Source organism: Drosophila yakuba, chromosome 2R (genome assembly GCF_016746365.2).
Source record: "Drosophila yakuba strain Tai18E2 chromosome 2R, Prin_Dyak_Tai18E2_2.1, whole genome shotgun sequence".
Classification (NCBI taxonomy): Eukaryota; Metazoa; Arthropoda; class Insecta; order Diptera; family Drosophilidae; genus Drosophila; species Drosophila yakuba.
The window spans coordinates 22,890,378-23,386,675 of NC_052528.2; the positions used below are offsets into that span (position 1 = coordinate 22,890,378).

At 48.3% G+C, this 496,298-nt stretch overlaps 94 protein-coding genes and 1 non-coding gene across 151 annotated transcripts; 46 read left to right on the forward strand and 49 right to left on the reverse strand.

The window, feature by feature from the left end:
• The first annotated feature begins 1,225 nt into the window (after positions 1-1,225).
• LOC6532025 (serum response factor homolog) lies at positions 1,226-26,990 on the forward strand. Its single transcript, XM_002092767.4, has 4 exons — positions 1,226-2,434; positions 6,097-6,345; positions 25,867-26,218; positions 26,279-26,990. Exons 1-4 carry the CDS (start codon positions 1,844-1,846, stop codon positions 26,446-26,448), a joined length of 1,362 nt encoding a protein of 453 aa, XP_002092803.1. The 5' UTR covers positions 1,226-1,843; the 3' UTR covers positions 26,449-26,990.
• LOC6532026 lies at positions 6,617-22,364 on the reverse strand. The gene is made up of 2 exons (XM_039372620.2): positions 19,558-22,364; positions 6,617-10,491 (listed from the first exon to the last, which is right to left on the reverse strand). Exon 2 carries the CDS (start codon positions 9,220-9,222, stop codon positions 8,968-8,970), a length of 255 nt encoding a protein of 84 aa, XP_039228554.1. The 5' UTR covers positions 9,223-10,491; positions 19,558-22,364; the 3' UTR covers positions 6,617-8,967.
• Trnan-guu lies at positions 24,467-24,540 on the forward strand. The gene has a single exon. It is a non-coding gene; the product is annotated as a tRNA-Asn (tRNA).
• Positions 26,991-28,053: 1,063 nt separating the features above from the next.
• Positions 28,054-29,275, forward strand: LOC6532028. The gene is made up of 2 exons (XM_002092769.4): positions 28,054-28,771; positions 28,827-29,275. Exons 1-2 carry the CDS (start codon positions 28,654-28,656, stop codon positions 29,144-29,146), a joined length of 438 nt encoding a protein of 145 aa, XP_002092805.2. The 5' UTR covers positions 28,054-28,653; the 3' UTR covers positions 29,147-29,275.
• LOC6532029 (muscarinic acetylcholine receptor DM1) lies at positions 29,159-41,101 on the reverse strand. 2 transcript variants are annotated; one of them, XM_002092770.4, is made up of 5 exons: positions 40,409-41,101; positions 34,693-35,815; positions 34,176-34,359; positions 33,979-34,115; positions 29,159-32,590 (listed from the first exon to the last, which is right to left on the reverse strand). In XM_002092770.4, the coding sequence occupies exons 2-5, from the start codon at positions 35,646-35,648 to the stop codon at positions 31,492-31,494; spliced, it is 2,376 nt and encodes a 791-aa protein (XP_002092806.1). In that variant the 5' UTR covers positions 35,649-35,815; positions 40,409-41,101; the 3' UTR covers positions 29,159-31,491. The 2 variants fall into 2 exon arrangements, with proteins under 2 accessions (XP_002092806.1, XP_015051665.1); XM_015196179.3 differs by having other exon boundaries at positions 33,928-34,115.
• Positions 41,102-43,298: 2,197 nt separating this feature from the next.
• LOC6532030 (serine/threonine-protein kinase 10) lies at positions 43,299-53,662 on the reverse strand. 7 transcript variants are annotated; one of them, XM_039372614.1, is made up of 13 exons: positions 53,510-53,661; positions 52,611-52,753; positions 51,988-52,427; positions 51,725-51,923; positions 51,354-51,664; positions 51,146-51,286; positions 50,797-50,838; positions 50,057-50,132; positions 49,639-49,994; positions 47,343-49,574; positions 47,179-47,285; positions 46,987-47,119; positions 43,299-44,088 (listed from the first exon to the last, which is right to left on the reverse strand). In XM_039372614.1, exons 3-13 carry the CDS (start codon positions 52,309-52,311, stop codon positions 43,939-43,941), a joined length of 4,071 nt encoding a protein of 1,356 aa, XP_039228548.1. In that variant the 5' UTR covers positions 52,312-52,427; positions 52,611-52,753; positions 53,510-53,661; the 3' UTR covers positions 43,299-43,938. The 7 variants fall into 7 exon arrangements, with proteins under 7 accessions (XP_039228548.1, XP_002092807.1, XP_015051671.1 ...); XM_002092771.4 differs by lacking the exon at positions 50,797-50,838 and adding exons at positions 44,301-44,402; positions 45,225-46,205 and having other exon boundaries at positions 52,611-53,638; XM_039372611.2 differs by lacking the exon at positions 43,299-44,088 and adding an exon at positions 44,503-46,205 and having other exon boundaries at positions 53,510-53,662.
• A 287-nt stretch (positions 53,663-53,949) lies between these two features.
• Positions 53,950-55,472, forward strand: LOC6532031 (26S proteasome non-ATPase regulatory subunit 7). The gene is made up of 2 exons (XM_002092772.4): positions 53,950-54,304; positions 54,371-55,472. The coding sequence occupies exons 1-2, from the start codon at positions 54,130-54,132 to the stop codon at positions 55,210-55,212; spliced, it is 1,017 nt and encodes a 338-aa protein (XP_002092808.3). The 5' UTR covers positions 53,950-54,129; the 3' UTR covers positions 55,213-55,472.
• Positions 55,473-55,519: 47 nt separating this feature from the next.
• LOC6532032 (sodium-dependent serotonin transporter) lies at positions 55,520-62,242 on the reverse strand. 2 transcript variants are annotated; one of them, XM_015196187.2, is made up of 8 exons: positions 61,564-62,242; positions 60,288-60,775; positions 59,911-60,187; positions 58,383-58,593; positions 57,874-58,326; positions 57,501-57,795; positions 56,703-56,903; positions 55,520-56,627 (listed from the first exon to the last, which is right to left on the reverse strand). In XM_015196187.2, the coding sequence occupies exons 2-8, from the start codon at positions 60,471-60,473 to the stop codon at positions 56,382-56,384; spliced, it is 1,869 nt and encodes a 622-aa protein (XP_015051673.1). In that variant the 5' UTR covers positions 60,474-60,775; positions 61,564-62,242; the 3' UTR covers positions 55,520-56,381. The 2 variants fall into 2 exon arrangements, with proteins under 2 accessions (XP_015051673.1, XP_002092809.2); XM_002092773.3 differs by having other exon boundaries at positions 61,546-62,242.
• An 843-nt stretch (positions 62,243-63,085) lies between these two features.
• LOC6532033 (GPI mannosyltransferase 4) lies at positions 63,086-66,491 on the forward strand. Of its 2 annotated transcripts, none has more exons than XM_002092774.3 (3): positions 63,086-63,338; positions 63,397-65,281; positions 65,998-66,491. In XM_002092774.3, the coding sequence occupies exons 1-3, from the start codon at positions 63,182-63,184 to the stop codon at positions 66,410-66,412; spliced, it is 2,457 nt and encodes an 818-aa protein (XP_002092810.2). In that variant the 5' UTR covers positions 63,086-63,181; the 3' UTR covers positions 66,413-66,491. The 2 variants fall into 2 exon arrangements, with proteins under 2 accessions (XP_002092810.2, XP_039228553.1); XM_039372619.1 differs by lacking the exons at positions 63,086-63,338; positions 63,397-65,281 and adding an exon at positions 65,330-65,626 and having other exon boundaries at positions 65,710-66,000; positions 66,065-66,491.
• A 64-nt stretch (positions 66,492-66,555) lies between these two features.
• Positions 66,556-79,634, reverse strand: LOC6532036. Of its 5 annotated transcripts, XM_039372615.2 has the most exons (19): positions 79,170-79,634; positions 76,965-77,281; positions 75,010-75,065; positions 74,718-74,950; positions 74,444-74,631; positions 74,144-74,239; positions 73,125-73,336; positions 72,568-72,724; positions 71,585-72,110; positions 70,214-70,505; positions 69,809-70,062; positions 68,600-69,028; positions 68,287-68,511; positions 68,087-68,227; positions 67,841-68,002; positions 67,572-67,757; positions 67,335-67,418; positions 67,038-67,103; positions 66,556-66,800 (listed from the first exon to the last, which is right to left on the reverse strand). In XM_039372615.2, exons 2-19 carry the CDS (start codon positions 77,251-77,253, stop codon positions 66,695-66,697), a joined length of 3,702 nt encoding a protein of 1,233 aa, XP_039228549.1. In that variant the 5' UTR covers positions 77,254-77,281; positions 79,170-79,634; the 3' UTR covers positions 66,556-66,694. The 5 variants fall into 5 exon arrangements, with proteins under 5 accessions (XP_039228549.1, XP_015051674.1, XP_039228550.1 ...); XM_015196188.2 differs by lacking the exon at positions 79,170-79,634 and having other exon boundaries at positions 66,556-66,797; XM_039372616.1 differs by lacking the exon at positions 79,170-79,634 and having other exon boundaries at positions 66,556-66,877.
• On the reverse strand, positions 75,214-76,410 carry LOC6532037 (NSFL1 cofactor p47). The gene has a single exon (XM_002092778.4). The coding sequence runs from the start codon at positions 76,306-76,308 to the stop codon at positions 75,247-75,249; it is 1,062 nt and encodes a 353-aa protein (XP_002092814.1). The 5' UTR covers positions 76,309-76,410; the 3' UTR covers positions 75,214-75,246.
• Positions 79,635-80,767: 1,133 nt separating the features above from the next.
• On the reverse strand, positions 80,768-81,908 carry LOC6532040 (chymotrypsin-2). Its single transcript, XM_002092781.4, has 3 exons — positions 81,569-81,908; positions 81,237-81,513; positions 80,768-81,175 (listed from the first exon to the last, which is right to left on the reverse strand). The coding sequence occupies exons 1-3, from the start codon at positions 81,829-81,831 to the stop codon at positions 80,822-80,824; spliced, it is 894 nt and encodes a 297-aa protein (XP_002092817.3). The 5' UTR covers positions 81,832-81,908; the 3' UTR covers positions 80,768-80,821.
• Positions 81,909-82,799: 891 nt separating this feature from the next.
• LOC6532041 (serine/threonine-protein phosphatase Pgam5, mitochondrial) lies at positions 82,800-84,189 on the reverse strand. Its single transcript, XM_002092782.3, has one exon. The coding sequence runs from the start codon at positions 84,136-84,138 to the stop codon at positions 83,317-83,319; it is 822 nt and encodes a 273-aa protein (XP_002092818.1). The 5' UTR covers positions 84,139-84,189; the 3' UTR covers positions 82,800-83,316.
• A 12,935-nt stretch (positions 84,190-97,124) lies between these two features.
• On the forward strand, positions 97,125-98,501 carry LOC6532043 (probable isocitrate dehydrogenase [NAD] subunit alpha, mitochondrial). Its single transcript, XM_002092784.4, has one exon. The coding sequence runs from the start codon at positions 97,187-97,189 to the stop codon at positions 98,366-98,368; it is 1,182 nt and encodes a 393-aa protein (XP_002092820.3). The 5' UTR covers positions 97,125-97,186; the 3' UTR covers positions 98,369-98,501.
• Positions 98,502-102,729: 4,228 nt separating this feature from the next.
• On the reverse strand, positions 102,730-104,699 carry LOC6532044 (4-coumarate--CoA ligase 1). Its single transcript, XM_002092785.4, has 4 exons — positions 104,510-104,699; positions 104,048-104,442; positions 103,863-103,979; positions 102,730-103,799 (listed from the first exon to the last, which is right to left on the reverse strand). Exons 1-4 carry the CDS (start codon positions 104,657-104,659, stop codon positions 102,848-102,850), a joined length of 1,614 nt encoding a protein of 537 aa, XP_002092821.1. The 5' UTR covers positions 104,660-104,699; the 3' UTR covers positions 102,730-102,847.
• A 2,153-nt stretch (positions 104,700-106,852) lies between these two features.
• Positions 106,853-143,735, forward strand: LOC6532048 (5-hydroxytryptamine receptor 1D). The gene is made up of 9 exons (XM_002092789.3): positions 106,853-106,981; positions 135,245-135,473; positions 135,566-135,691; positions 137,206-137,322; positions 139,577-139,649; positions 139,706-140,157; positions 140,685-140,816; positions 140,965-141,090; positions 141,792-143,735. The coding sequence occupies exons 2-9, from the start codon at positions 135,252-135,254 to the stop codon at positions 142,497-142,499; spliced, it is 1,956 nt and encodes a 651-aa protein (XP_002092825.3). The 5' UTR covers positions 106,853-106,981; positions 135,245-135,251; the 3' UTR covers positions 142,500-143,735.
• Positions 124,863-126,297, forward strand: LOC6532045. Its single transcript, XM_002092786.4, has one exon. It carries the CDS (start codon positions 124,994-124,996, stop codon positions 126,206-126,208), a length of 1,215 nt encoding a protein of 404 aa, XP_002092822.1. The 5' UTR covers positions 124,863-124,993; the 3' UTR covers positions 126,209-126,297.
• On the forward strand, positions 126,382-127,319 carry LOC6532046 (leucine-rich repeat-containing protein 40). The gene has a single exon (XM_002092787.4). It carries the CDS (start codon positions 126,521-126,523, stop codon positions 127,238-127,240), a length of 720 nt encoding a protein of 239 aa, XP_002092823.1. The 5' UTR covers positions 126,382-126,520; the 3' UTR covers positions 127,241-127,319.
• LOC6532047 (dynein light chain roadblock-type 1) lies at positions 127,392-128,069 on the forward strand. Its single transcript, XM_002092788.3, has 2 exons — positions 127,392-127,554; positions 127,633-128,069. Exons 1-2 carry the CDS (start codon positions 127,472-127,474, stop codon positions 127,949-127,951), a joined length of 402 nt encoding a protein of 133 aa, XP_002092824.1. The 5' UTR covers positions 127,392-127,471; the 3' UTR covers positions 127,952-128,069.
• Positions 143,736-145,078: 1,343 nt separating the features above from the next.
• Positions 145,079-146,098, reverse strand: LOC6532049. Its single transcript, XM_002092790.2, has 3 exons — positions 146,039-146,098; positions 145,660-145,977; positions 145,079-145,576 (listed from the first exon to the last, which is right to left on the reverse strand). Exons 1-3 carry the CDS (start codon positions 146,096-146,098, stop codon positions 145,427-145,429), a joined length of 528 nt encoding a protein of 175 aa, XP_002092826.1. The 3' UTR covers positions 145,079-145,426.
• A 274-nt stretch (positions 146,099-146,372) lies between these two features.
• On the reverse strand, positions 146,373-147,234 carry LOC6532050. Its single transcript, XM_002092791.3, has 3 exons — positions 147,053-147,234; positions 146,674-146,991; positions 146,373-146,601 (listed from the first exon to the last, which is right to left on the reverse strand). Exons 1-3 carry the CDS (start codon positions 147,110-147,112, stop codon positions 146,401-146,403), a joined length of 579 nt encoding a protein of 192 aa, XP_002092827.2. The 5' UTR covers positions 147,113-147,234; the 3' UTR covers positions 146,373-146,400.
• Positions 147,235-147,295: 61 nt separating this feature from the next.
• Positions 147,296-148,163, reverse strand: LOC6532051. Its single transcript, XM_039372351.1, has 2 exons — positions 148,104-148,163; positions 147,296-148,045 (listed from the first exon to the last, which is right to left on the reverse strand). Exons 1-2 carry the CDS (start codon positions 148,161-148,163, stop codon positions 147,692-147,694), a joined length of 414 nt encoding a protein of 137 aa, XP_039228285.1. The 3' UTR covers positions 147,296-147,691.
• Positions 148,164-148,907: 744 nt separating this feature from the next.
• LOC6532052 lies at positions 148,908-149,349 on the reverse strand. The gene has a single exon (XM_039372353.1). The coding sequence runs from the start codon at positions 149,280-149,282 to the stop codon at positions 148,908-148,910; it is 375 nt and encodes a 124-aa protein (XP_039228287.1). The 5' UTR covers positions 149,283-149,349.
• A 521-nt stretch (positions 149,350-149,870) lies between these two features.
• LOC6532053 lies at positions 149,871-150,756 on the reverse strand. Its single transcript, XM_002092794.2, has 3 exons — positions 150,583-150,756; positions 150,207-150,524; positions 149,871-150,147 (listed from the first exon to the last, which is right to left on the reverse strand). The coding sequence occupies exons 1-3, from the start codon at positions 150,640-150,642 to the stop codon at positions 149,947-149,949; spliced, it is 579 nt and encodes a 192-aa protein (XP_002092830.1). The 5' UTR covers positions 150,643-150,756; the 3' UTR covers positions 149,871-149,946.
• Positions 150,755-151,578, reverse strand: LOC6532054. The gene has a single exon (XM_039372609.1). The coding sequence runs from the start codon at positions 151,363-151,365 to the stop codon at positions 151,000-151,002; it is 366 nt and encodes a 121-aa protein (XP_039228543.1). The 5' UTR covers positions 151,366-151,578; the 3' UTR covers positions 150,755-150,999.
• Positions 151,579-151,709: 131 nt separating this feature from the next.
• On the forward strand, positions 151,710-154,245 carry LOC6532055. Its single transcript, XM_002092796.3, has 2 exons — positions 151,710-152,628; positions 152,688-154,245. Exons 1-2 carry the CDS (start codon positions 151,836-151,838, stop codon positions 154,115-154,117), a joined length of 2,223 nt encoding a protein of 740 aa, XP_002092832.1. The 5' UTR covers positions 151,710-151,835; the 3' UTR covers positions 154,118-154,245.
• A 2,181-nt stretch (positions 154,246-156,426) lies between these two features.
• Positions 156,427-157,544, reverse strand: LOC6532057 (suppressor-of-stellate-like protein). Its single transcript, XM_002092798.3, has 3 exons — positions 157,448-157,544; positions 156,840-157,376; positions 156,427-156,782 (listed from the first exon to the last, which is right to left on the reverse strand). Exons 1-3 carry the CDS (start codon positions 157,456-157,458, stop codon positions 156,620-156,622), a joined length of 711 nt encoding a protein of 236 aa, XP_002092834.1. The 5' UTR covers positions 157,459-157,544; the 3' UTR covers positions 156,427-156,619.
• Positions 157,545-158,138: 594 nt separating this feature from the next.
• Positions 158,139-159,634, reverse strand: LOC6532058 (proteasome subunit alpha type-7-1B). The gene is made up of 3 exons (XM_002092799.4): positions 159,434-159,634; positions 159,121-159,350; positions 158,139-158,926 (listed from the first exon to the last, which is right to left on the reverse strand). Exons 1-3 carry the CDS (start codon positions 159,533-159,535, stop codon positions 158,500-158,502), a joined length of 759 nt encoding a protein of 252 aa, XP_002092835.1. The 5' UTR covers positions 159,536-159,634; the 3' UTR covers positions 158,139-158,499.
• A 4,670-nt stretch (positions 159,635-164,304) lies between these two features.
• On the forward strand, positions 164,305-165,208 carry LOC6532059. Its single transcript, XM_002092800.4, has one exon. It carries the CDS (start codon positions 164,412-164,414, stop codon positions 165,030-165,032), a length of 621 nt encoding a protein of 206 aa, XP_002092836.1. The 5' UTR covers positions 164,305-164,411; the 3' UTR covers positions 165,033-165,208.
• A 1,716-nt stretch (positions 165,209-166,924) lies between these two features.
• Positions 166,925-172,801, reverse strand: LOC6532060 (mitochondrial proton/calcium exchanger protein). 3 transcript variants are annotated; one of them, XM_015196189.3, is made up of 5 exons: positions 172,720-172,801; positions 172,021-172,371; positions 168,371-170,670; positions 168,014-168,310; positions 166,925-167,956 (listed from the first exon to the last, which is right to left on the reverse strand). In XM_015196189.3, the coding sequence occupies exons 2-5, from the start codon at positions 172,091-172,093 to the stop codon at positions 167,603-167,605; spliced, it is 3,024 nt and encodes a 1,007-aa protein (XP_015051675.1). In that variant the 5' UTR covers positions 172,094-172,371; positions 172,720-172,801; the 3' UTR covers positions 166,925-167,602. The 3 variants fall into 3 exon arrangements, with proteins under 3 accessions (XP_015051675.1, XP_039229045.1, XP_015051676.1); XM_039373111.2 differs by having other exon boundaries at positions 172,767-172,783; XM_015196190.3 differs by lacking the exon at positions 172,720-172,801 and adding an exon at positions 172,499-172,689.
• Positions 172,802-173,223: 422 nt separating this feature from the next.
• Positions 173,224-174,979, forward strand: LOC6532061. Its single transcript, XM_015196191.3, has one exon. It carries the CDS (start codon positions 173,240-173,242, stop codon positions 174,977-174,979), a length of 1,740 nt encoding a protein of 579 aa, XP_015051677.1. The 5' UTR covers positions 173,224-173,239.
• A 256-nt stretch (positions 174,980-175,235) lies between these two features.
• LOC26536324 lies at positions 175,236-176,963 on the forward strand. The gene has a single exon (XM_015196192.1). The coding sequence runs from the start codon at positions 175,236-175,238 to the stop codon at positions 176,961-176,963; it is 1,728 nt and encodes a 575-aa protein (XP_015051678.1).
• A 245-nt stretch (positions 176,964-177,208) lies between these two features.
• On the forward strand, positions 177,209-181,191 carry LOC26535065. The gene has a single exon (XM_015196193.2). It carries the CDS (start codon positions 177,223-177,225, stop codon positions 178,942-178,944), a length of 1,722 nt encoding a protein of 573 aa, XP_015051679.1. The 5' UTR covers positions 177,209-177,222; the 3' UTR covers positions 178,945-181,191.
• LOC6532062 (polyadenylate-binding protein) lies at positions 179,035-183,410 on the reverse strand. The gene is made up of 3 exons (XM_002092803.4): positions 183,036-183,410; positions 182,095-182,969; positions 179,035-181,855 (listed from the first exon to the last, which is right to left on the reverse strand). The coding sequence occupies exons 2-3, from the start codon at positions 182,791-182,793 to the stop codon at positions 181,631-181,633; spliced, it is 924 nt and encodes a 307-aa protein (XP_002092839.1). The 5' UTR covers positions 182,794-182,969; positions 183,036-183,410; the 3' UTR covers positions 179,035-181,630.
• A 123-nt stretch (positions 183,411-183,533) lies between these two features.
• On the forward strand, positions 183,534-187,301 carry LOC6532063 (breast cancer type 2 susceptibility protein homolog). 3 transcript variants are annotated; one of them, XR_001454280.3, is made up of 4 exons: positions 183,534-184,432; positions 184,486-184,551; positions 184,609-187,128; positions 187,190-187,301. XR_001454280.3 is itself a non-coding variant. In XM_002092804.4 (3 exons), exons 1-3 carry the CDS (start codon positions 183,646-183,648, stop codon positions 187,059-187,061), a joined length of 3,306 nt encoding a protein of 1,101 aa, XP_002092840.2. In that variant the 5' UTR covers positions 183,534-183,645; the 3' UTR covers positions 187,062-187,301. The 3 variants fall into 3 exon arrangements, 2 of the variants coding, with proteins under 2 accessions (XP_002092840.2, XP_039229044.1); XM_002092804.4 differs by having other exon boundaries at positions 184,609-187,301; XM_039373110.2 differs by having other exon boundaries at positions 184,615-187,301.
• LOC6532064 lies at positions 187,119-189,417 on the reverse strand. Of its 2 annotated transcripts, XM_039373112.1 has the most exons (2): positions 188,754-189,417; positions 187,119-188,627 (listed from the first exon to the last, which is right to left on the reverse strand). In XM_039373112.1, exons 1-2 carry the CDS (start codon positions 189,021-189,023, stop codon positions 187,290-187,292), a joined length of 1,608 nt encoding a protein of 535 aa, XP_039229046.1. In that variant the 5' UTR covers positions 189,024-189,417; the 3' UTR covers positions 187,119-187,289. The 2 variants fall into 2 exon arrangements, with proteins under 2 accessions (XP_039229046.1, XP_002092841.2); XM_002092805.3 differs by having other exon boundaries at positions 187,119-189,417.
• Positions 189,418-189,441: 24 nt separating this feature from the next.
• Positions 189,442-191,375, forward strand: LOC6532065 (small integral membrane protein 14). Of its 4 annotated transcripts, none has more exons than XM_002092806.3 (4): positions 189,442-189,567; positions 190,350-190,451; positions 190,507-190,552; positions 190,885-191,375. In XM_002092806.3, the coding sequence occupies exons 2-4, from the start codon at positions 190,380-190,382 to the stop codon at positions 191,097-191,099; spliced, it is 333 nt and encodes a 110-aa protein (XP_002092842.1). In that variant the 5' UTR covers positions 189,442-189,567; positions 190,350-190,379; the 3' UTR covers positions 191,100-191,375. The 4 variants fall into 4 exon arrangements, with proteins under 4 accessions (XP_002092842.1, XP_015051682.1, XP_015051681.1 ...); XM_015196196.2 differs by having other exon boundaries at positions 189,444-189,567; positions 190,317-190,451; XM_015196195.2 differs by having other exon boundaries at positions 189,450-189,468; positions 190,317-190,451.
• Positions 191,351-193,400, reverse strand: LOC26535160 (zinc finger CCHC domain-containing protein 8 homolog). The gene is made up of 4 exons (XM_015196197.3): positions 193,135-193,400; positions 192,406-193,077; positions 192,226-192,345; positions 191,351-192,171 (listed from the first exon to the last, which is right to left on the reverse strand). Exons 1-4 carry the CDS (start codon positions 193,312-193,314, stop codon positions 191,485-191,487), a joined length of 1,659 nt encoding a protein of 552 aa, XP_015051683.1. The 5' UTR covers positions 193,315-193,400; the 3' UTR covers positions 191,351-191,484.
• Positions 193,401-193,773: 373 nt separating this feature from the next.
• LOC6532066 (chorion protein S38) lies at positions 193,774-194,784 on the forward strand. 2 transcript variants are annotated; one of them, XM_039373113.2, is made up of 2 exons: positions 193,774-194,452; positions 194,504-194,784. In XM_039373113.2, the coding sequence occupies exons 1-2, from the start codon at positions 194,234-194,236 to the stop codon at positions 194,672-194,674; spliced, it is 390 nt and encodes a 129-aa protein (XP_039229047.1). In that variant the 5' UTR covers positions 193,774-194,233; the 3' UTR covers positions 194,675-194,784. The 2 variants fall into 2 exon arrangements, with proteins under 2 accessions (XP_039229047.1, XP_002092843.1); XM_002092807.4 differs by having other exon boundaries at positions 193,801-194,784.
• A 596-nt stretch (positions 194,785-195,380) lies between these two features.
• Positions 195,381-217,369, forward strand: LOC6532067 (ion transport peptide). Of its 6 annotated transcripts, XR_001454283.2 has the most exons (5): positions 201,780-202,144; positions 203,496-203,729; positions 213,796-214,013; positions 214,721-216,148; positions 216,472-217,369. XR_001454283.2 is itself a non-coding variant. In XM_039372012.1 (3 exons), exons 1-3 carry the CDS (start codon positions 195,403-195,405, stop codon positions 214,570-214,572), a joined length of 495 nt encoding a protein of 164 aa, XP_039227946.1. In that variant the 5' UTR covers positions 195,381-195,402; the 3' UTR covers positions 214,573-214,635. The 6 variants fall into 6 exon arrangements, 2 of the variants coding, with proteins under 2 accessions (XP_039227946.1, XP_039227945.1); XR_001454281.2 differs by lacking the exons at positions 201,780-202,144; positions 203,496-203,729 and adding an exon at positions 195,381-195,537; XR_001454282.3 differs by lacking the exons at positions 201,780-202,144; positions 203,496-203,729 and adding an exon at positions 198,230-199,126.
• Positions 217,370-217,381: 12 nt separating this feature from the next.
• Positions 217,382-219,476, reverse strand: LOC6532068 (inorganic pyrophosphatase). Its single transcript, XM_002092809.4, has 6 exons — positions 219,254-219,476; positions 218,710-218,828; positions 218,243-218,638; positions 218,034-218,185; positions 217,867-217,976; positions 217,382-217,554 (listed from the first exon to the last, which is right to left on the reverse strand). Exons 1-6 carry the CDS (start codon positions 219,459-219,461, stop codon positions 217,523-217,525), a joined length of 1,017 nt encoding a protein of 338 aa, XP_002092845.2. The 5' UTR covers positions 219,462-219,476; the 3' UTR covers positions 217,382-217,522.
• Positions 219,477-219,988: 512 nt separating this feature from the next.
• Positions 219,989-223,434, forward strand: LOC6532069 (E3 ubiquitin-protein ligase ZNF598). 2 transcript variants are annotated; one of them, XM_015196199.3, is made up of 7 exons: positions 219,989-220,125; positions 220,264-220,546; positions 220,600-220,745; positions 220,812-221,375; positions 221,433-222,651; positions 222,714-222,911; positions 222,972-223,434. In XM_015196199.3, the coding sequence occupies exons 2-7, from the start codon at positions 220,268-220,270 to the stop codon at positions 223,167-223,169; spliced, it is 2,604 nt and encodes an 867-aa protein (XP_015051685.1). In that variant the 5' UTR covers positions 219,989-220,125; positions 220,264-220,267; the 3' UTR covers positions 223,170-223,434. The 2 variants fall into 2 exon arrangements, with proteins under 2 accessions (XP_015051685.1, XP_002092846.1); XM_002092810.4 differs by having other exon boundaries at positions 220,014-220,546.
• Positions 223,435-224,267: 833 nt separating this feature from the next.
• Positions 224,268-226,742, forward strand: LOC6532070 (unconventional prefoldin RPB5 interactor-like protein). Its single transcript, XM_002092811.3, has 4 exons — positions 224,268-224,419; positions 224,490-224,788; positions 224,845-226,231; positions 226,284-226,742. Exons 1-4 carry the CDS (start codon positions 224,345-224,347, stop codon positions 226,614-226,616), a joined length of 2,094 nt encoding a protein of 697 aa, XP_002092847.2. The 5' UTR covers positions 224,268-224,344; the 3' UTR covers positions 226,617-226,742.
• LOC6532071 (RNA polymerase II subunit A C-terminal domain phosphatase) lies at positions 226,642-230,244 on the reverse strand. The gene is made up of 7 exons (XM_002092812.4): positions 229,751-230,244; positions 229,561-229,654; positions 229,066-229,502; positions 228,815-228,996; positions 227,588-228,757; positions 227,314-227,523; positions 226,642-227,249 (listed from the first exon to the last, which is right to left on the reverse strand). The coding sequence occupies exons 1-7, from the start codon at positions 230,152-230,154 to the stop codon at positions 227,107-227,109; spliced, it is 2,640 nt and encodes an 879-aa protein (XP_002092848.1). The 5' UTR covers positions 230,155-230,244; the 3' UTR covers positions 226,642-227,106.
• A 223-nt stretch (positions 230,245-230,467) lies between these two features.
• Positions 230,468-233,102, forward strand: LOC6532072 (peptidylprolyl isomerase domain and WD repeat-containing protein 1). 2 transcript variants are annotated; one of them, XM_015196200.3, is made up of 11 exons: positions 230,468-230,716; positions 230,768-230,971; positions 231,029-231,212; positions 231,266-231,498; positions 231,558-231,771; positions 231,830-232,132; positions 232,193-232,311; positions 232,393-232,398; positions 232,457-232,577; positions 232,638-232,857; positions 232,925-233,102. In XM_015196200.3, the coding sequence occupies exons 1-11, from the start codon at positions 230,548-230,550 to the stop codon at positions 233,069-233,071; spliced, it is 1,920 nt and encodes a 639-aa protein (XP_015051686.2). In that variant the 5' UTR covers positions 230,468-230,547; the 3' UTR covers positions 233,072-233,102. The 2 variants fall into 2 exon arrangements, with proteins under 2 accessions (XP_015051686.2, XP_002092849.3); XM_002092813.4 differs by lacking the exon at positions 232,393-232,398 and having other exon boundaries at positions 230,469-230,716.
• A 107-nt stretch (positions 233,103-233,209) lies between these two features.
• LOC6532073 (steroidogenic acute regulatory protein-like) lies at positions 233,210-236,371 on the forward strand. 2 transcript variants are annotated; one of them, XM_015196201.3, is made up of 12 exons: positions 233,210-233,582; positions 233,639-233,769; positions 233,833-233,981; positions 234,044-234,202; positions 234,264-234,317; positions 234,379-234,511; positions 234,572-234,705; positions 234,888-235,040; positions 235,095-235,199; positions 235,260-235,801; positions 235,868-235,991; positions 236,058-236,371. In XM_015196201.3, exons 2-12 carry the CDS (start codon positions 233,670-233,672, stop codon positions 236,154-236,156), a joined length of 1,752 nt encoding a protein of 583 aa, XP_015051687.1. In that variant the 5' UTR covers positions 233,210-233,582; positions 233,639-233,669; the 3' UTR covers positions 236,157-236,371. The 2 variants fall into 2 exon arrangements, with proteins under 2 accessions (XP_015051687.1, XP_002092850.1); XM_002092814.3 differs by having other exon boundaries at positions 233,211-233,370.
• Positions 236,276-236,879, reverse strand: LOC6532075 (neuropeptide SIFamide). Its single transcript, XM_002092816.4, has 2 exons — positions 236,654-236,879; positions 236,276-236,590 (listed from the first exon to the last, which is right to left on the reverse strand). Exons 1-2 carry the CDS (start codon positions 236,784-236,786, stop codon positions 236,505-236,507), a joined length of 219 nt encoding a protein of 72 aa, XP_002092852.1. The 5' UTR covers positions 236,787-236,879; the 3' UTR covers positions 236,276-236,504.
• Positions 236,880-236,962: 83 nt separating this feature from the next.
• LOC6532076 (testis-expressed protein 9) lies at positions 236,963-238,486 on the reverse strand. Its single transcript, XM_002092817.3, has 2 exons — positions 237,717-238,486; positions 236,963-237,664 (listed from the first exon to the last, which is right to left on the reverse strand). The coding sequence occupies exons 1-2, from the start codon at positions 238,280-238,282 to the stop codon at positions 237,070-237,072; spliced, it is 1,161 nt and encodes a 386-aa protein (XP_002092853.1). The 5' UTR covers positions 238,283-238,486; the 3' UTR covers positions 236,963-237,069.
• Positions 238,487-239,783: 1,297 nt separating this feature from the next.
• LOC6532077 lies at positions 239,784-258,533 on the forward strand. Of its 3 annotated transcripts, none has more exons than XM_015196203.3 (9): positions 239,784-239,914; positions 240,392-240,626; positions 248,345-248,403; positions 248,991-249,039; positions 252,631-252,853; positions 252,923-252,989; positions 256,536-257,017; positions 257,074-257,392; positions 257,448-258,533. In XM_015196203.3, exons 3-9 carry the CDS (start codon positions 248,353-248,355, stop codon positions 257,643-257,645), a joined length of 1,389 nt encoding a protein of 462 aa, XP_015051689.1. In that variant the 5' UTR covers positions 239,784-239,914; positions 240,392-240,626; positions 248,345-248,352; the 3' UTR covers positions 257,646-258,533. The 3 variants fall into 3 exon arrangements, with proteins under 3 accessions (XP_015051689.1, XP_015051688.1, XP_002092854.1); XM_015196202.3 differs by having other exon boundaries at positions 239,784-239,910; XM_002092818.4 differs by lacking the exons at positions 239,784-239,914; positions 240,392-240,626 and adding an exon at positions 246,319-246,544.
• On the reverse strand, positions 249,393-251,464 carry LOC6532078 (actin-binding protein IPP). 3 transcript variants are annotated; one of them, XM_039372254.2, is made up of 5 exons: positions 251,157-251,464; positions 251,039-251,097; positions 250,341-250,986; positions 250,088-250,287; positions 249,393-250,025 (listed from the first exon to the last, which is right to left on the reverse strand). In XM_039372254.2, exons 1-5 carry the CDS (start codon positions 251,340-251,342, stop codon positions 249,818-249,820), a joined length of 1,299 nt encoding a protein of 432 aa, XP_039228188.1. In that variant the 5' UTR covers positions 251,343-251,464; the 3' UTR covers positions 249,393-249,817. The 3 variants fall into 3 exon arrangements, with proteins under 3 accessions (XP_039228188.1, XP_002092855.1, XP_039228189.1); XM_002092819.4 differs by having other exon boundaries at positions 249,393-250,022; positions 251,157-251,460; XM_039372255.2 differs by lacking the exon at positions 251,157-251,464 and having other exon boundaries at positions 250,341-250,778; positions 251,039-251,081.
• Positions 258,534-258,622: 89 nt separating the features above from the next.
• Positions 258,623-259,809, forward strand: LOC6532079. The gene is made up of 3 exons (XM_002092820.4): positions 258,623-259,065; positions 259,123-259,465; positions 259,521-259,809. Exons 1-3 carry the CDS (start codon positions 258,624-258,626, stop codon positions 259,705-259,707), a joined length of 972 nt encoding a protein of 323 aa, XP_002092856.1. The 5' UTR covers position 258,623; the 3' UTR covers positions 259,708-259,809.
• LOC6532080 (putative ATP synthase subunit f, mitochondrial) lies at positions 259,718-260,472 on the reverse strand. Its single transcript, XM_002092821.3, has 3 exons — positions 260,379-260,472; positions 260,229-260,311; positions 259,718-260,127 (listed from the first exon to the last, which is right to left on the reverse strand). The coding sequence occupies exons 2-3, from the start codon at positions 260,305-260,307 to the stop codon at positions 259,883-259,885; spliced, it is 324 nt and encodes a 107-aa protein (XP_002092857.1). The 5' UTR covers positions 260,308-260,311; positions 260,379-260,472; the 3' UTR covers positions 259,718-259,882.
• Positions 260,473-260,552: 80 nt separating this feature from the next.
• Positions 260,553-263,005, forward strand: LOC6532081. The gene is made up of 3 exons (XM_002092822.3): positions 260,553-260,992; positions 261,065-261,584; positions 261,718-263,005. The coding sequence occupies exons 1-3, from the start codon at positions 260,655-260,657 to the stop codon at positions 262,219-262,221; spliced, it is 1,362 nt and encodes a 453-aa protein (XP_002092858.1). The 5' UTR covers positions 260,553-260,654; the 3' UTR covers positions 262,222-263,005.
• On the forward strand, positions 262,250-264,078 carry LOC6532082. The gene is made up of 4 exons (XM_039372256.2): positions 262,250-263,051; positions 263,111-263,531; positions 263,589-263,696; positions 263,747-264,078. Exons 2-4 carry the CDS (start codon positions 263,142-263,144, stop codon positions 263,981-263,983), a joined length of 735 nt encoding a protein of 244 aa, XP_039228190.1. The 5' UTR covers positions 262,250-263,051; positions 263,111-263,141; the 3' UTR covers positions 263,984-264,078.
• Positions 264,079-264,193: 115 nt separating this feature from the next.
• On the forward strand, positions 264,194-265,289 carry LOC6532083 (S-adenosylmethionine sensor upstream of mTORC1). Its single transcript, XM_002092824.4, has one exon. It carries the CDS (start codon positions 264,258-264,260, stop codon positions 265,164-265,166), a length of 909 nt encoding a protein of 302 aa, XP_002092860.1. The 5' UTR covers positions 264,194-264,257; the 3' UTR covers positions 265,167-265,289.
• Positions 265,206-267,603, reverse strand: LOC6532084 (transcription factor grauzone). The gene is made up of 4 exons (XM_002092825.4): positions 267,371-267,603; positions 266,067-267,307; positions 265,614-266,004; positions 265,206-265,559 (listed from the first exon to the last, which is right to left on the reverse strand). Exons 1-4 carry the CDS (start codon positions 267,485-267,487, stop codon positions 265,317-265,319), a joined length of 1,992 nt encoding a protein of 663 aa, XP_002092861.1. The 5' UTR covers positions 267,488-267,603; the 3' UTR covers positions 265,206-265,316.
• A 259-nt stretch (positions 267,604-267,862) lies between these two features.
• On the forward strand, positions 267,863-271,564 carry LOC6532086 (NEDD4-binding protein 1). The gene is made up of 6 exons (XM_015196205.3): positions 267,863-268,113; positions 269,541-269,642; positions 269,696-269,896; positions 269,965-270,563; positions 270,628-270,849; positions 270,909-271,564. Exons 1-6 carry the CDS (start codon positions 267,961-267,963, stop codon positions 271,111-271,113), a joined length of 1,482 nt encoding a protein of 493 aa, XP_015051691.1. The 5' UTR covers positions 267,863-267,960; the 3' UTR covers positions 271,114-271,564.
• On the forward strand, positions 268,260-269,398 carry LOC6532085. The gene is made up of 3 exons (XM_002092826.3): positions 268,260-268,675; positions 268,736-268,854; positions 268,919-269,398. The coding sequence occupies exons 1-3, from the start codon at positions 268,385-268,387 to the stop codon at positions 269,130-269,132; spliced, it is 624 nt and encodes a 207-aa protein (XP_002092862.2). The 5' UTR covers positions 268,260-268,384; the 3' UTR covers positions 269,133-269,398.
• On the reverse strand, positions 271,461-275,728 carry LOC6532087. Of its 2 annotated transcripts, none has more exons than XM_015196206.2 (3): positions 275,453-275,728; positions 275,333-275,390; positions 271,461-271,894 (listed from the first exon to the last, which is right to left on the reverse strand). In XM_015196206.2, exons 1-3 carry the CDS (start codon positions 275,516-275,518, stop codon positions 271,572-271,574), a joined length of 447 nt encoding a protein of 148 aa, XP_015051692.1. In that variant the 5' UTR covers positions 275,519-275,728; the 3' UTR covers positions 271,461-271,571. The 2 variants fall into 2 exon arrangements, with proteins under 2 accessions (XP_015051692.1, XP_002092864.2); XM_002092828.4 differs by lacking the exons at positions 275,333-275,390; positions 275,453-275,728 and adding exons at positions 274,498-274,555; positions 274,629-275,003.
• On the forward strand, positions 272,240-274,493 carry LOC6532088 (aarF domain-containing kinase 1). Of its 2 annotated transcripts, none has more exons than XM_002092829.3 (4): positions 272,240-272,378; positions 272,738-273,858; positions 273,926-274,021; positions 274,083-274,493. In XM_002092829.3, exons 2-4 carry the CDS (start codon positions 272,746-272,748, stop codon positions 274,434-274,436), a joined length of 1,563 nt encoding a protein of 520 aa, XP_002092865.1. In that variant the 5' UTR covers positions 272,240-272,378; positions 272,738-272,745; the 3' UTR covers positions 274,437-274,493. The 2 variants fall into 2 exon arrangements, with proteins under 2 accessions (XP_002092865.1, XP_039228187.1); XM_039372253.2 differs by lacking the exon at positions 272,240-272,378 and adding an exon at positions 272,486-272,676.
• Positions 275,729-275,994: 266 nt separating the features above from the next.
• LOC6532089 (protein lingerer) lies at positions 275,995-285,664 on the reverse strand. Its single transcript, XM_002092830.3, has 6 exons — positions 285,532-285,664; positions 285,002-285,084; positions 284,210-284,886; positions 282,002-282,314; positions 281,368-281,742; positions 275,995-276,739 (listed from the first exon to the last, which is right to left on the reverse strand). Exons 1-5 carry the CDS (start codon positions 285,533-285,535, stop codon positions 281,374-281,376), a joined length of 1,446 nt encoding a protein of 481 aa, XP_002092866.3. The 5' UTR covers positions 285,536-285,664; the 3' UTR covers positions 275,995-276,739; positions 281,368-281,373.
• Positions 285,665-292,043: 6,379 nt separating this feature from the next.
• Positions 292,044-294,279, forward strand: LOC6532091 (cytochrome P450 9c1). The gene is made up of 3 exons (XM_002092831.3): positions 292,044-292,417; positions 292,482-293,016; positions 293,073-294,279. The coding sequence occupies exons 1-3, from the start codon at positions 292,239-292,241 to the stop codon at positions 293,931-293,933; spliced, it is 1,575 nt and encodes a 524-aa protein (XP_002092867.1). The 5' UTR covers positions 292,044-292,238; the 3' UTR covers positions 293,934-294,279.
• Positions 294,280-301,449: 7,170 nt separating this feature from the next.
• On the forward strand, positions 301,450-302,466 carry LOC6532092 (antigen 5 like allergen Cul n 1). Its single transcript, XM_002092832.4, has 2 exons — positions 301,450-301,610; positions 301,669-302,466. Exons 1-2 carry the CDS (start codon positions 301,476-301,478, stop codon positions 302,422-302,424), a joined length of 891 nt encoding a protein of 296 aa, XP_002092868.1. The 5' UTR covers positions 301,450-301,475; the 3' UTR covers positions 302,425-302,466.
• On the reverse strand, positions 302,426-304,104 carry LOC6532093 (TLR4 interactor with leucine rich repeats). The gene has a single exon (XM_002092833.4). The coding sequence runs from the start codon at positions 303,950-303,952 to the stop codon at positions 302,519-302,521; it is 1,434 nt and encodes a 477-aa protein (XP_002092869.1). The 5' UTR covers positions 303,953-304,104; the 3' UTR covers positions 302,426-302,518.
• Positions 304,105-317,113: 13,009 nt separating this feature from the next.
• Positions 317,114-318,025, forward strand: LOC6532094 (isochorismatase domain-containing protein 1). The gene is made up of 3 exons (XM_002092834.4): positions 317,114-317,324; positions 317,396-317,605; positions 317,670-318,025. Exons 1-3 carry the CDS (start codon positions 317,202-317,204, stop codon positions 317,961-317,963), a joined length of 627 nt encoding a protein of 208 aa, XP_002092870.1. The 5' UTR covers positions 317,114-317,201; the 3' UTR covers positions 317,964-318,025.
• Positions 318,026-318,479: 454 nt separating this feature from the next.
• Positions 318,480-319,003, reverse strand: LOC6532095 (pupal cuticle protein Edg-78E). Its single transcript, XM_002092835.4, has 2 exons — positions 318,868-319,003; positions 318,480-318,802 (listed from the first exon to the last, which is right to left on the reverse strand). Exons 1-2 carry the CDS (start codon positions 318,877-318,879, stop codon positions 318,533-318,535), a joined length of 282 nt encoding a protein of 93 aa, XP_002092871.1. The 5' UTR covers positions 318,880-319,003; the 3' UTR covers positions 318,480-318,532.
• A 102-nt stretch (positions 319,004-319,105) lies between these two features.
• Positions 319,106-319,895, reverse strand: LOC6532096. The gene has a single exon (XM_002092836.4). The coding sequence runs from the start codon at positions 319,893-319,895 to the stop codon at positions 319,152-319,154; it is 744 nt and encodes a 247-aa protein (XP_002092872.1). The 3' UTR covers positions 319,106-319,151.
• LOC6532097 (NADH dehydrogenase [ubiquinone] 1 alpha subcomplex subunit 8) lies at positions 319,889-321,004 on the forward strand. The gene is made up of 5 exons (XM_002092837.4): positions 319,889-320,021; positions 320,081-320,244; positions 320,420-320,595; positions 320,659-320,749; positions 320,809-321,004. The coding sequence occupies exons 1-5, from the start codon at positions 319,952-319,954 to the stop codon at positions 320,938-320,940; spliced, it is 633 nt and encodes a 210-aa protein (XP_002092873.2). The 5' UTR covers positions 319,889-319,951; the 3' UTR covers positions 320,941-321,004.
• LOC6532098 lies at positions 321,002-321,581 on the reverse strand. The gene is made up of 2 exons (XM_002092838.3): positions 321,472-321,581; positions 321,002-321,410 (listed from the first exon to the last, which is right to left on the reverse strand). Exons 1-2 carry the CDS (start codon positions 321,528-321,530, stop codon positions 321,023-321,025), a joined length of 447 nt encoding a protein of 148 aa, XP_002092874.1. The 5' UTR covers positions 321,531-321,581; the 3' UTR covers positions 321,002-321,022.
• Positions 321,582-321,698: 117 nt separating this feature from the next.
• Positions 321,699-323,897, reverse strand: LOC6532099 (RNA-binding protein 28). The gene is made up of 3 exons (XM_002092839.4): positions 322,760-323,897; positions 322,443-322,698; positions 321,699-322,387 (listed from the first exon to the last, which is right to left on the reverse strand). Exons 1-3 carry the CDS (start codon positions 323,869-323,871, stop codon positions 321,788-321,790), a joined length of 1,968 nt encoding a protein of 655 aa, XP_002092875.1. The 5' UTR covers positions 323,872-323,897; the 3' UTR covers positions 321,699-321,787.
• Positions 323,898-323,985: 88 nt separating this feature from the next.
• Positions 323,986-324,885, reverse strand: LOC6532100. The gene is made up of 3 exons (XM_002092840.4): positions 324,728-324,885; positions 324,308-324,667; positions 323,986-324,250 (listed from the first exon to the last, which is right to left on the reverse strand). Exons 1-3 carry the CDS (start codon positions 324,805-324,807, stop codon positions 324,043-324,045), a joined length of 648 nt encoding a protein of 215 aa, XP_002092876.1. The 5' UTR covers positions 324,808-324,885; the 3' UTR covers positions 323,986-324,042.
• A 43-nt stretch (positions 324,886-324,928) lies between these two features.
• On the forward strand, positions 324,929-326,808 carry LOC6532101 (protein painting of fourth). The gene is made up of 4 exons (XM_002092841.4): positions 324,929-325,353; positions 325,413-326,297; positions 326,361-326,552; positions 326,623-326,808. The coding sequence occupies exons 1-4, from the start codon at positions 325,065-325,067 to the stop codon at positions 326,745-326,747; spliced, it is 1,491 nt and encodes a 496-aa protein (XP_002092877.1). The 5' UTR covers positions 324,929-325,064; the 3' UTR covers positions 326,748-326,808.
• Positions 326,793-343,221, reverse strand: LOC6532102 (matrix metalloproteinase-14). Of its 6 annotated transcripts, XR_001454286.3 has the most exons (7): positions 342,791-343,221; positions 337,863-338,082; positions 331,708-332,111; positions 330,723-331,638; positions 330,573-330,651; positions 328,035-328,362; positions 327,678-327,819 (listed from the first exon to the last, which is right to left on the reverse strand). XR_001454286.3 is itself a non-coding variant. In XM_015196213.3 (6 exons), exons 2-6 carry the CDS (start codon positions 338,031-338,033, stop codon positions 327,650-327,652), a joined length of 1,740 nt encoding a protein of 579 aa, XP_015051699.1. In that variant the 5' UTR covers positions 338,034-338,082; positions 342,791-343,220; the 3' UTR covers positions 326,793-327,649. The 6 variants fall into 6 exon arrangements, 5 of the variants coding, with proteins under 5 accessions (XP_015051699.1, XP_015051700.1, XP_015051696.1 ...); XM_015196213.3 differs by lacking the exon at positions 328,035-328,362 and having other exon boundaries at positions 326,793-327,819; positions 342,791-343,220; XM_015196214.3 differs by lacking the exon at positions 328,035-328,362 and having other exon boundaries at positions 326,793-327,819; positions 330,483-330,651; positions 342,791-343,220.
• A 4,025-nt stretch (positions 343,222-347,246) lies between these two features.
• Positions 347,247-350,158, reverse strand: LOC6532103 (beta-galactoside alpha-2,6-sialyltransferase 1). 4 transcript variants are annotated; one of them, XM_039372104.1, is made up of 7 exons: positions 350,018-350,126; positions 349,111-349,574; positions 348,487-349,029; positions 348,164-348,261; positions 347,813-348,092; positions 347,618-347,715; positions 347,247-347,557 (listed from the first exon to the last, which is right to left on the reverse strand). In XM_039372104.1, exons 2-7 carry the CDS (start codon positions 349,295-349,297, stop codon positions 347,387-347,389), a joined length of 1,377 nt encoding a protein of 458 aa, XP_039228038.1. In that variant the 5' UTR covers positions 349,298-349,574; positions 350,018-350,126; the 3' UTR covers positions 347,247-347,386. The 4 variants fall into 4 exon arrangements, with proteins under 4 accessions (XP_039228038.1, XP_015051702.1, XP_015051701.1 ...); XM_015196216.2 differs by having other exon boundaries at positions 348,487-349,314; positions 350,018-350,158; XM_015196215.2 differs by having other exon boundaries at positions 348,487-349,574; positions 350,018-350,131.
• Positions 350,159-351,597: 1,439 nt separating this feature from the next.
• Positions 351,598-386,506, reverse strand: LOC6532104. 4 transcript variants are annotated; one of them, XM_039372100.2, is made up of 6 exons: positions 386,437-386,506; positions 382,381-384,295; positions 371,169-371,918; positions 356,767-357,407; positions 356,541-356,698; positions 351,598-356,478 (listed from the first exon to the last, which is right to left on the reverse strand). In XM_039372100.2, the coding sequence occupies exons 2-6, from the start codon at positions 383,665-383,667 to the stop codon at positions 355,466-355,468; spliced, it is 3,849 nt and encodes a 1,282-aa protein (XP_039228034.1). In that variant the 5' UTR covers positions 383,668-384,295; positions 386,437-386,506; the 3' UTR covers positions 351,598-355,465. The 4 variants fall into 4 exon arrangements, with proteins under 4 accessions (XP_039228034.1, XP_039228036.1, XP_039228035.1 ...); XM_039372102.2 differs by having other exon boundaries at positions 386,442-386,485; XM_039372101.2 differs by having other exon boundaries at positions 386,328-386,469.
• A 7,166-nt stretch (positions 386,507-393,672) lies between these two features.
• LOC6532105 (ubiquitin carboxyl-terminal hydrolase 43) lies at positions 393,673-407,234 on the forward strand. Of its 2 annotated transcripts, XM_002092845.4 has the most exons (7): positions 393,673-394,782; positions 401,554-401,637; positions 402,889-403,128; positions 403,188-403,457; positions 403,535-405,350; positions 405,411-406,204; positions 406,269-407,234. In XM_002092845.4, exons 1-7 carry the CDS (start codon positions 394,177-394,179, stop codon positions 406,317-406,319), a joined length of 3,861 nt encoding a protein of 1,286 aa, XP_002092881.1. In that variant the 5' UTR covers positions 393,673-394,176; the 3' UTR covers positions 406,320-407,234. The 2 variants fall into 2 exon arrangements, with proteins under 2 accessions (XP_002092881.1, XP_015051703.1); XM_015196217.3 differs by lacking the exon at positions 401,554-401,637 and having other exon boundaries at positions 393,674-394,782.
• Positions 407,235-407,350: 116 nt separating this feature from the next.
• On the forward strand, positions 407,351-410,614 carry LOC6532106. Its single transcript, XM_002092846.4, has 4 exons — positions 407,351-407,650; positions 408,641-408,939; positions 408,999-409,325; positions 409,721-410,614. The coding sequence occupies exons 1-4, from the start codon at positions 407,630-407,632 to the stop codon at positions 410,349-410,351; spliced, it is 1,278 nt and encodes a 425-aa protein (XP_002092882.1). The 5' UTR covers positions 407,351-407,629; the 3' UTR covers positions 410,352-410,614.
• A 293-nt stretch (positions 410,615-410,907) lies between these two features.
• LOC6532107 (suppressor APC domain-containing protein 2) lies at positions 410,908-412,802 on the forward strand. Of its 2 annotated transcripts, XM_039372105.2 has the most exons (3): positions 410,908-410,994; positions 411,468-412,331; positions 412,397-412,802. In XM_039372105.2, exons 2-3 carry the CDS (start codon positions 411,474-411,476, stop codon positions 412,739-412,741), a joined length of 1,203 nt encoding a protein of 400 aa, XP_039228039.1. In that variant the 5' UTR covers positions 410,908-410,994; positions 411,468-411,473; the 3' UTR covers positions 412,742-412,802. The 2 variants fall into 2 exon arrangements, with proteins under 2 accessions (XP_039228039.1, XP_002092883.2); XM_002092847.3 differs by lacking the exon at positions 410,908-410,994 and having other exon boundaries at positions 411,022-412,331.
• On the reverse strand, positions 412,760-413,363 carry LOC6532108. Of its 2 annotated transcripts, none has more exons than XM_002092848.3 (2): positions 413,228-413,363; positions 412,760-413,167 (listed from the first exon to the last, which is right to left on the reverse strand). In XM_002092848.3, exon 2 carries the CDS (start codon positions 413,165-413,167, stop codon positions 412,805-412,807), a length of 363 nt encoding a protein of 120 aa, XP_002092884.1. In that variant the 5' UTR covers positions 413,228-413,363; the 3' UTR covers positions 412,760-412,804. The 2 variants fall into 2 exon arrangements, with proteins under 2 accessions (XP_002092884.1, XP_039228040.1); XM_039372106.1 differs by having other exon boundaries at positions 412,760-413,175; positions 413,228-413,272.
• A 65-nt stretch (positions 413,364-413,428) lies between these two features.
• LOC6532109 (neuralized-like protein 2) lies at positions 413,429-415,027 on the forward strand. The gene is made up of 3 exons (XM_002092849.4): positions 413,429-413,999; positions 414,053-414,358; positions 414,420-415,027. Exons 1-3 carry the CDS (start codon positions 413,450-413,452, stop codon positions 414,533-414,535), a joined length of 972 nt encoding a protein of 323 aa, XP_002092885.1. The 5' UTR covers positions 413,429-413,449; the 3' UTR covers positions 414,536-415,027.
• Positions 415,028-415,033: 6 nt separating this feature from the next.
• LOC6532110 (glutathione S-transferase 1) lies at positions 415,034-416,542 on the reverse strand. The gene is made up of 3 exons (XM_002092850.3): positions 416,395-416,542; positions 415,755-415,857; positions 415,034-415,697 (listed from the first exon to the last, which is right to left on the reverse strand). Exons 2-3 carry the CDS (start codon positions 415,847-415,849, stop codon positions 415,121-415,123), a joined length of 672 nt encoding a protein of 223 aa, XP_002092886.1. The 5' UTR covers positions 415,850-415,857; positions 416,395-416,542; the 3' UTR covers positions 415,034-415,120.
• Positions 416,543-416,629: 87 nt separating this feature from the next.
• Positions 416,630-423,597, reverse strand: LOC6532111 (epidermal growth factor receptor substrate 15-like 1). 5 transcript variants are annotated; one of them, XM_002092851.3, is made up of 12 exons: positions 423,226-423,597; positions 422,896-423,132; positions 422,061-422,824; positions 421,680-422,001; positions 421,530-421,619; positions 421,260-421,322; positions 420,919-421,116; positions 420,419-420,862; positions 420,170-420,358; positions 420,043-420,111; positions 417,723-418,362; positions 416,630-417,664 (listed from the first exon to the last, which is right to left on the reverse strand). In XM_002092851.3, the coding sequence occupies exons 1-12, from the start codon at positions 423,289-423,291 to the stop codon at positions 416,985-416,987; spliced, it is 3,762 nt and encodes a 1,253-aa protein (XP_002092887.2). In that variant the 5' UTR covers positions 423,292-423,597; the 3' UTR covers positions 416,630-416,984. The 5 variants fall into 5 exon arrangements, with proteins under 5 accessions (XP_002092887.2, XP_015051708.1, XP_015051705.1 ...); XM_015196222.2 differs by having other exon boundaries at positions 417,723-417,987; positions 423,226-423,596; XM_015196219.3 differs by lacking the exon at positions 421,260-421,322.
• A 248-nt stretch (positions 423,598-423,845) lies between these two features.
• On the reverse strand, positions 423,846-428,318 carry LOC6532112 (histone-lysine N-methyltransferase eggless). Its single transcript, XM_002092852.4, has 8 exons — positions 427,196-428,318; positions 427,012-427,129; positions 426,668-426,957; positions 426,359-426,614; positions 425,792-426,297; positions 424,971-425,735; positions 424,205-424,906; positions 423,846-424,129 (listed from the first exon to the last, which is right to left on the reverse strand). Exons 1-8 carry the CDS (start codon positions 428,219-428,221, stop codon positions 423,923-423,925), a joined length of 3,870 nt encoding a protein of 1,289 aa, XP_002092888.2. The 5' UTR covers positions 428,222-428,318; the 3' UTR covers positions 423,846-423,922.
• Positions 428,319-428,397: 79 nt separating this feature from the next.
• On the reverse strand, positions 428,398-429,019 carry LOC6532114 (larval cuticle protein 9). The gene is made up of 2 exons (XM_002092854.3): positions 428,779-429,019; positions 428,398-428,721 (listed from the first exon to the last, which is right to left on the reverse strand). The coding sequence occupies exons 1-2, from the start codon at positions 428,908-428,910 to the stop codon at positions 428,455-428,457; spliced, it is 399 nt and encodes a 132-aa protein (XP_002092890.2). The 5' UTR covers positions 428,911-429,019; the 3' UTR covers positions 428,398-428,454.
• Positions 429,020-429,255: 236 nt separating this feature from the next.
• Positions 429,256-430,209, forward strand: LOC6532115 (uncharacterized RNA-binding protein C365.04c). Its single transcript, XM_002092855.3, has one exon. The coding sequence runs from the start codon at positions 429,386-429,388 to the stop codon at positions 430,136-430,138; it is 753 nt and encodes a 250-aa protein (XP_002092891.1). The 5' UTR covers positions 429,256-429,385; the 3' UTR covers positions 430,139-430,209.
• Positions 430,152-431,877, reverse strand: LOC6532116 (tyrosine--tRNA ligase, mitochondrial). The gene is made up of 5 exons (XM_002092856.4): positions 431,729-431,877; positions 431,323-431,655; positions 430,695-431,269; positions 430,447-430,635; positions 430,152-430,388 (listed from the first exon to the last, which is right to left on the reverse strand). The coding sequence occupies exons 1-5, from the start codon at positions 431,863-431,865 to the stop codon at positions 430,228-430,230; spliced, it is 1,395 nt and encodes a 464-aa protein (XP_002092892.1). The 5' UTR covers positions 431,866-431,877; the 3' UTR covers positions 430,152-430,227.
• A 213-nt stretch (positions 431,878-432,090) lies between these two features.
• LOC6532117 lies at positions 432,091-433,974 on the forward strand. Its single transcript, XM_002092857.4, has 5 exons — positions 432,091-432,803; positions 432,860-433,023; positions 433,080-433,189; positions 433,246-433,705; positions 433,757-433,974. The coding sequence occupies exons 1-5, from the start codon at positions 432,091-432,093 to the stop codon at positions 433,843-433,845; spliced, it is 1,536 nt and encodes a 511-aa protein (XP_002092893.1). The 3' UTR covers positions 433,846-433,974.
• On the reverse strand, positions 433,859-436,212 carry LOC6532118 (NF-kappa-B essential modulator). 2 transcript variants are annotated; one of them, XM_002092858.4, is made up of 7 exons: positions 436,136-436,212; positions 435,440-435,894; positions 435,276-435,378; positions 434,910-435,217; positions 434,593-434,751; positions 434,170-434,532; positions 433,859-434,113 (listed from the first exon to the last, which is right to left on the reverse strand). In XM_002092858.4, the coding sequence occupies exons 2-7, from the start codon at positions 435,749-435,751 to the stop codon at positions 433,985-433,987; spliced, it is 1,374 nt and encodes a 457-aa protein (XP_002092894.2). In that variant the 5' UTR covers positions 435,752-435,894; positions 436,136-436,212; the 3' UTR covers positions 433,859-433,984. The 2 variants fall into 2 exon arrangements, with proteins under 2 accessions (XP_002092894.2, XP_015051710.1); XM_015196224.3 differs by having other exon boundaries at positions 434,164-434,532.
• A 582-nt stretch (positions 436,213-436,794) lies between these two features.
• LOC6532119 (rhythmically expressed gene 5 protein) lies at positions 436,795-442,195 on the reverse strand. The gene is made up of 3 exons (XM_002092859.4): positions 441,529-442,195; positions 437,778-437,967; positions 436,795-437,645 (listed from the first exon to the last, which is right to left on the reverse strand). The coding sequence occupies exons 1-3, from the start codon at positions 441,640-441,642 to the stop codon at positions 437,083-437,085; spliced, it is 867 nt and encodes a 288-aa protein (XP_002092895.1). The 5' UTR covers positions 441,643-442,195; the 3' UTR covers positions 436,795-437,082.
• On the reverse strand, positions 441,959-444,106 carry LOC6532120. Its single transcript, XM_015196225.2, has 3 exons — positions 443,827-444,106; positions 443,342-443,770; positions 441,959-442,556 (listed from the first exon to the last, which is right to left on the reverse strand). Exons 1-2 carry the CDS (start codon positions 444,010-444,012, stop codon positions 443,345-443,347), a joined length of 612 nt encoding a protein of 203 aa, XP_015051711.1. The 5' UTR covers positions 444,013-444,106; the 3' UTR covers positions 441,959-442,556; positions 443,342-443,344.
• Positions 444,107-444,215: 109 nt separating this feature from the next.
• Positions 444,216-445,901, reverse strand: LOC6532121 (origin recognition complex subunit 4). The gene is made up of 2 exons (XM_002092861.3): positions 445,611-445,901; positions 444,216-445,550 (listed from the first exon to the last, which is right to left on the reverse strand). The coding sequence occupies exons 1-2, from the start codon at positions 445,800-445,802 to the stop codon at positions 444,363-444,365; spliced, it is 1,380 nt and encodes a 459-aa protein (XP_002092897.1). The 5' UTR covers positions 445,803-445,901; the 3' UTR covers positions 444,216-444,362.
• Positions 445,902-446,307: 406 nt separating this feature from the next.
• LOC6532122 lies at positions 446,308-447,204 on the forward strand. Its single transcript, XM_002092862.3, has 4 exons — positions 446,308-446,316; positions 446,491-446,664; positions 446,714-446,878; positions 446,947-447,204. The coding sequence occupies exons 1-4, from the start codon at positions 446,308-446,310 to the stop codon at positions 447,094-447,096; spliced, it is 498 nt and encodes a 165-aa protein (XP_002092898.3). The 3' UTR covers positions 447,097-447,204.
• Positions 447,205-447,333: 129 nt separating this feature from the next.
• On the forward strand, positions 447,334-448,061 carry LOC6532123. Its single transcript, XM_002092863.4, has one exon. It carries the CDS (start codon positions 447,598-447,600, stop codon positions 447,961-447,963), a length of 366 nt encoding a protein of 121 aa, XP_002092899.1. The 5' UTR covers positions 447,334-447,597; the 3' UTR covers positions 447,964-448,061.
• A 10,074-nt stretch (positions 448,062-458,135) lies between these two features.
• LOC6532124 lies at positions 458,136-458,929 on the forward strand. Its single transcript, XM_002092864.3, has one exon. It carries the CDS (start codon positions 458,249-458,251, stop codon positions 458,441-458,443), a length of 195 nt encoding a protein of 64 aa, XP_002092900.1. The 5' UTR covers positions 458,136-458,248; the 3' UTR covers positions 458,444-458,929.
• A 4,761-nt stretch (positions 458,930-463,690) lies between these two features.
• Positions 463,691-484,522, forward strand: LOC6532125 (homeotic protein distal-less). Of its 2 annotated transcripts, XM_002092865.4 has the most exons (7): positions 463,695-464,496; positions 466,407-466,582; positions 468,758-468,951; positions 483,049-483,190; positions 483,269-483,373; positions 483,440-483,656; positions 483,787-484,522. In XM_002092865.4, the coding sequence occupies exons 1-7, from the start codon at positions 464,366-464,368 to the stop codon at positions 483,803-483,805; spliced, it is 984 nt and encodes a 327-aa protein (XP_002092901.1). In that variant the 5' UTR covers positions 463,695-464,365; the 3' UTR covers positions 483,806-484,522. The 2 variants fall into 2 exon arrangements, with proteins under 2 accessions (XP_015051712.1, XP_002092901.1); XM_015196226.2 differs by lacking the exon at positions 483,787-484,522 and having other exon boundaries at positions 463,691-464,496; positions 483,049-483,373; positions 483,440-483,660.
• Positions 484,523-496,298: the final 11,776 nt, after the last annotated feature.

The window sequence follows — 496,298 nt, forward strand, 5'->3', positions numbered from 1 at the left end:
CTGACCATATTGGCGGGGCCAAGAAATTCCAGGCATAGTTCAAGTGTATCGCTTTTTGTTGCCTCTGCTGGTTGGCTGGGGACTCGAGATGCTCGCAGCTCAGAGTTAAAGGCAGAGACACAATGTTGGAGAAGAAATTACAAAATCAGAAAATCAGAAAATCACAAATTAACTAAATTAACGGCGCTGATAAGCGCGCAGTTCACCCAAAAGGCCAGCCACGTAATCAGCGAGCTCAGCCACGAGTTTCCAAGGGGAGGAGCCAAGAAGCCACCAAGCCACCAAGCCAACAAACCACCCAGTCAACTGAATCCCAAAGCCACGATCTATGCGCATGCGCAGCGAATGGGTATGCATATGGGGGCGTGGCCATCTAATTAATTAAGCCATAAAGCCAGCAAAATGAACGACGGCAGCAGCACGAAAACGATGAAACGACGAAAGGGGGGGCTGTATTTTTATATACTCCGCACTCTTTGGAGGCGAGCGAAGAGAGCACAGTGCTCTTTCGAAAAGAGGAAACCGGTTCCCCAAGTTTGGAATATCGAGCGAACATCGTTGGTGGAAATACGCTGAAGTTTATTAGGTATTTGCACGCCATCTGAAGAACAACGAACGCCAGCTATCGATCGCAAGCGCAAGTTTAGACCGTCGAATCGTTTCGAATTCGTATTTGGAATGAACCACAATAAAATCGCCACAAATAAAGTAAACAGTCCAAACAAGTGCCTAGCGACAAATAAGCAAAGCAACTGCAACGCATACGGAACAAACAAAAACACAAATATTTCCCATAACTGCACCAAATCCACGAAGTCGAAACAAAGTTAAACTTTTTTTTAACGAGACAGCTTGAACAAATTTTACAAAAAACGGATATCAAAGCAATCACTTCGCGACAAGGCGACAACAAGAGGAAGACTCCAAGATCCGACACCAACTCACAGAGGCCATAAAAGGGACAGCAGGAAGCTAAGGAATAAAGAAGTAGAACCAACCAGATGATAAACTTTCGAAAACGTTTAGAAAATTACAAACATCCTAATAAACCACAAAAATTACAAAAACGCGAGAAAGGATTTGCTAAAACATCCGAAACCTAATTAACAGCAGTTTGACAAACTCAACATTTATAGTAAAAATTAAATAACACAACACAAGTTTTAAAAACGCAACAAATTTAACATAAACTCTCAAAATCAGTTAAATAAAATAAAATAAATGAACTGCAAGCAAGCAATAAAGTAGATTTAAATAAAAAGCCACAAAGAAACTTAAAGCCATAGGAAACCAGCCATACAATCGATCCAGAACTCAAAAACAAGCACAAACCAAACAGCAACTCCACTCTTCGCCTGAAATTCAAATTCCCCGCCAAGCGAGCACACTGCGCAACACTCGAGCGCTGCATCCCTGGACTTCCGCCGCATTCCAACACTGCAGGACTGTCAGCTGTCAGTTTTCCTGTGTGTGTGTGCGCGCGTGAGTGTGTGCGTGCACTTAAGAAACTTAAATTCGCGTTCTTGGCCAAAAAACCCGGGTTGTTAATAAGTTATAGCGTTTCCCTCGACTGAGAACTTGGCCCCCAGGCAGCCGGGCACGAAAACCGCCCCAGAAACGCGTCCGCCGCAGCCGAGAAGGCCCAAAACGCCAGCGAAACGCGCGCGTTGAGTGTTTTCTGTGTGGTTTTATTTTTGGAATATAAAGCGATCTGATCTGAAAAGTGTGCCGCGGCCGGATTCTAGATATTCAGATTCCCAGCACCCGAAACCCAAACGCAATAATAGACGCGCGCGGTGCCTTGGATCTCTACGGCTCCACGGTGGAGAACTTTTACCTCAGAATGGATCCGACGCGAGGTGACTCGCGGTACAATCTCAACTACTCGATGAGTAGCATCGGGCTGAGCCTGGCGGATCCGGCGGACATGTACGGCAACCCGGCCCTGGGGGCGGGCCGTCCGCCCTCCGGCGGCCTGCTCCAGAACATGGGCGGGGTTCCGCCGATGCAGCGCCCCAATCCCGCGGCAGGAGCACCCCCTGCCCCCCAATGCCAAACGCTCCACAGCCCACAGCACGCCTCCCAGCAGCAGCAACAGCAGCAGCAGCAACAACAGCAGCAGCAGCAACACCAGCAGCAGCAGCAACAACAGCAGCATCCCCAGCAGCAACGCGGCCTCAAGCGCTCCGGCAGCGACTGCTACGAGGATCACCACCGCTCCTCCGGCGGCCTCACCCTCCAAGGACTGGACAGCGTGGCCAGCGGTGCCGTCGACGACAGCGTAGACAACTACAACCCGCTGCCCAACAAGAAGTCTCCGCCCGCCAACGGCAAAAAGACAAAGGGACGTGTCAAAATCAAAATGGAATACATCGACAACAAGCTGCGTCGCTACACGACCTTCTCCAAGCGCAAAACGGGCATCATGAAGAAGGTAAGATCGCTGGAGAACGCACCCCTAGCCATCTCCATCCCCATTCCCATCGATGTACCCATTCCTGGTGCCCATCCCCTTACCAATCCCAATCCCAGCCACGATTGGCGCTGCAATTGGGATGTCGACATTGGGCCACGTTTCCAGCGCATGTGCAATTAATAAATGCTTCGGGGATTCGGCTGCGACGGAATCCAGAAGTTCCCCCGCAGCTCTGGCATTGTTCTGCCTCCGGAAGGAGCGGGGATTTATTGCCAATTGGCCATCGGCACAGTGGTCGGGATGGCTGGCACACAGGAGAAGCACTATCTTGGAATATCACTTCAAGTAGCCTCTGATTGGAACTTTGGAGCGAGCGAAGATAATGGACTTACTTATTCTATTTCCATTCAAGTTACAAGTTCTACTTGGAAATGGTTGGAATCCCAAACCAAATCCTAAATGATTTGATTTGGAACTCCCTAAGTTCTATATTGTTCAAAGACTCCAGAACCCCAACCACTGTGTTGCTCATCTCCAGAACGGTAGCCTCCTCTGATCTCTGCTTTTGGCCAGAACGCGTCTGTTTGGCCAACTGTTTGGCCGCTTTGGCGGCGTTGTGTAAGCGCGGTAGCCCACGATTCCGCGTTGCCTTTGTTTTCGGCTTCATAAAATGTTAATTTGCCGCCGCAATTGCATTCAAAGGAGGCTCTCCTGCCCACGGAGCACTCCTCCCCCGCCAGTGCACAATTGATGCGTGCTCCTTGTGGATTCCGGCCCACAAGTCTCGTTGCAACTGGCTGGCCACGTTGCCCCTTTGCGCCGCTGCCTTGGCATTTTCAAATGACCAATTTTCACACGCAAACTTACATAATGGCACTGCATTAGCTCCTGCCGCTTTCCATCGATCTGGGGGCCGCATATGAAATTTTTCACATTTCTCAAATAGACTTCCCTGGCCACTTGCAACCACACTTGGCCAAAACCAAGCCCCGATCAAAATCAGACAAAAAGCATCAACATCGCGGCGCTAAATCACGATCTCAGCACGATCTTTGCCCAAGACACAAAATCTTATGAATTATTTGACCCAAGCGGACCAAAAACTAAGACGTTGCAGCGCTTATATTTTAAAGGGGATATTTAAGAAAATGCTAAGCTTGATATACTCTAGAATGGCACTTAAATGTGAAGCTTGCAATCAAGACTAAAACACATCAATTTAGATTCCTGCAAAGCCGCAAAGTAATTAAGTATGATTGCGTAGTTTAAAATGGCTTTGAGTTAATGCATCCACGACTTGATTCCCTTATGAAAGCGCTCAGTACCCGTAGCCGATCTCATTTGGTCCCGAATTGGTGCTGGCTCATCGGTGAGGGTATCCAAAACATTTGACCCCTGGGACGTGGATTCTCGAGTTCTCGGGTTCTCGGGGGCCGAGCTTATGACAGGCGCACGCCCGGGACAAAAGGCCGCTTCCATAATGTGCGTTCCAAGTACAAAAAAAATATCGTTTTGGTGACTTTGATGCGGTCCCTCATCGATGTCCAGCCGGCGGACAGTTGACAGGCAGACAATGGGATTTTGGCTTGGCGCTACCAGCGGTAGCAGCAAAAAGCGGTAGCGATCTGCAATCGGCCATCCCCATCCCAATCCCAATTCCAATCGCAATCCCTACCAGCCAGGCGACCAACAAATTGCGGCCAATGAACTTGGCCCAGAGAGCTGTCGCGCCAACCTGCTGGCATGCTTTCCACTGACCAATTTTGGTCATTTCGATCTGGCCGAGAGTCGGGGCTTGGATTTGGCGTGGGTGGCGGTGGTCAGAAGGCCAAAAAAGGCGACGAGAGTGAAAAGTGAGCTAATGTCCGTCCAGAAGTGATCTCATTTGCTGGCCAGCCTAATTGCGTGGGCCGCATCATCGATGGATTCGCAGCTTTCGCTTGTGACTTCTGGCTTCTGGCTTCTGCATAATGCACGGCCATCGAACAAGCCATCGACAAGTTCCCAACAATTGGCCATGGCTAAAAGGGCAGCCGGGCGCAAAATGCCGCCAAAAGGTGTTAAATTGAAATCACGAGGCCTGGGATTGGGATTCGGGATTCGGGATTGGGGATTGGGCCTGGGCTTGGGAATTGTTTGTTTCGGGGCCAGCTTGCAGCACGGAAGCTTAGGCCGCTGCCTCGTCGGCAGATTGTGCCCAGATAAGCCGCAGAAAGCCGGGCCAAGAGGCTCCACGTCGGCTCGCCTTTTGGCCACATGCAACAGCCTGTTGCGCCTTTGCCACATACGGGGGCATCGGGCATCGGGCAAGGGGCAACAATCGGCTTCTAACAAATGACTCTCCATCTGGACGAAGCGGTCGCGGTCTCTGGGGCTGCCTTCTTGTCCTGTCAACGCGCTCGTACCCCAATCCTCGCCCGAATCCGATTCCGAATCCGAGTCGTGTCCTTTTGTCTTTGTTCGAAATTCAAATTGACATGAATTGTTGGCCTGCTCGCGGTGCCCAAGTAGCCCTCCTAGCCACACAATCGACACCTACTCAGAACCAGAACCAGAACCAGAAGCAGCATCAGAATCAGAATCCGATTTCGAATCGGAATCAGAACGAGAATAATCGGAATACGATTCAGATTCCGCTTTCGGACCGTGTCAATTGTTTGCATTTACACATGTTACACATAAAATTGGCAGCCAATCGATGTCTGCCAGGCTTTGGGGTTGGGGTAGCCCAATCCAATCCAATCCAATGCGATCCTATCCGATGCGATGCGATCCGCGGTATCCACTACCAATACCCAATTCGCATCGCAATCCAGGCAACAATGTGTACAACAATTTCATTAATATTAATAAATGTTCTCGCAGCGTTTGCTTCTCGGTCGGCCAGTTATTTATGCGCTGTGTTTTTCGACTCACACTCACGGCAGCAAAAGTGGCGGAAAAGTGGCAGAAAAGCAGCCGAAACTGTTTCCAGCCAGACCGACTCGACTTTATCGCTTTTATAGTAATTACGAGCTGTTGATAGGCAGCTTAGGCTACCGTCTAATGTGCAGCAACACGGTCCATGGCCCGGGGGCTATCCACATCCACAGCATGGAGCTCCATCGCTCCATCGCGATGCTTGCGTGACTTTCGGGTCTTTTGCGTGGGCGTGCTGGTGGAAAAAGTAGGGAAAGAAGGGCCTGACTTGGCGATTTCTCTGGCATAGTAGTTCGAAATGGGTTGGCTGCGATCTGTCTGGTTTTATTGAAGATTAAAGATGTTTTACAAAACGCACACGATTGCTTATGCGACACCATGCAGTTATATGGGTAACTGTGTTGTTAAGTAGTGCAACATTATAGTTATGGTAATATATGCCACTTTCATCCGTCTTACTTTTAGTCAGAAGTGAAACAGCTTTAAGTACGGAATACTATAGTCCAACCTCTAGTTTAAGTGGCCAACTTAGTCCGCCCAACTCACGCCGCCATCTCTGGTAATTTAAAGTCCGGCACATTCGGGATCCCGCTTAACGCGCCTTATCGCTGCAACATAATCGCATAGTTTGGTGGGGAAATTTATGTGCCGCTCGGGCAACAGGCACACACGCTTCTCCAGTCCAATCCGCAGATACGCGATACGCGATCGAGATAGCATCGAGTACTTACCACGATCCTCTGCTCTCCCTCCACTTTCAGGCCTACGAGCTGTCCACGCTGACCGGGACGCAGGTGATGCTGCTAGTGGCCAGCGAGACGGGCCACGTGTACACATTTGCCACGCGCAAGCTGCAGCCGATGATCACCTCGGAGGCGGGCAAGCAGCTCATCCAGACCTGCCTCAACTCGCCGGATCCGCCCAGCGTGGGCGGCGGCGACCAGCGGATGTCGGCCACCGGGTTCGAGGAGACGGAGCTCAGCTACAACATCGCCGACGAGGACTCGAAAGTAAGACAATTGATATACGGTCACCACGGGCACGCTCATCTGGGTCACCCGCCGGCGCCGCCCTCTCACTACAGCCTCGAGCAAAGCCTGATGCAGTCGGGCTACAGCGGCGGCCAGGCCTCGCCGCTTTCCCACGCCCAGTACGGCGGACACGGGCACCACGCCCACGTGCCGCACGTGCCGCCGCCGCACTCGACGCACTCGCACATGTCCCACACGCATGCGCAGCGCTAGGTGATTCTGGCTAGGATTCCTAGGCAATATCCGGGACTTGGTTTTGTGCGGTGAGAGCGGAGGCTACAGCTTTCTTCATAAGTTCCTCTAAGATAGGCTTCTAGGATGCTATGGTCCACCGGGCTTTGTATTCTGGCGCTTACTTTACAAAAGTTAAATGATTGTAGAGTAACTGCTAGCTTACAAAGTTCAAATGGAACCCCTCCAAAATGACTCCCTTTTGAGATTCAGCATTGTTTTCCCAGTTTTCCCGCACTAAAACCAAGCCCGTTTAGTTAGACAGCTCATAGACAGTTCATATGTTTAGCAGATCCAAAGTGCAGCAAATGGCTTGATCGAACTTCGATACTTCGTACTTCGTATTTCGTGTTTCGGATCCATGGCCAATACGATCTCGCCGCTCGTTTTGTTCTTGTTTACCGCAGATAGCAGTGTTTTGTGTTTATTAATGTGTATTTACATTTACATTTACATTTTTTGTATACTAGTCAAGACTCTACTTAAAGGCGACTGTGCCATAGCAAGCTACAGCCCCTCCCAGTACATCGTACACCCCATAGACCCAATATACCCAATAGACCCAATAGACCCAGTGCCCCCCAGCTGCAGCTTCCAACCCAGTGCCATTCTACCGAACCACGAGACCACTAGACCACTAGACCACTAGACCACTAGACCAGTAGACCACTAGAAACACATCGAGACACAGCCGAGACTGCTTAGTTAGTCCTTAAAGTTAAGCCATAAGTGCAATACCACACACAACTTAGCAGGAGCAGGATACTTTCCGCAAGGATTTGCTGTACAGAGTCTAGAGAGTAAACAGCTACTGTGCGTTTACGAAACTTACACTTAGTTTAAACAAGTTGATAGCAAATAATACGAGTACATGTATATGTTAAAGCAATGTCGAAGGCGCCGGCGGCCGATTTCCTGAGTGTGAGTGAAAGCGAGTGAGTGTGAGTGAAAGTGTGTGCGTGTGTGTGATGAGCGTGCTCCGTAGAGTTAAGCGTACTTTCCAGATGCGTTAGCCTAATGTTAGTTGTATTACCGCGCTATAGTTATGTTTATCCGATCGATCCGATTGGCTTTTATTGACCCCTACTAACTGGAGTGTTGCATGAAGAATGGCTCTAAATCGCTCAGAAAGAACTAAGTTGCAACATGGCCACTTACTACTCACATTTGAGCTGTTTGCTTTTCGCCTTTCTACTAATATTTATTGTACCTATACTTAAACCTAAATACCAAATTAAAGCAGCTCAAAGCAAGTTCTCTCATATCCCCTTTTTATTGTATTTATAACTTTATGTTTACTTCGTTAGTGAAAATACTCAACAACACGTAATTTAAAAAACGAAACACACGTTTCTGTCAAACAGAAAGCCGAGTAATTTCTTAAATACTAGTTAAATTTATTATTTAATTGATCGTGCAATGCGCCGAAGCAAAGCAAAGCAAGCGACGTAAATCGAATAACCCTAAAGCAATTTACCCAGTAAGCCTAAGCCATCAACATATGTTTAAAGACACCACAAAATAGTATCTACATACCAGAAACATAAATATATATATTATTTAGCGCAATATTACGAAATAATAAACATAAAACGAACAAAACACCAAACCTCTGCGGTTCCCCAACACATTTCCAGCTGCTTCAAGAGCAAGGTTAAGAGCACCGCGATAAGACCGAACCTACCACCAACCTACCCAGTTGCCAGTTGCCAGTTACCTGCCCACATCTCATCTAGCATCTATCTAGTAATAATCCAATCCCACTGGCGAGTGGGTCGTCGGCTCTCCATGAATGAATTCGTAACTGAATTTCTGTTCGCTTCGCTTTTCCTTCGATGTTGCAAAGAGCTTCCGCTTTGTGGCTTCCAATAACAGAGTTTCGGCTGCGGGGGCTCTGTGACGTCATGACAAGCAAACCATGCTGGCGACGAGTTCATAAATCGATCAGAGCCACCACCACTGGCTCGTCATGCACCACCGGCCAAGTCAGTCAGTCAGTTCGCAGATCCCTCGCTTTCCTCTCCGCTTGGCATGCAAATCGCGTTTCTGGCTCGTACTTTTCAATGCCAAAAGCTTGGCGTAGGCCCCACTGGCCTCTTGGCTGCCCCGATGACGTGTGCCACGATCCAAGCCCCAGCCCCTCGATTTCCCCTCTTCCAGTCCAGTCCAATCCAACCCAGCTCAACTCAACTCAACTGAGCTCGACTCAGTTTTTCCATTCAGCATGGGCCGATGAATGAAAGCCAAATGTTGTGGGTGTGACACCAACGCCGGCTCAGGTCATCAGTTGTTGCTCTACACACAAAGAAATGTCTCGCGTTTCTTCCACCGAAAGTGAATGGGAAATCGTCAACTAAGCCCTTTCCACATTTAATGGCTCTTTGGAGCGTGGTCAGCACGATTGGCCAAGAAGTCCCTCTTACATGCAGCATTCAAGATACAATCTCTGGCAAGTGGCCCCGAATTCTCGCAGTGTTGCCGTTGGTAGCTGCCTGCCAGCTGACTGATAAAACAAAATCCATAACTCGTACCGCTGCTGCTGTAGGTCGTTCTGCCGCCGCCAACTCTTTGTCCAGCCAAGGTTAATTGCCGACTTGCAGTGGGCCGCTCGCTGTTTGCCAGCATTTGCTGGCTCACTAGCTAGATACGTGCCTATGTAGCTGTGTGTATCTGTGAGATATCTGTGTGTGTTTGTGTGTGTGTATCTGACTCCCATCGAGAGTGCGATCCATCAGTCTGCGCGGGTGTCTTGGCTACGCGGATCGCCTTCTATGGCCGCTCACCTGCGCATCATCATCCCAGCCGCCCACGAAGTCGAAGCAGTAAGAAATGCGAGTTTGTTGGCTTCAACGACTCGTGTTTATTTCAAAACTTTATTCAAGATACATTACTTCAGCTTTATTTGTGTGCATGCTTATTATACAAATGAAATTAGCCGCTGACTACTGTACTAAATACTTCTTTGTGATGTTTTCTGCTCGAATCTAGTGCTTTGAACCTTGGCCCCCAATTCCTCATCATTAGGTATAGAAAAGCCAAGGAAGGAAACAAAGACCAAACCTCTGGCCCCGCCCTCCTCCTCCTCCTCCACCTCCTCCTGCTCCTCGGCAGTGGAAGCGGGAGCACGGGTGCATATCAGTTTGAGAAATTAAAAGCATTTTGCGGTTTCGCTGACTATCGAAGCTGCGTGCCGCTCGAGCCTCTAACGACATTTCAATGATTTGCTGCTTGGCTCTGGCTGCAGTTGCAGTTGCTGCTGTTGCGGCTGCTGTTGCAGTTGCTGCTGTTGCGGCTGCTGTTGCGACTGCTGCGGCTGCAACATGGCCACGTGCGCAGCACAAGACGCAGGCGGCGGAGGACACAAGCATTTGCAATGCTCGTCGATTACGTACGAGGGCGACCTCTGTCAGCACAGGCAGCGTCCAGCTGTCCGCTGTCCAAAAGCCACCAACAACGCAGCCACGCAAGGAATCTCCTCCGCGGATTTTGTGTTTAAGCCGCCGCTGCGAGTTCTAACCGCATGCCGCCACAATGTCCTCTTAATTTCCTAGCCCGCGCTCACCACGCGATGATATCGCCGGCGATCCTCTGGAAGCCGAGGGGGGACTCCATCTCCCCCTACTCATCTCCATCCACATGCACATCCCCAATCCGCATCCGAATCCCATCCAGACGTCGTCCTCTGTCTGTGCGCTCGTTTTTTAATTCAACTGATTGTACTGCGGCTTCTGGAATTCGGCATTTCTTAAAGCCTTTGCTTTGCGCACACACATTGTGAGTCGGCAACTTCTGGCGACTTGGATGCTGGGTACTTGGTACTTGGTACTTGGCCACTTGGCCATCGACAACCTCCAACTCCCGATGCCTCTGCTCCTGCGCCGCCGCCTTCGCAATCTGAAAAGGTTAAGAAATGACAATTTGTGAGCGTTTTTTCTTTTCTTTCATTTCGTTTCTTTTTGTTTTGTATTTCTTTGTATTGTTTTGGTTTTGTCGTTTCTTCGTTTTTGCCAGTTGGCCAGTTGGCTGGTTGGCTCGTTGGCCGTCTTGCTTTTGCTTTTGGCCCTGTTGCTTTCATTGTGATTATTTAAAAGCCAGACTGAGACCTTAACGAGGCGCTTTTGGCCTTTCAGCAGGACTCACATTTAGTTAAGCAATTATTGGGCCGCAATGCAAACAAATAATGCGTACATTGTGTGCCTCACAGTCTATCTGCCTCGGTGGCTCCTATCCACATCCCCTCCGAATCTCCACCAACCCCAACCCCAACCGAACCGACTTACTCCACTGATTTTCCAAGTTAATCAAAATTCTTGGCTATCCACGTCGAAATCTCGGCGACCTTACCCCCTCCCTCTTCCGTGGCTCTTCTAGCGCCGCCGGGCCACGCCCATGCAACGCCCCTTCAGTGGAGCGTGGCGGAGGCAGCGATTTGGAGGAAACTTATGGCTTTCCGCCGTACCGCTCCCGCCTGGGATACTTATATAGGCACAGGCAGCTCCGCTTCACTGATTAATTTATGGCTGGGAATATTTCTTCTTTACCAGTCTGCTTGCCACAAAGCTGCATAGTCACATAGTGTGGATTTTTCAGCGGAGATGCTTGCCTAATTGTGCCAGGAAATGTTGGGTGAAATAGCTACAAGTTAGTTGTTAAGCTTTGATTTGAATCAATGTCTTATCTCATTTGCCAACTTTCATTGCACCTATCGCCAGATATAAATACATCTATATTTATAGCATCTATTGCTCCAAAATGGTGTAAAGTCGTTTAGAAAAAGTTGTGAAAATTGCTAAGATTTCTGCTTCTAGTTGTTTGCTTAATTAATGGCTTTCAATGATCTTCCGAATAACAAGCTTGGCCAATAAAGTGTTGACAAATATTTTTGAAACTTTTCACGCTGACTGGAAACTTTGCTTCTATCTATAAATTTGTAGCAAGTTCGAGCAGAACTCCAGGCAAACTGTACTTTACAAGAGGAAAACATGTGTAGTAGCCAAAGTTTGTAGGCAAAACTTTGAACTGGCGACTGTGCCCATCTTCCATCTCCCGAATGCGATTCCAATTTTAATTCCGATTCCGATTCATTATATAATGAAGCACACGCGGACTGCCCACATGAAGCGGGGCAACAGCCGCCTCTACCCACAGTCCGCACGGCAAACAAAAGTTAACAACAATCGATGTTTGGCTGGCTCAGCTCATTTCCTGCCCACAACAAAATGTTGAAATCTGGCAAGATGTATGTGAATAGTAATTCGCATATCACATTCTCTTTAACCTGGGCTTGTTGGCCTGGCCCAGAACTAAGCACTAGTAAGTGCCACGTTGCCGCTCGGCGCTAATGAAAGTGCCATAAATTTTCAATTAAAGACTCAAGGCAAACCCTCTGATTGGCAGCGATTAAGTTATCCAGCGAGGCTCACTTCGCAGCTCGGCTGCAATTATTTGCGAATTAACATTTATAACACTTGATCCTGTGCGTATCCGTTGAAAGCTGGGCTCTTGGCCACTTGACGCTTCAGCGCATTTAAAAAGTATTTTTGTGCCACTGCCACAACAACAGCAGCAGCAGCAACAACAAAGTGGCAGAGTGCAGCGGCAAGAAATATTTGCCGCATTTTAAGAGACGCGCAGAGTCCGTCCCTCTGTCCGTTTGTTGTATGTCTGTTATGCGGATTCATTGCAGCCGCAGCCACTTGTTGCGAGTTGCTTCTGCTGCTGCTGCTGATGTTGCTGCTGCAGTTGCGCTGTTGCTGCTGCCGCTCCTGTTGCTGTTGCTGCTGCTGTTGTGCTAAATTTCACACCGACAATGAGCGCGAGCCAACAATGAATGAAAATTACTGGGCCCAACCGAACTGAACTGAACTGAAGTGAACCGAAGTGACGGACTGAGATGGCCAAACGACCGCAGGCTAAATCGATACCTTAATTCAAAGGCACGCCAGACCGCATTTTTGGATAATATACTCCAGCTCCATCCGCTCCAGTGAGCTGATGTGCCGATGCAACTGCAACTGCAACTGCTGGTGGCACGCGTGAGATTTCCTGTCTGCAGTTTTGGGACATTTCATATCGGATTGCAGCCAAATTTGGCGTCCTTTGTGGCACGCGGGGTTAAAGATATATGTACGCATACACACAAACATCGATTCGGCGGACTTATCGGCCTGGGAATTGTGGCAATGGCAGCGGCGAAGGCTCATTGTTCTGGCCGTGTGTTGCCAGCACTGCCAGCGTTTGCAGCGTTGTGCAACGACTTTAAAAAGCTGTTAACATGCGTTGTCATCGCTGCCATATGTTGCACGACAGGCGACTCCTGGTCGCCACCAGCAGCCGTACTCCATCCACATCCATATCCACATCTACCGCCACCGCCACCGCCAAGCCACCGTCATTGATCGGCGATCGGCGATCGCTTTTGGGGCAGCTGAGCCACCGGCGACGGCGACTTGTCAACCACCTGGCACAACTGCACCACTTTTGTGGCGGTTGCATCAACGGGCTGAACTTCAAACCGGCGGCAGGCGTTGGTTTCCCTCGAAATCTACGCGAAAGTGGAAACGCCAGCGATTTGCGTAGCCCGCAGCGATAGTTATAGCTTCCTCAGCTCACATGTGCCGTCCCTTATTTGGAAGCTTGTGTGCTGTGCGAAGCGCAACAATTATACTCGTATGTGCGACGCGGCCTGAGCAGACTCACACAGGCGAGCGAGCGCGAAAAAAACCAGCACAACCACATCGCTGCACTGCGAGAAATTCGGCTGGATTCGGGTGCGAAATGCGCCATGCTCCAGAACATCAATAGCCAAAATAAATGATAACGTAGGAGAAGGAGATTTGATTAGGGAGGCTTTATTATAAGATGATATTACTACGCGTGACTCACACTTTTCGCGCAGTGTAGCGTCGGCGGCCGAGTTCAGTGCGAGTGCAGCGGAAAGGAGCAGTCGTCGCCACATTGGCTGACTTATGACGAAAATAATTGCTGGCTATTGCTATCGCCAACTGGCGATCGCGTCATCATCGCTATCGATTATTCGCAGAAAGCCCATCGCAGTTAGCCCGTTTTCATTAGCCCGTTACACGCTGCGTATGAGTAATCAATAATAATTTGACCGTCGTTCCATTCCTAGTTTTCCCATTTTTTCCGATTTTCCCTCCGTCAGCGAGTGTGTGTGGTCCCCAAATCGATTGCCATAATAATTTCGCGCAGATATAGCAAATAGCACGGCAAATGCAGGCACAACCACTTCGCCGGCGACAATCAACGTACTGAATTGTAATTTACTTAATTTCGAATCGTTCTGAATACGCAAATTTTGCATTTTGCCAAGCGGGGGAAAAAAAAAAAGTGGGAGAAAACATTGTCCGTGCATTAGTTACATGTCTATAGAGTCGCGCTTGTTTTCGCTTACTTGCTGTTATGAAAGGCGACTGCGCGGCGTCTGTTTTGCCTGCTTTTTGGTTGTTTTGCAGCTCTGCTGCTTTTCTGCTGCGTTTGATATGCAAATTGTGTGCTTTTACAAAGAGACGCAGAATTATCGTATCTGTCGACGACTGTTGTTGTTGTTGATGTTGTTTTGGGAGCTTTGAATCGGGGGTTCCATATGGTAATGCCACACATCTACTCGAGCGGGCTAAGCCCAGAAAATCGGATATTTGGTGGTCTAAACTTCACATTTAAATTTAATTTCTATAAAGTCGATAGCACCTTTTTCTGTGAAATGAGGAGGATATCTACTGCCTTCCTAATACTTCTCTGCTTTGATTTTAGCCAAACTTCCCGCTGCAGGGAATGCTTTTTGGGGAAACCAGCGTGTGCCACACGGCGTATGCGCAATATCTGCGTAAGATCTTCTGAAATCAGCAAGCAGCTCGAACTCGGACTCAGCTTAGTTTTTGATTTTGATTTTGGTTGTGGTTTTGGGTTTTGGGTTGGCTGCCACTTACGCGACAACGCCTTGACATGCCCACACGTCCGGCGAGGACAACACCCAACAACTTTGCAACATGCCACAGCATTTTGGAATGTTGTGCCGCTGTTGCGGCGTGTGAGAATTCACGAGTGTGTCCCGCCGTCGGTGTGGGGGCAACCCTTAATAAGGGAGCCCAAATTTATAATGTGGCACGCAATTAATTCACTGCCACAGGCAAAGCTGCCAAACGAAGGCGCAAAAATTATCACACCATTCAAATGACGCTCACGAATGTTTTTTGTTTTTTCGAGTGGCGAATGTTGCGAGATTGGCTGGCCACCGGCGAGCGACTTGCAACATGCAACAACTGGTGGCAAGCAAAGTCGACACATTTTGTTTGTTCCGAACCGTTCTCTTTGGCGGCAAACATTTAACAAGCATCGCCTGTCCGCTGGCCGAGGATGCCACCTAGAAAGCTCACGCTAGGCGTCCAATTGGCTGCAGTTGCCGCCGATCATGGTCATGCCACATGGTGCCCACCGTCCACTGCCTTGCGCCCAATGACTGGTGACTAGTGGCTGGTGCCACCAAGTGGACAATGCCCGGGTCTTCGGCCGGTGGTCCTTTGTCTTGGAAGCGCTCCTTGCCGCCTGCCTGTCAGTGCTAATTTGTTGCTGCTCGTGCAGTGCCACTAAAAATATAGCCATAAATGCTGATCGCCAGGGAGGAGGCAGAAATCTGCATGTCCTTAATGCCGGCAACGTGCGAGTTTTACAAATTACGAAATGAGCAGTCGAGCAGTTGAGCATTCGAGCAGCCAGGAGTCGCAGTCCACTCGTTTCCACTTTTTCCCACGTCTCATTAAAATTGCAGTTTAAATTCAAGATGCTGCCTCTGTTCTTTTACTTTCTATCATCGTCATCGAGTCATCCAGTCACCGAGTTACCCAGCTACCGAGGCAGCGGTGCAGGGATGTAAAGATGCAGGAGATGCAGAGATGCGAGCCAAGACGACGTCCCATCGTCATTATTGTCAACTCTCAACGAGTTGCCAATCGTCTGTCGTCCGTCTGCTGTCCCCTGTCCCGGCTATCTTTCTGCCTGCCGTTTCTAGATTGATGTCTCTGCAGTCGGGCAGACAGTCAGTCAGTCGGTCCACGAGTCCACGAGTCCATGGGTCCATCTGTCCATGTGTCCCGCGGAATTATGCGAGGCGGTGGTGATCGGGGGAGGGAATGGAGCTGGAGCTGGAGGTGGAGGTGGGGGAGTGGGCAGAGGCCAGCTTGGCACAGTTTGCGCACTTCGGCATCTCCACTGCCCCTCGTCGAGATGGAATTTTGGGGCGGAGATTGCCCCAACTTCGAGATAAGGCACACAGTTTTCATTTGCGAGCTGAAGAATTTTGGGTACTATATGTGATATGCGTCGAAAATGTATTTATTAAACGTATGTTTTCGCATGGACTGAAAGCCTGCTTACGTTTCACATACGAGGATGAAATGATGCCATTCTTAAGCACAAAAAACTCTCAAAAGGAACGTCCTTTTCAATGCTAAGTAATTATTACAACAGTGTTCTATTCAAAAGTAAACCAATTTCTCGCATTTCAAAGCTTACAGTTCGCTATCTAAATGAACTTCATATGTCTAATGTATCTACCTATTCTAATCGAAGAACATGCAAAAAGGACTTAAAATGTCCTTCTGCAGACTGTTTCCTATCTGTCTTAAGCAAATGCAATCACTGGTTCCAACCGATTTATTTAAACAGTTTTTGTGAGCTGATGACTGCCAAGTATTTCAACAGAAAGAACTTCTCATTCGATCCGCAAGTTCGTTGTAATTGTGCAATTCTTTTGTTTGATTTGGCCGCTTAGTTGCGACGTACTTTTTTACTCTGCTGCCCACGATGTGGATAATTGTTTAGCTGTTATTGTTGTTATTGGACGTTAATATACATTTGATTCTTGTTATACTCGTACATATGAGAAAAGATGGAGTGTGTGTGCGCCTTAATTAAAACTGTGCCCGCTGCTCGTAGGAGTTAATTAGACTGCGGAGGTGTACGGGCCCAGTTTTCAGTTTGTAGTTTGTAGTTTGTAGTTTTCAGTTTTCAGTTTTTAGTTTTTAGCTTGCAGCTTTCAGTCTCAGATCCGCCGATCTGGAGATCCAGCGATTCAGCGATCGTTCGCTTTCAAGTCAAGCCCCAGCTATTAGTCGCTCAATATTACGCGTTTGGCGGACAACATTGTTCTTGCTTTTTGCGCTCCCCGAGTTCTGTGATCTTGACTTATCGACGGTATGGGATGGATCGGGTTGGGATGGTATCGAGTTGGGGATGGGGAATGGGGATGGTATAGGGGACACGGGCTGCTGCTGTTCACACGCTGCTCATCAACAATTGCTGTCACGAATTTTCCACTCGGCGCTTTTTGCGCGCGCTACTTGTTTGTATTTTAAAATTTATTTATTTGTGCAGCCTCCACAGTCTCAAAAGCTGTGGAGCTCTTTAGCTCTGGATCTCAGAGGCCTCCATACACACGGGTTGGGGATCGATGGGGATGCTCTCGTGGAGTGAAGTGGAGTGGAGTGGAGTGGAGTGGATCGTACGCGCGTAGTGTGTGTGCTCCTCCTGGAGCGCACTGAAGAATGCATTTGATCAGATAATGTAATTCGCATTTTAAATTGAGGCGCATTCCCAGTTATACTTCTTCTCACATGCATTTACCTGGCCGTCGCAGGCATCCTTCGATTTGCGAGGCGGAGGAGTACGACTGCTGGACTGCTGGGCTCCACATCCACATCCACATCCAGCTCCAGCTCCAGCTCCAACCTCATCTTCTCCAGAGGAGCCCCACGAACATTGCGGGCGTTGCATTATTACGCACAAGTAAATCATCGAAAGACGTGGCCACTGTCCACAGTCCACCATCGAAAGCCAACGGCTTGTTAAGTAATTTAGTTGGCCTTTTTTGCCAACTCTCTCGGCGCATTTTGCTTTTTCTATATGGCATTTGGCATATTTGTTTAAAGAGCTTCTTGTGAGCTGAATTTGTTATTGTCTCTATAAACGTAATAAATTGGCATTCAATTAGGCCAAAGGTGTTTCGTTCTCTGGTGGGTAGAAGTGCTTCTTCGGCTTGGCAGTTGATCAGTTGATCAGGAAATGTGATCGGGTGAAATGCGAAGGACTTTCTTATAAATAACAAACTATTTATAATTTATTCACACTATGAACTATCTTATATGTCTGCTAAAATATATATATATATATAATTATACAGTTTAAAGATCAGAATCCTATTTCTTTCGGCTGTGCTATAATTGCTTTTTATTCGTTTTCAATTTATATTCCTTTTTGTGCGCAACTTGCGACGCCTTCACTGCGATTTCCTGATCCCCAAATCTTGCGGCTACCTGGCCAATCTCTGGTTCGAGCCAATCTGGCTGGCATTAGCATATCGGTCATAAGATCTATAACTAAACTCGACGGACAGTTGACAGTTTGCTCCGCCCCGCGGAGTCGAATCGGAGATTGGATCGGACGGTACGGGATCACATGGCATCACATGGCATCATATGGGATCCGTCATGCGAGCCTGTGCTCGTCCTGCTTTCTAACGATGGCATTTTTGATATTTGTGACACGCAGATTTTCCATCAGTGTCAACAAGGCATTGTTTGGCGAACGTCAACGTGGTTGGTCTGGGTCCTCCGGCCATCCCGATCTCCCACTCCTCCGGCTCCAGACTCCCAAATCCCATATCCCAACTCCCGACCACCGACTCCCAACTCCCGACTCCTGACTCAACTGACAGACTCGATCGGCCGTCCGATCGTCGTCGATTTTTCAGCATCAGAGCAGCAAAGGCAGGCAAAAGTCGGGCCAATGCAAAACCGAATGCAGCGCGTACATTTGCATAGACACAAAATTATATGAGACCAAGACCGAGACCGAGAGCCGGGCCGAAAACGCAGCTTCCTGGTCTTTTTGTGTCTGAAATTTATGTACCCACACAATGGGGTAACAAAACAGTTGGAGGAGCTTCGTCTCCGCTGCTGGGGAGCCGTGGTGCTTGTGGGCCCGTGGTGTTGGCCTAAACACCATTCTAGCGGTTCGTTTAGCTTGTTTATTGGCATGAAAATCTATCAAAAATGCATCATGCACTTTATATTTATTGTACGTAAATACAAAAATAATGTGCTTGACATTTGACCCGGCCCAAACGACAACAGCGCTATGGCCGCCGTGCCACATGTTGCCAATGGCCAAGTTGCCAGGTTGCCAGGTTGCCTGCAAGTCTGCAAGTCCCGACTGATTATGAAACTGGCTGCTTTGTCGGTGTCCGGGGATATTTGGTTATTGTCTTCGGACTTGCATTCTAACACAAATCAAAACGGGCAACAGCAATCCCAACACTCGCCACTTAAATGCTCGTTTATAATGTTGTTAAAATACAATAAATAGCCAGGACTCGCAGCAGGCGGTTCTCACTGCCTCACTGCCTCTCCGCCGACCCGAGCACATTTCCATTGCTCATGCTGATTTATGAAATGTGGACGCCGATGTGGCGGCCCACAAGCCGCAAACAGAGCCCCCCACCCCGCCTAAGGCCATGGTGTACTTTCTAGCCAGGCTTAGACCCGGCACTGGATACTGGGTACTGGGTACTGGGTAGTGAGTACTCGATACTCGATGCCAGGGGCCTCTAACTGGGCAAAGTCGGCAGGGGTGATTGTGTGTGATTGTGGGCCCGTGATTGAGTTGTCGGCCTGCTGGGCTACTGTTTGCAGTTCGCCGCGTGGCTTATCTTGCGGTGCATCGCAGCTGCTCGCCCAGCCTCCACTTATCACGGCCTGGCAGGAAGGGGTCAAGGATTACGGCTGCCCTGGCACACGGAAAGTGTCTGAGTCGGAAACTCAGCTGCATTCAGTGCTCCACTTAATGATGTTTACTATCTGAGACAGCACTATTAGCTCAATACCCAATATATCCCACATGGTCACTCCTTAGCCACAATTGCATTACTTAGTATGCCATACTCACCCATAAGTAGGTGCCAGCTGGTCTTGTCCAGATCTTCCAGCTATCTCCTTCCCAGCATCCGCGATCACCCCGATCAGGTCTCAGGTCAGGTATTCAAGTCACCATCTTCCGATGTGTCCGTACGATTTTCTTCACACACTTTCCAGTTTCAGTTCTCACTGATTGATCACACTGTTCACGTCTTTCAATCACTGAAGTCCAGAATGCCAGTAGCCAGAAGCCAGAAGCCGAGGATCGCTCCTCGATCGTCGTGCAGGTCACGCAGTTGCTCACAGACTGAAAACGGAACCCCGGCGATCGGAGCTCTTGAGTCCCGAGCCGGAGAAACCCGAGGAGAAACCCGTTTGGAGGGGCTTAAGAGCAGCACTGCGATCCGCACTGGAGGAACGGGTGCGACAGGGAGGCCACCTTTCAGCCGCTCTCTTTCGGTCTCTCTTAAGCCGCCTATTAGGCACCTATACCTTATATACAGTACTCCATGTAGCCCCGAGATGTGGGCGGGACTTGTGGCCGCTCGTGTGCGTATTAGATTTTATAGACCCGCTTGTGACTCGCTCACCAATTCCATCTTGGGCCTGGTCTATGTACATTGGCTGCGTGGGGACACATGGACACATGGACAGATGGACAGATGGGTAGATGGGCACACAAATGAGTGGTCCCCGGTCGCAGCGGGCATGAAAATTCAATTTACACCAACCTGCTACAAAATGACGTATCTCTGCATGTATTTACTGCGATTTATTCACTACTATACATATCTATATATATATAGATATATGCAGCGGGTACTTCGCTGTTGGGTGTAACCAGTTCTCGAGCAACAAATATGAAATCAGCGATTGAATATTTTGTATTCCGCTGGTGGGCGTGGGCACGCTCCGGTCCTATAGATGGTCTTGGCTTTGTTTTTGCTCATTTGGTGCTGATTTTTTGTCATTTTTGTAAAATGACACAATTTAGCGATCCAAACAGTTCTCGGCTTGGTCTTTGACTAATGATGAAGGCGCTGGAACTGATTTGTCAATTAGTTTTGGAGTCGACTGTGCTCGATTTTTGTAAAATGTACAGGGGGTTTCAATTAGCGATTTCAGGTTGGGTTTATATACAATTACATATATCAGTTTAAGCTGTTATCTTTCTAAATAGAATCTTAGAGTTGGCAATAACTTTTCATTTAGTTTTCGATTCGGACACCGAGACAAGAGCTATTTGCGACTGTTTCTTGGACTTCAAAATTTAACATGACCAATGTCATTTTGGTGTTTGGCAACGCTTGACCATCTACCCAATTAAAATGAGTTTCTCAAATGACAAAACAAACGCTTTAGAATTGATTTATAAGATCCCTCCCTCCATGGAACTTTATCAGAGCCACCGAGGCACGCATTCAATGGGTTGCCCAGCATTTAATCGCTGTCAGGGGCTCCAGATTGTTTGCTCAGTTAGGGACCTTCTGCGGCTTGGCTTGGCCTGGCTAAATCTAGCCAAACATCGAACCCAGTTGCCAGTTGGCTGGGCACCCACATCAGCATCCTTCCCTTGCAGCCTTCCAATCGGAGGCACTTAACATACGCCGAGTTGAGATCTTGTATTCGTATAATTGCAATTTCCATTCAACTGTTTGTTCGCCGCCGCTCTGTGTCCGAGTCCGTTTCATTTGTTTGGCTAGTTTTGCGGTTGTTAGTGCCCATCATAAATTGCAGAAGCCGTGAGGGGATCCCCTCCAGCCACTGGGCATGCGGACCAGGAGGAGTGGCCAAGTGGAGCAGGGGAAGCCATGGAAGCAGGGGGAGTAGAGGGAGTAGAGGGAGCGGCACAGGCTAATCGGTGGCGTTTCATCTGCGGCCTGCTGTCCTGTTGTCCTGTTGCCTCTTGTTCGCCTGTCGGCGCACGCATAATTAGGCCTGAGGACAATCGTTTTGCTCGCTGCACTGCGAGAAACTAGTGCGAGCTGATTTGCATATGTCACACAGATACTAGACGAGCTGAATGATTCATTCGTATAGCTCTAGATTTACTAGATTGAGTGTAGAAGCATGTTGTATTCTAAAGTCATATTTCCTTTTCAATGTAGTACAACATATCATTTAGCTCAGTGCACTAGTGGCAGGTTACCCCGCGCAATTTGGCCAAATAATTGGTAACCGAAAACAATAAGCTCGTTTCTCGTACTCCCAACCAATCGTGGCATCCTAATGCGGCCCAGACATTTAAATAGATGCTAATTCCCATCATAACTGACTGGAGACCCCGTCTCCCGTCTCCCGTTCCCCCTTCCCCGTTCTCGGCTCTCGATGAACTAATGAATTTGAACCCGCCACTCGATTGTGGCAGACTCACGACGCGGCGATTGGAGGCGACTTGCAACTTCCTGCTGGCCGCTTTCTTTGCGCGTGAATCCGTGTAACCGCAACCAGCAACCCGCAATCCGCCATCCGCACCAGAGAAAAGGCACAAAACTGTGATTTGCCCAAAAACAGAAAGCCGGCCAGAAAGCCTCGCTTTGCGGATATAAACGCTTTAAAACTCCATATTGTGGCCTGGCCCGGATGCGACGACAATTGTGAAGACGACCGACCAAATGGCCAAATCCGACTCCCAGTTTAGCTGGCAAATGTCTACGCAGTGTTGTCGCTTCTGCCGCTTTTGTTGCCCTGCGTTGTTGCCAGTTGCCAGTTGGTTGTTGCCAGTTGGTAGTTGCTTGTTGGTTGTTCGCTTGTTGCCGCTCCGTGTCAACTGACTTTTGCCTCAGCTTTCGGCTTTTGTTTCCACCAGCACCAGCCCCATTTTGCTTAGCCAGCCAAGCCATCCCATAACATTTTCCCCAGCGCTTCCTGCTCAAAATGTGGCCACTGTCCTGCGGTTCTGATTGTGTGATTCCTCCTACGAAATCGAGGGACAGTGGTTCGCAAAGATGTCTCACTTGAACTGCAGAGATGTCACAATGAATGGTTATTATATGTTTTGAATATTCACTATTCACATTTAGATTATTCACAAGAGGTCCCACGTTAAGGTTATAAATACTTTAAAGAAGCCCTAACTTTCCAGCTACTTTAGTGTCCAATGAACATGTATACATTTTTTATAGAGACTGCGATTGTGTTTGTTGATTTCAATGATGTGCCGTTTGGGCAATAAACACAAGAATCGGAGCAACCCAAAGCCATTTCATCTCGTATGCAAACCCCTTTGTGCCACTGTTATCCTTTGGCCTGTTCCCTGGGCAATTGTGCGTTAGATTTAAGTGCTTTCGTTTGCCAGGCTTAATTTGCATTTTTATTTTTATGTTTTCATTGAAAGCGCCAGCATCAATGGAGCCCGCTGGCTTCCGAGGCTTCCGAGGCTTTGGAGGCTTTGGTGGCTTCGGAGGAGAGCACATTTGGCTATTCCTTTGTTTTGGGCTCAAAGTTATCAGTGTCGGTAGATGTACACGGCATCAACGGTAGCAGCAACATGCAAAATGCAAATGTTTATTGGCCAAATGCTGAACGATCTCGGCCAGCTGAACTGAGAACAACGGTCCTTCTGGCTTCTCGCCTCCGTCTCCGAGTTGCCTGGCGATTGGAGCGATTGGAGCGGCGGGTGCTGACTGCCACAAAGTTGTCGCCTTTTGTTGTGGCAGCAACCATTTTGGTAAAAACAACTAATCAATTGGCAAATGTGCCATCCGTCAATCACGCAGTCAGTTGGCGGTGGTGTAGGTCACACGACACCACTCGCGGTTTGGTTGCAACTTGAAGCTGCAACTTGAGCTGCAACTGCAACTGCAGCGGCCGCCGAATTGACTCGCATTCACTTTTGGGGCACATAAAATGCCACCTTGGTTGTGAATGTCAGTTAGCCAATTTGAAAATTCATTCATTCAGTGCTTTGACGACTCGCTGACTGACTATTGCCAACATTTATTATTAGCCTTTCCCAAACTGACTATTTTTGGAGCTGCCGATGGCCACACAGCAGTAGTTGCAGTCGCAGCAGTTGCAGCAACAACAACATGCCGCACATATCACAGCAAGACAAATTTCTATATAATTGCATTTGTCGCAGGCTCTCCGAGCCTCGAAGTTCGATACCACTGGCGAGGCCAGATCGGCCAGACAATGCCAGGCATTATTTTTATATAAATTGCATGCCATTGGCCCGGCCAGTTGGCATTCCATCCAGCCAATTGTCGTCGGAGAGTTGAGGCTCGAGAGTCGGGGCAGGGTTTTCGCTCCGATTGTGTTTTTGCCTCGCTTTTAGCCTGGCTCAAACTCTAATTGTCATTTAATGAGACACGCTCGGCATTTGCGCACGACACACGACTATCAATTTGGCAAGTTGCAGTTGCCCGCTGCCAGCAGTAGCATCAGCATCAGAATCAGAATCGCAATCAGAATCAGAGTCAGAATCAGCAGTAGAAGAAGCCACCGATGAATCTGTTCGATTCGCTGACAACCCAACTTGTCGCACTGCGTCGATTCTGCAGGCTAAATGCATCTACCATCTTCAGATACGCCATTTAAAAGATAAGCTCAAAAGTAGCTCAAGATTATAAGCACTTAAATCCATGCATGTTCACTGAATAAGCGTATTAGATGTGTCTAATAAGTATGTATTTATAGATTAAATTTCTTGGCATGCTGCATGCTTACCCGGCATACGAAATTGTTGTCTTTGCAGATTGCTATGTGCAGAAATGAAATGCCAAAAGAATAATTTCTTATTATATATATATATATTATATATTATAAAGTTTTCTGGCGCCATCAATCCCTAAATCAGTTCATACTGATATAGGTGAAGCAAGTAAAACCTGTTAAATAGTTTAATCAACTGATAATGGAATCACCCCAAGATGATGTCATATGAGATAGCTGCGCAGTGAGCACATGAGGGGTTTTTTTCCCGTCGAGTTCCAACTGCCTCCGTGGCGCAATTGGTTAGCGCGTTCGGCTGTTAACCGAAAGGTTGGTGGTTCGAGTCCACCCGGGGGCGCATCAAAGAAATTTTTTTTACTTGTTTTGTTTACTTTTAATTTAATAAATAGCTTCCCTAATGTTTTTGGGTTCATAAAGCTTTTATTTATTGCTTTTGTGTGGCGAATTCAAAGTGTGCAATTAGTAAAAGGAAATTGCACACGCTGCGGGAGGTCTGAACACAGACACAGCATTTATTGGGCAACTGAAAAGAACGACGAACGAACAGGCGTATAATTTGATTTTTATTGAGCGATAGCAGCGCCATTACCAGGATTATTTCAAGCCTTATACGTGTGTGCTTCAGCCGCAAGCCTGGGCACAATGTAACCTTTACATGAGCAGCTCCACTTTCAGCCGCCTTCTGGTTTGCTCACCGGTTTTTTTTTTCGCCTCTGCTTGCTGCAACTGGATGAAAACCACGAGCGTAACAACAGTTGCACATGCAACATGCACATGGTGTGTTGGTGTCGCCAGCAACGTGGCCAAGTGTATCATGGCAACTTGGAGACAGTTTGTCGTCGCTGGTTTTGCTAATTAAAATGTCTTGGTGCTGTCACTCAAAAGGCGGTCGCCTGATCCACTGGCCAAGTCGAGTCGAGTCGAGTAGAGTCGAGTCTCTTGGTTGCCAGCGGACGACGGCGACGGCGACGACGATGACGACGCCCATTTTAGTCGGCAGTCAGCGGCAACAATGCGATTTTGCCTTTCGCGAAATGCTGCCTCTGCTGCTGCTACAATTTCATTGGAAGTCCGCTGATGTCTGATGATGTGGCAGGGGCACGCGGCGTATGCGCAATGCGACTGCGACTGCGATCTCCCTCGCACAAAATGGCGATCGCATTGTTACAGTTTGCAATTATTTTGATTTATTTTTTGTTCGTCCCCGCGCTTGAGCACTAATCAAAATTAAAATGACGCGTTCGCTGCCATCCCATCCCATCCCATCCCATCCAAGGCGATACGATGCGATGCGACGACAACGACGATGATGGCCCCGCACCGATCGCTCCGCTGGCCGGAGAGCCAGAAATCAATATTCTAAATTCTTTAACGCGTGTGCACATTTAAGGCAACGCCAGCTCATTGAGATGCGTGCCGGCGAACAGCCCGGCCAGCACTTATACGCAATTTCGCGCCATATTTGGGCCAAACATATTGGATTTTTTTGTCATCTCGACGTCTCCTTGCTCCCTGCACTTGGCCGGCATATAGAACAGCGCACCGGGCCACAGACCACAGATCCCAGGCATCCTAAGCTATGCTTAGCTTAACTGCTTGAGATCAGCCTGCCAGACTGTTTGTCTACTCCGCTAATCGGGTGTCTTGGCTTCTTTCTTTCCAGGATGACCGATCGCCTACCTCGTCGGGCAACGAGTCGGATGATTCGTCGGACGTGGAGATGCCGTTGGAGGCGGCTGAGGTGGCAACCAAGTTGCCGGCCAGCAAAACAGAGGTATCAGCGCCTCCAGCTGCGTCTTGCTCGGCGGCCACCGCGTCCTCTGGCCCCAAAACCATGCCAGCATTGAACTACCAGACTGAGACCAACAGCGGACCCTCGACGTCCACGGCCGCCGGAGGAGCAGCCTCGGCGGACAGCAAGTACGTCTACTCAGCTGCCTCGATTGCCAACATACCGCAGAAGATGCTGAGGCAGCTCATCCAGTCGGGCCACTTGCAGGTGCACGCCGAAGAGGGTGAGTAGCACTGAAATCTCTCAGTAAAGCGCCAGTTCTAAACAGATATCCAACTTACAGATGGCAACCAGTATGTGACCATACCACTGAGCTCCACGGCAGCGAACCTGATAAAGAGCAACAAGCTAACAGCCTCCGGATCGGTAGCCCCAGGATCAGGAACGCCCGTCAAGAACGATGCGAGTGCCAGTTCCGACAAGCCGTTGACCATCAAACAGGAGTTCGATTAGCCCCCAGCCACGCCCACTGCTTGTCCACCACTGAGTACTGCGTTTATCCACACTTGCCACACACCATCTGGGAAATCATCAGCAGGAGATTACCATTACTCCATACCATTACTCCATACCCACTACTCTCTTAAAGTCTATCCAAAGTTTTCGCGTCATCAGCCGGGGATGACGATCGCCTGCTACATCTAAGTCATACTATATCTACTATACCGATACCGATACCGATACCGTATATATACTATTTTTTATACCTATACAAGAAGAAGTGAAGTGAACACCCTGAGCTGGTAGCCAAGATGCCAGCGGCATATCTACATACGTAAGTTTTAAAAGTTTTGCAAGTTATACAACAACATACGTGCAGGCATCTGCTGAAATCGAGATGAATTATGATCGATGATTGTATGAGAAATGGAAAACGGGGATGATATGGATGTTCCTAAATCGCAGAGATCATGTTGCTTTGTTACTAGTTTATATTGTTTTATTATACAATACATAAATACATATAAACCAACTTTTTTTGCATAAAACCAAAACCCCAGAGTGTTTTGTTCCTTTAAGTGGTTTAATCCTTTAAATTAAATGCTTCTTGCCAAGTTGCAGGCAACTAAGCCAGGTAATTCATGGCTCAATCAAGTGAAATGACACTTAAGCAGCTAAAAGCCCACCCCAACGATTATTATTATGGCCACCTACCTGCTGGTATATATACTATACATAGTTTGTATCTACGAGCATGAGAGTGCTTGGATTAAGCACACTCGCAAAAAGAGCAGCGGAAAATGGCTTTTGGTATTTTGCCGCTTGATGGATGTGTCCGTGGTGGGTATTGTGCAATTGATTGATTGACGACATAATCTTATTGACACTTAACCTAATTAAACGTCGCTCATTACTCGCCGGCTCGGGTAGTCGCACTCACACTCGCACTCGCCGTCTAGCACCTGTTACCGCTTATGGCCCTCGATTGGGGCTAAGGAGCCCAGGTCCCCGTCTTCCCATTGATCTTTCTGGCCGCTGGAGTGGGGCGGGGGGAAGGGAAGGGGGTCGAGTACTTCCGCTTCGACGGAGGCACTTTGCATGCAGGAGGCCCACAAAAGGCCACAAAAGGCGCAACGTGTGGCACATACTAATTCTTGCCACTTACCAATTGGAGTACCATGGGGATCATTAACAATGCTTCTTAATAAAATAATGGTGTTAGAACTTTACAGGTGGAAAACAAGTCTTTGCTCTTAAGTTGATGACTTGAAGGCAATCACTGTACTCACCGCGCAAATAAAGTCCACTAATTCTTAACCACTTTTCTTACTCAAGTTCCAAAATCATTTAATTTAAGGCTAACAGTTGCACTTCAAGTATTTCCATTGTACTTAATCACCGTGTGGACAACGGACGACCTGGGCGGTGGTTTGGCACGCGCCGCGGTTTCCGTGGGCTTCGGTTTCGGTCTTGGTCTTCGACTTTGACTTGGTCTTCAGCCGGAAGCCGTTAGTTGTTTGGGCCATGTGCGCTTTTATGGCCGAGTGTTGACGGTGGAGACAGAAATCAAAGACCACATCCCACTCGCCGTTGGCCCGGTCAAAGTTGAGTGGGTCACTAAACTCGGAGATATCGACGGTGTTTGCGAATGGAACCGCAATTAGCGTTGATTATGGCCAGCAGAGTTGATTGACATTTTGTAGGCAAGTCCGTGCTGCTCATGTGTGTATGTGTTTGTCTGTCTGTCCGTCCGTGTTTGTCCCGGCTAGCCGCTTCAATATTAACCGCACCCACGCAAAGCCATGTGAATATTGATCCTGGTCCGCTCTGCTGTCCTGCCATACCGACGATTATTAATAATGGTCACGCGCGCGGAAAACTTTGCATTGCAATTTCTCAGTAGTCCCAGTAGTCAGTTGCCATCGCGTTGTGCCGCCAAACGGCTGTGTCCTGGAGGACTCGGTTACCTACGGAAAATCCAATCCTGCGAAAATCAATACTAATGAGCCATTAAACGTGGCCTCAGCTGCAGTCGGCCGTAGTCTAATGAGCTGAGCGCCGGCGGAAATTGAATGTTGGCTCTAACCAAGCGGCTGCAGCAGGAAATCACATCGGCATCGCTTTTAGTCATCTCTCCGCCGAACGGAAACGCCAAAGGTAAAAGTATCGGAAGCACTAAAACGGAAGTCTTAGGCGTAATGCCTTGCGCCTGAGTGGATGCGTAGCATGGGCTGCTCCAGTTCCAAGACCTCCGCCACCGTAGAAGACACCCACTCATCGAAGCCCGGTTCGGCCAAGTCCAGTGAAACTAGAATGGACGCCAAGAAGGAGTACCGTAGGTGGAGATATAAAGCCGATTAATGGGAATTTCACCAGGAACCTTCTTTCAGCTGCCTCCGAGGCCTTCACCATTCCGCTGGAGAGCGATGACAATCCGGAGATGCCGCTAAACGAGACGGTGCGCCAGCCGCCGAAGAGGATTCAGCAGCTGATGCAGGAGGCGGCCAGCTCGGAGCCACTCACCCTGGAGGAGCTGGAGGAGAAGCAGCTAAAGGCCGAGCAGCGGCGCCAGGAGCTCATGCAGCACAAACTGGAGATCATACAGAAGAATGCCCAGATGCTGATGAGGCCTCATGGGGAAAGGGAAACCGCTGGCGAAGGTGAAGGTGACCGGAACGAAGACGAGGAGGAACAGCCCGAGAAGGTCTAGAGATACTTAAACTTCTTTTTCATTCACATTTTTATTGTTAGCTTTAAATTATATATGTATTACTATATATCGTAGTATATTTCCAAACAATTAGATTGTATGCAATTAAATCTGCTCTCGTCGTCAAAATGCTGTCCATCTGTTCTTGGTTGTAATCCTATATGTCAAACCTTTTCTCTTGGTAGTCAAAAACGTGATCTATTTGTAATCGAGTGTTAAATATGTACGTCTAAAGGCTAAATGTAGGTATTTCGGATTTCTTATTTCTCTGTTCAGATTTCAGATTTCGGTTTACTCGACTCGCGTTGGCTTGGGTCGTTTAGATATTGATTGCAGTACTATATGCTTCATTAGGATGTGTGTGCGTGGTTGTAAATCATGTCTTTTGGGTTAGTTGGTTGGTTGGTTGCTTGGTTGGTTGCTTGCTTGGTTGTTTACACTTGTTTTTTACTCTGGTTGCTCGGTATCGTTAGTTCATATTCATATTAAACGTCGTATTCATATATATGTACTTGTATATATCGTATCGTTAGGTATAAATATGCGTACTTGCGTACTGTGTGTCACAGACACTACAAATGTCGCTTTGATTTCGGCTTGATTTGCACCAGGCCCCGCGTCCCTTCGATTCTCGATTCTCGATTAACTGGGGCCAACAATTTGTTAATATTTCAATTAGTTACCTACACACTCATTAAAAATGTTCGCTCCCCCGATCGCATCGAATATATCGTAGTACCTGGATGTCGTTTGCTTACACTGTATGTTACGTTATGTTTTTGTTTACTCTCTCATATGCCTTGAATATGAATATGCTTGCGGTTCACTATTAGTTAGTTACTGAAATTGGTGCACTTCGAAGAAGCAATTGGCTAATAGCTATGAGTTTTTGCTATGAGTTCGGGATGCTGCCCAAAGAGATGGTCCGCCAGTCGACGGATTGGCCACTTTCAGCACAACCTGTTGATAGGGTTACTAATACTATTCGTCTCGTGTCCGGGTCCTCGCGATCCTGATCAAAGATCGTAGATCCCTGATCCCAGATCCCTGATCCCAGATCCCTGATCCCAGATCCCTGATCCCCGCCCCACGTCCGTGTCTGTGTCCTGATCCTCCTCAACTGGGCCATCTCTCCGACACACGTGCCCCAAACATATTGCTTGCGTTACTGTTGTTACTCTCGGGTTAAGATCGTCCCGGTTTTTCGGGGACATTTTCCACATCAGTTACAAAAGGTTTGTTCTTAGTTGTCGAACCATGGTGGGTTGCGTTCTTAATACATACAAATAATCGTTATTTTATACATACATATTTCGATATATTAGCAGGTATGTGTCTACAAATTGATTTGCACGGTTGACGCTTGTTCGGCTTTGGTTTGGTTTCTACACACATGTATGTTACAAAAAAACAAACTTTAACTATTGAAAACGAGCAGTACAATCACAATATTCCCCCTACAATTAATACACGTCATATCCCCCAATATCCCCCCATATCATGTCCCCTCCCCCCGCCACCAGCCTACACAACGAAAATCGTAAGGAGAACAAAACGATTCCATTGGTTGGCCAAAATGCAAGATGCAAGATGCATTCGCATTCGCATTCGTTGCCCGCGGAACTTAATCCTCCTACTTTGAACTTGTATTAAAGCTTTTTTGGTTTCTGCCTCTTTCTGCCCACAACTTTCGCCAACAACTTAAGCTAACTCATTTGCCATGTGTATAATAATAAATATACTGTATATCTTATATATGTGTACGTGTATGTATGAATTGCAATCGTAATCCATTATATTTGTATTAAATTCTTCTTGCATCGAGCATGTGCCTACCTAACATTACGTAAACGCCTAACAAAATGGAATCTCCTCCTCCTGGGAGGATCACGTGATCATCGTGATAACTCTGCTGTGATCAGGTGCTGCGGAGGGTTGCCTCGGGAACTAGTCTAAAGATACCTTAGTGAGATCTTTGGCTTGCTTGGAAGCAGTTGGTCGAACCTCATGGGTTGCAACTAACTTGGCTTGGAAGAGGTAAGTGGGTGGAAGTTCCTGCCTAACCAGATCTTTAGAACTATAAAGAACTTTATTGCAAACTTAAAACTTATTTTGACACCGCGCGAAACCTCAGTTCTGGCAATTGTTATTTATGGCAACCCTCCCGGAATGGTGATGCGTGTATATAGTCGGGGGCTAGACATCAAAAAATCAGTACTGCTTGTCAATGGGTGATCCTAAGCCTAGTTTTGGTTTTACTGCCTCCCAAAAGTTCTAGCACACAACACTTATTGCAACTACTAGTAGTTAACGGGCCAGATGATGGATGATTAAGTATTAATTATCTAGTTGTAGACGCCGCGCACCATGCCCTCGCGGTTCCGGGTGTGCCACTTGCAGGTGAGGATGCGGACGTAGGTCCGCCGGAAGGTGGCGTTGCACAGGGCGTAGCACATGGGGTTGATCGTCGAGTTGATGTAGCACAGGGCGTAGAAGAAGTCCCACAGCTCCGTGGGTATGCAGTCGGAGCAGGTGGTCAGCGGCTTGATCAGCACCAGGATGTTGTACGGTGTCCACGTGATGATGAAGCTCAGCAGGATGGCCGACAGCGTCTTGGCCGCCTTCGACTCCTGCCGCTTCTCCTGCGATTTCTTCTTCTTCTTGGCCGCATTGCGGGCGTTCATGAGCGCGTGTGCCCCGCCCACTCCCCCGCCCGCTGCCCCGCCCCCCGCCTTGCCCAGCTGCTTGGGTATGACCTTGGCGTTGAGTAGCCTGGCATCGTGCTGAGCATGGGACATCCTCCGTCCGAGTGGCAGGCTGAACTCAGAGTCTCGCGAGGGCAAAGGTCGTCGGGTGGCGGTGGCGCTTGCCAAAGGAGGTGCCGCCGCCGTCGTCGTGGGCCCGTCCTCGTGTATCATCTTGATGGAGGGCGCACAGTCGCCTTGCAGGCTCAAGGCTGTGGAGGCAGCTGCCCCGGCAACAGTGGCACCTCCTCCGCCTCCGCCTCCGTTGGCCGCATGGCTGGATGCTCCGTCGGATGGCAGGCGGATGAGTATCGTGTACACGGAGTCCTGGCTCACCGACCGTGAGTTAATGCGATTGATAACGGGCAGGGTGCGCGAGTCGCGATGCGTCGCATTTCCGGCTGTTCCCAGTCCGATTCCACTTCCGTTTCCGGCCCCATTGCCGTTCACTGCGCCATTCCCGTTGTGGCTGGTGTTGTTGTTGTTGTTGATGGCCCCATTGCCATTGCCACTGGGATTCACATTCGCCGTTGTGCTCGACGCAACCGCACTCATTTCCTGCAGCTGCGAAATGGAGGCGAGCGGTGGGCGTGGCAGCGGCGTGGGCGAGACATCCGACAGCAGAATGCTGGGCGGCCGCACGCCGCTCACGCTGCCGCCCATCGAGTAGTTGTCCCGCATCACGTTCATCGAGGTGCATCTGCGATGTGGAGGAAGAGAGAAGACAGGATGTGGCATTCGGTTAACATTAGGTTAGTATTGCGGCAAACACACATTAGAGTGCACCACTCCAACGACACTGACAGGCAACTAGAACATGAACAACAGCTCGGGCCAAAATCTGGATGCAACTGTGCCTCCGCTCATCATCAAATGGTCAGAAAGGACACAGAAACACATCATGCATGTGGGCAGTGCATTTGGAATGGAAACAAGTGGCCGGAAATCGCAGCTTAAATCGATTACCCAGCCGATGGCCGGTGGCCAATGGCACACATAAATTGAAACAAGTTCGGCGGTCAAAGAGATACGTATCTTTAAAATGCTTTTCTGGTTTCTGGCACTCGTTTCAATTATAGCTGTCGCCTATGAAGTGGCTATCCTACACATTTTTGGGCTGACCTCGATGGCGACACATCGCGGATTCATCCGAAAAAGCTCATTTTCCCTACTCATTTCTATGCTAATTCAGATTCCACATGGATTTGCACATTAGCGAATTATTTGACTGTTTATATTTGCTAATTATTCCCCACTGATCTATGCGACCAATTTGCACGCAGGCTGTGAATTTATTCACGTCGAGAAGAGAGCTTAATGCAGAAATTGAACTAAACATTTCTGCTGAATTGGACAAATTGTTAAACAAATTTTAAACGAAATGAACTATATGAAATATCTTAGGCCTAGCTTGATTTTAAAGTTAAGTTGAACAATTTCAACACGTGTTTCATTGCATATGAAATTTAGAAAAGCGAAAGAGCGATTTGTAACCTAAGCTGCAACTATCACTTGTTCAAATCCAATCCTATGAATTAATTACAGCCAGCGGAATGGAGAAACTCCGGAATGGCCAGCTCCAACTACCTTGGACTGTAAGCCGCAATTAGTTTCCATCCCGATGTGTGCAGTGGTGCAAAGCCTTCCATCTACGTGGATTACTTTAGTGCTGGATGGACTTTGATGGATTCGTGTGTGGTTGGGTGCTGGGAGTGGTCGTGAGGCAGGGAAAGGGAGATGAAGAGGTATTGGTGCATCGTGGTGGCCAGTGGAGAACGGGCCCAGGCTCCTCCTCCTGGACACCCTTCACCACTGCCACTTTGCGTTTGTGTGCACAGGCATTGGATGAGAAATCGAAGATATATTGTGTGATATATTTGGGTGCTGGTTGTTTGCTGTGTGTTTGCCACTCGAAAAAGTGCTCTGGGTGCAAAGGAAGCGAGTCATACGCATAACTGGGGGTGAGAGAGTGGGTGCGGTGTCGGCTTACTCGAAATATAGACGATTAAAGTTCAGAATTTTGATTGTTTTTACTACCTGGAGACGGAGCTTTGTAAAGGAGTTTCAATTGTTACTGGTGTTGCATACCCTAAATCAGAAGGCTCCTCCTGCTCGTAGGCGAAGTCGTCGGAGTCCTCGCGACCGGAGTGCCACCACGCAATGCACCACTCCTTGATGCTGCCGAAGCAGGTGTACGATTTTTTGATTGTATTCGTGCTTTTGATCTGTGGATGGTGTGCATTAGTAATCGGGAAAATAGGGAAAAGTCGGTCAAATGATCCTACGCTTGACTTGCGCGAGTGCATCCCGTGGTAGCCGGAGTCGATGACCATGTTGGTCATGTAGACACTCTCCGCGTCCGCCGAACTCTCGGAGCGCGGACGTCGCCAGGTGTCGTGGTCGTTGCCGCCCACCTGGGCGAAGGCCAGCAGGCCGCCGGAGGCGTGATTCACCACCGTGTTCTCATCACTGCAAAAGTCACAATATTCCATTATTTGCCTAAATACCTAGTTATATATTTAGAAGGACCAAACAAAACAAACTTGTAAGTTTGTAGGTGAAAAAGGATACTATACTGTAATCAAATAAACGACTCAATGAGCTGTGAAATAAAAACTGTTTCTGCATTCGAAATTCAAAATGATACAGCTCATTGGGTCGCCAAATAAGCACAAGATATTCAAACTCAGCGCCTAATCATTCAATATTACATTAAGGTATTCAAGAAAGAAACAAACCAAAGTAGTTTTGAATCAATATTGTTCTTCCCTTTACTGAACTAAATACCACATTTTCTCTCACCTGCTGTTCGATCTCTTGCTGGAGTCCTTCTTGCCAGCCTGCAGGTTGGGCAGGTCCTTCTGCCGCTTTTTCGTCTCGCGCCAGATGCGCCAGTAGAGGAAGCACATGATGGTGACCGGGAAGTAGAAGGCGGCCAGTGCAGTGCCGAAGGTGATGTACTGGTTGGTCTCGATGAACTGGATGTAGCACTCGTCCTTGGGCACCGTCCGCTTGCCCTCGATGTAGGGCCAGCTGTAGATCCAGGGCGGCCAGAGGAGCAGGCTGATGCCCCAGGCGGCGCCAATCATCACCGCCGCCCGATTGGTGGTCCTTTTGGCGCGGTACGTCAGCGGCCGAGTGACACTGAAGTAGCGATCGAAACTGATGATCAGCAGGTTCAGCACCGACGCATTCGACGCCAGGTAGTCCAGGGCCAGCCAGGTGTCGCAGACGATGGGACCCAGGGGCCAGTAGCCCAGGATTGTGGTCACCGCAAAGAGCGGCATTGATATTGCGCCGATGGCAAAGTCCGCGATGGCCAGCGAGAACAGGAAGTAGTTGCTGATCGTCTGCAGCTGCTTGTCGATCTTGAAGGATATCATCACCATGACATTGCCCGCCACCGTCACCGTGCTCAAAATCGCCGCCACGAAGCCCATGACCACCATGGAGGCCAGTGAGTACCGCGGTCCCTTCGTCTCGAAGCCCATGGTGCCGTTTGTCTGGTTCCCGTACATTCCCGCATAGGGATCGTACAGCCCGCTGGCCGCCGTGGACGTCAGGTTCTCGAACAAGGCGGTCAGGAGGGTGGTGCCCGGGTATCCTGGCGAGTAGCCTGCAGGACTCGCCGTCGTCGTCGTCGTGCTGGTCGTCGTGGTCGTGGTGGTCGTTGTGCTCGTGGTTACGGTCTTAAACAGCGGCTCTAGTATGCTGGGCGGGCCATGGGCGGCCAATGCCAGACTCATGACCGGCTCCATGGCGTATACGTGATTTTATGTACTTTGCAGCTGTAAGGATTACGATGCTCGCTGTCGCGCGCTTTCTCTCTCTCTCTCTCTGTGTTTGGCTTGTCCTTAGTTGAGCCTCATCCGCTGCTTATCCTTTTTACTGCACCCACGCAAGGCGTTGGCCATTTTCGCAGACCCTGAAAGGAAGAAAAACGGGGTTGTTAGGTGGGATGTCAGAATGGCCCGACCGGAAAGCAGCCTGAAATAATTATTTTGATCTCATGTTGTACATTACTATTCTTACTGTTGTTCATTAATAGCTGCATGTTAACGGGATTGAATTTAAGCACAAGCTTTTTAATCCCTCAAGCACACTTTACTTCCACCATTATGTTTTCAGTGCAGCATCGGAGTATCCAAGCTGAAAACTCCTTTACTGCCTTATAGTTAACCGTTCGAAGATCTCGTAACTTGATAAATTTACAGCCTTCCGAACGACCGTCATAAATTCCACATAGATGCCGAAGGATGTAAAGTGGCGCCCCAGAAATTTATTAAATTAACCAGGAAGAAATGTCAAAAGTTGTCAGTGGGCGTAAGGAATAAGAGTGCGAGATGCGCGAAGCGAGTTTTTCGCATCCGGATGCTGCGATAATTATGATGGGCCAACTTGGGTGGCTAAGCAGCGTAAAGTACTTGAGCTTAGCGGCTATAATCGACTTGAGGCCTTCAGGCTCGAAGAGTAATTGCATGTTGGGCTGGCAAATGCATATAGTCACACCATTCCCGAATGTCCTGCGAAAGTCAGCGGATGGCCAAGAGCCATGAAAAGAAGAACGGCGAGATTTATGAGAAACTGTCCCAGCAGTGGCCTTTGATATATCTCATCTTGGCAAGGAATCCTGGGGAAGGAAGCAGAATAACATATTTACAATGCCAGGGGCCGACTGGCTTTGTGCTTCTGCAAAATGACATTTTCTGTGTGATTTGTTTTAATGGAAATGTAGGTATATGTAACTGTAAATGTAAATGTAAATGAAAATGAAAACGGCTTGAATGCGTTTCCTTGGCAGGCCTCAGCCAGCCCATTTGCAGCCGTTCAGCCATTTCAACCATTTCAACCATTTCAGCCACACCCACAACATTTGTTGTTCGTTTATTACTGTTGCCAACAATGGCAGTGGCAAAAACGACAAAAATAACAACAGCCGTGCAACAGTCGAGGAGGAACTTGGCTCGAACAAGGAACAAGGAGCATCGAGCTGCGAGTTGCGAGTTACGAGCTGCGAGCCCCGACACTTTGGCACGGAAATGTTCCAGGCGGCTTCCTCTGACACTTTTCAAAACTATTGATGTTGTCATTGGCCATATGCCTATAGATATCTGCGAGGAGGGGGTGGGGGCTTGTTTCATTTGGCAGCCATTGTGCGCGGCGACTTTGATTTGGAAAGTTTTTCACCAGCTCGCATTGAAAAGCCACGTTACGCATACGCCATGGCTGCCAGCTGATTGATAGGCCACGATACGTGGCGAAATGAACAGGCCACAATGAGCTGTCCGTGATTGATTCGCATTCAATGGATGCGAAGTTATTGTGCGCCGCGCCATTGTCGTTGGTCAGGGCGGTTCCATACACATCAGGCCACAAAAGGGTCAAATTCCAGAAAACTAATTTACGTATCTTTTTGCAGAAAACCTATTTAATATTTGATTTTAGGCCTGTTATCAGCGCGCAATCACTACTGTAATCCTAATCGCTATTAGCTTGTAATTAAACGTTATCTACGTGACATAACACACATCATCCAATTGAAGCGATCTTTTACCCCCTGAACTAAAATAGCACACCTTGTTAAATGGATTAATTTTCCTGGAAAAATATAAGTTCTGTGAAAGCCATGAAAACCATAAGCAAATGAATTCTCCGAACAGCAAATGGCCTGAGTAGACATACAAATTTCCAACTAAACCAATTAACTTGTAGTTGCCTGTAGTTAAAACCCTTGAATTGCAAGAAAACAAATCGAGCGGCTGATTAATTGGCCTTTAAAATATCATAGCCTACTTTTAGGTCGCACAACTACATATACACATAAGCGGTCGAATGCGATGCCCAATGCAAATAGCATCAATTAAGAAACGAATTGAATTACCACAAATCATCACTAACTGAAATGTGCACGTTGATGATTCAATTGACCTGTGTGGAGCTCGAAAAGTGGGTAATTTGCACCGACTGTGCTCTGCCCTTGTTTTTGGGCTATTTATGGCTTTAACATCAAAGGATGCCCAATTAAATGCAGCGTTAAACAATAAATCAATCAAAATCCGTCTGTTTATCTCATTGAAAACACGCACACACGTATAAATCAATTGCAAAACAAGCTAACAAACTGGTGAGATGGGCAAAACCAATGGGGCGCCATAAATTGAGCCGACGTATCGTACTGACAACAACAACAACACACGAAAAACAACAACCTCAGCAACAAATGGAGAGGGCAGAACATTTCCAATAAGTGAAAAAACAAATCGCTCGTGTGACTCGGTACTTCTCGGTTATCCCCATGTGTGGGGGCTTCTCCTCAGAGCCCCAAGTAGTTGGAGCGCTATTCCTCTACGCTACGGCTACGTGATTTTGACTTGGCCACGTCAGATTACGGACTGCGGGGCGGAACTACACCGATAGAAACTGATACGACAGGAAGCTCCTTTCTAAGAAATTCCGGATAAACGAATTCAGAGAATTTTTGAAGGGAAAACTCAGTTTAATACCATTTGACAGTAAACTATAAATTTTCCAATGATAGAAAAACACAAATGTATTGGCATTTTTCGGGGAATGTAGTTATTGGTAATCAGCTGCCATCATTGGCGGCTGTCCGCTTGTGTTACATTCAAATTTATCAGGCGACCGCTCCTTCGGCAAGTAATCGAATTGAGCTCCTTGTTGCCGTGCCTCGCTTTTTGGCTGCCATAAAAAAGGATTTATGGATTTATTATCAAATGCGTCGGGCGCAAAAACACAAGTAACCATATACCATCATACACAACACACAACACGAGTATACCATATACCACACACACACACACACACACACATTCTCATGGCTGAGCAACCTGCGACCCGCGAGGATTTGTTTTGCCATTTATTAGGCTATTTTTATGACACTGCCACGAGCTGGTGGAACGATGGGGTAAGCACAGTGAGCCCACCAAGCAGCCGCTAATCAAATCACACTTCACTTTTCAGCCATGGGAACTGTGTTGTGCCTTGTAGGTCGATAGACTGGCACAGATGTCTATGGCCAGATGCAGTTTTGGCAATTGTAAATCTGCCTGTTTATCACAGCCGAATAAATTATAACGCCAGTCAATTAGTGGCTCACTGGATGATTGTTACTTTCCCCTTATCAGCTGCTTACAGGCCATCAGGTGACACAGTTCTTATGTGTAAGCTCCTGGCAACCACGATTTTATGAAGAGTTAAGTATTGACTAACGCCTGCCATTTGTAATTATTCAGTGATTTAAGTAACTTGTTTGACAGTCCCCTATTAATATATTAATATTACGACCTCGCCAGCTTTTGTGGATCCTTAAGACACGTTAGCCCCAAAGTATGCAACAAAATATTTCCTTTACGGAAGTGCGACGCTTTTGAACACTGCAAACAACAAAGGACTTTTTCGTTCCCAAAATTTCGCTGCATGCGCGCAAATTATGTTCCCCTATTTGCCGAGCTTCACTGTCCTCGAAAGTGTATATTTTTGATCAGCTCATCAACAGTCGGCTTTATTTTGCATTGGTTATTCTCGTTCTGGCTTGCTTTTTATGCGGGCTCTGTCAACGCTCACACACACTTGCTTACGCCTATTTAAACACACCCACTCGCCCACCCACACACGCGCACACACACACGCACTTTGGGAGTAAAGAGAAAGGGGAGAGGCTGCGGAAGGAAAGGATGGGCAGGCCAACTAGCTTGCATACTTTCGAGCGCCCTGTCTTTCACTGCGCCCATTTCTCCTTTCTTTTCTTTTCTGTTCTGCTGGCTTATGTTAATTTCGCGCGAGTTTAATTGCTTGCCACATGGCTGCTGATGCCAAGCGGATGCCGTTAGCTGTTGACTGCTTTCTGTTCTGTTGCCTGCTTTCTGTTCGCTGTTGCCCGTTTCGTGCTGCCCGCTTTTCAGCGTTTCCTTGGACCGAAATGCGAGCTGCTTTGCCTGGCTTGTTTGCGGAAATTAAATTGCTGGACTGGCTTTCACCTTATGCTCCGACTGTCCGCTAAGCATATTGCCCAGCGAAATGCGCCCACACATGGAGAAAAACTGGTTGGCTCGTGGCGGAGAATTGCAGTTCACATTTTTTCTAGTCACATTATTCCACTGCCACTTTATAGATTAGTAATAATATATTTATAGAAATAAAAATAAAGTTTTACTTCACTTTCGAACTGTTTGACCAAGCTTACTATGTGAATGCTTGCATGTGAACTTTTCAAGCCAGCTTTTCACACGAAATATGACTAATGACTGTGCTGCTTGCAAGGTTTCTCGCTGTGTAGAATCGGGTGAGGTTGTGCGAACTGCTGGGTTGTAGGTCGAGCGGGTGGTGGCGCTACAGAGCGCGGGGCGGGGGGGTGGCTGAGCCGCGCCCCACCGACCTACTCGCACAAAGTTTAATCAAAACGAGAGCACTGGAAACGGAGAAAGCAGCGCTGCCGACGTCGAAGTTGACGGCGACGCCAACGCACACACACACACTGGGGAACTGAACTCTCACTTACGTTCTCGCTCCCTCTCTTGCTGTTGGAGCTCTCTCGTGGCGCTCGCGTGCCCTCTTGTTCTAACCTATTGCTTATTTGGGATGGTTCCGTTGTAACGGTGACATCGCTGTTGTTGCTGCTGCTGTTGTTACTGGCTTTGTTTTTGTTTTTTGGCTTAGAGATGCTGCCTCTGCTGGCGTCGCTGCCGTGGCGTTGGTGTTGGTGTTGCTTTTGCTGCTTCTGTTGATTTTGGCCATTTGCCGCTCCCAAAAGTATGCTTTGTAATTTTTTGTATTGTGCGCGCACATCTTCGCTTCTGCTTTCTAGTATCGTATCCTGCCGCTCCTGGCTGCCCCGCCCCCAGCGCCTCCGCCTCCTGCTCTTTGGATCCTGCTCAATTCATTTCGCCTTTCGCCAATTTTATTATACACAATGCGAACTGCGACGCCGACGTCGGCGACTTTGCGTGCTTAAAGTTAGCACATTTAACATTGCAACTGGGTTTGTTTCACTCGCTATGCGGGCACAGCACAACTCTAATGACTTGCTTTAACTTAAGTATTTAATTATTGCTCGTTGTAAAAATTCCCCCGACACCGCTGACAGCTCTTGCACGCGTTTGTTTTCCACTCGGTTATTGTTGCTACTACTTTTCACCGTTTCGCGCTAGAGAGGCTGTAGCGCACGTTGCCAAATCTCATCCGGGACTGAAGCTGAAAATTCTGGCCAAGGTATATAACGGTACAGAGCCGAGGAGCGGAGAGCCAGAGCCGAGCAGCAGCCGAGAGAGGCGACGTGGATGTGGAGAGTGTGGGCGACGAGAGTTCCTTATGCTGGAATTTGTGTTTGTTGGGCAGCATGGCGAGCATCCTTTTACCAACACCCTCGCACAAAGGACATACGGAAAAACGGGCTGCGGCTGTGTGTGTGTGTGTGCAGCCGAAAATGTGCTGGCAGCGGAACTTAATGGATGAATATGAATGAAACGCCGCAACAGTCCAACTGCGCGACGACTGAGGGGTAGGGAGCAGGGGGCAGGGCGATCTTAGGGCTAGAGGGGCCAGGGGATAGAGGCGTCCAGTGGGTGGCAGTTGAATTCCAGGTGGCGAAGACAAGTCCGCACGAGGCCCACGGGCATGGCTCGAGTGCCATCTTGTGTAGCAGCAGCATCTACGACTGCCACATCTGCAGCAGCAACAGCAGCAGCAGCAGCAGCAACACTAGCCACTTTTCAATGGGACTCCTGGCGCACGAGTGTAAGCGTAACGCATTTGTGTGAGTGCCGCTGCGAGGGTGTTCGTGTGAAGTGGAAGCGCTGGAAAAGCGCATTCACATTTCAATTAAATAACACCAGCGGCGTACGGTCACAATTGCCAGTTCAATGGGCATTCCGAGCTTGTGAGGAGAATAACCACTTGGGCTTTGGCGGAATTTCGACTGGAGGGTTCTATTCTCAGAGCGTTAAAAAAGGTAAGCACAACTGGAGTGCTGAGTACTCAAGAATAATGATGGTCAATAAATATTAAAGACCTTTCCTGTGTATTAGAGATAGGTGATCATATTACTAAGTCTACAATTTAAACTAAATTCCTTGTTCTGGCTAATAACTAAGGAACCCCCATGATTATTGCCCATCCTCGAGCTAATTACATTACAGTACTTTCACTTCGAACCCTTTGTCCATGGCGAGCGGGTCCCTCAAGTGCCTTGGCTTTATTAATAGCAACTCATGTTGCGTTTAAACTGGACAACAATGGAACTAACGCAGCGGACATGGCACTGCCACTGGCCCCAGCGACCCACACCCAGCCCACGAGCAGGAGCCACCCGAATCCCGGCAACCGACAAGCCCGCACCTTCCCTTGGGCTTGGCATGTGCTGAGGTCTGCAAGTGCGGATACTTCTGTGTGCTCGTCATGCCAGCACATGTGATATAAAAATACATAAATGGACAATGCAAAAGGAAAGATGAGTAAGATGAGTAAGAGCTCTGTGCCGCCGGGACCAGGAGGATGCGGATGGAGGATGGGTGAGGAGGGCCAGCTCGGATTAGGGGCGAATTGATTGAGCGAGTGGACCGAGGGTGTGGTCCCGAGAAAATCCCATTCCAATACTTGCTGCAATAAACGGCCAACAGCGGGGGCAGCGGGGGGTCGGCTTTAGCAGTGGCCAGTGCATCCACATGCTGGAATTTGGTAGTGACACCGCACGCTCTCGAAAGCCGGAAAATTCTTTGCAGTGCCACCGCCACCACGTTGCCCATACGCACCGTTGACCATGTAATCGAAAGGCACAGCATGCCATCGCCCAGCTAGAGAAATGCCAGGCCCAAGGGACGAATGCCGTTGCTGTTGCCGTTGGAATGCTGGCGAGAGTTTGGCCATTTTTGGTACTGACATATTTTCCAACGCTCAAGCACAATTTCACTTTGGCTTCCAGTCAAGTTGAGTTACTGCAGTTAAGCCGCTGAAGTTTCGTCGGCAAAGTTTTGCTTTTAATCTTGCCAAATTGAATTTATCTAGCGGCATGCAGAGCAATGAGGAGAGTAAGTCGCTTGTAATTGGCAAAGGCGCCTTACAACCCAATAATAAGATCGTTATTTGTCTTTTTTCTTTGTTTTAAAATTTTTTTGTTGAATATTGTTTTTGTTTATTTTAAATATATATATATATTTATATAAAATATATAAGCATAAACTTGTACAAATATAAATATCTTTACTGTTACCCGACGGCCCCTCATTATCGATCTGCATATCTACGTCCGTCTGCAGCTCGAAACTCGAGCTCACACAATTTGTTTCATGGAATCCCAACATCTCACATATTTCTGATAACTGATAACTTTGCTAAACTTTCCGTGGATGTGTCTCTGTCTCTAGTGTGTGTGTGTGTGTGTTAAGTTGCATAGCTAAGATACAAGTATTATAGATATATTTACAATAGCGATAAGGTCAACAAAAAATATTTGTTTGGAGTACGTATGTTTGTCCTTTTGTTTTTGTCTGCGGGAGTGTGAGTGGTGTGTTAAGCGTAGGTAAATATTAAGTAAATTTAATTCTGCCTCGACGGTTCTCGCATACATAACGTATATGTATATACATGTGGCATGCATATACTCGAAGATATGGTATATGGTATATGGTGTACGGTATCATAACGCGTTGGATTTGGATTTTCGACAGATCGATAGACATGTACAATAATAATAATAGAACAATAGGCTAACGTACACTGAAAGATAATAAAATTAAACTTATGCAATACATTTTACGACACAAAAACTAAGCTTGACCCGACGCGCTGCTTGGCACGACTTACATACATACATGACCATCTAAAACATATATACTTTCTCTCTTATATATATATAAGCAAGGCAGAGGCGCTCAATCTCTGGCGGAAGCCTTAATGGATGGCTGACAATTGTTTTGTTACGTTCTGCATAGCTGTCATAGCTGCCGTGGCTGCCATAGCTGCTGCCGCTGCAGTTCCTTTGTTCGCCGGTTCGACAGGCTGCTTCCCGTCCCCGAGCACGGTGATTTCTTGGCCTCAGCCCTCGGAATACGAGCTGAGGCTGCTGCGCGTCGAGCCGGTGAAGTGATCTCGTTGCAGCGTGTCCGAGGGCATGGACACAATCAGGGCGCCGCCGTACAGGGTCTCCATCTCGTCCAGCTGCTGGGCGAAGGTCTCCTCCAGGCGCTGGTGCAAAACATGGAGTATCATTAGTATTTCACAGAGCAGCAATGCACTTTACTGGGCAACAACAACATACAATCTCAATCTATACATCATCAAGTTAGAGAGTAGAAAGGGGCGGGGGAAGTTAGCTGAATAGCGCATGCATTAGTAGGACACTTAGAGCTGAATAACTATACATAGAATACACAGTGCCTTCCGGAACCATCGGATACGCGAGCTCCAGTTGCTGGGCCCTGAGCCATATCGAATAGTTGGGAAACACACTGGGGATAGATCAAAGGACTAACCTCTTGTTGCAGCCGTTGCTGTAGTTGCTTTACACATTACGAGAAGAGGAGAGCCGGCAAGAAAAGTTTTTGGATACAGATTTTTGATTCGGTTTGGTTTTTGTTTGGTTTGTTTTGGTTTGGTTTGGTTTGGTTTTCGATAGCAGCGCGTTGTTGTTTGCATGTGGGTGTTTATATATAAGAGTGGGTGTGTACAGTGAAGCATCATGAAATTTGCGATATGATAATATTTATTTGTAAGTATTTCATAGTTGTAAGAATGTTTAGAGTAAGATATGGCTACACAAATGCTTGGCATGTTGCTAAGTGGAATGCGGATTGTATTATCTTTATCATTCATTACACTCGTTATACTCTTTTTCTTTTTCATTTTCGTTTACTAAGTACTTCGATAATACTGCTTAAATGGAATGCATTTGGAGGCGGAGGGCTGGTCCAAGTCAAGAGAATACTTTAACATTAAAAATAGGCAAACAATTAATCCACTTTCGTTCATTAAAATAGCATTTCCAACAAACAATCAACTTTTGGCAAGACAGAATGTATGGCATTTTCCGTTGCAGGTAAATAGGTGAGAAAAGCTTTACAGATTCGGTTAGCAGGATGAAGAGTTTGGGAATAGGGGGCTACGAGGGATGTGCAGTTAGCCAGCACCAGCGAGGAATGTAAAGCAGGTTGATTCGGTGTCAGTAGGTGTGAGTACAGGTTGATTGGCTGGTTAGTATAGTAGATGAGGTGCAAGCGGGAAACTGGCTGCTGAAACGTGGCAAGTGCTGATCGCGATAATCTACGCGTTCGTTTCTAGATGGCCGATGAGTCTTCCTCGCAGCTGTGCTGCCGCTGATTGACTCGCGGCAGTCTGTACTGCGCCGCAAACAGATCGTAGTAGATGTCCTCGGAAGAGGCGGCGGAGTCAGCCGAAGCGACGCTTCCATTGGTGCGACTGTGTCCCGGCTTGACGGAGGACCGCAGCTGCGGCTGGACTTCGTCCAGCAGGGCGGCTGCCTTGCGTCCGGAGTCAAAGATGAGGTCCGCATCGCTGGCGAACCGCGTGGACAGCTCGTTTATGTTGTACATCGACTGCGCACTGCTCAGCGACGATCTGCCGCTGCTCCGGCTGGCCAGCGAGGGTCGCTTGATAGCGAAGGAGGTGGTGTGCAGGAGCCGCTGCGTGTGGGCGGTTAGCACTGGGCCCTCGTGAATGCGCAGCTCCACGCCGCTGGCCTCCGCCGCAGCCTTGGTGTCCAAGCGGCTGAATCGATTGGTGACCAAGCCCAGATCATCTGGTGTTTTGGGCGGCGTACTGCCTCTGAAGGTGCTCATGGCTGGCTTGGAGCTTACATCCTCGGCGCTATTCAGTGGTGGCGTGGAGGTCACTACCTTCACTAGCTCGTTGGCCGGAAGCTGTGTAATAAGACGAAGTTGGTTTTGCGCCGGAAGCGTAGTGACGCTGGCCCGCTTCATCTGCTCGCTCAGCATCTGCTCCTCGTCCTCTTCCAGCACCAGATCGCTTATCATCTGCGATCTCTGTTGTTTGTGCATGATAGGAGTGCTGGGCACACTGCGGCTAAGATCTGGAGCTGATCCGCGGAAATTGGACAGTCGGTGGCCACCGCCCCCCATCATTAGCAGCGAGGAGCGAGAGCGTGGAATGTATTGAGGATCGATAAAGGTGTTGCGGGGTAGCATGCGTGAGGATCGCTCGTTGTAGATGTTGCGCAGATAAGCGGGCAGCATGACCTCCTGATCCTCGAACTCCTCGCGGTTGGCCACAAGGCCAAAGCGCTTTTCGTGCTGATCAATGGCCAGCTTGATCTGCTTGTTCAGCTCCTACGCTCGGTTCAATTTGGTTGTTAAACACATGCATGACCAAGTCCGTTGATCGGTTGGTTGGTTTTTGGTTAGTAGTTGGGAAGCACAGCGGTAAGCATTTTTATATTTTGTTTAATTTGTATCAGTTATCAGTTATCGGTTTCGGTTTTTTTTTTTTGGTTTTGGTTAAGTTTTGTAGGTAGTAGTAGGTACAGTAGGCCACCAAAGTGAATGCATTTGCGTGGGTGTAAAGAGAGAGAAAAAGTTGAAAAAATAATTGGATTAAGTTCAGCCTTGGTTCAGTCAAGTTGCAGCGGTTTGAAGATGAGCTAGGGGTTCGCTTGTCATAGTCCCAGTTTTCGTATCAGCAGCAGACACGCCTTTCAATTGAAAATAGATTAGCTAACTGATGATTCATTGCCTCTTCTGTGGCATTATAAAAAATGAGTCACAAGCCGTTTGACTGAATGACAAGTCAGTAGGAAAAGTGGGCAATGAAATTAAACGACCAAACGTTATTCCACCTGGAGAAATCACGTCGAATAATACTCATCTACAAACCGCACAACATTGACGGAACGGGTTGGGATGGGTTTCAATTTAAAAGGAAATAGGGAGCACAAGACACCACAGTTCACCGTAAACCAATCAATATACAATAAGTATCATTACCAAGTTATATCAAACGAGTTGATCTACTTTGTACATTAAAAAACACATAACACCAACGAAATAAGGCGGAGAGCTTTTGGCTGAGAGCGCTCTTGGGCGGATCTCAAACGGAGATTTGCATACACACCTGTTTACGGGGCACCAACTGTTCGCGCCACTCGCGCAGCTCCCCCTTCAGTCGCTCATCGATCTCGGAAAGCTTGGAGTGCTCGTGCTCCACCAGAGCCCTTCGCTTTTCGTTCTGAAGTTGTTCCAGTTCTCTGTAAAAAGGTAATGGAATGAGTATAGGCTCAGGGAATCCAGTTGGCCATCTACTCACTTTATGGCGCTTTCACGTGTGGCGCGTAGCTCTTCCAATTGCTTTTGATGCTTGACTTCGAAGCGTCGCTCCTCCTGCATATACCGCTTCTTCTCTTGCTCCTGGAACTGAATTTGAAATAGTGATTAGTTTGATTCTGTCATTAAACCAGACCTTTTTCCTACCTTCTTTAAGCGATCGCGTTCGATTTCAGGATCTAGGCTTGTGGAAATGCGCAGGGACTCACGGAACATCAGATCTCGCGCCTTGCGCTCCGCCCGGATGCGCTTGGGCAGCGCCCGCTTCTCCATCGTCTGCTTCTTGACCATGTCCTCCTCCTTACGCTGCAACATGCGCTTCACCTGGTCCAGTTCCTTCTCGTGCCGGATTATCATTTGATGTCTCTGCATGAAACATAGTTCCTTAACATGCCGCTTGGACAACTGATGTCGTTCGTGAAGCTGCTTCTCCTCTAGTTCCCAGAGAAGTGCCTCCCGCGTCCTCATGGCGTTCTGTTTCTGCTGCAAGAAGTTGCGGTTGATGGTGGCCAGGTGGTCCCGGTGCTTCTCGCTTAATCGCCTTAGTAGAAGTTCATGCCTCTCCTTTAAGGAATCCAGAAAGGCGCGTTCCTTCTCTTCGTGGTCCAAATCCATGGCCGAGCGCCGCTGCTTGAACTCATCCTTGCGCTTGTCCTTGGGAAACAGGTCAACTTCTTGCTTGAGCAGTCGGATCTCCTGCTTGAGATTCTCTCGGAAGATCTTCAACTCTTGCTCCTGCTCGGAGCGAATGCGTTTAGATGAGGAGCGCAGCTCGTTCTCCTGCGTCTGCTCTGTCTTTTCCACCAGCTGCTTGTGCTGGCGCGCCAACATATCCATGTCCGCCTCGTAGGTCTTTTCCAGCGAGGAGCGCTCCTGCTCAAAGCGACGATCCTGCTGTTCCTTGGCCTGCTGCTCCTTTAGGTGCAGTTCTGTTTGCTGTTTCTTCTCCTGCTTCTGCAGCATCTTTAGCTCGCGCAGCTCCTGCTTTCGGAAGTCGTGATCATCGTAGATTCGTCCGTTCTCGTCGTCTCCGTAGATCACTCGACTTGTGGTTGTTGTCATTTGCACGCCATCAATCTCGAATTTGCGGGTGCGCTTGCGTGTCTTCTTGCGCAGGTTGCGCAGCTCAATCTCTTCCTTGGTGAGACCTTGAGCGTTTGCAGACTTAACTACGGGCGGAACCCTAGCCTTGGGCCGGATCACCACCTCCTCCTCCTCATCAATGGTCTCGTGATTGTGGTTATTTGTCAACGAGGGAGGTGGTGGAGGCATCAGCGCGGCCGCTGGATACTGCTGCTTGTTGTTGTGATCCGTTTCGTGCCGGCTTTCCTGACTAGTGTTTGTGCCAATGCTGTCCACGTCAGATCCTCCGCTGCCGCCAACCAGCACCTCAATACCACGGCGTCCGCGCACCGAGCCATTCTCGCTCAGCGAGCTGTCCGGCGACCGCTTCTCGTGCTTGAATCGGTTTACAATGATGTTAACGTCTTCCGGCACTATGCCAACTCCATTGGGCTGGCGCTTGCCCAGCTCATTGCTGCTGTCCTTCACCTTGACTCCCTCATCGCCCACGGTGACCACGGAGACGTGGCTCGTGTCCATCAGATGGTCACTGTGATCGTGGCTATGACTGCCAGACGCAGTGTTATAGGCCGAGTCATCATCCGCGTAGGACGGACTCACGATTAACACCTCACTTTCGTCCAGTTTGCGGGCGTGAACAGTGGAAGAAGTTTGCGGTTGCGATGGAGGTGCAGGAACCACTCCTGCTGGCTCGTTAACAGCCAATATCATTGAGGATTGCTTGTGGGGCGGAGTGCTGGCATCGCCCAAACTGTCGTCCAGCGATGGAAAATCGTCATCCGTCGAGGATTCATGCAGGTGAGTGCTCTTGTTCAGATCGTTGGACACGATGATCACTTCGTTTTGCGGCGGCACCACCGAGTTGTCGATGATCACCGGTGGATGGGTGCTGGTCACGACCGTAATCTGACTCACCGACTCCAAGCTGTTTGGCAAAACCAAGTGCTGCGGTTGAAGCGGCAGCGGTTGGTGATGCTGCGGTGTGGGTGGATCGCTGTTGATGGTAATAAGGGAAGTGCTCGAACTGAGAACCGCATTCGAGACACTGCCCGAGGAGCTGGAGGAGGCCACCGATTGCACAGACACAATGGAGGAGGCTGTGGGCGAGGGCGGCTGCGGTTTCGGCTCCATCGCTTCTTGGCCAATGGCCACCTCAATAGCCGTGGTAACTGGAGAAGCGGGTTCGGGAGTGGCCAGTTTCTTGGGAGACGTCTGGGAATCGCTGGCAGCCGGCTTGGCATTTGCAAGGCCCAATGGTGACGGCGGGGGCGGGGCCTTACCCTTTTTGACAAAGTGCTATGGGCGAGGGAGATTTTCAATTAGCTTGCATTATTTAACTGGATGAGTTGTATGTGCTTACCTTCTTGTCGGAATCGGTTTTTTCAGATGTCTCTGCAACAGCTACCACATCCTCGGGTTTCTTTTGCAGCACAGCCGCTGTGGTTTGGGCTGGTGGTGTAGGTGGCTGCTGAACTTGCGGTGGTGGCGTTTGTTGGGACGACGGCGGGGCTGGAGCAGGCACTTTGGTATGCGGCGGCTGCTGGGCTGCCGCTTCAGCATTGTCATCCTTTGTGTTGTTTGGTCTGTCCGGAGTGGTTGCTTTAGTTGTGGTTGTAGCTGCTGCTGCTGCAGTTGCCGCTGCTGCGATTGGTAAACTGCTACTTGGTTGGGACTGCTCTTTGGCATCCCGCAAAATGGATGTAGGTGTACCTGGAACTGTAGAGTGTATAACGTGAGCAAGGTTTAAAGAGAATATGCAACAAAGTTCAGAAGCTTACGTTTGTCAATGTCTTGGCTCTGCAGCGAAGCAGAGTCATCGTCCAGGTCGAGCTGGAGCGCCGAGTTGCGGGGTTCCTGGGAAAGATTAAATATAGCTCATTAGCATATTGATAATTAAAGTAGTTCCTAAATAATACTTTCTCAGCTAGCTGATCTACTTGTCTTTTACTACAATAGCAAATCATACTGCAAAACTATGCCTACACTCGGCATGCCGAATTAGCATCCTTTCGATTTATAAATACCACTGATATTTATTTTATTTTCATACCCCAAAACAGCCCTAAAAGAATTTGTTTACATCCGACTTTGAGCATGAAACGCATTGTTCGCAAAGTCTATCTGTTATTGCTCCATAAACAATATCTATGTCTTAACGTAAGGAGCTTATAGATAGTGAAACTGACACGTTTGTCAGCTATGTGCTGGTCAGACTGTTTAGTAATTTAAAACCATGTGTGATTGAAAGTGTGCTTCCTATAATTACCACAAGAAACCGATAGCATGGGCTTCGGAGAAACACAAGTACAATAACAAACACAACGACCGAAGAATGCCTCCGGCAGAGGAGCTAAGTGATAAGCGGCATTTGGCAATGCTGATAAAATGAGTAAACTGAGTAAATTGTGGGTCCGCTTTTGAAGGACAGTGCCTGGGATGCAGATACGGAGGAGGGGAGGGGTGCGGGTGCCAGGAACGGACGGAGCACGGACGGCTTGCTGTAGAACGACTTACCAACCCTCTGATAGAGCGAGCGCCGCTTCACTTGGCGTTTAAGCTTCTATATCAATTATTTCCGAGTAACCACATACAAATGATAAGAGCAAACATTGCGACATTTTGGCGGAACAAAACAGAACGTAACATAAACGCAAGGCAAAGAATAGTCGAGAAAAACGAAGATAAACATATAAAATAATTTATCGCGCGGTGCGATTTGGTTGGGTTTTCAGGCGGCAGCGTGTAAGAGAGAAGAAAGAGCAGTTGGAGAGGTGAGAGAACGTAGAGATTATCATCACATCTAGCAGTTGGACTACACGGGTGCGGTGCAGGGCACAGGGATTCATGGGCTTCCAAGGCGCACTCACCTCGGTCTCATCATCCACCACCTCTTCCACGACCTCGGCCTTGTACTCAAGCAGCAGATCCTTGATGGGCTTGGCGTCCAGATTTCTGTTGATGAAGGCATGCTGCATCAGCACATCCGTCGTGGGCCTCACCTGCGGATCCTGTTAAGCAGAAATATATATGAAAAGTTAGAATGGGTAGCGACTAACATATTTTAGGGTTACCCACCTTGACTAAGGACTTCTTCAGGAAGTCGTTAAACTCCTTGCTCCATCGAGAAGGCTGCTCCAGCTTGGGCGGCTCGCTCTTTTGGATTTTCAGGAGCACTCGCATGGGCGACATCTCACTGTTGGGCGGCTCCATCTGCGCCAGCTCGATGAGCGTGATACCCAGTGACCAGATGTCCACTTTGTGATCGTACGGGTTGTCCCGGAACGTCTCGCAGAGCACCAGCTCCGGGGCCATCCAGTAAGGAGTGCCAATGAAGGTGTCATGCTTCTGCATGGTGTGCTTGTTTTTGGCCGAGACGCCAAAGTCCGCTGAAATGAGTTGATTCCTGTTTGAGACGATGGCCAGCGAAGAGTGTACCGATAACTTACCCAATTTGACGCCACCTTCCATTGTGAGAAGTACGTTTCCTGCCTTCAAATCACGATGAATGACTTTGTTACGGTGCAGGAAGGTAAGACCCTCGGTCATGTGCTTGCAAACATAGGCAATCTGGGGCTCAGTCAGGGGCTTTTCCAGCTCCACCATAATGCTATCGAGGGCTCCTCCATCGCAGTACTCGATGAGCATCTGAGAGGAATTTCAAGGAATGACTCATAATCTGCATAGCACGAGAATTACTTCTAATACTCACCCACAGCTTATCATCGATGGAAAAGGCCTCATACAGCTCCACAATATTTGGGTGCTTGATCTCCGAGAGAATATCGATCTCGACCATGTGATCGCTGAGGTTCTCCTCGTCCTCCAGCTGGCACATTTTTGCCGCAGCAAAGCGCTTCTGCTCCTTGTGCTGGGCCTTGTACACCTTGCCGAAGGCACCGTCGCCGAGTTCGCCGACCATTTCCCAGAACTCCGCCGGATCCGTGTCCATCTTGATGTTGTTGTACAGGCGCTTCTTCTTGGCCTCACCCCCGCCGAGGTGGAAGACCTTCTTCAGGTTGGTGATAAACGACATGTTGGCTCTCTTGTAGATTTCCCCTGCTTCTGCTGACGATGATGATTTCTTGGGTTGAGTCTACATAGTGAGCTCCTGGGCGAGAGTCCAAGCAGGAAAACTAGATTTGGTGAAAGCTGCGGACATTGGCAAACGTTTATTGATCGGACAGGCAGGTGTATATCACAGACTTGGCAGGGTTTCAAGTCTGGATCTAAGTCTCAAACTCAATCTGAATCGGAGTCGTAGTCGGAGTCCGGGGTGGAACTGGGCAGTTGTAGAACGTAGAACATAGCCCAGATATCGTGGCCTAAACTCACCTTCTTTGCAGCACTCTCTCCTCGGTTCCTTCTCTTTTCTTCAGCGAAATAGGCCAAAAAGCGGGGATTGTGGGCTTGGTTGGCCCGTCTTTAGCGCTTCTGTGTTCTGTATGTTTTATAATTTAATTAGCAGCTAGCGAGCTCTAATATTTGTAGAAAAAACACGTACGAATGGGAGGGAAATGATTACAAAAGAGAAAAAGTCAAAGACGTAGACAAAAGAGCGTGAGTGTGTGTGCGTGTGTCTCTGCTTGCGAGTGTTTGTGAGCTGGTCTCTGGGCTTTTAAGCCCCTCCCCCCTTCAAGCCCCGCTCCCACAAGCGAACACCTATTTACGCCAAATTTGCAGCGAAACCCGCGGATTTACGGATGCCAAAGCTGACCAATTTGTAGTGGCGCCTTCACTTCGCACTGTGCAGCTCGTAATTCGTGAAATTTGTAAACAACACGCGCACTTTTAACTAAAATCAACATCCCATTGATGATTACGGAGCAAGTATAGTCGGCGAATGGGCGTGAAACTTGAGGACGCACGCAAACGGAATCGGGTATTACCTCATTCGCACACAGTCACTTCCACGGCTTTCGGCCTTATCATTCACTGCACTATCGCTATTTCGACTGTTTTTGCCGCACACTAAGCCATTTAAGGCGTATTTTACCCCGAAAATGCTTAGAAATTTCTCTCGCGCAAACGCTTCGTGTTGCCACTGAGCTGCAATTGCACCCTGTTTGCCGATCTGGCAGCGCCGGCCAAAAATGGCCGTTTAGGTCATCTGTGCCAGAAGAGAGCAGCACTATTTGCCTTCGCCAAGGGCAAAAACAGAAACAACACACACTTATGCAAACACACACGCAGGCGGGGAAAATAATTAATTCAATCGGCAGTTGTTTAGTTACTTTGCTTTTTAGCTGGTTTTCGCCAAGAGCAGACTTAGCAAACGTTCTTTTTCGCACTTCCGCTGTCCGATTGCGCACTTTCTAACTGTTTGCACGGCGCTTTTCCTCTCATGATTTTTCCACCAGCATTGTGTGGCCGTTCGACAAAACTGCAAATATACCGAATTTCTGATGTTTTGGCACACCCAGTAATGCGGCCTTCAAATACCCTTCTTTTTATAACACATTTGGCCAATACATTTTTTATATCACGGTTATAAAAAATCGATAGCAATGCATTACTTCAGTAGTCCGACAAATTTATTTTAGAGAAGGTAAGTGCTGGAAATGTGAGAAAAGCTGTGTCCCGCCTTGTCCAAGTGTGACCAGTTGATAGTTTTTGGAAAATCCAGCTCCTTTTGGCGTTATGGTAATAAAGAAAGCAAAGTGTTGGCCACACTGTAAATCGTTTCTGCTTGTCATTTTGGCCTGAGTTTTTTGCCGCAAATTGCAGGTAATTTTGCAAAGAACAGGAGTCGCAGGAATACAAACCCATCAAAAAACAAAGCAGCCCGGTACTTAGCAATCGGTGCAGACGTCATTGTAAAGCCCCGAGTCGAAAACCCAGAAAAAGCACAAACATGCCGTCGCAGGAGGTGAGCGTAAACAAAGTGATAGTGCATCCATTGGTTCTGCTGTCCGTGGTGGATCACTTCAACCGGATGGGAAAGATAGGCAACCAGAAGCGCGTGGTGGGAGTCCTTCTGGGCTGCTGGCGATCCAAGGGTGTCCTCGATGTTTCCAACAGCTTTGCAGGTTCGTATTGCAATTGCATATCAATAGTCATATCCATGAACAAAAGAACCCGCTTCCGATTTCCAGTGCCCTTCGACGAAGATGACAAGGACAAGTCGGTGTGGTTCCTGGACCACGACTACCTGGAGAACATGTACGGCATGTTCAAGAAGGTCAACGCCAGGGAACGGGTCGTGGGATGGTATCACACGGGTCCCAAGCTCCACCAAAACGACATAGCCATCAACGAGCTGGTCCGGCGCTATTGTCCCAATTCCGTGCTGGTGATCATCGACGCCAAGCCCAAGGATCTGGGCCTGCCCACAGAGGCGTACATATCGGTGGAGGAAGTCCATGACGATGGCTCCCCGACCAGCAAAACCTTCGAACATGTGCCCAGCGAGATTGGCGCCGAGGAGGCGGAGGAGGTGGGCGTGGAGCACCTGCTGCGTGACATTAAGGACACAACCGTGGGCAGCCTGTCGCAAAAGATCACCAACCAGCTCATGGGCCTCAAAGGCCTGAATGCCCAACTGCGTGATATCAAGCAGTATCTGCAGCGCGTCGGCGACAGTAAGATGCCCATCAACCACCAGATTGTCTATCAGCTACAGGACATCTTCAACCTGCTGCCCGACATAACCAATGACCAGTTCACGGGCACGATGTACGTGAAGACCAACGACCAGATGCTGGTCGTCTACCTGGCCTCCATGGTGCGCTCGATCATTGCCCTGCACAACCTGATCAACAACAAGCTGGCCAACCGCGACGCCGAGGAGGGCAAGAGTGACAGCAAGGAAGCCAAGGAGAAGAACAAGGAGAGCAAGGATAAGGACAACAAGGAGACCAAGGACAAGGACGGCAAGAAGACGGAGGAGAAGGCCGACAAGGGCAAGGACGAAGGCGGCAAGGGTTCGCGCAAATAGGAGCGGAAGAAAAAGCGCAAGCCCCGTCGCAAGCGAAAGAAGCAGGGGCCGCAGGACTAGCTGCTGCTTCTTCTGTTCTCCAGGAACTGGAACACATCTGCAGACCATACGGCGAGGGTGTGCAGTGGCCTCAGAAATCAAACATTGCTACCGTTCATCGTTCATTGTCCCCATGAAATCAAGCTCCCTCTTTATAATTTCGCGTAACTAACTAATGGCAAGTTTATGTAATTAAAAATTAAATAATTTAAATACTCCGATTGTTTGCTTGCCTTTGCTCCTTTAGCACAATTGAAAAAACTCATACTTGTGTTTTTGTATTTCGTAAAACCGAAATTATATTTTAAAACAAATTAGACTCGCTGGAGAGGCAATGTAAATGGCTGAGCTACGATTGCCTCTCCGCGAGCACGAAAACGGTTGAGTAATGCATTGTACAGGGCGTTCTCTATCTCTAGCAGTTACTACTTAGAAAGCATTTTACCAAATTTCACTTGACTTACAGCTGAGCTAGTTAACGCTTACGAACTAAGGCTAAGGTTCCATGGCCAACACCATCGATGGCTAAACAACTAGAATACTTAGGTTCACTATGTGCTTGCAAAGCAATCAGAAACTAGATCAAACATTGAGTTCCTCCCTTTTCCGGATGGAAGCACTTTACACGGGAGCCCTGCAAAATGGCTGCTTTGCAGGACTCCGGTGTGGACTGGAGGCTTCCCTTAGACCAGCCACTCGCTGGCCAGCGGGAACTTGAGCGGCTGGCAGCTGCTGAGTCGCAGCGAGCAGTTATTGTCCTCGGCAGCAAGTGGGATCCTAGTGGACGACATGGGATTGCTCTGCACCGAGCAGAGGCTTAAACTATAGCTGTGCGACTGCCTAAGACTAGAACTAACGATATCGCTGCTGATCCGATGCTGATGCTGATGATGATGCTGATGCTGATGCTGACGATACTGTTGGTGGTTTCGGCTTCGATACTGATCCTCCGACGGGCAGAAGTGGTTGCAGTTGAGATTGTTTGAGTGGAAGGCAGCCTGGCAGCTCCTTCCCTCGGCTCCTGAGGTTGTTGGTGACAAGCTGTTGCTGTTGCTGCTGCAGTTGAGGTTGTAGATCTTGATGCTGGTGCAGCTGTTGCGGATGTTGAGGTGTACCTGGGCGTGGTCATGTCACACCGAGGTGCCCTGCTGGCCCGGCACCACCGATCCGCAGCTATCCTCCGGCAGGAAGGACTCCTGCAGCCTCTGGCGGCATCCGCCCTTCGATGCGAAGCAGAACTTGTAGATGATGTACATGGGGATGCAGAGCACCGAGGAGCAGGTGACCGCCCAGCCCACCTGGTAGCTCCAGTCCGGGTAGTAGTACTCCTCGCCGAGCATCTCCTTGTAGCCCATGATCGAGAAAATGAATATGGTCTGTGCGAATGGGAATGGGAATTTCGAAGTTACTATCTCAACTTATCCTTAACCCATCTTCTTTTTTCTTCTCACCAGCAGGAACACGGGACTAATGTACGTCCAGCAGATCCGCCAGAACAGGCCTGGCTTGCTGCCCAGCATCTGTTCCACATCCGAGCTGAAGCGGTCCACTCCGTAGAACCAGAAGACTCCGGCTGCCTCCACAAAGACCACAAAAAGGATGGCCAATCCCGGTCCGTAGACATTCAGGAAGTTGACCAGCACCACGCCGCCCTGCAGAAGAGGGGCAGTTATTTCATTTCACAAAGGAAGGGGTGGAGCTGTAGCCTAATAATGAATAAGTTGGAAGTCCCTATCACAGCAGTCAGATCTCCACTCAACAGAATCTCCCTTAACTGGCACTGATTAATGGCCGTGGGCTGAGTTATTGAATAGCTTGATCCCTTGACCGATACTGGTCACTCCGACCAGTCCGGGCGGACTTGGCCAATTGGCCAAGTGACCAGGACAGGCGGGCATAAAGAAGGCGGCGAATTACAATTTCAAATGTAATCAGATAAAGTGGCGGGAGGAAAACCCAGTTGGTGGTGGTTGTGGTTGTTTGACCGGGCGGAAGGCAAACAAGTCCACTCGTCTTGACAGGTGATAAAAATGCAGGAGAGGAAGGGAGTGAGTGTGTGTGGAGATAAACTGGCGGACGATAAAAAGCACTTAACACGGCAATCCATCGACTCCCATAGCTATAGCTGGCATATTTGAACAGGAGCTGCCATCAGCCAGGTGGAGCGTTAAATGGGCCACTTGGACTGGCATGCATATGTATGGGAAGTGCTTAGGAGTTAATTAACCGAATCCCAGTCGAGCACTCACGTAGGTCATCGTTGGCAGGGCGCAAAGGAAGATGAAGGCCAGGAGCAGCAGGACGAACAGCTCCCTTCGTCTGCCAATCACCCGCGGATACTCGTCGCAGAGCGCTGTTATCATCGCCTCCAGTCCGCCGAAGGTGCTGTCCAGTCCCAGGGTAATCAGCATCAGGAAGAAGATGATGCTCCAGAACACCGAGCCACTCATCGTGGCTATGGCCTCCGGATAGACGATGAACACCAGCCCCGGACCCTCCAGGCCCACCTTGTCGATGGAGGTCTTTTGGACGTAGGCCATGTACCTTTGGGAGATGGTTAAGTATAGGAAATCACGTTGGAAGAACAAGTTATTGGGTTACTTAAAATCTGAAGAGACTCACCCCAAGACGGAGAAGATGACAAAGCCGGCGAGGAAGCTGGTCAGGCAGTTGATGCTGCTGGTGATGAGGGCATCCCGATAGCAGTTGTTGTTGAACTTGTTGTAGCTGGACAGGGCCAGCAGGGTTCCGAATCCGGGGCCCAGGGAGAAGAATATCTGCGATGCGGCGTCGATCCAGACCTTGGAGTTCTTCAGCTTGTGCCACTCGGGGGTTAGGTAGTACTTGATGCCCTCATCCGCGCCGGGCAGGGAAACTCCTCTGACCAGCAGGATGATCAGCACCACGTAGGGCGCCAAGGCGGTGACCCAGACCACTTTCCCGGCACTGCGCACTCCCTTCCACAGGGAGAAGTACACCAGGACAAAGACCCCAAAGACGCAGAGTGCCAGCGTCGGCTTCACCGGACCCATGAAGTCCAGCCCATTGCCCTTGTAGCTCTCGAGAACCTTCCGCCTGCAAGTCAGTCGCTTAAGGACATGATTTTAGGTATATCTGGTAGGGGTACCCACTCGAAGAACTCCTTGGCGGGCGAGGTGGCCAGTTCCGTGAAGTTCTCACTGGTCACCTGCATGCAGTTCTCCGTGTTCCAGGGATTATCGCACGACGTCCACGGCAACTTGGAGGTGAACGAGGCGAAGAGGTAGTACACCGCCCAACCGATGATGGTGTTGTAGTACATGCCCATATATATGTCGATTAGGCAGATCGCATAGCCCACGCCTGCAAGTTTTGGGTGTATGGTAAGGACCTTTAGGAAAGTTTACTCACAATGCCAGGATCTGTCCCCAAGTCCCCAAGAAAATCCCCTAATTGCTCGCCTAACAAGGCAGCGCAGATGCAAATCAACAGGTTGCTCAACTCAACTTGGCCCAGGAGCGGCAATATCTGTGATTGAAAACGGCCAACGGAGAATCGGCAAAGAAATTGGAATATTCCCGCGTGACAATTCGCAGGTTTCAGCTTTTGTACAAACCACCCCCAGATGTCCGCCCGTCACTTATGAGGCCAATAAGACACGTCACGTGATTTTCCCCCTTAAGTTTTCCACTCGGCGGGCTTTCCGACTTCCTTTCAGGCGCTTTTCATTTCGAGTCGCTCGGCAAAATGTTTGCCAAAGCAAACACTTGTTGAGCAAATGATGACTGCCGCAAAGTGGTGTTTGCTCTTGGACTTTTTACGACTTTCTGGGCGGAAGGCGAAAGGCGAAAGGCGGATGGGTGGTGGCTTTAAGAGGTGGAGAGGATTTGGCCTAGACAAAGTGACTTGGCAGAAGTTGAGCGGTCTCTAGCGCAGATCCAGTGGAGCACCAGCAGCAGCAGCAGCCCATGCATTTTGTTTGTCACCTAATGGAATTATCAACTCGATATGCAAAACTTTGAATGGGACTTCCCCATCCAGTGGCTGGCTGGCTTTTCATCGCTGGTGTAAATCAATTTGGCACAATTTAATTAGGGCCTTCAGCCCGGATGAATGTCCTGATTTGGGCCTTGTGCGTTCCGCTTGAATGACTCGTTAATTGTTGCAACAAACGGATGCCCCTTATCCATCTGGCTGCTTGATAATGTCGCCGGCACACACAATGGCTTCCCTTTTTTGCTTTTCAAAGCCCCCAAACTTTGCTCCTTTGAGGTCCTGTGGCCCACAAGTGCGGGTGTCCTCGGAGCCTGGCTGAGACAATAATGCTCGGCCGAGCGTGAAATATCAGACATCAACAACACACAAGCTTATGTTCCCTATGCTCTTCGCCGAGCCACGCTGCGTATACTTAATTTCTCATTTCGCGTTACAAAACGCTGGAGCCTCCGGCTAAACCTGTGCGCAAATATTGAATGGCCTATATGGATTCCAATATGCAATCAGTTTTTTACGTTCTGCGACTAAAACTCAATATTTGAGATTCATTTAAATTGCCATTTAATCTGAAATATTTTCGCAGGCCCCAGGCTCGTCCATGTTTATTTGCCCATCATTTTTCTAGACCCACATGGCAATTTAATACGATTGGCGGGGGAAGTGACTTCTGGTTCTTACACTCACCTTTTAGGGCCGGACAGATGCGCTTCCAAATGCTGAGGCAGCCACATCGGTGGAACTGGCCCAGCGCCAACTCCATGTAGAAGAGGGGCAGTCCGCCAAAGATGAGGAAGAGGCAGTAGGGAACCAGGAAGGCGCCGCCTCCGTTCTGATAGCAAATGTACGGGAAGCGCCACACGTTGCCCAGGTCCACCGCGAACCCGATCACGGCCAGGAGGAACTCCGCCTTCTGTCCCCAGGTCTCCCGAGTTCGCTCCGTCACGGACACCACCAAAATGCGCTGTTTTGGACACAAACAGAACAGAATATGGAATAAATTTTATATTGTATAATGTGTGCTTTCAGTTCCATCCATCCAAAGCATTAGTTGAGAGCCTTACCTCGTTGTTGGCCAACTTGGGGGCCAGTGGATCGGTGACCTTGGCGGGCGTCGAGTGGTCGCCATCGTCCTCGTTGGAGTCGTCCTCGTTGTTCGGCGACTCCTTGTCGTCGCTCCACGGCGCGGGATTCGAGCGGCCCGTCGTGGCAGCTGCTCCTCCAAAATCGGAGCTTCCGCTGCGGTCCATCTTGCGTTGCGGGGGGCGTGACAAGGGCGGGGGCGTGGTGCCTGGAGGCGTGGCAGTGTACGCCGATCGCGGCACGAGCTTAGCCAGCCGAACTCTGGATCTGCACTCAGTCCGGGGCCAGAAAAAGCGAAATCTGCGCTCTACCTACGGCTCTTCTCTGCTCGTCTCTGCTCCTCGCCCACCTGCAATCCCTAGCTTTTCCGCTTTCCCGCTTTTCCGGCCCGTTTAGCGCTGTGCTGGTGGAAATTGCATTTTCCCACGGCTCGTCACATGCTGGCCTCGCTGAATCGACTGGCAATTAACTGCAAGCGGAGTTAAACAATCGCATTAAATGGGGCTCGGCTAACGATGGCCATTTGTTACTGCCCAAGGGAGGCATTGAAAGTAACAGATTCTGCCATGTTTTCCAACGGATTTGGGATGCGCTCGCATCCCATGAAGTGGTAAAATAATATTTAAGTGCGGCGGTCAGGGGCACTGCATTCGAAAACGCTGCCATGGCCCCCAATGCAACATTCAATGCCAATGCCGTGAGTTACAGCGATTTCGCTTAACTACTTTCAGGGCTTATCCTTGCTTCACAATTTAAATTTCAAATCGTACACCACGGCGTATGCTTAACGAGACACCCAATGAAAACAACTGCAGCCTTGATCTTCGTTCCAACCCCTTTCCGCTCTCTACTTTTTAATTGCCATTTAATTGTGGCCCACACGCGAAGCAAACAGCAGATAAAGATGAAGAAAGTGGCCACATGTGCCGACGGAATTTCCTAATGAGAAGCGTTTTGATAAGACAAGTGCTAAAAATACAGGCCCGAAAGCGAAATTCAAAGCAATTAAAGGCCACTTAGAGATGTGGAGATATGGAGGCCATGGAGTGGTTCTCCAGATTCTTCACCTTAGATATTTAAAGAAATGGAAGTCTGATTCATATTAAAAAGTAAGAGAGAGCACTAAACATTAATGGCACCATGCAATTATTTAATTACTGTTCTAGAAAGAATGCTTTTAAAATTCTTAATATATAATTAATTGCCACAAATGCTTTTTTTTTTAAAACTATTACTTACTTTGTGAATCAAACTTACAGAAATATGACTGAAATTGTTAAACTTAAGCCGCACACACTTTGAATTAAGCACTCTGCACAACTTTCGAAGGATTTACAATAGTTTTTCAGTTTTCCTGGCTTCCATGCGTCCGATTTGAGAGACGCGCGCCGCTCCTTTGGGCCAACTGGTGCGTCCTGGTGCCGGATGGCTCCTTTTATACGCTGGATGCGCAGGCGGGCGCCAATTTGTCGTCGGCAGGCCGAGTGTCCTTCGGCTGTGGCCAGCGTATCCTTTGGGGTTGGAGGCTTCCGAAGTTGGCGCTCGACAGGTGGCAAAGCGTAACTTAAATTGCGGCAAACTGTTGCTCATCGAACAAGTTGATTGAACGCCCGCCCCGCCCTCTGCCTTCGCACAAGTGGGCGTTGTTGTGGGCGTGGCCCATTAGGAGCGCCTAGCCTGCCACATTACTATCCTGACCAGCCGATTGACAGGGGCACAAGTTCCATTTCACTAATTCAGTTTCGAGTTGCTTTGTATAATTGCGTAAAAGCGTATAGTAAGTATGCAATTGAAGTCACTAAAAACACTCAGCTTCTCAAGTTATGTTGTAAATTTAAAGTTGTAAACTTCACTTCTCACTTGACAATTAGATGTTCGACTTTATTTAAAAAGTACTTTGAAAAGTATTTATTTAAGTTCTCGTTTAAGTTCACTTGAACAGCATTTGCAGTTGTTTACCCTACGAAGAGCCGGAGCAATCTGATTTTGAAACTCGTGATGCTTCCATTTGATCACTCGATTTAATGCGGTGATTAGGCGCTTTTTAGCGTTGAATTGAACGTTTTGCTTATTCATTTGCTAATTATTATTACGTGGCGCGCACACTCGACTCGACTCGGATTGCCAAGTGGACTAGTCACTGATTCAGCGTAATTGCGAATGGCCAGCGGCACTGGAATTCGCGGATCGTGGTTCTGGGATGGGGGTTGGGTGTTGGGGGTATGATCATCTGGAGTCCAGATGGGTAGCACACGTTCTCTGTGGTTGGGGTAGGCGGGCTGGATGGAGCTCTAGAGGAGCACACAGACTGCTTACTCTGCTGTTAGCCAGAGTGTCTGCGGTACGGAGCGATACTCGCGCACTGGAACACCCTGGGTATTATTCACCGGATCATCGCTGGGTGTGCGTTCCTGAACTATTTTGCCGCAGAGGCGGGCTTACATAACTGTAACCCGACATCGAATTTCCTAGCCAAGCCGCAAACTACGTCATTGGCTCCACACTGCAGTAAACTGCAGTAAACGGTGGGCGCGATATTTGAATAGATTCATCGGGCATCCGCGTTGGATATGTGCGCTGCGCTTATCGCATCGTGTTGTGATTACAGAATTCAGGCATTGCACATAGTTATAGAATAAATGCTAGTATCACGTTGAAATCAAATTTAAAATGCGCGCGCACTTTGGTTTGCGTCATACAAGTTCGAATGTACTGCACTTTCATTCAGTATTTTTGTGTCTTCAGTATTTAGTATATAGATCCGATTTGGTCACACTAGGGTGCCATTCGCACAAATGCGTTAGCAAAACAAATAAACTTTTGTTGAATTGTTAGAACTTAGAAAACACAATTAAGTAACTGAATTATCGAGGAAATGCGGCTGACAAAGCTGTGGCAAAATCGCTCGCCCGGCGACCGCCACTTGAGCACATACTTCTGCTTTGCGGCAGTGCGCCTCCTGCTTGTCTTTGTGCCACAACTGGGCTACGTGCATCCGGATGAGTTCTTCCAGAGCGTGGAGGTGATGACTGGTGAGGATTGGCTGTTGCAGTGTCCACCGACAAAGGTAGCTAATGCACCACTTTGCAGGTGATCACTTCCGGCTGGAGCACACGCGCACCTGGGAGTTCAACAACTCGCTGCCGGTGAGGTCGATTGTTCTGCCGTTCGCCCTGCTCCGGATTCCCTGGAGCTTCTACGAGTTCATTGCCGAGTGCCTGAAGGTCTGGTGGCAGCTGGAACTGCTGGGCACCTACACCTATGTGGTGTTCCCTCGGCTGATTTACACCCTGATCTCCTTCAGCAATGACTACTGCTTGTACCGCATTTGCCGACTTTATGGACTCCGGTTCGAAATCCGGCTCTTGGCTATGGGTAGCTCCTGGATTCTGCTCGTCTTCGGCACCCGCACCTTCTCCAACAGCCTGGAAATGGCCATGTGCTCCTGGCTGCTCTGCTTGGTATCCGAATGCATGCTGCGCACGAATACAGTGGTGTACAAGAAGGAGTTCCTCGAAGAGAAGTACGACAAGGCGGAGTCCATCAGCGAAAGAGTGCGCATTTGGAAGCTGAAAAACTCCCTACCGGCGCACAATCTGCAGCACCTCATGGCCATGTCAACCATTTGCGTGGCTGGAGTGTTTAATAGACCTACGTTCCTGCTCTTCGGAGCACCCATGGTTTTCTTTTGGCTGCTGCGCGGCATGGGAACCAGAAGCATCACCTTCAGGGACTTTAACCTGCGCATTGCACTCTTCTGCTTGTGCGCCCTGCCTGCGCTAGTACTCTTTATATTCTGCGACTCGCTGTATTACCAACACTTGACCCTCGGGGAACTGCACATGATGCACTTGAGCATCGACAACTTTGTCTTCACGCCCTGGAACTTCATTAAAGCCAATCTGGATTCGGCACAGACGGCCAGCCACGGCGTCCATCCGTGTTATGTCCACCTGATGGTCAACATGCCAATGCTGTTCAACGTCCTTGCCTTGGCTTCGCTGGGAGCCTTTGCACAGTTGCTGCTCAGATTCTTCCGGGCGGAGTACCAGGTGCTGCCGCGCTTCCAGAGCATCGTGTCATTGATGTCGGGGGCCATATTTGTGCCCCTCTTCTTTCTTTCGCTAATCAACCACCAGGAACCACGCTTTCTGTTGCCAGTCACATTTCCCCTTATTCTGCTACATGCGCCCAAACTAATCACCGGATTTAGTGCAAAGTACCCCTTCCAAAAGGACCACCCACTCTTACGCTTGTTCTACGACAAACTGCTTTCCAGCAAAGCTTCTGGTCCCTACCTGCTGAAGATCTGGTACGTAAGCAATGTGGCTCTGACCCTATTCTTTGGCTTCATCCACCAGGCGGGCGTTTATCCCTTGGCGGCGGACATGTCGCATGTGATTGCCACTAAGCCGGCAGCAATGCACGTTCATCTTATAACGTCGCACATATACAGCCTGCCCTTGCACCTGATCAACATTCCCAGCTCAAGGGTACTGCACTTCAACCGGCAGACGCACCAGCGATATCGTCGCCCAAGAGACTTCTATATGTACGAGTACGGAGGCCTACCCTTGGAATCCCTGCTGCAGAAGGTGAAACTCATCAGTGGGAGCTGCGAGGTGAAGCAGTCGGGACCAAGTCGGCGGCGCTACAAACTTTACTTGGCCATTCCGGCGTCACTAAGTGAAGAACTTCACGAGGCTCTAGTGCACTCCAATGCCACTAGCTACCTTAACTTCGAACTGCTAAAGGTGTTCTATCCACACCTCTCCACGGAGGCATTCCCCCGACTTCAGGGAAGGCATCCGTGCGATGTGGATGCTCCTCATTGGTCGTACGATGATCTTCGGGGCCGTTGTGCCGCAGAGCAGCTACCCGCGTTCAGTTTTGCCTACCTAAACAAGCAATTCAGCTCCGTCGTCCATCAACTAGGACTGGCGCTCTACGAGATCGATGTGACGCGCAACAAGCCTCGTTCCGTATTACTAAAGAAATCCTCACTGACGGAAACGCCAGCGTAGTGTTCACTCTTTGGCCAATCCAAGTGCCTTATACCAAAGTTCTAGGCTAAGATTATTGTATTTATTGTAATTTAATTTCCTCAAGCACAACTTTCGCAAACAAAAAACTATTGTAAAGCTTGACTCTTGTAAACATTCTTAATATGTGCACAACGAACATGATAGTTTAAATATGGCTAGTCATTACCAAATATTAACTTGATCTTAAGATCCATTCCATTAACTAACATATAAGGACAATAATACAGAGTGACCACAGATAAATAGAGCAGCCAAGCTTAAAATCCTATTTAGAGGTGAGTTTGATCTCCGCCAGAAAAACACTTAACATGAGCCATCCAACAATCAGTAACCAGAATCGTAATTCTGTCCATTTCAGTTGTCGAGCGCTGGAAAAGAGTAATCCATTTGACACGCCGTTGGCTCTTAATTCCCAACAAACATTTGAGGCGTGGGGCGCGGCATCCGCGTTCATTGAACGTTACCCGGCAGAAATCTCGTTGCGGACGCAATTGTGTTCTGATTTAGATTTGGTGTGTTTGGGCCGCATAAGCCGTAAACCCGTTTTGGCAATGAGGCGACAATTGGCCTATAAAATGCTGGACCATTTTGGCCAACAGCATCAGTCACCGACGAACCAACCAAACCAATCAACAAAATCAACATGAAGGTATGTTACACTTGCCCATTCGGGGTGTTCAACCACTAAAGGATACTCTCTTCCCTTCGTCCAGTTCCTCATTTGCTTGGCCCTCTGCATCGCCGCCGCCCAGGCTGGCTTCATTGCCGCTCCGGTGACCACTTACGCCGCTGCTCCAGCATATGCCGCCGCCTACACTGCTCCTGTGGCCACCTATGCCGCTGCTGCACCAGCCATCTCCACCTATGCCGCCGCTGCTCCTGCCTACTCCACCTACGCCGCCGCCGCTCCTGCCTACTCCACTTACGCTGCTGCCGCTCCCGCTTACACCGCCTCGGTGTACGGTGCTCCGGCCTACACCGCTCCGGTGGCCACCTATGCCGCTCCCGTCACCACCTACTCGGCTCCGGCCATCGTCAGCCCCTTCCTGAAGAAGAAGTAAACGCGCACTACCATTCAGACATCCAAACGATCCGATAAACTAAATAAAACGCCAATCTAAGCGAGATCTTACAACTAAACTATGTACTAACCTTAGAAACCAGCTGAAGGGTGGAGAGCTTTCAGGAGTAAACTTCAGTTAAATTGGCTACAGATAGTTACTTTATTAACGCCTGTTAAATGCCAATATAGCTACAGTTCACTTAAGATCTAAGGAGTGCTACAAGCGAGATACAAAACAAATCGCATATTCGAGATGTGGGACACGCGATGTTAGATGGGCTCAATGGAGATTGTGGCTCAGATACATGGGACTCTTCGGCGCGTCGACCTCCTCGAAGTCAAAGTCCTCGGATTCGTCCTCGTTCCAGCGCACCGTGCGATCACTACTGAATGTTTTCGGATCGGTAGAGTTCGGTGGAGTTGCGGGGAGAAAAAGCAAGTTCAGAATATATAGACTTTGTCGCTGTGAACACAATAAGAATTTGTGTGTGATTTGGTTGGTACTCTGTCCCTGGCATGTGCTCAAGATTCGATCAAATTAATCAAAAAACCAAATCAAAATCAAGTCAAAGCAAAAAACAAACTCATTGCCAACAGAATACGGTTAATAACGTTGGTAGAACCTGTTCAAGCCGGCCGCTGGCGGAGGAGGGGGCGGAGGGGCGCCCCTGGGCGGCGTGCGTCGGGCGCTGAAAGATGGAGAAAATTATTGGGGGAGCTCCCATTAGCCCATTGTTGGAGGTGTCACAGAAATCTCAGATCGTAACGCCAGTTACTTTGTTAAAAAGTTCTTTTCTGATGAATCACTTTGGTGATCACATGGTCGATAGATTGGTTTCCTTCATTCACAGATTGATGTATCTCTTCTACGATCTCGAGATTTCTGCTACACACCCATATCCGAGGTCCCACAGACTTACGCCGCCACGTCCGCATCCAAATGGCCTCCAGCACCGTATGCATCGCTATCGTCCAAGTCATACTCATCGGTGCCGGTGCGTTGGCTGCGTTGGTGATACAAACTTGGTTAGTGCTATATTTCAAAGCAGAATAGCTGAGCTAATGGGTTGGGTGAGTGGTTGGTGGTTGGTGGTTGAGTGGGTGGTGCTTCAAACTGGGTGGGGTCACTTTCAGGGTTGCGGGACTGAGGCACTCACAGGCGCTGATTCCGCTTGTTGACAATGTCCTGCACAGCTCGGGCGGTCAAGGACACCTTGCTCTTGAGACGCATCGGCGTCCGGGGCATCGGAATGGCGGCCGGAATGTCCGGATTTACGCTGAGCACGGGAGTAATGGGTCGCCGGACCGTTTCACTGCTAGCTCTATCCGCATTGGTACTACGTCTGGCATGCACAGAGGGGGCAGAGAGTGAGATTGGGGGGCGGACCTCGACGTGGATCGTTCGGGATCATCAAGGGGCACTTACAACTTCGGCTTAGTACGGAGATTGGAGCGATGGCTGCGCGGATCGGGCCTTTGTTCGGGACTGACACTGGACTGGTTCTGAACCTGGTTTTGGGTCTGCGCCTGCCAGCCCCTGTCCTCGTGGGCATCCTCAAAGTCGAACTCTTCAGTGCCTTGCCGGCGACTTTGAGTACATGCGGCGGAGGGAGAGAGAAGTCAGAAGAGCTACTAAGGTGGGTGGGTGGTTGGATGAGGGACCTAGACTTACAGGGGCGTCTTGACCTTATTGCGCGACTGCCAAATATTGAGTATCTTTCTAGTCTGACTGCTCTCGCGCTCCCGCTCACGAGAGTTGGCCCTACTGGGTCCGCTGGATGAGCCCCAATTGTCATCCTCGGGATCGTGGCGCCTGACACATGCAACGTGGTGAAATGAGATGCGGTGGCTCATCCAACGATAGCTACTCACAGTTGCTGCCGACTGCGGCTGCGCACCGGCGTGTTCATGGCGGACGCATCGCGGCCCCGGCTCAATTCCCGCTCCCGACTGCGCTGATCCCTCTCTCGCACCCGCTCCCTGTCCGAGTCCTGGCGTCGCTGTGCCGGCGGCTGCTGCTGCTGCTGTTGCTGCTGTCTCGACGGGCTGGAGTCTTCATCGGCGAGGTCAAGGGTTTCCTCAGTGGCAGTCCGTCTTCTGCAAGGTTAAGCAGTTGCAGTAGGTCAGGACTTGATTATAGCTTGGATTAGGTGCCTAGGAATCCATCGAGAGGCATCTCACTTACAAGGGTGGCTTCGGTCTCGCCGTACTGCTGGTGCTCCTCTCCCGGCTCTGGGCCCTCTTGCCGCTTCGTCCACTGGTCGCCGAACTGCTCGTCCGTTGCTTCTTCCGGCCTCGGCTTCCGCTCCGCTGCTCCTGCTCCGGACTCCGGTCGCTTCTCCGGTGCCTACCCTTGCTGCGCGACTGGGCCGCCTGCATCACATTCAGCCGCGTCTGGACCGTGATCAGGTTGAGGCCCACCGGAGTGCCGATGGCCCAGAGGAGCAGTGTGAGGAAGATGAAGAAGGACAGGCCGTTGATGAAGTCCACCATGTTGCGGCAGAGAAAGGTGCGGCTGGCGTCGAAGGTGTCGTAGAAGGGTCGGCACTTGGTGGTGGTGTCGCCCAGCTGGGACTCCATGGTGGCCTTGCTGGTGGTCAGGTAGGCCTTCATACTGCAGCCGGAAAATACTTGTGAATATTCGATATATGTACATATACATAAAGCAGTCAGCCTTTAAATAAACTTTGAATGGAATTTATTTAATGTGTTTAAGCATTTAAAATATGCTCAGCCATTGCTTTTATATAGGCAGTGATAACAAATAAGACACTCGAAATACAATTGTATTGTTTATTTGGCATATCGCCCGAGGAGCTCTGTGCTGCATAAGTGGCTGCAACAATTTTGATACTCAGTCCCAACTGCACAGGGAGTCCAGTTGGCCTAAGAGGATAGAGGATGAAGATAAAGGATATTTGGGACAAATGCTTAGTATTCCTGCCCTTACATTTCGCCTATCATAAGTGCGGTTGAGCGTTCGTGTTGCAGACGTAAGTGGACACTTGGAAAAACACTAAAAATGCAATCATGACACTTGGCAAACTTAATCAAACGATTAGGACTTTCAATTATCTGATAAAGCCGGAAACTATGTGCTCTGCTCCCGAGTGCACAACTGCAATTGTTTGAGTTGTTTGTTTATCCGCTGGTTGGGAAAGAGCAACACAATACTACAACTCAAACATGCAGACAGACTGAGAATTCAGTTCCAAGTGCCGCTGGCGTTCGGAAGGGCAAAGTGGTTAAATGGCAGACGCTCTGTGGGGAAACTATCGGGCCAAATTGCTGTGACTTGGCCGCAATTAAGAACAATAATTCTGAGTTGGTATTTACAAAATCAGAATCAGTTAAACTATTGAGATGTAGAACTACAAGGGCACTGGCATCTCACCGATCCGTGTAGGCCCGCGTCATGTTGTGGCATATCTCGCCGGCCTTGTTCTCCAGGTAGCTCTGGATGCTCTTGAGGTGGTTCAGCGTCTGGTTGACCTGCTTGGCCCAGGGATCGCGCTGCAGCTCCAGGGCCGTCAGATGGTAGAGAATCTCGTTCTGCAGGTTCTCCAGCGGCTGGAGTATCGAGGCCTGCAGCCGCTTGGAGCGGCTGCCCAATGTGGTCATGCGCGAGGAGGTGGCCACGTCCTGAATCTGGCGGCACAAAGCGGGTAAGTGAATGGAATGCGATATTATGCCGTTCACGTAGTCCTCGCACTCCCACTACCCCCAGCTCGTTTTAATTGAAACTAATCAGGGGGTGGGACGCAGCACCAGGAGCAGCAGGAACAGGTGGCGCACTCACCTGCAGGGCCACCCGCTGCATCTGATCAATGAACGTGGCCAAATCCTTTTCGGGCGTGGGCGCACCCACGCTGCTGCGGTACGTGGTCAAATTGAACGAGGACGTCTGCAGCATGTTCTCCAAAATGTTCTGCACGGACTGCGTGAGCGAGAGGAGCGTGCGCCCGGACACGGAGATGGCATCGATGGCGGTGGACACTTTGGGGAACTGCCTCAGGTCGGCGATTTTGCTGGTGTTCACGAACGCATCCAATTGAAAGACATTGTACGATGCTTGATTTTGCTCGCAGCCCCTGTGTTGTGTCAAAGAAGCGTCAAAAGATTGGCCGGAGCTGGTTTGTTGGGTCCGGAAACCCCGTATATGCCCGCTATGTCTACGGGGTGGGTGGGTGTGAGATTGGGTGGTGCCGGGTGCAGGGTGCAGGGTACTGAATGCAGGGTGCAGGATGCGTCCCTGCAAAGTCGGCAGTTTATGCCCCTAGTCTATCTCCGCCTCCACAGCTCCACACTCCACAGCTCCACATCTCTGCCGCCTGCATGTGCATTTTGTAGCTGCTCGGATAATTGGAATCGTGCTTAAAATTTGCGGTTACAAGTGGGTGGCAATGGGTGCTCGGTGGTTAGTGGGTGGTGCGTGCGGCTGGCTGAATTGGCATTGGTGTGTTCCCTGCAAAATTGAGTGCCATGTGGCTAGCAAATTTCACTGGGCTTTCAAAACTTTGTGGCCCAGGCCGCCGACTGCTCTGTTCCCTGGCCTTCGCTCTGTGCTGGGCCGGACCCTTGAGTTCCCAACGGAATGGATGGGGCTTGGAAGCCGAGCAACTTGGAGAGCAAGTGCGTTGCGGTTGTCCAAGTTTCAGTTGGGAAAGTTTGGGAGTGGCAACAATAATCACAGAAATGGGTAATCACAGTGGAATCGATTAGGAGCTTTTGGCAGGCACTCGATTGGCTCACGAGGAGATTCCGCAAAGTGCAGCCTGGCGTTGCGGAAAGGGAATAATGGAAGCCAGAAATTAAAGGAAACCTATATTTCTTAAAGAGGGAACAATGAGCGGGCCTTTGGTTTTGGTTAGTTTAGCATTTTAAAAATCCCAGAGAACTCAAGATTCGCTCGTTAAAAAACATTTCACTCAGCCTGCCTAATTTCCCTGCTAACTGCGAATCGATACAACCATAAAAGCTGGCGAATGTTCATTTTTCCCACGGAGAGCAGGGAAAATCGGTCTCTGGGGGCAATCAAAATTACAGGCACGTACAGTATCAAAGTAATTGGATAGCCAAATTCGTTACTTCGACGCTGGCATGCTGGGCTTTAACATTGACTACCTGGGAACTCTGGATACACACGTGTGGTTAGTGGACTTGGACTCACCTGAGGGCCTGGCCCAGACCCACGTTGACCACCGACCGATTGACGCCGACAGGACGCAGTAGCTCGCCGATGATCCCGGTCTGTGGCTCCCGGGCGTATGCGTAACCCGGCTTATCCAGCAGCTTACCCAGCATGTTGTAGTCCTCGTCGTACAGAGATCGACAGACAAAGACCTCGGCATTGCCGCCCACGGCCAGGGAGAACACACCGAAAATGGTAAGACAAATGCTGGCCAGACAGATGAGCAGCACGGCGATGAAGAAGACCACGCCGGACTTGGCGTTCGACTCGCAGAGGAAGCAGCAGTAGGACATCAGCATGAAGAGCATTACCCAGACAATCACCGTTCCGGCAATCCAGCCCACGCTCCAGTAGGCGTCCGCCCACTCCTTCAGCTCGTTGTAGGCGGGCTGCAGGGACGACCAGGTGCCCTCCAGTCGCTGGAGCAGTCCATTCACCGTCGAGGTCAGCTGCTGGGCATTGACAGTCGTCCGGTGGCGAATACTCGCCAACTGCTCCAAAGTATCTGCAGGCGAGCAACGTAAGAGCCAATTCAATTAGCATCCACAGACCAGAACCCGATGACACTAATTAATATTGGGCGCTAGACTTGAGCAACTTATGTGGCTACACGGAGAGAAACGTGAAGTAACCTTCTCTCAGGGGGCTAGTGTATATATGTATCTGTAGACCTATGAAATACTAAGCCTTTATCTAGCAAGCAATTATTTTTCTATGAGTCTATATAATATTTTCATTACAATTTTTCCTGTGCACTCAGCTGAATGTTTAGGAAATTGCATTGCCGGATTCTTGGGGCTGCCGAGATGGGGGGCAGGATGGGAAGGCCGACACCTGTGCCATTGATTGAATTGCACACTTTGGCCAGTTGGCATAATTGAGTTTGGGCCAGGTCACAACATGGATTTAGATGTAGGGCGGGCGATTAGGCGGCCCCCTTTTGTTTTGATTGCTGTACTCACAGTTCCGCTCATAAGCCGTGTCATGTTTAACTTGTTGCGGGAAATTGCTGAAAATGGAACGTGACACGCCAACTTCCGATGTCAGATTTTTGACAGTGGCACCGAATTCAATTTCGCCCAAGTAGCGCATTCGGAAGATGCTCTGGTCCTCTTGCAGCTGACAAATTGTCGGCGATGTCGGTGATGTCGGTGATGTCGTCGTGCCGTTGTCCAGGAAATGAGATATGGCGGTTGGAATTAGAAAAACAGTGAGGTCCAAGGGAAAAACGGGGTAAAGGAAGTCGGAGTACAAATTATTTATACGTTGAACTAAAAAGAAGGGCTGGCCTCCGGGCACCGAGACTGCGAATACCCTTGCAGAGCATTAAGTATGAGCTGGAGTATTATAAAGGTCCTTTAACAAGCAGCACATATTGTAGCATACTTCTGAACAGCCTTCAATCATTTTTATGAGCACGTGATTTCCATGAATATTGAATATTCTCCACACACTTTCCGCAAGAGTATCCACAATCCAGGAGCAGCACAATGGAGCGGCACAGAGCGAGGCGACTTACAGTTTTCAGGGCGTCGACGACGCCGTTCTCCTCGAAGCTGCGTATACGCAACGTGTCGCAGAGCGGGCGGTCGCGGTACGTGCACTGGCGCTGCAGCACGGACAGCTGGATCTGCAGCTCCTCCATCCTGGCTGCCGCCTCCTGGGAGAGCTTCAAGGCCCTGCCCACCGTCTCCTGCAGCATGAGCACGCGGTAGATGAGCTCCGCGTTCGCTGACAGCGACAAATGCACGAAAATATTATTATTTGCAGTGTTATTGTAGCGTCTTTTATTTGGGGACGGATAGCAGGGTGGGTGGATAGCAGGCTTGGGTTTCAGTTCGGGTTTGGGTTTGGATGGGTGAGTCAAGCAGTAGCTGTAGCAGCAGCAGGAGCCATTCCAAATTACACATTGTGTTCGATGGGGAACATAATGGAGTTGTCATCTTGGCAATTGTGTAGGAAGACTTTCGCCGGATCCGGCTGCCTCCGTTTGCATTCCCCTAATGAAATTGGGCGCAAACAATCGTTTTCGCCGAGAAACCACTGCCAACTTATTTACCGATGGCCTGCGTTGTGGGACTCCAGTGGATTCTGATTTTCAAGATTGTTTGTTCCCGAGTGGAGGCCACTGCAATTTCGACAACAGCCATGTTGGGATAATATGATGTATACTTTCTATAAATTAATAACCTTGCTAGCTTTTAAAGAAGATTAGGATTTCAAGCTGTCCGCTCAACAGAGCGTCCGTTCATCCCCGAACTCAGAAAATGCGCTTAAAATCAATGACATGCAACGAGTGAAATAAGGGGGGAATAGTGGATTGTTTAAGCCTAAACTCAAAGGTCGCACCCTTTTGGGGCCGTAATTTATTGTGGCTGCTCTATTGTCATGTTTGGCCAATATGGGTGGTGGGGTGTGGGTGGTGTTTGGTGGTGCGTGGGCCTACTGACCATGCAGCAGCGGCGGAATTTGGGTCAAGTCCGTAAGCAGACAATCGCATGGCCATCGCATGGGGAGCACTTAACCATACGTACTCACCCAGGCTAAGTGTCGTCAGTGAATCATACGCCAGCTCGAGGCCAGTGTGTGCGGATATTTCCGATTGAATCGGCTCGCCAAGGAGAACATCCACGTCTGCGGGAGAGAGAGGCGCACAATAAATTCAGACATCTAAATCGCAGTGCGGGAAAAGTTGCAGCATAATGCATGGATTGAAGCGAAGGCTATAAAATGGGCGGGAGTTCGAGCTCAAGTGCTCGGCGACACAAAGTTGGCCAACTTTGGCGACTTTGCCGACTTTGGCGACTTTGCAGACCGACTGTCTGAATGACTACTGACCTTCCAGGTCTTTGACGACCCGCTCCACGGAAACGTGGAAGCCATTATCCAGTTTCTGCTTGATTTGTAGATGCGTGTCCTTCAGGAAGACCTCCACGTCGTGCACGGCTGACTTGACCATCTCGGGCGTCATCTCGATTCCGGCGGACAAGCGGCTGTTGGCGTAAAATATGCTGAAGTCGCTCAGCCTGCAAAATGGCCAAATGGCGAAATGGGTTTCCCCGGCATTTACTCTCCATTGCCCCCAAAAGTCAAGCACTAAGTTTGCACGCACGTCAACAGGATGAAGACGATCCACAGGGTGACCAGTCCGGCGCTCTTGCGGCACCGCAAGCTCTCCTCCAGCGACTCGTCCCGGATGTGACAGGGTGCATTCCGTATGTGGTCCACCTCGTCCTGGGTGGAGCGACGACCGCAGCACCAGGCACACGTGGCAATCAGGGGAACCAGGGCCAGTATGGCGAACACGCTCATCAGGGCAATGAAGCCGGACTCGATTTTAATGGCCTGCCATGGAGAACAGAAATCTTAGGATTTGACCAGGACTCATCTATAAAACCACTCACATTGGAGGCGAAGTCCAGCAGGCTGGTGTTTTTGTGTAGAACATCGCGTATGGAATCTGCAATGTTACAGTCAAACAATTAATCTTGGTGATAACCCAGTGACCTAGTCATCTAATCTGCCTCTGGATAAGAACTATCCCTGCATGACTTGCATGTAGCCCCCACTCCGCTCATTGTTCCATATAAAACACTACGTACAGAAAATTATAAATTTAAACAATACATCGTGGCTGCCGTTTATTGCACGAGGTGCTCTGAAGCATCGCTGGACAGCGGATCCACCTGCTCCTCGTTCAAGTGCTGGATGACCACCACGTTGCAGAGATTGGCCTGCACCAAAGTACGGGTGTCCGATTCGACGAGCTCCTGTCGCGGAAAGGCGGTCATCAAGACGAAGCTCCGGTCGGAGAACTCGGGTCTGGCCAGTCGTGCATACCGATACAGATCCCCCACGTTGTGGTCGACATTGAAGCGTCCGGCCACGCGACTCCCATCCGCCATCCTCAACTGCACGGTGGTCGTGGCGGCCCGTTCGTTGAGCTGAAGGCTCTGGGGCTCAACGGGCATTGAACCACCGACGAGTGTTTGAGGGGAGGGGCTGTTCAGCGGTCTGCCGGGTCCCATGAACTGTTTCCGGGACAAGTGACGGTAGGATTCGTTGGTGTGATCCTGCACGCTCAGCTGCACTCTGGGCACCCGGAGCATTTCCTCCGGGAAATCCCCTCTCAAAATGGCGCGGAGAAATCGCTCGTTCTCGGGCAGTGCGTACAATCTCAACGAGCCATCGTCCAGGGAGAATCCCTCCGACCAGAGGTGCAGGACAACTATGGTGTGCTCGTCGTCGGTTGGCTCCGTGTCCGAATCCTCGGTCGCGGATCGTAGGGGGGGATTGATGGGATGGGCGCTGCCCAGCCGATTGCCATGACCCCAGACCCGCAGACTCCGGTCGCTGTCGTTGTTGGTCAGAGCCGGCGTGGAGCTATTGATGTTCACCCGCTTGCCCGCCGGCGTGTCGTGGTCGGAGGAGCTGTCCGATGCACAGGCCTGGTAGCCGTCATGGTCGCCCTCCTTCCGCCGGGATATCTCACTCAGCAGCGAATGGAGATCCCGATTGCTCTGATTCGACTGCGAGTGCTCGGAGGACTTTTCGGGCTCTTGCTTCTTGGAAACCGCCTCCGACTCGTAGGAGCTGCTGGCTACCTCCAGGGACCAGTCGTTGGAGCTCAGGTACTGACGGGCCACCTCCTCGCGCACCCCATGCCGTTCCATGAAAGTGCTCAGCTTCTGCTCATCGGTCATCTGGGCAGGGAAGGACAACTCTGGGGCTGTTTCGACGGATTGAATTTAGAAACACATATCGTCCGAAGGGCGATCACTTTAACTAGGCCGACTGTGTCTTTGGCTCGTTCCGAAAGTCCTTGTAGCAGCCACAACCTCTCGCCCAACATGCATTTTGAATGGCTAAAGGGTCAGGGACGAGGCTGTGAACACTGGGGGATTAGTGCCATTGGAACTATTTTAGTCCTGCTTGTATTAAACGCAGTACAAAGCCTTTGAGCACTTGGAAAAATCGGTATTTGCCACATACAAATTTTATATAAAATGTCCTATGCTTGTGTAAGCCATTAAAGCGTCATCAGAACTCCATTGCATATAATGAAAATCCGATAAAAGGAGCTATGTAAATCGATGAAATTTATGTAGACACTAGTTTTTCCCGGTGCACGATTTATTTGAGATCTACCATCTGTGCTGAATAACTTGCCCACCCACCTATCAAAGGCTCTCCTGAATTTACATCTCTAATGCCTTCATTGTCGGCAAGCAGACGTCCTGAATACCAGACCACCAGCCCACAAACCCTTTCCCCGATGTCCTTCGATGCCAACACAAGGATGGGGGGCACAAGGATGCAGGGACACGCCCACCGAGTAGGCGGACAGGGGGGGACTTACCCAGCGGCAATTCCTCGGGCGTGATAAGCGATAAAAATTCACTAACGTAGGTGAATATAAATGGTCCTGGCGCAATGTCCATGCCTGGTATGCTGTAGGTAAAAAATGTGGCTGGCGTCGTTGTTGGCGGCGCCGTTGTTGTTGTTGTGGCTAATGCTATTGTGGATCCGGCCAGGGCGGACGTGGTTGGTCCTCCAAGGGATGCGAAGCCCGCCGCCATCGCTGCGGATGACGAGGACATAATTGTTGTTGCGGCTGGCGTTGGCAGTGTTAGATTGCGCTGGTCCATCTTCGGCCGGATGGCTTGGTTCTCCGCCCTGCGAATGAATTAATGCGAAACAGGCATGGCCATGAATAGTCGGGAATGATGCGGATGAGCCGGGGGAACAGGGGGTAGCATAGAAGCACAACCGTATCGGGCCAAAGAAAAACCAAACACTCACATGGGGCCCCCGAGAATGCTGTAAAATATTCCCGGAATTTTATGTTCCAATTATGCATTCATATGTATGTTCCTACGCTTCGGGTTCGGGTTCGGGGCTCCAAAAACACCCAAGTAACTAGCTGGGCCCCTAGTAACTCACCAAGATTATGTGACATTCGCCAAATTAATGAATATTGCAGCTTCGTGGGGAATGCTCGCATTTTCCCACACAAATTGTTTCTGTGGGACCTAAAATTTTGTTTATTAAATACAAAGTGAGCTGACCCCATTGTTCGCAAACTTGGAGCGCTCTGCCAGTAATCTTCATCAGATTACGTATACGCCGCGTATGCTACACATGGTGAAGTGTTGTATTATCAGGATAAGATATACAGATTTTATTAACTCAGCAACAAAACTCCTATAAAACATACAAGATATTTGTATGATTCACTAATATTGATTACCTCTCAGAACAGTTTGGTTTGTTTTATTAAGCATACGCAGCGTGGGCGGGAACAGCATTCCCGCCAAGGTTCTGTTCCATTTAAGAGCCGTCCCTGAATGTCGCCTTGAATGCAATTCTTCACCTCTTAATTCTATTAATTTTCATTTTATTTTTCGCTTTGTTGCAATCTTGTGCTGTCTTTGCCCTTTCCAATGCTGTCAACACACAAGCGAGCTGAAAATCGAGCTGAAAATCGAGCTGAAAATCGAGCAAACTAGCCAAAGGCTCTCTCTTTCACCTCCTACAGTGCACATATCAATGGGTAATGACTTTCAAAGACTGCGAAATTACTCTTTCAGTGTTTTTCTCTTTGCCATTTTTCGGTTCTGGGTGCGGACATCTCTTTGGGGGCCTGAAGAAGTACGGAGACCCGGGCAGAAGCCCCTCAAGTGCCCGTTGCAAACCCAACTCATTTGTTTTCCTTGACAATACCACGTTCGTCGTTTGCCGCCTTTATCGCCCATTCATGTTGGCCAATGGCCATACTAATTGCTCTGCCAGGGGACTTTCCGAATTAGACCAAGCCAATACAGATGGCTGGCCGAACCTAAACAGTCTTCAGCTGGAAAGTGGGTCATTAAAACTCGATACCCCTGCTCGTTCGCATATATGCATGTATGTATGTATGTCTGTATACCCTGTACCCTGTACCCTGTACCCTGTGTATGTAGCTGCATGTGCGATTATGTTAGCCAAGTTAGACACGAGTCAAGGCGCTCGAATGTGCTGGCCAAGCGCTGCGAAGGCAACTCGATACCGATACGCAATGTGTGGACTTGTTGTCGGCTATTATCTCCCTATTATTGTGGCCATTTCTCCGCTTGTTAGAAAGATATTAGTGAAAGCCGTTCAATGATAACAGGCGGAGTATTATGCGGCGAGGTGGCAGAGTTCAATGCATTGGGTCACGCCGAGTAAAAGGCTTTCAGAACGGCTTAGAGTGCAGCTATTCACGTAACTTAACAGCAGGGTGGATAATAAAAGATGTTCGATAATGGATGTGCAGCAGCTCAAGAGTAAAGTGGTACTTGGGTAGGACAATGTATAATCCAATCTATTCATTAAAAATTTAAGTGTAGCGTTGCACTGGTGTTTGTATACCCTTCCTTTACCTTACCAGAACTTTTTGAGTAACTTTTTAAGACCAACTCAAAGTCGGCAATTTGGATTAAACATAATGAGTCAGACTTAACGCTCCAGTTTGCGCTAATGCATCTGCATCCGCATCGCATTCGATTAATTAACGAATGGCACGCCAAACAAACTTACGCACCTCGTTTGAGATCCCAATTAATTGATTGATGTTGAATCCGGAGCCCTTTCTCCTTTCCCCTCTCGCTAAACACTTTCACACACTTTACACAGGCAAATATGGCGTGATTATGGGCTTGGCTGTGCGAACCATGCTTTTAATTGAACGTTATTTAAATTCGATTGCAATTAGTTTGATATGTTGATTCGTTTGTTTGAACGTTTCGTTACCGAAACTCGAAATTGAGCTGAAATCGGTTAGTAATTGAGCGCATTGGAATACAGGCTTTGGCTCACGTTTATTGACCGTTTGCGATTTTGCGACAATTTTTCGATGTTTACATTGCATGCAATCAGGCCGACAATTATCACCCAATTAATTATACATTTTCACATAATTAGTATGAATAAAGCATGTCCTGACTCGCCTTCCACCGCGCAATTCAACCACAAAGCTCGACCAGCGCCGTCCGACGACTGAACAGTGAAAAGGTTTAAGGCCCAAATAATCGGCAAAGAAAACTTAGAAATTTTTCCCTGTTTTACTATTTGCATTAACCGCCCAGCCCAGCGAGTGAAAATGCACAAGAGGCGCATGGTGAGTATAGGCCACTTTCCCATTGCCCATTTTCTTTGCCCGGGGGAAAAAGCACGTGTTGCTGAGGCGGGAAAACTGGAGGCTGAGGTGAGAGACAGGTGAGTCTGACACAGTCAGCATTAGCCAACTTATTCGGATAGCTTATGACATATGCATATTTGCAGATATCAAGCGAACAGCTTTATAGAATATTTAGGGGTCTGCGGAGATCCTGCGAGACTTAAGCCCGCTTTGGCTGGCAGGTTATTCGGCACAGGCTGGCTAAGAGCTCTTTAGTTTTCGTGGAAATGGCAAATATATCTCATAAGAACTAACGACCAATTTCGCAGTTTTTGTTTGTGTTGGCGGCAGGCGCCTTGAGCTTTGCATTAAGTAGACTTTGCTTTAAACTTGCATCAACGCCGAGCCAGACAAAGTTTCGCCATCGCTGAAAGCCAAAAGTGTAGCAGGCTAAAGTTAAGCACCACGATGACGGGAATTCAGGAGGAGGGTCGTCGTTTTCTCCTGCACTTTCTCCCAACATATTGTCAGCTCTCGCAGCGGGGGGCACCCATGACAACGACAACGACAACGCCGACAACGCCGACGACAACGCCAACGACATCGAAAACGACAACGACAACGACAACGAAAACGATGAGGACATCGCCTGGGCGCATCCGCGGCAGAAGTGCCTTTCACGACTAAAATTCAATTTGCCTATGATTTATGCATTTTGCGTCAGATTCGCACGCCAGTGCCCTCGAGAGGCTTTCAAACTTAAAGTCAGCCATGATGGCCCCAGTTCGGCTGCAAACCGGAAACATCCGCACAGGTGCATCTAGTTTGGTAGCAGCGATATCACCTCGCGGACTTCCGGTCCCTCGGGTTCTTTGTGCGCACTCGTCGTCGTCCTTTGTTCGGTGTATCAATGTCACATTTGGTCACAAATGACGCCGGCTGAAAGGCAACTGCGGTTCCTTTTGGTGGGGGGACAACCACATGTATTACCATCAAATGTCATCAAAGGAGTCTGAACCCAGTGCGATGCAGCAGCACCTTATTTTGCTGCATTTTTTTTCGCTTTACTTTGTATATCAAGTTACGAGAATCAGTACGAAGGGTGTAAGAAAAAGCCCACTTAAGGATACTCTAACCCCGGAGTCGGAAAGTGATTTGATGGTGGACAAAATCCAGTCCTTGTAGTACAGAAAGCTGAGGAACTTCATCGCCTTGCCGCCCGCACATCCCATGTGTCCGCCAATGAGCCCGAACAGCGCCCCCTTGCACAGCAGTGGTCCGCCCATGTCCCCGGCGCAGGTCATGCCCGCGTCCACGGGCTCCGTACACACGTTGTGGTCCGCGGTGAAGGTGTCGTAGTGCTCCTCGCAGAGCGAGGGCGGCCTCAGGATCACGTCCAGGTACACCAGTTCGTCCGAATAGGGGCCGTGCTGGCAGGGATGGCAGGGATTACTCCATGGCAGTGACGCGAACACACGGGCTGGCGCTCACCTGGTATATCTGCCCCCAGCCGAGGGTGATGCACGTGTCGCCATAGGTCACGTTGGCCGTCTTGCGCATGAGCAGCGGGAGGACGTCGTGGTTGGAGCTCTGGATGCGCTCGGAGAGCCTGAGGATGGCCAGATCGTTCTTCTTGTAGCGCTCGTACTCCGGATGCACCACCAGGCGATCCACGCTCCGGTAGTCCGGTTCGTCGTAGAACGCCAGTCGCGCTATGTGTCCGAAAACCACCCGTATGCCCCGCGGGTTCATCGACGCCTTGTACCGGCTGTGGAGAATTGCTGGGTTACTTGGAACATCCGACTGACACTCCTGGAACTTACTCCGTCAGGCAGTGGGCGGCGGTCAGGACAGCGCGACTGCTCACCAGGACGCCGCAGCAGAAGTGATTGTCTCCCCGATGCCGCACGTAGTTCTTGGTGCGGATGGAGACCACGTGGCGGGACAGCCGGTTGCTCTTCGGCTTGTAGCCCCCAGATATGAGCATCTCGAAGGTCTCGTCGCTTATGTCGCCGATCACGCCCAGGTCAGCCTCGGATAGCGATGTACTCAAGATAAGTCCTAAAAACACCGTCAGAATTTTCATAGTTTTTTCGATTTTCAGGATTGGAACAAAACTGTTGAAGTTTTGGGAAATGTGTATATGTGGAATGCCATATAGGTACATAGGTCTTGACAAAATGTGGAGAATAAATCTAGCTTTTTAATATACTTGGATATCCACAGATGTGGTGAATATCATAGCCTTTCACAGTATCTGCACAAAACCAGTTGTGGACCTGGTTAAGGTACAGGAAGTAGACTCTTTATCTGTGCTTCTAGGGATCAATCACTTTGGAGCATTTCAAATCGCAAATGGTAGGTAATCCTACTTCAACACGAGTGATTGGTGGTGCACCATCATCGATCAACAGGGTAAGGCGAGTAACGTACTTTAATTCTGGCAATTAAGTAGTCGTCTGCGCTGCAAAGAGCCCATTATCGATAAGAACACTTGGTAATCAGACATTTTGATTGCCCACCTTGATTAGTAAAGACATGGAGGCTCTTACATTGTAAAAATGGCTAATCCATCCCATCACCAGGTTAACATATGGACTATATAGGCACTGAACACAGTTATCAAAATCGAATTCGGAAGTTACTAAGTGATTTCTTAGCAACGACTATTAGCTACCCGTTAATCAGCTGATAATATTAAACGAGCTTGAAGCTAAATAACTAGTAATTATTAGTATAGTATTAGAGTTACAGTATATATGCTCATGATAGAAAGTGCTGCAACTATCCTGTGATTTTCTGATATACCCATCCTGGGGTGCGCATATTATAATGCACATTCGCCGGACGTTAAGGGCCATTTGGAGGCAGCCAACCACAACAGCAATAACAGGACCATAAAATAAACACTTGCCTTTTTTCCATGTGCTCCAGAATTTGCGGCGAGGCAAATATTTAGCAGCTGACACTCGTGGTGAGTGGCAGTTGAGGATGCGGGGTGGATGGGTGTATGAGTATAATGCAATATTCAGCCCCCAACAAATTAAATTCAAATTGTGGAGCGATGCAAATTTAATGAAACGCCGGCGGCAAGCGGCAATGCAAAGGCAACATCGTCGACGATGGCCAAAACCAGAGGCGGAAAACCGAGACCAGAAACCAAAACCGAACCGAACAACATGGGACAGGCGCAATAACCAACATTAAAGCCGCACTAATGAGCAGAGACAATCCCGAAAGAGTTGCGCAAATGTGCCAACTACCGGGTGGCCAGAAAGTGGGCGGCATGACCGCTTTGGGCGTGGCAGCCGCTGGCATTGTGGCCACTGGATGTGGATGTGAATGTGGATGGGAATGTGAATATGGATGTGAATGTGAGTACGCTGGCATGCGGATGCAGATGCAGCTGGCAGTGTGCTGTTGGCCAAGTGATTTTGGGCAAAGTTAAAGTGGTTTTCGCCCAGTTGCGACAAAATGTGCATGAAGTCACGTTCCCACTCGTACTGCAAAATGAGCTAGTCCCTCGAGTCCGTGCCCAAGACGCATCCGGGAGTATGGCCTTAATCGTGAGCTATTTAGGCCTTCGATGGGTGATCTCGGTCACCGGCATGAAGCCGGAGTCACCCAAGCAGCGCAAGGTCACATAGCCCGACGGCCACACCGTCAGCCAGGTGATGGAGCCGTGGTTCAGGTTGAGGCGCGTCCAGGCGGCCGGAGGAAGCTGCAGAGCGCGCAGGATCAGGTAACGGATCACATTCGAGTGGCCCACGATGAGTAGGTACGAGTCGTGCTCCTGCTCCGCGCTGGCCCTAAAGAAGTAGCGCCTGAAGGCGGCCTCGATCCGTGGACCATCCCTCTTGTAGGCCAGATCCAGGCTGCGGGCACTCCTTTTGGAGGGCGGATCTCCTGGATACGGAGTGCCCTCCGGCAGCAAGGTGCACCGCTTCATCTTCAGCGGATCGAGGTTCAGCTGCTTCAGAATGATCATGGCCGTCTCCTCGGCTCGCGGCATTGTGGAGGCCACCACGTGGTCCCAGGTCAAGTCCATTTCCCGCAGCCTTTGCCCCGTTCGCTCCGCCTGCCGACGACCCCGTTCCGTGAGGTGACTGCCGTTCGTGGTCCTCGAGTACTCGCCATGTCGCACCAGGATAATGTGTCGCAGGGCGTACGACTCCTCGCCATTGGCCACCTTTTGCAGCTGCGGCTTGTCCAAGTCCCAATGGTGCAGCCAGGCGCCACTGGCCAAAGGCTCCAGCGCCCGCTCTTTACCGCCCCGTGCTCCACCTGAAAGCATGGAGGGCTCCAGGCTGTCGAACAGCCGGATGGCCAAGTAGGTGACCAGGGATCCGCAGCTCATGGCGCCCACCGAGCGCCAAAGGGCGGAATACCTCATGGCAAACTTGGCAGAGTGTATTGAAAGTATATATTCAAATCATTCCAAAATCGGGCTACTACGGTCTAGTGTACATTATTTAATATATTTATTTATAAACTAAGGAGTATTGTATCTTAATAGATTCCGAACTCAATTAAAACCCTTTAAAGAGTACAGTTTATTGGCTTAATTCCATTGCAAAGGCAATCAACTCGACTCCTCAGTGGGTTTTCTCGCACTTTTAAAAGTTTATTCAGATTCGAGTCGAGCTCCCCTTTCTTGATTAGCATTCGAGGCACGGCGGAGGGGCTTGAAAGAGTTAAGAAAGTGGACTCCTGAAAGGTTTTGGTCAACTTTTGTGTCAAAGTTGTTTTACCCTCGGCAGGATACTTGAGACCAACTTTCGAGCGGCAAACTTTGCGCCCTCCACAATCGGGCGGCAAGAAGCCAAGTGAGTTGGCAAGGTGATGCCCTGGAAAGCCCATTCGAATGGGGAATCTCCTGCAAATGAGCTCCACTTTAAGGCGGGGCGCTCGGCGTTTAATTTCTGCCACTCAGCCGGAAAAGGGAAACTGCCTATCATTGGCCAAACCACTTTGTCCAAGTTTGTGCCTCATTTAATTCCAGCGCCCAGTGGCGAGGCAAAACGTTGGGCTGCGTCATGGCCACCAGGAATGTGGCCACCAGCGGCATATCCACAAGTGGCTGACCATGACGGGCTCAGTCTGTTGGCCGTCGGATTTGGCCTAATGAAGTTGACTGAAACTTTTGACGTGCCACCGCCATCGGGGGACGTTCTGAAGTTGAGAAGTTGAGTCGTCGGCTCGGAGGTTCAACCCCATCGATTGGCGACCGCACGGATTGAAATTAAGCGGGTTTCCCGGAGAGATCTGGATTATCTGTTCTCGAAAGAAGCTGCTGACTGACACCTTAAATTAAATTCGCACTGAAAGCAACTGTTCACTCATACTGCGAAGTGGGTAAGTTAGTGACTTTCCATATACAAGTCAACCAGTCGAACGAACTTGGTTTAATAATGGAATATAAATATATTAAACTTCCAACACTTGATTATCTGCTCCTTGACAAATTGAATGCATTAAGCTTTAGTTTTCCCAGTGCAGCGACACTCACGTGAGTTGGCCTTGTAGCCACACACCCATGCACTCACTACCTTGTGGGGAGCTCGGAATAAGCCACTCGAAATAACCATAAAACATATCCGGCCTAGAAGCGAGGGGATTACGCTCACAAGGCGAATGAATAAGTAGGTGTGTGAAGGTGTGAAAGGCGTTGCCAGTGCAATAGTGAGTGTGAATGGCAGACAAGTCAATTTCAGGCTTAAATTCGTGTCCTGCAAACTTTGAGCCCTTTGAGTCTGAGTGAAAAATGTTCAATTTGGCCTGGGCCTTTATTCACTACCTATGAATACGCTTTGTTACTGGATTTACTGCGCTTACTGGATTTTACATTGTTTTAAGCCTTTTTAAATAAATTGAAACAGTACGCCCATATTAAAGTGAGTCAATCCTTTTATTCCGGTGGCACATATATTTCAACTGACAAACTCTCCTTAATTAATTGCCATCCGTTCGCAGAAATAATTTGACTTTGCATTCCTCAAATGTGCAGAAGCCATCTCCATAATCACTGCAGATCCTGTAATGTCCTGTGCCAAGTTCCGAACTTCTGTGTAGTTTATGTTTTCAATTTCATCAGCATTAAGCTGAACCGAGAACGAGAACTGAAACGAGAAAAGCTATTAACTTGATAATCCCAAAGCATCTGTATCTGCTTTTCGGTGAGGGGAGGGGGGGAAAAAAGGACAAGAGGACGAACTGGGCCAGCTGACACCATTTCCTTCTTGAATTTGCAAACAAATTTACACGAATTTGATTATTATTATGATGGCAATTTGCAAAAATGTCATCCTTCAAGCAAAAAGGCAAAAGGAACGAGCGAGCGGAAATTTCTCATTGCACAAAGTGGGGCACCATCTTCATCTCCATCACCATCTCCATTAGCATCACCATCTTCCTCACCATACAGGGTGACCAGTCGTCCGGATCGAGGAGGCCCTTCCCCATCCTCCCGCCTTTTGGAGAGTGCCACCCACCCTGGTCGGAATCCTTGGACCGAGTCCTTGGCGGCAGTTGTCCCGTGCAACGTGGAGTGGACTCGCGCAGTTCCCGGGCATTCATGGCTCCTCCTTATCGCGTTCACCCATAATTATGGTGTTCGTCTTGGCGGGAGGAGCGGCTTGTTCCTGGTGCCGGTGCTTTTTCACCGCCAAGACGCAGCGCATCCTGCTGCAGGATGTTCAATTTTCGCTCGGCTTTTATGTTGCCCTGCCATTTTGATTTCCTTATTTGGAAGCCTTCGCCTTGCTCGCCTTTTTTTTTGCATTGCTTTAAGTGGCCGCGACCCACAGCCACGCCCACATCGCAGCTAGCAAATTATCTTGTGGAAAATCAAAAGTTTTCCCGTGGAAATTGTGTCAAGGACACAAAACGCCAGCGGGCGGATCCGAGAAATTATTGCGGAAACGGATAGCAAAGCCGCAAACATTGTTTAACTTTCATTGCCGCTCGTTGGGTTAGTGTTTGTGCTCAAATAAAAATACTTATAAGGCAACAAGGCAACAAGCAGCGGCAAACAAATACAAATTGCCAATGAAAGCAAGTTCCCCATTGCGGTTCGACCTTGTGACTTTGGTGAAGGGATAAGCACTTGGCAGAAAGTAAAGCAAACTTTTCAGCGCGCAAATAAATATTTCATTTACACAATTTTCAAGTCTGCCCCCGCGCAAAGCAAGTGGAATTAATTTTAAATATTTAAGCTTAGTGGGCAATCTGGGCGATTCGTTTGATTGGGCTAAACTCGATGAAGCAGGAACTTAATTAGAAGCTATGTGGTGCTGTTGATTTTATGTTACTGTTTCATTGAATAAAGCAAACCTAACATAATTAGAATTATACAATTGCAACAGTGTCATTTGATTTGGCTATTATTGATATAGCCTTTTGGGAAATTGCCCTCCCCATATGTGGAAATATCACCTTTAAAGGCTTTTTACAGTGCAATAAATCCTGGCAGCGATGCAATTCGAAGTGAAAACGGCCGGCAGTTGCAGTTGGTAAAAAACAGGGAGTAGAAGTGGAAACGGCATGCGGAAACAGAGCAATTGTACAATTGTGCAGGGGAGCTTAAAATACGGCTAGACCCAGGAACACAGCGGCTCACATGTGCCACACTTAATAGCTCATACGCCATGTTGGCCCTTTGTTGACTGCCATCGTTTGTTTACGGTTTAGTGGATTAATGTTTTGGGGGAGGAATAAAAGCGGAAAGCATTCCCCGAAAGCAAGCCAAATAGAAGTAAGAAGGAGCCAGTGCCTGGCAATATGTTGCTCCTTTTGAAGTTAAACAAATCTGCATAAGGTGGAACCAAAGCCGTTACAATTTATGGCTCGGCCCGGGGGCTGCGACTTAAGACCCTGGCCAAAACTCTATATTTGCGCACTCTCAATGCTGCACATAAATTTTAGATTTGTGTTGCCTGCTGCACTTTGTTTTCTTTATATTTCAGTTGGCCTGGATTCAGTTGGGCTGAGTTACAATTTGATTGTTTGCCAGCCTTAATACAGCTCCAAAAATATTGCTCTTTAAAACTAATTGCTTTCACTGCTATCACTCGACTCGAGTTGTCTTTGATTTTCGGCAGAGTTGCTATTAAAACGCACTTCCCTCCCCCTTTTTTTATTAGTCAAACAGCCCCACAAACGAGAAACTTGCTCATTTCATAATTTCTGGCTTTCGACAAAACTTTTGTGCAATTAAATTTGCGGGCTCTCGTCTCCCTTTTCGAAAAGCACTCAAAGAAATAAATATTACCGAAATGAGGCAACTTCGAAGTGCAACCACTGGCAGTCCATAAAATTCCGAATGCATGAATATATGCAACATATACGTATGAATCTATGTACATTCATATACATTCATGGGTGTGTCCGGCAGATCAAAAGCTTTCCGCCTCAGCTGCGTTTTGGGGTCGAAACTCTCTCGCATTACAACTATCGCCCGAAATCGCAATAAATATCCATATTTAACCATCATAATTCATATATACTGCCGCCTAAATCAAACTAACAAAGGCCAAAAAACACACGCACACGTTTATGTTCCGGCAATTGAACAATTCTTTGCAATGGTCTATACCACATTCTACATACTACATATGCATTTATATGAGTATAGAACAATGCCAGCCACTGGGGACTCACGGATGAATGGGAATGGAGTGCATATTGGGCTGCGATGCATTGGCTCTCGAGTCTGGATAACATTCCAGATAATCTCGTAGTTTCGGGGATAATTGAGCAGTACAAATAGTAGCCTCGGTCAAGTAATACAAGCTATCACTATCCCGAGCCGTTCTAAGTTGCAAGTTTCAGGCGAATATCCTCAGCACTATATTATTTATTTTAAATTTCCAGGCCAAGAAGTTGGAGTCGTGGCAGAACCAATCCACTGCAATAGTTTCTATACCGCTCAATGGCTGTGCCCGAAAGTCATGGCAACTTTTAAGCTGAACACACACACTCGCAACTGCGGACACAGTAAAGTTGCAATGCATTTGAATAAGTATGTTCGTATGTTCGTTTGTTCGAGCAAGTTCAGAAGTACGGACAGTTGAGCATCGTAATCCTTGTAACAAGGACTCGTGTGTGAGTGTGTGTGTGAGCTGAGTGTTTTATTCTCGATTGAAACATGTCGATTTTGGATATTCCGCCTCGCTGCACTGCATCGATTTAGCAGTTGCTCTGCGGGAATACAAGCGTTGGGTGTATTACTTAATTTATGATTTACTTCAGTTCCCTTGGCGAACTGAACGTTGTACGGCAGCCATTTAGGAAAGTTTGCTCGCCGAGCGAACGAAAAGGAAAGGGATGGTAATTACATTTTACGGCAATTAGAAGTCACAAAAGTTTGGCTTAGTCAGTTAAAAATGCAGAAATCTAAGTCGCGTCGCCATGCCGACGACCTGCAGGTCCTCCTCCTGGCTCTGGGCCATGTCCTTTCAGCCAACCAGCCAGTCAGCCCGCCAGCCGGAGTTGTGCAATGTCAGCTCCGCCATTTAGCCTTGTCACATTATTTGGCTTATCCCCACGGTCCCCCAGCAACGGCCACCCTTGGCACTTGGCCCGCTGTATGCTGTATGCTGGATGGAGGATTCTAACTGCTAACTGCTAACTGCTGCATCTCGATGCCTCGACTGTGCTCTTCTGCTCCATCTGATTCCGGGCTTGGCTCCGCTTTCGGGCCCTAATTGTTGGTGTAATCTGCTCTGCTGACGGCGGCTTGGTGGCGAGCATCCGCTTTTCATTCATTCATGGTTATCCATTTCCCCTGTCGCTCCAGATTCACATTTTCGCACGCTCCCCACCGCCAACAAACCTCCACTTACCACCCACATTCCAACTCCCACCAGCGTCATCAGCGGCGGCCCAAGAGCGTTTTCGCTTAGGAGTCATCAGCATTATCAGCTGGCGAACTAGATATATATGGAGCTGGCATAGGGTGACCCCTGATCTAGTGGCCTGTATTTCCGTGACCTTAAGTCCTGTGAATGTACTTAGCTTCATGCCATTCAAAGTCATGAAATGTAGTAACTAACTTGAACTTACCTAAATTTTAGCGCGGATTACGTGGCGTATGAGTGATATCACTGACGTTGCATTCTGAGCCACCCTGCCAGCAAGGCCACTATTTAGTTTTCGGTGCATCCGAGTTCAGTCGAGTTGAGTCGAGTTGAGTTAGTTTGTGCAGAACATGCAAGCCGTGTCATAGTTGAGCTGGGCTTTACGGATGGTTTCCGGTGGCTGTGTCCGTGTTTTTGCCGCTTTTCCAGCGACTTACTTCGGCTCTTTAGTGCCCGCAACGGATGTTCAATTTCCCTCCTTTGGCGAGGCTGGCGTTGTGCCTTTAAGATTATTTATTTCAGTACTCCGCCCATCTCAGTAGCTCAGTAGGTAGTAGGACCATCTCTGCTCCGTCTCAGTTTAATAGATACTCTACTATATGGGAGCACATCCTCGCATTGTTTCATTTGCATTCCCAACGTATGCAGGCAGCAGTTGATAGCCGTAATTATGCCACTTCCACATGGCAGTGCCGGGCTTCATCAGGATGTCTAAAATATGCAAATTAATCCGGTCTCGAATTTTGCAAATTTATGTTAAGTTACTTGTTCTTCTGCCGGCAGGCGGGCCGTTTGCTCCTTCGCAAACTGTTATACTGCTGCAGGATTCCGGAACGGGCGGCAATGGAACAGAGTGTGTGGCAGGTGGCAGGTGGGAAGTGGCAGGTGGCAAGTGGCACCTGGTGTGCAGTTGATGCAAATAAAACAAAATACTCTTAATATTTAATCTTTCAATTAACAAGTGGGAGCGGACCAAGAGCTCCACTGGCCCATTGTCTCCTGCTGCCCGCCACTTCCGCTGCTCAGCTCGCTGTTTATTCTCATGCAAATACCATACTTCACACTTACAGCGCCTTGCTGTGGCATCCGTGACACTCGCCGCCCACTTCCGCCACTCCTGCCGCCCACTTCGTCCTGTGCATAATGCGTCCCGCAGTGATAAAAGGCAAAAAGTAGGAAAGAAAGCGAGAATCCGAGCAGCAGAGCATCAGAGCATCAGAGCATCCGAGAATGCGAGAAGAAAAGGGCGCTGGGGAACCTTTGTTTAAGTCTACGAGGAGAAAGCCCGCTCTTCCTGGCCCTTTCAGGTCCCCTAACAATTTGTACGCCTCAGTGCGTGCGCATTTCTGGGCACTTAAGTTTCTACATAGAAGCATCCCATTCCCACTCCCTCATCCATTCCCATTGCGAGGTCCCTGGGCAGAATCCAACCTGCCCTTCTTTTCCCGGGCCAATGCTTAATTTTCGACTTAACGAACTCGCCGCTCATCTTTTTCAGCTTTGCGATTCTCTTTTTTCCGCGCTTGGCCATTGAACATTTTATAAATTGAGACTATTTTGCATTTCTCATTAGAGGAGGAGGTTGATGAGTGCAATTAGCAATTTGCATAGTAAAAACTAAAGAAATTCCATTTTTATTTAAATTCCTTTCTCTGCACTTTCTTTCTTTTTTTTTTTTGCCGCCGCCCAAGGAAGTTGGCCAGTAGCAGGCCAAACAATTTCCATAAATAATAAGTGGCGTACTCTTGATAATCCCGGCTAGCTAAAGTTGAACTCCCACCGATGTTGTTAGCAATAACTAGGACTAACTAGTGATGCGACCAGGTGGGCCCCAGAAAGTATGCTATGATTTTGTTGGCCTGAAAGGGACCGCCATTGGGATAGTTTTGCATGCGAAACTCGTCGTGAGGATATTGCTTTGCCATTTCGGTCACTTTGAATAATTTCACGCACAGATTTCCTTCCGGAAAAGGATCCAGGTTCAGTTCCACTTCCATTCGCGCCTCCCACATAATGGCATAAATAATGTATTGCTGCGGCGGGCACAGAAGAGCCAGGAGATGCTCGTTAAGCAGCATAATATTCCGTAATTATGGCAACCATTTCGGCTCACAGCCGCTGGTTCCTGGTTGTCCTGGATGTCCTGGATGTGCTGAATGTCCTGAATGTCATGGATCCCGTTTTCCATTTTCTGGATTCTGCGGCCGCAGGAGTCACGTGTTGCTTTCGTTTGCCGGCTTTGCCGACTATGGCTGTAATTAAAGCCCGAGTTCATTTTACAATGCAACAATGAGATGTGCGCTAACCGCGGTCTGCATCTCCACCATCCACCATCCACCCTCCATGCCCCACTCCTTTCTAATTATAATAATTAATTTGTTTTCTGTGTCTTCGTTTTTGCTGTTGTTTCTGCCGCTGCTGGAGACTATATGTATACTCGTGGTACTCGCATCTGACCTGCCTTTTACCTGGCTCCTTTGTAGCGCTTCTCTCTTAGTTGGCATTAAATTAAATCCGGAAAAGAAAGTTTTTAATGCGGCTTATTTTCATGCTATTAGCTTCATCCTTAATACAAGTAAATAATCCTGCAAAATGTTAATGTCTCTTGCTATTGTTAGCCGGGTCTGGTTTCTGGTTTTCTACGAATGAATGCGTTCAGTGTTCAGATAGTTGGCAATCAGGCTTTAATGAAACCTTTTCGGCAGACCGGCGCCCAATCCTAAGCACACTTTGAAGCATTCAGCTGAAAACTTGTTACAATTAATAATATCATTATTGCAATCAAAGTAGCCGCATGCCTCGCAATTAGGGGCGTGGCAGCAGCCTCCTTCTTTTCTCAGTCACGTCCTCACCACTGACAAAGTAAACCAAGTTGCTTGACTTGGCCAAGAGAAGAGAGCCGTGGCGTCGAAGGGATAGACTTTGGACAGACAGGGCGACAGAGCGACAGGGAGACAGGATGTTGCCGCTGCATAAAAACTTGTTAAAATTTAATAATTTATGGCCCTGGCCCAGACAGCGAGTAGCCCCGGTCTTGGCCAAATACTCGTACACACACAGCACCGAGCCGAGCTGAGAAGGCAAGTAATAGACGTCAGTTTTTCCTCCTCCTAGTGGCCTGCGACTGCAGCAGCTCGAAAGTGGCTCAAGTTTGTCCAGCTAGTCAGCTAGTCAGCTGGCCAGGAAACCGAAGTGACAGCCAGTGGGTTGGATGGCCTGCAATTTGGCCGCCTGCTGAAATTGCAAAACACTTCTTTGGACAAGCGACCACGCCCTGTTTATGCAACTTCCAACTAATACTCGTATGTAGCTGTAATTAAATTTGGTAGTTGCCTGTGGCCCGTAGTCCCGATTTATGAGGGGCCATGGACTTCACTCAGCTGTCACCTCTCGAAGTTCCGAGCAACGCCTGTTTCCCGTTTCGCGCACTTGGCTTAAACTGACTTGGCCCAAAGTCGCGACGTGAGCGAAATCTCAAGTTCCGGCTGGAACCCAGTTCCAGTGACACCGGTGAGGTGTTAATGGTTTGTAAACTAATTAACTGGAGGACAGAGTCCTGAATCAACAACTGCTACAAAAGTGCAGAGAGTGAGTGAAAGGTGGGAAAGAGAAGAGTGTCTGCGAAACTGATAACTTTGATAACGTTTGAGAAATACACATAAATAGTTGATAAGTGCAAAGTGCAAGGCATAAAGAGGGTGGCATACGTAAACAGTTTCCTGTAAGTGCAACAGTTTTAAAGAAATCAGCTTTAAAGTCACTTTTGAAGCGTTCGCATCACAATTGCCGAAACAAAGTTGATTTGTCGGGACACTTTGGCTACCGTCCGGAATGGTCCCATGGAGCACATGATTTATTATATTGTCCGAGTGCGGATGCTGATGCAGATGCGATGGTAATCCGGCGGGTTAAGACCCAGCAGGCGAGCGTGGACCCCACCATGTCCACTGTGTCCACCTGCTGCTCCGCCAGAGGAGGAGAACAATGGGTATGCACTGGGTATCGAGGTGCAAACGAAACGAGAATGAATTATACGGTTTTGTATGGAATCAATTTATGTGAGCCGGGCTGCAGGACCTCCGGCGAGCGATATCCTCGACCTGGTGCTCGTTCACGCCGCGCGGTGGCCCCGTTTTCGTTGAGATATGCAAGGCACACAGAACGACGAGAAATGGCGACACAGACAGAGAGTGGAGTCCTTTAAGAACTTAATTAACTTTTTGTCTACCAGTTATTGCCGCACGGAAGTGGAACGTGCATGGGAGCCGTAAAAACATATATTCCTCGATATTTAACTGTCACATTGTGCGACTTTTTACGCTTCGGCAACCGCATAAACAAACCGCAGTGCGTGCAAAAATATTCTCAATACTGTGACTGGAATACTGCCGAAGAATTACCCATATGTATATACATGTGCATACGTACACTGGTCTGCGGCTTTTGTGCATTTAAATTGCAATTATTGGCCGGCCTGGGAGCAGGACATTGGCCGGCAGGACGAACAGCTGCAGTTTAGGATTGTTTTGCCAAATTATTCACAGCCATCTCACAGAGCTGTCGAATATCTCTGCCTTACATTTTATGTATGCTATTTGCGCAGATGCTTATCATGCGAAGCCACTTCCAAATATTTGTACGCCCGAAAACGCAGGCTTGATTAAAAATGTTTATTTGTAAATTTAATTAAGACGCCGACGAATCCCTGTGCAAATCAAGCGAGTCTGTGGTCAGCCACAAAGTGACTCAATATTGTGTGGTGATTGGCATGTAAATGATGCGTCCCGCCGCAAACGAGGCTTTTGATAAATACTTTTAATCGCCCTTTAATTGAAACTCAACATTGGCGATTAAGCCACCTAATAAAGACTCAACTAATTGGAGTACGTAGGTGCACTTTGGCCAAGAGCTGCGCCTTAAATGCTGTTAAATATAATATTTGCACTGCGCACTCATAAATTGGTATGAAAAGCATACTTTTAATTTGTATTTTTTTGATTTGTATTTTTTGCGTATTTTTTTGTTTTCCTGTGCAAATAGTGGCTTGTAATTAATGCCGAGCCAGGGCTATAAATAAATGCATATTGGAAATGTTCGGCACCCAAATGCTCAATTATTGTACGAGTGGCAAAAAGTATTTGCACTTTAGTTTTTGATTACTCTTTGCCAGCCATAAATAATCGACTGTTGGCGGGTTGAGCCCAGTTATAGCCGGGTTATAGCCCATTTATAGCCGGGTTATGGATACGCCGCGTTACGGGTATCAGGTGCGTGTCGAAACTCCGGCTTTGCCCACTTTTCCGTGCAGCGGAGTCCAATTGCTGGCCGAAACAGGTGCTGGGATTCACACGCTCTTACCTTTTTTTCGCATTCATTTTTCCTGGGCAACTGGCAACCACACTTCTATGAGATGCAGAAGAAACAAAGGGCAACAATAGAAATGCAAATTCTGATTTCAGCCGGATGCCGATGGGAATGGGGATGCGGATGGGGTTCAGGAGCATCTCGAGGGTCATGGCAGTCGGCGATGGCTTGACTCTGGGCGGGATTGGAGGAGGATGAGGCCAGAACAAACGAAGCGTAAGCCCTCAGAAGACAAGGAGCAGGCGAAACTGGCGGAGTCCGAATCCGAATATGTAAATATTGAACGAGACAATCAAATATGCAACAGTATTTGTCCGATTTTTCCTCCTTTTTGCCGTCTTAAATTTCCAACTCTCATTGACAATGAAGGGTTGCACGTCCCTCGACTACGTAAACAACCAAATCTGTCCGTCCATCCGGTGCTTTTGGGTGTGAAAACCTCCTCGTTTTCTTTTTTCTGCTCGACATTTTTTGGCAAGGGTTTTTGGCCAGGGGCGAGCCCTTAAATCAACATGTGGCCCATAGAAATGATAAACTCGGCCTGCATAATTCATGAGCCGGAATTAGCCCTGCTGGCCTAATGAAAACCTGCGAATCATAACTGCTCATTCCAGCTCCTAACCAGATAACCCTGATAAGTAGATGGCCTTATCACCAGACTGCACTCCATATGCACACTGAATGGCACAAAGTAGCTTTCCTTTTCCGCGAAAGCGAGAGTAATCCTTGCTTTCATGACTAGAACCCAGATCAGCTTGCATGTGTGGGTGTGTGAGTGGGACTTCAATGAGCTCGCAATCGCGGAAAAGTAATTCACTTACACAGTTTTCCGCCAAGCCTTTCAGCAAATCGTCCTTGCAGCTGCACATGTGTGTGTGTGCTTGAATTATGCATGCAACCGGGAGGAGAGCACACATCCTGCAAACAAGTCGTGTATTTATATTGTTTTCCTTCCAGCCAACTGACTCGCATTATTCCTGTACTACTTGTTACGTCCTTAAACGCTTTCAAGTGCAGGCACTTTGATGAGCTCTCGGCAGCCATTGAAGCTCTGTATTGGAAAGTCATTTGCTTACAACAGTTTATTCTCCAATATAGCTTACAATGAATTAGTAAAGAACAAGGGCTTTTCTCGTGATGATTAGGCTGTATCATAGGGTACGATTCTAAGGAGGCAGAGGCACTGGCATCCTGAATCGAATGTGCCAATCAGAGAGTCACCTTTCAAGGCCCTTTTCGAGGACGCCCCTGACATCAGCTCGATTCAACTTTCAATTTGCTGAACTGGGAACAGAGAACACCCAACTCCGAGCACGGAACAATAGACTAGGGTTAATAATAGTTTGGCTCACACATTGTAAGTTTGCTTTTGGCCAATGTTTACACAAACTTTCCAAGTTCTGGCCATTCATCGCACCGACTTTGTTGGCGAAGTGCACTCAGTTGGTTTTTATGGCCAGGAAGTTGTCAATGGAGAGCCCATACGCGATAAAATATGATAGTAAAGCTTGTGCGATGACAAACACAGCTATTTTTGTTCGATATGCGATATCCGCTCAAGGATTACGATTCTGCCTCGTAAATGAGAATTGAAGGTGTCGTAAATCCGTGGCGCGTTCTTTTCGCTGATTGCCAGGCGGCTAAAATCGCACGGCGGCAAACAGGTCGTTTATAATTCTTAAATTGTAATCAAGCGGGGGCGAAATAATTACTGAATATTTATATCTCGGTTCCCCGTGGTCTGCTCTTAATGGTCGTCGATTTTAATGGTATGCTTTTCCACGCCCCATTGAAAAATCACCGCCGCGTGTCCTCATAATTGCCACGCCCCTTTGGACGCGGCGGGCGGGACGGGGCGGGGCGTGGCATGGCGGACATTTGTCTGTCGCCAGCAGTCGCCATTTGGTTTTGGGCCCACAGCCGTTGACAAGCCATTTGTCACATTTACACAGCCGCAGGCGACACCCTCCTCCTTGGATTTCACCTGGACTCCAGGTGAGTTCCACGGAACTCACATTAAAGCGAGTCATCCAGCTTGGAAGCATGCGATGACCCAGTTGGGTTCGCTGCCAAGACATATTTCGCGGAATTTATGAGCAGCCAGTTGAAGTCCTGCCAAATCAATTTGCGGCCAAGTCCTTTCGGGGATGGGCGAACACGTAGGCCCAGCAAACAAGTCCGCTCCACTCACAACTCACATTTCGGGCCAAATTCTCAAAAATGAACTCCCTGCGGAAACTGAACTGCCTGCCGGCCTTGCGATCGGTGGGCGGTGCTTATCGTCTGTTTGCTGGCAAGGATCAGAAGAAGGATTCCGCGGGGCAGAAGACCAGGCAGCCGGAGAAGCCAGCGGGCAAGGAGAAGGGCAAGGACAGTGGCAAGCCAAGTGGCGCTGGGTCGGCTGATCCCGGCAAGAAGGCCACCAAGGTGACCCTGATCAACGGCGAGGGCGTTGGACCCGAGCTGATGAGCGCGGTGCAGGAGGTGATCTGCGCCGTGAAGGCGCCAATCGAGTGGGACGTCCTCGAGGAGTTCAAGGCCAAGGACAGCGATGATGTGTCCCCGGAGGTCCTGCAGTCGCTGCGCACCAATAAGGTGGGCATCAAGGGACCCGTGGACAGTCGCCACTGGCAGCGCCAGATCCGCAAGCAGTTCGCCCAGTACGCCTACGTGTCCTTGTGCTCCCACATCGAGGGTCTGGACTCGCCCTACGGCGCCTTCGACGTGGTGATCATCCGGGACCAGATGGAGGGCGACTACTCCGGGATCGAGCATCGCGTGGTGCCGGGCGTCATGCAGACCATCAAGGTGAGCACCACGGCCGGCGCGTCCAGGATCGCCGAGTTCGTCTTCAACTACGCCGTGAAGCACAAGCGCAAAAAGATCACGGTGGCCCACAAGGCCAACATCATGCGGATGACGGACGGCAACTTCCTGGAGGCCATGCGGGCGGAGGCCGAGAAGCACGTGGACGACGTCATGTTCGAGGAGCGCTACCTGGACACCAGCATCATGAAGATCATGCTGGAGCCCCACACGTGCGACGTGATGGTCTCGTCCAGCATGTACGGCGACGTGCTGCGTGTGATAGCCGGCGGCATGATGGGCGTGCCGGGCATCTGTCCCGGCTACTCCGTCAGCTCCCTGGGCACCGTCTTCGACTGCCGGATGAAGGCGTGCCACGCCCTCGCGGGCAAGGATGCAGCCAATCCCACGGGCCCCCTGCTCTGCGCCGCCCTGATGCTGCACCACGTGAAGCTGGACAAGCAGGCGGACCAATTGGAGTGCGCGATTCGCAGGGTCTACAAGAACACCGATATCCGCACCAAGGATGTGGGCGGCAAGGCCAAGTGCTCCGAGTTCGTCAAGGCCGTGTGCGATTGCCTCGAAGCGGATAACTGAGGTGGTGCTTGGTGGTTGGAAACACAAAATTGGCTATCATATAAAAACAATTATCATACTGACTAACCTTAACCTTGCCTTTAAATCTATACAAAATATATGTATATAATATACTTTAAAAACTATCCACATATTAAGACGCTATTTTGGGTCATTGGCTAATGCAGCTATAAGTCCTATTATTATTTCAGAGGCCAACTTGGCCAAATGAGTGAAATTGAAAGGACGTTGTCGTCAGATGTGAGTGTGCGACTTTATGTGCCTGGTGAGCTCAGTGCGATAGCTGACTTTCTTTGGCCAAACTAAACTATCGCCAAACTAAACACATTTATAATATGTAATTACCTTGCATTTAATTCACTCGCTTCGCTGGGGGTCATAAAAGTCGCAATTCGCTTGGCTATCGCTTGCCAGTCGTGGTCGTATATTTATATAGCCCCGTGCTCTCTGCTCGCAGTTTGCAGTTCCGAGCTCGGAGCTCAGGGTTCCAAGCTCCCAGCTCCTGGCTCCCATCTCCCAGCTCCCAGCTCCCCGTTCCCAGTTCCCAGTGCCCAGATCTCTGGTGCTTGCAGTGCATTTCGGCAGATTTATGGCCGTCCGGCATTAACCGCCGCAGATGCCAGCTGCAGTTTCCTTTGCCGCTTTTTCGGCTCTTAATTAAGTTGCATTTCGAGTCCTGCCACGTGGCCACGGCCTCTGGTGTGTGGAGGATGGTGGCGGTGCACTCTGCGATAATAAAAGCACATGTTGACATCTGCCCACAGTGTCAGGCGGCCATTATGCACCTATTCGCCATTTTGGGAGCCCGCTGGTTGCGGGAGGGGGAGAGGGGGGATTCTTTTAGTGCCGCTTAAGCTTTTTACACATTTTCGTTTATGGCTGCTGCCATTTCGTTCCGCAGGCAGGACGTGCTGTCAAGGCTGTGCCTACTAGTCCTTGGCCGAAAGGAGGAGGACGCAGCCGTGTTGTTATTGTTGTTTGTGGAGCTCTCTGTGTTTCGCTCAAATTGGAATGCCATAAAAATGCGGAGGTACCTACTCCGCATGCTTGCTTATTTAAAAATCATCTGGGAAAACCGAGAAGAAAAGGGCAGCTTATTTCTGCTGTCACTGTCTCTGCTCCTGACTCGAGTTCCATTTGAGCCTTGGCCCGTCTCTTATCCTTTTCTTTCCTCCTCCCATTCTCCGCCCCTCTTCCCTTTCCCCCACAGCAATGGCGCCCTTTCGTATCTGGTGTTTGTCTGCGTCGACTTCCGTTTCCGGTTGCACGCTCGCCATTGTTTCACCCCTTTTTATGACTTCTGGCGCACATGATTCTGCCTCTGCCTTGCCACAGCAACCGCCTCTGTGTGTGCCTGTGAATCTGACGTTTTGTTGGCTTTTGATGAATTTTTATTAAAAGCAAATGGCCAATGCACCAAAATGGAAATCCAAATCAAAGCGAAATGGCCAGAATGCTGCTGAATGAAAATGTCCATTCAATTTCTGGCCCATGCACCCGTTACGAATGTGATGAATTCAAGAACTGCCGCACTGCATAGTACAGCAGAGTATCCCCTAAAAATTGTGATTTTGTGATTTAATCAGAGAGCTTCAACTCGCTGGACCCCAATAACTGTCTGCAGTGACTGCTATTTATTCCTTTGTTTTCCGATGGCGCAACCTTTGACCTTCCCGGACCTTTTCGACTCTTCGAACTTCGGCTCCAGTCAGCTGGAAGTTTGTTTGCTTCCTCCCAAGCCAACGAGCTGCGCATAGGAAGTGGGCGTGCCACTCCCCAAACTGGGACGCCCGCCCACCAAACAGAAATTTTCGTGGCATTAAGCGGGATGCGCCACAATTAACCCCTTGAAATCGCCGACAGTTGCCAGGCTGCGGAATGCTTTTGTAATTTGGCCCGTGGGCATCGTTTGCCCAATGCTACTGATAAGGTTGACCAGCGGGTGCTTATGGTGGGTGAAGGCGACCTTGGGCGGGGTTTTTGGCTGCTTTTTGGGGCATTGGCAACGGGTTGAAGTGATTTGATTTAATCATCGACGCGTAGGCCAGGACAACGACTGGCCATGAATAATTCATTGGCGCCTAACAACTTAAAATGCTTTGGCTGTAGGTCTTCATGGCAAAGTGTCCGAGAAGCCTTTCAAGTTTCCCAGTGAATTTAAATACCCGCCTTTTAATTGACTTAGCCAATCTGTTATCCCTAATAAATAAAAAGCACTAACTGAAGTTGCCTCAAATTTCGAAGTTTATTAATTGCTTTTTTCACCACGTAATGAGGTACATTGTATATCATATCTATCTGTCCTTATCCCAAACTTATTTTACAACATGAGAACTTTTCAGTTTCACATAAGGAGTGTAAATTCAGCAGCAATTGCATTAACGTTCTCTTTACGACCACCTCCAATTCCTTGGCAATTTGGCTCTGTTTCGTGTTTTGGCCAACTGCAGAGTCACAAGCCAACGGCAAACATTTGCGACATTAGCGATGAACATTTTTACCAGCTCCTGCACCTGCAAGTGCTCTGCGATGATGCATTGCTGGCAATGCAATTAAGAATGCCACCGACACGAGACCCAATCCCCTGAATCACCTGAATCGCCCGCTGGACGCCACCCATGCAATTCAAATCCACGGAATGGAGTTGAGAGCTTCGTGTAATAAACAATGGCAAATAGCACTCGAGTTGACAGCGGAACACTGAGACGGTAATTGCATGTAAACATGTAAGCATGGATGTTTGGTTGTTTTGGATGTTTTGGAGGAGCAGTCTGCATTGTGGTGTAGCTGGTGGTGCCCCGTGGCGCTGGCGTAATCAGGGAGTGGGTGGTGATTAAAGCGGGCCAAGATCGGGTGTCCTCCGCAGATAAAGACACTGCCTGCCACAGCCACGTCACTCAGCCAAGCGAGCGAGCAATCGCAGCCCTTCAGCTGCCTCCATCAATCAAACACTTGCCGCTGGCCGCGGATTCGAGACCCTTGAGTCCTTTCAGCCGGCATCAATGCCAGGATCTGATAAGTCCTTCGGCTGCTATGGTTAGGTGGGTGGTTCGGTATGGACGGCATGCCTGTCAGCGATCCAGCGAAGCAAATCCGAAATCACCTCGTGCGTTAGTCAAACGTCAATCACATTTCCAGGTGCCAATGCTCGTAAAGCTTTTGAAGGCATGTTAACTAATGTGAGTAACCAAGCTAATCGGATATGAAAATAAAAATTAGATCTGCTCTTGATCAGCCTAATAACCTATCTCTACTACAGAAAGAACCTTAAGGCAGCTCATGGTTTTCCTAATGGTATTTTCGAGGCCCAAAGAAAGGGGAAAACATTTCCTAAGCGACATTTGCAGGCGCAAATTATTGCCGAGGATTTCCATAAACTTGCAGCTGCAAACTCAAATGTGGAGCCGGCGATTTCAGAAATTTGCCACTGGATTCTCGAGGGCTTGGGGCATCCGGAGATCCGGAATCTCGGAGCTGCAAAGATGTCCTGTGGGCGTGTCCTGTGGCAGGAGCAGGCCGACGAACAGCAATTGTGCTTATGTTTATGCGCGCTTATTTACGACTTAGATTTGAATAATTTACGATGGCGACGACGGCGGGTCAGGAATGCAATGCGGGTGCAGTGGGATGCGTCGTCTTTGGGAGCCACGAGGACACTCAAGCAGAGCCACTCCAAAAGGAGAGCAAACAGGATATGCTACATTGAACTTGCTGGGGGTGGGGCAGACGTGGTCGTCTGCGTTTTGCATAACCATAAGCTCTGAAAGAGCAGCGGAATCGAGCAGATTGTGCCACATGCGGCGGAAACAGCGGTTGCGATAGCTTTGAACGCAGCCGGAAACACAAATGCCGCCATCGACCGGAAGGTAAATTATTGCTATCGGACGGCCAGACATTTTCATTTTCATTTCCATTTCCATAACCGTAAATTGGCGTATTTGGCCGTCACAAAAGGTGTTCATATACCAACAAGGATCAAACCACGGATTTGCCTCTTTCACTCGCAATTCGCCATTATGCGGACTTTGGAGCCCGGAAAGCCACGTTGAGAGGCGCATTCGAACGTGTTTAAAGGCTATTCAAAACAGGGAACTGCATTAAATTGGTGGCTGTTTTGTACTGTGCTTTACTGTATCCTCGTTATGCATAATTAATAATTGGTCATTATTATCTATAGCTAGATAAGTGGTCAAGTGCATGACCAGCAGTTCCTTCATCGAAGCTATATCTAATCTCCCGCTTAGCACTTGGCACTTTAACTTAATTAAAAAGATAGATATTAAAGCAATGCGGATATGACGCTTCATGAATTCCAGTGGCTACCCACTTAATTAGCAAGAACAGACAACTAGAAGCCAACGTAATCTATGAAATGTAAGTTTTAATTATCACGAATTAACAACAAGCAACAAGAACTTAACTTTGTTCTCACATTAAACCAGGTAGCTCAATTTTAAAAGTACATATTGATTTTAGGCTCTAGAAGGTAATGGGCTTGGTCTTCTCGAACACCTCGCGTGCCAAACTCCGCATGACCTTGCCGTTGGCGTTTTTGGGGAACTTGTCCACGAAGATGACGCCGGCATTCAGCTGCTTGTAGTCCACCACCACCCGCTGGGCGACGTGGTCGATGATCTTCTGGTCGGCGATCTCGGCTCCCTCCTTCTTGATGATCAGGGCTCCGGCGGCGTCGCCGTACCTCGCATCCCGCACACCCACCACGCACACGTGCTCCACCTCTGGGAGCTCGGCGATGATCTGCTCGATCTCGTTGGGCCAGTAGTGCTTGGACTTGTACTTCAGCAGGTCCTTCTTGCGGTCCACCAGGTACAGGTTGTTGTCCTCGTCGAAGTAGCCCAGGTCGCCCAGGTTGATCCAGCCATTCTGGAGCGTGGTGGCCGTGTCCTCCGGGTTCGAGAGGTAGCCCTCCCACTTCAGACCGATGTCGATGAGCACCTCGCCCGTCTGATTCACGCCCAGCTGCTGGCCATTCTCGTCCTGGATCTTGATCCTCATGCCGGGCGCCAGTCGGCCCACCGAGCACTCCAGACCATGATCGACGTTGATGGTCACCACACCCGTTTCCGTGGTTCCGTACGAGAACATCACGTAGGTCTTGGGCAGCAGCTCCTGGGCCCGGCGCAGTAGGGCCAGGGATATCCAGCCGCCGATCACGAAGGCTATCTTCAGGGACTCCAGTTGCTCGGTGGTGGTCAGTGGACTGGTGAAGAGCTCGTAGGCCTGCCACGGTGCCATCGCCAGGCAGCTGACCTTGTACTTGCTGACCAGGTGGAGAGCCGTCTCGGCGCTAAATGCCTTCCTGGATATGATGCGAGTGAAGCCACAGGTGAGATTCATTACGGTAATCGAGAATCCGGTCATCCAGTCGATGGTGGCACTGGTGTACAGCACATCGGTACTGATGCACAACCTGTGTGGGTGGATAAGTTGGATTAGACTGGGCTTTCTTGGAGCTTGGAAATGCAGAACTCACGAGTTGGTGGATGCAATGTGGCGGTGGGAGAGGGCAACTGCCTTGGGCAGGCCAGCAGTGCCGGAGGAGCACAGCACCACGGCGATCTGGTCGCCACCAGTGGCCAGGGAAGCGGGTCTGAAATCAATTCAAGAATTCAATGAATTGGATGAACTTTAACTAATGGATGCTGCTTAGCTACTCACACATAGATCTTCTCGGCGGGATGGGGCTTCACCAGGTCCTCGATGCTAGTCACGCCCTCAACTTTGCCCGTGAGCGTGATCAGCTTTGGGGACCACTCCTTGGTGATCTCCTTGATGCGGTCGTAGTCCGGGCCGTCGATGAACATGATCTTGGGCTTGGTCACCGAGTAGAGACCCTGCACAATGGCCGGCTCCCTGGAGTAGTTGACGGCGTGGAAGGGCGTGGCCTGGAAGAAGCAGGCGGTGGCCACGGGGATCACGAAGGTGCTGGAGTTGGCGATGATCCCGACGCGGTCCTCCTGGGTGAGGCCCTCGCTCTTGAAGAACAGGGCGATCCTGGTGGCGTAGGCCAGCATGTCGGCGTTGGTCAGCACGGTGCCGTCGTCGTCGGTGATCTACTTTTATATAATCGAGCTCATCAGACTCCCGACTCCGCCGGCTCCCAGTTACGCAATCGTTTACCTGAATCACATTGGTCGGCCAGCACCGCAGGGAGTTGAACACGACCTGGCCGATGGAGGTGTTGTGGTCGTAGACCGTGGGCCGTGGCGGGCCACTCCATATCTGGGTCTCCTTGTTGTAGAAGGTGGGAAAAACCGCCTTTGTCGGCATTTTGCTAGTCCAGTTTGAAATCGCTACTGAGTGCCCGGAACCGTTACATTGTCTTTTTATATCGCCCTGGAGGGGTGCTTATCATATCAATTAAGCAATTAATCGACACACTCGCCAGGTCCAAAGTTTGGCCAAAATAAGTTGAAGATTTACGGCAACATCAGCTGATTCCCGAGGTGGGCTCGTCTAATCTAGCCGGCGTCACTTTTTTAATTTCCGCTCCCGGAGGCAGTGACTTCCGTATTTCTTGTCCCATGGGAACACCTTTCGGTGGCAGGTGAGTAACCGTCGCGGGGGTTAATGTAGTGATTCCCGAAAATTATCTGATAAAAGCCTATATTCCTGGGAAAATATTAAACTCGATATCTCTGCAACTAAAGGCGTTTTAAAGGTGGCGCCATTTGGACATGACAACAAACATATATTTTATGATTGATTAAGGAAAGTTCATTCGATTTGTATCTTTAAACATGCACTCAACAGCAGCTCAAAAATATTTCTGAATAGTTATTAGCTGGTGATATTAAGTATCCTTTAAAGTAAAGTACAGCAGGTTTATTTTAAGTTTTCCGAAACTATCTCGCCGCTTAACCTGCACTTAAATGTTTCTCTGCAAAGGACTTTCCGAAATAGTTCCTTTTAAATGAACTCAACGCCGGCATTTTATTATGGCTGTAATAATTTCGGATGGGGCCACGCCCTGTTGCGCTATTTGCATTGTGTGTCGCTGCCTCCCAAAACTCCGGGAGCCCGCCTGCATGCATACATTAACATGAAATTACAGACAGAGCGGCCAAAAGCGAGCGAAATACTTTAAAGTGTTTCTGAATTTCTGAATTTGTTTGGCAAAATGAGCAGGACCCGGCCAAGATGCAATGCATGGCCAAGGACCCGGACAAGATGCTCCCGACGATTGGCATGCAAATGAAAGGGGGGCGGAAGGGGGTGGTTGCCACCGCAGCAAACTTCATCTTAAAGCTTTAAGTCCTGCGGATTTTCGGGCAGGACGAGACGCCGTTCCGTGCCAGCGAGTTCGGAGTGCAGTTGCGATGCCGATTTGATTGGCGGTTTTGGGCGCCTGTCCTGGCGGGTTACCCCAACGTGGTCCCTTTGCCTACTCGGGCGTGACAGGAGGCGTCAGTTAATAATGCGCATTATAATGGGATGCCCCCCCCCCCCCCCACCCAACACCACCCACATAACACCACCTAACTCTCAACTCTCCCCAAGGGATTGCCACCGCAAGTATGTCGTGGTGATGGGATGCTACTGGCTACTGGCTACTGGTACATATGGATGACTAATCCGGCGGACAGCCAGCCAGTCGGTTTGTACTCAAGTGTCGGTTTAATTAATTAACATCACTCGAGTGCGAAGTGTTACATAATTGAATCAGCAGTCGATGGCTGATAAGGAAATACTATTATGCCACGGCTTATCGCACCTTTGTTGCCAGGATGGTCCGAATGGTCAGTTTGGTCAGTAAGTTAGTCTCAAGTGCAAATTTGTTTTATAATACAGCAGACTGTCGATGCCTGATAAAAATACTATTCCACTTGAGATCCCCCTCATTTTCTGAATGAATATACGCTGCCTTAATGGTGTATCAGGTTTTCGATAAGTTAGCAGAGAAACTAATTGGGCCCACTGATATCATCTTGTTTGTAAGCTAAATTCTTATCAGCTCAAACACTGCGCACCCCGAAACTATTTTGCATTTGATTTAATGGTTATCTAAATTATAATACTAGCTCTGAGTTAAAGTCATTGTGAGTACACAGATAAAAATGAAGAGATAAACACAGTTTCATAAACTTTATTCGCAGCTGCTTCCAACTCGCTGGTATCGGCGCTGTGTGGTCAGTGTCCCTGACCTTAGACACCAAGCCCTCGGTGGCTCTGTGGCTGTGGAAAACAGTTGGATTTGCGTTCGGGGCCTTATCACGCTTATCACACTTGTTGGAGGTCCGCCACGTGCTCGCTGGATTCCGGCGGAGCGCAACTGTCATAAATCTTGCATACGCCCCGTGGGCATGCGCGGATCGGGTTCCGATTCCATGGCATTCCCGAAACATCGCCCCATTCATAAAGTGCGGCGATGTTTCTTCCTCAGCCGAGGACTCGGCTGGCGACTCGGATCGGATCGGCATGGATGCTGCACACTCGATGCTGGGAAGGAACGGGCCAGCAGTCTGCTGTCTGGGGACTTGGACACGCTCAGGCAGTTTGCGGTGATTCCTTCGACGAGGCGGTTGCAGGTCGGCTCTCGAGTTGGTCGGAAAATCAGTTACGGGATCCGTTCGAGTTTGGGGCATCCAAGGGGTAAGACTCGGGCTCAGACTCAGGCCACGAATTAGCCACAGATAAGAGCCTAACATATTGCCAAACTAGTCTGTGCGGCTAGCAAAAAGTTTGCTCCAAGTGTTGTTAAGTGCTGCGAAGTTAGTCGTGGTAGTTAAGTGCGCTCCAAACTGAAACTCGGCCCATTCGCAGTTCGCAAGCCTCCACACATACACACACGTCGAAAGTGTTTTGGCTTTAGCCCCCACTACAGCTCCAACTTCACCCCCCGTTCCTTCCGGGCCTGTCAAAATGTTTTGGCCAGAACTCTTCGCCCTGGCCCCCAACAATTGAAGTTTTGACAACGAAATTTAGTTAAGCGAAACTGCCGCGGTTTCGTTTCCCTTCCGGCCCAACTGCAGAACGGAGTTTGTGCTTTTGTGCATTTGTGGATTTGTGGAAAAAGTGCGCCCTGCAGTCCTTCGATCCTGTTTGGTTAACTACGTGAACCGCCAGCCAAGTGAACAGATTGGGCGTGTGATGTGAATGTGAATGGTGAGTGCAGCGAATGTTTTTTGGGAATTGTACACTCGAATCCAGCGGTGAACTTTACTCGACTCTTTTTCAAAGCAGGTTTAAGTTCACTTTTGGTATAGCACAATACAACTTGTAGTTCTGTGGAAATCCAAAGATCAATTGAAGCTTAAAGTCTTCGTAACCATTTAAATCGTAAAATAATTTTCGGAATGGCACCAAAATGTAAACAAATCTTAAGTTGGCTTTAATATTTTCTCGGGAATATGGGACTTATAACAGCTCTATGGACGTACTTCCGTAGAAACCTGTTTTTCGTTCGCAGGCAAGTTGGGAAACTTCTGAAAGCCCTCTTAGAGGTCTTTTGTTGGGCATTTCAATGTGTTGGTACTTTGGTAATTGCTACTTTATCGTAGCTTCGTGTCCCATTATGAAATGGACACAAGGAGCCCACGAATCCCAGAGGGTCAGCCCCAGGCGCATAAATACGCCTCGCTTTTTGGGGAAAGGGATCCCACTCGCATTACAATACCCACCGAGAGGGACCAGAAATTGTGCGTGTCGCATCTATAATTAAGTGAATATAGAGCATGCTGGGCAGCATGGGCATCTAGGAGTCATTTCCTGTCCCTACGCATTCTCAAAACGTTGAGAACCACCAGAAATGGAATCGAATATGCCGACTTGGCCGCTGGAGAATGGACTTGGATGTGCCAGAATGCCTGAGAATTGCATATGAGTTTGGGTGATAATTCATTATGGAGCGTGGAAAAGGAAAGTTCAAAGGACTTATATCGGCCAGTCGTCATGTTCTTGGTTCTTGGTAATTTGCGAGGCTCTGTTTCAACTGTTCGATTGAACTCATAAAGCTCACAATGTTACCTCTGCTCACCTCTTTAACCCAACTGATTGCGCTTGATATTGTGCCGTCTGGCATTTGGGGACCCTTCTATTGTCAATAAGGACATTCTTCAACGACTCTGCCCAACATCAAAGGGAACCACACGCACAGGCAAACACACGAGACGGGGAATCCCCTCTCAACTACAGGCGCCCATCGCAACACAACACAAAATAACACAACACAACACCACACAACACTTGCAGAAGGAAGCTGAGGAAGTCAATTAAATTAGCCATAATATACGGCAAATGTTTGCCTAGCTACTGTACAGTGGGCCCCCCGTGCACGGACCTAACGCCCTGTGCGTGCCACTGTCCCTGTTTGCGTTTGGCTGCTCATGAGTAATGTGCACACATAATTATGAAAAACACGCACAAGGCACTCGACCGAGCGAAGTACAGTGAAGACTGGCTACGCTCGACACCCTGATTGCTCTGCATCCAGATTGTTTGCTTGTCTAAGCTGCACATCTGTGGGATATCTGTGCTCAAAACACGAAAACATCCGATTCCGCAGGGCAAATAACTTAATTACTGACTGGACGTTAGCACAAATTTTACTGGTAATAAATTTAGAAGCCTCTGCGTAAAATATAATTTACGACTCAAGGCCCATTAAGCACTGGAGTACTGCGTCTCCGGAGTAAATTAACTGATGATTGACCTGTTCACTCGAAAACCCGCCTTCGGCCAAATGGGCAGCTAAATAGAATCTGGAGAGGTATCGAGTATCTCCTTAAATTCCGAAATCAAACAGCAGTTTTTGCATGCGGTCGAAAGTCAAACTGGTTCACAACGGGGCAAGTGTTGGCCCCCGACTAAAACTGGTAGCAACCACGACGGTAACTAGTTGGATATTGGAAGAAGCCCATCTCCCCGAGTCCTGGCTGCTTGGAATACTTGAACCCGGGGTCAGCAGGACTATTTGTAGGACTGCGTAAGCCATCGCAACATTTGCAGAGCCGCCCAGGATAACTCCGTTCAAGTGGCTCAGCTCTCTCTCTCTCGTTTTGGAATTCCTAAACAGGGGGAATTGTCCAGGACAAGGAGGCAAACAAAGCACTTATATAAAGAACAAAATCTGCGATAAATCCACAGAAAGCGAATAACCGAAAAACCGAATAACAAAAAAATGCACAAAATATACGAATGAGAGCACGAAAATTATGGGCAGCAATATTTTTGCCAGCTTTGTTGCTCTGCCATTTGGCATTTCTGTGGCCTAGACGACGACACACCCACAGACACAGACACAGACGCAGAGACATAGAGATACAAGGCATGGCTTAAATAAATAAAATAAATCAAAAATGTAAATCAACACTCAGGCGTATATCCATGTGTGTGTGTGTGTGAGTGGTCGGGATAATAATTCGCTCACATGTGTGGGCAAGGATAGGGATAGAGGAGTGGGGATGGGTATGGGTTAGTTACTATTGGTGGGGGTTTTCAGAAAGCGAGCTCTCATTAAACCTGCCTCAGATTGCGCCTGCAGTCGTTCGTTGACTTTGGCAGTGTTTCTCGTGCGGTTTGTCATTTGAAGTCGGTCGGTGTCTGTAATGAAAGAAATCATGACAAAGCATTCATTTGTGGCCCCGGGAATTGTTTGGATTTCGAGTGTCAAAGAAAATATTAAATTATCCCAGGGCACACAAACGGCTCTAACGAAGCATTTATTTTGTTTTATGGATATGGTTATGGATATGGATTTCGTTTGCCTGCGCATTGAGCAATAAAACCATTTATGTGTAGATTCATGAAAAATTTATGATTGCTCCAAATCAAATGGCTCTCACAACTTTCAAGTGTAATTGGACTCAAGACAATGCATGCTGCCAATTATCTGCGAATATTTGCTATCAAACAAATGTCTGTAGGTGTAGCAACCTATGCATTTGCTCTGTGCATTTTCCAGGCAACTTCAATTAAAATGCAGCATCTTCGCAGTTTCCACTTCGATTCTGTCTTCGGGCGGACATCGAGAAACCTTTGACGAGTCTTAAACGGATTGCCAGTCGGGCGTCTTCATTATGGAACACACAGTTTCCAGGAACTCTCCCTATAATTCCGTTCATCACTCCGGCTGTCCTGGCCCGCGGCAATGCCCCTTTTCATTTGACTAACTGAAACGTGACAGCGAGTCGTCCTCCTGGAAGACGAGGCGCCACCTCCTCCTGCCACCCACCTGTCTGTTGTCCAGGTCCTTGTTACGGATCCCAAGTGGACAGACGGCTGGCTGGCTGGCATCTTCCCTTTCCTCCTTACAGCTGTTTATAATTCCGGGAGGAATCCACTTCATTTTTATCAGCTTCATCACGGCATCTTGCATTTTTGAAATGAAATTGTCGTTCCATTTCTCAGGGCCCCTCCTCTCATCAGCGCCCTCTTCAGCTCCATCCCATCAGCATCTTTAATTCCATTGCGCGTTCTTTTTGCACCTTTTCTGGCGGCAGGCAGCGGCTCGTCATTCAATTTGACGCCACATTAATTCACTACGCTTTGCTCCTTTTGGTCAGCCGGATATTTGCATTCTCTCTCCCTTTAATTGCTTCGTTTGCGAACGCGGCCCACGCGGCGTATGCGCAATTTAAAGGTTTTCGTGCAGCAACATGACAATTTAACATTCGCCGTGTTGGCGCTAACTAATCTCGTTGTGCAATGGAAAGTTGCCTTTTAGATACAATTAACTTTCACCTAGAAAATGCCATAACTAATTGCTTATTTGGGCATTAGGTGGCAGCCATTTATGGACTTGCTGTGTAGCTGGCCACAAATAGTTAATGCCCGTTTATGGCGTAACTTTCGCCGCCCAGTTTCCGGATCCCTGCGCTTTTCCCGCTCCGTTCACTTCATCGGTCATTTCTCGCAGACTCGCTGCGCCTCCATTGTTTTGGTTTTGGTTTCCGCCGCGCTGCTTGTCGAGAGGTCCATTGATCCACTGTTCCAGTGGTCGATTTTCGGGTTCCGATGTTTTGGGTTCCGCACTGCGAGGTCCGTGTGATGCTTGAATGGCAAACAATAATAAGCGCCTTCTGCATCTTGTTTGGCCCTCCTCCGCCCGGAGGCCACCCCGGACAAGCGTCCGCGCCTGGATATGTATGTATTCCGCCCTACAGATTTAGAGCTCCATTACCGTGGGGACAGATGGGAAGCCGCAAAACGGAGCCGGGCAGGTTTGTTTGCCATCGGGCGATAGTTAAATTGGGCAGATAAATGCTTTCGCTCGCCAGTTTCCCCTCTTTTCCCCACTTTTCCACACTTTTCCTGGCTTTCCCTCGTCATTTTCCCGTTTGCAGTTAATCAGTCAATGGCTGCAGTTAAAATCCAGCAAGTTTACTCCTTTCGGGGCCTCTGGGAGCCTTTCAACTGCCATGTGCTAATGCCATTGGAGGTCCAGGGCCAAGGATTTGTTTGCCCAGCGCAGTTCTAGTTCTCATTCAGTGTGTGTATGGAATTGGTCTGGTGCGGTTAAGTTTGGCAAATAGATCCATTGGGATTTGGCGCTTCGTATAATATTTAGTCAAATTCCATGACTAACCCAGTTGGGTTTTTGCCTTGGACAGGCGTGTGGGCTGCTTGAAGCAAATTTTTCTTGTGTTGCCATAATTTATTTCGACTTGGCCGGAGTTTCCAGTTTTTCCACTCACAATGTATGCCTCTGACACATTTCAAGGCATTTTCCGGCTGGGATTGTGCTTTGTTTTCTTCCAGTTTTTAGTTTTCAGTTTTCAGTTTGCATTTTGCAGTTTTCACTACTCGCCTGTGTAAATATATATATATATATATTCATAAGCAAATACACAAATGGAGAAACAAGGAAGTTGGCGGGGAAAACAACTATTTGGCACGCTTTTCCGTTGCAGTTTTATATTATTTTTGTAAATTTTCTTGGCAAGCACAAATGTCGACAGCCGTCTAAGTGATTTTGTTTGTCGGCCCAGCAGAGAGAGAGACGGCGCGATGGCCGTAGAAAGAGACCGCTGCTGACCATGCACTTGGCACCGAATCACCCGAATCATCCGAATCATGCGAATCATTCGGTGGAGCTGCTCGCCCGGACTTTCATTTGGCCAATAGTCAGCAGGGACGGGGACCTGGGCCCCGCATTGATTGCTGCTCCATGGCCTATTATACTTAAGTGCTTATCATAATTTGTGTAGTCTGAGTCTCGGTCTGAATTAGAGTCTGGGGCACAAAGTCGTGGCAGGCAAGCCATGTAATTCCGAGTGCTCCTCCAGGCCGATGGGCATAAGTCGCCTTGGCGTTGACGGGAATCCCCCAGAGAATCCGGTGGGGGGGAAATGGATTTTCCAGTGCCGGAATAGAAGCCGAGAAAAACAAAGGGCCCGGCGAAGAATGAGAAATGTAATACACTTGGCGGCACTTGGGACACTCGTTTCTCGACTTTCTTGAAGGCACTTTAACTTTTACGCTGCCATATTTCAGGCAGTTCTTGCTGGTGTTTCGAGTCGCTTTTTTCGCGTTTCGACGCCCTCGGCGATTTACCAGTTTAATGGGATTTATTTTTGAGCTTTTTCTTTGATAATTCAAGCTACTGTGAACGGATGGCGGGAGGGGGAATCGGATTTAATTAGAGGCAGCGGAAATGATTTATTGATTGGCAGCAGCGAGGGCAATAGCGGTCACTACGGAATCCACAAACCACTTTTATGTAAACTTTTATGTAAACTTTTATGTACACTTTTATATGCATGCAAGAGCAACATTGATTTTGCTTATAAAAGCAAATGGCAGAGTGTCTCTGTTTGAATTATTAAATTACTGCGGAAAAAATGAAACGCTTTCAATTTGGCTAATGAAGCAAAACATAAATATATATGCAATCTGATATACGAGTTTACTTGTATTTGCTCAATTTTTCAATTTTCGATATAGTCAATACTATTCGATGGATTAAAAGTTTAGTGCTGAAAGCCCAGGCGACTTATGCATTCTCGATGGCAGCAATAAAAGTAAATCCATTTTAGAGCTCAATCAATATTCAATGAACTTTTCTGCTAGACACATATTTAATTTGTTAATACTCGTGCGTACAAAAAACTGGAGCTGAGTGACGTTAAATTTGTAATTCTGCCTCTACCCGAAATTAAATAAATCCTGCTTGAAATCCACTTAAAGTGACATTAAATCCGTTCCCAAACCCCAAAACCGTTTTGCAGAATTTCCCAAACAAATGGCCAAAACCCCAAAAATGAACTTTAAGTCGCAAATTTGGTTTGCAACCTTCCGCCACAAACTCGGTGATGGCTATTTTGGATTACAGCTCCCGTTTTTTTCCTCATTTTTCGTTCTCGATTTTTCCTTTGGCATTGGGTATTTTCTTTGTTTATCTGCTGTTCCACAGCTTTAGAGCCCTTACTTCAACTTTGGGCGATATAATCTTTTCGAACTCTTTGTTCGGCTCTACTTCTTTTGGTTTGAATTTTATATGGAGCTGTGTTTGTTCATATCGATTTATTGAATTAAATCACATTTATATGTTTTAATGGCTTTTTATTGCTCCGCCAAGTGAAGTTGTGCAGTGATTTATATAAAATTTTATTTCACAGCCTCCTTTGCTTGGGGAATTCTTTTTTGTTACCCGCAAAATCCATTAGACTGCGTATGCTTGATAAAGTTTGCTTTTTTGCCTTGCTCCAATAAATTCCTACAGGCACTTTGGAATTATGAATGGTTTTAAATTTTGCCACACCATAGGCATGCGAAAATTCTCTTCGATTTTTCGCCCACTCTAATTTATTTCCGATCCTAATCTCTGCACAAAATAAATAAGTCTGATTGATTCGCAAATAGCAGTGCACAAGTTTTCCGTATTTGCGTTTTTGCGTTGTTGAGCATTCGCACAACTTAACTTGGCACTTACGTGCCGCAGGATTTAATATCGAAATCGGATTTAAAGGCCATAAACCGGGGCGGGCTTGTCACCACAACTGCCAGGACCAAACATCAGGGCTGCCACCCGCAGCGCGATTCGATGCGATGCCATCCCGGCGGATACGCAATATTTTCGCATTCATCTTCATTTTTTCACATTGTAGTGTTATTTACTTGGCGTTCGCAAGCCCCAATGTCCCACCCCTTTTTCCTTTTCCCTTTTCGGGCCACCCTGCGCCTCTTTTTTTAATATATGAATAATGTAAATGTAGGCTTCTGTATGTCTGTATGTGTGCTGTGAGTGCCACCAGCCGCGGGGATTCCATCGTTTGTCTACGTTTATCTCTGTCACCATCCGCCCTGTTGTCCCGATCCCGATCAGATTTCTGGCTTAATGTTCAGTCGCAGCCGCAGAATTTTGGCGGCATAAATAGCCGTCATTTAGAAATGTCGTCATTTATTTCCTGTTCCGCTCAGGAACACGTGCCACTGCCACTTTTTTGTCATTTAATTATATGAATCGAGTTAAGTCGTACAACCCTTCGCTTGGATCGCATCGAATTGGGCCTAATACATTCAGATGTCACTGCATTGCATACTTATCAGTTGGCTCCGACTTTCCGGTGGCTAAGTGGCTTTTGGACTGAAAAGTTTCTGCTAAAGTTTTCGCTGCCAATTTGAATGGATAATTCGACACAAGTTCTCTGCGGCTGTCAAGCCAGGGCGAAACTTTACTTAACTGTCTACAGTCTACTGTCTACTATGTGTTTTCAGCATTTTCAGTCCTGCTGTTGTCCTCCCTATCCGCCATCAATAAATAATTCATAAATAGACAGCCGCATGTGTCTGCCAATAACACGGCGCGCTGAGGGATGAAAAATGAAAGCACATTAAATAAAATTCCAAAACGCCGCGCCTCAAGTGTCGCAAACACACATACACACCACACTCCTCCTGCGAGTATAAAAAGTCAAGCACCACATTTCAAATTAGGACACACGCCCACTTTCATGGGATGCCCCTAAAAAAAGCAGGAGGAGAGGAGAAGAGAGGAGAAGTAACGTTGCCACAAGAAGCACGCGCATAAATACCAATAGAAATGTTCGCATAATGCAATATAATAAACGTCAGGAGCAGAAGTCGAAGCTGGGGGAGGCAATCCTCCGCTGGCATACTGGAGCACTGCTCCTCCTCCTGGAGGCCGGAGGTCGGAGTCCTCCGTTTGGGATCGGGGTGCGGTCTGATTGCGTGCTGATAACCCTTTTTCAACTTTCCCATAAGCTTTGGCGAAAACTGAGGCAAGGATGCATAAACCCGTTCGCACAAGTACGCATATATGCTTTAAGTTAGCCAAGCGAAATCCAATTTGACTAACAAGACATTGTCACTCAAAGCCAGGGGTAACCGCAGGGGGGTGGCGAGGGTGAGAAGGAGGGGTTCCAAATCCCGGGAATCTGCTTATGAGCGTGATCGAAGCCAGTGACATTTCACGCCCATAACCTCTTGTCCTGCGGTTTGAGCTGCAGATGGCGATTAGGCCACTTATAAATGCATAAATGCATGCATTTAATCACAGAAAGTTGTTACTCAGGGCTTAGAGCTCGGAACTTTAGACCATTTAGGCCATTAAGAACCAATCACAACAAGTATGGGCAAAGTGCTGCAGCAAAAACCAAACAGATCCTGCTAATCCTTAGAAGCTTATTTTCTTGTTACAATATTTAAGCCCATTGTAGTCAGGATTGAATATATACAACTATATGCTGAAATATATTTCTTATAAATTCGGTGTTTTTCTTCACGTGTGCCAGCCCAGCAAGTGAAATCGCTTAAACTCATTTAAGCCCGACGTCGCCAACAAATTCCTGGCTTAAACCGCCGGGCGACGGGCGCATCCGCTCATTAGTCTGAGAGCCGCCAAGAAGCATCCTGCCCCATCCTGGCTGTGTACGGGAATGTCCTTTATGGCGGAGGGATCAGTCACTTGGCTGTCGCTCTGTCGGTTTGTCGGGCTGTCAGCGTCAATGCGGCAACCGCCAGCCGCAAAATCTGTACAAAGAAATGCCATAAAACGCCAGCCGCAGTCACGACACCCGAAAACCAAAACCAAAAACGGTGATATGAACGAAAAATGCGGCTATGGCAGTTGGGCACCCGAAATTTACCGCCAACGGATGGCTAACATAATTCATTTTATGAGCCAACTTGAACGCCGTGCGCTACCGAATTCCGGCCGAAAGACTAACGGCCTTTAATTAAAATATCTCAGGGGACTCGCAAGATTGTGGACTTGGGAATTCACCAAATATGGAAATGGCACTTAAAGCTGCAACTCATTTCTTCTGATAAGTGTATAAGTCCGAAAAAGGAAGGGATTACACTTTTTTGTTAACCACATTTGCTGAGTGCTGAGCAGCTCATCATCGGTTAAAAGCCAAAGCGGCGAAGACAGCTAATGGTGTCACTTAACAGGGAATGGCAAATTAGCGCGGATTGCGCACTTTTTGCCAAGAATTTTGCCAAGGAGCTTTAAGGAGGAAAGCGCGAGATGGAGGAGGGCACTCCATTCAGGTGGGCACAGGTGAGCACATGGACGACAGGTGTGGGTTGAGCAGCTGTTGACACACTCTGCAGATACAGATACAGAAACAGAAGCCGAAAGAGATGCAGATACAGATACATATGCAAATACAGATACAGATACAGATACAGTTATGTACACGGGCATGTAGAACATGTCGTATAAGTATTTTAATTAAGCATCAAGAGGCGCACAAAAACACATGAAGAGCAAGTTTCGCGTTTTAATTAAGACCCTCCAAACTAAGAAAGGCGGGGGCTTCTTAGTCGAAGGGCTCACAGAGCCAACCCTTCCATCCTTCAACTTCAGTGGCCCCGGGGGATCGGAAACTTTCCATTTAAGCTAAACTCACAGTTAAAATTTAATTTACTCAGCACAAACTTGCGGCGGCGGCAGCTGCGCTTGCAGAATGCGAAAAAAGTGCAAAATGTGGAACGAACGCGCACTTTCGCGCCGTTCGTCATGCGGATTACTCATACGCCGTGTGCGCCCGAGATGTGGAGGCTGGATAAAGCCGGGCTGAAATATCAGCTCTCAAGTCCTCCTCCGGCGACAGGTGCCGGAGACAACAACGAAACGAGCAACAACAGCAACAGCAGTGGCTGAAACAACATCCACCAACTTCCGTTTGGGCCAAAACACGCCTTAAATGGCTTGCATTTAAGCGGCTGCCTATATATGTATGAATAAATATTGCATACATAGGTGCCAGCTGGGTGTTTTTGTTCGGTCTATTCGGCCTGCGCCTGAATATTACAGCATTTTATTTATCTGCAGCGCATAAAAACATTTTTAAGCTGCGAAGGGCAAACAACTGCCGAAAAATAGGAGTATTTCCGCTTAGGAACTGGATTCTATTTGCCAAAGTGCGGGCAAAATGTTTGGAAAAACAATGTCTACACTGGGAAAAGATGTTGTGCCTTGAATCACTCTTCTCTCTTCGAATTTCCGAGCTGTGGGAAGTTGTAAAACACATAAGCCGGACTAAAGACCATAAGATCCCACCTTTATTATTTTATCACTACATTGTTTTTCAAAGTAGCGCGTTGGTTAAAAGGTTTATGAATGCATATTAGATATGCACTGGTGACTTCCATTGCAGTGCAGATATTCGAGCTGCAACGAAGGCAATGCACTGAGAGGAAACTTGCATTAAATAGCGACAAAGTCGCAGAGCCGGAGGAATGGAGCAAACAATCAAGTCGCTTTTACGTGCTGGTTGTGCTTACCATTTGCGATTCAAGCACTCGAAACGAAAGTTTCGCTCTACGGCAATCCGTTCCCAGTTATTTTAGTTCGCTCCTGCAGAAACTCCATTGTACTTGGGACGCCAGTCCTCAATTCTGGTGGAGCCACTGGAGTCAATCAGAGCCAGATGGATGCGGCAAGCATCTCCGATGCCGGGGAATGCCCTCTTCATTAGATTTGTAGCCAGTCTCCCGACTATTTGCTGAAATTGTGTTTTTCCCCTGAAATTTGATTTAAGCCAAGTGCTCTGGTCGAGCAGAGCGCACTTCGAGTGCAGTTGGAAAAGCAATAATCCGGGGGATTACTGCCAGAAGTGACATCCATTTGCATAGGCAATAGAGGAATGCTCGCTCGGTAATTGGTTTGTTCGGTAGCCCAATAATAGTCCATCTTGGCTTTCATTCTGGGCCATAATCACAGGGAATATTTCATGTTTTCCCTCCCAAAATTCCAGCTCTTTTGTTCAAGGCCAAGGCCACGAAAGTCAAGTGTAGAAGTTTAGCTCGTAAGTATTTCTACGTGATTTTATTGCTTCTATGCCAGAAGAATGGGTAACAAGTGGGGCTCAGAGTACGTGCACCGATGATGAAAAATACACCCAGGAGTAACCAAACATTTCAGCTTGCCAATGGTTTTTTCACCCGAATTCAAGGATTGCTCTCGATCCTTGTGCCCAAGTCATTTTGTGGTTCATTGGAGGTACTAAAGCCGCTGGCAGCCACACGGAAAATCCTGCGTGATTCGGTGGATGAGTTAGAGCTAAGCGATAATTCATTTAGCCGCGTTCGGAGAAAAGTCACCGTGTCAACAGGTGAATGTGAATGGCTCTGCCTTCGCAGCGATTTCCAATCTATATGCAGCAATCGGTGTTGAGCAAACGCGTATGCATTGTGAGCCGAGCACCAGGACACCTGGATTCCCCCGGACTCCACCTGACGAGGTGGAAAGTGGGAGCATGGGCTGTGCAATTCACTTGACGACTCCTGCAGTGGCAACAATTTCCCCCTTTCAAGTTTACTACTGCACAGGCACTTCCACGGATGGCAGTAGATGGTGAATCCCTGCCTTGCTCATATTGTCACGAGTTGCGACATCGTTAACGAGGATTTATGCAGATTCTCATCCGGCAACAAGTCTTTCAAACTCTTTCAGCCCTGCTGAGCTGTCTACATAGTGGAGCAAAGGATGAACAATTTTCCGAGTTACGCAGCATAAGGGCTCCGTTTACATATTTAAATCGAGTGGGCCTCATAGCCCCATGGAGATCTGAAATCAATGGCTATACAGGCGAATGATAGTGTCGAAACTGAGTTCAACTCTTTTGTTGCGTGCTTTTAGACACCTTTCTCATATTTTATACAGCAGACTTTCAAGCAATCATGAGTTTTTAGAAAATGAGCAGAGGGCTATTAAACAACTTTCTAAGATTAAACTTTATGGCTAGTGCTGGTCCTGTGCGCCAACCGAGCATGGAGCAGACTTAAGGCCACGTTTGTTACAATTTAACTCACTTTGCACACCTTGCGGACCATTTGAGTGCACTCAAATGGCCACCTCATTAGTTTTGCGTGTGTGGCACGTCTGGAAATGTACTTCCTAATTGTCTGGACGGCATAACAGCCAGGAAATTCAGATTTGTTGAGCTTGGCCAAATGCCCAAAACTGAAATCTACCTTAAGCCCAGACCAGAATTGAGAATCGCAAAGTAGACGGCAAGGACGGGGCTCGAAATAGTTGTCCTGTCTAAAAGGACATTCCTTTGAAAGGGGGCGTTTCGAGTGCAAAGTGTGTGTAAATAAATCAAAGTTTATTTAGTGACAGACACTTTGAGATGGGACCAAACGGGTTGGATGTGGGGTTTGGGCTGTGGGCGTGCACTTTGATTCAACGAAGTTCAAATTTCCGCAAGCCAAATGCTAGAAATGAGCTCCAATTCAAAGGGCCTGTGCAATATAGCATACAAAGCTGGGGGCTGATGGGAAATGTTATGAATGTGCAATCACACAGCTGGCAGCTACCAGGGCAGGTGACAAACTGGGGGAAGCTGGGAAAACAGAGGAAAACCAGGGGAAACCAAGGAAACCGAGCGAGGCCCCCCACTGGGAAAGCTTAAGAAATGAGCGGAGTGGAGAGGGGGCAAGCAGCAACAACACAATGAAACTTGCCAGCGGATATTAAAACTATTTTACAGCTGCTTTGTGGCAGCCAGCTTCCACTTTCCCAGGCTTTTCATCCCAGCCGCCCCTGCATGCACTTGACTTTTCGCCATGTGCATGTGTTGCTGGGATCTTCATGCCCGGTACTCGTTGGCTCTATGGGAGTATTACTTCCGCCGGAAGTTGGCAACAGGCTAGGGGAACCACTTCCGTCGAGCGTTACGCGGATGCTCCAGAAATCTCCAGTATAATTGTGGCTTTTCGAGTATGTTTCGCCCATTAGCACCTTTTTTCGGACTTTTAGTTTCATTTTGGCCAAGACAGAAGTATAATAAGCTACAGAAGATTTTCTAATTTAAATGAAATATGTTGTCTTTATACATTTAACAAAAAGCTTTTAGAGCTGTTAGTAATCTGCATCATCACGAAAGTGAACCAAGTGTTCTATTGAGTGAGTCCTTCCTAAGTAAAATTGCTTAGCAAACTTTTCCCATTCTGAGAAAAGACTGTTTGCTCTTGATTCTAATTTATGATCCGTGCAATTTGCGAACTTCACTCAAGATCCTGCCCACGGCACCTCTTATTCAAGAGTTATTATGTTTGATGGCTGCGTTCTGTTATAAATTATGAAGCCCGCAGAGTGGTTTTTGCCCAAGAAGCGCCGCAAGAGCACTCACTTTGCACTTTCAATCTGGAGGGCAGCGATTTAGGTTTTTCTACTCCACTAAATCCATCGTGGACTCAGTGTTATTTAGTTGGAATCTGGTGCTGCTCCACGCCTTTGGCAAAATCGCTGCTTGCTTTTATGTGTTGTTAACACGTGTTCGAATCATAAAGCTTAGCTCCTTTGAATATCCTTTATGGCAGGGCGCCATTGTTATGCAATGTCCTGATAAATGGCTTTTCAGAGCCAACTCTGTGGCCAACTCGGCGCAACTATCCTGCATTCTAAAGGACCCAGAACGCATGTAAGCCCGGCTCTGTGAGGGTGCCAAGCCCTTTGTGAGAGTCTCAGGAACACTCGTGGTGTTCCCCCCCTCTGCAGGATCCGAGGGCAGGAGTCGTGCACCCAAGCTCTCACGTTTTCGTTGCACAGATGTCCACATTTAAATGCTTTTGCAGTTACAGTTCGTTTTATGAATTTCATTAAAGCATTACGCACAAATCCCTTCAGAAATAAATATGGCACAGGGCTTACAACCAGTACAAACACACAAAATCCTCACATTTCGGGTGCTGTCTAACTTTAAAGGCATTTAATTACGGCCGTTTTCTATGTTTGGAATTTGGAATTTATTTTTTGCGATTTCATTCGACACATTAACCTAATTGGCTTCCCACTCGGCTGACTGCCATCCCGGCTAATAAATTGTTTTGGGATTACACAGATACTTAACATTGTATCTCGGCGTTTTCATCTTCGGCACAACAACTTTTCGGAGTTAACATTTTGGCTCTCGCAAAAGGTAAGCAACTGTGAGAACCTAATCCTTTCAAATGGTTTTTTAATGTGTGGATGAGGGTGGGTGGCAATGGTTCACTGCCTCCACCTTGTCTCCGAATGGGATTAAATGTTTTTCGGGCGGGAAGCGAACTTTTGGGTCGCCGTCGTCGGGCTATTAACACCTTGGCTTATTGTTAATTAGGCCCGCTTGCTAACTGATATAATCCTTGCAGTCTCGTCTTGGAGCCTGTGGGCCAAACTTGATTTGTCAACTCGGTTAATTACTGGTTTCGGGAGCGACTGCTAGGACATTAATGCCATTAATGGCATTAATTAACTGATGGCTCCACGACTCAGCCCATTCGACACTCAACGACTGTCGGATGAGGATTCATCGAGGATTCATCATCGCGCTCAAGCTGAGGCTTACTAATGTAAATTAAAACAATAGTGATATGGATGGTTAGCTATGTTCATTGCCAGTACAAAACGGTCTTTATTTTAGCTCTGCCAGCTTTTTTGTCCAAGTTATGGCAAAAAACCCGTTTAAAAATATCACGTTTTTGGCAAAAAAATGTTTTTGTATTGTTTTGATATAAAATAATCACTATTTTTTCGATAGCAATAAAAGTAGTTGTCCAAAAGTGGAATGTCATACCTCGTTGAATTCGTAACAAAATTCCCTATCCCGATGTGCTCACAAAAGAAAACTCAAATTTTTAGCCATTTTTCGCAAAAGTTTTATGATCAAAAATGTGAAAATTGGTAAAAAAAATTTTTGTTCGAAAATTATAAAAATAGTGATTGGAATAGTTAGCTATGTTTATGGGCAGTACAAATTCAAATTTTTGGGCATTTTTCGAAAATTTTGATGATGGAAACTTAAAACAGGAAGCTGCTGCCAGTCTTAAATCTCTGCGAAGTATTCAATGCCTTCTGTGCAGCTTAAATACCTGCACATTCCACTTACAAGATTTTGTCTCTTTTACCAAAATCCTACCCATCACTTATTCGGCGGTAAGAAAATATGACAATCCCAAAGTGCTGAGCGCAAACAGAATGTCATAAAAACACACACTTGTGCGGCCATATATGCACAAAGGACACTAATGTCACTATACTCGTATGTGTAATCCAGGAGCCGGGCAGCAATAAGACCTAGGACCTGGTTCCATAAGCCAAAGTCGGGAGTAGTCTGGGATAATGGAGGCAAAAGACGCGTCGGAGCAGACAGAATAAAATCACATTTTCGGAGCCAGAGCATTTATGATCCATTATGCCCTCAACTTGGGGCTCTGCTTTGTTTTCGCCCATAAAAAATGGCAGGGAGCATTGGCCACAAGGTCAGCACTTGGCAGCGTGATGTATACATTCACGAGTATTTCATCGCCTGGTGGCTATGATTTGACCATCATTTTAGTTGTCTCCAAGAGCTCATAAGAACAGGCACTCGATTTTAAAGAACTCTCACCCGGAACGTGGGCTTTAAAGTATTTACCCCTGACTGGTCGGAGTATTTCGAATAACTAGAGTAACCAGACACAGACCGACATTCCGGTGCAAATATTCAGCATGCTGTCACCGGGCATTGTGGGTTAGGTAAATGGAATAAAATAAAAATAAGAATGAAAATAAAATGCATGTGTGGGAGGGTTTATTGTTGACACATTTCGAGACGTATCCTGCCACACGGATATGGATATCAAGTGCGAATGCCATGGCTCGGCACTAGAGAAAGTGCAAAACACGTCGTACGTCGAAGGAGGTGAAAGTTGGGGCAACTGCGATGATAATACGTTCTCCGCTGCAACAAAGGGGGCGTGACACTTGAGAACAAAAACGCTTAAGTGGTTCAATGTCTGTGGCGCCACCCATCAACCTCCCAGTCAGCCACCCAACCACCCACTTTGACGTTGATTGTTGAGCGATAAGAGAGTTGGCCTAATGACACTTGCCCCGCCACTCCTGGCCCGCTCGGGAATGTCCTTCAGCCGACATCCTTCAGCTGACGTGGCTGAGTGGAGGGAGGCCATTAATGCATCGAATCAGCCCGACTATATGCATATATATCTACTATATCCCCGCATCCTGGAATCGCGCTGTGCCGCAGACAATCGCATTAATCATTTAATTGTGACCGCAAAAGCCCTACCATATTAACAATCAATTAATGGTAGGTTTTTTCTTCGTATTACTTTTATCTGCTGCACTCGACGAGTATGGGAATATGGGCACCATATGTTATTGATATTGTTTAATCCGATTTAAAAGGGACTGGCTCTGATTTAGTACAGCTTCGGATGATGGATAAAAAAATACAAAAAATACAAATATTATAAATTAAAAGGCCGTGCAAATCAGTGGTTTCTATTGTTATTACTTTGCATGGTTGCCCCATTTACATACATTTTGTCACACACAATTATTCAAGTGCCACGGCCACTAATTGTCCATCCTGTTCTCCATACGGTTGGTTGAGCGGACTCAAAAACACCAATTGCATTGACAAAAAGTGTCAAAACCATTTCATGCCAAATTTAACGGGCGTTTACAACCAGTCAAAAGCGTAAAAAAGTGGAAAATAAAGCCAAATCCGGATCCAGCAAATGAGCAACAAATAATAAAGCCCTTTAATGTTAGGACACAATATTCAGCATTCATTCAGTTGAAGGAGCCAACTAGCCACCCGAAAAACAATGGGAATTTGAAGTGCGGTGAACAGCTCGGTTTTAATGACGTGTATATGCATTATTGCTGATTTTAATTTAATCACTAATTACGCGAATGCAAGTTTGCGTTTATGAGGCCACCGCAGTGTTAATTCCGTTCGAAATAGTTGGAAATAATTAAATTGAACTTCGCAGTTCACTTCTAAACATAAACATACATACGTATGTATGCATATGTGCGCATCATTATACATCGAATTAATAATAGATGTCGAAATGTGCAATTTCACGTTGTTTTCCACATCAAAGAATATGTACGCGCGCCGCGGCACGCACTTTATGTTTCAGTTAGTTGGTTTGTTAGTTAGTTATAGTTTATGAAATGAGCATAAGCCAGAGCAGATAATTATGTGGGCTCACGCTGTAATCCACATGGCTTCTCCTATGCTAGCTACACTTTTCAATCCAGGTGACCCCTGCCAGTTAACTCGACTTATCCCCCCAAATCCCCTCAGTTGAACCTTTCTAATCCCCACACCAACAACCCGACTCGAATCCCGCTTAGTCGTTTCAAATTCAAGTATATAGACTACAGAGATATAGATTTTGGCAGAGCTAGCCACCATGTTCATCCGCGGAGATGCGCCGCGCACTTGCCGGGGCAAGGTTCCCCAGATCCCCAGCTCCATGACGCCCTACGTGGCGGCAGTGACGCGCGGTCCCTACACAATGACCAATCCGGTGTACAACACCCACAATCCCAACCTGGTGGGCCTGGATGGCCAGGTGGAGGACTCCCGACCCAAGCACACCTTCAATGTGAAGAAGCAGGAGCTGGAGAACAACTACCGCCACCACCAGCGCCTCATCCCCGTGCCCACCTCGCGGAGGACGATGCCCAAGACCCGATCCCACATGGTGATGAACGAGCAGCGGGAGCTGTACCGCCAGCACCGCGATCGCATGTCCAACATCAAGGGCAAGGTCAATACCTATCTGCCGCCCCCGAAGGTGCAGATCGAGGGCAATGGCATGGAGCTGTCCTACATGGAGATGCTGACCGCCCTCTACAAGAAGAGCAACAACACCCTGCGGACCTTCACCAAGTCGCCGGAGCGACTGGCCACTGGCCGGTGGCGGAATGCCAACTTGGCGCGGGAGAAGGAGCGCCGCCAGCTGGAGAAGAACAAGCAGTTCCACAAGGGAGGCGGGCTCTTCGACCCGGATGCGGGCAAGTCGAAGCGGTACAAGCCCAAGTCCTCGGACTCCTTCAGCTGCGAGATTCCCATGCACGTGCTCCATCGCTACGAGAACCTGATGGACCAGTGCGACGTGGGCGTTCTGTGCAAGCTGCTGCGTCCGCAGATCTACCTGGACTTGGAGGTGCGGGAAGCCCGCGTCCAGGGCAGGCTGGTCATCCAGCTGTTCACCGAGGCCTGTCCGCAGGTGGTGCTGGAGTTCATGAGGATCTGCACCCAAAACAAGAGCGACGCCATCGTGTTCACCCGTGCCCTGGCGCCCATTTGGATGGAGGGACGCCTGGCCATGGATCCGCAGAAAGGCAACGAGCTGACCAACATCGAGCACGACTTCGAGGTGCTAAACCACGGAGTGGATGCCGGGATCCTCTCCTTTCCCAGTCGCTATGTGAGGGGAAATGCTCGGACTGCCGTCAACTTCACTATCAGCTTCAAGCCTCTGTCCAGTCTCAATGGCAGGAGGATCGCCTTCGGGAAGGTTCGCAAGGGCATGCAGCTCCTGGAGAAGATTCAGGGTGCCGTTGGACACCTGCCCATGAGCCACAACATGATCTCGCTGACGGACTGTGGAGTGCTCTGAGGATGTCAAATTTCCAGTAGATAGTTGGAATCTACTCATGAATTGCCTGAACTGCTGTCAAAAACAAATAAATGCTTAATTTGTATAAATCACCTTTGCAATTGGTTGAAGCCAAGTACCATTTACAAGTCCTTAGATCACAACCCCTTAGGAAATACTGTCAGTTTAACAACTGCTTCTTCAAAACAGGATTCACACACATTTCAGTTTTCAGTTCGGATCAGTCAAAGCAACAAGGCTTTATATAATACTACTAAAATTCTGAAAGTTTGCGCTCTTCAACTTCTTTGCGAGATCGAGTCATTCCCCGACATGATTGAGGTTCGTGACGGATTGAACAGCCCCCGGCTGCAGGGCGGCAGGGAGGAGGTGGAAGTGAATCATTCGCCGTTTCCGGACAAGTACCACATGAGGAATACGCGGGTGCTCCGGGTGTCGAAGGCCCAGATCAGCGAGGTACCCATGGAGGTGCTCGAGGCGGCTCAGCAGGAGCTCGTCAACATCGTGAGCTTGGATGGCAACACGCTGCGCGAGATGCCCAAGGATCTGCACTTGCTGGCCGAGCAGCTCACCCAGTTGAACCTGACCAAGAACCAGATCTCCTTTGTGCCCACCAACATCTCGCAGTACTCCAAGTTGACGGACTTGAACCTCTGCGGCAATCTCCTCTGCGACTTGCCCATGGAGTTGGGCGGACTGCGGCTGCTCCGGAATCTGGACATCTCCCACAATCGCTTCCGCCAGCTGCCACGCTGCATCTACGAGCTGGAGAGCCTCGAGTCCTTGTCGGCCCACGACAACCAGATCCGTGCCATCGATGCTAGTGACTCCGGCCTTGGCGGCATGCGAGAGCTCCATACTCTGGACTTGGGCAACAATGACATCCAGATGGTGCCGCCGACCATGGGCAAGATGCGTAATCTCAGGAGCCTGGAGCTGTGCGGGAATCCCTTCCGCCAGCCCCGCCACCAGATTCTATCGATGGGCACTGAGGCGGTGCTCAGCTACTTGCGCACCCGCATTCCCATATAAATCGGAGATTGTTTTATTGCATTTCTAGAAATTGCAAAGTATTGTTAAATAAACTGATAGCTGTGCATTATAATCGCAATTAGAAGTAGTTCGCCTTTGTGGGATTTAGATGAGTGTAATGATAGTATGCTTTGATTCCTGCCTCATTACCAAAACATAGTCAAAACCTAGTTGGCTGGGAGAAGAACACTACTAATCTTACTACTTGTAATATACATACGAAACTTGAAAATGTCGAAAAGCTCGAGGATTTCCACTGTTGATAATGTGCGCAAAACTACAACGACTGTGCCAGTGGTGAAAAAAGCGCCCACGTAAGTTGCAACCCGAGATTCTTGAAAGCTCCTGCCCATCTCCGCATTCACCAATCCTCCATTCCACATCCCCCATAGTCGCAGTCGATCCTACGATGGCGATGCGTTCGTCAACATGTTTGTCCGTCGCGGAGCAAAGGACATCATTATCCTGGATAGCCATGGAGTGCCACTGCGATCCACTTGCAGCCAGAGACGCACCTTTTTGTTCGTCTCCAACCTGAAGCCGCTGCTCTTCATGGCTCGCAACGTGGTCAGGGATCTGGACCCCTCCAACGACATAACCTTCATGCGCATCCGCTCCAATATGGGCGAGATCCACATGACCCTGGGCTCGGACTTCATCCTGATCATTGTGCAGAAGCTGAGGAGGCTCAGGAGCAGCTCCATGACATAAAACACTCCCCGTCGCTGTGCGTGTGCGTGTGCGTCTGCGGTGTGCGAAAGTTAATTGTGCTGTGTTTCCCATATTTTCACCTAAATTAAATTGCATGCAATTGCGGCAAACGAGCAGAGGTCGCACTGGTTTCGGCGGGAAATTCGGAAATTTTGGAAACGTTGAAAATTTAGGAAATGCCCTGCAAAAGCAGAGCAAACTAATCCGTTTATGCAGCGCTTGCAATCCGGCAACCGCATCAAAGCGGCAATTAGTGCAGCCTTCGATGTGCCAGTTGTATCGGCGTTTTGGAATTCAACGACCTCTCAATTGGGTCCGCCACATTCATTAATCTTCTCCGGTCTCTGGTCTCCGGCCTCTGGCCTTTGGCTTTCCGAAAGCCACGATGCAGCTTCATTAAAACCCAATCACGCGGCTGTCAGTCCGCAAAAAACCCCACTGCGCTGCCATCGCTCGATGGCAACAGATTACAGATAACCGGTAAAATTAAAGGATAATGGCAATTACACTACGGCGGGCTCACAACGTGACTTCCGGGAAAAATTGTTACACAATAAAAGCATTTCAGTTCGCAGCAGATGCCAAGATGCATCAATGGCATCACCTCTATGAATCCATTTGGAAAAATCCACCAAATTCTGTGTATCAGTTTAGAGCCAATAAAACATATTGATTCATTAGGTGCGATGAATATATTCAATATAACTTTATTTGTACGCCCTGTTGTTCAGTTTGCCTCCCACTTTATAGAATAAAACTCACAATTTCCCAGGGGGAGTGAGAAGCTAACTAAACTCCCACAATGAAATCTGGTGGCTTTGTGCCCATTGTTCGGCAAATAGTTCGACATTGTTTTAGTTTCCAATTGCGCGTGTTTATCCTACCTGTTGTGTTGAATCAGCGCAGGGATGTGGCATTTGGCCGGGGGCTCACGTGTGTATTTTGGCCGTGTTTAAGCCGCCAGGATACATGTGCTGCCTTGTTGGTTCCGGGCTGTTTCATTATTCAATGTGGTGCAAATATTTATGGCTTGTCTGTCCGGCTAAACGCAAAGTGTTCTTTGTCCGGCGCACATCTATATACACGTATGTATGTACATGTTCCCTTTATGAATGCGTTTTTGAAACGGGATAATCCCGGAATATCGTTTTACTGGCCATGCTGAAAGGCCGCAATCAGCAGCTCCATCAAAGGAGTTGAAGAGTCGATTGGGAAATCGGTCGACGTGATTAAGTGACCAAACAGCGGACCATTCGACACATGTTGACATTTAATTTATTCGATGCGATGCGATGCGATGCGATTCGATCGGAGTCGAATGCGGAATGCGTTGACTTTCAATGAATATTCGAGAGTTATTAATAATGTAAAAGCCAGAATTTACATGCCAGCCACTCCAGTGAAGTGTGAGCGACTGCGACTGCGACTGCCATTTTAATTGCCAGCCTTATTTAAAGGCACTTCGATTTAAGCCACGGCCACGTCCCTTCTCCAGTGCAGCCAACCGAGCTGCCCCGAGGATCCGAAACCGGATCCCAAACCAAAACGAATCAGAAGCCAAGTGCTCCGACGTCTGGAACGCGCCGGATCGTGAAATTGCATGCAAGCGAATATTCACTCGTATAATGCCAAAAGGTTAAGGGCCATTTGGCCAGACTACCAGACTTCCAGACTACCAAATACCAAATAGGCCATCGGCGAACGGAAAACCGATTTTCACTTACCCGCTGTATTTATTTAAGTGCGCACGGTGCACAATGCAAATAGTAAAAGCAATTATTAAACAATCATAAATCCAGCCTAACAGTGGCGTAATGTCATAGAACTATGAATACTGCAGCTGGTTCCGCAAATGATCTGCCAAGTGAACTCCATCCAGTGGTTTCCCCGAGTTCCGTGTTCCTAGTGACCACTTCCAGCACAAGACTGATGGTGGACATACATCTTGGCAGCCAATCCAGCAATCCTGCAATCCAACATGTGCTGCCCTTAATTAGGGTCATTTGAGTCCTTTTGGGGCGGATTAAAAATGACGCCGAATGCTGCAAATGAGTGGTCATGAGTGGTATCATGCCCTGTTTTTGGGCATTTAATGAATTAAATTCGCATATGACACTGATTGCCCCCCAGCTGCCAGCTGCCATTCGTCAGTGGGAATCAAATCAATCTGCAGGAGCTCCGCTTGTATGGCGCAAATTAAAGAGTTATAATTCCGAATGCAGCCATGCAGTCGGCAATTAACAAATTATTTATATTGACAGCGCGAATACTCTGTCCGCCGGAATAAAACTATTTGCGGCGAGAGTGCGGGTGCCCGAGTGCCCAAGTGCCCAACTGGCATTGTTCCGCCGAACAAAGGAGCGGTGGCTTAAAGGAATTTTCCATTTTAATTACTTTCCAATTAAGCTGCAATTAATGTGCTTCTCGAGACCTTGGCAGCCACGTGAGAGCTGCAGCTGGAGAGGATACCTCCAACCAAAGGCAGCGGCATCGTCATTAGGATCTCTGCGAAAGAGATCTGAAGTGCAGCCTGCAATCAGTCGACTTAATTAACGAAAACATATGTCGGGAATTAAAATCGGAGGCTCTGCACTCGGGGAATCGGTGAGGGGGAAAAGGACTTCCAACTTCCGATTGAGGCATTAATTAACTTTAAGTTTCGGCTCAAACCTCAACGATCTGCGCACACAAAGTCTGGCAAAGACAGTTTACATCGGAAAAGCGCCCAGGGGAATGCTTTAATTGCGTGCCCTAGCTTTAAGAGAAAACTGCTCGTTGGATGGGCTTTTCCCATTTCCAGCGCCATTTTCCACCTGCCGCCGTGGGCTCGGAAAAGTCTGCTTATTTCGTACCTGAAAACTAACATGGGCCCGATCCCCGGAGCCAAAGATAACTTTGCACAATGTGTTTTCGTTGCGGTGGACGATTTTCCTAGCCAACCTCACAGAGCACTGGGAAATGTTGAATAATTACATCAGGAAAATAATTTAAGTCGCAGGATTGTTGGCCAAAATGCCTGTTCAACTTGGGGCTAACTGCTAACCATGAGTTGCAGACCTGTAAGTAAGTACATGTTAACCAGAAGCTTTATAAATGACATTGTGTAGCATTAATGCCTCAATAGCTGCAGATTTAACTCCCTTGCCACCTGGCCATTGCCACAACAAGTGGAATGTGGAAAGTGGAAATGTAGCAAATGTAGCTGCTAATTTCTTTGAGCAGTCGCACATGCAATGCGATTTCTTGGCAAATGTTTGGGGACTTTGGGGAGTGGCAGGCTCCTTTCACTTTTGGGGCCAAATACTTCATAACAAGTTTGATGCAACTTTTAAAACATTTACGCCATTTTCACGTGTACGTGACCACGCATGGCAAACGCAAAGTTTAGCCCGAGAAAACCCGAAAACCCGTACACCCAAAAACACACTCCCAAAATACACACAGAATGTGTGTGTGTGTGTGCCTGGGGGATTTACTTTATGGCTGCGGGGGCTCTTTAATTGCAGCCAAGCGGGTGATTATGCCGGCAAGTTTTTTAGCTGCGAGTGCGAATAAAATTACAAATGCCTCGCACGTACTTATTAAATTCCGTTTGCACCGTTTTGGCTGCACAACTTTTGTATCCGCCCCAAATACGTGGATACGTGAATCTGCCCCGAGTTTTGCAATTGTGCTGTTTGAGCCAATGGCTTCCCTTGTGGCAGCAAGCATTTTGCATGCCAATCAAAGCCACACCACTTCCACTCATTGCGCTGTTTATTTTTCGACTCAGCGACTCAATTGCTGCTGATTTTTAGCAGTTCTTGGAACGAACCCGATTATGAAGAGGTACTGAAATATAATAAAATTCGGTTGCATGGAGACGCGCCACAAAGGAGTGCTTGAAACAAGTTTCGATTGGCATATTGAGCATATTGAACGCATTGGGAGAGGTCCTGAAAACATTCGCATTGAGAGGAATAATTGCGTATAGAATTTTACATTTAATTACAAATATTATGGGCTATTATCATTCCAGCATGTGCCCATTCAACAGACTTATGTGGCTGCAAATTATTCATGCCTCACAATCTCAACATCATCAACATCAGCCCGGCAACATCTTGACTTGACTGTCGGTAATCACTTATTATTTAAAAGTAAACACATCTTGACACAGCCGAGTGACACACGCACCATGTTTGCCTTCATGAAACGCACTTCATAATTAATTTGCCTTTTCTTGCGTTGATTACGCATACGACACGTTGGCAGATGGCTGGCAGATGGAGCTTAAGTTGGCAGCTACATCTGCAAGACATCTGAATATCTGGATATCTGTTTATCTGGATATTAATTAACGCATCTCCAGGTGCTCGAATTAGTTAAGCGAAACGATTTGACAATGCACAGCAAGTCCAACCAGGCAATTTGAAACCGCAAATTCCCAGGCAGAGTCCGCATTTGGCCGCAATCTCGCATGAGCACTTGGGCACTTGCCATGCCCCATGCTTCAAACTAGTAGGCGTTGTGGAGCTGTGGGCGTGGCAATCAGTCAGCGGGCGACTGGAGCTGGGGCAACTTGTCAAACTAATCAGCTCGGAGCCATGTGCAGAGTGAGTGGCCTCTAAGAAAGTCTTATAAATAAGCCAGCGAGCTGGCAAGGACCTCAAAAAAGTGGATACTTGGCCAGCAAATTTGCATGTCAAATGCTGCCACGCACACACACACACACTCACTCACTTTCTGGCTTGTCAACATTGGCTCACGATCAGGACCTCAGCCGGAGCAAGTCTTCCAGTTGCGCAGTGTAAATGTGCATGAAATGCATCGTCAGGATGGCTTCAACTATTTCGTTTTTTTCCTCTTCTCTCGGCGTTGCGCTTTCGTGCATTAACACGCACGCACAGAGGGCCAACACACAGAGCCAAACTCACACTCACTCACACTCGCACACACACAGACACAGACACACTCACACACGCGCACACGCATCCTTTGGGAGGACAAAACGCACTGTGAATGTGGAATTGGTGTCCCTTCCCTTCGCCGGCAACACTTCCTGCGTCCGTTCTGCTCCTGTGGCATTGTTTTTTATGCCCAGCCTTTTGGAGAGTGTCCTTTTTCGGGGCTGCCCTTAATACACTGCTCAACACATTCGAATGCAATATAAAACTTGATCTGGCCTTGTTTTTATACAGCAAATAAAATGGCAACTTAAAAGCGATTACTATGAATTTGAGTAATGTTAAATTTAATTAAGATTTAAATGAAAGGTTTGAAAAATGCATGTGTAATTTCTCGCAGTGTACAGAATAGCCTGGTGCCCAGGTTGCATATTTCTTCGCCATTTGGTCGCTGGCCCAAAAAGAGGGAGCTCAGAGGAGAGAGCGTGGCGAGTTGTTAGATTCATCCTGGCCAAATCCAGTGGCGAGTATACAGCAGTTACTCCGGCGGCTTAGGGCGGATGCACAATGGCGGTTGATTGGGTGAACTGCGGGGGGAAGAGGGAGAGAGACGGCGGAGCTGCATTCGAGTTGCATTTGCGGTGGCGCCTAATGATATGCAATAGAGCGCCGCTAATGGCAGTTACTTGAGTGTAAATTCAAAAGCGGATTGCGGCTCTCTAATCCGACAGCCAAATTATTTATTCAGCATTTGTCTCCGGCGATGTCATCGAATTGAGTTCACGAATTCGCATTTGCACCATCCTGATGACTCTGTTGCAACTTCGCCCGCCACAGGACTTTATTCCCCAAATTTGGCATGGAAATTTCGTTTATTTTAATGGCATTCGCCCATGGAGCGGGTTGTTTCCAGTTTCCAGAAACCATGAACCAGTTACCAGTAACCAGTTACCAGCTACCAGTTACCAGTTAGCATTTACCAGGCGGATGTGCCATTTATTGCCATTTTCGTTGTGCATTTTAAAACAATTACGCGGTTTTGCATTTGCGTCTGGCTTTGGTATCCTTTTTCATCAGTACCTTTCGGCTTTCCCCTGGGTTTTCGCTGATGCACTGGCAACTCTTCGATTACGCTAGACTTAACAATGGGAGGAATTAAGCGAATTTCCCCTTTCATTACTTGGCAATGGAAATTGGTTTTTTAACTGGGACGCACACATGGAGTCGGAGTCGCGCACTACCACTCAGCAACCACATTCTAATTGATTCAGCCAAAGTTCAGGATTTACTGCCGCCCGCACAGCGATTTGTTAATGAAAAACGTGTAGTCCATCTGCCCACGGGGCACTGGCAACTGGACACTAGGTTGGGGATTGGGATTGGGATCTAGGAACTGCGACCTGGGACACATTGGCGTACTTAGTCTAGACCATTGGGTGAGCTTAATGTTTTGCCGTTCGGTTATATATCATGCGGTGATTTGTGGACTTAGCATAAAACCGAACGGCCCGGCGACAACCCGACTCTCTGGCGACTTTGGACGGGCACGATAAATCAAGGCGCAGATCCGGGAGCCCGGCATACATATAGTAGATACTGGATATGGTATGCGTGGCGAAACTTAATAAGAGATGCGACAACAAACAAATGATATACAGATAGACAGGCAGACAGACAGAAAGACAGATAGACAGACGGCGGCGGGAGAAATGGGAAATGGGAAATGGGAAATGGGATTGTGGAAAGCGGAAAAATCCTTTAAAGCAATGCCGCTGCACAGGACATTTTTCACCGCGCCATGGCTGCGCAGACGGATCGCCAAAGAGAGACATCAACGCGACTCGCGGGGAGGAACCAGTGTTTTGATTTATCGCCAACAAAGGCAGGACGGACGGGGATTCCCATCCAATTATACTGCTAACTTTCACTATGTCACGCGGCTATTTCGGGACCGGATGCGCCGCCATATTGGGCCATTGGCCATTGTTGCGCCATTGTCTATGCGGAGCACTCTGTTTAGTAGTGACACACTGTGGTTGCGGTGGCAGGACTCATACCCATCCTCAGCCCTTCCCTCGCAGGACTCCGTCTGATAAATCGTCAGCGCGGCTTGCCTTCCACATGCTTTGACTTCATTATGGCGTAACAAATCGTCGGCATTTTGCATTCCTCGTTGCGGAAACGGAAGTGGAAGTGGAAGCCATCCCCGAAAGAAACTGCGAACTGGGCCTTTGTGGCCGCACGACGGATTGGTCACGGACCACATAGACAATGCCAGCTCAGTTTCTCACATGTCTTGATTGCACAACATTGTCAGGGGGATACCATTAAATTTCCTTCTTGGGACACATTTTAAGGCATTCCAAAGAGACTCCAGTATATATCATTTTCATATCCTTCCTTGCAGCTCTGCCATGGATCTCAAGACTGGCTCTCTCCTGGTAGCGCCCGCCGTGAAGAACTCGAGCTGCTCGCATCCGCGCTACTCCGGCCACAACTTCATCGCCCACATCGGCATCGCGGAGACCATCGAGGCGGTGCTCATCCTGGTCCTCACACTGGGCGTCATCGGTGCCAACTGTCTGGTCATCTTCGTCATCAACAACCGCCGCTATGCGGCCTACATACACCAACAGGTGAGCTGAGTCACTGGCTTTGCACCTGGCCAACACACCTTGTATCGTGTATCTTGTACCTTGTATCCTGTATCTTGTGTCTGTCCATGTAGCCCCGCTATCTGCTCACCTCGCTGGCCCTGAATGACCTGACAATCGGTCTGCTAATTACGCCATTCGGTCTAATGCCGGCATTGTTCCACTGCTGGCCGTACGGAGAGATCTTCTGTCAGATACAGGTGAGTGGGTCCAGAGTGGGTCAAGAGTGGGTCGAGAGTGGGTCACCACCAGGTCAACAAGTGGGGCGGAAGTGCGATAATTTGTTGTGAAATACCCGTCTCCCGTTTGCGTCTGTTGCCACTGCGGTCAATTAACTCCCTTCACAATGCACGGTAATTACTGGACATAAACGGCGGCGATGGAAACGGACAATCCCGATTAACGGGCGGAACCATGTGTATTGCTAGTATTAACTCGACCACGTTAGTGTGTAGGACTCTGTGGCAAGGATCATGGTTCCGTCGCAGGAGGTGTGGCCAGTGGAAAGCTATCCCAGCAATATGGTCGCAAAAGCTGTTGCACACATGGAAAAGCCATTGTTTTGTGGCAAGTGGCATTAGTTATGGGAACAGAAGACAGAGACGAGGGTGTGCAGCGGAAATCACTATTAGTTTATCACTTATAAAAGTGTCCAGAGCATGCAACTTGGCACAAACCATGAATCCATCTCAAAAACTGTTGTATGCTCTTACACTTGCTTAAAAGGGTTAGTTTTTGAAGTATGGAACTAAAATTCAGATGCAACCTATGCATTCATTATATTTATACCCGTTACTCGTAGAGTAAAAGGGTATACTAGATTCGTTGAAAAGTATGTAACAGGCAGAAGGAAGGGTTTCCGACCATATAAAGTATATATATTCTTGATCAGGACCAATAGCCGAGTCGATATGACCATGTCCGTCTGTCCGTCTGTCCGTCTGTCCGTCTGTCCGTCTGTCCGTCTGTCCGTCTGTCCGTCTGTCCGTCTGTCCGTCTGTCTGTCCGTCCGTATGAACGCTGTGATCTCAGGAACTACAAAAGCTAGAAAGTTGAGATTAAGCATACAGACTCCAGGGACATAGACGCAGCGCAAGTTTGTCGATTCATGTTGCCACGCCCACTCTAACGCCCACAAACCGCCCAAAACTGCCACGCCCACACTTTTGAAAAATGTTTTGATATTTTTTCATTTTTGTATTGGTCTTGTAAATTTCTATTGATTTGCCAAAAAACTTTTTGCCACGCCCACTCTAACGCCCACAAACCGCCCAAAGCTGCTACGCCCACACTTTTGAAAAATGTTTTGATATTTTTTCATTTTTGTATTAGTCTTGTAAATTTCTATCGATTTGCCAAAAAACTTTTTGCCCCGCCCACTATAACGCCTACAAACCGCCAAAAACTGTGTTTAAGACTCTCCTTCTCCCTTCCACTAGCTGAGTAACGGGTATCAGATAGTCGGGGAACTCGACTATAGCGTTCTCTCTTGTTTTTTTTATATATTTTCTTTTCCAACACGAATTTTGGGATTTTTCTAATAGGTTATTGGTATAACATGCACGCATTCCCCGCATAACTCACTGATATTCCACACAAGCTGACTTTAATAATTTCATTACAACTTTTTCGATTCGTAAAAGTTTGCCATAATACATAACTTCTAAACGAGCAGTAACGCATTTTCCGGACTCCCATTTTCCGCGTTTTCCAGGCCCTGCTCCGTGGAGCGCTTTCCCAGCAGAGCGCCGTCATCCTGGTCTGCATGGCAGTCGATAGATACATGTGTGCCCTGCATCCGCGGCGCTACTACCAGCACTCCAGCAAGAAGGTAAGATTCCATCGATGGGGAACTTCTATTTTGGGTTGCTCGGATAAGGCACGCTCCTCGGCTCCTCGGCGATCGTTATCCTGTTGTTCTGGCGCTCGCCAGAAGGACAGTAAAACAATAAACAAAGCTCCGGCGTAATGACGAGAAATCACGCGCCAATAAAATCGAACATAACAATGGGAAGAGCACCCCACACAGCACAGCACACAGCACAACTACACAATATGGTCGGCGAGCCAATTACGCAAGCATAAATAAGGATAATGGGCTTTAAGCAGCTTGACAGTCATTAAACAGGCAAAAAATGGGTGGGCAGCAGCGCCAAAGAGCAAGTGCAAAACAAAGCATCATGGAGAATGGAAAAGCAAAGTTGGCAAAAACCAGCAAAACCAGCAAAAAAAAAACCAAAAAAAAAACGAAAAAAAACGAGAGCCAAGTCGAATAGACATTCGAAAAGTGTATAAAACGGGGATAAAAAGGGAGCAAAGTTGGCCTAGCGATTTTTTACGCGCAATGACTTCGACGGCGGCGGGCGACGACCACAGCAAAGTCCTTTTCCAGGACGAAGGCAGGCAAATGAAGCGGCACCTCCCACGGAAACCACAGCCAGGACCAAAGAGCAGCAAACGAGTTCTCAAACCAACCCCGTTTCCCATTCCCCGACTTCGTAATTTATGGCTCCCGGACTGTAAACAAGCGAAAACTAGGAGGCCAGGAGTCGTCCAAGGACACCGAAGCCCAAATGTCCTTGCCCAAATGAACGCGATTTGCTGAAAATGGGAACTATTGCATTATGTTTTCAAATACAACCAAGGCACATTAAAAGTTAGCATTTATGCAAAATAACAAGTCATAGAGGTTTTGATTTCTTGATCCTTTAAAAGTTAAAGCAGAACAAGAAGGACACCCCTTGAAAACTCTCAATTCCTCGTTTGCCAGTATATTTTGAAATCAGTTGTAATTTAACTAAAAGAAAATACAATTGGTCCAAATAAAACAATGCAAAACGGAAAAGTACCAATTGCGGAAAATAAATGTGCACAACAGTGCGCCGCAATTTTGATGCTACGAAAATCGGCGCCATTTCGGGTTTTCCCCGCCATCTGGCCTTCAAAATGGGGCCAGTGGGCGAAATTGGCGCACTGCCACGCCCCATTTGCAAAAATGATGGGCGCAGTGTCGAAAATTAATAAATGGATGCTGAATGCGAAATACTTGGGATGCAGAAAAACCAATGCTCGATGGCACTTGGTAATGGCAACGGGAACTTTTGACTTTCGTTTTGCTCACTTTCAAAAGTGCCATAAATTCAGAACAAGTCTTGAAAAATTCTCTCAATCTCTATTTTTAGTGAATTTAACAATTTGACTCGAAACACTTCTTCTACGCCAGTCACAATTTGAATTAAATGCACATGGAAATTCAATTAGCTTGTTATCTGGGATATTTGCCGACTATCCTTACAGCTACAGCATCGCTAGGATGTGCTTTACGAAAAACTCCTGACATCCTGCTATTGTGTAAAAAAAATATTTATATATCAAAAATTGTACGTAACTGTTGAGGTGCCTCGCCGTTGTTTGTTTCGTTTGGCAAAAGTTTTAAATGTGATAGCGTAAATTAAATTAATCACAGCCATGGTCCGTTTCAAAGAGACACGAACAAAAGTTGAGCTCTCCCTTTTTCCAGGACTTTTTGGCACTCATTTTTTCAGCTGAACAGGTGGACAAGTGGAGAAGTGGACAGGTGGACAACATTTTCCCATTCAGAATGTCAGAATGTCAGAATGCTGCATTTAGTAACTCAGGCAGTCAGTGCCATTGCCATTGTGGCAGCACTTTTCCGTTTCCCAAAAGCGGAAGAATCGCTTTCCCTCTGTGGTCTGCACCCTTCACCAACTGATTTTGGCAAAATCAAAAGTTTGTAATTCCATTTTTGGCCTCTTGGACTGCCTTTCTGAATATCAGATGAAATGTGCAGTGAAGCAAGTGGAATTTTAGCAAATTAGAAAGTTGCAGAGGTAGTTTTCCGGTTTATCTGCTTGCCTTAGTGAGATATAAGTCACTTCTGGCCAAATAAACACTTAATATGGATTATCCAAACTCCAGCACCTAAATGCCAATTCAGTTTGCTATTGCCCATAATTGATTTCGATTGAAATGCAGAGGATACGTGCCTGAAGGATCTTCGCCAGTCGTAAATCAGACCGCATCTGGCGGAAATGTGCTCCACTAATTGTGTATTCATTTTGCAGGGCTGCGTGGCCATACTGAGCTTAACCTGGATTATCAGCCTGACGGTGTTTGGCTTTCTGGTGCTGCCCAAAGGTGAGCTGGCCATCAATGTGCTCTCGAACACGTCAAACCATAAACTATATGCGCAGGTTACTACTTCAACAATACGGGTCTAATGGCCTGCGAGCCCTTCTACAGCAAGCCATCGTACAGGATACTGTCCACGTGCGCCCTCTACTTCCCCACCACGATGGTGCTGATGTACTGCTACGGCTCCAGCTTCCACATGAGCCGCTTCCGGCTAAACGACCCGACCATGCCCCTCACGGCCGCCGCCCACCACCCCCATCCGCACCCGCACCCCACCGCCGCCCAGCAGCTGCAGATGCACCAGCAGCACCAACAGCACCCGCACCACCAGCAGGCGGGAATGCACTCGCACCTATACCACGGCCACTCGCACCACCCCAACCACCCAAGCCATCCGAACCACCACGGCCATCCACACCACCACGGACCACCGGTGATGGGCCATCTCAGCATGGCCATGAGCATGGGACTGGCCGGCATGCCGAACATGACAAACAAGATTACCAAAAAGGTGAGCCAGCTGAACCGGGTGCACACTGGACAAGTCAGGTGGTCAGATGGTCAGGTGACCGAAGGAGGCGGGCTCCACAACAGTTTGCTCAGGCGAGCGAGTTGGGGATTAAGTTAGCAGTAAATAGAATTTTCTCGGCATCGCCAAACAAATTGTTAAGACTATCAGTGTGCATTCTGAAAACTTAAATAACTGTTAGCAGCTTTGGCTATTTGTGAACGAGGTATTCAATATTGGTGCCAGCTAATTCAATTAAACTCCAGAAGTTAGCTCAACTGAACTAAAACTTATTTAAAAAAGAGCTCATGCTGTGAAAGTAACTTTACTTACATTCCGCACATAAGAATGTTACCAGAAGGCAACATTTCATTTTAGCCAAATAGAAAGCAGCAGAAGTAGGGAACACTCAACTGACAACCTAATAAGCAGGAATAAGCATTTCATTTGGGAAGTATCCACACGAAATTGAATCAACAAATTGTAATACTATAGCCCCCTAATTGAATTGCCCCGAAATACTCCCACAGATTGTTCCCATCCAGGAGAAGAACTCCAGCGGCTGCACCTCGCGCTCCATGGCCGCCATCTCGCTGGGTTTCATTGTGATGGTCACCCCATGGACGATTCAGGAGATAGTCACCGCCTGCACGGGATCCAAGGCAAGTGTCCTGTACAAAGGATTATTGTGTGGCCGCTTTGTGCGCTGCGTACAACGTGGCGCATACGTAATGAGGCCACGTGTGGCTCATCAGTTCTGATTTTGATTTTGTGACACTTTGTGCCACTCTGCTCTATGTCCGCCCACAGCTGCCGCCGTTCCTCGATTTCCTGGTCACCTGGACGGCGCTGAGCAATAGTCTGTGGAACCCGTTCATGTACTGGCTGCTGAACTCCGACTTCCGGCGCCTCAGTCGCCAGCTGATGCCGAACAAAGTGAGTATGAGTGTTTGGAAAGATGAATATCCGCCTTTGGGGCTAATTTAGTGCATCTCTGATCTGGAGCGATGTTCACTGTCTGTTGCAGCAGCAAATCTGTCATAAGCCCTGATTGATTGATTCGCTTATCCCTATTGCAAACACCACGTGCACACTTTCATTGACCTCCCCTCCAATTCCCGAATACCCAAGCCCAAACATGGGTATTTCGCCCAAGTTTATGCTCCTGCAGCTCGAAAATTTTCCGGCTGCACAGCGCAAACTTTGCAAAAACAGGAGCCACCTCCCGAAAAACCCCCATAAATCCGTAGCCGAAGGTGTAAGCTCTAGAAAGCTGGCAGACTGGCTCCGGCAAAGTAAACAATCAACAGACACAGCAGCTACAATAGCAGGTCCTGCAAAGTGATTTTGAATTATGAAAGAGCAAATCTAAAACGGCATTTACATCCCCATGAAGCCACACAAGCCCTACAAACCCCATTCCCATTCCCATTCGCATCCGCATCCCATAGCTCCTGATTCCATTTTGGTAAACGCAGTCAAGTTGCATGATTTACTTCCGGAGAGCCCGGGGTCAGTCTGTGGAATATTTATGGCCCAACCTTGTGCTCTGCCGGAATAAATGCGCATTTAAAATCCTTATTAATTTTTGTGCGAGTCGGAATTTATGATGCCTCCCCCTGTTTCCCCCATTCCAGTGCTTCCCCCACGAGGATACGCCCGAGCACAAATCAGGCTGTTGTCACATCAATGCTAACGATTTCGAAATCACAACGCTTCCGATTCCCCCGGAACCCCCCTCATCCCGTCCTCCGGGTGGGGCAGGAGGAGCAGGAGGTCCATCCAGCGGAGGAGCCAGCTCTGGCGGCGGAGTGGCCAGTTCGATTAGCGGCTCCGTCCTGGGGATCTGCGCCCGCTCGCGAACAAACAGCCTCAGCCGCAGTGCCTCCCAGTACATCCGAGGCACCATGGGCGGCGGAGGAGTCCACAACCACCAGGCGACGGAGGCCTTCTCCACCACGCGGCCGGACATCGAGGGCCTCTCCGAAAAGTACTGGGGCGAGATCCTAGAGAGAACCGTCAGCTCGGGCAACCTAAACGCCATGCAGAAGCACCTGCCGCCCCACCTGCCCTACACCCACCACCTGGTCCACCAGCTCCACCAGCCGCAGCAGCACCACCAGCAGCAGACCACCTCCTTCAGCAAGGCCAGCGATCTGCAGCTGAACCTGAATCTCAGCCAGGCGGCCACAGCCGCCGAGCTGGGCAAGTTCTCCAACTCGGAGCCGAAGCTGTGCGAGCACCTCTTCCACGACGTGAACTGCGCCAAAAGCAAGGCCGCCAACGGGGAACAGGGGGAGTCCTCCGGCAAGCTGGCCTGCGGCCGCAGCATTCCGGACATCTAGTACGCCGAGGACGTGATCCTGGCCAAGAACCAGCTGCTGGCCAGGCAGGCCAAGTGCTCCCACCATCCGCTGCACCAGCAGGCCAAGACTCCAAGGCTCCATTCCCACACGGGCAGCCTGCGCTTCAGCCGGATTCGCGCCGCCTGCCACAGTCCGCCGCCGGAGAAGTCCGGCTTTCCCATGGCCGAGTACCGCAAGTAGGATCACAGAGCGCATTGGGGTCAAGGATGCCAGGAAACGGGTTTCCAGGATGCAAGGATTCCCCAGTTTCCCCAGTATATATGGTATAACCATGCAAAGTGTAGGGAGAATAGGAAGAATAGGGAGTGAGAGCGAGCGAGTATCTATAAGATTCCATAAGTGTATGTGCGTGTGAGTGTCTATATAATACCGCATGATCAAACCATAATATGTGTGTTTTCTATTAGGCTTAAGATCTAGCAGGTCCTACGGTCGGGTTTTCAATTCCAAGTCTCTGAGATTCGCAAAGTAGCCCACGGATTGTGGATTGCAGCCAAGAAGATAGCACCCATCCTCAGATAATCCACTTTCTATATCCATCTGAGAACTTCTATTAGCCAGACTGCTCCTTTCTTTAGAATACCTGATCTGGGGGATCGGAATTAGCCGAGATAAGCAGAAGTTAACCATAGTAAGTGTTCATTCAATGTTTGTGATACCCTAAGTTTCCCAGCCCAACATACGAGTAACATATAATATAATATAATCCTAGTTGTTGTGTGTGTGCGTCGGCTAACTTAAACGTAGGCTAGATGGAAAAACAGAGATATCAGACTTTCCTCTACAAAACCCTCGACATTCGGAAACCCTTCTCTAAATTCACCACCTCCTAAGGATCAACGATAAAGGATCAAGGATCTACGTAGTTTCTGATATTGGCGGACCTTCAAGCGTTGTGGTTAATCATAGTTGTAGTTCCATAGCTCGAGTCGTATCGTATACCGTATACCAACTTACTCACAGTTCGACGAATCAAAATCAAATCCTAACTTTGTGATTGTCAAGAATTTAGGTCGGTTTAGGTCGGTGTGGACATTACTGTTGAATCATTTTTAATTTGTAGCTAAGTAATTGACTAGTTAAAGCCAAATAAATTTACAGTCTAAGTAAGTCTAACTTTAGTTAACTAAATAAACGCGAAAACGCGAGGTGTGTAACGAATATATTTCATAGGCAAGGCATTCAAATCGAAATAAATAAATATCACTAAAGCGATTTGCATAAAGTCTTGTTTCCCTTGGCTCTGGCTCACTCAAAAGGTAATTTCGAGGCAATTACGCCGAAAGCGTCCAAAAAAAGGAAGCCAACAAATGGATACCAAAACGTAACTGAATCCCAATTACACAAAAACACCGACAAATTTCGACCGAAGCGTTGCTAAATAAATTAAAAATTATTTAAATTTCATTTTTATTGTACCACGGAGCCCCCAAACCCCGAACTCCAAACTCCAATCCCCCAGCCACCAGATGACAACAAGGCCCAAATGCAAATTAATATCGCACACTGCGCTTAGATTTCCATTTGGCCTCGCAGGACGAAGGAGAAAAAAAAGGACGAGCCCGTCAGAAATGCAAGATAAACGGACGAGAAAGTTTGAAAACTAATTTTCGCAAAACAATTTTCAGAGGCCTCGTTCTCCTCCCTTCTCCCCTCTTGCCACCTCAAAGGGCAATGGTTTCCTTGGGCAATTTGAATCTCAAACTAAATCTGAATCTGAATGTGGATGTGGATGCGGATTCCTTGCGTTTCTTCCGTGCCCAAAAAAATTACACGCTCCGCTGCATTTTGGAACAATAATCGTCGGTGTTTGGCGTCTGACCACGCCCACAGCGCCGCCAGTCCAACGCCCACAATCCGCAACGCGAAATCCAATCCCCGAAAACCATGAACATTCTGGGTGCAGGAATTCACGCCCCAGCTCCGGAAAACTTTTCGCATGAAAGTCAACTTTCCTTTCCTTTTTCCCTCTTCTTGATTCCCATTTGTGTGCCATCTGAGTTTTCCGTATAATTCGACGCCTGCCGGAATTGGATGGAGCGCCATTTGCTCAACCACGGTTTTTGCCTAATTTGATTAACACTAATTGGGGTCCATCTAATTGCGGATGGCCAGGATATCATGTGCTGCAGTGGAACAGTTTCACGTCTTCAAATACGATTTATGGCGCCAATTAAATGCGGGCAGTTATATGAAAAAGCTAGACCGTAACTGCTGCAAATTTTCAGCCAGGTATTCAGTGAGATATTAAAATCCGCGAACTAAATTGACCAATCAACATATTTTTGCAACTAGAAAAACCGTCAAAATTATTATTATTTGCGTGCTAATGCTTGCATAAAGATTTGCGATTTGAATTATTCAGGGCAATGAATCGGAACCCGAACAAAACCCCTGAATGCAATTCGTTTAGCTTTTCCGAGAATAACTAACTAATCTAACTAGCTGTGGGAAAACTAATGGAAGGACATCACCAAACAAAGAGATTCACTCAATTACTGAATTTACTAGTTTTACTATATATGTACATAATGTAGGAGGCGATTCAAATGCGGCCGTTCTCTCTTCTTGTCACAAACGAAGTGTTCTTTATTTCTTCGTTCCGTTCCTTCTTAGCCTATTACATGTATGTATTGGTGTGTCAGTTGCTGATCGTGCGAACGGGACGCACAAAGTAGTGTCCGTAAGCACGATCTTAACATTAGCGTAAAATTGTACTTAAAACTAAGAGTATGTATATCTAGGACTGTATGTACAATCACTGTGTGTATGTTACGGTAGTGTGCCTGCTTGCTACAATAAGTACTATTACTTACTTTTTACTATTTTCCCACAACCATACTACTACAGTTTACATGTTTGTTAAGATTCGGATGGTATTTTACGAGGTATTCCATCTAGGCCACCTAAGGATTATCCTCTACAAAGGTGAAATATACGTTCGTGGCAAACTGCGGCTTCAAATCGAATAACCAGTCCATTAAGAATAAGTACTCCCCAGACGGAAGTGGAAGAGGAATATCAATGCGATGGAAGTCGCTTAGCATCTGTACGCCCTGAAATATCCAAAAATTTCCCCGTCGAAATTGGGTTATTGGGAAATTGGGTTTAAAGACGTCATAGGTCCATACGATCTCACCTCATAGGGACAGGTGTGGTTGACCGTGGACACGTTCCTTATTAGGTTCCAAACGATTTTGGCGAACGGCTGATTCCGCCTTCGCATGAACTCGCAGGCGTCGAGTGTGTAATCAAACAAGAAGGGCTTATACCCATTGGCCCTCTTCATCATCTTCAAGTGGACGTGTATGTTCCTGGCTGGCTCTGATAACGTGATATTTATATTCAAGCTAGTCTTGGATCGAGAATAGGCCTTCAGGCGGCAGTAATGAACCACAACCCACGATTGATTATAGGACTTGCACACCGCATTCGTCATTTTAACAAACGGAGCCTCCTGTGGGAATTGTTCAAGTATTTCAACTTATATTAAGTGGAGACTTTATTTGCTTTCTTACACCGCAGACCAGAAAGCCAAATATTACCGAAACAGCGAAAATGACCAACCTATGATCCATGGCTGTTTATCTATCCGTTCAGACTGACAATTTGCAGCTACATGTTCTTTGTTAAATACCACTTTTATTTAAAGACCAATTAACCAATGCTGTAAACAAGATCAGGCATGAAAGCCACCCAACTGGAAAATATGCCAGTTGTATAATTCTGTTGACCGCGTGTGGACTTAACAGACCTAAAAAAACAAGCAAAACTCGCCTTTTCAAAGAACATACAACATTTAATACCCGCAAATATGTGATTTTGTGTCCGTATTGCAGTTCCAGTGTCGATTCAAGTTCCGTACTTTTGTGAATAGCTTCTAAACATCAATTCTGAAACTCAGGGAGCTCCTTCTGTGCTTCGAGCTGGTCGGCAACAAGTCCTCAACAAATGTGAAGTATACATTCGTGGCAAACTGCGGTTTGCCGTCGAACAACCAGTCTATCAAAAGCAAATAGTCTCCAGATGGCAGTGGAATAGGAACTTCGATGTGGTGAAAATCGCTCACCATCTGCAGGCCCTGAAAGGCCAAAAATAATTAAGTTGATGCATTGGTTCACCATCGTAAATGCAATATTCTTGGCGGGCTTACTTCATAGGGACACGTGTGATTGACGGTGGACACATTCTTGATCATGTTCCAGACTATCTTGGCTACTGGGTGGTTCCGCCTTCGCATGAATTCGCAGGCGTCGATCGTGAAGTCGAACAAAAAGGGCTTATACCCATTGGCCCTCTTCATCGTCTTCGCATGCACTGATATATTATTAGCTGGCTCTATGAACGTGGCATTTATATTCAAGCTGGTCTTGGATCGGGAATAGGCCTTCAGGCGGCAGTAATGAACCACAACCCACGATTGATTATAGGACTTGCACACCGCATTCGTCATTTTAACAAACGGAGCCTCCTGTGGGAATTGTTCAAGTATTTTAACTTATATTAAGTGGAGACTATAATTGCTCTCTTACACCGCAGACCAGAAAGCCAAATATTACTGAAACAGCAAATATGACCAGCGGATGATCCATGGCTGTTTATCTATCCGTTTAGACTGACAATTTACAGCTATATGTTCTTTGTTAAATACCACTTTTATTTAAAGACCAATTAACCAATGCTGTAAACAAGATCTGGCATGAAAGCCACCCAAATGGAAAATAATGTAATGATTATGTACATATAGTAGTACATCAAACATGATTATGCCAGTTGTATAATTCTGTTGGCCGCGTGTGGACTTAACAGACCTAAAAAAGCAAGCAAAACTCGCCTTTCATAGGACATACAACATTTAATACCCGCAAGTGTGATTTTGTGTCCGTATTCCAGTTCCAGTGTCGATTCAAGTTCCGTACTTTTGTGAATAGCTTCTAAACATCAATTCTGAAACTCAGGGAGCTCCTTCTGTGCTTCGAGCTGGTCGGCAACAAGTCCTCAACAAATGTGAAGTATACATTCGTGGCAAACTGCGGTTTGCCGTCGAACAACCAGTCTATCAAAAGCAAATAGTCTCCAGATGGCAGTGGAATAGGAACTTCGACGTGGTGAAAATCGCTCAGCATCTGCACGCCCTGAAAGGCCAAAAATAATTAAGTTGATGAATTGGTTCACCATCGTAAATGCAATATTCTTGGCGGGCTTACTTCATAGGGACACGTGTGATTGATGGTGGACACATTCTTGATCATATTCCAGATGATCTTGGCCACCGGGTGGTTCCGCCTTCGCATAAATTCGCAGGCGTCGATCGTGAAGTCGAACAAAAAGGGCTTATACCCATTGGCCCTCTTCATCGTCTTCGCATGCACTAATATATTATTTGCTGGCTCTGATAATGTGATATTTATATTCAAGCTAGTCTTGGTTCGGGAATAGGCCTTCAGGCGGCAGTAATGAACCACCACCCACGATTGGTTGTAGGACTTGCACACTGCATTTGTCATTTTGAGGAAGTGCGCCTCCTGGTGGAATTTTTTGCTTTAATTGAAATTCGATTAGGGGTATAATCCGATTTCTTACTCCGCAGCCCAAATAGGCAACTAAAAATGAAATTCCAAAAATGGAAACGCTGTGATGCATGGCTCTTGGTCGACTATCCGTGAATAACTGACGTAATTCAGCTCTTCAATTCGAAAATATATACCGGTTTCGAACAAACTGAATTGGTGGTTAAGTTACAAATGCGTTTATTATATTATCATTAAATATCGATTTAAAACCGTTAATAAATATTTTAATATCATAAAAGATAACACCAAATTCAACCCGCCAATACGCTTCTAAAGACTATTACCGATCGAACCCGCGAGCTCATTTGACATTCCCGACAATTGTGAAATATACATTCGTGGCAAACTGCGGTCTCAAATCGAATAGGAACTTGTGTGGAGTCTTTAAACTCCCCACAAATCCGGGTGCAAAGGAGCGGTCTAGCAACAGCAGACAGCAAAGAAAGTAATGATTATGTACTATATGATCATCAAACAACATGATGCCAGTTGCACAAGACCTAGATAGGCAAGGAAAACACTCCTTGTCAAAGGACCTGCATTTGTGATTTCGGGAACTGAGTTGTGATTTTTTCTTCGGTATTGCAATTGTTGTGTCGATACAAGTTCCGAATTCTTGTGGATAGCTTTTAAACATCAGCTCCGAAAGTCAGGAAGCTCCTTCTGTGCTTCGAGCTGGTCGGCAACAAGTCCTCAATAAATGAGAAGTATACATTCGTGGCAAACTGCGGTTTTCCGTCGAACAACCAGTCTATCAAAAGCAAATAGTCTCCAGATGGCAGTGGTATAGGAAGTTCGACAGGGTTGAAATCGCTTACCATCTGCAAGCCCTGAAGGACCGAAAATGATTTAGGGGATTAATGGATTCAAACTTTCTTGGCGGGCTCACCTCATAAGGACACGTGTGGTTGATGGTGGACACATTCCTGATCATGTTCCAGACTATCTTGGCTACTGGGTGGTTCCGCCTTCGCATGAATTCGCAGGCGTCGATCGTGAAGTCATACAAAAAGGGCTTATACCCATTGGCCTTCTTCATCGCTTTCGCATGCATTGAAATATTTTTTGCTGGCTCTGATAACGTGGCATTTATATTCAAGCTGGTCTTGGATCGGGAATAGGCCTTCAGGCGGCAGTAATGAACCACCACCCACGATTGGTTGTAGGACTTGCACACTGCATTTGTCATTTTGAGAAAGTGCGCCTCCTGGTGGAATTTTGGCTTTAATTGAAATTCGATTAGGTCTATAATCCGATTTCTTACTCCGCAACCCAGATAAGCACCTAAAACCAAAACTGCAAAAATGAACACCTTTTTATGCATGGCTCTTGGTCGACTATCCGTGTATAACTGACGTAATGCGGCTCTTTATTTCGAAAATGAGTTTCGGTTTTGAGCAAATTGAATTGGTAACGAGTGCGTTTATTATATATCATTAAATATCGATTTAAAACCGTTAATAAATATTTTAATAGCACCAAATTCAATCAGCCAATACGCTTCTAAAGACTATTACCGATCGAAGCCTCTTGACATTCCCGACAGTCAATGTTCCTCGGCAAATGTGAAATATACATTCGTGGCAAACTGCGGCCTCAAATCGAATAGGAATTTGAGATTAGTCTTTAAACTCCCCACAAATCCGGGTGCAGAGGAGCAGCCTAGCAACAGCAGACGGCAAGGAAGCAAATAAAGTAATGATTATGTACTATATGTTCATCAAACAACATGATGCCAGTTGCACAAGACCTAGATAGGCAAGGAAAACACTCCTTCTCAAAGGACCTACATTTAATACCCGTTCAAAACCAATGTTCTCGGGAACTGAGTTGTGAATTCTTGTTGATGGCTTCTAAACATCAGTTCTGAAACTCAGGGAGCTCCTTCTGTGCTTCGAGCTGGTCGGCAACAAGTCCTCAATAAATGTGAAGTATACATTCGTGGCAAACTGCGGTTTGCCATCGAACATCCAGTCCAGCAAAAGCAAATAGTCTCCAGATGGCAGTGGAATAGGAAGTTCGACGTGGTGAAAATCGCTCACCATCTGCAAGCCCTAAAGGACCGAAAATGATTTAGGTGTTGAATGGATTCAAACTGTCTTGGCGGGCTCACCTCATAAGGACACGTGTGGTTGACGGTGGACACATTCTTGATCAAATTCCAGATGATCTTGGCCACCGGGTGGTTCCGCCTTCGCATGAATTCACAGGCGTCGATCGTGAAGTCAACCAAAAAGGGCTTATACCCATTGGCCTTCTTCATCGCTTTCGCATGCAATGAAATATTTTTTGCTGGCTCTATGAACGTGGCATTTATATTCAAGCTGGTCTTGGTTCGAGAATAGGCCTTCAGGCGGCAATAATGAACCACTACCCACGATTGATTATAGGACTTGCACACTGCATTCGTCATTTTAACAAAAGGAGCTTCCTGGGGGAATTTTTGGCTTTAATTGAAATTTGATTAGGTCTATAATCCGATGTCTTACTCCGCAGCCCAAATAGGCAACTAAAAAAGAAACTGCAAAAATGAACACCTTTTGATGCATGGCTCTTGGTCGACTATCCGTGGATTACTGACGAAATGCGGCTCTTTAGTTCAAAAATGATTTTTGGTTTTGTACAAATTAAATTGGTAACGAGTGCTTTTTTTATATATAATTAAATATCGATCTAAAACAGTTAATAAATATTTTAATAACATCAAATTCAACCAGCCAATACGCTTTTAAAGACAATTACCGATCAAATCCTCTTGACATCTCCGATAGTCAGTCAATGTTCCTCTACAAAGGTGAAATATACGTTCGTGGCAAACTGCGGCCTCAAATCGAATAACCAGTCCAGAAAGATTACGTATTCCCCAGATGGCAGTGGTACAGGAACTTCAATGCGATGGAAGTCGCTTACCGCCTGCAATCCCTGAAATACTCATAAGTATAAACTAAAAGGCCCACAATTTTCAATCTTACCACATAGGGACAGGTGTGATTGACCGTGGATACGTTCCTGATAAAGTTCCAAACAATTTTGGCGACTGGATGGTGGCGCCTTCGCATGAATTCGCAGGCGTCGAAGGTATAGTCGTACAAGAAGGGCTTATACCCATTGGCCTTCTTCATCATCTTGAAATGCACCGATATCTCCTTGGCTGGCTCTATGAAGGTGGCATTGATGTTCAGGCTGGTCTTGGTTCGGGAATAGGCCTTCAGGCGGCAGTAATGCACCACCACCCACGATTGATTGTATGACTTGCACACCGCATTAGTCATTTTAACAAACGGAGCCTCCTAAGGGAGTTTTAGCTTGTATTACGATCAAATTCACGTGAGTAGTAACTCCTCTTACACTGCAGACTAGGAAGGCCACTATAAGCAAAACCACCAGAATTACAATCCTTTGTTCCATGATTACCCATCGAGCACCCGTTGAGAACTGACACTGTTCAGGTGGAATGGCTTCATCAATTTGAATTTAAACGTCGTTCAACGCCATTAGGCCATTATTTGAATGGAAGATAATTGATCGTCTTAGCGCGTAACTCAGCCAAGCGGAACATAACAAATGCACACCAGAGTGCCCAAGTAAATCGATATATAATCTTAGATCTGTTCAGACCGGAGGCTCAGTAGTCCGGCTGTTGACACATATTTCGTTTAAAAGCGAATCTCTCCTGTTTTGAGAGCAGCTCATACATAAAACACTCCCGCCGAACCATTATATTTATGTGGCCATAGCCAAAATGAACGTGTGCAAGCCCAAGGAAGTGGGTCCCGATGGACTCTTTGTCCGGAAGCGCTTTACGCGTCATCCGGTGGTGATCTCGGCGAAGCGGTTTGCAGCCATCAAGGGCCGTTCTCGCCAGGATGAGAAACATGCCCAGCTGGAGGCCGTCGAGGAGGAGCGCAGGTACCGGCAGTACCTCAAGGACGGCAACGAGCTCCTGTGCAGCCTGTTCACGGATCCCAATGCTCCGAAGGTCAAGAAATCAGCCAGGGCTCAGAGCAAGGAAGCCATGGCAGTGGTGAAGGATGTGGACACAAAGCTGGCAGACGAGCGGCTGCGCAAACAGAGGATCCTGCGGGCCAACCGACTGCTGGATCAACTGAAGCCTGGACCCCGAGCTCTGCACCAGGCTCTACTCTACAGCGAAATGATTCACCAGAGGCAGTACAATGAGGCCCTCAACGAGGAGATTGCGGAGGCAGCCCGCGCCCAGGAAAGGGCCGACGAGGAGCTGTGTCCGGCTGCCTTGGTGCCCTTTGGCCACGCCACCGAGGAGGAGGAGGTGGCCAGGCAGACCGCCAAGAACATGGAACATGCGCAGCTCATGCGGGCGGACATCGCGCAGCGGGAGAAGATCAGGGAGGCCGAGCGGGAGCAGCGGATCTTCGAGGAGCAGGTGGACCGGGCGCAGTACAAGTGTCTGCAGGACAAGGAGGAGAAGGCGCTCAAGGAGAAGAAGGCCCGCAAGATCGCCTTCAATCGCAAGGCATACAAGGATGCCCTCCAGGAGAAGGCGGAGATTGCCGAACGTAAGTACCGTGGATAGATAACACCATATAACAGAAGATATACTATTCCTTTCCGCCAGATGAGCGCATTTGCGACGCCATTGACGACCGACGCAACTGCGTCTACATCGTGGCCAGTCGCAATCTGGACAGTCGCTATGGAAGCCACGTGAAGCAGCTGCGGCAAAAGTGCCAGGAGGAGAGGGAACTACAGGCACTCCGCGTCGCCCAGGCGCAGCAGGTGCTGCAAAAGAAGCTCGAGGATCGGCAGTTGAACGCGGAGGATCGCCACGCTTTCGAGACGGAGGTGGACCAGAACCGGCGACAGTGCGAAAGAGAGATCCTGGCCAAGCAGCGGCGCGCGTATCAGAAACTAGAGCGGGAGCAGGACGCCGAGAAGCTCCGCTGCCAGCGGGAGCTGCAGCGCTTCCATGTGGCGCGCCGCTTGAAGAACGCTGAGGCGAATCGCTTCTTCGATGCCTCCCAGAAGCGGAAGAGGGACAAGGTGAAGGAGGATCTGCGCAACGTGCTCTTCGGCCAGCGGGAGGAGTTCCTCGAGAAGCGGCGCGCCGAGCTGATGAACCTGGCCGCCTGCAATGAGGATCCATACTTGGAGGACGACAAGAAGTTCTTCGAGCAGGCGGTCGACATCATGGAGGAGTCCAGGAAGGTGGGGCGACCCCTGTATCCCATTGCCACCGCCGTGGATCGCTACGAGCGGCAGAACCAGCTGGACATGCGACCGGAGGGCAGGATAGTGAAGAGGAGCCGTCTGAGGGACTACTGCTGGCCGGGATTCTTCTCCAAGGCGGAGCTGGCCTACCGCAAGTACGAGCAGCGGGAGCAGTGCCGCGAGGAGCAGGTGGCCGATCGCCACCAGATCTACTGCAACTCGGTGAAGATCAAGAAGCTGGCCGAGGTGGAGAAACCATACACTCCCTGTGTCGCCTCCTGTCCCATCAATTGCTTCCACCGCCGGGGAATGCCCGCCACGGACAGCAAGGAGTCCTTTGACTACGCCCGTCATGTTTGCTACACGGATCCCCCAACGGTAGCCGCCTGTCCCGGTCCCATGCAGGTGATCCACAACGACCCGCTGGACAACCAGCGGAAAATTAGCCAGCCTTCCATGAAGCTGCCACCCATGCCAGACTTGACCAAGAGTACTCAGCCCACTTTGCGCAGTGCTGTGGGCAAGGTTTTGAATTCCCTTCAGAAACCCGACTCGGCTCCCAATGCCAGTGATTCGGCTTCACACGTGAAAGGCTCTCCTCCGTCCGCTAGTCCACCCGTCAGCACATCCAAGCCCACTGCACCGGAAGCAAAGGATGTGCCCCTTCCCAAGTCGCAGCCTCCAGTGAGACGCAGGATGAAGAGCAGCTCCAAGAGAGCTGGTTCCTTGGCGGCATCTCCTCCAACTGGCAACGATAGACCAGCACCCGTGCCCAATCCCGCTGGAACCTGGGGCTCCGGACCCCTGCAGCCGGATGCGAAGAAGAAATCCAAGTAAGCAGGAATCCTCGCCTGCACTTTAACAAAATTTACGTTTCTGGGTCTTATTGTATTGATGTTGTCCGTTTGCAAAGATAAATATAGAAAAATATAGAAAAAAGGAATGGAGCCAGACAGCCAAGGAAATGACGTTAATGGTTTCTTAAAAGCACTTAAACTTGGCGCAAAAGGACTTCTCCCACCCCTTCGCCAGTTTTCCATTTCCTCAGCTATTTTCATGACGGCGACGGTGGATTGGTCAGTAACCCTTTCCAGCGACACTTACGCGCTTTGTTTAGCGCAGAATCTCAAGCGCAGAGTGGCCGGCTGGCTTCATAAATTCCAATTAATGCGTGGCCAAAGTTATTGGGTTACGTCCTCCACCTTCAGGTCATCCAGGACATTCAGGACCTCCTGCTCCATCTTCATCAACTTGCGGCACTGAGTGACATCCATTTTTGTTTTCATTTAGCTTATTACCGGGCAGACATGTCCGGCGTTCCGCCCGTAACTTAATTTGAGCTGCTAACCAGGCTGATGAACCCGCCATCCTTCGGCGGAGTGGTGAGAAGTGGAGTGGAGTGAGTGTTCCGGCCGGCCAATCTCGCCGGGATAATTAGGGCCGTGTCCTTTCTGGAGCAGGCCATCCGTCCCAATGGGTTAATCAGCCGGCTCTTAGGACTTTGGAGCTGTCTTTTGGTGCTTGGTCAACCGCTCGGCTCCAAATTGACGGAACCGGCCGCCTTCCTCTCCTTTGGCAAGTTTGGAAAAGTTGCCGCCTGCCAAAGTTAAGCAATTCCAATTTGGTGCCATTAACCATAAATTGCTGAACCGCTTCGCTTAGCCGCTTAAAACGGGGTTAATCGCGAAAAGTCTAAAAATTACGTCAACTGTGTGAAGTGTCGACCAACTGTGGGCCACAACAAGATAATGAAGCATTTAGAGTCCCAATTTGGTTGCATGCAACAAAAGATGAAGTCTAGAAAGTTGTGTTTTTACTACAGCAGAGTAAGGCCGAAATTTAGTTTTCGATATGTATTTTCTATCTGCATCGGATTAAAGTCGGATTAAGTGGTGCATTCTTAAAATTGAAATTCTAGGTACCTCGTTCGAATTGTATTTATTGTGTGGCCAGCGAAGGGAGTCAAAATATTTTGAAAAGCCGGCACACAATAATATTTCAGTGGGTGCTTTTGCGGCACTCGAAAAACAACTCTCCGGAAATGGGGAACTGGATGGGCTCCACTGGTGGCTAGAAGTGGCACAGCCAGCGGCGATACAATCAAATACCCGACCATTCTTGAAAACAGAATGGAAGCACAGCTGCACCAGGAGCAGGGTTTCCAATCGGGAGCAGACACTTTGTTTACAAGAACAGCAATCGGATTTGTTTGCCCACGCGGACCGACGTGTTTCGTCTGAAATTGGATAAATACGGGGGAAATGAGACGGGGAGCTCTATTTCGAAAGGGTCCTAGAAATAACTATGAATAAATAATGACGGGTGCGATCAACAGGTAGCCAAGGAGCCACAAAGGAGCCGCCAGAGCAAAGGAATCCGAGTCCAGCTCGATTGTAATGTAAAACAAAACGCTCGCATCCTGCGCTTTTCCACTTTGCACTTTCCCGGCTTTTCCTGCACCACCAACAGCCATGCTCATTATACGGTCAGCCAGTTTAAAACTCAATAAAAGCTGCAGTATGAAAGATTACTTAATGAAATTAAGTGTGAAAAGTGTGCGAGAAATGGGCGAGAAATGGGCGAGGCGCCATGGAGAAATGGAGAAAAGCGGAAAAGGCGCTCCACAGTCCTCCACTCGACGAAGAAAAGGAGAAAGGGCGTCGAGTGGCGTGGAAAACTGAAAAGGAAAGCGCCAGGGCGGCAGTAAATAATAATAAAGGCATGACTTATTGGAGATGCCACTGGCGAAGGATCAGCAACTGGAACTGGGACTGGAACATGAGGCGAATCCTCCGCTCCTCAGCTTAACGTAATTCCCATTATCGGCTTAGCAGGTTGTGCCGGCAAGTGGATTTTTATTGCGCAGTCCGGCGAACTTAAGGAACACGGAGATGAAATATAATACAACTGAACGCTTGGAATGTAAGTCCCTAGTCCTGGTGCACTTGATGCCACTTCCCAAGAATGCATCTTGTAAACTAGTGGGTCCTAATTATAATTATATATATTTGGCAAATATACTACCTTGCCACATGACTCCCACTTTCTCGCAGTGTGTGGCACGAAGCGGATGAATAGGCCGCCCAAAGCTGCTTCACTTCCGAGCGTGATTCCTTGGAGATTACCACTATTAATGACAAGTACACTTTGCTACTCGACTAAGTGCTTGATATGGCCAGCTTTGAACAAACAGTGTGAACTAGTAAGTGTTTAGGGTAGAGTACCCAAGGTACCCATAGGTGGTATGTGGTATCTGGCCATATCAACGCACTGGGGGCAATCCGTTTAATGGCAACAACAAGACAACGGAACAAAATTTGTGCACTCCTTCGTGTGGCGTTACCCATTTAGGTCATTCCTGGAGAATCGTGAAGGCAGCGACTTTGGAATGGATGCAGTCAGGTAGGGCGACTTGCTGGCCGAGGATGCGATACTCTTTGGCGTGGACTCGGGCGCTTCGGGCGGCATCAGGGCTTTCTGGTGCAACCGGAAGCCATAGAGACTGCAAATGCCATCGTTTTGAGAGGAGAATCGGGATTTTAAACGGAAAGGCACTCACCGGGGCACGTACTGCTCCAGCGGCGGATGGGGCCGCATGCTCGGCAGCTGCATGAAGAACATGTGCGGGAAACTGGTCCCAAACATGGCTCCGTCCAGCATTGCGCAGCGGGAACGCGGCAGGAAGACGTCGTTGCAGCGAGGGCAGTAGACCTTCACGTGGGAATGGTTCCACAGGTCGGAGAGGCCCACGGGCAGGGTTCTCTGCCCCTTACAGTAGACCCTCGGACACGAGCCGAAGTCACCCCTCTCGTACTTCAGGCGCATATCCTCGACGCCACGCGGCGATACGATGTAGCGGGCGTGGATCATGCCGTACAGCTCCTCCGCATCGGTGGTGTCCAGCCCCTCGTCCCAGCCCTGCTTGTCAAACTCCGTTTCCAGGACCAGGTCCAGTGCCCGGCTGAAGAGCTCCAGGCCCGTCAGGTTGAACTTGTCTTCTATGAAGTCGGTGGGCACGCGGCAGAGGAACTCGTGGCCCTTGACCCCAAGGAACCAGCTGATCCAGCTGCCATCTCCCATCGACTCGTTGCTCTGGCTACAAGATAAAATATCCGAATCTGAATCTAGAATTTCTGTGATTTCTATGGGGGAGAGTGAGTTACTTACGGGAACGACATGTTGCCAAGTCACTCGTAAAAAATATACTGAGCAAGTCCGGTACGAAATGACGTCTATTGACAAGACCTACTAGGCCATAATGACATCTATTTGTCAGTTTAGCCAGAAACGAATGTGCAGAAGGTCCGACAGGGCAGCAGTGAGTCACCTGTGTTCCAAACCCTTTATCACCCGAGGCTGTCTTGGGTGTAATACCCAAAACCTTAGCCACAAACTGCGTCTGTGATGACCAGAACGTAGTCCTGGCAGCTCCTCAAAGGGAAACGGAGGATGTGGAGGTCGTGCTCAACTATTGCCAGCCACCTTCTGTTCACCGAAGAAGTAATGCAGCCCTGAAGGGTTAAGCGTAGTGGATACCCTAATAAGAGCACACACCTTAACCCCTGAAGCCCACTTTCGGTGGAGGCACTCGATTTCAGGAGATGAGCAGGACTAAACTTTGAAGGACCAATATGACAGCCTGGGGAACACAGAGTAGGTGGAGCAGGAGAACCCAAATGGAACTCACAGCGAAAAAATCGAGTGTACCTCTGCGATTTGAAAGGAGCCTGCATTAAAGAGGCTTGCCTTCAGAAGAGGATGCTCCTCCCATCAGAATTAGTGGGCATCCCTTGGCATCTTGGCCATTTATTAACCCAATTGGCATTCTGCCCAAAGTCAAAGGCGAATCAGGAGATACCATTTTGATTGACACACATTTTCTGCATGTGTGCGCGCACTTTCTTGTTTTTCCTCTACAAATTCAATTCGTATTTTCACTTCAAACTTTTTAACTTGGTTGGCCTGAAAGGAGCGCACGCATCTCCGCCGTAGAGATAAAGCGGAGTGATATAAGGCAAACAAACACGCCCTCGAGACAAATTAAGTGATTTGCCCGCTTTACACATTTTTCCTGCTGATTACTTTTCCCCAACTCCGCGGCCGAAATTGAATTGCCCAGCAGAAGAGAGAGCCCGGCCGGTTATCAACTTTTGATTGGTCATGAAAATGGCCCTGGGCCATGGCAACCAAGATGACCATGATGGCCAGAATGACCAGGACTAGGGAACTCGGGTCCGCCGACTGGCCTCCGTCTCCGCCTCCAGCTCCGCGCGAACGGTGCCCTCCAGATCGGCCAGGACCTTGCGATCGATCATACGCAGTGGCTGGCGGTACTTGAGCACCGCCACCTCCATCTGGCTGTGCTTCAGCGAGGACACGCTCACCAGGGTGCGGACTATGTGCTTGATGGCCGCCGCCTCGTCGACGGTGGCCAGTAGCTCGTCCGCGTGCTTCTCCATGTAATCGCGGACCGGCTGGCTGGAGCGGCCGGTGGTGTTGGCCCTCCACTCGTAGAAGATGCCCGAGGGCTCCGTTTGGAAGAGGTGCGGAGTGCCGTCCTCGTCGAAGCCGCCAACCAGGCATGACAATCCAAATGGACGCCTGCCGTTGCTCTGCGTGTAGTTTTGCTTCAGCTGGGCTATGTATCTGCAACGGAGGCAATGGAAGCAAAGGGCATGAAAGCTAAATCCAAATCAGCCTAGTGGCTGCACTGAGGAAATAGTTCTGCACTTCTTTGAAAGCACAGCAAAAAGTATGCAAGAGTGTTTTGTGGTGTGCCACCCAAGTTATTCACTGCATACTTTTTCCCTTTTCTCAGTGTACTTAGTACTTTTCCTCACCGCGTTATGTACTCCACGGTCGTGGGCTTCTCGAAGTTTAGGCGGTGGCTCTGGGCCTCCATTTGGGCGCGGCTCACCAGGATCCGTGCATCCGCGGTGAGCCCTGAAAAAGTCATCACCACGTGGTCGTCGAGCATGCAAATCTTGCGCACTATGCGCTCCTCCTGCAAATCGCCCACGGAGCGCTTCTCCACGCCGATTACAATGGCGTTGTTGGTGCGCAGACCCACCTGTGGGTGGAAGGTGGAAGGTGGGATGTGGCATTTGGGATTACCTAAGAGGTAAGTCCTGGTGGCGACCAGGCGGCACTCACCACAGTGGAACCCCTGCGGACGGCCTCCTGCGCGTACTCCACCTGCAGCAGGTGGCCATCTGGGGAGTAAATGGTCACCGCGCGATCGTAACGCTCAGCCATGGAGCTCGTGCTAATTTATTGGAAACCCTAATGGAGCAACGTGTATGTAAGTGTACTTTGTGTATAGGATCGGGATTTCAAGATGTGTGTTATATCTAAGCGCCTGCTAAGTGCTTAATAATCAAATCAATAATAATCAAAACACAATGACGGTTTTAATCGCATTTTTGCAACAATTGATTTATCATAAAACGTAATTTTAACTAGCTTTCAATACATTTTCCATTAGTTCGCTCACAATACATCCGTGCAATTAAATCAGCTTTCAATAATGAGGTAATCTGCTACAAAGGCAAATCTACATAATCGAATCCATAAGCGAATTAACAATTATCGTGTTAATCAGATTACCGATGTCACAGCGAAATGGGGCAAATACATTAAAACTGTTTCAGCCACATTTTGCGAATATTTCAATCTATTAGTGCCGGCTAGTTCTATACCCGGACCCTCCGGGAAGAGGTCCTGTGTCCTATGTCCTGTGTCCTTGGCACCTGCTCCTGAAATGCTGACAACAAAATCACAAAGTGCAACAAAAGCGCAAATCTCTGGTAAATGTAATCGTAATCGAAACAGCTTCATTTTGCTAATGTGCTTGGCCAGCCGGAGCAGGACGAAGGACGAAAGACTCCGCCGGAGAGTCGTCCTTTTGCGACTCTGCGGAGCGCAGAGTCCTGCGTCCTGCTTCCTGATGCGGTGCTTAGTATGCCGGCAGCGCGCAGGTTGGCATAAATTTATATTTAACATTTTATGACAGTCGAGCTTCGCAGGAGGAGGAGAAGGAGGCGGATAAGGAGGGGAGAAAAGAGGTCCTTTAGGTGTGGCGCATACTCACCAGGATTAGGCACGTGCCAGCCGAATATGGCCAATTCCCAAAACAAACGTTTCCAAAAGTGCGGCTGGCGAATAAATAAATTAGGCGGACTGCAAACAAAACGACCTGCAAATAGAATCACAAAAATGCAATTATTTGGCCAATTTACACACGTTGTCGCCCATGCAAAGGTTCGCAGTTTGGCAGTTTGGAAATATGTTTTATGCATTGACGGCCACGCGTTTCGTTTCAAATTGCATTACTCTCGCCGCGGGCCAGTGCTAAATGAATTGATAAAGCCATTTATCAGAATTGACAATCAAATTGCATTAGCTGTGCTTTCTAAAGTTTACGAGCTAAGCATTCAACCGCGGCAAACTTCAGGACACATTTGAATACCAAACACAAGCGCGTCACTTTGAATAGAGGTTATTATTTTTGATTCATTAACCTTTCACATATTTTCATATCTCTCTCCTAACAATAAAAACAGGCAACTCTAGAAAAGCTCTTTGCGCTTTTAAGATAACGCGCTGCATAAGCGAAATAAAGAAAATATTTTTTGAATAACTAAATACATACTTCTAATGTGCCAAGTCGCCCATTAGCAGTTAAGCCCTTGTTCGAGTTGTTAATTAAATAAGAATTTCGATGCTAAGACCATGGCTTCATTAGCACTCAGGAATGTTTTGGCCCCGGGCAATGTGCGTAAATTAAGTATACGCCGTGTTTTCGGTGCGCGCCCCTGCCGCTTGGCATTTGATTAAGCACTTTTGCCCCATAAATAGAGAGCATTGCCAATCGAAGGGTGAATTGGCCCTGAGACAATCGTGCGGTGGAGTGGAGTGGGTTTCCTTTTCGAGGCATAAGCGGAAAGGCGGAAAAGTGGGAAAGCGAAAAGGCGGAAAAGCGGGAAAGCAGACGAGGCAGCCACATAAAAGCAGGCAACACAACATGTGCTAAAAACAGCAAGAACTTTGGCGGACAAGAGCCAAGAGGGTAGAGACTTGCCACGATTTGTTTGCTCCCAGCTTAATTTGTAGCGTCAAATGGTGTTGATTGTTGTTTTTCTTGCCTCTAACCCAACAGCATCCAGCAGCCAGCACCCAAGCCCCAAAAACCCACTTAAGCACCCCTTCCCCTTCCACGTCGCCGTCGCAGTCGCCGTCCCTGTTTTCGTCGAAACTAAAGACCCAATAAAAGTTAAGGACGCTGTTGCGGATAAACAAGGCTTGGAGCACAGTTTCAAGTGCTTCCATTGTTCTCCAGCTCCCAATCCCACTCCCCACTCCACACTCCGATGTGTGGAAATTAATGACGAGCGATTTGAACACGACGGGATTGGCATTGGGATTGGGATTGGGTTTGGGATTGGGAGTGGATCTGGGAATGGGAATGCGATCGAGATGGAGCGACGACGATGGTAATGTGTTTACATCGTGAAAATGTTGGCAGTCCTCGAACGCCTGTGGCATGTGGCATGCGAAAAAACATATTTCTGCAAGTTGACAATTAATCATTGTGCAAATATACGAAATATATGAATTTTATGAATTTTATGGCTGTTCCTGGGGTCGCAACAAGGCGAATACCTTCCAGAGTTTATGGCTGTCTTTATTATGTTCTTATCTCATCCATTCCGCACAAAGACAGTCATTTAATGGTGAAATATTGATATAAAATTAGGAAAAGATGAAATCGCTCTGTTGGAATGGAGGCATTTCACCTCTTACATATCCTTCTATTTGAGCAAACAATTTCATTTAAAAGGGACTTCAATATGGTAGCTTTAAACAATTCATAAGAGCTGCTGAGCTCTTTGTATAGTAACATATATATACGAGTGTAGTATCTCTGCCGCCCCTCCAATCTCGGCCATTTAATCAGCAGCAGACGTCGAACGTGTGTATTTGTTTGGTTGGCCAGGACAAGCTGACGCTGGCAAAATGCAAATGACCTTTGACCATTGCCGGCAGACTGCTTCCGACTTTCGAGTGGGGAAACTAGAGACTCCTGGTTGCCACGGCTCCTTCTCTTTCTCCATATTAGCTTTGCGTGTGTCTCAGCTAAGTAAACACAGCGCGGGCTGAGATGGGGGGCGCACCTGGTGTTTTGAGCGGGGTGCTCAGACATTCGCCTGAGCCCTTTTTAATAAACCTAGCAATGCACACACCATTGTTGACATAGTCCTTCCCGGGAATCCTGCGCGACCTGCTGCTCCCTCTGCTCCTGCTGCTCATGGAGATGTAGATGTTGCGAGTGCCCGGCCCCAAAGTGCCACTTTGCGTCAACGAACTTTGTCCTGGCACACGGCACTCGCCTCTCAGGTCACGGCAATCAGGTCGTTTGCTCCAGCCTGCGATAATCATCTCATCTTCTCGGCGGCCAAAGACGATTCTGATAAAACTTCAAGGATTCGACAGGAATTAGTCAGCGAAATCTTAATTGAGCCGTATTAACCCATTAGTTTGGTGCAGATGAGGTCTTCGGTAAGTTTAACCTTACAGTTTCCGCTTATCCCCCAGATGGGAGAAGAGCTCCTCACTACTTGAGGAGCAATCGTTATCCACAGCGCTGCGTTTAATTAGAAACAAGATGTTGGCGTGCTGCAATGGACGTGGCTTGGTTTAGGACTGGCAATAATGCAATTTAGAAGTTTAAACCCGCCCGCCGCCAATTGCAATTCCATTTCCAAGTTTCGAGTTGCGAGTTCCTCCTACGCAACCGCGAATAAAGTGCAACCAATTGCAGCAAAGTGCAACTGCAACTCCATCACTCAGCAGAGCGGTCCCCGATTTCCCCATTTTCCGATTTCCCGCTCCTCCGCATCCTTCCGACTTACTGAAAGCCAAATGGCGACAAATGCCGCGCAAATTAAGGGGGGCGGGAGGTAAGGTATTGATGGGAAATCGAGAAAAATGCGGCACGCGAAAGAAAATGGAAATGGAAGCGAGTCGAGTCGAGTAGAGTCGAGTGGGTTTCCACTAATGGTCAGCGAGCTGGAGGAAAGAGCGAGTGCTTCAGCTGTCGCGCACTTTCATCTTATTAAAGTTGCAAGTCGTTCAATTTTTCAGTTCCGAGGGGATTGCGCTGACACCACGCCCATCTATCATATCGCAGTGGGCGGAATCGATCTGCGATACTGCATCAAACGTCACATAGAACTCGCAATCGCAGCGAAAGTATCGAATTTCGGTGATATATTACGACGCCCACTGATAGCAGAGCTGGCAGAGCTAGTGGAAACTAAGCCAGACGTGCCAGTAATTTATGCAGTTTCCCTGGAGGCAAGTTCAGGTGGCAAACAAAGCCAGAACCCGAAACCCGAAAAAGTACCAAAACACCTTTAACGAAGCCGTCGAATAAGCAGGTGGAACTAGGAAGTAAACAAGCCAATTGGAATGGCTGCAAATCAATGCTCCACTACATACGAGTATACGAGTATATCCTGGCGGTCGCAGGAGGAATAGGAAGGACCTGTCGATTTCTTCGGGCTCATGAAGTTTCCGGCTGCAACTGCAGCTCGACACGCGACCCCATGCATATAAACATTTCACAGTCTGGCGACATATCTGAGATATTTTTATGGCCATCGTGTGGAACACGCTTCCTTTTGGCCGGGCTAAAAAAATACACGGAAATGCGAGAGAAATGTGTCTGTAGAGCGCTCTTATCTCCGTATAATCCACTTTATATGTTCACACCACCATCCAAATTGAAAATAAACACAAATTCGGAACACGGAATCCGGTTACGAGGGATCCGAAAATCCAGTTGGAGATTACCATTTATTGGGAATTAAAGCTGGCATATAAACGTATAAAACGTGCTTCAGCAAAAACTCTACTAGTTACATTTGATACGGGGCTCTTTTCCGCGCTCCAATGAAAACATCGATAACAAAAGTTCACTCTTATTGAAAGCCTTTTTCCTGTTAAGCGATCTATTCATTTTCCATCAAAGTCAAAAATGTGTTAGTAGTTTGTATTGTCTTTGGTATACAGCACATCTCAATAAACAACTCTCAATAAACAACTTACATCCAAATTTTAAAGTAAAGTGATGCAGCGCATAGCTTCGGTGAAGTCAAGTAACATAAGGACATCCATTTCCGTACTGCACGCGGAAAAGGACCACAATGTGGCCAAGACTACTCCCGCTGCTGCTAATCTACCAGATCATAAAGTTTCCGAGAAGACGCCGGAGAAGTCGGAATCGAAGACGAAGTGCCCGCCAAATCGAAGCACAGTACTAACGAGTGCCAGGCCTCAAATGGTGAGAAAAGCCAATGTGGGTCTTACTCCCAGGCCAGGTTCCTTGCCAGGCTCCGCAGCCACCAGGAGCACTGCCTCCAGTAGGAGCCACCATTTCTGCATTCCCGTACGGAACTTTTATACTGTAACCAGCCGCGCCCGCCGCTCCCACGACCACGGGGTCTTCCTGTACCATCTGTCCCAGTTGGAGCAGACCGGATTCGCCAAAAGTGCGGTGGATCCCATGAAGTCCGTGCCGGCAGCGGAGCTGCAGCTGCTGCACAGTGGCCAGCGGACCAGCTACCTGGAGAGGCGGTACGAGCGCAGCCCGGACGACAAGTACAACTATCCGGAGGCCACCAGCTGGCGATACGGCTGGTTCCACCGGGAGTCCGATCCCCTGCAGAAGCGAGTTCCCCGGCGAGATTAGAACAGCATGTCGTGTCCGTCCATTTCAATGAAATTCTTCGCTTCAGGGGAGCCTCTAAAATATTTGGCTATTAAATGAAATATATATAAATAAAAAATTTACGGATATTGTTTAGATATTTGCCGTTTAGCGTGCAAAAACTAATAAAAGGAAAGGCTCAGTTTAGGTCAAAATAATTCAGCTTGATTTTGGCCAAGGGCGATATTAAAAGTTATTAAACGAAAAAATGTCCAAACCTGGCAAGGCGAAATAACTTTATCAAATACGCTCGCATGCCATCCACCCGGGCAACTGGGGCATCTGGGGCATCTGCATCTGGTGTGCATCAGCGCCTCGACGAGCTCATCCCGAGCTCAGATAGCACGATATGTGGAGCAGATGCCAAGAGCTCCACTGACAGCGCCACTTTCCGACATGCCGACCTCTGTTGTTTTGGCGCTTTCCGAGGAGCAGCAGTTCCGCAGCTCAGCAGTTTTTCAAGTTTGAAGCGGAAAGCGGAAGGGAATCCGGCAAGGACAATTGCATTAGTCTGCTGCTCGTATGACGTACAACGGGGCGTATGCTTGTTGTCTGGCATTTAAAGTGGGCCAAAGTTGGGCAACTTCTCGGAGGGAGGGAACTCGTTGCGGCTGCCTCTCTCTTTTGATTGACTCATGAAAGTCGGCAACTTTTTAATTGTTTTGTAACATTTTCATTTCAACGTCTTCAAATAATTTTGCCATTTTTCCGGCGACCCGCCAGTACAATGAGCATTCTCCGGGCGTTGGCTCTAAAACTTATTAACTTCGTTCCATGTCGAAATGCTTTAAATTCCTCTGTTCTCTGTCCTCTGTCGCTGATTGTCTGCACTTCAGACAATTCATGGCAGATTTCGAGTTTCATTGTTGCATCCGAAGCACTTTGAGCTGCGCAAACTTTCGCCGACCAAGACACTCTGCCAACTTTCCCGTCCTGTCCATCCAGCATCCACCGTATCGTGCCACCAACCCAGCTACCCACCGACCCCTCCGGATCACCGGCTCCTCGGATCCTCTGGTCTGTCTGCGGTTCCCGTTTGTTGGGTTGTTGAGTTGGTTGGTTGGCTGGCTGGCTGGCTGGTTGGGTTTGGTTTGCCTGATTGCAAACAACAGTTCCCTCCCAGCGGAACTGAAGTTTATTATTATTTGGCTTGTTTCGCGTTTTGGCGCTTTTATTTACCTTTAAATAAATTTCCCTTGTATTCTTTTCCAGCGCTCTGCGTCTATTTGTTTTCGATTTCGCTGCTGGTCGGAAGTTTCCCATGTTTACGCACAAGCTGGGATTGATTAATGCCGGGGCACACACAAGCTACTAATCCTGCACACCCCATATCTAATTTATTTGCCCCAAAAAGAGGCCAGCATAGTTGGAGAGTCGGTCCAAATGTTTTACGAGTACCACACTTTCTTGGCTCGCGCTGGATATGATGGGAATTTATGGGTCAGCGGGCAGCAAAAGATGAAATTTCGGAACATTTTGTGGTAATTTTTATTACTTCAATAGCCCAGGATATGATGCTGAACATGCACTGCTCCTTTACCCCCCGTCGGCCAAAACTAACTTGGCCGTAAAAGTTTGGGTTCTGCGGTTCTCGATTGCGAATCACAGCCGGCCAGTTGGCAAGTCCGGGTCTTTGTGGGCGGTGGGGAAACGCCAGCATCCCGCCCCCGAGGCAATACGCAATGCAAAAATATAATTCTGAGCAATCAATGCGGTTTGCAAAAGCAATTGTTCGCTTGGAGTCAGTTATTTAAAGTCCCGAATGGCTATTCAGCAGTAGTTTCTGGAAATTTTCACGATAGAGCCGTTGTTAGAACCATTTCGCAGATAATAAGGCACTTGCCGACTCGTTTTCCCGTAATTACAGTTGGTTATTGGTTTTTATACTAACTTTTATTGCGAAACACTTTTACAAATTCTGCTTTGCTAGGTCAAGCACACACATTATTGTTTAGATCTATCACGTGGTTTCAATTATTCTCGAATGCATCGCAACCTTTCGGTAATACCTGAAAACCGGTCGGCCAAATGAACTTGCTTGATGCATATACATATTAATAGAGGGATGATATAAATCGTAAATTAACATTTCGCCTAATGATCACAATCGCTTCGCAAATTTGGGCCAAATGAAAAGGAGTTACAAACCACTTGCTTCGGATGGGTTTTATGTAAAACTAGGTCGTTGGAAATCAAGATATATAGGTAAAGTGTACATTCTTATGTATTTCTAGTAGTTTCTGATTTGTGCCTTACTCAGAGAAGATACCGTACTACAGCCACGCGTTAAGTATAGCAAACTCTCCTCTTCATCCTGCTCCGGAATCTCGGACGTAGTTAGAAACAGAGTCGCCTTTTCGTTTCGATTTTCTCGCTACGTTTATGTTAAGTGGTAACAGTTAATTCATTGCATAGTCGGAACAATATCGGACACACGAGCAGCACCTCTCCTCCACCTACTCCGCCCTACTCCCTACTCCAACACATCACTTCGGCTTAGGTACACGCTTAGGAGTTGTCTCAGCCGCTCCCTTCTTGGACTCCTTGGCCGGTCAGAGCAGCTTCTTGGCCGTAATCGTCGTGGAGAGGGTCGATGCCGTGGCCGTTGCTTTTTTGGACGTCGGTGGTTGCGATGGTGTTTGTATCGTGGGGGGCAGACCAAGGTCTGTGGAGGGCAGGATCTTTTCCATTTGACGCTCGGCCGCCTCTCGCAGCGCTGATTCCGTCGTTGATCCGCTGGCGAAGCCGCTGCCACCACTGTTGGGCCCACCACCTGATATTCCGGTTGGGCTGGATCCTGTTGAAGCCTTGGTGGGTGATTTGGGGTCTGGTTTTGGGTTCGTTGCCAAGTCGTCCAGGTTCTTCGCGTTATCCTTCAATGTTTTGGCCGTATCCTTGAATGCGGGCTGAAAGAGCTAAAGTTGTTAGACCACTGACCCTTGTATGATTGTACTAAAACTTACCTCTGCTTTCAGCTCCTTGGCTTTATCGGGCAAAGTTTCCTCCTTATCGCGCATCTCGTTGGCAATATCCTGAATCTCCTTCGCAGAATCGTGAATATCATTGACAAGCTTGGACAAATCCTTATCCGCTTTGTCTACCTCAGACTTCAGTTTCTCAGCCTCTTTCATGCTCTTGGCAATGGCCTTCTCAATCTTCTGCTCAGCCTGCAGGACTTGCTCCTTGTCAAGCAGAGTGATCAGTTCCTCAATGGCCTTGTCGCTCAGCTTGATGTTATCACGACCAATGGACTCCAGCACCTGTAGGGAACACCAAATCAGTTAAGTGTATGTTCAGCCCAATACACGTGTCATTATTACCTTGCGAATATCGTTGACGGTCACCACGCCATCTTTGTCGGCATCGAACTTCTCCAGTACAGCTTCGATGTGCTTAAGTCGTGCCTCATCGCTGGTTTCCTTCAGCACCTTGATGTTGCTCATGAGATCGTCGATGTGCACGATCTCCTCGTGACGTCGCCGAGCCGCCAGCTTGGAAAGTAGTTCGGTGAATTCCTCAAGCTGCTTCTTGTCGATATTCGTGGCCTCGCGGTCGATGCTCTGCACCGCCTTGGTGATCTCGTTCACAGAGATCACACCATCCTTGTCCGCATCGAGTTTGACCAGCAGATCCCCAACAACCTTGAATCGCTCTTCATCGGATGCCTCCTTCATTCGTCGAATGGTGGCGACCAGCTCGTCAATGTGCACCATTTGCTGTGGTTCGGCCGCGGGACTGGAGGCTGCATTATCACTGGATTCCGCCTGCTTGATTTGATGCTGTCTGGCCTCCAGGTCGTTCAGCACATTATCGAGTTGGGAGATCATCTTGTTGACCCGATTGTAGAGCAACTTAGCCGCCCGGCTCTCGCGCACAGGCTCCTTGACCACCTGTCGCACCTCGCGCAGCTCCTCCACATCCTCCTTATAGTCAGCCAATTCCTCCTTGAGTTCCTTGATTGTTTCTTTCTCCACCACGAGCTGCTTATCAGAGGACAGTGTCTTCAGAGCCTCAGACAGCAGCTGTACATCAGTAGAGGAAATGCCCTTGTCTGTCTCGGACACAGTTGGCTGTTCCTTGTGATCCAGCAGATCCTTGGAACGCGCCAGCTTCTCAGCAAACACATAAGGAGCGGGAATCTCTTCCTTGATGGCCGATCGTTTGGCGATGGTCTCTTCCCGCTCTTCCTCGCGCTCTTCGCGAATCTTGCGCTCCTCTTCCTTGATGATTTCGATCTTTGTCTTATTGTCCACCTTGCCCTCGCTCTCCCCGATGGCGTGACGTGTGTGGGCGCCCACTGCATCCGGCAGCACGCGCATCGTCTCCTTAAGCTTATCGGTGGTGATGCTGTCGTCGGAAATAAGCATGGTGCGAGACAAGAGCAGCAACGTGGGAGGCACCTGTTCGTTCAGCGAGAGATCTATCCACTCCTTTAGCTGGAAACGAAGACGCTCCTCCGTTAGGCCATATGCCCGCATTCCACGTGCCTTGCACGCCTGCTGCAGCTCCAGGAGGTCCAGGGAGTCGACTCCTTCGCGAGCAATCACCCGGTCATCGGTGGCCAAAGATCTGAGCTTCAGACGCAGCTGGAACCGCAGCAGCGTGGTGGTGCCAATTGTGTTCAGTTCAAGGACGCGACAAAGTGCCGCCAATTGCTCCCGGGACAGTGAATCTAGGGTGATCTCATCGTCAAATCGCTTGGCGAACTTGATGATTTCATCGTTGCTCACTGACTCAGTTGGATTCCGGATCTTAGTGAAAAAGGCCTCGAACTGCTTGGCCTCTTCGCTGCTGTGCTCCTTGTGCTGGACGGGCATCTGATCTAGGGTCTGCTGCAAGAACTTGGCCACCTCGAGGCGGACGCTTAGTGACTGCCGCAGCTTCTCCTGCCGATCGGTCGAGGTCTGGAACGTGGAGGGCAGCATGCCGGGGAAGAATTTGATGAACACCGGCAGCAGCAGCTCCATGAAGGGCACGATGATGAAAACCGAAAAGGGGATCAGACGGAACAGGTCAGAGGTGGTCCGCTGCAGCTGCTTATTCTCGCGCCGCGTGAGCGTCTTGCCGTTGAGCACCCGCCACAGGAGCTTCGAGCAAATGGCCACGTCGATGAAGAGCAGCCGAAAGCCGTGGTAATAGTGCACCAGCTCATCCCAAATGCGTGTGCGGAGTGGCTTCTTTGGCTTGGCCACCGACTTGTCAACGGGTTTGGCCAAAGTTGTCGTTGTTGCAGTCGCCGATGTGGAGCCCGCGATCGCACTAGCGTTTTGACCCTTCTCCGAGGAGGCCGTGGCGGTAGCGGCACTGCTAGCACGAACTGCCGCTGCCTGGCCATTGGCCACCTCCTTCATGATCTCCTCGACCTTCTCCTTCTGCTGGTTCTTCAGCTTCTTGACGGTCGCGTCGATCTTTGAGCTGGACGTCTCCAGCATCGTCCGGCTGGTGTGCAGATGCCTGAATCCATAGCCGGAGTAGTGGTATCCGTAGCTGGCAGGCGGCTGAAACCTTCTGCTTAGCTCCAGCACCGAGGTCGACGCAGATCTCCGCGGTCGTCCAACTTCTTTGGCGGGTTCATCTGTGAAGTTCACCGAGCTGCATGCGCAACAGTTCGATTTAAGAACTGCAAAAGGCATTGAAAGAGGCAGTTAGTAAGATAGATAGTAGAAGTAAGATAAGTATATCTGTATTTAAAAGCAGGCAGTGCTCAAGTATTATGTATGTCTGTATTTCATTTTAATACACAACAAAGATATAAGACAATATAATATTCCCACAAAAGAATCTTTTAGGTCATCAACCTGATTCCATATGATTTCCCGAAACACATTTCCTTGTTTCAATGAAATTGAGATCAGAGGAAGAGGCAGCGGAAAATGAAAAACAAAGAATGAAGGAAACGGCACTTGATGAGTTATTAATCAAAGCTGCAAGAAATGAGGAGAGTTTGTAGTTGATAAGCGCCTTGATCATGGATTTTGTTGGGGTTTTCAGTGGGGCTGATAGTTGATAATGGGAAGGCAAAGATTGCCGGCGACTGACCAGATAAATTAGCACCTGGAGTGGAGCTTACATAAAAGGCAAAGCAAAAAAACCGAAAATTCACACAGCCGGTGAGAATTCTCTACCTTCTTCTATAAATACATGCTTAGCAAACATTCAGAAGTCGCCGTCGACTGCAATTGTTTACAGCGCACTTTTCTTTTCCTTTTGCTTTCTTTTATTTGATTTTCCGATTCTTGGCAAGCGCTCAAGGTAAATGATTTTGCAATTGAGCGAAAAGGAGGGAACAGGAGGGGGAACCGCTGTGGAGAAGGTGAGGGTGATTCCGACCTATTTCGAGTATCTATGATGGTTTAGACCCGCTTTCTACTCTGGACTAGGACTGTACTTTTCCGCAGGTGCCTCATTGTCTGGGTTTTCTGCTACCTGTCGGCGAATCTATTCCCTGGCAGGTGACTTCCCACGAAATCTAAATCTGTCGCTCTGTGAGTCACTAGTAAAAACAAGGGTATGGAAATAATCCCGCCTATAACCTTAAAGAGCCATTAGGCTTATGGTGAAAGATGTTGAAGATAAAGAAATTATTATTATCAAAAATAAGCCATACGAACAGGGTAAAAGATTAGATTGTCAGTTGTCGCGATCCAACAACAAGTTGCTAAAAACAATGGCAGTAATTAAATTAGCAGCTAAGTTTCCAAAACACTGATACGTCAGTAGAGCTCCCAAACCGGTAAAAACTGTATTTGTTGTATGCTCCAAAGCAAATAAATTCGGATCCCCTAAAAAAAGTGAGGCTACGCCTCTGCTACTATTCACCCACTATAGAACTTCCAGCGCACGTCGCAGTTTCCAGCCAGTCAGCTGTTTCCAGCGAAAGTGCAGTCAAAACAAAGTGCCCGATAACGCACACACGAGTGGAAAGTTTTCACGCGATTTCGCCTTTGCTTCCCCGTTTTGGCCAACTTACAGCGCTTGTAGACATTCTGGGCCAAGTGACTCGTCCGCAGATTGCGTCCTTTGTGGCGCAGCAGGGCGTTCATGGCGGCGGCGGCGGGCGTTGGCGAAGGGGGGCGTGGCTCTGCGCTGCCTCCAATCCGAATCCAAAGTATTTTCAAATGTAATTTTGAATTTCCGACAAACTGTCTGTGGATTGTGTATCTTTGGGTTCTCTGTCGCTCGCCTTCTGATTGCTTTCGCCCTATTTCGCCTTTGTTTTTGTTTTCGTCTGCTGTTTGCTGTCGCTTTTATCTGTCCTCACTGTCCTTCTCTGTTCCTCTTTCGCTGGCGCAAGTAACGGGTTCCTTCCCACGATTCTCGTCTAATGGGAAAGTAAATAGAAGGTGGGAATTCTGGGTTAAGCCTACTGCTGATTTGGTTAAAAGTCAATACATTGATTAAATCCCAAATTTCTTTTTGGACACACACACACTATCACACACACTCACGCACTGAGCTACGTCATCGACGCAATATCGCGCGATCTCGATTTGTTTTTGTTTTTGCCTCGCACGCTCTTTCACACCAAATTACACAACTACAGCAACAAATTTCGAAGTGTGTTCGCATTTCGTGCGACTGACAACCGGTTAAATCACGCCTACAATGTAGCCGCTGATTGTAGCGTGTCCGCAGTGCAGTTTATATAGAAGCCATTTGTCATTCCTACCGTGCCAGTAAATAATAAAATCTAAACTAAACCGTCTGTTTTCTCACTTTTTCACGTTTGACATCAGTGTGACCGTTCTGCGAGTGCCAAAAAACACCGATGGCCAATTGCCGTATGTTAGGGGAACTCAGGTGGTTGCATCTACACATAATGTAACTTACAATGTAAAAATAGTTGTGTAAAATACACCATGTACATTTGATGGATTTTACATATGATTGAAGAAATGATTGAAGAGAAGAATCGAATCAAATCATCCTTAGTGCTTACACTAACTGCGACATCAAAGTTATTATATTTAGATCAGCCTTTCCTAACCAAAATAGACCTTTAATGCACTTTAGGCTAACAACCAGCGCCAATTAAATCCTATGACACTTGAATAACCATTGTTCTTTAAACAATGCTAACTTATTCGGGCTGCTTTTCGACTTTTTTTCTAATTACCTAAACTCTAGTTACGCGTTCTGGTTAAGTTGCAGTTTACTGGACTCCGCACTCCAGAGCAGACAGCGCGAGAATGAGGCTGAGTTTGTATCTGCTTGTAGCCATCGGTCTGGCAGAAGCGCACTGCGTATCCGTGAGATACATTCTGAATGCGCTCCAGCAAGAGCTGCACTATAGAGCGATTCTTCTGGTAGAAAGTGCGAGTGAAAGTGAACCGTGTTGGGAGCACAAGTACGTTCAAGGAGCGGTGCCCGTTCTAAGCTTCAACGCCAATCAAAGTTTGTATCTTAAGAATGCGATTAACACAAATATACTGGCACTAGTTTGCCTGAACGGAAACGAAGGACGCACCATGCAGGCTTTCTATGAGAATCTGCAGGATATGCGCGATACGCCCACCATACTGTTCGTCCTATCGGACTCCGAAGTCCAGGATGTCTTCCTGGAGTGTCTGAGCCGCAAAATGCTCAATGTGTTGGCCTTCAAAGGCTCGAACAAGGAGATCGTCTACAGTTTTCGGGCTTTCCCCGAATTCCAAATCATAAAACGCAATGTAAAGGACATCCTTCGCTACTTCGAGCCCCAACTCAAAGATCTGGGTGGCTTTTCCCTCAGTACTCTGCCCGACAACATTATCCCGCGCACTGTGGTGTCCAGGAGCCCGGATGGAAGTCGCCAGCTGGCAGGGTATCTCTACCCCTTCCTGCGGAACTACGTGAGCACCATCAACGCAACTCTCAGGATCTGCTGGCGTCTGGTGCCCGAGGACGGCCCCATCCAGTTGGGGGAAGTGGTCAGGCTCTCGGAGAACCATAAGGTGGACTTCCCACTGGGCATCCATGGCTTGGAGCACGGCTCGACGAGCCAGAACGTTCCGTTGGAGATCTCCAGCTGGTTCCTGATGCTGCCCATGGAACCCAGTCTTCCTCGGGCTCAGTTCTTCATCATGTTGGGTTTCGAGAAACTAACGCCAATGCTGCTGATGCTGACCATCCTGCTGAGCAGTGCCCATCGCATCGAGATGGGCTTGCGACCCAGCTGGCGCTGCTACGTCCTGGCGGACCGAGTCCTGCGAGGAGCACTGGCACAGGCATTCTTCCTACCCCGCAGGCTCTCCTTCAATCTAATGCTTGTGTACGCGCTCATCCTGCTGAATGGATTCACTTACAGCAACTATGCCACCTCCCTTCTGGAGACGTGGTTCGTGCATCCCCCATGGGGGCAGCAAATCTGCAGCTGGGAGCAAATGCGCGCCTTGAACCTGAAGGTCCTCATTGTTCCCTCCGAGTTGAATACCATGACGAAAGCCCTGGGCAGGGAGTTTGTCGAGAGCAACAGCGATCTCTTCGAGCTCTCGGACTCGGCGCGTTTCCAGGACAAGCGCTTGGCCATGGACCAATCCTATGCCTATCCCGTGACGTTCACCTTGTGGCCAATGCTGGAGCACGCACAGATCCGCCTGCCGAAGCCGGAGTTCCGGCGATCCCGGGAGATGGTGCTCATACCGCTGCTCATCATGGCCATGCCCCTGCCGAAGAACTCCGTGTTCCACAAGTCCCTCAATCGCTACAGGGCGCTCACCCAGCAGAGCGGCTTGTACGAGTTCTGGTTCAAGCGGAGCTTCGGCGAGCTGGTGGCCCTCCGGAAGCTCCACTACAAGGTGGATGATGGCCGGCAGTCATATCGGGACCTCGAGTGGCAGGACTTCAGCTACGTGTGGCTGGGCCTCGTGGCAGGAAGCATCGCAAGTATCCTGGTGCTGCTGGGCGAGATGGGGTACCACAGGTGGCAATCAGGACGAATTCAGCATTGAACTTGAATAAATACCATGATACTGCTTCGTTTTATTTAAGCATTTATAGAACTCTGCGAGTCCTAATTGGATAAATGCACCCATAAGGCAGCACTGGCCTGCCATTAAACTAAGTGACAACTGATTGTTATTGCTTTCCGCTCCCGGCTGTGCAACTGGGAGATATCAGATCCTATCGCAGTGGCCATTCCCCTCTGGGAAGTGCGGCAAAGTGGCAGTATGTGCTACCAACTCGTTCCGGACAGTCGCCATAGCAATGCGGCTCGCACTGTACTTCACCTTCGCCTGCTTGGCGGGAGCTCATGATGGTTCCTTGAGGCACATGCTGAGGTCCCTTGAGGGGGAGCTGGGCTACAGGACCCTGTTGCTCCTGGAAAGCAGTCCCCAACTCGGGTGCTGGGAGCAAGCCAACTTCCACGACGGAGTGCCGCTTCTGAGCTTTACAGCGAACGAGAACGTTCAGCTAAAAGATACTTTCAACGCAAAGATACTGGTGCTGGTCTGCCTGGACAAAGGCGAGGAAGATACAATGAGGTCACTGTACAGCTATCTGGACAACATGCGAGACACTCCCACCATTCTATTCGCATCCTCGGACAGGCACATAAGCGACATCTTCGTGGAGTGCTTCGGTGAGAGTATGCTGAATGTCCTCGCGTTCAATGACTCCGAAATGGAGTTCATCTACAGCTTCCGGGCATTCCCAGCACTTCGAGTTGTGAAGCGCAGGGTGGAGCAAGTGCGTCGCTACTTTGAGCCGCAGCTTGAGGATCTGGGGGGCTGCGTCCTGCAGGGTGTGCCCGACGGCATCATGCCCAGAACTCTGGTGCACCGCGGCGCGGATGGAGAGATGCGGATGGGCGGATACCTGAGCCACTTCATCCGGAACTATGTGAGCACCATCAACGCCAGTCTGCAGATACGCTGGGACCTGTTCCCCGAGGATGGTGACTTCGATATGGACACACTCACTGGGAGAAATCACGTCGACTTTCCGCTGGAGCTGGGCGTTATATCTTCCGAGACACTGCAACAGGACATCCCCATGGAGATATCCAGCTGGTTCCTCATGCTGCCCATGGAGCCCACCCTTCCGCGAGCTCGGTTCTTCACCAAATTCGGCTTGTCGCTCTACCTGATACCCATCATCATACTCCTGGCCATGGTGCTGAGTAACGCACATCGCTTCGAAGCTGGCTTACCTCCCAGCTGGCGGTGCTGTTCAGTGGGCAGCACTGTGCTCCGGGGCGTCCTGGCACAGCCTTTTATCCTGCCGCAAAGGCTCGCGGTCAAGCTAATGTTCGTCTACTGGCTGCTCCTGGTGAGCGGCTTCTTTGTCAGCAACTACGTGATGGTCTACCTCACAGCCTGGCTCGTCCAACCGCCGACAAGAGATCTGGTGACCAGCTTCGATCAAATGCGCAAAGCGCAGCTGAAGATCCTGATGCTGCCGCAGGAGGTGGATTTCTTGAAGTCCATAAGGGGCAAGGAGTATGTGGAGTCGCTCAGCGATCTCTTTCTGCCAGCAGATCCTGCGGATTTCCAGACCAAGCGGATGTCCATGGAGCTGCACTTCGCCTTCCCCATAACGGGCACCTTGTGGCCACTTCTGAAGCAGGCACAAGTCAAACTCCACCGGCCCATCTTCCGGCGCTCCAAGGAGTTGGTCTTCCTGCCCTTCATCATTATGGGCATGACCATGCCGAACAACTCCATATTCCTTAGCTCGATGAAACGCTTTAGGCTACGGACCAGTGAGGGCGGACTGTATCTGCTCTGGTTCCAGAACAGCTTTTCCGAGCTGGTGGCCATTAACAAAATCTCCTACAAGGAGGACTGGGTCCACGACTCCTACTCCGATCTGCAGTGGCAGGATTTCCACTTTGCCTGGCTTGGCTTCCTTGCGGGAACTACGGTGAATTGCCTGGTCTTCCTGGGCGAGATTGGGTACCACAGGTGGCTCTGCAAGCGCACTCACCACTGAACTCATTCTGTAACCATATTTCAACCATGACTTACCAATAAATGGCACTTGTTTTTTTTGTGAAATAACCTTTCATGGTTCTCATGTGTGCGTCAATTAAGAACCGTGACTTTTGAACTCATGCGATTAATGGTCTCTAATTGCTTGACTCATTTGGACTTGGACTTGGACTTTAGATCTTATCATACCACAACTCCGTGTGAAAGTTCCGTCCACTTGCAGTTTATCCCACCTATCCTATCTGAGCAGTCGCCTCAAAATGCGGCTTACCTTATACCTCGTACTTCTCAGTTCGATTGGCACACGGAGTGCTTTCTTGAGCGACATACTGAGGTCCCTCAAGAAGGAACTACACTTCCCAACAATGCTCGTCGTGGGGGATTCCACTGCGTGCTGGAACCTGGAGCCCTACGAAAACGATGTTCCCATCATAAGCTGGAGGGGAATGCGCAGCGCGTATCTGAAAGATACTTTCAACTCTGAGATGCTAGCACTGGCGTGCTTGCAGAACAACAGCGAAGATGCACTGAAGTCGCTGTACAGCAGTCTTGAGGGCATCCGAGATACTCCCACCGTACTCTTCGCATCCTCGGAGGAGCAGATACCTGATCTATTACTGCGGTGTTTCAGGGAAAACATGCTGAATGTGCTGGCACTTGTGGGCTCCAGCACAGAGTTCATCTACAGCTACCAGCCATTCCCGGCATTCCGCGTTGTAAAACGAAAGGTGGAGGAAGTTCATCGGTACTTCGTTCCACAGCTGGAGGATCTTGGGGGGCATACAGTAACTGCAGTACCTGGCAACGTGATTCCACGCACAATGTGGTACCGGAATGCCGAGGGAGAGCGCCAGTTGGCCGGATACGTGCACACCTTCATACGCAACTATGTGGACACCATCAATGCGACTCTGAAGATCTCCTGGGACCTCGTGCCCGAGCAAGGTATGAGGCACTTCACAGTGTTCCGGCTCTCAAAGATACAGCACGTGGACATTCCGATGGGCATCATGGCCCTCTACAACGAGACAGGCAGCCAGGAAGTGCCCATGGAGATCTCCAGCTGGTTCCTCATGTTGCCCATGGAGTCCCCCGTTCCGCGAGCCGAACTCTTCGTCAAACTGGGCCTGGAGCGGCTGCTAGCCATCATGATAGTTGTGGGTCTGGTGCTCGGCAATGCCCATCGGATCGAGCTGGGATTGAGACCCACCTGGCGCTGCTACTACCTGGCGGATAAGATGCTGCGAGGAGCCTTGGCACAGCCAATTGTCCTTCCGAGGAGGCTCTCCCCCAAACTGATGTTCATCTATTCGCTGCTCCTGCTGAGTGGGTTCTTCTTGAGCAACTACTACATGGCCTACCTGACTATGGGGCTCGTGCATCCGCCGGCGGTTGATCGCATCCTAGATTGGGATCAGTTTCGCTTGCTGCAGCTGAAAGTGCTGGTCGTCCGCGAAGAGTTCGACTACATGTCCTTGCTAATGGGAGCGGACTTTATGAAGGCCTACGGGGACATATTTCAGGTGTCGAACGAGACGGACTTCCAGAGGAGGCGCCTTTCCATGGATCCCTCCTACGCCTACCCTGTGAGCAACACCTTGTGGCCGTTCCTGGAGCTCTCCCAGGTGAGACTTTGGCGACCCCTGTTCCGACGATCCTACGACATGGTGCTCCAGCCGTTTCAAATTATGAATATGCCGCTGCCACGGAACTCCATCTTCCGCAAGTCCCTGGTCCGATATGCTGCTCTCACCCGCGAAACCGGACTCTATCCCTTCTGGTTCCGGCGCAGCTTCGACGAACTGGTGGCTCTCCGGAAGATCTCGTACAAGGAGGATGCGGGTAACCCGTACTGCGATCTCAAGTGGACCGACTTTCAGTTCGTGTGGCTGGGCTTCCTGGCGGGAAGTGGCTTTAGCACCCTGGTGCTTCTCCTGGAGGTGGCTCACTACAAGTGGCATTCGAGGAACGCCGCACTCTGAATGGATTACCAATGATGCTAGCTGTGGAGCTACCTTGCTCCAAGTCGAGTCCAAGTACCAAGTAGATTGTGTAATTAAAAACTCGCCAGGTCGCAATTTCAAACACTTTTTGCAAAAGCATTTTTATTCAAGTTTCACATGTCTCTGCTCACTGCATCTTGATTTTCATCGTTAAATGTTTTCCGTTTCTTGTTCATTTTCATTTTCATTTTTCTTGTTCATTTTACTTGTTTTCATTTTCATGTTCATGTTCGATTGTTTTTAGGTTTGTTAATAAGTAGGTATTCGTAATATGTTATAATTAGGATTCGCTTCAATGGAATTACATATATAATGCATATATTATGCGCCATCTGTGTCGCAATCATCTGTGCTCCTCGTGGTTCGCTAGTCATTAAAATGGGACTTTCCCAGCAAAGTTGCAAGCAAAAGGTCAAATAAACTGGGTTCTCGTGAGGAGAATGCAATTCAAATGCAGTTTGAATGCAGTTCGAATGCAGTTTGAATGCAGTTTGAATGCAGGTGTCGTGTGTCTCGTTAGCAAAGGTGCACAATTGAGTAAACTTGGTGTGGAGTGTGTGTGGTTCGATGGTGTGTTATTAATTAATTTTGCAGGACTGAATTAACATTTGTTGTACTCTAAAAATTTAGCACTATAAAAGGGTTGTCCTTTGGGTTTTGTTTTCTTTTCTTTTGTTTCGTTTCTAGTTTTATTTTGTTTTGTTTTTAGGTAAATTCTGCAAAAGCAATTACCAAAGATGACGTCTCGATTACAATTATAATTTGTAATTTGTAATTTATAATTTATAATTTGTAATAATAATAAGAAGTATGTCGCATTTGCTTGGCAAAGGAAAATAAATTTCATTTCATTTCTTTCTCTTTTTTGTTTGGTTTTGTACATTACATTTGTGTAAATATTATTCAATTGCGTAATTGCGTAATTTCTCCTGGTTGTCTTGTAAATTCATATTGCATATGTTCTGTGTGAGTTACAGTGTTACCTTGCTACAGTGGAGGCCTAATCCTACTTTTGTCCTGGAAACTAGAGTCGTAACCTCGAAATGAAGTGAAGTGTAATGGAAATAAATATGGTCAAATGAGGGTACGTTAGTACGTTAGTTATGCCATCCTAAATATTGCCATCGTTATAACTATTTTATGTCATTTAATTTCTCCTCTTTCTCTTTTTTCTGTTTTTGTGTGTGGTACTGTTTTAACTATACATTGTGTATATGTCTAGACGCAAAACTTGAATCTTACAAATTTCGACTGAGTTTAGCGTTAATAATTTTTCTCTCTCACATCTATTTGCTTTCGTTTTCTGTTCGGTTCGCGGAAACACTTTAAAAATTAAGCTCAATAATCTTAAATTATTTATGTATCTGCTTTCATTTGGGTTACACGCCTGCCTACAGAGTGCTTTGAATTATTCGATCGATCTTGCGATTCAACTTCTGGCGATCGTGCCTTGTATCCATAATATTATTCATATTCTAAAAGATTTCAAACATTGCACTGTGTACACTTCTTGGATTGGTTACATTCAATTAGTTTTTGTTTTGTTTTCATTTTGTTTTTGTTCTTTTTACCTTACTGTCGTTACTGTCTGCGGTCCTGTTTGTGGTTTCACTTTAGTTTCTGCTACTTGAAACAATGTACAATAATTACAAAAATGTCTTGTAATTGCTAAAATTTTAATACTCATGTACTGTCCGCAGGAGTGGCGCTGGGCCCCTGCTACTTCCATATCTGATCTTCCCAGCTTTCTAGCTCTTCAGCTGTCCAGCTCTGACCTAATCCTCGTCCAGCTAATCTGCGTCTACTATATAAATTACGTGTAGGTTCGCTTTCGCAATGGTTGCACTTGATTTCCTCGTCAAAAGTATTAGTTATAGCGTAGGGTGTGGGTGTGTGAGTATTATAAACGCTTTTTAACTACAGCGTGTGGGTTTACTTTAGATATATGTATATGTTTATGTATATACGTGGAGTGGGTGCTTCACTTGTTAATAGGGGTTACATCAATTGTATTTTTTTCCGTTTTTCGATTTTGTTTTTTGTCCTTTTTTTTGTTTTGTTTCTTGCTTTAGTTTTGTTTTAATATATATTAGGTAAGTGTAAATATTCATATGTTGCCCAGGACTTGCTGGGCGTAGCTCTAGTTGCGATCGCACGATCTAGACTTAATGCCAAGGGGCCAGTGTGAATGTTGGCCTGGTGTGGGTAAATACATTTCGAAATACGTGTACGCAATGTGTTCTTTAGGCGAGAAGCTGACAGCAAAGCCTCTGCTCACTAAATTCAACAGTAAAGACAAACATCTAATTTAAAAAAAACGCTAGTGAGTGCTAAGAAATTGTTGTCCTAATGCCTAGAAAATCCTTTCGACTCGAGAGCTCCTCTTCTAACCCCTCTCGCTTGGTTTCTGCCCTGTGTTTCTCTATAAATTTCAACTGTGTTGCAAGACTTTTGCCTACATCTAAGTGTATATGCGCAGGAGCTGCATCCCGTCCGTCTGCTGCCTGAATGTCCGCCTAGCTGCTCGATACAATTTCTCGTAAATATCTATATAGGTTTATATATGGGTGTGTATTGTATGTGTGTGGGTTCCGAGTCAACTCCTAGCGATGTCCTTGGATCAGCTGCCGACGCCGCCACCACCACCTCCACCGCCTATTCCATCTTAGTAGTAGAATATCTGGCCAGCCTTCTGGCGCTTGCGCTCCTCCAGCTTGCGATTGATCTCCTGCTGCCGCTCAGCCTTGCTGAGGGCTCTTGCCACGTACAAAAACTTGTTGTCGCCCAGCTGCTTGCCGTGCAGGCCAATTACGGCGGCCAGCGCCGACTGCGGGTTCTCGTAGGCCACGAAACCGAAGCGCCGGGAGCGCCCCTCCTCGTCCAGCATGAGCTGCAAGGATCGGAGAAAGCAAATCGATGATATAAACAAATCAGCACAGATGGGCCAGGTGAGCCATGTGGAGTCCTCATCTTCCCCGCCGCCACAACTCCTCGTGGCTACATGGGCATGCGCAGCAATGTCGCAAGAGCGGATGTAAGAGAGTGCAAAACTGTGCCACATGGTTGTCGTCCAACCACCCGGCCCCACTAACACCCCCGCAGGAAAGATGAGGTGACCAAACAACGTACCTTGTGACTGGTGATGCGGCCGTAGGGCTCGAACATCTCGCGCAAATGCTGCTCGGTAAACTCCTCGCTGAGGTTCTTCACATACAGATTCTTGAAGTGCGTGGCCTTCTCCTGCTCCCGGTCCCGCCGTGGTATGAACTTGACCACATGCACCTTCTGATTATTGCACAGCATCCCATTCACCTTCTCGATGGCCGCCCGGGCGGCCTCCTCCGAATCGAAATGCACAAACCCATAGCCGCGCGAATTGCCATCCTCGTCCTTGGCCACATTGCAGTTCAGGATGTTTCCGAACACCGAGAACGTGTCGTACACCGCCTTGTTGTCGATGGACCGCTCCAGGTTCTTGATATAGATCTTGCCACTGTCCGGAGAGCTGTTCCCTCCACTGCCCCCGGTGGAGCCGCTGGCCAGAGCTCCGCCGCCGACTCCCACGCCCACATTGGCCGAGTGCGAGGAACTTGACGTGTGCCCGCTGCCCAGGGAGTTGTGGCCATGCCGCCCGAGCACAGCAGCGGCCGCCAGGTGGTTACTGGCTGCGTGGCCGCCGCCGACGTGGCTCAGGTGGCCAGCGGCAGCGGCGTGGTGGTGCAGCTGCTGCTGGTGGTGCGCCGCTGCCAGCGTGTGGTGGTTTAGGGCCGGCTGCTGCTGGTGGTAGTTCGCCGGATTGCCGCGGAACGTCATGGAGTTGACGAACATGATGGCTGTTGGCTGTTTGTGGAGCGTGGTGGCGGCTAGTGGAGTGCTGTAGGTGCTGTAGGTGGATTCTGCGTCCTGGTGGCCGTGGCTCTGGATCTGGATACCGCTGTAGATGGGCCCGAGAATCTTGACGGCGTTCTGGTCCTGGTCTCAATCCTTTTAACTTCCCGCTCTACCTGCGTTGACCGGAATCTGCGTTATGGCCAATCTGGTCAGGTGGAATGGGTGGATTGCCCACTTACCAGGATTTGCACACGGAATATGACCAAGGATTCGCGGAGTTGAAAAAATCGTTTTTCTCTCGCCCAGACTCTTTTCCACGCTCTTTGCTCTCTCTCTCTCTCTATTTTTTCGTTTTCTCTCTGGCTCTTCCTTTCGCTCTTTTGTACTTTACTTTTTCTGGGGGCTTTCACTTTTGGGCTGGTTTTTTGGGGCTCTCCTGTGCTTTCGCGTAACACTTTCCGGTATTGTTTTCGAGTGGCACCTAAACTAGATTCTTCAGCAATTGCAGCAGTATAAAACCAGGTTTTTGCAGCTTCGGCGATGGCCCTTTATTATTTAATTGTATTTTATGCAAAAACTGTCGCTACTAGTGATTAGTGATGTTAAAAAACATCGATGCATCTGCCATCGATACGTGGGGCCTTGATGTTCTGGACCGTACTATCGATAACTTCCTCGGTAGCGATTGCTTAGCAAGTGCACCCTCCTCAGCTAGCCGATAATCAGCCCCTCCAATTGCCTCCAAAGCTACGTTTGCCAACACTGAATCTTGTTTTGGAAATGCAACCACAATTAAATTGGCCACTTGTTTACCCCAAATAAAGTACACAATCACAATTAAATGACGTGATGGACCAGAAAGGCGCTTCGGGAAGTCATTCGACCCGGCTATCCCAAGGAAAAGTCACCCACGCGCAGCAGGCCGCGGCGGAAAGTCGGCGAAGTAACATCATCGAGGACATGGCCAAAATATGCGAAGCCGATCGCCAGACTAGCTCCTTCGCTCAAAGGACTCAAGGTATCGAGCGGCTTTCGGCTGACAACAGTGGCTTCGTCGCCGTGGAGTACCTTATTCTGGCCAGCGCTGAGCCCACGCCCGAGGAGCGGGTTGAGATGATCATGCTGGACTTTTGCTCGTCTCCAACTTACACAGAGGATGAGGATGAGCCTAGCTATGAGTCGGAGCCGTGGTTTCGATTTCGCAAGAAAAGGATCAAAACTTACGGTCGGAAGAGAGATACAAAAGGTCATATGGTCCTGCGGAACGAGGAGCCCAATAGTTTCTCGGCCCTCTCTATACAGAGGGATCCCAATAGTTCGTTGACCTCTGTGGCTTGTGACTTTGATGCTGCGGCAACGCAGAGGATACACGAGGTCCTGTTAAACCTAAGTCAACACCTTTCGGTGAGCGCCACCGATTCCAGTCCCACTCCTTCCGTCCCATCGCAAATAGATCTGCCAACCGAAGCCGGGCGAGATCCTGAGAATCCCCCGAATTCTGGGGACCACCCAGTTAACCTTTCAGATACAAATATGGAAGATGACTGTTTGAACACTGAGGTGATGAACTTGAGAGACGACCTGTTGGAGAACGGATTTACCTTCGAGAAATCTATGTGTGACCATGAGCCGGAAGGTAGGGAGTAGTTTGATATTGCCAGAAACACATTTGTAACCCATTTCTTCCAGGAACTCTGGCAGACACTCTCTTTGGCGATACCAGGCAAGCGATCTCCATCACGCATCCCCAATTGGGTAATAAGCGCCATTCTTATTGCTGCAGAGTCCACTAATATAACCCTATATTTTTAGAAACAGGAGAATGTAAAGTTTGGTCTGATGCAGACTTAGTGCTGAAGAAGTCCAAAAAGATGTCATTAGATGTTTTGAACGAACAAATGCAAGCGGAACATCCTGTAGATGAAAATACGAACCTAATATTGGAAGGCATCCCAATGAGCGAATGGCAAACTCCAATGGAGCTGCCCGAGAAATCCAAAGAGTTAATCAAACATATACCCGAAGAAAAGGTAAAGTTGGAGCCAAGTTCTCAGAAAAAGCATGAACGTAGCAATGATTCAAATGAATCAAAGTTTAGAGCAGTCTCGAACAAAGAAAGTGATATTGCCAAAGAAAAGGGAGGTGCTATGGTCGTGGACAAGTCTAAAGAGAATGAAAATTTTCTAAACGACGGTGATCTTCTTCAGGAGTTTCTGTTTAATGAATGGAACCCAATACAGAGTTTTGAAGGCCCATCGACATCTAAGGACGCAATTGAAGTGCCTAAGAAAAAGATCAATTCAATGAAGCCTGACGACGAGCAGCAACCAGAGAAGAAGACACCCAATAAAAGTCAGTCCTCAGGTCATAAAATTGTTGGCTTTCGAAAAACGCCCTATAAATTTATTAAGGTTTCGGAAGAAATGAAACTTAAAGGCGAAAAGTTTGTAGCCCATGTTGTATCCGATTTAAATCAGTCTACTCAAAAGTGCCACTTAGTCACTGAGGAATACTGCGCTAATCATAGTCAAGTGATGAATTCAACATCGAAACCCATCGAAACATTGGATGTTACCAACAAGGAAGCAAAGCTTGAGGTTGGAGAAATAAATGCCAAATTCAGTCCTCTGAAAAAGGAGAGCATACCAGAGCCCGAGTTTTCTGGCTTCCGTACAGCCTCAAATAAAGCAATTGTAATTTCTGAAAAGATGAAAATGAAAACTGCAGAGTTTATGGCTGAGTTTCAGTCCGCGGAATCCAATCAGCAAAATGGTTATGAAGTCAATCAGTCAAATGACACGAAATCAATTGAGATTTCAAAGGAAATGCCATCGAAGGTTTCCAAGTTGGTCATTGATATTAAAATGGAAGAACCACATGACTCCAATCAATCAACGTTTATGGGTTTTAGAACAGCGTCAAACAAGGCCATTGAGATTACCGAGGCGATGGAAAAGAGAGGAGCCATGTTCCTGGCCCAGTCAAAGGCTACAGACCAACAAGACGCAGAACTTACTGAGGAGCTCGTTTTTAGTGAATGGCTGCCAAGCGATCTTCCTGATGTTGCATCCACCTCTAATGATCTAACTGTGGCTCCAATAAATGTTGGAAAAACCAATACTGTGGATATGAAAACTAAAACTGAGAGCGAGTTTTTTGGCTTTCGCACGGCCTCAAACAAAGGAATTGTGATTTCTGAAAAGATGAAAATGAAAACTGCAGAGTTTATGGCTGAGTTTCAGTCCGCAGAATCCAATCAGGAAAATGGTAATGAAGTCAATCAGCCAAATGACACGGAATCAATTGAGATTTCAAAGGAAATGCGATCGAATACTTCCAAGTTGGTCGTTGATAATAAAATGAAAGAACCATATGAACCCACAAATGCCCAGGATTGCTGTGACTCCAATGAATCAACGTTTACGGGCTTTAGAACAGCGTCAAACAAAGCCATTGAGTTTACCGAGGCGATGGAGAGGAGAGGAGCCATGTTCCTGGCCCAGGTAAAGCAGCCAAGCGATCTTCCTGATGTTGCATCCACCTCTAATGACCTAACTGTAACTCCAATAATTGTTGAAAAAACCAATACTGTGGATACGAAAGCCGCTTTTGAAAGCGAGTTTTTTGGTTTTCGAACGGCCTCAAATAAAGGAATTGTGATTTCTGAAAGTACGAAAGTCAAAGCTGCGCAGTTTATGAGTGAATTTCAAGCCGTTGGCCCAAGTACTGACTCAATCAAACCAATTGGGATCCCTGAGGAATCGAAAAGTACTGATGCTCAGTTCGTGGAGGAAGTGGTGGCAGAAGACAGCCCCAGCAAAGCACCTTTTTATGTACAAAGTCAAGGAAATACCTCAGCTATTGAGCACTTCCATCGTGACTTCTCCGTAGATCGTTCGGCAAAGAAAGAGCATCCGCGGACGCCCAAGAGGTCGCAGGAGATCCACTCCTCCCTGTCGCAACTTGCCGGCATATCACCACTGGATCAGGCCACCAAGAAGTCCGTGATAGAGCGCCGTAATATCCTGACACTGAAGAGAAGACGAAAGATCACCTCGTCAACTGAAACTTATGCAACTTGTGCCTCGCCGGCTGGGGAGAGATTCGCACCATTGCCCGCTGCGACAAGCACTCCGCTGGCTGCCAGGAATTCAAATCTCCCCGAGGACTGCACAAATGATAGGCAGAGTGTGGAGGACATGTCACCCATTTGCATGCAACCCAGAAAGAGTCGAAGACTTGGTTTGAGTGGACGCCGCTATTAGTTGCTTATTACCCAACAGATTTAAGCCGCTGGTCGATTTAAATGGGTAGATACTTAGTTGAATTAAAGTATTTATATAAGTTATTATAATAAGCGTTTTTGTTGTAGCATACACCTTATAAACTTAAAGTATGACATATTGAATGAGTCACTTAGTCACATTGCCTTTATATAAGTTATTATAATACGCGTTTTTGTTGTAGCATACATAAGGAAATAAATGAGTTAACTACCGGCATAAGAGCCGTCTACCTACGAACTCCGCGCAAAAAACCAGCAGGGACAAACCCAAACCGGCAGCCCACAAAGCAAAGGCGAACAAGTAATAGTCCAGGTCGAATGCCTTAGCCGGCGGCTCATCATCACGCATCAGGGTGTAGATTTCCTGCTGGATGAGCTCCCGGAAAGTGTCCGCCTTCATTTTGATGCCGATGCCGTGCTCCTGCAGGCGCCTCATGAACTCACTGGTCAGCTCCAAGTACGGCAGGCTCATGGACACGCAGTAGGACTCGAGGGCGTAGCCCACGCCCTGGCGAATCATGTTGAAGCGCGGCGTCTTCAGCAGGTACTGCTGCATCAGGATCAGCTCCAGGCGATCCTCGTACAGCATGTAGATGTAGCTCTGGTTGAGGCCATCCCGGTACGCATTCAGCAGGGAGACGTTCAGGGTCAAGCTGTTCCTGCGCAGACGCTCGGGCAGGAAGGTCTTCGCCAGCAACTGGCTCTTGTAGTACTCGTCGTGCAGACTGGGATAGGGAGCGCTGACCAGATCTTCCAGCGTGTTGTACTCCCCGTCGTACAGCCCGGATGTGAGGATGCTGGAGAGCGTGGCCAAGTAGACGTTGGTCAGTATGAAGCCTCCGATCGTTAGGATGCCATGGATAGCCATGTCCCGCCAGCCCGCCACGCTGATAGTCTGGTGGCAGTTGTACAGGATGTGGCTGAGGCTGTACAGCAGGCACTTTCCAATCTCGACTCGCGCCTGTCGCGCAGCCAGGTGCAGCATCAGGGTGCCGTACAGCACAGTCGAGATCACGACCACCCAAAGGGTCCAGGAGAAGGGTTTCGAGTAGTAGAGGTAACTGGAAATCGGACGGGCGTGGGGCGCTATGAAGTACTCGCGGACAATCGAGAGTGGTGCTGTGTAGGCCACTTTTATACTAAATTCTTTGAAGTAGCAAACAATGTCGATCCTTTTTGTGCGCAGCATATCGGAAATAGCCAAGTACACTTCGTAATCCGGCAGGACGGGCTTGGCTACGCTTATGATAGTGGCGTTATAGCGATTAGCAAGCTCCTTGACCGCCGCGAACAAATATCCTGCGCGCACCAAGTCACCCTGGTCGTTGAAGTACTCGAAGTCCCGCGGAGTCATTGCGCTTCGCAGTATGCGCACGGGATAGCCTTGAAAATCTCGGATGATCCTTGCGCGATTGAAATACTCGGATACGTTTGTTAGGCTCATCGGTTGGATACGAGGATAGGGTAGGTAGCTGTACAGGCTCTTCCCCCTCAGCAGAATCACGTTCACGAATCCCTCCTTGAAGCAGTAGGCGTAGAGGTCATCCTGCGAAAATCTTGATTCTTCAGTGGCCAGGAACACTATGTGCAGCTCATGGAGCTCGTCCAACATTCGTGGCAAAAGTCTTAAAACCAATTGATTCACATCGCGTCCAGATTCCATTAGACTTACAATGATCAGAGCTCTCTCTGTGAAGTTTCCTCGAACTCGAAGATCTCTAGCTGCGCTCGAGTTGGAAGAGAGTAGAATTCTCGGGGTGTCCAATTGGTGGAGTATCTGTGAGTCGTCGAAACCCTCAAAATCGATGAACACATTGAGCTCCGTTTGGAGTGCCTCGTTGAGCTCATGGAGAACTTGGACTTGGATGGATTCCAAGTCAGAAGCACCAACTAAACTCAGGAGAACTGACCCCAGTAGAAAAGAGAACATTTTGATAGCCATGGGACAGTGGGAAGAGCCTTTATAGGCTGCCTACAATGCCCTCATGACAGGGCAAAAAGTTTGTCGCGCTGCATTTAAAGTAATAATGGATTAATTGCCATCCACCCTAACAAAACTAAGCTCAAAAAAACAATGGTCATATTATTTCGCTAGGTAGCGTCGCATTAACCATTTAAGTTGTAGGATGAAGTTGGGGTCACAACGTACCAGGCCCGGCGGAAGGTGTGGCTAGTATGGGTAGTACTACCCACCCGAAATCGGACCAAGGGACAAACAATGTAAAGAAATTGAAAGAGTAGTATGTTTTAGGTTTTAGTTTTGAATTTCCCGCCCCTCGAACGCGAAAAGCGCTGTCAAGCACTGGCAGCTCCATCGATATGCGCCTCCAGTTCTGGTCGTTGTCCACCACTGCCATATGTGCAATTTTTTATCCCCATTCCAGTTGGTAAGAAAAAGTGTAATTGTTACGTTGCAGCAGTGAAATTGTACCAAAATTCGATTCCCTTCCCAAATCGCTGCACATTCGAGTGTTAGGTCTCGCAAGGTAACGCCACTTAATTGCCTTACGTCCGCAGTCGGGTTTGTTTACGCCCCCAATGGGACAACAAAAACAAAAGGGGAAAGTTGTGTTTACGTTTTCAAATACTAAATAGCGTTTACGTAGTCGGGGTGGTTTTGGCTAAAACTGGGTCTTCCAGCGGAAAGACCTTGTAATTAAGTGTGATAAGCGCCTAGTGCTCCCAAAGGCAATTAGAACTACACGTCTTGTTCCTTCTGATAATCGTGTTTTTGTGTCAAATACCCACACACACTGAAAAATGGGCCTTACGTGTGTGTATATACCAAATACTAAGTAGGGAGCTATTGGGGTGGACCCTTTTCACAGTTTTCACAGTTGATTCCCCCATTCAACTGGCGTTAGCTGTCAAGTGTGTAAGTTATTTCCTCCCAGCTGCCCCAAAATTAAATCCGTGTTCTGTGAGAACCAAGTAGCAGGACACTAGACCCTGCAGTCCAGATATATACCAGTACTTGGAAGCTCTCTTTCCGCACTCTCGCGATTTTAAGCCCCCTTTATCGGAAATTTGCCGCCATATATAAATTATATATGTGTGCATGTTGTATAAAACTCGATTGCGGCTGCAAACAAATTAGTCTCAGCTCGGTTCGTTTCGTTTGGAAACAGTGCCCTCGGTCTCGTTCTCCCCAGAGACACGTCAGTGGCAGCAGGCAGAATATTCGGAATTCAGAATATAGTATTCGCTACTCTAACCGCCGTATTCCATTCCCTAGCATATAACCCACTCCGATCTCCGGTCTCCGCAGCGCAACTCAGACCAAGGCTAATCCGAAACCATGTCCGACGACTTCGATGGCTGCGAGTGCGTCTGGTCGCAGGAGTACGCGATGCAGCGCATTATCAACTTCGTAAGTTCCCTTGCGCACAGCTCCAAACTCCTGATCCAATGTCCTTTTCTTACAGATACGACAGAACCAGGATGCCTGCACGGACACCGAGTGCTTGGATGGTTAGTATCAGTATCAGTAACTCACTAGGTCTTTTTTCTAAATATAAATCGGAAAACTTTAGTTGTGATAAGCCTTCATATATTGCCACTTCTAATCTATCGTTTTTGGATTTATAGTACATTTTGCACAGCAGAAACAGTATGACTTTTATTGAAGTAACGATGATAACATTCCGGTTTCGCTAATACCCAATGGTATTTACATTGTTATAACAATTCAGTAAAAATTATACTTTGTAATGAGTTGCCAAAAAGTATGCAGCAATTGAGAGCTGCATGCTTTGACTTTACCCACTTTTATCCACATTGCTAAATAATCCATCCGTTCCCAGTCGTCGGACGCACCTCGCAGCAGGCGCAGGTCGCCGGACGCGGCGATGACAGCGGCTTCTCCGTCGCCATGATCTTCCTGATCGTGGCCATGTTCATGTACATAGTGAACCCGAGTACCTGGGGCAACTTCACCAGCAACAAGCGAGCTGGCGGCCGACGCGACAATAACCAGGACGGCTCGCCGCCACAGCCTCCTCCGCCGGCCATCAACTAGGTGACTCCGAGGACCCCTGCTTCTACGAAAACCTGAGCATCCACAACACAATTTGCAAACAGCATTTCCTTGTTTTATTATTTCTCCCGCTATTGGGAATGAAACCACGGATAGAGCCAGATCAATCGACTTGGTGCCATCCGTTCGCACGTTTACACAGATTAGGCCAATTATACATCCCTTACATTGTACAAAACACTTAACCGCGCACTCTGAAACACACCGGCTTATCAACTAACATATTTGGACACTTTTTAAAAGACTTTGGAAAACGAACCGCTTTCCGTGTGTATTTCCTTTGTACAAGAGGCTTTAAAATATTTAAAATGTTCGTTTGGTGGGCGGGCAATGATGTGGTTTGTATTCTCTCTTCTCGTTGGACTCGTCAGTTCTCGTTCTGCAGTTTTACCATCTTTTCGCGCACGTTCTTCAGCAGATCCTTCATTTGTTCGTACTTTCCCGTGGAGTCGGGCAGGTTCTCAAAGTTGATCACATCGCTGACGCCCACCTTGAAGTTACTGCCCACAGGCAGGCGATCGTAAACGGAGAACTTCAGCAGCGGCGTGCCCTCATAGGTCGCTTTAAAGGGAGTCGATGGTACTGATTGGGCCTGGTTAATATTTCCGGACTGGGCATCAGATGGCGTAACCTCCATCTCTGACGTTTCATCCAGGTCAGTTTGGGATTTCGATTCATTCGCCGTCGTGTTATGCGACGCATTGCCCTCCAGCTCTTGGAGGAGCTTCTCCTGCTGGGCCCTCAAGTCCTCCAGACTTGGAGATGGCGAGCGCACTGTCAGCTCGCCATCCTCGCACTCTTCCGGCGGAGGTGGTGGCGGCGGGGGCACTGATGGTGGCAGTGGAGGATCCTCTGTTTCGTCTTCCAGTTCCATGTCGTAGTCATCGAAGCTGGTGAGCTCCTCGCTGGGCACGGAAGCAGGGTCGTGTGGAGCAGGCAAATCCACTAGTTTTTTGCGTTTGTATCCATTGATAACGTTTTCGCCCAGAGATTTGATGAAGTTCGCCTTGGACTGGCTCTCTTGGAATGGCGGTACATTGTGGTGCTTAAAGTCCTGTGGAATTATGGGATAAGAGAAGGGTGCGGGATTCATAATGTCAGCACTCACGTCGAAAAATTTCGCATTGGGCTCGACATTGAAGCCGGGATACTCCACTATTTTGTTGATGTCGTATTTGAAGGTGTCGGACTCTCCATCTTCGTCGTCGGATTTGGTAACTTCTGTGCCCTGCAAGAAAGAAGGCATTGACAGATCACACGAGGCTAGTCACACGAGTAGGTAACTTACATCTGCATTAAACAGAGCTATGCCCGAGCTCTGCACCTTGGCCTCCTCCAGCCACGCAGGCGGATAGCCCAGCATTCTCATGCGGTAGAAAATGAATGGCAGCTGGCCGCGACTGTAGCCCATGGCATGGCGCGTCTTGGTGCTGATCCTTCCGGGTCGTATGTGGCCAAAACGCTGCTCTGTGTCCACGTGATAGCGCTCGGTGCGGCTGCTAATCTTTTTGCGAGCGCGATTTATCCTGGCATTGTTTCTGGGCTTGGGACAGTCGCGCAGGGAGTGATCGGTGTCGCCGCAGTTGAAGCACGAGGACTGCGCCTTGGGTCGGAAGCACTTGTTGACCGCCTCGGCCTTCAGTTTCTTTCGCTCCGCTGTCTGCTCGTCCAGTACGTCGGCATTGCAGCGCTTGTAGGAGGGAACGTGTGCGGCATTCAGCTTGGCCGCTGGCTGCGTGTCGATCATGAAGAGGTCTTCGGGCTCCTCCTCTGGAACGGATTTGCTCTTCTCGAAGGCTGCTATCACCAGTTCCTGTGGGTTGTCCCGGAAAACGAATTGCTTGTCTGCAAAGGCGCCTTCCAAGGCGACTAGCACTTGCTGCTGCAGACTGGCGAAGTGCTCCTCCTTGCTGAATCTCACCTCGAAAACCAGGCTATCCGCATCTCCTTCGGTGGTGTCCTAAACAAAGGAGTTGGTTACCTTGTCACAGTATTGGATTTATCCTGAATTACCCACCTGAATGGACGTATTTGTTTGTTTTTCCTCAACTTTGGCGGCAGGTTCGTTCTCTTTGCTGGTCACTTCTGCGGGATGGACGAACACCACATCGTCGTCCAGCTCTCCGTCTTCCACGTCGACCTCCACCACCTCCACGCTGTTCTGTGAGTCGTCAAGCAGTATAACGCTATCGTCCATTTCTGTTTACAGGTTTTTTCTCTAATAATTAAGATTTGTTTGCAAATATTTGTTATTTTTCTCCCTTAGTGCAGGGTTGTCATGCCAACGCAAAGCACTCAATAACATACAATGTGGATATCGATTTCTATATGCGATAGCTGCAATCGATAGTCGGCGCGTAAATTAAAAAATCGTTGCATATTTTTTGGTGTTTTCGTTATTTTTAAATTAAAATTTTATTTCTGCTATGTTTAATGTAAACAATATATGTAGTGCCATTATATAAACAAATTTATTAAAGTTTTATTTTTATTAATCATATAGTGCGCTCGAAAACGTATGGAATATTTCTGCTCACACCATTTACAGAAATATCTATATTAAATAGTAGTTTGTATGATGTATGTGAGTAAAATATTTTCCTCTTTTACATAACTAATTTAGCAAATTAATATTGGAAACACGCATTACATATATAGAACATAATATTCTGGAGATAACTTCAAATTTGGCGATGTTCAATCTCACTTCCGCCTTCGGATTCAGAAATTATGCCAACTTTTCTCAGCACATCAGACATGCGAGTGGAACCTTGATTCTCGGGAGCAGAAGACGTCATGTCGGGTCTGATTTGAATCTCGCGAGTCGCCTGCTGAATGCCAATCGCATCGATCTCCAGTTTATGTGGCTCGCACTTACGGGGAGGAAAACCCTGCTTCGGAGGTAATTGTGAATTCAACTTACAGTCGGGGAATTCTTCCGACAGAACGCGTGGAATGCCGCCGGCTGCCGTAGAAGAGTTTCGTCCAATTTGAATAAAAGCTCGCCGAGATTGGGCCACCAGTGGCATGCCAATGAGCCGCAGTCGCTGCTACTGGACACTGGATCGCCATCCAACATAAATAGTTGGCATCTTCGCTGGGCCAGTACACTCACCATGGATCTGCTCAAGAGGCACCTGCTGCTCCTGGCCATCGCAGCTTACCTGTGCGCCTGCGTTCAGGCCACGATCACCATCCAGAAAGTCAAGCCAGCTCTCCCGGATCCCAGCCAGCTGCTGGCCAAGCTACCGCCTAAGCCGGACTTCCTCAAGGATCCCTCCAAGCTACTGGCCAAGATCGCGCAATCCAAGCCACCTCTCCCGGATCCCAGCCAGCTGCTCGCCAAGCTGCCGCCCAAGCCCGCCTTCCTCAAGGATCCCAGTCAACTGCTCTCCGCCCTGCCCGCCAAGTTCGTGAAACCAAAACCTGTGTTCATAAAGCCGGTAATCGTGAAGCCGGTGGTGGTGATCAAGCCCGTGGCGGTTGGTGGAGGTGGCGGTGGAGGGGGTCACGGCCACGGACATCACGGACATCATGGACACCATGGCAAGAACTAGCTATAATAACCTTACAGAAAAGTAAATAATTATTTAAAGTACAACTGTGACAACCTAAAAACCACTTCATGTAAAAAGTTTAATAAAATCTAGTGATATGCTTAACAAAAGAGTGAGAGAAAATGGTGTCTTTATCAGTTAGAACATGCTCTTCCATATGACGGGCATCGAATAAGCCACAAGTTCTCAGCCCCACCCTTCCCCCTTTGGACAAAAGAAGTACAAAGTGAAAGGGGTTTCCCCGCCCCCAATAAATGTGACCCAGAGCCCTGAGTCCGCAATGAGCGCATATCGATGTGCATAATGAATCCATCACTCGCTCGCCTAACGATGTCCCTTTGTGAGCAAATTGAAAGGCGGGACTGCTTTTCCAGTTGTCCTGTCGCCAACGCGGCGTATGAGCAATTGCAATTGGAGGGGCGTACGGGGCGGATGAGCGATGCTGGGATGCTCGGCGTGGGACGGCACATTAGCACTCAGCAGCGGACCAAGTGGCGATAAGAGCGCGTTTTAATCAACGTAATCATAATCATATGACCAGAACAGACATTCCGAGGCGGCACAATCGTATAATTTATACGGTTTTCTTGGCTTGAGTTCAGTTTGAGTTGTGTTCGAGTTTGGGTTGTCTTGCGTTTGTGTCTCGGGGCTCTTTGTAATCAGCCAATACTAACCGCGCATTATGCAAAACCATCGCCACCACCACCCCAAGCCCTTGCATCCGCTGGATGCGAGCGGCGTATAAAAGCGACTTGGCCAAAAGTTTCGCAAACATTTTGGCATCGCCTGAGTTTTGTGCTAGTCTCGCTAAGTTCACTCCGCTCAAGTTCAAGCCGACAAGCCAGCGACAGGACTTCAGAATGGTGAGTGCAAGGAAGTGAGGAAGTGGTATCTCAATTCAAGGGAAAGACTTGAGTACAGTGACTCAAAAGTTCATGTGAAAGTGATAGCTATGAATGCGGTTTTTAAATGTTATCTGCGGTTTTTGAAAGGCAATCAAAGTTCCTACTATTTACCTCTTTAAATAATACTTGCTGTACTGGAATGGAACTGCAGTTCCGCCAAAGAAGAGATAAATCTTTGAGATCAGGCTAGCACCGTTCAGAACCATGTCCCCACCAATATGGGACTATTATTTCACGTGGGACTTTATGGCCACATAAACCCATCCACGGATCGATCGATTGATCGCTTGCGGTCGATTGGGGCTGAGTGTGAGTGTCGGGGCTTTGCAATACTTTCTGAGCTGGCGTCTGTCCGGACTGGGTCTAAAAATAGATCTAGTTTCAATTACAGTGGAAACTCGTTTGGCGACGACGGGTGCGGGGGAAGAAAAGCCGCCGACTCGGGCGTTTGGCAATTGAAAATTGTTTGGAATTGCTATTTATGTTGCGGCGCGTCTCTCTAAATGGCATCGGTTATATCTGGATTTCCTAAGTGCCCATCACGAGTCAGAGTCACGAACTGAGATACATCTGCAGATCGTTTTCGCTCTGCTTCGCTGTGACCTTTGCGAGGCTCTGAGAAAGTGCCTGAGTCGCGGAGCATCTTGGGGCATCTTGGAGCCCGAGGCCCCAAATCCGAGATCCGAAATCCGAGATGCGACATCTGAGATCCGAATCTCGATCCCAGCTTGTGCCTGGCATTTCCTTACAATGTGTGCTGCTCAACTGCCGACCCGTGTTTCCATTTTTATCATTTGCGTGTGCGCCGCTCATTTAGATCTGAAAGCGGCAATTAGCCCGCTCGCCTGCTAAACTGCAGCTAAATTGACCGACCGGTCAAAGTCAAGTCAAGTCGAGTCGACTCGGAACCGAGTGCAGCGGTTCTTGTTTCTATATCTTACTTGAGTGCGCCAGCATTATATAACCATTATGACCGCAGCTTGTCCACCCATAAACCACCTATAAACCACCTATAACCACCACACATTTGCAACTCCAGTGGCGACCAGGCACACTTACCCTATTCCGATCGCACCTGGGGGCCGGCTATTGAATCACACTGTGCCACATTACAAGTTTGTTGACACCTTGCTGACGTATACGTAATATTTTTATTGCAAACACAACCTGAAAATGCAATTCATAGCAGAAGTGCATGATATATGAGCCGGGTGACGGTCGTGAGCGCAGAATGCTCGTAAATCTAACGCGAACAAGTCTACATTGTCCACAGTGCTTTTCATTCGCAACCAGGCGTGCAGGCCACCTTCAGGGAAAGCAATCTTGTATAAATGACTTCAGTTGTAGTAGGGTAATGGTAAAATATTATCTTTTGCAGTAATAACGGTTAAAGAAGTTGAAGTTTTCACTGAGATAGTTATACTTACTACTTAATAGCTTATTTTGGCTGCTGGAACAAACGGACGGACGGGAGAGAGATAGAGACAGAATGTCGGACGGAGGAACAGTGGGACAGAACGGAAATGGGTAATAAAGTGCGACGCAAACTTTACACACCCGTCGTTTCTCGCACTAAACTCCAGCATCAACTTCCCGCGGATTCTTTAGCACTTCCAAGCTGCACTGGTGTGCGTGCGGGTGGGAGGAGCCACTCCCGCTCTCCCAATGGAAGACAGAGAGGGAGCAGCCTATGCTCCCGTTTTTGTTTTCTTCGTGAGAGCCCGACTTACAGTTACATGCTTCATTTTCAATTAGCGAACGTGCGCATGTGTGCGCGTGTGACACGGTGAGCTCAAGTCGGTGGGCAGGGGCGTCGATCGCCGGATAAACGTAGTCGAACGGGGGCCAATTACCCGATAGCCCGATAAACAGCGACCATGACTCGCTGAGAGTGTGGACATGCATATGGATGTGCATGTGGACTTATCACCCTCGAGCCACTTCCTTTGTTCGTCTAAAGACCCCTTAGAGGCGCTTGTCTCCTTGCTCGTGGGGCGTGGGGGGAGGTGCGCGATCGAGCGGGTGGCACAGTGGGGTGGGTGGGCAAGATTTGGGGCCGCATTGTCTCACAGACACACAAACACTCGAAAGCGAAACGAAAAGCGAATCAAGCCACTGGCACATGCGTGCTCTTTCGAGCAACAATCGTTCCACATATCCAGCGAGGGGCGCTTCTTGAGTTCGTCATACAGTTGTCAAAAAGGTATGCTCCACTATATGCTCAGCACTATATACACTGCGATTTATTCATAAGAGCTTACAATTAAGTGGGCAATGTGTGACTGTAGGCAAACTCTTCGCTCAACCCTCGCGCGATGTTCGTGTGCGTGTGTGTGCGAGAGATGGTGTGCAAGGCAGAACGGTCCCCAGCACTTTGACATTTAATGCCTGCAGTTAGTCTGCTTTCGCTTCTCATGCGGTTTGGGTTTTTCCTCCTTTCCTTTGGTCTCGCCGGAAAATCCTTGTGTCGCGATCGCGATCGCGTCCGTTGCCTTGCTCGATAGCTTCATATATCTATATCTTTATATGTATGTACGTGTGTATATAGCTGAGACTATAGCTACGCCACCGATGTGCAAATATTTTGAGCTAAAACATATACCTTTGTGAACTGGATAAATACGCAAGAGCACTTAGTGTCGCCAAAGTGTGTGAATAATCGGTGCGAACGTGGGAATCGCGCTGGCGTTGCAAGTTCGCAGTGCAGTTGTTGTTGTAACGTCCATGTGGAGTGTCAATTATGTGGAAATATATTTACAAAGATGCCCCCTGTGCGTGTACGTGTGTGTGAGTGATTCTCCTGGCACTGAATGTCACTAAAAGAGAGCGAGGGAGAGACCGCGAGTGTGGGAGTGGAAGTGGAAGTGGGGCTGCTCTCTTTCCAGTGCGTGTAGATCAGTTACCGCCAACAATAACAACAACAACAACAGCAATAACAGCAGCATCGGCAGCAGCAGCAATAACAAACAAACAAACAAGCAAGCGACAATTCACATTCATTCCCATTCATTGCTGCGATTATCGCCAGTTGTGCTTTGCTCTTTCACCACGCACGAACACGAACCAGTGGGTGAAAGGAAGTGAGAGTGGAGAGTGGAGACCGGAGAGCGGAAAGAGCGCGGAGAGTGTCGCGTGTGAACCGTAGGAAAATGAGCGGGGGCTGCGGAGGCCGAAGCGAATGAAGTGGAAGCAGCAACAGTCGAAAAGTTCGCTCTGGGCACGCCCCCTTATGACGCCCCCTGTGACGCGTTATCAGCGGACACCCAACAAACACAACAAACACAAAGACCTGACCAAAATCCACACAAAATGGCGATAAACTCGAGTGCCAGAGAATGAGAAACGCCGCGGGCCCAAAAAGTTCGTTCCCCAAATAAAAAGGAGCTAAACAAACTCGTTTCTGCCCCACAACAACACCACCCATGCCCCCCTAAACCCCCGGAGATCCCGCACCACAGAACCCACCACAAGCAGCGATAAGCATCCGAAGATTTGGGTGGCCCAGTCCACAAAAAACCCCGCACCAACCCCGAAACAAGCGCCTAAGGTAAGCTGAAGTACAATTCTTTGCTGCGAAATACCACCTCACATTCCAGCACTGTGAGAAAAGGGGGTACTGTTCAACGAAAGTGGAAAATATCTTTAATATGCCACAAGTGACATGTTTTCTTGTGCATAGGAAACAAGTTAAATGAAGGACCAAAAACTTAAAATGGACTCAGTCGCAGATTCGCAATGGAATCGAAATACGAGTATCTGCCACATTTCTCGGGGATTTTTCTTGAGTATATTGTGATCGACATTTGCGAGTATATCCATCCGTTTGTTGCTTGTTTGCATTCACATTTAGCGGTGTCACACCCTTTTTACAAGTTCAGCTTTTGTGCGGATCGGAATCGGGATCGGGTCTGGCCCACTTGGAGGTTAATAACACTGGGGCGGTCAAGTACAGTGGATCCGAGTGGCCGCCAATCCGAAAGGCCGCAAATAGTCGACGGCTCTGTCCCTGGCCCTGCATTATTATTTCTCCGACTAAGCTGGGGTATTAATTCGTGTAAGAAGAAATGGTTACAAGGTCAGTAGTTCGAGTGAGGGGAGATATATGTACGTCACATAGTAACTTATCTCAATTTCGGCTGTGTTTAGTTAAATTCAAGCCGTTGAAATCGAGTGGGCATGTATGTACATACGTATATCAGTCAAGATTCTCTTGGGCAGCTTCCGGTTCCGGTATTTAAGTCTGTAATGGGTGCTCCATTACGTTCGCTTGTGTGTGTGCGTGGCAAGTGTTGCTGGTTGCTGTGCCACGGCCACAGTGCATAATTCACATCTCAGTTGATTTGAGTGTGGGAAACCCTATAGTCTGATCATCAAACTTGTCTTGGATGTTGAAAATTGTATACTTAGAGTGCTTTTGTGATTTGTTCCACATTCTTTTAACAGAGTTTGAAACAATTCTATTGCATACTATTCGGAGCACTAGAAGACCCCCCTGGATAAGTAATCTATAAGTCCAGAGCTCTTGCTAGGCTCGACTAAGGCACTAGTCCAAAACCCGCTAGACGGCTATATTACAACCTTGCCTTATCGGGAACCACCATCATAATATAAACGAGAACATCCACTTCTGTTATATAAGACCATAAACTGCCGCGGAACCCTAACCCATTGAACATTATTACGTCCGTCGATCGGTTTTTTCCACCTGCCTCACTTCCAGTTTGCTGGCACTGGAACTGAGTCACCCAGAACAAATACGTGTAAAGTACCCCGGGATCCTCTGACCCCAGCAACTCATACACCTCGTAAATCGTATCGATTCGAATTATGCTAATTGCGCGACGGTACCCCACCAGGTACGGCAATGACCAAAATTGGCCATTAATTGTATTCGCTTCTGTTAAATAACAACAATTGTGGGACTGGGAAAGTCCGGCGGGGAAGGGGAACGCTCGCCTGATGAATTACGCCTAATTAGGTTTATCAACAGCAAGTGCAGTCGCTGTCGCCCATCTACGCAATTCCGCAAGGTGTCTTATTATCATCAATTTGATTAACACCCCTCATGGGAGATTCTGTTCTCTTGGGTCGGAAAGTGAGAAATTTCGAGTGGGGATCAGGTACATACATATATCTTGCTATATTGGTATATATATTGGTACGCTCTACTTGCTTTTAATAACATATGACGCCCACTTTTAATAAGTTAATTCAGATTGAATCGGTGCATCTATAGATTTGACACCTCCTTTAATTTAGGGTACATATTATTTAACTGTCTGATAACTTAAATAAATATTTTTTGTATATTTATATGATTAAGTGCTGTCCTATTTATATATATCTTCTTATTGATATTTCAAGGTCAGTTTTATCCGAACATATTTAAAAAACGTTAAAGAATATAACATTTTTGCTGGATATCATGCAATTATACAATCCGAGCCCCTGATCCATCTCGTGAAATCACGCAAGTGGTTTCCACTAGCCCAGTGCCCTTGGAAACAAGTAATTAAAAGTCACAGGACCTATTTCAAGCGATTTGCGCATAGTAACAGTTCCGGTTAAGCGTTAAATACGCCTCGTCATCGTTCTGCTGGGATTTTGGCCGACGATTTCACATTCTCGTGGAAAACAATGGAAATTGCTCTGCAATTACCGCTACAGATATGTAATTACATTGATTAGCAATTAGGTATGACATATACATATGTACGAGTATATGTACATACATATATGTAAAGGGAATGCCCCACAGACCAAGAACAGTTATTCTATTCCGCCGGCATCAAGTGGTTGCGAAAGAGAGAAAGGAAACCGGGTAAGGTGGGGAAGTAATAGGAATAAGAAATAACTTTTCGATTGCCACTCTTTATTTAACATCACGAATTATTGTACATGGTGTCGTTTTACGAGCTGCTGTTATAATTTGTTTTACGAAAACCATACTTTTAAAAACTAACCACAGTTTTAATAGATCTGTGGTGAGAGCGGTTACAACCGTTTCGCTCAGAGAATTTTCACCCGATTCGCTCGGATCGCTAATTTCACAGATACATTCACAGATGCAGACGCAGCACACAGACACAAATACAGATACAGATACAAATGCGGCGAGAGAGCGCTGCCAGCAATCACTTAAAATACAATGTTACCGCCGAGTTGAATATTAGTCCTTAAACGCGAAGCAACAAGTAAGCATCGCATCGCATAGCAAGCATCGCAACGCATCGCATCGCACTGCAGCAAGTTGAGATTCAGATACTCCGGTTTCGCGTTCAGTTTTCTGTTGATTTACATCGAATCCGAAAGGCGAAAAGTGTGTGCTCGAAAACCGAAGCCGACAAGTGCTCATACAGCCTTACCCAGTGAAAGAGCAGGGTTTTCCGCGTGGAAAAGGCCGCACAAACGCGACCTGCAACCTGTGACCTGTAACCTGTAACCTGTAACCTGTAAACTGTGACCCCTGCAACACAACCAATCCGTGCCGGTCGGTGCCCAGCACTGAAAATCGAACGCAGCGCAAAGTTCCCCGCCGAAAAACAACAAACAGAATTACGAAAATGTAATAAACGTTAAACGTTTAATTATAAACAAAAAATACGGCTCGAACGTGGAGCAGCTTTCAAGATTGGCAGCAATTAACATTAAAGCGAAAACAAAATAAAAATCACAAATGGCACAAATCCGAATCCGAATCGGTATCCGATCCCATATGGAAAAGTACTGGTGGACATTAAGTAACAATTATGAGATGGCTCTGCTCTTGCCTTTGCCCAATGTCCTACTAGCCCTTGGCAAATACCAATTGCTTATCTGTAATCTCAGTCCGTCCGCTTGGCCAGTTGACCGAATTGCCAGCAGGCTGAGGTGCTCTGCATCAACTAACTACCTGCTGGTGGTGGCCAACATCTCGTGGCCCTTTTCGCACGATGTTGCCACCTTGCAGCAGCCATCTCCATCTTCATCGCCATAACCACCTCCACCTCCAGCTCGATCTCAATCTCGACTCCGATCTCAATCTCAATCGGAGTCTCTTTTGGTCAGCGCTTCTCCTTGTCGCTCCCCTCGTTCTGTGTTTTTTGTATTCATGCTTCCCATGTTGTCAAGCCACCAGAACAACTTTCGTTGATTCCCAGCCGATATTGATCCGGCGATGATGTCATAAGTCCCTAGGGACTGGCACAGTCGGCATTCGAAGCCAAAGCCAAAATACCAAAACCCTGAGCATATTTCTCCGAAATCTCGCGTTTAATCGCCGGCGTCTATCGCTGCCCCTTCACTTCAATAGTGAATAGTGAATAGTGCGTGTGCAACAGGAAATACAGCACATTTTATGCTGAGGACCGAGCAACTCACACATTTTCCACTGCATTTCCAGCGTGCGATGTGTTTTTGTATCTGCTGTATTTATTTTTTGCGTGCAAACACTTCCGACATTTTAAATGCAGCCCAGCCAGCGAACCGGCTAAATAAATCAACATCAGCAGATCAGCAGTAGCAGTAGCAACTGCAACTGCCCTGCTGCTTTTGCTGCTGCTGTTGCTGTTGCTGTTGCAGCAGCAACCCGTTCATCTCCAATGCATATAAACGATTTTAATCAGCGACAGCAGCAGCATTAATAACAATAAATGACAATCAGCGATCATGCCAGTTTGCATATGCATATGGACTCGTAAGGAACGCGAACAACAAATTTAGATGTCAGTCCGCGAGACTGCGACTGCGACTTCGACTTCGACTTTGATCGTTGATTGCTGTCAATCTGTTGCTTAAGCCGATCGGTTATCCAAATTGCATAAGAAGTGGTGATTCAAATCGCATCAGACGCCGTCAGTCGGAGCGACGACACCAGCGACGAGAGTTCGTGGAAAAGCAGATATAAACGTATAAACGTATTCCTTTCGATATTCTAGATCCAATCAGATACCCAATCAATCGCAACAACTGCGGCCAAGCAACTTACAAACTAGGAACCCAAGCTGTGTTAACCCAAGTACTTAAGAGCAAACAACAGTACTTAAAGCAAACATTCGACTTTATAAGAAACACAATAATTAGAAACCCAAACAACCGACTTCTTTCTCCGCGGCCAAAGCAGAGCAACACCCAGCAGAAAGGCTTCAGCTATGAAGAAGCTGTCACTAAATGTGAGTATCAATCTGGTCGGTCGCGCCACAAGAATTGACATCACCACTCGTATACGCGTACATGCATATATAGTATAAATGTATATAGTACTTGATGCAAACAACATGTTGTCCCAACAAAGGGCCTTCTGCCCAGGGGGCGTGGCCGTGGGCTGGGGGCGGGGGAAGTGCACTTTTCAAGTTCAGCAACGGAAGAGAACAGAATTCCGAGGGGAAGTGCTGGTGATGGTGGGACCGTGTCATGTTAATGAACTTGAAAAGACCAAGATCATCAGCCAGCCGGCGGAGGATGAGCAGCATGACGGAGTTGCTTTCCTCACTTCCAGGCGATGACGATCGGTGTTGAAATGGAGTGCGCAATCGGACGCCAAGAGGAGGAGCAGCAGCTCCCCAGTTGCCAGTTGAAGGGGAAACTGAATGGAGACATTCAGGTCAACTGAAAAGTCAGAGAATCCGCAGTCCGATCTTAGGGGATCATAAAAGACTACCTGGATTTTCAGCCCGCTTTGTTTCCTGCTACAAATCTAATCATAATCCGAAGCCCGGAAATTTGCACATTTCAAAATGATATTTCATTCGGATCTGCTTCCGTCTCATGACTTAAAAACCTTGATGATTAGTATAGGAAACTCGACAGATTTTACACTGATGATAGAGTTCACTTACTTTAATCCCTCACTCTTTGAAATGAAGCTCCATTTGAAGAGGCATTTAGCTCCTCCACTAGTCATTGGTCATTGGTCATCGGTCAATGGATTGACCTTCGCCTTTGCGGATTGCCAGAGACTGAAGTGGGTCTAATTGAATTCTGCAATAAATCACTGCCACGCGCCACCTCAGCCGCATCCCGTATACGTACACCACTCACCATTCGCCATATTCCAATCGGGGATCCTCCTCCGCAACTCTGGCTAATTGAAAAGCAATTGTGGCGCACTCAACTAGCCGAGTGTGGGTCTCCTCGGGGTTAATGTGTGGCCAGATCCACATCCAGATCCAGATACAAATGTATTTCGCAGATACGCGACTTTGATGTTGGCAACTCAAGAGACCGCTCGCCTGCGCCCCAGTGCCAGTCATTGGCCATATATCATACAGAACACAATATGCATATGCCTCCAGCATGCATGTGAAATGTGAATGCGAGTGTGTACTCGTATAATTGTACGTTTGTGCGCCGTAACATCTGCCAACTGTTTCCCGACTTGTCGTTTGGCTTATTTTCCGCAGTTCAATGCCCCAAAACCCTGCTACTGCTGCTGCTGCTGCTGCTGCTGTTAGTTTGAAAGCCCCTTTGATTGCTTATTTATCTGGGCTTTGGTGGGGGAGTATGGCCACATCGTGTCGTATCCTTAACTAATTAAGTACAGAATAGATAGTCAGGGAAAAGGAATAAACACATTTAGTCAGCACTTGCGAGGCGAAGAGATATCAGATGTCCACAGCACCTACGCATCTATCTCCCACTGTCTTATCTCAAGTATTTCAAGTATCGTGAGTATTTATTTGTTTTGTGAACTCCATGACTCAACGGATTCCAAAGAATTCGGAGTACGAAAGCCCCTATAAACGGTGGCCGGGAATCACTCTTAATCATGGCCAGCAACTCACATTGAAATTGGCTGATGCAACCGCAAGGTTTTATGGCTTGTCTGCAAATAAAACTAACTTTGCTTTTTATGGCCGTGCCCCGCTAACTCCCAAATGGTCGTAAAATGCACATGACTCTACATATAAACATTCAATAATTATCAGTTTACGCCGAGCGAATCAATTAGATTGTTATTAATATGCGATCGTTAAATTATTAATGGATTCCTATGCCAGCACGCATATGGCAGGCAGCGAAAGAAGTGCTGTAATAAGCCATGAAACTAACAACAAATTGACAAAACGCCATTAAAACTTGACGATCAACAATTGACAATTACAATAACAACGAAAGCAACAAAGGCTGCGAAATAATAAAAACAATGAAAACGGGGGCCCGTCGAAGCTGAAAAGTTGGAGTTGGAGCTGGAGACCCACGACGGGTTACCAAATGCGAATGCCTCGGGTACGAGTCTCGTACAAATGTTAATGATTGATTTTGTGTCATGTAATCGACTACTCGAGGGGACCTGGGCCGCAAACTTGTTTCAGCCATTTAGCCAATTTAATTGACGTCAACTGGCTCGATCCGATCTCCTCGCGCACATTTCTTCCGTCCTTGGCCGTACGACAATTGCAGTTGCAATCGTTGCAATAGTTGCTGCAGTTGCTGCTGTTGCTGCAGTGGCTGCAGTTGCTCGGAGTTGTAGGTGACCTTATTAGACCACGAGAATTGGCCAATGGAAAAACCAAGCCACACGGCACCAGCACCAGCACCCAAGTGGAATGTGAAAAACCTTCCAAAACACAAATCACGCGATTTGCACACAGGGAGAAATAAAGTAGCCTGTTGCGCAAGCAGATGCCATATCAACGCGGTTATCTTAAGTCGGTTTAGGCTGTAGGGTTAATAATCCGATATCTATGATATGGTCTAGTGTAGTTAGCCTTTCAGTCACTGCATGATGCACCTATTTTCTTGCTGTGCACCACTCCGTTTGGGGCATTTCTCGCATTCTTGGAATGCACGAGCGATTGTATTGGCTATATCTGTATCTGCATCTGTATCCGTATCTGCATTTGTAGATGTATCTGTGCACTTATTGGTTATGGCCAGCTTGCGCTGCCGCTGCTATCCGCTGCTCCTCCACACTCCAAGCTTTATTCACACCCGATCCATCGTTCAATGGCCGTTCATTGTAATTGGTTCTTTGATCGCGATAGCCTCGCACTTTGCCAATGACTCATTTCCGTTTCTGCTGCCGCAGTTTGACATTCGCGGCATGGCAATGTGCACACTCGTATTTGCCAAATTCTTTAAACAAAATCTCAAATATAGGTCGTCACTTTGGAATATTTCGAATACTTTGGGTGTGTTACGATTTCCAATAATTGCTGCCACGTTTCGGAAATATCCAAATGTTAATATCCTCGAAATGTGCAGTTAGGTGGTTCTAAAAATATAAACCTATATATGGCTACTATATGAGGTTCGTTTAGGTTGCAACAGATAGGACTGTGATATAAAAATATTAAATAAATGTAATGTAATAAACGTTTCGCAAGATAAAGATATAATTTATATTCCTCAGAAACTGAAAACTTGAAGGTTAAATACTACTGATTTTTTATAAGATTCTAACGAGATTTAGGCTTTTGAATTTAGCTATCGTCCAGACTTGAAAACACTTTCACTTGTATATTCTATTTCGCACTCAAGCTCCTCGAGCGTGACTTCATGAGGCGTTTACTTTTAATCAGCTTAAGTGTCATTCATGAGCGAGGATTCCGCGAAATTCGCGACCGAAATAAACCACACCTCGCCATCATCGGAGATGCGATCCCCTCGGGCGACTCACTCCTCTCGGGGCTCCATCAGGGATCCCTGGGACTTGGATGAGGAGCTGCGTCCAGCTGCGGGGCGTAATGGCCCTATCGAGAGCTCAACACCCGCTGGGTTACGCTTCATTAATCCGATTCACGCAGCCATAACACTCAGATCGAGTCCGATTTGGAGGGGCAAAACTTAATTATGTGATTTATAAGCCTCTCGATTTTCTCATTTCGATTTTATTTAAAACAAAGCGCTTGGCAGCAGCGCAACAGCAGCAAAAAAAAACAAAAAAAACACCAAAAATTGGCACAATCAGCGAAAAGGCGATCGGTTTCTTTTTTGCTCTCACTCTCCGAATATTTTGCAAATAATTTCCTCAATGGACTTGTTTATTTATACACGAATTCAAAGCGTATAAGTAAACACTTGCGAGAGCGAAACGTGTGACACGCTTCTGTGCGCCGCTGCCCCAACATCTGCCTCACATTCGGATTCCAGATACAAGATACAATATACAAGATACAATATTCAAGAAACAAGATACAAGACTCGAATTCCGACTCAAACTTTGGCTCAAAGCTCTGGCTGGCTGCAAAACAACAGCAACACATATACACATGTACGAAAGCCGCACTGAGTCGAGCATGGTAATTTGGCATGCATTTGGAAAACGAGCTGAAACCAGTTCGCCATGCTAAATTGTTTTGCTTTCAATTAAACTAATAAAAAGCCAATTGTCGTGTGTGAGTGCTGCGCCGCGCGTATCTGAGTCTCTGAGTGTCTGAGTATCTGTATCTGTGGTAGTTTGTGAGTTTGTGAGTCTGTTTGTGCCAAATGGTCGCCCAACTGGCTGGCAAAACCGCGCGACAACGTCAGCACCACATACAACACACAATATGCGATACACTCACAATGAGATACAATGCACACGATGCACTTATCGATCGCATGTGGTGGGTATTGCTATTGCTATTGCTATTACGTTGGATCGGCAGAATGGAAATGGTTTCAGAGCTTCAGAGCTACAGAGCTGGCAGATTAATTGGTGGAGCAGTGCAACGCCGCGTATGAGTGATGCGGAATTTGAAATTCCATTTGTTAGCTAAGGGTATTTCAGAAAGTATGAGCATTTGTAGAATTCCCATATCTGGCATCAGATTATAAAAACTTATTAAGTAATGCATGAGTACAGTTCAAATACCAAGGATTCAAGTCCATTTCATAGAAAAGCATGCGATTCAATTATGATCAAGAAATAGTCATATATATGATTAATATATAAACAATTATTAATAAATCTATGACTGAAAATTAATATAGATTCATCTTTTAAATAGAAATAACTAACGCGGAACTTAGTCATTTATACGACTTCTCTAGGTACATTTGGTATCTATAAACTGCTGTGAGTTATTCTATATATTTTTATACAGAATGATTAATCTTTATTTAAAGCACTGCTTAAAAAATACACTTCATGAATAGCTTGTTGATACACATCTCCCTTGTGAACAAAACTGCAGCTGCGGCTGTCATTCGTCAATATAAACAGGTGTAAGTTTGTGATTTTACAGAAATTGCAATTCATAATGTACCAGTAGTTATAATTTATGTGCCAATACTAGTTGGGTAAACTGGCTAATTAGGCAATCACAACTACAGCTCCCTGGAAACTCCCAAATGTATGCAACGAATTCCCCAAGACAGCTAAAACCCCTTTGTGGCGGAGATTATTAGGCGACATAAAAACAAAAACGACTGGTGGGCAATTTATTCAAAGAACTTGCGGAAATTACTTCACTTATGACAATTAACTCGGCCGCTTAGTCACTTGTGGTTGAACTGAACTCTTTTTAGCCAGGTAGAATCGGCTGAGAAAATTCCACTGCAAGGTGGAAAATTTAGTTGCAGCCACTCGTTTTTATGGCTGATTTATTTATTAATTCAGGGGGACGGGGAAAGGGGAAGGGGCAAGCTGGCAAAGGCGGGGCCAAACTAGTTTAGTAATGGCGATTAGATATTCCATCAGCGTGCCAGGACAAGTGCCGCTCTCCATCGATTTTTTCTTAACGGCTTTTGCTGGCCGGCCAGAGTGATAAGCATGCACATCACGTATACGCCTGGGTGTTCCACTCGCTCTCTCAGCGGTGCCAGCGCAGCGATCTCTCAGATACTCGAGCGCAAGCCAGATACCTTTTCGCCAGACTCGCTGTCGTCGGCTGCACATGGCTGTGTGTGTGAGTATCTGTGTGGGCCGCCTGATAAGCCAAGCGGTAGCTGTAGTCAGCCCCACAGCCCCAACAGCCTCAACAGCCGATCGCCGTCTTCAGTTTTGTTTTCGAGCTGCCAACAAAAGTTGATTGCTCGCGCGTCGCTCCCGTTTCGTTGTTCACCCTTTATTTGGCTCCTCGGTTGGGGCACCAACAGCACCTCGTGCTGTTTGCCGACTCGACTCGCTTGTGTCATCGCTGTCCAAACACCGCGATTGTTTGCCCCAGTCTTAAGGAAAACGCGCGGCAAGCGGGCCAAGTGCGCGGCCAATTGCCTTTTGGCAGACGCCGAGATCTGATCTCCGATCTGTTGCGAAACGTAGCGGCCATTCCCCATTCGCCATCGCCATAGCCATTCGCTATTCGCCATTAATCTCAATAATATCAATTGGATATCCACACACATATTCAGATCACTTGGCTCCGATCTCTGAGCCATGCCCTCCACCTCCTCCCTCGGCGGTCGCCCCTCGGACGGAAGCCATAGAATCGCTGCTGTGGCAGCATTCACTGTGAGTGCCTAGTTAGCAAATAGTGTTGCGTCTCGATGCAACACAAGGTTTGCCTTTAGATGATATGCTTATTAGCTTATTTCCTTAACATTAGATAGTTTAACAACATCAATAAACTAATAATCACATTTCCGAAAAGTGCATACTCACGCAGCGGCAAGAGTTGAGTGTTTTTATATCTAAGCAAAACGAAATCCCAGTCATGTGATGCAAGTGAAGGTTTATTTGGATGACAGGCGAGTTGTGTCTGCGGAAGATTTAGGAGGCGTTTTCTCCAGTGCACACTGGCTCCAACCGGCCACCAAGACTGGGCCTTTCCTGTTTCGCATACTATCTGTCTCTTGCCCGGAGATTTCATGAATACATGAATATTAATCGAAGACACACATCATGCAAATTGAGCTCGGGACTCCTCCTGCATGTCCATCAAATTAGCAGCAGCGCTTAGAGATCCGCGCAGGCGCAGCACCCAAGTGGCAGCCACTCGGTGTGGCGATGTGCCAGTTCGAGATGCGTACATGTGTGCTGCGATGTAGTATAGTATAGTATATAGTATAGGTATAGGCTGGTACCAAGCAGTCTCGCCATGAGTGTTTATACGTTGAAACATGCTGCTCGGTGTTGTTCTGCTGCCAGTGGTGGTGTTGTTTTTGCGTGTCCAAGCACTTTTTAGTTGCGCCGTAAAAAACAGCGAGGGGCCTGTGTTTCATGTTTTGGCTCTCCGCTTCGCCATGCTTGCGTAGCCAAGCGTTAAGACACACAGTGAGGCACTTGTGGCACCAGTGGCACTAGTGGCTGCCACAGATCGCAGTCGGGTGTTTCTGGCAGAGAATGCACAGCTTTGCAGCCGCCTCATAATCCACATAATGCACGTAGATATCAACGATAACATTCCCACATACCGAGACGACTTTACGGGGAACTGATAAGAGCGCCTGGTCTATTAATAGCTCGTTGCGAGACGGTGGACAAGATCCGCCCAAAGGGGTCGACCTTGAAATGCGGCTTAATATGTCTCAGTAGTACTTATCTTACTTACCCCAAGAAGCCAAAAAGTCGCGATAAAATATCGAACATATACCGCCCCATCGAAATTCCGCAGCGGCCACAATAATAATTATAAACTATTGCGCAAAAAGAAGCCACCGTCTATCTGTCTATCCGTCATAATTGGCATAATTATTTTTGGCTCATGACTTCATTCAATGTCGCCTGGCAGCAGCGACAAGTGAAACATCGGCGAAAACAGCAATCAAATCTCAGTTGAATGGGGTACAATCAGTCGGCTATCAACAACGGCATTAGCGAGATGCCAATTGGGAATCGAGGGGCGTGCGTGCGCCCCGCTCCAATGAATCAGTGGTATATATAGCATTCGGCATATATGTATAGCATATAGCATATGGAGCACACGGACACATAGATAGATGGTGGCTGGAAGTCGAATAATGGAATGGCTTGTATGTGTATGTGCGACGCGCTTGCTACTCGAATTGAAATTGAAATTGATGCAAAGCGCCGGCCGACAAATAAAATCAATTGGCAGCTAATCAAAGTGAAATGCAAACAAATTGCCAGCACATGCCTCCGACATGGATCGAAGATGCCATATAGGATGGCATGGGTAGCACTGCAGATCGGAGATCGAAGATTGGCGATCGATAAAGATGACGCCGTTCATTGGCTCCTTCTGGCGATGATGACGCCATTCGATCGGCCCATCCGCCGGATCATCCATTCATCCATTCAACCGCTCCTTCAACTTTCCCTCGCCTTGTGCGATACCGCAGCCCCTTTCCGCGGACCATGTTACATTATCTTCGACGCGGTTCGCATATCAATTATGGCACTCACGCCGGCAAAGAGCGTTAAAAATAGCCGCCTGCAGCGACGATGATGCCATAAATCGTGCAACTCGAAGCCAATTATCACCAGATGCTCAGCCCACAGCCCACAACCAAGAGCCAACTGCCAACAGCCAACTGCCAAATCCGAATCCAAATCCATCGGGGAAATCGAGCCAAGCTGAGTCGTCCGTACGCAAGCTGTTGCACTTTGCACTGGGACGTCTTCGGGATCTCCGACGAATCAAGTGCTATATGCTATATGCCATATAGGACTGCATTGGGTGCAGAGGATTTCCCAGCCAACCACAACTTGCCCCCTTCGAATGCACCTTTTTCGGAGGGAATAACTCGGTGGATAGTAGGGTTCATAGTTCTCGAGATGATTCTTATTTTCAAGTTCAAGTTTTAGTCATTAGGTTATAAAGTTTGCGAGAAGGCAATTAGCTATGACGACAGATTGAAGTACTACTTTTGATTTATGTACGCTTTCGACATTTGATAAAAGTTATGGTCCATTACGAGCTTCGGTACACTAAGTACTATTTTAGGCAATGACGACAGCTGGTTTAGAATGAATTACTTATATTCACATCAAAAATATGTGCCTATCTAAAAACACTTGTTTGTCACATATGAGCTCAGTCATCAGAGAAGTACAAAAAAGTAATTAAGTATGACGACACAATAAAATCCAATTGATAAAACAAAGCTTGACATCATACTTCCAAAAAATTATTTCCAAAAATGTATTATATAAAGATCGTGGTGGAGCATACTTTTAAGCGAGAAGTCTCACTTATTGCTTATATATATTATTCATACAAACAGGCATATAAATTTTTGCTAAGCCATCGACGGCCGTTTGATGAACTTTCTAAGAATTTCAATTCCCATTGGCAGTCCCCAATGCCCCATGCCCATTCCGATTTCGGTGTTTTCCCATCTCGGGGCCATAAATCTGCGCAAAAATGTGCTCAACTTAATTGAAGACATCAGCAAGGCAATAAAAAATCAATTTGCCAAAGATCTCGGAGCGCGCAGATGATCCTCAGTTTCGACAGCCGAAAAGCGCTCGCTAAAACAATATAAGTATTTATAGTATATATGTTCAAACCATTATCGGCGCAAATTCGCTTTCATGTTGCTGGTACTTTGCTCTCGAAATAGCCGACGTCGTCGTGTCTGCCTGGTTTTCATTCAGCATTTCAATTTTTCAGCCGGGGTCGAAGGAATTTCACACATGTCGTGTGCAAACAAGCCATTCGCACGGCGCGCAATGGAAAAGTTTGCGAAAAGCGCTGTTAATCAAATTATTCAATAGTTCGGAATGCCACGAATGCCACAAATGCGACTGCATATATATGTCATCGCTGTAATTCCCGGCGGGCGCGCAAATTGATAAAATATGCAAAGTAAACAAATGCGCGGCTGATTTGCGGCGGACTTGCGACTTTTGGGGGCCCGTCCGTCCGCAAATTGGATCTCCTTTGAGCCGACAAAGCGGCGGACTTACATCATAAATTAAGTCCGCCGCCGACAGATGGCAAATAATGCAATAAACATTGAAATCGCCGCTGCTATTTATAGAGCGCTCCTGCGATAAGATCGTCTGCGGCACCGACTGCAACTGTTGCCACTATTGCAATTGCACCTTTGGGTGGAGAATGGCGTTGGGATGGGGGCCCTATTTTTAGCCAGTCGGCAGACGGCTGTCGGACGAGTTCTATTTATAGCCATGCAGTCCCCGTCCCCGTACCCCGTCTCTGCGATGGGGCAGCAGCTCGATGCCACCTGGGTGAGCTGCCCTTGCCCCTGTCCTTTGGCGGCGGCAAGTTCCCATTGCGGATCGAGGAGCTGGGCCGACATCGCGTTGGCTTGGCCCACATCTGCTTGGCCAGAATGGCTTTGGTGGCCCTGGTGGCCCAGGTCTTGGCAGGCAGTTAATTGATCTGATCGCACCTATAAATAGGCATCTATTCTTACGCACGTTTCCGGTTTCCCACACTTTTGCAGATGTGTTCCCGCAACATTAAGATCTCGGTGGTGCTGTTTCTCGTCCTGATACCAATCTTCGCCGCCTTGCCACACAACCACAACCTGTCGAAGCGCAGCAACTTCTTCGACCTGGAGTGCAAGGGCATCTTCAACAAGACCATGTTCTTCCGACTGGACCGCATCTGCGAGGACTGCTACCAGTTGTTCCGCGAGACGAGTATACACCGATTATGCAAGTAAGTTTCCCACAGTTAGGGATCCACAGTCACGGACACAGTCGCAGCAACATAAACATCTAACAAAACCCCAAAGCAGCATCGGTGTTCCTTACAGCGTCCAAGGCGAGGCAAGGCCATCCAAGAAACACTAATTATGATCTTAAGTGCCGGCAGACCCTGACACAAATGCCGGGTATCGGAAAATGCTCGCGGGACCTTCGGTTGTTTCTGAACTTTCCCCGCTGCTTTCTCCTCCACTTTCTCGCACAGAAAACACTGCCTATTCGAATTCTTCCATTTGGTCTACATCTCGCTTTCATCTTTTATAGCGCTACTATATGTTCATTTAAATATGTAGTATTAAGATTATCACTTTTTGGTTTGACTTCCCTCTGTGCGAGTCCTATATCTGTGTTTCTTGTCTATTCGATGCAGGGCCAATTGTTTCGTCCACGAGACCTTCGGGGATTGCCTGAAGGTGCTGCTGATCGACGATGAAGAGATATCGCAGCTGCAGCACTATCTGAAAGTGATCAACGGATCGCCCTATCCGTTTCACAAGCCCGTCTACCACTAGACTCCTTACTTCGACCACTTTCGTTTCTACTTCCACTTCCGTTTCCGCTTTCGTTTCCGCAACGCCTTCGTTTTCCTGATTTCTTACTACTTTCAGTTACGTTACCTTTACCGTTGTGTTTCATTTTGATTTTCATTTTCAATTTTAGGAAAGACTGCTTTGATTCAAAATGGTTTGGCGAGTGCCTGAAAGTGCTGTTAATACCCGAAGAGGAAATATCCAACCTCCAGCACTTTCTGAGAGTAGTGAACGGCTCGCCCATATCCTTCAACATGGGGCCGCAAACATAACTCTAAGTCCCGCCCACACACCCACACCCACACCCACACCACCCACCACACACCATACAGCACACACCACACACAGTTGAGAATCGCTGCGAACATCGTGGGTTGGAACGGGCATCCGAGTCCAGATCCAGATGCAGTCCCACTACGACCACAAATGCAGAGCCAGAACACAGAAATCTAAAATATTAAAACGCCCAAATTTAATTCGTACTTATTTATTACTGTATGCCTTACAGTTTTTACTATATGTGTTTTTTTAAAAACGAATTATTTTTATTAATTTATTGAGAACGTTATGCGTTTGTTGTAAGTAACATAATCGGGGAGTGAGAGATGGGCGATGTTGATGATGATGATGATAATAATGATGAGGATGATAATGATGATGATAAGGTGGAGGATCGCAGATCTCGCACTCCCCAAATATACATAGAAGCCGAAGTATTTATTTTTAAGTATTCTTAGCTTGTTTTATTATTATTGCGTTATGCGGTTTGTATATAAAATAAACAAAACGAAATCCATTGTTTTTAATCTATGTAATGTAAAATGATAACTTTTATTTTTGTATCTGTATTCTACTGTAAAATCAGCATTTAGAGTTTACATTTTACACGATTTTCCGCAAGGGCAAACTACATTGATAAAGATAAACCCATTACGAACACACACCCCCACACACACACACATACACATACGCAATCGAGACCGAAAGTATTTTGCAAATGTATTACACTTACAATTTTGTGCTATTTTGTAAAGATGAAACCCTGAATAGTGTAAATCTGTTGGCGCAAAAACGAGATATTTGCCTATAAAGTATATGCATACCTATCTAAAGCTAAAGCCCTACGTATGTATCCGAATACGAATACCCTACACACATGCTTACTATTAGAGAGAAAAGCAAGATCGCAATTTGTGCAAGACACAAACAAAAACCTGGTAAAAACACGCGAAGTACGACTGCATTACAAATGCGGCAATAAATAATACAAATAAACCCCTGTAAATTAATAAAGGATAATCATTCGCTGGCTATTTGAGAGCATCAAAATTGTGATAAATGAGAATTTAGAATGCGAATGCGCGACGCAGAGCGACCAGAGACCCAGAGACACGAGAAAGTGATCGCTATATCGCTAAATAGGCGGCGGAGAATGCCAGAGACACCGCCAGAGAAAGAGAACGCCATGGAGGAGGCGACAGAGACAGACAGACTGCAGCTGGCGATTTGCGCGCGTTTCTGGCGCGACTAAAAACGCCTGCTTACCGTTTTTGTTTTGGTACGTTATAATTTCCTTTTGTTTTTAACTAATTATTTGATTTTTGACCTTGTGCATTCTTGGCCAGTTATGCTTTATTTTTCTAAACTCTTTTTTCAAATTACATACTTAGTAATTTTCTAACTGGTGTGCTCGTATTTTTTTGAGCAAACCGGTTGAGCAATAATTTTTGTGAAATATTCAACCATACTTGAGCCCTTTTTGAAGTAGGGCTTGAAAATAAATGGATTTTGAGATTTTGGCTCCTTTTTCTTGAGCAAGCTATATTCAAACTGAAAAATATCAGGTTTTCTAATCCGCGTTTCCTCTTGTTTTTGAAACAGGCAAGAATGCTTCGGATCGCCCTTCTTCAACGCCTGCATAGAGGCTCTTCAGCTGCACGAGGAGATGGACAAGTATAACGAATGGCGCGATACCCTGGGTCGCAAGTAAAAAGCGATTCTCTGGGATTTTCTGGCACCGTCACTGGCACGAGCAGCTACTTAATTCTATAAACTATTAACTAAAACTATTATTATTGATAACTGTGGCAGAACACGGCACGAAACTATGGCAACCAGGAAACGATCGACCCGAGGAATGTGTACCACTTAAAGAAACAACTAAGCTAACATCTAGCTACAAGAGAAAGCAGATCAAAAATGTTGAAAAAAAAAATTATGAAAACAATTACTAAACTATTACACGCTACTTATCCGCACATATATCGGAAAGTTAAGATTGGTCTATATATTAATTCCATCATCTGTCACGGAACAGTCTCGTGGAGCTTTTAGTTGTAGTGAATTACGTGAATTATGCTCATTTCTTTTAGTTCTTCGCGCAGAAGAGAGCGAAAAATTATGCCACGAAACAAACATGAAAATAAACATGAGAACAAACAAACAAACAAACGAACGAACGAACAAGAATCAAAATGTCTGATGTATATAACTATTTTTGTCTTCTTTTAAAGATTTCTATACATATTTATAACGCCTAACTAATTTGTACATTTCTTTTATTTCGTAAGCTTAAGTTAATTTGTTACGGCAATAAATTCTACGTTCCCACATACGCACTCTTGCAATAGAACGGAAAACACATCTGAGCAACCCCACACGGCATAATTCGATTCTATGTACTATTGCAAATGCCCTACAATTATATAAATATTAATTAATTTAAACTTGTTTGGATCTAGTCGTAAAATATAAATAAAGATTGTATATTTCAAGAGGAGTCGGCAGCGAATTTGATTGCGGTGCAAAACTTTATTCAACGTACTATATATTTCAATATTAATAATTCACAAGTGCAAGCATTTTCGATTCGATTCGATTAGACTACAAAAAGATCGTGGATCTTGTGATGGAATCAGCCCAGGAGAACATCTCACTTGAGATGAATGAAATGCCAAGTGTCGACTGCAATTACAAAGGACGTAATTTATAAAGGTTTATTTCAAGATCAAATTCAATATAAGGTATATGTACAACGATTAACGAACGCATGCCAGCCAATTACATGAATTGGGTTTCAGCAGTATTTACAGCATGGGGTAATCTTAATTTAGCTTGGTAACTGGACAATTAAAGTAGCTATTAGTAAGCGTGCAGGTTGGGTTTGTGTGCCAATTTGTTTGCAAGTTACTGGTTAAAGCGGGTGTTGGAGTAGCGTGTTTTTGCTTGGGATCGGGTGAAGCAGCTATAAGCTCGATCTAACATAGTAAACCTTACCTGTGTCGGACACCTCCTCGACCTGACCGCCCTCGGGGGCCTCGGACAGTATCTTCTCGGCCTCCTCCTTGGCAATGACGTGCTCCGAGTTGCGGTTGGTAATGTTGGTGCTGCAAAACAAATATAGTTAGGCTTTTTATAAAGGTATAGAATCGCATTTAACTCACGTGGAGATGGACCCGGATGCTGGGCTCTGGTGCACCAAGTTCTGCCAGAACTTGTGGGTCTCGGCAATGATGGTGTTGGCAAAGTCCGCATTCTTGGCATCGCCATTGAAAGCAAACTGATTCTCAGGCTTGCCATCGGGGATCTTGTAGATCTGTGTGGAATGCAAAGGGTAAGAAAGGGCATCGTCTGAAATGTGAATTTCACTCACCTTGAACCACTCAACGGTGGCACGAAGCAGACCCGGGAAGTACTGGTCGACATCGGAGATGTCATTGACCTTGGAAGCCAGCGGATCGTTCACATCAATGGCAATGATCTTCCAGTCGGTTTCGCCCTCGTCAATCAGGGCAATGGTGCCCAGCACCTTGACCTTCAGCACGTCGCCGCGCTTGGCCACACGGTAGCCAATCTCGATGACATCGATGGGATCGTTGTCGCCCTTGCAGCCGGTGGAGGGCTCGATGTGGTCGGGGTTCTCCCAGGTCTGGGGCAGGGCTCCGTAGTTCCAGATGTAGCCCTTGTGCGGAAAGCAGTTGGCCACGAACCGCAGCTTACCCTTCTTGATGTCCTGCTTGATGGGATTCAAAGGGGTCTTCAAGCTAATCTAAGGGTCAGACATTCAATTCCTGGATTACTCAGGGTGTTTCAATGGGTCTTAGTAAAAGGCAGACCGACCTCCATTTTGGCGTTGGTCCAACGTGGCACCTCCACCACCATGTTGTAGATGGTATTCTGCTCGTTGGCGTACAGTGGAATGTCGTGCATCGGCGAGATGACATTGCCGCACTTGTTTTCTGTGGAGAATGGCCAGAAATTATTAAGTCTGATATATGGGCACGCGATTTGATTGATAGTGACTGGAGACCTGTCGGCTAGACAAAGGTCACTAATTCGCGTGTCAATAAACCGAAGTTTGGACACCAGGTCCGATATCTTCTATTTCGAATATGAACCAATAAAGCTAAGAGATAAGGCCAAAGGGGCCGAAACTCTTGGTGTTTCCGCCATTTCCGACGCTAGACAAATCGGATCGGCTGATAGTGCTGATAATGCGACGAGTTAAATAAGCAGAGTCCGGTTTGACTTGTTGCATAATCAGCCCGGTAGCAATCAACTAATGCTAGCTGCAGTAACTGCACCCAGTTTGGGTAACTTGCAAATGCGGAAGCAAAGGGTTAAGCCGGGTCACATTCGGCACCCAATGCGCTGCTCTACTTACTGAAATACAGGCTGTAGCTCGGCGAATTTTTGGCGCCCTTCTCAACGGTTTCGTACAGAGCCATCTCGTGTGGTTTCGTGCGCTTTCGCTCTATTTGAATATATCTGCAATTGCTGGCAACGGCTGCTGATGACGTTGGAATCGAACCGGACAAGCGAGCTACCGCACGTGAAGCGTAAAATGAACTCCTTGTAATTTTTGCCAACATTTTCTTCAGCCCTGAGTTGAGTCTATCGATAGGCCGATAGCAGACGATGTTACAGTTGACAGTGCTGCTCAGAAAATGATTAGCTGCATTACAAAACTTCCAAAAGGAAATTTGATTTTCTCTATACCAATCAAAACTATTATTATAATTAAATATTTCTAATTTTAAGTTAAAGATTTTAATTTATATTTTACCTATTAATATAATTGTATAAAAATATTTTTCTATCTTCACATGAAAAGATAAGCAATATCATTATCATTTAGTTTATTGGGTCAATGACAAACCGTTAAAACTCAATTAAAGTTATAAGTATAAGTATCTTATTATATGAGTGTGGTCATACCTGCAAGAGCAGCAGATACCAATATTTAAAAGTTTATAAATAAACAAAAGCATTTTTCATAAATTCGAAATCAAAAAGCTTTACGTATCGTGGTTACTGATCGTTGCGAAATTATCCCATTTCTGCATAATGTTAACTTAACATACACAAAGCTTACGACAGAGAACTATCTGCCAGGGCTGCGAGCAGGTGTCATCGAGACGGCAATCGAGTTTTCTAATTTCAGAGTTTTCTTTTCGTCCGTCGTGTGTGCGTGTTGCCTTGCATTCGAGTTGGCGTTGCGAAAAATCCCCTGACTTGATTTATTTTGCTAACGAGGTAATCCAACAGAGCAAACCAACCAAGGCATACCAGAAACCCCAGCAGATTTACCCAAAAACAATCGTTACACGTCCATTTCCAAGTGCCCTTGGCAACAAGTAATTTTCCCCCCTCCATTCACGGCAAAATCTCTAGTGAAATGCAGAACGGAAAGCCGAGATCGGCGGCCAGGTCGTCGTACCACCGCCGTCCCAGATCCGGAGTGGCCAGCACTTCCACTGATAACTCTGCCGTCAAGCCGGAGGCCACGGACAACCACACGGGCAACGACGACAACGCCTGCGTGGTGTGCTTCAAGAACGTGGAAATCTTCTCCATCGGCGACTGTGATCATCCCGTGTGCTACGAGTGCTCCACTCGGATGAGGGTGCTCTGCCAGCAGAACGAGTGCCCCATCTGCCGCCACGTCCTGTCCAAGGTAAGTCTTGTGCTTGTCTAAAAAACTGCTTGCTCATTTGATACAACTTGCAGGTTTTGTTTACACTGGATAAGCTGCCGTATCGCGAACTGGAGGCCAATAACCGCTCTGATTTTTACAGCAAGAAGTACCGCATCGGCTTTTGCACCGCCGAGATTCAGCAGCAATTCTTCAAATTGCTAGACCATCCCTGCCCCAAGTAAGTATGCCTGGTCCGCCACTTGAGTTGCACGATTGGGGCTTACCCTTTCACGTTAAATTACAGATGCGATGCCCCTCCATACCGCACGTTCCAGGGCCTTCGCAACCATGTGCGCAGCGAGCACAGCCTGCTGTACTGTGACCTGTGCGTCGAGACCCTCAAGATCTTCACCTTCGAACGGAGGTGCTACACTCAGGCGGAGCTGCAGCTACACAACACCAAGGGCGATCCGGACAATCGGTCGCATCGCGGTCATCCTTTGTGCGAATACTGCAAGAAACGCTATTTGGACCGTGATGAGCTGTTTCGGCATTTGCGCCGCGAGCACTACTTCTGCCACTTCTGCGACGCCGACGGCTGCAATGAGTTCTACAATGACTATGCGGATCTGGCGGATCATTTCCGGGCGGAGCACTTTCTCTGCGAGGAGGGTAAGTGCGCCACCGAGCAGTTTGTCGGCGCTTTCCGCAACGAAATCGAGTACAAGGCCCACGTGGCCAACGTGCACGGCAAGTCGCTCAACAAGCAACAGGCCAAGCAGACTCGCACCTTGCAGCTGGAGATTACTTTGGGGCCTCGTGGACGTAGCGGACAGACGGAGCAGGGCATAGCCAACATGAGAGCCAGGTAGGTGGAAAAGAATCCGATATGTAGAAGGCAAGCTTAGAATTTGAAACCTTACAGGAATGACGAGCACAACGACTACCAGTCCGATTTGCCATCGAGTAGCCAGCGTCATGTGAGCATTGATGCTGGCAACGAAGAGCAGTTTCCCACATTGAGAGGCGCTTCCACAGCTCCCAGCGTATCCTTAGTGAGACCGCCGCCGCCCTCGATGCGCAATCTTAGTGGATCTTCGGGTCTTGCTCGGACCAAGGAAAACTTCCCGGCTCTGGGAGGGGGAAATGGAGCTAGCAACGCCGGGACGACCAGCAGCAGCCTCGCCGCCCGAGCTGCTCAATCTCAGCATCCCGTGGCAGCTGTCTTTAAGAAACCCACAAGCGCGGCAAACTCTGGCAGTCGAAGTGGGCCTGCCAGTAACGGAATGCTTCTGCATGTGTCAAATCGACCAGCAGCTGCGCCAAAGAAGGCAGCCGCACCGCAGCTAGACTTTCCTGCATTGCCGGGTAAGGGAAACAAGAAGAACCTGCGGGACCTAGAGGAGGATATGCTGCCTAGCGGCTCTGCAGTGCCCATGGCGAACATCTCAGCTAAGCATCGGTCTCTGGCCGATGACTACGTGTCAGTGGCTAACCCGAGCACCTTCCAAAAGCTTCAAATGGTACAAAAGGAGGAGGACGAGGCCAAAGCGCGTCAGGCGGCTTTGAAGAAGAGTGCGCCCAAACTCACTGCGTCCGAATTCCCTAGTCTTGGACCGAGTGCCAGCGCCAGCTCGAGCAGGGCGCCTGCTCCGAAGCCAGCCAGCGGATCTCCCTCATTGAACTGGTCCAAGCCAGCTTCCGAGAAAAAGCAACGTGAGCTGGAGAATCGCAAGGCCAAAGTGGCACCGGCCCCGGTATTGCCGAGTCCAACATCTAGACCGGCTCCCAAGGCCAGCAATAACAATGTCCAAGAGCAGCAGACGAATAAAAAGGATAAGAAGCAGAAGGATAAAAAGAGCAATCAGGAAAATCAGCCCAAGACGGGCAAACAGAAGGAAAAAAACAATAACAACGAACAAAAAGCCAATGGGGCTCCAACTACGCCAATACGTTCTCCGCCCGGTTTAGAATCTGGCGGATCGCTTAAACCACCACCAGGATTCGTGTCCAACGTGACTGTCAACTCGGTGGCCAAGCTGCCCAACAATCTCACGTTCACCAGTTCTCTGGGCGAGTCGTATAACATTGTACCTAGTCCCTACACGTACACCGATCCACCAGATACCGGGATCAGAAATCAGGTAAGCGAACGTCGCTTATAATAACAAGACATGTACTCAGAAAGCGTTTGTTTTCCGTCTAGAAATTGGTTGATGAGGTTATGTCCTTACTCAAGACCCCAGAGGCACTGAACGAATTTCGCTTGCTTTCGTCCAAGTTTCGGGACGGATCCTGTACTGGTCAAGCCTATTACGAGCACTGCCAGTGCGCCATGCTGAGCTCATTTTACAACCTGTTTCCGGAGCTTCTGGCCATGCTGCCAGACATAAGCAAGCAACAGGTAAGGCTCGTTTGCAAAACTACATAAATAGAGTAACTACATTATGTGGATATTTTCCAGGAACTGTACCTAGTGCACAAACAGCACCTGAACAGCTTGTCGCCCGCTCAGCGCAAATCCGTGCCCACACTTGAAGTTTGCAAGGTATGCAAACAGATCCTCACCAGCGCCGACCTAAAGGGCCACCAGCAGGCGCATGAGCTAACCAAAAATTTTCCGGTACTCGGAAGCTCAGCTTCCAACACGCACCGCAACTGAGGCGGTGGGATCGTAGGACAACAAAAGCTTTATCCCTGTATATTTTCTATGTATATACCGTTTCAACCATCTAAAAGCCAGGTCCCCAGGTCATGTTGTGAGTGGAAATCCGAGGAAGAACTAGCCGAACTATATCACCCCACAAAGTGCGACCCACGATGCCCTCTGTTCCAAACAGAAGCATAGTGAGTCATCTGTTGGTCGGGGATGCGTTTTTAATATCTAGCAAATGCCCGCAACCTAATAAAGTTCAAATCAATCACAATTGTTTCGTAATTACCTGGTGTGTTTGCCTACCCTCTCCCCTTATCTAGTGACCACATATGGTGGTCGCAGATCGGTTATCACCAAATGGAAATTGGTTGTACTTGGCTCGTATGGAGCAGATTTATTATCGGACATATGGAGCTACTCTGCTCTTATCTTTGTTGTTTGGCAAGCTGTGGAGCGGTGTTTGGTTGCTAATTTTCTGATTTTAGAAATATAATATTGCCGAGTAACTGTAAAACAGATTTTGTCAATTATGAAATTCGATAAATGCTCAGTTAGATTTCTCACGGATGGTTACATCCAATTTTATTACAAAATGCACCTATGTTTTTTAGCAAGATAGAACGCTATTGCTCAGAAAATAAGAGTGCGAACATTAAAGTTCAACATTCTTTTGGCATATTGATAAATACGGTCAAGAAAAATAATAAAATGAATAAAATTGTTCAAAAGTGTGGGCCTGACAACATCATGTAAAAAACTTGTGCTGCAGCTGCATATGTCTCTGGAATCTGCATGTCTAGTCTCAACTTTCTAGCTTTTATAGTTGCTGAGATTTCGGTGATCATACTTTCGGACAGCTGGACATGGCCAGATCGCCTCGGCTATTGATCCTGATCAATAATATATATACTTTATATGGTCAGAAACGCTTTATTTTATCATAACTTACTTTTCAACAAATTGAATATACTCCACGACTAATGGGTATAATAAGCAAAACGCGCAGAGTCGCGTTAGAACATTTTTAAGTAACATGGCCGGGATTAGAAAAATTAAACTACTATACTGCCTCGATTTAAGTCATTATTACGTAACACACAAGTGTCTAATACCTAATTTATGAATGGTTATAATATTATTTAAATTATTAATATAAAAATACATTCGCAAAGTTTATTTGCATGGCGCGACCTACGGTCACACTAAGCTCGCAAGCAACAATAACAATGGACCGGCGAGAGGATGCTCTGCTACAGGTAATGATATTAATTAACAAATATGAGTGGATTTACTGGGAGATATACTTTATAAATCCGTGTGCGACAGGCCCTCCAAACGAACGCCAGCGAGACAGAGCGCTGGGAAGCCTTCAAGCGCGACAATGAGAGCACCATCCGGAACTTGGACAAGTTCGCCCAGAATCTCAGCGTGGAGGTTATGGTGCCCATTGGACGAAAGGCGCTGATGCCCGGCGAGCTGATCCACACCAACGAGCTTCTGGTGGGCCACTACGAGGGCTACTTCTCCGCCTGCTCCGCCCACAAGGCCAAGGAGATCTGCCAGCACCGCCTGAAGCTGGCCGAGGAGCAGCTAGAAAAGCTCGCCGTCGAGAACGATCTGTGGCAGTAAGTGAATCAGTATACAGAAGTAGCGAAATTTAATGTCCACGCTTGTCCAACAGAAAAAAACTCAACACTCCGTTTGCGGAGGGAGCGGTTCCCAGTGGCGATCAAGTAGAGATTGTGGAGGACTTCAACGAGGAGTCCCACAACAAGTGGTTGGCGGAGCACAGAAAGCGAGTGCGTCAGCAAAAGCTGAAGGAACGCCTCGAACGAGAGGCGGAACCTCCAGAAAAAGATAATGAAGTGCTGAGAAAGCTAGAAGAGCGAGAAATGATGGAGGAACTAGGTCTGGATCCCGACAATATCGATGAAGGGCAGCTGCACGAAATGCTGAGTCACGAACCTCAGAAAACTATCAACGAAAGTAGTCCTAAGTCCCTTACCCAGACAGAGGAGGAGGAGCTCTGGAAAAAGCTGGAAGCCGAGGAGCAGCAAGAAACCGCAGAGCTCAGCTCAGAAGCAGAAGAAAGCCTGCAAACAACGGAGAAACTAGTGCGCCAGCTCATGTCCGGAGAAACAGAAACTCCGTCTTCCAAAAAACGTGTTGCAGGCATCAGTAGAACGGTGGAAGTTCAGGAAACCATATCAGAAGATGATGATGATGACGGTGACCAGGAGGAAGAGGTGCAAACCATACGAGAGCAGATGTGCCTGCTGCCCAACGAAGAGCGAGAGCCCTTCCTCAGAGCTCAACTACAAGTACTTAAAGCGAAAATGAGGAAGATACAAAAGGTGAACTTTATTAGCGATGAGCTGATACACTTAATGAATGTGGTCGTCATGCTAGAGGACGATCTACAGGACATGATATTTGAGCAGGAACTGGAGGCCAGCGAGGAAGAGGAGGTCGTTGAAGACAATCGTCTTCCAGAGGAGCCAAGTGAAGAACTTGTTACTGTACCTGAAGCCAGCACAAACAAACGTCGCATTTCGTTTGCCCTTAGCGATGAAAAACTAGAATTCAGAAGGGAGGAGACCGTTGCCGAAATGTTGCCCAATGCGAAAAAGAACTCGAGGGACATCGTCAAGCTAAATGCACCTGTTAAACCTGCAGCAAATCCACAACCAGTATCCATTAAAACAGAACGTCAAACAAACTTGGATATTATGCAAAAAGTAGAAAGAAACATAGAGTTTGTCAAGGAAAACCAGAGTGTCCAGGACTTCGATTTGCTCAATAGAATTATGGAGGAGTCTACGGGACTCATCAACACTTTACACATAGGTTTTACTCATTCCGGTGCCATACCCTCGCCCAGAAGTGATCAAAGCGATGCCATTCCTGGAAACCCATCTGATTTCTATGAGAAATATGAGAGGGAGAAAGCTCGGCTGAATGATTCTTTTCCTATTTATGTGAACGGTTTTGAGGGCGAGGAGCAAGTTAAAGTGCCCATAATGAGCGAAGCTTCACGTGGATCAGCCTATGAGGATCCCAGAAGTCAGGTAAGGTCACATAATTTCGTGCACAACTTAAGTTAACGTGCTAGCCTTGCAGTTCTCCAAGCCGAATTCTTCTGAGGGCGACACTACTGATCCTGAATCGTCCACCAAGTCAATTCTACGAAATAAATCCGCTGTGAACCTGGAGCCGCAAAATGTCAGCCAGCAGCCCAAGAAGGGCAGGAAGGGCCGGAAGCAGAAGAAAAAGGAGCGCACCCTGGACGACGACCTGCGCGACATGAGCGCCTACCAAAAGGTCATGCACGATCTCGTGGAGAAGGAGCCGACTGCTCCGGAGCCTCTGCCCTCGGGCAAGTTCATCGACTCGCATGCGCCTAGGAAGCGGGTTAGCCGCTTCAAGGAGCAGCGAGCTCTTAACAAAACGTAGCGAAGAGTAAAACTTCAGCTAGATATTACTAGTATATTTGTTTAAGTTTAATGTGGATTTGTATTACAAACACAACGCAAACAATAAACAACTACTGGTGTGGTTTACATTCGTTTTAAAATTAAACACTAGGTACTAGTCCGCTGAAACGGAATTTATTTTTAAAACATTTACATTTACATTAGGCTTCAATTTACATTAGATCGAGCAGATTGAGAGTTTTTGATTCAAAAATGTACTGCGATTGAAGGACCTGGCCGCCCGCACATGTGCGATATCTTACAGGCTATTTTAAAGTACATATTAACAGCTAATACATACAGTACGAACCCTAAGCATAAGTGTAGTTGGATGCTCTACTCAAGGACACAGCCCATCGAGCTCATTCGTGGTCTACAGAGAAACTATTATGTCTTGAGTGTCTGGGCAGCAGGACCTCCAATGCGGGGTCTCATGGCCCTGTCTGGTGTTCACAGATGGTACAGAATTTCTACAAGTCAAAGTCTTCCAGGCCGAGAAACTCCCTTTCCAGAGCGGCGCCCATCATGTTCCACTCGCCGTCGTCCTCGTCCTCTGGGTCTTTCTCGCTGTTAGAGTCGGAGCCAAGCTCCAAGTCGGATGGCAGGTCTTCCCCTGAAACATTAATTAAATAATTAAGTGTGAAAACAATTCAACTCTTAATGACCGGACTGGTTACCTCGTCTAAACTTGGCGCTGGGCATCTCATCGTCATCATCCTCCTTCTCGTTATTGTCATCGGCCTCCTCGTTCGAGCTAATGTCCACTTCCACCAGGTTCGGCGCTCCGATCATTATGTCCTCGCTTCGCGTGAAAAAGTCATGCGCTCTATTGGAATTATCATCTTCGCGCTTTCTCTTCAACAGCTTCTTGTCCATGGGTGGATTTTCTTGAATTAATAATGATGATTTCGATTAAGACAGGAGACATGGTTTAGCAAGAAAAAGACTTACCAAAATTTACAGGACCCTCGTCACTGGACGAGTCTGACTCAAAGAATGTTTCGTAGTCCTTATTCATGGACTCAATATCTGCGTTTGTGAAGACCAGCAGCGGATTTAGAGTTTCGCGAAAGTTTCCGCTCTGTTCCTCCTGCTGCTTGCTGCTCGATGGCGAGATCTCCGAGCGCTCGCTGTAGTTGACCACGTGCTCGGGACTATGGCAATGAGCGGGTGGCTGGCGACCCTTGTTGCGCACTTTGCGGTCCAGGGGGAAGAGCTTCTCCTCCACATGCTCCCAGCGCTCGGCGCAGGTCCACAACCAATTCGCATTGACCACTTTGATGGCAGGCTCTTTTTTGGCGGCATTAACCTTGTAGGTGCCTGCGTTGACCGCCACTAGATGCGTTATCTCCTTGCCAATATTGGGCTTCACTTCGGCGCCCAGGCTCTTGGCTATGAAATACGCCCGCGACTGCTCGAGCTTCATCTGCGTGGGCACCAGGCCGGAGAACACCAGGTTCTTGCCTCGCAGGACTTCGCACCGAATCTTCGGAACGATGACCTTTAGATCGGGTATTTCCGTGGTCTCGTCGTAAATCGAGTAGAATCGTTTGTGAATGTTACGAAGTATAACCTCCAGATACAGCAGGTAATCGTCGGGGTCCTCAATCTCTATCTGCTTTTGCCCCTCGAGCGGTACTCGTAAGCTGGGCGCCTTAGACGTGGTGGCCACATCCGCATCAGCAGATGGTTCCTTTTCCTCCGGTGAAGTAGTGGATGAGGCCACAACCTCGTTCTTTTCTGCCGCTGTGGGGTGCACCTCGGCTTTTGTGCTCTCCTTGGAATTATCATCAATAACAACAACGTCTTCGCCATCGCTGGCTGCTTTTTCAGCATCTGGTGAGCCAGATGAACTATCGTCTATGACCACAATATCCTCTGCATTGGTCTTGCCATTTAATTTGTCACTCGGCTCTTTGGGTGCTTCGGTAGCGCTTGAGGCGTTGGAAATCTCTGCATCCTTGGCATCGCCCTCTAGCTCGAACACGTCCACCGACTCCTCGTTTACATCGTCATCTTTGCTTGTGCTTGTGACGGTATTGTCACCCTTATCGGTGTCTTCTGGTTTGACTTCGCTGCTGGATTCCGTCTTATCTTTGTCCTCTTGCTTCTCGGTAATCTCTGCAACAAATGGAGATTTCGTTAGAAACATTTAATACAGCTTTCGGGAACACCAACCTTTGAAGTCAACCCCTTCGCCATCCAGTTCATGCTTGGACAAGCCCGGCGGGGCATTAATGTCCCCGGTGTGTTGAAAGAAGTGGTAAGGCTTAACCTGTATCAAATTGGAAGCCATGTTCCATACGTCCTCGCGATCGTCTATGATGCACACCATGGAATCGCCATTCGGAAACAGAGCCCTGTAATTTACAATTTGTGGGTTATTCTTCAATACGATATAATGTCAGCTTTCAGAGATAGGAACGCACTTCAAATTGTCCGTCTTGCTGGTGGCGTTGAAGCACTCATCTCTGGACAGAATCCTGTGCGAGAAGAACTTGCCCTCCGGGTCCAGCAGCTGAGCAATCATGTGCGCGTAGTTGCGTGCACCAAAAGTGCAGATGTGCAGCTCGTACAGCTGGGACATGCGCTCCAGAAACTCCGCGGTGCCGGGGCGCAGGCGCGTGTGGTACCACGGGGAGTGCGGGCCGTACAGCTGGAAGTGGTAGATGCCCTTGATGTTGTCCGGCACGGTGTCGTTGGTGGTGTGGATCACTGTCTGATCGAGATCGACGAGCAGGACCAGCTTCCTGTCCGCCAACAGGCGGCGGGTGTCGTCGTGCCCGAGCTTCTGGGCCAGCTTCTGGGTGACCTTAAGATCGGGCATGGTGTGCACCATGGGCACCGAGGCCTCGGAGGTCTGTCCCTACGGGTTGAAATTTAATTATTCGACATTGAGGCGGGTGGCAATTCACTGCACTCACATTCTCGTTTTGACGCAAGTCGGCTCCGCAGTCCGCGCACATGTCCTTGATGACCGTGGTGTGTATGCACTCGGACAGCTCCAGAATGGCATCCCTAAAGAACAGGCTCGGTTAGTGTGTATACGACTGTGACTGCATAATTGCATTCCCCCAAGCCCACTCGCCGCCCAACTGCCACCCCAAAACTCACCCCTTCGTTAGAAGCTCCCCTTCCTTGCGGAGCCGCTTCTTCACTACTCCGGCGCGCTGGGACTTGTACTTCTGGATGGCTCCATCCCCGCCCGGCCTTCCCGGCTTCGCGTCCTCGCCCACGGGCTGGTAAAGAAACAGGATTTGGGCCGCCGACACGAACTGTCCCTCGCGAACCCGCCATTTATTGATTACCGCTCTCGCCTCGTTCTCTCCCAGCGCAGCTCTCAAAACAATGATGCCGCCACCGCTGGCGTTGTTGTTGCTGTTGCCGCTGGCGCTGCTTTTGCCTCCGCTTGCTCCGTTTCCTCCGCCGCCATCGTCGCCCTCGGCAGCTCCGGATGCGGCCACGCCCCCTGGCGCGCGGCTGGGCGTCGCGCCCTCCTCGTCCGCTATGTTCTGCATCGCTAGGCTTGCGTTTTTATATACAAATGATTTGTTTAAATCCCAGTGCCTTGTTGTGTTTGCAATTTGTGTGAATATTGCGCGGTATTCGCATAAAAGCGCGGACAACTTTGGCCCTGGTTGCAAACAGCTGATGAAGTGCAAAAGGCGGCAAATGCTGGTAGAGTTTTCTTCGATTTGGGTAATTAATCTATTTGATTAACAGTTGATTGATTGATGGTTCGGTTTACTTCACTGGTTTCTTTCAGTTTTGACGGAAATTGCAAGTTATTTGTCCAAAATTCACAGAAGCACTCTCCAGCCCTGGCCAAGTCAGCTGCTTTGCAACACTTACCAACACTGGTCAAACGGCGGCAAACAATTTCAGCCGTATTTTGTTTATTAATCCTCGAAATGAGTGATAAAACCAAGGAAGATCTGAAGCGCAGTGCTCCGGAGGAGGAGGATGAGCCTCAGGAAACAGGAGTGTCAGCCGAGAAAGAGGCGGAAGCAGAGGAAGACGCCTGGATTGGACCCATGCCGTCGGAGCAGAGTGCTCCCGCCCCGGCCAAGAAAAAGAAGGGTAAACATGAAGCCTCATTCAATGTGCTCACTATAAGTAATCAATTAATAGTCCTGCCCTATGAGCACATCTACCTGGAAAATCTGCCCAATGCCGAGAGCTACGAGAGGAGCTACATGCACCGCGATGTGATCACCCACTTGGTGTGCACGAAGACGGATTTCGTGGTGACCGCCAGTCTGGATGGACACATCAAGTTCTGGAAGAAGGGCGAGCTGGGCATCGAGTTTGTCAAGCACTTCCGCAGCCACCTAGGTGGGTTCATGACGCAAACACTATGTATATCCTCAATTAACCAAGCATTTGTTGTAGTTCCCATCAAATCACTAACCACCAATGACAGCGGCACGTTGCTCTGCTCGGCGGCCACGGATCAGACGGCCAAGGTCTTCGATGTGGTCAACTTCGACATGATCAATATCATTCGATTGGGCTACACGCCGCAGTGCAGTGAGTGGATAAATGGGCCGGGAGATGCCGTTCAAGCATTGGCCATGTAAGTACCTATTCAGTTTCTAGAGATTAGGCTTCTGATTGATCTTTCTCCAGCTCGGATTCGGAGAGCAGCCGCATACACATCTACGATGGACAGGGAGGCGGAGAAGCCATGCACACCCTGGAGACACTTCACTCGGCGCCTGTGGTGGCGATGTGCTTAAATGTGGCCATGGAGACCGTCATATCCGTCGATCGCAATGGCATTCTAGAGTACTGGCAAAACTCCAAGCACGACTACAAGTTTCCACAGCGCCTTGTGAATTTTGACTCCAAACTAGACACAAGTAATATGCGTTGATTAAGCAAAGTAAACCTAAACTCAGCTGAAATATTAACCTTTCAGGCCTCTTTGAGTTTGCCAAGCAGAAGACCCAAGTCACGGGCTTGGCTGCCACGCCTGATGGAAAGCGATTTGCCGCCATTTCCACGGATCGCAAGGTCCGCGTCTTTCAGTTTAACACGGGCAAGTTGATCCGGGTATTCGATGAAGCTCTGTCTACATACACCCAAATGCAGCAGACGCAGCACGCCCTGCCCAACATGGAGTTTGGCAGAAGGTAAAATATAATAAAATAGTTATAGTTTAAAGACTTAACGCATACGTGTAAATTCCAGAATGGCGGCTGAGCGGGATTTGGAGAAGACTGCCCAAAATGCAACGCTTAATATTTTATTTGACAGCACCGGAAACTTTTTACTCTACCCTACGATGCTGGGCATCAAGGTGATCAATGTGGTCACCAATCGCTGCGTCTCTATTCTAGGGAAAACCGACAACATACGGCCCCTCCAGGTGGCCATATTCCAGGGAAGAATTAAGCGACAAAAAGCTGCTATAACAATGGAGCAGGAGGCCAGTGAAAACCCCGCACTCCAGAATATCTTAAACGATCCCACAGCCTTTTGCACTGCCTACAAGTAAGTTCATAGCACTTTTAAATTATGTTTACGGTGTATCAATACTATCACTCTTATTAGGAAAAGCCGCTTCTACTTTTATAGCCGAAGACTGCCCTCGGATCTGCAGGATGTCGATCGTGATATATTCAACGAGAAGCCTTCTAAGGAGGACATTATCGCCGTGCCGGAAGCCTCAGGTATTTTAGTTTGGATTATCCCATTTAACTTTCCCAACTAACCGCTAACATATTTCTATTGCACGCCAACAATATTTTAAGACGAAGGTTATTCCTATCTGATATTTCAAGAACAATTCATTACAAAATGTTTCATCCATTCTAGTCGTGCAACGTATCTACGAGAACGTGGTGCTGCACACCACGAAAGGTGATATCCACATGAAGCTGTTCTTCAAGGAGGTTCCCAAAACGGTTGAGAACTTTTGTGTTCATGCAAAGAATGGGTATTATACACACTTCAAGATGGTTTAAACTGTCCCATTGTAATCACATATTGCTATTAGGTACTACAATGGCCACATATTCCATCGCGTGATCAAGGGCTTCATGGTGCAGACTGGCGATCCCACGGGAACGGGCACGGGCGGAAAATCCATTTGGGGCAGCGATTTCAAGGACGAGTTCGTGCCGAGCTTGAAGCATGATCGTCCCTATACGGTCAGCATGGCCAACGCGGGTCCGAACACGAACGGCAGCCAGTTCTTCATTACAGTCCTGCCCACGGTAAGGATATACATTCATTGATGATTAATTAACTTTATTTGATTCATAATCCAATTTCCATTTGCAGCCTTGGCTCGACAACAAGCACACTGTTTTCGGAAGAGTTTACCGCGGCATGGAGGTGGTGCTCAACATTTGCAATTCCAAGGCGAACCCCAAGACGGACAAGCCCTACGACGACATTAAAATTATTTCAATACACTTAAGTAATTGAGCACAGGGCCTAAATAAAACTTTGAACGAAACTGCTTTTCAAATATTTCGAGGAGCGTCAATGCTCCACCAAGAATTTTGGTATTTTTTCGGAACTCGGCTTTTTTGTGTTTTCCCAGCGCGGCACACTAAACAGCTGGTTTGTTTCTTGCAGTCGGTGTTCCTTTTGTTTCGATGGTGCAATTAATATAAATTAGGACAGCTGGAACTCGAATGCCATTATTGCAGCCGGAATAAGTTGTGGACCTACTAGTATTAGAGAGCAATTAGCTCTAAACTGTGATTTCCGGAAATTAGAAGGTACTCCTTGCGCTTTATGCGGGTTCTTGCAATCTAATACGATAATACCATACGATACGATTTGTTTATGGCTGAGCAAAAAAACAAAGAACTCGGGGTTGACGAGTCATTTGTGCGTATCGGCAATCTATAACTGGCCATTATCTACCTATAACTGGCGCTGAATCTGCTCCAGATTTGAAAACTAGGTTTATTTACATTTGCAAGCAAAGGTACATATATATTGTCTTCAATATGTGCACTCTAATGTGCTTCTCCTTATTTTCAGAGATGAGCTAAGGGAAATAGAACCGCTCGCCATGTCTAATATGGATCCAAGTGATGTCCGCAGTACCGCCCAGCTCATCCTGGCCAACGCTCGGCCGGGAAACAGCGCCTACAACATGCAGTATGATATGTGTGAGTAGCAATGGCTAAATCATATACCCCGAGCAAGCCATAACGATCTCCCACCGCCTGCAGCTCGGGCACATTCCATTAACCTGATTACGGAGGACTTCTTGGCCGGTTACATGCAGGATGGCAGGATGTCTGTGGTTCGAAGATTTTTCTGCCTCTTCGTCACATTTGACTTGGTCTTCGTTTCGTTGCTGTGGCTCATTTGCATTGTGGTAGGGGATGGGGGTATTCCAATGAGATTACGATGGGATTCATCATGCATTTGTCTCCCCAGATCAATGGAGACAATATATTCACTGCCTTCCACAAGCAAATCGTGGAGTACACCATCTACAAATCGCTCTTTGATGTTGTGGCAGTCGCTATCTGCCGCTTTGTGGTGCTCATATTCTTCTACGCCATATTGTACATCAATCACTGGTCCATCATAGCGGTATGGATTGCTTTCCTATCTCCAAGAAATTCCAAAGAACTAGCTCTTCCCATTTCCGCAGCTCTCTACAAGTGGGTCTTGCTTGTTCCTCATCTCCAAGGTGTTTGTGTTCGATGTAAGATAGAGAAACCAGCCACCTTAATGTACTCCTCGATAATTTCGTGCCCATCTTTCAGTGGCTGGACTCAAAGCAGCAGGTATTTGAGGTAATCCTCATAATAACCTCGTTCATACTGGCTTGGGGAGAAGCCTGGTTCCTGGACTGTAGGGTGATTCCTCAAGAGCGACATGCCCAACACTATTTTCGGAGTAAGTTACGCAGACAGCTTCCGATCTCAAATTGCAAATTTATTGGGCTTCTCCTTTCAGCTATGACTTCAAATGATCGCACGCCCATGGACCAGCCTGCCATTTTGATTGAGCAAGAACGGCCTCCGCAAAGTGTAACTAATTTTTATTCACCCATGGACACGGCGCATCATTCAGACGAAGAGGATGAGTTGGTATGCTATTCATGAATGCGCATTTATAAGTCTGTCAGAATAAGAAAGTGAATCTAGTGGCAATATAAAATGAAGAACCATTGATTTGATCACCACATCTCCAAAGAGTCTGCTCCAATGACATCGGTAGTGCTGGGAGATTTTTCCACTTTACTTATATTTCTTATGCGTTTGCATTTCAGGATGATGAGTACACACAAATGGGATTGGATTGCCTGCGAAAGGCCTACGAGATCATCGAGTCTAGCGACTGGAAGGTGGAAAAGGTTACCCAAAAAGGTGACACCATCCATAGCACTCAGCGCGACAAGATTGGAAAGATTTACAAGTTGACGGTAATGAAAAAGCAATTATTAGGTATTATTTGATCTAATATGGTCACTTCACAGGCCCGCATCAAGTATCCCGCAAAGGCTCTGATGGAAGACCTGTTCTATCGCATTGAAGACTGTCCCAAGTGGAATCCTGCTCTTTTGGAGTCCAAAATAGTGCGCGTAAGTGGGCACTCTGCGTACTGAATATATACCCCTGATAACATTGAGCGTTAATCGCAGAAAATCAACTCCTACACCGACATTACCTATCAGGTATCTGTGGGCGGAGGAGGTGGCATGGTGAAGAGCCGTGACTTCGTGAACTTGCGCTCTTGCAGGCTCTTTTATAATGGTCAAATCTGCGATGACGACGAGACGGCCCAGCTCAGCAGCGATGATGGAAACAGCAGTCTAAATCGCTCTTGCGAGGGTAGTGTTAGTACCATTTCCGATGGTGACTCAAACACCCCACTGCTGCCGAGTAGCGTGTCCAGTTGCAAGGCAACGTTTCCCAGTTCATCCAAGGGAGCAACCATGCCTTTCGACACTCTCGGCAACAGCTTGGGCGCCAAGAGCTTGGGTCCCATCGTAAACTTCGACGAGGAGCCACCGCCACTAGATCATGACGAGTTTGAGGATGCTAGGGACAAGGTCGATGGCGAAGCGAATAACATGACAAAACCAAATGTACCCAGCGTGGGCAAAACCAAGAACAAGGTTTGGGTCACTTCGGCAATTAGTGTGCAATATGCAGCCGTTCCGCCTACCACGAAATACACAAGGTGGGTTGGAGACTATAAAATTGGATGACAGTACATAAATATTACAGCTCACTCTTCACTTTTCAGAGGGCAGAACATTGTCAGTGGGTTTGCGTTTCGAGAAATCATTGGCAAGTCCGATAGCTGCATTTTGGAGTGGGTGCTTTGCCTAGACCTAAAAGGCTTCATTCCTCGCTATGTCCTGGATGCAGTAAGTGCTCTTCAAATTCTACTTGTTCCTTGATTGTTTGGTAACTAATGCGATGACCATTTTCAGGCTCTCACCTCCTCCATGACCGACTACATTAGCCATCTGCGCAAGCACGTTAACGAACTGAGGCAGAGGGGGCGTGGCCGAGCCCCCAGGACCCACTAGGAAATCAGTAAAGCGTATTTTAATTTAAATCCCATTGTATCTCAAGCGAGTGCTGTCCGCAGCCAGGTATCTAATAGAAAAGTTGAAACATTTCAATAATTTTGAAGCAGGAGAGCGAGTTCAGTGCTGTAAGTTTATTGAGTATTGTATGTATATGTATGGCATAAGTTCTATGTACCTATATGCACGGCTTACATTATAAATTTTATACATGACTTTTTTAACGTCCGGCATTTCCACATTCCACATTCAGTCGCACGAGCAGGCACAGCATCTGCCCACCTGTCGCTGGTGTGTTAGTCGTAGGCTCGAGATCAGTTCTTGGAGGCGGAGTCGCAGGGCGTGGTCCTATTTGCTGTCGTTCTGGGGAAACCACATAGGACACGCCTCCATGGCCACCTCGCAAACGGCGCTCATCTTGGCGCTGTCGTAGTCTGCAGGGGAATATGGATGTTTCGAATACGGAATCTCTACCGGGATACGGATTTTCTGCTTACCCAGGCTGTTGCGTTTGCCGAAGATGCTGCCGTTGAAGGGAGGCTTCCTGTAGGCTGCCTCGCTGGAGCCCAGAAGTATGGCTGTGACCAGAATGGTGACCAGGAGCAGAGTGAGCGTGAATCGCAGAGCCATCTTGCAGTTTTCGGTGAGCGTTGTGGGCAGTGAGCGAAGGAAGGTCTGAGCACTGGAAGATGCCGGATGATTCTGTGGCCAAACAAGACGAATCCCCGACTTTTATACTCGCCAACCGAGCAGATGGATGCCGCCCGCCTAATCGAGTTAACGCGTGATAATTGAAACTAGATTGCTTGGGGGAATCTTCGAGTGAGACCATAAAATGTAATTACATTCCACTTATGTACATTGCTGAGTTATGCTTAACCTAGGCTGCTTTTGATGCGGAATGCGAAAGGGTTCACGTCTTGGCATTCCAGTCGAGCACCTTGTTGAACTCCTTCTCGCCGAATCCGATGGCCGCCGACTGCTCCAAGCAGCTGGTCTGGCGCTTCAGGTTGTCGATCATGTAGAGCTGCTTCTTGTACGCGTTGAGCAGGTCGCCCCGCTGGCGCTTAAGGGCCCGGATCCGGCCGTCCCGCAGCTTCAGTTCCTTCCGATGCGCCTCCAACTGGTCGCGCTGCTCCTCGCGCAGCAGCTTCAGCTCCTGGCGGGCCACGTCTGCGTCCTCCTGGACGCGCGACAGTCGGTTCTCCAGGTTAATGGTCGTCTGCCTGGAGACCTTGGCATCCCGCTTCAGCTGCTCCAGCTCCCGCTGCTGGGTGATGAACTCGAGCTGGCGCTCCTTCTGGCGACGGTTGGCATCTTCGCACTGGCGTTCGGCCCGCATCAGTTGCTCGGAGAGATGCTTGTTGGAACTGACCGTCTGGTCGCGCTGGTTCTCGGACTTGCGTTGCGCTTCCAAGGCGAGCTCCAGCTGCTCCTTCTGTCGGGTCAGCTCTCCGGCGTGGTGAGCATGATCCTCTTCCAGAATGGCCACCTTGGCCTTGAGGAATCTAAAAGGCGCAAATTAGACATTTATTATTTTGTTTCGGGTTCCCCACTTACTTGATAAAGTTGTCCTTGGTGACCTGCTTCTTCAGCTGGCCATTGACGACAGTGGTACTCTCCCGCTTCTGTGTGACCTCCACTTCGACAACATCCTGTTTCCGGGCCGCCTCCTCGGCGTCGACACGCAGCAGTTCGTCCAGGGAAGGACTCTCGCTGAAGTTTGGATTCCGGTACTTGACATACGTGGCCGTCTTGCTGCTCACATCCCGCGTGAAGGTGCTGAACTTGGACATTGTGCGGGTGGTGGGAGAGGTGGGTCCGGCAGCGGGCTTGGACTTGGCCAGCGGACCTGTATCGGGCAGCGGCGACCGGGCTGTGGGCGCCACATCTCTGCCGGGCGAAGTTTTCGGTGCTATCTTCGTGGGCGCTGTGGGGACACCCTTCTTCCGGAGCAGGCTGCTCGGTCCCTTTTGCTTCTGGAAGGTGGCGTAACGCGGCACCGTCACCGCAGTGGGTGACCCCTTTGCCGGGTACATGGCTTCGACGGCTGGACTGAGGGTCAGGAGATTCAGCTCCTGGTTTATCTTGAAGAGTTCCTTCTCGCGGGACAGAAGCTCGGCCATTACGGTGGGTCTATGCGGGGACAGTGGCTAAGTTTCTTGCAACAACGATTCTGATTTGATAAAAGACCTGAACAATCTACACACATTGAATTTTTCTCAGTTGAAATTTGCTGGTAGCTCCACACGGCTATATCAAGGCTGACACTATAAATTCGCCTGAAGTAAATACATTTTCCGGACGCCAAACAGTGACAGTTACCCCGGGCTACGTAGTCCTGATTGCCCGTCCGCCTTCTGGGAATCGGAATCGTGTTCTTCGGAAGTCCATGTCCTGTTGCTGTATAGTGGCTGTTTATGGGGTGGTTTTCGGTTTGTTCGATTGTCCCCCCGACGACTGTCGCTTGGACTTCCCCTCGGGAACTTAAAATTCCTCGACCAGAGTGGGTGTTAATAATTCACACTCTAGATAGTCCCTGACGTGGGCTGAATATGCTCTTCAGAATGCATTATTTAGACCTATTTTTAATTTTATGGAAAATACCTTTAATGCCAAACTGTGGTAATTGAGGGATCCTTACCCACCCCAGTCCTTAGAAATTCTCTCACGTCCCAAAAGACTAACTCGTGCACCAATCCAAGAAGAAGAGGAACACGCATAATAATCATAAATATTGGTATAACTAAAGTATAAACAGAACAGCACAGAACTTCAAGGGAAATACGCCCGAAAATAACAACAAGTCGAGGTCTCGGAGGTGTCACAGCTACCTGTACTCGCACATGGAATCCCTAGGTTGCAAGGGCGCTGGGTTCACAGAATGCAGAGGCAAGTTCAAGATTTATGTGCCTGCCGAGTAAAACAAAAGAAGACAAACATGTGTCCCACAGAGCAGCCTCGTCAATCCGAGCAATCAGCCCCACCAGTGGCTATATATGCCGTCATCAAGGTGTTCTGGTGACAGCCCACACACTGGCCATAATTGCAGCGATCTGCTGCCAAGTTTGAGCAGAACCTGACTTCCAGTTGCGAGCGCACAGCTGTGGCCAAAAGCATGACGCTCGCCTGGAGGGGCTCCATAGACACTTGGATACCAGCTGGATATTTTGTCTTTTTTGTCTCTAAATAATGTATTTCATATTGCTCTGCTTTTGAGGTTTCCAGTCCAATGTTTTTCCATGTGCACACTTGCGATATGGGATGACCGCCGCCCGAACCTCCAATTATGCCGCACTCATTAGAAAGACAATCTGGACCCGCAGCCGTAGGTGTATTAAAGGGAGCCAGCGGAGCGTGGCCACCACTCCCGCCGGTCATCAAGTGCAGCTCAGCTGCTGAAAAACTGAAAAACTGGCAGCGACACCGCGGCCACCGCAAACGGAGGCGATACTATATACTACACTTTAGCTTAGTGAAGAGATCGTCTGAAGAGTAGACATATAGTAGACGTGCCAATTGCTCCGAAAAACCCAGAGCGGCGCCACTCCGAATCTTGGCAAGACCGGTTGTCGGCCATCGTCTTGGCCGACGTCGTTTTCGTCGGAGTGCGAGCGCCTCGCTTTCGGGCCAAGTCAGTCTTGGCCAGGTCGGTGTGCGAGACACATCCACAGCGCTCAACGAACCTCGATTCCAGCGAACCCATTCCGTTTGCTTTTCCGATTCCAATTCCGATTCGCTTCGATCCCGAATCGTGCGTGAGTTTTTCGAGTGCCCTAGCTGTGCGGTTATGGCTCCGTTTACCCGGTTCTAATTGGATCGTGCGTGCGGATTTGGAACGGCTTCCCGTGGCTCGAAGAGACGCTCATGGGTTTCCGAGATTTGAGATTTGAAATAGTTGCGGTTGTTGCTGTTGTGCCTGTGATATTTCTGTCGTGATTTTCTCTGATTGTTGTTGCCCTTGGGAAGCTATTAAGCTCGACGGGTGGTTGAACCGGGCCAGCAAATACGTGCTGAATGAGTTGTGAATCTTTTGAATATTTCGCGTCGTTTTCTGGGGAAGTGCAAAAGTGTCGGGAAGTTTGTTGCCTCAGTCTTTTGTGTTGGGACGGCGTAATCGCAGCAGCAGCCGCAACAACAGCAGCTCGGAATATTTGCCACAAATCGCCAAAGAGCCGCTCTTAGCGTCTCTTTAACAAACTCTTGGCCAACTCTTAAATGTGCAATTCCCGCAGCGTTAACGTGTAAAACGAGTGTTGGCCACAAAACGAAATAATTATAGAGGAAGCCCGCAAAAAAGAAACACTAAGGAAGTACACAAAATAATAATCAAACTAATGTGAAACCAAATTTCGTTAAAATACTTAAAATCATCATTCGTTCCGGACAACCAGTTTAAAGCACAGCGAAATCGCAAACAACGGACACATAACGAATTGGATTACGCAAAAAGGGCGAAGTTGGATAGAGGTGAGTATTGCGGAGTTGCTGTTCGAAAACCCATAACCAAAAAACAAAAACCAAAAACCAAAATGCCGAAAACCGAAAACCGCAAAAAGAAACAGTTAAAATCAGGCAGAAAATCAAAGCTGTGCCGTTTGCAAAAACACAACCAAAACAGCCTTAAAAGATGACTTCATAAATCGCCCGACGCTGTGGATGTGCCAAAAATCCATCAGCCAAACCGGTTGCCCTCAGTTCGCCTCGCTCGAAATTCGGAATTCACGGAATACATTGGTATGGGACTTGTACTTGCGGGAATAAATTTGAAGAAGCGTTGCAATCGGTTTTCTGTGCAAATGAAATGGGTCTTATCTGAAAAGCGGCCGAAGAAGCCATCTGTCCGGGGATCTGAACCTGTTTGCCAAGGTTGCCTGTGGCCGAAGTTGGCTGCCAAGTTCGCAGCCAGTTGCATCACCTGGGGACACAAATATGGCCGGGATGGGTTCGCCTGTTGGCTATTGGCTATTTGAGCAGCCACATCACGGACATCCGTCTTCCATCCGCTTTTCCTTCCTTTTCTCCCGGTTTTCAATGCCCATTTCTGGATGCGCACCGCATATGTAATGTGTCATCGGGCTCCGGGAATCAAAGGTCCATTCACATTTTACCCACTCCGTGTGCGGCCATTATAAGCCAGAATCTGTTGCTAATTGGCTGACCCAACATTACCCACATGAGCTGGGAGCGGGTTCTTCTCCTTGTGGAACTTTTAGCACTTCCACGGATCACACAGCCATAATTATGTTCGTTCCATTGTGCTTGGGTTGGCGTCTAAAGAAGCAATTAGAAAAGTTGATTGATGGAGAGACCGGGCCTCAGCCCATCCCGATCCGACACTTGCATCATCTATGGAATATGGGCAATAGTCTATGGGAATGGGAACCTTTCCCTTTTCGCTGATGCATTGCCTATTAATTGGTTAATTTGTGGTTTGTTAGCCATCAAAATATTGTAGTTGGCCAATGTAATGGTCTTCATCTGCGTTGAATGCAACGCCTTGGCTGGTGAGTTATGGCCCATCCGTCGAAGTCGTTTAACTACAACTTCTGTTGGATATTCCCCAGTTCTCAGGCATTCTCGGAAAGCTTTGCGTTGAGGAACGCCAACGCAAGCGTAAAATTTGTATAATTAAAAGGCGAATCCACGCTCGAGCTGCTCGAATACCAGTTTCTGAGCCATCGCGTAGTTAACTTGTTTATATAACAGCCAGACAACAACGCGAAGTGACCTTGAAGCGGGTACAAAATAAGGCAAAGACGAAAAATATGATTGTACGTATAATTTCGTATTATTTTGCTGCCTGGCAATGTGAGTGCGCTCAGCTAAGTGAGAGAAGTAAAGACAAATGGTGGACTTACGGGGGTTTATGAACTAAGCCGAGATGTGCGTGTGGGCTTGCCAAAAGGTGTGTGATTGATTAATAATCTCCCGCCGAAGAACTAACAAAGAAAGCGCCAAATATGGTGAGTTCATTCAACCAAGCCAAGACCTTTTCGGATCTAAATTTTCCGCATGCTTGTTGGTATTAAATTACCGTTGAAACGAAAGACTTAGGCAACGAACTTTGCGAGTGCATTACTCATACGACACGTTGGCGCTCACCACTAATTATGCAAAAACCCAAATGCTAGCGAAAGGCGTGCCCCAAACCCAGCCGTGAGTCATAAGTCGCACTGCCCCCCGCAAGACGGACACTCTGCATTTGGTTGCTTGTTTGTTTTCGGCCAAAATGAAAAGTCGTCTGGCTAGTTGATACCTCGCCCCACTCCCCTGCCTCCTTCGCCACCACTGGCGAATTAAATCAACATTGGCAAGCTCAAGCGGACTTAAATGCAGGCTTTTACCTTAGACCAACCCCACGCAAAACCCCGCGACTGCAGTCGACCACGATCTTGTTCAATTCATTCCGAAACACTTTCAAATCCAAGCCTTAAATGGGGAGTGGCAGGCCAAGACTTTTGAACTGGCTGAAACTCTGTTCAGAGGAAGTGAACACAGAACTGTATGTCTGAGGTTCTCAGATGTCAGGGTACCAAAAAAATAAATAATTTAAATTAAGTGTTTTGATACCTTTTGAAACGATCGTTTATTATTTATACGACAAAGTCTAGCATTTATGACTACAACTAATTTAGCTCCGTGAAGTTCCACGCTCATAAACTTCAAGTATGAGGTATTTAATGGTTTAGAGGAAATCCTCCTCAAAACCTAGTAACTAAGCACTGGCTGAGGAAAACTTGGATAAACTTATGATGGGAAACGTAAGGTCAGCGTGGCCAGTCATTAATAAGTAATGCCCACTTCTCGAGCTCATCAGTCGGATGCCTCATCACAAGCGGGAATTAGCTTCTAAAGAAGAGGGCTCAATAAATAAGTTTTAATGACGGATTTGGCTGATGCTGGCCAGCAGTAGCTGCCAATGTACTTAAGCACTTCTAGACGCGAAACCCCAGCCAAGCCAAAACGGAACTACAAAACTAGTTTCAGCTCTGCCTTTGGGCTGAAAGCAAAAAAAGCCATAAAAACAGCGGGTAACAATGGGCGCCAGTCAAAAGGCAAAAAAGCAAAAAACACAGCAACAGCAAACAGCGCAAAGTAAATGGCTAAAACTGAAATATTGTAGACCCGGCCGATAAAAATCAAACACATTCATGTCTGCAGCTCAGCTCAAGTCACGTTCAATGCGAATTTCTTTGCCGTTTGTTTTTTGCCTTTTCCTACATATTTTTCGTGGCAATAAGCCTGCAGCCACCAAAATTAGGCGTCAAACTGGGAGAGAAAAATATATTTAGGCTTTGCCGCGGGCCGAGCTATTGTGGGTGTCCAATCAGAGGTTTGCATATTGGCCAGTCGCTTTGAGCCCAATTGGACATTGGACGTTGGACAGTTTGGCAAATGGCAGGGAAGAGCGTCATTTGCAGAGAACTTACATAACTCCATGGCAGCAGCAGCAAAAGCTGAGACACGCAACGCATTGGGCAGTTTTTGGTCTTAGAGCCAAACTTGGTTCGCACAATGTGTGGCAAGAGCCGATGTCTCCACGCTCCAGTTTGCTGCGTGTGGCAACAACCAGGTCCACGCATTTGGCCAAGAGGGTGGAGTTGCGTTTTTCCACTTTAAAGCCCCCTAATGATGCGCGATTTTCGAGTTCTCACATTGGCTTAATGGACAATTGCTGCCGTTGGCCCAATCTATTAAATCTATAAACGGAATCGGCGTTGGCGTTTATTGCAATTGGCCAACAGCCACAGCAAATTAAGCATTGTTAGCTCATTTGAGGCGAACAAAGGCGACGGCGAGACAATTGCACTGACCTTGAGGCAATCGCCACACTGGGAGGCGATAGGTTCGTTCCGATCCGCTGGCTTTTGCCTTTTGGCTACCTGGCCAGCTATCAATCCCCCATAAAGTGCCAGCTAATTGCTGCATCTGAAGTCGAAATTTGAAATTCTAATTTCCAGAAGCAACGCTGAGCCTGCATACACAAGCAGGTGAAAGTCGATGCCTCAATTGCCATTGATCTCCGGCGCTTGATTAGCCCCAGCCCGCTGGCCAACTAGAATTTCGGACCTGAGTAAAAGTAAAAGCTGGCTATAAAGCCGGTCTGACCCCAATCGGCGAATGGCCTAAGCTGCCCTTTTTGTTCGACTCGTTAATTGCCGTCATTAAGAACAATGCGGGACAATCGCACAATGCATCTTCAGAGCGGCTCTTCAGTCTTCAATCTTCTGTCTTCAGTCTTCAGTAGTCAGAGGTTGGTCTTGAAGGCCCTAACCCTTCCCAACTTACTTTCTACGCCAGCGGAATTGCAGCGAAATTAGCTCTACGCATCGCTATGCTACACAGAACAAAAAAGTTTATACTCGAATGCCATGTGGCAAGTGGAATGTGGAAAGGTGTCAAATACAAAGTATTTGGTGTTTGCGGTCTACACTACCCCTCCTTAGCTTAATTCCTATTTAATCAGCATGTGAAATCTGCTAGTAGATCACCACCTGACATGCCATTTTTCTCCGAGTGTGATTGATCACACTACCGCCGCGATGTACGACGGAGATTTCCCATTTTAATGGCAATGGCAAACCGCAACCGAAAGTCGCTAGAACCCCCCTCGAACACATCCCCTCCAGCTCCAGCTCCAGCTCCACCACCAGCATCATAGTTCCAAATGGGTCAGCCACGTTATGGGTTTCTATGGGTTTGTGTGCTTAGCACAGTTTTTGTTTTTGTTTCTGATTTGTGATTTGCGATTTGCCAATGCCCGCGGCCATTCAGATTGGAACCAGATCTGACTTTCGAGATGGGAGTCGTCAGAGATTCTAATTGACTGGCTTCCCGAGATGGCCGAGATAGCTGAGCTGGCTGAGCTGGCTGAGATTGCCGAAGGTTCCCAGCTGTGCGCCCAGTTTAATGTGGTTCACCCAGATACGTTGGTAGATCTGCGGGAGGTGCGTTCCCTTTAATTAGCCTCTTCATTGGGGATTAGTTCCAACGGCCGTTAGCATTTCATTTTCGATTTCACGCACAGTTACGCGCTTTTTTCACGCTATTCCACACATTTTCCACATTTCCCATTTTTCCCAGCGATTTTGCTCAAGCAGAAAGCCGTAAAGCCAAGTGTGCATTTCAAAACTGTTTTTTGCACACCCGCGTCGGGTGTTTAAGGCAAGTAAACCACGGGAAAATGGAAACACGCGAGGTCACTTAGCCGCCACATTAACATTAGCAGAGCACACACTCCAATGAAACTGCAATTGTTTAAACTTTTAACAAAAAACATAAAGCACATAAAGCACACAACTTTGTGGCCCGCCTGGCACGCAAAACCCATTTAATTTATTCAGTTGCTCGGCCCATTTTGTTGGTTTTTGTTTTTCCTTTTTTTGTTTTCAGTTTGTTTAGTTACCGAATGTTTGTTTAGTTACCTCGCTGCTATTTGCTCTGGGAAATGTGTGTCAAATGAATTCAAATCGACACTTGCAGCCATGCGTTACATTCGAATGCACACGATTGATTGGGTCGTGAATCATCAATGCATGATTCTTATTCTGGTCAGGAGTTCTTGGGCTGCAAGTTGGGGAAATGCCACAAAGTTACAGGAAGCGGTGTCTTAAGTAGTAACGTTTAATATAATACCATTATAATCCCTAACTTTTTTAGTAACAGGGGTTTCTGGTTATTCCCCGCTTTGTTGTATAGGAACCTTTACTATGACCATCATATGACCAGATAGCTGCAATTTGTGCCCCCATTTCGCGCAATTTCCCTTATCGCCGATGATCGCAATTGAAGGTCGGCTTGCCATTTCCACTGGGCATTTGGCATCATGTTTGTTTCCTTTTCAGCTTTTTAGCCCCAACTGGGTAACGAGAGCAGATGCCAATCAAAGTCATTATTCGTTATTCATAATGCTCGTTGGCGTGCTCCGCCGCATTTTTCCAACTCATTTTTTTTGCCTGCATGAGGTGCGTTTTCAATCCGGGCTTTTTACCTGTGTATCTCGCTTAGATTCGCTTGCGTCATTTGCTAATTTTAGCTAATTTATTGCAATGCCAGTGGAGGCACGAGTACGCTGGTGGGATGTGTTGCTGGCTGAAGCTCGGCTGGCGTCAGTTAGTTGGCAATTTGCATTCGACTCTGAGCCACGATTGTTTGTCTACTTACGGATCGCCTGGCGTTCAGGAAGTGTGGGCCTCGAGCTTTGACAAATTGACGTGTGCTCGCCGCATAATGCCAACAATCTATCAATTTCCAGCGGATCTATTGACCCAATTCCGTGCTTCTCCCCGAACCAATTTCAATAGCAGCCAGACTCCCAGCGAGATTACACCTCTCGGATAATAACCGGCCGTATCTTTGAGTCTGTATCTCCATCTCCATTCGGGGTGAGTGGATGTAGCTGGAGTGCTTTAGTGTTGGTCTTGTGACATCATCACTCTGCAGTTGTGTGTGTGTGCCTATGTGTGCCAGTGTGTGTGGTGAATGTAATGTGTTGGCAGCGGCAGCGGTAACAACAAATCATTATCGCCTCTCGGCCATCAGTGTAAGCCGCATTTGTTGTCTTGCGACGCCCAAGACACGGATCCACATGCACGGCGAGAAATGATCTCATTTCGGGTATCAACTGTGGTGTATTATGGCCAAAATGGGGTTCTTAAAGACCTCCTGCATATTTATACCCGTTACTCGTAGAGTAAAAGGGTATACTAGATTCGTTGAAAAGTATGTAACAGGCAGAAGGAAGCGTTTCCGACCATATAAAGTATATATATTCTTGATCAGGATCAATAGCCGAGTCGTTTTGGCCATGTCCGTCTGTCCGTCCGTCTGTCCGTCTGTCCGTCTGTCCGTCTGTCCGTCCGTCTGTCCGTCTGTCTGTCCGTATGAACGTCGAGATCTCAGGAACTACAAAAGCTAGAAAGTTGAGACTAAGCATACAGACTCCAGGGACATAGACGCAGCGCAAGTTTATCGAATCATGCTGCCACGCCCACTCTAACGCCCACAAACCGCCCAAAACTGCCACGCCCACACTTTTGAAAAATGTTTTAATACTTTTTCATTTTTGTATTGGTGTTGTAAATTTGTATCGATTTGTCAAAAAACTTTTTGCCACGCCCACTCTAACGCCCACAAACCGCCGAAAGCTGCCACGCCCACACTTTTGAAAAATGTTTTGATATTTTTTCATTTTTGTATTAGTCTTGTAAATTTCTATCGATTTGCCAAAACACTTTTTGCCACGCCCACTCGAACGCCCACAAACCGCCAAAAACTGTCAGTGTTGAAGACCTCCTTCGCACTTCCACTAGCTGAGTAACGGGTATCAGATAGTCGGGGAACTCGACTATAGCGTTCTCTCTTGTTTTAGTTAAGATAAAGAGCTGAATTCCAAATAGATATATAATATAGAGCTGCAGTGTATGATATAAACCTAATTACATTTTTAATGGCTTGGTAGTCAAATACACCATTTAAACGTATGCTGATCAGTAATGCTCTTTAAGTATTCATTAATACTCTACTCTGGAAGTATCAGATTAGAGCAAAAAAGTATTAAAAAGTAATAAAAAGCATATTTATGACTCAGTTCGACTCGACTCCGATCGCCACGTATAACTCTCTGTGTAGTGACCACTTGGAAGATGACTTCCTGGCGTGGCGTGACTCGCCTGCAAAGTTCTCAGCGATCGGCAGGAAGTGGAAAACCGTTTGTCACGGGCTATTGATATGCGCTTAATACCTCGTAATGCCGCAGCTTCTGTTGGCCAGAAAATGCGGAAACCCGAGTCATGATGCCATGAGTTGCACTTGGTGGATGGCTGTTTGCTCAGCGCTCGACTGCTGGCACCTGCGAGATGTGGAGTTTCTCGAGGGACCAGCACCAACAAACCACTCGATACCAACGATACTAACCCATTTGCAATGAGCCCGCACGCGAACCCAAACCCAAACCTAAATCCAAATTCGCCTCTGTTGACTTGACCCATTTGGCAGCAGAAAGTTTGCCTTTGGGCCACGATGTTCATTACAGAATCGCTGTGCTCAAGTGATTTAGCATATTCCTACATGTGTGCAGTGGGTGTGGAACCGGTTTGCGGCGGGCTTTCTGTTTATATATATTCGGTTTTGACTATTTGCCAAGGTTTTAATATCCGTCACTCGGCCTTCTCTCACTCTTGCAGCTCGCACCATGAAGTCAGGCACTCGAATGGACGCTTTCCACACGGCGCTGCACTTAATCGTAAGTACTTCGTACTGGGTTCTCTTCCCCATCGACCCATCGAAATGGAAAATTGCCGGAGTCGGATTGCCAGAACACATCAATCAGGCAGAAGGCAGCAGTCAGCAGACATGAGGCAGCCCGCTGAAGGACAATTGCATGCCAATGCGATTAACCTGGATGCGGGACTGGAGGCCACGGCTATCCAGAGACTGTATGCTAAACGCGACTCCGAGCGGCCAAAGTGGCCAAAAGTGGCACACCAGCGCCATTCTAAGCCGCTTGGCCCCAAACCTCCGAGATTCAGGTTCGGGCTCGGGTTCAACTCTAACCCAGACTGGCGAAAGTTGGCCAGGCTGTTCAAAGGAGCCTCAGAATCGTGAGAATGCAGCGATTCTGCTAGCCGCCGGCAACACGAAATCGAAATTTCCCCTTTAATTAAGAAGGCTTACTGGCGATGGATTAGACCAGGGACTTAATGTCGGCTTGTCGTGATTTATGTCAACGCTTTGTGTTCGCCAAGGGGCGGGGGATCCATGGATGGCGTCCATGGTGGAGTCCATATGCCAACTATGCTAATGAGTGGCTTGTCTCCACTTTCTTTGCAGACAATCGCAGCTCTGACGACGCACGCGGCGCAGATTCCAACGGCAATGAGTGAGTACATAAATCTGTTCATTAGCTAGCTAAACCCAATTCTATGGATTGGGGGTACCAAGTCAGTGGGGGACCAATGAAAAATGGCCAGCAAATTGGTAACGGAGACGCTGCCAAGATTAAACTCAGTTGGGGGCTTTGTTGGTCTCTGGAAACATAAAGCAATATTCAAATGAGGCTTCGGAACCAAACTTATCAACTGGTTTGCGCTAAAACAGAAGTAAACATAATGGAGAATATAATTGATATATTTATTGTCACAAAGTAGTTGAGATTGGTAGCTGTCATGGCTTTCGTAGTCAAATTGGAAGTATATATATATATTTGAAGAAGTAGAGAGGGAGTACCAAAAGTTATATCATGACGTAACAAGCAGCTTACAAATTTATTTATAAAATATATACGAATGCCTGATGAATTGGTTCCCCGCCAAACGGTCACCCATTACCTAATTAGTTACAAAGGCACTCCACTTAATCCGCCAGCGCTTTTTAGCCATTGTTAAGCAAACCCGCTAAGCTGGCTGTTGTCTTTCTGGTTGCCAAATCTCTGTTGACTCTGCTGACTCTGTTTGCCAAAACCAAAACGAGGCATTATAATCGCATGGCACACAGCGGTCCAGTGAAGGCGACTCTTGTGGGGACTCTTTGGAGCTGCCTCATTGCGAGGCGACTGGCGAGGCATTGCGGCACACTTCCTTCTGGCTTTCACATTGCGTTTTCGGCTTGGCTTGGGCTTGGAGTGGAAATGTATTGAATTTGGCTAAGACCCCGATGACCTAGGAGCCATGCTTGGGCAGCGATTGGTGCAGCGACTCCAGGTAGTTGAGAAATTGCTGATAGGTGAAGAACTGACCCTGGTTTCCGCCTGGTTGGCGGTGGTAGGAGCAGCGACTGTCGAATATCCACTTCCGCTGCACAGGGGGCCTGCGATCCAGGCCGACGATGTCTTTTGACACATCGCAGAGTTCGGAGGAGGTGTATCTGCTTGGAGATCAATGCAGATTGAATCGTATCTCATAATAAGTGACCAGCTGTTTTGGACTTACACGAAGGCCTTGCTGACTCTCTCCCTGACTTTGGGACTCTGGCAAATGCTGTTCATGACCCGGGTCTGTTGCTCCCCCTGCAGGAAGCGCAGGAAGAGCGGAGGCAGCAGGCGGAAGCGGACGCATCCCAAAATCCTCTCCATGTGCACCTTCCGTGCTCTCCAGTCATGACTCAGCCAGCGAACTGCGCTCATGAAAATCTGTGCGGTATGGTCGCTTTAGTACCGATCCCCATTATCCCCAATCGTCTTACCTCAATTTCACTGTTCACGCCCAAGCTCTGGACGCTCAGCAGATCCTGCACCCAGTTGATGTCCAGCTCCACAAAGTCCTTGGAGGCCACCAGGGGCAGGAAGAAGAGCTCGATGCGGGAGAGCATCAACTGTTGGAATGTGTGGATCGCAAACCTCTGCGCCTTGCGGAACAGCTCGAAGGCCAGGCTTCCGCAGACGGTGCTCTCGTTGAAGCAGGCGAAGGCGTACTCCACCAGCTCATCGATCTTCATGTAGAAGGCTGCACTGTACAGCTCCACCAGGAAGCAGTCCGCCTGTGGGCACCTCTCGAGGTCCAGCATCCAGTTGTAGATGACGTGGAAGGCAGTCGGTGTCACCATGTCGCTGGGCAAGTGGGCAGTGAGGGTGACGGCTGCATCGGGAAGGTCCTGGAAGAACCTAGAGTGCGCCTGCAGGACCTGCAGGTGACAGCGAAACTTGTAACTGCCCACATAAACCGTAAAGGAGCAGCATGTGGGGTCAATTAGAAGTCGGAGTAGCTTGGCATCCATTGGCACTTTGGCGGGTTGTCTGCAGTTCAGGACTTCTCCGCTTGGACTTGTCGTGGGCATCATGCTGAAAGCGGAGTTCAGGGGTTCCGGTTCCACGGTCTCGTATTTTTCGGAACTGTGTGATTATCAAGTTTATCGTGTCAGATGGGCTTTCTATAGGTACTCACCTCTTGATATCTGTTTTAAAACTGGGGTTGGGAATAACATCTTTCTTACTTAAGAGCAGCTGCAGAAGATCGTGTGGGGAATATCATTTAAATGAAACCATGAACCATATGCACTCACCTGCTTATCTTCGGAGGAGGACTCTAGAATTCGCTTCCCAGAAACGATTTCCCCACTCCTTGCAGTCATATATGAGCTGGATATGGCCGCAGCTAGATCCGCGGCCAGGGCATCGATCTCCGCCTGGTTTATCTTACCACCTTTCCATGCCTGTCCTAACTTTTTTGCCTGCTTCATCTCAGCCATCTTTGCACTTAAAATTTGCCCGAATTAGATCTTTATCACGAAGTATCCCATAAATTTTTGGAACCATAACCTGAAATTGGGAAGTTGATTTGTTTTTCCTGCCAACTCGGTGAAAATGTAGTTGGGCTTTGCATTTTCTGTGTTCGCCAAGTGCCAAGGGAACAGCTTGAAGAAGAGTTTGTTCTATTTGAGGAGTGCAGCTCTGCTCGCCTGCGGAGACCGTAAAATTATACATAATAGAAAGCCATTAAATGTTTTATGTGCCTGCCAAGCGGCCGAGTGGATGCCATTCCAGTGGAGTAAGAAAACCGGCTCTGCGACGGCCGTGTTGCATGCAATTACTTTGCCCAGAACCGCAGTAAGTGATGCGAAATGCTGCAAGGTTCGTTGAACCGCCTCGACCGAAGCCATCCCATCGCATCCCATCCCATTCCATGCCATCCCATCCGATCCATATACACACCACTGAATACACACCGCCAACTGGCAGGGCGAACGTGCCTGGACAGCTCTTCTCTGGTCTCTCCTCTTCTTGGTTTTGGTCTTGGTTTGGTCTTGCTCTTGGTTTTGCTTTGGTCTGGGATCTGCTCTTGGTCTCGGAATCCAATTGTGTACCTTCGCAGAGGTGCCAGCGGGGAGTTCTCTGCGTTGGTTGGCTAAAAGCAGGAAATGCCAAGAGCACCAAGAGCACCAAGAGCACCTCCAAATCCCCGGCAGTGCATCGAATCATCGGTTGCAAAGTTCAAGGAACTTGCGGCGTGCCGTCTTTCTAATGGCCCCGAGCTTCTGTGGCGTGTCTGCGCCCCCAGTTGCTGCTTCTGCTGATTTTCGAAGTTGCCGCTTCAATGGCTTCTCAATGTCATGAACGTGCACTGAAAAAAACTTTGTTTGCTGCCACATATTTGCATCTAATGTGGAACTGCTATCTTTAAACAATTGGAGCCAGAAATATTATCTTAAGGCAATCTTTCTCATTCTTTCTTGATATCTTCATATCTCAGCAATAATTAAATACACTTTGTAAAGCTCTTTGAATTTTTCGCAGTTCATTGTTGTTTGCTAAAGTCTTCCGCATGCCAGTTAAAGTCAGCTTGCAGCTATGGTCTCCAAATACTGCTCCCATGGGCCTTTGTCTTGGTTTTGCTCATGATAAATGCTAACGGCTCTCGAGGATGCCAAGGTGGATGTGGCGTCCATTGGGTCGTCTAACTGTGCTTTTTTTTGGGAGTGGGCCTGTTTTGTTTCTGTTTGCATTTCATTATTTTTCCGATTATGATTTCCCTTGCAGAGGATGCGCAGAGCTCGCTGAGCGAGGCGATTGCAGCGGCGGAGGCGGAGGTGGCCTCCACCTCCAAGCCGGCGGTGGAGCCGAGTGTGCGGATCAAGTGCCTCTCCGGATCGATGCTGATCACCATCAAAGACGCTCCTCCGAACCACGAGACGGGGCTATTCAGCGGCATGATCTACCCGAAAGGCCTGTCCAAGAACTCCACCTGCTTGAGCGAGTACAGGTAAGTCCGCACTTTAGGCACTCCACTCCTATCAGGATTCTAATCCACACCCCGTACCTCTCCCCGCAGAGACCATGTGGGCTCCCTGCGGTACAAGCTGCCGCTGAGGTCTTGCAACACGATGCCGAAGGAAACGGTAAGTCTAGAACCCCATCCTCCCCAGAAAAACTCCCACACAGGCAGTCACCTACGTACATAGGTGACGCCATGTGCCGGCCAACTCGTTCCACCATTTTGGCATGCAAATAAAAACGAAATAAAAATTTAACATTAAGCTTAAGCACTTATAAGGCAGGCAGACCCGACTCATTGGTTACAAGGTAAAGTCCATATGCCAAGATGATGAGTCCATTGAAAGGTTGAATCTCAAATGGCCAACTCACGCACCTTTTGCGGCTTAACTAATGATGCGATTCTATCTAAAATAGCAGTCGTTAGATGTGCTGGGTGACATGGGCACCATTAGCAATGGGCTTGGCTATTGTAAATGTCTGTCGCTTGCTTAGAATCAGCCAGAAGTGATTGAGTGACTGTGTAAAATATGTATTTTTGTTTTAATTACATTTGCCAGCATATTACCCAAGATTTCTGAACCAACCAAGTGTAGTGCTCGACCAGCCATGACGAGCTGTCTCCCATGTCCCTGTAAGCCATATCGAATGATCCGAAAGACGGCCGAGATGTGCCATATAAATTTCATCTCGGTTTCACATTGGGCTAGTCTAATACCTATATGGCTCGACTTATTTATTGGCTCATTCACTCGATCGATTGGGGCAAACAACGGGCCGCGTTGTGCTCGGAATCATTTGGAAATCTCAATTAGCACTTAACCGGGCGCATGTGGCTGCAGCTCACGCACCGACTGGCATTTTGTAGCCAGTCGGACTGAATCGGTCCGATTGTGATACATATTAATGTAATTTCTCGGCGTTTATGGGGCCAGCGTTTTGTAATCGCCGTCTGTGCGGCTGCTGCTCATTTCTTTCGCTCGATTGGATTGACACAATTTCTGAAATTACCAATGTTAATTGCAGTTACGATAGTCGCCATAAAGTCGGTGAGGCAAGAATCACTAGATGTGATGAGGCTAGCTGCCTCATGATCTAAGAAGATAGATATGTGAAAACGCTTAAGTGTGCTTGAAAGTCATTATAGTGTTGTATGCTGCTGGTTAGTATGTAAAACTAGTGTTTAAGAACGATAAAGCCAGTAAGCACTACTTAAACACCCGATCATTTGCATAACTATGTTCGCTGCCTAAGTCATTGGTTTTTAATTTAACTTCATTGCAATGCTCATCGTACTGAATCTTTTAGTGGTTGCCAATTTATGAAATCGAACTTATAACTGGAATGATCTTTTAACTGAGGTCTACCTACCATATATAGCACATGAGTATTCTTTTCACTTAGTTCGTTGCCTAAGTCTTTCGTTTTTTACGGCTTTGTCCTTCGCCGCTACGCCTTTTTTGTTGATCCAAGCAATTCACGTCGAGTGTTCAATAAGCCAGAATCAGTAAACATTATTTACCCCCCGCAAACACTGGAAAATCAACATCGGCCAAGGCCCGTCGGTACATGTCTTAAATGTTTGTCATTAAACGCGATGAGCGGGTCTCATCCACCGTGCAGTCCCCTAATGGAAGCTATCCTGCCTTACGTCATGGTGATCCGCGTCGAGATGAGCTCATTGCAGTGTAAAAAGTCGCGTGACAGGCCGACACATCTGCTGCCATTGGGCGACTGGTACTGGCTCCGCTGGAAGTCGAGGGTCTTGGCTGTGCGCATGTCAGGCATAATTAAATGAGCCACGAACAGTACAAGCAGCACTCGCAGCTCTGGCAGGGTCGTCTGAGATTTTTAATTAAAAATTAATTGCTGCCATCCAAACTCCAGAACTTCAAACTCCAGACTTCCGAACTCCCTGCTATCGACTGATTGTTCACAGCTCCGCTAGTAAGCCATCTCGCGTCGAAATCAATTTGTTCTGTGCGCTGGCAATGCGTTCATTGGCCACCAATGCCGTCGGATGACCATGAAAAGGCCAAAAGTGTTCGGACCTGTAAGCGGTTTATGGCCGATATTGATATTTAAAGGCAGCTACCGCCGTGTTTGGACCGAAGGTCAGTGCGGCGACTGACTCCCACGCATCCGATCCGAACCTGTTTCCCAGCCAGCCACCCGATACATTTACACTTGCTCCGGAGCAGAGCAGCTTCGAGCTCCATATTTACGCGCAGAAGTGTTATAATGACATAATAGGGTTTTCTACCGTTAGAACCTCCGCTGGCCGTGCTTGAGGTCTTGAATGTCACTTTATTATGCTTTTTATTGGCCCATTGTCTCGAGATGATGATGCACAGATGCTGAGAACCGACCCTCCAACATAACTGTCAACGCTTCTCGGTGACTTGGGCAACAAAAGGAAGCCCCATCTTCTTAGTTTCCTAACAGTTTCTCGGCTTGTTTTAGGCGGAAACCGTGTTGGGCAATAAATCGCACTGGCCAGCGTCTAAATCCACAGAAAGTCGGCTTTTTCAGCCGTCGATTACTGCTTCAGTCAGCTTCAGCCTGCTTTGGCAACAAACATCGGCGCTGGCCATTAAGAATGACCGCCTGAGGAGGGCCCACTTAGGCGAAGAACTTCCGTGCCCAAATCTGTGCAGACCCAATTACAAAACTTCCGAGCGGGCGGCGTGCATGGCATGGCATGGAATGGAGTACTCCGTCATTACCTCACCTTTCTTCCGCGGAGTTGGCTCTCCGTGGGCAAAGCCAAAGCCAAAGCCATCGAGTGTGTACTCGATTTGTTTCTGCTGTCCGCTGGAATTAGCACAATCACCGATGGGCGAATAACCCGTTACCAGTGCACAGAGCGAAAAACTTTGAAAGTTGTCATGTTCAGGCGGAACACTATAATCTTTGGACTCAATATAATCATGTTTCAGGAACCTTCATTGGAATTACAAAGGGCTTTCATAGTAATTATCTAATAGAATTTAATTACGAATCTCTGCAAGTGTTAATAAGCAGTGGATATCCAATTAAAGTTTCCCCCAAGGGAAATTGCATCATGACGATGGCAGAACTCTTGGCTCTTCCAAGTGCCCAAGTGCCAAGTAAGAAGCTAGTGAGATTCATCATGCAAACTTGGCTAATTTGCGAGGAGATAAGGCCCGCAGATCCCCGACTAGACGTCACACCTGGCTGATTGGCTCTAGCACCATTCTGAAGGCGACTTACCCACTTCAGGAAGTGCTCCACAGCCCCCATAGCTCGGGCATATGGCATTGTTTGACTTGGATCGCACATTCAACTCTGAGGGGCGATTTCTGGCTGCAACCAAGCGTGAATCTGAATGCATAATGAGAAGTCGCCATTCTACTTGGGTTAGGTGTATGATATGGCTTCTCGACTTCGGTATCCAGTTTTCCAGTTTTTGAAACTCAGTATAAGTGGAAGATGTTGGGCAGCTCAGCTCAACTGGCGGATTGGGGCGAACGGGTTTGTTGCCTGAGTCTTTTGTCGATGGGTGGTGATTTGATGAAAAGTTCCCATTTTAATGGTAATAGCTGGTAATAAAACGCCACTACCAATTTATTCCAACATTCATTCGTTTGTAGCAAAAGAATCCATAAAAGCCAAATGTAGTTGTACCTAAGATGCATACAATCTTTCAGGATGACGGTGGCATTGAGTTCTTCAACACCATCGTGCTGCAGCCCCACCTGAAGCTCATCACGGACCTGGGACGTGGCTACCACGTCCGCTGCGCCTACAAGAGTCGCGACGCGGCCATGAAGCCCAAGAAGTACCTGCGCAAGCACGCCCAGAAGCCGCAGGCCTTCCGCAGCGACGATCGGCGGGAGTACGGACGATCGCTGGACAAGCAGCAGGACGACGACCTGGACGAGGAGGATGTCTACGATGCGAATGCCCCGTCGCAGGAGGAGGACGTGACCAACAACGAGATTCCTATGCCGGGCTGCCACATGAAGATCTACAACGACGAGCATAAGATCGCCGACGATGTCAAGATCGGCGATCCTCTGACCATCGTGATCAGCATCGATAAGCAGCAGGTTTACGGACTCCATGTCACGGACTGCATAGTTCGCGATGGCCTGGGCTGGGGAGAGCAGCGACTGGTGGGCGAAGATGGGTAAGATGGACTTGAATCCGTTTGGATATGGTTTTTACAACGGTCTGTTCCTTCAGCTGCCCCATGGACAACGAGATCATGGGTCAGTTCAACTACACCCTGGACCGACTGGCGGCCAACGTGACCTTCCCGGCGCACAAGTTCCCCTACACCACCTCCGTCTACTACCAGTGCAACGTGCGACTGTGCGCTCTGGAGGATCCCACCTGCCAGGAGGCTCCCCAGTGCGTCGGCAAGAGACCCAAGCGCCAAACTGCCGTGGACAGCAAGGAGGAGGACGGCCTGCCCGCCACCATCGAGGTCTTCTCTGGCCTGTATGTGAACGAGAACGAAAATGCCAACGACAGTGACGAGGATGCCGTTTACAAGGAGAAGGTATGTGGACAGGAATATAGCCTTATAGCATCTGATTAATAACCCTTTGCTATAGACTCTGGACGACGCCCTGTGCGTGTCGCAACGCACCTTCGCCATAGCCATTGCCATCGCCGGACTGATCCTTATGCTGGCCGTGGTCGCCGCCGTGCTCTGCATCATGGCGCGCAGGAGCACCAAGACGGTGTCCAACTCGGGCAGCTCCATCTACAGCGGACCCTACACGAACACCGCCTTCTCGCACAGCAGCTAAGCAGGGCAGGAAGATGGGGAGGATGATAAGTCCCCCAGGAGGAGATTCTAAATTCAACGTTTCCAAAATGCAAAACACTCAAAGTGTTTAAAAAATCAGAGGGTTCCCAGGAGGAGATTCGGTCGCGCAGGTGCGCTGCGGTAGTCAACGATTGGTAGGAGCGGAGCCACTTAGTTTTAGGATGCCGGAGCAGTCAGACGTCCAGCGGCTGTTTCTTAGATTAAGTCTAGCCTTAGTTGCAAATGATGTGCAGAGATTACCGGGCAATGGCTAAGGGGTCCATCCTAATTGCCCGCTAATGTCGCAGAGATCTTGGTGCCCCCACCCCCATTCGGAAACGGATATCCAAGGAGCTCTGTTCCGCACAGTCGGTGTTGGACTCGCCCCCCCCCTAAGCGTGTTTCTACATCCCTGACCCCTTCTCCAATCCACTATAATCTCTAATCTGTCGAACTAACAACGAATGCAGCAGCCGACGCTCAGGTGATATTTGTACTCGTATCTACTTAATGTCCAACCATGGATGTACTATTCGTAATTTATTTACCCATCGGATGACCAACTGCCCTTCTAGTAGAATTTCCTGAATACTTTCTTGTCATCGATTTACGTACTTAATTCCCACGCGGCAGGCGCCCTTATTAGTAATCAGCCGTCCGGATCAGCCACTATACATGGTATATATATAACATACTCGTCGTATATGAAAGCAGAAATGAACAGTTCTCAAACTAAGCTCAGCATTTGCACCGCTTCAATCGAGCATTCCCACGTCAACCACTGGCAGGGGGAATGCTCCTCTGGAGCCGTCCAAGCCACGCGATTCAATTTAGCGTACCTCTAAGTTAATATTAATCAATGAACAATAAACTCAAACTGACCTAAATAGCCGAAAGTGAGTGGCACTACCTGTCGGGGACTACAATGCACAAGCTGCACAATTTCAGTTCGTGTCAGTAAAGTTTTGAGAGTAGAGAAATGGAGATGGCACCCATCCTGTTTCTCATGTTCAGCTTTCTGATGAGACCGACAAGGTGCTCCTTGAACTGTCCCACTGGAAAGTCGAACCCCCTGCAGTTTCACCTGGTTCGCCAGTGCCAACGAGCCGCAGCCGATGACGCACTGGCCCTGGAAAACACATCCTCTCTGCAGGAATGTGCTCACTTGGCTCATGAGCTGCGGGGCCTGGCCTTGAACTACGCGCCAGGAGGACCGAAAAGGAGGCTAAACTCATTTGACCAGAGGTCCTTGGGCAAGGCAAAGGAAAAGGAGCAGCGCAATCGAAGTCGATTGAGTGTCTTCGAACAGCCAGGGGAGTTCTTCAACTGCCATGTCCTGAGGTGTCCGCAGAATAACACATTTTCAGGGATGTTCAACGACAGTCGCTTCGACTATTACAGCTTATATGGAAGACCAACAGGTTAAGAAGAGTCTCCAGACTATCTGTTCAGTTAAGTAATGTTGTGGTTCTTGTCAGTCGTTAGGAACTACAGCTGCATACCGGAGGTTGGACTGTTCGTGGTGTATACTCAGCCCAGTGCCTACTTGAATGCCTCGCTGACCTGTTCCAACTCTTCGGAGTTCACTGGCAGCCTGGCCCACATCGCCTCCGAGCAGAGAACCAACTTATTGGCCCATTGGCTACTGGAATTTAACAGAAAATCGGAGTCTCAGGCAGAAGGCAATGTCTATCTGGCCTATGTGGGTTTGGTCTACAACAGCTCTACGTCCTTGAGTCCACTCGATTTCAGGAACTCGCAACGGGAGAGCTTGCAGTGCTTTCTTTACCGAGCCTGGGAAGCAGGTCATCCTCGCGTTGGGTGCGCAGTTCAGATAGTTAGCGGTTATCTTAACTAAATCTATCCGAATTTTCAGTGGCGAGCTGAGCAACGCCAGCTGCGTGGCCTTGACGCCGCAGGGAACCTGGCAAACCCTGAACTGCGACCGGGAGCTGCCCTTCATCTGCGAAATCCACACGGCGCGCTCAACTTTCGCCTGGGAGCGCTCCGGTTCCGAGCTGGACATCGGCCCAAATGCAGTCCTCGAGTGCGGCAACGACTGAGACTTCAGACTTGAGTCTATGGCAGCATGGATATTCGCAGCCGTTTTATTCACTTAAGCAGTTTTCAAAACACAAAAGCCAAATAGATATAGTTTAATGGTGTTTGCCCGCCTCTCGCACGCCTTGTGGAAAGTGTAGAATCTGTTGTAGATGCAGGACCACCGGGCAGCGCCGCTTAGTGGTACTTGTAGTTCCTGTGGTGCTTCAACTTGGTGTAGTTAATCAGATAGAAGAACGTCATGCTGGCGACGGTCAGCTGGAAGAAGGGAGCGATTCCGGCGCGCTTGGGGAACACGTACTTGTGCTGCCAGCGCCACCAGGCACGGCTCACGGCTCCGGCCACCGCGTTGGGGGTCTTGTTGCGGCGTCCCAGCCAGGCGCCGATCTCGCCCAGCTTCACCTGTCCGAAGGGCACATCGGCTGCGAATCGCAGAGTTGTTTAAATTATGTAAAACGCTCGACATTTTTGGGCATTGCAAATGTGCTTTGCGCCTGCCGCAAAAATTACGTAATCTGCTCACCTTTGCCGTAGAAGCGAGCGGGGTCGTAGGGCCCGTGCACCTTGGGGTTGTACTCAGCTGGATAGTCACCGAATGCCATCTCGCTGGTTTGGTTACAATATATTCTTAAATCAGATTCTTATGAAACATAAAATTTCGCCTGCTACTTACTTCCTTCGATACCGACAGTATGACCAAAGCGGCGACGGCTGGGATTTTCAGCCACTAATATACCGAAATATACTGGTCAGGTCTGGGGTGGGCGTCTCCGCTAGCAGCGGAGGGAGTATTCGCTAACATATCGATAAGGCGCATACATCGAAGCCCGATGCAGGCCTTCTCCCATCACTAAGCTCCAGTATATACAGAAATCAAATACGATTTTTGCAAGCCTGGGCATTCGAATCAGAATCCAGCCAAAGGGAATCCAGTGTGTAAACAAAAACAATGAAACTGGAGGAGTTGCTGACCAAGGGATCCTCCTCGCCGCCGGAGGACGACGACGAGGACGAGAAGGTGGATCTGAAGCCGCAAAAGTCGAGCAGCGCCACCGCGGACGAGGGGGCGGAGAACGCGGAGGATGCGGCCGAGGATGCTGGCGAGAAGGAAGGCGCGGGTGGCAAGAAGAAGGGCACGCGCAAGAAACGCTCCCTCAACTGGGAGGAGGCGGAGAGGGGGCTGCTCCTTGAGGTCATCAAGTCCAAGGTGGCCTTCGTGGAGAACCGCAGCGTGGACGCCAAGAGCATAAAGGCCAAGCGTCTGGCCTGGTCGCAGATCACCAAGCAGTAAGTTGCGCAATCGAGCAGAGATAGGGCTCCTCCTCTAAACATTCCGTTCCCGTTCCAACCCCCATCCAGGTTCAACGCCCTTAACTTCCGCCATCGCCTGCTGGAGCAGATCCAGGTGCAGTGGCGCAGCATGAAAAACTCTGCCAAGCGGGAGCACCAGCAGAAGCACCCGAAAACAGAGGCCCTGGAAGGCATGCGGATGATTGAGTTCCTGGAGGAGATGCAGAAGGATCCGGTCACCTCGCGCAGCCAGACACGCAGCGCTAACACAAACGGCGCCCTAAAGAAGGAGCTGCTGGACATCGACGAGGACGAAGACATGCCGCTGGCCGCTCTGCCCAACTCCACGAACGCCAGCGAGGACACGCTGCAGACCTCCACAATAGCCATCCCCTCGCCGCCGCCCTCCACCGCTGGCGGAGATGGGGACTCCCAGCAGGAGGGAAATCCCGCCCAGCTGCCAGCCCAGCGACGCAAGCGGACCAAGGCCAAGCAGTCGCCCTCGGGCGCCAAGACAGAAGCGTCCGCCGAAACGGGGGAGGAGAACGAAAAGGGCGTAGGCCCGCCACGAAAGCGGCGACAAAGGAATGTGAGTTTGAACAAAATCCCCAAGTAATTACGGTTTAGCACTGCAAGCCGAGAAGTATTCTAAAGAGGAATCCTAATCTAATGTTCCTGCGTTGTTCGCAAATTACTAATACTTGTATTTCTTCGTTTACCAGCTCTCACAGGCCCAGTCGCTGCTGTCCGACGAGAACGAAGCCTCCACCAACGTAGCTGCGAGCGCCACCCCAGTAGCGGACACAAATAGCCAGCCACTAGATCTGGTCACCGCCACGGAGATGGAGCAGAAGTACAAGCAGGACCTGTTCAAGCTGCTCAAGCAGGCGCGCCTGGCCGAGATCGACTACGCCCGGCGGGAGCACGAGCAGAAGCTGCGCTTCGAGCAGATGGAACAGGAGGTCAAGATGGCCTACTACCGGCAGGAGCAGGACCTCAAGCTGCGGCACATGCGCGAGGAGCACGACATCCGGCTGCGGCAGCAACGGCGGGAGCACGAGGCGCGCTTGGGGATCTACTCGCTGAAGAGCGGCGGCCTGAACGGAAGCATACAGGATCAAAGTTCAGCAAAGTGCAATGCCAAAGCGGACTACAACAATGTCCACGAGGTCGGGCCATCGACCAGTGCGGAGGGGGCGCTGGCGCTCAATGCCGCCTGCAACTAGGGGCGTGGCTGTTGGCTACGCATATATGTATGCGGATAGAATACGAGGAGAGCCAGCAATTAGGGTGTAAGGCATTTAGAGGAAACATCAACAGTACTTTAAAATTTAGCTTGAAATATGTTTAGCGAAATGTAGCTCTTCCGGTCAGCCAGAATAGCCGGAAAGGCCAGAATAGCCGTATGCGGAAACACCGGACGCGCATACTCATACGCGAATGAATACTCATCGACACACTCAAGTTGCCACTCGGACGAATGGACTGGACTGTTGTTTATTGTGCGACTCGCACCAGACGAACTCACAGGCATTGCATTTTCAAGAAATTAGTATTATATAATTGTATCCGTATCTGTTAAGTACTCCGGGCGCAGAGATCAATTCAAAACGCAAATCGCGGTTGTGTCCTCGAAAACAAACTCGAAAATACTCATGCACAGACTCCGAATAAGTTCCCTTTTGCCGAACGCATCTACTCATCAGTCAGTATTCTCTATGGCCACTGTATTATTTTGATACATTCATTTTTTTAGCCTTAAGTTTTTTGTACACAACTACTATTTATACATGGGGTGCATGCGGTGCCAGCATCCGTAGTTGTAGATCAATGTATGTTGTTCATACATTACGAGAATCTTTTATAATTCGTGTAATCATAAGTTACTGTACGTCGTGTTGTATAGCGCTGTAATATCCTGTCACTTGCTTCAGCTTAATTAAAACCGTATATCGGGCGAGAGATAACTAGATAATGAAATACAAATACTATACATAGTGTATAAACCGATGGACGTGCCTTTGAATGCTCCCCACATCCACAAACACGAATCAAAGTGAGCAAGTCTGCAATGTTCAATGTTTAAAATCAAGGGTTCTATCAATTTATTTCAAGTACAAACCTTTGGAACGCGCTGTAAATCGAAATGAAGGACCTGGACGGTACCTTGGATACCCTGGAGAATGCCCGCTTTAACTACGTGTATATGAAGGATGTTGCTCGCCTGGCCAAGGACTCGATCTTCTCGCATAACGAGCTGGTCAGCATCGTGATGCTCTACCACAAGTTTGTCCTGGTTAATGGACCGAGGGCCAAGTACATGACCATTCGGCAACTCACTGCGCTGATGGAGCTGCTGTTCGAGATCGTGGATCGGGATCTCATTGCGACCATTGTGTACAGAATAGCCCATACTCCGGGCTCCAGGGCTCCTGACTTCTTTCCCGACAAGCACATTCATTTGGAATCCTTTGTGAGGCTGCTCACCCTGTACTTCACCAAAGATCTTCAGCTGAAAATGGAGTTCGCATTCTCGGTGGGCATTTCATAGTCTTCCTGCTAAATTAGGTTAGACCTTTGGCTTCCGTTGCAGGTCTACGATAAGAGTGATTCCAAGCAGTTGAATGGCGAGCAAGTGGGGTTCTTTGTCAGCAAGTTCTTTGAGAGCGAGGACGAGGACGAATCCATTGAGCTGCGACTGGTGAGGCTCCATCCTCTTGATACACTGATACACTTCTTATTCCCATTCAGGACATGAAGGAGATGCTGTTCCTCAAGTTTGACCTGGACAAGGACACCAACATTGGGGTGGACGAATACTACGAGGTGGTCCGCCGACAGCCCATGCTGCTCGAGTGCTTTGGTCGCGTGTTTCCCCCGAATCCCCAGATGGAGGTCCTTGCGCTTTGCGCCAATGTGATGTCTTGGTTTGACGACTCCCCCAATCCCAGGATTATGATGAAACCAGACGGCGGGAAGACCAGCTAGCTAACAGGACGTCCGGGAACGCATGTCTATCTTACCAGATACGTAAATTGTGAGACGTCTAAAATTGAAAGTGCATTAAAATGAAGTAATTAACATTTGTATTACATTTATTATTTATAACGGTTTATCCGTTACTTTTCAATATTATATTACCGGTAAAGTCGCTTCATTGCGGCTGCCTCGATAACGATACCGATTAGTTGATATTTCGGGATTGTCTCATCCCTATTGCACGCGACCCACCAATCCATTCAACCAAAGAAACGGCAGCGAAATGGCCACGGAGGAGCACCAGCGCCTGGCCAGCATCGTGAAGAGCTGCCACGAAAGTCTGCGCCAGCTGACCAAGGAGTATGGCGCCACAGCGGCCTGGCAGGAGCACACGAGTCCCAGGAACGCCAAGCAACTGGCGGAGTACGCCAAGGCAATGAAGCAACTGGCGGCCATATGGGAGACCAACGATGGGAAGGTGGAGCTGCAGGCACGCAGTCGCATCAAGTGGGCCATCGACTACATCACCAAGTACTTCTTTACCGAGGGCATATACTTGCAGAAGCGACAGCGGGAGCAGCGACTCCTGGAATCCTACAGAGCCGAGGGAAAACTGGGCGATTGCACCTGCAGGCTGATGGAGGAGCCGCCGGACAGGCTGCACGTGCTGGATGTGGGCAGCTGCTTCAATCCCTTTTCCAGTGCTCCGCACCTGGAGGTGACCGCCCTGGACTTGTGTCCCGCCACCGAAGATGTGCTGCAGGCGGATTTCCTTAAGGTGGAGGTGGTACCCGGAATAGGGGAACCTGAGCTGGAGAATGGCAGCGTGAGAAGGCTACCTGCAAACCACTACGAGTGCGTGATTTTCAGTTTGCTACTGGAGTACATGCCCAGCGCCGAGCAGAGACTGCAGTGCTGCCTCCAGGCCTATGATCTGCTGCTGCCCGAGGGCATCCTCGTGCTCATCACACCGGACTCCCAGCACGTTGGCAAGAACGCCCACCTCATGAAGAACTGGCGCTACTCCCTGGCCAGGATTGGCCTGCTGCGGGTACGCTTCGAGAAGCTGCCGCACATATCGTGTATGGTGTTCCGCAAGGCCATCAGCCGGGAGCTCTCGCAGCACTGGGCGAGCATTCACCGGGAGGAGGGGATGTGCGAGGAAATTCGGATACCGCAGGACGATAGCTAGATGGCTAGATAAGATTCAGCCCCCATAAATCGATGTAAATATATGTCCACGTCTACTTATTTATGGCTTAACTTATCTGTGTTAAGTGCGAGTTAATAATAATGGTTGATGATTTATCTACTATCTATGGATGTCGTAAATGGACAAATGCTATTGCTTCTGTTCCGACGACTGTGGGAACAGAGCGCCGCTCGCCTGACGCTTCTTCATCGCTGTGGTGGCACCCTGCGAAATCTTCATGATGTTCGGTGGCAGCGGCTTCTTGCGATCCGCCTCCCACTCGGCTCGGTGCAGCCGCTGGCGGTGCTTGTACATGTTGGCGTTGGAAAAGAACGTCATGGGGCAGTTGGGACAGGTGTACAGCACCTCGCCGGTGTGTGTTGATGTGTGCTCCTGTAAATTGGTTCTCGTAAACTTGGATTTCTCTGTAAGGAGCCCAACACTCACCCTCAGGTCCTGAGGACGCTTAAATGCCTTTTCGCACATCCCGCACTTGAACTTTCGCTCACAGAGGTGGTTGTGGTAGATGTGGCGCTTCAGGGCTCGCGAATTGGTGGATGTCTTGTTGCAGATGTGACAGCGATGCTCGCCGCCCGGCGGCTCGTGCACCGTGTTCATGTGCTGCTTAAGTCCGGACAGGTGGCGCAGCCAGGTGCCGCAAATCTCGCACTGCACGGGATCGGGCTTGGGACGTGGTTCCTCGGAATGTTCCAGCTCGTGATGCTTTTTGAGATTCGTTTGTGAACGCAGCGTCTTGCCACACTTATCGCAGATGATGGCCGATTCCGGATCATGCATGTAACGCAAGTGCTCCTTCAGTTTGCGTTCCGTAGGAATCCTGAAAGCATTAAGGGATTAGCTTGGGGTTGTTCATATGCAAAACACAAGATAGACAATTACTTCTTGTTGCACTCTGGACAGGAGTATTTAAACTCGGATTTGGGGACATGCTTGGAAACGTGGTGGTACTCTATGGCCGCCTTGGTGGTGAAGCTCTTGGGACACTTCTCGCACTGATAGACCCGCTTTTCCTTCGGCTCCGCCTTGACTTCCGCACTTGTGTGCGTTTGTACGTGAACCTCCAGGGAGCGCGAGTCCTGAAACACGCGCCCGCACTGGGAACACGTAAAGTGTTCTGGGTTCTTGTGGACCAACACGTGCTCCGCCAAAGTCTTGCGCAGGTGGAACTTTCTCCCGCAGCATTCGATGAAGCCAGATTCGATGTTGTGGGAAACGCGTTGATGGCGTCGCATGTCCGCAAAGTTCTGCACCAGTAGATTGCAGACGGCGCACGGAAACTTTTTAAAGAACTCCAGGATAATCCCATCGTATTCGTCTTGCTGGAGCTTCCTCCGCTCAATCTCCTCGCGACTCAGGCGAACGGGTGGAACCAGTGGCTTTTCCCGTTTTTGGTACTTCTTGGGCTTAACCACTGGCTTCCGTTTGGGAATCTCGGCGTAGCGTTCCTCCGGCTCTATGTCCGGCAGGCTGTGGTCCGAGTCCTCCCCACTGCTCTCGCTGGAGGAACTGGAGCTGTCCTCCGTGCCCAAGACGGCGTCGACTCCCACAAAGTCATCATCGGAGTCCACTTCCCTCTTTGGAGAAGTTGGGGATTCCGGCTTAGCTTTGGGCGGGCGTCCTCTTCTCGTGCTCCTTCGTAGCTGGCGCCCCTTGTTCGTCTCGCTGTTTTTCGCGGAACTAATTGAACAGCTCTTTGTATCCGAGTTTAGAAAATCGGCCAGAGGTGCATCCGAATCACTGTCCAGTGGCAGTTCGTTTTTAATGCGCCGCTTCGAATGCGGTGAGCCCTCGCTTGGAACACCCAACCGTTTCGGAGCTGTTCTAGTTTCCGTTTTAACTGGGTCTTCCCAGAGTTCCACCTTCGGCAGGGGTTCCAGTTCGTTTGCCTCTACTTTGACCTCGCTGGGCGCAAAGAAGCCCTCCGCCAAAGCGTCCAGCTCCACAGAATACAGCGGATTAATGGCCTCCTCCGTCTGACCACAAAACTCAATTGGTTCGCTTTTGGAATCCCTGCTCTGCTGCTGATGCAGGCAGGAGACCCGGTGGTGGAACTCCTCGAAGCTGCTAACGCAGTCCCAGCACTCCCGACAGACCTCCGCATCACTGCCCGCCGTAAGAACCTACGAATGGCGGAGAGTTTGGTCCGGTTCATCAAAAACTTGCGATTATGGCGCAGAGCTTACCTCGGAAAACGAAAAGTGCTTGTTGATGGTCGCCCTAATGTTCAGACGGACGCCCTCGGCGGACTCTAGGCCGTAGCCGGCATTGGAGCTGGCCAGGCAGAGCACGCAGACAGTCATGACGTAACCGGACGCACTGGCTCAGTCCTAATCCTGCTTCATTTCCACACAAAGTTTTTGTTTACGATTTTGCAAAAATTTTGTTTTCCAAAGCAAGGCAGAGTTGCCAGGGGCGTGCGAAAAGTTTGGTGAGCCGATAGTATCGCTCATTAACCATTTGGGTTAAAAATACATGTTGAATGTGCTGATCTTTGTATTGAAGAGTACTTAAAGCAACTCCCATTTTGTGTGAATAAAATAATTATTTTCATAATTGATTTTATTTGCTAATATTAACTATAGTTACTCTACATTATAGTTACTCCCTAACGCCTTTTAGCTCGCACCTAGACGCCGAGGAAAGGTACTAGTGCTTGGAAAAATACCAAAACATAACGCACATTGCAATATCAGCTGTTTCCTTGGTTTTGAAAAGTAGTTAGAGATCGGAGTTTAAACAATTTTACTGCATTATTCAGACGCACGTGCCCCAAATGGGCAAAAGCAAGAAGAAGTGGGATCCCAAAAAGGCCAAACTGAAAAAGCAACATTGGCACAAGCGCGGATCGGCCTCCAAAATGGCTTCAAATATCCTGCTGAAGCTGGCGGCCGAGGATCCCATAAAAGGCGGCTATCCTAAGAACACGGTAAGTTCCCTATTTTATAGAGGAAATGCGTTTTGGCGTCGCTTTGAGCTCGCGTCGATGGCACGCGCAGTTTGTGTTTTCCCGCGAGTGGTAACCATGTGGAGGTGGGGGCTGCTTTGGGCAGTGCGCAATCGCCAGCGCCCTGCACCCCACATTCCCAGTGAATAGTGAAAAGTTCCAGAAAGACCAGCTCCAGCCAACTGAATCATCGCTGCCGAAATCAGCAACTCCGAATCCAAGAGGCCAAAGTATCACCTACAACCCACCAAGTATGGAGAAGATCTGGAAGAAGGTGTGCGAGCACCACGATGTGCCCGAGCAGGTGGCCAACGAGTGGTTCGCCCGCATCCAGCAGCACCTGAGCTCCGAGGATCCCGCTCGCGCCTACCACAATTGGGAGGAGATGATGCGGCGCAAGGAGCCGCACTTGGCGGGCGTGGCCAATCCCAACATTGTGCTGGCCGCCTTCTTCCAGTACTACCACTTCGATGGCAACCGCAGCTGTGCCGAGAAGAACTGCGAGGTCTTTGAGGAGTTTTGCCACGATGCCGTCATCGAGGATGTGAGTAAGCGTGCGGGATAACTGAACCTCTATACTGGGAGTGTTTTTTGCCTTGAACAGGACCATGCAAAAAGTCTGGTATGCAATTTGCTAGGGCGCAAGACCCCGGAGAACCAGTTGACCTGGTGCCATGACGACGAGGCCAATTTGCTGCAGGACGTAGACTTGGTGGTTCTGGCGTGAGTATTCGTACAATCATCTATACATCATTTGTGTATCTCATACTCATTTATACAACTGAAGTGCTTCACCGGAGGAGTACAAGCACTATACAACTCTCCTTCGCTCGGAGTACGCCAATCTGGACGATGCCACTTACAAGGCCATGCGCATGAAGGTGCTGGAGACCTTGCTCATGATTCCCTCCATCTACGCCACTGGAGACTACCACGATAAGTACGAAGAGCTAGCCCGAACCAACATTCGCAACGAGATCAGCGAGCTTAAGAAGCAGTAAACCGGAGTTTGGAGGATCGGGATGCGACGGGGCTGCTTTGTTTACTGCTATTGAGTTGTGTACTTACTGGCCGTTTTACCTCGTTTGACCTCAAGGCACTCGTGTATTGGTTGAGAAACCTCCTCTGCCGAACATCTACTTAATTTTACTCCTAAGTGAAGTGTAATCAAAATCATTTTCCTAGTTAGTGTGTACGCCTAGATATATACGTAAGCCCTGTAGACTCCAACTCACAATAAATTTGATGTAAATGATGTACCAAAAAATGCAGTATTACTCAAAGCACTTAAAGAACCACTGAAACTAAAATCGCAGTAAGTAGGAAAAGTAACAGTAGAGAAGCTTTTCCCAAAATATGATCAAGTCACAATTCGGGTAAAACTAATAACATCAAATTTTTCCAAATAGGTCGCACAACCAGAAACAGGGGCCTCCACTTCAAACACCGAAATGCCCAAACCAGCGGTTAAGCCCAATGGCTTCAAGAAGATTCGAGACCATAAGCAAAAGGTAACAAATCGAAATATATAGATATTTGTTTTAAGGCATGCGATATTCCACAGAACGCACCGAAAAGACTGAAGCACAATGCAAATCAGAAGAACGCACTTAATCGAGAAATGATATCCAAGCTCTTAAGCTCTATTAAAAAAAAATATGCAGCGCAGAAAAATCCTCATATCAAACGCAGGTTGGACTTCCGCAGAAGGGAATCGCCAGCAAAGAACGTCGTGCTTCCCAAGCCGCGGTTCTACAACCATAAGGTAATGCTTTTATGGAAAATAAATATAAATATAAAATTACGGTCATTGGAATTTCTACCGCTCATCAGGACGACAGTATAGAAGAAGGAGAACTCATCGAGCAGTTGGAGAGCAGCGACGATGACGACTGCGTGTTGCTGGAAACTCCGAACGAATCCATTAGCATTCTAGATGACGACGATGATGAGCCCAGCACAAGTGACCAGCAACCAAAAGAGATAGTTACAGATTACAAGGGCGAGGCTGCTTTGCGGATAGCGCCGAAAACTGAAAACCCAGTTTTGTACTCTACTATCGTAAAAGGGGATTTTTCAGAGTCCATCATCAACTTGGATGAATCCTCCGAAGCAGACCCAAGTCCAATTGTTGAAAACAACGACTCAGTTATATTTATTGAGGACACGACCGGAGAAGATTTCATCCCCATCCCATCGTACTCGCCGCCGTTGCGGAGAGGAAAGAAGCGCAGAAGTGCTAGGATTGCCGAAGCGCCCAAACAGAAGACTGCGCGAATGAATGACAGCCTCTTCACCACTGCAGAAAAGAAGAAACTTGGAGACTATAACACCAACACATTTAATCCGACGGAGGAGGCAGGAGAGACTAGTGATAAGCCGAAGACGAGTAAGAGGTTTATTATCATCGATGGCAGCAATGTAGCCTTTGCGTAAGTTTCTGCCATAGGCAAACACCAGACTGGCTTTATTATTTACTTCAACTATACTCAACAGCCATGGCAACTCAAACGTCTTTTCATCAGAGGGAATAAAGTATTGCTTGCAGTATTTCGAGAAAATGGGTCACGAAGTAAAGGCTGTGATTCCAATGTTTCGGAAGAACAACTTCAAGTCTTCGAATCCCGAGCTTCTCGATAAGCTGCACAAGGAAGGCAAGATTGTGTTTACGCCGTGCAAAAACATTCCCGGCCAAATGTCTTCTAGCTACGATGATCGGTGAGCTTCCTAGAAACACCTTTGTATCTAGATTGAAAATTTATAACTCCTGTTTTCAGTTTCATTTTGCAACTGGCATACGAAAAGAATGCTGCCGTGGTTTCCAACGACAACTACAGAGACCTGATTAATGAGAATCCTGCCTTTAAAAAGATCGTTGAGAATCGAGTCCTTGGTTACTCCTGGTGCGACAACATATTCATTTTACCCAAGGATCCCTACGGCCGCTGGGGACCTACGCTCGACGAAATTTTGAGGTGCTAATGCACGAACCCCTATATTAATTTATTTTGAAATTATTGTTCAGTTCTTTAGTTCTTATGTTCTTTAGTTAGTAGCTTTAGTTGCGGATCATCCAACTTTCTTTTTCTGATATTATTTTTCAAGTAGCAAAGTTGGTCAAAACTCAAGAAATATAACGCAGTGTTTACTTATTAGATTTGCATAGCAGAGTTTTCGGCCAGAAAAGTGTTTTCATATGCATTATAATTTTAAAGTCCTGCCAAATTTATACGTTTTCGAGGAGCAAAGTTTATTCATTAGGTTTGCATAGCATAGTTTTCGAACTGAAAAGTGTTTTCATATGCATAATATTGTAAAATCCTGCAAAATTCAGCAGTTCTCGAGGAGCAAAGTTTATTTACGTAGGCAAAACTGTACAGTGTCTTGTAAGGTGTATAATTAATAATAAATGTACGATTCCTCAGAAATCCAATGCTGAGTTACACCACCGGTGGGTGGCCGTTGACCAAGAATACTGTGGTGGTGGTGGACGTGGTCGTTGTGGCCACATTCGCCTCGTAAACCGGCGGTGGTTCGTTAGTTCCAACCGCTAAATTGGGATTGCTTGCTTCCAAGTTGGTGGCTATGGTTAGTGTGCTGTCCTGCTTTCGCTCGCTAAAAGCAGCCTCGTCGTAGCTGGGCGGCAAATCCAAGGTTTTTGGCAGGACACTGACTTCATCCTGGCTGTTTGAGCACACGTTTCCGGTTCCTCCGGAGCCGCCGTTGCAATTGTTCGTCACGTTGATCTCCATTTGGCGACGGGCTGCGAAAGACAAAATCAAATTGAGTGAACAAAAAAGCTTTAGAAGATTTAAAAAAAACAGAAGCTGGCAAGTATTGTTTTTAAATACACTTAACATTTACCGCCCTGTTCTGTTAACCGCTAACTGTTAACCGCTTTCGGCTTAGGGAAAAGAAGTAGCTGCAGTCTGTTCAAGGGGGGTCACTAACAATTTTATACATACTGCCTTAGTTATTCTATGTATCAAACAACATTTAATATAAAGGTTATCATTTTGATAAAAAAAAAGCTGTTGTAATAGTATAAGAGCACTTAACCCCCTTAAGCCAAAACAACTACGCCCTTGAGCTCCCCTGTTGAGTCAGCTGCTCTGACGTCAGGCCAACAGCTGATTGCGCCAACTGAGGCCACAGACGTTGGAGCGCATCAATTTAATCACAGACTTTGGAATTTCAACACCTACGCGCCGTCGAACTCCGGCGCTACCTTTAGTGCACCTTATCGAGTAAGTGAAACTATTAACAGTCACTCCGAGTGAGCCGCGACTCACCTTCAGTCAGGTGTGTTTACATAATGGCGCAGCCGAAATTGCTGAGGTGAAAGTTTAGCTACATGTCAGCGTTGGAAAATGTAAATGGGGAAAAAGTGAATGAAAATGCTTGCGGAGATGCAACAGGTTTAGGGCGCTGCATTCGCCCAAAATCAGTTGCCCGAGGGAAAAGTTCAAAGAGCCTCAGTGCCTCAGTGCTTTAGTTGCGCGTAAAACGAGCTCAACGCGCTTAAGCAGAGGTGAAAGCCCAGAGGTTAATCGGCACTGACACCTGTTGATTTTGCACACCAGACTGAATGCTCTTCCCTTTTCAGCCGGAGGAATGCTGCTGCGACGCGTTCTGGGCTACGGAGTAGTCGGCGCCGGACTGGCCTCCGCCGGCTGGAGCCTGCACACCAACGACTACGATCCCAACTCATTGGGCATCGTCCGGCTGTCGCGATCCGCCGCCGCCGTCGTGGACGTGGCACTCACCTACAAGCGGGAACTTTACTACAGGGAATGGGACAAGGAGACGCCCGAGTACAAGGCGGAGAAGAGCCGGGTGCACAAGATAGCCGCCGAGAAGCTGCTCCAGCTGATCTGCATAAACAAGGGTGTCTACATCAAGGTGGGCCAGCACATAGGTGCCCTGGAGTACCTGCTGCCCAAGGAGTTTGTGCAGACCATGAAAGTTCTTCACTCCGATGCGCCGCAAAACCCCATTGAGGACCTGTACAAGGTTATCCGACAGGATCTGCGCTGCAATCCGGAAGACATTTTCGACAGCTTCGAGAGGGAGCCCCTGGGAACCGCGTCCCTTGCCCAGGTACACAAGGCGCGACTGAAGACCGGCGAGGTGGTGGCCGTGAAGGTGCAACATCCCTACGTTAAGGGTAACTCCCGCGTGGACATGAAGACCATGGAACTGGCCGTAAATGTGCTGGCGCGGATATTTCCCGACTTCAAGATCCACTGGCTGGTTGAGGAGTCCAAAAAGAACTTGCCGGTCGAACTCGATTTCCTAAACGAGGGGCGCAACGCCGAGAAGGTAGCCAAGCAGTTCGAGAAGTACTCCTGGCTTCGGGTGCCCAAGATATACTGGAAGTACAGCTCTTCCCGAGTCCTAGTCATGGAGTACCTGGAGGGCGGACATGTCACGGACTTGGACTACATTCGGCGAAACAAAATTGACTCCTTTGCGGTGGCCAATCGCATTGGACAGCTCTACTCCGAGATGATTTTCCGCACCGGTTTCGTGCACAGCGATCCACACCCAGGAAACATCTTGGTAAGACGCACGCCGAAGGACAGTCTGGAGATAGTTCTGCTGGATCACGGGCTCTACGCAAATCTGACGGATAAGTTCCGGTACGACTACTCCAATCTCTGGCTGAGCATCCTGAACGTGGACCGCAAAGCGATGCGACAACACAGTGAGCAGTTGGGAATTAAGGTATTGACGCGACTTGTGAAGTGGATTTGAATCTAAACCTTCTAAATTTTACACTTCCTTGATCCAGGGCGATCTGTACGGTCTTTTCGCATGCATGGTGACGGGACGACCTTGGGAGACGGTGATGCAGGGCCTGACCAAGGTCCAATATTCCAAAGAAGAGGTGAGTTTGTCCAGGCCATTCTTCCCTTCAGTTACTCATGGTCTATGCTTTGATTCTGCAGAAGAACACGCTGCAAAGCAACACATCGCTGGTGCTGCCGCACATCTCCGACGTGCTGGAACAGGTGGACCGTCAGATGCTGCTCATTCTGAAGACAAATGACCTGATCCGCGGAATCGAGTCCACGCTGCGCACGCAGAACCGGATGACAGCCTTCTGGGTTATGTCCAAGTGCTGTGTTCAATCCTCCTACGCTGAACAGCGGGCCAAACAGTCTGGCTCCGGATCCGGATCCTCGCGAATCCTGTTGCTGCGGGTGCGCGAGCGATGGGAGCTTTTCAAGCTCAACTGCTACTACCTCTACCTGGGACTGATTAATTTCGGTTTCCTCGAAGCACTCAAGCAGGTTATTTAGGCTAAGTGTGGTCCCCAATTAAAAGTACAAAACTCTTGACGAGACAGGAAAGGGAAATTACCTCGTTGTCTCTGCTGGGCGAGATTCCGCGTATTGGCCTCTCGCTTGCGTTTGGCGCTCTTCGGGGAGAGAGTGAATCATTAGCAGGAGCAGGAGGAGCAACAGAAGGTGTCCCATTTCGAATCGGCTTACCATGATCATGGCCAGCGGGAAGGCGATGACAAACAGGAAGACCAGCACGATGTAAATGACATAGCTGGGATAGAAGAACATGTACGGACCATCGTAGCCGCCGTCGATCCAAATGGTGACGGGTGTGGTGTTATCGTACTGCCACACCGTACTCGTACTCTCGGTGGTGTTAAGTGTAGCGTTCACCACCGACGTGGTAGCGTTAATGGGGCTGCTGACCGTCGCGTTTATGGCAGGGGCCATGTTGAAATCGGTCGTTAATTCCGCGCTAATTGCTGTGATTTTGGGTCCTGCTCGGAACTAAACAATGTCTCGAAGACAGACTGTTCCCTGACGAACAGACAGACCCGACTAACCTGAACTACTGGCCACCGAATTGACGGGACATCCGGGCATGGGTCAGACTCGAAGCTGACAACGAAGAACGCACATATTTGCTTTGTAATCATTAGCTGATAGCTGATAAGGCGACAAAACCAGTGTCGAGCCAGGGCTTTGTGTTTTGTTCGCACTCGCAATTTATCTAATGAGGCGATATGATAAATGTGCGCAAATAGATATATGTTCGAACACACGCATAAATATATATTAATGTCGCCCTTGATTTATGGCGCTCTCGCTCCCACTCATCTCGAGAACGAGTTCAGTGGCCCAAGCACGGCAAATATTTATGTTTGCCCACCTCAAATGCTTGGAGAACTCACCTTGCTCCTCCTTCGGGCGCAGCGACTTCGCGAACGGGCGACAGGCAATCAGGAGCACCTGGAAGACGACACGGGGTACAGCGGTATGAGCATAGTATGGGCTCTATATAGAACACTCACTCGCAGGAGGAAGAGCAGGAAGCTGAGGGCGCACAGGACCAGAAGCACGACTCCTAGATTATCCATTTCGGTTAAATGACCCGCAAGATGACCCGCCGAATGAGTTGTTTTGGCCAAAAACGGAGTTTGTGATTCACTCTAAAGCCCCGGGCACATGTCAAAGCGATAAGATATGTATCTAAGATATGGCGAGTGGCCCGAACTCTGATTACATTTTAAGCAGTTGATGGACTTTTTACCACCTTTGTCTCCGGCCGCAGGGGATCCCTTCAAGACTAATGAGCGAACTGGGCCAGCTGCCGGCCGCTCTCCAAATGGCCAAATCCCGGAGTGAGCAGGCCCACTTATCTCGGCCAGATTGCATTTATGTTTGTGCCGGTCGTTATCTCCTCCGGATTCTGTCCGTCAGTCACTTGTTAACGCTTAATTGAAGCAAATCTCTTGGTCGTTGGCTTTCTGCATCCCCGAATTCCGGCCAAAGAACGACCCTTGACCCCTAACCCCCACCCAACCAAACAAATCGCAGACCAGAGTCTGCGGGCTTCTTTTCCAACACAAATATATTTCCAATGTTTCTCCTTGATTTGAAATCAGTGAACGAACAAAACAAAAGCATCACACTAAAATTCTTACATACTTAGGCGCTAACAACATAGACCCTTTACACAGATTAGGGATAAATATTTCATTGAATTTTCAAGTAGTTGAGTTGTCAGATTACGAGCCGAATAATCCCAATGAATTCGATTTCGGTTTGCACTCATTGCAGCGCGATAACATTCATTTGAATATGAATATGAAATTGGCACAATTCGTTTTGGTTTTTCATTGTTTTTGCATATGTGGTTTGTGTTCACTGATAATCGCCATCGCCGGAACGCATCTGCTTTTCAATTAAGTTTCCGCTGCCTTTAAATTGAATCGAAATTGCAATTCGCAATTCACAATTAATTTATTTGCGATTTGCTGACCAGTTCGTCACGCTCGCCAACTATTTAGGTTTGCACAATGGCCATTGCGTATTTATGCAGTTTATATGCCAGCGGAAGCATCCTGTTCACCAGTATCAGCAGCTCTATTTGCATCGAACTTAATTGAAATCAAAATAAGAAAATAAATGGAAGGCAAACACCAGCGCTGTGTCCGCATACAATTGGCAGCCACTGTGGAAGGTGTCAGTTGCAATTAATGGGCTCCAACCTGACCGATGTTAAACTTTAATTAGCTGCAGTGTGCGGACTCCTGATTGGGGGATATCCCACTCTCCGCCGCCTTCCAGCTCGTCACCTGTGCAAATAGAAAGTTGATAGGTAAATAAAGGCGGGGCGAGTTGTTTACTTTGTGGCTGAGTGGGAGTATGTATGTATATGCAGGCTCACTCTCGCATAAAAATCACACAGAATTTATTTTAATTTTTATGCACGCTCTGTGCTCATCAAAAATTCATAGACCCACCATATCCTGCTGGCTTTTTATGGCTTTCAGCCCAAATTATGCCTGCCGCCTTAGAAATGCCACCCACACTTGGGATGCTACAACTTTTGTCGAGTTGCGCAAACACGAAATGGCAAAGATAAAGCCAGGTTGACATTTTAATTAATTTATCCCCGACTACACACGTCTTGTTAATAGTTTTGTATTGCCTCCGAGTTTACAATGCAAACTCAAAGTGCCAGCCAGGCAGAACCTTTGTCAAATAACTACATATGAATACGCCCACGCACGAGGTGAAAGTGGGTGGAAATGGGAAATTGTGGCAAGAACGCACGACACAAATCAATTTGCATGTGGCTGGAACTTTCTAACTTTCTCCAACGAGGCAAAAATATATACAGACATATGTGCTATCAGAGGAAAATGTCATATATTTTAAATAGGTGCCTCTAACAACTACTTAATACAGACTAATGCCAGAGCCAAAAAATTAATCTCTGCTAAGCATAATTAAAAACCAAAGTCACCCCTCCACTACTATTATGCCCCCACTTGGCGTCAGCAACAGGCTGGAGATAGCATTTCACCTGTCAGGCTGTCAGCACGTGAATATGTTGATTTGTGCTAAGTTGCCTCCCCCAAGCTTTAAGGCGCTCCCCAAAATTTAATTTAAGGTATCTGGGAGTCGAATCTGCGGCATGTGAGCACTAAATTTGAAATTCAAATTTATGAAACTGCAGTGGAGGAGCGTTCGAGTCTGACTTCCTTCCTCGCAAATCTGAGGCAGTTGCTCGATGCCCCAACAATTAGATAGCATACATTTTGGGGCAGCCAGGAAGGGAAGGGGCCTTAGTCCTTTCGTCCTTTCGTTTGGGCACTTTTATGTGGTGTAGGCCACTTTTGAGGGCCGTTGTCGAGTGTGGAAAGTTGCTCAGCTGGAATCAAGTTGTCGGCACAATTAGTAGGGGCGTGAAGGGGCGTGTGGGGGCGTGGCCGTTGGCGGCTTTCATTATCGAAACGTGCTTTCACTTTGTCAATGGATGGATGGATGTTGGGCGAAATTAATTGCCGGCGGGCGGGAATTGAAGTGAAGGGAAGGAAAAAAGCCGCCCCGGCGATTGCAGAAAAGTTTTGTTTGCATAATTTCATTAAGATTAATTTTGGCAGCAAAGGATCTGGAAAATTATAATTTATAATTAGCAGCCAGCAAAGCGTTTCTGTTTGTTTTTCGCCCTGCTAACGCAGATTTTATTGAAAATTTTAATTATGATTTTGTGTGCGTTCGCTCGGGTTTTGTTTTAGCTGTTTTCCAATTTTTTGTGAGTTTGGCCAAAAAGTTTCGTGTACATGGGCAATAAATGAGGTTTTCCTGCCGCAGAAACAAATTAAACTGGAGTCGAACTCAAGGCGAGGTCAGTGAAAAGCGCTGGACAATAAAGTTTAATGAATTACATTTCACTCGGCGGCGGCGGCAAAGGACGAGCGCAAGGACGAGCCAGCTGCTGGTAATCCTTGGACAAACAGCCAGCGAAGGCGGCGCAGAGAGCCGAAAGGAAATGAAAATATGTCGACGGAAATGAGCATTGACGCCGTTGTCGTGACCCAGACATCCACTTTCGGGGTGCCTTCGTCCTTCGTCCTTTTGGTCAAGTCACATGCGCTGATTTTCCTTCGCCCAGGCTGCCATTTCATCATTGTCAACGGCCGCAGAACATCGAACAAACAATAAATATTGTAAACAATTTGTTTGGCCTGGCTGGGGAAATAGAAAGCCATGGCAAATATTTGCCCACGCCCGAGGCAGGCCGGAGCGGAAATCGTTTCCTCCAAGGAGCCACCAAGGATGCGGGGGTCCTGGCAAGCGGGCAAAGCGGGGTGGTCTGTAAGCCCTTCGGGGCAATAAATTATCATCATCAGCAAATGGCAATGTGGTTCATCCTGTCGCCGCCGCTTCCCCAACAGACGCGCACAATTTCCAATTGCCATCCGGCCGTGCGATTACCCATTCCCATTCCTTTTCCCATCCGAATCCCTATCGGAGTCGCAGAGTGCCACCAAAGGCGGGGACTGCGTCCTGCCACGTAGGTAATGCGGCATTAATTAAATCAAGCATCATTAAGCGGGGCGTGGCTGTGGGCGTGCTGCGGTTGGGCCCTAATGGCAATTGCATTCGGATTTGCCGTGCACCGTGGTTAGGAGCACTTTGGACTTAGGATTGCTAAACTGGCAATCGCAGGCCGCAGGAAAAGTTTGATTTGGGTGCTGCGGTTCATTAAGTGGGGCACCACTTGGAATAGAGCACGAAATAGTTTTCCACTTTCTGGGCGATAAGGTTCTGCCATTTGTGTTAAAGCGTTGCAAGGCTATGTGAATGAAAAATTATTGTATCTATTTTCATACTTCATTCTCCGTTCCTTTGCTTTTACACGCCCCTCTGTGCATCCACAAAGTGCAGGTTTTCTATTCGTTGGTAATGAAATTGCACCAGCGTCCGAATGCTAAATTGAAAATAAAAGCTGGCCCACAAAATGTTCTAGCTCTGTGGCCATTGCGTAAAATTTCATTTGCTGAGCGGTTTTATGGCTGGCGCTTCCATCTAACTGCTTTGTAGTCGGAAGAGGGTATGGGGGTTGGGGGTTAGGGGTGCCCAATGGGCCATGTCGGAAAAGCGAAGGTAAAATGAGTTTTCAATAAAGCCCAGTGGCCGTGGGCAGCAAGTGCATAAGTAGCTCACACGGACAGGGCGCTGAAAGCCATGTTTTTGGGCTAACGTCCTTTTTAGTGCATTGTCTTTGGACCAAGCGAAATTCCACCGGGTGCCTGGCAAATGGCCAACAGCTGGCGCAACTCTGGGATGCTGCTCCTTCGGGGAGGTGTTGGCCAACACCAAATGCACTTGATGTGTTGGCACGGCCACTCCCTCGCATTCGAGCACACACACACTGGGCCACATGCTACACGGCAAAAAGTTGCGTGTGCTTTCGAATCCCAACATTTATTATACTCTTTCAATTTTCCAGAGCAAGAGAATTGGTAGCCTTGTTAATGTGTTTTTCAAGTATAAAACACAACGTTGGCTTAACAACGGGATCAGCATCTCTCCCAGTGCATCATTGTAGACACTAAGCCTCCGGGGCTTAGACGGTAGGCTTTGGACGCTTTGGCTGCCAGCGAGCAGCGGAGCTTGGCCAAAAGAGATGGGTGAGCGGATGGTGGGGAAGGTGGGGGAACATGGGGGATTGGCTGGCGAGGAGCATCCTATTTATTGCCACCGCTTGTAGCAGTCATTACTCACGCGGCGGGACTGGCTCTTTAAATTTCATTTTGTAAATGTAATTCGATTTAAGTTGCGCTCTCGACTTGCCATTTTTGCCGCTTGCCATTCTGATGGCAATGAATTTTTCATAGTTTCAGGCTCAGCCTGGCTTTTGAGTCCTTTGTTGGACGGCATTTCAATTGAATGGGCGGCAAGCGGCAAACAAAAAGTCCTGCAAAATGAAACTAGTGCAGCATGGAAAGTTTAATTCGCAAAAAGCGGGGGAAAACAAACGGAAGTGCATGTTTTGCATATTGCTTTGAGCCCTCAACAAATATGGAAAATTTCCTGCTGTCGCTAGTATGTGTGTCTGTATGTATGTATGTGTGTGAGTGGATGGAAAATCAAATTTGCCGGCCCTCAGCCTCCGAATCTCCAGGCTCCCCAACCGCCAACAGCCACAGCCAACCTCCAAACACCGCATTTCATTTGTTGCCAGCAATCGTGCATGCAAACAGCGAAACTTGACTAAATGCAATAAACTGACCAGTGCCTGGCCATTTCGCCACTGTTGCGGTCCGGAACCATCCCAATCCCGATCCCAATCCCAAACCCCCAGCAGTTCGCTCGCCAAGCTCTGGACTAAGCTTTGCCAACTCAGCAGCGTTTTTTGTACCCCGCATTCACTGACTTCAAGGGTGCTCATGATTTGTGAGTCCATAAGAGCGAGGACTGTTGAACTTGGTTTATGGGTTTCTATTTCTATATGGAGAGATGGAAATCACTGGAACCAAATGAAATACAAAATGAAATAATACTAGTTATGGGAATCTGCACATGAGTCCTAAAGGGTATCCCTAAATCGAGAGTCACGCGCCGCAGTTTCTTTCCGTTTCCCCAGAATAAAATGCAATTTGCTCATTTTTGCATAAACCCCAATTTCAGTTTCACTCTCGCTGCCAGGAAACGAATGAGAAATTGCTGTAGCCATCTGCGAGTGCGAGTCCGCAGTGGATTTCGGACAGATTCCGGATACCCGTTCCCAGATCCCCGTTCCCGGTTGGTGAGGAGGAACAAAGCGCTTTGATCGGCGACAGGTGAAATCAAATCGGCTCTGGCACGGGATATGCTTGTCATACAGCGCATAGGAATGCAGGAAATGCCCCACGAACAACACACGTAGTGTGTGTGTTGCATTGCGTTGTGTTGCATGCCGGACACCTACCTGGATTTACGTGAAAGGACGCTCGGCTCCGGATCCGGCGGCGGCGTCTAGCAGACTCAAATCGTTGAATGTTTCACAGTTTTGCAGCACCTGGCTGCAAGTGGCGTTAATTAAATCAAAATCGATGGCCACCCGATGGCCCAGGGATTCCGATTGCGGGGGCGTGTGTGCGGCCGGTTGGGAGTCCTCCTTGTGCGGCAGGTGGGAACTCGCACCCAGGGGGCAGCAGGGCGTGCGGGGCACATCCTGGTGCCGGGCTGCTGTCATCGCCGCCTGCAGCTCCTCCGCACCGCAGTCGAACTCGTCGTACTCGTCGTCCATCAGCGATTGCTCCGAGTAGCTCTCATCGTCGTCGTCGCAGTCGAAGTAACCGCTCTGTGGGCGAATGTTTGGTTGGTTAACACTTGAGATTGAGTTCTTGATTGGCTGGGAAAGGGGGAGTCATCATCACTTCTCCTGGATTTCATTGTATCTCTATTAAGTTGTTAAAGGTTATGCTTTTCTTCTCTCGAAAGAGGTATTCTACAGGGCAAACGAACTGTATCGAGACCTAATGAATCATAAACCAAAGTTCCAACTGGAAGGCAACTGGCTCTACTAGCGACGACTCCCCCTCATCCCCAGAGATACTCACCTGGCAGTCCAGGCATCGGCAATTATCACAGAGGCTGCAACTCAGGCCCAAAATGTCGGCTGCCTCCTGGTAGAGCTCGAAACTCGATTTCACCTGCTGTTGTAGTTGGTGGCTGGCCAGCGGCGTGCTGGTGTCCTCATTATGCATGCTCCAGTTGGTCGGTTTGTTCAGCTGGCCCCCACTTCCACTGCCACCTCCAGTGCCAGTGCCACTGCCACTGCCATTTCCAGCTCCAGCCTCCCGACTGTTGCTCTGATTTTTCAAGTTCCCGCCGTTGTTGTTGCCGCCCGGAGTGGGTGGCTCCGCCTCATTGCTGTCGAGCATGTTAAATGAAAGTTTATTTAGCGTTTGGTTGACTAAACTAAACGCGTATCAAATGCCTGCAAGTGGCGTGGAAGGACTCGCTGCGATTAGCAAGGACGAGCGGGGTCATGGAAATGGATATCAAGTGGGAAAGGACCTGCTGCGAACAGGGTTATGGTAAGTGGTGTACGGGAAAATTAAGGCTCCATCGTACTGGAAATTATAAAAGTGCTAACACGTTGAAAACAAAATAGTGAGTAAAGAAAACTCGGTGAAAACCGAAAGATATAAAAAGTGGAACCATAGAATTCATTGAAATCAAGCGATAACAAAGGCAATTCGATCGATAAAAGCGATAAATCACGGTGCTTGCAGTTCTTCGTTCCCCAGCAGCCGCCCGCAAGTTTAAGTTCTGAAAATTGAAACAATGATTCCCATTTAATTTGTGGCGACAATCGGACTGGCAACTGGATACCAGCAGCATTTGCAGCACTTGCAGCCAGTGGCCACAATGAATTAAGCCACCTTTGGGGAGCATTTAAGCCGCATAGGCGGAAAAGCGCGGGGCGGTGGGAAAATGCAAGAGCGAGTAACTTTGCACAACAAATTCGCGCAGTTACTTGGCGACCCAAGTTGGGAGTCATGGCTGTCAGGGCGCTGGTGTTGGCATCCAGAAAGTTGATGAATGTGCGCCGGAGTAGCGGAGAGTTTCCGCCGTGGAAATGCCTAAGAAGGAAGAGGGCTCTTCCCTGCTGACGTTTACTAATTAAATGTGCACGGGGCACTAATAAATCAAAGCGAAGCCGCCCTTTTCGCGCGGTGCAATTAATGAAATTTTCCCAGCCGCCTTTGCCAGCGAAAATGTGCAGTGAGCGAACTTCTGACATCATTATTGCAAGGAGGATAGGTCGCCCACCTCCCGAAAACGGTGCGTATGAGTGATGTCTGGAGAGGAGTATGGTTGTAGCTCGTGGCTCGTAACTTGTAAGTGCAACTTGGGCGCCAAGTTTCGCGGAATGTGATTATTGCACTTCAATATGTGCATGTACTCGTATGGGCTAAGTTTTAATCAACTTCTTAAGTCCTCCTTAAGCTCCGATGCTTTCGCCTCACTTTATGTTTACGGCGACCGCGTTAATTTTTCAATTTCGCAAATGACTGGTGGGTGGAAAAGCGGGCGGAAAATGAGGGTGGAAAATGCGGTCAGCAACTTTGCTCAGCGACGATGATCAGAACTTATGACTTCGCGAACAACGCCGCAAAGTTTCTGCGATGCAACAAAGTGTCCGCTGACAGATAATTGAAAGCGCTTAAAAGCCGCACCAGAAAAAGTCCAGAGAAAGGCGCATTTGGCCACCAGGAAGCCACCAACGCAGCCAAGAGGAATGGCCAATCGATATCAGAAGAATTATGGCCTCGATGGGTGCAGCAATTCACTGGGATATGAATGGCAACTAACGACGATTGCTTCAATAATTAATTAAGAAATAATCGCATGCCGGAATGAGATGAAGATGGAATTTGCGGTCCTCCTCAGTCAACTTAATGAGAAACCACTTCGGCATGGCAACTAGGAGCACGGAACCAGCACTTGTCCCCGGATTGCCGTCATAAAACTTGCCACAGTTTGCAGCGCGTTGCACGACGCCCTATAACATTTATGGGAATTTATAAGTTTTTGCGACGGCTAGAGGAGATTGCCCCACTGACACAGACGCACATACTCGCCGGCTGCACTCGAAGAAAATCAACTCACTTATAACTGATGGAAAATAGATTGTAACAAGTGCCTAAACTCAAGCTGCCTGCTACTCACTAGGGTTATGAAAGTTCCTCAACGATCGAGTACAATTATATAGAGCTCAGGTGTGCTCGGATTTCTCCGAGTGTACGGGTGTTACATACCTGATGGCACCAGCATCTTCCGGAACTGCCGCGTTGCTGCGCCATTTTTCTTCTTCGAGATATTTGAGAAACTTTGTCTTCTTGGCAATAAGCGCTGATTTGACAGTGGTGCATTTCTTCTTCGGGAGCAGAGGAAGGCCACCTGCTCCTCCTCCTCCGCCTGGCGAGGTAACCACTCCCGCTGCGCCATCGAGGCATTCGCCGCCACTCCGGCTCCGATTCCGGGCGCTTTGGAGACCCACTCCGCCTGCCGCCGACAGGCAGCTATTGTTATGGTTGCTGGCGGCGGCATTGTTGTTGCTGCCACTGATGTGGATGTGGCTGCTGCTGCTGCTGCTCCTGCTGCTGCTGATGTTGCTGCTGCTGCTGTGGTTGCTGTGGGCGTGGGTGACATTTTGGCAGGCGACGCCGACGCTGCAATTGAACAGTTTTTGCAGGGCCGCCGTTGCCGGTGAACACATTGCGGTTGACATTGATGTAGCGACAGGATTTACGTAGTTTGCTGCGCATCCCGCTGCTGCGTCCAAATCTGGTGCTGCTGTTGTTGCTGCGCGACTGCCGAAAGTTTTGAATTTATGCTGCAGGACGCCACTCGAGCAAGTTGCCCCAATTGGATTTGCCGCTCTGCTCCGGCTGCCATTTATTTCACGCTTTGTTGCCGCATATGTGCCATAGTCCTGCCAAGATGGTGGATGGCGATGCGGGAGGAGAGCGGAACGAGGAGAGAGGGTGCCGAAAAAAAGGACGAAAGGAGCTCAGATAGATGTGCAAGTGGACTGGCAGAGGACTCACCCCATAGGAACCGTAACTGGCATTCAGCACATAGATCGAGTTTTGATTGCTGCACTGGAAGACCATGTCGTCCATCGTTTGGGCTGCGCGGACAACGGAGAAGGATTGTGATTTACTTCGATTGTGTGCCGAATCGAATCAATTTTAAATATTTCATTTGAAGTATTTTAAATCAAGTAAAGTATCTTATCTGTCTGCCTCTTCGGAAGCAAATACATGATTATAAGGATAGTAGTACTTAAATGCTGTTGAAACAGTTTCGCCGTGATAAGAAACCCGACTGAATGAACCATTGAAATCCGTAGCCCAGCATACATAATATGAGTAAGAAGGCCGAGTCGAAAATGTTGCTTAACAAAATTATGCAAATTGAACTCTGAAATCAAACAGCAGACGGCGTTTCTGTTTCAACTTTCCGCATTCGAAAAGGGAAACGGGAAAAAGGCGAAAATTTAATTTAAATTCTTATTGCTGCCTGCTGATTGTGATTGTTTCTGGAGGAAGGGGAGGGAGGGCGTGTGGTTGCTTACCCATTGAGCATTCAATAAATTTGGTTTCGTAGATTTCCCCGGCCCGTGCCGAGGAAGGTGTTGACTGCTGGCGGGGTGCTGGGAGGCCGGGATGACGGATCCTGTCCAGCTCCTGGTGGCAATCAAAGCTACAATTACCGCCGCCGTGCACGTCCAACTGAAGCGGAAACTTATGCGGCTGCTGGAGCGTGTAAACGTTGACTGCGCGCTTCTCGTGGCCTCCGCCTCCGATTCCGATTCCGATTCCAATTCCAAGTCCTTTGCCGGTGCTCCGCTTGGTCCTCCCGCTGGTCCTCCCAGAGCTGAGCCAGCTCGTTAGCCACAGGGATTGGATGTCTGCGAGGAGTAAGGTGGAGTAGAGAAGAGAATATGAGGCGCAGGCATAAGCAAATTTCATTCAAATGTGCTCTGTTCACGCATTCGGTTTACTGTTGTGATGCTTTTTGGGGCGAATGCCAAATGGTTGGCTCGGCCTGGCCAAGCATGATAAAATTTCGTTTGAAAGGCAAGTTCATTGAAATAAACAGCTGCCCTAACCACCCACCCACCCACTTTCGCCGGGAAACAAGCAAAATAATCAAAATAATCCTTTTTTTGTTGGCTCCGGCTCCGAATCCGGCTACGGCTTAGTTACGCCATCCGGGTTTCAGGGACCCTTCCATTGTTGGCTTAGAGCGATTGCCCGACTTAGTCCGGCACAAATTCCGACAATTACGCATCGCACACTCAATATAATCGCCGTTGCCAGGACAATTGCCGCATTGCAAGTCGTGCTCTTCAAATCCTTAGAATTGGGAGCGAACAATAACCGAAAAGGATGTATGACTCCCACGCAACTTACAACCCAACAATGCAGAATGCACATCCATCTCTTTTTGGCCTACTACAAATCAGTATTTTGGCCAAAACAATTGATTATATGGGTCAAATATTGATTTCTGTTCTTCGGCAAACCCCTAATCACATTCCTAATGGATTGGCATACAAATTTCAAAATAATTTTTTTTTTAATTTTTTTGCAAATTTTAATTATGTAACCTCTTAAAAAAATGCAAAAAATTTCAAAAAATTGGTTTTTGAAAAACTGGCAAACTATGATTGGGATTTTTAGTAAGCCTCTTAGGCTTACAAAGAAGTCATTTTTAGATGATTCAGACTCTTTTTGGCCAAATTATAAAGGTACCTCCTTATCTTTAGACCGAAAAATAGGTTTTTTTGTCCACAAAAATTGAATTTATAGTCCAAATGAGGAATTTTCTGCTTTGTTTAGCTCCTAATCATATTCCCAATCGATTGGCATTTCAATTTTAAATTTTCATTTTTTTTCCATTTTTTGCAAATTTTGATGATGTAACCCCTTACAAAAAGTGCGAAAAATGGTCAAAAATTTATTTTTGAAAAACCGACAAATTGTGATAGGGATTTATAGTTTAGACTTTTAGCTATGCAAAAAGTAGTTTTCAGATGATTGTAAGAACTTTTTGCTTATTTTTGAGGATGAGCCATTTGAAAAAGTCGTATGTTTGCCATAATTCTAATGCTAATTTTTCGACCAAATCGGCATTTTAGCCAAAACAATAATTAGGCTAATCCGATTTAAGCGTAATCAGATTTCAAATGGACTGGCTTTTAAATTAAAAGTTTTAATTTATGTCACTTGTCTAGCTGAAGAATAATTAGAGTGCGTTGCCAATAAAGCCACAAATTTAATATGCGGCTATTATTCAAGTTTTAATCGTTATAAATTCTGCAAAATCAATTACCCACACTGCATACACTGAAAATAATAAAGCCTGTGCCAGTTGATATGCATTTAGTTTCCACCATTAAGGTTTCGTTGTGGCAAGTATAGCTAGATGAAAATAGGCTTAAGCTGTGATTTAAGGCGGAAATGTACATTTAATGCTCTCATTGACTTGAAATATATAGCTTTGTATTTATTGGAAGCAGTTAAGAAACTTCAGTCCCGAATTGCGGACCAATTGGGCTGAGAACTTGGGGCGTGCATGTGAGTAGCTGAACTTCGATCGTCGAAGCGTTTAACATTTGTATCCCATGAGGCAGAGCCGTAAATCCCGGAGCCGCAACTCGGTGACCCCATTCATCAAAGTGTCGCAGCTGCTGGCGAGCGGAATCTTTTGTCATTTGCTGTCAAATCGCAGGGATTTTATGAGGGGAAGGAAAAACTAATACGTGCTGGAAGTCAACAGAGCAACATGTAAAACATCGGCAGTGGCAAGTCGGAATGGAAGAGTGATGAGGCGAAGTCCAGGTGGAAGGGTTCAACCAACGCTCGTCGAGCGTCTCTAATGAGTGGCAATAAAGCAAATGTGGCAGGTGACACACAGCACTACGCACACGTCGAACAATTTGCACAGTATAATTGTTGACACTCCCCGATGCGTGAATACTCGTATATAAACGCAAATAAAGCATGTATGGGTGCCCATATTTATTTGTGACTCTGCGTGCGTGTCATTAGTGGCCGTCTGAATGGAGCCAGGAATCCTGGCAGTCGGCGGGGAGGAGACCCGGCTCCATCAAGCTAATAATACAGCTTTTATTTATTTTGGGATTTTCCTCAACTGACCGACGGGCCATCAAAGCGCCTGCAAACCAACATGCCCACTGGAATAATAGGCCCCCCTAGAAAGAGGTGGAAAGTGGGTGGTGAGTGGGTGGGAAGTGGGTGGCGTGTTCAGTGGACCGTGGCATATTTGTCATAATCAGCGTTTAGGCATAAGCATAAATTTGAATGAGTGCGCACAGTGGAGGAACGAGGAGTGGAACTAGGGTCAAGGCCCACATTGTGTAGGCATCCTTATCACATTTTAGGCATTCTTTTTCGGACAAAGATGCGCAGAGCAGGATTCTGGGTAAAGGCTATACAGGCCAGTGGTTCGATGCCTCCGAAAGCATATAACCAACTCTGTAACTCGACTTTTTACTCTTTAGTATTTAAAGTACACTTCTATAAGTTTCAGTTCTAGCCTTGCGGTGCATGCACCAAACTCCCATGTATAGTATCTTATATTTTATGACAAGAAATTCCGCAAAAGTGCGAGTCAACTTTGAACTGAGCTTCGCAGTTGTGTGGAATCTGGCCTCCATCGACGAGCGGATAGCTCCGGATGCCCCAGTGCACGGGTATGCGCACAGAGCAGGACTCATCTATGCGGGGACATGGATGACCCGCACCCCGGGATCAGGAATTTGCGATTGACAGGAGTCGCGTTGCCGGCGGACGGGCTCCGTGAGCAAATATTTGAGTTCCGGCGAATTCCGGGGACTGCAGGAGCCCAAAATTGAAAGGGGAGGAGTGGAGGCTATCTGGCCAAGTCTATGTTTTGGGGGAGATCGGCCTTGTTTGGCCATAAATTTGATGTGTGCATAAAAAATGTTTTTCGATTTCCTTCGACACACATAAATTCCTGGCCCGAGTCACGTGCGAGCAGGTGTTGGCCGCTTGGCAGCCAACTTGGCCATTGTCTTTTGGCCACTTTCCTTCTGCGAGATGCCGACGACAGGGCGGCGCATCGGGCGGAATCAATAGGTGGGCAGGGAGGTCGGGGCATGGGCTGCTTTATTTTCGTACAAATATTTATTGCATTTTGTTGATTTTCGGGCGAAAAATCTAGCCAAAACGGTTCCGTTTGTCATAAATTCGAGGGCCACGCCGCCATAGAAACACATTTAAACTGAAACTCGGCCGATTTGCTTTGTATGTTCTGGCATTTTTCCGGGTATGTTTTGCCAGCGATTGCATAATAACATCGTTTGTGGAATGGCCCACAATGGCAATAAATTAACATTTTATATGGAATGTGGTTTCGGCGCGTGCGAGTGTAAGTGTGTGTGTATGTGTGTGTGTGAGTCCTTTTCCACTATGCAGTTGGCTAAGCCTTTTATGGCGCGATTATCGGGCAGAAACATTTTTGGCATTCCAATAAGCAGTTATTCAAAGCGGATTTGCCCAAGCGCAAGGATCCGAGGATCCGAGCTGAGGTCTCCGAGGAATCCTTGAACATAACTTAATTCAGGTTGCATACTTTTCGGGGCCGCCCATCTTTCAATCGAAACTTGTGAGGTCCTGCTTTTTGTTTGTTTATTTTAATTATAAATTATAAACTCATAGCATAGCAGGGGAGCATACATGGCAGGATAACAAGGACATACGTAGACAGACATCTCGTAAGCGAAAACAATGGCCAAGTGTTTGCCTCAAGGCGTTTCGAGAGCATTTCAATCGTGCTTATATAAAAATACCTTATTAAAGTTAACACAATCTAGGCCCCAAGCGTATTATATAAGTTAATGATGCTGTCATAAGAAATGCCTTAACATACAGAGGTAAAGATGAGCCTTACATTATATTTTATACTTGTTTGATTAGACCTACATCTTTATCTTTCTTGTAAAAGTACTTGTGAGTTCGATGTTATGAGCTCGTCCTTCGTACTGCTTTCTCCCACATCGCTTTCTACCTCCTTGGGTGTGTAGTTATGGGGAATGCAAGATATATGTCAAGTGCGCAGCACCACCCCCCTGTGTCCTTCGTGTCCTGCACCACCTCGTGTACACCGCTGTGGGCACTCAAAATCACACACACACTTACTGGCTGGGCAAATGTTTGCGCTTGTGTGCGCGGCCGCGATAGCGTTATTATCCGTTTGATTAGAAACACAACGTTTTGGCCTAATTAGAGTCAGAATGTCAAAACATTGACTTTGGGTACTTGGTTATTTGGACGGACATCAAAGAGGATCCCACTTAGGAGCACAACTTGGCGGCACTTCAAGCCCACTGGCGAACGGAAAGGGAAGCGAAAACAGACTTGCAAACGGCCAAGTCAACAGCAACAAAGCCAACGACGAGGTCGATTGCGAGGACGAACGATTCAAATGGCCCAAACCCATCGGTTGCCAATGAAGTGCAAAAAAAGCGTCTTCAAGTACTTGGCCATTTGCGCCACCCCACTCCACTCCTCTGTACTCCACCTCCCACTGAACTCGCCCACCTCGACCCATTTTTGCCAATGTAAACACATTTGATATCCAGCAGAAACAAAAACGATGGAGTAGCACAGTGGCGTAGGAAAGATTTGTGAACAGGGGCGCCACAGAAGTCTCATTCATATGGCAAGCTCGCATTAAATATCGACTATAAAAACAAGGACATTACTGAAGAGTACCCCTTTTTGGGGAGCTCCAGCGCCTCTGGCCCCAAACAGCAGTTACAGTGGCAGGCAGACTTAGTGCACAACAACAAGGCGGGTGAGAACTGGAGCTCAAAGGACGAGCGAGAGATTGATTCTGCTCTCATTTGATATTCCTGACTGACCGCTGAATCAAATGGGATTTTTGCCTGCCAACCGATTTGTTGGCTTTTTGTCTTCATCATCCTTTCTGGTCCTTGCCAGCGCTCCCTCGTCCTGCAAGCAGTGCAATAATTTCCCGTTAGCCTCGCACTAAATGCAAGCAAATTGTGTCATTTACTCGGGACGTGCGTTGGATGCCCAAGGACTTCGCACAGGACCTCTCGGATTAGAGCAAGTTAGAAACTGGATGCCGGCACACTAAACTTTTCCCAAATGCTAACTGCAAGCAATTGCATTATGCTTCCATCACTCAAACTCTCAAAATCATACATGGTTGTACTTGTCAGAAGGATTTCAAGCTACTTAAAAAAGAGATTTTGAAGAATTGTAACCTTTTGTTGTATCGTTTTCTCAACAGATACGGATTGATCGGTAAACGGCTAATTGCCGTTTAAGCAATTTATTTTAATTGTACATAAACTTAATCAGTTATACTTCAATCCTGCCCGTGACTTTGCCAGTGTAAGATGCAGCGAGGGACAAAGATTGAGTTCGAGTTCGAGTTTCAGTTTGAGGTCGCCGCTGCGGGAAGATCCCAGGCACGTAGCTCCCTCGGCTCCTTAAGCAGCCCCAAGCTCCCACTGCACGTCGGGCTGTCTTCGCTAAGTCCTTTATAATAAATAGTTGAGTCGCTTTGGGGGATTAGTGCTGAAATTAGTTTATGCCAATGAGATTAGGCATGACATGCCGAATGCCAAGTTCAACTGAATCTAGTCGCACATGCTCAAGGACTTCAGTGTGTTTACTTCCCAAAAGCAGCAAAGTAGCTTTCCCCGTATCGTGCTTAGTCATCAGATTGGAGTTATCTCTTTGGATTAATCCATTTTGTGTGTGTGTGTGGTGGCATCTTGCTGCCATTTAATGGAATATTTCGATTAGGATCTATAAATAGGTCTCAGTTACGTCATTGGTTTTCCCCATTTCACAATGGAGAAGATGTTTGGCTAATGGGCTTTGCAACACAATGCATATAGTTCGGTTGAATATACATAACTCTATAATGTTCATGTGACTCCCAATGCTAATTGAATTGATAAGCAAACTCACTCTCTTAATGTTTGGCTTTTTCGCTTAATCAGGTAAACTCAAGCACACATGCACACACTCACACATTTCGCCGGTTCTGGCTCTCCCACTATGCATACGTATATGTGCATACACCTCTCTCCGAGATAGCTTATATATATGCAGAGAGAGCGCACATTGTTTATTTCAGTGGCGTTCCGTCTGTTGACTGGCGAAGTCGCTCTCTGAATTTTTCGGCAGCTCCCCGCGCTGCGCAGCTGGATTAGAATCCCCTACTCCCTCACCCAATCCCCGATATTCCGTCATGGTTTTCGTGGAGTTGTTGATATTCGTGGCCTTCGTCGGTTTGCTGCTGTACAAATGGTCCGTCTATCCCTTCGGTTACTTCTCGAAAAGGGGCGTGGCCCACGAGAAGCCCATTCCGCTGCTGGGCAATATTCCGTGGTCGGTGCTGATGGGCCAAGAGTCGTACATAAAGCACAGGTGAGTAAGCACAGGTATAACCCTACTCCAGTTCCTCCTAAGCACTTGTTACCGTTCTCATTAGCATTGACCTGCACTTGCGACTGAAGCAGCACAAGGTCTATGGCGTCTACAACCTGCGGGATCCTCTGTACTACCTCGCCGACCCGGAACTCATTCGCCAGGTGGGCATCAAGAGCTTCGATACCTTCGCCAACCATCGCAAGGGGATCACCGATGGATTCGACGATTCCAGCGTGATTTCCAAGAGCTTGCTCAGTCTGCGGGATCGTCGCTGGAAGCAAATGCGCAGCACCCTGACGCCCACGTTCACCAGCCTCAAGATCCGCCAGATGTTCGAGCTCATCCATTACTGCAACGTGGAGGCGGTGGACTACGTGCAGCGCCAACTGGATGCGGGCACTTCCGAACTGGAGCTGAAGAACTTCTTCACGCGCTACACCAACGACGTGATCGCGTCGGCTGCCTTTGGCATCCAGGTGAATTCTTTTAAGGATCCCAACAATGAGTTCTTCTCCATCGGTCAGCGCATCTCGGAGTTCACTTTCTGGGGCGGACTCAAAGTAATGCTGTACATTCTGATGCCGAGGCTGATGAAGGTAAGTTATGCACTCTCCATTCTTTTAGAGGGTGTAAATCCTTTCCCTCCTTGCAGGCACTGCGGGTTCCCGTTATGGACATGAACAACGTGGACTACTTCAAGAAGCTGGTCTTCGGTGCCATGAAGTATCGCAAGGAGCAGAGTATCGTGCGGCCCGATATGATTCACCTGCTGATGGAGGCACAGCGACAGTTTAAGGCAGAGCAAGAAGGATCTACGGATTTAAGGAGTGGAGCACAGGAGGATAGGGCAGAATTCAACGATGACGACTTGCTGGCCCAGTGCCTCCTGTTCTTCTCGGCAGGATTCGAGACGGTGGCCACCTGCCTGAGCTTCACCAGCTACGAACTGATGATGAACGCCGATGTGCAGGAGAAGTTACATGAGGAGATCTTGGCCGTGAAGGAGCAGCTGGGGGAGAAGCCACTCGACTACAACACCCTGGTCGGCATGAAGTATCTGGACTGCGTGGTCTCCGAGTCGCTGAGAAAGTGGCCACCGGCATTCGTCCTGGATCGAATGTGTAGCTCTGATTTCCAGCTAAAGGACGAGGCGGGCGAGGTGGTGGCTAACCTGCGGGAGGACGACTTGGTGCACATTAACGTGGCGGCACTGCATCACGACCCGGACAACTTCCCGGAGCCGGAGGAGTTCCGGCCGGAGCGCTTCGACGAGGAGCACAAGCACGAGATCCGACAGTTCACGTACCTGCCCTTCGGAGTGGGCCAACGTAGCTGCATCGGCAACCGGCTGGCTCTCATGGAGGTCAAGTCGCTGATCTTCCAGCTGGTCCTGCGCTACCACCTGAAGCCCACGGATCGCACGCCGGCGGACATGATGAGCAGCATCTCCGGCTTTCAAATGCTGCCCCGCGAGCTGTTCTGGTGCAGGTTGGAGTCCCGTGGAGCCGCTTAATTAATAACACGCCCCCAGACACACACATAAATATTAAGGGGGGGGGTAGGGTTTTAAAGGGAGAAAAAAACAGGTTTTTACAGATTTTTTTTTGGGCGTACGGTAAAAGTAAATTTATTTCTGATTATTGTACATTAAAGAGTAGTATTTGAACTATATTCTGTGAAATATTGGTTGAAAAATATTGAAAATTGACCGAATGGCAGCAATTCTTCGTAGGCGCCTCAGAAAAAATACATTTTGCGGTGCACGTCATACCTCAGCACTGGATAATCTGATATGAAATACCCAACGTTTTTCCATCAATTTTTATGTCCCTCTAGGTATCCCTGTCGAGTTTTTCCATTTATTATAATTTTTGAACTTTTTACAAAACTTGAAAGTGAAAATACCGATTTTTGGCCAAAGTTCATGACTATTGTTGTTAATAATAAAAAAATTAAAATCAAAAACGAAAAAATCTCGACAGGGTTACCTCATAAATTATGTAAGGAAATACTGTAAAAAATTTGAGAACGATCGGTTGAATAGATTTTGAGATACAGAGTGCACCGACTCAAAAAACATCGATTTGAGAAAAACGTGTTTAAAGTTTTTGTTGCTGTCTTCCCTGCTGAGGGATTACTCAGGTTGTCGTTCGAGACCCGCCTACTTCCAAAGCTATATCTTTGTGAGTTTTGCTCCGATTGACTTCCTATTTACAGACAACAATCTTGAGTTACTATACTTTCATAATATGCAATTAAAAAAAATCACTTTTTTTGAACCCTCAAAACCCTACCCCCCCCCTTAATAAAGCGAGCGGTAACGGCAACGAAACAAAAACTGACAATTTATTTCATCTGGACACCCTTGTGCTGACAAATTGGTCGCGGCCATGTTTCATTCGCCATTCGCTTTGTTTTCCCTGGCTCCTCCGGCTTTAAGGTCCATGTCACGGGCAGAGATTCCGGGCTGGGAGCGGGCGACGAGCCACGTCATAATACTGTCAGGACATGATGTCCTCGTCCAACCACCCAGGTTGTATGTGTTGCGGTTACACCGCATAAAATAACAACGAGGTGTGGGTGGTGTGTGTTGGGTGGTGGGCGGTGTCACCAGCCACACATACGCCCACCCGCACACTAGCACACCAGCACAGCCACCCACTCTCACACACGCGGGACATTAAGGATTATTTATTGGGGGGTATTTTTCAGGCGGCATTAAAATTTTTCGGCACAGTATGAATTATATTACACTCGTGTCATAAACTCGATTTCGCAGGGCAGGAAAAGCGTTGGTTGGTGAGGGAAAAGCACCCCTCCTTCGATTTTCCCACCCGCAATAGACTGCCAAACATATGCTGTAAAGCTAAATCTAAATAAATAATTAACATCAAACTGTGTTGCAAGGATACAATCGAAATTTGCAGAGAATGAAATGCCTGAACTAAAAAAGCTTTCCTTGGCTTTCAGTTTCCTTTTTCGAGTGTAACATTTTCCAAACCCCTAGGAAACTCAAACTGGGTTGCTTTTGGTTACGAATCATATTCCGGTACACTTCATCTACTTTACGGCTTTACAACTGCAGTAATACTGCTAACCTGCTTAGTTTCATCGCATTACGTTTAGTGGTACTTTGTAAGCCTTGTTTACAACGTACTGGCCATCCACTTGGCCCGTAAGTCTGATTAGCTGGAAGAACTTGGCCCCAACTTTCTGCACCTATTGATGGCCATGGTGACGGTGGTCAAATCCGGAGCACGCCTATGGTCATTAGGCTAAGACCCCAGGGCCGTAAAAAGGCGAAGGCAATTTCCAGATATGGCCGTGCAAACACCCACGCACCCACACAACCATTCGCCATTCGCACAATGTAACGCACGTAATTAGTTGCATATAACTTGGGGCCTCGAGATTCGTAAAACTTTCAACGCGCTTCAAATTAGTTGGATGTTTTTTATCGGCAGCCTTGTTGTCGTCCTCGCTGCAACAATGTTGCCCATGCAAAACGGGTTTGGTCTGGTCTGGTCTGGTTGGATTGAGTCACATGTGGAGGAGCAAATAGGCCGGCGGCAATCCCGCATGGACGTGGACGTGGAAGTGGATGTGTGTGGAAGTCTACCACAATATTTGCTTAAAAATGAAGCAAAGGCAGTGGAAAGTGGAATTAAAGCGAAAAGTTTGCGAGATGCTGGCGGGGATAACTAAGCAAACGCTTTGCGGTTCTGGCCCTTCGTTTTATGGCCCAAGTTTGTCCGTTTCCCAGCATCCCAGTTTGCCAGCTTCTAAGTTTCCCAGCTTGCCGAAGGCGGCGTCAAGTTTCGAGATTCTCCTTCGCTTTTTGGGTGGCTGCATTCGAGTTCCGCCCGCCTGCCTGCCTTGTCAACGCTGCGTATGCGTAATCTGTAGAACGTCATAAACTGTGGCGACACCAGCAGAGCTATTTCTACAACTGCGTTTTGTTGCCACTCCTGTTTTCTGTTTTCTGTTTTGTTCGCAGCAACCTTATCAATCAATTCACCCACACAAATGTGGCCTGGATACTATATATATATATCTATATATATATATGTTTTTGTGGTATGTGTGGGGTGTTATCCTCGATACAGAGCAGAGGTCATAAAGAAACTTTGGCGCCGCGACCGCCAGACGCCACCAGAAGCATTACATTTTCCCGGCAGACGCAGAATATAAAAAAAGAAAAACAGAGAAGAAATAAAATGGAAGGGTGCGGGAAAAGTAGGGAAATAGGAGAAAAGCAGCGATGACGACGATACAATGATAATGCCAGGAACAATAAGACGAGGCAGCGGCCAAAAGGAGAAGGCGAGCCGAGCCGAGCTGAGAATGCTGAGCATTAACAATTTGGCACAATGGCAAACTGTCGCACACGAGTTTTCCCTCTGGCTTTCCTCTTTTCCCAGCTTTCCCCCACTTCTCCCCCGCTTCTTGCCCTTGCTGCGATGCGTTTTGCGATAAGCACGAAGCGATAGCGTTCGCATGGCTGTGTGTCAAGTGTTTTCCCTCGTGTATGCGCACATTTTGCTGAAAATTTCAAGTCCTGGCGTTCAATCATCGGCCAGAAAAGCGGTGACAAATGGATAATTATAAGTATTGAAAAATTGTCTTATTTGTGTGCCGCCTGCTTGAAAAATTTGTTGCTGCCACCGAACCGAATGGTTTCATAAATTACTATATGCACTTTAAATCCCAGCTTTAGGATGCCGTAATGGCCTACAATGTCACAATGGGCCCGAAGACCAGGACAATAATGATGCTAAAAGTCCCTGTACTTCGAAACTATGTAATTGAATCGCCTGACATTGTTTGTTCCCCGTAGTCAAATATCTGAGCCCCATCTGAATGTGCTCTCCTTTTGCTTATCGCAGCTTGTAGAGCTTGTATATAAATACGAGCCAGCCCCCCGCTTTTCCAGTCCCCCCTCTGCGTCCTCAGCTGGGGAAAAACGTTGTTAACGTCTCTTGAATTCGGTGTAAGCAAGTTTCCCCCATAAGGAAAACAAGAAGGAAAAGCATAATTTGGAGAGTGCTCAAGAGAAAGTTTCTTGTGTCGTTGGCAAGTTTTGAAGACCTCCTCCAGAAGCCACACACAAGCACACACACACACCCACACACATACACAGAATCACAAGCACACACTCTCACAATTGCGTTGGGATGGGGAAAATAAACATAATTTTATTTTCGGTTTTTATTTAATGCTCCGCCGCATTACAGCAATTTCTGCAACATTTTTGTTTATGCGATGGCAATCGAGTTTCTGTGGCTTGCTCCTGGCTCGTCCTTGCTGCTTCTGCCAGCTGCAAGATCCTTGCCAGCATATTTGTAGCATCCATCTGTGGGTGCAACAGCACAGTACTCAGCATTATTGTCTAATGCACATTCGGCTGGCCAAGCGTGAATTTGCATTGCTGGCATTGTCATAACTGAGCTGCTGCACATAAATCGCTTTGGTCCACATTTGTGTGACATTTTTCGGTTTGGATGGGGATCCCCACCCCGAGTGAGGATGTGGCATGTGGCAGCTGGCAGGAAGCCGGAGGTAAAAACTTTTAATATTTCTCCGCCGCCAGCTGTTGCCATTCCTAAGCCCGCGCCACAACCACATGCAGCGCAGTGCTGCCAGTTGCATCCGGGCTTTGGATTCCGGATTCCGGACTACCGATTCCCGATTCCGCCAGTAGGTGCTGCACAAACAAAGGCGGATGCTCCGCAGTAGGCCAAATGTTTCGCTTGAACTCGACCAAGCTGTGAAATTTAATTAGCCGCCCTCGACAATTGTAAATATCTGCTGGATGGGAGTGGGGATGGAAGGGTGGAGGGGCGGAAGGAAACGGCTTGGAATGCGGGAACTTGGCTCGGATGAGCGGAATGCGAGTGGCACATCCGCCTGCGAGTTGAAACAATGCCAACAACTGGCCAAAAGCACAATCCTCTTTGACTTTCTCCCACTTTTGGCCTTGGGGCCACGGGGACTTCTACATGGAGCAAAATTCGGGGTTTCGCCGTCAAAGAACTTCTGTCTAAGCCAAATCAACTCGATACTTTCACTGGCGCGCTGAAACTTGAAACTTGGAATCACGTTGTGCTCGAAACCATTAAATTACGATTTATTTCACCAGGACAAGCATCCTTTATTTAATTGCTTCAATTTAATATTGATTTAGAGTTTGCCTCGCAGCTTGGAAAATATTGTGTGTTGGCATTATAAATCTAAACTGGAAACGATAATACAGCATAGGCTATTAACTAAGAGGGAAATGTGGCATGAAATATTATTGCATTTCTCACTGAGAAAACGCAGATGTGATTCACTCATGTTTATGGCTCTATAGTGATGAATTATAACCAATGGATATTGCAATTGTATTGCTTTATTATTTGCCGTGTACAAACTTTCCCAGCTTAATGAGCTGCTTCGGAATGCCGAGGGCGAGTGCAGGTGAGGATTGGCGTGGCTGCTGGATGTTGGATGGTGGGTGGTGGCTGGTGGGTGAGGGATGACAGGTGGTGGCGTAGGCTTAACTTACTTTTTAGGAAATCCGCCAGTGTCGTGAAGTCGTTTATTTCAACTGCGTTTCAGACGTAAATGAAGTTGGCTTTTGGACCGCCCGCTGGCGTTGTTTCTCGCTCGCTCTTCAACTTGGCTTAATTCTTTCTTTCCTTTTTCGCTCCTTGGGCTACGCTTTCACTGCTTTCACCTGCCGCTTTTGCGCCTTTGCCGCTGTCCTGCAGCAGGAAGATTCGCATTAAAATTAAAAAGGAAAGCACGGGAATCTGGACGCGGCGAGTCTGGCGCGGAATGCCTTTGTTGTCCTGTGGGAAGGGTAATGGCGTGGAGATGGGGCCGTCGAGATAACAAACTGCAGGTTGCCTTCCCCGGAGACGGTCAAATCTTTGGCTCTGGGCTCTATCTTTCTGGTGGGGTAATTCCGGGATAATAATCATAATAAGTGCGCATAATGGCTCTGGCAGGGTGCTCCTAATCTCCTAATCTCCGCCAGCGAGCTTTGCTGCAGCCGCGGCTGTATTGCACATGCGGATAATGTGGCTCACTAGCTGAACCATATTGAATCTAACATTCACTCGGAACTAAGATGGAAAATGGGAGGCGAGGCAGCGGTTGGGGAGCACTTAATAGTTGCCCGGCGTATCCATTAAGTAAACATGACTCGCTAAGCCCGCTGGGCGGATACGGATGTGGATTTAGTTTAGGTTGTGAATGTGAATGTGGTTGTGACTGTGGATATAGATGGCTGGCGAAGTCGCCCAGTAGGAGCTCCCTCATCGACCACACTGTCAATGTACATTAGGATTGTTTTGCTACCCAGCTTGAGATTCGGCGAAAATACGAGATAGATGGTAACAAATGGGGGCAAAGGGCGAAAGCAAGAGCAACGACTTTTTGTTTGTTGCGCATAAACGCTGAATATTTAATAATGCAAAGGGGATGTGTGCTCGCCCAGATACCAGGATACGCGGATACGAGCAATGAAGTCAACGTCAAGTTAAGCATCGGCACACCGGAGAATTGCCTTTTGCTCATTCGCGATGATAACGCCAACAAGAGCTCGGGGCTCGGGAAAATGCTTTTGATATTTTATTCATGCCCCCAACGCTCCACTCGCTGTCAATTGGCATTAGGACATAATAATTCATTGACGACTGCCAGGACAACAACAACGGCCGGCGGCCCTCGAAAGCGGTTTGTAATTCGCACGGCCAATGCCACAACGTCAAGCGCACAATTAACGGGCCTCAAGTTAGCTAGTTCCCCTCAGCTATCCAGAGTCACTGAGCCACTGCTTCCCAGAGTCACTGCTTCCCAGAGCCACAGCTTCCCAGTCCACACACACTACCGACGAACGCTTGAACCGCACACACGACGTATACGCAATGTCCGCATCAATCATCCGCCAGCGCGTCCACTCGCCTCGACGCACCAATTCCAACTGGCACACAGCCCGCCTCCGGATGCTGCTGGCTCCGCGTTGGACTCGGATTCGGATTCGGATTTGGATTCGGAATCGAACTCGGTTCGGACTCGCCTTCGGAGTGGCATGCAACTCGTGGCACTGGGCCACTGGCACAAGGACGCAGGACGCAGGCGCCTGGAGAGACCGCATCCTTTGGCATTGGATTTGGATTTGGCGTTGGCTTTCGCTTTGGCCCACAGACGGCGTGAAAATGGCCCACAATTAATATGCACAGGCGTCGCCGACGACGAGCTAGTCATTGATAGATTGTCGCAGTGAAATGCAAATTACTCCTCAATAATTGCCCACAACTGGCTGTAGAAATGCGAACTATTAGACTTGAAGGTGGGATTTACTCAATGGTATATGGCATTTTCTTATGTTTGAGCTCTGAATATAACTTAAATTGGCTCCACAATGTTTATTCTTTAATCATGAGCCACTTGCCGTGGTCCGGATCCCCTGCTCACTAATTCATGAGCGGAAAAGGACGAACGGCCATGCCCAAAGTACCATAATTGGCAGTCAGATATCGAAATTAATAATTCGCGCCATACTGGAGGGTGGTGTCCAGACTGGAAAAGGAGAGGCGATACAAAAAATATTTATTTATGCGAATTCCTTTCGCGAGGCTCGTAAATCTCTCGCCACCTTCGCAAGTGAAGCCGTTGGTCCGAGTATTTATGACGCGACTATTACATACTGTATTATTATTATTAATGCCGCGCACAATGGAGTGCAGCCAGCTGGTCGGGGATATAAATTCTGGTCTCCCCCAAGCGAAGCACTCGGCACTCGGCAAGTGGCATATTGACAGGTTTAATTCAATGGCGCTTAAATAGGAGGGCAAATTAATTAATTTTTTAAGGCCTACTTAAAAACCATTTACAATTGCGAGGATGAGCGGTTTATTGCTTTAACCAGCCATATATCATCTATACAGAGTCATATGAATTCCAGATTTGTTTTCGCATTTTTTGAGGCATTAAGCCGTGGAAATTGTAATTTTCTTGCCTCGTACTGATTGACTTTTGAGTGCATAATAGAACATTACAGTCAACAATGTTCCCGAATACAGTGTGGTTCACCTGCGTGATGATTCTCTTCCTTAACCCTTTTCCCGCCCACTCCTGGGACTATTGCCAGGAGCACTGGTGTCCCCGCTCCACCTACCACGTGGCCTGCAACAACAACGGGGTAAGTGGCACCTCCTATGCCTCTCCAGATATAATATCCACTGCCTTTTACGATCCAGAGCTTCGGCCCTCAATGCGGAAAGGAAGCCAGACTAATGCCGCTTAGCAATCAGCAGCGGGCGTTCATTGTGCACCAGGTGAACTTCTATCGCAACCAGGTGGCCTCGGGCGGACTCCCCGCCTTCGGGCCCGCCCACCGAATGGCCAGTGTGCGCTGGGATCCCGAGCTGGCGCAGCTGGCAGAGCTGGCGGCCAGGAGGTGCAGTGCGTCCGGCGATGGATGCCGCAACACCAGGCGATTCAAGCACGTGGGCCAGCTGACCGGCCACGTAATCTTCAGTGCGGGCAAGCACGGCGACTTGGAGCTGCTGCGCCACAAAATCTCCAACTGGTTCGGCCAGTACAAGCGAGCCCAGAAGGATCTGCAAGCCGTTGATCCGGCTAGTGACATCACCAGTTTCCGGCAGTTGCTACAGGAAAGTTCCACCCACATGGGATGCGGCGTGCTCCGCCAGAGAAACCATATGCGGTGGCACCAGCAGTTCATCGTCTGCAACTTTGCCCGCAGCAACATGCCTCGCGAGCAGGTCTACCAGGTGGGCGTAGCTGCCACGGGTTGCAGGTCGGGCAGGAATCCTCGCTACCCCAATCTCTGCGCCCTGCAGGAGCACTACGACGTGAACGCCGTGGACCGCTTTCACACCAAGCGACCACTTGCGATCAGGATCAAGTACAGCGAATCCCAACCAGCGAAGGCTTGGGCTGCTCCTCCTGGTGTAGCCTTCCATCCCAATATCCAGTTGGGACATCCTTGAATGGGTAGTTTCTTAAATATATTTCAAATGTAACTTCCATAACTTTCTGCAAGATTGACTACAAGAACTTAGGTGGTAGTGGGCTGCTGGGCGCCTAATAGTGGGGATTCTCCTGGCGATTGGGCTCGATGGTGACGCGGGCGTAGGGGCTGCCGGCGCCCACCTTGCGGCGCATGGTGACTCCGCGGTGGGGCCTAAGTCCCATGACGATCAGGTAGATGCCCGCAGCGCTGAGGGCGATCAGTGAGAGCACCACCAGGCCGTAGGCCCATCTCGGCCAGGTGTCGCAGCTGAAGGCGTCACCTCGAGCGGAGGTGACCAGCATGCCGCGGATGCGGTTCGGCTTGTAGCAGCGTCCGTTGGTTTCGACCGGGAGCTGCTTCAGCCAGACCAGCTCGCAGTCGCACTGCAGCGGGAGACCGTTGAGATCCAGCTCGGCAAGTTGCGTAAAAAGCGGCGCCAGCGTGGAATTAAAGGTGCGCAGCATAGTGCCACGAAAGCTCAGCGAACGCAGAGCTGTTTTCTTGGTGGAGGTGGAGGTGGTCATGGTGGGTCCAAAGGCCTCCGCGTCCAGGTGGCTAAGCTGACGGCTGTTCTGGAAGCTCAATGTCTCGAGGACATCCACATGGGCCAGGGCATTGGCCATCACCCTCTGGAGCAGCGGCATGTCCTCGATGAACAGCTGGCGCACCTGGGTGAGATTGAACGTGTCCTCCGGCAGCAGCTCCTCCAGCAGATTGTCGCTGATGTCCAGGCGGAGAAGGGTCTCCGGCAGCTGTGCGGGAATCCGCTTAAGCTGGTTGCGACGCAGGGAGAGCTCCTTCAGAGGCGCATTTACGGGCAGGTGAAGATCACCTAGGCTGCAGGCGTCCAGCCTCAAGGTGGAGAGCTTCCAGTTCACCCCGAGTCCGGTGTACAGATCCTCGCCAGACTCGTTGAAGCGCCGATTCCAGGAGATGTCCAAGGTGCCCAGCACCAGAAGCGGGGCAAACAGTTTACCGGGGAGCAGGTGGAGATTGTTGTGGGCTAGGTCAAGGACCTGCAGATGGGGTAATCCGTCAAAGGATCCAGCCTCCAGTCTGCCAATACTGTTCCAGCCCAGGTACAACTCCCGCAAACTGGTCAGCAGCTTGAAGTTGCCGGCCACCAACTGCGAGACGTTGTTGTGCCGCAGGTTCAGCTGGTGCAGGCTGTCGCTGGAGAGGATCGGGACCGAGTCCAGGGCGTTCCAGGAGAGATCCAGCGAGTCGATGTACAGGGGCAGGACCAGCGAGAGATCCGCCGCCCTGTAGTCCTTGTAGCTGCAGTCGATGCGCAGGGCACGGTTGCCCCACGGCGAAGCACTCACGTTGCTGCACTCGCAGGAGCGGCGTGTGTTCTTCGAGGACTCCGGATAGCAGAAGCGGTCCGTGTCCGCCGCGTCGATGTTCTCCGCCTGGACGACGTGGGCGTGGGCCAGCAGCTGCGTCAGCAGCAGGACAAAGGTCAGCAGCCCGCTCACAATCTGCAAACTTTTCAAACTCGCCATCGTAAAGGTTCTCGGTGCACTGAATGAATGGGTGAGTGGCTCGCAACCAGTGCTGTCAGTGCTCCTATCTTATCGAGTGGCGGAAAAGCTCCCACACATTCTGAGTCGATTTTTCCAATAAATTTATCAGCAAAACGATTGGGTCTTGCACTGACTGGGTTTGGTTAGTCATTGAAATACTTTTGGGCAGCGGGCGGTGAGTTTGGGTGCAGAGTTGAAAGCCCCGGGCATTTGAATCGTTGATAAGATAGCACGGAAGAGCTTTACCTCTTTATCTCTTCCTCTCTCATCAAATAGAGCAAATAGCTTCCCACCCACGCTTATCGCCTTATCGCAGCTTTTCTTATCGCCCGATATCTTTCATTAATCATTTCCCACTACGAGTTAAGTCGCATTTGCCATATTGATGGATCTGCGAAGGCGCAATTTCACACTTCAAGAAGTCGTGACTTGGTCCCGATTCGAAAGTCATGTCTAATCCCAGCTGGATGGGGACTTACTCGTATCTAGTTCATTGCATCCAGAAGTCGCGACTTGAGCCCAATTCGTAATTACGCCAAATGCTTTTCGCTGGGGCTTTATGCTGATTGCTGGATATGTCGAGAGAATGTCCTCCAACTCCGGGGATTAAGTGTGCGGTTCCCTTGCCGCTTAATTGCTGAGGTCGCAAAGGGAACTGCCGAGGGTAAGGAGTATGCCTTTTAAAGTCTACCAACTCAAAGGTATTTTATACTTGACAAAAAAGAGAAGGGCTTAGAAAGGCAGCAAATAAGTTGAAGGCTGCTGTTAGCATCCTTTAAAGATGGTGTACTTAAAAATTGGGCAACTGAAGTTAATCATTTTGGAAAAGTATCTGCTCGTCGCACTTCACTCTTAAAGGGAGCTACCCCAACGAACTTGCTGGTGCCCTATTTACATTTGCAATTGCTGTGGAACTCTTCTTTGTGTCAATGGAAAATTGATGAGGCTTACATAAGTGCACAGCCCACAGCCCACAGTCGCCCACTGTGGCATAGGCATTTGCATAAATTAGGCACTTTCCCTCCCAGTGACTTTCCATCTTGACTTTTCTACAGTTCGAGCTTGGAGCTTGGAGCTCGGAGCTTGGGGGTTGGGGGGAAGCCAACACATGTAAAGCATTTAATGAGCTGTGTGTGCTTAAATTTATTGAAAATGCCACGCACATGCTGCTGCTGCTATACATACGAATTCGTATTCGTATTTGCCTCCCTCTCGTTATTACAAGCAAAAATGTATTTTTAACTAAAATCCCATTAATTACGGCGAATGTGGGCTCAGTGTGTACTTGCGTGTGTGTGAAATAATTACGGCATTACGAGCAATTTAATTAAGGCCCAATTTTCACACATCTGCAATAATGGAATTGTTAATTAATAGCCCGAATCAAAAACGTCCATCAATTGAGGCAGCTGTCGAGCTTAGAAAAGCACTGGACATGCGTTCTGTGCAAATCGGGAAATCGTGAAATAAAATCCCATCTAAACGTGCCAAACATAGGCAAACATGGCCAAACATGGGCAAACATGGCAGCGAGGTCCTGCCGCCTCGCTGGCTGAATATTTATGAAAATTTTAATATTAAATTGCTTTCTGATGGCCAGCGAGCGAGTGGAATTGCGAGCGTGGAAACTAGAGCTGCCCATCGATGGCAGAAATGCAATTTCCCGTCGGACAGCATGCGAAATCATTAAGAGCGCTTGATTATCCGCAGGCGAGCGCATTGTCCTGCGTCATCCTGCAATCGACTATAATGAGGCGTTGCCAGCCGACAGTCACAGCACAGCACAGCACATATATAGTAGATAGGAGTTTGTGGGCCTTGCCGGCGACAGTTTATGGCGCCCTAATTGAATCGCTTGTCATGCATTTGTCTAATAATGGCGCATTAATTCGCCATAATGCGGACCGGCCAGCTACAGCTTCCGCTGCCCGGAAGTCGTCAGTGGCGCCACGTCCAGGTCACGTGGCATGGGGCAAGGACTCTCGCCAGGATTCCCGCCCAGATGTATGCTAAACATTTCTGTCATGGCCTGTTAACTCGGAATCCAGTGTGCAGCAAAAAGCCTGCACACTCGCTCGCTTTCTAATTGCCTTTGAAAGCGCTTCTGTCACGCAATTTAAAACTCGTAATTCCGGCGGACTGGGCTAAATTCATTAGTCTGGCTTTAAGAGCACCCATTAACCCGCATACCCGAGCACACGCACACACGCACCCACACACACCCACACACACCCACACACACCCACACACACCCACACACACCCACACACGCACACACACAACTGCGCACTTGCGGTTGGCATTGGGAATGGGATATCACTCGAATTCGCTGCGCTCAATTTAATCGGCAAATTTAAAGAAAATTATTGTCTCTAATGGGCAGACGTGCCCACAGAATGCGACCTTAGACCGCAGAGAAGAGAAGCCCGAGGCGGCAGGATATTGGATCTGGTGCTGGCTCAGATCCAGCTGATAACAACTGAGTAATGAACAAATAATGGCCGGCAACCTTCTGCCTGCTCAAATATTAAGTATACGCCGGGGAGGCTCCCCAGCAATGTACGAGCATTTCCCTGGAATAATGGATGAAGAATGGATGTAATGCTCCAACTTACAAGCCCAATAATCCGGCACATAACTCAGGCGCAGAGAGCAGCTACGATTTTAATTGTAATTAGATGTAGTTGTAGATGTTGATGTACGACGTGTTCGAAATTTTCTCTTAGCATATGTCTGAAAATGGTTGAATAGTGATTTGCTGCATTATGCTATTAATTAATTTGGACTTAAAACATTTCTTGTTAGCACACGAAATGTAAATGAAGGCCTTTCCCTCTGAATGATTGATTGCCCACACATGGCTTTGAGATATCCCACGTCGAAGGACTCATGAGGAAGGAATGCAAGTTTCTGTTTTGAGTAATTTCCCAATTGTTATCCTTTGGCATATCCTTGCCCCTCTTCATTTTTATGGCCAGCTCCACGAAAAAGGCAATTTGCGGTCATAGGCCTGCTCCTTTTGTTGCTCCACTGCCAACATGCAGCAGCTGGCTGGCACGGACTTCCACTTCCACTCCGAAAGTGTTGCTCCTGATTCGTTGGTCCTTGGTCCATTGGAAAGGAGCCTCGGATGCTTGGTCAACACTGGCTGGCTGCTCCTTGATTTGATTTGCTCTGGCCGATTGCTGCTGCGGCTACATTGTTTCTCTGTCGGATACCCGACTGCACTAATTAATTTTGACCCGCAAACAAAGAAGCCAATGTCCTGGGAGATAGGGCTGCATTGTGTTCGCCTTTCGGGGCCCATAAATGTCAGTCGAGGCTGCATTTCCCAATTCAATCCAGCTGTCAATGCGATTTGGCCATCCAGTGATATAGATAGCCGCTTAGTTCGCAAGGAAAGCCGAAGATTTATGGCCAGTTGCCAAAAGCCCACAAAATTAATGTACTTCACAGTTGAGTTTAGCAGCTGTGTGTTGTTGTGTGCGCGTGTGTGCTTGCCCAGTCAGCCTGTCCTGTCTGTGGTGTGTGTGTGTTCGTGTGTGTTTGGGCCCTAATGAAGTTGTTAATGCGAGTGCCGTCCTGCCAATTCTGCGTCGCCGTGGTTGTCCTGGCACTTGCCCTGCACTCGAGTCCTTTCCCCGGCGCAAAGTACACACGAAAATCTAATAAGACGCTTACGTCTGTTGCTGTTTGGGTTTGTTTGGGCTTGGGTTTGTGTGTTGGGTTTGGGTTTGTGTTTGGGAAGGCTTCCCACCCTTTCGAGGTCCTGCGGAGGTCCTGCCCCAAAGGCTCCGGGCTCTTACATAAGCCATTAGCCAGAGGAGAACGGCAGACCGTGACACGCGTCTTCCCTCGGCTTGTTTCTTTCAAATTTTATTGCTCATCTTTTTACGGTCAGTGTCTCCAATACATTACCACATACATATATACTCGATATGTTCGAGTTCATATCGTACGACTTGCTAGTTCTTCATCTTTCGCTTGGCCAGCATTTATTTTATGTCCTGCTCCTGATTGGATCGTAAACTTAAGTTTCAGCGCGCGAACTGCTCGCAGTGGGAAAGAGTTGCTCAGCAAGGACTCCACTTATTGTCCTGCTCAGGCAAATGAAATTACTGTCAGCGAGATAAAGTGTCTTTTACTTTCTCCCCTGGCATCCGCGCAAAACGGTGTAACTATTTTAATTATTTAAGCACTGATGAACGCGCGGTGTTACACTCTTACCTCTTTCCCAGATGAAATATTATTTGCAAAGGAGAAAATATAAATGGAAGTGGCACTCTTAGATTATTCATACATATAATTTATTTATATCCACTAAGGCAGTGTTTTTTCTTAATTAATAAACATTAGCATGGAATATCCACCATCCACTTTGTTCCAGTGTGGCAACTGCAGTTGAACCTCTCAGCTCTCGGATTTCTTTGTTGGCCAAGAAAGTCGCGCAATGAATGCCAGACTGAATGCCAAACTGCTGCAGTTCGGGCAAATAAATTAATTTTTCATTTATGGGCCAGGGGATTGTGTCACGCATTGAGAGGTTGCTTAATTAGATGAAGTGAAAGTGGGCGAGATCCGAGATGCGAGTTCCGAGACCCGAGACAATTGCCACTGACATCCCGGGCTAGTTAACTGGGTCAATTGCCGGCGGCGCTAGTGGTGCCACTAGAGTCTGGCCGTGACGGGGCATATTTTAAGAGGGGAAAAGGAATACTGGATTGCACCCTCAACCCCTTCAAGGAGGAGAATGAAATCTGGCAGCTGGCAATAAGTGCAGTATAATTTAATTACGAGCCTGAATTACGGTCTGAAGTCCTCGAGATAACAAAAGATGCAGCCCGTAAGCCGGCAATCAGAGTTTCCCCTCCCACGTGTCCCAGGTGTCCCGGAACACCTAACCCGCTGCTCGGTGTCCTTCCTCCTCTGCACACACACACTCATAAGCCGAAGGATGTGTGTAATTGACAGCGCCAAAGCACACTTGACAGGCCCACACAAACACACACGCAGAGTGAAGTCCCTGGGATCGCAGACACCAATACCTCCATACCCACACACTTTCATACCCACACACATGCACTGCAGTGTACACGGACACGGCGCTGGGAAGTAGGCAACAGTCTTGTTCGCCGGCTCGTGGGCGAAATGAATATTAAGCGCGGCTCGTATGAAATGATTTCCATTTTCGTAATTTAATTGAAACGTCAGCATTCAGTGCACTCCGCCCTTAATTATATTGTGAATGGGCCGGAGTCGAAGCCGGAGCCCAGGGCAATTTTCGATAATTGAAATTTTATGGCCCCTTTTGCCCCGTCATGGCAGGCATGGCATGTACGCCGAGCATCGACGCATGAGTTGGCCCTAAAACAGCGCCAAAAACTGTCAATAAAAGTGACATCGAGTCGGGCCGGGCTAAGAGCATTTGTCTCATAATTTATGTGGCACAGATTTCGCTTGTCTCCCCAAGCAATGTTTAATGCACCAGCCAGCTAGGCAGCCACTTAAGATACGAGCTTGTGCTGTATCCTGTAGCATGTACGAGTATCCTGTATTCTGTATTCTGTATTCTGCACTCACACATCAAGTTCAAGAGCCAAGGACACGCCCGATTTGTGGCAGGTAAATTTATGCGCACTTGTTATTGCCTTTGTTGCTGCGCCGATATTGAAACGCCGGCCTCATAAATATTTTTATGTTCACAGTGGCACTTTTACTGCATTTGACAGATCTCCTCCACCTGTCGCCTCTAGATCTGTCATAAACAGAAGTCCGCTGGTTCTGGATCGCTGCAAAAGTAAATAAAACACATAAATCCGCACATACGTCACCGGCAAGTTTTCAAATTGACCGAAAGCGAAAAGTTCCTCTTCTTTTTTATGATGCATTTAAAACTTTTGATTATGCCGAGAGCAGGAACGCAGAGCGGCACATGCTGGAACATGTAACTTATTTAATTTCCTTCCCTGCCCCGAAATGTTCATTTAAAGTTTGCTTGCAACCATAAATTCCTAGGCCCAAACCTAAAATATAAACACGCAGGACGAGTGTATATGTATGTAGCCGGGCAAAGTTAGATTCGCTCGTAAATCTGGCGTTTGTCAGTCGCCAAGTGTGCGCTGCTCCGCCTACAAAGGCACTGGAAAAAATCCGATGAGGAGGTGGTCTCAGATGCACGGACAGAAATCGGGGTGCTTTTAGGAATGTTTTGTTTTAAAGCCAAATAGAATACTTAGTTTATTAACAAGTATGTAATATTTGGTTATATTTACTGGAGGATACGAGGATTGGCTCTAATCCAAGCTGATAAGTGAACCTGGGAATTTGGTTCAGTGCCTGGCGGAAAACGTGCAACTCGGTCGTCCTCTAATTGGCCTTTTTATGCACAGAGGCACACTCGACATCATTTCCATTTCCAGGGCCATTTCCGTGCCAAGCAGTTTATCACTCTAACTATGCACATTCAGTGGATCCGCTCTGCAATCCGTTCCCCTCGTTCCCCTTTCCCTGCAGCTCACTGCAGCTGCATTGCGATTCAATATTGCTCATACGTACTGTAGGCCGCAGCCTGGAGGGCACAGCAACTGCCGGCGGGCTAACGAAGCCCTTGAAAGCCCGAAAGAGGAGGACGCGACTTTCGGGGGCACTGTTTGGGGCGTCCAGGGTTCCAGCCTTCCAACTGCAACAAAGTGCTAATCTAGAGGGGCTGGAAGGGGGGCAGGAGCAGGAGCCTTCTTCTTCGCCGCTTAATCGCCATGTGCGACAGGCTTAACTTGTCGGCTTTGAGTGTCAGCGCTGAGCCTCGTTTAGCCTTTGAGTGCTGCGCCAGGGGGTAGGGGTGAAGGGGTAGGGGGGTTCTGGGAGGTCCTGACAGGTCCTGGGATGAGGTGGTGCCTCTGTGTGCCCTGGTGCGTAACTCGGATGACATGTTATTAGTTTCATCAGCGGAAGAGTGGCAACGCGGGGCATGGGGAGCGATGTTTCTCGTTTCTCGTTTCCATTCCATTAATTGAGTCCTCCGGCAGTTGGGCCAGTAGCCTCCGTAGGCCCGACTTTTCGGTGCCCAAATCCAACCTCGTTCCGCCAGTCTATTTCCGATGCCAATTTGGGATTTGAACTAACTTATTTCGATTTAAACGTGTGATGTATTCTGCGTTTTTATTGCATGGGGTGAGAAGACAATTCAACTTATATTTTGCCAAAGTTTTGACTCAATTTAAGCGTTAAGTCAAACACTCAAGCTCAGTTATTGAGCCAGAGTCCTTTGTACTTAACTATCAACAAGAGAGAACGCTATAGTCGAGTTCCCCGACTATCTGATACCCGTTACTCAGCTGGTGGAAGTGCGAAGGAGAGTCTTAAACACTGACAGTTTTTGGCAATTTGTGGGCGTTAATGGTGGGCGTGGCAAAAAGTTTTTTTGCAAATCGATAGAAATTTACAAGACTAATACAAAAATGAAAAAATATCAAAACATTTTTTAAAAGTGTGGGCGTGGCAGCTTTGGGCGGTTTGTGGGCGTTAGAGTGGGCGTGGCAAAAAGTTTTTTGGCAAATCGATAGAAATTTAAAAGACCAATATAAAAATGAAAATATATCAAAACATTTTTCAAAAGTGTGGGCGTGGCAGCTTTGGGCGGTTTGTGGGCGTTAGAGTGGGCGTGGCAAAAAGTTTTTTTGCAAATCGATAGAAATTGAGAAGACCAATACAAAAATTAAAAAATATTAAAACATTTTTCAAAAGTGTGGGCGTTGCAGTTTTGGGCGGTTTGTGGGCGTTAGAGTGGGCGTGGCAGCATGAATCGACAAACTTGCGCTGCTTCTATGTCTTGGGAGTCTGTATGCTTAATCTCAACTTTCTAGCTTTTGTAGTTTCTGAGATCTCGACGTTCATACGGACAGACAGACGGACAGACGGACAGACGGACGGACGGACAGACGGACAGACGGACGGACAGACGGACATGGCCAGATCGACTTGGCTATAGATCCTGATCAAGAATATATATACTTTATATGGTCGGAAACGCTTCCTTCTGCCTGTTACATACTTTTCAACGAATCTAGTATACCCTTTTACTCTACGAGTAACGGGTATAATAAAAGGGTCCATAAGCTTCTATTGACTTAAGCAAATGCTTGATTTAATTCGCTCCTTCGACTGGCCCATAAACATTTTATAGAGCAACTCTCTCAATTTCACCGTCGTATTTATTGGAAATTCCTTGGCCAGCTCAGCCGTTCCAAGCACAATTGAACAATAATGCGACAGCCTCATTAAATGCTCCTTCCAATGGCGAACAGCACCGAACAAAGACAAGGACTCCGGCTCCAGCTCCAGCTCCGGCAAACTGGATCTGGAGTCGGGCGGACGGGGAAAGGTCGAACTTTGCTCTGCTCTGGTTGTTTAGAGCTGCTTTGCCTCCATTGTTTGGCAATAAAAAGCTGTTGTTCATTTTTATGGAGTAACGCCTCGCGTCGCCGCCCTATCCTTGCTCCTCCTTCTGCTCCTTCTCCTGGCACCCTACTCCTTTCTGGTGCGAAGGATGCCAGGACGGAGCAGCCGTCGTCATTGTCCTGCCGTTGTCGCCCTGCCATTATTGTGATACGACACAAAAACAAGTGGGAAACAGCGGCAACAACAAGGCACTTTCCCGTGCACTGAAAGAAAAACAGTACCAAGTCATCTAAAGTCATTTTATATAAACTAAGATTCAAGGTAGTAATGCTGAGTCCTAACACCATAGCGTAAGCCGTTGACTTTTTCTCTCAGTGCAGCTCCAGCTGAACTGCCAGTATATGTGGGTGCTTTGTGCTATGTTGCGTCGTCTTAGTGTGTGTGTGTTGTGTGTATGAGTGAGTGAGTGTGTGAGTGTGGCTGGATGACGCACATAATGAGTCTGCGTGGCAAGTACAAAAGTTTATAAATATGATGGAATAATTAAAACTTGGCGCCAATTTGAAGGCGCTCCCCCAAGTCGACGAAGGTGGCCAAAAGGCTGTCGTCGGCGACAAAGAGCCGAAAGTGGGAATTCCCGCCCGGCCACGCCCCTTTCGGGCATTGTTTTTGCCTTTTGCCTTTAGCACCACTTGCCCTTTGGGTCCTCCTGCTCCTTGCTCCCTGCTCCTGCTCCTTTGAGCTCGGCCGCAATTTTTTTCGTGTTCTTCGGCAAGGATGTGAGAATTTGTATGCTTTATGTTCGGCAGAGGCTTAGAAAAGTTTTTGTTTTCGGTTTGTTTTTCTCTGCCGCGCTTTAACTTTGTTCCACAAAGCTACCTTGCTCCTCCCCCCCTCTCCACCCCGCGCTAACGTTAATTATGCAACATTAATTAAGGCCCAATGTGGATATGGCCTTAAAGCGGGCCAACTGCTTGGCTTTAAAGAAGGGACGCCATTCAGGGCAGCAGCCATAATTATGTGCACATCTATCAAAGCCAGGTTGAGTCTCCGAGCAGGCCACTTAGCCGGGATTATTTGCAGACTCCGGCGGAGTTGCAAGACACAGACCCGGAATCCGGCAATGCGGAAATGCGGCCCGCTTGACATGCGGTTCAATGAACTCCAATGACAGCAGCTCAGCAGCTCAGATGCTCAGTAGTTCAGCAGAAGCAGGTGGAGATGTACAAGTAGAAGTAGATGTAGAAGTAGCAGCAAGTGCGAGAGAATTCCGGCAATCTCCTTAAAGTTCCGGGGGCAATAAAAACGTGGGCCAAAAGAGTTACGGCCACATTTCGCACTCGACGGACGCCGCAACACATGGCCAGCTCAGCTCAGCTCCTTTAATGGGCAACAAGGTGAGCCGAGCTCTCCAATTTGTTTGAATTTGTTTTCCGGAATGAAAGTAGGAGTGGCAGGGGGCGAAAGTTTACAGAAATAATCCGGGCAAAATAGAAAACACGAGCAAGCTGCCAAGAACTTGTCCTGTCTTGTGTGTAGGTGTTGGATCTGCGCTGTAAATCCTTTTTCTTCGAAATTGTTGCTGCTGCTTGCCGTTGCCCGAATATCCTTTCACAACACACACCATACAACCTGTATGTTGTGTGACATGGCCAGGCGTGCCAGGATGCCGTGCTGCCAGGATGCCATGGTGCCATGGTGCCATGATGAATGAGGAAGGCCCGCCTTGCCTTTGGATTCCCCCATTCGGCCCTTTTGAGAAATGCAACCCTCTGTTAGACATGTCAATTTCCAGCCTGATGCATCGCACATGGCCACGGAATGGGGCAAAAGGATTGCGTTGCTGAAAAGCCAAAGATTTTCATCCAATTTGCAAAAGTGGAATACGCATACGCCCTATCGTCCACCGAATTCGATGCGACACGTGAGCGTACACTTAAAATATCTCCTGTCTAAAGTCTGTTAATCATAAGGTTGATTTTCATTGATTTTTTAAAGAAATATATTTCAGCATGGAGAGATAAATTAATAGCCCAATTACTTGATCATATGTCCTCCTGTCTATTGATATGGAGGCAATCCATAATCTGAAACCTCCTCTTTCTCTCAGTGCTGAGTTTGTGAGGACCTGAGGACATGTGCTGGCAACGTGCCTGCCGGCAAGTCAAACATTACGACATTACGCGCTTTCCAATTCACCTGTGAAAATCATTTTCTTCGTTTCGGCGAAAAAAACAAAGGTGCGCCCCGAAGTCAGGGCGGAATATTCGGCGAATTTGCCTTGTCAAATGTTGAAGGCGACGTGACAAGCATTAGCTACAGGACAACCCCCATCTCCAGCTCCATCGCCACCTCCAGCTTCAGCTCCAGCTCCAGCCTGTGCCCCCCTCATGTCGATGTCGCTGCATGTCGTCACACGTGGTCCTCAGTCCTGGGTCCTCCGTCCTGGGTGCTCCCACTGGATGCCTGAGTTTTGCGGGAGAAGAAAATATTTTCCTCCTGCGCCGTGTAGTTTGGCATATCATTTCGGCGCCAATTTGAAAATCGTTGATATGCAAGCGAGGCAGGCGACCCCAAGAGGTGTAAACAGAGGGCGAACGCGGGTGGGAAAATCAAATTGGATCGGCGAAAGCTACAGCTCCAGTCTCACGTACCTGCCATGTATGTATGTATATGCTGCCACATACTGTATGCCACATATATGTTTGGGCCAGGGGCAAAGTGCTTTCCAATGTTTTGCGCCGCCACGAGACCTCAGCTCTTTTAGTTGCTCCACCTACATAAGTGACTAACTAGGAGCTTTAGATTCATATTGTGGAGCCAGCAGCAATATGCAAATGGCATCGAGTGTTCGAATATTCGAAATTAAATGCGTTTACACACAAGACGTCGAACAGTTTGTCGAATCAGGAATTACGGCAAATAAAACTACAATTGATTCGCATTTACATTTCATTGGGTAAATTGCACAATTGCAAATGGCACTGCAGACGGAAAGCGGAGCTCAAAGACTTGAATACTCTAAATAAATGGCACAACGTTTTCCCCGCTCCTCTCCTATGTGATCTCGCATGAGAGCACTTTCCCACTCCCAGGACTTTCCAGGACTCCCAGATGGAGCTGGAGGATGGCCTCAGAAATCACATAAAAATACAGTCAGACAGACGCACCAGCTCCCTGGGCGCTTGTTGCTGCTCCCCGAGCATCTTGGATTTTTATTGCCATATATTCGAACTTATGGCTGCCAGTTGTGAAACAACAAATCGAACGCACTTCGCTTCGCTTCGACTTACTTGCGCTCGCAAATTGTTTCTCAAATGAACAATTTGAAATTCTCACATTCAATAAATTGCTGCTGGGATGCGGGCAAATTGCTGCTGGGCCACTTTCCTTTGTAGATGGCAAAACTTTTTGTCAATTGTGTCGACTTATTATTAGCATTAGCACTTCTCGACTCAAATCAAGCACACTCTTCAACTGGGGGAGCTCTTGGCTTGGAGCTAGCTTTGGATGCAAAAGGATAAGAGATTCCAAATATTCCATTTCCCTACAGTAAGCTTTATAGGTGCAGATACAAAATATTTAAAAATGTCTTTGGTTTTATTAAAAGCGAAAAAAGGAAGTTCCATCATCGCAACGTGGCACTATTTCCCGGGAAGTTCAGATACTTTCCAAGTGAAAGAGTAGCTGAAGAAAAATGCAAATGACTCTCGATTCCGGTGAAGCGCAAATGGCGTCGAAATTGAAAATCAAGATGACTTTTTCTCGAAGACTAGGAAAATAGAGAGTGGAGATGGAGAGATGGAGGGGCCATGAGTCCATGAATACAGAAACCCACGCAAATAGCAAATACAGGTGCCATTCAGGTGCGTACGCATGTGTTTGTCTCAGACATTTCGATTACTTTTTGAGTGGTTCCACTAAGGTTTCTCTTCCTTGGCCCCCAAATTGCAGCATCCGCAGGCTTGGGGTCTCATAAAATATGTAGACCAGTAATATCCGGGCGGGGACGGGGGCGGCGGAGGAGCAGGGCGTGGCACACAAAAGGCGGCGCAAATTACTAAAATATGCATGCGACTCGCCATGGCCATTATCGTGGGCTTCCTTTTCCCGGAGAAGTATCGGGTCCATCGAGGCTACGTGCCGGGAATGTCCAAGAGATTGCCCGCCGGACACTCATTGCGGGCATGTCAATGGCATTGGGATTGGGAATGGGATTGGGATTGCTCCACGCCTCCCCCGCTTCACATTTGTGGTTTTTGAAACTGCACGCATTTGATTGCGTTATTGAAATTGACCGGTGAATGGACTGGTAGCTTCATTACTATAATGTCGGCTTGCCGGCCAGGAATTCAATTATAAATGCCTTCAGATTCCAGGTCGCCTTGGCTTATGAATATAAATCTGCTGGCTGGGCGGCGGTGGTGTGAGGCGTTTAAGTAATTACATATTTACTTGATGATGTCGCCTGTGGCAAAGTTCAATTAAATGCGGATTTGGTTTTAATTAACTCGGTCTGCATGTGGTCTAGTCTATATACTCCAACAGTATTTTGCTTTTAGTATTCCGTAGTTTGTAGCTTCTCAAATAGTTCTGACCTTATCATAAATGTTACGAGTTTGAAAAACGGTTACAGCCATGTACTAAAACATGTACTAAAAACTACTAATTCGTTAATCGATAAGTGCTTTGCTCAAAACCGTATCGATCAAACCAACCGGTTCGCTTCTTCGTAACCCTGGCAGTAAACAGCTGTTACAATTAGCAGTTCATTTAGCAAGTGAATATTGCGTATTTTCCAAACCGAAGTTAGTTAATATCTTACAACAAAATGGCCCTGCGACGCTGTCACCTGAATCCGAGGAAAACGCTCTTTCTGTTGTGCGACATACAGGAAAAGTTCCGACCGGCTATGCCGCTGTTCGACAACATGGTCAAAAACGTCGACAAACTAGTGAGTTGAACTTTGATTTTGGTATTGATCTCTTATCTTCAACCTCCGAGATTAACTCAATTACCTTTCAGACTCGGGCGGGAAAGGCTCTAGATGTGCCGCTGATTGTAACCGAGCACTATCCGGAAAAACTGGGCAAAACAGTGGCCCAGCTGGATGTGAGCCATGCCAAGCTGGTCTCCGGAAAAACCCTGTTCAGCATGGTTACTCCCGAAGTCACGGCTGTGATCAAGGACATCTTCAGCGGCAAGCCGGAGGATGTCGTGCTGTATGGCCTCGAGGTGGGTTAAGCAGCGAAACACTCTTATTCAAAACCCATGCTAAGTAATTTCTGTTTTCAAACAGTCCCACATTTGCGTGGAGCAGACCGCCATCGATCTCCTCGAGCAGAACATCAACGTGTACATAGTGGCAGACTGCTGCTCCTCCAGGCTGAAGCAGGACCGAGATCTGGCCCTGGATCGCCTGCGCCAAGCGGGCTGCGTGATCACCACCAGTGAGAGCGTCATCTTCGACTTGGTGCGGGACAAGAACAACCCCAAGTTCGATATTGTCCGGAAAATGGTGAACCAGCCCTCAGTGGATATGGAACTCACGCGCGACGGCAGCGGAGTGCCGGCAGGCAGTGCCAAGTTGTGAGAAGAGCTCTTGTCGAAATGTCTGTGATTGTTATAAAGCCAATTGCATTTATAAAACCATCATGCAGCACAGTGTTTTTTAAGGATATGCGGATGGCGGAGTGAAGCGGGAAATGGGCCAAATGGGAGCAGCACCCATTTAAGTTGTCATTTCCGTAAGCTATTCCAATGACCCGCACAATGGGCGAGTCCATATTTGAATTTGCCGCTTAACAATAGCCCGAATGGCTTCCCTTCCGGTAAGTTACCCCACTTTGCCCCATTTCCGCCGGGTTCCCTATTATGCGAATGACAATGCGTATTTCATGCCACCTCCACCGCCATTGATTTTGAAGCTGAGTGCTGTTCGGCAACCTTTATTTGTACAGCAGGATGTAGGAGGAGGAAATCATCGCCGTGCTCGCCGCCACATGACGCATTCCATGTCTAATTGGGCATGCCTTTGTATAAAGATGCAGAGGCGCTCCATGAACTTCATCTTAGTATCCCAAGAAATGTTTTATAGGAACAACAACACTTAAACTCACAGCTCATTTTATGGAAAAAACCGGCATTATAAATTAAAAAACATCACTCCTCGACCTTCGGATGGAAGCCGGTGGCATCTGCGGTGTAAGTCACTCGAATCTGCTTGCCATCTTCGCCGGGCAGGAAGTACTCGCCCTGGATGCCGTTCACGTTGCCTTGAGCCTTCACCTGGATGCCATTGCTGACCGTGATCTCGTGCTGGAACTGCCCAGCTCCGTCCAGGTTCTGCTTGTTCTCCGACTTCAGAAGCTGCGCCTGCAGATCGTCCTCACTGCAGCTGGCCAAAGCGACGAACAGGGCAAAGATGAGGGTCTGCAGTGGAGAGGTGACTGATTAGTCAATGTCCAATATTCCGATGCAAATCCGATTGAACTTACATATTTCAGCATTTTAGAGCAGCTTCTCGAAGTGAAACAGTGGCCGTCGGCCTTTTATACTGCGCCGAAGTTGCCTAGCCCACTAAACGGGTTTCAATCGCATCTGCTAATGAAATGACTGCGATTAACCAGACAGCCATGAATATGAAATTTGCGGCTACTCAATCGAGTCTGCTTCTGGCACCAGCAGCCAGCTGCCAGCCTCCCCCACTTAATTGATTGTGATTCGGTTAGCCCATTGCGTTACCAAAACAACGTTTAATCATCCACAATGAGTTTGAGAACTATGTGCCCGCGGCTTTCGGTAGGATTTCCTGGGCAGGCTTGGAGTCCCAGTCCCTGTACCTTATCTCTGGGTTGCTCAGAATCCTGGCCACGCCCTTCAGGAAGGTTGGTTTATTGACAGAGGACTTCGCCATAGAATCGTTGCTCTTCTTCTCCAAGATGTGCGGTATCAGTGAGGAGAAGTTCAGAGATGCCACGTTCGTAAGTGAACCATCCTGAGATTCAGTTAATCCCTGATTTCGCTTGTTGTTGTACTTCTCGAGATATTTCTTGGCCCCCAGGCGGGCAGATGACTTCAAAGCGTTCATATCCCAGGATACGCCCAGCTTGGATTGGATCTCCTCGGAGGCCGTCTTGTCGCTGGAAGAGAATAGCGTTTGAAACATCCTCTTGAGCTCGAGATCCTTCGGATCTTGCAGAGATCGCACTGCTCGCGGGTCCATCTGTTCCACGGGATTTCCCTGGCTTTTGGTTTCCGCCTCCCGCTTGGAATCCTTGTTGAGCTCAATCAAGTCCTTTAACGGCAATTCGGGCACCGAATTCCCTTGCAGCTGCTGGAAATCCATTTCGGGTGCATCTTTCGGCAGGTAGCCGCGGCTTTTCAGGTAGACAAGCGGCGACTGCCAGTTGTCGATGAGGTCCCTGACAATGGTGTCCACCGAGTTCTCATACTTAACTACTTTTAAATTACGCTCAGCTGTCGCAGTATAAAATAGAAACATGTATAGGATTAAGAAAATCATTTTAATTCAAATTGAGCGCCTGCTATCGATGACTTTGTGGAACGGTTCAACTATCGATGGATATTCGCATTGACAGCTACGCCTCTGCAGCCCTGGTCAAAATCAGCTGTTGTGTTGTAGGCAAACGTAAAATTAACAAAATCTTACCAATTTATTGTTTTTTACTGAATTCCAAAGCCTTACAGGTTTTCGGTTGATCGCACAGGACTGCAGCGCTATCATGGTCATCACCAACAACACAACACTGCCCGAGGAGTCGGAGCTGAACGTGCAGGAGCTAAATCTTTCGTCGGCGGCCTTACGGGCGGGCTCCTTCCATTTGGGCAAGCAATGCGAGCAGGCCAATAATGTTAGTACCTCCAGATTGCAGGCAAATGCCGCTCATAGTCATGCCCAGCTGAAATGCAGCTTAAACGGAAGCTGGCAGCCGTTTCCACTTCGAAATCGGAGCGGTTTAGTTATATAACCTAACCTCAAAAAGCACTTCCCTCAGTTTGTTTACGTTTTCTTTCATGTAATTTTAGGAGTTTATGCTGTGCCGGCAGGAGCTGGACGACCCGCGGGCCTGCTTGGCGGAGGGCAGAGCCGTGACCAGCTGCGCCCTGGACTTCTTCCGCAAGGTGAAGAAGTCCTGCCATGAGGAGTTCACGCAGTACGCCACCTGCCTGGACAAGAGCAGTGGTACCATGGCTTTTTCACAGTAAGCACTCCGTATATGTGGAATGTTCCAACCATGCTATACTGAATACCATCCCTACATTAGTTGCCGCAAGACCCAGGGAGTGTTCGACAAGTGCATCAAGGATAACTTCGACTGGGATCGTCCCTCCTATGGCTACTTCTCGCGAGCCAAGGTAATTTGCCAGCAGCGCTTCTCTGACCACAGACCTCTGCTAAGCACTTCTGTTTTCAGATCGTCAAATCAGCTCGCGAGGCACCCAAGAAGGAGGAGAAGGTCTCCTACCCCGACGCCACCCCCGGTCTGCCCGAGGACTACCCCAAGCCGCCGGCAAAGTACGGTTCCCGCTTCCACTGGCTGGAGTAGACTGCTGCCAGCGCGTAGTGAAATTTGAAAGCGTTCATCTTAATATAAACTCTTGTTTCCATTAGTATTCGATATATTTATTTCATCGTATCTTCTTCCTCGACACAGTCTGCTTGATTTTGGCCATAATGTCCAGGTACTGGTTATTCAGGCAGCATCCGCAGTAGCTTACGGGGAAGCAGGCGCTGCCCTCGATGCGCCGGTACAGCGGCGTGTTCTGATAGAACACCCACGAGATGTTTTCCTCGCCCAGCACCAGCATGATCTTCTCGAAGCGGAAGCCCTGCACCTGGAACAGGTCCATGTCGCCGGTGATGATGCGCCACTCTGCGTAGCGTATGTTGACATCTGGGGGCAGCTTGGAGCGCTCCCTCATCATCACGTGCTCGAACCAATCGCGCACCTGGATGATGGATCCAGTGGGAGGATGTTTCCTGATCTGGTAGCTGATGCGCGGGTACAGAGGATTTCTGCGACAGGAACTTTGCATGAGCTTCTGGAGATTTTGTAGATATTTATAGTAATGCTTACATGTAAGGAACGAAGGCCAGGCGAACTAGCACGAATTCAACTTTCTCTCGGGGAGCCATCTTGGAGATATATTTATTTTTCTGCGGACGACGCACTTCACAGTCACTGCTATGCAATACTAACGAGCTTGGTGCACTACGCTTAATATATATGCACTATAGCGACCCGCCAGGTAGAATCACTGCCAAAGCAGATGTTCCGTCTTTAATCCCAAGAAAAAGACCCAGTTTACCTGGTTGTAGTGATTACCTGTATAGATTTTCTCATCTACAGTTTTATTGCTAAAAAGTTAGTTCTTATCCTAGACAAGGCAGCGTTACTCCGTGTACCACTTGGTGCGCTTAGGTTTCTTGACTTTACCGCCCGTAACACCGCCGCCTCCTTGGTTTCCACTAATCATGTTCTTGTACTTATTGATCAGGGGCCGCAGGTCATCCGTTTCCTTCTTGCGTCCCTGCTTGGGCCGATTGTTAGCCTTGCGCTCCGCCAGGTGGGACTCGCGTATCTTCTTGTTCTTCTGCTTGCGCTTCTCGGTCTTTACCTTCTTCAAGTGTTCCTTGGCCTGCTCCACGATCTTCTTCTTGGATCGCATCTTGAGCGAAGTGCCCGGCTTGGCTGCCGTGCCCACATAGTCGCCCTGCACATCGCTCAGCTGCTTTTTCTCCGCCGCTTTACCTTCGGCTTTGGCTGCTCGCGAAGCCTCCAGCTTCTTAATATGTTTCTGAAGTTTGGTTTTGTTATCGGCCTGGGGAGCCGGAGTTTTGGTCTTCTGGCCATTTCGCTTTTGCTGGCGACGCTCCTTGCGCTCCTGCTGCTTGTTCTGGTATGTGGGATTGTTCAGCTTGGAGCGCTCTGTGCGCTTCTCTTTGATTTTGTGCACAGCACGATCCTCTATACTGAACGCGACAATGGGGCGCTGAAAGAGTGAAAAATTAGCAAGTGATACAGTGGGTTGTCTACTATCTGCTTACACTCTGTGTTCCGAAGATGTTGGGGTTGTTGTTCAGTTTCCGCAGGGCGGCCAGAGCTCTCTGATGCGTGTCGAAGGATAGGAAACCGAAACCCTTGGACTTGCCCTGCGGATGCTCAGGGGTCACCTTGTGTTCCCTCATCACCCGGCATTCGTGGGGTCGGAAACCAGTGTAGGTGAGTGCCATTTGCTTCAGCTTTTCATTGTCGTAGTTTTGGGGCAGATTGTGAATGGACAAGCGATTGCGGGAAACAAACCTGGAGGATAATCGATTAGGTTACAAATGCGCCTGCTGTGTGTACTTGGCACCAGTCTTACCGATTCAAGTTCTTGAGCACCTGCGTCTTAACCTGCTCCAGTTCATGTCGCTTGGCCATGTCTGAGGCCGAAACACCGTCGGCTGCCTTCGCTCCAGACATGATAAGACCTTCCCTGGCCAAATACAGGTTTCGTGAGTCCTTGGCATCGTCCTTTTTGTTGTCCTGCGACTGCTTCGACTTCATTTCCTCGCGACTCAATGCGGGATGCGGATCCAGGACCTCATCCATCAGCTTGAACTCCGTTCCAGCTTGCAGACAAAGATCCGCCGACTCCTTGGCCTTGAACTTAACAAAGGCTGTGCCCTTGGAGTGCCCGGAAACCGCCTGGCGATTGATTATGGCGTAGCTGACCAAGCCAAACTTGCGGCACGCCTTTCTCAGGTCGGCATCCTCTGCATCGAAGGGAACGTTTTTGATGAAGACCGTGCATCCCTCCTGGACGTCGTTGGAGATTTGCTTTTCCTTTTTCACATTTTCGATATCCAATTTTGATTTTAATTCGTCCTTGTTCTCTTTATGGTCGTCGTCGTCCTCTTCGTCCCCTGATTCCCCAGCGTCCTCTTCATCTTCGTCGGATTCCGACCCAGAATCTTCCCCAGAACTGGCGCCTTCCTCGCCAGCTTCCTCGTCGCTTTCCTCCTTGACTTCCTTCTCGTCGCCGTCCTCTTCCTTCACCTCCACCTTTGGCTTCTTCTCTTCCGGCTCCTCCTCCTTGGGGTTCTTCGTCACGTACTCGTCCTTGCCCAAGGCCCAGTCCACAAACACCTTCCTGCCGAGCAGCTCCTTGCCGTTGGAGTTGAGGATCGCTTTGGTGGCCTGGTTGATGGTCTCGTACTGCACAAAGGCGCATCCCACCAGCTTGCCGTCGCCGCGCTTCAGGATGTGTACGTCCTCCAACGTGCCCCACTGTCCGAAATGCTCGCGTAGCGAATCATCCGTGGTCTTGTAGCTGATGTTGCGAACGATAAGACGCGCTCGCTTCTTCTGGCGGCGCTCCTTCTCCTCCTTCAGCCGCTGTGTGTTGAACGGGTTGCGACGCTTCCGGGCCCCCGTTTCTGGCGGGGATTCGGCGGCGTCGTCTGTTAAAGGTTTCATTTTCTTGAGTTCCATTTGCACGTGGAACTGTTGATGAAAACTAACGAACAAAACAGCTGATCGGCAAAGTACCCGAGGTGAATATCCATCCCTGGTATTACCGATAGTATTTGGGCGCGAAATTGGAAATATTTCAACAAAAGGGAAATTTATTTTTAACAATCGTAAACAATTAAACAGTTAGGTCTACGTTTCTTGTTTGGTCGCGAACAGTTGGTGGAACTCCGAGGGCGTCTTGAAGTAATCCACCAGCAGCATGGAGGAGCGGGTGCCCAGTTTGTACATAATGTGGCTCCAGGGATTTAAAAAGTTTTTGTACTCAGCTATTTGACCGCGTTCGAAATAGTGTTTCACAGTTCCCACGGGCAGTTGGGAGCCGTAGACTGCAACGTATCTAAAAATAAAGGGAGTTACTGCTTGTGGATTTCGTGTACTACCTTATCTAAATTACTTTTCCGAGCTCTTGTATATTCTCAGGGGATATTTGGCCACGAAAGCCCGAATCGCCAGGTTTATTAGCACGAATCCGCCCACAAAGTAGTACAGATCCGATTCCTGGGACACCAGAATGGCTATGTCCATTGTCTGGACCATATTTAGGTAGTTCATGGATGTGGCATAGTGGTACGCGGCCACCGCAGCCAGGATACTGGTCGTGGCAGTGGATATGTTCTTCGTCCAGGTCACGTAGCTCTCGATAGGTGCCCGGTAGATCAGCTTATAGTTATCCGGAAGCCTGTCGCCAGAGAGGAGCTTCCTTTCCACTTCGCCGGAGGACACATTGCGCCACTTGCGCAGCCAGCTGCTGGTGCTGAATGGGAAAGGGGTTGAGTGATTCAGTTGGCTTTGGGAAACACTAGATAGGTCTTACTGCAAGCCCTGGAAAGCCGGTTTAGCTGATATTGGCCGCAAATGAGCCAATTTTACGCTTCGTAAGAGCGCCGCACACATTTTGTGTTTTCTTATAGTGGCTCCGTAAACAGTCTGGCAGCGCCATCAGCTGTGCGCCGGAGTTGCCGGACTGCCAGGTCGCAGCAGCTACGAATTTTGCGTCAGTTTCGGGTAAGGATTTGAAGCTCACTCCACCCCAAAACAGTCAGTAGGTAAACAACACAGCTGTAGAACAGTCTTTTTCCAGTTTCCACAACATTAGCTAGGAACACGTTCCACAGGACGGGTACCATTTGTATTTTTGATACCTTAACAAAATGGATTCGAAACGCGCGGCCCTCGAATCCGGCGACGGTCCGGACGCCAAGCGTCTCGACACCACCCACGATCGGGACAACGAGTCGTCGGGTGGCGACGCCGGCCAGGTTATACTGGCCAAACACGTAGCACCCTACACGGGCAACGGATGCACTCCCTCGCTGGAGTCCTATTTGTTCGAGTCCACTCCCGCCGGCAGCCAACTGCTGCCATGGAAGTCCAGCGCGGATGGTCCGTTTTCTGACAACGATGCCGAGCTGGAGAAGACCGCCAGTGACAACAAGAAGCGTAAGCCGTTACACTGTCCACTTCCCAGGAATTTGTTACAACCTCACCATTCTATTTAGCCGACACAGCCAAGTTGTCCCGTCGGGAGCTGGCCAAGATGCGCCGCGAGCACACACTAAGGGCCCTCGCCCTGGAACGCGAGTTGACCAACAAGCCGGGCCAGGCACCCGCTGCCGAGGTGCTGCTCATCCGCTTTCCTGATCCCGAGATTACTGCTCCCATGCTGGCAGGACTGTCGAAGGAGATACGGGACGTGGTCTTGCCCATCAGTGTGGCGCCGCGATACTGTTTAGTGCATCTGAAGGCCGGAGCCGATGTGGAGGCCACCATTCGCGATATCAACAAGGTGCGCTTCGGTACGGGGTACCTTCGGGCGGAGCTCAAGCCGTTCTCCGACGAGGAGCAAGCCGAGTTCATCGATCCCTGTTCGCTCTATGTGGGCAACATGCCGTTCAACATGACCACCTCGGCCATCAAGGCCTACTTCGCCAACGCCATGCGCGTGGACATCGGAGTGCTGAAGCGCGAGAAGCGCGCCCGCTACGCCTTTGTGCGCTACGCCACACCTGACCAGACCATGGAGGCGTTCAAGGAGCTCGTCGACTCGCCGCTGAACAGCCGCACTCTCACAGTTCGCTACCGGCGTCTTCGGAAGCGCGCCGGCATGCCCACGGTACAGTGCGCCACCTCCTTCCAGACGCTGCAGTCGCCAAATGGAGACGACGACAATACTGACTGCAAGGTCATATCACCACCGCCGGTGGAGTCGATCATAATTAGCGACAGCGACAACTGCTCAGATTCCAGTGGCAATGGCAAAAACGTCAGCAAGCGCAAGAACAAGATTAACGAACAGGAGAGAGAGATTCAGAAGCTCAAGCGTCAAATGGTTGAGTATGGCGCTATTATAAAAAGTTTGCAATTCAGACAGAACAGCTTAGAAGGTATATAAATCTGCTTGCAACTCATAATCGGCTCCATTCAAAATACCACCTTTCCATTCGCAGATACATTTATACCTGATCTTACCCCAAAAGTAGAGCCGTGCGTGAATCCTTTAGGAGGTTCACTACGATCCAATGAGGTGCACCTAATGCGTGACATTAAGAAAGAGTGTGACTATTTGGGAATCTCTGATCCCGTAGCAGCTAGCAAGCCGACAACACAACCCTTGGATGACAGCCAGAAGAAAGCCAAAAGTATATAATTAATCCGATGGAGTTCTTTGCCTCACTGCTCATTGCTCCTTTCACTGCTTCTCTTACGCAGATTCCTGTTTTGGGCGGCTGTTTTCGGGTCCTTTCAGGCGAGGCACCAGTGCTGCTGACGAGCACGAGAAGGATGACCGACTTGAGGAGCTCTATGCTCAACTAGAACGCGATCCTGATCCTTAATCTGTCGTGCTACAGTGTACCAAATTACTAAGAATACTAATTTAGTTTATTTTTTATTGAACTACCGTTTCTTTATTTGTTATCTTTTCGTTTTCGTTTTTGTTCAGTTTCTCTTATTTCAGCGTACATTTATGGTATATAAAGTAAAATTACACATAATAATACGTAAGTTAAATAATATTTCGGTTTTAAATATTAAACCCGAAGCAATATCGTTTAATGGACTGTCTTAAATATCACTTATACAATAATCATATGTACTCGATGATGATTTTCATATTAGTTTATATATGGTCAAGTCACGTATCGTATCGTTTTGTAAACTTAAAACACTTGCGTTTGCGAAATTGTAGCACAGCTGGAGGAGCATGCGAGGTTCCTCTCCCATGTGCCGACATTAACAATTATATCTAAACTAAATTAGGTTCAATGTTCAGTATTTAATTTTTGTTTGGTTCTCTCCAATTCCTTGCATATGGCTCGTTAAATTTAATATCGCAATTTGTCATTACCAAAACAGCTCACTGCGTAGAGAACTTCTGATTTGATATGACTTCTGATCGTTTGAATGCGGAATGTTATAAACTATTTCATTATATTTAAGGCTGACTTTATTTACACAACAACAAAAGTATTTGATAAGGCACCTGTGTCACATGCTGATCGCTCAATTTACAATTGATATTCTGCTCGATTTCAAAGTCAATTTGTATTTGTATCAATTTGATTATTTTTGATTCTTTTTGGGATTCCCTCTCATCGTATTCGATATGATGTGTGGTGTGTACATTTGAATTTCAAGCACCTCGGTGTCCAGCGTGCAGTCAAATCTCCAAGTCTCGGAAACTTTACTCGAGTGCCTAGCTTTGATCCTGAAGGTCCGCTGGGATCTCTTGGCTCTTTTAGCTAACGATGAGCTTGGAGACGAGGCACATCAGGATGGTGGTGATCACGGTGCTCACGGCGGAGCTGCTCGTCACTTTCGACTGGGACATGGCTCCGTTTCCGGTTCCGGTTCGCTCGGCCACTTCCGGAACTAACGGCTCGTCGTTGGACTGGTGATCGCCCACGGCTAAGGGAAACAGGGATTGGGAAGTCTAGTTAGTGGCGTTTCTCGTTTGACGGTTCAGAGTGGGGATGTTGTGTGCAGAAACGACTTAGAGCTAAGCTAGATAGTTTGGGAATCGGTATGGTATTTGAGAGGGTATTTGGGGGGCATAGAACAGAAAGTAGGCATAACTTAAGTAACTTAGGGGGGAGCAAATGAAAATAATTGATGCAACATACTCTTCACTCTGTAAACTCGTTTCTTTCTATATTTGGCTTGTCTTGGCTTGGCTTGGCTTGGCGTTTCGGCAGGCGGCGCAGTTCGTGGGCGTGGCATGTTTTTTGTATGTTTCGATTGATGGTTTACTTTATTCAGACAGAGATCACTCATGCGGGCGATGGATTACACTAATGCTGGCAAATTACAACGGGACGGGCTACAACACACGGATGAGCTGGCTACCAGATCCTCTAGACTAGAAGAACCTGTTCGTGAAGCCCCACATCCAGCCGGGCAGAATGCCCTGGTTCGGGTTGGGGTTGGGATTCACACTCGGCACTTCCGGTGCTGTATCGGTCGGTGCGAGCCGCAAATAAAAATATTCGTTTAAAGAACAAAAGTATTGAATAAAACCATAAAGCAATGCTCGGGATGCAGCGGGATGTGCGATGGGGTCTAGTGGTCTACGAACAGGATGATACTACGTGTGGGCAGGAGGACTACAACTACACACACAGGGAACGGAAGAGAGTGGCGGGAAGGCGGCAGAAAGACAGTGGCAGATTCTTCCGATTCTTCTGCGCGATGAGTCTTATGTGGGTGTGGTTGTGGTGGTGGCTGGTAATGGGTGTGAGTGTTGGTATGGACTTGATGGTCGTTTTGTTCGGCTGTTGTTGCTGTTGTGCTTGCTGGATGTGTGCTGTGGTTAATAGTTCTTGTTTTTGTAGCCGCGTCTCTTAAAGCCTGCAAGAAATATATGTACGTATGTAACATACAGACAGATGACAATGACGAATACGCATACGAATACATTTGGATTGTTCGGCTTTTGTTGAATGCAAATTAGACGATTATGGGCCAGGCACGTGCAAGCGAGTGTTAAGTGAGATTGGGTCATAACGGGAGTGGATCACATATCACATATCACATGATGAGCCCCATATATCCAGCACTCTTACAATCCCACAATACAATCCCCATTCGACTTTTCGTGCCATGCAGGTGAGTTGAATCTTTTCCTGTTCCATGTTAGTACTCATTTCGGTTGTTCATGCAATTACGTGGGTGGTAGTTTGGGTGTGAGTGAGTTTTGAGTGTGTATCGGGTGGTTGGGTTGTGTGGGTGGTTGGGGGTGAGTGGGTGCTTTTAGGTGCGGCTCAACCCAGCCACTAGCCATTCGGAATTTTGTGCCGGAGGTGCCAAAACAAGGAAACGGTTACGCACAAACGCTGTTCGAGGTTTTGCGACTTTGACTACAGGGTATAGAGTTTAGTTCGGGGAGTGGAAGGTCAAATATTAACAGTACCATATCAAGATAAATACTTAATGCTACGCAAGTACGGAACTAGGGAACTACGGAACTACGGAGCTTAGACCATAGGGTGGGGTGTTCTTTTCGGGGCCTCCATTTTCGGAGTTTGTGGTGTTCAACAGATAGTGTTGCTTTATCTTGGGGTTAACCAGTTAGTGACTATTGCAGATGCTATATTGGCTTGGTTAGGCGGTTAGAGAGTGCGCATGCTAGGATCGTGACTTATAGGCTAGGAACATGGTTTCCGGTGGAGTTGATCTTGGACCACGTTAGTGAGACCGACTGACCAGTAGTTTTGGTGGCTGTTGTTGTCGTTGCGGTAGATAATTGCTTATTTATTCTCTGGGCTATTAAACTGTAAGCAAGGTATTATATTATGGCTGTTTTTTATAGTCATTTCTTCCTTTCGCAGTATGCAGTATCTTTGTACATGGTATGCTAAATTGAGTTGGTTAGTTCAGTAGAATCAAAAACCAAAAGTACCAAAAGCGTTAGTTTTGCAAGGATTAGTTAGCATTACTTAAGTTAATGGAAGGAACACATAGTTATTCGAAGATGTAATTAGCAAATTGGGGTTAGTTTCAAGATTAGTACAGCTAGTTTAGAAAAGGTTATTAAAACAGAGGTCTCAGTAAAATGAAGTTAGTGGTTACTCTATAGGAAAGTACTTTCACCAAAAAAAAAAAAACTCAGCGTGAAAGCACTGAAACAAAACTAAAGTGAAACACCACAAAATCAAGATTAGGAGAAGGCACAATTATACAATATTTATAAATATAAATATACAGACTGAATATATAGACTGGCAAAGGACATTGGACACACACAGTTTGGTAATTAGTTTTTCAATAGGTAGTATAAATGTATTTCTTCCATAGGCAACAAAGACAAACACATTCGACTTGAGTAATAGAATTTCACTACATAGACATTAACTTAATTAAACATACCATAAAGATAGGATTTATTAATATTATCATTTCATGACTCGTAACTGCTTCTCGCTAAGTAACAACTCATACAAGACTTCTTCCTATGAGATCTTTCTGACTTTCAGAGTTCGGGATTCGAAATTCGTGGATCCAGTAGATCGATTCGATTCGATTCAATTCGATTCGACCTCAAACAAAACTACCGCCGAGTCGGTCCCACTCACCTGCGTCAAAGTCATCACCATTACCATCGTCGGCATGCGGGATCATGGAGTGCTGTTCGAACTCGTTGTCCGAACCCTCGACGATATTACCTGTGGACGAGGGCGTGTTCTTGCAGCCGAACCACCAGTGGGCGGTGGGTCTGGGGAAGGGGGGCGTGGCCGTGTCAACCTGTGAAAGTACATCACAATAAAGTATTACTAATTTTATTCAGGATTGCCTTGCCAGCTGGCAACACTTACAGCAAAGCGGGCGTCGTGGAATCTGTAGTACTTGTCGCCCTTGAAGAAGTACGTGTAGCCATTGGTGTACTTCAGTGCAGCGTCCAGGTTGTTGGGCACACCCTCCCAGTTGGAGATGGGCTTGGGATAGCTGGACTTGACCGGCGGCCTCTTGGCCGGATCGAAGCGCCAAAACTTGCTGCCCTTGAAGAAGTAGATCTTGCCATTGCCCCCCCAAACCATCGCGGCGTCCAGATGGTCGGGAATGCCGGTGAAGCCCTCGCTGATTTCCTTGGGATAGACGCCGTCCATCTGGCGGCCCTGGTAGCGCCAGTACTGGGTACCCTTGAAGAAGTACGTCTTGCCGTTCTTGTAGGTGAACGCCGCATCGATGTTGCCCGGCAATCCCGGCCAGCCCTTGGAGATGAGCTGCGGGTAGCCCTCCTCCACGGAGTCCGTGGTCAGCTTGTAGTACTTGTCGCCCTTGAAGGCGTACGTCTCGCCCTGCGCCGAGTTGAAGAGCGTGTCCACCTTGGAGTCCTTGCAGATGGAGTCGTCCAGTGGCACCTTGGGAGGAGTGTATGGTCGCTGGGTGGTGGCCGGGTACACGTTGGTGGGCCTCAGCTGGTTGGTTTTCCGGCCGTACAGTGACTGGATCGCCGCCTTGTCGTCATCGTCCAACTTGAAGACGGGCTCGAAGCCGCGATAGAAGGGCGCCATCAAAGCGGCGCTCTGATCGGAGTGGGACAGTCCCAGGGAGTGACCGAACTCGTGGGCGGCCACCTGGAACAGATTGGTGCCGCGGGGCGAGCCAATGGTCCACAGCTCGGCGTCGTCGAAGTGCGCATCTCCGCCAAAGACCGGGAAGAAGGCGTGGGCCAGGGTGCCACCTTGGCCGTCAAAGGCGTCGCCGTCTCCATGCTCGCTCTCCACGAACCTGGGCGTGAGGAGAAGGAAGGAGATGATGAGCATTCGAAATGTGAATTGTGGCTGTGGGGTTACTCACTTGATCTCGATGTGCACGGGGCCGGAAGTCTTCCTGGTGAAGGTCAGGTCTGTGTCCTCGGACCACACGGCGAATGCGCGACCGATCTCCGCGTCCACATCCACGCGCTTCAGCCGCTTGGGGTACTTGGAGATCTTGTAGGTGAGGTTCTTCACGCGCCAGCGACTGCCCTGCAGGGCGTAACGCTTGGAGCGGCTGTCGCCGGTGCCGACGCGATCCCGGACTCCACAGCGGGGCAGGGACATCAGCTTCATGGTCTCCGCATCCAGCTCGCCGGTGATGTTCAGTCCCGCGAAGCTCTGGAACTCCTCGATGGCGCTCACCCAGGTCCGCTGGTCGTGCAGCCCGCTGCTGGCGGGATTGCGGGCAGAGGCTGGCAGGTAGCCGAACTGGGACAGGTAGATCTGCAAGGAGGGAGGGAGCAAGGAAGGATAGTTTAGGGACAGCTGGCAAAGATCAATGGGCACCGATGGCACCGATGGCCACCCGTCGTGGCCAACATGATTAATGGCCATCAGATTAGTCCTGGCTACGCTGTCGCCTTTCCCTGCCATCTGACTTGCATAATTTACGACTGCCTCACTGGCTTCCACTTTGTATAAATAACGAGGAGGGAAAGGGGGGCCCCATGTCGTATGCTTGATATGCGTGTGTAGCTATCTACATACATATATCCATACAGATAAACTGCGAATGCGACGTGACTGGGAAAGGTGTGAAAACGCTTAATCGATCAGCAAGCATCGCCAGCATTAAGGAAGCGATCACTGCCTAATTGTAAATTGTAAATTGTAAATTGAGAAGTGTAACATTGAGACATCGAATGAAAACCGTTTGCCCATCAGGGAAGTGCACTGCGATCGGAGAACAATGCGAGGCTATCGCAACAGTTAAGTGTTCACTTGTTCACTTGTTCACTAACTATCATCTGCTACTTGGAATTGGAATTTGATTTCGGGCCAATTACAACGGCAAACTGTCTTACAACCGCTTGTTTTATGCGCTTAACTCTTAACGCTCAACGTTTCGGCAATACGACTTTCGACTTGGCATGGACATCAGGTTCCCCGGCAGTTTATGTGTCGCACATTCTTAATGACTTAATGCCGCCGCATGTACGAGTATATGGTATATAGTATATGGTGTATAGGGTATAGTGTATAGTACATGTTGTATAATGATTTGCCGAATCTTGCATAATGCCAGCTGACTGTTAATTTTATTGTGTTCTTTCCGCCTGCGAGGAAGTAAACATTTCGCTGGCATCTTAAGAATTCAAGTCGTGTCCGCGAGCCAGTGGCTCTGTGATCTTGTGATCTTCTGGGTGGGTTGGCTACCTTTACTTCTTACTCTTTGCCTCCGATCAGCTGGCTGTGTTCTGCGAAAGGTAAACGAACCGTAAACAAAGCACGGTGCGAGTGGAGAGTATCTGTCACTCATCTCCTGACAGTTGCAGATCCACTCCAAATCCACTCCAAATCCATTCCAAGCCCAGATTTCCATTCAGACACTCGGAAGACGCGGAGTGGTTCTACTGACTCATCTGCGACCTTAGCAGCGCCTCTTTGTGCAATTAGCATAATTACTCGGAGTGAAAAACCTGCCCTTTGGCGGACACGAACCTCTCGATTACCGAGAAGGTGTTATGCCAGTCTCTGGGGATTGCAATGCAGCTTTTGTCATAGAACAAACAGAATGACAGCAATCGAATGCATTGTTCGGGCCTCAAACACCGCTCTTTCGGTTATCTTCCATCGATAAGATAACCCCCATTGGCAGCAAACAAAAGACTACTCAACCTGTCCGTAATTGACTCATTTCTGACGCATTTTCCATTCAGCAGGGAATGCGTCACAAGGCGAACGGAAGTCGGGGCTAAACCGGAAGTGGGGACTATCAACGTGGCTTACATATTTCGGGACTCATCGCTCTAGGCGTCCCATTCAGCTGCTCAATAGCCGTGATCTGAGTGCATCCACGGCGATTTGGATAAACGTGCACTTGCATGTGATTACCGATTCTCGACGGGATTGGATGGGACAGATGCAAATCATCGGAAATAATTCGCGCTCTAGGGGTGACGGCCACTGCAGTCGGGTCACGATTCGGAGGGCGTTAAAATTGCACTTCAATTTATTATTGCACATGGACACACTTTTTTGCGGCAAAGCAGAAATGTCAACAAATGGCTTTAGCCACCAAGCAGAACTCTTGGTATTCCACAGTAAAACTAACTGATTCTGATTACTGATCTGTACATGGGTTTATACGTATTTACTTAAGCTAGAGACGAGTTGGAAAGGAATAGCCCTAAAAATGCATTTAAATATCTGCTTAAAAGTACACTTAATCAAGGCTTGTGACTTGCTACCTATTTACTACTGTACCCAGTAAATATTTATGCATTTCTGTACGTGCACTCCTGCCCAGTAAGTGGTATCTATTCAGCTGGCTGACCTGCTTGCCTGGTTTACTTAGCCGAAGGAGTTGAACTTGCAGGAAGTGGCCCATGGGGGTTTCTGTGGAGCTCGACTTGGCCAGGAGCCGCAGGAGTGTGTGTGTGTGTGAGCCCTGGAAAGTATGCTACAATCGCAGTGCAACCTTCAAATATTTAACACAATTTGCACAGGTGCAAAGTTGCCAAGTTGCAAAGTTGCCAAGTTGATTTGATTTTGCAGAGGACGCTCCTTCGTGGAGTCATTGAACTTTCACCCATTTCAATTGGAGGCGTAGAGCTCCGCCTCGTTTATTTCCGGTAGAAACAAGAACAGGACATGCATAAATTATAAACGAGTATCGCTTTGTGTACACTTTTCGTATACATCGCCAACGTGCCTGCTGGATGGAAAATTGATGGGAAAATTATTGCCCAGCGGGAAAAGCGGGCGAATGAAAACTCGGGGGGCGCACGTTCAGCGTTTTTCGGGGGTGCGTGGTTAGTTTACGTTTACGTGGCAAGGAATGTGGTATGTGGGTCAGCCAGGTCGTTGACTTTCGTCCGCTACACGGGAGTCACAGGCAGAGGGGATCCCACGCCCACGCCCACCCATTTCCATTTCCATTACCACCTCCATTTGCATTTGCATTCGCCTAGGAAAATTGGCTGCAAACAAACCTAGACCTAGTTGCACACATATTTGCGTAGCACGTGCATAAGCGAAAGTGTCTGCGTCAATTAAAGGCAAATAGCGGAGGTTTTCCCTGTGTTTCCCTGCGATTTTCCCACCGCAGTCATTTGAGTTGTCCAATCTCGCCGCCAACTAGCAAACAGGATTAACTTGTTTAAATGTTTTAGCGCGGCGATTACATCACCACCCCTCGCACCTCAGTGGCAAATCGAAGCGCAGGCGCCTCATTTGGCGGCACTTCTTTGGGGTTTCCATAACGAGCCGATTGGGGAGACTGGCAGATTGGGCAGATTGAAAAGAAAACTCAAAACTATAACGAAACAAAACGAAAGCAAACCAGACTAGGGAAACCAAAGCAGAAACTGGGCCAACGGCTTAAAGTTGTATAACGATTTCAATTTAATGCGGAGCTGCAGAGAGGGAATTAAATTGAAAGAACCATCCAAATTGGGCTATGGAGCGAATAATAGCAGGGATTTTCTATGGAAGTACTTTAAGTCCTTTAAATGTCAGTTTTAAGTTCAAACATAAGGCTGCGTGGCAGGGAAACTCCCACAGAATATTTGACATTTTCACAAGGTGTCTTCTTTTTGCGGCTCGTTTCCCTCAAGTGGCTAATTTCAAACGGCGATAAATAAGCGTCAAGATGCTAAGATAACCGGACAATAAAAAGCGCTATTCATGCAAAGTCAGGCAAAAAAGGATTTTATTGCCGCTGCCATTCCGCAGCCTTTTTAGGCGGTTACCAGGTTGTTTATGGCGAGAAGCGCGAAGTGCTAAGCTATGAGTGACCTTGGCGCAGTCCGAAAAGGAGAAAGGATGTTGGCCCAAAGCAGCAAAAACTATCACTTGTTTGTCAAGTGCTTCTCTGCCAAGTTGATGCAGCCTTTTGTTTGTGCATTTGGCACCTCGCGAAGGTCGCACGCAACTATTTCATAGGCAAATCAATCAAACTCGCACACGAATGGCAAACAATTCGCTCTATCGATTGCTTTTGGCCAGGAAACTTGCCAGTTGGTGGTGGAGTGCGAATTAACTTGCCAACTGCTGCACTTGATTAGCTATATTTGGAGCAGAAAAGTTTTACGGTTTTCTCTGTTTTTGCCTTGGTGCGATGACGAATGCCCCAGTGACTGTGGGTTTCGCTCATTGGTCAAGTAATTAACCTCTTGACAGCTCCATTATGCTCGGCGCATGACTCACTGGGAAATAGATATAGTTTTCCTGCTCCGATCGCATCGCACTAGATTATTAATCGTCGCTTATGAGAAAGTGTTAACTGATGGGGAAGAAATCACGATTTCCTCCTGGCTGCGGCGGTGGTCTGCACGATTTGCATTCTCGGGGAGATGGGAGATTTATTGGAAAGCGTTTGGCAGCGTTTGGCAGCGGGAGGGATGTGAGAACAAAGAACCTGACATTGGAGAGACAAACACGTAACACCGTCGCCTTAGCTGTCTTAGCTGCCTTAGCTGCTTAGCTGTCTTAGCTGCTTTTGGGCCGACTGGCCAGCGACAACGAGCCAAGTTATGGCCAACGCGCCCAACATACCAATTAGAAGTCGGCGAAGTCGGCGAGTTACGTAAAACATAAATAAAACTAGAATCAAAGTTAAGCACGCGCTAATGCGTGGCACGATGAGGTGTAGCAGCGATATAAAGCGAATCCATTGGATATACTGTATCTGTATCTATATCTATATCATCACCCGCTGGCGGCGATCGTAAATGGGTAATCAGGAAGTTCGATTTCTGGGTCCGCTTCTCCGCTTCTTCCCAGTTAATTTATGCAAGTCTGTGGCAAGTAAACGTGATTAGCTTCGCGTAGATAGCAGAATGTGTAATTGCAAATTACATTCGGCGAAGCAGCAAAACAGCGATCATGACAAGCAATTAATCGCAGATAAATATTTATAAATTGAAAGCGTGGAAATCGAGTTGCCCGCGGGGTGGAATAATCCAGCGAATCGAAAGTAATAATTTATGGCGTTTTGTTATCACTTTTTTGGTGGCTGGAACTTAATGCACTTTGGGTGCGGCATTCCGCATCGATTGACAGGTTAAGAGGTGTCTAACTTGGGTTTTCCAACAAGACAGCGCTCTTTAGTCATTTCTAAATTTAAATGGTAATAACTACGAGTATATACTTAATAAGAAATAAACATAACAAATAATTCACTTAGGTTCTCTTGTTATCTCTGCACTTGTTTCGTAGAAATTCAGCTAAGAAATAAATGAGGGAATTTCCAGACCTATAATGTTAATCTGTGTTTTTATAGGTAAGTATGAATTCTTTTTAAGTCCGCTATTCCATTACTTTGAATCATTGGGAAATCGACAGAGATTATTGTTTCAGAGGAGCGAATGGCGTGCGAGTTTTCCTGGTGAAAAGCCACGTTTTCCGCTGGCCAATGTCACGAGCGATAACGATAGCGATAATCAGACTGCAATTAGCCGCCGGCATGCACTTCCAGCCGGCCAACTAAGGCTAAGGCCAGAACCTCTAAGCCGGGCCAAAACCAAGTGTGCGAGTGTGTGAGCGGAATAAATTCCGTTGACATGCGATTGCGATGCGCGTGAGCCTGTTGCACCGCCACACTCGTGAATACGGAACATTTTGTCTGGCGGAAAATTGGGCATTATTCCCAAATGCATCCAGCTCGCAACTGACACTTGGCAACTCGGAACTCTGAGCGCCTGGCACGCCCGTCATGCAAATCGGAAGTGGAGCCTCGCGGAGTATATAGTACATGCTATATAGTATAGATCGCCGGACAGAGCAGACAAAGCGGCTATCTCAAGTGCAAAAAACTGATTCGGATTCGGAATCGGGTTCTGATTCATTTTCATTCCGAGTTGGTTCCTGTTTTACTTTGTAATGATAGATGTCATTATCCCCTGTTTTTACCAATGCATGCAGCACTTTTTGTGCAGTGCACTACAGCGTTTATATAAATTATAGCTGAATTAAATTATTTAGCAATTTACTGGGAACTCTAATAACTTGATTATTTGTGCATAGACTTACCTCCGCCTGTGTGGTGGTGGAAACGGGTGCCGATTGAGCCGCTGCCAGGATCGAAAACAGGGTGCCTACGACTATGAACACTGAACTTTGGCAGTTTGTCATTTTGTTGCTGTTTCTGTTGCTGTTGCTGTTGCTGTGTTGTGTTGCTCCTGAGGCTGGTCTATTTGTCATGTGGTGGGGTTGGGTTCCACTTGCCGCTGGCACTTTGAACTTTATATCACTGCAAAGGCAAAGGGTGAATGGGAAAAGGGAAAGGTCAATTAATATTTCATAAAGCCGGCCAAGTAATAAAGCAGCAAACAGGAACAGCGCGAATGGAAAAGGGAGCAGGCCAAGTACAAGTGCAAAGGGCGAACGGAAGTCACTCCACTACAATCCACTCCCACTTTTCCAACAGGTTGAATGTGGCACACATTCTGTGTGGCAGGTGGAACGGCAATCGGAAGTGGCCGGCGTTGCCGAGAATCGGGCCTTTTTTTCAGTGCAACCACACAATATACAGTATAGTGCCAAGTTGTGGTAGCACAACACACAACACTTGTGTGGCACACCCTTCATTATGCACGTAGCTTAAGCAAAAAAACACTTGCTGTTGTGGCAGCAAAACAAGCTGGCCGAAAAGTGCACTCTCACTTCTTGTCAAGCCATTAAGCCATCGAGCCAAGAATATCTCCTTATCAAAGCCAAATATTTGCAGAACCCGCCACCATATCTGCGCCGCCCTAATCCCCGAGAGCATCTCGGACTCGTTGAGCCCCCGGAGCAGCAGCTGTCCTGTCCAGTTCGCGATGTTTTCATCGGCGGAGATATAGAATGTCATGTGGTGTCTGTTGTCTGGACAGCACGGACGTCATAAGTTTAGACTCCGTGTGTAAGTTTAGACGCCAATTGGAGTTTAATTTTAGACTAGTAAATACCAGGTCGGCCATAACCGTAACGGAGTGTGGGCCTTTTGTTGATACTCCGATATTTGGCTTGCTAAATATAGCGCCGTTTTCCGCGGTCCGAGTTCGTATGTCTGCTGATGTGGATGGAGGATGGATGGTGTTGACCTAGGGCGCGATACTCTATGTTTATGGAGATGTTTACCCCATCAAATCTGGCACCTATGCTGATAGGGATCCGAGTGATGATAACTCGTATCAAGTACACGCCGTGTGGCGCTGCGCGTTGCAAATACATGATATAAATACATGATATACATACAAGTATTTATCTGGAGCGGCCGCTGAACACTTAAGCCTGTCATTCTTGTTGTGGCTGACTAATCCGGCCAAAGCCGGGAACAGTCTGTTTTATGCCAGGCAATTAGCCGCTTAGCAGTTAGCAGTTAGCCAAATGAACAGGTGAGTATGTTTCGCATATACGCACGCCCCATTGGCCCGCCGGCGTTATCTGATTACAATAATTTCGCTAGGCAAATACCATAAACAATTGCCATTTCACATTTTCCCCTTTGGGCAAATGTTTCGGGCAAAAGCCGGGTTGAAGGTCGGCGGGCTGACAGTTTAAGGTTAGCGCCGTGTGGTTAACCCGGCTGATGGGTTGAAGGGGAAAGTGGGGATTTGTGGAGCTGTGGGGTTATAGGGTTTTGGGGTTGTCATAACAGTGGACGCATTTCACCGCTGTTAGATCAATAAGGCAAGTGAGTTTCGAGTGCTTGGGCCAGAGCAATCGATGGCGAAACTGCATGCAGCGCGAAAGTTGCCCTGCTTCGTTTATCGTAATGGTTACGTATACGACATGTAGCACACGTCTGGGTGTGTGCTCGATGTTCAGAATTGGGTCATAAGCAGGGCTTCTACTCCGCCAATGATAAGGTGGACTTGGCCAGCTGCAAACCGGTTCCAGCAAGCCGGCTCCTTCTCATCTCCAGTGAGTCGAAACATTTCTGCGAAGAGGCGTGAGTCAAAGCCCATTTATACGCGAATTAAAATAACAAATAAATTTCGACTCCAACCAGTTTGGCCAAGAACGGCTTCGATGGTGACGTGCGTTGAAAAATACCCCATCAATTGCCCAACGACACTAAATTCCCACTTGCTATGGCTTTTTGGCATTGTTAACCTTATCAGCTGACTTTTCCCGAATGAATACGCCCCGTGGGCGATAAGATATGGACGGCGATCGGCGGGAGTTATGTTGTGTTATGAGTGTTAGCACATGCATAGTTCGGGAATGAGTGGCCAGTGTTACTCCAAGTGTTACTAGAACTTGACCTTAGTGATAGCCATATCACCCACCGGGTTGGGCAAGCACTTTCGACTGTTGAATGTCGAAACCGCCCAATCCCATTCCCCCGTGCTGTTCAAGTTCACCTCCAAAGCGGAGTGGAATGGAGTGCTCAATGGGCTCAATGGGTTAGGCCTGATGAATGGGCTTGACCTTTCAATTGGCTGCGCTGCCAGTGGGATGCAGTTGCAGATCAATGAACTATCGCTGCTGCTGCCTTTGTTGCTGCATGTCGCTTGCAACACTTACGAATTAATTAATTAGCTCTCGGCACATACATTTCTTTCTGTTGTTTCTGTTGTTTGTTGTTGTCGCTGTCGTCGCTGCGTATTCCGCTGTGGATGTGTTGTCGTTGTTTATAATTTATACGTTATACGTTATACGTTATACTTTATAATTCACAGTCGCAATCCTTTTGTTTTAGCTGTATTTTGTATTTTCGAGCTGTGAGTGTGTCTTTTTGTCTTTATGGATTTGTGTCTGGCTGCACTAATTGCCCGCTGGCACTTCCATTTTCGCGCTCGTTTCCGCGTTCGAAACCAAAACTTAAAAATCAAAACTCTCAACTAAAAACTCAGTTAACTCTTTCACTTTTCGGATAACTTTTTTCGCGACCAAACAGCAGTTAGTACTATTCTATCGTAGTGACTTCTTATTCGGTTCTTCAGCTTCTCGGTTTCTCGCCGCTCAACACATCCGCCCTGGCCTGCGCGCAAAATTCAACTGATCTTCAGCGCTCGCTGGCGCACGACGACGACTGGCGATCGCGAGTGGAGCTTTCGCAGAGGGGAGCCCGAAGCTTTTGGGGCTAACAGAGGCGCTGTCGCTGACGCTGGCGATGCTTGGTGTCGTGGAGAGATGGAGATTTCGTGGCGGGGGACTGCCGAAACCTGTTGCCAATAATCGAAGTTGTCCCTTCCGCGCTGGAGAGGGGGGCGTATGAGTAATGCGCTTCTTGGAATCGGCACACATGTGTCATACGCCGCTGGTCCAGCAGCGAACAGCAGCCGCTCCGGCATTCGGTGGCACTTCACAGCTTATCCGTAAGTTTGGCACACTCCCTGCTCCCAGCTCCCTTTTCCCTTTGGCAAACGCTTACAACTCAGCGGATCTCGTTGCTTGAAATTCGCATGCGAAGTCGAGTGAATTTCCGATCTGCCACACCTCGCGCCTAACTGAATGGGATTTATGAATGAATCTGCGGTCTGGATTCCCCTGGCCAAGCGGTTTCTCAATGGGCGCATGAGTAATGCGTAAGTTCGTGAGTGATAATCAAGTTTGGATCGAAAAGTGTGTGCCTTTCACACTCTGATATCTTTTACAAGCTGAAGCACACATCATTTTGCAAGATAGAGGAAATGTCTATAACTAACTGTGGTTGATAACTAAGCCCTAATTTGCTTTTCTGTATCTTGTAGATTAGCATGACTGCCTTTTTAGCGCCTGTGCTAATAAGCTATTCATCTGCGTATCTTCTTCTGGGAATCGATAGCATACTCGCCCTACGTCTGCGGCATCCCATTAATATCAATTGAGTGCAATTTGGGGTGACTCAGCCTCGAAAAGCAGCGTAAAACCACGTGAAGCAAATTGCCACCTAGAGCAAACAAATCCAGTAATACAGTAATCGCCCTGAGCAATTTGCTACCAGCCCAAGTCAAAGGTTCATCTGGGCTTCAGCTCTTATACAGCTGGATGCAGCTGGTATGCAGCTGGAGAAGAGCAAATCCGACAGCCAGATAATGGGCGACATTCCGCCTCTGCGACAGTTCCTGATTCGCTTTATGGAGCTGGCACATCCAACGCGACAAACTTGGCAGAACTTGGCAGAACAAAGCGGGGGCTGTGAGACAAATCGGATGCTGTTGCTGCCATTTATCCATGGACCAAGTGCATCTGGCCTGCTGTCAGCCCCCCTCCTCTCAGCTTGCCCATCTGCTGTGGGCTTAGGATCTGGGATCTGGGTTCTGGGCCCAGATACACACGAATACTCGTATAGTCCGCTGTTATGGCAGTGGACAAGTTGACTTGCAGTCGTCGCCCGCTGTGCGATGTAGTTTGCCCTGCTGCTCTGCTGCTCAGTCGCTCTGCCATCGGAACAATGAAATATTTATGAGTCTCTTCTGCTGTTGTCTTTAAAGGCAACTATTTATGGTATTTTTAGACCATGTCCCCATCCCCATCTCCATCCCCATGCGATCCAGTGCGATGGCATTAAGGTTGGCGGCAGTGAAATGAACTTTTCCACGCCGCTTCAGTTCAAGCGATTTCGCATTGACTTTTGCCTTTGAACTGTGCCACCTGGCCGAGCAGAACATATAATTGTCATACAGATGGGGCAGATAATGCTAATTGTATATGAATATACTCGCTGTATTGTATATTATTTGAATAGAGTGCGCGACTCTGACTTTGAGTGCGAAACACTATTGCTAAACTTAATCACGTCACGGTCAGGCATCGATAGTTGTTTGGTATATGAGGTATATGAAGTATCTGATGTGCCTATAATTATATCTATTCATGTATCGGAATGTTACTGAGCTCCTACGTGCCGATTGTTCGGGTCGCCTTTGTGATCCGTCCGCAATGTCAAATGCAAAGTCCGGACGGAGATCGCTCTTGGCCCATTGATGTTCGATGGCGAGAAAGTGGAATTCCCCGGCGAAGATGAGTCACTTGGTGTACTTACTTACCATACGGCAGTCAGGCAGACAGCCAGACAGGCAGACAGACGAATTGAGCAAACTGAATTTGCATAAACGAATTTGTGAAATAATCAGCTCGGTGCCCGTGCTCCTTCAGCAAATATTGCACAAAACGCCTTTTGTTTTCTTTAAGTTCCACAACGAGCTGTACTGTTTCGAACTTATCGGGCTTATCTGCCACCGATGGCGATTAGATCTTGGTGGTTAGATAAGGCGGACTCACAATATATATAGTCACTATTACTTGGTTTCACTTGATTTCGCTACGACTGGGCACTATCCACACTCATATCATGTCCAGGGGGCTAGCACTGCTCCCAGTTTCCCACTTTCCCAGTTTCTGGCCAAGACTACTTGTTCCGCGAGAGGCGATAGCGACCGATTCCCAGCAGGTTCCGATTGCGACTCGTCTGGCTTTCTGTTTCTGTTTCAGTTTCAGTGCCAGCTCTCCGCCACTCAACCATTCCGCCTTTGTGGTGGCAGCAAAATAATGTTCGCGTAGTCGTATTCGCCACCCCTACTTTTGTATATCCAAGTTGCTTGCGAGTGTGTGTGCTTCTAATGGCTAAGACCTGTGTGTTCGCCTCTAGTTTACGAGTCACGCGAATAGCCATCCACACTCACATACACTCACAGTCGCCCGTAGGTGGAATTAGAATCCTAGTTCTGGTGGTTGAAAATAGCTGCTCGCCCCTGCTCCTTCGTCCTTTGCATGTGAATGCGGAGCAACAGGACTAGGAACTAGCTCTCTCTTTAGGTTTTAGTTAGCCAGACTAGCTGACTGTGTACTAGCCAAACCGATCGATTGGATATTACTCAACTGAATATAACCCTTTGTAAAACTCCATTTGATATTGCAAGAAGTGCAGGCATTTCTTAGAAAACAGCACAAGTTTCTGGCGAGCAGAAGAGCAACAGGGGCTGGGGTAAAGCTCTTTGTGGCTAGGACTCACCTTCGCTGTTAGCGCACTGTAAGCCAGAAGCTAGCAAGCTAGCGAGCTTTTGGCTAGCTGTTAGATCCACTGACGATGATGATTCACCTGAGGGCGCAGCTTTCTCTCGCTCTCTCTCTCAGTCTGAGTTGTGTGTTTCACTCTGGGTGGAAAGCTTTTCACGCAGCGGAAGCACAAACTAATTTGTTTAACACTCGCTAATTTGCTTAGGTATACTATATCCTATATCTTATGGGGATTTGCCTTGCGCAGCAAGCTGTCGTAACTGCAAGTTCGTAACTGCGAGTGCGTTTTTTCCGCTAGACTGAGACTCGGGACGCTCCGCTTAGATTCTTTTATATGGCCGGGGAGCAAGGCGATCCGTTCCGATGGCGTTCCGTTCCGAGATCCGATCCGAAACGCCAGTCATTCAGCTCGGCTTGATGCCCGCGTCCTTCCCTGTCAGCAGTGTTCCCCTTACGCGGTGTGCCGAGCTGGGGGATCGGGGACCTTCCTCGTTTTGTTCCGTTTCGAAAACGGGATAGGTACGCACCAATCCCGGCCAGATCGATCCCAAGAGCTCCGTCTATCGGTGCAACGCCATGTGGCATAGGCATATTGAGTTCACTTCCACCGCTGCAGAACACTTTCGGCTGCAGAGCGTGCTGATTCATTTGGATTCACTTTGCTTCCACTTCGCTCGCCGCGATGCTAAATTTCGCTTTATATTGTTCTTATATTTTGATTTATACGCACTCAAACGTGCTGGAATGCCGTCCTCTTGGCTTCCTCCTCAAACGAACACCTCCCCACCTGCAGTACGGACTCCCCCACCTGGAAACTCGTGGGGATGTCTTCTTTTGTAATGCAATTAAATATTTTGACATGGCCGTCGCACTGGCGAATAAACTAAGGATTTTAGATACAAAAGCGCAATTCAAATCGAACAGGAAGTCTGATTGGGTGATTGTTTGATTGTTTGATTAACCGCGCTGATTGATGGGGCCACTCCTTTTGGGTATCTCAAAGGAAATCCTTCAGTTGGTGTCTTTGTGCGATTGCTTATAATGCAATCATCGGTTTTACTTCAGAATTCTTAGTACTTTAACGTGGTGCACCTATTTCACACAACTCTTCTGGTCACACGACCTTCTTTATTGACTGTGCGTGTAAGTCCTTGAAGAGCCCACGACTCACTAGGATGTAGGGTAGTTGCTCACAATTTATTGGCCAGAACCTGCTCCACCCTCATGTTCTCATAATAAAAGACAAGTTGCCCAGCCGCATATTTCTTGAAGAGATAATGAAAGGTACATAAAGCAGTCTGCCGTCCTTGACTCTTTGCAGGTTGTTTGTGTAGGCCAACTCCATCTTTTGTCTGGATCTGGTCCGCATCCACTACGTGTTGTGGTCGTCGGACACACCCAGATGCATCACCCTAGTGTCCACAGTCAGTCTCTACACTGAGTCCTAAGCCACGTCTGGACTAACCCTTTTATCAAAGGCCACAAAACCACAAGAGTGCATAAGTTATGCTTCATATTTTATTTCGGCACACGAGCTACTATGGCGATGATTCCCGGAATCCCCTGAGTAATGATATCCCCGAAAAACAAAACACAATTCGGTATAAACAAAAGCAGACCACAGCCACCTCAAGCTACGCAAACGTGCAATGCAAATGAATAAACCCAACGAGGAAAACAGACATTTCTTTTCTCAAATTTGGGGAATGAGTCATCCCTTTGCCCACTGTGGCTCATCAAGCCCTGCATCCCAAAACTTTCAAACTGCAAAGATAGATGGACGAGACGGGCATTTGATTTCAATTAGCACAACATTGAAGCCGACCCAAATTGACATTTCAGGGGGAGGTTCTGTGGGCTCTCAAAACAGATGTCCATGTCCACGTCCATGTCACTGCTGACCCTCTCGGGCGGCCGGGCCTGTCATTCAGCAGTCGATAAAAATCCAATAAAAAGCAACATTTTTAATTTGCATGCTACCCAAGAGGGGGGAACGGTGTGGGGGAGTTGCCCCAGCTAGAAAGTACACAAAATGTGACACACTCTTAAAAATAAAATTGGTTCAACAGGCCCAGAAGATATATACTTTCTTATTAGAATAAGCCACGAAATAACAAACTGAAATGAAGTAAAGCAAGTCAGTGAGTCACCAAGTCACCAGCAAACTCATGTGCAGCAAGAAATTACAACATTTAAAAACAAAGTGATAGGCCGGCACCAAATGACACAGATTTCCTTTGATTTCGATTTCCTCCAGAGTCCCATGTGAGTCACACATTACGATGGGAACTTTGCCTTAGTTGGCTTGAGAACTCAAAGGGATTACTTACAGTTGGGTGTCCTATTCCATGGAGGCGCTGGAGGTGCACACGCGCAACGATCACTTTATGACTTTCAGCTACAAAATTCATATTTTTGATTCGCCCATTTATCAGCTCATTTATCAGCATGGCAAACACGTTCTCACGAGGGCAACGAACGCGCCTGCGCGAAGAGCTCTCGGCAGAATGGCAAAACAAAAGTTAAACTGAAACTGCTTGTAAAAATGTCAAAACACCGCCAAGTGCCAGTGGCCAGTGGCCAATGGCTTTTGGCCATTTTCGGGCGGAGGTGCTGCACAATTACCAAAACAAAGAGTGGCCGCAGCAAACATAAACACGTGAACATGAACGCCTTGCTATTTGCATTTGTCAAATAAACGTCCGAAATGGCAGCTTAAATCAAAAATTCGGACTGCAATTCTGTGGACTCGAGTTAGATGAACCTTGTGGCTGGCTGTTGAATGTTGAAATGCAAAAGAGCAAACTCCCTGCGAGTGGAATAATGGACAGACTGGACAGGTGGCCCAGCGGGTTCAAGAAACTCCCGTTGTCCATTTCACACTTTACTCAAATCTTTTCGAGATGCTGCACAGTGCCCTTCGGCCATAACTTTCGTTCGGTGCCCTGTTCCTGGTTCAACGGAATCCCAATATTTATGTTTATTTTTGCTATACTGTATATTATTTAATCGCGCATACGCAGCGTTTAACTCCAGCCATGCCGGCAGAAAACGACCAAAAATTGCCATCATAACAGCGACTTGACTTGAAGTCTTCTCCACTTTGGAGTCGCCGCACGTTCGGCCTGCCGCATCACGTATTAATGAGTGCTTTCCTTCCCCTTTCCCTTCTCAACCCAACTCGCCACACCTCGTCCACTCCACTCCACGCCCACACCACGCCGAGATCCTTGGGGCCGGAATAACAATCATAATGCTTATACTTATTGCACTCAGGTCGTCCGTGTAGACAAACAGTTATGGCATTTAATGGCTAAGGAAAACACGGCTCCATGAGGACAGTCATAACTTCTGTTCTGCCCAGTTCTGCTCTGTTCTGGTGGGCTTTGTTCCAGCCAGCCGAGAGAAGCAATCAAAAGGCAGCGAATCCACTTGGGACCCGGTCTCCTCCCCCGCGCCACTCGACCAAGTGTACTTCAGCTTGTATTCATTGCAAAGTTGAATTGTTTATTGCACTCGATGAAAACCGCTTGATTAAATGCACCTGGATTGTCACTGCCACTGCCACAGGCACTTCCGCCTGCAAATTGCAAACTGCAAACTGCGAACTGACAACTGGGAATTGCTCAGTAGCCAAAGAAGTTGAAGCCGCAGAGCAGTTTGTCCGGCCTGCGAATCCGCAGGATGCCGAACTGGAAGACCGACATGTCGTCGTCCTCCGCCATGTTCATGTCCAGGGCCATCAGCTTCTCGGCGGCCAGCGGATGCCAGGAGCCGAATGTGCAGGCGGAATTCATCTGGGAATGGAGGAAGTCAGTGGCTCAGCAGCGACTGAGTACATTAATTTTCGGACCCACCTCTTTGCTGTAGTAGTGACAGCGTCCATTGAGTCTCGTGGACGGCACGTACTCCACGAAGTCCACCTGGGGACAGTGCGGCAGGAGCAGGGCCAGTCCTGGGAAGGCACAGCACACAAATCACTCAACAGTTAACTTACAAGAACTTAAGGTACAAAAATTCCCAGTAGCTGAGCGTTCATGCTCCATGCTCACCTATGAAACCGGAACTGGGGGGATTCCGGCTTATCGGGCGGTTTCCGGCAAACATCTGCAGACTCTGCCACAGGCGCCACACGGAGTGCGGATCGATGAGGAAGGCCCGCGACTTGGGATAGCGCCGCCTGTACAGCTCGTAGTTGGTGAAGAGGTCGTAGTCGGCGCTGGTGAGCCAATCCTCCAGCGTGCCGTTGTACTTGCCGGGATCCCAGGCGGCGATCGTGACGTTCCGGAAGATGGGGGCCCGGGTGAAGTCGAATTCCGGCTTGGTGACCACCTGGGAAAAGAGAAGTGGGAAGAGGTAGATTGCAGCTGCAATCGAAAGTGCGGAACTGCGCTTCAGCCTACTTGCGAATTCACCACACGAATCGTGGTTTTGCTGCCAACATCCACTTCGTGTCCTTGCGTGGGCGCATGATTGAATCTCATCACAATGTCGTGCGTGTCTGGGAGCAGGACGGATTACAGTGTGGAAACAGTGCGCAGTGCCAAAATATAAACAGAATTAGAGTAGACGGCTAAATCAAACCGATCACGAGCGGCCTCTTCCGACTGATTGTGCATGCAAGTGGGTGCACTGCAGTTGCACACAGCGAAACTTATTGTACACACATCGTTGCTCAAATGGAGGCATTACGTAAAGGCTCTTACATACTAGTAGTTCTTCTCACCGATAAAGCGGCCCAGCTTGGAGCCAGCCAACGATCCCGCACTGGAGACGATGGCACAGGTCTTGATGTCCTTCACGTTGCGGAAGAGCTTCTGGCGCGGAAAGAGGCGGCCGAAGGGCAGCTTGTTGAAGGGCGCGTCCTTGCGGCGCAGGACCCGCACGCCCGCTTCCATGACCAGGCAGGTGGAGGGGTAGTACTGCTCCTCGAAGCTGTCCCCGAACACGGGTTTGTAGTCCACGTTGTAGTGGTTCGCCTGCGACTCGTTGACCGACTCCACCATGGCCTTCTCGAAGGCCCGCACAATGCGGTGGCGGAACTGCTGGGTCTTGTTGTGGCACAGCTCCGAGTGCTTGTCGTGGCAGAGATAGAGCTTGGGGCTCAGCGTGAGCTTGGTGTTCTTGGAGACCTTCAGCCGGGGATGGGGAGCCAGCTTGGAGGAGTTGATGGCCGGGTTCTCGCGACTCTCCACGATGAACTTCTCGTTCGGGTTCCAGCGCACGTGGAACACACTGCGCGGCACGCGGTGGCCACTGCTTTCATTTCCTGTGGAAATGCATTTCCAAATTACTTTGCGCAACCGCCTTTCTGTGTCATTACTGTCGGCACTGCCGTTTTCATACGCACCGTTGCCGTTCGGTTCCCCCGAATTCACCACACCAGGTTCGCGTCCCTGCTGAGCTTTTGCACCCTGGATTTGCCCAGTTTGAATTATTAATGCGGCGCACACGGCGATAATGAGGCAGGAAAGGAGGGCCTGACTTTGACCCGGCGATGCGCGTGTCACTTTCCTCATTTCCCTCACTTGTCTCATTCTCCACTCATAGTACGCTAGTCGAACGAGGGCTCAATTAATATTTAAGCGAGCTGAAGATGCTGCCAGCAGTCAAAGATTCGTGAATGGATGACTACTTCAAACAATGCAGACCTATTCAAAAACCCTCAGTGGTATCTAAACACACATATTCAGTTTAGAAAGCCAAACTGTGACTTCAGGGATCTGCTAAGATTTCAGTTCACAAACAGCTCATGTGCCAACATAAAATTAATAAGTTTATACAAAATTAGGATTAGGTGAGTCAACCATAAATCTAAGAGATACAAAGAGATACAAATTAAATATTTAAGCTACAAATCCGACGTTACGAAGTTTTGGCACAAGCTCTTCTCCATTTCTCGAGCAACGAGTTTCGAGAGTATTTAATTGAATTCCCAATTATCGAGAAATTCCCAACTTATTTGCCGCGTCAGTGTCAATTAGCATTGACCTTTTGCTCGCACTTAGGCCTGAGTAGCAATTCATGTAGCTGTCAGTTGGCAAAACGTTTTCATGCCATATTAATGCTTTTGGACGGATTCGCAATTTCAGTTTTCCATTCTGGGCTTTTTCAGCTGGCGCCAAAAAGTATGCAAAAATATACGCCAGTGCCGCGAGCAAACAGAAAAGCTAGTTGACCGTCGACGCACAACTCGTTAGCACTAGGCAAATATTTCGCCCCACAAACACACATTTCAAAGGCGGATAAACACGTACCGACAGTGCGTTCACATGCAGCCCGCAAAACTCGGAAAAACAGCCGGAAAAACTAAGAATTTCCCGGCGCCGCATCCGCAGTTCGAACTTTCCCTTTCGCCAGCCGAAACGTATCTGAAAACTCGGCGCACGGCGGCTCAGTGCCCCGGCCAACGGAGCCGAAGGATTCGTGTGCGAAGGAGCCAGCTTCGGCAGCAGCATGCCGACTGCCTTCGTCCTTCGTCCTTTACCCATTGTCCTGCCCCCTCACACGTTCCCCCCGCTGGCCGCGCCTAATTAGAGTGTTTGCTGTTGCGGCTGCCGATGATGTTGCCGCTGTTACTGCCGCTAAGCACCTGCGTTGAGCGGCTCAAAAGTGAAAGTTACACAGGTTATATAATACAATCTCGTCCTCGCCAGTCCCGCACAAACCCCGAAGCACTTTAAACGCAAGTGCGTGCGAGATTGCAGAACATGCCATTTGCCACCGCTCGCTGGTTTCCCCACTTGATTGCTGCCACTTTGCCGGTTAGCTGCTTGGGGAAATCAAGATTTTCACCTGATATGCATGGTTATACTTTCCATAAATAACGTATAACTCGGGCAGGTGGATTAGGCAAACAAGGCGTTCAGACTTCGTATGCTAAGTGGGGATCGTGGAGTCGAGTCTTGCTAATCTCTCATAATTGAATTTGGTTTGCAGGCGCGGAAAGTCTTTCAGCTCCCGAAAGTAGGCAACAGTTTTTGAATGCAGTTGGGTTTGCATGGTAATATAGGCACCTAAATCAACGATTTAAAAAGATTTAAGTGCAAGCATGCAATTATCCTTTGCTTTGGTCCGGAGTCATGCGATTACTTGCATTTCCATTCCTCCTCCACCCTCGAGGGCTCCTAATTATTTTGTTTGTCGGGGTTTCCCCGACCATTATTCCGATTTTGCCGAGCAAAACCCGCGGGTATTCGCACGTGGCATTTGAGTGGCAAGACGAAGTGAGTGGCAGTGACCTGTCCTCCAGTTCCAGTTCCAGTTCAGCCCAGTGGGAAGTCAAAGACGGTTTCTCGTATATATATATATTTGTTTTGTTTTTTTGTTTGCTTTTCGGTTTGAACAATAATTATTATTTTTGTAATCATTTATTATTCATCGTCATAATCATAATAATTTTTCTATACAAATACATTCAATAACAACAATTTATTTTTATTATTTTCGATTTTTTCCGTTTTTGGTATTACGTTTACGTCATTGTTTAATTATTTTACAATTACCATAATTATGCCAGTTGCCATTATTATTAGAAAGTATTACTATTCCTCCTCCGTTCGCTTTGGAAATGAATTTCATTACGTTAGATAGTTTGGCTGGGGGAATTTAATTTTTAATTTTCTTTGGTTTTAGAGTTTAGCTTAAGGACTATGAAATTTCGTTTTTGTGTTCTATTTTTGGGCTTTTCATCGTTTTTTGTTTTCATTTTTATTTACGTTTTGTTTATAATTTGTTGATTCTTCTATGCTTTCTTTATCCTTACGTTTTGTATTTTAATAACAAGTACAGAAGATTTCAGTTTTTTAGTTTAGTTTTTTAAAGTTTTAGCTGTCTCAAGTGGGGTTTAGGTTTAGGTTTAGGTTTTACGTTTTTTTTATTATTTATTTATCAGTTTCCACTAAATTACTGTTATTCGGGAGGGGCCATTGTGTCATTGTTGGGTTTGATTTTTCACTATGCAAACTTTCATTCGGGAATTACTATGGTTAGAGTATTCAATTTGATGGAGACTTTTTGTTTTGCTTGCTAGCTGTGTGGCGGCTGGCTTTCCATTAAACCATAACCATTAAATTAGTCTATGTTTTCATTTAATTAAATTAAACTTGACTTGACGCTATGAATTTCGTTATATTAATTGTTTTTGTTTATTCGCCTTGCTCGCTCGGTTTTCTGTGCATGCTTGCATGATATTAAATACAACACATTTTAACGTTTTTGTTCTTTTTTATATTTTGTCACTTTTGTCCTGGCACACAATTATGTAATTTCATTTGGCCTAAAAAGAATTTCGTGTTTCCAATTTTGTTTCGGTTTTTAAAAATCTCTTTTTTTACATATTTGAAATATTTGTTTTTTTTCGGTTTTTGTAAAAAATAATTACTAGCGAACGCTGCAGCGGAGTTTTGCTTTTTGCTTGCTGTTGTTTTTCGATTTTTGGTTTTAGTTTTGGTTTTGGTTTTGCTTGTGTGGCAGCGGCTAATCAATTACAAAAATTATTGTATAATTCGTGCTAATTGGTTATTGATTCGGATCTGGATTCGAATGTGAATCGATTGTGTATGGACCGCATGAGGTGGTGTCGATGCGCTGTCTACCATGCAAAGTCGATGGATCAGATGGATCAGATCTGGAGCTATGGTTTCACCCACATTACGTACACAATTCAACTAGTTTCGCTATGCACAGGGATATCGGAGATATCGCCGCCTCCTGGAACGGATCATCCCCCGCCGAAGGGGCGTCAAGATCCTCCTCAAGATCCTGCGGTGCCTAAAATTTATTCGTACATACGCTAATGCCGGGGCACGGATATGGATTGGGGCCCGGGATCGAGTCACACCGACCAACTGCAGCGGACTGGAGTCGATCTCGGTCCGCCTCCGTGTCCGCATCCGCCGGCCTACTCCAGTGTCCTTCTCTATTTATTGTTTACATTTAAATAAATTAATATTTAATTTATTATTATTTAGGCATCTATTCATGTTAACTATATTATATATATCAAAAAGTTTTACAAAAGTACACAATAATTCATAACAATTTGCATTCTATATGCGCGCAATTTGTGCCAGCGGCTGACTCTGCCCTGTTCCTTTGCTCTTTTGTTTCTGCTTCTGCTTCTGTTTCTGCTGCTGTTTCTGTTACTGTTTCTATTTCCGCCACCGTTACCTTTTCCGTTTCCGTTTTCGATTCCGTTTCCGCTTCCGTTCCGCCATTGAAATGACTGATAACGGTGTCGTTCCGCCCCTGTCCCCCCTATCCGCCCCTCTCCCGCTCTTACGCCCCCCGTTTTCCCAAGAAAAGGCATGCATCCTAGACACGCCCCTGTACTTATAGTAATAAGTGAAAAGTTTGGCCACGTCAACCCGCACCATCGCCATATCGACGGACGCCACTGGGGGTGATGGACACCTGGAGAATCAAAGGAGCGAAGGTGTAACGTCGTTTGCATGTGGATGCTTCGGGGATGGGACTGTGCAGATGGATTCGAGGCAAATTGCTCATACGTAATCTGTATTTACAAAGCGTTATTGTTATTGATATGGGGGCTAACCAGAGAGAAATGGAGGGTTCGTGATGAAGGCTTCTGCTGCTGCTCCTGCTCGTTATATCGATACGTTACTACTACAACACCTAACAAAATCCGTACCATCTGCTGTCTTGCTGTCTTGCTGTCCTGCTACCTCCTCCTACCTCCTAAAGTAATTTCGTCAGTTTGGTAATGCAAAATGTTGTGGAAACTCGTGTGGGAAAGTGTAAAAGTGGGCAACGTTCCGATGCACAACGGAAAATTACATCCTAATAGACTTAAGTCCTGGTAATTCCGACACTGCCTGCAGTGGGTTCAACCGTTCGACAATAGACCTCAGTGAAAGGATCGAACAAAGGACTTTTCCGAAAACTTGAAAGCGTCTGAGAGTGGTGGAGTGACAGATGGTAGTGGGGTGGGTGATCGGATTTCTGGTCACCGGGTCATCGGGTCTTGGGGTCATCGGTTCACTGGTTCATCGGGTGATTGGGTGATTGGGTGGGGGAAACTAACTTGAACTGAACCATTAGGAGTGCTCGAAGAGGTGTCTTTCTAGATCTGTGAGAGTGTGGGCGAGTGTGCTCTATCAGAGGGTTCTCTCAAATTGTTTAGTTCTTACTTTAATAGTTAATTAGTTAATACCAAATACGACTAATTATTTCTTAATTATTTACGTTTGTTTTTCGCCTTTAGGGGTTTCGGTTTTGGTTTCGGTTTCGGTTTCTGTGTCTTTTTCGGTTTCTCGTTTCGATTTTCTCATAGTTTTCATTTGCTGCAAGTTTATGTACGATAAGTTGTTAAGACAATATATATTATATAAATATATATATTTCATATATATAATTAATATATATATACGCTACATAGAGTTCACTTTATTACAAAAAGTATTATTATTCATTGTTAGTATTTATATAGTAGGTATATTGTTGTTCTTCTGACGCGCCACGCCCCTCTTCTACCTTAATTTGCGGCTTACGTTGCACATTTTGACTATATCTAACGTACATACATATACTATATGCGACTCATACTCATATATGTCCTATGTGGCGCATGGTTCTATATGCCGGTAATCCCGGTAATGCCCGGTATCCGTTGCTACCCGAATCCGATCTCGAATCTCGGCCAGAGTCGCTCCCTCGCCTTGTCGGTCGGTCGATGAATCTTAAAGATACGTGTTACTGTGCGTTTTACATACTCTTCCTTTTTCCTTTTTCATGTTTCATTTCTCATTTTTCATTTTGGCTCTTTTGCTTTATTGGGTTATACAAATGTTTACTTCCTCTTATTTGCATACTAAATAAAGACATTTTAGACACTTTTGCGGCTTCTCTTTGCTTTCTTCCCGTAATTGTTTTAATTGTTAGTTAAATCGCTCCCACCTTGACTATAGTACTTCGCATACACACACACATACGCGTATGTACTTGTGTAAACTAATTTAAGTAAAGTTCACGTTTCGCTCTTCTTTGAAAGGTGGTTGATACGCGGCCTATACTCGTACTTGTTGTTGTCTGAATGAAATTGTGTGTGGAACTTGGGGTTTTCCCCGTTTTCCTCTAATCGCTTGCCGCTCTCAAATTTGTAGTCTAGTAAATTTGGATTTTTCCATTCGTCTTTTTGTTTTATAGCTAACCTAAACGTTTCGTATTTATGTTCGCCAGCAATTAAATTAATAACTATTTATATTTTCCGTCGGTATCCCTTTTATGTTTTAGTTGTATGCTTTTTAAATTGTTTTTTTGTTTTGTTTTGGTTTTTTTTTATGTTTTATACTTCCGTTATCGTTTATCTAAAAAACCTATTCTTGTGGCAGTTGCTTTTTGTTTAATTAAATATTCATATTCTTTGTTCTAGTTGTAATAAAATATGCTATTTTGGTTTTGTTTCAATAGAGATTTATAATTAATTCATGCTTGTTTTTATTTCGTTTGAAAGAGGACCATAAATATTTAAGTGGTTTCTGTTTTCCGTTTCGTTTAATTCGTATTCCGTGGATTTGTGTGCTCTCTGTCACTGCGTCACTGTGTGTCTTCCTAGAACCATCTACTATGCCACATCTACTATGCATATGCATATGCATCGCTTCTGAGTTAGCTACTACTAGTGCTTGGTATCGCCTCCTCGCTGGAGAGGGAGTCGTCATGGTAGTCCCTATTCCTCGCAGGCACTATAAGGCCCCGCTGCTCAGGCAGCGCCACCATCTCCGCCACCAGTCGTTGATGTTGTAGTTGTAGTAGTAGAAGAAGCGGTAGTTCCTAGTCCTAGTGCATCCTGCCCCCCGGCTCCACTGCACTCCGCTCCCGCCTCTGAGCGAGCGCGGGTCCTTGGAGTTGGTGGAACGATTTGAACGAACCGGTCTCGTCTCGCCTTTGAACCTACTCCGGCTGCTGAAGTATCGCACTTTGCTGCAGGTCAGCTGGTAGGCGTGCCAAGAGCTGGACCACAGCCACGTCCTGAAGGCCACCAGCTCGGCGTCCTGATCCCGACATTCTGGCCTGACCTGTTCCTTGCTGCGCACTTTCGGACTCCGCTGGCTGCAGCTCCTGCTCTTCACCAGCTCCTGCTCGTGGCAGCTGGCCTCGCAGGCGACCGCCTGGCGACTGCGACCCCGGTGGCCGCCGCAGCCACCGCTCCACTGGCAGCTCCACCTCTGGCGCGCCGCTCCACAGCTGCTGAGCAGGCCGAGCAGGGCGCTCAGCCAGACCAGCAGCTGCGTCGGCGGCTTGGCCACCGCACCCGTCCCGGAGGCGTAGTACGGAATGGTGCAGCGCGTGGTCGCGGCGGGCACTACGGCACAGTCGCCGGAGAGCGAGGCGTGCGGCATCTCGCCCTCCTCGTCGTAGTAGAAGATGCCGTCGTGGCTGGCGTAGTACGGCAGGCGGTCGAGCAGCGTTTCCACGGCGTCCGGATCGCTTCCGGTTTGGCTGACGTTCCGCAGGGCCAAGGCCACGCTCTTGGCGCGGGCGTGCTCGCCGGGATGTGAGCTCAGCGAGAGCGTGATGTTGTGCACACGGCGGGTGGAGTTGCCCGCCACTTCGCCCTCCTCCGAGCGCGGTTGGCTGAAGTCCTGGCAGACGGTGCAGATTCCGGAGGCCGGTCCGTTGCAGTAGCTGTAGCAGCAGTCGTTGGGGCCGTAGCTCGACTTCTCCAGCTGCGCCCCTGTCTCGGGTATGTTTTGATCTGGCGGGGATGGGAGTGCACGGATGAGAACAGCATCCTGTGGTGCCGCAAGGCGTACTCACCTAGGCAGAGAAATGTCGGCTCGCCGGCATATTGGGTGGGCAGCGCAGGGGCGCGATCGGCGGGCAGCAGGTAGGGGCACTTTTGTTCCACGGTTTGGCAGACGCTCAGGCACGGCCGGATACGACGACGCTTACGGAACTCGGTCTTGCGTGTTGATCTAAGTGGGTGATGGAAATACAATTTAGGAGTACTCACTTTATTGCCATATTGAAATGACTAACTCACCTCTTCTGTAGTTTTGATATCACTGGATCCGTAGCTCTGGGATCCGAATTATTGGCAGTCGATATGAAATTATTGGATTGTTGTTCGGCCTCGGCCTCCGTATCCAGCTCCAGTTCCGTCTCCCTATCCGCCTCCGCACCCTTATCCACCTCGGAGTCCGCGTCCGCACTGCGCCCTAATCCAGCCTCGTCCTCCGGCAGGAGCTCCTCCTCGCCGCGGCGGGGCTTAGACAGGCCAACAACATCGTAGAATGTCTGGGCCAGGTCCCTGTCAATCGCCTCCTCCACGCTGCGGTCAATGCCCTTGCTGGCGTTCGAGTTTGTGTTCGCCTTCGCGTTCGCGTTCGCATTGGAGCTCTTGTCATGCTTCTGATTAATCTGACGCTCGTTCATGTTATTGCCGTTATTTGATTTATTGTTATTGCTGATTAATTTCAGAGATTTATGCTTGATTCCGTCCGCCGTCGCCGTTGCCATCGCCATCGCCATTGCCTCCGCACTCGCCGCACTCCTCGCCGAGCGTTTGCCTTTGCCCTGCCCCTCGTCCTTCGGCTGCGACTGCGACTGCGACTGCGGCGACACGTCCTTTGGCTCGGCGAAATACGGCACTAGTGTACTGCAGACCCAGCGACGATATGCTTCCTGCAAAACAAGCAATTGAAAGGACTCATCAATTATGCAGGTCCCTGGGCCACATTTAAATTATTTCGCTCGAAATTTGTGTTCGCTTTTGTGTCGTGAAAGTTTAATTGATTTTATTGAATTACTGCTCAGTAGGGGGAGAGCCTACATTTATATTATGTGTATATAGTAACATTAATAATGGATTCCATTTTACTACGCGTACGTACGGTGTTGCTATTTGTAAAATTTTCAAATGAAAAAAGGTCTAATGATACCCCTCAAAATTGAGTTTAAACCCTGATTTTCCAGCCAAAAAATAGTATTTTGGCAAAGTAACCATTTTTATGGTCCAATTCTGAAATGTAACACCTTGTTAGACAAGTAATCACAACCCAAATCGATTGGCATTCCAATTATAAATTTTTCATTTTTTTCCTTTTTTTGCAAATTTTGATGATGTAACCCCTTACAAAAAATGCGAAAAATGGCAAAAAATTGATTTTTGAAAAACCGACAAACTGTGATTAGGATTTTTAGTTTGGACTCTTAGGCTTACAAAAGAGTCATTTTTAGATGATTCTGTCTCATTTTGGCCAAATTATAAAGGTTACCCTCTTATCTTCAGACCGAAAAATAGGTATTTTGGCCACAAAAATCGAATTTATGGTCCAAATGACGAACTTTCTGCTTTGTTTAGCTCCTAATCGTATTCCCAATCGATTGGCACTTCAATTTTAAATTTTCAATTTTTTTCCATTTTTTGCAAATTTTGATGATGTAACCCCTTACAAAAAATGCGAAAAATGGCCAAAAATTAATTTTTGAAAAAACCCAAAGTTGTGATAGGGATCTTTAGTCTGGGCCTTTAGCTATGCAAAAAAGTATTTTTCAGATGATTCTGACTCTTTTTGGCCAAGTTATGGAGGATACCCTCTGTACTTGTGCTGTGCTGTACCTTGTTCACATTCTATAATCACAATCCTAATCGATTGGCCTTTAAGTTGAAAGAGAACATAAGTTTAAGATTGTTGGAAATACATTACAATTTCCAACAATTACCCCTTATGAAAAATGCGAAAGCTGGCCAAAAAGTAATATTGCAAAATAAACCAGATTGTTATTCGGATAGTAATGGAATTTACCCCGTTTGGCGCTGTCAAAACTCAGCTTCGAATGCTTGCCATACTTCATACTCCATACTCCACATATTAATCTGAAATCTGCCCTCCAATCTGACCATCCACTCCTCCCTCCACTCGGCCGACATATTTTTCATTTGGCAGCCAATTTGTTTCAAAATATTTTTGCTTATTCTTTGCTGATGCTGAATTTTGCTGTTTGTTCCAGCTGCTCTTGTGATTTTCTATGCTGTCAGAACTATTGCAGTAGTTTTTTCGGACTTTACCAGCTTCCCCCGCCGCCCAAATGCCCTTCGGCTTTCGGCCATAACTATTGGTCAAAGGCACATACCAAACAAACAACTCTTCGCAGGCCTGCAGAGAAATTCGGTCGGTACAGGTGAAATTTTTGCTATTTGCCAACATTTCTGTGGCTATCAATGTGTCGGTACTGCCATTACATTTGCCTGCAAGGACGGCGAGTCGGAGAAATGTCGGTTTTCAGTTTCATTGAAACATTGCTCGCCGGATTGCAGAATTGCAGGACTGTACGATTGCAGGATTGCAGGCTGCGGAGTGAGGGACTAAAGTCATTGGATTTTTGTTATGCATACACACACATTATATTGGTCACCAGTGGGCAGGCAAAGGAGCAGAAAATCTGCCCAATATTTATCCACATTCTTGATTGCCCCGAGTTAAAGTGCACCAAAGTGCAGCAAAGTGCACTGATTGTCTAAATCAATTATCGAATTTCGTGCTCGCACTCGTGTGCACAGAACAAAGCACTGCTGGGCAAAGGCCGAATGCAAACACAACACAGCACTAATTGAATTAGCCCGCCCCCCATTTCGCCCATAATGTGCATGTCCTTAGCCGGAGCCAAATATTACCTACCCTTGATAGCCGCAAAAGCGTGCACCGCATTCATAAATCACGCATACGCACTGTTGCCCTGCGGCCACTGCAGCTGGCAAGGCTAATTGTTTGCGTTTGCCGCCGCTGTCACTGCGGGCGATGGTGTTTGCGGCCAGAAAAATCTAAAATTATCCACCGCAACAGCGTGCGGCTCTTTCTGAGGATGAGGATGAAGATGAGGAGGCCAGACCAAAACTACTTTTTGGCCTAATCGCAAGCGGAGTTCAATCATCCGAGCGAGCTCGTGTCCCCAAGCTCGTGAAATGGCCAAAATAGTGGTGAGTGAATGGTGAGTGAGTGGTTCAGTGAGACCTGCTCTCATTTTGTGTTGGTCATGAAAAGCAACGGGCCATAAACTCAGCAAGCGTCCGACATTAAACCACAAATACTCGTCTACAAATAAATATACCCACGACTGCGTACACTGTGAGAATAGCTACTGCAGAGGGTCCCTGCCTTTCATTCACATAACACAGAAAAGGACCCAAGTAAGGAATATAAAAAGACGACTTTTACGAGTCTGTTTACTCGATTTTATATCTATATGCACCTACATAGGGACACAGGCGCCGTTGCCAGGACAACTTTGGGTTCTCTTGGCCTGCGTGGGCGAGCTCGTCATCTCGTCATCGCGTCCTCAGTGCCCCGCTCGCTAAATTATTATTTAATTACAAAAAAGTATTTGCCATTAATAGGACACCGTCGTGCAGAGTTCCTCGCCGCGAAACGAGTCCTGCCGCCGCCTCGCATGGCACGTGGAGGATAACTTGAGCCCGACCTGTCCCATCTGCTGTGCCACGAACTAACATGCGCCTGCACTCTGCACTATGCACTCTGCACTAAATGAATTCCGACGCCAAAATAAAAAGGCTCAAAGGGCGAACTCAATTAGAGGGTGTGCAGGTGCAAAGTTAATTGGAGCCTGTGCAGCGGATGGGCGCAGGGCGAGGGTCGCAACTTTCACGCCGAGGAGCTGCAAAAATCAATCCGAGCTGAAGAAGTGGATTTAAACTCATCCCCGACAGCCGGCGGAATCCATTTAAGCCTGCCTTCATTTAAATGCGGGGCGCAAAAGTCATTCCGCACGCAAAATCCCGATTTTCGTCCTTTTCGGCCATTACGCCGACACGACACCATCAGCATCAGCATGAGCATCAGCATCAGCATCAGCATGAGCATCAGCATTGGCATGGGCGTGCAGCCTGCAGCGAAAGGGGGTGGCAAGAGGACTCAGCACACAGGACACGGGACACAGGACGCAGGACACACATGCGGGCAGTAAATAAGCCGGGTTGTGCCTGCCCATCGACGTGCGACCTTCGCGCCTCGTCCTCGTCCTCCGCATCCGCCTCCTGGCGCCCAGATTGACCGGATGGAAGTGGGCATACAGGATGCGGCGCAGAGGAATCGGAATCGCGGATTTGTGGCTTAACATTTTTGAAACCCAATATGCGATAATGAGTCGCAGTCGTGTGCGGATCCGATGAGCGCGGCTTAATTGCAAATGCAGATTGGACGATGAAATTCTAATTTCATATACTTGCCGAGTGCGTTTGACCAGAAGAGTTAGCCGGTTTTACGGCCAGCCTTATCATCAATAGGAACAACGCTGAAAAAATATTGTAACTCCGCTCGCCTTTGTCCCTCGTAAACATTAATGGCTAACCTAAGGGTTAAGGGTCGTCGGCTGGGGGCAGGGGTCACAGGACACCGCCCACAGGCCATGGAAAAGCGACAACAAAGGAAGGAGCGACCTTTGCCACTGACCATCAGTCAGTCAATGACCGTTTCATATGGCAAATAATTGAATTCCCGTCCGTTCGTCTTTTTGAAAGCGCAAGACGGCCAGGGAGTCCTTTTTATATTTGCCAAACGGAGCAGACGTTGCGTGTGGGTTGATTTACGAGTTTTCAAATGGCCGCCATTGGAATTGCCACTGCCACTGCCATTGCCATTGCTATTGCCATTGCCGTGGCAGGGAGTTGGTAGTCGGGTTTTACTATCATAATTTCATAAGCCGTTGAACCAGAGAAATAACGCAAACATTGCCCAGGCCAGGCGCCTGGCAATAAAAAATATAATACACATATAAATAAGCCGCAGGGCGCAACCCGAACAACATGCGAAAATTATACCACTTTTTATTAGGCCAAATCGGCTCAGTTCGGCTGAGCAGCCAGCTTATTTGCTTATCGATTAAGGATTAAAGTTTAAAAGTGTAAAAAATCAAGTCCTATTATTTTTGCGAGTCCACAAAGCTGAACAAAACTATTGAATGAACGAACCACTTTACGATGGCCAGCAAAATGGAAACAACTTTGTTTGTCCTTGCATATTGTTTGCGTTATCGATCCCCACCACTCGCCCCCCATTCAATCCGCCATCGCCATTCGATTGGCCAGCTCTGTTGGTTGGGTTGGGTGTATCAGCGTTTATGCTCCTGCATTGGCCTTCAAATTCATTCGCAAACTGGCTGAGACATAAATATTTTATGGCTTTCTAAGCGCACTCCCGCCCCAACCCACCGCAGAGTGGCCAAGCCCCCATTTCCAAACTTCAGCTCGAATTTAATACACTTTCGTGTGGGCGGACTGTGGGTCCTGGTCGAGTGGTCGAGTGGCTGGCTGGTGTGGTCCTGGTGGTGAAGTCCTGGTCAGTGTGTTATGGAAACGTGACTGAATTCGGCAAAGATTTGCGCAGCACACAACTGCCGGGCCAGGACTATGTAATGTAATTGATATGGCGCACATACAGCACATACAACACCATACACCACACAACACATAGCACATAGCACACACAGCAGTGCGTATGTATGAAGTTGCAGATTGGGGACCTTCACACATACGAACATGAGGCTCGTATGTATGCAAATAAGTTATGATTTGATTTGTACCATTGCAGTAGATTTATGAGTAGTAAGAGCCGGGCATTACGGCTTCTCGACTCTTTCGCCTTTCGCCTTTCGACTTTCGGCTTTCGGGCCGTTTGGTTCGGGCCCACTCCGATGCCACGGCCATCATGTTGTTGCCAATTTGCATAATGGCTCACGAAACGGTGCGTGTGTGTGTGTGTGTGTGCCTTTGTGCGAATCGCGAGCCCCCATAAGCGTGCTACACTTTTTTATGTGTGCGAAATTTAAAACACGTTTATTAAAATTCACTCCATAAATAACCATCACCATGATTTCTGCAGCCATTTTATGCAAATTCGAAATTTATCTGGTTATTGTTGGCGCAGAGTAAATACTTCAATTATGTCAAGTAGAAACAATAACCATTCGAAGCAAATTTATGCCTGTTTCGTGTGTAATTGCAAGCTCATGTGGCTACAAGAATATGGTCTCCTGTATAACCAACGCCACAAATGACAAGCAGTGAAATATTCCTTTGAAATATATTATAAAAAACAGTTTGGGAAAAGTTTCAACTAAGACGTAGCCTTGCAGGACATCGCGTTCGACCACGATTACAATGCTGTGAATGCGGTGAATGCAGCGAAGACCCGCTGAACTATTCGGGCCGAGTGGCTGTGTGTGCGCCTGCTTATTTTGTTAGCCAGCTCAAAGTGGCCTGGCCACAGTGGCTCCTCGCTCACGCCAACGCACTTGACCAACTGTGGAGCTGTGTGGATCCGGGGCAACTGGGGAATGGGGAAACTGTGGAGCTCGACACGGGCAAGTGCGGCACGTGTTGTCGCATTGGCTATGGCAATAAGCAGAAGCAGAAGCAGAAGCAGAACACACAGTGTGCACTGCGCTTAAGTAATGCCTTTGCTGTTGGTCCAAGGATAAACTTTTATTTTCCATCCATTCGCGAGTGTGCGTGCCCGTGTGAGTGTGGTTGTAAGTGTAAGCGTGGGCTGTCCGCTTTCTTGCGGAGCGGTTTTTGCAGCTTGCAACCAGCGAACAAACGCCTGGCAAGGGCCATTATGTACCCCTTCAGATACATTCCCCGTGCCCCCAGCCACGAAGCAACCCTTCGTCAGCACTTTCTTGTGTGCCACTGGTTTGTGTTTCTGTTTCTTTTTCAGTTTCTGTTTCGCTTTCGGTGCCTGGTTCATTGCTTCGTTTGTTTTGTTTGCCACACGGTCACGTGTTACCTACTGAGTGCAGCGCATAAAGCTCGGTGCTCTTACTATCCCCCTACCCGTACCCCTACCCCTAGTGCATCCCCAACCCATTTCCCCAACCGCTACGTGCTGCATCCGACAAATACTAAACTTAAAACCGCAAAATCCCATAACAAAATGCCAGAGCTCCTGGCGCTTTAACGGTGCCAATGGGGACAACGGGGACAACGGGGCGGATGAGTGTTTAAAAGGGTGTCCGTCCAAATTATCATGAGCATTTTTTGGCACATTTGTTCGGCCTCAGATTCAGATTCAGTTTCATCTGTATCTGTATCTGGTGAGCTGTCCGCAGTCATTTGCCGCCTCTCCATAATTGTCCGTAGCTGGTTTCTGGTGGCTGGTTGCTGTTGTCAACCCGGAGTGCTCCTCCACTCGGCTAATTGGGCAACAAAATGCTGCCCTAGTCGAAATTTAATTGCCTGTCATAACTGGCCAACAACATTCGCCATTGTAAACATTCCAGCAAACTCGTACATACATTTTCATAGCGGATGCGGAATGTGGGTAAATTTTTCAATTACCGTGTTTGCTTTGAGTCCGGCGCCCACTCGCTTTTCGAATCATTTTTTGTCAAACGCGACAGACAGTTGAAATGTCAGCCCCAAAAACCCCTTTCCCCCCTTCCCCTCTCTTTGTGGGGAATAGAAATTTGCATATTTAAGTGAAATTTACGCTGCGGCTGATGTGAAATGTTTATGACGGATATGTTGGTCGACAAGTGTTGGAATTTATGTAGCCGTCATTTCTGGCGCAGCATACATGCATAAACATTAGGGCAAACACCCACTGCGAGTACATTCAAACAGATAATGTACTCATTTCAAGGGACTCGCATGACGAAGGGACTATTCCATCTAATTAGCATTTGGAGCCAGTCCAGTTGGCCAACCGAAGTACGGACACGGACAAACACATTAGCTAGCACTTAATTAGATCGGATGTGGCCAGAAGACGGATTCTTTGGGAAACGCATTAGCAGAGGATTGCATTCATCGCATGAGGAGTGAGTCGAAAATGGATTACAAAACATAGAAGTCACTGGATAAGCGCCATTAAAACTTATTAGCCTTAAGCTGGGAAGTAGTAGTAGCTCCTACTCCGGGAATACCATGGCCTGGTGCCCATATCATGAGATCGACATGTTTTCAAGCTGAGTAAGTATTTTAAATCGATGTGGAACTACAGGCGTCGTCCATGCAGTGCATCTGCCTTAACCTTTCAGCGCAGCTGCTCTTTCAGCCCGCTCTATTTAGCCGTAAATGCAATGCTTAGTTTGTTTTGCAGCTTCCGTCCGGTCGAGTCAGTCAGCCGTTGAGGGCGCTGATAGAGCCCCAAGGATGGGGAATGGGGGATGGGGGATGGGGAATGGGAGCCCCGCCTGTTTGTCTGCGCACTTCCCATCGTTGGCCATTGTGCCCCTCCCATTTCAGCGCCCTTCGGCTGCCACTGATTTGACAATTCAAATACAATGGATCTGGATGCCAGTGGCACACACAAGTAAATAATGCACAAGCCGAGCTCAATGTGTTGGGCGAAGTCAGTCGATTTCCCAGCACAAGTGTGAGGATGGGGACAAGGGTGATTGGGTGAACCACGTCTGCAACATTTGCCCGAGAAATATGCAGCCATGTCAATGGGCCAAGAAGACAGAAGAAGTCAGTCAGTGAGTGAGGCGGGCAGGCCATGTTCCATATTTCAGATATGCAGCATGCGCAATTCCTCGAAAGCCGCTTAACTGACGGCAAATATGAATTGAAACTTTAATTAAAAATAAGACGCGGAAATACCCATCGAACCATGTCCGACCCAATAAGGCGCACATATGTAAATAAACAGCGCGATGTGGGTCACAATGCCGATTGCGAATGTTCGGTGGAAACTATTTACACCGCTGCACCAATTGCAAGGACTTTAAAAAGTGCACAATAAACAATGAACAATGAACTATTACCAGACCAAAACTAAAGTATTTCACCCTTTACCTAATATCTTTTTAGTGATGTCACACATCAGCTTACCACAATATTTAAGCAGGGATGGATTGGGCGGTGGGCTTTGTTTAATCAGCTTATAAGTTATAAGTATACGAATCCATTTCAGACAGACAGAGTCACAGGACACAAAACAATTTCTAGCCGACTAATTTGCTCATTAAGCTGCGACCGAGGCTGAGTCATTGGCAGCTCATTACAGGCAGTTAAACACCCTCGCCCAGGACTCACACACACTAGCATCCAGCACACACTCACCCCCACACACACATGCATACAGAAAGGGGGTGGGGCATAAGTTTGGGAGGCGGCTCACATGCTGAGCGCCAAGAAGAAGGAGCAGGCCCCAAAGTATGAATGACGCTAATGCCTGCCACCAGTCGCCCGGGGAGCGGGACATCCGGAGTCCTGAGTCCTGAATCTCTAACTGAACTGAGGTCCTGCAAGTGGGCGCCGAGTGGAGTGTATTGCTGGGTAGCTTAAGTTGTCGTAGCCGCGTATCTATGACGTCAGCGTGCAGCGAAAACCGCAAATAATTCATTGGCCTTTGTTGGCCTCAGTTCTAGTCTCGTTTTCGTTTTCGTTCTCGATTTCGGGTTCGATGTAGAGCTTTTCCCGGCTCCACGGCGAAAAAAATATTGACAAGGATCAGTAACAATGAAAAAAAAGGCTTCTAATCCCTCGGCCAATAATAACGAACTGCGATTTTCTTGAACCAGCTTGCAAAGAATCCAGCAACGCCTCATACCCCTACTAAAATTACTTGGAGGGACACTTTTCTCCCGGTGTAGCTGACGAGAAAGAGCGAGGTGACAGACAGTGCGTGCGAGACAGAACAAGAAACAGAGAGCGAGCGTAAATTTAAATAAATGCTTTGGAGCACACTAAAAGCGATTTATCTTTGTCGATTGTGGATTACGAACATGCCCCGCCCCAAAAGCCACCGCCCCTGGAAGAGGGAAAAAAAACATTTTTCATATTGTGTCAGCAACGAGCTGGTTGCTCTGTATGTGTATGTGTGTGTGTGTGTGTGTTGGCCCTATTTGCGAGTGTGTTTGTGAGTGGGATTGTGCGTCTGTTTGCACAAAGACTTGTCAGTCAACGTGGGAGCAGCTCAACCGGAGCTGGAGAGGATTCGCGGGGGGCTCCACAACCCAAGGACCCCGAGGAGCAGAGCACAAGGAGCAGCTGCTGCCCTTGCCACCCAGCCATCCTTTGTCTGTCCTGCGGTCCTGCGGCCCGTCTGTGTCCTGCTCATCAGACTTCGTTTTATTGATTAATCGTTTGCTGCTGCCTGGGGCCCACTTCCCCCTCCCTACATCTTGGCCACATTAGCGCTCCTTCGGCCGCTTCTGCCGCTTCTGTTGGCTCCAATTGGCCAATTTTCCGCTGCATTGCGCCATTTATTTGCCGAAGAGGCCCTTCAACTGAAACTTTGCCAGTACCGGGCCTACATGGCGTATTCGCATTACTTCTGAGGGCCAAAAGCGAAAGTTGCTCCTGTTATCAAGGGGGGCATCCAGGGCAAATCAGGGGAAAACTTTTACATTTCATATGGGGCTGGTGCGTCGATGTGGGAAATGCGACCCAAATGCGAAGCAACCCATACATTCCGGTATCGATTGTAGCCCTTTTCCGGAATATAATTTGAAACTATACTATATCGTTCGTACTGGAAGTTCTTTCGATTGAGGAGTTGAAGTTACTTGGGAAAAGCTATCTTCCCTTCTACTTCGTGGCAGGATATTTTTAGCATCCTGCTGGGGAATCTCGGCGAAATCAACTTTTTCCTTAATCCACCGTGCACCGCAAAGTGAAATCTATCAATCTGGAGTCCTGGGCCAGCTGCTCCACTTCCACTGCCACATTCACCCTCGGCAGGATTATAATCTGGAAGATGCGGCGCCCACGCAAAACTCGATAAATTGCTAGATTGCACAAAGTGGCAAGCTGGGAAGGAGGCGCCCAGGACGAGGACAGCCAGGATAACCGGAGCAGAATGCCAAGCCAAATGCCAATGCAAAAAAAGGTGGAAACAAATGCCTGGGCTGCCGGAGGGGGCGCAGGGGAAAAAAAGATTATTGGAACACAGAAAGTTTTTCCACTGACTGTCGACGCACACATGTGTCCAGCCGCAAAGTGACTGTTTGGGGGGAGGGAGGAGGTGTAAAGGACATGGGGTGTACGGCGGTGGGAGGATAAAGAAGTGCAAAGCGGACCTAACAAAACGCGGCTATAGTGTAATACAGCTCAGCGTTGTCAGCTGTCGCCAGGCGACAACAGCAACAAATCGTTTATGGCCCAAACACCTAAGCAAATATGGCCAAGAGAGAGAGAGAGGGAGGGAAAAGAGGGGAGGGAGGGCGTTATCCTTCGGCAGGACATGTCGACATGTGTGTGTGTGTGTGTGGGTGGCTGTGTGCGATTGGCGCACATAAGTGAGAATGCGTGTAAAGTGTTTGTAATCAATCATTTATGAAATTACGCTACTTCCGCTTTTGACAATTTTCTTTCGCCGTCACAGGCTTCTTATAGAACCAATACCGCCCCCTCCCCCTCCCCCTCCCTCGGTTCTTATATGACGCAAGGTTATGTGATATGTGTCTATATGTAAAATGCAAATTTACACACTGCCACAAAGTATATGAAACAAAATCGAGTGGGGAAAATAAGGAAACGAAAGTCCCCCACATTAAATCGAAATCATCGATGGAAATAGATTACGGCCACACGACAGCCAACTTTGATGACAGCAAACACAGATAAAGGATTTTGGCCAAGCCAATTTGGGAAATACACACAAAGCCCACACATCTAAGCAATCTACGCAATTGATTAAATCACTTGGAATCAGGCAGAAACTTGAACTTTGGCCTTATTGCTCTCCGGTGGAGTTTAAAGTTTCACTTTGCTGCCTCTGGAGGTCAATGCTTTATTGTGGCTTTGTGCATAATAAAGCTATCTTATGAATATGCATCATCTATTTGTCATTCATTCGGTGGAAAACTAATTGGGCTCTGAGCAGAGTGGCAAAATTTGCTGTTTCTTTGCGAGACTTCTTAGGGTGCTGATATCAGTGTGTCCAGTCTTGCGATTAAGCTGACTAAATATTACATAACTGGCTGTTTCTACAAACTGATGAATAAGCTTGTATCCTTTCCTTTTGTGTCCTGGTTGTAAAGATGCATTTCCCTCAAATGGCTGCCCTAAAAATCTATTAGTCTGCTCCACAAATATGAGGAAATTATCGAATCGCCGCAATGATGCGACCATCAACGAACTCTTGGTCTTCGAAAGGGGCAAAAATGTTTCGCAAACCGCAAATAAGGACACAAAACGTTGCCTTGAAGCAACGGAGCAACGGGTTCCGGAAAATGGATTTTCCCTTTGCGGTTGGCCGCAATGTCAAGCCTTTGCGACTAATTAGAGGAGCTGCGGTGGGGAAAGGTGCGGTAGGAATCATAAGTAAATATGCACTTGGTGTAGTTTGGAGTAGTGAAATCTGAAATCGGTTTACTGGACCATGGATGATAGCGCAGCCCAGTGATAGCGATACCAATTCCGATACTAGCGGGGTTAGGTTGGCTAGGTCCAAACTCTACGCCACTCGGGCCATGTGCAAAAACGTGTTTTGTGCTGGAATCTGGCACTTGGAAAGGCGAAGGAAAAGGCGAAGAAACCTCTGCTGAATGGCCACCAGGAATGGGAGAGCGATGGACAGGAGAAGCGCGCGCAGTCGAACATTCGAATGGCTCCTGTCGGTCCCATTGCCCAACTATGGCCATTTAAAAACGGAGCTCGTAAAATATTATAAATCCCAAAAACACCTTGATAACACTAATCTCTAGGAAAAGTTGCATACATATCTGTTAATTGATATATTTTTGAATTTTCCTAAAAAAAAACATTGGCCTGTTGAAACTTATATAAACTGCGAAAAAGTTTGCAGAGTCCCAAAAGCCAAAGAGGCTGCGAGAAAGAGAAAGAAAGAGGGTTCTCCCAGAGAGCGTGTGCTGCTGACACCGCAAGAGAGCGGAAGAGGCCCTGGAAATCTCTCACCAGCTCTCACCAGCGCTGACTGACTTCCAGCTGAGAGCGCACTTTTCGAACTAGAATTGTGCTAAAGCTGCTGCTGCTGCTGGCGACTCTCTGCTCTGATTCTCTTTTCTCCATTCTCCGCTCTCCACTCTCCTTTCTCCGCCACCCTTTCGCCACTCCTGCAATCCCTATCCTTCGGTTAGTTTAAAGCCCTTGTTGTTGTTGCCTCTGCGGCTGCACAGCGCATTAAATGTGTGCCACCAGGCGTATGCGTAATTTAAATTTAAATTTGTGTGTGTACATATGTCTGCCCCTAGCACCTGCACCACCCTCTCCCCTCTCCTCTCCTCTCCCTTATCATCATATCCACCCCCCTCACAGCCCACTCCCACTCACATCTTGTGTATTTTTGGCCCGCGTTGTTGTTGTTTTGTTGCCGTCTGCTTAGCATTTGCCTCAAGTTTTGTTAATCAGCGCAATTCACATTTCTGTTTTTTTTTCTTCGTTTTTTTCGTTTTTCACTTTTTTCACTGCCTCTCTCTCTCGGAGATTTTGCAGTATTCAAAAGGTTTTCCTTTGCCCACAGAGACCCTCATTAGCGTAGTCATTGTTTCAGCCAGCTTTTCCTTCGCCCCTTCAGCCATTTCAGGTTTTCAGGTTAAGGAAAGGAATCTCTGGCCGACACTCGACGAATAATTACCAATTATATGGAACAGACATCAGATATGCACCGAAATGCCGAAATCTCGAAATCTGGTGTTCCCATGTAGCGGACAACTGCAGCCGCGCTTAAGTGCCACAAATTAACCGCAACGTGGACTCTGCGTCGCTCCTCATCCTGCTCCTCCTCCTGCTCCGTCATCCTGCCCCGTAATTACGAGTCTGAAATATGAATCCTTGGACAAGAGTCCTGGCTCGCTTATGGGCCAAAAGCAGCATGAGCTCTGCACTGAGAGAATGAAAAATGCCCAAACGGGCAAATGGCCAATGGGCGGGGCAGGAAATTTAAAATGCAAAAAGGCTTTGTTCTTGGCGGAGTAAAGCTTACTATTTCTGACATCTGCTTTGCCTAGGGAGCTGCTTACTGTGAGAGTGAAACGAAGAACCCTTGATAAATAGATAAGCCTAGATGCCCTGAAAGCTTAACTCTGACCCTTGGTCGCACACTGAAAGAAACCTTACAACCTTATCTGCTAGTCTAGTAATTGTTGTCATTGAACTTCAGGCAAAGGTCTCAATCACTACCTATAACATAAGTTTCGTTTTAGGCAGTTAATATAAGTTGTTTTTAGATAATAGCTAAGTCTGATTTCTCCCAGTGTAGATTCCGCTCTTAGGGCTTTTGGGTTTGGTTTTGTTTTCAGTTTTTCCCTTTTTTCGCAGCGCAACTTTAATAATTAATGAGCAGCTAAAAATGTCACGCGGTGCGGAAGAGTTTCGGCCTGGGCCAAAGTGGAAAGCGAATGAGGTTTTGGGCTTAATTGGGTTAACGGGGTTGGAAGGCGGGAGTGGGGCGAGGAGGGGATTAGATGGGTTAAGGGCCAAGGATATTTCGGGGGGAGGGAGGTGAAAACTAAACTCACCTTGCAGTCGTCGCACTGGTTGATCAGCGAGTAGACCTGCCGGCAGTCGAAGCGGAAGAGGATCTCGGCCAGCTCGCAGGTGATCCTGTTGGCCAGTCCATCGACGTCCAGCAGGTCGCTGAGCACGCGGACGCACTCCTGCCGATCGGTGAGGCTGGCATTGAGGGCCAGCGTGTGCAGGGAGCTGAAGACGCTCCTCTCGCAGCAGTTGCGCAGCCGCAGGACCTTCAGCCGCTCCAGCAGGTGACCAGGTGACTGGAGGCCGCACAGGTGCTGCGGACTCGACTCGGCGGAATCGCCCAGATATTCAAGGCACTGTTGTTGCTCCTGCTGCTCCTGCTCCCGCTCCCGCGGATCCTGCTGGTGAGCCAGGACCGGCTCCTGGGCATGCAGATGGCTGTAGGACAGCGTGGGCTCCGGCTCCGCCTCCTCAGTAGTGGTGGAGGACACGTCCACGTCCGCGTCCACGTCCACGTCCTGGTCGTCGGTGGTGCTCGGAGGCCGCTCGCTGGCCAGCGGGGAATGGCTGTCGGTGGCGTCCATCGCGTGGTCCCCAGCGCGGCGCAAACGCATCTGGGTTGTCTTATAGTTTACGAAATACTTGACTTTATTGTTACTGGTGGCACTCCGCTTGGCCTTGGAGGCCACTGGCTTCTGTTGCTGCTGCTCGGCGCAGGATCGCGGGCAGGTTGGGGGCCCGGGTCCCTCATCGACCCAGGCCATGGGCAGTGTACCAGCCGAGCACTGACCCTGCAAGGAAGACCGAGAACATTCATAGATATTAGCAAGGATATTGTAGGTACTCGAAAGGTATACAGGACAATGACACTGATGATATGAATGCTGGACATTGCCATGTGATTACGCAAGTCATAAAGGGGTTATAAACTTCAGAACAATAAAACCCGAATCTGGAATACGATGTTCTTAGGAGCTCTTAACCAAGATTTAAGACCGACAATTGAGGAATACACTTAACTGGAGATTCGTTGTCTCAATTTAATATGGCATTTAATCTTTTAGTTCTGCTCTGTTTTCTGTGGACAGCTTCTAAAACAATAGTTTGAATCGATGCAATTCTCCAAGTCCCAAGTATCCCTATCCATATAAACGAATGTGAACCCCAGGTAATGTGTTCTGAAATGCAGTTCATATTTATTGAAACACGCTGCTCCTAACACCACTCCCCCCTGCATCAATTAACTGTCTTGTGTGATTTAAAAATTAAACCAACCGACTGCGATAGCCACACAAACCACCCACACACACAGCTACACCCAGCTACACACACTGGGGAAAGCCAACGGGGAGCAACAACTGCATGCAGCAGGAAAAACAAAAAGCACACTGGTATATTGGAAAAGTTTGCTCGGCCAACAACAACAGCGAAAGTCATAAAACGCAAAAAAAAAAAGCAAGTAAATAGAAGCCAAAGCTGCGAACAGCGAAAAACAAAAAAAAACAGGAGCATTGAGTGCATAAAGAGCTGATGTTTTTGTTATTAAAATGACCGCACTTCGTTGGAATTTTCCACATGCTTGCATAAAACTCAAGGCAGCGGCTGCAGCAACAACACAGGAGAGGCGGAAAGTGGGCGTGAAGTGGGTGGGAAATGGGTGGTAAGTGGGCGGTAAGGACGCGTTTGCGGAGCTGAAGAATTGCAAAGGAATTTACTATCAATATTGGAGTACCAGTGCCAGGAGCTGCTGCAGCAGGAGCTCCACGGACTTGGAGCTGCAGCGGAAGCTTAAAACCTTTTGCGACTTAATCGTTTTCCGGTTAAAGCATGAATATTTATGAGCCCGGCAGGAAAAACTGTATCCCGATTGCTGGCACTCAACTCAAACTTGAACTGCACGTCTATCAGAGGTGCCTTAAATGGGCAGGATATTATCCAATCTGAGGTGATTCGTGTTTGGTGTGAGTTGAGCTATTCAGGCTTCAACTTGGGCTCTAGTTCATGGCGATTATAACTGCAGAGATGCACACGTATAGTGTGTGCAATGCAGCGTCCTTGTTAATATCCTGTTAAACACCGAACTTATCCAATTGGAAATGTCAAACATTTCGCTCGATGTAAGCTCCTTTGCAAAATTTTAAACATCAATTTAAGTCCGAGTAATCCGACTGCACGCTGCTCGAACAATACGGGCATTATTCTCTAGAGTATGCACAGGAAATTCCCTTTTTTTTTGTTGCCAAGCTGAGAACAAATTCAGAGTCAGGAGCGGAATCAACTTGGCAGCAGCGATGACCCTTTGAACTTTCGGGCAGTGAGTAATATGCAACAATCAACAACTCTCAATTGCTGCGTGTCCTGTTCGCCGAGCCCTGTGTTCCGAATGTCCTGTGCGCCCTTCTCCCCCCGATTTTCCTCCCGCTTTCCACTCGCTTTCCACCCACTCTCCACCAGCTTTCCACCCACTTCGCACCGCACCGTACGCCCGCTCAATCGTTTTCCATGTTCCCGGGGCAATAACAATAAGCAGCAGAGAATTTCACTTGCAATACGCACAAATATGCCCAGGCCGCGGGGCTCGAGGGGTGGAAGGGGTGGAAGGGGTGCACGAAGGGTCTTAACTCAAATGAAAAATCATACAAAAGGGAAACTAATACAGCAAAGCACACTCACATACACAGATATGTATACAGGACACACACACCAGCACACACTCGTGGAGAAGGACGAGCACGTGTACGGGCGGCCATTGTTGATTTAATGGCAGACCAGCTGCGGCCCAATGCACAACAATGCGGCTGGGAGGAGCGAAGGGGAGGTGCTGGGTAAAAAATAAAGATAAATTCTTCAATTCGCAGCAGGCAAAATAAGAAATTACAGTTCCTGCCCGGGGGCGGATGTCCGGAAAGTCCTGCCAGGCCCCACTCCACTCTATTCGCAGCAGATCAACTTTGAAAACTTTGCAATTTCTGCACGATTGCCAACATCATAATAAGCACTAAAACCGATTAATATTTAATCTATGCATATTCCGTGAAGGCGAAGAGTGCCCGTCTTTATTTGGTGTATTTATTTCCATGTATTTTGTAAGTCCTCCCACAGCACAACACAAAGTCCGGCTGACATTCCTCAACGTTTGCAGGCTCGAAAGTGTTAGAATCCAGTGGCCATTATTGTCTTACCGTTTTGGCCTGCATAGGGAGCATATAGAGCATATTGGATGCAGTCAGGCGGCAGTGAGTTCGACATGAAATATTCATACTCTGGCCAGGAGGATGAGAGAGAGGCTTTGCAACAGGAATTCCAGTGGCCAGTGGCCAGTGGCCAAGGACTCCTGGCGAGATGCTGAAACATTCATGTGTGCAGGACACTCGCCAGCTGTCTCTGCGGCGGGGCAAAGTGTTCTTATGCAAGTTGTCATTAACTTGGCTGTGAACCTGTAGCTGAAAGTGAATCCGAAACCGAAACTGAATCTGAATCTGAATCTGACTGACAACCAAATGGCTTTGGTCTCTGGGCTTATGTGGCAAAAACATGTTGCGTGGTACTATCACTTTCGAGTTGCCATTGTGGTAATCAGGGACCTGATAAGATGAAAACTAGCCTTGTTTTCAGGCACCTTTAAAAGTGACTTCCAGGATCTTAAGCTTCCATTCTAAAGCTAAACCAGCTGGTCTAGTTGGTATATAAAATCGGGCTGGTAATGTACAATTTCTTGCCGTGCATCCACTTTTCCCTGCCCTCCACCCCTCATCCTCTGGCACATTGCACACGCCAAAAGAAAGGAGAAGGGGGGGTAGGGGTCGCAAAAACTCAAACAATGCCGGCATAATGGAGTATGCATTATGGCTAATGGCACACGCCTACAACTACACATTTGTGCCCTGTGTAGATAGCCGGGGATGTCCTTTGTGGCTGCGATCCTTTGTGCAGGTTGCGAGGCTGTGAGGCTGTGAGGTTGCGAGGTCCAGAGAGGCGGGCCACAATGTCTAATAAGCTGAGGTCCTAAATGCTTAGACAATGAAAATGGACTCGGCCCACACAATGATGTCAGTTGCAGGGCGGGCGAAGGGGAGCGGAGCGGGAGAGGAGGTCCAAGGAGGAGCTCTCCGGCCACTTGACCTATGACACCATGACACCATGACTGGCAGCAATCTCTGATGGATGTGTGACATGGCACTGGGCACCCGGTTAACCCCCAAATGCCCCGAGAAATTAATGCCTTGATTAGTTGTGCAAGCGCAATATTATTCAGAACTTTCGCCGAGTGCCGGGGGCAATTTAAATCCGCCAGAGCCTCCTCGGCAGCAGGAATGTCAACTTCTGGGGCCAGAAGGGAAGCACCCGAAGTGCACTTGAGCTAAACACCAGCACCAACATGCAACATGCAACATGCAGCCACAATGGCAAACGGCAAACGGAACCGACAACACTTTAAATGTTACAGCTTAACCTCGACGGGCAATTCAAACAATGTCCTAGCTCACACACACACACACACACACACACGTCCTGATAGGGACACGCTGCTTCTGTGTTAGTCGGTAGTCTGCATGTGTGTGTGTGTCAAATTTTAACGCCTGTCAACAATGCAGGCGGAGAAAAAAATGCAGCGGCAATGGAAACGACAACAACAGCAGAAGAACATGTCGCAGGCAGCACTCAAATTTTCAAATGCATGCATGCAAATGTGTGGGTGAGCGATACCCTTCCTGGAAAAGGATGTTACGAGTGCTCGAGCCTGGCTCTCGAATGCACAATTTCCCCGAGCTTGAGGCAATATGCTTGTGCACCCGGGCCAAGTTCAAGCAAAGCGTTCAAGCCACTACTGCATGTTTGGAGTTTCCTTGTGATCCTTACTTAAGTCTACATTTAATGGTATAACTCATGTCCGGTAAACTCGTCTTAACTCATTCAATTCAAAATTGTTTGCATTTCAAATAATCTGATTACATTTAAAATGAATCTAATGCGTAGCTAGAAGCAAAGTGTGTCAGATATACAATCCAGGCTTAGCTCTTTTGTTTGTTCTTTGAATATTTCTGTGTACCTGGATACCCAATCCTTATTGCCTTCCAAATTGAATATTATTCAAAAATCGCCTTTGCGCACATCTAGTGTGCAGTATCGTGTTTCCAGCACTTGTATCCACACATCCCCACAAAGGTATCAGATATTCGTTTGAGAGCGTATTCTCGCTTAGATATTTATGCAGCTCGTCAGTGCTGGGGTTTCTATGGGTGTGGATCTGGATGGGATGGGAATGGGAATGGGGATGGGGATGTGTTGTGCAGCAGCGTAAAAAGTGACAGGCGACACACACACACACACACACTGGTGCAGGCTGAGGCAGGAGATGGCTAACACCCCGAGCACACACAGATACAAACTGGCACAGTCACATGGCCGCGTTGACGTGGCTGAAAGCCGCAAGGGACAGGCTTTGGCAAGTGGATGCAAGGATGCAAGGATGCGAGGATGCGAGGGGCGGTGTTGCAGTGGCAGTGGCAGTAGGTTGGGCGTAGGCAAATTGTTTGTCACATGGCCGGGCCAGCTCCCAGTGCCCGCCCCTCGCCGGTTCACCTTGATGGGCGGTGGGTGGTTGATGGTAAGTGGGTGGTAAGCGGTAGAGGTGTCACCAGGACTCGCTGCCGTTTCGTTGTCAAAATCATAAACATGACCCGGCCACGCCCCACGCCCCACGCCCAGTCGCAGCCATGTGGCATTGTTTTGCACTTTGTCGAACTGCAGAAGTGCAGAGCTGCACGCATTTGCCAGCTGCATTGCTTTGCATAACAAGTGTAATCCAGCAGCTCAGCAGCAGTCTGCTCCGCAATTATGCAACAATTTTCGATGTGCAATTGGCAGGCAAAAACCAGAGGCACCGGAGCGTTTTCACTGGCGCAAATCGGGGAAATCGGGGCGAATCGCTTGTCGTGCTTAAGAAAAACTCGCACAAGATAGCTGGTCACAAAAATCAGGACTCCAGGACTCCAGGTCTCCAGGATCTGAGGCGAGAGTGCTGTCAGGTCGTTCAGGACAATTACAGTTCGTGCATTATTCAGCGAGGACTCCCAGAGGGACACTCCAATGAGACAAATGGCTCCTGCACGCAACTAAAGTGGCCGAAATGGGGGGATGGAGTGTTTTATGGAGTGCGAGTGCCGCACCGAGAATCTGTGGCATTTATATTTGATTTGGCAAGCAATTAAATGTGCTGGTTCTGCCGCAAATTTCATACATTTTGCAGCCACTCAATCATCAAATATTTGCTAGTTCTAACACATTTGGCTCATAAATTATTCCCGCTTGCCACAAATCCTTTTTTGGCAGCGTCGTTTATTCAATCAACTGGTATTTGTTTGCTTTTGACAAAAAGAGGACTTGCAGGAGCAAAGCTAATTTGTTAATATTTGCATTCAAATGGCCTGCATTCTGGATTCAACTCAGCAATTTTTTTAATAGCCATTTTCGTTTGACCAAACAAATCCCGGTTTACCCACCAATTATTTTGCTTTACTTTGCTAAACTTTCAGATTAGGACCTGGGCAAATGCGGGAATTATGTTTCAGTGCCATTAACCGGAGCGATCCATCAAGTTGAAGAGCTCGTCGGCGGGAGCGTCATATCATTTTAGTCATATTTAAACAGCGCCCGTACTTATCGCTCATTATTTATGCATATATCAATCTATACGGCCACGAGACCCCATTAACGGGCAAACAAATGCCCCGAAAATTCGTGGAAAAACCGCGCCCAAAAGGAAAGCCGCTCACACACACACACACACACACAGAGTGAGAAGAGGAAAGGAAAGGACATTGGAGAGAGAGTAAGGATGAGAAGGAGCAGAGCTGTTGGCCCAGGCGAAAAAGGCGACGCACCTGTCTGTCTGTCACATCACATATTTGTTTGCCTAACACTGACACGCACACACACACACACACGCACACACACGCGAGCCGCAGGATCAGGCGCCTGTCGTTATGCCACACAATTTTATCAACATTAATTTGTCAAACATTTACCGGCATTTCACATGTGTGGGTGTGGGTGTGGGTGTGGTTGGATGCGTCCCTTCTAATGGGAACAATGAGTTGAATGAATTTAATGAAATGAGATGTAAACATGTGGACAGCTGCGAACAAGCGGTGAAAAAGTGGGCAAGCGAAGCGAGGGGAAAAGAGGGAACAAAGGAGTCATTGTGGAAATGTCCTGTTCCCTGCTCCCTACGTCCTGCCCCCAACATCCTGCTCACTGCATCCTGCTCCCTGCTCCAGCGCACTCGCTTGTTTTCGAACTCGTAATGAAATTCTTGAGTAGAAATTCATTTTGCAACTTTTGCTGAAACAATGCTCATTGAATAATTTACGCCCTGCGCCGGCACAAATGAAAACCCAAAGCAAACGGAATGGGGAAATGGGGAAATGGGTGCATTCAGCAGCTGGGTGTGGAAAACTGCACCAGTGCTCCACTTAGTGAGCTCCCAGCTCCAGTCCCAGTCCCTTGGCAATCTACGTGCTCGGGGCCCAGGCGCTGGGCATAATTGCATTAGCCGGATGCGCTGGATGTGGCTCCCGTTTCCCATTTCCACCCCGGGCTAATGTAATTGTTTTGTGTATTTAGCAGCCTGGACATTGCATCCAAGCAGCACGTCCTGCTCCTGATCCTGCTTCTCCTCCTTCTTCTGCTCCTCCTTCTGCTCCTGCTCCTGACCTCCAACCTCCCCTAATGAGCCAATCAATGCACACGAATCGCCGAGCTGGGAAACTTCTGGCCCCGTTTGACAAGCTCGAAATGCAAATTGCTGGCAATTAGCGTTTCAAGCGATTCCAGCACGAAGGTGCCACCACTGCCACCAATGCCACCATTGCCACCGGCATCTTGGGGCAGCTAATCTGGAGCCAACTAATTAAACTTTGTCTGTGTCGGGCTGCTAATGTGCAGACAGTTGGCCCAGACCTCAAGTCGGATCACAAAGGGGTTCTCATTCACTATTTAGCTCTGTCAATTGCCAATTTTTGATTGGTTTCAGTGGCACTCGCAATAAAGTCGTTGGGTAACTTTGAAGTGAAAGACTATAGAAGCATTTGCTGCCAAAACTTTCAATTAACTAAAAGCATTTTTCAACCTATTGATTGTTCATCAATCACGTGCATTCATAATTTGTTAGCCAAATAGACAGTCATAAACAAAAGTAAGCCCCTCGCACAATATGTATTCAGCATATCCCACTTCAACATTGTTTTCGCCGGCTTTCAGTTTAATGAAACTGCACGAGGCGAAATAATTTGCATATGGCATTTCCTGTAATCAATTGCAATCTTTTCATTCGATTGAAATGGCGAGACCAAGAGCAGAAATCATGGGAATTAAACTCCGGGCTGCAGGATGGCAAACAGCAATGGGAAATTACCACAATTGATGCATATAGACATCTGGGCATTGAGCTGGCGATGTTCCACAGAACTGGCATCGTTTGCCTGCTGGCGAAAAATTTATGACAGTTTTCGGTTGTTTGTGTCTGGCTGAGTTCCGATTTCCCGATGGCCTGAATGGGCAGCAGTGGGTAGCTGGATAGCCTGGCTCCTCCGCAGTGGAAAGTGGAATGATGTAACCAGAAGGAGCAACCTGCAACAGCCACTGCAGCAGCAGCAGCAGCAACAGCAGCAGCAACAACAGCGGCGGCAACTGCTTACAAAATAATTGATTTTGTTCACATCCTTGACACAAATAAACACTCGCTCGGCTCTGCTAAAGTTGAACCCACCATAAGTTTGCCAAGCGACCCCCAGCAAAGCTGCATGGAAATTTTGAATTAAGTCCGCACAAAGCTTAAGGATTTTTAATTGAATTTGAGGGGTTTCAACAGCAAATTCAATTCAATGCGCAGTCTGCACAGAGTCACAGGCGAAAGTTTAATGAATCCAATGAAGTTGCTACGCCCGATTGGAGTGTTTGTGTTGTGTCCTGTGGCAAAACAGAACGAGCTCAAGAGCAACCGGGAATATGGAGTCCTTTGAAAATGGCTGGGCTGCGATGAGCAGCGCAACTCGATGCCTTCATTCTTCCACTCCCACGTATTAAGTTTCGAAAGCCACTTGGGTGACAACATCCACCCTGCATCCTAAAATCCTTGCCCTGCACTCCACACAGCCTGGCTCGCAACCCATTGGGGCATCAACTCATCAACAGGCCGCCGAATCCTGCGAATTCCGCCATCATAAACTGTGCACTCGTCGCAAAAAGTGCCACCAAAAGAGAATGACAGAAAGTGGCAGAGTGAAAAGGGCCAAAAGGAGAGATTAATCCACTATGAACCAGGCGACTGGAGAACCTTTGGCTAATTTGCAGCTCGGATGCAGGCGGTTCGTCCTTTTGGACACGGCTTAATGGAAAGTTTAGACAGTTCTTTGTGCTGCCACTCGATCAGGGGGTTTATACGCTCTAAAGTGCTGACATGGCAATTGATTATTTAGTCCTAACACATTATTGTAACTTAGGTCTTGAAAACAAGATCAACAACCCATCGGCAAGCAGCAGTAAATTTCATTCAAAACACTGGTGGAAATTCAGAGCAACTCTTCAAATTAAGCCATTTATTATTATCTAATTTCGCATTAATCATAATCATACTATAGAATCGAATGCCACACACATATATCGCTCCAATCAAATGTGTAGCAAAGACAAACTATCACTTGTTAAAGGACTATTTCTGATTTCGTCCTTCTTGAACTGACCTACTTTCCAGAGATTCCATGAAGCAGCAGTTAGCCTGAACGACATAAACCTATAAATCGCACTGGCTGTGAAAGGCTTAATTATTTTTTTAGACACACCATTTAGGTCTTGAAAGCGGATTGGTAATTTTAATTGCTTAATTGCCGGCTGGCCGACTGACAGACAGTCGAAATTAAATAAGCAGCCAATGATGGGAAAATCAATAGTGTGGCACTGGCTTAAGCAATCGCCATTTGGAACTGGGTTGCAGCTAATTGTTGCAGCTAATTGTCTGTCAGTCAGATCCAACTTAGTTGTGGCGGAACACAGGGAACCCAGGCGAAAAAGGCGAAAGCCTATTCGATTCAATTAAATTTGCATTAGGAGTGGAATGCATTAATAAATATATCTGGATCTCAATTACACTTGGCAGCCCAATTGGGTGGGCAGCTGCCGCAGTTGGGCCTCCGTAGGTGAGTGGTTGGTTGTCCGGGCTTTTTTGGCACGCAACCAAAACCGAGCCAGCCGCAAAAAAAGGAAATCAATTGGAAACTGTTTGCTAGTGCCTCGTCCTTCCCTCCACCACCCTCTCCGCCTCCCTCTCCCTCGGCAGGCTCAATTACCCGGGCATTCTCGTTGATTTGCAGCACGTTTCGCCAGTTGCCAGTCGGCAGCACTACCGCTGATGACTTTGGCGAGGAAAGGACGATGATGACGATTCCGGCCATGATGAAGCTGCCGTGGCTCTTGAAGTGGTCGAAGATTTGGCGCACAATTGTCACAGCGAACACTCGGCTATATAGCGTCGAAAAATCACTTTCCTTTGGCAGTTTGCGAGTTTGAGTGGCAAGCCAACAAACCGAAAGTAGCTGCCTCTATAGCGGCTCTAATAATGTGGAAAAGGCCTTGTTGCCAGTTTTCCCCTCTAGCGGAAACTTAAGCTGCAGTTTACCGAACTGCCTGCGACCTTAAAGGCATACATTCTAGTAAACTCCTGGTTTTGGGCTCAGAAGTAGGCAACCAACTATCGACTTGGCCAATAATTGACGGCTGCTTTCAATATGGCCAAGTCCCACTGTCCAAGGACCACTGCCAGTCGAATCGCTCGAGAGTCCCTCGAAATGCACACAATTTGTATATGCATTCGAGTGGGCTTTGTGCGTGTTCCTTGTGTCTGCACTAGGGTGCACTTAAGCCGAGCTCTGTTGTCGATTGCCTGACAGCCATGCACTTGGGAAAATATGGTAGTAACTCGTAACTTAGTTAAGTAATCGAGCAAGGATTTATGTATGGTTTACCATAATATCCCAGACCATATATATTCCAGATTCTAGAAATCTAAGCCAAAGAACCGAATTTTTCTCGAAGTGAATACTAAGTTCCTAATGGGAGCAAGTGACACAGAATAGGGACATAGAAAGCTCTGATGATGACTACACAGATCCCAGCCCCAAGGCAGTCAGTCCGATGGATTGATGAATTGAGGCACAGGGACAAGGACAAGGAATGGCGATAAGCCGGCAAACTCACCTGCAAGTCGGTTCCTGTGCCCGGCTGTGCCAGATCACAGGCTGATATCCAAGGATTAAGGCGTGTTAGCGAAGTCGCAGTCCCGAGTATGGACTTCTTCAGATCCACGGGCGCTGGCAAGGATGTGGTGATGCTGCTGGCTCCTGCCGACTCGGTGCTGGCCGAGGCGGGCGCGGTGTTATCCTTGTGGCCAATCAACTGCGCCGTCTGGGCATCAAGGATGTGGCCGCTGGCCTCCCGTTTGTTATTGTTGTTATCGTAGCTGATCGCGAACTCCTTCGAGTGGCTGTTGCTGTGGTCGCTGTGCTGCAGGACACCTTCATCAATCAGTCGGCTCTCGTCCTGCTGCTGCTGTTCGGTCTCTCTTTCCGCTTCCGCTTCTGTCTCTGTCTCCGTCTCCGTTTCCGTCTCGCTCTCTGGCTCTGTGTCTATTTCCGTTTCCGCTCCGGGTTGCTGTTGCTGCTGCTTGTGTTGCGGCAAGTGCTGCTGCTGCTGCTGCTGCTGCTGCAGATTGTAGTCCTCCTCGTCGGCGTCTTCGTTGAGCTTGATCAGGCGATCGAAGGACTCCTCGGACAGCAGGTCGTCCTCGGCCACCAGGGCAAAGATGTCCTGGTCCTCGTCGTAGGCCTGCGACGAGGGGAACTGCACTGTCAGGCCGCGATCCTCCTGGCCGTCGTCCTCCTGGTTGTTGGCCTCGTTTGACTCGGTGCTGTGACCGGCAGTGACTCCCAGACCTCCTGGGTCCGCTCCCGATCCGCCTGTACCGCCTGTTCCGCCTGCCCTACCTGCTATGTCCCGGCTGCTGCTGCTCTCGCGTCGTCGTCGCCGCTGCTGAAGCCTGTCCGCGACCCTCGAGGACGCCCAGGACTCGGAGTGGGCCTGGTCCTGGCTGTACTCCCGCGGCGGCAGTTGTGGGTGGAACTGGAGCGCGAAGTCGAGATGGTGGGGCAGGAAGATGGGCAGCAGGTATGAGCCAGAGCTGCGAACGAATGACGATGACGACGACTCGCCAGTGGACGGTAACGTGGTTGCAACTCCTCCGCCTCCGACTCCGCCGCCACTTCTGCCCCTTTTACGGCCGCCTGCTGTGTTTGCTGCTGCTGCTGCTGCTGCTGCGGATGTTGATGCTGCGGATGTTTCTGCTGCCGCCGCCGCTGCTGCTGCCGCTGCAGATGTTGCTGCCGCTGTTGGTGTTGCTGTTGCTGAGCTGATGCTGCTGCTGCTGCCACGCCGAGCCCCCGAAATAAACGCAAGCGCCATCACGACCAGCCCGGGTCCTGGCCGCATATTGACCTCGGGTTCGGCGGTGCTAGCATGGTGCAGGCCCGCTTGAGACGCGCTTGCGACTCCAATTCAATGCGAATAATGATGGGCTCATGGCCCCATCATCATCAGTAGTGTGGGCTGCGGAGCGGTATTCTTGGATGGCGATCGGCTCTCTCTCGATCCGTCAGATCCGTCTGATCCCTCTGTTCCCTCTTGTCCCTCTGTTCCCGCCAGAGCCGCTCCAGCTTCAGTTGCTGCCCTGCGTCCACATCCAGCGGCATGAATCCGCAGCAGCCAGGTTCCCAGTTCCCTTCCAGCTGATCACTGGCTAGCATGCAAATCACCAAGTCACCTGCGTAGAGGAGCGCGATTCTTGGGTTTCGAACACACTGCGATTAGCGTTTTACTTCTTCGTTACTCGCATAATAGTATTAATTTGATTATTTCATTTAACGTAGATTATTGTTGTTGGATTGGTGGTGGCTGCTGGTGTTGCACAATAACCTTGGAATTCGAATTGCAATTGGAATTGGAATCGGAATTGGACATTTTGAAATTCGTTTACTTCGTTGAATTGGGTTTTCGCTCTTTGATTTGTATTATTATTTGGGCTTGGGTTGCTCACATTATTATTAATTAATTAAGAAATCTGCACAAAGACAAAGAATCGCTGGTTAGGCACTGTTAGGGGCATTTTTTCGATATTAATGTGTGTGTTTTCAGTCAAAAAAAAATGGGGGCTAATGTTCGAAAACGTTTTGTGCGCTCACGCTCTCGGTTTCCCAATGCGCTCTATTTGCGCTATTTGCTCTCTCGAAATTCATTACGGTAATGCTAATGGATATGAATATGATTCGGGAACTTTTTCGCGATGCCAGGCTTTTGGACTAATAACTTTTAGCTCATTTTTGTTGTGATTTACATCAATTGGCTTGCATATTTTCATTTTCACTAGCGCTTAGTTTTCCCGAAGTTTTCGAACGGTAAAACCGAGCGAACGCGAACGCAAACACCACACAAAGAAGGAAAAAAGCCGAAAAAACGGTCGTGGAAGTCCCGTATATCTAACACACATACACACACTGGCACACTTGCACACGGGCATGCAAAGAAATTTATATAATTCGCTGCTCTGCTTCTGCTTTCAGCTTTCTCTCAGCCGCTCAGCCGCTGGTTGTTTTTGTTGGCTTCGCTGCAAACACAAAAACAGCGAACGCAGGGATCCATCCACAAGGAGCGCGAGTGGGTGTAAGCCGTGGCTCTCTCTCCACCCACCCACACACACACAGACTCACTTACGTGCGCTCGCTCTCTCGCCTCTTTAGTGCTGCGAGGCAACGAGGGCGCGAGTGAGCCTGTGTGCGTGTGAGCAGTTACTTGGGGCGGCCAGGCAAGCACTTCGCATACCACTTTTCTCGGATTTCAGCCAAGAAGAAGAAGTTGGCTAGGAACAAGAACAAGAAGATGGCGAGGAAGCAGAAGGCGGAAGGGGGAAGCAGAGCAGGGCCAGAAGGACCAAAAGAAGTCGCCCCTCTCGCTGTATTGGTGGTAAGCCTATGCGTGTGTGCCTCTCTGGCCTTTTCCCTGCGCTGGTATTGGTGTTAGAGCCAAGAGTCCAAGAGTCCAAGAAGTGGAAGTCGAGGCATATTTGGGAAAACGAACAAAAAGTCCCAAATCACATTCATGTCCTTTCAATAACCCTCGTGAACGTGTGTACCACAAAGGACTGTGAATAAATCAAAAATCAGCATTTTCCGCGTTTCATTTAAATCCTCGACTGTCCTCTTTGCTTTCTTTGCGGAGGCTTTCTTCCTTCGCTCTTTGTGTGTTAACTTTCACTTTTGTTTTATTTGCTGCGTTGACACTGCGCACACACACACACACACACACACACAGACGCACACACTCGCACGCACGCACACTCGTGGCTGGCTGGCTGTATATGTATAAGGATTTTCTCTTTTTTTCGATGGTGCGTGTGCTGGCTGTGGATCCTTTCGTTTCAGTACAACAGCCGCTTATATAAGCCCGGAACGTAGCACGAAAAACTTTGGAACACTCCTCAGCGGGTTTTGGGTTATCGGGTTTTTTTTTGGGTTTTTCGCTTCTGGGTTTTGGGTTGGTTTTTTGTTTTTCCTATCCACTGCCAATCGAACGGCAGCGGCACTTCAGGGACGAGCGAAAGCGAAAAACTCCCCGAATTGCGGGGACATTCATTTTTGCATTATATAACAGCGAAAGCTGGGGGCAACCGTCCGTTTTCTTTGGCGAATTAACGAGTTCGAAAGCACTTGGGGAACACTTTCTCGAGTGGCAAATACTCGGGGTTACCTATGCGCTTTACCTATGTAAATAGGTAAATATGTACTATATACACGGTGGTGGGGGAGGGGGGCAAGGGGGCTATATTTCTTCCTCTTCTTATTTCCCGTAGAGCGCAGCATCAACGGCCGTGTTGTGTCGCTTGTGTGGGCGGGGACCCACGGCCCACGGCCCAAGGCGGGGGGCGTGGTAGGCAGCAGTGCTCGAGAGTTATGCTTGGCAGATTTTCCTGCTCGATTCTTTGCTTTTTTCGGCTAAGATTACGATTTGACTGCGATTCGAGCCACAAATTTGGGTTAGATTCGTTTAATTTCGTTAGTTTCGTTTGATTTCGTTAGTTTCGCCAAGGACCCGAATACCGATTGATTCACTGAAGAGCTGAGGCTGCCTGCCGTTGGCCAATGGCTGCTGTTTTTACTGGCTAGGACTTTGTGTGTTTTTGTGGACGCGACGTCGCAGGACAAATACCGTACAATCCTGCTTCCTGCTGATGGCCCCAAACGGCACTGACTGTGCCACATTGCAGATGGCGCTCGACTGGAATGTGCGAGCGGTCCACTAGGACCCGAGTCGTAGCCGAAGCCACCCGAATCCACGGCCGAACGAACTCACGCCCGAGGGCTCAGCAGCTGACAAAGGAGAGCGGCGCGCTCTCCTGTGCGCTCTCTCGTGCGCCGTCGCTCTTCGGCGATTTCCAGGACCCATCCAGTTGTCCCGCTAACAGGGCTGTTAGGGCGCTGTTAAGTAACAGCCGTTTCGAAAACCCATTTTTGGGGCCAGTTCGAGTTGAAGTAAAAAGAATTACTTGCTGCAGGGCACTTAATCACACCAGCAGAGCAGGAGAAGGACATGTAGAGAGAAAGTCACTGCCCCCCACTTGACTCGACTCATCTATTTCGTCCTGTCCCTCGTCCTGCCCCTCATCCTGGCCCCCCCAAGCGTCTTCACTTTTACTTTTCGGTCTCTGGCTTTTGTGTGCGCATTTCGTTATGGCGTTTTGTCTTTGTCTCACTTGGCCTAAATGTGTAATACCCTATAATGTCGTTTAATCCCACTCGACGTGTTTTAGTTTCGCCCGCCAGCTTAGCCAAAGTCAGCCGGAGTCGGATCGAACTCGAATCGGAGTCGGAGTCGGATTCGAAATCGGGATGTTGTCGCAGTCGATGGAGGGATAATTGCCAGGAGCCTCGGGGCGAGTGTCCCGATTGAAACTCCTTCATTGCCAATTAGCAGCGCAGTAATTGCATATTGCTTTAAATACGCAAATCAATTGTGTGTACTTGTGTGTTTAATAATTACCACAATATACAACTTAAGTTGAAATTTTTGAGAACTAAAATAGGAGAGTGGTACAAAATATCAATCAAATAGAAAGGCTTCAGCAGTTCACGATTGTCCATTAATCGGTTTAAGAATTCATTGAGTTGTTTTCGAAAATCATTTCTCGCCATTCCACTGAGCTGATGAGCAATTTGATGCACATTTCTGCCAAACTCTCGCCGGCTGTCCAATTGCGATGACTATCCGAGCAGTCAAGCATCCAAACATCCAAACATCCAAACATCCAAGTATCCAAGGCAGCGCCGACCTTCAGGCAGACACTCGACAGCAGCTGAATCCGTGGAACCGGAGGAAGTGGGTCTAGGAACAGGCATTCACTCAATAGTTGGCGGTTAGTCGGGCCACAGGATGGGGTGGACAGACAGCACTTGAATTATTAAGTTTTCTTTTTGGTAATTAACTTAAGTAACTGCCACGACAAATCAAAGGGGAGGCCTAGTCCTTGGAAAGCCTGGCCAGAACAGGACAGGCCATATTAGCCACACCCGAGCCGATTCGAGGGAAAGTGACCAAGTGAAGTGGGAAGCAAAACAAACAGAAATCGAAAAAATACAAAGATTACTATATAAGAGAAGGGCGGCAGGCGGAAGCGGGGAAATCATTTGGCTTGGAAAGCAGTTTGCTTCAATTTATGCGCATTCCAATCAATAACTGTGACACATGCAAGGACAACAGGACGAGCGGAGAAGGACCCGAGACCAGACCCAAACACACCACCCGAGAAGCGGCCAGGGAACCAAGAAACCAAGCAGCCAAGGAACCAAGCAGCCAAGGAGCAAAGGACACAGAAGCGAAGGAGCCAGGGAGCCACGAGGAGAGTGAAAGTGCCAGGACATCGAGCACTCCGAAGATGGCTCACTGCCGCTTGTGTGTTTGTGGCGTGGATATGAATGTGTCAAACTTATGCGGGCGCACACCCACACCCACACACACATACACATGGACACGGACAGGAGCACACACACACACTGACAGCCAAGAACACTGACTCGCATGTCGGTGTGCGTGCAGAAATTGATAAGAAACGGAATAACCCTCAAGAAATTTGCGGCGAGTGAAAGTGTGTGTGCGTGTGGGTGTGTGTATGTGCGATTGTGTTTGAGTTTGAGTTGGAGAGGATGCGAGAGGCACTGAGAAAATGGAAAACAAATCCAAAATGCCAGCACAAATAACAAAATAATGCCAACAACTAGGGAATACTCGTATGCCAGCGATAGAAAGAGTCCTGGATACTCTTTCAAAGCTGTATCCTTGAATTACATAACGCATATTAAATTCAGCTTTTTTTGTTAAATTTAACTTATATCAATCAAGTAAAGCTGCGTACTTGTGCTGTACAGATAAGCCTATTTCATCGAGCGTATCCTAGACAATCCTGCGATTGTCTCTCGCCCAAAACGGAATACATTTTCGGCTGATTAATTAAACCGATTATTTCCCGCTTGCAGAGCTGGCTGCCTGGCTGATTGATACCCAAGCCCTCTGCCTGGCGGGATGCCATCGAGTGCATTACCAGGTTGAAGTAGGTTGAAGGAGGAGTGGGTGGTGCTGGGTGGGTGGCACTGCTCTCGAGTCAGAATCAGACTCGTTATCGTCGCCGCATCTGACAGTTGGGCAAGTTGAGCATCCAATCGCATCGCGTCGCACGTCGGGGCAGCATCCTCTTCAATTTCGGTGCCAGCTTCGGTTTCTTAGTTTCAGTTTCAGCCTCAGTCGCCTCAGTTTAGCAACCTCGCAGTTTCGCAGTCTCGCAGTTTCGCAATTTCAACATTTCGCACTTTCCCAGTTTGGCAGTTTTGCAGTTCGGCAGTTTGGCAGTTGGGTCCTCGGCTGCGAGCGTGCCAAGGTAGCTGCGACGCTCAGCCGTTCAGATACATCCGTTACAAGGACGTCGCCTGACCAAAACGAAAGCAAACGAATCGAAACGAAACGAGAGGAGCGGAATGGAATGGAAGGGGAGGGGAGGAGGGGCGGCAAGGATTTTGCGCAGTCCTTGCTCGCACAAGGCGCTCTGCTCACTTTATTTATTTTATTCCCTTTTGCACACGCACCACGAAGAGCAAACGAAAAAGAAAGCTCACACACACACGCACACACACACACACACACACAGGCGACGGGAGGCAGAGGCAAGTTTTGTGAATGAAATTTCGCGCAGGCACAAAGCGGCCAAACAATGTGATAAGGGGAGGCGACGGCTTCGGCAGGACATCCCCTCGTCCTTCCAGGCCTGGCTCCAGATCCAATCCCTCGGGCAAGTCACGCGGCGAGCGGATGCACAGAGAGTCCTCCGCCACCCACCACCACCCACAACGCCCCAGAAAACAAAGGCAAACACAAACAATGCCGCCAAAAAACACAGTCAAGCTTCGATAAATGGATCCTGTGAAGGATTCAAACCATATGAGCCAACAAAAAGGCAGTCAAAGCCTGATTTACTCCACTCTTAGTTGAATTAACCACAATATCACTCCGATGTGATTGCTGAGCATTCAGTTAATGAAGCAGTTCACCCCAAGGAAGTTCGACCGTACTTCAAGTCCAAAAAGGAGCTTTGAGCCGTCGACAGCCGCTTCTTGGGCTGCTTCCTTATTTCGCCTTTTCTGTTTCTTTTTCTGCAAAGGAAGTGCTGGAAGGCAGAAGGGAAACTAAACTAATGCTCGGCGCTTATCGATGATGACGATGGCTATGACTCAGACTCCAACTCAGACTCCAACTCAGACTCAGATTCAGATTCAGATTGGAAATCGGACGCAGACTCGCCTGCAATCCTGTGACCCACAAATGGATCCTGCCATCTGATAATTGTGCCCGCTACGAACTGCAAACTGCCAGCCATTCGAGATTGGAGATTGGAGATGGCGATGGAGATGCGGTTAAGTGCGCGCTATAAAAACCAAGTCGGATTTGGAAGACGGTTAGCGGAAATGGGTTACTGCCCCTGCAAATGGGGAGAGTTTACTGCGAAGTTTGTACTGCATATAGCTCGAGTAATTGGAACAGTCAAGACTAATACTTAGAGTACCCTGCTATCAATCAACCCCAATCAACCCATCAAAGAAAGGAATCACATGTGTTGCCAGTGTTCAATACAATTCAACCGAATAATGGTATTTCGATCTTCATACAATGTGGCATCAGTTCCTGAGTATTCCCTATTCCTTGGAGTTACTTTGCAGGGCATCAAACGTGATGAAGTGAACAAGGACGAGTGGCGCATCCGCTGGCCAACCGTTTTGGCCACCCCTCACACCCCTCACCTACAAGCGCGCAATTGGCACACATATGCAGGACGTAAAATGTAAATTCCTGTGGGTGTGCGGCGTTCGTCGTTGTTGTTGGGTGATAAAGCCATAGCTGGAGCGTGGGTGCATGAGTGTGGATAATGGCTCGTCGCAAAGTCGCAACGCACACACCAACCAACCCACCAAGCAACCAAGCCACCGAATGTCTGCACAAGCCCCTTATTGCCACCCACTCACACGGACACACACATGCGCGCCCCACATAATAAGGTGCGATTTGTCTCGCGCATAAAACGAAATTTCCTGCACACACACACTGATATCGGCGGTGGGGATGGAGGGTGATGGAGGGGGATGGTGGGGTAGATAGATGGAGGGGAGGAAATCGGGGTGGCTGGGAGGTTTTCCTCGGTAGCTGGCCAACAATAGTCGGCTTCATCTTCGGCGGGGGCTGAAGGGGCAGCTTCGATGGCTTTGTTGCTCGAACATGACAGCAAAAGCAAAAGCAAAGGCATTGGGTGTCTCTCTGCGCTGCAGAGGGGGTGGGGGTGGGGGATGGCTGTTTAGGGGTGCGGGCGGAAGGGGGGAACATCTTTGTAGGTTAAGGCTTCTGTCAAAGCAGGAAAATGGGCCACAAAAGGCGTAAGACGAGGCAAACTCGTTTGCCATAATTATTGCTTTTGTTGGTAGCTATCGTCCTTCCTCACGCACCCCACCCCCCTCCCCTCCCCTCCCCTCTGGCATTATTATTTTAACCGGAAGTGGGCGCATGTGTGTGTGCGTGTGCCGATGTGTACAATTTGTGAACTGCATGAACTTTTGTGCCTCGGCCAAGAGGAAGCTCTTCCTGCGTGCCGGCATTTAGCAAATTTTGTACGACAATGTTTGCCTCTCCCTCTCTCACCCTCTCGCACCCCCTCTCTCTCTCCCTTTCTCTCTCTCTGCTCGTCCTGTGCAGCCCTTAATTTTATGACAAATATTATGTTAAAGACCGACTATGCGCTACCCCATAAAAGTCAATCATTTTTCATTCCAGCTCCCACGAAGTACCCGTGCCTTCATTTTCGGATGTCCGCTGGGGACATTTAATTTTGGGGTTTTTTGTTGGCTGTGATTTTTCTTGATATGCGATATCGCCTTTTGCTTCGCACCCCCATCCTTCCCTCTCTCTCTCTCACACTCTATCCATATCTCTCTTTTATTTTTTGGGCTGGGTGGCGCATTGTGTTTGCGGGTGTGTTTGCCACCCACTGGGCAAGCTTTTGTTGATATTTGGCGCGGCCTGCTTCAATTTATGTTCTGTTTGCCTTTATTGTCTTTCTCGACTTTTTTCCGTTCCCTGTTTGCTGTCCTCGCACAGTGGAGCTTCGCTAGGTGTGACAGGACTCGCAGTTTCATATATTTTTTAGGCGATCTGAAAATGGGTATCATTTCTTGAAATTAGCATCGTCCTTGCTACAAATTAACCATCTTTGAATAAATCAGGCTATGCATACGAGTCCTCACTGTACTTTTCCTGGTGGTGTGTGCTGTTTTTTTCCGCTGCTCCCCGGCGCTTTCATTTTTTTATTGATAAGTTCATTTAATGGGCATGGGCCTCGCCAGCTGCCATCTCATCTTGACTCTCTGTCACTGCCACTCCCCACTCGCCACTTCCCACCCACCCACTCCGCCCACTCTGGTCGCCCACACGCTGTCTCCTAATGAGTTTAATGCTTTGTTATCATCGCTGTAATCGGCTTATGTAATATGGCAATATAATTGAATCCCGCGGAATTATGTCATTCGGCCAGGACCAAGACTAAGACTAAGGCAGTGTCGAGTGTCGAGGGGAGTTTACAAGTTTACAATTGCAAATTAGCAAATTGGCAAATTGGCAAAATGGCAAATTGTCAATGCCAGTCCAGAGGCAGTGGCTCAAACGCAGCACCTGCGCCGCAATCATAAAGGAAATGTGTGTGTCAGCTTGGGGAAGCCACTTTCACTCAGCGACCAAATGAAACTTAACGGAAAAGAAAATTACATCATGCTCGTTTCAATGGGTCGACATAATATTATTTTCCTGGCTCAGTGGGTCCTCGTCTGGTAGTCAATTTTTTATTTATTTATTTTATGCCTACGCACATACGCGCCTGCGGAGAGAAAGCGGTAGAGGGTGGGAGAAAGCGGGGGAAAGTGGGAGAAAGTGGGGTCCTGACAGGTGTCGCCGACTGAGTGGCTGTCTGACAGACTCGCAGAAGTGGGCGTGGCCCGTCAGCGTGGGCGGGGTGGTGAAAAATGGTGGCCTATTATTCTTTGTATTGTTTTATGTGGCATTTATATGCGTATTTTCGTCGTCTTTTAATGGGAAGGGCGAGCTCGCAAGAAAGACGAACACCCGAGTGGAAAATAACAAGGGCAATAGACCAGCCACACAGGCTGGAGGGCATCGGCTCCTCCGCCACACATTGCCATCCAATCAGTAGATAAATAACACATAAAATGAGGTGCTTAATCGGGTTTGAAGTGCTGAAAGTAAAACTGTGCCATGAGCCATGAGCCTTCCGTCCCTCCGTCCATCCGTCCACGTCGCCGGTGGCGATGGCTTTGTCTCCGTCGTAAATCTGGAGTATCACGGGTGTTTGAATATCATTTGCAAGCGCCGAATTTCGCAGAGTGCCTGACGGCATAATTCCGCCTTAAATGCCACGCGTACTAAAGTAATTTATCAGCATTGCTGGCATAAATTAGGTAGTCAAAAATGGTTGATTAGTATATCGTAATACGTCACTTATAATATGCTTGCTTGTAAAATACATAATTTGAAATGACCGCCCTTTTTCTACTTATCGATTTCTGTAAGCGTGCCACTACTTATCGATAAGTAATCGAGTATAATATGAAAAATCGATGTACGTTAATTTCAACTGCTGGAGAATATTCAAGAATTCATTATACCTCTCAGGTTGAATTTAAAAACACTCTTAATTTGCTTAAATACAAATTTTAATAATTTGCCTTAGATTACAACGCTTGTCGCGTTGCCAACTATTACACCGAATGTGGTTTCCCAGAAAAATACGTTCACACTGACGGGAAACATCGGTAGCAATCGGCTTGTGTTCAGTAAACTCAGCAAAACGCGAAACAGTCACACTCGACACATCGAAGGTATTTTTGAACAGCCAGAAACAATCACACTCTTGTTTGTTAATAATACTAGCGCACTCGCGGCCCCAAAATAAAAAACGGTTCGATCGCGCGACCATCGACCAGCCAATTTTTTTTGCTGCAAAGCCGACGCCGCCCGAAAAAGTGAAAGTATTTGCATGTGAGAGGCGGAAAGAGTCGCGGAGTGGGTCAGCGAGCAAGAAGAAGAGCCAGCGGCGCAAGAAAATAAGCGCAAGAGGTGGGGGCAGACACAAAAACCGAGAAACAGTGAGGCGAAAATCGGAAAAGTGCAATAACGAGGCCGCGAAATCTCTGCTAAAAGGTCAACCTCGGACTCGCGATAGTTTTAGCCACTAGTTAAGTAGTACAGTACGTCCTGCGTCCGTGCAATTCATACGTTAATACCAATTTATATGTGACCGAAATCTGAGAGTGTTGAGTGTGTGCGCGAGAGAGCGAGAGCGAGACCAGCATGGGTACGACAAAGGAGCGAAGAGAGCAGAGCGAGGGCGACGCCGCCACCACCCACTCAATAACAACAACTACAACGGCAGCAGCAACAGTAGCAGGAGGAGTTACTACTACGCCAGCTACAAAAGCAGCAACCACAGCAGCAGCAGATACGAGCACGCCGAATGCCGCCAAAAAGATTCGCCGCACCTTCTCCATGCCACGCAATCCCTTCCGTTGGACGCGCAAGTTCAAAACGGCAGCGGCCGTTACGTCGTCCTCGGGAGCGGAAAAGGACAACGGAAGCGGCAAGGATAACGGGGGCGGGGCCAGGGAGCGGCGTGGCAGCCACACGGCCATCTCGTCCTGCGTGGGCGGGGGGCGTGGCAGGAGCGGGAGCATTGTGTCCCTCAGCAGCTACGAGGCTCCCTTCACTTCGTCCACCAGCAACCACAACAATACGGCCAACAACAACACCACCACCGCCAGCAATGGAAACAACAGCAACACCAACACCAACAGTAGTAGCAACAACAACAGCAAGCGGACACGTGCCCTGCGCCGTTCGTCCTTCAGGAAGTTTCTCAACCGGATCGCCCAGCACCTGAGTTCGACGGTGAATGTTGTGGTAAGCCCGGAAAAGCGTGGAAAGCTATGCCGAAAAGCAGATATTTCACAATGTATCTTACGACTTTTTGATTAGCAAGCAATGCAATTCGATTATATTACTATTACTCATCAAAACATATCATGTCTTGCGCTTGTGACTTGCAATTGAACGGGTCACCTGTTTACGCAGGTTAGTTTACAAATAACATCAAAAATCGAGGGTAACTAATCACTCTAATCAGTTGTTTCTTTCTGGCAATTTACATCTCAGGTTGTTTACTTCCTTTAACTAAGCCAATAGTCTTTTTAGCTGAAATACATTCAAATGGGAAAACATGGGAATGTAACATAAACTGTTTATCTGCGATTAATGGGTGTGCATAAACGAGGCTCATATATGTAGTTCCACTTAGTATACCTTTCTTTCTTCGCTTTGTCAGCGGGCTGCTTAGAGCGCATCTCCTAGCTCCGCATCCCCCGCATTCCGCACTTCTCAGTGTGCAGTGCCACAATGCCCCTTATCAGGAGTTCACCAGTACTGCCATGGAATGCATCTTCGTTTAGTGCGTTATCGGCTGCTTTGTTTTGCTCTCGCTGCTCTTTGTCTTCGCCGGACACATGGCATCTTCTGCATCTGCATCTTCATCTGCATGTGGATGGGGATGGAAGTGCCTCTGATTTGGCACCATTCTGCTGCTGATGCTGCTGGCTCTGGGTCTTTTGTGCCGCAAGGAGTCACCACCAACCCACCGGGTGGGGAATGGAGAATGGGCACGAATCGCCCCTTGCCACGTTTCTGTTTCGTAGCGCTTCACTTGCCCAGCTTTTTGTTGTGCTACCCGTGCTGAGTCACAATTTGCGTGACCGGTGATAAGGGAGCCGAGCCGTGTTCTGTATTGTATATCAGTCCAAAAAGCGGCTTATTGGGACTTTGGCTGGCCGCCACCACCTCCTCCTCCTTGTGCTCCTCCTCCAGGGAGTTTCGGTATGTTAATCTATATGGTGTAGCCGCCGCAGTCTTTGTTCACACATTCCGTTCGACGGATAAAAAGCCTTTGTTTACACAACTATAAATACAGCGGATTCCGCTTTTTTGAAGTGTATCTCAAATGTTCTACGCTCTTCAGCGGTAATTTACGATTACCATACGCGAGGACGGGTCATGGAAATTAATTTTATTTTTAAACAATTGCTGTCTCATTATTATCATAATTTTTGTTGTGCTTTTGGAGTGGCTGGCTGGCGGGATTCCGGGGGTCTGTAACTAGGTGTAGGTGGGCGCCTTTTGTTTCGTAGACAGCAATTGTTCAAACAATTTTGTGTAAATGTTGCCAACATTTGTTGCTCCGTTCGGGCTATAATAAACAAACAGGCAAACGCAAACACACACACACACACACAGACCGAAAAACAAGAGTTTTTCAGGTCGTGAGCTGCTGGAGCGAGACAGCACTTAATGACGGACCGGGTGAACCGGGGATCGGGGATCGGGAACTCCGGGCTGCTGGGGAGCACAACTACCAACTGCCAACTGCCAGCCAATGTGTGCCACGCTTGCGTCGTAGAAGACAGCTCCACAAAGCGGGGAAAGCGACAACTGAAGCGCTGAAGACAAGTGCACGGCGCAATGACACACTCCGCCCGCCAGTCGCCCGATCCCCTCCAGATCCCCTCCAGAAAGCGATAGCGCTGCAACGCGAGGCTGCTGGAATTGAATTTGATCTAATAATACTCACATTGGACGCCCCAGTGTGTGCGTATCAATTTATAAACAGTGCAGCTTAGCGTCTCGAATTTTCTGCCACTTGACACATTCCAGTAATGTAACACGAAAGGAGATGCACTAAACAAATATTTCAAAGCTTACTACACGTTCAGTTTTAATTCGTATTCAGATTATAGATGGCTGAACGCTATAAATTTCTAGTTTGATTTTATCAAATGGAATGATTCGTTGCCGGAGGCTCTACTGTGACTGTGAGACTGTAAAAGTTTGATTAATTGTAGAGGGCAGACCTTATGGCCGTAGTGCAGCTGACCTTTTTAGCGCTCGGAATTCCAGAACGATAACCGCATACGAAAACAGACTTAATTTCATTCAAAACGAGCGGCAATGAGTGATCAGTGCGGGTGTTTGCCAGAGTGTTTCGACTCGAGGGGTGGAGCACGTAGAGCTCAATGGAACTACAGTATCTGTAGTTTCTGCCATGAGAGCCACTTCCACTTCCATCCGAAAGATTGCAATGGGAAACTCGACCGATTTGCCTGCTGCAAGCTGCAAGCTGCAAGCTTTTACTGTGCCATTATGGCTTTGCAGACTTGGCAAGGTGCAGTTGTAGTTGTCTTGCCTCCTGCCTCCTGCCTCCTGCCTCTTGCCTCTTACCTCGTGGCTTTTGTCATTTGGCACCTTTCACCAACAAAAGGCACGAAAAGGCCAGATATTCAGATACTCGGTTAACTGAGCAACAAGTACTTATTACTGCCTTTGCTGTGAGTATTTTCTTAATGACATTATGTGGCAATTGAGCATTGTTGAGTTTGTTGTTGCGAGCTTGCCTCATTGTAAACATTGCAAACAACTACTTTGATTTATGATTCATGCCTCTGGCACTTGGCATCTCGTTTCGCGCACTTTGCATTGATTTTATTCAGAAGCTGAGTTTGAATAGCTGCAGGAAAACAACAAAAAAAAGCGGCGCAAATGGCGGAAAAGCGAAATGCAAAATGCAAAAAGAAAGAAAAGCAAAATCGCGCTGCGAGAACTGGGAAAACTGGGAAAACTGGCAAACTGGGCGGCCACAACGCCAGCAATAATATGGCTTATTAAAGATTGCATGCCAAAAATTGCAAATGCCACTGGGCATCGGAGAAGGGGAAGAGAGGGGAGGGCAGGAAGCGGGGTGTAAAAGTCAAAAGTGACACTGTGTGACGATCTGAGCAACAACAAATACAAAGGCGCCAAAAACAACACGTGAGTTAGATGGCGCACATGCAAGCAAGTACACGCGAAGAAACCAGAGGTTCCAACTGGCATTAGTTACTGCGATACTTAGTATCTGAAATGTTAGTTTTTGTTTCAGGATTCCTTTGAGCAACCCAATTCAAGAACTACCTAATTCATGAACTACTCTGCCACATGAGTTGTATGTCGTGTGTTTTTCGCTCAGTGCCTGCAACAGTTTTGTACATTTCCGTACCTTTAGCTTTGCCACCCAAAAGCGCGTCTCATGCTGATGTTGTTGTTGTTGTTGGTGCACTTGTTGATGGCAAGATTAGTTCGTAACGCCAGCGCCCCGTTCCCCCCTCCGTCGCCACCGCTTCTGTTTGCTGATTTTCTATGATATTTCATTTCGTATTCCGTATTCCGTATTTCCGCCCGCTGGCTCACACGTAACTTTGCTGTTGTACAACTGTGCGAATTATTGTCTATAGTCTATGGTTTGTATGGTTTGTTGTTTGTGCTCGCAGTGCGATTCCTAATGCTGCACTGGTTGTTGTTGTTGCTGTCGCTGGGGCTGGGGCTGCTCCGCACGTTTTCCGTACCGCTCGGCCCCATTTCTCCCTCTCTTTCGCTCTTTCACTCTGCCGTTCTGGCTGAATTCGCTTTCAAGGTAAAATCAATTGAGATCAAACTAATTGAAAAAATGTTTTCGGAATTTTTAGCCTTTGCAGTTATTTTCGTACTTCCATGGCCCGCCACGTTTATTTTCATAAACAATCATTTCAGAATTAATTTAAATTTTAGGGAGTATACATAGTAGTCGCTCTATGTCGCCGGATTATAGCATTAGGTGTTCAGCGCTTAGGTTGTCCAAATAGCAGTTACTCTTCTATGTTTGCTTGGTTCCCAGACGGCAGCCAGAAATTATCCACGTCATCCGCAGTTAATTACGCACTGCTCCGCTGGCCCCACCATGATATATGGCTATAAAGTCCCACAAACACCCCAAAAACCATCATCAAGTAGTCCGCTCCACTGGGGCCTCCCCTCCATAGTATTCCATTATGTGTGCTACGTATGTGACAGCAGGTCCGAGTGAAAAGTGCAAATTTATCACTAGTTTGCTGGTCTGCTGTCAAGCGATTTGTCCTTGCCCGAAAATGCTCAAAATAGACGTTGAGGTTCCATGAACGGCAGATATCAGTTAAAGTTGACAGAAGTCATAGCGACAGTCACAACAAACAGTGCCGATCAATAGTGTAAAGCCAGATGTGAAGCCTAATGACGGAGTACATGCTTAGTAAGTCAGCTTAGAGGACCCTTGAATCATTGGCGCACTTGAGTTTTTAAATAGTTCAGTTGGTTCTTTAACTTGATCACTGAGTGATGAAGACACTTCAATAAGGAATGTCGCTCATGAAGTATTGACCACTTGGTCATCGAATAAGTTCTGCTATTAATCAAGTATAGTTAGTTCACCAAGCTAGACCCCCATGAACCAGAAAGTGCTATCCTCACGCCGCGAGCTGTATATGTAGATATGAGCACTCGGTTTGGGTTCTGATAAGCGGCGTGTTCGCAAGGTGGCCTGATTAGAGCCCCTTTGTAGGGGCAACCTTGACAAAGCCACGTAATCGTGCCCCTTTCGAAATGGGCGTGCGAGTGCCCCCACTTACATAATTAAATATATATTGAGCGGGGGGATCTAATTAGTTTACTGGGAGGTGGGAACAGCGAGACTACACCGAGGATTACTTCTGGCGAGACAATAGCCCCATAAAGCCGCAGCAGGTTGTTTGCCAAACGCCTTTTGAAGACCTTATCTGGCAGCTCCGAAATCTCAGTCGCCGAAATGATTTACCCTCCGACGGACCGACGGAACGGAATCAATGATTATGGTGACGTTATGCATTAGTAGTACGCTCTCGGGTGTCACGTGATCGCTGGCGAACGCAAATCGAACCCATCGCGCAGTACAGAGCCAAAGCTCGGAACGGCCGAGTATCGAATGCGATTAGGCGATTAGACGCTTGACGAATGGGTGGCGATAAGGCGGGGAGATATATGGGGGCAACTGAGCTCTAATAATAGTCTGCTCGAGCGTTCCATTAATAAAATGCCGTCCAACCGGTAGGAGAACTCGGTTCGGTCTCGGATCTACGACCGCTCTCGATCCTACCGAGATTCCATACCGGAATCTCTCTCTCTCTCTCTCTGTCTATCTTTGTGGTGCCCAGCCCAAAAGGCAATTTCATTCATGCTGTGGCCAAGATCTCGTAGGTAATAACAACCTCGTGGCAACCACATCAGCAGCAATTATCTTCAATTATTTACAATTATTTAATAAAAACGCAAACGTAACTGCACCACAGATATATCTGCATCTGGAGCGGCATGTTGCTGTTTGTTGCTTACGTAAGGGCGAGCAAATACTCGAGTGCAGTGCAATATTTTTAAGTTATCTGGCGCGGTACCGCTCCGCTCCAGCCCCCTCCCCCCGTCCCCCAGCACACCGCTCCACTGTCTTATCAGAAGAGCTCTGGCCGCATGAGCACACACTTGCTCCGGCGGAATGGAATTTTTGCTGGCTGGAATAAATAAAAAGCGGGGAAGAAGCTAAATGAACACGAGACGAGGGCCTAATAATTCGATACATCACGTTAAGCGAAATACGCCAGAGTAAACAAAGCCATAGGATGATGGACTGAGGAGGACACTTGATATATAAAGAAAAACATTTGGGGCCACTTGACTGCGCGACTCATCCGCGGACAAACGAAACGGGAGAAATTTGCTTAAATTTATAAATAATAATGACGATGATGATAAAATTGCCGGCGCAAATTGAGACAAGTGGCCAGTGGCCAGTGGCTACTTTGATTCTATGCCTCCGCGTTTCTGGCTCAATTAACCAGCCACAAAAGTACAAATGGAAGACGGGCGAACGCGGCGTATGCGCAACATCTCAGAGTCTGCTGCTTTGGCTCCAGCTGTGTGAGAAATGACCACCGCGATTAGGTCAGCAGACTCACATGCGAAACGGGAATGGGAACGGGAACTGGATGATACATGTATATATAGACTAGCTCTGGACATGCGTTTGGGGCAGAAATTCAAGTCAATTTATTCATTGCGACGCTGCTCCAACCGCGAAATCATAGACCGCCGTTTTAGGCGAAGGCTTTGGCTCAGTTTACATCACTGCCGGCCATTTCATTTGGGTTTCGAGCTGGGTCGTCTAATGAGCTGAGCTGCTTAAACCCGAAACCCTTTCAGCTCAGCGCCACGCCTCTAATTATTAAGAAAATCCGCTTAGTGTCAGGCAATCGCAGGCTAAAAACCTGGTGCTCCGGGGTTTAGTCTTTAAGCTCCTGGCACTGGTGGGGGAGGGGTGGCACTTAAAGTTGGCCCCAGTTCGTGCCCTTTGCAGGGCATCTTTCCTTTGTCCGGCAAGCACTCGAGCAGCCACTTGGCCGCCATTCAACGTGGCCACTGCCCGCCCGCTCAACTTCCCCACAGATCACTATACAAATGGCATTTGTTCGATGCAGTCAACGTCAGTTCAATGTCAAATTGCCAACAAAAGCAACAATTATTCAAAGCCAACGATGGGGGGCCATCGTTGTGTCAGTGGTGTCACTAAGCTTAAGCGAATGAGACAACGAAATCCGGGCTAATGTCTTGAGAACTTGGGAACTTGCGAACTCGGGAAGTTGGGAACTTAGGAGCTGGGGAACTGGGGAACTTTCCGGAAAGCGTGACGCGAGTGAATATATGTGCTAACTGTCGACCAAGCTAACCAAGCTAACCAATCTCCCCATTTCTCCCCTGGAAATGCCGCGTCTGCAGTCGGAGGAGCAGCACTCGCCTGCGAATCGCATCGCCTTCATTGAAATTGTGCCATTCTACACCGGATGCTGGCGCAGAAAAGAGGTACCAACGAACGTAATCAGTAATCGGTGGGCTGCAGTCCAAAGCATGGCACAGCCCGCTGGTAATGTCATGATCACCATCCCTACATCAATGCCCATCCCACACAGAGATTTATTTCCTTTTGGCCAATTTACCACTGGCCGCCTGTTTCTTTGCCTCCTAGGTTTGCGTGGGTTTCGCTTTCAGAAACGGGTTTTTGTTTTCGATTTGCGCTTATTTTGGTCGCTGTTTTGCCCACTTTTTGTTGACTCTATTGAATCCATTATTCGCTGGCTTTTGTTTGATATTTTCGTACAACACATTTTCGGGTATATTTTTTCTGGCATCGCACGATGACGTTACCAGAGTCTTACTCATCTTTTGTCCGTCTGCCTGCCTTCGTCACCGAGTCTTGCATTTCGCTGGGAAATAGGCGAATTGGGAGACCCACTTAGCATTGACCTCCGGCAGCCAAGTGACCTCCAACTGCACTCTGTTTCCCGTGCGGCTGCCAATTTCATAATCCACCAAATTTCATTGCTGAACGCAACCGACGCTGTTAAAGGCACTCGGCCACGTCGAAAGTGCCACATCGAAACAGACTCAATCTCAGCCACATATTCCATTACTTTTCGTTGCGATTTCATGGATTGCTTGTAATATCGTAAATCCTAAACCTTTGAGAGGTGTAGCTCCAGTTGCACAAAGGATGCTAAAGATCATTCATCAAAAGACTGTTCGGTTTATTGTTTGGTTTGATACAGATTCTCGTTTGATTTATGTTTTACGGAATTTTTTGCAGTTGTAGATCTAGACACACCTCCCTCATTGTATGGAAGTAATTTCGATTTCTTTTTGATTAGCACGGAAATTTTCCACACCATTGAGCCCAATTACTCGCCCTCCCTAAATATGCACTTCTAATTGGTTCATTAAATATTTGCATAGCAGTAAAGCTAAGTCGCGGAAGCTTTAACATATCTGGTTATCGAAATTATCTACCCATGGCTGATGTAGAGTAGAGCATTTACCTACAAGCCTTTCTTTTTCGCCTTGTTTTCTAAATATTTCTTCATGTACCGCAAATTGATGGCTGCTCGCAGCGCTAAACAATTTTTAATTGGCAACGAAATTGAAACCCAATCAGCCAACGCCAATTGCCCCAGTCCACTCCACTGCACTCCAGTGTGATCTAGTAACGAGATCCTTCACCAGCCGATACAATTGGTACTCCCCAGCGACTAACACAGCTCTCCCCTTTTCCCTCCCCAGGCGAACAAACATGGACAGCCATCGGGCCCGGCAGTTTCGGCGGGCGGCGGAGGAGGAGGAGGAGGACCAGGTGGCGGCGAGCGAGTGCCCCCCATCGGAGGCTATCAGTGGCCGGCGGATCAGACTCCAGGTGTAATGGGCCTGAAGAACCACGGGAACACTTGCTTTATGAACGCGGTGCTGCAGTGCCTCAGTCACACAGACATCCTGGCCGAGTACTTTGTTTTGGATCAGTACAAGGTAAATATATCTCGCAGATAACTCCATAACACCATATAATACTCAACCTTTCCTCGCAGGCTGACCTCAAGCGACGCAACAAGATCAACTCGCGAAAGTTCGGCACCAAGGGAGAGCTCACCGAGCAGCTGGCCAACGTGCTGAAGGCGCTGTGGACCTGCAAGAACGAGAGTGACCACAGCACCAGCTTTAAGGCAGTGGTGGATCGGTACGGAACGCAGTTCCGCAGCTCGACGCAACACGATGCCCAGGAGTTTCTCTTTTGGTTGCTCGACAAGGTGCACGAGGACCTCAACACGGCCAGCAAGCGGCGCTACAAGAGCCTCAAGGTAGGCGAAACTCCAGTTGGCGGCAACCGCTTTTTCGGATAAAGCAACTAACTCTTATTCTTTATCATCTCTTGCAGAACTCGTACGGCCGTTCGGATGAGGTGATCGCCGCCGAGACGCTGGCCAACCACATCCGGTGCAACAACAGCTTCGTCCAGGCCGTGTTCCAGGCCCAGTTCCGCTCATCGCTCACCTGCCCGCGCTGCGAAAAGCAATCGAACACCTTCGACCCCTTCCACTGCATCTCCGTGCAGCTGCCGCAGCTCACCCAGCAGACGATATTCGTCACGGTGGTCTACATGAAGCAGCTCCCACGTCAGGTGAGGATGGGCTTGCGAGTCCCAGCCGGATCCCCGATAGTAGCGCTTCGCGAGCAGCTTCAGGCGGACACGGGCATCGAGGGATCGCGAATGGTCCTGGTTGACTTAAACGCCGAAGGATTCACGCGCGTTTTTTACGACACACAGCCCGTGGAGACGCTATCTAGCATTGAAACCATTTACTGCATCGAGGTGCCGGAGGCAACTCCTGTTCCCAAGGCTGCTACTCCTCCAGAGACGGGGGATAAGGCTGCTCCAACAGCAGCGGCTCCTGCTCCTGCTGCAGCTCAATCGCAGGCGGACCTGTTGCTCCTAGTGGCCAACGTATACCGTGCGAAGGATGGCGCGGACATAAGCCGCTTTGGAGCCCCCTTCAGCATGAAGGCACCTCGTGACTGCTCATACCAGGATCTGCAGAAACGAATGCTCCGCGAAATGGCGCCGCTGCTCAAGCCAGAGGTGTTCTCCTATGCCACGCCACTGAACGAGATGTTCCGCATTCGGCTGCAAGATCCCTCCGCAGACCCTGATACCTATTTGGAGCAGGTGGAGCACCCGCTGCTTACCGAGATGATCGACATGGCGCTTTCCGTGCTGTCCTCCGAGGCGGGACCCCAGCATATAAAGCTTCTTCTGGAGTGGAGTTCGCCCGAGGCACACTTTATCAGTAAACAGCAGGACACGGAAGAAGCCGTCGTGGAACACGAGAGCGTTGCGCGTCTGAGTGCCAGCAAACCGAGCGACACAGCCTCGCTGACTTTGGAGCAGTGCCTGGAGCACTACACCAAGGCAGAGACTCTGAGTGCCGAGGATGCCTGGCGCTGTCCACACTGCCAGCAATACCTTCCAGTAGTGAAGACGCTGGGTCTGTGGTCTCTTCCCGACATCCTGGTGGTGCATTTCAAGCGTTTCCGGCAACATCAATCTAAGGGTCCGCAAGCGGCCAAGCTGACAACAATGGTCAAATTCCCGCTGACCGCCTTCGACATGTCACCACACCTGGCACGTGGCGTGCATGAAAGCGCCAGTAGCTCGCTGGGCGTGGGAACGGGTCTGGGACTTGGACTCGGTCTGGGCTCGAATCCCTGGAAGAAGGCTCGATCCGGTGACTCGCGCTCCTCCACACTTAACTCGCGCAGCGACGCAAAGGACACGCGGTACGACCTCTACGCCGTGTGCTACCATCAGGGCGATACTTTGGAAACGGGCCATTATACGGCCGCCTGCAAGAATCCGTACGACCGTCAGTGGTATAAGTTCGACGACCAGCGAGTGAGCAAGGTGCCGGAGGACGACATTGAGCAGGACATCATCAATAACGAGGCATACATGCTCTTCTACCAGCGACGCAGTGTAGATGCAGGCGAGTGTTCCGGCTCCAGCTCGAACTCCGGAGATCACTGGGTGTCGCGAATTGCCCCAGCCCCATCTTCGTCCGCATCATCGACGTCAGGAAAGGAGAAGGAGCCGCTCAAGTTGGAGGAAAGCACCGAAACTCCTGCGGCAGCATCAGCGGAGAAGGCCCAGTCCAAGCCGGTGGACATACCCATAATTTGCCAAGAGAAGGCGAAAGGTAAATATTACTCAAAATATATTGAGTTATATTTTAATCTTCAACTATGCACTTTTTCAGTTACTGAAGAATGCCCAGACGCTGTTGAAGAAAAGACATCGGTTACTCGTGATCTACATATTGAGGAACTGGCATATGCCGATGCAGATGTAGACACCAGTTTAAGTGAGACCAGCAAGGCGGAGGCAAATCCAGCCGCTAAGGATGAACCAAAGAAGGTGGAGGTGGAGGTAGAGGAAGCTACGCCTATATTTGCCATGGATGAAGATTGCCCCGAACCCAGCCTGGAGAAGAAAGAGGAATCCGTTAAGAAGGAAGATGAACTCTCCGAAGCCCCAGATGTAAGCGAACCAACCGCCGAGCCCAAGACCAATGGCCATGTGAGCTCTTCGTCCAGCTCTTCCTCCTCGGAAAGCTCGCTCTCGTCACGCTCCTCGCCGCGATCATTGAGTACTTCAGTGACAGCGGCATCTACTCTGCAGAGCAAGTTCAACGGCCACATGAGCGCCGCACCAGCTCTTTTCAATGGAAATGGAAACACGTCGCAGCTCTCGTCCAGCTTGCAATTATCGCGACATGTGCTGCACAACCATCAATGGCACGGATCTAGGAGCAGTGTGTCAGCCGTAGAGAATGCCACGCACCATCAACAGCAGCAGGCGGCGGCCAGTCTAAGCCTCCGGCATTCGTTTTCCACAAGTTCAAATTACACGGAGACACTATCATCCTTGCTACGCAAGTCTGCAAACACATGCAGCAAGGACACGCTGCTGTTTATCGACCAACAGAGTCACCATCACACAGCCGGACTGATCGAAGATGACGATGATTCGTACATGGGCAGGTCCCTTTGGGTAGGTCAATATAGTTGTAGAATCCCTAGAGACATTTTTACTAAATTTAAACATCCTGTTGCAGATATCGCCCGTAACGCCACACAAACTCATCACTGTTTCGCCCAAGAATTAGATGCGATATTATGATCCACTCGGATTGTAGACATAAAGAGTAATGAAACCCGAAAATGAAAGCGAAGCCGAAACAAGAATATACAAAAACGCACTATAGCCATAAGCCTAAGGTTTACTTTATATGATATTTCATAACCGGAGCTCCCGAGCGATAAGCAAAACGCATTATGAAGATGTTATACAACTTTGTTTACTTTAAGATACGTACTCATATATACGATACTTGCAATACTGCATAACGTTTGAAAGTTTGATGAAACTTGAATAGAATCTATAAGCATTAGACTATTTATTCGACAGCAATTCAAAGCCAATGACGAGGATTAGTTTTCTTTACATTTTACCGAATCGACGAGGATTTTTTTAACCTAACGACTACCGATATTAATTTAGCCAAACAATGAAGTACAATTTGATTTGATTTAGTTCTCCGTTCAACCTATTTACCTTCTTGTATAGTTCCCTAACGATTTTTACGTAACGATGAAGTGCTTGGCATGCCTAAGTTTAGCTTTTTGTACATGAAACCAAGTTTCAGACTAAATTTATGCGCATAGATAGAAATGTAAGGACACGTATTCTCTTTAATTACCATTACTTTGAATTCTACATTAATCTATACGATTGTAACTTTTCCACAACCATAAAATTCTGGCACAACTGCATATGATTCTTTCGATTCGTTGTCGGGCTACGTTTTGTGAATCGTTTATAATGCGGATCTATATACGAACATATATATTACTTTATAAATAATGTATTCTATGTGTAGACGAAAGCATTACACCAAAACATTATATTGATAAAAAATGTTTAAGGACTCTACCACATTGTTTTCTGGAGAGGAAGAACTTTATTACGGTGTAAAACGTTCATAGTATTCATAAATAAACGTGAAGTTGTTGAATATGAACTACGAGTTGGAAGTGAACTAATAAAAATGTGTAAAAAACACTTGGCTGTGGCTAGGAAGGGTTCATCTCTGGCGAAGTAAGCCAAATTTCAGTCGACAGCCATTTTACATCGTATTCAGCCGGAAAGTATACTTCTGTTATGGTCTTCATACTTGGCTCTCTCAGAATATGCAAAACTCAAGGTAAAGCTTTCTTTCTTTCCACTTTCTCATGCTCTGGCTAGTTTACCGGGCTTAAAAGCAGCCAGAGGTTCAACGTCTGCAGCGACTTGGCCGAAGACTCAGTTCAGTTGCTGCACTTGACGCGTCTGGTTCTGCTTCCCACCACTGCGGATTAAGTCGAGCCTGAAGAAGGCCAAGTCCAAGAACCTTCTACAAGAAGCAAACGAGCGGAGATGGATTATCGTCTAGTGCTGGTATGTCATCATTACGGGTGTGCTAACTGCTAACTGCCAAGTTTTTCTATGGCCCGCTGGTCAAGTTCGTTGCCCAAGTCTTTTGTTTTGCAATGCGTTAACATTGGCGAGCTAACCGCTCACGTTTACTGTTACCCAGACGGTTCACTGGGAACCGCCCGATTCTGGAGCATGCTAATGAATTAAGCTAACTGCGGAGCAGCGTACGTTCCGATCTGTTCTTCTAGTTCGGTCTTCAAGTTCTAACTACTGGCTTTTGGCCGGGTGCCGAGCAACTTTCCCGTTAGGCGTGTGGCACGCATATTGGGAACAGACCGCCAACAAGTTCTCCCCTGACCAGATCACATCAGCCTGTCTTGGCCCCGAAAGGCGGTCGGGTCGGGTCTCCAATCTGCAATTGAGCCACCAATATTTACCTATGCAAATTGGGTTCTTTTCATTCGGGCTGTCGAGCTCTCTCGCAGGGCAAACAAGTTTCTGGCTCATTAGAAGGGAAAAAACAAAAGAACGAGCTTAGCGGCTGACCCGATTTCCGATTCCCCAACGCCGCATTCAAATTGCGCTGTGAACCGTGTCACAAAGAGAGAAATTCCACAGCTTCTTGGCACTGCAGCCGCCCACCAAGCTGAACCACTTGACCTGGATAACTCGGGTCTGTCCGTGGAACTTTTGGTTTCATTGAGATGCCACTGTCCAGAATTTCAGGGAAAGTTCCCTCGAACAATTAATGGTCAAGTGAGCACAGCGTCTGGACCGCAATTGCTGCCTCGGTTTGTTTATCTTCACAGAAACAGAAACAGAAACTTTCGCGCTTTCGCCAAACAACAAAACATCGAAAAGTGTATGTATGGCCGCGTAAAAGATCTCGCTTCTTTTTCCGGACAATATTGGGCCATTCACCGACTCTTCGTGGCAATTAACTTGGCTCCAGACGGCTACGGCCCCTGATTCCACCTCCACTATGACCGTCTTTGTTTCGACTCTTTGCAGAAAATTCTTAGCTTTCTGCTGCTGGCCCACTTTGGTTTCTCCCAGCCGCAGCAGCAGTCGCCATCGGACTACGGCGAGGAGCAGCCTCCGGAAGGCTACTACGCTTTCGTCGAGTCCCCGAATGCGGTGCCTCCCAAAGTCAGGCCGCCACCCTACACCTTTGTGAATGCGGAGTGCAAGGATGTGGCCGCCGGCAAGAAGTCTGCCGTGTCCGTTCACAACATTTGCGGAGATCTGAACAAGGGTCAAATACCCAAGAATCCGCTGGGACAAAATGTGCTGGGGGAGCCGTATCCCTTGTAGGTGAACAAATTTGCGTAACAAATTTCAGAAATATCTCATGTAAACTTCTTCCCAGCGAACTTATTCGCAACCAAACGCTGAAGTTCCTTTCGAAAACGCTGCCCGTTCTGAAGGCCGACGATACCCTCCCCAAGGTCACCCAGATCATTCGAGATGAGCCCGTGGAACAGCTGGACAGCAACAACATCGACAGGCCCTATCCCGCTGGAGGCTCCACTCGCGTCCGCCGCAGCCTGCCGGATGGCGTGGAGTCCAACGAGTACAGCTACTTCGATCCCGCCCTGGACGAGGAGGAGCAGCACAAGCAAAGGGATCGGAACAGCCAGCAGAGGAGGGCCGCCGAGGAGAGGAAGCCACGAAAGTTCTGCGATGGCGGTGGAGTGTAAGTCTTCAACATGGAAATGGGGGAGTCAAGTTATTCCAATCCTAACTGATGAGTTATGGAGTTAGCTTCATATACGAACTGCCAGAGAGCTAGAGTGTCTTAATTTAAGCAAGGGGAAAGGCGCCACATTTAAAGCTAAAGAGGTCACCACTTAATACTCATGAGTCATCTTTAAAAAATTATACATTCCAAGAATTATCAAGGCAAAAAACAGAAATGAGGTGGCCATTTCACTTTCCACATCATGACAACATGATGTTGTATAGCCATATAACTAAAGAAGCTCAAACCTGAGATACTTAGATCAAATTCTGAGAAGAGTACATGCAAGGGGTATTGAACTACAACTTTTTGCAGGTCAATTAATGAAACATTTTTAACTCCACCCGCAGATTTTGCACCTTGTACAGAGCCATTCAGGGAGACACCGGCGGAGCAGCCCCTTCCACGCCCACTGCGGAACGGCGCGAGGAAGTGGGTCCCATTCGGTACGAGGGTCCACCCACTCCCTGTCCCGCCAAGGTGGAGTACGCTACTCCCGTCTTCGCCAAGAACTACCAGGGCGCCTGGCGTTATGTGGTACAGATTCCCTACGAGGGCTACTTCACCCAGACGGTGGAAGTGACGCGCTGCATCCAGGCACGCTGCCACTACCTGGACGGCGGTTGCCTGTCGTCGCCACGCTGGGTGAGCCTGTTGGTGGCGGAGATCTTCTACCCCAATGCGGAGGACACGGTGCCCACCAGCTCGACCACCACTCAGGCCCCCTCGGTGCAGGACTTCCAGGCCTACCAGCAGTACCTGCAGAAGAGGGCCGGAGTGGCTACCGCCTCCGACGGAACCTCGTCTGCAGCAGCAAGTTCTGCCGCGCAGGCGGATGCCCACTGCGATGGACACGATGAACTGGGCTGCTTCCAGGTGCGTCTCTACTACGACTGGTTCCTCATCCCCGGCTCCTGCAAGTGCTGGCGCCCGGACTACTTCGCCAAGTACGTGCGCCGGAAGTCGGTGGCCGACTTGTGAACACTTCCTGGACAGGATTTTCCAATGAGATCCTTAGAATAAGATTAAGTGCTAGCCTTTAGAGGAACAAAACTTTGAGGTGAACGGCTCATTCTAGTAATCCAACCGGGTACCCTACACGTAAGACACCCTATACGGATCACGCAGAGTTTGCAGTTCGTGCATCTAGCAGATACAATTTTAACCTAGGCGCTTAGCTCCCTCTTTCGACTGATTAAGCCAAGCGCATTGCATTTCTACTAATAAATACGTCTCTACCCAAATCTTAAGAGAGCCTCTCTATTCGGCACTTCGTTGGATGTGGTTTTGGCCTAGGCTGTGTGTGTGTTAGCCTCCTGGCTAACTCCACGCTCTCACGTGCGCCTGTGTTGGAAGATCCACCGAAAAGCCACAGAAACCAGTCGCGCAAGTTGCGCATGCGTGCGAGACTCGGGCCCAAAACCTCGGCCGCTGATCTAGTGTGCAGTCAATATAACCAGTTGGTTGGGTTTGGGTGTTTTGGTCGGGGATCCAAGCCATCGAGCTGCATTACATACACAGCATAGCTGCAGAGTTTGCGCAGAAGCCTTGACGAACGGCCTCAAAAGGCTGCCAAACGAGCCGCGGACTCGGATTTCAGGAGCCAATTTTCCGCATAGCTTGGGTAAGTCAGTCAATTGGAGGGCCGTCTTTTTGTTTATAAAGTTATAAAGTTATAAAGGTCTACATTTGAAAAAGTAAACTAATAATAACAGTAAAGGCAGTACAATAAACAAAAGAAATCTTTGGATTGTACAGCCCTATTATCTGAAGCAATATACTAATAGAGCAATCAAGGAAACATAATTGTTTAATTAAAATCAAATAAAACTGGAGAGTTTCATTTGAAATCAAGTAATTTGGTGTATCAATTTGACGATGTTGTTAATATGGATTTGTTTAAACTGCTAGTAAATAAGTAAGAAATATCTTCACCCAGAGATTCAGTCCTAAGGCAGCGTGCCAAATTCACAACCATTCCATTTGGACTTACCCATGCAAATGAGCTCCTATGAATATTCAGTTATGCATTGGTGCCGAGCGTGGGACGATGCCATCCATAATCTCATCCCACTTTCCATTTTGCGCCATCCGCAGACGAAGATGCTCCGCCAGAACAAGAACACCAGTACCAGTCTGCTGAACCTAAGCATCGGCGATGGAGGAGGCAGCCATCCACAGGGGCAGTCGCAGTTTCTGGAGCTGGATACGCTGCCGAAGCAGTTTGTCCTGTCCATGAAGAAGCTCTTCGACATCCTAGATGACAAGCAGACCGGATATGTGCGCTTCACGGACATCGAGAAGGGCTGGCAGGATGATGGCTCCAAGGGACTGCCCCGTGGGGTCCTGGACTCACTGCGTCGTGTCACTCCCAGCAGCGGACTGCTCTCCTTTGAGCGCTTCTGTGCCGGCCTCAAGCTGTGCCTGCTCCGCAATCAGCAAAACGCCGTGGAAGACCTGAAGTTGCGGCCTCGTTCCCACGGCAATCTTGCTCCGGAGATGGACTTCAATTCTCCTGCACCGCCGCCAAAGCCGCCGCGACAGGTGCCCAAGTCGCCTGCTCTTGGTAAAGCCGACATCCGCCATGCCCTCCAAAACTGGCAACTGAACCTGATGGCGGATGCCGGAAAGCCAAAAACGACGCAGGCTAGGGAACAATTCGAGCATCGTGGCTCGGCAGATGGGGGCTCCTCCTCCACCTCCGCCTCGGCCACCGACTGGAGCCTGGCTCTTCCGGCTGTGCCCAAGAAGACCAGCAGCAAGCGCAGGGAGTCACGGAGGCACACTCTGCAACACGGCATCGACTACAACATGCTAAAAAGACTGAAGCAGTTGGAGGAGCAGCGGGAGTTGCTTCTTTTCGGACTCGATGGCGTGGAGAAGGCGCGCGATTGGTATATGATGCAGGTGCTCAATGTACAGGAGCAGATTAAGTATTTCGGCCGTTTAGGAACCAGATTTGTGAGTGCTCCTGACTCTTGCTTGTGAACAATAGTTACCCCTTTGATAACTTGATTTTCCCACAGGAACAGTGGTCTGAACTGCAGCAGGAGAGGCTTAACTTCCAGCGCGCCCGCGTTCTTGAGGCCAATCGCAGCCTCCAGATTCTCGCCGACACCTGGGAGCACGGCGGCTACCCACTGCACATCAATTTGGCTCTGCCGACACCCACCGTCCCAAAACCGAGGCAGATGTCCGATCTGCTCAGTCGGGTGCGCGAGAAGCCGCCGCTCCTGTCGGACTTGTACGAGCCGCAGCACTCACACTCCCATCCGCAGTTCCTGCGTGCCATGCCCAACTTCGTGCTCAGCCAGCCCTCGCCGGTCAGCCAATCCTCGGCCGGGCTAGGAGACGCCGATGTCGTCTACTGAGGAATCACAGCTGCAGCGTACATTGTAAATAGTGTATTATTAAACAACTTGAAAGATTTAAGGCTAGACGGGATTGGGGTAGCGGCGCATGTACTTGTTAAGCTGCTTGTAGTTCAGGTTGCTACCCGGCTGGACGATTCCCTGGTTCACGGTCTTCTTGGCCTCGAACTTCCGGTCCATGTAGCACTTGTAGCAGTTCTGGAACTGACTGATCTCCTTGTGGCAGTATTTTTCCACGAACTCGTTGTCCTTCAAGCAGGCAAACAGCACGCCCATCTCCTGCAGACAGGCCACATCGGATCCGGAGTCCGCCTTCCCGCTCACGGTGTTTTTCAACCGCAGCGGCAGAATCTCCTGGAAGGGCACGTCCTTCTCGTTCTGGGGCGCTCGGCCGCGCGCGGCATACAGGGCTCCGGGTACGCGCATCTGTAACCCTTGGGATCAGTAACTCCAGGCATTTCAGTCAATAAATACGACTTTACCCACCTCGTAATTTCCAACGTCGCCTGGCCAAACCGAACAGCTGCTTCAGATTACGTCACGAACTGGTTCACGCTTCCCCGGTGATTGTCAGTCCGTCTCCAGCCCTGGCATTTCGTTGAAAATAGGCATACGGTCACACTCAGAGTCTCCGTGGAACAAAAGGTAAATAATCAACCTGCGGGCACGCCAGGGGATTCTTCAAGGATCACCGAACACCACGCGTCCATGGAAGCCGCCGAGCAGCGCGACCAGGCGGCGGCACCAGCCGCCCTTTGCGGGCCTTCACGAGCAGCCTACGCAGCCGGGGGAGCAGCCGAGCAGGAAGATCCAGACGTGGAGCAGGACCGGGGCCAGGAATCGGCCACTGGGCCGTGGGAGTGCGCTCCCACTCAGAGCAGCCGCAAGCGGCAGCTGAGTCGCTTCCATCCATACCACGGATCCAACATCCAGCTGGGCGACGACGCCACAGTGGCCTACCGGAGAGCAAGTTTTGCCGACGCCCTCACATTCTCGGAACGCCCGCTGGCCCCTGGTGACATCTTCTTGGTGGAGATCGAGAAGATAGAGCGCGGCTGGTCGGGCCACATGCGTCTTGGTCTCACCGAACTGGCGCCCAATGTGATTCGCACTAGCAGCGAGGGATTGCCCCATTTTGCACTTCCCGACCTGGCCAACCTAGGGAACAGCTGGATCTACCCAATCTCCAAGTTCGAAATGAACCAGCGGCAGGAGGCAAACGACATCATTGAGCCCGAGACGGACGACGCGCCACACAGTATGTACAGCCCTTCCTACCATGCGTCCATGTCTATAACCAGTCTTTGGCAGGAAACCTCCTTGGCGACGCTACGCACGTGAGGACGCCTCGCGGCCTGCTACCAAAGAGACTCCTACGTCCGGCGATGGGCAACGGCAATGACTCAGACATCCTGCTCACGGACAAGGGCTCCCGCATCGGCATCATCTACGTGCCCACTGTGCAAAGCGACTCGAAGGGCGAGCTGCACTTCATCATCAATGGGGTGGACCGTGGCCCCGTTTCCCGAGACATTCCGCTCAACAGAGCGCCTCTGTTCGTGGTGATCGATGTGTATGGCACCACCAAGCAGATTCGAATTATCCAGCTAGAGGGCAGTAAGTGGAACAGAACCAGGTGATCATCTCCGTCCTGTTAATTAATCCTTGCTTCCTGCAGTATTGTCCCTGCAGAGCGCTTGTCGCAACGTGATCCTGGAGAACTTTGCGGAGGACGCGATCAGCGAGCTGCCGCTACCGGAGAGCATCAAACGATTCCTGCTGCGCCGTGACTAGGGCTCTGGACCATGAGCTCTATGCAATAGGGCCCAGTGTGTGTGAATGAGAAATGCGTGTGTGAGGGAGTGTGCATGAGCCTGGGTCGTGATAGTCTGTTTACCCATATATATATATTTTATACGCCTGCAGCTCTAGTGAAGTGCCCGTTCATTGACGCCCGACTCCGGACCCAACAGATCTACGGAATTGGCCGATCTCCGCTAGACGGCGCTTATATTTGTAATTTCTGTAGATATATTTTTTACTTTGGTTCTAGTTACCAATACACTCTTTACCTGGACGACCCTATGTTGTAGAGCATAATCCTCGCCAGCGTTTGTGTATGTGTGGATCGCCCAACAGCAGCGGAGGTCCTCTGGGCGCCCTGTCTTTTACCGTTTCGGTCCCCAAGGCGATACCCGTTTCCATTACCGCCTAAGCGTATTGTTGCTATATGTAAGTTAAGTCCACTTAATAAAGGATCGATCAAAGTCGCTGTAATTGCTAAAATCATAGTTTTAACTTTTAACTAATCCGTTTATTCAAGAGTGGATGTGCATATAGAAAGTGTGGGTACAAAACAAAACATGATGGAGCCGCCGCCTACTTGCCGCGGTTCTCCGCCAGCTTGGCCTTGAAGATGCTCTTGAGCTCATCAGCGCCGTCGCCGTTCACCTCCTGGTAGTAGGGTAGCTCGGCGAGACGCTTAAGCCAGGCGTGCACCTTGGGGAACTTAAACTCGTCGATGGGAGCGGCGTCGTTCACCGAGGTGACGGTGGCCACAGCGCAAAAGTCTGCGATGGTCAGATCAGAACCGCACAGATAAGGCTGATCCTTGAGGAATCCCTCGAGGATCTCCCAGCACTTCTGGACGTACGCGATCTTATCAATGGAGCAGTCCGTGGATCCATGATATAGAATGGGCTCGTAGAGAAAGCGCAGGCGCGCAAAGAGGTGGCCGGAGTCCAGGTGGAGCCGGGCGTCCACATTGGCGCGCTGCACCAAGTCCTTCGGGTAGAGCTGCTGCTCCTTCTGCCCGTACTTCTCCACCAGGTAGGCGCAGATGGCGTGCGAGTCAATGATAATGGCCTCGCCGTCGATCAGGGTGGGGATGGTGTGCTGTGGGTTCAGCTTGAGGAATTCCGGAGTCAGATGCTCTCCCTTCAGCAGGTTAATTGGCCTGTATTCGCGCGAAGACTCTGTTAATTGAGTTAAGTGGCACGGTGTGGGAACCTACCGTAGTTCAAGGTCGAGCCCGATCGCCTTGGCCGTGAGGAGGACGGCGCGCGATGGGGGACTCAAGGTGGCATAATACAGAGCTGGCTTGGACATGGTAGGATCTGTGGGATATTGCAATATTTGTACCTAGAGTAATGACTCTCTACCTATAGATTCCCAACCCAGCGATATAAACCCGAGTACTGGTAACCGCACTCACACGACTACCATTTCGGAGCCCCCACATATCAGCACCGAATCCGTATCGCACCCACAGCAATATCAGATAACCCCGAATCCGTAGCCCCCATCTCTGGCGACTTATCAGAGCACTTAACATGGCAACCGCACAGCGTTGGAAAGGTACTGGAACTACGTATATCGTTCGCGCCCCCCTCACTTCCCCTTGTCGTCATCTTCGGTGACTTGGAAATTAAGTTTACAAAATAAATGTAATTAGCGGCACACACACACATGCAGAAGCGCCCCCGGGTGTGAGTGTGTGCGCTTGCAATAGCCGGCAAATTGTTTTTATAATGCCAATGCAGCAATTTGTGCGCCTGTGTGTGTGTTTGTTTTTATGGGGGGCTGATTTTGCGCATCGCATTGATATTAGTTCGCCCGCACACGCACACAAGCGCACTCCACTCGCAACTCACATTTCTCTGGGAACACAAAACTAAATACACAACTGCCGCACAAACGTAGTCTCCGAAGTCCAAACGCGATCTGATTCGAGAACAGGAAACTATATAGCAGCCCCACTAGCTCTGCCGGCGGCTCTGCTGAGCTGAGAACTGTCAGTAGTGTTGGTGTGGGCGAGAGTGGAGCCTCGCTCTCTGTTCTCTCGCTCTCGCACTCGCGCTCTCTTTCCGCCTCTCCGAAATGGTGATGTTATTTCGTACGTTTATTCATAGGGTTTTGGTACAGGTTAAATCGCAACATGATTAGGCTCTACGAGTATGTGGTTACGCGAAATTATATATAGTTGTATATAGCATGAAGCTTGTAATACCTGCTGCGGCTGCCGCTCCGTTGGATTTCTCTATTCGCCCGGATCCTTGAGCACGAGGAGTACTGAGTAAATACCATGGAAGCTGCAAGTGCGGCCCCAGGATGTCTTGATCGAAGCGGAAAGAAAGCACTAACACTAGGGAGTGGATCAAGTGCGAATAGAGGACACATTGCAGGTGCCACTGCGAATATCTCGTGGGTCAATCACATTCAGCCCACTGGGTCATCTTCTTATCTAGTTGTCCAGTACGCTGCGCTTCAGCGCCTCCTCCAGGTCCGCGTCGAAGCTTTCCGGCTTGGAATAGTCGGCCGCAAACTTGTCCTTGACCGGCTCCTTGCTCTGAACCTTTTTGTCCACCTGCCCGTTCTGCTTCTCCTTGCTCGTCGTCCCGAAGGAGGTGTTTCCGAAGTCACTCGAGAAGTTGTGTGCCTCGAAGCCATCGAACTTGGCGAAGTTGGCGTTGGATTCTGTCTTGAAGTGGTCCTCGAAGTTGTCGTTGAAGGCGTCAAAGGCCTTTGCCGTTTGATCGTTGGGCTTGACCACGCCAGTGGGTACCGATGAGTTTTGGACCACACTGAAGTTGTCGTTAAATGCATCAAAGAAGGAATTGTTGAGTTTCGTATTGCTAGTGGTGGTGGCCGTGCCTCCAGCCCCAGATCCGCCAGTGGTTGCCAGCGTAGCTGCAAAGTCGTCAAAGTCAGCGAATGCGTCCAGCGCCGTCTGCGACTGGTGGATAGGCTTGGAGTTGGAGTGGTAGGAAGTGTTTGAGTGGTGAGACGGCGCAGGACTCGAGTTCAGATTGAAGGCATCGAACTGCTGCAGCAGGTCGTTGTTGAGAGGCGTGGCCGCCTTGGGCTTACTGCTATTATTGTTAACGATGTTACTCAGCGTCTTAGCTGCAGCTCCCAACTCATCTGAGTAATAGAAACCTGAATTAGATGAGAATGTGCTGGAGAAGAGCACTATACTCACCGCCCGAGCTAAAGTCCTCGGCAAAGTTCTTCTTGTGATCAGCTCCCCTAGGTCCGGACACCTCCTCATCGTCGTCTTCGGCGAAGGGATCCTTGATGCTGAACGGATCCTCGTACCGGTAATCCTTGAATGGGTCATCCTTGAAGTCGGTTGGGCCAGTGATCAGACTGGGTGTCGGCGCCTTCCGACTGGCACTCTCTCCAAAGGCATCAAACACACTGGCTACCGCCTTGGGCACCAATTCCACATGCGTCGTGCTCTGGTTCTGCAGCGGTGTATTGGAACGCGACAGATGCTGGTTATTCAAGCCGGGGGCGGTGGTAATCGTGACGCTACTGGGGAGATCTGCCCCCGCTCCCGCTACCAATCCCGATCCTGATGCTGATACAGAAGCCAATACCGGGGGTGGGGCTGCTGGCGTGGATGAAGATGTCGGGAGCAGGGTGTGTACGGTGGGGACAGTGATGGGCGTGGGAGTGGGCGTGGTGCCCTGCCTGCGGTTCTGACCGGGATCGTCGAACAGCGAGAAACTGTCTAGCAATGACGACCCACTGACGACCGGAATGGGGGGTGGCAGCGCTGGTGGGGGCAGGGACAGTGCAGTGGCCGTGGGTGTGGGTGTGCTTGGAATGTTGTGGAGCTGCGTGGTTGTGTTGTGTGGGGGGAATAGAAGTGAATGAAACAAAATTAAATTAAAACGAACTTAAATAAAGCGGAATCAAAAAGCACAACAAAGGGGAAACTGAAATCAATCAAGGTCAACAGAAGCGTTCAAGCAGCCACGTAGGATTGGGTGGTTCGTGTGAGATCGTGACCAGCACCATGAGGATATTGGGTTTCCCTATCGAAAGAACTCCGACAGGCGTACGTTGAATGATGTCGAACATAGATATCTTTATTAATAATGCAAAACGTTGTGTCGGTTACATTTCTGTATCGGTTAGGCTGGGCTTCTCTAAAAGTTTCTCTATAAGTATGTGGTATGTGGTATGTGGTCTGCACGGAATATGTACTCTCGGTAAATCAATGCACGGAAGCTTCTTAGTTTCGGTGTGGGTGTTCGTACGTCTGTGGCTATGATAATCGATGTCTAGCAAATACATATATATGCGTGTGTACAAGTAGTTGATATAGTAGAGTGGAGACCAACTCCCTCTCAAGCCGAACTGCTGGCTACACCGCGACGCACTCCTGACTGGGAACACTACGCGGCTCTAAAAGCTGAGTGGAAAGGTTTCGGTAAATAGTAGTGGGCAGTCCGGATCCGGAGGCGGACCGCCCGTTAGAGTCGAACTTTGACGGCAGTTGCATAAATGTCTATATGCTTGTGATGCTTAGGTGTACAATGTTGGTAATATATATAGTATTATGTATATGGATGTATAATTGCTTTAAACTTTAGTATTCGCATATGCAAAAACAACTAACAACTTGCATTAAATTCCTTACAGAGGTCTCACCCACAAAACCTAAGCGGGATAATACACTGGCCTTGAAACGATTCGAGGGGAACCCATAATAGTAATAATAGTAGTTAAATACAATACTGCACAGCAAAGGGAGTCGAACGATTAGAACTCTGGGGATTCCTTCCATCTGCTGCCTGTTTTAATTTGTGACTACATTTATAACACGATACGTAACGCTTGAAATTGGTTTGAGTTCGGTTGAGTTTCGATTGAATTGATTTAGTACATTTAGCTAATTAGGCATGAACGATAATGCTGCGTCCTCTAGATATTATACCATGCACCGTGACTGATATATGTACGTTAATATGCTGCTGCAAGTAGCTTTGTACGCTCAAATTGATTTGTTTCGTTATGCTGCTAGAGGAGGCCATTCATTAACTGAGTATGTGTGTTAGTACTGGTATATGTCGTATATAGAATGGGTTATCTTAGGGTGTTCACTGAAAATAGAGAATTGCAGAGATGAGAGACCAGACGGTTAGTTCAATACGGCACCAAGCAGGACCAAGACAAATTTACTGATCTACTGGGATGTACGAGGTTGGGTAGTGAGGTGATCTGGGTGGGGTGTGTTCCGGCAGTTCCTACTACTAAGGGTAAACAAAAGATGCTACAAATCAAAAACAGGTCAGAAATCATAGTACTCGAGTGCTACGTTCTTGGAGTGTGCATCAAAGTGTTTTATTTCTACAAAACTTAGGAAGTGTTAGTGATAATAAACGTAACACCAGGGATTAGCACTGCAATACATGCCTGCTAATAGCTACATAAAACAGACACAGGGATGCGGGTGCGGGGCGCATGCATTACCACCGATCCCAGCGGACACTGAATTGTGGGGTACCAACCTTATTGTCGAAGTCGTCAAAGTCGGCAAATCCTCCTCCGGCGCCGCCGCTTCCGAAACCACCCGTGGGCTGTGAAACATAATAATTGTTAAATACTCCGTTGAACAGCATAAATAAGACTTCTCACCTGGGCTGCTCGAGGTGGCGCAGGTCGTGGGGGCGGCACCTTGGACTTCTTTGGCGGCAATGCTGGACTAGGAGACTCCGGTCTGGGCGGCGGTCCGGACTTCTGAGCGTTGGGACTGAGCACCTGGCCCTGGCCGGTTGGAGCGTGCAGGGCGGCAAACGGATCACTGCCGAAGTCGTCTTTACCGGGCTGTATGTGTTTTGAATATTGATTAAGGTACAAATTCGATTGTTATATAGCAAATACTACCTCAGGAGTAATGGCGCTGCTCTTGTTGGCCGCAAAGGCATCCGAGCCAAAGGGATCCCGCTGGGTCTGACCAAAGGCTGAGCCCGCTCCGCTCTGACCAAAGGCATCGAAGCCACTATCGAAGCCTGAGCTCATGTTGAAGCTGTCATCAAAGCCTGTAGAAATAGCCGGCTTGTTGGTTGCCTGACCAGAGAAGGGATCGCTGCCGAAGCCGTTGGTAGCTTGATTGGCGACCCCGCTGTTGTTCTCCTCAAAGGGATCATCTTTGGGCACTTGCACTTCCTTGGTCAGGGTCTTGCGCGCCTCATCGAAGTCCGGCTCTATCTTCAACTGGTATTCGGATACGAGTTCGGCGTTTTGGTTCTCCATGGCAGCCCGACAAATGAGCAAAGCGTCGGTCATCTGTCGCTGGGTCTCCAGGAGCTGTGTCACCATCGATCGGACCTTCAGACAACTTGTGTTAATCTCTGATCAGTTGATAATATCACGTGCAGTCTTACCGAGCTGATTTGCAGTTGAGTTGCCTGCAGGTGGTTGGTAAGCTTGGATAGCTCGCGATTGTTACTGTCGTACTCCTTCTGCAAAGAAGCCTCTTCGTCCTTGAGCTTCTGCAGCTCCGAGCGCTTTGCGTTTAATTCGCCCTCCTGCTCGTTAATGGTCTCCTCCTGCATGTGGCACTGGTCGCGAATCTTAGTCACCTGCAAGCAAGCGGTTATCTCGATCAATAACTACCATTTCTTAACAATTTTTCGCACAGCACATGGTCCAAAACATAAATAACATGAACGAGAACAAAACACAAAGCAAATATATACAGAAATCATGAGGAACTGAAACAAACCTGATCGTTGGTGCGGGATATGTCAAGACTTACGTTGGCCAGCACGGCCGTATTGTGGCTAACCTTATGTGATCATAATTGTAAGTGTAAGTGCATTCACCAGTTTAGTATGGGTTTAGCCAATTGTTAACAGAGTGTTGGGGGAACATGATAAAGAAAGGAAACCAAAGATTGAATTTAAATATAAAATAAACGTAAGCCCAGGAGCAGGGAAAAGGTAAGCAGTGGCGCAGGGGCCGAAAGCACCCAATAAATCATGCAAATAACTACTTGAGCCTGCAGGTCATCCAGTCGCTTCTGGGCTTCTCCTCGCTGGTTCTCCAGCTGCTTCAGCGTGGCGGTAAGAGTATCTAGTTCACTCTGTGGGTGGAGATACTAGATTATGAATTTCAACTTGGAAATTAGTTATAGATGACTCGCCTGTAAACTGCGCACTTCGCCGTTTTTAATGCGCACATCCGCTTCTTTTTGGGCAATCTCCGTCTCCAGTACGCGACGCTCGCGGGCCAACTCCTCAATCTCCTTGGAGATCATTTCCAGCTCCGGGTTGGAGTAAGTGGGCTTGACCTCCTGCGGCTGCAGATCGACACCAGCCACAGTGGCGCGCATTGAGGGTGGCACCATATTGGCGTTGAGGACATGAGGCGGGTCCACACCACGCTGCTTTCGTTCTACGAACCACATGGCCAGAGCAAACTGCTCCACAGTCAGCTTGCCGGACTGATTGGTGTCACAAAGAGCCCTTAAAAGGAAAGGTAGCATTAGAGATAGTTTGGCAATATCTTACAAAGAAATCCCTACCAGATGTCTGCTAGGCTGCGCTGCGGAATACCCGACTTGATGAAAATATCCTTCACCTCAAGGCCGGAGACCAGGCCGTCCTTATCCAGATCCGACTGACGGAAGATCTCCTCGAACCGCTTAAGTTCCGCTGGAGTGACAACCCAGTCGGCATTCGCCGTCACCGGAGCTCCAATCGGTATCAACGGATCCGTCTGAATCAGCGGCTGAGAGCTGACTGCTCCCACCGGGGGAATGCGCGTCATGGGAGGCACTGCCACCGGAAGCGGCGGAATAGCCGCCGGCGGGGCGATGTCCTTGGGAAAATTGGCTACGAAGCCTCCATCTCCGAATCCCTCCCCGCTGGGAGCACGGGGCATAGCAGCACCCGCTGGCGGTGGTGGGAGGGCGGGCTTCGGTGGCGGACCTGCGCCTCCGGGCTTTCGCAGCTCGGGCGGCAGCACGCTGGGAATGGTGCGCTTCTGCAGCGTCTGGTAGACCAGGTGCATGGCCACTACGAATTCGTGCATATCCAGGTTGCCGTCCTTGTCCTGGTCGGCCAGATCCCATATAGTTCCCAGTATGCTCATCGGCAGCTTGGAGTCCATGAGCACGCCCTTCACCTTGTTGCCTGGCAGCATTCCATTACTGGGGTGCAGGGACTCGAAGAGCTGCTCGTACTTGAGTCGATCGATCACCCCAATGGACCAGTCACCGTTCGCCACACCGGCGCTTGCAACGGGAACAGTCTGAATACGCGACGGCATCGATTTTGGTAGTTCACCCTGGCGATTGCCGCGAAATTAATGTATCAAATCTCATCTTGCCCATTTCGGGCGGAGTTGCGATTACTCACCACCTTGGGCGGGTTGGCAATGTCCAGGTAGATGTTGACCATGCTGGCCACCTCTCCCGCCTGCGACAGGGACACCAGCTTGAGGGCCACAAAAAAGCCCGGTTTGTCCAGAAAGCCCTTTCCGTTGGGATCGGACAGATCCCAGATCCTGCTCAACACAACGTCGCTGAGGCCGGACTTCTTTAGAAACTTAGCCGCAGTCATGGCCTCGATTGCCCCGGTGGATTTGGGGTCAATCTGCAAAAATCGATAGGGGGTGGGTGTGGATACGGATGCCCAGCATTGGCCGCCATCCTGTTAAAGAGTGCGGCTTGGAGGCGTGGTGCTTACCAGTTTGTAGTAGGCCTCGTAGACGCCTATGTGCTTCCCGCACACCCTCGCAAAGTCCACATTCATGATGTGGAGTCCACTGGCCAATTGGTTCCGACTAGCAGTGCAAAAACGCGTAAGCGTAAGCCCGTTATCACAAAATCGATTTTTCTTCCCAAGGGGCGGATAAGCTCCTCTTAGTCAGCGGTCGGCGGAGTCCGCTGCCTCGCACCTGTGCACCTGCGACGAGACACTTGCTGGAGCCACTTACAGGTGAGCTTGGCGCATTGCGGCCCCTAATTTAGCTACTCTCGAATTTTAAAAAGCCTAAATTTGCTTTTTTGCTCGGTGGACAGTGTGACCGTTCGGGTAACGATTAAAAATACCGTGCAGCTGATAAAAAAGTATACCACTGGGTAATTGCGTTAAAATACCACTTATTTTAATACCGTCAAATACCAAACAAATATCGTGTTGTTTTAATAAATATTTTGTTAATGTTTATTTATCTACAGCGGTGAACGTCAAAAAAATTGATGTAAGTCGATACAGATAGTTCAAAAAAGCAGCTGTTTTAAGTTATTCAATCGCAGGTGATAAAAACATCCATGCGATGTTTCCGTTAGGGTGACCAGATAATATTTACATTTAAACTTTAATTTCAAATAGTTTTTCAATTAAGAAATTTCGCTTATTTATCTATAACTTAAAGTAGGACTTAGAGCAAACGGATGCGGCAATTGGGGGCCCCGCACTGGCAGTACAGCACCTTGCCGGGCACTACGCCCACCTCGTAGTTGTAGTTCCAGGTCAGCTCGGTGCCGGAGCGGATGTGTGCGGCCGAGAAGAAGGCAACCCAGGGGAAACGCAGGTCGTGGGTGTCCACGAACACGTTCTGCACGAAGAGATTGGGGTTGCACGAGTGCTGCGGAAAAGGAAGACATAGAGGAATGATAAAGCGAAAGCCACAAATCGTATTAATCAAAAACATTCAACTCACGTTGAAGTATCGACCAAGGTTGCCCGTTGTCTTGGCGTCCATGATGTAAGGCGCCTCGTCCTTGCCGAAGAGCCTCCGCACCGAGTTCTCGCGCACCGTCTCGTCCAGATCTGCATTTGGGTTAAAGTTGATCACCGCACGCTCCTGAGAGTCCAACTCGCTGCTCTGCGTGGAGTTGCTTCTGGAAGTGCGCTTAATCTTGCGCTGATAGTGATAGTTTGGCCGGAAGTCATCATCGTCCTCGGCATCGGGTCCCCCGTTGTCCTCCTCTGCGTCCGGATCCGAGTGGTCCACCTCCGACTCGTATCCTTCTTTCAATTGTTCAGCGACCTCTATGTAATCCAAGTCCGCGAAATACTCATCGCCGGCGTCCTGTCCGCCTTCGTTGGCCATCGTCTCCGTGAGCAGATGGCCCGCGTATATACAGATGAAGGCGCCCTTAGGGATGTCGTTAACGCAGCGCAAGCCCCATCCCCGATTAGAGGTCTTGAACACCTGCAGCTTCATCTCTAGGGAGAACTGCACCACCCGGTTCAGGCAATTCTTCTTGCACTTACAGCGCGAGTTGCACTCGTAGATGCCAGTGGGCACGTGCTCGTGAAGCCGTTTGTACTGGTAGCCGATCTCCTCGATGGGCTTCTTTGGGTTGCAGTACCGCACGCCCGCCACCGTTAGCTGCCAACAGGCACACTTGGACTTGTCCTGGCAGGGAAACACAAAGGATTGGAGGGCTAGGTATAAATTGTGATGATTATAGCCGTCTTACCGAGCAGTCGTCCTCGCAGTCGCAGCACAAGAGGAACTCTTCGTCTAGGTTAAGATGCACACCCTCGGTGGGGATGCGCTGCTTTGCGTAGGTGCATGGGGGCGGCAGTGTGTTGTCGTAGTAGTTTACCAGCGGAATCGCCATCTTCTCCTGCCCTTTTGATATATCCGTGTCCTTCACGATCGAGGGATCAATAGAGTACTCCGCCAAGCACTTCAAATCGGGCGTAAAGTCAAAGTTGTCCACGTTTAATACATTCTCGGTAGCTCGAAGATACCTGTGAACTTCGGCCAGGTTGCGCAAGCTTTTGCCACAAGGTCCCTTGTATACCACGGACTTTTTGGTCTTCTGACGCATGACTAGACGTTCCCAGCCAGAAAGCAGTGGCTTGGCCAACGGACTGTAGCTGTCCAGACGGTGAACGATCTTAAACAGGCAGTTCGGGCTGCACTCATGGCATTTGTACATTTTGGGAGGCAAATTCCGCTTGGCTGTAAAGTAAACTACATGGCCCTTGGGTCTGTTTTCGTCGTCCACGTAGATTGTCGAGTTGTTCAGGTGCCGCACTGCACTAGCGCTATTACTTGTGCTGGCACCGGCTGCATTGGTGCGTCCTCCGGCAGAGCTGGCTGATGAAGATGCAGCTGCCGCTAATGCGACGTTCTGCCCGGAGGCGCTGCTCTTGCGGGCAAAGGCCCGCATTTGCTGGTTAACTTTGCTGCTGGACTCCATCTCCTTGGTGTACCGGATAAAGGGCTCCGTGCGCTGAAAAAAATAAATATTGTAGTAATAGCCACAGGATGAATGGGCACGATGCTTACTCTTGGGACACGCATCTGCTGTGAGCTTGAACTATTCATGGTGTTCTGGGTTTCCCTGAAGACAGGACCCAAGCGCAATGAACCCCTGTATATCCACTCCGTGTGGTTTTTGTCTCCCTCAAACTGCATCAGTACCAGGCTGCAGTCGATGTCAATGACGCGCGCGTACAGCCAGGTGCCGTTCGATTCAGTGTTCATGCTTTGGCCCCGGGTGCATTGCACCATGGGACGATCCACGGAGTACTTCTCCACGTACTTCTGTATGAAATCGCGCGACGCGGCGTGCACGTCCTCCCACACTTTCTCGGAAGCCTGGCAAACTAGCCGGACATCTCGGTGCGGAACGTACTGGGTGTAGCCATCGTCGTAGAATATCAGGTAGCGGTAACGATTAGCCTGCTTTAATGGCTCAGCGATGATGCCTGGATAAAAAGCGCTCTGCACCACGCCCTTATCCTTGCCCCGCGACAAAGTGGTGCCATCGAAGTACGCAATCACTCGAGTTCCTAGTACACAATGAATGGATTAGATTAGGATTAACAATTATTCATTATACTGGTAACTTACCAATAGTTAGTCTCACTGGCGGTGGTTCAAAGTAGGCAATGTGCTTGGCAGTCACCGTCTTGATCATCTGGTACGGCGTGTTGAGATACCTAATCTTGTAGCTCTTCATAGTGTTTCCGTTGATGGAGGTGCTCTCGGTAAACTCGATCACCTTTATGGACACCCAGCTGGCAATAGCCTTGTTCTTCACGGCGTAATATGTCTCTCCCAATTGGATTGGAGGACGTACGATCTCGCCAGCAGGTGGAACCTGATGCTGAGTAAATTGTGGTATTAAAACGATTTCAAACGGCATTACATCCGACTTACCACGTAGTCACCAACATTGGGTTCGATGTCCAGGGCGGGCAGATGTTTGTGTGCCACAGGACACGAATTATACAGGGCACAGTGCATTTTGTCAGCGGTGGACTGAACTTTTTCGAGTTCCACATCTGCCAGTGCGAATTGTCGCTCCAAGTGGTCCGCTTTCGCCTGAAGAATCGTCTTTGACCAGGATAGCTGAACCTTAAAGTCCACCTTGTTAAGCACATTCTTGATGGCATCTTCGAGTTCTTCTTCAATGAACTGCAGCTTGTTTTTCGAAAAGTCAGATTTTTCTGTGCGGATAAAAGATATTTAGTTGGTTATTTTGCTCATGATAGCAGTCTCACCTGGCGGCTTCTCTTCTTCCTCCTCATCGCTGCTGTCCAGAGCCACAAAGTCGGCGTGATCCTGGTGGAAGTCCTTCAGCAGCAGCGGCTGCTTGGCCAGCAGTTGACCCGCATATTCCTAAGTTACGAAAAAATCATTTTGAGTTACCTTCTAAGTTAAGTAAATAGAAGTGTGCTACTTGACCTCATACAAGTCCATGGCTGTGTCATGGCATCCCATGCAGAGGAACTGCTGCTTGGAAGTCTTTCGGACCACCTGGTAAAAGTTCAAAGTGGCCATGTTAGCCAACACGTACTGTTTATAAAGCTTCTTGCAATTGCAATTGACACAATCCTTGTCGTAGAACACATCACCATCTGATGGTAAATCGTTTAGCTGCTCATCCTCTGCAGCTTTAGGAACAGTGCCCTTTTCTAGCTCCACCTCAAGGACGTCATCCTTTTTATCAACAATTGGGAGCTCTTCGATTTCCATGGAGCTAACAGGTTTTTGCTCTTTTGATGTTTCCTCTATCTTGTTTTCGTCGGTTGAATCCTCAACGTCCTGATCTACTTCCATGCCAGAAGCTTCTGTTTCCTTCGTGGAGTCGTCTGGATCCTGCTCATTTTTCTGTTGCTCCTGCTTTTTAATCCCTTCATCTTTCTCGGGCGTACTCTCGGATGTGGGACTGCTGATCAGATCGATGCTCCTATCCGTCAATTCCTCGGCCTCCTTAGCCTCTACTGCCGCAGCTTCATCCACAGTATCGGATTTTGGTGGATCTTTAGCACTTTCGTCGAGGGAGGGGGATTTCACAGGACTCTCTATTAGCTCGACGCTGCTGTCCGAGTCCACTGCTACCAGTACCGGGCTGCTTGCAATGTCAATACTGACATCTTCCTTGTTTTCTTCCTTGGGATCCTCCGATTCGTCGCCCCCCGTTCCATGTTCATCAGGGGTCATACCTCCATCTGGGGGTTGCTTCCTGGTTGAACCGGGTGCGTCGATTGCTTCAGTCTGTGGTGGATCCTCGAGTGTCAGGTCCTCCATCTCTACATCTTTTGCGGCTTGTCCTTCCTTTTCTGCCGACACGGTGGACTCCAAACTGTTTTCTCCTTCAACCACCGGCGACCCGCAAGTTTTTTCCCTTGGCGCAGGTGTTTCCTGGTCATCCACCACTGTGATTCCACTGCTCTCTGCGCAGTCCATGGCTGCTGATGCCCCAGACATGCTTTTAAATAAGTTTACTTAACTTTACACATTAATGCAAATAAATTACGAGCCAAGCGATTGCATTGTATACAATTTCGCTGGTAATTTTGCAGCCCTGGATTTCAGCGGCAGAAAGAAGAAGAGTGACCGTTCACCCAAAACCGAAAGAACAGATATTCAAAAAATTCAAAAAGTACGGTTCTGCAAGGGATTTATTTTTCATTTTGGTCTACGGGAAAGAGTCCTGTGTCTTAGGGCTCGACGATCTTTGGGTGGTAGCCGGTCTCGTCGGCGGTGTAGACCACCTTGACGGTCTTGCCGTTGGGGGCCACGTACTCGTACTCCCCGGAAACAACCCAGTTGTCGTGCTCCTTCAGGGCTCCAGATTGCACGGCGCGGATGTGGTTGGACAGCTCATAGGCGTAGTTGAAGTCCAGCACGTTAACCTCGGAGTCGCTCTTCACAACATCAGCCTCCTCGTTGGCGAAGGCCACGGCCAAAAGGCAGGCAAGAACAATCTACAGGACAGATCGAGGGTCAGAGATGTCCCAAGACACGGATTGGATGGCACTTACCAAGAACTTCATGGTTGGAAAAGGGGATGTGTGTGCTGATAGATTGCGAAACAATTTTGACTGCCTGTTGCCGAAAACTGCGCTTTTATAGCTCTCCCTTGGCATTTTACCGGCCGGAATGACCAATTGCATAAATTTTCTTTATAACTGGCTCCCAGCGGTCGTTTATCTTAATTAAACAAAAGACATTGATGCAGTCATTCTGCAGGCATTAATTATCGCCCCACTCGGCCACTCGGCATATCATATTCATGGGGTTATCTGAGAAGATCTACGCGGCATATACCCAAAGCTGCCCGTTCATCAATTGTCAACAACGCTCGATCAATTTTTAGCTGATAAGAGCTAACCGGTCTATTCCATCGATGATATCGTCGATTAGCATAATTTTCGCATAACTCCATTAGATGGCGGATTTGGCTCCCCCAGATGCAACCGGTTTCGGTCAAGCTGCGATTGCAATAGATTTAATTTGAATTTCTTGGCGCGCAACTAGCCAGTGCTGGAAAATCCCTGTAACCGCACAGATTTTTGCCATTCAGAGGGAATCCCACGTGGTAGTGTCCGCGTATCCGTGTGCACTGCAATCCCTCCCAGAAACAACACGATGGCCAGCGACTCTGGCAGCGATTATGAGGTGGAGGCTTTCATCCAAGCCAAGCGGGTGCGGCGCACGGTCAACGACGACAGTGCGGATCTGTTGGGAAACTTCGATGACCAAAAGCGGAAGGAGATCTTCGAGGGCACTTATGTCGACAAGGAGGACGGACGGAATCCCAGTGACCCGGAGGATAGTAACAGCGAGGATGAGGCCAGGTCCGATGACGAGGCAGCCGCGGAGGGCAGTGCTGCCTCCGGTGCTGAGGAAGAGGAATCCGTGGAAAATGGACAAATAACCAGTGACCAGCTGACTTCACTGCTTCGCGGCGCATCCAAAACCAACAGACACGTCCTGTACGTGACGAACCTGAACTTCGAAACCACAAAGGACGACCTGGAGCTGCACTTCAGCGCAGCAGGCACGGTCAAGTCCATCCGCATCCCCAAGAAGCGGCGAGGTGGCTTCGCCTTTGTGGAAATGGCCGACCTGAGCAGTTTCCAGAACGCCTTCCGACTGCACAACACAGAGCTGCAGGGCCGGAACATCAAGGTGCAGATCTCCGAGGCGGGCAAGAAGAAGTCTGCCAACAAGAAGAACATCATCAAGCAGAAGAACCGGAAGCTGGCCGAGATGCGCAACGAGCAGAAGACCTTCACGAAAAGCGGCAAGTTCTACGACAAGGACCTGAAAAAGGAGAAGGCCAAGGAAATGCTGGCGCGAAAGCGGTGGCGCAAGAAGCCCGCACCCAGACCCACATAAATAGCATAAGTTCTTACAATGTAAGCCAATCTATGATTATTTAACAAAAATTAAAAGTTAATATTACCGGATAAGAAGCTTACTGTTCACTATTGCCAGCGCACAATATAGAAGTTGCGTTTGCCCACGCGCAGCAGTGAAATTCCGTTGCGCAGGATGTGCACGCCCGTAGTAAGCACTTCGGCGATGTTTTGCACCCGCTTTTGGTTAACGTAAAATCCGCCTGCGTTTATAATACGTACAGCATCGGCTAAAGAGCGTCCAAAATTAGTTTGGTCCACATTTCTTAAAACACAAAGACAACTTACTCTCTGTGGGAAAGCACTTCGCCTTCATAGCCAGCTCCAGTATGGACATACCGGGCTCGGTCAGCAGGTTTACCATAGTTGCCCCCTGAAAGGTCTGCTGGATCTCGGGAAGGTTGAGCTCCGCTAAGCCCTCCACTTTGCCTTTGTACAAGGCATTGGTCACCCGTTCCGCCTGTTTCAGTCCACTTTCTGTGAAATGAAAACTTCTCAACCACCGATACTCAGAATGCACTTATATAGAGTACTACCTCCATGAACCAGCAGAGTCACGTCCTCAGCCAGCAGAGTCTGCGCCTTCCGCTTCTCGGGCTCCTTCGTGTGCTCCCGCATCAACTGCTCCACCTGTGGCAGCGGAATGAAGGTGAACAGCTTCAGGAGCTTTTCGACTTCGGAGTCCGGCATGCGCAGGAAGAACTGGTAGAGGGCGAACGGCGAGGTCTTGTTACCGTCCAGCCACACTGCGTTGCCCGCCGACTTGCCGAACTTGTCACCCTCCTCGGTCGTGACCAGTGGCAAGGTGAGCCCGAAGACCTCTCGCTTTCGTTCTACGCGGCTAATGAGCTCGTGGCCAGTCATCAGATTTCCCGTCTGATCGGAGCCTCCCATTTGAAAGCAGCAGTTGTGGCGGCGCAGGAGGTGCAGCCAGTCGTAGGCCTGGAAAATCTGGTAGGTGAACTCGGTGAAGCTCATCCCGTCCTCCGACTCCAGGCGTGACTGCACCGAGGATCTGGAAAGCATGGATCCCATGCGAAAGTGCCGTCCCATGTTGGCCACAAAGTCGATGAGCTGCAGGTCGGCGTACCAGTCGGCATTGTTGACAATTCTGCGGGAGATTAGAAGGAGATTCACACATCCTAACGTATGCTACACACTCACGTTAGGGGAGGCAGTGGGGATTTATGTTTCTTAGAGTCCCAGAGGCAGTTCTCGTGATTCTCGAACACCTGGCGAAGCTGTTGCTCGATGGCCTTCAGATTGGTCTCGATCACCGTCTCGCCCAGTTGGTTGCGCTCTGTCTTGCGTCCACTGGGGTCCCCGATCAGGCCAGTAGCTCCTCCTACGAGTGCAATGGGTTTGTGGCCGGCTCTTTGGCAGTGGATCAGGCCCATTATTACCAGCAGGTTGCCTACGTGTAGGCTGTCGGCGGTGGGATCGAATCCTGCGTAGATGCTCTGTTGGCCGCTGGTGAATAGCTGTTTCATCCTGGGACTGTGGAGCCGCAGTTTTCATAGATGAAATGGGAATAGAAGATTCTTCTACTTGCAGATGGCCCAGTACTTACGCCGCTGTGTCAGGAAATATGCCCTGGAAAAAGCCTCGATCTGTGAGCTCCAGGAGGTTTTTCTGCGCCAGGTAGCGATGGCTATGTCGGATAACATCCTGGAGCGGTTTCAGCAAACTCCGGCGCAGAGGCAACATTATGCAAAGCTCCTAAGAAATTTAAAATTTCTACATGGACTGGCTTTGAGGTTGGAGCCATCAGCTGATCGGCGCGCGGTGAATGGCAAAATCTGGTTTGTTTTGATGGACAAACAGCTGGCTGTCGCTGCGAATGGCAGCAGCGGAGTCCAAACACAAAGGTTCCGCTTAGAGCAAACGCAGTTTTCCATGACAAGGGCCATATCATAGTCAGATATAGCGATAATGCTGCTGAAGATACGCCACGCCCTGCTGGAGGTCACTAGTCCACCGGCCGCGAAGCAGTCTGCGATCATTATCAACAACGAAGTGATCATCAGTTCGGGAAGCATTCTGCAACCACATTTGGCATTGGACGGTGACGAGGACAAAGGAGCGCAGAACAAGGCCATTGTCTCCAGGCTGCAGCGGGGTCAACTGCTGGATGTCCAGAATGAGGAGCAGGAGGAGGGTGCGCGGATCCGCTCGCTACATTTTCAGGTCACCTTCGATCCGCAGCAACGACGGCCGAGGCCTAACACTGCATCTGGTTCGCGACAGCCACACATCCTCTCCCGCTTCCCTGCCCATCCGCTGTACGTGTTCTGTGCCGACGAGGTAAGCCGCAACCTGCACCACATACTACTCACCGCTGACTCCGGCGATGCGGGTGAGGTGCTGCGCTCCAGCTTTGTGGTGCTGGGCCTGCGAAAGCCCGAAAGGGAGGAGTCCTTCAAGCGCTTCCTCGCGCACATCGGCAACTACTTGCGACACCTGCAGCCCCTGCACACGTTGGACGACGTGCTGGTCATGTGCTCGCCCTTTGGCCTGGAGAACTTCTACAAGACCATCAGCATTGGAAAGGTGTCCAACGTAATGGGACGCAGTGGCTGCTTGTTTGCCATTTCAAATGCTCTGCCACTGGGCTGTGAAGGCTCTGCAGTGTTCAACAACAAGCTGTAGGTGATGGTCACAAAGCAATAATAGTAATATACCAAGAATTTCCGTTCATCAGGCGGCTCGTTGGCATTGTGATATGCACCTCGTTCCAGCGCCATCAGGAAAACGTCAACCTGACACTGGCCGCGAACTTTGGCTACCTTTTACGCAACTTTATGGAACAGCTCGGAATGTCCACTACAGCATTCCAGCTGAGTCGAGAGCCCTCGAGCTTTGCCTGTAAATTAGGACTGATTTCACGTTGATCTCCAAGTAATTACATGCTTCCGTTCCAGGGGAGCGCACAATTGTGGTCATTGAGTCGTCTGGACAACAAGGAACAGGGACATTCATACGAGTTCACAATAAGCGCTTCATCCTCACCTGTGCACATGTGGTGGGACAGGTATGCAAGTATGGGTTGTTGCGCCTTGGTGCGCTAAATTATTGTCTTTCCCGTAGAGCATTGAGACTGTTAATTGCCGTGCTGCTGATCGCGAGTTCCAGTCTGAGGTGATTTGGTGCAATCCGGACAGCGACAAGCCCTTCGACCTGGCGCTACTCACTGCTCCGCAGGATGTGCCAGATCGATGCTGCGTGCGACTGGCCAGAACTCCGGCCACCATCGGGCAAATGGTGTACAATGCCGGGTTTCCCTACTACGTTAACTTCAGCTTTAGGCACGACTTCAATCCTTCGATTTTTCAAGGCAGGATCATCAAGTGCGACACTGGAGCCATTATGTCCGATGGCAGCGTGCAGGCGGGTCAAAGTGGAGGACCGATGTTCGACCAGAACGGATGCATCCTAGGCGTCTGTGTGTCCAACATTAAATTAGACGACGTCATCTACCCAAATATAAATACAGCCATTCCAATTTGTGATATCCGCAACACGTTGCAGCAGTTTGCGCGCACTAATGGTGAGCAGAGTGTTTAGTCGATGGGTTGTGCCTTATCTCAATTCTTTGCAGACGTAAATGTGCTAAGCAATCTGGTAGCCAGTCCAGATGTACACCGTGTCTGGTCTCTGGAAATGCCGCCCATTCGCAGCAAACTCTGAGGGACTCGCGTAATTTTTCATTAATAACGTAACTGTAATTAGTGTTTTTATACAATATTGCCGGTTGGCTAATCTTTAAGCTTAAGCAATACCATGTAGACTACAAATAAAAAAATATATTAATGGTTAGTTATTGTGCTTAGTTTTTATCCAAACAATCGTTAACGTGACTCTGGAGCACGCTCAGGGTGTTAAACGACTTTGAGCAGATGGGACATCTCAAAGTGGTGTCCGAAGTCCGGGATGCGGCGCCTGTTGGATCGAGAACCTACAAACAAAAATGAGTATTGACATTTATAGACTTTGGAATCTGCGTACTCTTACTGGTCTCTGCTCCTCCCGCAAACTGCTTCTGCTTGAACTCAGCGAGGAAGCGGTCGAGCTCGCCTTGCTTGCCTTGTGGGACTCAGCTAGAGCTTCGATTAGCTCCTGGTTCCTCCTCTGCAGAGCTCGCAGATCCAAAAGGTACTGATCTTTCTCGCCGGCATTTTTCTCGCGATCTGCCCGCTCCATTTCGAAGTCCTTGCGGTAGATATCGTTTTGGGTCTGTAGATGTTCGATCACCTCCTGCTTCTGGATGTCCTTCGCTTTCAGCTCGTTAATATCCCGGTGCATTTTCTGCATCAGCTCCTGGGCGCTCGCCAAGGTAACCTTTAAGCAGTCGATCTCCTCAATATAGGTTTTTTTCTGCAATTCGAGGTGTTATAGTTATGTAGAAACATCGCGTAGCAGTATACAAACACAAACCATTTCAGTGACCTCCAGGTTTTCAGCTAAGAGTTTAGAGAGCTGGCGCTGAAGGTCCCGCACCTGGCGATCGTGCTCGTCCCTTTGAACATAGTTCAAAGCCATGCTCGGGTCAGGTTCCTTTTGGGATCCGTCCTCAGGTACAAACTCAAACGAGTGCTGGAATATCAGAGCACAAAGAGCAGTGAGCACAGCAGAGATTATTTTAGCAATATACTGCGTAGTTTATAGTGTTGACAGTAGTGCGTACAAGCCTTTACCCAAGTATTTCTCCTATCACTTGGTGCAAGGGGCAACTGGTCGACCTACATACATACCATTTTTAGCTGCTGCAGCTTGTCAATCTCCACCCGCATATTGTCGATCAGTGACTGTTTCCCAGATACACTCTGACGAAGCTCATCCTGCTCTTTTTGGCTGATGGACTGCACCACTTCAATCTGCTCAATTTTCGTCTCAAGGTCCTCCTTCAGCTTTTGATTTTCCTCGCGAAGAGTCTCGACCTGCACTTGGCACTCTTTTAACTGCTCCTTGTACTGCTGTTCTCGATCGGCGGCTTCTTGACGCCATTGTTGAGTCAGTTTGTGGTAATTCAGCATGGTTTGGTTGACCTTGTCAAGTGTGCCTGGCCGGAGAATAGTGGATTATTGCTTGTTACTACTATACCGGAAAAGAAAACTTACTCTTTAGAGCAAGGTACTCGGTCATCATGTTCTGGAGCTTCACTACATCCTCTGCGGAAGCCTGCAGCGAGCAGAGGCTGGGAAACTGCGAGTAAACACTGTTCTGTGGATGGATTTAGATGTTAGATTTTGATGAATCTAGCGAGGAGTAATCAAAGCCTTACCTTAAGGACATCGGATTGAACTTCACCCATGATGAAGCTGGTCGCCAGGGACTGGTGCTGAGATGATTCAGAGTCCAGCGATATGTGCTGCTGTTGCGATGCACTCATGCTGACTGGAGTACTGTTTACTGTTGGTGGCTGGGTGCTCGTAGAGGCAACGGGCTCCTTCGCCTCCTGCACATCATCAAAACCGTCGGACACCAAGGAACCATCCGGAACGAGCGAGGAGTACGGCGAGCTACCCAAAATGACGAACGAATCCTCCTCCGACATGTCGCCGTTGTCGCGGTAGCACTGACTGGTTTTAATCATCAAAGACGACTCCGAGGTTACTCCCAGGTTACTCAGGGAATTCCCCGTTTTCTAAATCCAAACAGCAGCGTATTTGCCAAATCGATAAATTCCGCAGCACGGATTTCGAAACGCCAACTGTTTTTAAAATCTAGCGTGCAAATCTGAAACAAACACACACACACGTTAGTTGCAAGGATATATATATGTATGTTAAATATATGCGCTTAAGAACAATGATTCATTTACAGTGGGAACTACCTCGCCGCGTCGCAATGTTTATACACTCATTGGTAATGAGTATTTCAGTTATACCTTATCAGTAGTAGTACCTCCTACCTTATCTCTCTTTGCTTTGCCAACAGATTCGTGGAAAATACAAATTTTCTGCGAAATAATATTTACCTTTTGCTATTTTACCATAACATCTGGGACCAGTGTGACCGCAGACTTAACAGACGTACCGTTTCTTTGATAGTGATTACAATATGAAATCGGAATCGATATCAACAGTCGGCGGACTCGCTTATCGGAATTCAAAAGCAGCTAATTTCAATAAGCCAGATTACACGCCTTAAACTCGTGCTTATGAAGGTGCATGCACTGCCAGGTCCGGTGGAAAGTACCGGCATCATTTATTCAAGCCCAGTGACGTGCATTCCAATTTATCTTCCTTTGTTGCACGGCCGAGATTAATGGGCGCGTCCTAAAGGCCTGAGCCAGACAAACCAGTTGCCAGCGAAATTACACCGAAATGTAATTGCCAAAACTCGCAAATTCTAATGGCCGGCCCATTTGGTGGGCTGGCAGTGCGTTCTGAACCCGCCAAACCGGATTCAGTACCTCCATTGTTCGGCCTCAACTCTGTGGATGTGGGTTAATAAGGCTTTCGCGTGTTTAATATAGGTGTGAGTGGAACTCGCGACAAGGAACTGGTGGCTGGCCGAGATGCGACTTTCGCATTACCATAACCAACCGGTTACTGGCTATGTGCAGAGACCCCATCTCCATCTCCATTCCCATCCCCATTTCCATCCCATTCCATCCGCACACTTTAGAATTCATACGTTCGTAACAATGATAATCATCATGCGGTTTATTACTCGAGAATCTCTATTTGATCTTACGGCTAATGCACGCGAATAAATAAAATTAAAAAAACTTAAACGAATACGATACGAAATTCCATTAAAGCTCAAGTGCATTCAAGAAAACTCCTCAAACGGCTACAACTAGAAGGCTCATTCGTTCACTCTCGCACTCTACGATGCAGGATGACCTCCTGATCTGCTCTATCACATTCACACAAGGACTTAGGTCTAGGTCTGCGGATCCTCCAGCTCTCCGGGATCTTACGCCTGCTGCTGGTGGAACAGACGCCTCTGCGTCTGGTGGGGTGGCTGGAGGTCGCTCTGCAGGATGGAGGCGAAGTGCTGCTGCTTCAAGGCGCTGATGGTGGCGATCTTGCGATGCCTGTTGGGCTGGGCGGCGGCCAGACCAAGGCGGAAGTAGGGCAGGTCCTCGTCACGTGGCAGTGGCATCCTCTTGTCCTCCTCCACCGGAGAGCCATCGGGTCGCACGCGGATTACCAGTGGTCCGGTGAGGAATCTCTTTGGCGGCTCCGAAGTCAGGGCGGCGGCCACTGGCAGCTCACTGCTGGACTGGGGCCCGTAGCCGTAGGCCATGTCCATATCCATGGCGTACTTGTGCTTCTGCTCGCCACTCTCGAAGATTGGATTGGTGGCGGAGCCGGAACCAGAGCTCTGGATGACATGGGATGCTCCGTGCGGAAGTTGCTGGCGCGTTAGGATGATCAGCGAGGAAGCGGGCGGAGTGGGCAAGGGCTGCTGGAGCGGCTGTCTCGTGGTCACCAGGCTAGCTCCGCTCGGATGGTCCCGCATAATCGATAACCAGACTGCGGAAGAAAAGAGCGGTCAGATCGACATCGAGATTGAGAGCTCACGTCGAGCACGTCGCGACTGCGCACTGCGGAAGTTCTGACGCGGAAATCGATCAGTCTCCCTCCCACGCAGATAGGGGCACTTACTCAGCTCGTTGGCGTCGCGCTGATACGGATCTAGTGCCTCCAGCTGGGCGTCGGAGAGCGTCTGCAGCTTGGCGGACCCGTAGCCGAGCAGATTGTGCTTGCACTGGTTCACTGGGAGACCTCCGACGGCGGCTGTTGACTTGCAGTGCACGCTAACCAATTGGGCGAATGTTGAGTACAGGTGGGACATCTGCAGAGAGCGAAATCGGGGGTTACTTTGGGGGCAATTTGAATTATAAAATCAATAATTGAGATCATAGGTGATTTTAGTTTCCAAAAAACTTGCAGACTTAGACTGTTGATTTCTTAGATTTTATTAGCAACGACGAGCTGAAAAGAAAGTTTGAGGCATTCATATTCCGCCTCGCCGATGAGACCAGGTCTCATGGGTGTCGCAGGGCAGAGGTGGAGCTGCTTGTGCCCCATAATGGGGAGGTTTCGCAAGGTGCGTGTGTGTCAGCCGGGAGATGATTGCACTTTCGTTGCACAAACGAAATGCATTTCGACAGCGTGGCTGCGAGTTGAGCAACTGCCTCCCAGGGCGCGATCTGGTATGTGTGCCCCAGTTCGGATGGGCTGGCTATGGGTACGGGTATGGGTATGGGTATGGGTATGGGTATGGGTATGGGTTTACGGTTCAGCGGCCAAAGCAGCAGCTCATTGTCTATTCTCCGTGGCCAGCGAAGCGTTGAATGGACTTTTAATTAGCGCCGAATGTTCTACTGCGGTGACACATCTGCATCTGTGGTTTGGGTATTTCTCTGGTCGCCGGTGACGTCAAGTGGATCGCCTCTGCTCCGATGCTAATTCGGTGGCCATAAAGAGCAGAAACTCCCCGAAAGATCCGAAAGTTCCGAATCCGGCATCGATCACGATTTAGCACCCCTGCTCGGCAGACAGAAAACAAACGAAGAGTGGAAGAGCAAACAGCAGAACAAAGAGCTATGTGGGGAACTGGGTTACTTCAGTTGGGGATCCAGTATCAGGTCCGTAGCCTCCTTCTAGAAATATATACCCTTGATCTGCTTCAAAATCCAGCAAGAGCTTCATTTGCATTGGCTCTGCTTTGGGTTTTACAATTCTACGCCGTTTGCATAATGCATTGGATGGATCGGATCGACTTGGATCGGTTTGGATCGCTTGAAGGGGCCAAAGTTGGCGGGTTGGTGGGTTGGTGGGTTGGCTCACATTACCAATTACCGTTACCCACTCGGTGGGGCCACACAAACGTGTGCAAACTGCGAAATGCAGTGGATACCATCGCACCACCTCCTCAGCACCCCTCCGTGTGTGCTTTTGCCCAAATACTTGAGTGGGCAGCGATTAACCCAACAAATGGGTTCCTTTGTGTCCAGCCCTCCGCCAGTGGAAGCCAGTGGAAGCCTGCGTCAGAAGCGCGTTATCTGATTGTAATAACTCAGGCCGGATTTTATGGTCCAGGCCCTGGCACAATTAAATAATTAGCCAGTCGAAATTGAAAATTCAGCAAAACAGCAATTTATTTATAACTTGGCGTGCAAATATTCCAAAAGCCTTTGCGGGAGTTGTCAAAGTCACGTACTTAATGCGCTTATATAATATACGCTCGTTTTTATTAAGATATGTTGATTCGAGATCGTCGGGGACAGGTTGTAATTCATTAGCCTTCCAGCGAAGTGAGGGGATGTCAGTCCCCTGCACTTGCACTCTCCGAAAGCCAGTGTCTAGCCTATAGACACACTGATCCTAACCCGAGCTATCTGTATGTGATCTCATGCTTCCTTGTGGGTATGGGCAGTACTCCATCCCAGAGATGGCCAAAAGCTGTCTCGTGGGTCTGGCCCATACCACAGGCCATATGCCATCCCCAGCGGATTGGCGGTCAATAACCTGTTGATATGCGCAGGTTACATTATGAAACATCGAAGTTGGCAACCGAAGAAACCAACAAAAAGACAGCCACGAAAATGAAACATTTCATAACAGACAAAATAAAAAGCCAAGAGACGAGGTAATGACTCCGGTTCGATCGGCTATTCGATGGGCAAGGGTTCCATTACTACACATGTTGGTGATCCCAGCTCCAGCATATTTTACGTAAAAACAAAACGGTAATGCGAACATAACTTATTTATTGGGGCCCGAACCGCAAACCGGCCAAACGCGTTTGCACCCATGAAAACATAAGGGCAACAACAAATTGTTGAGCTCTTGTTTATTTTTGCAATCGAAAATCGAAAGCGCTCAAATAGTCGGGAGCGGGGTAAAGTCACCTCGAAAAGCAGGAAGCTGAAGCATCTTCTATAAATACACCTAAAAGTGATCGTTCCGCGGCGAATCTGGTTAGAAATTTACATGAAGTGCAAAAAGACGATTATCGAGTATTGAATATTGAGTATGGAGTGTCGAGTATCGTCAAACAAACTGCGTCGCTGCCTTTCAGCGTTTCGGCAGCTAATTGTCTTTTAGAAATTATTTTCCCATTTCGAGAGACTCGTGTGGGGTGCCGGATGCGGCTTTCAATCACTTCTGGGCGGGATCGGATGGGGTCTATTGTCTCGATCCGCGGATTTAAGGCGCAGTTCGCGTGCTTAGCGGTCAGAAAAGCAGAAAAGCAGAGATTGATGCGCTGGCAGCAGGCAGCACAAAGATCTAATGACTGCCAAATCGCTACATATGCGAGTATACATATAAATTAAAGTCCGGCGGCTAATTAATGAGCGGACCACTTTGGCGGAGTTCATTAACCAAAAAACACCAAATAAACAAAAACAGCGGAGAAAATTGCCGCAACGTTGTCACGCTTTGTTGCACAAACATTTGTGCAGAAAAGTGAAAAGCTTTTAGCCATTATTAAGTTTTTCCCCAGCTCGCTGGCAATTTGCGGCACTTGCGAATGTAAATTGAAACTGTTGTTCCTCATAAATGAAAATTAATGTTTGCTCCACGCTCGACCGAACTCTACTGTCTCGGTGGTTTTGGGGGATTGGCTGACTAATCGCGCGGTTAGATCCCAGGCGGCATAACCTTTTCGCTTCATCAGTTGTGAAACCAGCTGGCTGATGTTTTGGCCAACACCAGCTAGCGGATTCCCCTCGAACGCTCTCGAAATCAAGTGGCTGTCCAGCCGGTGCTGCCCACTGATCCGGTATTTCCAGGCCTGGCCCCACTGTACCACACCGCACAATCCTCGCCAGACGCGGCGCTGATAAGGCCCAATGTCAAGACCGCACTCCGCAGGCGTCTATTTATGCCAAGGACCGTTCTTCTTCAGCTTTCGGCTCGAGTATTTGTTGTGCCATGTTGGTTACGATGCCAATCGCGGTACAGTTATGCAAATGAGCAGCGAATACCGCTCACTGACAATGAACGGCGTCTTGTCAACTATTCATATTCATGCTGATGCTCGTATTCATATTCATTCCTTTGCTGTTTTGTCTTCGACGGACTGAAAAGTGCGGAGAGAAACCCAAAAACAGAAGCGCGCAGAGCGCCGTTAATATGCGAACTCATTGAAGTTATCAAAACACCATATCAATATCAATATCGCTATTATTAACGAGCATGCTCTGCTGATCAAGTATTCAGCGCTGCGCTAGATTCGACAGATTGGAGCGAGCTCAATAGACTCAACTCGACAGATGCGCAATGCCAAGGACAATGGCCGTGTGTAAGTGCAAGTGTAAGTGTAAGTGTAAGTGGAGTAAACGAGGCGTATGCGCAACGTGCACCTGGCGCACGCGGCGTATGCGCAATGTGCATTTTCGCTTACCTTCTCGTTGCGGGTCAGGAACTCCCAGATGGGAATGGCCGATGACGAGCCGATCTGCAAGTGGAAGGCGCCCAGCAGGCAGCAGGCCAAGATTACTTTCGCCGCAGTCGTCATAGTGGCGTTGCTGTTGTTGATGTTGCGTACTCCGCACTTCACGGAGAGTTCAGGGGATTCGGGCCGAGTGATCCGTGATCCGTGATATGTGGTCCGAGTTTCGTGGGTCAATTGCTCGCTTTGGTTGTGTAACCTTTGTGCGGCGACTTTCTTTTTTTTAGGGCCCAAATAAAAGTGCTTTTGTGGCGTTTTGATGGATTATCACTCGGTTTCGGTTTCGGCTTAGGCTGCTAGCCAAGTGGCTTTCTTCTGTCCGACGCACTTAATTGAATTAGCCAAACAACGAGCGTGGCCAATTCGTATTATCGCTGTTTTCGGGTGTACGTGTGTCTCAGCTTGAAACGCAAAAGCTTGTTTCACACATTGGTTTCTCGGCAAGATGGGGGAGTCAGTCGGCTTAGGGAGAGGGAGGGGCGCCCACCGAACACCGATCAGTCGATCACGAAAACGGCGAATTCCAAGCGAAACGGAAACGGAGCGAGCACTTCAGCACCTCAGCACTATGGGGTATAACTATGTCGAACAACCGAGCGCGGCGATGTCTGTGAGTCGTCTTCGGACGGCGCTGGCGCTCCACACGTATTTAAGCTCTGAGATCGGAGATCGGCTTTGGCGGCGGGAGAGCGGATCGCGGAGAGCGGAGAGAGAGAGAGCGATCGAGCGGCGGAGCGAAAGCGGCAGGGAGCGAAAGCGAGCGGGAGAGCGGCAGTGGGCGGGAAGCACCCAAAAAAAAACAGGGGCGCGCCATTGCAGATTTGGGACCTCAAAGAGGGGGACCTTAATCCCATGGATTTTCATGTTGATAGTTCCTCTTGGTCCTTCGAGTCGGGTATCTTGGCACTACTCCCGATCCCCTTCACATTTCTCGCGCCTAAGCCGCTGTTCGCCACCAGCAAACTTGTTCTACGCTTGCACTGGAAATAGAAATTAAAAGCCAAAGTAAACAATCAAAAAGGCCAACAACAATAACAACCAGCTCTGAGTCGAACATCAGCGAGGCATTGCAAAAATTTCAAAGTCAAGTTTGCGTCGTCATCGCGTCTGAGTCCGAGACTCCAATCAAGCCGGGCTTGTAATTGAAATTGTTGATGAGCCGCGCGATTACTCGCTCCATTGTGGCCAGTATTCTGGTCAGCATACTTAACAGCAGCACGCTAATTAAACAAAATAAAGACATTAGATTCCAAAATGCTACGGCGCCATGATCCTGTTTGGGAATTCAATTCGCGGCCAGATCGCCTAATTCAATTATGAGGTAAAAGTCGGTAAAATGTAGCAGAAGAATGCGATGGAATCGCTGGAAATTCCTAACATCACGGGCCCCATAAATTTGATAAGCCCGCGTTCGCTCCGTTGAGTCATCCGCCCCTCATCTCCGCCGAGAAGAGACCGCTGGGTTGTTGACTCGCCAGATTGCGATGCAGAGTGGAGTGGACCTGGTCAAAGAAGCGCCGTTAATGCGCTGCTCCCATTCGATTCCTTCCGGGAATGCGATAAAGAAAGGCTCCGCTTCAGCGACTTTCTCTTGCCAGCCCCAAAACTCGGATTTTGTTGATTATTTCGCATTTTTGTACTTATGGGAAAGCATTCTAATGAAGACTAGAGCTACTAAGTTTATAGGCTTAAATACTCAATCCTTAGATAGATTTCAAGGTTCCGGATATATTAATATTTTAAATACTTCAGATTGATACTTCACCTCTCACAGGGTGTTGTACTTGAGGAAGTTGCGATCGTAGCGATTTCCCCCGCCGTACAGTTCCTGATCCTCGTTGTTTTTGTACATCATAAAGTCGGGGTTCTGGTCGTCGCCGAAGATGGGAACGAAGCTGCCGAAGCTGAGAGTCTGCTTGAGGTGCCGGTCCGGACGGCGGCCCAGCTGGATAACCTTGCTGTACAGATCCGCATCCACCTGGAGGGCACGGTCGAAGTCCTTCCAGTGGACGAACTTCACCTGCTCGCTGGGAATAGCGTTGTTGTCGAGCAGCTCAAGCAGCGTGTTCGAGTTGACGGGCTGCACCACGTTAAGTTCCTGCTCCTTCGTCGCGGATTCTCCTGCGGGCAGGCGCCGCTTACTAGGACTCGTATCCAGATCCCATAGCCAGGCCAGTAGAGGAGTCACAGAGCTCTGGAAATCGTTCATGGTTTACTACGATACTTTAAGGGTCCTTTGCTTGTACTCACGTGTTCACTTCGTCCTATGCGAGGAATGGTCTTCAGGTTCTTGAGGGAAAAGTTCTCCCCTCGCTTGCCCAGCCGCGGCACGTTCTTGGTGATCTTCAGGAAGAATCCTGGACTGCTGTCATCCGCCTGGCTGATGGCCACAATAGCCACCAAGAGCGAAACAGATAGGACTGTTATGAATCTCATGCTGATGCGACTGAAGCTTCACCTGACTCCTGCTCCACAATTGGAGGCCTTTATATACCGAGATCCACCCTCATTTTAGTGGCAGAGAAATGCGGGTGACTCCAGGAATTAGCATTATCGATCGGTAAGTGCGAAGCAGATAAAACTGAACTAACCTGACCTAAATGCCTGGTGATAATTAAGTGCTTTCCTACATACATATATTACTTTTCTTTTGCAAAAGAGTTTATACTTATTGAAGATTATAAGTAGTTTAATTAATTTCTTAAACAAAGCATTACCAACTAAATAATTCGGAACATCCTTAATTCAAATACTAAATAAATAGAACATGGCTGTCTGATCCTCAGCTAAATCAGTGAGCTCTGCGCCCACTGGGCTACCTCTGTGGGAAGGGCCTGGTATCGCTGGACAGAGTGCTGAATCTGGCCGTAAGTCAGCGCCAGCTTATGCATCTCAAACTCTTTCTGCACCTTGCCCACGCCCCCGCCAGCTCCACCGGAGAGCGGCATGATTAGCTCTGCGATGCGTAAGTGCTCGAAGGCCTTCAGAACAATGGACCGCTCCACGGCCTGCATGGTGGTGGACACTTTGGCAAACTTGGAGAAGCGCGCGTAGATGATCTCGAAGTTGAAAGGGTCGCGATCGTAAATCTCTGAATGGTGCTTGATGGCGATGATCAGGCACAGTTCCAGGACTGAGAGCCCGCAGAGCAGTTCTATCTTGTCGTCGCTCTCGAACTGCGATCCCACGGCAGCCATCTTCTCGGCTGTGATGTGTGGAGACTGCGGTTGGAGATGTGCCACCAGGCGGAATAGGAAGTTCTTCAGATAGGCCTCGCTGATGTCAAAGTCATAAAGCGTTTGCAGAGTGCTCTTTGCCTGCTGAGTGGCCAACACCTTGCCTACCTGCTTGTTCCAGGTCTCGCGTACTTTGGGCGAGAAGCCGTACTCCCCGGGGTCGAAGTGGTTGCGGGAGAAGTGAAGTGCCTCCGAGTGGATATTTTGTAGACTATAGATTCGCTCCGCCGCCAGCAAAAGTGAATCGCCGCTCGGAAGAGACAGCAGTTCCTTGCACAGGTTAACGTACTCCTCGAAGCGCTGCGAGCTGGGAAAAAGAAAGACCTGCCGATGCGAGAAGCGCGACTTGACCCGCTTCTCCAGGAGCTCGATCACGTCCAGCCGACAGGTAACGCCAAGCACGCAGATGGGCGCCTGGGCCGACTGGGAGACGTCGAAGAGGTTGTAGAGCAGTGTCTGGTTGTGGTGGGCACAGAAGAGGTCGAACTCCTCGAGGATAAAGACCACGCTCTTGGAGTGCTTGCCGCCCGCCTTGAGGCACTGCAGCAGGAAGGCAAGGTTCTCGGCGAACGACCCAAACACTTTGCCGTCCGCGGCGTTCTCCAGCTGCATCTGCACGGTGATGGACTTCAGGGCCACTCGGTCGTCCGTGTGCAGGTTGCCGTCCAGGTGGACGACCAGAGTGTTTTCCGCGAATGCTTTATTGGGCAGCACATCCGCCAGCACGGCGTTGATGAGCTGGGGAATTTGAAAGTACGGATTACTGGATGGGTTTACGCGTAAGTGCTGCTCTCATACCGTTGTCTTGCCGGATCCCCGCGGCCCTATGAGCAGCAAGGAGTTGGATTCCCCCATTTCAGCGGTGCGCTGTAGCAAGAGGCGCACATTGGAGCGCTCCTCTGCGTAGCCCCTCAAGGTGGTGTAGTCCCGCTGCAGGCGCTCCTTTAGGAAGCGCCTGATGCTGACCAGTTCCTTATCCGCCTCCGGCATTTGCGCTCTCAAATTGGAATTCCTTGGTTTATTAGTTCAAAAGGACGCACAGTTTGGATTTCCGCCAGTAAATAAATCGCGCCAAAAAACGTAAACAATGCATTAGGGATGGAACAAAAGTCGATATTTTGTTTCGCATACTGTACAGTGGTTTGAAACACCGATACTACTTAGTCTTGTCCCGAACCGGAGAAAAGCAGACAAGCGAACCAATCCGTGACACAAACCAACACGATCTAATTTCAACGACTTTAGCACATTTTGAAAAATCAGCTTTTAAGTTCGTACAAAATCGACATCCATTAATAAGAATAGTAACTCTATAACAAATAATCAATTATTACTATAAATAAATTTTCAAAAATCAACCAATTTGCTTATTACGTTCTGAGGAATGTTTTTATTCGGAATACCACGTACCTTAAATGTTCATTAAAGTATATATTAAGCACTCAATGGCTTGTCAGCGTTTGTTAAACAGCGGTTGGCAATTATAAATACAGCAATGAACCGAGTAATTACAATTAATACCTTTTAAATATTTTAGCTTTTGGCACTCTTTTTTTTAGTTATTGTGATGCAGACGTTTTTCAGAATGAGCGCATTGTGGATTTTCCTGTTGATTTCCATGGCTCCGATGGCAGTAAGAATCGAATGCATATGTCTTCTTGGAGGCACAATTCTATAGAATAATTGCTATCCAAAGATCCGAGGACACTTCGAGTTCAACAATGCAATCTGCCTCGTGCGCGACAGGATGTTCATGGACTATGAGTACTGCTACTTGAAGTCCGAAAATCGCACCTACAAGTACCTCTCGCTAAAGACCAAGTTTTACCACCTGCCCATCGACAACTGCCAGGTAAGAGGATAGAACTCTGTCGGTCTCACACCACCCGACCCTCTTCCAGACCAGGTTCCAGCTGAGGATGCGGGAGAACAAGCGGATCCCGTACAACTTTGATTTCAAGGTGGACTCCTGCAAGTTCCTCCGGGAGCGCAAGCACGCAATCGCCAACTGGGTCTACCAGGCCTTCGCCGGCTACTCGAACATAAACCACACCTGTCCCTACGACGTAAGTGAGTGCTGAACGCTGCCATGTCCAGCCGCTTAACCTCCGCCTTTGGCCTCCTCCATCCGCAGCATGACGTCGTGGTCGACAAGCTTCCCGTGCAGCACCTGAACAAGGTGGTCCAGTCGTTCATCCCCGATGGCAGATACGTGATGAACTCCACCTGGCTGGTGGCGGGCATTCCGCGCTCCGATGTCGTCCTATACTTCACCAAAAGCTAAACAGTCAGTTTAGAAGTCTTCCAAAAAGTTAACTCCAAACCATAACAAAATGGGTTTGGTATTGGATCGGGGTCACCAGGACCGGTATCAACATAGTGAGTCTCAACGAATCTCAGGAGATGTATTTGTCACATTACTGAGACTTACGAAAATAAATATAGTGTAGTGACGAAAGCTAACTTAAATATGTAGGCTAGTGAGAGTAGTCAAAATATAAGATCCTCCATTTGGAGTTTTGAGTTTTTGCACAGGTGGCTGGCAGTGACCTGGATGCACTGCACCTGTCGCCTGTCAAGTGGCTGCTAATGCGATTAGGGAGGACTCCGAAAACGGGATTGGCACTTGGGACAGGGAACCCAGAGAACCCAGAGAATTCAGAGAACTCAGCTGCCAATCAGGTGGGCCAGCCACAAACTTCACACATTTCGGACACATATATCCACAACCAGAAGGACACGGAGCTAAGTAAACACAACCCCACACCCTTACATCCTTGACAAGATGCCGGCGGACATAGTGACCACGGAGCAGCTGCGCTACCAGCTCGCCTTCAGCCATGCCATGGAGAGGACGACGCGGCACTGGCAGGAGACCTTCGCGTGGTACCCGAGGATGCAGTACTGCCACTACCAGCGGATCGACCAGATCTATCTGGAGAGTCGCCAGCGGTACGGCGACGGCCACTTCCTCAAGTACGCCAGCCGGAGGCGCCTGGCCAAGAAGTTCATGGTCACCGCCGAGGAGGTAGCGGACGATCTGGAGGATCGCAAGATGCTGGAGAAGGACGGCATTACGGGCCTCAAGGTACCGGCCACCGAGAACGGGGAGTACGGCCGGATGAAGCCCTCCAAGCTGTACTTGTGCTAGGACTCCCTGTGACCAGCCGGGTGTCACTCTGCACTCTGCACCCCAATCCTCTCCAGAAGCACTCGCAATTAAACTATCATTCTCCGCTGACAATGCAACTCTCAATGGCCGTCACTCATTACGCGATTTTAGCATGACCGTGCGCATAATTAACAAGGTGAAAACGTCAGTTCCACCTGCAACTGGTTGCACCACCCCGCACCGTACCGCCCCGCCCCTCCCCGCCGCCGTAGCGAGTGCTCACTGTACCTTCTCCTACTGGGGCGCGGCTGAAAAGTTCGCACAGGTAATTAAGTGATCGCGTCTGTCCACTCGATGAGATGACTCGCCTCGTTTGTTCGCGATCTCGGAAACTGCTTTATGGCGCCCATAAACTGGGAAATATTCTGAATTAATTGTAGATACCATGTGGATTTAGGGATCTCGTTCAGGAAAGTCGCTTTCCTTTGGCTGGTACCACTGCGTTTTGTTTTGAAAAATTTGCAATTGTGCAATAGATTGTGGAATACTCATTGCAAGGATATAGCTATTTTGGGGCACCAACTAGTAGAGACTAGCTACTTGATAAATGTGTCCATCGACGCAGCTGCTCCTCCTGCGTTCGCAGACGTAAGCCCAGGTGTCGTGGGCCAACTTCGAGCAGTATGATTTAAAAGTTCCATATGCAAATTACCCTCAAAGTTTGAGGCGAGCCCATCCGTCCATCGGAGTGCGTGGTAGATGGAAATGCGCAAGTGGAAAGTGGCAAGTGGCAAGTGGAAATGTGCGATGGGAAATGTGAAATGGGGAAACTAGGAAATGCAAATGCCCATGCAAGTGTGCAAATTACACAAAGGACGCTAACTTTGGGCCAACTTGCGAACTGGGCCAGCGTCGGCGACTCATTAGACACATGACAGCATTCACAGAGTGGGTGGTGTGTGGTGGTTGTTGGTGGGCAGGGGAGGGGAGGGGTGCTGGAGCGGCAGGTGGGCAGCGGCAAGTGCGTGTGAAAAATCAGCCAGCAGCGGCCCACAAAATCGCCGAGCGCGCAATTAAACGGTAGCGGATAATTGCTATCGAAAGCCATAATGATGGCCGGATCAGTACTTACCCCGACTCCAGTATACTATATATGCTGCTTCCATATCTTGATGCTTGATGCTTGATGCGGCTCTCGAGAGGAGAGCTTTGTGCGCCTTTCTCGGCTCTCATTGTTCCCCCGATTTTCCCATCAGCATCCCATCGCATCGCTTCGCATCAATGCGAACTTTCCGAGTCCATCACTTCTTTTCTGTTGACTCATACTCACACTCGCACTCAACCCATCGGATGGTCTCTGTTTTTGGCGGTGCTCAAGACTGAGAAGGAGTGGTGACAGTCGAAAAAGCAGGCCAGAACCGGAGTTCTCAGCTGCGCAGAGCTGTAGGGCTCAAAACAAATAAACACAGAGACACCTACTTGCCGTACTTTGCAGTACTCGGTAGTGGGTGTGCAGAGAGGTCAGGGGTCAACCCCTTTTCGGGCAGGGTAAACAACATTTGCGGATTTCACGCCAGGGCTCAGACAGCATTGCTGATCCTATTAGTGCTCGTCAGTCGTCAGGAGCCTCGATTGACTGACTGGCGCCATGTCTCAGGTCAGGAGCATCAGTACCTCAGTACCTCAGAGCCAGAGCATCGCAGCAAGGACCATGTCCAGCCGGGATTAGGGCGTAGCAGGGACTTAATCCAGTTTTGCAGCGATCTCGCTCCGCATTGCAGGTAGAAGACGGTGATCAGGTTCGCAATGGCACTGCCTTTGGTTGTGGATCTGGCACTGGCACAGACACAGGAAAAGCCAAATAAAATAATAAAGAACCACATACTAAGCCGAAACATTAAATAAATAAAAGTCAACGGCAGTCAGTCAGTCAGGCAGCTCATAAACGCTCGGCAGCTGACGCCGATCGGTCCCAACTTCAAATTAAAACGCCATTGGCGCTTTGGCACGCATAGATAGGATTGGGACCTGACTTTGACTGGAACTCTCCAGCGCCAACTCCAACTCCAGCTCCAACGCCGACCTGGGTCTGGGTCGCCCATCAACTCGCTTTGGTTTGCCGCCGCGACTGCCCATAAGCCAATTTGCCAATTTCATAAACTCGGTTTGATTTGCCGCCAAAACCCAGAAGACAAAACGAACCGCAAAACAAAACACAACTCTCTGCTACAGTCCGACTCTGGAAGTCTGAAAAATAAAACCCCAAAACGCCCCCAGGCAGGGCACACAAATTCCGACTTCCATTTGGGATCTTGTGCTCGGTGGAAAGCAGCAACACGTCGTAAGGTGGCCTAGACCAGCGATAGTATCCACGAGGCATCTCTATCAAGGGCTCACTGCCACCAGCCAAGGAAGTGGACAACGGGGATCTAAGATGCAAATATTGGAAATCTATTGTAATGTTTAAATAGTTTTGACATAGTTCTGCCTTCGTCCAATCTTTCTAAGATCCTTGTGATCTATAGTTCCTTAAAAGAAAAGGACAAACATTCTCCTCTCCAAACCGCATTCGTTATTTTTAGCTACGCCACTGGCCAGATTACACTTATGGCCATAATTCAATCAGCGCATTATCAATCACGGCGGCTACTTGTCTTGGCTAGTGAGTCAAGTCAATCGGCCATCGCCTATCGGCGTCTCCGTCGCACTCTGCTGATTGGCGTATGGGCATCCCGCTCGCACTGCGGTGTGAAACACGTTTGAAAGTCATTAACTTAAATGATTCACTTTCTGAGCCATAAATTTCGCCACTAACTGGCGAGGAGCCAAGCCGAGTCAGAGTCAGGCAGTATGCGAAAAAACGTCGACTGAAATGTCTTAAAAAATTGCTAAATAATCGCCTTAAATGAGTCTATAAAAATGAGCACCTCGAGCGGCGACTAGAGCTCAATCGGCAATCTCGCGGACCCAATGGCCAAAAACCCACAAGACTGAAAACTGAAGACAGAAGTGGCTCAAAAGTGTTTTCAAAGCCCAAAGTGAATTTTCATTGCCAGCGGAAGTCGTAAATCAATTTTTTCCCCCCTCAAAAGACAGAAAAATGGGGAAAATGCTCTCAGCCGAAATATTAGGTTTAGGCCTAGAAATCGGAGGACGGCGAGGGCGAGGGCGAGGGCGAGGGAAAGGAGGCGCCCATTCTGGAAGAGCATCCGCAGCGAGAAATCTTGTTGTTTGCTGCTACTCCGACCAATTTCGGCTAAGACGACAGCCATAATGATAGGGGCCACTTTTGCCGCCGCCGCCGCCACGCACGCTATATGGCCAAGATCCCATGGCCGGCGGGGTGAGGGGGTGGGGCAGGGGCAGGGGTAGGGGCAGGGCCGACGAAACGGAAAGGGGCAACTTGTCAGACACTGTGCTTGTGTTCCATCTACGTTTCCGTTTCAATGTTTTCGAGACGCCATCATGACATTGTCAGAGGCAGCAAGATACCAAGACGACATCTCACGCAGCCTTAGAATGCCCAAAGTGCTGCATGGATGTGGCTATCGGTTTTTGAAAGGGTGTACCTGCTGGTACAGTGTTCCATTTCCGCACAAAAAGCGAGTTTTACTAATTTCTGTATATCCAGAATATATTAATACCCTACCAGCTACACCGAATATCGCCTTATGGCTTAAGGTCGAGGAAGGTGCTCGAAATACCCGTAAGTGGGCATGTGGAGAGAGGAGCTGGGAGCCAACGCCCTCGTCTGGCACAGAGCGGACAAAAGAGTCCCAATCTCATTCCTGTGCCAATGGGATTATCTATGAGCTGTGAAATCCTTTTAGGCGGAAACTATGGAACCCACACACAGGCACAGCGCACAACGACAAAGCCAGCACAATGCAACAAGTGTTGCGGCAGATTGAGCAACAAAAGGCTCATAATTATGGAAGCCACACAATGCGACACATTCGAGAGCGAGGATGAGGATAGTCGGTCCTTCGTTATGGTCTATGGTTGGTCTATAGTTGGTAGTAGGTCTGCTGGCCAGGCTAATGAGTGGCCGCAAACAAACCATAAATGCCGATTTCGTGCGGTCCAGCCTCGGCGGCAACTTCTTTTAATTCCACTTGACACTTGGCCAAGATCTAGGATCTAGGATCGCCGATCGCCCCATTCCCATCCACTCGCAGTGGAATTTATGTCCGACAATATTTGGGAAATTAAATCATTGCCGCGGACAGTTTTATAGTGCGGGCGTGACGGGACGGGAGAAGGGGATTGGGATGGGAAAGGGGAAGGGGATAGGGGCTGGCTATCTAACAGTGACCTCAGCCCCCGCTGAACCCACGAGCGGGAAAATTGGAAAAATGTCAATTATGCGCAATTTTGCTTAAGCAATTGGCATTTGTTGCTGCTTTGTTGCGTTGTTTGTTGTGATTGCACGCATACTTGGGCAAATAAATTGACAAATAGGATTTGCGTTTCTCCCCGATTTTTATTTTTTTTTGCATTTTTTTGTTTTTTGTATTCTGCTGGCTAGCTTGCTGTTTTGAATTAATAAATTGCCGCCAATTTGCCGCTAGCCTTGCCAGCGTGGAAAAGTCGACGGAAATCGAAAAGCAAAAATCTGGAAAATATCTGAAAACATTCAACTGCGTTGCTGCGTTGATATTCCTCCAGCCAGGGATACCACCTGAAATCGGAGTTATCATTTGATTGTGCTGCCAGTAATTAGCCTAATTGCTGCCGATTGCATACTGATTGATTACGCTCTGATCTTTGCTGTTGAGCTGGATCAATTCCCCATCCGATGGATCTGGACTCGAGCTCGTTTCGCTAGCAACTCGAACTACGGAAGCCTCCTGACTCATGGGAAATATTGGGTTGACCTTAGAACCTGTCGTTTGTTAGTTTGCAATGGCGTTACAATATAAAAACCTATTTGCATTTTTCGTTCGATCGTTCGCTCGATTGATACATTGATATTTAGGAAAATTGCTACCAGGAAATATAGATACGAGTTTTCTGCCCCCTGACCCTCTTCAGGCCTCCACTCGACTGCTACAGATTAAAGACCAATCGCATCCACTTGACCAGTCACTCCACTCCCAGCCATCCGTGTAACCCATTGATGAGTGACCTCGACCGGACCAAATCAGATCAAACCCCAATCCCCAATCCCCAAAGCCCAAACACCAAACCGGGCCAAAAACCTTTATCGCAAGCGGGCAATCGCAACGGAAGTTGCGTTCAATTTATGGGTGAAATTATCCAGTGGCCGGGAGATTCGGCCATAGACCACAGACCATCGGCCATCGGCTCGTGAAGATTTGCTGAGCTGTGGAAATAAATGGAGATGGGAGATAGCCGGCCGCGATCGTCATTGGTTGGCATCAGTGGCCCGGCTTGGACAATCGAATTAGAAGAGCAGGACTCATGAATGGGCCAGGCCAGACCCCGAAGTAAAGTGAAGTGAAGATCCAAGACGGGGGCATGAGATCAGCATGTTCCACAACCACTGAACCCATTTTCTCACCTGTTAAGGTTGTAAAGACTCGAAAACAACAATTTATCGCTGTCGAGATCGTCGCCTGCCGCTCCTCGAGAGGTGAAGCCTCTTCGATTGACTTCAACCCATGGGGAACTCCATCGCCATAGCCATCGCCATCTCCATCTCCATCTCATCTCCTCATCGGACTTCGATTGCATTTGGGTTTGGGCAGCGTCATACGATTTAATTGCTTCGATTGTGTCAGCAGTTTTAGCTGGTTGCTTGGTTGGTTGCTTGGTTGGTTGGTTGGTTGTGGCCAAGAGCGGACACATGTATCCATGTACACGTCTTCATTTGGCTGCGGAAGGGGGCGTTTTGTGCCAGCCAGCCAGCCAGCCAGCAAGCCAGCCTGCCTGCTCATGGGCGCTCAATAATTTGATGATCATAATCAATGCCCCTTGACTGACATTCGCTGCCGATGCCGATGCCGATGCCGCTTCCCGCCCAGCTTTGCTTTCTTTTCGGCACTTCCAAACTGAACTGAAGCAACAAAGGGCGCACAAACTTGTTGAAAGCCGTTTGATCCTTTTGACGAGGCCAGAAGGGGCGCTGCCCCATTGATCCTCCAGCGCAGATGATTTGCCCAAAAGTCAAGTGTTTGTGCAGGCGCTTGAAAGGGGCCGCCAGTTGTCCAGGATCAGGATAACAAGGCTGCGGAGCAGAGCGTGGGAGTGCCTGTCCAAAGATGCCCTGTCCAATCCAATCCAATCCAATCCAATCCAATTCGATCATCAATTTCTGGCGATGAGTAAGGAAGTCTGTGTTGTCTCCATTTTGGCGACGTTCTGTTTCTGTTTCTGTTTTTAGTTCTGTGATTTCTATTTCGAAGCTGCTTCTCCAACTTTAATGCCCGAATCGCATGCGTAGGTTTTCTATGACGATTAAAACCCTCATATGTCAACTCGGCCCATTCATCATCATCTGCCAGCCGGGTACGCAGACAGAGGTAGCAAACAGTCGCCAGACACTTGGCTGATGAGCTCAAATCTCATCAAGAAGTGTCTGGCTGGCGGTTCGCAAGCATATATCTCTGTCTTTCTTGATTTTGGGGAACCTACAGCACCTACTTCAGCCTAGCTCTCTGCCTGGCGTGATGACTTAATTCCCGACCCATCTAGCACTAAAAGAAACTTCGGATGGGTTTCATTTGCGCTCCGCACTAGCGACCTCTGTGTGGGAACCCCGTTTCTCTCAGTGCTGCCGCGCACCTTTAACCCAACCGGATCAGGTGCCTCTGCTTTTGGCTGCGATGGAGTCGAATCCGGAGCCGAAGCCGGAGCCAGTCGACCACTTGAGCGTCAGCGCAGTGACACACGCAAGTGCTTGGCCTGTCGCTGGAGCGCGATCATCCTCCCCGGAGAGGCCAGCGTAGCCGAGGAGCCGAGGAACCGAGGAACCCGGGAACCCTCGTCATGATGCAGCGCTTTTTGGGGGAATGAAGTTGCCAGCAGTCGGTGAAGCTGTGCCTGCTTAGGCGCTGCCGTTGACTGCGAGTATTTGCTGTAATCATTGTGGTAGCGCCTGTGCAGCGGATGATAAATCTATCTTTTATTAGCATTTCAAACACTCCGATGCGTTGCACGTGTTGCGCTGCCCTGAGTGAGTTGTTTTGTTTTGTTTTGGCCAGCCTAATCCCAATTAAAACCTCATTTTTCATCGATCCGATGGGGATTCAAGGGAAATCGTTAATGAGCGCATATACTCGTAGTATTAGTCCCAGTCCGCTCCAGTCCGGAATTAAGAAGATCAAGACCCAGGGCACGAGAGCACGAGTCCCCGGTTCGGGGGGCAGGCGGATTGCGTTTCCTGGGTGTCGTATATAAATCGCGTGCTGCACTGGAGGTCTTCAAAACGCTTACGAGTTGCTGCCCCGGGGCTCGGGGCACCGTCACAGCCCAGGTCCAAGTCAAGCCAAGCCTCATCACCAGCATCCGATGCGGACTCTGATGCGGACTGGGACTGTCCCTGCCCCCCATTCATTTGGCCTGGGTGTTGACCAGTCTCAGACTGCGCCCGGGGTCATCTGGCAGCTCCTGTCCTCCCTCCAGAGAGAAAAAGCGAGACAGAGAGATAGCGAGAGAGAGGGAGAAGGTAGATCGACCTGGGCTAATGATTGCCAGGGCAGCCAGCTTTTCGTACATTTCAGCTGGCCAAGTTGCGAGGTGGCGGTACGAGTATTTGGCCAAAACAAGATTGATTTCCTGAAATCGAAACCTTGAGACGAGCTGCAAAGCCAGAGACACGCAAGGGGCCCAGATCGCAGTGATAATGATGTCGAGAGCCAGTTTTTCTCGCTCTTTTTACCAACTCCGATTGGGGTTGTAGCCATATCATGGTCCGAGTTCCGAGGTCCGAGGTTCGCGTCCCCTTCAGCGAAATGCAAAAACAAATTGTTTGTGGGTCAGCCTGGCGCGGGGCAGGGCCTAACAAGAGCAGGAGGATGCGGATGCGGATAGGGATGGGGATGGGGATGAGGTGGTGATGAGGATGAAGATGAGCGGGCCATGGGGCGTTCCGTTGTTTCAAGGAATTCAAGGGAAACAGAAACAGAAAAAGGATGGGGATGAGGATGAGGAGCCTGCCCGGAGGCGGGGAACGACCTCGTCTGGGGCTGCTTCGCTGTCTCTGGACTCCAGCTCCATCTTATTCTTCAGTAGACAACACACGGAAGCCTAATGCTGGCCATGTGATTTGTGATTTGCGATTTGTGCTTTTGGGCCTCGATCTGTTTCCCTGGAAAACGCGCCATTTCTGGCCTAAGTTCTGGCAATGACAAAGAGCTGGCCGCTGACTGGAGCGGCAGGAGCCACATGCGGCATGCAACAGCAGCAGCAACAGCAGCAGCAACAGCAACAGCAGCATGCTAATTTATGAAGTAGCAACTTGCAGCGACATGGATGCAGTAATTATAGCTTGGCAACTTGTTGCCAGCCTGGCCCAACTGCATGAATGGAAGAAAGCCATTCCAGTTTGCTGTTTTCCCTGCTAAACAGAAGCTGTTCTACTGCAGCAGCAGCAGTGTCGGCGTCAGGTGAACGCGGACTTGGACGTGGGGTCGGGGGATGGGGATGTTGTTGTGGATGTTGTACGTGAACGCGCCCACTCGGTTACCCGCACCAAACAGCTAAGACAAAAGTAGGGATACAGCTATGCAGTGCCGAAGTTCTTCTACCCTTGCCAAATCAAACAAAAACCACACCCTGCCAGATTGAAAAATCAGAAGAAAAACCCTAAATGATAACAAGCATATTTAAGTAAATAGGTTGTATTTTATTACCTTGCAAGATCTATAATATTTCGCAAGCTGCTCATAGAAAGCATATACCCCTGTTTCAGGGTATCAAAATAACTGGCTCAAAAAAGCTAAGAAAAAGGTCCTACCCCGTGGCGTTTTGGCTTTTGATGGGTTGGCTCTGCTGACTGCTCGGCAGCGGCAATGGCAACAGCAACATGCGGCATGCGGCATGCAGCAACAGCAACAGCAACGGCAACATGGGGCAGCAGCAACATAGTTTACACACCTACCGAGGCCGCAGTCGAAGTAGAAGTTGGGGGCTGGGCTCCGTCTGCCGAACCCTCTGGCCAGCAACATGCACTTAACTGGTAGCCACAATGCACTTTATAATACCCGGGAACATGGCTCTCATCTCTGGCGCGGAGTGGGTATCTGCCCCTCCTCGCAGCTTGATAGATGCGGCTGACTCGGACTCCCGGAGCGATCTACCAGGGGGCGTTGCTGCTGTGCTGCAGTGCAACATTGGAGGACAGCCTCGCAGTAGAAGTAGCAAAGTAGCAAAGTAGCAGAGTAGCAGAGCAGCAGAAGCCGCACCGTTAGCTGGTTTGGCTTGTGAGTTTGGGCCTCATTTGCATCGGGCCATAAACTCGGTGGCCCAGTTCTCGACGCGCAAACCCGAATCCGCATCTGAATCTGCATCCGATTGCGAATGCGAACCCAATTGAGACGAACTTTGAGCCGGCGCTAGGCAAAGGCCTTGGATTAGTTTAATCCGTTCCGTTGCGACCCGCCTAATCCTTCCTTCCTGCAGGGCACCTCATTAGCCACACCACCACCCACCCAGGTAATGGGAAGGGTAAGGGTAAGGTCAAGGGTTTCGGACTTCAGTTTGAGGACTCGGAAGGTGTTTTCGCTATGTACCAAAATATAATTAGCGAGCCGGGCAAATCTCTTTTTAATGCCGGCCAGTCAGCGGGGGTGTTCCGATTGAAATTGGAGCGTAGCCGAAGGAAGTGTGAAAAGTCGATGCTGGATTTCCGAAAACTGAGTCCAGGACGCTGAAGCTGAGGCAGAGGCAGAGGCAGAGGCAGACGAGGCCGGGAATTAAAAGCGCAGCCGCCTCTCATCATCATCAGCTTCATCCTTAGCAACGTCCGCAAAACACTCACGCACACAGGGAATTAAGTTGAGTTCTGGGTTCTGAATTCTGGATTCTGCATTCTGAGTTCTGAGTTCTGAGTTCTAAGTTCCCAGTTTCAAGACATGAAAGATGCCGACCGGTGCCGAGGATTCTGGATGTGGCGCCGGCCAGGGAGTATAAATCATATCACTCACACACTCACACAGGGGGGAAGGGGTACGCGACCGCAGCGTTTGTTAATTAATTGTGCTGCTCCGGAATAGACACCTTTTCAGGCTTCGAATTTTCCTTTTCAGCCCCGAAAGTCACAGCAAACTTTGCATTTTTCGAAGGAGGGACCAAATTCAACAACATATTCGATATATTTTAGAGACCCTACGATTCATAGGCTATAGGTTTGTGTCTGCCAATGGAAACAGGCGAAGGAGCGGAGTGCAGAACTGGACTGACTGTGGGACGCCAGCAGTGCTACCTCCACGAGGAGATCTTCCTATCGCAACACCCCTTGCAAAGTGTTACCGCCAAGAGGCTCCAGCTGCCCTGGTGGTGCGCCCTCCTGGAAAGCCTCTTCCTGCTCCTGCTGGTGAAGCTGCTCCAGATGTAGCTTGGCCAACACCTCGTCGTAATTGCCGAGATTGCTGATGCGAGTGGACAGGTGGAGGCGACAAATGTCACACATGCTGCTCGTAAATCACATCGGAAACGGTTTTTCCCCGTTGCTCTTGTTGCACATGATAATTTGGGCAGGTTGGCCAGGGTGGAGGTCTGGCCTATGTGCTCCTAATTAAATTGTTCAAAATGTTTTCCAGCGCGCTTTCGGGTCTGGCGCTGGAAAATCGCTGACAAATGCTGCCATCAAAACACAGAAAAAGTTTTCATTTTGTTTTGTCAATGTCCAGGCCACATAGCACCCAGAGGTGGACGGGCACAGTGGGCTGTGTTCTGCGAAAATTGGATCAAATGAATATATGGCATTAATGAACATTTAACAACAAATATGAATACATATTTTATAACATGTGACTGATAATGTAAATCAAGCTTAAGCCAAATAATATTCTAGATGAGTTAATACACATTTTAATCAGTATTAATGTTCTTGCCACTTTATGATAAATCAAACTTTGCATTCGGGGACCCAAGTTTTTCCATCCGAATAAAACGGAAACAAAACTACAGCTACGAGATAATTTAAAGCGAATTAAAAGCGCAACCGTTTGAAACCTCCCGAACCCAAGCAAACCGAACCGAAGGCATCCAATTGAAAATAGCAACAAGTTAATTTGGACAGCCCCTCCCCTCCCCACCCCACCCCCTCCTCCTTTCGCTCCTTTTGGTAAGTCATTAGAAAAAACGTCGAGTCGCGCAATTTGAATATTTCGATGGCAATGTGTGCGACTCCGACTCCGTCGGTTAATTTAAGGTGATAATTGCTTTTTAATGTGACACAACTAAATTTTTCCCATTTACATACTGCGCCCCCTTCTCGTTGTTGTTACTATTGTGGTGTAGTGTAGTGCTTGTTGTGCCGGAAGTTTTTCGGGCCTGCGCATGTGCAGCCAAGAGGTCAAAGGGAAGGAGGCGGGGGCCGAAGGTGCGGGGTCAGACACTTGTTACGTCGCTGGGATAACAACAGCAACAACAACAACACTAACAACAACAACGACAACTGCCGACGCCAGTACAATAATAAAGTGTCAACAATTATTTTCAAATTTCCAAACATTTCATTTCATTTTGGTTCGGTGCTAAGCTATTTGATGTTTTTGGGGGTTTTGGTTGGTGGCTGTTCCTTTCGAGTGACGCTGCTTAAAAGGTTTCCAAAGTGTGAAATTGGGATTGCCGCATCCCCTTCAAAGTTGAGCGGATTTCAGGGGTGCTATTTGAGGTGCCCACTGTGAAACTTCCAGTAATGGGTTCAGCGAGTCAAGTTAGAAAAGTTATCCAATGCTCATGCAACCACCCACTCATGTTACACAATTGAATACATTTCAAACTTATAAAGTGGTAAACCTTTTGTTTACTTTTTTAATATTGTGTAATATTTAATATAATAATAATGTTCTCTACAGGAGGATCAAAACGAATTACGCGAATCAATTTTCTTAAGATAACTTGCGATCAGGTTTTTTGCTTAAGTCTTTCGTTTTGATATGGGCACTCATTTCTTCACCCGTGCAGCCAACCCGTTTCCACAGCAGCCGCTTTCCGGCCAATGCGATTCGGTGGCTAATTGGCGCACTTGGCATCTGTGTCCCAGTCCCGGGAGGAACCAAGCCCAAGCGAGTCACGCGCGATACGCCGGGATCAGAGCCACCAGGCCTAGGATCCAATGAATACATCAACACTCAACACTGTTCGAAGCCATCCGTTGGCCTGGAAATTTATTGGCCCGGCCAGTGTCGGCGCTGCCAATTAACGCCAGGATGAGAGCCAAGCGACGAGCGTGGAGCCGCAGCCACCAGCGTTGAGCTTTGAAGGCAGCCGCCTGGAAGTGGCTCGAGGAGGGCGATGAAGTCGTTGGCTCTGCTGGAGTCGTAAACCCTGATTTATTTCGAATTGAATGTCAATACACACAGGCCCAGTTGGCTCCATGTGGGTCCACGGCCGACAGGCGAACCGCAGGCGGTCCTGACCCAATTTGGCGCCTGCTGGGGCGCTTTCATTAGCCTCCTCGTACATCATAAACAGATTCATAAACTGGCCCCCCCTCCACCGCACTCCGTTGCACTTCGCAGGGCTCCATGGTTTACGGCGTTGAAAGGCGCATCGAATGGTTCGCGCTCCTTCTAAGGTCAGTCGGCAGTTTGATTTTCGCTAGCCGGGAACCCAAACCTCACCTCACCCCATATCCCATCCCATCCAAACTCGACTCGACTGGACTGGACTCATTAAAATGTAATTTGAGCGCCTTGCCTCGCATTTCATTTGGCCGTTTGGCCGTTTGGCTGCAGTGGCGACGCTCAAGTGAGCAGGCCATCAAATGTGGTTTGGAGTCGCAGCGGCGGAGAGTCGAAGTCGCAGTACGAGTCCGAGGCAGTTTCCATTTCATTGAATTGGCCAACTGCTCGGCAGCAACCCCCAGAAGCTAGCCCAGCTGGCCATCTCTTTCTGGCCCGAGTCCGATTGATTTATGCCCTTTCGCTCGCACAAGGGTTCACGTTAACGTTAAGGTCCACGTTCACGTTCACTCGTCCCGTCATTTGTGGCACATTATTATTTAAATGATAAATTGTACTCTCGGCCGGGAACTTTGGTCGCGGCCTGGAGTTTCGTGGGTGTTTCCGTGCGCTTTCCCCTTCGATTCCTTCCCTTCCCCTTTCCCTTCCCCGATTCTTTCAGTTACTTTGTGGCACAGTAGTGGGCGTTCTGGCTGTTCTTTTCCAGTTTTCCGTTGATTTCCTTTGAGCGGCTATTCTTGGGTTTTCTTGGCCGAAAATTAATCGACTCATTTGTCCAAATGCCCGCTCTTGGCTTTAATTTGGGAATTAATGTTGTTTGGTAATAAAATCGATTTGGCTTCCGTATTTGCCCGCTTCTGGAAGTGATTTCTCGGTTTCTCCCAAGTGAGATATCAGAATGGGAAAAGCCTAAAGGCTTTCCTCTCTTCCTGTTCATTTGCGGCCTTTATGGCCATTATGTTAATCTCTGCCACAAGGAAGGAAGAAGGGCCGCCAGGGAAGTGGACTAGGTCAATAGGAATGTTGGCGAGATAATCGTTCATTACCTTAATCTATTTGTTTGTTCCTAATAGCAGGGATTGGGGAAGGTCGTTTAATAAATCTATACATATACAAAAACCACTAGCAATAACTAACTTGTAACTTCTGTTTGTTTTTATAGTCACATATATTTGAAAACTGCTTTGTAAGTAATCATCACTAATGAATAATACTGCTCCAAGACAACTTACAGATCCGATGCCCTATATCTGCTGATTTATCGATGGCGCGAGCTCATCTGCGACAGTTGATAAATTAATTCGCCTGGCTGATTGACTTGCAAACGTGTTCGTTTGACATATTTGCACGTGCCTCGTGTGGCGGTAATTTGATTTTGATTTATGGCCAATTAATCGGGGCTGGGGCCCAAGAGGGGCACCCGTATTACCATTGGCCTAGTCGAGCACCACCAGCGCAGCCCGGGCGCCTCACTGGGAAAAGGAACAGTGGCTGCAGTGCGGCGGCTAGCCCGGGCTAATCATAATTTGCATTTAATAAATATTTCATTAAGTAATTGCCACAATTACGTGCATTTGCAGTGCTCCCTTTAAATTAGTGCAGCGCAGCGCGGTGCAGCCGACCAGGTCACAACTCGGAACAGCCACAGATTGGATCCCATTCGATCCAATCCAATCAAATCCGGACGAGGGGATTAGCATTTCAGTCGGAGATCAGGCGCTCAATTACCGCCACTGGATGCTCGATTTATACATATAAAATTAACTTTTATAAATAAACTCAATTCGGTTTTTGCGGCACTGTGGTTCTGGTTAATAGCGCCGCTCCAAGTCATGCATATGCATATTTTCCACTTTAAGCGGAAATCCTTCTCAGGTGACAACTGTCCGCTTTTGGATGACGGGTACGGGGACGGAGAAGGGGCAGTGGAGACCGCTCTACCGCCGCTTTAACTCCCAGTTAGGCGAAGCGGACAAAGGTGGAAATTCCGCTGTTCTCTCCGGTCGGCGACTTTGTCTTGTGAATGAAAAGTCCGCTCGAGCAAACGGTCCGTGTCGCTTGGCCCAAGCCACAAAGCGACATAATGTGGCCGAAAGGACGCCATTTTGAATTGGACCTGCGCGCGCTCTCCGCTCTCTCGTGCAGCGCTGAAGGGGCGTGGCGAGAGAGTTTCCGCTCTCAGCAGGGGGCGTGCTGGGTGCGCAGGTGTGTGTGTACGAGTGCGACTGCGAGGGTGTGTGCGTGTGTGTGTGTTTGACAGGTGAGCAGGTTGGCCCGATAGACTGGTTTGCGGCTGCCAAAGGCGGCCACTAGGTGGCGCCACAAGTGCCAACTCCAAGGAGGCTTTAAGACTTCCTAAAAAGGATTTTAAAATTAAAGGTACCATTGTGAAAGGATAGTAGCACTTTCATATCTATGTAATACGCTTTGTTATCCGTGTGCGTAGCGTTCTTTCACCGACAAGCAAGCCCACCGATTGAAAAACGTAAACAAATCATTAAGTTAATTCGTCTGTTGTCCGCAACTGTTGATTACCCAAGGAAATGCGTGTGCCACAGTTTCGATTGATCCGAAAATAAGACCCGAAAGGAGCAGCGGCTAAATAAGAAGACAAATTACAGGTTCAACATTCAATTTAATAATTGAGACCTTTGCATTTAATCAACATTATTTAAAACGTCAAAATATTTGCACTTTCCACGGGCAGTTCCCCCTGGAATTTGCATATACACGTCCGCATGTCCCCCATAATCCGTGGGGGCGCGGGGCGACAGGCCACGCCTCAATCTCGATGCGGGCCCTAGACCTAGACAAAGTTGTCGACTTGAGCGGCACAAAAACGGGGCCCAGAGCCCACAGCCCACAGCCCACAGCCCAGCCCCACCCCCACCCCGTGCGTCCGCAACGGGGAAATTTATGGTATTGGTGCGGTTTCTGCACCACCACACAGAGACACCACCGAGAAAACCGGTTGCAAACCACCCGATTGGCGACGCTCGGCGAGAGTCGCTGCCAGCGGCTCGGGCCTCAGCAGCCGTCCCGCTCCGACGCACGCCGTTGGACTGGCAGCTGCGCCGCTCGCACGCCACTGCTACAGAGCGGCAAAGCGGCACGGCCGCAAAGCGACAGCGCAGCGAGTCGAAGTCTCGCGCAACCGCGCCGCGAAAACCTCACCTAGTCGTATACGCACTTTGTTCGTGGGCAGTCGTCGCCGCTGTTCTCGCCGCTGAATTGCCGTCGTCGATCCGTCGTACCGCTTTGCGTTTTGCGTTTAGCGTTTTGCGCCTTGCGCTTCTGCGTTCTTGCGTCGAGCTGAGTGATCCGTCGCGGACTAGAAAGTGATTCGTTGTGATCCGATCTGATCCGATTTGATTTGATTTAATTTGATTTGAATTGATTTATTTGATTCGCAACACGGAGTTGAAAATCGTGAAAATCGACAAAGAATATGCACAGCCAGAAATCGAAGTGATACAAGAAAGCAATTCCGAGTGAGTTGAGTTGCTAACAAGTTGAGTGTCAGTGCTGAGAAAAGTGCCTCCTCGCCAGCTGAAAGGATTTACGCGCTCGACAGTTCCGCCAAACTGAACTGAAGCCAAGACATTGTGTCCTAGCAATACCACAAGTCGACAACTCCACAAGTCCACCATCCAACCACACACACTCCAACTGTGCAAGTATAGCTGATCATTGCCATCGGATCGCTGCGAACTTCCTTCCCGCGCGCATCCCCCTGAACAGCCGTCAAAATTCTTGATAAAGTGGCCTCAATAGGCGCCAACACGCTCAATTTCACGGACCTAGGGAGCCCCTACGAGGGGCCTCCCAGCACCCCCCAGTCCGGCATGGACGCCCCCGACGCGCCGCACACGCCCAAGTACATGGACGGCGGGAACACGGCGGCCAGCGTCACGCCCGGCATCAACATCCCCGGAAAGTCCGCCTTCGTGGAGCTGCAGCAGCACGCCGCCGCCGGGTGAGTGTCCCCCAGATCAGTGGAGGGGAGCTGCTTGATCTCCGCCAGACTTCAGCCCTTCCAAAGCGAAACTTATCGGAACCCAATCTAGTGTGCGGAGTAGTTGACACACCCGAGAAACAAGGAGTTGGTGGCCAGGGCGTTCCCAAAACTCTAATTCCAATCTTTTAAATGCATCTAAAGAGCGCTATCCGTACACTTCAATTACTTACAGTTAACAAAAAATAATTTGCAGTTTAAGCTCATGCATATCTAAACAGATTACATTATTACATTAAATTAAAAAAAATCGAATTTTGAACAACAAATCACAGTTTCCTTTTAAATAAAAGCAAGCAGTTAAAGAAAGTCAAGTTAACTAATAGAATTTCGACTTCTAAGTCGGAAATATGTATAACTGTTTAGGATCCTACTTGTAGGGTCTTTATATTAGAATACTAAAAATCTTTCTCAAAAATAGTTGTCTTGAAAAATCAAAGATAAGAATTGTAGATATATAGATTAGCCTATGTATGATAATGAAAACTATTTTGCTCTTTTTTCCTTAAATCTTTATTATCAATTCCAAATCAAAATTTTCAATTTGGAAACTTGCCATTTTCCTTTTGTAGACCCTCAGTCAAATCGAGTTAGCTTCCCGTCAGCTTTCCATCTCTGTGATATTACTTTTGGGATCGATTTCGCGTTGGGGTCTCGCCACACTATTAGTTTTGATTAAGAAAATCACTTCAGCTGCACTTTCCGGCTCACAGTTCATGCTGGTGCCTGGCTGGCCGGCAAGCGGAAGCCAAAAATAAATTCAATTAAGTGTAGTTTACTCCCGGTCCGTGTGCTAAATAAGCGTCTGCTCCGGAGGGTTCTGTGCTGTCCTATCCAACGATCCAACTATACAACTATACAACTATACAACTATCCGTTCCTCAGTGGAGCAGGGGTAGAAATAAGTCGGGGGGATTCGCGGTCTGTTTACTGTTACCGCTCACTCGGCGAACTGTTTGCAGCCGCAAATTGTTTTCCCAACGCACGATTCGATTTTTCATTATACATATTTTATTGCATTCTTGCTTTTTGAGCCTTGCGGTTTCCACTGCTCTGTCATTTGTGCGTGTTGAGCTCTTGGCCTCTTGGGCTGCAACTTGGAATGCATGGCTGCGCCGACCAGCCCTCGGGAGTTGTCCCTGGCCACTGCTTCTCTCCGTCCCCGGGAGTGGCTGCCATGTTGTCCGCTATCCGCTGTCCGTTGTCCGATGTCCGCTGTCCGTTGTCCGTTGCGGTTTCTGCTGCTTTCGGACCGCTTCCGTTTCCGTGTTCGAGGGGCCAGGAGAGCATTGAATATTTCATGCAGTTCGCTCGGAACATAATGCATGGGAACTTGCTCAACTGTTCGCCCGCAAAGTGTTAACAAAATATTTACCGCAAGCGAGCGGCACTGCAAACGGAACTGCGGACCAAACCGAAACTAAAACACAGCGACTCTGACACTCGTATTGATTTTTCTTTGATATATTAAGCCGCATCTAGTTCGGGCTTTGGTTTGGTTTTGGTTTCAGTTCTGGTTTGTGTAAATGAAGTCATGGCAAAAATGTCCTGCCTCTCCGGCAGCCTAATTTTTTGTTGTGAGAGAAAAAGTTTTCGTTTCGACGCTTCTTGCATTAAACATGAAACATTTTGGGCCCACTTTTTGATATTTTCCCCGCCGAACGAACGCTCGTCCTCTGCGCGGCGACGTTTGAATTTAATAGTGAATAGTGAAAAGTGTAGACAAAACACGCAAGGAGGAAAAGTTTTGTCCCCGGCACGATTCATTCACATTCACAGCCAGTGTATGCTACTTCCACTACTTCCACTAAAGCTATAGCTACTTTAACAGCCACGTATTGATTATTTTCCGTGCATTTGCGGCTTTCCAGGTACGGCGGCATCCGGAGCACCTATCAGCATTTCGGACCGCAGGGCGGCCAGGACTCCGGCTTCCCCAGTCCGCGCAGCGCCCTCGGCTACCCGTTCCCGCCAATGCACCAGAACTCCTACTCCGGCTACCACCTGGGCAGCTACGCCCCGCCCTGCGCCAGTCCACCGAAGGATGGTAAGTACTGCTCCAATCCCAAAACTCATCCCCCATAGATCCGGGTCTTTTGTTGAAGAAGAGATCTTGAGAAGATCTCGCTCGCCGCTTCCTTGTCTATTTTTTGGCGACACTTCAACTCGAGAGCTCCACGCCGTCGAGAGCCATTGTGGTCGTCTTCTGCGGGCTTTGTTTGCTCGTTGACTTCAAGTTCGACTCGTCTCAATTAGGCTGCCTTCACTGTCCTCTCGCGACTGCGGTGCTTTTCACTTTCATCAAATTTCAATTTCAATCGGTTATAGAAATACTTAGCCATAGAAATACTTAGAAATACTTAGCCATCAGATCGAAGATAAAGATATTAGGACTTCATTGTGTTTATACGCCCCTCATTATTACACTTTCTTTCTTGTAGAACTTGTATAACTTCCCCTAAGTTGTTCTTTTAAGGTCTTCTTATATCCATCTTATAGGTTATACATAAAGCAGTGTAGAGTGAACACTCTTATTATAAAGACTCTCAAGTAGACACCAGCTCTTTAAGTCAAATATCTTGTTGTTTTCAGTTTCTGCTCTTTTTACAATCAGAAGTTGTTCAGATTGATTCTAAGTTCCTCAGAGAGAATGTTCACATAAACTCAGAAATGCCAGGTTAAATATAACGCTTAGAACGAAAGGTTTTACTTTTTTTTTTTAATATTTATGTGACTTTTCCTTCCCATGAAACGTATTCTATTGAAATTGTGGGACCTCTGGCAGCTCTTTGTTGCTCATCCACGTACGTGCAATTTTCCCATTTTATTTATTTTTACATCTCTCTGCTTTTTGTGTGTTCTTTATGTTTTTTGGAACATTTTTCCCAGTCTCTGGCATAATTGCGCGCTTGACTGTGACAACTCGTTGTTGCTGCTGATGCGGCTGTCTCTCGTATTTGTTGAACAATTTGTTGCTATTTCGATGCGTTTTGGTTGAGCAGTTTCGCTTTTCGGTGAGTGAAAAGCAATTCATTTTTATCCATTGTCGGGGATGTGAGCACCGTCAGCAGTAGTAAAAACATTGGAAACATTACTAACTAAAACGACAACGAAACGACAACGACAACGCCAACGCTTCAGCCAGCCTCCATTTGTTGTCTTTGACTTTCGTCACTCATACGCAACGTGGGCCAATTAACCTTGGTGCACTTGCTCTTGAAACCGCCTCATCGCCAGGTCCAACTGGGCAAGAGATCTGCAAAGCAGCTGATCGTTTCATCGTTAGAAGGAATCCCCAGGTGTTCGTAATCATAATTGCTGCAATTAGGCTTTCGTTAGCCGTAATTAATTGCTCCATTCTGTTATGGGCGAATGTGGCCCAATGGCGGCTGTCCGTCCACTCGCACAACTAACGCTCTCTGAAGACAAATGGGCGCTGGGTGGCGGATTCGGCGGAGTTGGCGGAGGTGGCCGAGGTGACAGTGAGTGCCGCCATCTCTGCTGCTCCGCCGCACTCAGTCTTGCCATTTTGCCATTAAGAGTGTGCAGCACGTGCGCCTGCTCGGGCGCCAAAAATATACTGCCGCCACCAACACTCGTATGGCAGATACATACGCAGACACATACGCAGATACAGATACAGATACGGATACAGATACGGATATAGATACCGATACAGATACACACCTGTGGCCATATTTGGCACTTCATAATAGTTCGTTTGGTGGCTCCGTGCGCTGTTTTCAAACAATTAGCAACGTCAACAGTTGCAGTCGTCGCTCATTGAACTTGAGTGTATAGTTTTATAGTTTTATGAGCTGTGTGGACAACTCCGTCGTGGAGTGCTTTGAACTTTCGCTTCGGCAATTAACGCTAATTCGTTGACATTTACAAGTTACTTAACGAATCGATATTCGAGTGGAGCGGGCGGGGTGCCGCCCGATTTCTAAGCGATGCGGCTGCAATTAATGCAGGTCCATAAATGTAACAGTTTCATGCATTCCAGCTGCGGCGGGAATTCGCTCATAAATATGCATTTGGTGCACGGGCACAAAAAGGGCCATTCTGGCCATAATTCCATAGCCTGATTATAAATTCATCACTGCCCAGTTTCAGCTCCAGCCTGCCATTTACAGACTCCCCAACTACTCAACTGCTCAACTGCTCAACTGCTGAACTGCTCCTTTCATCGCATTGTTTTCTCTCTTTCCTCTTCCCGCAGACTTCTCCATCTCCGACAAGTGCGAGGACTCCGGCCTCCGCGTCAACGGCAAGGGCAAGAAGATGCGCAAGCCCCGCACCATCTACAGCTCGCTGCAACTGCAGCAGCTCAACCGCCGCTTCCAGCGCACCCAATACCTGGCCCTGCCGGAGCGGGCGGAGCTGGCGGCGAGTCTGGGCCTCACGCAAACGCAGGTGAGTTCCATTTCCATTTTTGGTTACTAGTATTAGACATTCAAAAGTGTGGATATATTATAAATACCATAGAAACTACAGCCTTAATTCAGCATTTAAAGTTGAGCAAAGGCTAGGGCTCCCAAGTCATTAGTGTTACGATACATTGCCATTCAAAGTTAAAATCTACATATTCATTGAACTGGGGAAACTTTACCCTCACAACCACCAGCGCTGCTAACTCAAGGAGCAAGGATCCTTTGACCATTTCATTGGCTGCGCCCGCGGCTAGTTGCCGTTTTCCCAATTGAATTGTTGACATGTCTCTAATGCTGACTGACAAACGAGCCAAGACAACGAACAGCGAACTAGTAACAATGGCAACCTCCTACGCCTGTGACCCTCTCCCTTGACAACACGCCACTCGGGCGTATGTGCAATATTGTAATGTTCTTTTTGCTGTTGCTCCTCCACGTGTGTCAATGTCAACTTTGTGAAAAGTTTTTCAGTTGCCGTTCGGTTTTGTTTTTGCACGCGCTGCTGCCCACGGTAGAGAGGTTTCCCGGGCACAGGGGCGGGGGCGGGTGCCCGGCATTGTCACAGGCAACACCCACCCAAGTCAAGTACTACTCATACTCGTACTCATACTCGTACTCGCAGTACTCAAACTCGATGCCCAGTACCCAGTTCCCAGTTCGTCTAGTTGCCACTGCTCCATTTAATGGCTTTCCAGATGAGCCGCGTTCGCAAAACGCTGCCGTGAATGAGTCTCGTGTTTTGAGAAATTTATTGATAGTGGGCGTGGGCTTCCTAATTGAATTAGTGTGCCACGAAAGTTCATGTGCTCACGACGGAGGGGCAGAAACCGAAACTGCGGGGCGCGGGGCGCAATAATGTTGTAAGGAAAAACTTGTAAAACAAGTTGAAGACCCTGTGTATTTGCGACTGGCTTGGTATTGGTGGCGTGGGTGTTGCTCCGCCGCAAGTTGTTTATCAAGATACATATTTGAATATGTACTGCACACCGTTGGTCGGTGGTGGGAGAGCGGGGATCCAGGGGATCGGGGATCGGGGATCGGGTCTAGAACGGGCGTGCCACACGGCGGCTGTGTAATAAATTCTCCTGGGTCTGCGACTGGCTTTGGGTTTGGGTATGAGTTTGGGTTTAGGTATGGAGACCAACAAAAGTCAGACCCATTGTTAGTCACCCCGCAGAATCGGGAGAGAGACCCTGATTTCCCAAAGTCGCGACTGTGGCAGCTGTCAATCGAGGCAGCTAAGCAAATAGCCACGCCCCTGCGCCCCCAGCGACACAATCAACGCGATCTATCTCAGTGCTCTGTGGCCGCGGGCCTTGAAGGGGTTAAACGCTACACAGTTGGCCAAAAGCCTGAATTTATGACTGCATTTTGGGGTGTAAGTCGCTTTTGGCCGCTTTCGCTTTCCACGCGGCCGTCTTCGAAACTCGGGCCGCGTGTTAATTAAAACCGCCCTCGTCGTTTGAGCAACGGAAGTTTTTTATTGATTTGGCCAGGTTCAGGAGCTGCTCCTGGTCATGATGGTCTGCGATGGTCAGAGGCTAGTCGCCAGTACACGCCAATGTTTGGGCCGTGCAAACAAACCGTTGTGCTTGGCCCTAAGATTTATGCGTTGCACAAACACCAGGCCAGCTTAATGGCCTTCGGCCTTCAGTCTTCAGCCATCAGGGGCGGTGGGGTGTCTTTCTACTATTAACTTAAGTTTTTCTTTTTTGGGGCGTGTTATACAATTCGGTTTCTGTGCCTTAAAGTCCGAGCTCTCAGCTGACAGCAACTTGTCCGTTCTAACACCTGCCGGCCAGCAGCAGCAGCAGCAGCCACTCTCCCTGCGCAAAAGTCGAAAAGTTTAGCACAAAAAAATGTGGCATACTACTTGCTGTTTTACAGCTTTTTTTTATAATTATGGTAATTTTATTATGATTTTTTAGCTGCTGCTGTTGCTGCTGCTTTGGCAGCAAAAACTCGTTTGGCAGTTGCATCTTTCACTTGGCCACTTGCTGTTCGCTTGATTTGAAAGTGCATCCGGTGACTGTTAATGAGCTCAGAGCACAGAAACACTTGGTTGGAGTTTGTACAAACACAAATATTCGGAGAATAATTAAGTTTCAATTAGAGCAAAATCCCGGCTACTGTTTCTCGCTATCTGGCTCGTTTTTGCACTCCGACTAATTGAATAATTACATAGAACGCTCAAGTGGACTGCCAAATGTTCTCGGTGCCCGAAAAGCGAGAACTCCTGCTGACAGCGCCAGACAAAACTGTATGTACAGTCCGTTTCAACGAGCCCCTTTCAACAGGCCCCTTTCCCCTTTCGCATTTTGTGGCTCCGATCTTCATTGCCGAAAAACGAAGACGAGCAGAAACAAAAGCTGGGCCAAGCAAACTGAAATAAAATAATAAAAAATACTTTTAAACTGCGTGTTTATGAGCTCATATCGGCGCATTTTGATCTTATTCCTCCGCCGAGGCTCTTAGGCGCAGCAACAACAACTGAATCAGCAACAACAGCCACAAACTCAACGAGACACAAAAGCCACAAAAGCCACGAAATTTTGTAGGAGGCCACGCTGGCTGAAAACAAAGGATTTGGCAGACGAACTGCCAAAACGGCGCTTGTGGGAGCAAGAAGCCGAGGAAGAAGGGGCATAGGACCGGCAAAAAATATTGGTGCGGCTGCCAGTTGCATAACTGAGCTACACATACAGCTTGGATGGTAAAAGCTTAGTGAACTTATTCAAAAGTTATAGCAAAGTGACCCTATGATAGCCAGTCTTTTCAATACCAAATACAGACAATAGATTGAGCCCTATGTCACAGTAAGAACTGCTATTTTCAAGCAAAGTAGAAAAAGTTGTGGATCAAAAATCTCGTGCATCTCGACTTGTTTCAGTTCCCAACTTGTTTGCACTAACATTTCGCCGTGGGTCTTTGCCGCTGCCCGAGCCTGTCTTCAAAAATCAACAACGCCCGCTTTATGAGTCCGCCCGCGTGAGTGTGCATGTGTGTGCATGGTGTGTGTGTGGTGTGTGTGTCTGGTGTGTTGTGTTCTGAGTGTGCCTTGCGCGGCTGGTGTTGTTGTAGCTTCGCGAAGCTCCGCTGCACGCAGATCAGACTTGGTCTGATGACGACGCAGACGCAGACGCATCGCCCACGGTGCACACCTTCGCCTGGCTGGGGCATCTCGGCGAGCTGGGAGCTGGGGGCTCCAAGCAGCGATAAGTCTGCTGCTCCACCCCTAACGTGAGACGCGGCCAATGCTCTGGTATGGCGCAAAGGTCATGGACTCCGCGGAGAAACCCAAAATGATACTTCGCTGGAATTCCAGGCCAAACAAAATACTTGTAACAAAATTAAATTAATTTCCACATCAAATAATACACACAACAGCGGCAGCGGCAAAAAAATGCGCGCGTTTTTATTGTATTAGGAAAAAAACTAGCACAACTTGATTTAAATAATACAAGTGTCTAGTTAGTATCAACGGCTAAGCGAGAAAAAATGAAAAACTGGCTGACCGCATTTAAATGCTCAGCTCACGTTCGTTTATGCTGCGGACAGAGCCGCAGCAGCAGCAGCAACAACAGCAACAACAGCAGCAGCAACAACAGCAGCAGCGGCAACAACACATCGTATATCAGATCAGTGATTGCCTGATTTACGCGGGCAATGTCAATTAAATTATGGCACATAATACGCTGTAACTAAGCAGCCGCACTTGCGTCTTAATCGCACGCATATTGCTGCAACACCAGCCACTCCTCGCCCCCCCCCTGTGTCGTAATTCTGCAGCGCTGCTCGCGTAACAGGAACTTTGAATTAAGTTTGATCAATGCTGATGCTGGTGCTACTACACCACTAGTACTACAACACTAGTAGCAGCAGCAACATCACCAGCAGCAGCAGCGACATTCGACAACAAACAAGTTGCCATTAACAATGATGCATAGCTGCTCGGCCGCGCGAGCGTTTCTCAATTTCTCCCCAGCGGTTCTCCTTCTCCACCTTCCCCTCCCCGAAGCCCCTTTCTTCAGCCGACCGCATTTGCATTTGGAAGAGAGCTCAATCTAACGCCAGTCAAGAGCTCAGCGGACACATGTGGATAGCCAGACATAGATAGCATGGATGTATCCGCGGATCGCAGATGGCTCAGATGAGTGGCTACGTGCCGCTTGTGCAATCTCGATTGCAGCTGACATAATTCGCGGTGGCAGGTAGCGATCCGAAACTCAAATTAACCCACAAAGCGTGCCAAAAAGATCTGACACAGCTAGTAGACTAGTGTCAAAGATACAAGTACTGTAGAGTTGAACTCTTTAAAAATACTTGAGCTTGTGTTCGCTGGAGTGATAGATGGCTGAGAACCCGAAGTGAGCCAGTTGCCAAAGAGACAACTTTCATACGAGTAGCTGATCGTCCAATCCCTAGCCAACATATATGGCATCCTCGTGCCGCAGTCCAGAAATGAAAGCCAAAAGCCTGGGGGATAGGGTAACCTATAATGGTTGCCCGGCCAACATTTACGGCTTCCTCTTGCCTTCAGCAGCATGGGTCATCATCCACATCCACAACCACAACTACACTCGCCTTTCCAACGCCTTTCCACCCAGCTTGAGGTCCCTGGGCTGAAAGCAAGTTTCGCGTTTCATTCACAATATTGGCAGCTTTCAAAATGCTCAAACTGGCTCTAGCTCCGGCTCCGGCTCCATTTGCTGCCCCATCCCCATCCGTCAGCGCTTCGATCAAAATCGTATGCAATGCTCAGGAAATTACAAAATGCCCCAACGAGCTCCAACGAGGGGGAGCAGGGGGAAGGGGAAGGCTGTTATTGGCCTGCTCAAGTGAGAGTATTCAAATAAATAAAGTTTTACGACTTTTTATTATCGCGCATAGCTGGAGTGCCTGGCATAGTAGCTATCTGTGCCGTAGAGCCGTAGGTATCTTGGCCATCGGTCTATTGGCCAACAAAACGAGCAAGGCAGGCAGGGTTAATTACGGCTTCATTTGCTGACACACGGCGAAAAGGTAAACAAGCCAGAAACTGACCAGAAACTGGCCAGAAACTGGCCAGATGCTGAGCCAAGGATGCCCCTGGTTGGCAGATTTCTCCGATGCGATAATAATAATAATTATTATTTTATTGCGGCCCAACTGGTTTCGGAGGAAGCGATGGGTCTGCACAAGCCAAGATAGCCCGCTCCAGTGGGTGGCTCTTCTCTTGCTGCTCAGAGACAGGCTGGTTTCATATTTTAATTGGTTCTCAAATTTGCAGATATCGAACAGGCGAACTCGCAACCCTTCTCCACTTGTTTGGCCTTGTAAACGCGATGCCAATTAGCCGCACTCGAATGTCCTGACTCCTGAATCCACCCATCCACCCAGCAGCCTTGTACTCTGACACCAATTAAAGCGGGACTTTCCTGCCTGCATGCACAGATACAGATACAAATACAGCTACAGATACAGATGCGAGGGGGTGGGTGGATGGTGGGAGATCGGAAATCAACTGGCTTAAATTTTCCTTGGAGGTTTTTCCCCAACGACAACAATGGCGAGACAACAAACTTTTAACGCTTGGTTAACTCGCGGGTCTTTTTTCGACTCTTTTGTTGCTGCCAGCAGCACTATCATGATCTATCTGGCTGTGAAAATGCATAGGAAAACTGTGTGTAAGCGACAAATAATAGTCAGTTGACCATGATTTCATTTTCCGACTCCGACTCCGACTGCGACTGCGACTCAAAAACAAGGGGGACACCACTGAAGAGCAATATTTAAATTACCAGCCCCGGCGACCGAACAAAAAGCAGCCCAGTGAAAGAATGCGCTTATATAAATTGCACAATTAGCCGCCACACTTTTTTGTTAGCGTTTTTCCCCCAGTTTTGTTTGTCATTATCTGGCCGATGGATCTGACCACAAAATGATTTCTGCCCGCCTATGGGCAGAGCGGCAGAGGGGCGGAGGGGTCACCATCCCGTCTCCCCATTTAATTTCGCTCCGGAATCTGGTTAGCCGTGCGGAAAATGCCTTCCTTCGAGTGCACTTCGATGGGGCGGGCGGCCATGGCTGCTTGGACAATTGGCCGCTTATAATTGGGCCATCTAATTGAGCTTGATGGCCGGGAAGATGCACCCCACCCAGCGAGGAGTTTCCTTTCCCAAGATCCCAACAACCAGCGGGACTCCCCCACTTCCAGATAGCCGGGAATCAAGTCTATTGTTGGGGTCCAGTTCGAATTCTAGCTTGATTGATTGTGAGTGTTTTGATTCTGATTTCAGAAGAATCGCATTAATATTAAACAAGTTTCGGGGTTTCCCCCACCTGCAGCTGCACGGAAATCTACCAGAACGTTGCTCTCTCTGGCCAACTAGTTAGTCATCTCCAAGAATTAATGACTCCACCAAACATAGTGCCAAATGATCTGCACCGACACTTGCTACGAGTAGAGAGCCGAAAACTAATTTAGACATGACTAACATTTTGCAGTGACTGTAGAGGCGATTTAGACTTGCAGAAAGTCGACTGACTGACTAAGCGAGTCCGCTCGAAATATATCTATATAGTTCCAGTATATCTATAGTATACTGAATACAAACTATGTATGTGAGTTTTACTTATTTCGAACACGCCCCTCTTTCCGCCCCTTGGGCAACCACTTCTACTTCTACTTCTACTGGAAACTGCACTTGTGGTTGCTGCTCCAACCGCTGCCGTCGTCATGATCGCAGTTATTGTTTTTGTATCTGCTAAAATCTCACCTTGACAATTGCTGATCAAATGCTGCCGCCGATTTATTGTTGAACAATTTGTGTACGTCAGCTGCGGCTGCTGCTGCTACTGCGGATTTTTTTCATCATAATTTCGCGCTGATGGATTACAAAAGCTGAACTGAGTCAGTGTTTCAGCGGCGAATTAGAATTACAAAATTTCAAGGCTTTGCAGGTGAATCAAAAAAGCAAAGTTCTCAGTCGCATTGCATGCCAGTCAGTCAGAACAGCTTTGAACGTTTGCTTTGGGGCGTTTTTCAGTGTTCAGTGCCCACTGTTCGGTTTTTAGTTTTCAGTATTCAGTTTTCAGTATTCAGCTTTTTAGCGATCAGCAGTCGCTGTTTTTTGCTTTCAATGGCTCGCACTCGCAGCGAACATGGGAACAGTTTCCGGATTTGACAACAGCACTTTGTTGCACAATGCGAGGCGATCGCGTCAAGAAGTCTGAATCCAAAAGCGATTGACAATCGCTTTGGGCCGGATGAGCGTCATCCAGCCATAGAGTACACGGTACACATAGTACACAGTACATGGTACATAGTTCAGCTGATTCCCTGATCGGTCCCTGATCGTTAATCGATTCTGCGAAGTGAAGTGCTCTCGAAATGGCAACCCAGGCATTTCTCTCGGCCAGCTAAGCACTAATTGAGTTAGTAAAATGCTCGATTTGTCCTTGGCCGCGGCTAATTTGGCAGTTGGCATGCGGCTGCACTTGTCGCTCGACTTAGCCAGACTTAGCCAGAATCCCAGCTCCGTTACCAAAGAGGCTCAGTTGCCGCAGACTCGGCTAACTCGGCCTAACAACATAATTAATATGACTTTGAGCGAGTTCGGGTCGAAAGCTGGTGAAATGCTGCGACCGGCGATTGAGCAATCATGGCTATATAGAAATTAGATCAATATCTTCATTTACACACAGCCGTCTATAAAAATTGTTCCACTCGTCGCTGCCGCGTTTCTCATTAGCAGCTGCCGCCACGATCGCATCGCCGTTGGCTTCGTTTCAGTCCACTCCAAGTATCCAAGTCCCCAAGTATCCACATATCCAAGTCACCAAGTATCCAAGTCGGAGTTAATTGCTATTAGAGAGGCTATAGAACGGAGGGAACATCTTATATAAGCAGCTCTCTCGTCTGGCCTTGCCTAATTGCATATTTATTGTTTATTAAGCAGGGGCTTGCCACCGCTGGCGCAGCTCATAACTGGCCAGGAGCTCGATGCTGAGTCTGCTTCTGCGTCTTGTGCCTTCTGGTTTCGCTCATCTCATTCACTTTTTACGCACCGCACTGCCTATATATGCATAAATTAATGAATCTAGCCGGGATCGCCGAGAGCTTCATTCATGGCACTGGCGACTCTATCGGCGTGCAACTCCTTCTCCGGCTCCATTGATAAAGATCAATGGCATAGCTGGGACAACATGCGCGGCCCCCGAGGGAAAAGCGCACTGGCACTGGTGGTGACCCAAAAATGGTCAGGCGGCCGCATACTTTGCATCCCAATGTCCACTGGGCTCCAATGGGCTCCACTGGGGCTCAGTGAACTTTGAAATGCGGCTGGCGCGGCGGCAGTAGCTGCGATGAGCGTGGAATTAAAAGCTAATTAATTTGTCTGCAATGCAGTGGGCCGCTGTAGCCGCCCCACGTGCCTGCCACCAACAAGCTGCCACAAGTTCACAAGTTGCCACGGGGTCAGAGTTGCGTTGCTGCACTGCTCCATTGCGGCCACGTGTTTCAACTTTGAACGGGCATCGATTTGCTTTCAATTTGTCGGGGCCTGGACTGAACGCGACCGGATCGGCCGGTGTTAACTTGCGTTCATTTGCTGGCAGCGATCTTGCTCCATGGAGTCGGGTCCGAGCTGCGTCCAGAGCTGGAGCAGGGGAGCGGATTCAAGGCGTTGTTGCGCTGTTGCGTTGTTGGCCTTGAAGCCTGGGAGCGCTTTTTGCTGGAACTCTGTTGCTGCCGCTTTCCTTTCTACTGTATTCGGTTTTCGGTTTTTGGTTTTCAGTTTTCGGATTTCGTTTTTTCGGGAAGGCGTTGCCCAAAACAGCCCGCAACGGTTTTATTTGGAAATCACTTTGGTTGCACGTCTTCGTCTTCGCAACGGCGAAGGTTTCTGTTTGCTCTGCCCCATCCATCCATTGCCAGAGCTGTTGCCGTCCCTTTCTGCGGGTCGCTCTCCTTGCTAACAAGAACGAAAGACTTAGGCAGCGAACTTGAACTGGCTTTAGCATGCGGTGTTGGCTTTAATGAGCTGAAAGTTGAGGCTGCGACTGGGGATGGAGCATGGAGCATGGAGCATTGAGCACGGAGCACAGAGTACGGAGTGTGCGTGACACTTGACTCTAGGGCAGGCCCGCCACACGGGAAACACAAAAACCTTTTCAAAAGAAAACTTTTTGTAGCGTTTTTTTTTTTTCCATATTTTGCCACGACATGGCATTGTTGTATATGTTTCGAAGTCATTGCCTGCCTAGCGGCGATTGCTGTTGTTGCTGTTTTTGCTGCTGCCGCTTGCTGCATTCAAAATTATAAACAAATTTTTTGTTGAGCTGTAGGTGCTGTTGTTTCTGCTGTTGCTGTTGCTGCCGCGGAGCGTATAACAACAAACAATCGCATGCAATGTTCAAATTTTCCAAGCACAATGAAAAACGCCACCGACAATGCGGAGAGTTTATAATAACAATAATAAAATGAAAATGCTACGGCCGGCAAGTTGCGTAATCCGTCAACCATGGCAGTCAAAAGAGCATGCCTGGGAGCGGGGAACGCGGGGTTTGGGTTAAGAAGCGGCAGAAGTCGAGGAAGAAATATGCTGATGTTTCTGTGGCCGCCAGTGGAATGGGGCAGTATCTTTTGCTGCTCGCGAGGGTGGGCCCAGCTCCAACTGGCTGCGCTCAGCACACGCAACAGTTGCTGTTGTCGCTTCAATCGCTTTAATCGCTGCAATCGCTTCAATCGCGCATTTGCAATCACGGCGGCCACTGAGAAATATATTAAATGCGTTTTGTTGGCTTTTACTTTTTGTTTTTAACTGTCCGGAGATAAAAATCAGGCCCGAACATGCGCTTACCAAAATAAAGACAGCTACAGCTACAGCAACAGCAACAGCACAGCAACGGCAACAAAATCAAAAGTGCCACGCGGCCACCGCTTTTATGAATGACTGACTGACCGACCGTCGGCGAGTGAGTTATACTGGCCGAAAGCACTTGTTGCGCCAACAAACTTGTACAGCAGCTTCGGCCAACAGCAACAACAGCAACAACAGCAACAATAGCAACAACAGCCACAACAGCAACAACCACAGCAAACACGCTACTTGCCGTCGCCGGCTGTTGACGAACAACTTCAGCGACAAGATCATAAATCAAAATTTTATTTCGCGCAGCAGCTCAGATTTTTACCTGTCCCTGTCCCGCAACCCACTCCCTCCTCCTCTCTCTCTCACTCTATCGCCTATTTAAATTTTTATGGTTTCTGTGCTTTTTTTACGATTTTCCTCTTGTGCATAAATTAAAAATTGCCGCGCAAGCGGGTTGCACGCGTTTTGCTAGCGATTGCAGCGCGATTAAAACCGTTTGGTCAGCTGGCGCGTGCTGCGCGACTCCAAAGGAAAGTTGTTGCTCATAAAAGTGGACAGCTGCTTGGTTATAGCCGAAAATAAAACGAAAGTGATCTGGCTGAACTTGAGCCGCGACGGCGACCCACAGGGCGTATGCGTAATGGCTCGCTAAACCAATTTGGTAATGAAATTTGCGAGCAAATAGCAAGTTTAGCCTTCGTTACATTTGGCGCCTGCGAATGCCGATCGGAAATCGATAATCCCGAATAAGCGGGCAATCGTATGCGGCTATTAATCAACGGCTAAGACAATGCCCGCGGTCCTGGCCGTAACTCAAAGCCACCGCTGAAAGAAGCCGCCAGAAAGTGTTTTTCATGTTAACCGCTTTGGCCAGCAAATTGAAATTTCTCGCACCAAAAATGTGCTGCAAAAATGCTAAAATCTTGTTGCACGGAATTTATGAATGAAAACCAAAGCGGCAGCAACATCAGCGAACATAACAAGCAACAAGCTGAGAACAATGAGGGGAAAACTCCGTTTGGTAGCCATAAATTTGTGGCAACAAAACTGAGACCATTTCATGCCTTGCCATTTGTTGTTGCTGCCGCTGTTTCTCTTGCTGCAGATTGTTGTTATTGTTGTTGTTGTGGCAGTTGCCCCTGGTGGCGGGGAAAAGCCATAAACATTTTTGTTGCTTTTTAGACAGACATCGTTGGCGGGTCGAGGTGGAAATGCACTCGCAACACCCAGCTGCCCAAGGAAGAAGCCGAGATACCCTATCAGATCGGAGGTGGATATAATTAGGCAGGGTAACTAAACACTAAGGATCGAATAATGTTAGCCAGTTATTATTTAATATCTCACAACAGTGTGCCTAGATTACACAATAGGATTTGAAAGGGATCTCCTCGAGTTGAAAGTTTAACAACTGTTGGGGCTAGAGGACACAGGCCGCATGACCAGCTCGCAGTGCCCATTTGCCACTGGAGAGCATCGGACTCCATTCCATGCAACGTTTTTGGGGCGGTGTCGGTGTCATTAAGCCAAGGCATCTGTGTCCGAGCCGTCTCTCTATTTGCTTAGCACATCTCGCAGCCAGCTTTTCCTAATAAAGCTGTAAGTTTTTGGGTATGGACTCGAGGGAGGGCGGCTCCTCCGCCGTTTTATGACTTGGCAAGGGGCGGTCGGTTCGTTGCGACGTGATTTATCAGGGAAAATACGTACGAAAAACGGCGATGACGTGAAGTGTTTCCGCGGAAAGCGGAAAAACGTACAGCCACAAATGTACAGGGATCCCACACAAATCAATCGACGGATCGGTTGGCGTTACCACGGATTGGCTTATCTTTTCCCACGTTTTAAATGCTCAACTGTCAAATGAATTAGAGTCTGGCTGGGGCCTGCGACACATTTGGCAATGCCCCACGGAACCAGTTACCACTTCGCTGGGGCACGCAGGTGTCTCCGTCTCTGTCTTTGTGACTGGCTTTTGTCGCTCGAACGGCAAGTGCTCGCAATTAGAAAGCCCGCTCTACTCCGTGGCGTTCACTCCGCGCTCCTCCCTGGCGGCTGCATCTTCTCTTCATCTCTTTGGAGCTCCATCTCGGAACTCCATCTGGAGCCCCGTCATCGCCAGCCACTTGGCTGTGAAGATCTAGCACCGGCTGCAGGAGAAGCGCGTTGCCGTCGTCATAAAAACCCATCTGTAATCTGCCACTGCCCCTGCCTCCGACTTGGAACTCCAGGCCCCAGGTCTCATGCCATCCCAGACTCAGACTCAGACTCGGTCTCAGACTCTTGGCTAGCCATCAATTCTGCGTTTGACTGCATGAATTATATGCCAAGTGACATATTGCGGAAGTGATCAAGCAAGTGTTGCTGTCGCATGCTGCCGCTGGCTGGCCATCTGACTATCCGAATCGAAGTGGGTTAAAAGGATAATGCCGAGCAGGCAGCTTCGATCCGTTGTGGTTGCCGTAGAGTTGACACAGTGACATGCTAATTTCTTGCCGTTTTTGCCATATTTGCTCATGCGAAAGTGGTACAAATTCGGGCAGGGGAACGCGAATGGCATAAGGCTGATTGACATTTGACAGTCTGTCCGTTCGTCCGTCCGTCCGATGGACTCGAAAGACACTTTTACTCTCATGCAAACTTTTTGTCGTCGTCTTCGCGAGGGGGAACTTGTTGAGTTGATATTTCGCTTATCTTGCTTGAGCATTTATTTTGTGTTTATACTATAAACTTTATAGTTATAAACATATGTATACACATGTATATAGACATTCGCTGGATGGCTTTAAAGCTGACAATTGAGAGGCTGCTGACCATTAGTTTTGACACCTGCTCAGCTCTGTGAATGCCAAATGACATAGAAAAGTGTTTGATTAAATGTTTAAAAAAGTGCCTACTTTTTGAGACCTCGACAGTTTTTTGTTATTGCCGCAGATTTCTCGCTTGGCCTGCCTTGCGTAACATCTGAGCAAATGTGTATGCACGAAAAACAATATTGTTTCCTAGGGCAGTTCCTTCCTCTGCTTGGTACAACCCAGATATGCAAAGATGAATTTGAATTTTCAGTAGCCGAAAGTATCTCTAACTGAGGCGATCTGTGTGGCCTTACATAGCGATTCGCGCTTGATTGAACACCAAAATGAAATGGAAATCCAATCGTGGATTTCGGCTACCGCAGTTCGGGGCTGCCAATGTCAATGATCCGACAATGGATCGAATAGCTCAGCCCAAACGGACAGTCAATTCTGGTAGCTATCGGCTAATTGAAATCGATGGGTGGAATGCACATAAAAGCCGAGTCTCCTCCGACTGTTTTATGAGCAAAAACGAATAACCGAAAGCCCAAAGTCAGTGAAATTCGCCAAACACAAAAAGCGAGCTCCAGCGGCGCCACAAAGATCCAGCCAACCGCGAAGAACGACCTTGAACAAGTCTGGCTGGGCAAGTTTATATAGCTAGTGCTGGTAGAGTATCTATAATGCCAGGTACATGTACATGTGCATAAAACACACAAACAGCGTGGACGCCATGGCAGAGTCAACGTGCAAGATTGCAGGCCCAGATATTCGTACTCGCAGATACTCGCAATAGTCGCACTCGCACTCGCACTCATAAGCAGCATTAGATACGCGCTGTTACTGCTTGTATCTATGTGTATTTAAAAGGGGCCTGAGTCAGACTCAGATTCGGATTCGAATTCGGCTGGGGATTCAGTGAAGCTTCAGCTGCGGGGCTTTCAAAAGTGAAGTGCTCCGCCAGCTCACAACTCTCAGCTCACAACTCACAGCTCAGCGCACAATTAGTTCTACCAGCAGCTGGAGCTTGGAGTGCCTCCAGTGCCCCTCCAAAATGAAAACCGAAAGTATCCGCGAGATACTTTTCGGCTGCCGTCGCCTCAAGTGCCCCAAAGATACGGGTTTCGCAACTGATGAAACACATCTCGAGCTGCAGCGCGATTAAGACGCGAATATGTGTCGCACGCTGCCAAAATCCATAGTTTATAGAGCCATTTTCCTGCCAGCCGCTTTTCACAAGCGTTCACTCTTAATTTCAACTGAAAAGCTGTTTGAAAAGCTGCCAACGCTACACAGTATCTGTATCTCTAGCCGTAAATGAATCTGTTAGCGGGGTTCTGCCCCGATTAAGGATGCCGTCCACTCGCATTAGTCGATAGTCATTTGCTGTATGTATGGCCAATTCCCACGCTAATCGAGTCCAACCTTTGCTTGCAGGTGAAAATCTGGTTCCAGAACCGACGCTCCAAGTACAAAAAGATGATGAAGGCGGCCCAAGGCCCGGGCACCAACAGCGGCATGCCCCTGGGCGGCGGAGGACCCAATCCCGGCCAGCATAGCCCCAATCAAATGCACAGTGGTAAGTTGGCAAACGGGAGATACCCTCGGGTGACCCAAATGAAACTAATGGAACTCTCGCTCTTGTCTAATTTTACAGGCGGTAATAACGGCGGTGGCTCGAACAGCGGCTCACCCTCACATTATCTACCTCCCGGACACAGTCCAACGCCATCGAGTACACCCGTGTCCGAGCTTTCACCTGGTGAGTTTGGCTGCGCGGAGGCCCAGCATCAAGAAACCACTTCATCAGCTGCCTTTGTGCCCACAGAATTCCCACCAACGGGCCTCAGTCCGCCGACGCAAGCGCCGTGGGACCAGAAACCGCACTGGATCGACCACAAGCCGCCGCCCCAAATGACGCCACAACCACCTCATCCAGCGGCATCGCTTCATCCGCAGACGCACCACCACAACCCGCCGCCCCAGATGGGTGGCTATGTGCCCCAGTACTGGTACCAGCCCGAGACGAATCCATCACTAGTGACGTGAGTTTACCCCCGTTCCCCTCACCCGACATATCCAGTTGGTTGCTTACCACCAGCCTGGAGCTGCAACCCTCATCCCCCACTCGGAATCTTCTAACCCCGATTCCCTTCTGCTCCGTTTAACCCACAGTGTCTGGCCGGCGGTCTAACAGCATCCGAACCAGCTGCCCTCGGGTGCCTGGACGCAGCACCAGCTGAGCCTGGAGCAGCAGCACCAGTCCCTTCACCAGCACTCCTGCCAGGAGCTGGGGCACCAACTGCAGCTGGAGCAGATCGAGCAGCTCGAGCAGCAGCACCAGGCCCAGATGGAGGCCCAGGCGGAGGCCCAACACCTTCTCCAGCGGCAGGACCTCGCTGGCAGGGCCTTCGGGGGCGGGGCAGTGCAGCACACGATATCTTAGCCAATAAACCATGATAGCAACCTGTAAAATATCCATAAACTGATAAACTGTGTCGAGACAGAAGCAAAGAAGCAAGAGCACTGGCAAGTTAAGCGTAAAGTTTTGTACATTTGAACCGTAATATAAATACAGTATGTTTACCAACGTGAATAAAGTCGTTCTAAAATGTAGTCTAGCTAAGAAGAAATCGAAAAACAAACACAAACAAAAATCAAACACAAAAAGAAAAGAAAAACAAAAAAATACTTAAAGCAGAGAACATTCCTCAATCACAGAAGCAAGAAGAGAGAGAGAGAGAGAGAGAGAGAGAGAGAGAGTATGAAACGTGTCCTTTAATTTTGTTTAATTTAGCAAATTAACTATGTATAAACCTATCTATATGAACGTAACTATATGTAGTGAGCAACAACAAAGTATAAATCGTAAAGAGTACATCTACATCGTAAATAAATGAAATCAAACAAATGAAAATCAGCTGTTGATCTTAGAGTTTCTTTCGAGTGATTTGTTCTTGAGTAGAGAAGAGTCGAGAAAAGGCAAAAGAACGAGCAACAGAAATCAGTAAAATCAGATCTCAAATGCAAAAGGAAAACTCCTCTTAATTCATTAATGTCCTTCTCATTTTTTTTTGTGTATTTTTTACCTGCACCCAGAAGAGGAGCCCGCTTTCGTTCTTTATTGTGCAATATAATCTTATTTACCAACCTCTTGGGCGTTAACTAATTGCTTGAAGTGTACATTTTGTATAGACCGCTTGCAGAAGGCGCATCAAATGTCAAGGGATCCCATTTAAACAATCGAATGCGAATCAAGCCGAATTCAGACTCGAAATTCGACTCGCTGCTGAGCTTGCTGTAGCTGTAATTATGGATTAACATAATCTAGTTTAAGTGGTAATTAGTGCGTGTGTTTCACCCTAGTTTAATTTAACCACAGCAAGAGCTAAAGGAAATAATTGATAGTATACCGCCTAAACTGCGAGTGAATAGGATGAGTGAGTGAGTGGATGGGTGGATGAGTCTAAGTGCGCGATTGCAATGTAAACAAAACAATAACTAAACAAAAACACATGGTAAATTCGAATCGAAATCAAATCAATGAGAAATGCATAAACAAAACCTTATGTGCTAGCATTTAATTAATTAGTTGTAATCTAGAAAATGGCAACACAAATCACAGAAGAGCCTAGCGACTCCCCTCCCCATTTAAATTTTAGCAACTAATGTAATTTTTAAATCAAATCAAGCAAACGAAAAAAGCGCGAAACCCCAATAAAAATAAAGAAAATTTAAATATAAAAAACCGCACTTTGTTCCACTTGAGGGCCACTTCCAGGGACATTGGCTGTCCTTTCAGGACACGGATGGCAGGGGGTGCGGGGTGCGGGGTGCAAGGTGCGGGGTGCGGGGAAGGACGACGGCGGCACATTAATGCATTACACTTGAAAAAGTTAAGTGGCAACTGTGTGTGTGTGTGCGTCTCTGTGTGCGCCGGTGAGTGTATCTGTGTATCTGAGTATCTGTGTATCTGAGTATCTGAGTATCTGCGTATCTGTGTATCTGCGTGGAGGGCGGAAGGAAGCTGGAAAATCTGTTCCATTAATCATGAAAGAGCGCAACAGGATATGCTTGAAACGGGCGGGCTTTTACGGGCTGGATGAATGGTTCCATTATGTCCTCGAAGCGACATCGTTTCACCGCTTCGAGGGATGGAGATCCGTTCGCAATATGCCTCCGAAGTGAGGAAAACACTGATTTACACGCCTCCTTCAAGCGTCCAAGTGTTTCATTTGCTGCCAATTAATTAGCCCAAGAAACGAGACTCCAGCCATAAGACATAAGAACTGTCAACGCGACTTCCAGAGCTCCAGAGTTCCTGAGTTGCAGAATATCCCAGGCCATGTCAATCACCGCTGGATTTCGGATTCAAAACTGAGCATTCACTCAGTATTCGCAGGGAACGATGGGTCCACGAACTGGGTTCCATCTCTGCGTTTGTCTTTGCTGCCTTTGCTGCCTGGGCCTCATTAAATCAACACCTTTTCGACCCGGCCAACAGAAGACAATGGCCGGCCAGTGGAATGCCAGCTCGCGGAGAATTTTGCATTTGTGAGCGCTTTTTGCGATTTCAATTTAAAACTGCAGCCGGAATTCGCGGCTCCGCGTGCTCAGTGGCTTCTAATTGAGGGGCAAAGTGGGGAAGGGAGCAAAGTGCAGCTAGGACTGTACTTAGCGTGTTTACATAAATTAGCAGCAGGACCGGACTGCTCCACTCCAGAGAGACCCACTCGGTCTCGGACTCAGACTCGGACTCAGAGCCACAAAGTCAGAGGAATTTCCTTGTAAAAATGACGCATACCAAACTTAGACACATCGGGGACATCCAACGTTGTTGCTGTCATTCGCTGGCCTGCGTTCCGAAACTCAACAAGGTTTTGTGTCAACGCTGCAGACTGCAGCTCCAGGCTCAGCTCAAAAATGGGTGCACTCAGCGAAAAACTAGCACAGGACTATACAGGATTTCCAGGATTTTAAAGAAAGGAGTTCGATAGATGAGCCAGTACTTAGAAAAGCTTGGCAAATACTTAATTTCAAATGAACCTCGAATCGCAAAAGAATGCTCTTAGGGATAATATATGATACTAAAGTAATATGGACGATGTTTGCGCAGTGTAGCTCTGCGTCCGTGTGCCCATGCCAAATACTCGTACAATAAATAACGCAGGCAGCAGCAGCGGAATAAAAAACGGCAGCGCTGCACTGCAGAAGCAGTTGAAGTTATTTGTGAAATTCATCCGTCAAAGTCGCGGCCCTGGCCCTGGGATCCTCATCCAGCTCCGCTCCCAGCTCCCAACACCCAACTCCCGGCTTCGTTTTCAGCTGTAGCTCAAGTCCAGGACCAAGTGGAAGCCGAGGCAGAAGCCCAAACCCCAGACTTTGGGTCTTTGGCGTGAAACTTGAAAAGCGTTCCTTTCATGGCTTTGGCCCATTGTCTTGAACTCGGCTACTGGTCATGCATAGCTTCCTTAGCTCCTGCTCCTCCACCTCCTCCTGCTCCTCCTCTTCCTTAAGCCCTTTCCCCTCCTCCACCACAGAATCAGCTTCCAGAGCTGCTGCATTCCTGCGCACCGTCCGCTTGGAATGATGAACGATGTGTCGCTGATGACCTGATCAAAGTGGAGCATCTGCACGCATATCGATTGCAGAGCAGTGGTCAGTCAGTTGGGCCAGTTCATCGGGGATGCTCACCGGGGATGGGATCGCAGGATGCCCGCTGGTCTGTTGCAATGTTTAGGGACATGACATTTTTTGTCGTACCGTTTGCTAAAATAACTTTGTTAAGATTTTTGCAACTCGCTTTGGGCCGGGCCTCCGGATCGGATCGAATCGGATGCAGGACCAGGGCGACGGTCCAAACAAATAGGCCGAAAAAAAAAGAGAGGCGAAGGTCCGGCGAAAAAGGGACAAATTTGACGTGGCAGGCAAACAGGCAGAGGCAGGCAGCCCTCTTGAATCGCATTTTCAATGAGCCACATAAATCTTGGCCAGGTCGGTAACGACCGGGCAAGTAGAAGTCGCTGTCGCTGCCCGACTTTATGACAAATGTATTTTATGAACTGTCAAAATAGGTGTTGAAAATGAATTAATTTGCCCACTCGCACTCCGACTTGCCGACATTTGGCGGCGAACATCAGACCCGCCATGCGTAAGGTCGCCTGACATTCGGTGTAACAGACTTGGCTTGTGTAACGAGATCCGCTCATAGCACGGCCTTCGGGGGAGGGAGGGGGTGGTTCAGGGGGCGATCAGGGCGGCGAGAGTTTCAGCTGCGCTCAGCTCCTAAAATGAAAACCCAAAAACCGAACCAAGCACCGAAATCCGAAACTGGCAATTACGGGCAGCTCGCTTTTTAGCTCCGCCGTGCCCAGATATGTACCGCTCTCGATTGCCGCCGCGGCACATAAATCCGCTAATTTAATCAGCCGGTGGGCGTGGCACGTGAGGCACGTGACAAACGTCGTTTGATCTGGCCCACTCGGCGGAAGGGAAACTCAGGAGCAGCTGCCCCGTGGAATTGCAAGCGGGAATTGAGGCGGCGGGAGGAAACACCTCCTAATGCAGATCTAATTGCTAAAAAGTTCATGTGACCCTGTTCTTGGGTTAACATACATAATTAGTGTGTGTGTCTCAACCAGAAGGGCACTTTAGCCATATTTATATCATAATTCATTGTAATGGTCAACAAATTGGTACTCGATGAAAGCTGGGAAGTGTTTCCAAAGGGAACAGCTAGTTTTCAGAATATAGTCCTCCCTGATTTTTCCCTCTATGCAGCCCAATATCGGGATCAATAATTCAGAATTTTATTGCGACACATTTTAGATGCGGACAACTGGCGAAATGATAATTCCGCAAAGGCTAATCTTTTATTTATACTTTTAGCATTCGTGGGCATCGGGGGACAGAGGTATGGAGGGGGGGCACTGGGCAGCACAGCATACGATTACCGCTGATCCGAGTGATCGCATGACGTTTTCATAAATACATAAATAAATGTTAAGGAGCTGGCCAAGTGCAACCAGCTTTCCCAAGCTTCTGGCCAGGCGTGAAACGCGTTTTGTGTCCCCGGCTGCGATTCACTTGGCCAGCCTCATGTTTAATGCGAAAGCCATGAGCTGTGCGGATCAAGAGCAGGCCAGATCGAATGTGTTGGCCGCGACACCTAACACAAGTCCAACTCAACCAGCTCTGGATGCTCCATCCCGAGAGCAGCTCCATCACCAGCTCCATCTCCATCTCGGTCCCAGCTGAGGCTTGGGCGAGAGACTCTGGGGACATTGTAGCATACGCAATAAACACATTAACGTGTTATTTAGTTGTCAACATGGTCAGGAAGCTGGCCTCGACTGGCTTTGATTCGAACCGCTGGCCAACGGAGCAGAGCAGCCGCCAAGCCAAACTCATCGGATCCGGGGATCGGCGGATCTGGGGATCTGCTATGCTAAATTAACTAAATCTCGGGCCCAGCCCGCATGGAAATGTTTGAAATGCTCTCCAATTGTGGGTGACCCCTGCCCGCGGAGCACTGAGCACCAGACTGGAGACAAAGGAGCTGCCCGCGAAACAATGCCACTCGGTGGAGATAGTGGACGGCGGAGACGGATGAAGCAGCAGTTCCCAGGTTCCCAGCTCGAAAGTGCCGCATCATCCGCCCGGCTTGAGATCGGTCGAGTTGTGGTCTGGAACGAGCTGAGCTGGGGATATGTCATAAATTGATTGACCCAAGTGCTGGCTGGGCTCTGCTCTGGATGGGTGGGGAATTGGAACTGGAACTGGGGCTGTCCCGTCTCCGTTGAGGCTCACAAAACTGATTTATGATTATTTCGCAGACAATTAAGACAAATAAAACGCACCAACAAGCCAAATTCAATTAAATCCATTAACGGGCAAGGAGCTCGCTTTGCACACCACAGTCGGGTGCTGCGGCGGATCCCACACTCCCCACAAAGACTGGGAATCCGACGGAAGAAAGAAAGCGTAAGCGTCCCATGGGGGCACCTCCCTGCTCCCCTCCTCCACTCCTCCCCCCTTCCTTTGGCGGACTGACCGCAGCAACAAAAGGGAACAGCTTGACCTCTGGAGGTCAATTAAATTGACTCGATTTGTGGACAACTGCCGAGCGGCGCTGAAACAATTCGATTACCACAAGCGGTACAGTGTACAGTGTATGTATGTGAATTGAGTTTTTCCGAGAGTGTTTGGGCTAATCAAGATGTGGCTCATGCAAACAACTTGAACCCCAGGTCACTCAGCCAGCCACTCGGCATTCAGGGCAGTTGACAAATCAAAGTGCTTGGATATCTCGGCCCGTTAGGGGTTGACATCTCCGTCAATCAATGGGTACTACTAACCTTTTGATTATCAACGAATGCCAAGGGGTTGGCTTTGAGAATATGCTTCCCATTTGAATATTTCTGTAGGTAATGAGTAAGTTTTAAATAATAAATAGCTGGTTGATAGTCATGTAGGTATGTAACACATAACTAATAGAGCCACAAGCATCAACTGCTGCTTGCCCATTAAACAACTAATCCGCATTAAAGCTAAAACTGGTTGGCCATCCAATTTGATATCCCCATTAAACCGCACTCGCTATCAATGACACCTCGTATCCATGTTTGGATATGTTCGCCCGCAATGACCTCCGACCCCTGGCAAATGGGTTAACCGCAAAAGTTTGTGCAAACAATAATGAGCAAATCCATTGAATGCTGGCTCATCATGCCCCCTGCTCTTCAACGGACAGGAAGGAAGTAGCGTTTGCCATGTGATGTGTTTGAAATGAAAACTTTTCGCTTTTCGCATTACGCAGCCAGAAAAAAAAACTGAGCAGCGAGAGTAAATTAAACTACGTGATATCATTAAAAATGCAGTAACAAACAACAGCAGCAAACAACAAATAAGCGGCCGTAAATAAGAGGTGTCGCCGCCTGTCAATCAAACGGAGCGAGGAGGGATTACAGAGGTGTGAGGCGCCCCCTGCCGGGCGCACTCTAAACACACAGATCGGATACCACGGGTGCATCTGGGGTGCAATGCTGGAGTGCATCGGCCACGCCCACAAGCGGATCTGGCTTACTTGCGTCCTTTGTTCCACGGCCATGTGCACTTTTGCAGCGGATTATCGATGTCGCACTTTGAGACTCATAATGGATCAATTTTCAATCAATATGCATTTGCGCAGCGGGCAGTCGAGTTCTCTGCCGAGGAATCTGGATGATGATCTGGATCTAGGAATGGGGATGCGGATCTGCGTATCTCGGCCACTCGAGGGTTAAAGGGAAGGTCCCGAACCGCAAGCTGCAAGCCCATCTAAGCAAGCCCATCTAATTGCAGTTGCAGGCATGGCAGAGTGCAAGAGGCTGCGGCCGGGGGCTCAGAAATCGATTAAAAGATCGAGGAGAGGGAGAGAGAGAGAGAAGGCCAGAACCAGTCCAGTTCCAGTGCCAGTCCAGTGGCAGCTCCACATTCCCATCCACTGGACATCCAGGTCCCCGTGGTCAAGCCCATTCAGTGGTTGTTGCGCTGCTGCCGTTGTTTTATTATTATTACAACTATCTATTGATGGCGATCGGGCGATCGGGTGATCGAGTGATCGGCAACCTGTTGCTGCGATCGCATTTTGTAATTTAATGCTCGGCTTCTGGTTAATTGCCACTTTCATTGTTTGGCGGACGTTGGAGCTGCTGGAGCCACACACAGCCACACACAGCCACACACAGCCGGCATTTCATTGATTCGGCGCAGATTAACCCGCTGGTGCCCACTGCCGATGTGTGAATGGGTTCGAGCTTTGGCCCGGTCCGGTCCGGCTTAGATTTGATTAATTTCACCTGAACTACTTGATCTACCTGAACTGCCTGAACTAGCTGAACTGTCCCGCTGTGAGCCGCTCATCTCTCACCTTCCATGGACGTGGATTGCGCTTTCTGGAGCTTCTGTGACAGAGTCGCTCTAATCGAATTCTCCACGCCCACCCGGCTTCCTGGAAGCGTTAATAGGTTTTTCGATTTCACTTGAGCTTTTGTGGGGCAAGAAAGCAGATGTGGTTCTATCAAGCGGCTATTTTGAGTGACTAGGGATACGTGAGTGTTGGCTTTGGTTTGGCAAGGTCAGATCTAAATATGATTGGAAAGTTAAAGATATTAAAAGCAGCCGAAACCATTCAGTGCCGAAGGTCACCTCTTTTATGTAACCATTTCGAGAAGTGCTCTCGAGACCTAACAGCTTGTATCCTGCCATCCTGCAGCTGCTCCGCTCCGTTAGGTCCTCCGCCAGATGCGAGTTCCAACTGTAAACGAACTGCAAACCAATTGTAATGGCAAGGAGCACCCAGGGAGTGAGTTGACAATCCGAGCAGTCGATCGAGTTGGGGCGGGCAGCAACCGGGGGAGGAGTGCTGTGCCCCGGCAAGGGGTAACCAGTGGCAAGCACCCTTGAAGGCAGCAACAAATGTGGCAGTGCCACAAGTTCAAGGCTTTGTTTCCAGCGGCTTCCGGACTCGCTAGCCGGGCATTGACAATTCAAATTGGATTCTCAAGACGGCGGCGGCACAGGAATCGCGCACCACGGAATTCGCTGGGCGGAACTCGCCACTCGCCCGCCTGCCTGTTTGGCTGCCTAGCTGCCTAGCTGCCTGGCATCTACTCCATCTCCAGGCAAGTCCAGGGAACTCCTCTGCAGGCCGGGGCCCAGAAACAAGTAAAATCCGCTCACCTTTCGCTGGCTGCCGCTGCCGCTTGCATTGTGTAATCCAAAACGCGCCGGAAATCAGCGCGGCAGCAAAACAAAAAAGTATAAAACTCGAGAAGAAAGCAGCGGCAGTATTTTCGGTTCACGCCCATTCGAATGTTTTAAACAAAAAGCAGGGCGGGAAAAAGCGAGAGAGCAGCCGAACAATTGCATAAAAGTAAAAAACCAGTGAGTGGCGAAGGTGCAGCGGTGCGGCTCATGAGAGCAGAATGTGTATCCGCGTATCTGCAAGATACATGCGCAGCAACTGCGTAACCCTAGAAGGACCTTTTGTCCTGTCCTGTCGCCTTCCCTTCCCTTCCCTTCCCTGTCCCCCGCCACCCTGCTGGGCTTCAATCTTCTGGCTCCGATTGTCGCAGCCCTAAGCTGGAATAGCTGGAATAACACGGGAAGAAAGGTCGACAACTATTTGCATTTTCTTTTTAGTTTAGAAAAATGAGCAGAGTTAAGTGCTCGCCATAAGTAATTAGAAGGAGAATAGAGAGAACTTCTATTCATCACACACAAATGTGTTAAATCACAGCAACCACATCGTCGTTTCTCTCAGTGGACCGGCGCTGCTGCCCCGGTTTTTGCTTCCCAATATGTAGCTGAGTGCCTGTCAATTGTTTGCATTTTGCTCGCCGTTGTGTCGGATCAGTCAATTACGCAATTAGAGCGGGCACTCTGGTCGCAGAGCAACTAATTTCTGGGCACCAGCTCCTGGCACCTTTCCGATACAGTGATTCCCGATGGATGATTCCATCCAGCGATCCACCCCCCATCCCCTCCAGACTCGCTCCAATCGAAGAGCATTTCACTTTCAAGGTCACCCGACAGTCTATAATTTACTTTTTCGGCTCGCCGTTGCGACTGTGAGTGTGTGTGTGTGTGTCTCGTATCTATGTGTGCGTGTGTCCCGTTCACCCATTTGGCAAACATTAAATTATCGTGTTTCTGTGGCTCGTTTTTGATTTTTTTGTTTTTTTATTTGCCGCTTTGTTGTTTTTATTTTGGGGCCAATTTGCAATTATGTTGTTGTTGAACAGCACATATTATTATTATTACTTTCAGCAGAGAGTGGAGACGGCGACTGGCTTGTTGTCGGAACCTGGCATATTATCGTATCGACTGCGCAGAGATCGAACCTCAGACTGGGATCACCGAAGAGCCGGCCAAGTGATTGACTTGTTGAAATGCGGAACAGGTTAACCCGAGCCATTTGTCCCTGGGATCCGCCGAAAGATCCACGCACTTGTCGAGAACCGAAACCCGAAGACCTTAACCTCGTAATTAGCCCAACACTTGGCGGCCAATTTCTATTGCAATTTAAACTGGTTTTTTTGTATTTTGGCAGAGCTAATGGAAAGAGTTTATTGGGTAATGCTTTAAACTTAATTCTAGTCAATTATTAACCAGTGTTTAGTGTCGCTCTTTGAAACATAAAACCAAACGTGTTGTACTCTTCGCTTATCACATAATCACTGCCAATTTACTTTTGGACTAAAAACCATTTGGATTATAGATGCCATATTCATTTCCATTGGCACTTTGGAGATGTGTGTGCCACAGGACTCCTGTCGCCGAACCCCACCTGCCACGCACCAGCGAGCCATCTGGCGGAAACTCTTTAAGCCTTAAACGTGGAAAGGCGGTTTGCATCTGTGGCGAACTGGCGCCGAATCGAAATCAAGTCACGTATTTGATTAAACATGGCGACCGGCCATGTTAGATGCTGCAAATTTGCTGGCCGGCTAACGAGGCGAGGCGACAGTTGCAGGAGCTCTGGAGTCCAGCCACTCCACTGCACCCATTCCCACCTCGGACGCACCTCCATATCCACATCCACATCCCCATCCGAGTGGAGAGCGGAGTGCTCCGGAGTGACTGTGGAGCTGGCGAGACCATCAATGGCCTAATTGCACTTATTATGGACTCACGGGGCTAAGAAGTCATTACGAAATTTCTCATCACACTTTCAGTGGCGGCCGTTACTCGCGGCTCCACTCGACAGCTGGCGGTTCAATTTGTAAATTGAAATTTCAAAATTAATTGAAAATTTCATGCCAGCTAATTTGGAATTGTTCCAAAGCCTGAGAGCCTCAAAATTAGCTTTATTAATCACAATCTTTCTGGGCCTTTTGCGTAGGCCCAGCAACTCATAAACTCGGCACCTCGCTGCAGCTTATCCGCAGTGTAATTTGTGGCACTACGTTGCACCCAGATCTCCGCCCCCCGAGGTGTTTCCCCCCCAGCCGAAGACTCCGCCGCCTTTCGATCCGGATGCATTTTCACCACGCAGCAGGCCAAGTGAGTTGTTTGGTCGTTCTGTCGCTCACTCTTCTGCAGCGCAAGAAAGTGGGTATGTTGTGCTCCATTTCCATGTATCCCAATGTCGCCAGCAATAAAACACCTTAGAAAAACTTAGCTCAAAGAGTCAAGTCATTCTTCCTAATCCAATGGCAAAGTCTATCCCCTTTTCTGCGAGTGTACGGGTTTGGGTGGCTGGAAGTGGAAGTGGAAGTTGGGCCACGTTGAGAGCCGAGACCCAAATGGCCAAATAGCCGCATGGTGTGTGTGTATATGGCCATGTGGCCACAAGCATTCGCGTCGGCCATAATGCGAAATCCGAATGCGTTACGTCCCACACACGTACAGGTACATGCATGCATACAAACATACGTGTGTAACTCCGTGTCGTGTGCATGCGAATTCACACACACTCGCACATACATATGTTCATGTTCCTCTGCACGCGTACTACACGCAACATGGCGTCGCCGTTGCACACACACACAGGCGCAGCCCGAAGGGAGAGAGCGAGAGGGAGAGGCGTGCGCGGAAGAGGGACGGAAGATGCAGCAGCGCTTTCATCGGAATTTCGTTGCTGCATTTTTGTTTTTGTTTCTGTTTCTTTTTCTGTTTTCGTTGCGGCATCTCGCTACCTTCCTCCTCCTCCTCCTCCTCCTACTCTTTCTTCTCCTTCTTCCCTTTCTCCTCTGCGGCTTAGCGTTTTGTAAGCACTCAGCATTGTTTTCGTTTTGCGATTTCTTTGGCTTGCGGCATTTTGCTGCCTGCATACCTGATGCAAATTTCCTATTAGCCAGAAATCGTTAGGGGCTCCCAGAATATTAAGTATACGCAAAGCCCGCGGAAGCGCATCAAGTATACGCCCCATTCAATGAAAAATGCAAATTTGAGGGTGGCGAATAATAAATGCTATTACCATATGATGATACTTTACTCTCAAAAGCAAAAACTTGCATAAAGATGGAGAACTAATTAACCTTAAAGAATGGTTCTGTAAAGGTGGTGAAAAGGGTTATGTTCCCAAAATGCACCTCGAAATAAAAAGGTTTTTTGTGTTACCATTGAGCAACTTTTAAGATCAAATTTGGTATTATCCAGTTAGGCCTACAGTCATCGCTCTTATAGCCAGCTGTGGATTATAGGCATTTCTATCTATTGATCTGGCCGTATAATCAAGCCGTGCTCTTATCTATCCGCCCCTGCCATTTGCGACGCCACAGTCCGCACTTGACTCACACATGACCCAACTATTAGCCCAATCGCATGATGGCCATCTAGCGTCCACTCGTCCACAAGTCCCTCCCACTTCCACATCCGACTCCAATGCCTTTCCCAGCTCCACTCGCAGTGCCAACTGTGGCAAGTTTGCGACGATGAGCGTATGGATGAAGCTGGGGATTCGGATTCGGATTCAGATTCGGCTCCAGGCAGTGGGGTTCAGACTCAGATTCTGTTGCTGATTTTGATTCCGATGCCAATGCCTATGTCGATGTCGATGTCGATGGCTCGTCTGTTTGCTGACGGAATGCCATGTTAGATGGCAGCAAACATGCCGTTCGATGGCAAGAGTCGGGCCAGGCCGACTTAATTGCATATTTGCATAGGCGCAGAGCAGAAAAACACACGAAATGCACACACAA

Coding starts and splice junctions, on each gene's coding strand:
- LOC6532025 (XM_002092767.4), top strand. CDS start 1,844: ATGGATCCGACGCGAGGTGACTCGCGGTACAATCTCAACTACTCGATG. Junction 2,435..6,096: donor AAACGGGCATCATGAAGAAG/GTAAGATCGCTG, acceptor CTCCACTTTCAG/GCCTACGAGCTGTCCACGCT. Junction 6,346..25,866: donor TCGCCGACGAGGACTCGAAA/GTAAGACAATTG, acceptor CTTTCTTTCCAG/GATGACCGATCGCCTACCTC.
- LOC6532026 (XM_039372620.2), bottom strand. CDS start 9,222: ATGCTGGCAAACAGCGAGCGGCCCACTGCAAGTCGGCAATTAACCTTG.
- LOC6532028 (XM_002092769.4), top strand. CDS start 28,654: ATGCGTAGCATGGGCTGCTCCAGTTCCAAGACCTCCGCCACCGTAGAA. Junction 28,772..28,826: donor GGACGCCAAGAAGGAGTACC/GTAGGTGGAGAT, acceptor ACCTTCTTTCAG/CTGCCTCCGAGGCCTTCACC.
- LOC6532029 (XM_015196179.3), bottom strand. CDS start 35,648: ATGGAGCCGGTCATGAGTCTGGCATTGGCCGCCCATGGCCCGCCCAGC. Junction 34,360..34,692: donor AGCAAGAGATCGAACAGCAG/GTGAGAGAAAAT, acceptor TGACTTTTGCAG/TGATGAGAACACGGTGGTGA. Junction 34,116..34,175: donor TGCACTCGCGCAAGTCAAGC/GTAGGATCATTT, acceptor CACCATCCACAG/ATCAAAAGCACGAATACAAT.
- LOC6532030 (XM_002092771.4), bottom strand. CDS start 52,311: ATGTCGTTTATCACCAACCTGAAGAAGGTCTTCCACCTCGGCGGGGGT. Junction 51,924..51,987: donor CCATCGATGATAAGCTGTGG/GTGAGTATTAGA, acceptor AATTCCTCTCAG/ATGCTCATCGAGTACTGCGA. Junction 44,089..44,300: donor GCCCAGCAACTGGAGCTCGC/GTATCCGATGGT, acceptor GTTTTGCACCAG/CGCCTGGAGGAGACCTTCGC.
- LOC6532031 (XM_002092772.4), top strand. CDS start 54,130: ATGCCGTCGCAGGAGGTGAGCGTAAACAAAGTGATAGTGCATCCATTG. Junction 54,305..54,370: donor TGTTTCCAACAGCTTTGCAG/GTTCGTATTGCA, acceptor TCCGATTTCCAG/TGCCCTTCGACGAAGATGAC.
- LOC6532032 (XM_015196187.2), bottom strand. CDS start 60,473: ATGGACCGCAGCGGAAGCTCCGATTTTGGAGGAGCAGCTGCCACGACG. Junction 60,188..60,287: donor CCAAGTTGGCCAACAACGAG/GTAAGGCTCTCA, acceptor TGTCCAAAACAG/CGCATTTTGGTGGTGTCCGT. Junction 56,904..57,500: donor CCCTGCCAACGATGACCTAC/GTGAGTGCTCGA, acceptor CCTCTTCTGCAG/GGCGGCGTGGTGCTGGTCAA.
- LOC6532033 (XM_002092774.3), top strand. CDS start 63,182: ATGCGGCTGACAAAGCTGTGGCAAAATCGCTCGCCCGGCGACCGCCAC. Junction 63,339..63,396: donor GAGCGTGGAGGTGATGACTG/GTGAGGATTGGC, acceptor ACCACTTTGCAG/GTGATCACTTCCGGCTGGAG. Junction 65,282..65,997: donor GATGTGACGCGCAACAAGCC/TCGTTCCGTATT, acceptor AAAATCAACATG/AAGGTATGTTACACTTGCCC.
- LOC6532037 (XM_002092778.4), bottom strand. CDS start 76,308: ATGACCGATGAGCAGAAGCTGAGCACTTTCATGGAACGGCATGGGGTG.
- LOC6532036 (XM_039372615.2), bottom strand. CDS start 77,253: ATGGACCAGCGCAATCTAACACTGCCAACGCCAGCCGCAACAACAATT. Junction 69,029..69,808: donor ACGCGGGCCTACACGGATCG/GTGAGATGCCAG, acceptor TTCCGGCTGCAG/TATGAAGGCCTACCTGACCA. Junction 68,228..68,286: donor AGCCGCAGTCGGCAGCAACT/GTGAGTAGCTAT, acceptor TGCATGTGTCAG/GCGCCACGATCCCGAGGATG.
- LOC6532040 (XM_002092781.4), bottom strand. CDS start 81,831: ATGAAAATTCTGACGGTGTTTTTAGGACTTATCTTGAGTACATCGCTA. Junction 81,514..81,568: donor GCCGCCCACTGCCTGACGGA/GTAAGTTCCAGG, acceptor AATTCTCCACAG/CCGGTACAAGGCGTCGATGA. Junction 81,176..81,236: donor GCTGGGGGCAGATATACCAG/GTGAGCGCCAGC, acceptor CATCCCTGCCAG/CACGGCCCCTATTCGGACGA.
- LOC6532041 (XM_002092782.3), bottom strand. CDS start 84,138: ATGAGGTATTCCGCCCTTTGGCGCTCGGTGGGCGCCATGAGCTGCGGA.
- LOC6532043 (XM_002092784.4), top strand. CDS start 97,187: ATGAACTCCCTGCGGAAACTGAACTGCCTGCCGGCCTTGCGATCGGTG.
- LOC6532044 (XM_002092785.4), bottom strand. CDS start 104,659: ATGCCGACAAAGGCGGTTTTTCCCACCTTCTACAACAAGGAGACCCAG. Junction 103,980..104,047: donor CCCGCCGAGAAGATCTATGT/GTGAGTAGCTAA, acceptor AATTGATTTCAG/ACCCGCTTCCCTGGCCACTG. Junction 103,800..103,862: donor CACATTGCATCCACCAACTC/GTGAGTTCTGCA, acceptor CCACCCACACAG/GTTGTGCATCAGTACCGATG.
- LOC6532045 (XM_002092786.4), top strand. CDS start 124,994: ATGTTCATCCGCGGAGATGCGCCGCGCACTTGCCGGGGCAAGGTTCCC.
- LOC6532046 (XM_002092787.4), top strand. CDS start 126,521: ATGATTGAGGTTCGTGACGGATTGAACAGCCCCCGGCTGCAGGGCGGC.
- LOC6532047 (XM_002092788.3), top strand. CDS start 127,472: ATGTCGAAAAGCTCGAGGATTTCCACTGTTGATAATGTGCGCAAAACT. Junction 127,555..127,632: donor GTGGTGAAAAAAGCGCCCAC/GTAAGTTGCAAC, acceptor CATCCCCCATAG/TCGCAGTCGATCCTACGATG.
- LOC6532048 (XM_002092789.3), top strand. CDS start 135,252: ATGGATCTCAAGACTGGCTCTCTCCTGGTAGCGCCCGCCGTGAAGAAC. Junction 135,692..137,205: donor AGATCTTCTGTCAGATACAG/GTGAGTGGGTCC, acceptor CGCGTTTTCCAG/GCCCTGCTCCGTGGAGCGCT. Junction 140,817..140,964: donor CCGCCTGCACGGGATCCAAG/GCAAGTGTCCTG, acceptor GTCCGCCCACAG/CTGCCGCCGTTCCTCGATTT.
- LOC6532049 (XM_002092790.2), bottom strand. CDS start 146,098: ATGGATCATAGGTTGGTCATTTTCGCTGTTTCGGTAATATTTGGCTTT. Junction 145,978..146,038: donor TTGGCTTTCTGGTCTGCGGT/GTAAGAAAGCAA, acceptor CAATTCCCACAG/GAGGCTCCGTTTGTTAAAAT. Junction 145,577..145,659: donor ACCACACCTGTCCCTATGAG/GTGAGATCGTAT, acceptor TGGATATTTCAG/GGCGTACAGATGCTAAGCGA.
- LOC6532050 (XM_002092791.3), bottom strand. CDS start 147,112: ATGGATCATCCGCTGGTCATATTTGCTGTTTCAGTAATATTTGGCTTT. Junction 146,992..147,052: donor TTGGCTTTCTGGTCTGCGGT/GTAAGAGAGCAA, acceptor CAATTCCCACAG/GAGGCTCCGTTTGTTAAAAT. Junction 146,602..146,673: donor ATCACACGTGTCCCTATGAA/GTAAGCCCGCCA, acceptor TTGGCCTTTCAG/GGCCTGCAGATGGTGAGCGA.
- LOC6532051 (XM_039372351.1), bottom strand. CDS start 148,163: ATGCATCACAGCGTTTCCATTTTTGGAATTTCATTTTTAGTTGCCTAT. Junction 148,046..148,103: donor TTGCCTATTTGGGCTGCGGA/GTAAGAAATCGG, acceptor AAATTCCACCAG/GAGGCGCACTTCCTCAAAAT.
- LOC6532052 (XM_039372353.1), bottom strand. CDS start 149,282: ATGACAAATGCAGTGTGCAAGTCCTACAACCAATCGTGGGTGGTGGTT.
- LOC6532053 (XM_002092794.2), bottom strand. CDS start 150,642: ATGCATCAAAAGGTGTTCATTTTTGCAGTTTCTTTTTTAGTTGCCTAT. Junction 150,525..150,582: donor TTGCCTATTTGGGCTGCGGA/GTAAGACATCGG, acceptor AAATTCCCCCAG/GAAGCTCCTTTTGTTAAAAT. Junction 150,148..150,206: donor ACCACACGTGTCCTTATGAG/GTGAGCCCGCCA, acceptor TCGGTCCTTTAG/GGCTTGCAGATGGTGAGCGA.
- LOC6532054 (XM_039372609.1), bottom strand. CDS start 151,365: ATGACTAATGCGGTGTGCAAGTCATACAATCAATCGTGGGTGGTGGTG.
- LOC6532055 (XM_002092796.3), top strand. CDS start 151,836: ATGAACGTGTGCAAGCCCAAGGAAGTGGGTCCCGATGGACTCTTTGTC. Junction 152,629..152,687: donor GAAGGCGGAGATTGCCGAAC/GTAAGTACCGTG, acceptor CCTTTCCGCCAG/ATGAGCGCATTTGCGACGCC.
- LOC6532057 (XM_002092798.3), bottom strand. Junction 156,783..156,839: donor CTGGAGCAGTACGTGCCCCG/GTGAGTGCCTTT, acceptor TGGCATTTGCAG/TCTCTATGGCTTCCGGTTGC.
- LOC6532058 (XM_002092799.4), bottom strand. CDS start 159,535: ATGGCTGAGCGTTACGATCGCGCGGTGACCATTTACTCCCCAGATGGC. Junction 159,351..159,433: donor TCCGCAGGGGTTCCACTGTG/GTGAGTGCCGCC, acceptor TTCCACCCACAG/GTGGGTCTGCGCACCAACAA. Junction 158,927..159,120: donor ACCGTGGAGTACATAACGCG/GTGAGGAAAAGT, acceptor CCTCCGTTGCAG/ATACATAGCCCAGCTGAAGC.
- LOC6532059 (XM_002092800.4), top strand. CDS start 164,412: ATGCAGCGCATAGCTTCGGTGAAGTCAAGTAACATAAGGACATCCATT.
- LOC6532060 (XM_015196189.3), bottom strand. CDS start 172,093: ATGAACGCCCTGCTGCGCCACAAAGGACGCAATCTGCGGACGAGTCAC. Junction 170,671..172,020: donor CCAGAATGTCTACAAGCGCT/GTAAGTTGGCCA, acceptor TGCCTTTTGCAG/TTCTTAAATCGAACTGTTGC. Junction 168,311..168,370: donor CCGTCAACGATATTCGCAAG/GTAATAATGACA, acceptor TGTTCCCTACAG/GTGCTGGAGTCCATTGGTCG.
- LOC6532061 (XM_015196191.3), top strand. CDS start 173,240: ATGAGGCTGAGTTTGTATCTGCTTGTAGCCATCGGTCTGGCAGAAGCG.
- LOC26536324 (XM_015196192.1), top strand. CDS start 175,236: ATGCGGCTCGCACTGTACTTCACCTTCGCCTGCTTGGCGGGAGCTCAT.
- LOC26535065 (XM_015196193.2), top strand. CDS start 177,223: ATGCGGCTTACCTTATACCTCGTACTTCTCAGTTCGATTGGCACACGG.
- LOC6532062 (XM_002092803.4), bottom strand. CDS start 182,793: ATGTTCGTCAACTCCATGACGTTCCGCGGCAATCCGGCGAACTACCAC. Junction 181,856..182,094: donor GCCGCATCACCAGTCACAAG/GTACGTTGTTTG, acceptor CGATCCTTGCAG/CTCATGCTGGACGAGGAGGG.
- LOC6532063 (XM_002092804.4), top strand. CDS start 183,646: ATGGACCAGAAAGGCGCTTCGGGAAGTCATTCGACCCGGCTATCCCAA. Junction 184,433..184,485: donor GTGTGACCATGAGCCGGAAG/GTAGGGAGTAGT, acceptor CATTTCTTCCAG/GAACTCTGGCAGACACTCTC. Junction 184,552..184,608: donor CATCACGCATCCCCAATTGG/GTAATAAGCGCC, acceptor CTATATTTTTAG/AAACAGGAGAATGTAAAGTT.
- LOC6532064 (XM_002092805.3), bottom strand. CDS start 189,023: ATGGCTATCAAAATGTTCTCTTTTCTACTGGGGTCAGTTCTCCTGAGT.
- LOC6532065 (XM_002092806.3), top strand. CDS start 190,380: ATGTCCGACGACTTCGATGGCTGCGAGTGCGTCTGGTCGCAGGAGTAC. Junction 190,452..190,506: donor TGCAGCGCATTATCAACTTC/GTAAGTTCCCTT, acceptor CTTTTCTTACAG/ATACGACAGAACCAGGATGC. Junction 190,553..190,884: donor GGACACCGAGTGCTTGGATG/GTTAGTATCAGT, acceptor ATCCGTTCCCAG/TCGTCGGACGCACCTCGCAG.
- LOC26535160 (XM_015196197.3), bottom strand. CDS start 193,314: ATGGACGATAGCGTTATACTGCTTGACGACTCACAGAACAGCGTGGAG. Junction 193,078..193,134: donor AAACAAATACGTCCATTCAG/GTGGGTAATTCA, acceptor TCCTTTGTTTAG/GACACCACCGAAGGAGATGC. Junction 192,172..192,225: donor CCAATGCGAAATTTTTCGAC/GTGAGTGCTGAC, acceptor ATAATTCCACAG/GACTTTAAGCACCACAATGT.
- LOC6532066 (XM_002092807.4), top strand. CDS start 194,234: ATGGATCTGCTCAAGAGGCACCTGCTGCTCCTGGCCATCGCAGCTTAC.
- LOC6532067 (XM_039372012.1), top strand. CDS start 195,403: ATGCGAGCGGCGTATAAAAGCGACTTGGCCAAAAGTTTCGCAAACATT. Junction 195,538..213,795: donor AGCGACAGGACTTCAGAATG/GTGAGTGCAAGG, acceptor ACACTTTTGCAG/ATGTGTTCCCGCAACATTAA. Junction 214,014..214,430: donor AGTATACACCGATTATGCAA/GTAAGTTTCCCA, acceptor TATTCGATGCAG/GGCCAATTGTTTCGTCCACG.
- LOC6532068 (XM_002092809.4), bottom strand. CDS start 219,461: ATGTTGGCAAAAATTACAAGGAGTTCATTTTACGCTTCACGTGCGGTA. Junction 218,829..219,253: donor GAGCTACAGCCTGTATTTCA/GTAAGTAGAGCA, acceptor CATTCTCCACAG/AAAACAAGTGCGGCAATGTC. Junction 217,555..217,866: donor CGAGGAGGTGTCCGACACAG/GTAAGGTTTACT, acceptor TTGTAATTGCAG/TCGACACTTGGCATTTCATT.
- LOC6532069 (XM_015196199.3), top strand. CDS start 220,268: ATGCAGAACGGAAAGCCGAGATCGGCGGCCAGGTCGTCGTACCACCGC. Junction 220,547..220,599: donor GCCGCCACGTCCTGTCCAAG/GTAAGTCTTGTG, acceptor TACAACTTGCAG/GTTTTGTTTACACTGGATAA. Junction 221,376..221,432: donor ATAGCCAACATGAGAGCCAG/GTAGGTGGAAAA, acceptor GAAACCTTACAG/GAATGACGAGCACAACGACT.
- LOC6532070 (XM_002092811.3), top strand. CDS start 224,345: ATGGCGCGACCTACGGTCACACTAAGCTCGCAAGCAACAATAACAATG. Junction 224,789..224,844: donor GTCGAGAACGATCTGTGGCA/GTAAGTGAATCA, acceptor CTTGTCCAACAG/AAAAAAACTCAACACTCCGT. Junction 226,232..226,283: donor ATGAGGATCCCAGAAGTCAG/GTAAGGTCACAT, acceptor CTAGCCTTGCAG/TTCTCCAAGCCGAATTCTTC.
- LOC6532071 (XM_002092812.4), bottom strand. CDS start 230,154: ATGCAGAACATAGCGGACGAGGAGGGCGCGACGCCCAGCCGCGCGCCA. Junction 229,503..229,560: donor ACTTGCGTCAAAACGAGAAT/GTGAGTGCAGTG, acceptor TTCAACCCGTAG/GGACAGACCTCCGAGGCCTC. Junction 227,250..227,313: donor CAGCGCCAAGTTTAGACGAG/GTAACCAGTCCG, acceptor TTAATGTTTCAG/GGGAAGACCTGCCATCCGAC.
- LOC6532072 (XM_015196200.3), top strand. CDS start 230,548: ATGAGTGATAAAACCAAGGAAGATCTGAAGCGCAGTGCTCCGGAGGAG. Junction 231,499..231,557: donor TGACTCCAAACTAGACACAA/GTAATATGCGTT, acceptor TTAACCTTTCAG/GCCTCTTTGAGTTTGCCAAG. Junction 232,858..232,924: donor TCATTACAGTCCTGCCCACG/GTAAGGATATAC, acceptor TTCCATTTGCAG/CCTTGGCTCGACAACAAGCA.
- LOC6532073 (XM_015196201.3), top strand. CDS start 233,670: ATGTCTAATATGGATCCAAGTGATGTCCGCAGTACCGCCCAGCTCATC. Junction 233,770..233,832: donor CAACATGCAGTATGATATGT/GTGAGTAGCAAT, acceptor CACCGCCTGCAG/CTCGGGCACATTCCATTAAC. Junction 235,802..235,867: donor CCTACCACGAAATACACAAG/GTGGGTTGGAGA, acceptor TTCACTTTTCAG/AGGGCAGAACATTGTCAGTG.
- LOC6532075 (XM_002092816.4), bottom strand. CDS start 236,786: ATGGCTCTGCGATTCACGCTCACTCTGCTCCTGGTCACCATTCTGGTC. Junction 236,591..236,653: donor CGGCAAACGCAACAGCCTGG/GTAAGCAGAAAA, acceptor ATTCCCCTGCAG/ACTACGACAGCGCCAAGATG.
- LOC6532076 (XM_002092817.3), bottom strand. CDS start 238,282: ATGGCCGAGCTTCTGTCCCGCGAGAAGGAACTCTTCAAGATAAACCAG. Junction 237,665..237,716: donor ACCAAGGACAACTTTATCAA/GTAAGTGGGGAA, acceptor TGCGCCTTTTAG/ATTCCTCAAGGCCAAGGTGG.
- LOC6532077 (XM_015196203.3), top strand. CDS start 248,353: ATGAAGTCAGGCACTCGAATGGACGCTTTCCACACGGCGCTGCACTTA. Junction 248,404..248,990: donor ACACGGCGCTGCACTTAATC/GTAAGTACTTCG, acceptor CTTTCTTTGCAG/ACAATCGCAGCTCTGACGAC. Junction 257,393..257,447: donor ATGCCGTTTACAAGGAGAAG/GTATGTGGACAG, acceptor CCTTTGCTATAG/ACTCTGGACGACGCCCTGTG.
- LOC6532078 (XM_039372254.2), bottom strand. CDS start 251,342: ATGGCTGAGATGAAGCAGGCAAAAAAGTTAGGACAGGCATGGAAAGGT. Junction 251,098..251,156: donor CCTCCTCCGAAGATAAGCAG/GTGAGTGCATAT, acceptor GATCTTCTGCAG/CTGCTCTTAAGTAAGAAAGA. Junction 250,987..251,038: donor TTTAAAACAGATATCAAGAG/GTGAGTACCTAT, acceptor ATAATCACACAG/TTCCGAAAAATACGAGACCG.
- LOC6532079 (XM_002092820.4), top strand. CDS start 258,624: ATGGAGATGGCACCCATCCTGTTTCTCATGTTCAGCTTTCTGATGAGA. Junction 259,066..259,122: donor CTTATATGGAAGACCAACAG/GTTAAGAAGAGT, acceptor GGTTCTTGTCAG/TCGTTAGGAACTACAGCTGC. Junction 259,466..259,520: donor GCAGGTCATCCTCGCGTTGG/GTGCGCAGTTCA, acceptor CCGAATTTTCAG/TGGCGAGCTGAGCAACGCCA.
- LOC6532080 (XM_002092821.3), bottom strand. CDS start 260,307: ATGGCATTCGGTGACTATCCAGCTGAGTACAACCCCAAGGTGCACGGG. Junction 260,128..260,228: donor CGCTCGCTTCTACGGCAAAG/GTGAGCAGATTA, acceptor TGCGATTCGCAG/CCGATGTGCCCTTCGGACAG.
- LOC6532081 (XM_002092822.3), top strand. CDS start 260,655: ATGAAACTGGAGGAGTTGCTGACCAAGGGATCCTCCTCGCCGCCGGAG. Junction 260,993..261,064: donor TGGTCGCAGATCACCAAGCA/GTAAGTTGCGCA, acceptor ACCCCCATCCAG/GTTCAACGCCCTTAACTTCC. Junction 261,585..261,717: donor GAAAGCGGCGACAAAGGAAT/GTGAGTTTGAAC, acceptor TTCGTTTACCAG/CTCTCACAGGCCCAGTCGCT.
- LOC6532082 (XM_039372256.2), top strand. CDS start 263,142: ATGAAGGACCTGGACGGTACCTTGGATACCCTGGAGAATGCCCGCTTT. Junction 263,532..263,588: donor AAATGGAGTTCGCATTCTCG/GTGGGCATTTCA, acceptor CTTCCGTTGCAG/GTCTACGATAAGAGTGATTC. Junction 263,697..263,746: donor AATCCATTGAGCTGCGACTG/GTGAGGCTCCAT, acceptor ATTCCCATTCAG/GACATGAAGGAGATGCTGTT.
- LOC6532083 (XM_002092824.4), top strand. CDS start 264,258: ATGGCCACGGAGGAGCACCAGCGCCTGGCCAGCATCGTGAAGAGCTGC.
- LOC6532084 (XM_002092825.4), bottom strand. CDS start 267,487: ATGACTGTCTGCGTGCTCTGCCTGGCCAGCTCCAATGCCGGCTACGGC. Junction 266,005..266,066: donor TGTCCAGAGTGCAACAAGAA/GTAATTGTCTAT, acceptor TAATGCTTTCAG/GATTCCTACGGAACGCAAAC. Junction 265,560..265,613: donor AGCGTCCTCAGGACCTGAGG/GTGAGTGTTGGG, acceptor ACCAATTTACAG/GAGCACACATCAACACACAC.
- LOC6532086 (XM_015196205.3), top strand. CDS start 267,961: ATGGGCAAAAGCAAGAAGAAGTGGGATCCCAAAAAGGCCAAACTGAAA. Junction 270,564..270,627: donor GGCAGCAATGTAGCCTTTGC/GTAAGTTTCTGC, acceptor TATACTCAACAG/CCATGGCAACTCAAACGTCT. Junction 270,850..270,908: donor TCTTCTAGCTACGATGATCG/GTGAGCTTCCTA, acceptor TCCTGTTTTCAG/TTTCATTTTGCAACTGGCAT.
- LOC6532085 (XM_002092826.3), top strand. CDS start 268,385: ATGGAGAAGATCTGGAAGAAGGTGTGCGAGCACCACGATGTGCCCGAG. Junction 268,676..268,735: donor ACGATGCCGTCATCGAGGAT/GTGAGTAAGCGT, acceptor TGCCTTGAACAG/GACCATGCAAAAAGTCTGGT. Junction 268,855..268,918: donor GTAGACTTGGTGGTTCTGGC/GTGAGTATTCGT, acceptor ATACAACTGAAG/TGCTTCACCGGAGGAGTACA.
- LOC6532088 (XM_002092829.3), top strand. CDS start 272,746: ATGCTGCTGCGACGCGTTCTGGGCTACGGAGTAGTCGGCGCCGGACTG. Junction 273,859..273,925: donor GTGAGCAGTTGGGAATTAAG/GTATTGACGCGA, acceptor TCCTTGATCCAG/GGCGATCTGTACGGTCTTTT. Junction 274,022..274,082: donor TCCAATATTCCAAAGAAGAG/GTGAGTTTGTCC, acceptor TTGATTCTGCAG/AAGAACACGCTGCAAAGCAA.
- LOC6532087 (XM_002092828.4), bottom strand. CDS start 274,871: ATGGCCCCTGCCATAAACGCGACGGTCAGCAGCCCCATTAACGCTACC. Junction 274,556..274,628: donor TCCCGCTGGCCATGATCATG/GTAAGCCGATTC, acceptor CTCTCCCCGAAG/AGCGCCAAACGCAAGCGAGA. Junction 271,895..274,497: donor CGCCCAGCAGAGACAACGAG/GTAATTTCCCTT, acceptor TGTCTTTCGCAG/CCCGTCGCCAAATGGAGATC.
- LOC6532089 (XM_002092830.3), bottom strand. Junction 284,887..285,001: donor CCAGTTACGGTTCCTATGGG/GTGAGTCCTCTG, acceptor CCATCTTGGCAG/GACTATGGCACATATGCGGC. Junction 282,315..284,209: donor GAAGATGCTGGTGCCATCAG/GTATGTAACACC, acceptor CATGCTCGACAG/CAATGAGGCGGAGCCACCCA.
- LOC6532091 (XM_002092831.3), top strand. CDS start 292,239: ATGGTTTTCGTGGAGTTGTTGATATTCGTGGCCTTCGTCGGTTTGCTG. Junction 292,418..292,481: donor GAGTCGTACATAAAGCACAG/GTGAGTAAGCAC, acceptor CGTTCTCATTAG/CATTGACCTGCACTTGCGAC. Junction 293,017..293,072: donor TGATGCCGAGGCTGATGAAG/GTAAGTTATGCA, acceptor CCCTCCTTGCAG/GCACTGCGGGTTCCCGTTAT.
- LOC6532092 (XM_002092832.4), top strand. CDS start 301,476: ATGTTCCCGAATACAGTGTGGTTCACCTGCGTGATGATTCTCTTCCTT. Junction 301,611..301,668: donor TGGCCTGCAACAACAACGGG/GTAAGTGGCACC, acceptor TTTACGATCCAG/AGCTTCGGCCCTCAATGCGG.
- LOC6532093 (XM_002092833.4), bottom strand. CDS start 303,952: ATGGCGAGTTTGAAAAGTTTGCAGATTGTGAGCGGGCTGCTGACCTTT.
- LOC6532094 (XM_002092834.4), top strand. CDS start 317,202: ATGGCCCTGCGACGCTGTCACCTGAATCCGAGGAAAACGCTCTTTCTG. Junction 317,325..317,395: donor TCAAAAACGTCGACAAACTA/GTGAGTTGAACT, acceptor ATTACCTTTCAG/ACTCGGGCGGGAAAGGCTCT. Junction 317,606..317,669: donor TCGTGCTGTATGGCCTCGAG/GTGGGTTAAGCA, acceptor GTTTTCAAACAG/TCCCACATTTGCGTGGAGCA.
- LOC6532096 (XM_002092836.4), bottom strand. CDS start 319,895: ATGATTTTCTTAATCCTATACATGTTTCTATTTTATACTGCGACAGCT.
- LOC6532097 (XM_002092837.4), top strand. CDS start 319,952: ATGGATATTCGCATTGACAGCTACGCCTCTGCAGCCCTGGTCAAAATC. Junction 320,245..320,419: donor AATGCGAGCAGGCCAATAAT/GTTAGTACCTCC, acceptor ATGTAATTTTAG/GAGTTTATGCTGTGCCGGCA. Junction 320,750..320,808: donor GCTACTTCTCGCGAGCCAAG/GTAATTTGCCAG, acceptor TTCTGTTTTCAG/ATCGTCAAATCAGCTCGCGA.
- LOC6532098 (XM_002092838.3), bottom strand. CDS start 321,530: ATGGCTCCCCGAGAGAAAGTTGAATTCGTGCTAGTTCGCCTGGCCTTC. Junction 321,411..321,471: donor CTGGCCTTCGTTCCTTACAT/GTAAGCATTACT, acceptor TTCCTGTCGCAG/AAATCCTCTGTACCCGCGCA.
- LOC6532099 (XM_002092839.4), bottom strand. CDS start 323,871: ATGGAACTCAAGAAAATGAAACCTTTAACAGACGACGCCGCCGAATCC. Junction 322,699..322,759: donor GTGCTCAAGAACTTGAATCG/GTAAGACTGGTG, acceptor ATTATCCTCCAG/GTTTGTTTCCCGCAATCGCT. Junction 322,388..322,442: donor ACATCTTCGGAACACAGAGT/GTAAGCAGATAG, acceptor TCACTCTTTCAG/CGCCCCATTGTCGCGTTCAG.
- LOC6532100 (XM_002092840.4), bottom strand. CDS start 324,807: ATGTGTGCGGCGCTCTTACGAAGCGTAAAATTGGCTCATTTGCGGCCA. Junction 324,668..324,727: donor CCGGCTTTCCAGGGCTTGCA/GTAAGACCTATC, acceptor TTTCCCATTCAG/CACCAGCAGCTGGCTGCGCA. Junction 324,251..324,307: donor ATATACAAGAGCTCGGAAAA/GTAATTTAGATA, acceptor CTTTATTTTTAG/ATACGTTGCAGTCTACGGCT.
- LOC6532101 (XM_002092841.4), top strand. CDS start 325,065: ATGGATTCGAAACGCGCGGCCCTCGAATCCGGCGACGGTCCGGACGCC. Junction 326,298..326,360: donor CAGACAGAACAGCTTAGAAG/GTATATAAATCT, acceptor TTCCATTCGCAG/ATACATTTATACCTGATCTT. Junction 326,553..326,622: donor CAGCCAGAAGAAAGCCAAAA/GTATATAATTAA, acceptor TCTCTTACGCAG/ATTCCTGTTTTGGGCGGCTG.
- LOC6532102 (XM_015196214.3), bottom strand. CDS start 338,033: ATGACAAATAGACCAGCCTCAGGAGCAACACAACACAGCAACAGCAAC. Junction 332,112..337,862: donor CCACCACCACACAGGCGGAG/GTAAGTCTATGC, acceptor CCCTCCTTGCAG/ATCTACCTGTCCCAGTTCGG. Junction 327,820..330,482: donor TGGTGATGACTTTGACGCAG/GTGAGTGGGACC, acceptor TGTTTCCCTTAG/CCGTGGGCGATCACCAGTCC.
- LOC6532103 (XM_015196216.2), bottom strand. CDS start 349,297: ATGAGACAAGTGAGGGAAATGAGGAAAGTGACACGCGCATCGCCGGGT. Junction 347,716..347,812: donor CCCCAGTTCCGGTTTCATAG/GTGAGCATGGAG, acceptor GTGCCTTCCCAG/GACTGGCCCTGCTCCTGCCG. Junction 347,558..347,617: donor GTCACTACTACAGCAAAGAG/GTGGGTCCGAAA, acceptor CTCCATTCCCAG/ATGAATTCCGCCTGCACATT.
- LOC6532104 (XM_039372100.2), bottom strand. CDS start 383,667: ATGCGGCCAGGACCCGGGCTGGTCGTGATGGCGCTTGCGTTTATTTCG. Junction 371,919..382,380: donor GCACAGGAACCGACTTGCAG/GTGAGTTTGCCG, acceptor TCTTCCTTGCAG/GGTCAGTGCTCGGCTGGTAC. Junction 356,699..356,766: donor ATATCAAAACTACAGAAGAG/GTGAGTTAGTCA, acceptor TCACCCACTTAG/ATCAACACGCAAGACCGAGT.
- LOC6532105 (XM_002092845.4), top strand. CDS start 394,177: ATGGGTACGACAAAGGAGCGAAGAGAGCAGAGCGAGGGCGACGCCGCC. Junction 403,129..403,187: donor TTGTTTTGGATCAGTACAAG/GTAAATATATCT, acceptor CTTTCCTCGCAG/GCTGACCTCAAGCGACGCAA. Junction 406,205..406,268: donor ACATGGGCAGGTCCCTTTGG/GTAGGTCAATAT, acceptor ATCCTGTTGCAG/ATATCGCCCGTAACGCCACA.
- LOC6532106 (XM_002092846.4), top strand. CDS start 407,630: ATGGATTATCGTCTAGTGCTG. Junction 407,651..408,640: donor TGGATTATCGTCTAGTGCTG/GTATGTCATCAT, acceptor GACTCTTTGCAG/AAAATTCTTAGCTTTCTGCT. Junction 408,940..408,998: donor CTGGGGGAGCCGTATCCCTT/GTAGGTGAACAA, acceptor ACTTCTTCCCAG/CGAACTTATTCGCAACCAAA.
- LOC6532107 (XM_002092847.3), top strand. CDS start 411,366: ATGCAAATGAGCTCCTATGAATATTCAGTTATGCATTGGTGCCGAGCG. Junction 412,332..412,396: donor GCCGTTTAGGAACCAGATTT/GTGAGTGCTCCT, acceptor ATTTTCCCACAG/GAACAGTGGTCTGAACTGCA.
- LOC6532108 (XM_002092848.3), bottom strand. CDS start 413,167: ATGCGCGTACCCGGAGCCCTGTATGCCGCGCGCGGCCGAGCGCCCCAG.
- LOC6532109 (XM_002092849.4), top strand. CDS start 413,450: ATGGAAGCCGCCGAGCAGCGCGACCAGGCGGCGGCACCAGCCGCCCTT. Junction 414,000..414,052: donor GACGGACGACGCGCCACACA/GTATGTACAGCC, acceptor AGTCTTTGGCAG/GAAACCTCCTTGGCGACGCT. Junction 414,359..414,419: donor AATTATCCAGCTAGAGGGCA/GTAAGTGGAACA, acceptor TGCTTCCTGCAG/TATTGTCCCTGCAGAGCGCT.
- LOC6532110 (XM_002092850.3), bottom strand. CDS start 415,849: ATGTCCAAGCCAGCTCTGTATTATGCCACCTTGAGTCCCCCATCGCGC. Junction 415,698..415,754: donor GGGCTCGACCTTGAACTACG/GTAGGTTCCCAC, acceptor GCGCGAATACAG/GCCAATTAACCTGCTGAAGG.
- LOC6532111 (XM_002092851.3), bottom strand. CDS start 423,291: ATGAATGTGGACTTTGCGAGGGTGTGCGGGAAGCACATAGGCGTCTAC. Junction 421,620..421,679: donor GCGAAGTGCGCAGTTTACAG/GCGAGTCATCTA, acceptor CTCCACCCACAG/AGTGAACTAGATACTCTTAC. Junction 420,863..420,918: donor CTCAACTGCAAATCAGCTCG/GTAAGACTGCAC, acceptor AGTTGTCTGAAG/GTCCGATCGATGGTGACACA.
- LOC6532112 (XM_002092852.4), bottom strand. CDS start 428,221: ATGTCTGGGGCATCAGCAGCCATGGACTGCGCAGAGAGCAGTGGAATC. Junction 426,298..426,358: donor GCCAGTGAGACTAACTATTG/GTAAGTTACCAG, acceptor ATTGTGTACTAG/GAACTCGAGTGATTGCGTAC. Junction 425,736..425,791: donor AGCAGATGCGTGTCCCAAGA/GTAAGCATCGTG, acceptor TATTTTTTTCAG/CGCACGGAGCCCTTTATCCG.
- LOC6532114 (XM_002092854.3), bottom strand. CDS start 428,910: ATGCAATTGGTCATTCCGGCCGGTAAAATGCCAAGGGAGAGCTATAAA. Junction 428,722..428,778: donor TTCCAACCATGAAGTTCTTG/GTAAGTGCCATC, acceptor TCTGTCCTGTAG/ATTGTTCTTGCCTGCCTTTT.
- LOC6532115 (XM_002092855.3), top strand. CDS start 429,386: ATGGCCAGCGACTCTGGCAGCGATTATGAGGTGGAGGCTTTCATCCAA.
- LOC6532116 (XM_002092856.4), bottom strand. CDS start 431,865: ATGTTGCCTCTGCGCCGGAGTTTGCTGAAACCGCTCCAGGATGTTATC. Junction 431,270..431,322: donor TCCCCACTGCCTCCCCTAAC/GTGAGTGTGTAG, acceptor AATCTCCCGCAG/AATTGTCAACAATGCCGACT. Junction 430,389..430,446: donor GAAGTGCTTTCCCACAGAGA/GTAAGTTGTCTT, acceptor GACGCTCTTTAG/CCGATGCTGTACGTATTATA.
- LOC6532117 (XM_002092857.4), top strand. CDS start 432,091: ATGCTGCTGAAGATACGCCACGCCCTGCTGGAGGTCACTAGTCCACCG. Junction 433,190..433,245: donor GTGCACATGTGGTGGGACAG/GTATGCAAGTAT, acceptor TCTTTCCCGTAG/AGCATTGAGACTGTTAATTG. Junction 433,706..433,756: donor GCAGTTTGCGCGCACTAATG/GTGAGCAGAGTG, acceptor AATTCTTTGCAG/ACGTAAATGTGCTAAGCAAT.
- LOC6532118 (XM_015196224.3), bottom strand. CDS start 435,751: ATGATTAAAACCAGTCAGTGCTACCGCGACAACGGCGACATGTCGGAG. Junction 434,752..434,909: donor AGCTGCAGCAGCTAAAAATG/GTATGTATGTAG, acceptor CTGATATTCCAG/CACTCGTTTGAGTTTGTACC. Junction 434,114..434,163: donor AGGAGCAGAGACCAGTAAGA/GTACGCAGATTC, acceptor TTTTGTTTGTAG/GTTCTCGATCCAACAGGCGC.
- LOC6532119 (XM_002092859.4), bottom strand. CDS start 441,642: ATGACGACTGCGGCGAAAGTAATCTTGGCCTGCTGCCTGCTGGGCGCC. Junction 437,968..441,528: donor TCCTGACCCGCAACGAGAAG/GTAAGCGAAAAT, acceptor CGCTCTCTGCAG/ATGTCCCACCTGTACTCAAC. Junction 437,646..437,777: donor GCGCGACGCCAACGAGCTGA/GTAAGTGCCCCT, acceptor TTTCTTCCGCAG/TCTGGTTATCGATTATGCGG.
- LOC6532120 (XM_015196225.2), bottom strand. CDS start 444,012: ATGAGATTCATAACAGTCCTATCTGTTTCGCTCTTGGTGGCTATTGTG. Junction 443,771..443,826: donor GCATAGGACGAAGTGAACAC/GTGAGTACAAGC, acceptor AACGATTTCCAG/AGCTCTGTGACTCCTCTACT.
- LOC6532121 (XM_002092861.3), bottom strand. CDS start 445,802: ATGCCGGAGGCGGATAAGGAACTGGTCAGCATCAGGCGCTTCCTAAAG. Junction 445,551..445,610: donor GGGGATCCGGCAAGACAACG/GTATGAGAGCAG, acceptor CAAATTCCCCAG/CTCATCAACGCCGTGCTGGC.
- LOC6532122 (XM_002092862.3), top strand. Junction 446,665..446,713: donor TGCCCATCGACAACTGCCAG/GTAAGAGGATAG, acceptor ACCCTCTTCCAG/ACCAGGTTCCAGCTGAGGAT. Junction 446,879..446,946: donor ACCACACCTGTCCCTACGAC/GTAAGTGAGTGC, acceptor CTCCATCCGCAG/CATGACGTCGTGGTCGACAA.
- LOC6532123 (XM_002092863.4), top strand. CDS start 447,598: ATGCCGGCGGACATAGTGACCACGGAGCAGCTGCGCTACCAGCTCGCC.
- LOC6532124 (XM_002092864.3), top strand. CDS start 458,249: ATGGAAACAGGCGAAGGAGCGGAGTGCAGAACTGGACTGACTGTGGGA.
- LOC6532125 (XM_015196226.2), top strand. CDS start 464,366: ATGGACGCCCCCGACGCGCCGCACACGCCCAAGTACATGGACGGCGGG. Junction 464,497..466,406: donor CAGCAGCACGCCGCCGCCGG/GTGAGTGTCCCC, acceptor GCGGCTTTCCAG/GTACGGCGGCATCCGGAGCA. Junction 466,583..468,757: donor CGCCAGTCCACCGAAGGATG/GTAAGTACTGCT, acceptor CTCTTCCCGCAG/ACTTCTCCATCTCCGACAAG.